General features: G+C 50.6%; 9 protein-coding genes and 2 long non-coding RNA genes across 22 annotated transcripts; 8 read left to right on the top strand and 3 right to left on the bottom strand.

Annotated features, from left to right (window-relative positions):
- The first annotated feature begins 15,654 nt into the window (after nt 1–15,654).
- On the top strand, nt 15,655–16,157 carry LOC113883867. The gene is made up of 2 exons (XR_003508753.1): nt 15,655–15,859; nt 15,961–16,157. It is a non-coding gene; the product is annotated as an uncharacterized LOC113883867 (long non-coding RNA).
- Nucleotides 16,158–18,558: 2,401 nt separating this feature from the next.
- Nucleotides 18,559–19,303, top strand: PRM2 (protamine 2). 2 transcript variants are annotated; one of them, XM_027528049.1, is made up of 2 exons: nt 18,559–18,909; nt 19,117–19,302. In XM_027528049.1, exons 1-2 carry the CDS (start codon nt 18,675–18,677, stop codon nt 19,164–19,166), a joined length of 285 nt encoding a protein of 94 aa, XP_027383850.1. In that variant the 5' UTR covers nt 18,559–18,674; the 3' UTR covers nt 19,167–19,302. The 2 variants fall into 2 exon arrangements, with proteins under 2 accessions (XP_027383850.1, XP_027383849.1); XM_027528048.1 differs by having other exon boundaries at nt 18,572–18,973; nt 19,117–19,303.
- An 870-nt stretch (nt 19,304–20,173) lies between these two features.
- PRM3 (protamine 3) lies at nt 20,174–21,043 on the top strand. Its single transcript, XM_027528043.1, has one exon. The coding sequence runs from the start codon at nt 20,673–20,675 to the stop codon at nt 20,952–20,954; it is 282 nt and encodes a 93-aa protein (XP_027383844.1). The 5' UTR covers nt 20,174–20,672; the 3' UTR covers nt 20,955–21,043.
- A 3,486-nt stretch (nt 21,044–24,529) lies between these two features.
- Nucleotides 24,530–26,269, top strand: TNP2 (transition protein 2). The gene is made up of 2 exons (XM_027527489.1): nt 24,530–25,182; nt 26,097–26,269. Exons 1-2 carry the CDS (start codon nt 24,615–24,617, stop codon nt 26,111–26,113), a joined length of 585 nt encoding a protein of 194 aa, XP_027383290.1. The 5' UTR covers nt 24,530–24,614; the 3' UTR covers nt 26,114–26,269.
- A 12,121-nt stretch (nt 26,270–38,390) lies between these two features.
- Nucleotides 38,391–40,217, top strand: SOCS1 (suppressor of cytokine signaling 1). Its single transcript, XM_027527671.1, has 2 exons — nt 38,391–38,495; nt 39,070–40,217. The coding sequence occupies exon 2, from the start codon at nt 39,120–39,122 to the stop codon at nt 39,795–39,797; it is 678 nt and encodes a 225-aa protein (XP_027383472.1). The 5' UTR covers nt 38,391–38,495; nt 39,070–39,119; the 3' UTR covers nt 39,798–40,217.
- Nucleotides 40,218–97,124: 56,907 nt separating this feature from the next.
- CLEC16A (C-type lectin domain containing 16A) lies at nt 97,125–331,302 on the bottom strand. Of its 5 annotated transcripts, XM_027526431.1 has the most exons (25): nt 331,054–331,302; nt 317,566–317,694; nt 310,321–310,454; nt 299,989–300,137; nt 296,572–296,677; nt 295,270–295,275; nt 294,783–294,906; nt 289,884–290,058; nt 288,184–288,237; nt 284,651–284,764; nt 267,372–267,603; nt 252,354–252,483; nt 247,702–247,802; nt 234,980–235,102; nt 231,575–231,684; nt 230,739–230,783; nt 226,795–226,845; nt 223,141–223,269; nt 214,997–215,117; nt 161,909–162,060; nt 158,990–159,194; nt 156,982–157,146; nt 110,701–110,862; nt 103,974–104,097; nt 100,535–100,619 (listed from the first exon to the last, which is right to left on the bottom strand). In XM_027526431.1, exons 1-24 carry the CDS (start codon nt 331,131–331,133, stop codon nt 104,021–104,023), a joined length of 2,874 nt encoding a protein of 957 aa, XP_027382232.1. In that variant the 5' UTR covers nt 331,134–331,302; the 3' UTR covers nt 100,535–100,619; nt 103,974–104,020. The 5 variants fall into 5 exon arrangements, with proteins under 5 accessions (XP_027382230.1, XP_027382228.1, XP_027382231.1 ...); XM_027526429.1 differs by lacking the exon at nt 103,974–104,097 and having other exon boundaries at nt 97,125–100,619; nt 267,420–267,603; XM_027526427.1 differs by lacking the exon at nt 103,974–104,097 and having other exon boundaries at nt 97,125–100,619; nt 331,054–331,301.
- LOC113883110 lies at nt 150,891–153,402 on the top strand. Its single transcript, XR_003508569.1, has 3 exons — nt 150,891–152,163; nt 152,344–152,485; nt 153,162–153,402. It is a non-coding gene; the product is annotated as an uncharacterized LOC113883110 (long non-coding RNA).
- A 2,559-nt stretch (nt 331,303–333,861) lies between the features above and the next one.
- DEXI (Dexi homolog) lies at nt 333,862–348,437 on the top strand. Its single transcript, XM_027526912.1, has 2 exons — nt 333,862–334,563; nt 347,786–348,437. The coding sequence occupies exon 1, from the start codon at nt 334,125–334,127 to the stop codon at nt 334,410–334,412; it is 288 nt and encodes a 95-aa protein (XP_027382713.1). The 5' UTR covers nt 333,862–334,124; the 3' UTR covers nt 334,413–334,563; nt 347,786–348,437.
- Nucleotides 348,438–351,063: 2,626 nt separating this feature from the next.
- CIITA (class II major histocompatibility complex transactivator) lies at nt 351,064–410,617 on the bottom strand. 4 transcript variants are annotated; one of them, XM_027527334.1, is made up of 20 exons: nt 410,230–410,601; nt 377,485–377,631; nt 377,152–377,247; nt 373,719–373,781; nt 372,973–373,053; nt 370,179–370,223; nt 368,908–369,048; nt 367,940–368,083; nt 366,880–367,044; nt 366,301–366,369; nt 363,689–365,339; nt 362,620–362,778; nt 361,724–361,795; nt 358,216–358,296; nt 357,604–357,696; nt 356,317–356,403; nt 353,683–353,766; nt 353,439–353,522; nt 352,310–352,416; nt 351,064–351,776 (listed from the first exon to the last, which is right to left on the bottom strand). In XM_027527334.1, the coding sequence occupies exons 1-19, from the start codon at nt 410,510–410,512 to the stop codon at nt 352,341–352,343; spliced, it is 3,621 nt and encodes a 1,206-aa protein (XP_027383135.1). In that variant the 5' UTR covers nt 410,513–410,601; the 3' UTR covers nt 351,064–351,776; nt 352,310–352,340. The 4 variants fall into 4 exon arrangements, with proteins under 4 accessions (XP_027383135.1, XP_027383137.1, XP_027383138.1 ...); XM_027527336.1 differs by lacking the exon at nt 410,230–410,601 and adding an exon at nt 397,556–397,760; XM_027527337.1 differs by lacking the exon at nt 410,230–410,601 and adding an exon at nt 395,875–395,990.
- Nucleotides 410,618–451,266: 40,649 nt separating this feature from the next.
- Nucleotides 451,267–495,124, top strand: TVP23A (trans-golgi network vesicle protein 23 homolog A). Of its 3 annotated transcripts, XM_027526951.1 has the most exons (9): nt 451,270–451,515; nt 462,776–463,497; nt 463,749–463,828; nt 489,714–489,858; nt 491,020–491,109; nt 491,341–491,469; nt 492,339–492,467; nt 493,685–493,744; nt 494,885–495,124. In XM_027526951.1, the coding sequence occupies exons 2-8, from the start codon at nt 463,489–463,491 to the stop codon at nt 493,742–493,744; spliced, it is 642 nt and encodes a 213-aa protein (XP_027382752.1). In that variant the 5' UTR covers nt 451,270–451,515; nt 462,776–463,488; the 3' UTR covers nt 494,885–495,124. The 3 variants fall into 3 exon arrangements, with proteins under 3 accessions (XP_027382754.1, XP_027382752.1, XP_027382753.1); XM_027526953.1 differs by lacking the exon at nt 493,685–493,744 and having other exon boundaries at nt 451,267–451,515; XM_027526952.1 differs by lacking the exons at nt 451,270–451,515; nt 462,776–463,497 and adding an exon at nt 481,622–481,745.
- Nucleotides 495,005–513,517, bottom strand: NUBP1 (nucleotide binding protein 1). 2 transcript variants are annotated; one of them, XM_027526949.1, is made up of 11 exons: nt 513,411–513,516; nt 513,227–513,331; nt 511,321–511,454; nt 505,787–505,855; nt 503,183–503,215; nt 502,357–502,447; nt 501,604–501,758; nt 499,915–500,025; nt 499,551–499,653; nt 496,024–496,107; nt 495,005–495,299 (listed from the first exon to the last, which is right to left on the bottom strand). In XM_027526949.1, exons 1-11 carry the CDS (start codon nt 513,427–513,429, stop codon nt 495,241–495,243), a joined length of 963 nt encoding a protein of 320 aa, XP_027382750.1. In that variant the 5' UTR covers nt 513,430–513,516; the 3' UTR covers nt 495,005–495,240. The 2 variants fall into 2 exon arrangements, with proteins under 2 accessions (XP_027382750.1, XP_027382751.1); XM_027526950.1 differs by lacking the exon at nt 495,005–495,299 and adding an exon at nt 495,306–495,853 and having other exon boundaries at nt 513,411–513,517.
- Between the last annotated feature and the right edge of the window lie 18,545 nt (nt 513,518–532,062).

Consider the following 532,062-nt stretch of genomic DNA (forward strand, 5'->3'; position numbering starts at 1 on the left):
CGGGGAGAGGGCTTCAGCAACTTGTGACTACGGAGAACAAAGGAGGGGACAGAATGGGGTCCATTTGGTGAGTGTGTAAAACACACCTTTGCTCTCTGCGCTGGGCCCTGGGGATGTGCAGGAACAAGACAGATAAGGTTGAGGAGTAAAGAGTAAACACAGAAAGATGACTTCAGATCCTATCAGTGCTATGACAAACAAAACAGGGAGCTGTGATAATGATGATGAGGAGGAGAAACATTAGACAGGGAGGCCAGGGGGAACTTCTCTGAAGAGTCAAGGGTCTCATGACGAGCAGCAGCCAGCCACAAGGCTCTGGGCCAGAGTGTTCCAGGCAGAGGGAATGGCCCGTGCAAAGGTCCTGAGGCTAGAACACCTCATGTTGGAAGGCTAGCCAGGGGGTCCCTGGGATCCCAGGTGTCTGTGGCATGCAGAATGGAGGAGGTGAGGATGGGTGTGTGCAGGGGAGGGGAGGGGGGTTGTCTCAGGCCAGCTCTGGGGGCCCACGGGACTTGGAAGTGAGGGGATTCCAGGCCTTCAGTTCTGGGTAGTGACAGCCTGGCACCTCCAAGTACAACCAAGAGGCCAAGGGGGTAGCCCACACCGCTGGGCTCCAGTATTGAGCAGATTGGTGAGTGGCAGATTGGAGGAGGGACAGGCGACTTGTCGGAGGCCCCTTGGCACCTGTGCCAGGCTCCCCTTGGCACCTGTGCCAGGCTCTCTCACTGCACCCCAGCCTCTGGTCCTCTCCAGGTCCTCTGACTCCCCAAACTCTCTCCCTCCTCAGGGTTGGTCCACTGCCTAGGACACCCCTCCCTGGGCTCCAACCAACTCCAACCTGTGCTGTGGGGTCTCACTTAAAGCTCATTTACCAGAGATGCCGCCCAGACTGTGTCCCCAACTAACACTAGGTCTTCCCTTCCATCTCCCTCTTACAACCTTGACTTTTTCCTTTGTGTGGCATTTAACGCAAGTGGCGGTTCGTTTCATGTGTGTATTTGTGTGAGTCTTTGTTCACTGAGGGTCTCCCCACCCGGGAGGCCCTGGGAGGCTCGGGGTCTCTCCGCTGTCTTCCCACAGCAGCACAGGGCTGGCCCACACCTGCTTCAGGAGTGAAAGACCCAGATTTTAAGTCCAACCCCTCCAAGCCTCTTCCTCTGCCTCAGCTACCTCCACACAGGAGACTGGGGTCCCCTCCCTAGTCTCTCCCATGTCCCCAAGAGGTAAAAGCCCAGGATCTCCCCGATCCCTCTAATTACAGTGGCCCCAGGGCCTGCAGGGAGGACAAAGCCCCCACCCCATCTGGCCGGCCAGAGACAGAGGAGGGAGCCAAGCCCCCGGGCCTCCAGCACCGCCCCTTCTCCCACGCCTCATGAAATGCATCTGTACTTGTGGGCCAGCGGCGGGCGGAGGGGCTGGTTTCCCCAGGTCTGCTTATCACTAAGTTAGTTTTGAAAGGTATATACCAGATGAAAGGCGGAATTCTAATTTATATCCTGGAACAGAAAAAGGACATTAGTGGAAACACCTGAAATCTGAATACAGTCTGCATGGCATGGTGAATGGTGATGTACCAATGGGTGTTTCTAGTTTTCATAGGAGACGACAGAAGATGAGAACAATGGGGGGAGCTGGGCAAGGCGGTTTATGGGAACTCTGTGCTCACCTTGCAGCTTTCCTGTAATCTAGAATTATTCAAATAGAAGAGGTTTGGTCACAAAAAATAAAGGAAAAAAGAGAGAGAGAGAATAGCAAGCCACCCATCAGACTGGTAAAAAAAAAAAAAAGGTAAAGCTAGACAGTGAGGAACGTTCATGAGGACAAGGACAATGTGCAGGGCTGTGTGTGTGTGACCTGGGACATCTGCAAGCCAGGTAGCACTTGGGGTCAAGTTCAAAGCACGCCTGTCCTACAGCCCCACAGTCTTCTCCTGCAGGGGCTCTCAGAGCGTGGCCCTCAGACCCGCAGGCTCGGCACTACCTGGAAACTTAGAAATGCAGGCCCCCTCGAGATGATCAAAGAGTCGGACACAAAGAGATCAAAGAGGCACGCTGGAGATGTCGCAAAGGGTCGGACGCGACTGAGCGGCTGAACAACAGCAACAGAGATGATCGTAGTAAATGAAGTAAGTCAGGCAGAGAAAGATGAATACCAGATGATATCACTTGTGTGTGGAATCTAAAATATGACACTATCTACAAAACAGAAACAGACTCCACGGAGAACAGACTTGTGGTTGCTGGGGGCGGGGTGGGGGGTGCCGGGGGGCGGGCTGGGGGGATGGACTGGGAGGCTGGGATCAGCAGATGCAAACCATTATACCCAGTATGCACAAACAAGGTCCTGCTGTATGGCACAGGGGACTATATTCAATATCCGCTAACAAGCCATGATGGGAAAAGAATATGAAAAAGGATATAACGGAATCACTTTCCTGTTCAGCAGAAATTAACACATTATAAATACATCAACTAGACTTCAATAAAATAAGTTAAAAAAAAAAAAAACGAAATGCAAGTGCACAGGCTCTACCCCAGACATACTGAACAAAAGGAAAACAAAACCCCAAACAACCCAAACCCTTGGGTTGCGTGGCAGCTACAGGTGTTTTCACAAGCCCTCCAGGTGACTCTGGTGCTGCTGAAATCTGAGAACTATGAGTGTACAGATGAACTCCACAATAAGCCTGGAGCACGGTCACAGAGAGAACTTGAATTAGCCTAAGTATGCATCACAAGGAAATGAAGACATGAGCGGAAAGGCGGTGTGCAACAGTGCAAACGCGCTCATCTCACCCTTGTGTGTCCACAGGGGTGAGCTGCACGCACAACACCCAGCAAACAAAGCGAGTCACAAGATACAGGCAGTATGATGCCAGCCAAAGGTTTCAGCACCCCAAAATGTTCGCATTGGGAACCTACACATATGAATATAAAGACGGGCCCTGGAAGGATGAGCACTAACATTCGGGAGGAATAAGGGAGGAGTCGGGGGCAGGTTCATGTCTGCCTAAAACGTTTGATGTTTTAAGCCAGAGATCTGAGGATAAGATACTCCGCATTCCTGGGAAGCTCTGTTAACATGACTTTAACTAGTACGTGCTCTTTAAAAATGATTCATCGAGAACCACACAAAGTTTAACGTGAGGGCCTCTCATTTCAATTCCACATAACTGTGAGTATTTGGTGACTATACTTACAAAATTGGGTCTATGAATTCTCTAAAGAATAATTTATGTAATATTCTGGAAAAGACAAAACTATGGAGATAGTGAAGAGATCAGTGGTTGCTGGGAAAGGAAGAAGAGATGAACAGCTGGAGCACAGAGGAGTTTTAGGGCCATGAAACTATTCTGTAGGACACTGTCATGGGGTGACACATGTCATTATACATCTGTCAAACCCTAATACAAGCCACGTGCTGTGCTGAGCTGAGTCCCTCAGTCGTGCCCAACTTTTTGAGACCCCATGGACTCTGCCAGGCTCCTCTGTCCAGGGGATTCACCAGGCAAGAACAGAGTGGGTTGCCATGCCCTCCTCCAAGGGATCTTCCCAACCCAGGGATTGAATCCAGGTCTCCCGCATTGCAGGCAGATTCTTTACTGTCTGAACCACTAGGGAAGCCCAAGAATTCCCACCAGGGAAGCCCCAAGAATACTGGAGTTGGTAGCCTATCCCTTCTCCAGGGGAACTTTCTGACCCTGGGATCAAACCAGGGTCTCCTGCATTGCAGGCAGATTCTTTACCAGCTGAGCTACCCATGAAGAACAATATAAGCCAAAGACTTTAGCTGATGTGTCAATACTGGTTCATCAATTATAACAAAGGTACCGCAGCAATGCAAGATGTTTTTGGTTTTTTGGTCACACCTCTCGGCATAGAGGAGCTTAGTTCCTGGACCAGGTTTGGGATCTGTGTCCCCTACAGTGGAAATGCAGATTCTTAACCACTGGACCACTAGGGAAGTCCCAAGATGTTAATAATAACAGGGGGAAAGTGGGGAGGGGACTGGGGGGAGGGGTTGGAGAGGAGGTATATGAGAACTCCCAGTACTTGCTGCACAATTATCTGTAAACCTAAAATCACTTAAAATTTTTTTAAAAAGCAATTCATTAAGAGAAATGAATTAACCTCCCAAATGAAATGTTTTGACAGATGTTTTAATGTTTGTAATATCCAGACATGGAAGAAACCTAGATGTCCATCAGCAGATGAATGGATAAGAAAGCTGTGGTACATATACACAATGGAGTATTACTCAGCCATTAAAAAGAATATATTTGAATCAGTTCTAATGAGGTGGATGAAACTGGAGCCTATTATACTGAGTGAAGAAGGCCAGAAAGAAAAATACCAATACAGTATCAGATCAGATCAGATCAGTCGCTCAGTCATGTCCAACTCTTTGCAACCCCATGAATCGCAGCACGCCAGGCCTCCCTGTCCATCACCAACTCCCGGAGTTCACCCAGACTCACATCCATCGAGTCAGTGATGCCATCCAGCCATCTCATCCTCTGTCGTCCCCTTCTCCTCCTGCCCCCAGTCCCTCCCAGCATCAGAGTCTTTTCCAATGAGTCAACTCTTCGCATGAGGTGGCCAAAGTACTGGAGTTTCAGCTTTAGCATCATTCCTTCCAAAGAAATCCCAGGGCTGATCTCCTTCAGAATGGACTGGTTGGATCTCCTTTCAGTCCAAGGGACTCTCAAGAGTCTTCTCCAACACCACAGTTCAAAAGCATAATTATGGAATTTAGAAAGATGATAATGATAACCCTGTATGCGAGACAGCAAAAGAGACACAGATGTATAGAACAGTCTTTTGGACTCTGTGGGAGAGGGAGAGGGTGGGATGATTTGGGAGGATGGCATTGAAACATGTATATTATTATATGTGAAACGAATCACAAGTCCAAGTTCGATACAGGATACAGGATGCTCGGGCTGGTGCACTGGGATGACCCAGAGGGATGGGATGGGGAGGGAGGTGGGAGGGGGGTTCAAGATGGGGAACACGTGTACACACGTGGCGGATTCATGTCAATGTATGGCAGAACAAATACAATATTGTAATTAGCCTCCAATTAAAATAAATAAATTTATATTAAAAAAAAAAAGGCAAAGCAGCTCTCAGTAACATGTGAAGCCCACCCTGCAGGTGAGTATTCTGGGAGCAGGCAGACTTCGAAGGTAACAATGCTGTAAGCTCGCAGTCAGCGCCCCCCGCCCCTTGACCTCCCCGCCTAGAGTGCTGAGATTGGCTCCGATGCTGGCCAGCAGGGCTGCGATGAATTGTCACCTAGTCTGTGTCCCTCTGTGAGAGCTCACGGCTCATCACCGTGCGCTGAACTTTTCAAACACAGGAGCCACAAGCCCAGGTGGCAGGTGGGCACCTAACACATGGCTTGTCTGAACAGAGGTGTGTCTTGAGAGGGCAATCTACCCAGACTTGGTACAAAGAGAGGAAGGAAAAGCCATCGTTTCTGTACGGACAGCAGCCGTCGCCCCTCCCTCCGCCCGGTGCCCCTCCTCCACGTGGCTTCCAGGACACTCCCCCGGCTCCCTCGGCCCCAGCTGCTCCTCAGCCCCCCGAAACTGGGAGGCCCCGGGCCCAGTGCTGGGGACTGTCTTCGTTTCCATCTCCGCTCACCCCCGTGATGCTCACAGTGGGTGCCCTGAGATGTCCGAATCCCCAAACCCATGAACATGTTACCTTACACGGCAAAAGGATTTTGCAAATTTGCTGAGATTAAGGATCTTGAGATGGGGCAATTATCCGGGAGTGTCCAGGTGGGCCTAGTGCAATCATGAGCAACTGGAAAAGGCTGGGGGCAGGAGGGCCAGGGTCGGGGGCGGTTGAGGAAGGAGGGCAGGGGGCGCAGTGGCCAGAAGCTGCGAGAGGCGAGGGGACGGGCTCTCCCCCGGGGGCCTCCAGAGAGGACTGCGGCCCTGGGGACACCTTGATTCTACCCCCAGAAGACCAGTTCTGGAATGCTGACTTGCAGAACTGTGGAGACAATAAATTTGTGCTGTTTTGCGCTATAGTTTTTGATATGATGTCACAGCAGCAATAGGAAACTGAGACAATGAAATGACCCAGTCTTGTAAGTTAAATATGCAAGATGCCCAAATAAATCACCTTCAGCCCAGACGTCAGGCTCAGATACTGAACTGCCTGCTCAATACCTCCTTGGAGACTTCTGAATTCTGGACCTTTCCCCCAAGCCTTCTCATCGCCTGCTCCATCTCAGTTGATGGCAACTTGGTCCCTTCCGGGTGCTCATGCCAAAAGCCTCAGCACCATCCTTGACTCGTCTTTTACTTTTTTTTTTCAATTAATTAAATAATTTATCATTTATTTTTGGCTGTGCTGGGTCTTTGTGGTGTGCATGGGCTTTTTATAGCTGTGGCAAGCGGAGGCCACTCTCTAGCTGTGGTGCCCGGGCTTCTCACTGCGGTGGCTTCTCTTGTACGGATCACATGCTCTAGAAAGCATGGGCTCAGGAGTTGCAGCACACGGGCTTAGCTGCCCTGTGGCACGTGGAATCTTCCCAGACCAGGGATTGCATCTGGGTCCCCTGTATTGGCTGTCGGATTCTTAACCACTGGACCACCAGGGAAGTCCCTCTTCTTTCTCTCTTGCTCCCCTCATTCAGGCTGCTAGTAAGTCCTGTTGGCTCCATCTTCAAAACTGAGCCAGAATCGAACCCCTCCTCATCAAGCCCACTGCGACCACCCTGGTCTGAGCCTCCGTCGCTGCTTCTCTGTGTGATGGATACAGCCTCCTCACTGGGCCCTCTGCTTCCACCCTGTCCCCACCCCTGCCCTTCCCAACACAGCAGCAGCACAAGGGGTCCCTCGAGTCAGAGAATGTCATACCTGTGGTCTCCATCTCATTCAGAGTAAAAGCCAAATCCTTAGCATGGCCAAGAAAGCCATCTATAATGTGGTAACCCTCCCCTACCTGTATGATTTTGCCTCCCCTAACCCCTGACCTCTCTCTGCTGCAGCCACCCCAACCTTCTGACTGTTCCTTGAACACAGAGAGTACAGCCTCCTACCGGGGCCTTTGCACAGGCTGGTCCCTCTGCCTGAGACACGTCTCCCTGATAGCCACATCACTGACTCCCTCCTTGCCTTCAGGATTTGCTCAAATGTCACCTCATCAACAAGGCCTGCCCTGATTACCCTAAACCGCTGCTCGTTCCAACCAGCCCCAGCTGGTCCAGCCATCCTCATCCTGCTCTACAACATACTCAACAACTTACTTATCATACTACTTGCTCCATCGCCTGTATTAGAATATTAACTCCATGAGGGCAGGGATCTTTGCTTTGTTTACTGTGGGTAGAACAGTGCTCACCATAAAGGGCATTCAATAAATATCAACTGAATAAACTTATAAAAGGAAAGGTGTCAGGATAAAGGTTAAAAATTCTAAAACCACTGTACATGCATGGTGGAGTTCAATGTGAGAAAATGGATGGTAGATTTCTAGAAGACAGGTTTCCCACTGTTGGGTGAGAAGTTATGTAACTAAGCAAGGGGAGGAGCCTGGAATGATCCATGTGGCAGTGGATCAGAGTTAGAGACATCAGGGTAAACTTACCTTTAACAGTGATACAGAAGGCTACATATAGAAATATGTATGGATTTGTATTCACACACAAGGGCTTCCCCGCTGGTGCAATGGTAAGGAATCCGCCTGCCAGTGCAGGAGACACAGGAGTGCAGGTTCAATCCTGGGTTGGGAAGATCCTCTGGAGAAGGGAATGGCAACCCACTCCAGTATTCTTGCCTGGGAAATCCCATGGGAAGAGGAGCCTGGTGGACTATAGTCCAGGGGGTCACAAAGAGTCGGACACAACTGAGTGACTGAGCACACACACACATACACATACACAGGTTATTACACACAAGTATGTTTCCCAGAGGGCCTAAAAGAAACAACACCCCACAGCAACAAGCACATCCAGCATCCAGTCTTTGATCTCTAAAGCCATCCTCCAATAAAAGGAACTAGGGTTCCTTGGAGAAATGGTTGATTTCTAGGTAAAGACCCTGATGCTGGGAAAGATTGAAGGCAGGAGGAGAAGGGGACAACAGAGGATGAGATAGTTGGATGGCATCACCGACTCAATGGTCATGAGTTTGAGTAAGCTCCGGGAGCTGGTGATGGACAGGGAAGCCTGGCATGCTGCGGTCTATGGGGCTGCAAAGAGTTGGACACCACTGAGCGACTGAACTGAACTGAGGTCTAAAACAGGAAATATACAAGATGGGCCTGGGGTATCGAACAGAGCCAGAACGTAAGTAGGTACTCAGAAACTCACAATGGTGGGGCACGTCAAAGGGACACAGGGGCCAGCTGAAGAGCTAATGGCCAAAATGGGAATAACTTGAGCAATACCATAAAGCACAGTATGAATTATAACCCACAGTATGAAATGCCCATAAGTCTATACTGATGTAAAGGTAGGATTGAAATAAAGACATGAGGGAGCACGGACAAATCTCCAGGGCAGAAGCATTTCAAAGACTTTATGCACATACTCTGCCCTCATGGAGGTGGGGCATAACTTCCCAGCCCTTGCAATGTGGGCTGCACAGTGACTTCCCTCTGCATAATATTGTACACAGTAGTAAAGAAACCCCACACGCGGTGCCTCAGCAGTGATCAAGGGACACTTCAACCACGGTAGGTCGGCTCGAGAGCACGTGCCCTCATTCAGAGGTGAGAAGAACGACCCTTTCCCTCTGTGATCTTCCTCCTCCAAACACATATTCTCCAGTCCAGTCATGAGAAGAACATCAGACAAACCCTAACTGAGGGGCCTTCTGCAAAATACCTGACCAGTGCTCCGCAGAACTGTCATAGTCATCAAAGACAAGTCTGAGAAATCAGCGCAGCCCAGAGGAGCCCAAGGAGACATGATGATTAAATGGGATCCTGGAACAGAAAAAGGATGTGAAGGAAAAACTAAGGGACTATGAATAAGGTCTAGACTTTAATTAATAATAATGCATCAAAATTGGTTTATTAATTGTGACAGACGCATCGTCCCAAACACGACGTTAATAACAAGGAAAACTAGATGTGATACCCTGAACTGGATCCTGGAACAAAAATGGGCATTTGTGGAAAAATTGGTGAAATCCAAATAGAGTCTGGAGTTGGTTAATAGTAACGTTACAACTCTGGTTTTTATAAGATGACATAAGATGTTAACAATGGGGGAAACTGTGTGAGTAGTAGATGGGAACTCTTTGCAACGAACTTTTCAACTTTTTCCAAAAGAAAAGTGTACTAAAAAAGGAAAAATAACCTGACAATTAACTAGGTTCCTGGTACATGGCAGTTGCTCAGGGAACAAGGTAACGGGTATTATGATTTTTATTTTTTTTCCCATGATGGAAATAACTCACTAAGTATCCAGCAATGTCAATGGCCCTTAGACTGGTAAAAGATTCCAAACAATACAAAACGAATAAAACAGAGAGTGAAACCTTTCATGATTTCACTCCCCACTGCTAAGTCAATATATTATATTCTGGACTTTCCACTATGCATATGTGAACATATAAAAATTTTTGCAGACAAAGGGTGATGCCCTGCATTTTGATACACTGTGGACTTCCTTTCGTATCAGGGCACATAGCTCTGGTTACAGTTCTTTATTTTTTTATTTTATTTTGGAGTACAGTTGAATAACAGTGCCATGTTAGTTTCAAGTGTACAGTAAAGTGATTAAGTGATACATATACATGTATCTGGGCTTCCCAGGTGGTTCAATGGTAAAGAATCTGTGTGCCGATGCAGGAGACACAGGAGATGTGGGGCCACTCCCTGGGTCTGGAAGATCCCCAGGAGTAGGAAATGGCACCCCACTCCAGAATTCTTGCTTGGAAAATTCCACAGACAGAGGAGCCTGGTGGGCTACAGTCCATGGGGTCGCAAAGTATCAGACATGATTGAACAGTTAAGCACGCAAGCATACATGTATCTATCCTTTTCCAAATTCTTTTCCCATTTAGGTTATTACCGAGTCCTGAGCCGAGTTCCCTGTGTTGTACAGTAGGTCCTTATTGCCTATCTATTTTAAATAGAGGACTGTGCATATGTCAACCCCAAGCTCCCAATCCCTCCCTCCCCCTTATCTCCCCTAGTAACCATAAATTCATTCTCTAGGTCTGTGAGTCTGTTTCTATTTTGTAAATAAATTTGTATCCTTTTTTTTAATATTCCACATATAAGCAATATCACATGATATTTGCCTTTCTCTGTCTGACTTCATTTACTATGATAATCTCCAGGTCCATTGCAGGTTGCTGCAAATGGCAATATTTTATATACACAAGGGACTATTATTCAGCCATTAAAAGGAATGAAATGCAGTGTTCTTCTGAATGGCTGCGATATGGACGCGACAATGGACTGTTTCCTTAAGATGGACAGTCAGGGACTGTCAATTTTCTTCCCACAGAGTGCTCTAGCGAGCACCTTCCCACACACACCTTCATGACCACGTGTGGGAACTCCCGCACCCAGGACCGACCCCTGGCTGCAAAGTGGTGAGTGTGGTGGCACCTTAACAACACTGTCTGCCTCCTGTTGACCTTTTCTCGTTACCCCGAGAATTAACGGCCTGGCTCCACACTTCTCAAAGGCAGAAGGCCGCATGAAGCCCCTACCTCTCTCTCCATCTCTTTGATGACATCTCCCCTTGATCAAGGCGGCCGTGGGTGGCCATTGTGACATCAAGGATGTGTGTGTTGGAGGGAGGGGGAGGATAGGACACACTGTGTGACTGACCAACCAGGGCCTCAGGGGACAGAACTGGGTGTCCTTCTGAGACTCGGCGTGTGTTTGAGATGGCAGGAGTCTTGGAGGTTTCTCAGCCTGGGGCCAGCCCAGCAGAACTGGAGCAGTGGGCAGAGAGAGGGTGCTGACATTTCAAAAGTCATACTATCAATCCATGATCTTATATTTAGAAAATGACAATAAAAGAGCCTGATCATACAAAGCGTCCCTTTATTGTTCAGTTCTTCCGCAAATATTTGGATTTTGGATGTCTTTTATGTACTGATTACTCTCAGTGCTGGGATGACCTCAGTGAACAAAATTGAGTTCCTGAATCCACAGAACTTGTATTCTCCTTGGAGACAAATAATAAAGCAATCACTATGAGTTAGTGGCAAGTGTTGCATTATTGAGGGTAAATAGCCGGCTGCGAGAACCCACAAATCCCAGCATTTCTGGTGGCCTCCACAAGTCCTCTGGCTCCGGAGCTGGCCAAATGCCCCGTCCTGGAGCTCCGAGGGCCGCCTTTTACCGGGACCTCACCCCTACCTTTCTGATGATTTGATTCACGCTCATCTCCTCCACTAAACTGTAAGATTGAGACCTGCATCCTCCTCTATAGCCACAGGGGCCTCCTTTTAGTTCCATGCTTCTTCCTGTCGCCCTACAGAGACCTGAACCCAATGGGCCACTCCTGTGCGGTGGCCTCAGCCTCAGCCAAACCTCAGTCCACCTGCCCACTCCATGGAGCAGCTGTCTCAGACCTCCCTGGGGTACGAGTTCCCCACCAGCTACCCTGGGTCCCTCCCGGCTGTGGCAATGATCCATAGCCCCTTTCACAGCATGACGTTGCTGGGAAGTGGCAGCCCGTGGACTTGGCCTCCAGACCTTCCTTGTGGCCCATGCGTCGTGTGACAGACTCACCGATGAGGTGGGAACAGAAGCACAGAGTATTGCTCCGGGCCCAGGCAGTTAGGTGGCAGAGGAGCCTTCCCTGCCCACCCCTCCTCTGAATGTGGACACCCGGGATGTGCTTGGAGCCCGTGTCCGAGGAAGCCTGCCTCCCTGAGTGACCACGTGGCGCAGAGCCACTTGCTCCCTCCCAGCTGGGACACCCACACGGGACAGACGCCAAGAGAGCTGGCTCCTTTGTCTCACTGGGATCTCAGCTCTGATGTCACCTCCTCAACAAGTCCTGTCCTCAGGACCCTAAAGTAGTATCAGCCTAGTCTATGCACACCTGTAATAAACTTCAAAGTCTTCTGTTCATTTGTTTGTTCACTTGAATAATATTGTCTGTCCCAACTAGAAGGTGAGCTTCTTGGGGGCAAGAACCTCTCTTGCTCATGTGGTATTCCCACTGCCTACAAGAGTGCTGGCACACAGTAGGTGCTCAATAAAAACCCCGGTGACAGAGGGACCTGTTCTGTATGACTCGGATGTCTCATCTGGTTGTTTTACAGCAGACATTAACATGACATTGGAAAGCAATTATCCTCTAATTAAAAATAAATACCCTATGATCAACCATTATGGAAAAGAATATTTAAAAAAAAGAATGTATATATGTATAACTGAATCACTTTGCTGTACAAAATCACTTTGCTGTATAAAAAAATAAATTAAGAAAAATAAAAAACTAAAAAAAAAAAATTCCTCATCTGCAAAACTGGGTAAATACCCCTCTCTGTCATCTCATGGGGCTCCTTTGAGACCACACGGCTTATCTTCAAAAAGTACTCAGTGTTACAGGACAGGGTGTGTATCTTAAGTCCGTCTGGACATGAACCAATTAGTGAGAATTTGGTGCTTCCTGCCTACCTGCCAGGTGCAGCTCACTTATAACTTATTGGATTAGAGCTTCAGATTCATGGTTTTCCCACCTTGTGGGTTGGGAGGTGGGGTCCTAGAAGTTTCTGGCTATACGCCCTCTGGGGTACTAACTACCCACTGGCCCCTTTCTCCTTCCTAAGAACCCCAGCTTTATCCTGAGGGGCAGAGTGCTCTTGCCATCAGGCAAATGATCAGAAGTTGCTGGTGGAGGTGTCTGGGAAAGTTCTTTATAGCATGCGTTAGGACTCCTTTGGCCCACCCCCCCTTTTTCTTCATTCCTTCTTGGACAGTAGGTACAGCTGAATTTTCAGCAGGGCTGAGGCTGGCCCTTAATGTGCCTTTGTGAGCTATCTAATTAGAAAAAAGACAGCTCCCATGGGCAGAAGCTTACCTCTGGGTGCTTGCCCTGGCCTGCACCATCCAATCCCTTTGGCTGAGAGCTGTGAGCAGTATACAAACTGCATAACCGTCCTTGGCACCCATGATTTTCGACTATGAGGCAACCTTGAGGGTGGAAAGGACTTCCTTGGGGCAGAGGTGAAAGATAAAAGAAGTCTGGGCCCTTGATAAGGGTGGAGCCCTTATACCAGCCCTGGAAGGCCTTCTTTTCCTTTTGTGTTTCGGAAGAATTGTCTTAATAATTTATTTTGAAATAACTTCAAAGTTAGAGAAAAGTCACAAGAACCATACAAAAAACTGTCTTTCACCCAGACTGGTTGATTGTTAGTATTCTATTCCATCTACTCCCCTCTTTTTCCCTCCGTCCCTGCCTCCCTCCCTTCATCTCCCGCTTACTTAATGTAGACATGCAGCCCTTGTTACTGTTCTCTTTCTGAATCACTCAAGAGTAACTGGCAAACATGATACCCACTATCCCCAAATACTTGTCGTGTAGATCCCCAAAGAGGAGACTCTAACCACCATCCAAATCACCTCTGATTTCTTCCTTTTTATTAATTTTTATGGGAGTATAAGTGAAACTGAAAGTGAAGTCCCTCAGTCATGTCCGACTCTTTGCGGCCCCGTGGACTGTAGCCTACCAGACTCCTCCCTCCATGGGATTCTCCAGGCAAGAATACTGGAGTGGGTTGCCATTTCCTTCTCCAGGGGATCTTCCCAACCCAGGGATGGAACCCTCTCCCGCATTGCGGGCAGATGCTTTAACCTCTGAGCCACCAGGGAGGCCCTATGGGAGCATAATTGACTTAAATGTTGTGTTAGTTTCAGCTGTACAGCAAGGTGAATCCATTGTATATATACATATATCCACTCTTTTTAAGATTCTTTTCCCGTTTAGGCCACCACAGAGCACTGAGTAGAGTCTCCTGTGCTACACAGTTGATTCTCATTAGGTATCTATTTTGTACATAGCAGGGTATCCATGTTAACTCTGACTTCTTAAATGAAACAAAACTTCTATGCCAAAGTCTTCCCTTGTAGCTCAGTTGGTTAAGAATCTGCCTACAATGCAGGAGACTCAGGTTCAGTTCCCAGGTTGGGAAGATCCCCTGGAGAAGGAAATAGCAACCCATTCCAGTATGCTTGCCTGGAGAATCCCATGGACAGAGGAGCCTGGCGGGCTACAGTCCATGGGGTTGCAAGAGTTGGACACAACTTGGTGACTAAACCACCACCACATGCCAAAGACACTTATTTTGGTTTCCTGCTATGAGTAACGATTTCAAATTCTAATTGCTACCTTCCTTATCTGTTGTGCCCACCCTTCCCCCGCACTCTCTGCTCCGTCCCCCTCGGCCTCCCTTTGATTTCTTACACCTTCCAAGCAACTTTCAGCCTCAGAACTTTTTTTTTTTTTTAACCAATTGAGGTAAAATTCACATCGTGTAAAATCCAGCATACTAAAAAAGTGAAAATTCAGTGTCAATGAAAACATTCACCATGTTGGGTAACTGTCATCACTATCTGGGTCCAAAACATATTTATTCACACCAAAAGGAGCCCCCGCACCGCTTATGGAGCAGCCGCTCCCATTTCACCTGCTTCTGGGCAACCACCAACCCATTCCTGCGCCGGTGGCCTTCCCTCAGTGGCTGTTTCACTACTGGAATCACACACGTGCTGCCTCAGGACTTGGCAGCAGCTCATCCCTCTTCCCAGATGCTCTTCCCTCCTCCCACTCCAATCATCTTCCTTAGGAGGCCTTCCTGGGGCCTCTCCTGAGGTCAAGTCCCCCCAGCATAACTTTCTCATAAAAGCCCAGAGTTTCTCTCTGGAGCATTTTTTTCACAAGTGCTCTGCATGGTAATTTCATTGGGTTTCCCTGGTGGCTCAGACGGTAAAGAATCTGCCTGTGATGCAAGAGACCCGGGTTCGATCTCTGGGCTGGGAAGATCCCCTGGAGGAGGGCACGGGCAACCCACTCCAATATTCTCGGCTGGAGCACTCCATGGACGGAGGAGTCTGGTGGGCTACATATAGTCTGTGGGGTTACAGTTCATGTTCTCTACATTAAGAATGTAAAGTTTATTAGGCAGGAACATGTCTGACTTGTTTACCAGTATTTGCCAGGGCCTCGCCAGAACCTGGCATACACTGTAAACTGACTGAGTGGATGAGCTAGTGAGTGTCCTTACAAAGAAAAAGTCACCTCATTCCCCTTTACAGAATTCCTCCTTTACAGAGGAGGAGGCATGGAGACTTGGACGTCATAGCTGGGTTCGGGCTGCTCATGGGGTCTTGGACCAGCTTGGCAGGAACTGTCATGACTCCTCTACCTCCCCCCCCTCCCCACTGCATGATGTGATGTGGTCAAATTTATATGCATTAATGACCTGGGGGGTCATTAATTAATGTGGAGGGGCCCCCACCCCCCCCCACATCACAGCCCCACCCCTGCACATCACAGCCCCGCCCTCCCTCACCAAGCACCTCCCACATGCCCATATATGGGCATGATTTGGGCAGCTCTGACCCTGGTCTGTGAGGTCTGGGTCTCTGTGACCTCACAATGACCAGGGCCCTGCCCGGGTCTATATAAGAGGCCAGGAAGTCGGCCCCTGTCACAGCCCACAAATTCCACCTGCTCACAGGTTGGCTGGCTCAACCAAGGCGGTATCCCCTGCTCTGAGCATCCAGGCCGAATCCACCCAGCACCATGGCCAGATACCGATGCTGCCTCACCCATAGCGGGAGCAGATGCCGCCGCCGCCGCCGAAGAAGATGTCGCAGACGAAGGAGGCGCTTTGGTCGGAGGCGCAGGAGGAGAGGTGAAGAGGGTCCATCCTTGGGGGCAGGGGCCAGGGAGCTGGGGCGGGGCTGGGGGTTTGGGCTGTGCTGAAGTGTCCTCGTGTCCTCTGGTTCTCTGCAGTGTGCTGCCGTCGCTACACCGTCATAAGGTGTACAAGACAGTAACCACACAGTAGCAAGACCACCGCACTCCTGCCTGAAAGGTCACCAGCCTTCAAGACCCTCTTGCCACATCTTGAACATGCCACCATTTCAATGACATGAACAGGAGCCTGCTAACGAACAATGCCACCTGTCAATAAATGTTGAAAGACATCATTCCACTCTTTGACTCTTTGCTTTGAGGGACTCGAGGCGGGGGGGGCGGGGGGGGGAAGGAGGGGGTTGGGGATGCCGGGAAGAGGGGACACAAAGGATGGTTCATGCTGGATCTTGTTCCAAACTCAACTACTCCCGAGTCACAAACCAAACCTGCCTCCCAGCCCCTAGTCCTTTACAGACCCCTTTCCAGCGGGGACGGGAGCTGTGCTGGTTGATGAACACATCCCTCCCCAGTTCTGTGCTCAGTGGCTTTCTACTGACAGCTCGAGATGGGCCACAGAAATTGGCAAATGCTTCCACTAGGGCTTGCTTGCTGCCACCTCCCCTAGAGCCAAGAACCATTTCCCAGCTCAAGCTCAATTCACCAGCAACAATCCCTAAGGTGCCTGATGTTGACGTTTCCCATTGTTTAAAAAGATGATGTCTCTGGGTACAGTGAGTAACTTGTCCAGTGGTTGAGCCAAGCTATCATTTAATCAGGTACAATATCCTCATCCCGGGTGGACGAAACAAAAGTAACTTGCTCCACTCAACCATATGATTCTCTGAGATGTGAAGGTGATTCACGAAACACTGCTGTCTCCTGGGTGCAAAACTGTCAGATCATTAACACGAGAGCTTGGGTCACGAGCTCATGGCACAGCAATTTGGCACAGGGCGTTTTATCAGTGACCAGAACTCTGACCCAGCTGCCTAATGACAGGGCCATAGAAACATTGTGGCCCAACTTCCATCTCTGAGCACCATGGAGCATGGGTACTGGGCATTTGCCACTCCCAAGCCTCACACCCAACCTGCAAGGCAGTGTTGATGGCCCCGTCTTGGCAGGTGAGACCACTGAGCTGGGAGATGAACTCGCTTCCATGACTCAACCACTTGATTGGTTTCATAAGCCAGTCAGAAAGATGCTGGTGGGAGGGCTGAACATGGACCCTCCTGGGTAGGCTTTTACAAGTAGATCAAGGGCCAGTGGTGGAGATGCTGACTTAGCAGGGTCTCGGCGTAAGACCTGGGCATGCAGATTTTGAGCAAGTGCCCTATCCTATCCTACTAAGAAGGATGCTAACTGCTAAGTCACTTCAGTCGTGTCCAACTCTGTGCGACCCCATAGATGGAAGCCCACCAGGCTCCCCTGTCCCTGGGATTCTCCAGGCAAGAACACTGGAGTGGGTTGCCATTTCCTTCTCCAATGCGTGAAAGTGAAAAGTGAAAGGGAAGTCGCTCAGTCATGTCTGACTCTTAGCGACCCCATGGACTGCAGCCTACCAGGCTCCTCTATCCATGGGATTTTCCAGGCAAGAGTACTGGAGTGGGGTGCCATTGCCTTCTCCAACTAAGAAGGATAGGAGGCCTCAAAAGTTCCCTATCACCATTGTCAATAAATCACCACAAATTTCATAGCTTACAACACAAATGTATTGTCTTACATACATGGACCTTATGGGGCTAAAACTCAAGGTCTGAGCAGGTTCTGAAGGTTTTCAGAAGCATCATAACCTTGTCTTTCCCAGCTCCTTGCCAGCAACTGCATTCCTTGACTCAGGGCCCCTGCCTCCATTTTCAAAGCCAGTGGCTTAGCACCGTCAGATCTCTTCCTGTGACCCTCCTGCCTCCCTCTTCCACCTTATAAGGATACATGTGGTTTTGCGGAACCCACACTGAGCCCATCCAGATGATCTAGGATGAGCTTTCCATCTCTTTAAGTCACTCTTAAGTCCCTGCGTGTCTGCTCACTCTCAGGGGCGAGGGCGTGAGGGCATTCGTCTGCCTACCACGCTCTCCCCGCGGCTGCTATGGTTCTGATTCTGGATTTTCATGCCAGGAGAGGCTCAGCAGGAGGCCAGGGGTGGAGGGAAGATGGGCACATTTTTGGGGGAGGGAAGCGTGTGCCCGGGCTGGGGAAGTGGGTGGAGGGCTGAGGGCATATGAACTCTGAAGTCTGGGCTTGGCTCCTTATCTGCAGGCACCACGAGCAAGCAAGTCACTTAACCTCTTCCTGCCTCATTTAAGGAGTGAATGTATGGAATTTGTGGAATTCCTGGCACAGAGTGAGCATAAGATAACCCTGTGGACAGATAAGCCCCCATCCCAGCCCCCCGAGAGGCCACAGCAGTGGCTGCAAAGGCAGCAAGGAAGCTTCAGGAACCCCGAGGAGCTGGGGGAGGGGCAGGGTGTGAGGGCTTGGATCCAGACAAGGAGGCTGGCCCTCATCTTCAGAGGTTTTGTCCCCTGGTTTCGAGGCATGGGGGACACGTTTTACGGGGTGAGGAGTTGGCTGCCCGTGCCCTGTGCTGCCTTCACAGAAGGGGCCCAGGTGGGGACAATGGTGGGGTGGGGCCGCCAAGTCACAGTGGGGGGCCCCCTTTATATACAAGTCCCCCCCACAGGCTGCGGACAGACCCGACCAACACTGTTAACAGCAAGAGCAGGGGGCAGGCCTCAGCCTCCTCCCCGTCCCCCCAAGGCCAGCTGCCGTCTCAGCCCGAGTCGCCCACCCGTGACCCCTCCATCACGATGGTCCGATGCCACGTGAAGAGTCCAACTGAAAGTCCACCCGGGCAGCAGGGCTCCGGGCAGCAGGGCGAGACGGAGCACCCGGATCAGGCACGGGAGCTGAGGCCGGAAGACATCCCGGTCTACGGGAGGACTCACAGAGGCCGCTACCACTACAGACACAGGAGCCACACGCGGCGGCGCCCCTACCGGAGGCGCCGGAGAAGGGCCTGCAGGCACAGGAGGCGCCGCAGAGGTGCGGCGGGCCCCCCCTGCGCTCCCATCCCAGGCACCCCCCAGGCCTCCAGGCCAGGGCTCAGGTGGGCAGCGGGCGGCTCCTGCAGCTCTGGGGCCCCACCCTGTCAGACAGCCCCCTCATCCTGTGCCCCCACCCCACCCCGGCAGCCCCCCCTCCCCACCCAGGTTCCCTGGATGGCCCCGTAACTGGAACTTTTTCCAAAAGGCTGCCGAAGGATGAGGAGGAGGAGGAGGAGATGCGGAAGGCAGCTCTAAGCTTCCCTGGGCCCACCAGAAAGAGTCACCTGCCAGGAAGCCCCTCGCAAGACCATACCACATCCCCCTTGGAGCCCACGAGATCTTGAGTAAAATGAGCAAAAGTCATCTGCCAAATAAAGCTTGAGATAAGAAACCTGCTAGCCTGTCAGGATCTCTTTTGTACGAAGGCACAAACACATAGCTTCTGTTCCCCACGGGATCAGGGGAGCGGGGAGCGGCCGGGGCAGGGGGCTCATCCCCCAGTGCTGTGTGCTGGTGTGTTCCCCTCTGAGCCTGGGGGCGTCCGGTCACCGGGAGCCATCAGGACGCCCAAAGCCATGAACTCCACCTGGACCTTCCCATTTCCGGTCAACTCCCCAGCCACTGAAGAACCTGAAAGGGCGCTGGGCGGGGGGCAAGTGGGAACTGAGACAAGATGGGAAGCAGGTCTGGCGTGCTCCAGCAAGAACAAGGCTGGCGCTGGGAGGGGGAACGAAAGGCAAAAGGCAGAACCGGGTGAGGCGGCGTGGGCCACTAGGGTTTGGAGATGGGACCCTTATCCAGGACAGAGTCCGTTCCTTCCTGCTCCGAGCTTCTGATGGCTTCTTATAATCTTTGGAGTCCCTCTGCTGTGGCCACATCTCCAATCTCTGCTCCCCGTGTGAAATCTCTCCGCCTCCCTCTAACAGGGACACTTATGGTTGCATTCAGGGCCCACTCAGATAACCCAGGATAATCTCACAATCCTGGGAGGGTCCTATTCAATAGCTGACCACAGCCACTGAGGGTTTGGGACAAGATCTCAGTTATGGCTCATGTTGGAGAACGAATTCCCAGTGCTCAGAAATGACCAAGCAGACTTAATCCCCTTCCTGGCTGAAACTGGGCTGGACGGACATGTGTAGCTAGAGAGACTAGTGACCCCAAGGGCTTATGAACTGTGCCTTTAAAGGGTGACTTTGGAGAACAGGAAGAGTAGGGTTTTCTTTAGTTTCTTTTGTTTTAATCGTAAAAAAACATGTGATTTAGGTATGTCTGTGAAGGCACCACCCAGGTCAAGAAACCAGACACTTCCAGGCCCGCGGGAAGGCTCCCTCCAGGCTGCCTTTCATCCCATCCTGTCACCAGCTCTCTGGGGCTGGGCACTTCTGGGGTGTGGGGAGGAGTCTGTGTGCTCTCCTGCTTGAGGAAATTCTATCCCCAACTCTCACCCCAGCTCAAATGGGGGGACCCCAGCCAGGGCAAACAAGGCCGGATGGAGGCGGCAACACAGCAGGGTGAGGCTGCCTGGCTGGGCCTGCCATCTCGTCTCTGTCTTGCCCTGTGGCTGGCGGGGCCTCGGCGGGGTAGCTGGTGGCCCGGGTTGAGTGGGGTTGTCGGCTCAGACTCAGGTCACCGAGGGCTGGAGGCTCCAGGGCGGGGGGCCCTTTGTGATGTCAGCGCCCTGCCTACCAGCCTCAGCGGCCCCTCCGTACCCTGCCAGTGGCCTTTCCTCCCAGTCCAGTGAGGCAGCCGAGGCAGGTGATGGGTTCCCGCTGCGCCAAGCTTGGGACGGGCCACGGCCGGGGCCACGAATCCTCCATGAAGAAGCTCGTGGCCTGCGTGAGCCAGGATAACTTCTCCTTGTCGTCGGAGGGCGAGGAGGAGGAAGAAGGCGAGGAGGAGGAGGAGGAGGAGGGAGAAGAGGAGGAGCTCCCGGTGCAGGGCAAGCTGCTGCTGATGGAGGCCGGGCAGCAGGAGGAAGGGGCCGAAGACGCCGACTCAGAGGTCCAGCAGAGCCCCGAGCCCAAGCAGACACGCTCCTGACCTGCGATGTGGCTGGGGAAGAGGAGCTGTCGCCGTTCCTGAGAGGAGGAGAGCTTTCAGAAAAGAGTCAATAAAGAGTCTCCTAGGAATCCTCCTCCTCCTGTCTCTCCTTGCCCCGCCACCACCCCTGACCCCTGTGTCTGGTACCGTGTGTCGGGGGTGTGTGTTGGGGGGAGTGTGTGTGTGTATAGGGAGGCGGAAGAGCAGTGACCCCTGTCCCTGAACCCCAGCCAGAAGTCCTCGAAAGGTCCTCTCCCTGAGGCCTCTCGGCCGCTGTCCCCTGCTGTGGCGGGTGGAGCATATGGTGTCCTGGGCGCGTCCCACCTCCAGGGAGGACGCCTCTCCGAGTCTGAGCACCCGGTGGGACAGCATCATCTCCCTCAGCACACCCCCACTGCTTTTCTAACCGTGGACAGTATTTTTTGGGGGGGAAGGGGAGTGGTGGTTGTGTCACGAAGCATGAGGCATCTTAGTTCCCTGACCAGGGATCGAACCCCTCCTCCCTGCCTGCTGCAGTGGAAGCACAGAGTCTTAACCGCGGGGCTGCTGGGGAAGACCCTGGAGAGTCCCAGAGCACAGGTGTGGGAGCTCAGCAGACCTCCTGCCAGTTTCCTTGCGCCCGCTGCGTGACACTGAGCACGTCCCTGTCTGCCTGTTGACACTAGCGACCCCGCAGGCCAGTGGGTCAGGAGAAGTGACTGAGATGCTGGGGAGGGACTGGGCCTGGCACACAGCGAGTGTTTCAGCCAAGACAGGCACTGCAGCTGGAGCCACGGGGGTCCCACCTGACTCACAGACCCTGGTATGGGGGGACAGAGCAGGGGGAGGGGTCTGAGTCCTTCTCAGCCACTGGTTCTGCTACCATCCTCAGGCTCAAGGGGACCGTTGGAACCCCTGCGAAAGGCTCGCCTCTGCCTTGCTCGGGGAGGTCCCGCTGTGGGACAGAGCCGATGCCCTCACAAGGGCAGTGGGCAAAGGAAGCCCAGAGGAAGCCAGAAAGGACAGAGGCCCAGACCTGGGTCCCTCAAGCTGGCCTTCCTTAGAAGCATCGGAATGCGCCTGTTGCCCCTCCTGGCCATGGCTCCCTTAACCCTTTTCTTTCCAATAGAAAAACAAACATGATCTCCACCCTCCGCCCTCCATAGCAACCAAAACACCAGTCTGGTGGGCCATTGAGAAGGATTCTGATTGGGGTTGCTGGGAGGGCTGGGGAGGTGGTATCTCCAGGGATGGTGTGAGAGGTAAGGAGAGGTCCTGGGCTCCTCAGAGAGTGGAGGCCACCATCACTAAGGCCTGGAGGCAGAGCAGGGCAGGGGAGGCCCGAGGGGGCGGCCCTGCTCTCTGACTATCCATCCCTGTCCCAACCAAGCAACACGGTCAGAAGCTCCGTCCTTCTGTCCATGGCCCACAGGTCCACCCGCCCATTCACCTGCCCAGCAAACATTCGTGAAGTCCTTGCTGTATGCCTGGCACTGTGCCAGTCACTGTGGGCCCCGAGATTAATAAACCACAGTCTCTGTCCCACCCTGATAGCTCAATTGATAAAGAATCCACCAGCAATGCGGAAGACCTGGATTTGATCCCTGGGTTGGGAAGATCCCCTGGAGAAGGGATAGGCTACCCACTCCAGTATTCTGGCCTGGAGAATCCCATGGACTGTATAGACCACGGGGGTCGCAAAGAGTTGGACATGACTGAGTGACTTTCACTTCACTCTGTCCCACCAGGCACTCTAGGGTGGGGAAGTGGGCAGAGTGGAAGAGTAGGGGGAGGGGGGTGGAGAGGTACGGGACACCTACACAGAGTCTTCACAGCGTGGTCCCCAGCCAGCCCTGAGCCCACACAAGGCAGCGGCTTAGAACAGGGCCACTCGAGCCCCCTTCATCCCCGCGGAGGCCTCAGTGACCACGAGGGTGGACTGGAGGCGGCCAAGCCTGAGTCCGAATCCTGGCTCTGCCACTGACTAGCTGTGGGGCTCCGGGCTGGTCATTCAACCTCTCTGAGCCCGCTTCTGCTTTGCAAACTGTAATATTAGTTCCCCAGGGCTGCTGTAACAAGTGATCAAAAACCTGGCAGCTTATAATATATCCTTTCACCTTCCAGAGGCCAGAAGTCTGAAATCAAGTTCTCTGGGCCACAGGCCCTGGCGGCCCCAGGGCAGCCTCCCTCTCCTTGTCCAGCCTACGGGGTCCCCATGGCTCATGGCTGCATGGCTCTAGTCTGGGCCTCTGCCTTCCTGGGGCCCCTTCTCCCTGATCCTTCTCTTTGCTTTCTTATAAAGACATTGGCCTTTGGATTTAGGGTGCACTTGGATAATTCAGGATGCTCTGAATATCCTTAATTACATCTGCAAAGAGGCTTTTCCAAATACAGTGACATCGACAGCTTCCAGGGATTGGGACGTGGACACATCCTTTGGGGGACTCTGTTCAGCCCAGTCCAAAGGTCACTAAGACTCAGAGACAAAGCCACCTAGAAGAGGTGGGGGCAGAGCCCAGCCATATCGGAAGTGTTCCCTAAAAGAGGGTGATTTTCACCATGTGATCTGACACATTTATGAAGAAATAAACTACAATAAAAGCAGATGATAGCAAAGCTGTGCGTGAGCAACAGACGTAGGCTGGGGGTTCTGCTAGAGGGAGGGGAGGTGGAGATGGAGGGAGTCTCCCGAGGTTGAGCTATAGGGAGGGTTGAGGGCCAAGAGCTGAGACCAAGCGTTGACCGAGGCGGGGGAGGCATGGATGGCTGTGGAGAGAAAGGGATGAAGGAGCTCTGACCAGGCCGTGTGCACACGCACGCACGGGGTGGGCTTTCTTCCCCAGGGGCTAGGAGGTCAGAGCAGGGGTGCACACTGGGGCCGTGCTAGCAGTGGGGGAGGGGAGCGGAGGCGGCAGGCGGGAGGCAGGAGACCGGTTTTCAAGCGCCTCCTGAGGTTTGACGGGCGTCTCAGGCTCACAAGAATGCCAGGAAGGAAGGGGTGACAGCCCTTTGTCCAACAGGGAAACCAGGCCTCAAAACAACTGACCCAAGACAGGATATCAGAACAGAGTGGGCTTTGAACCCGACTCTGGATTTCCCAGCTATAAATCCTGCTAGGGAGGCAGGCTTGTCAGGCAGGCCCCAGGACCACCGTGGGTCCCTTTGGTTACTTTTTTTGTTTGTTCGTTTTATTCATTTATTAATTAGTTTATTTTTAACTGAAGGATAACCCCTTTACAGTATTGTGCTGGTTTCTGCCATACATTCACATCTTTGGTCACTCTTACCCTCCACCTGATAAGTCATCCCATGGCTCAACGCGCACCCACCCCGGTGGCGGTCATCTGCCTTACTGACCACCCACCCATCCCCACTCTACTGGGGTCAGGGCTGTGCTCCTGGATTCCAGCCTGCCTGCGTGGAGCCAGAACAAGACTGGGCATGCTCGGACACGTTTATTGAGTTCTTACTGCAGGCTGGCCCCAAGGAAGGGGTAGGTGTGCTATGCCCCGTTCTACAAAAGCAGGGAAACTGGGACTAGAGAGGCGGATGCCCGGGGGGAAGAGATCAGAAGGAAAAGCAGCAGCAGGCCCAGGTGTGGGCCCAGCTCCACCCGACCTGAGGGGCTGCTCTCAACCCACAGACACGCCCTTTGAAAGCTGCCCCACCCTGCGTGTTAGGATGAGGGCAGAGGGCTTTGTTCCCCGTTGGGCCACATCTGTTACATACCCCCCTGTGGCCGGTGCCATCACAATCGGGCCCAACTATATAACCAGGGGCTGCCAGGGCCTCTGTGAAGCTGGGTCTGCCAGAAGAGGAGGAGGAGGCGGCGGCCCCTGCCCCTCTAAGCGAGGCCGCCCCCCACCCATGGACACCAAGACACAGAGCCTTCCCAACACCCACGCCCAGCCCCACAGCAACTCTCGGCCCCAAAGCCACGCCTGCCACCACTGCAGCTGCAGCCAGCACTGCCAGAGCCGCAGCCGCAGCCGCAGCTGCCGCAGCCGCAGCTCCAGCCGGCGCCCGAGGAGCCACCGCAGCCCCACTGGCCGCCAGGGCCAGAGCCCAGGCCCCAGCCCTCCTCTGAGGCGCCACAGACACACCATGCACTCCCACCAGTGTCCCTCGCGGCCCGTCACCCACTCTTGCAGCCACTCCAAGAACAGAAAGAACTTGGAGGGAAAGGTGATCAAGAGGAAGCAGGTCAAGAGGAGCAAGCAGGTGTACAAAAGAAAGAGGCAGAGCTCAGGTACCTGTCAAGCCGGTGGCCTTTCACAGGACTCCCCCAGAGAAGGGCGGCGCAGCCCAGCAGGGCTGTAGAGGCGGTGAGGTGAAGGCTGCCTCCGCCAAGTCAGAGCACAGAGGACCCACAGGCAAGGGTTAAGAGGGAGAGGGAACTATGACAGTTGTATATACATGATGCATTGATGGAATAGCTCTTTAATTGGATGGGTTGATTGGAAGGATGGACGAACGGCAGATTAGCTAGGTGGAAGCATGGAGAGGTGAATAAGGCTGGGTAGATGAATAATTAGGAGGCCTGTTAGATAGGGAATGGGGAGAAGAGTTAGATGGTTGCTTGAGTGGATGGGTAAGAAGGATGAGGGGAAGGAATGAATCCATTAAGTGACTGAGAATCAGAAGGGATGTGATTAGATTTCTAGATTGGGCTGATGCATTGGGAGGGTGAATGAATTGGTTGGCTGGGCAGATGGCTGAGTAGATAAGGGTTTGAACACAATTGGATATCTGGAGGCATGACTATTGAGAGGATATGAATTGGTTAAATAATGGTGGTCTAGGTGGGTGGAGGATCAGGTTGGTGGATGGATAAATGAACTGATAGATGAACTGACTGGATGGCAAGCTGGCTGAATGGACTAACTGGACCAATGAACGAAAGAAAGACAGTGGGATTGGTGGACTGGATGTGTAGCCTGGACGTGGTTTAAAGAATGAAATGAATGTTGGACTGGGTTGAATTCACGGGTGCATGATAAATGGATGGATTCCCAAGTCAAAAGGACCCTGATGATTGTGTCAGTTCTAGCCATGCCCCATATCTGATTACACACGAGCATCCAAAAACCCAAAGGAGAGGGTTAAGTGACCTTAGGAAGCACTCAGTTATTAAAGGCTCCCTTTCCCATTTCTATCCCTTAGGACGGAAGTACAACTGAGATGACACCCCACGGTTTGTTCCTGTGTCTGTTTCATCCAGATAAGAAACGCCATCACACGTTGAATGCTAGAAGGAAGAAGTAAACTTTGCAGGAACATGTTACTACAGTGATTTCTATGCAACATTGATTAAAGCTTGTACACTGGATGACTTATCCTGGAGTTGTTTCATTAACTGTGTCATGTTTTGGGGGGCCTGGTTGGAAGTACAAAGCAGGGAAGAGGTTGGGTAGGGAGGAGGGACATGCCTTGGGATGGGATCTCATAAAAGTGTAAGGTATCAGTCCTCACGTGGAGCAGAAATGAATGGAAGATAAACACACCAAGAAGCCTTTGGCATAGATGGGCAATGCTCTCTCGGGAGCGCGTATAGCTCCCATGTGCTCATGCACGGGAGAAGGCAGTGGCACCCCACTCCAGTACTCTTGCCTGGAAAATCCCATGGATGGAGGAGCCTGGTAGGCTGCAGTCCATGGGGTCGCCAAGAGTCGGACACAACTGAGCGACTTCCCTTTCACTTTTCACTTTCATGCATTGGAGACAGAAATGGCAACCCACTCCAGTGTTCTTGCCTGGAGAATCCCAGGGACTGGGAAAGCCTGGTGGGTTGCCGTCTATGGGGTCGCACAGAGTCAGACACGACTGAAGTGACTCAGCAGCAGCAGTGCACACGCACACTCACACACGGGATATGCTCGAGCCCACACACTGTTCATGTCATCCACACGCAGAGTGAGCAGGCCAGGACCATGGCAGGAGACAGGCAGGAAGGGGGTTAGGAACATGTGCTTTGCAGTCCAGAGCATCCTGAGTTTGAGTCCTGGCTCATTTTGTTTGCCTGCTGTGTTCCCTTGGGTTGGTGATCAACCTCTCTGAGCCTCATTTGTTTCAATACATAAAGGGCAAAGTGCTTTAACGGGCTGGGCTGAAACACAAGACGCGTCCACAGAAAGAACACAAACGTACAAGCACAAGATTTGCTAGTCACGGGACCTCCCTGATGCTCCGGTGGTTAAGAATCCACCTTTTAATAATGCAGGGGACGTGGGTTCAATCCCTGGTCAGGGAACTGATCTCCACAGGCCACAACTAGAGAGCCCATGTGCCGCAAGTACAGAGCCCGCACACTCTGGAGCCCACGTGCTGCAAGGAAAGATCCCACCTGCCGCAACTAAGGCCGGACATAGCCAAATATGAAACATTTGCTGGTCACAATAAGCAGAATCAAGGAAGCCGGTCTGGGTGTAACACAGAGCAACTCTGGTGGGGCTGGGGGTGGGGACAGAGTTCAAGGAAATGGGGACCCGAGGAAAGCACATTGCAGGCGAGAGAACAGCATGTGCAAGCCTGGAGGGAGCAAGGAAGGAGTCTGAGGTATTCGAAAGGCTAGAGCGGCTGGCACAGGTGTGTGGGGGGCTGCCAGGGGTGGGAGCGCCAGGCGGGGGCCAGGCCATGCAGGGTTTGCAGGCCGTGGGGAACCTGGACATTTTATTTGGTGTGCTAAGTCACGGGAGGTCTTAATCAGGCAAGCAACAGGGTCGAGCATCTATGCTGTGTGGAGAGTGACTGGCAGGGGACTGAAGGGACAAGAGGAAGCGCTGTGGGCAGCGTGTGGCCAGGAGGGAGGGCGCAGAGCCTGGACCAAGCGTGGCAACAGAGACGTTCCTCTTGGAGGGAAATTCTGAGATCAGAGATTCCTGCTAAGCCCCAAAACTCCTGGTTCCCTGTTCAAAAACCTAAGTCTGGAACTTCCGTGGTGGCCCAGTGGTTGAGGATCCGTCTGCCAAGGCAGGGGACATGGGTTTGATCCTTGGTCTGGGAAGATTCCACATGTCATGGAGCAACTAAACCCGTGAGCCACAACTACCAAAGTCCGTGGGCCCTACAGCCTGTGCTCTGCAGCAAGAAAAGCCACTGCAGTGGGAGCCTCGCGCACCACAACTACAGAGGAGCCCCCACTCGCCATAGCTCGAGAAAGCCCTGTGTATCAACAAAGACCCAGCACAAACAAACAAAAAGTAAGGCCAAATAAAGCCATGATAGTCACTGAAACACCTCTGTGCAGAAACGGTTGGGAAGTGCTTCTAGAGAGCAAGTTTTAAGGGAGGAGGTGGAGACAGAGGGTCAGAGGATAAGGTCAGGGACTTTAAGACCCACTCACCAGAGGACTTCCCTATTCCCTGGACAGTGTCCTTGTCTGATACGATCACAGAAGGCAGGAGCTCTACTGCAGAGAACATCAACTCTGTAATAGAAGTGAACTGGGAAGCAGACAGACTGGGTCACAACTGTGCTTTACGGACCCATTCTGACCCCACATTCCCTGAAACCAACACTCAGAAAGAAGTGCCTCAGTAACACAGACACCCAGTCACATATATAAAGAAACTGCCATTCAAACCCACTCAGACGCAGAGCCCGAGGTTCACGTGCGGACTCCCAAACGCACGTCCCCGCCTCCACACACACACACAGGTTCTCACACGCCTCCCCTCCCACACAATGAAACACAAGCAAGCACTTGCAGGCGCACAGCTACCCTCCCGCAGTCAGACACACAGTGACAACAGGAGCAAAATCAAACCACAGATTCATTCTTTGGCTTACTTGGTTTGGGGTGGCGGCGGCAGTAGTCTGGCGGCAGGCCTGCTGGAAACCCAAATTCAGGAAACAGAGAGAAGTAGATGCTAACTCCAGCCACTGAGGGGCCTGGCACGTTCTGCCCGTGTTGGGATGTTGGGGTGAAGTTAGGTCTGGGGAACAGAAACAGCCCTGCCTGTGGTGGGGCTGCTCGCTCAGCTGCCTGGGGAGCACCCTTCTAAGAGGACCCAACAGTCCTAGGGGTGGAGGGGGGACAGCCAGGGAAGAGGGTACAGGCCCTCTGTAGTGCTGAGATGCCTATTAGAGGTACAATTCAGGAGGAAAGAAGACCTCAAGCTCTGGAGATTCGGCCCCTCTCTTCCCTCACTGGGTGACCCCAGGACTGCCTCTTCGCCTCTCTGAGCCTTGGTTCAAGCAGTAAAGACTCTGCCTGCAATGCGGGAGGCCCGGGTTTGGTCCCTGAGTCAGGAAGATCCCCTGGAAGAGAGAACGGCAACCCAGCCCGGTATTCTTGCCTGGAAAATCCCATGGACAGAGGAGCCTGGTGGGCTACAGTCCACGGGGTCACAGAGAGTCAGACACGACTGAGGGCCCAACAGCGTGCTTTCTTTCACCCTGTAAAGCGGGCCAAGGCGCCGTGCTGTTCTTGATTGCTGAACCCCTGTACCAGCATGGGGCCTGGGCACGCGTTAGGTGCCCAGCAAATACTGGACGGACACAGGAAAGACAGTGAGATGCTACTTGTATACCTGCTGAATAGGCAAAACCAGAAAAGGCTGGATGATACTAGCCAGGTACTGAGAGGGCCCAGCCAAGTAGATATGATTGAATGCAGTCGCCTGGAGGGCAGACGTGCACACGCAGGCTGGCAGGCGACTGGGCGGTGTCTATGAGAAGTGTGCAAAGCGTTTCTCACACACATGTGCCAGAGTTCAGGGCCTCGTGGCTTGCAAGAGCAAAAAACTGCTACAGGACCCACAGGAGGGCTAAGTGAACACGGAGGTTCACTGAGGACTATCGTGCAGTTTTTAAAAGTACGGGGTTGACCTCTGTGCAATCCCTCCAGACTGCCACGACATGCTGCTGGGTGAAAGGGCAAGATGGAGAAGGAAACACCACTGGGGGAGGGCAAAATTCCACACAAAGCAGCCCTGTACTTTTATGTGGGAAAAAGCAGGTATGTAAGTGCTTAGACAAGATGTGGAAGGACACAGACTAAGTGGGTGCCTGGGGATGCGTTGGGGGGAAGGGAGATGCTTTGTTTTCTACAAAAACACGAAAAAGTAAATTAGGGAGAAAAGGAAGGAGCATCAGGGGAGCATGTAACAAGCACTCAGCAAAGCTCTGTCGACTCTGGAAAGAGATAACGCAGGAATGCTGAATGTAAACTCTGTGTCTGCAAAGTGCTGTTAACTTTTCTTGACAGCGCTCGTCCATTCTGGGCCTGCTGGTCCAGGCGAGAGGATCCAGGAGCCCCTTCCCAGAGGGATTCACCGCCCCGGGGCACAGAGAGGCCAACGCTGGCCGCCCACCGCTGTCCCCAGTCGAGCCTCTGCCTGTAAACCGTGCAGGTGGCACCGGTGCCCCTCTGCTTCCCGGAGCCTCGTCTGCCACCACTTGCCACGCGGGTCCTCAAGCTGCAGCCTCCAGGCCTCTGCTGACCGCCATGCTCTGCCAGAAGTGCTCTGCCTACTTCTCCTTGGGCTGAGTTTCGCTTGCTCTTTAAAATTTGGGTCAAGGGACTTCCCTGGTGGTCCAGTGGCTAAGAATCTGCCTACCAATGCAGGGGACACGGGTTTGATCCCTGGTCTGGGAGGATCCCATAGCTGAGGAGCAGTTAAGCCTGTGAGCCACAGCTACTGAGCCTGTGCTCCAGAGCCCGTGAACCGGAACTCCTGAGCCCGTGCACTGCAACTACTGAAGCCTGCTCGCCTAGAGCCCGGGCTCCGCAACAAAAGAAGTCACCGCAACGAGAAGCCTGCTCACAGCAACCAGGGAATACCCTATGAACCATAAGCAAGTAAATGTGCTCAGCCACTCAGTCGTGTCTGACTCTTTGTGACCCCAAGGACAGTAGCCCTCCAGGCTCCTCTGTCCATGGGATTCTCCAGGCAAGAACACTGGAGTGGGTTGTTATGCCTTTCCCCAAAGGATCTTCCCGACCCAGTGATCGAAGGCCTGTCTCCCACGTCTCTTGCATTGCAGGTGGATTCTTTACCGCTGAGCCACCTGGGAAGCCCAAATAAATAAATAAATAAATTTGGGGCAAGTTCGCCTCCTCCCAGAGCCTGCTCAGCCCTGCTGGCTTGGCCAGGGACCTTTTCTGGAGCCAGCAGACACTGGGCTTCTCACACCACAAATCTGCTGCTGGCCTGTGTCCTGAAGCAACAGGCCTTAAGCGAGGGAACTGGGACGCGGTGAGCCCCTGGTCACGGCGCCTGCCCCACCCCACGGCTTTCTCACGGTGCGTGGCTTAGAGCTGAGGAGGCGCTTGCCCCCACCCCCAAGGTCCCCAACCTGTGACAGTCAGCCCTTGTGTCTAGTGGCACAGCTTCTGAAAATTCTTATTTCCCCTCTATGCCAGCTGCCAGAGGTGACTGCCGTTGTTCTTGTCGTCAGCTCGTGGTACCTACTTTGCCACTTATGAGATGGGGTAGGATGGGAACCAGATGGGCCTGTTAGAATGGTGGGAAAAACAGAATAAATCAGCTTGGAGTGAGGTCCTGGGAGATTTACTGATGAAAAGGCACTGGGCCTGTCAGGCTTGGGCTTTGCGACAGGCAACTTGCCTGAAGTCACAGGGAGAGTGGGAGCGCGGGGTGGGGGGAGGGGAGCTGGGACTGCGACCTGCTGTGTCACAGCCAGGGCTCTCAGAAGTCCTCTTCCCAGGCCCTCCTTTTTTCCAGCTATGAACACGGTACCAGCATTCTGAAAGCTGGCTAATACTGGATATTCCGCATAATCTCTGACCTCATCTCTCCTGTTTCACCCGTCACATGGAGATCAAGGGCCTGCTGGAATGTTCCTACCAGGTCTCCCCAGGACCTGGAGTCCAGCCACCAGCTCAGGCCATGACCCCTCTCCTGCTCGACGAGCGCCCTCTCCTTGGGCTCGAGCGTCCCCTCCCCTCCACGGAAAGTGTGTTCCTGTGTGATCTCCTGCCGTCGGGATCAGCCAGGACTGGGTTCTACCTCACGTCACGCGGCAGTCTCTGTGGACGGAGGCCAAGCCCCAGGTTCTCCAAGACACTCTCGCCACGTTTCACCAGCTCTTTGAGGAGCAATTTTCTCATCTGGGAAATGGCGACATAATTTCCACCTCACAGAACCACGTGCGTGCGTGTGTGCTCAGTCATGTCCAACTCTTTGTGACCCCGTGGACTGTAGCCCCGCCAGGCTCCTCTGTCCGTGGGATTTCCCAGGCAAGAATACTGGCATGGGTTGCTATTTCCTTCTCCAGGGGATCTTCCCAACCCAGGGATTAAACCCGTGTCTACCCGGATCTGCGTTGCAGGCAGATTCTTCACTGCTGAACCACTAGGGAAGCCAAGGGGTATGTGTGTGGGGGGGTGTGAATAAGACAATATGCCCAGACTGTCACCTGGACCACAGCTGGCTGAGCAAATGATGCCTCCTCTTCCTGGGTCCCTGGGGAGTGAGGGCTGACCCCAGGACTCAGGTCTCGGGCTCCTCAAGCAGGGCTCTCTACTACAACGCACACGTGTCCTGGCTTCCCTTTAGGATTGTCTTTGTACCCATTTTGGGGGCTAGTGTGGTTACATCCTTGGGGGGGGGTGGTCAGGGACAGTTGTGAGGTGTGTCCCAAGCCCCCACACTATACATCACTGTGGCTACTATCTCAGCAGTCCAGAAAGTCAGTAGCCAGAGGATTCTTTCCATGCCCAATCCTGTAGCATCTCCTGGGCTGGAAGAAATGTCTCCTGCAGTCTGGGTGAAATCTAAACACTTCCCATGTCCCCACAAAGCCTGCACCATGAACTGGACCTGTCAACCTCTATACCTCACCACCTTGCACGACACGTGTCTCCTTTTTGATCCTCAACCCCGCCGATCACTCCCACCACAGGCCCTTTGCACTGGCTGTTGTACCTGGAATCCTTATCACCCCTTATTTAGAAAGGCCTCAACTTCAACCTCCAACCAAGAGGCTTTCCCTGACTGCTTTATCTCACTCTTGCCCATACTCCACAAAAACCCTGTTGCTCTTTCTTCTCTGTTTGTTATCCCATAGCACTTACCATGATCTAAATTGATCTAATGAATTTACTTCCTATTTCTCCTATGACTGCTTGAAGACCCCTGAGTTCCCAGTGCCTGGCAGATAATAGACACTCAATAAATGTGTATGTACCGCACAATTGCACTCATTTCACACGATAGTAAAGTAATGCTCAAAATTTTGCAAGCCAGGCTTCAGCAGTACGTGAACCGTGAACTTCCAGGTGTTCAAGCTGGTTTTAGAAAAGGCAGAGGAACCAGAGATCAAATTGCCAACATCTGCTGGATCATCGAAAAAGCAAGAGAGTTCCAGAAAAAACATCTATTTCTGCTTTATTAACTATGCCAAAACCTTTGACTGTGTGGACCACAATAAACTGTGGAAAATTCTGAAAGAGATGGGAATACCAGACCACCTGACCTGCGTCTTGAGAAACCTATATGCAGGTCAGGAAGCAACAGTTAGAACTGGACATGGAACAGACTGGTTCCAAATAGGAAAAGGAGTACAGCAAGGCTGCATATTGTCACCGTGCTTATTTAACTTCTATGCAGAGTACATCATGAGAAACGCTGGGCTGGAAGAAGCACAAGCTGGAATCATGATTGCCGGGAGAAATATCAATAACCTCAGATACGCAGATGATACCACCCTTATGGCAGAAAGTGAAGAGGAACTAAAGAGCGTCTTGATGAAAGTGAAAGAGGAAAGTGAAAAAGTTGGCTTAAAGCTCAACATTCAGAAAACTAAGATCATGGCATCTGGTCCCATCACTTCATGGCAAATAGATGGGGAAATAGTGTCAGACTTTATTTTGGGGGGCTCCAAAATCACTGCAGATGGTGATTGCAGCCATGAAATTAAAAGACGCTTGCTCCTTGGAAGGAAAGTTATGACCAACCTAGATAGCATATTCAAAAGCAGAGACATTACTTTGCCAACAAAGGTCCTTCTAGTCAAGGCTATGGTTTTTCCAGTGGTCATGTATGGATGTGAGAGTTGGACTGTGAAGAAAGCTGAGCGCCGAAGAATTGATGCTTTTGAAGTGTGGTGTTGGAGAAGACTCTTGAGAGTCCCTTGGGACTGCAAGGAGATCCAACCAGCCCATCCTAAAGGAGATCAGTCCTAGGTGTTTATTGGAGGGGTTGTTGCTGAAGCTGAAACTTCAATACTTTGGCCACCTCATGTGAAGAGTTGACTCATTGGAAAAGACCCTGATGCTGGGAGGGATTGGGGGCAAGAGGAGAAGGGGACGATAAAGGATGAATGGCTGGTTGGCATCACCAACTCAATGGACATGAGTTTGAGTGAACTCTGGGAGTTGGTGATGGACAGGGAGGCCTGGCATGCTGCAATTCATGGGGTCAGAAAAGGTCGGACACGACTGAGTGACTGAACTGAACTGAACTGTATGTATGCTCAATGCTCAGTCATGTCCTACCTGTTGAGTAAACACTGAATGGGTAAAATAAATGTCATTACCCCTATCAAGCAGATGAGGAAACCCAGCCACAGAGAAGTGAAGCTGGTCCCAGACTACGTGCTCATTAAGTGACAGATTGAAACCAGAATCCACTGCTTGGAGGCCCCCAGAGGTACAGACTCCCATGGGAATCTTGGTTGTAAAGAAAGGCTGAGGAGCACTGGGCAGAGGGCAGTTTCAAGATTACACAACCTGAAGGGGTTACTTTTCCCAGCAGGACTTTGCCAAAACTAGAAACAGAAACTGAAAAACTGGGCTCCGGGGGCCAAGATCTTGACTCCTCCCAGCTGCTGGCTAAGCCCCTCACTTCTGCGCCTGCCAGGGCTGCCAAGGGTGGGGGAGGAGAACCAGCCCCCATGTCTGCTGTGGCCCAGCAAGCTGTGGACACAGGGCTGCCCCGACTGCCCCGTGACAAGAAGTTGGTTGTGCTAAGAAGCACCTTCTCTGTGCCTGGCCCCTTGCTCTGGGCTGTGCTTTCATGCTGCTCTGTGAAGCATAAAATTTCCAAAGCCCGCTTTGCAGCTGGGGCCAACGATGCCCAGCGTGGGCAAGTTACTGGTCTGTGGTCTCCACGGCACATGGCCCAGCTTCCTGCGAGTCTAGGGCCAGCCCTCCATGGAGAACAGCCCAGGAGATGGATGCTTGTCAATCAGCGTATTTCTTTTTCCCTTTGGTACCTGGATTTGGTTTCATTTTGAACTCAGGGCTTTAGAAAATGAAACCAAAGTAGTAGTAACTGTCACCATTGGTGGTGAGGAGAACCCACGTGTGCTTGGCAACTTGTGCCTGCCTCACCACTCTTGCACAACCAGAATCTGCTTGGGGCGGGGCGGGGGGAGGAGGAGGCCAGACCTACCGTACAGGCAAGAAAACTGAGACTCAGAAGGGCCCAGAGCCAAAAACGGGGAGACGGAGGCTTGGCTGCCAAAACCTGGAGCATCCCCAATCTTCCAAACAAGAGGGAAGTTAGCAGAATGGTCCTCACTCTTCCCCAGGCAGGCTTAGGATGCAAATGCATCCCTCTGATTTCCTTGGTATCTACTGTTTTACCAGAAGACAGACCAGGATTGGAGACCACCAGGAATCCGGTTGGGATAGAGGGTGGGGAGAGGAGGTAGGAAGGAAATCTATAGCACAGCAAACACGGGTGAAAGCTTTAGGGTCTGAACTCCTGCATGTGAACCTCCGCCCTGCCCCTTCTGAGTTGTGTGCCCCTGGGCGAGTGACTCCCCGGTGTTTCTCTATCTGTAAAATGGGCAGATTGGATCGTGGTGTCAATCCAATGGTCTAAGGACTGTGAAGTATTTATTACCCAGCCAGTTTAGGCCAGTTCATCACGTGTGTGTATGCTAAGTAGCCTCTGTCACATCTGACTCTTTGCGACCCCATGGACTGTAGCCCACCAGTCTCCTCTGTCCATGGAATTCTCCAGGAAAGAATACTGGAGTGGGTTGCCATTTCCTTCTCCAGGGGACCTTCCTGACCCAGAGATCGAACCCACATCTCTTATGTCTCCTGCACTGGCGGGTGGGTTCTTTACCACTAGTGCCAGTTGGGAAGAACCTAACACGTCACAGGTAACAGTAACTGAAATGAAGAAGGGAGCTCCGTGGGGATGGGTGGGCATGTGGGAACAAGTAAGGGGCCGAGAGGAGGCGGTCCTAGTGCTCAGGAATAAGAGGGAACTCTTCAAAGTAGCCATCTGGGCTGTCAATGAGTGGTAGGGGGCATATGGGCCATCAGATATAGATCTGCTCTGGGCAAGGAGACATGCTGGCAGGAAGACAAGTCACGCAGGAGCCAGCCCAGCCTGGCTGCCTTCTCTGGGCCTGGACCACCCGCCTCCAGCTAGAGTGAGAAGGAAGTGCTGTGTCTCCCCACTGCCAGCAGCCAGGGGCCTGGTTAACTCCCCGTGTAACGCTCTCCTTTCACTCCACTCATACTGTCTATGGCCTGCTTTCCTCGCACCAGGACTTCTAACATGAAGCCATGAGCTCCAACATGCTCTCATTGCTGCTGACGGCCGCCGATGAACAACAGCAGCGAAAGCAAACACCTCCTGAATGCCTCTGACGCACCAGGGACTGGTGTAAGCACATGACCCCTAATCACTCTTTTAATCCCCACACTATGAGGGAGATGTTATTACCCCCTTCAGAGATGAGGAAACCAGGCAAGGGAGTTAATTACTCGTCCAAGGTCAGAGGGACAGAAAGTTGCAAAATTAGAATTGGAAACTAGGCAGACTGCGTCCAAAGCCCAGCTTTTAACCACTGCTTTGTGCTGTCACCCACCACAAGGCAGCCCCCCGCAGGTGCTCCGGAATGACCACAGCACCTGAACCCTGGCACAGGCATGGCTATGCATCTTCTCATGTCCTTGCACACACACACACACACACACACACACACACACACACACACATACACACACACACACACACACACACGACCCAGGACGACCACATCAACAACCAACATCAGCTGCTGCCAACACGGATTCCGGGAGACAGTGGGATCCTACACAAGGCGGGTTCTGGGCCATCCTCTTGTCTTCACGAGGAAACACGGGAGTCCTGGGCTCTGCCTGGGGCCAGGGCAGGAAAGCACCAGGGAGGCTGGCAGGAGGACCCGGCGCCGGGCCTTGGAGCCAAGCAGCAAAGCTGGGCTGCGGCCTGAGAGTTGCCTGTAGAGGGCAGTGTGTGCCAGTGTTGAGCAGGACCCTGCGAAGCCTAGCTACTCCTCCTGACCCCTCCAGGCTGTGAGACTCACCACCCACCAGCCGGCCCCCAAGCTCATTTGTTCTTTCTTTCATTCAAAAGTACATGTACTAGCCAGGCACCTACTCCATGCCCTTCTATGACAGACAGCATCATACACAAATGTACAAACTGTAGCGGGTACCCCATCATTCCAAGACCCGAGGTATGAGTGTGGGGAGGGAGCAGTTGGGGACGGGGGGTGGGGGGGTGGGGTGGGATCTGTAAAAGAGAGGAGGGAGGAAGAGGAGGGGCTGGCCAGGAAAGCTCAGAGTAGGCTTCTGGAATGATCACATCTGAAAATGAACTCTCTTTTCCCTGGTCTCCAAAGTGCATTTAGAGGTGCCCAGCTGCTCCCTCCTCTCCCCAAAATAAAAGCGAGCAGGGTGTCCTCGTTTGGACCTCCCTCTCTGCCGGTCACCGGGCCTCAGTTTCTCCAGCTGTCTGGTAGGAGAAAAGGCAGGCCAGGGCCGCCGGGGACCTTGCCAGGCCCCACCCGGTTTCCAAGGAACTGGGCTCGCAGTCGAGGTACCCCTCCCGCGCCGCCAAAGGGTTCCTCCGAAGCCTGTGGTCAACCCGCCGCTTCCTGGGAACCCCAAGCCAACATCAGGGACAGAGATAGGCAGCGAGGGAGGCGGAGGTGGCTATCTAGAGGCGCCGGGACTAGGGGGGCAGGGCGATGGAGGCAGCAGTCCCCAGGGGTCCCAGGTGAGGCCCGGGATAGGGTGGAGGTGTTCGGCTCCAGAGTAGAGGACACAGATCTACCAGAGATAGGTGCTGAGACACCTGGCGGAGGTGACTGGTGTGTCAGGGCCAGTCCGGAGTATCCTAATGGGCTTGCCTGAAGAAACGTGCGACCGAAGGCAGTGGGGGTACCGGAGGGCCGCCAGGTCCGAAAATGGGGGTGCTGAGAGTGCCCCGGAGGTTCAAGGGCAGTGCTAGAGACCTTGACAGACGGGTCCTAGGACAGGTGCGAGGCTAGGTCAGGGCTGGGGGACCTCCCCGGGGAGGGGTCCCGGATTTGTGGGACAAGTCGAGCGGCGCCGGCCTCCGCGGTGCGCAGAAAAAGAAACCGAAAGTGGCGCGGAAGGGCGGGCCTGGAGGGGGCGGAGCCTTCAGGGGCGGGGCCTCGCAAACCCTACGCCTCCAAGCCGGTTTAAAAGACTGGTGCAGGGGCGGGCGCGCAGCAGAGAGAGCTGCGGCCGTGGCAGCTGCACGGCTCCCGGCCCCGGAGCATGCGCGAGAGCCGCCCCGGAGACCCCCGCCGCCCCTCCCGCGGCGCCCCGCGCCCCGCCGCCAGGTGAGACGGACGCTGGGCGACGAAGCTAGAGGGAGAGGGGGGGAACGCACGGGACCGCCTGGGGCCGGGGCGGCCTCGGGGGCTGCGTGGTGGGGTCGCGTCCGCCACGCCCCTGGCCCCTGCGGGCCCCAGCCTGGCGGACCCCGGGCTTGGGTTACCCGCAGCGCCGCTTTTCTTCTGCTTTTCTGCCTGAATCGCCCGGACGAGGCGCCCATTCCCGCCCTGACCGGCAGGCGGCAGCCGCGGGGCGGTGAGCCGAGGACCCGGTGGCCCGAGTTCGGGGCAGGCTTCTGCTCGGCGCCTCTCTCCACGCCCCCTTCTCGGACTCGGACTCGGACTCGGAGGCGGCACAGCGCGCCGCCGAGCTCCTACCCGCCAGCAAGGGCGCCGCGGGCGGCAAGCCCATTTTCTAGATGAGTCCACTGAGGCCCAAAGGGCCGCGCTGACGCGGGCTTGAGCCCTCGGCCCTTTAGGAGCGGCTCAGCCCAGGGCCCCGCCCCTCCCGAGCTGCCTCGCGGGCCCTCACCTGCCCAGTCGCACCCGGACTCTGCTCACTGCCTGTCTCCCCCATCAGCGCACCCCCGGACGCTATGGCCCACCCCTCCGGCCGGCCCCGCGTGTAGGATGGTAGCACACAACCAGGTGGCAGCCGACAATGCAATCTCCACGGCAGCAGAGCCCCGACGGCGGCCAGAGTCTTCTTCCTCCTCCTCCTCCTCCTCCTCCTCCTCTTCCACCTCCTCGCCCTCGTCCACGGCCCCGGCGCGCCTGCGGCCCTGCCCGGCGGCCGCAGCCCCGGCTCCAGCCCCGGCCCCGGGCGATACGCACTTCCGCACGTTCCGCTCGCACGCCGAGTACCGGCGCATCACCCGAGCCAGCGCGCTCCTCGACGCCTGCGGCTTCTACTGGGGGCCCCTGAGCGTGCACGGAGCGCACGAGCGGCTGCGCGCCGAGCCCGTGGGCACCTTCCTGGTGCGCGACAGCCGACAGAGGAACTGCTTCTTCGCCCTCAGCGTGAAGATGGCCTCGGGCCCCACGAGCATCCGCGTGCACTTCCAGGCCGGCCGCTTCCACCTGGACGGCAGCCGCGAGAGCTTCGACTGCCTCTTCGAGCTGCTGGAGCACTACGTGGCGGCGCCGCGCCGCATGCTGGGGGCCCCGCTGCGCCAGCGCCGCGTGCGGCCGCTGCAGGAGCTGTGCCGCCAGCGCATCGTGGCCACCGTGGGCCGCGAGAACCTGGCGCGCATCCCCCTCAACCCCGTCCTCCGCGACTACCTGAGCTCCTTCCCCTTCCAGATCTGACCGGCCGCACACCGCAGCATTAACTGGGGCGCCCTCTTACTATTTTCTATTATTAATTATTATTTTCCTGGACCATGTGGGTGCCCTCCCCACCTGGGTTGGAGGGAGCGGGCGTAGGGGGCGAGGCGCCTCCTGCCCTGGGCTGGAGACCAGGCCGCAGACCCCTCCCCACCTCTTGAGGGGTGCCCCCTCCTGGTGCTCCCTCTGGGTCCCCCTGGTTGTCGTAGCAGCTTAACTTAAAACTGTACCTGGGACCAGGGCCTGAACTCGTACCTCCTACCTCTTCATGTTTACATATACTCAGTATCTTTGCACAAACCAGGGGTTGGGGAGGGTCTCTGGCTTTATTTTTCTGCTGTGCAGAATCCTATTTTATATTTTTTACCACCAGTTTAGGTAATAAACTTTATTATGAAAGTTTTTTTTTTTTAAGAAAAAAAAAAAAAGAAAAGGTTTCTAGAGCGTGTGCTTTGGTCAAAGGTTTTCCACGGTTATGAGTGGGTCCGGGTTCCTAATACTGACGTGGGTGTGGCTGAAGGTGTTCTTTGGCTGGGAACCCCACATGGCTTCACCCTCAGCTCCCAGGGGGAGAGGAACCCTTGGTCTAGTTTTGGTATTGTGTGTCTGGTAAAAGGGCACTTCGTGTCTGAGCACTTAATGTGTGCCAGGTCCTAGTCTGTACTTTATTTACATATGCTTAAATTTACTTAATCTATAAAGACTACCCTATGAAGCAAGGCTCTTATCCCCATTTTATGGAAGAGAAAACCAAGGCAGGGTAAATTTGCCTGTGGTCATTCTGGTGTCAGAGAAGACACTTGGGCCTTTTTTTGGCCGTCCTCCCAGAAATCTGTTTGAAATGGATGACAGAGGGGAAACTTCTTTCATTCTGTGACCACAGCTTCTTCCAGGAAGAGCGTGGGGGTGGGGGGGTTGATGAGTTTTTGGAAGGAGGAGTGGTACATTCTGAAACTTGTATCTAGGGAGACAGAGATACTGAGATGGGATGGGGATAACAGGGTCAGGTCTGAACTTCCTTCTTCCCGCCCTGTCTTGTCTCGTGTACTTTTTGGTGAACACGCAACTTGGAACCAGAAGACACTCTGTGGTCTGTGGTGGCAGGAGGGCCCTGTTGGCAGCTCTGGGCAATTCCCTTTGCCTCTAGGGGCCTCAGTGACTGCCTCTAAAATGGCTTGCTGGAAGAGGTTGCTTTGCTGTAACCCTCAGCAGCAGGTACTGATGCATAGTGGAGGAGGTGATGTTTTCCAAAACTGGGGCTGGCCAGCATCACTAGAGAATGCCCAGGACATGGGTTTTACGGCTACTCCTGTATCTGTGGCTGGTCTTTTGGCCGCTCAGGGCTGTGGTGCTGCACCCGGTGAATCGAGTCATTTTCAGGTGCAGAGTTAAGCGGCCTCACGGACACATCCCACTTCAATTTTAGAACTCCGAATGGCCCTCTGCAGCCCTGGACATGTTTATAATGGAGTGTCCTAATATTTAATAATACCTTTCAGACTTTAAACTGCAGCATAAAATTAACTTGATAGCCGGAGAGCTGGAGTGGCCCAGGCTTGTCTTGGGGATTAAATAGGTTCCAGGCCCCAAGGTTAAGGATGGCCAGGAGAGATTTAGGATCTCAGAGAGCTTTGGCAATTTCATCCTTTAATGAGGCGGGGTGGGAGGGAGGGAGGGAGGTGACGTCTGTGTGCCTCCAAGGAATCATTGCTCTTTTTCTTCTTTGAACCGTCTCCCTTCCCTTTGTTCTGTGCTTTGTGGCTCAAGTCTCGTGTTCAGACTTTCCTGTCTCCTACCCAGCTTGGGCAGGGCAAGGAGAAACCCAAGAAGGCAGTGCTTGGGCATACGGCAGACACTTAGTGAGTGCCTACTGTATGCTGGGCCCTGTGCTAGCTACTTTAAGCCTCTCAACTGGCCTGTGGGTTAGAAACTTCTCCCCCTTTATATAGATGAGAAAACTGAGGCTCAGAGAGGCAAAGCAGGGCATACAGCAAGTGCTGGAGCCAGATGGCAAACTCAGTACTGCTTCAGAGGCTGGGTAGCACTAGCCTCCCATGAGGCCTAACAGTCGAAATAATAACAGTAGCAGCTGCTAACATATATATTAGCATCACTGGGAATGCACCATTCTGAGCGCCTAGTCACCTATATTAAAACATTCAACCTTCACCTGAGCCTTAGGATTTAGGTGCTATTAACTAACATTGCCATCTTATAGATAAGGAAACAGGTCCTCATCTAAGGAGGGACAAATAGCAGTCAAGTTTATAATATTTCCAGGGTTTTTTCCCGTCTCAAAAAAAAAAACCTTAAAAGTCACATCTTTATTACCCAAACTCATACACAAACCCATTTCCCTGAGCAAAACAGCTGAAAGTAAAGCTCCTTTACTCACACTCCCCAGAGCTGGCCCCTTCTCTTTGTGAGTCATTTTTTTTTTTTTTAAAGCTATACTGCCATACATAACGTGACCTGAAATGACCTAGAAGCCCCCGGGAGCTGCACTCCAGACCCCGAGTAACAGATGGGCACAGCAGTGCAGACGCTGCAGGGCAGGGGGCGGCGTGCGCCGCGTGGCTTCCCCGTCGTGCAGGTCGTCTCAAACCTCAGCTTCGTGATTCAGCAGCACTGACGTCAATTTACAAGAATGAAAAGTGAGAGGAGGACTGGTGTATGTGTGGGCCTGGGCTGGGGGCCCAGGTGCGACTGAGGTATTCTTCCCACTGACAGCGGGTGAGCGGGGCAGCAGAGGGCGGGCAGGATGGCAAAGGGGCCGCTCTCCAGGACGACGGGGACTGCGGGCCTGGGTGAGAACAGCCTCTGACCCGCATCAAAGCCTTTCCTCAGCGGGGGACTCTGCCCCCCATTTCAGAGATAGGAAACAGAGGCCCAAAGTAGTACTGTCACTTACTTAGGGTCACACAACTCAAAAGTGACAGCCAAGACTTGCACCGGCTCTGCCACACTCTCAAGGTAGTTGGTTTCTTCAAGAGTGGAGGAGGGAAGAGTGAGGAACCCTGTGAAGAGGCATTTCCCCAGGTCTCGCTTCAGCCTGCTTGATCTTCCCAGCTTGAGTGGGATTGTTAACTGTCCCCGAGCCAGGAAGTGCAGAGCTGAGCCTCTTCCTGAAGCGATGCACAGAGGCATTTAGCCCAGAGTCTGGCCACATGTCTCCAAATGATGTGGTGCTCAGTAAACGATAATGAGGTTCAACAAACATGCACTGAGCACCGACTTACGTTCCAGGCATTGCTCTTAAGCCCAGTGGATACAGGAATGGACACAGTCAAGGGAGTCTGGCCCCTGCTCTCATGGAGTTCACGTTCAGGGCCTCAGACTGTTAACTAACTAACTATGAAACTAAAGGCACCAGAACATTCCAAGTAGTGACAGTGCTCAAGATGACAACTCAACTAGGTGGTGGCATAGCAGACTGGGACTATTTCAGAAAGAAAGATCAGGAAGGCCCCTTCAAGGTGACACTGAAATTGTGCCTGGAATGACAGGTCAGAGCCAGCCGGGGAGGCAGGCATTTCAGGTAGAGGGAACAGCAACTGGGAACGAGCTCAACCCAGTCCAGTGGCTGGTGGAGCTGGAGGGGAAGGGGTTGAGTGAAGGCGAGTGGCAGGAGGTGAGGCGGGATGGGAGGGCAGTGGGCACAGCCACTGGTGAGGAGCGTGGATTTGAACTGTGATGGGGAGCCAGGGGATGGGTATGCAGGTGTGTGGTGGTGGGGAGCCAGGGGTGTGTGTGTGTGTGTGTGTGTGTGTGTGTGTGTATTTCAACTGTGATGGGGAGCCAGGGGATGGGTATGCAGGTGTGTGGTGGGGGGGAGCCAGGGGTGTGTGTGTGTGTGTGTGTGTGTGTGTGTGGATTTGAACTGTGATGGGGAGCCAGGGGATGGGTATGCAGGTGTGTGGTGGTGGGGAGCCAGGGGTGTGTGTGTGTGTGTGTGTGTGTGTGGCGAGGGAGGGGTCATTCTTGGTCAGACCCCCTCAGCTCTTCAGAAACCTCAACTATGATCAGATCCCCAACCTAGGTCTGAGCAAATCCCCAGGGCACAGCCCCACAGACTCCAGTGAGGGGCTTCTTGGAGCAGCCAGCCTCAACCTGGGGAGAGGAAGCACAGGACCTAGGAGGAGGTGGATTGGGCCTGACATCGGGTGGAGTGTCCAGTGCCTTTGCATCCCCCTCCCCGGGGCAGCCCCTTCACCGGCGTCCACTACTGTCATCCAGAGACTCCCCAGGGCTCGAGGCTCCTAGGGAATAAAATAGCCCTGGGCCGATTCTAGGGGTCTCAAGTTGCCTCAGAGAGCAGAGTGTGGTCTTCAACGAAGCAAATTCACACAGGGACAACAGTGCCCAAGATGGGCGCTCAACTGCCCCTCCCACCTGGTCCTGGCCCTCAGACAGCCCACAGGGGAGAAGGATTCCCCTGCTCTAGACCACCTGTTTGGCCCCGATACACCACCGCCCTCAGAACAGACACCGCCGCGTGAGGCCTGGCATCTCCAAGCCCCAGTTCTCCAACGGCTCCCGGCCGCGCTCAGGAGAAGGCCCAGTTGCCCCCACCCCCGAGGACCCGCGCGGCTGGCCTCAGCACTCACTGCACGCCCTCCTGCCACCGGGCCTTTGCACATGCTGTTCCCGCGCCTGGTTAGGTCTCAAGATGAAGGGTTTGTCCACGTACGAGTGCCGTCGCCTCCAGGTCTCCCCGGGCCCCAGGGCGCCCAGGACGCCAGGTGCCGCGCACTGATGACGTCACTGGCCGCCCTCACCTGCTCCTCGGGTCTTGTCAGTGCTCGGCTCTGGCCCCCCGACCCCCGCCCCTGCACTGCGGCCCCTCTGGCCTCCGTGTGGTCCTAGCGCCTCCCTGTGCTTGCTGCCCGCTTGGAAGACCTCCCCGCCCCCACCGGCACTACCATCCCCACCCCACCACCCACTCAGAGAGGGCGGTCAGGTCAAGCCCATAAGAGCGGGATCTCCCAGCCCCCTCTGGTCTTAGGAGACCAAAAAGAGCTTCCACTCCATACCAGTGCACACCCGCCGCTGCTGTGCCAACTCACACGGCCCTTAGGTCCTGAACGCTAGGTTTCTCACCTGCAAATGAGATTAATCAATGTACCCATCCCATGGACAAGATTAAGTAAGAGGGTACCTGTAAAGAGTTTAACACGTGATAGGTCTCCAATAATTAGGGCTGGCCTCTCTGCTTTATGATCCTTGCCTTGCTGCTGTTTTAATATAATGCCAGTTACTGAGCACCTAAAGGATGCTAATACTTGGCCCAGGTTGCATCAAGGAGGTGGGCTCAGAAAAGAAGGAATTGCCCACCACCACCACCACCCCCCTACCTCAAATGTGTAAATGGCAAAGCCAGAGTTTGACTCCAGGTGCTTGATGCCCAAGGTCATGGTCTTACCAACTACAATGCCCAAGGGTTCATGGGTTAATAGGTTTCTGAGACTTAGGGCCACCCTGGAGGATGTTCAGAGCCATACAACCAGCCAGGGCTCAGAGCACCTCATTCATCCTTTTCCCTCTAGCACAGGCTGGGAAGCCAGGCAAGACAGTGGGCTGGTAACTTATCTGCAAGGTTGCATCAGAATTCAGCCTAGGAGAGGACTGCTTGATCAGAAGGGACCCTGCGGGAGTGGCTCTGGGGCAGTCCTGGCAGCTGGTGGGGGGGTGTGTGTGGAGGGGGTATGGATGCAAATGCTGATGGGCAAAGACAGGAATGGTGCGAGCCTGACATCTGGATCCTGAGTTAGGAGGGTGACATTCGGGGCTGGCCCCACCTGGGGACCTGCAGCGGCCTGTGGGATGAGACACTCCCTCCCATACCTCCCACACTTGGGTGCAGCTGGGAGGGGCATCCAGGAGCAGGGTGGAGAGGAGGGGGCTAGGCCTGGGTAAGTCAGCCTTGATGGCCCCTCCCCTCAACATTTCACTGTGGGAGGCAACACGGAGCAGCAGAAAGACCTGGGACCCAGGCCCTGGGTTCGAGTTCTGTTAGTGTGACTGTAGTGGCCTCATCTATAAAACAAGAATTAGAGTCAATGCTGGAAAAGACTCTTGAGAGCCCCTTGGACTTCAAGGAGATCAAGCCAGTCCATTCTACAGGAAATCAAGCCCGAATATTCATTGAAAGGACTGATGCTGAAGCTCCAATACTTTGGCCACCTGATGCAAAGAGCTGACTTATTGGAAAAGATCCTGAAGCTGGGAAAGATTGAGGGCAGGAGCAGAAGGGGACAACAGAGGACAAGATGGCTGGATGGCATCATCAACTCACTGGACATGAGTTTGAGCAAACTCCGGGAGACAGTGAAGGACAGGGAAGCCTGGTGTGCTGGAGTCACAAAGAGTTGGACACAACTGAGTGACTGAAGAATAACAACAAGACTAAACGACAAGCACTCTGCCTTGCTTCGGAAGGGCTATGAGGATCAAATGATTTACTCTAAGTGGAGATAACTTGGATCATGACACAAATATAGAGGTTATAATAATTATTACTATTTTGCTTCACATGGGCTGCCCTGTGTATTTGAGTGAGCACAGTCATGAAGTCAGACAGACTTGCTTGCTTTCTCAGCTTGTCATTTGCTGCAAATGGTTGAGGCTACCAGCCCATCATGTCAATTGCTCACTAGACACTAGGCATTGTTCTATGTAATTCATGCGTTGTGTTTCATTTAACCCTCACAAGAACCATATCAAACAGACATATTATTGTTATGATACTCATTTTGCAGATGAGAAAACAGGCACAGAGAGGTTAAATAAAGTGCCCACGGTCACACAGCGGCTACGTGGCAGAACCTAGGAGGTTCCAACACAGGCAGCCCGATTTTATAGCCATTCCCTCGCTTTAAGCTAAGGTTTCCAAACTATCAGACACCGGAGATCCACTTTTATGATTTTTGCCAGCTCTATCCAAGTTGCAGCTGTTCAAGTTACTCGGTTTCCTTAGGTAAGTTTTATTCAAAGGGAAATGTATCATAACTATACACAGAAAGCCAGAGTCACCTGCCACTAAAAGGTAACCCTTGAAAAAAATGCAATGAAATTCAAACAGTGTTAGCAAGTTTTAGCTAGAGATCGGTGTCTTGCTCTGCTTTCAGAGAAGGTCTCTTGTATGTGGGCTTCCCAGGTGATGTGGTGGTAAAGAATCCACCTGCCAATGAAAGAGCCACAGGAGATGAGGGTCCGATCCCTGGGTTGGGAAAGTCTCCTGGAGGAGGAAATGGCAACCCACTCCAGAATTCTTGCTTGGAAAATCCCATGGACAGAAAAGCCTGTCGGGCTACAGTCCATGATGTTGCAAAGAGTTGTACATGATTGAGCACACACACACACACAAAAAGCCTGTTTTGTGTGTGGCTGAGAGCGAGGGAGGGAGGGGAAGAGAGAGCGAGACGTGTCAAGTGGCAGAGAGGTGTTTAAGACACAGACACCCATATGAGACTGTCTCCTTTACTTGAGTGGAAAATAGGAAATCTTGCACATCAGCTCAATGTTTTATCAAAGTGTCCCTGGGTCTCACCTAAAACCATCATCCAGGGACCCTCCAGGACACCCATCCCGTGCCTGGGAAACTGCCCAGCTTGGCTGCCAGCTATGTGTCATGGGCACTGACTAAGCCTCAGTTTCCTCACCTGTGAAATGGGGTAAGGCCTCGGATCTCACAGGTACATAGTATTAATAGGAAGTGATATAAGCACAGAGTACATGCTCAATATGAGGCGTGACGCTGGCAGGGCAGGGTGGACCCTATGTAGGGGCCCAGCTTGGGACACTAAAAATGAAAGCCTAGCATGGCCAGCCTGGGGTTCCTCCGTGCTGCTAATCTTATCTTTTGCCAAGTTCCCTCTGTGGTAACCTGGTGACAGGAAGGGCCATAGTTTCTGGAAGGTGGGTCAAAGTGAAACTCCCTCAGGTCCTGGCGGGAGGGGGGCCTGGCGGGCGCCCCCGGCCAAGTGGGCAGGGCATGGGGGTGGGGTGAGGAGTGCAGGCTTGAGCTTAAAGTGGACCTTCCCCTCATTGGATTGCAGATGGGGAAACTGAGGAACAGAGATGTGGGCTTGGCCCCTTGGCAGGCAATGGAGGGAATTGGGTGTGACCATCTAAACTTCTGATTCATTCACCTGAAACCCCTGGTCACACACACATACCCTTGGCTCCCCCTGCCAGTGAGTATTGCTACCGGCTCCCCTTTATCTAGCTCTTTCTAGATGGGTACCCTTATTGTCTCATTTCACAGACTAGGCCAGGAGAGGTTGAGCTCCTTGTCTAGATCTCATGGCTGATAAAGTCATAGAAGCAGTACTGGGACCAAGCCAGATGACCCCACAGCATTCTAATGGCTCCCAGCTGCTAGACACTAAAATCTGACCCCTTCCCCACGGGCTCTGAGGTCCTTCACTGCCCAGCCCCACTGTACATTTTAGCCCCTCACTGTCCTCTTCACATTCCCCATCTGCTTCCATGATCCTTTGGCCTTTTGAGCAACCCAGGGGAAGTCTTTGATGTTTCTCTTGCATCCTCTTCACTTGACTGCCCAGGTCAAGACTCCTACTCAGTCTTCAAAGCCCAGCTCAGCTATCACCTCAGGGGCAAAAATAGGTGAGTGAGTCAGAAAAGGGGGCGGGGAAGCAAGGCGTGCAGATAGGCAGAGAGAGGGAGCAAGAGGCAGAGCTGGGGAGACAGGGAGTGGGAAGAGGAGGGGAAAGACAACCCGGGAAAATAGGAAGGAAAGAGAAGACAGAGAGGTCTTAGGAGTGAGAGAAAGGACTTGTGCATGGGTGAGTGGATGGATGGGTGAGTGAATGAATGAGTGCATGAATGAATGAATGGGTGAAGGAATAAATAATCCGAACCATGTACAAAATAAAGGTCAAGTGAATAAACAGGAAGCCCTGATGGCCGGGCCGGACCGGGCCGGGCGGCCATTACCCCCAGCGGTCCCTGCTCCTACCCTGACAGCTGTGGATGGGGCCGGGCAAGACCTCTCCGGGCTCTGGGCCTGGTCTCTGTCCTTGACATTTGACAACGCTGTGACTGTAACACCGTCCCCTCCCAGCCAAGAACCTTGGGTACCTACACTGCTCCAGACGCAGAAAACTGAAAGTAAAAGCCATCCTGAGCTTTGCCCCAGCCTTCCTGTCCCTCAGCTGGTTTCTTAGAAATCAGCTGCCTGGGCTACCAGCAGCAACCTGGACTTCCTCCCTCACCCAAGGTTCCCCTCCCCTGGTGGGCGCCATGCTGCCAGCAGAGATGGCACCACAGGCCCATCATAAAGAAAATTTGGGAGTCAAGCATTCATTCCACAAATGTTTATTCATGCTTCCAGTAGTCCCAGGTGCAAGGGAAGAGGCCAATCTGAGCTGTTCAGAGAGTTAGGAGAAAAAGGGCATCAATGGGGTTTTGGTATCCCCTGATCCAGGTGGCTGGAGGGTTGGTGGAGGGTGGGGGGGAACCAGGAAAACAGCTAATTAGTTTAAGAATAAGAGGACGTTGGAGGATGTAGAGTCAGGGGAGGCACCCTGGGGATGTCACCGGCAGAGTCCTAAAGCATAAGTTGAGAAGGAATCCACCTGGGCAGTCAAGGTGGGGAAGGGCATCTCAGAGGGAAGAGCATGTGCAAAGTGGCCTCTGTAATCTCCCATAATCTGTGTGTCATTGTTCAGTGGCTCAGTCGTGTCTGACTGAGTGACCCATGGACTGCAGCATACCAGGCTCCCCTGTCTTCCACCATCTCCCGGAGCTTGCTCAAACTCATGTCCATTGAGTCGGTGATGCCATTCAACCATCTCATCCTCTGTTACCCCTTTATCCTCTGCCCTCAATCTTTCCCAGCATCAGGGTCTTTTCCAATGAGTCAGCTCTTCACATCCGGTGGCCAAAGTACTGGAGCTTCCGTCCTTCCAGTGAATCTGTATAACTGTCCCTGTAGAGGCAAGTTTCTCTGTTTTTTTTGTGGGCAGAGAAACTAAGGCTCAGAGAAGTGTGGTGGATGTATTTGCCCAAGACGTCACAGCTGGAGGGGAGATCCAAAGGCAGCCTAGACTCTCCCCTAAGCGAGCTCCAGTCAGCATCCAGATCCTGACCGTGGCTGTCTCACCGGAGCTCGCCCTCCGCCCCAGGCCCTGGGCTTCTGCACACAAGCACCTCTCCGTGGACAGACAAGGTGAGGAGAAAAAAATGAGGTTCAGAGAGCTCAAGTGACTTGCCTACGTCACACAGCCTGTTGGAGCACAGCAAGGATTCACAGCCAGGTTTGTGGCAGCCCAAAGTGCCTGGGCCCTCACAGAACAGTCGTGACCTGACAGTCTCTTTGCCCACATTCCAAAGAGGGAGAGGGGCCGGCAGGCACAGAGACGCAGCGGCCGGAAAGGAGGGTCCACACAGGGCGCGCTGCTCTCAGGGAACTGCCCCACCCGCCTCTGTAAGATCCTGAGGGGGCCTTGCCTCAGCGCCCTGTGACCACAGGTGGATGTGGGCAAGACGGCCTGAGCTCCCCATGCCCCAGTTCAGGGTAGGCCCATGACCTAAGCTGGACCAGTCAGAGACCCTCCTGGGACTTTTTCTGCAGGAACTCTTTCCTCTAAACGCAGGCCCCCTGGCAGCCATTGTGCCCGCTGAGTCAAGAGAATAGAAGAGAAGAAGCACAGGACAGAGCCCTGACGCCTCGTGGGAGCCCCTACATCCAGCCATACCTGAAACCCACCCCTGGGCTTACCTGTGACACACGCCACAAGGTTCCTTTTCTGCTTATGCTTGTCTGACTTATGCTTCTGTCACTGGCAACCCCAGAGAGTCTTGGGTAATCAGAGTTTGATGAGCAGCAAGGGTCAGGGGTCAGGTTTGCTTGGAACAAAGGGTGAGTGAGTGAAATGGAACCACTCACTCATCCTAAGAAGAGGCCGAACAACTCTCCGACTGAAAGAAGCAAGACTCATTTTGCCGGGATCTGGGGCCCAGGGTACTCCCCTCTCCAGCTGACATCTGCCCTCAAGGAAAGCTGGAATGTAGACACTTTCACACCTCCTGATTCATGGTGGTTCGTAACTTCTTCGTGCTGGGAAAAAAAAAAAAATTCCACATTAAAAAATTTTCCTTCCCTTTTTTCTTTTTTAAAACAGACTTTATTTTTAGAGCAGTTTTGGTTCACATCAAAATTGAGCGGGAAGCACAGAGTTTCCATATCCCCACTGCCTTCCCGCCCCCATGGTCACATCCTGGGTCAGTCCACATTATTGTTTAATCTTCACATTTGTTGTTAAATTCGTAAAAGAATCTACCAATAATGATAGCATAGAATACATTTTATATATTTTCCTGATTTCCAGATACACGCTTTTTTTTTTTTTTAAAGACACCACTGTTTTTTACTTTTAAACTATGAAAGTATGATAACACATGTACAGGAAAGCTGGAAAATCCAGAACAAAGCTACATATATTACACTTATTTTTTAAAGTAGATAAATTAAGGTTTTTAATTGGAATTTCAATATCAAACTCTCAAAAGTTAATATATTGAATATACAGAAAAATAGGATAGAGTAGGCCTGAAAAGTACTGTGAACCAATTCAATGTAATTAAGATTTATACAGTTTTCACACAAAAGTAGGATACGAATTCTATTCAAGTTCCCGTAGACTATAAAGTAGGAGACATTGGAACATATCCAGGGATGTAAAATGAGGAAGATACCATTCTTCATAACCCATGTCATAACCTGCTTTTTCCACTGAGCATTTCATGAACAACCTTCCAAGTCATTGGCTGACAAGATGGTAACGATGGTACCTGTTTTACCAGTGAGGAAGCTGAGGTACAGTTGGAGCCAGCAAGGCGACCCATGTCCTTGTGAGGCACAGCTCACCAGATGCTCTCAAGGGCCCACTGAGGTTTGGCTCCTTCTTTACAAACGGGAAAGCTGCTGTGCAGAGACGGGAAGTCGCTCTTGTTCGGGGGAGGCCCAAACCCCTGGGCAGGCTGGAAAGGAGGGGCTGCTGGTCAGCAGGGCTACACTAGCAGAGGCTGCGGGCACTCTGTCCTGAGGCGAGGGAGGCTGGCCCTCAGAAGAACCATCTGGTGTGTCCCTGAGGGACAGCCTTGCCTCACCGCTGCCTCGGTCATGCTGCTACTGACCTTCCCAGGAGGTATCTGGTGCAGAAACGACTTGTGCCACTGGCTTATTCTCAAACTCAGGCTCACACTGAGCACCCACCGTATGCCAGACACCACTGGGGTGCCCCCCACCCCCCACCCACAGTCTCGGTTAGTCCTTCTTACTCCTCTGTAGGGGAGGACTATTAGTATCCATTTTTCAGATGAAGAAACTGAGGCCTAGAGAAGTGAAATGACTTGCCAAGCGCCACAGAGTTAACATGTGGCAAAACCAAAATTGGACCTCAGTGAGGTCTGAATCCAGACAGAAGCATAAACATCCTGATTGGGTCTCTAACTTGGTAAATTGTTAACCACACACACACACACACACACACACACCCCAACTGGCCAACGGGTCTTGAGAACTGTGCCACAGAGCTCTGGCCTTGGCTCCATCCTTTTCCCCCATCTTCCCAGATTTCTTCATGAGAATCTAAGGTGATCTGCCTGTTGCAAGGATGGTGAACCACTCACAGGGATCTCAAATAAGCCCTGGATTAAGACACAGAGTGGACACCAAGGTGACATTAAAGGCATTGATGTAAAGTCCTATATTATGGTTGCTGCTGCTGCTGCTGCTAAGTCGCTTCAGTCATGTCCGACTCTGTGTGAACCCAGAGACGGCAGCCCACCAGGCTCCCCCATCCCTGGGATTCTCCAGGCAAGAACACTGAAGTGGGTTGCCATTTTCTTCTCCAGTGCATGAAAGTGAAAAGTGAAAGGGAAGTCGCTCAGTCATGTCCGACTCTTGGCGACCCCATGGACTGCAGCCCACCAGGCTCCTCCGTCCATGGGACTTGCCAGGCAAGAGTACTGGAGTTAGGAACAGCAATATTCCCAAATCAGGTTGACTTCTGGCCCAAACAGCATGGTTGAACGTAAATTCAAGATGACCCATGAGCCAGCTGCAGCTTGCACAAGTTAGTAAAAGGAGGTCCTATTACTGGGAGGTCCCAGCAGCGGTGCTCAGACTGACAAGTGGCATGTAGTGCTGTGCTGGCTCAGGCACCTGTGGACACAAATGCGGAGCTTTCACCACCTGCCTGCAAAGGGTGCATGCTCAGGAATCAGGGGTGACATGAGTGTTGGTGACAGTGAAGAATGCTCACACCCATCCTGGGTGCACGCTGCATGATCAACCAATGTGGATTTGACAAGGAGGACAGAGGAGAGAATGGGTAACATTTAGTGTCACTACTATCACTGAAGTTGTGAAGTCGCTCAGTCGTGTCCGACTCTTTGTGACCCCATGGACTGTAGCCCAAAAGGCCCCTCCATCCATGCAATTTTCTAGGCAAGAGTACTGGAGTGGGTTGCCATTTCCTTCTCCAGGGGATCTTCCCAACCCAGGGATTGAACCCAGGTCTCCCGCATTGCGGGCAGACGCTTTACCGTCTGAACCACCAGGGAATACTAATATCATTGGTGATATATTAGATAAGAGATATATGTGTTATCAAATGACATAAGGGCTATTCTTGACGTAGCACTGATTACATAGAGGCATGCAGCTAAGCACGTCAGGCTATCTTTAATTCTCGAAACAGTCTGGCGGGTGGATTATCTTAGGCTGAATCACATGAAATTGCTGATTTTGTAGGTCAAAAACACAAACAGTATTGGCAATACTGTTCAATGTCAGAGCATTTTCATTTCGACAGAATAAGTAAACCCCACTGGCAGGACCCTGGGGCGCCTGCCTGCTCAGAGGATGGTTTTCTCCTTGCTTCCTCCTCTTCACCCACCCTCTCATTCTGGCTACCCAGGCCCCCACCACCCCACCCCATTGCGGCCAGGTCTATATTTACAGTCTAGATTTCTGTGAAGTGGGGACTCGAGGAAGTGACTTATTCCAGAGTCATCACAGTCACCCAGAGATAGTGACATCCCAGAAGCCTTCAGTTTCTGTCCCCTCTCTGCCCCTGCCAATATGGGACTTTTCTCTTCCCTCTCTGGGTTTCCAAGGCTCAAACCAGAAGACAGAAACAGGAATTGTGTGTCTGCCTACCGTCTGTCTGATGGGCAGATGAAATGGAATGGGAGATTTGTGTCCATTTTGCGGACAGTAACACTGAAGCAAATCTGTGCCCAACCTGGTTGCCAGTTGCCCCATCAGGGGCAGAGAGGACAGCAGGTGGGTTTCTGGACATCTGGGGTCTCAGCCCGGTTCAGCTCAGTCCAAGCATCCTAGAGGTCGCTGGAAGGACCTCCTGGATCAGCCCTGCCCCACCACTCCTGGGACAGGTGCTGAAATGACAGCCAAGCCATAGGGGCGCTGGGCCCGGAGGGGTGGAGTCTTTCCAGGTAGTCAGACTGAGAGAGGGTGGCAGCTTGCGGGGACAGCGGAGGAGGAAGGGAACAGCCTGGTCCCCGTGGTGCACAGTTCGGTCCCCGCCGCGCACAGCCCGCCCGCCAGGCACAGCCGGTCTTCGGGGAAGTCGCCGAGTCGGAGTTCCAGGAAGCGATAACGCTTGTTGAAACCTCTTTCTTGTGGCCTGGTCTTGTCACATGGCTTGGTGGGGACCAACGTCAAGCAGGGCCACGGGTCTAGGCCAGCTTGCACCCTGATAGCTGCTGCCACCCTACGCTCCTCCCCCGAGGCTGAAGGGGTGGGGGTGGGGAACCAGGCAGGAAAGAGGGCATGCGTGGTACCCACCCCGACGCCCCTTGCCCAGGCTGAAAGCGGAGGACCCCTGGGTGGAGGGGTTGCTGTGAAAACACACAGCAGGTGCTGAGGAGACAGAAAACCTTTGCTCCCTTCCCATGAAGCCAGGGAACGTGTCCCATCATTCTAGGGCAGGACTCTCCACCACAGCACTACTGACTTCTCTGCTGTGGGGACAGCCCTGTGCCCTGGAGAGTGTGAGGAGTGTGCCCGGCCTCTGCCCACTAGATAGTGGTACCCACATCCACCCCCTAGCTGTGACACCAAAAATGTCTCCAGATGTGGCCAAATGGTCCCTGAAGGACAAAACCCTGATCCAGATTCAGTGCCCAGCACAGAGTAGGTGCACAGACATCAGTAGGTCTTCAGCCCCGACAGCAGAACCTGTGTGGTTCATTTTTATACCCCATCACCTGGCATCATGGATCTGCAAAGGGACAATTCTGGGGATTTTTCTGGTGGTTCAGTGGCTAAGACTCTGTGCTCCCGATGCAGGGGACCTGGGTTCGATCCCTGGTCAGGGAAGTAGATCTCACATCCTGCAACAAAGACCCAGCTCAGTCAAATAAATGAAAATAAGTATTTTGGAAAAAGGGATAATTTGGGAGACTCTTAGTCCTCCAATCTCTCTTAGCTTCTCATTCCACAACACTAGGCTTCCCAGCTGGCTCAGTGGTAAAGAATCTGCCTGCCAATGCAGGAGACAGGGGTTTGATCCCTGGGTGGGGAAGATCCCCTGGATGAGGAAATGGCAACCTGCTCCAGTATTCTTGCCTGGGAAGTCCCTTGGATGGAGGAGCCTAGCAGACTACAGTCCACGGTGTCGCAAAAGTCGGACACGACTGAGTGACTAAACAACAGCTCTCTTAGCTTCTCACTCCACAAGACTAATAAACATACCATCTAAATAAAACCTGTGCTGGAGGCCTTGAACTTGAGGACAGAAGGCTGAATTGAGGGTGTGGTCAGGCTTGACACAAAGGGTAGAGAGAAAGGTCATGGGTCCCACCGCCCAGTGTGGTCCCTGGAAGCCGGCAGCCCTACTTCCCACCCCCCAGGCTGGAGGCTGGGGGATCCTCTGTGGAGAGACTGACCCACCCCAGAAAGGACACGTCGGATGCTGACTCTGGGACTCTACTGTGACTGCCAGAGCCTGCCCAGCTGCCTGGATGAGACTCACCTGTCCACACGCCCTGTCCATAGTCAGCAAGCTTCTGATGGTCTGTTTTCAGTCTCCTGATCTTCAGTGTGAACTCACAGACGAGGATCACTGGACACTGGAGGCAGGCTTGTACAAGGAAAATCAGAGGTCAGCTTCAGCAGAGGAAAAGAGCTCCTGGAAAACAGGGCCAACTCGGGGAGGAGGAAAACACAAGACAAGAAAAACCCTAAGAGAAATAAGAGACGTTGTATCTCTAAAGCGAGAACGAGACGCTGCATAGAGGAACGTTCAGTGACCAAGAGAGAACTAGAGAGGTGAGGGCAGAAAGAAAAACTTTCACTATTAGCCTTGCAAGCGACTGGAAAACCTCCCAGAAAGACACAGGGAAATCCGACATAAAAAGATCAAGAAACTAGAGGATTGTCCCTCAAGATGCAACGTTAGAGAACAGAGAAAATGGAGGGGAAAAAATGTTCTAAATCTCAAGGACGTGAGCTTCCATATGGGAAAAGCTTCTCAACGGCTGTGTTAGTTTTCTGTGTACAAATCTTGGTGCTACGGAGGGGAGAATTCTAAGAGAGCCCCTTTCCTTTCCCACCACCCCATCTCATCCCCAGGACATGCTTATAATGGATTCTGCTCCTGTGATTAGGTTACGATATAAGGTTGCTTTTACAAAAGGGAGGTTATCCAGTGGATCTAACTTAATCCCCTGAACCCTTCAAAAGCGGAATGTTTTCTCTGGCTGGTGCCAGAAGAGGAAGTCAGAGATTTGAAGCACAGGAAAGATGTGATGGGCTGTCGCTGGAGGGGAGGGGGAGGGGCTGAGTGTGGATGAAATGTGGGTCACCTCTAGAGTTGAGAGCAGCCCTCGGCTGAAACTTGGCGAGGAAACGGGGACCTCAGACCTACAACCACAGGAACCGAATTTTGCCAAAATCAAGAAGGAGCCTGGAAGCAGATTTTTCCCCCAGAGTCTCCAGATGGGAACTGGGACCCCGGCTGACCCCGATTTTGGCCCAACGAGACCCTTGAGCAGAAAACTTGTGCCAAACTTCTGACCTAGGAAAACTGTGAGATAATAAATTTATTAAGCCACTAGGTTTGTGATAATTTGCTACATAGCAGAAAACAGAAAATTCATAGATCTGCTTAAAAGAACAGATATTTATCTCACACTGTTTCTGTGGGTCAGAAATCAGGGAGTGACTCAGCTGGGTGGTTCTGTCTCAGGGTCTCTCAGGAGGCTGCAGTCAAGGAGTCAGCCGGGGTTTGGAGGACCTGCTCCAGGGGTCATTCACAAGGCTGGAGGCAGGCGGCCTCAGCTCCGCACCTCAAGGGCTGTGCCGTGGGGCTGCTTGAGTGCCCTCACAACATGGCGGCTGGCCTCCCCAACAGCAAGCGAGCCAAAAGGGGGTAACACGGCAGCCACGTGCCTTTTATGACCTGGTCTTGGAAGTCACATTATTATTATTATTTTAAAAGTAATTAATTTTTGGCTGTGCTCTGTGTCTTCATTGCTATGTGGGCTTTCTCTAGCTGCGGTGAGCGCAGTCCATTCTCTAGCTGTGACACTAGCTTAGTTGCTCCGTGGCATGTGGAATCTACCTGAAGCAGGGGTTGAACCTATGTCCCCTATATTGGCAGGCGGATTCTTAACCACTGGACCACAAGGGAAGTCCCCAAAGTCAGTTCAGTTCAGTTCAGTCACTCAGTCGTGTCCGACTCTTTGCGACCCCATGAACCACAGCACGCCAGGCTTCCCTGTCCATCACCAACTCCCAGAGTCCACCCAAACCCATGTCCATTGAGTCGGTGATGCCAACCAACCATTTCATCCTCTGTCATGCCCTTCTCCTCCTGCCCTCAATCTTCCTCAGCATCAGAGTCTTTTCCAATGAGTCAGCTCTTCACATCAGGTGGCCAAAGTATTGGAGTTTCAGCTTCAGCATCAGTCCTTCCAATGAACACCCAGGACTCATCTCCTTTAGGATGGACCAGTTGGATCTTCTTGCAGTTCAAGAGACTCTCAAGAGTCTTCTCCAACACCACACTTCAAAAGCATCAATTCTTCGGCGCTCAGCTTTCTTCACAGTCCAACTCTCACATCTGTACATGACTACTGCAAAAACCATAGGCTTGACTAGAAGGACCTTTGTTGGCAAAGTAATGTCTCTGCTTTTGAATATGCTATCTAGGTTGGTCATAACTTTCCTTCCAAGGAGTAAGTGTCTTTTAATTTCATGGCTGCAATCAATCACCATCTGCAGTGATTTTGGAGCCCAGAAAAATGAAGTCAGCCACTGTTTCCACTGTTTCCCATCTATTTGCCATGAAGTGATGGGACCAGATCCCATGATCTTAGTTTTCTGAATGTTGAGCTTTAAGCCAACTTTTTCACTCTCCTCTTTCACTTTCATCAAGAGGCTCTTTAGTTCTTCACTTTCTGCCATAAGGGTAGTGTCATCTGCATATCTGAGGTTATTGATATTTCTCCTGGCAATCTTGATTCCAGCTTGTGCTTCTTCCACCCCAGCATTTCTCATGATGTACTCTGCATAGAAGTTAAATAAGCAGGGTGACAATATACAGCCTTGACGTACTCCTTTTCCTATTTGTAACCAGTCTGTGGTTCCATGTCCAGTTCTAACTGTTGCTTCCTGACCTGCATATAGGTTGCTCAGGAGGCAGGTCAGGTGGTCTGGTATTCCCATCTCTTTCAGAATTTTCCATAGTTTATTGTGATCCACACAGTCAAAGGCTTTGGCATAGTCAATAAAGCAGAAGTTACATTATTATTATTATTATCATTGTCATCAATCCAGATTTATTCCTTCCTAGCTAAGTGACCCAGGGAAGCTTCCTCAACCACTTTGAGCCTCACTTTCTCTGTGAAGTGGGGAGATACTACTCCACTGGAAGGATTAGAATAGAGCTGAGAAGAAATAAAAATAATACCCCTTGAAGGACCCAGCACACATCTGTTGGGTCTAAGGAATCTTATTTTGTCTCCGTCTCCCACTCTACTATCCAAGTCCAGATCATTCCAGGTCCAAGCAGGAGGGGTCCAGGCCAGAGTTCAGGGAAGATTTGGGGCCTGAATTGATCATGGAACAGTCCCCACTCTGACCCCTGAGCTGTGAAGGACACTGACCTCTCTGGGGTTGATCCAGCTCCTCAAGGCTCCGTCCTGTCATCTGCTTGTCGCTCAGAAAGCCCTTCGTCCCCCTGGGTGGCCCCTGGTTCTGCTCCAAGCCTCCTTGGCTCTGCCTGTCACGTGCCACCATTAGAAGACACACAAAATTTTGCAGAGGTGCCTACAGGAAGTGCACTGATGGAGTCCAGCCCTGGATAAGGCTCCATCTGACAGGAGCAGAGACAGGAGAGAGGACAAGAGGGACCTGAGGCAGGTGCTGAGACTGAGTCCTGGCCCTGAAGTTCAAGGCCTGGGTTCTGCCAGTTTTGAGTTAAGAGTCCTGTCATGGCCCCTTCTGTTGCATGACGGGAGCACATTTCCTTCTCTGAGCTCACGTACCTCAGCTGGCAAATGGGAGTAACCCTGGCATTTACCTCGTAGGGGCATGTATCTGTTCACTCACTCAACAAATATGTATTGAGCACCTACTCTGTGCCAGGCATTCTTCTTGGCTCTGGCTTCTCAGCAGTGACAAAGACAGACTGAGTTCCTTGCCCTTTGGGACTTTACAGTCTCACAGGTGGAGAGACAGGATGATGTCAGATGCAGCTAAGTGCTATGGAGTAAAACACAGCAGGTTAAAACACCTGTGTAAACACAGGTGGGCTAGGAGGTGCCAGGGATAGGTTGCTATTTTATTTGGATGGTCACGGAAGCCTCTCTGAGAAGCAGAAAACTAAAGGTGAGTCAGCTACCCATTTGTATGTGGAAAAAGCATTTTAGGCAGAAGGAAGAGCAGGTGCAAAGGCCCTGAGGCAGAATATTCAAGGAAAGGGGTAAGTGTAGCTGGTACGGTGTGAATCGGGGGATGAACAGTAGCTGAGATCAGAGAGGTGGGGAGTGTGGGATTGGATCAGGTAGGGACTTGTGGATCCTTAAAAGGGTTTTAGCTTTTACTCAGAGTGAGATGCGAGCATGAGATAGTTCTGAGCCTAGGAGCTGCTAGGAGGATTCCATAATACATGCATATAAAGTACTCAGTAGTGTGCTTGGCACATAGTAGGGGCTCCATAATTGCTGGCTTCTACTATTACTGTTGTTATTATTGCTTAACTACTAGGAAGCAAATTGGAAGCTATAAAAAGTTAAAGGGATGCAAATTTTCATTGCCTGACAGAACTTCTAAGATGTTTTCAAATGCTATTATCAAGCATTAGCCATGCAAAAGGCAGGTTTCATTTCTTCATTTTCTGGAAGAGCAACCTAAGGCTCAAAGAGGTTGGCCACTGCAGAGCAAAAAAAAAAGGGAAAAGTCCAACTCACCAGAACGCAGGTCTTCTGAATCCAGCTGATGCCTGCTGGTTCAGTCATTGGGGCTGACAGGCCTAGGTGGAAAGGGAAGGTGGTGGTCCCTGTGCAAAATGCGAGGCAGAAGTGTGGGGGCAGAAGCATGGGGGTGGCACCTGGGGCCTTCAGCATCACTGAAGAGCAAAGCCTAGAGCCTCCAACTCTGATCTGGCTCATCAGGCAGAACAGGTTCACAGAGATGAAAAGAGGCCCCAGGGCATCACTGAGGATGCCTCTGGTCCAAGTAACAGGAAGTCTGATGTAAAGTGACTTAAAGAAGCTGGAAATGTAACACCTGGTTCAACAGGAAGTCTAGAGGTAGAGCCGGTTTCTGGCCTGGAGGATTCAGCAGTCCCACCAGGACTCCACGGACCCAGGTTCCTTCATTTCTCTGCTCTGACATCTCAGTGTTGGTTTCGCCCGAGGCTGCTCCTTGGATGGCAGATGCAAATACGGGGGACACATCCAGCAGAAAAATGGAAACCATTTCTCCCCAGGGCTCCCCCTTAGGAGCAAGGAAATCTTTCCAGGAAGCCCTCAGAAGGCTTTCCTCCTATCTCGTTGGCCAGAATTGGGTTACGTGCCCACTGTTGAGGCGACCACTGACCAAACTGGAATTTCCTTAACTGAGAGGGAATGAGTGCTGAAGTGTGTTAGTCACTCAGTCGTGTCCAACTCTGTGCCTCCATGGACTATAGCCTGCCAGGCTTCTCTGTCCATGGGATTTTCCAAGCAAGAATACTGCAGGGGGTTGCCAGAGAGCGGGTCAAACTGATTTTGTAAAATAAAGTCTTAATTTTCCCTCCCTCCCTGTATCCATGCCCTTGACAATATGATTTTGCTGTTCCTCTCATTAAGCAATCTATGTCTCCATCCTAGAACTTGGGCTGCTTTAGCCAATGGGAAGTGAGGACGGTGATGAAGGGACAGCCTGCTTCCTAGCCTGGACCTCAAGATGCTTTCTGGCTCTATGCATTCTCTTGGGATTCCGCATCTGTCCTGAGAACAAGCCTAAGCTGGCCTTCTGGATGACAAGAGGCCACACAAAACTGAGAAGCACCATCCTAGCCGAGGCCACCCAACACCAGCCAGCCCCCGCCAACCTACCACCTAGCTGCCTGTGGATGCGAGAGTGTACCAAACAAGATCAGCCCAGCCCAGAAGAACCACCCAGCCAACTCACAGACTGTGAGCAGCAGTAAATGCTGCTTGTGTTAAACCACTCATTCAGGGGAGGTCAGTCATGCAGCAACAGCTAATGGATCCAGGGGACTGACCACCTGTAGTGGTTACCTACTCACAGAAAGCCAGTCCTTTTAGAGGAGCAGGAAATATCATTTATTCATTGACTCCATCTTCCTGTCCACTCTGACACAGGCAACTCAAAGATCAGTAAGGCCTGTCCCCATCTCAGGAAGTCCCTGTCTGGGTGGGACATGGACTTGTCAGTGGAAGCCTGGAGCTCCCCCATGGTTCCCCACTGCCTGAGCAGGGTCTGACAGGATGTGTGACCTGTTCCTGCAGACCAGCTTCATTGCGCCTGCCTCTCCACCCCTCTACCCTTCCCCAGGCCCCACACCCTCTGTCCCTGGACCTTTGCACATGCTGGTTTCTCCTTCTGGACATGCCCATGATCTATGATCACTATGCTCCTTTGAGACCCAGCTTGGCTATTGGGGATTCCCTTGTAGCTCAGTTGGTAAAGAACCTGCCTGCTATGCAGGAGACCTGGTTCAATTCATGGATTGGGAAGATCCCCTGGAGAAGGAAAGGGCAACCTGTTGTAGCTACTCCGGGAAACAAACTCACTGAGAAGGACAATGCAGATAGTGGAGTGCAGTTTATTACACCCGCGGGCCCAAGGCAGAGTCTCCTCTCAGCCAAGGACCCCGACCAGCATTTGTGAAAATCTTTTATACCCCATGTGTACGTGTCTGAACCCACCACTCCAAATTCCTCGAGACTTACATAAACCAAGGAAAATACAATCCCAGTAACCCCATCATTCACGTGCTATGTGCTCATGTGCTCAAACAGTCAAACAATTAGCCAATAATCAATAAACCTGAGGTTACACTCCGGTAGATACAGAAAAGTTTATGGCCTGGCTGGAGGAAGGGGTGATTAGTGTATGTTTTCTCTTAGGCGATGAGTAACCTAGATACGATCTTCAAGGATCCCCTGTCTGGAGGGGGTCTTATCCCTCCTTCTGTTGTTGTTTTCATAGGCACTAAACACAGAGTTCAGAGTCCATTGGAAAGGTGGCCAAGCATGATCAGCATGAACAGGCCTATGATGGAGTCCAGGCCCTCTGAATTCCTTCTTCATTCCCCGCTCTTGATGCTCTTAACTCAAATTATGAGCATCATTCATAGGGATATATTGCACCCTGGCTCTCTGACCTCCAATTTGGGAGAATGACATCAACCTTCGGGTTACAGAGTTCATAATACATTGTAAAATTCAGGGTCCACAAAGCAAAACTATCAAGACAACTATAACAGTGGTAAATATAGTCTTCCACCAATGGCCCTTCACCCAAGATAGGACCAAAGTCCAGAAAGGAATGTTTTCATTTGACATTGCTTTTACCTGCTTTTTCATGTCATCTAAAGCAGTTGATACATTGCCAGATAAGTCAGGGATGTATACACAACATTCAACCTTAATTATAGCACAGGTCCCTCCTTGAGCAGCTGTGAGTAGGTCCAAAGCCATTCTATTATGAATTACCGCTTTTCTCATTTGGATTTGCTCTTCATTTAAGGCTTGGATGGCTTTTGTTCTATCTAGGAGGGCCTGTTTTGTGAAATTAGTCAAGGCCTCTACTTTAATCATGGTATCTGTTGTTCCTATAGAGGGTACGAATAAGGCAGCAATATACTCATACCAATGAAACACGGATCTTGTCCACCTAGCATGTAAATAAGGTAGATTTACCAGGGCTACCGGGGTGGATTTACAAGTAGGTTAGGCTTTTGTTACACTGGCATTTATATCAAATGTAGCCCCATGACCCGAGTCCATTGACTGCAGGTCTTACACCAGGAGATCAAGGAGAGGTTATGATTGACAAGAGAGAGGAAAGTCTCTTTTTGTCATCCCAGAAAAGAGCAGAGTGGTTTAAAATCTCCTTGGCAGAGGGGTGACACCCACCAAGGAAGTCCATCTATCACTGACAGAGGCATAGCCCTACATACCCAGCAGCTGGAAGTGTTGTGGAAGTCTGCGTAGGAATGTGCCCATGAGATGAAAACATTGTCCTGAGTTGAAACAGAAGTTAAATTCCAAATCACGTTGATGAGGCCAAGCAGCAGGAGTTGATTGTGCGGCTTCATCCTGAAGGGGCTCGTCCAAGATCTTCTTTTCCTTCTTCTAAAGGATGGTCTTATTCTCTCGAGGGTCAGCGAGGTCCCTCTGTGCAGTCCACTCAGCGTTTTTTGGGTCTGTGTGGTATGTTCTCTTCACCCTTGTATGATGGATCCAAGTGACAATACCTGCAACTTTAACTGCAGTAGGGGTAGTTAGGATAACATAAGGGCCCTTTCACCAAGGGGCTAGCAAATCATGTTTGCAATCTTTGACCCATACTTGGTCACCAAGCGTAAACTCATGAATCTGTTCCCCAAGGGGGAATGGCACCCTTTCTTGTACAAACTTCGTTACCCGATTTATTAACTTACCCAGTTCCATCTGATGTGAAGTCCTATTCCCCCTTACCTGAGGCAAACTTGTTGACACCTGTTTTACTATGGGAGGGGGCCTCCCGTACACAATTTCGTACAGAGAATAGCCTTGGGACCGTGGGGTCATCCTGAGTCTGAGCAGAGCCATCGGAAGCAAGTCCACCCAGGAGCAGTCAGCCTCTATGATCCACTTGGAGAGTCTCTTTAATGTCCGGTGGGTTCCTTCCACCATCTCAGAACTCTGGGCCTATATGCAGTGTGCAGTCTCCATTTGATGTTTAAAGTTTTGCTTACTTGTTGTACTAAATCAGCTATAAAAGCCGGGTCATTGTCTGAACCAATGCTGGTAGGAAGTCCAAATCTGGGAACTATTTCCCTAAGCAGGCACCGGGCTACTTCTGATGCCCTTTCAGTCCAGGTAGGAAAAGCTTCTACCCATCCTGAGAACGCACATACTATGACCAGCAGGTAACGGTAGTGTGGGTGAGGTTTCATTTCAGTGAAGTCCACTCCCAGGTGTTCAAAGGGCAGCGTGCCTTTCCGCTGAATCCCCAGAGGTTTTTGTCTGAATACCGAGAGGCAGCATTAACCTGTGAGCAGGCAGCATGGCCTCAGTGGGTCGCTTGGTGTGTTAGGCTTACCAGATTGTGTGCCAGCTCCTCCGGTACCGATAATTTACCACTTGGCAATTCCCACCATCCCTTTTCAGTCTTGATGGCCCCTTCCGCTTTGTCTAACCTGACAGCCATTGTCCTTGTTTTATCAGGCTAGTGCCATCAGTATATAGGACCCAACTAGGGTCTGGACCCTTGCGTCCTTCTTTAAAACAAACCCCACATACCTCACCTCCTCCTTGCAGATCTGTGCCTTCTTCTTCGACACCCGGTAACCTGCTTCCATCAGCAGCTGGAGCAGAGCTTTTGTCCCTTTCCAGCATTTTTCCTTGGTCTCTGCAGCCAGCAGCAGGTCATCCCCATATTGTAGGAGCCAACATCCATACTCTTCCGGATGGAATGAGTTCAGGTCAGAAGCCACAGCTTCCCCAAAGATGGCTGGGGAGTTCTTAAACCCTTGTGGGGGAGTCCAGATGAGCTGTTGCTTGGTGCCCACGACTGGATCTTCCAATTCAAAGGCAAAGATGGGCTGTGATACTGGGGCGAGGCATATGCAGAAGAAGGCATCCTTGAGATCTAGGCGAGTATAAACTTTAGTCCTCGGCGGGAGGAGGCTAAGTAAGGTATAGGGGGTTGGAACAGTGGGGTGTAAAGTCACAGTAGCCTGGTTGACTCGCCTGAGATCCTGTACAGGCCTATAGTCCTGTCCTCCTTCCTTTTTGACTGATAGGATCGGCGTATTCCAAGCCGACTGGCACTCTACTAGAATGCCCGCTTGTTTCAATCTATTGGTGCAGGGCAGTATGCTGGCCCAGGCCTCTATCGGTAGCGGGTACTGGCGCTTTCTAACCAGGATGGTGCCTGGTTTGAGTTTTATTATCACTGGGGCTTGATGTTTAGCCAGCCTGGGGGGAGGGGGTTGTCTTCTGCCCAGACCTCAGGGAATAATTGAGTTAGCTCGCACTCATGCTCTTCCAGCCTACCGGGTTCTTCGGAGGCTCATGCAACCTCCACTCATCTTGGGGTGGTATTGAGAGAGAGAGCAAATAAGTCATAGTGCCCATCTGGAAGGTGGGCCTCTCCTCAGGGGACAAAGTCACTTGTGCTCCTAATTTGGAGAGCAAGTCTCTTCCCAACAGGGGTACTGGGTACTCAGGAATGTAGAGGAATTCATGAATCTCTTGGTGCCCCCCATCTGACATTTTCTGGGCTGGCAAAACGATTTAGTCATCTCTTCTCCCGATACCCCAGTTACAGCGGTAGTCTTTTTGGACAGTGGTGCCACAGGTTTTGTTACTACCGACAGTTCTGCTCCTGTATCCACCATGAAGTCAATGTTTTGGTCCCCGCTTTTAAGGTTACCATGGGCTCTCGGGGACCTGATATCTCTGAGCCCCGGCAGCCCTATTTAATTTCCAAGTCAGCAAGCCCCACAACTGCGGGAGCTTCCTCTTCCTTCCTTGCCTTAGGGCATTCATTCTTCCAGTGGCCAAAAGCTTGGCACCAGGCACACTGGTTTGACTGTAACCGGGCCGGGGCCTCCGTGGGGACCGGTTGAAGGACTGTCCTGTCCCTGGGGCAGAGGAGGTTTTCCGGAGGGCCTGAGATAGACTTTCCCAGAGCAGCAGCTAGCATTGCAAATCTCTTGTCTGTTCTCTTTCGTTCCCTCCAGCTCTCTGGCAGAGTGCAGTCTCTGCTTAATTCCAACGTCTCCCTCCCCTTCTTGTCAGTACTCACCGGGAGAGGCGGATATAGCTTGGGCGGTTCGGCTGGAGCCGGATCCTGGAAGTGCTGGCCAGAGGCTTCTGTCACCGGGATCGGAGCCTGCCGAGGTGGCAGCTCTACGACCTTGGGGAGAGCTGGCGGAGGAGCAGCGGCTGCTGGACTTCACCTGGCCCTGGATTAGGCATTAAGGCGGTCTCCGGTCCTGGTGGAGCACTGAGGCAGCAGCTTCATTATCCAGTATGGAGGAGGGGTCAGGTCGTCCCCGTCCAAATCCTGTAGAATTTCCTTTTTTATCATCAATTTTTGTGGCATTAATATTTTTCCCTTTCCCTTCTGGATACAGAACCTTGTCCAAGCAGGAGGGTCTTGAGCTAACCCTAGCCATGAGTCAATATATGGATATTGATCTGGGTGTCCTGGCTCTCCTGTGAGTACTGTATAGACTGCTTCCACTATTTTTGAGTTCATGGTGTTCCCTGGTGGCCATCCTACTCCCACAGGGGCCATTCGACCTCACAGAGTATGTGGAGGCGGTTAGGCTTCATCTTCACCCCATAGTCTCCTCCTAATCCCTTCTTGAAATTTTTAATCCTGCCCTCCAATACAGTTGCCTTAGATTCACTTCCTCCCATCTTCCTTACTTTCTTGGACCTTCTTCTACTTTTCCTTTTCGTTCTGTCTACAAAGTTCTCAGTACCCTATGTACTTGTGATATTTCCACTCAATGACACTTAAATTGCCATTCTGCCTCCTTCCTAATTGGGGTGAGAAGAGCCTTACCTGCCAGATCCCAGAGGGAGAAGGGGGATTGGCGTGTCTTCACCTGCCAGTCAGCACAGCCAAACCAGAACACCAGGTGGTCCAAGACTGTTTCTTCCTTAAAGTCCGTTCTGCCTTGGTGGGCTTGATCAGGTGCGGATGAAAACACAGATGGATTAAATATCCCACGTCCCAGGCCATCTCTGGGAAAGCCAATTCATACTCACTTAGGTATCCCCTTCCTTCTAGCCTAACAATTCCGAGGGGGTCAAGAATTTCACAGCAGACAGGACACCTCCTGGGGGAGGGCAGAATATGAGCATACAAGGACCAGTTTCCTATCCTAAAAATCCCCTGGTGATCGCTGGTAATAATTTTCCCTGAGACGTCATGGACACACCTCCTAAATGACCTTCACAAATTTCCTTCTTAAATCGTAGCATGCTCGTCGACCTGTGTACCAAGCAATCGCTGCTGCCTGCCTATTCCAGGCCCCTGTGGGTCTGTGCCCCTTCTAGTCCCTCCCAGGGGGGTGATCAGGCCCCCTCTTTCACCCTGCCGGGTGGGTTCCTCCTCACCTGAGCGCTCAGTTCCCTTGTTGCTGTTCACTACCTGCCAAAGCGAAGAAACTGGCCATTGAAAGGCTGAATTCTTCCAGAGGGGCGAGGCGCCTTCCCCTCTCTAAGAGATTCAAGCCACAAAGCCTCGGGATGGCCTCAAATGAGACCTGTCTCCTCAAAGTGAGGAGATTCCCCGGTCAATGCACCAAATGTTGTAGCCACGGGTTCCAGGAAACAAACTCACTCAGAAGGACAATGCAGATAGTGGAGTGCAGTTTATTATACCCGCGGGCCCAAGGCAGAGTCTCCTCTTAGCCAAGGACCCCGACCAGCATTTGTGAAAATCTTTTATACCCCATGTGTTCGTGTCTGAACCCACCACTCCAAATTCCTCGAGACTTACATAAACCAAGGGAAATACAATCCCAATAACCCCATCATTCATGTGCTATGTGCTCATGTGCTCAGTCAAACAATTAGCCAATAATCAATAAACCCGAGGTTACACTCCGACAGATACAGAAAAGTTTATGGCCTGGCTGGAGGAAGGGGTGATTAGTGTTATGTTTTCTCTTAGGCGATGAGTAACCTAGATACGATCTTCAAGGTTCCCCTGTCTGGAGGGGGTCTTATCCTTCCTTCTGTTGTTGTTTTCACAGGCACTAAACACAGAGTTCAGAGTCCATTGGAAAGGTGGCCAAGCATGATCAGCATGAACAGGCCTAAGATGGAGTCCAGGCCCTATGAATTCCTTCTTCAAACCCACTCCAGTATTCTTGCCTGGAGAATCCCATGGACAGAGGTGCCTGGCAGGCTTCAGTCCAGGGGCCACTAGAGTGGGACACAATTTAGCGACTAAACCACCACTATCAGCTGTCCCATCTCCCGGGAGCCTTCCCAGAACCACTTCCCACGCAAGTCAAAAGCCCCTGTTGGGCTCCCACAGTCCCCACGGCTGCCTCTAGCCCTACTTTTATCACTCTGGGTTGTGACCCTTTATCCTCAGTCCAACTGCCTCAATTCACAGGTATGAAACTCAGGTCCAGAAAGGAGAAGTGACTTGTCCAAGGCGAGCTGAGCCCCACCCAGGACTGTCCTGGCTGCCCACTTGCAGTCAGTCCTGCTGCTTTCCTTTCCTCAGTGCCCAGCCCATGGCTAGGGGGGGAGGTGACACATCCTCCCCACGGTCCTGATACACAGCCTGCATCCTCCCCTCGGTCCTGGTACACAGCAGAGTCTACATCCACCCCACGGTCCTGATACACAGCCTGCATCCTCCCCACGGTCCTGGTACACAGCAGAGTCTACATCCACCCCACGGTCCTGGTACACAGCCTGCATCCTCCCCACGGTCCTGGTACACAGCAGAGTCTACATCCACCCCACGGTCCTGGTACACAGCCTGCATCCTCCCCACGGTCCTGGTACACAGCAGAGTCTACATCCACCCCACGGTCCTGGTACACAGCCTGCATCCTCCCCACGGTCCTGGTACACAGCAGAGTCTACATCCACCCCACGGTCCTGGTACACAGCCTGCATCCACCCCACGGTCCTGGTACACAGCCTGCATCCTCCCCACGGTCCTGGTACACAGCCTGCTTCCTCCCCACGGTCCTGGTACACAGCCTGCATCCTCCCCATGGTCCTGATACATAGCAGAGTCTACATCCACCCCACGGTCCTGGTACACAGCCTGCATCCTCCCCACGGTCCTGGTACACAGCAGAGTCTACATCCACCCCACGGTCCTGGTACACAGCCTGCATTCTCCCCACGGTCCTGGTACACAACCCCCATCCTCCCCATGGTTTTGGTCACAGTCTGTATCCTCCCCAGGGTCAAGGTAGGCAGAACACAAGCAACATTCCCCTCTCCAGATGGGGACATGAGGTTCAGAGGGAAGAGGCTTGCCAAGGTCACCCAGACAAGAAGGGACAGAGTGGAGACCCAAACCCATGCCTAGACTTCACTGTACTCTGGTCTCTTCTAGGGCTTTTCACCTGAGCCGAGGCCACTGGTGGTGGGAGGGAGTATGGAGAGAAGGCTGGGGCGGGCAGGGGGGGAACCGGGGATGTTGGGGAACCACGGAGGCAGGAAGAGGCTGAGCAGAAAGTGAAAGGGGCCAGAGGCCAAGAATAGTTGTGGGTGACAGAAGCAGGGGACTACAGATGCTGCCAGAAAGAGAAACCAGGCTGGGCCTCAGGGAGGGGGCGGCATCCACTCCCCAGCCCCGCCCCCCCTCCCCCGGCTGGCGAGTCTGGTAGATGCCCCCACAAGGTGAGAATGGAATTGAGGGTGGAGGAACTGCCTCGGGGTGGGGGGAGAAGGCTCCACAGCTGGCTTTACACAGATCTTCCCATCATTTGTACCTATTACAAAGAGCTTGGAGAATCTGGGGACCAATAGAACCCATCAAGAAAAAAACAGCCTTTAGACCACCAGCCTTTGCTGCAAAGAGAAAACAGTTTATCAATATTGCCACCATCGGCTGTCGCTGTCTCCAGCAGCAGTTCGGTGTAGTGGTGAAGCTCCTGGGTTCAGTCCCAACTCTGCCACTGGCTGGCTGTGTGACCTTCGGCCAGTCACTTCACCTCTCTGGGCCTCGGCTTGCTGACATCACTTACTTCGTGGGAGTGTCCTGAGGATTAGCTGAGTGCGTATATGTAAAGCACACACAGCAGGTCAGAGAAAGTGCTCAACAAACAACTCAGCTTGTGTTCTCCACCATCGACATCTGTAGTTAACCACACACACACACACACACACACACACGGAAAGTCCCTCCAGAATGGACACGGTGCGATAGCAGGGATTTGGTTTTGTTCACTACTGTGTCTCCAGCAACTGGAGCAGAGCCTGGCATACAGCAAGTGCTCAATAAACGTGTGGCGAGAAGGAAGGAGAGTGGTATTTCCAGGTGTGGGGCATCCCTTCTGTTTCTCTGTACTTTATCTTTTATCACGTTATCAGGTACAACTTGAATTGGAAAAAAACCAAACACTGTTTCCAGGGAGAGCCCAGAGGGGAGGTGGCCTGTAGGCCGTGACTGCTGTCAGTTCAGGATGACCCCCTCCCTGCTCAGAGCCCCAGAGACCAACCTCTCCAGGGCCAGGCGGGGGTGGCAGCTGTGGGGCCAGCAAGTAGCGAGAGGTGACAGGAAACTCATCAGGACAGACTGTTCCCAGCCTACCGAGAACCGCAGGCGAGAGGACATGCTGTTCAGGCCTGAGATCTGCACATCCCCTCCCGCCCCCTACTCCCCTCCCACCCCAGGGGAAGTGTCACCAGCGTCCAGGGTGGGGACCTCTGCCCTGGCCTGGGGCTCTTGTGGCTCCTCTGATCTCTACGAGGAACTCAGGGCAGATTGCTTTCCAGGAACCCTTCCTGCACTGGTGGGTGATGGCTCACAGCCAAGGTCTAGGCGGCTGTGTGACCCCGGATGAGTCGCACACCTCTCTGGGACTTCGCTGCCTCACCTGCTGAATGGAAAAAACAGGGTACCACTTTCAGGGGCATGGTGAGATCAGGAGTGAAGCTCAACTGTTTTGTTTTTTACCATCAATAATTTTATAAAAAGTTGTAATACATACACATAAAAGTCACCATTAAAGTGTGCAGGTTAGTGGCATTTAAGACCTTCCCAAAGCTGCACAACCATCACTTCCATCTAGTTCCAGAATATTTTCATCAGCCCCAAATAAAACCTTGTACCCATTAGTATTCATTCAGCACTACCCCCTGCCCTCAGCCCCTGGCAAGCCTAACCCTCTTCCATTCTCTGTGGATTTCTGGATGTTTCATATGAATGGAATCACACAGTATGTGGCCTTTTGTGTCTGGCGTCTTTCACTTAGTATGATGAGTCCCGGGATCATCCGTGTGGTAGCAGGTGTCCGTACTTCTTTCCTACAATTCCTACAATGCCTTGAATCCATCACCTTTTTTCAAGGAAAAAAAAAATTTTTTTTTGCCACACTGCATGGCATGTGGGATCCTAGTTCCCCAACCAAGGACCAAACCCATGCCCCCTTCATTGGCAGCTCACAGTCTTAACCACTGGATCACCAGGGAAGTCCCTAGAATCCATTAATTTTTAAAAATGACTTTTGAAAGTGTTTATTGTAAAACATGATCATAGTGTGCACTCATACAAAGTGTCCAATGATGTATTTTGACACAGACTGACACCCATGGGACCTGGCTTAAGATACAGGATTTTTCTGATACCCAGGAAGGTTCCCTCAGATCACCCTTCCCCTCTTCCCCACAGAGGTAACCACTGGTTCTTGTTTCTGTCACTGTTGAATTTTGCCTTAGATAAGTGGCATCAATCATACAGCGTGTGGTTTTATATCTGACTTCTTTTGCTCAATACAACATCTGTGACCTTCCTCCACCTTGTTACAAGGTAGGATTTTGTTTTTTCCTTGCCAAATAGTATTCCATCCTATGGCTTCACCATGCTGTTTATCCATTATCCTGCTGGTGGATACGTGGGTTGTCTCCAGGGATGTTCCCTGAGCGCTGTGAACATCTGTGCACCTGCCTGTGGGGGCAGGGGCCCTGGGGTCTCGGGTCAGCCCCCAGGAATGGGGGTGCTGGAGCCTGGGGACCGCAGATGCTGCCAGTTTCCCAGGGACTGGTTTATGACTCCCATCCCCACAGTGGGCCTGAGGGTACCCAGGGATCTGCATCTCCAGCAGCACTTGGAGTGGTCAGCCCTGCTGATTTAGACCTTCGATCAGGGGTTGTTATCATTTCTTCAAATTAAATACAACGATGAGGAGAAAGTGGTAGGGTAAAATTCTGCACACAGACTGAAGCACATAGACCACTGTTTCCACAGTGAGATTTGAAACTAAGGCGCTGGTTTCAAACATTAACTGTTAATAGCAGCAGTTAACGCCGCCCATGGTTACCACGTCCCAGGCCCTGGGCCCAGTATTTTCTAAGCACCAACCCCTAGAATCCCCACAACCATCCTCTGAGGCCCAGTTATTATGCCCATTTCACTGATGTGCAAACTGAGGTCAGGAGGTGTTTATGTAGGTCACCCAGGTTATACAGCCAGTAACAGGCAACTTAGTCTCCAAGTTGAAGCACGTTAAGTCCCCTGACCCTCCGAGTCGGCCCTAAGAGGCCTGGCATGTGTGGTTTTGGGGTGTCTCAAAAGGCTCCTCTGGAACTTGATTTCAGAAGGATGGGGAGCCCGACCCTCACCCCTACAGCCCCACTCATACCCTCCCCATAGCCCCACACGTCACACACTCACACCCTGGCACATACATTCACACCCACTCAAATAGCACCTACATACACAGCTGACACCGCACGGGAGACTGGAGGATGGAGGAGGGGAGTAAAGGGGGGTGGGGTTCTCCCTCAGTGTCAGGCGGCATCTTCACCAGTACGCAGCAGGCACCAGCTCCAGTGGGAGGTCCTTCCCCTGAGCAGTTTCACAGTCATTCCTCTGCCCACAGGTGGCCTGTCTCCCGGGCTCGGGAGCATCGTGAGACATGAGTGCTCAGGAGGCCATCTGGCTGGTGCTTATCAGCCCGATTAGCCTCATCATTCAAGTAACCATTTTCCTTTGCTTGTCACACCTGGTGAGGTTTCTGTTTTCCTGGCCGACACATGTCAGGGCGGAGGTTTAAACCCAGATCATCTGACGCCTGGTGCTTCCCTGGAGGCTCAGTGGTAAGGACCCTGCCTGCCAATGCAGGAGACACGGGTTCAATCCCTGGGCTGGTAAGATCCCCTGGAGAAGGAAATGGCAACCCACTCCAGTACTCTTGCCTGGGACAGTTCCTCCAGTATAGACGAGCCTGGTGGGCTACAGTCCATGGGGTCACAAAGAGTCGGATACAACTGAGCGATTCAACAACAATAAGAGCAGCACCTGACTCCTGAGACCGCAGGGTTCACCATCAGGCAGCACTCACGGCCTCTCAGTGGAGAGTTTCTTGGAAGAGGGTCCCCCGTGCAAGCCTATCTCACCGCTCCTGTGGGCTGAGTTCAGTTGCAGTACCACCTACTGCCAGGAGGGGAGAAGTCACCCGGGGCTGGGAACTCCCACCTAGTCCCCAGCCAAGTGCTTACACAGAATCCCACCTTTAGAGGCTTTTCTCCAACGAAAGGAAGTAATTTCTTCATTTGTTTGTTAATCAAAGGGGTCGCTCACTGCTCGTAAGAACCTCCAGTCTGTCAAGATTCTCAACGCACATGATTTCTGGCACTCACACAGTCTTGCCTGACTAAACCACATTGGGAGAGTGAGTAAGCACACAATTTCCAAGGGGTTGCTGCCGAAAATAGCCAAAAATAGCTCCCAGAGGCCCCAGGCAGAGAACTTCTCGTCTAACCCAGTGTGTTCTTCACGTCTTGAAATTCCGTATGGTTGAGCCTGTAAGCTTGGTACAGTGACTTTCTTCTCTCCTACAATAGACAGCCTTGTGTCCACGTAAGAGAGTGGGTCCAGAGTCAGAACTTGGACTCAACCCAAGTTCACATTTCAGCTCTTTGAGTCATGTGCTGTGAGGTCTTAGGCAAGTTGCTGAACCTCTCTGAGCTTTAGTCTCCCAAACTTTAAAATGAAGATGATAATACCTGCCCTGAAGGACTGCTCAGTTCAGTTCAGTCGCTCTTTCGTGTCCGACTCTTTGTGACCCCATGGACTGCAGCACACCAGGCCTCCCTGTCCATCACCAACTCCTGGAGTTAACTCAAACTCATGTCCATTGAGTTGGTGATGCCATGCAACCATCTCATCCTCTGTCATCCCCTTCTGCCCTCAATCTTTCCCAGCATCAGGGTCTTTTCAAATGAGTCAGTTCTTCACATCAGGTGGCCAAAGGATTGGAGTTTCAGCTTCAGCATCAGTCCTTCCAAAGAACACCCAGGACAGATCTCCTTTAGGATGGGCTGGTTGGATCTCCTTGCAGTCCAAGGGACTCTCAAGTCTTTTCTCCAACACCACAGTTCAAAAGCATCAATTCTTCAGTGCTCAGCTTTCTTCTTCCAACTCTCACATCCATACATGACTACTAGAAAAACCATAGCCTTGACTAGACGGACCTTTGTTGGCAAAGTAATGTCTCTGTTTTTTAATATGCTATCTACGTTGGTCATCACTTTCCTTCCAAGGAGTAAGCGTCTTTTAATTTCACGGCTGCAGTCACCATCTGCAGTGATTTTGGAGGCCCCCAAAATAGTCTCTTACTGTTTCCATTGTTTCCCCATCTATTTGCCATGAAATGATGGGACCAGATCCCATGATATTAGTTTTCTGAATGCTGAGTTTTAGGCCACCTTTTTCACTCTCCTCTTTCACTTTCATCAAGAGGCTGTTTAGTTCCTCTTCACTTTCTGCCACAAGGGTGGTGTCACTTGCATATCTGAGGCTATTGATATTTTTCCTGGCAATCTTGATTCCAGCTTGTGCTTCTTCCAGCCCAGCGTTTCTCATGATGTACTCTGCATAGAAGTTAAATAAGCAGGGTGACAATATACAGCCTTGACGTACTCCTTTTCCTATTTGGAACCAGTCTGTTGTTCCACGTCCAGTTCTGTCGCTTCTTGACCTGCATACAAATTGGTATTCCCATCTCTTTCAGAATTTTCCAGTTTGGCATGATGCACACATTCAAAGGCTTTGGAGTAGTCAATAAAGCAGAAGTAGATGTTTTTCTGGAACTCTCTTGCTTTTTTGATGATCCAACGGATGTTGGCAATTTGATCTTTGGTTCCTCTGCCTTTTCTAAATCCAGTTTGAACACCTGGAAGTTCATGGTTCATGTACTGTTGAAGCCTGGCGTGGAGACTTTTGAGCATTACTTTACTAGTGTGTGAGATGAGTGCAATTGTGCAGTAGTTTGAACATTCTTTGGCATTGCCTTTCTTTGGGATTTGTTAGGAGGATGAAATGAGCTAAGGTGTGTGTTAAGTGCCTGGTACAAATCAAACCTGCTCATACCCTTTATTCCACTTCTCTATTTCTATTTCTACTTCATTAAGTCTAAGGCTTTAGCTGGGTTGACTCAGACTGTCTGAGGCTTCTTCACTCACATGACTGGCCTCTTAGCTGGCATGACTCAAAGGCTGGGTATCACTGGGACTGTTCACTCATGTGCCAACATGTGGCCTCTCCATGCATCTTGGGCTTCCTCACAGCTTGGCAGCCTCACTTGGTGGTTCAGGGCCTCAAGACCAAGTATTCTAGCAGTCGAGGTGGGACTGGCATGGCCTTTTATCACCCAGCCTCAGGCGTCACATAGCATCGTGTCTGCAAAACCCTCTCGATCGAATTCATCAAAGGGCCACTCTGGAAGACTTCCCCAGTGGTCCAGTGGTTAAGAATCTGCCTTGCAATGCAGGGGACACAGCATCCCTGGTGGGGGAACTAAGACTTCACATGCCACGGGACAACTAAGCTTGCACACTCCAACTAAAGAGCCCAATGAAGAGCCCATCGTCTGCTGCCAACGAAGATCCCACATGCTGAGACTAAGACCTGACAGAGTCAAATAAGTAAATAAAGTGAGTAAAATTTAAAAATATATAGTATGGCAGAAACCAACACAATATTGTAAAGCAAACTATCTTTTAACTAAGAGTAAATAAATTAAAACATAAATAATAAATGAGTGTTTGAAAAGCTGCTAAGTTTGTGGCAATTCTTTTTTTTTTTTTATAAAAAGGCCACTCGGACTTAGTGGAGGAGATAGGGACTCTATTTCTCAATCCAAGAAATATCAAAAATTTTTATGACTACATTTTCAAAGCACCATACCCTTTGACTTAGCCATTCTATCCCCGGGTATTACTCCTCCAGAGATACTGGAAATAATTCCTGTACAGAAACAGTCATTACAGCCCTGACTGTAACAGCAAAAAACCAAGAACAACCCTGATAAGAGACCTCAACGGAAGACTACATAGATAAATCACGGCACGCCCGCATGGAACACCATGCACCTGAAGAGAGAAAGCCACTGTGTAGTGATCGAGAATTACGTGGAATAAAACAGGGTGCAGGACAATACGTGTGGTTGGCAGCCTCCAGGTGACCCCCATAATTCTTAACTCTGACCATTCAGGCCCCTGTGTGGTCCTCTCCCATGTTAACCAGGGCTGACCTGTGTAATTAACAGGATAAAGCAGAAACAATGTGTCTTTCGAGCCTAGACCATAGAAGATAATGAAGACGCCACCTTGTTCTCTTTGGGACCACTTGCTCTGGGAGAAGCCAGCTGCCATGTTGTAAGGACACTCAAGCATCCACGTGGTGGGAACTGAGGCCTCCTGCCAACGGCCCTGAGTGATTCATCTTGGAACTGGGTTCTTCAGTCGCCCTCCAGCTCTCAGATAACCACAGTCTCAGCCAACAATTTGAAGATCCTGAGCCAAAACTACCCAACTGAGTTGCTCTCAAATTCCTGACCCTCAGAAACTGTGAGGTAATAAAGGTTTATTGGTATTTTAAGCCACTAAACATGGGAGTAATTGGTCATGCTGCAACAGATGACTAGAGCAGTATGTACAGAATACTATGATTGGGGTGAATGCATGAACTCTCTCACCAAGGAAACTTAAGGAACTTGTATTGGGAAGGGATCAGGGCGGCTCAGGGACAGAGGGGCACTCTTGTTCCTTTGGCATTTTGAATCATCTTTTCCAAAAGATCACCCAAATGTCAAATGAGTAAATAAAAACAGGCAGCCCTGAGAGGAGTAACTGTGATTATTCATTCCATGATGTTTCCAAGCTACCAGAAGCCCCTCCTTGAGTCTGGATCTACAACATGGGTTCATAAAGAGTACAAAGGCTGGGGATTAAGAGCCACATAGGGGCCCCACTGTGTACTAGCTGTGTGGCTTGGGGTAGGTTGCCTAACCTCTCCAAGCTTCAACTGCTTTATCTGAAAAATGGGGATCATCAGTTCGATGATAGAGGCCTAATGTTCAGCCAAAGGCCAGGTGTGGGGTAAACAATAGATCTGTTGTTGTTTAGCTGCCCAGTTGTGTCCAACTTTTTGCAACCCCACGGACTGTAGCCTGCCAGGCTCCTCTATCTATGGGATTTCCCAGGAAAGAATACTGAAATGGATTGCCATTTCCTCCTCCAGGGGATCTTCCTGACCCAGGGATCAAACCTGGGTTTCCTGCATTAGCAGGTGGATTCTTTACCACCAGGATTCTTCTCCATTGAGCCACCAGGGAAGCCCTAATAGATTTGACTGTTAATAAGCTTTAAAGATCTGCTCTAGGCCGGGAGAATGGATAAACCCACTGAGTCCCTTGCCCCCAGCTCTGGAGACAGGCTGGCCCACCAGGGACTGCCAAGCCAGCCTTCCAGCATGGAGGCTGGGTGAGAGGGTTATGAAGGCCGGGGGATACCAGCAAGAGCAAGAGACACTACTGCAGGACCACCTGCCTACCCAGCACCCCAGCCTTTCTGTGAGTGCTCTGGTCTTGCCCCAGGACTCAGCTGGGGGAGGGCAGGGGAGAGGTCCACCAACCATAGGGCGTCACTTGGAGGGGTGGGAGGGTCTAGAGGTGCAGCAAGGGGTCCTGAGGTTGGCGCGGGGGGCCCTGGGCTTCAGTCCACCAAGATCTGGGCTCACTCCCTGTCCAGCACTGTGAAGGGCATTTGTATGACTGGCATCTGCGTGCCACATGACTCTACAGGGTGCTGGCATGGGGGTGGGGTGGGAGGGTCCCTGGGGATTTCTCACATGGGAAGCTGGGGCACCAGCCTGGTGGAGCAGAAAGGTGTCAGGAAGTTGTCTGAGGTTGTGTCAACTCAGGAGCCTGGCGAGTCCCGAGGCACAACTACCCCCCCGCTGATGGCTGCGTCCTTGGGGACCAGTGGGGTCAGTGGGCTGCCTGGGATCAAGACAGAGATGAGAAGAGGGGTCACCACATCCATCCTGACTCCCAGGAAGACACGGGAGGTTGCACCCTATTGGGTCCAGCGCCAGGGAGGCACTGCCTGCCCTGGCCCAGGGAGGGGGAGGTTGGGGGCTCGATTAGGTTGCTTCATTCATGACTCATGCTTTCTGGGACCAGCCTGGTCCTCTGGGAGGCACTTTCCAAGAAGGCTCCCTCTGGCCCCTCTGCCCTGTGCAGCTGTCCAGCACTCAGCTACTCCCGACTGCCAGCCCAGGGTCAAGGAAAGGGCCATCAGTCCCTGCTGGGAAGGGGAGCCTCACTGGGTTGGGGAACCTTTTTTCCTGGATGGTGAACTGCCCGGTGCGCTTTTGGCAACATGACCAGTATAGCCACTTGTCCATAAGGACACCTGCACCCCTGCCCTACCTCCATCTGGGGCTCCCAGGCCAGTGCACCCCATCTTGGGACGTCGGCCCTTGTAGCCTGGACTCGGTTTCTCCCCTCCTCTCAGCCCCCAGATCTGATCAGCGACGGTCCTCAGTGTGGGCTCCCCTGGAAGCAGACCCCTGATGAAAATCCAGCTGTATGCCAGGAAAGATGTGGGTAGGGGGAAGCTGAGCAGGGGGATGGAGTACGGACCCTGCAGGGACCTCACGCTGGAGTCAAGAGGGCTGCCCCATGGGAGATTTGATCAGGCCAGCAAGTTGGAGGTTTTCCACACCCACATCCCCGTGACTGGTAGGGGCAACTCCCTGGCTGAAGTGGATGCCGAGCTCTTCGGCTCTTACCAGACAAGCTGCTACCGGCAGCGGATGGTGCTCTGATAGAGGAACAGGAGCTGGCTGTGGCAGAGAAAGTTCCTTGAGAGGAGCAGGAGGTGGAGAAGGCTGGGGGATGTAGGTGGGGCACCCACTGCCGCAGCTGCTGAATGCTCTTGATTTGACCTCTGTTTCTAGAAAAAAAAAAAAATGGCTTCCCTGGTGGCTCAGATGGTAAAGAGGGAGACCCAGGGTTCGATCCCTGGGTCAGGAAGATCCCTGGAGAAGGAAATGGCAACCCACTCCAGTATTCTTGCCAGGAGAATCCCATGGACAGAGGAATCTGGCAGGCTACAATCCATGGGGTCGCAGAGTCAGACACGACTGAGCAACTAACACTTTCACTTTCTTTTCTGGAAAATTTGCTTCTCTCTGACCCACAGCTACCTTCATCTCTCAGGGGGATATCCTAGGCCTCCTGACTGGCTCCCTGCCTTCCTGCGGCCCCGCTGTCCACACAGCGGCAGAGGCACTTGTAAATAGAGCTGGGTGGTAACCCCTCCTCTGAGGTGGCCCCCAGCCCTTGGAGATTGCAAACTCAGCTGCCTCCAGGTGCGGGGAAGTGATATAAATGAATGAGCCAAGAGCAGCCTGAACCAGCCCACCAGATACCCCGCTTAGTGGCAACCAGGGATGAGAAATGCCACCCATGTCTAAGAACATAGGATGAGTGCCATGAGAAGTGGGGGGCGGGGCCATGGGGAGCAGAGGGGCCAGGCCGCCCAAGGGGGAAGCCCCTGCTTGACTTCATCTAACCAGTCCACAGGGCCAATGGACCAGCATGTATGAAAGGCAGGGGGTGGGTACAAGGGTGGAGAGATGCACACAGGGAAGGCAGGTAGGGTAGGAGCATGGAGAGGGCTGGGCGGGGAGCCCCCTCAAGAGGTCCTCCACCTGGCCTTGCAGGCCTGGCCCTGGACCATGTCCTGACAGCAGGCAAGGCAGAATGGCAAGTGGAACAGTATGATCAGGTTTGGAAAAACGATGTGCTAGCTGCTGGGAAGGGAATCGGGATGCCTGGGGGACTAGAAGGGCCCAGAAGACCAGGCTATAGCCAAGGGCAGTCCAAGTGAGAGAAGGCGCACCCGGACCAGGGTGGTGGCTACAGAGATGGAGAGGGGTGGACAGGCATGGCCAGGAAGGTTGCTGAAGTGCTGGATGTGGGATGGGGAACAGCTACCGCTAAATCTTAGGCTAGAGGCTCAGAGTTGGGATGGTCCATTCTAGAATACTCCTTCCCATTGCGTCCAGGAGCCCCCAGGACACTCAGGCAAGGAGGATGGCCTGGTGGGTCTGAGAGGTGTTCCAACATTTCCAAAGCTCCCTGGGGAGGGTGGGAGGCGGTCAGGCATGCTCCACTGAGGTTCTGTGGTGCAGCAGGGGAAAGGAGGAAGAGGTAAAAGGTCCAAGAAGCCCTTCAATATCCAGGAAGAGATGGAGTCCTTAACAGTTCCAGTGTCCACATCCTGGGTTTGCTCACTCACCTGGAAAAGGCTCAGAAACCTGGGGCATACCCAAGACTACCCCTGGTCCCCCGAGCAGCCGGTGAGTTTTTTTAAACACTGGTCTGATCAGCACACCTCCAGCTAAAGCAACCACTTGGTTCCCACTGCCTGCATCATAGTGTCCAGGCTGTCTCTTGTCCTGGCACTCCGGGCTGTCTTGGATCTAATCCTTGACAACACTGCCTGCCTCATCCTCCAGCTTGAACCCCACACTCCAAACCCAGGTTAGTGGTCATCCCCAACATCGCTTATATGTCCCCGAAGCCTGACCTTGACCCTGGTCAGCTGTTCCTGCACCTGAATGCACTTCCTGTCTTTCCAGAAACAATGACTCCTTCGAGTTGATTCCAGGTGTGCCTCACCTCCCTCAAGGGCCTCGAGGTTTCTTAATGACAAACAACAGAATCCAGTTGTGGCTCATTTAAATAGACGACCATACTGAACAAATCCTGGGGTGCTCACTGAACCCCTAAGAGGGCAGGAAGTCCACATGAAGAAGGCAGGCGGTAAGAAGCAAGACTCCAACTCCATTTCTGCCACAAGCCAGCATGGCGGTGCCCACGCTCCTTCCAAGGAGCCCAGGGAACTCCATGTTGCCGAGGCCTCCCTCAGAAAGACCTTCCGGATCCTTCCTTTCCACTGCAAGAGGCTCGTTCAAACTCCAGACTGGGTGCCTTTGATTGGCTGAGCCCATGTCACATGACCATGCCCTAGCTGCAATGGAGGATGGGAAAGTGGGTGTGGCCTATTTGGGCTCCTCCCTTGGGAGGCAGGGCTGTGTCCTGCCCGCAGGCATATGGTGGGCTGGGAATTGAGGTTCCTGATGTCGGAAGGGGGTTCAGAAGGTGGGGGACTCAAAGGTGACCAAAGCTTGGGTGTCTGTGACCCTCAGCATTCTGGGAGAGGCACATGTGCAATATCCTGTCACTTCTTCCTTGATACCTCCCTCCGCAGCCCCCCACGTCCAATACTTCACCAATCCTGTAGACGGGATGTTTTGTCTCCCTGCCCTCTCTGTGCCCACTCCTTAAGGACCACCCCCCCCCCCCGACCCAAGTCAGGGGAGAAGACGGGAGCTAAAGGGACATGACAGCCCAGTGTGACACATGTGGTGATGGAGGAGTGTGGAGGGAGCCCAGAATAGGCACATGATCCTGCTAGGGGTATCTGGGAAGGCTACCTGGAGGTGGCAATGCTGTCTCAAAGGATGAATAGGAGCTAGAGAAGTAATGGTGGAGGAAATGCCATCCCAGGAAGACATGACAGCTTGAGCAAAGCTGCGGAGGCCCAAGAGGGACCTCGGAGGAGTTCTGGCAGTCCCCAGGGTGTGTGTGTGTGTGAGATAGGTGTGCCAAGGGATGAGGTCACTCTGAGTGGAGGGGCCTGATGATGGGCCATCTTTGGGGCTGGCTTTTTCTTCTCCTTTCTTTTTATTTTTGGCTGTGCTGGGTTTTTGCTTTTGTGCACAGGCGTTCTCTGGTTGTGGTGGGTGGGGGCTACACTCTAGTTGCCATGCATGGGCTTCTCATTGCGGTGGCTTCTCTTATCGCAGACACCAGGCTCTAGGGTGTGTGGGCTTCTGTAGTTGTGGCACGTGGGTATAGTTGCCCCTTGGCAAGTGAAATCATCCCGGGGCCAGGGATTGAACCTGTGTTCCCTGCATTGGCAGCAGATTCTTAACCACTGGACCAGGAGGGAAGTCCTGGGGCCCGGCTTTGAACGAGGACTTGATGCCAGGGCGGAGGAGTGAAATGGTCAGATGTGAGCTTGAGAAGGACCCCTTGGAGAGCCTGAACGGAGCAGGGGGATGAGCAGCCAGGTTTGGGCTGGGACCTGAAGCTAATGAGGCAGCAGAAACCAGAAGACGGATTCGGAGGTCCAGTGGGCTTCTGGTTCAAGCAGAGGAGGTTTGAGGGTGAATGGGAAGCGGAGAGACCTGGGCCAGTCCCCGGCCCAGGCTTGTTTTCTTGTGTGTAAAGAGAGGGGATTGGGTGTGGCTGTCCCTGGGACAGGGACTGAGAAGGAGCAAGGCCACCTCTGCTTCCTGCTCCCCACTTCCCACGAGCTGAGGATGCAGCGATGAGAAGTGGAAGCTGCTGCCTGGCTTCTCGGGGCAGGCTGGGGCAGGCCGGGCCAGGTGGGTGGGTCACGTGACCTATCCGCCCAGGTCTAGGCTCAAGATGCTCTCCCAGCGGGGCAGCTGTCCAGCTTGCCAGCTCCGGCTCCCACGTCAACAGCTGCAGGAGGACGGAAAGGGATCTTAGCCATGTACACCCTCCCCCTCCCTTGGGGGCCCCAGTGGGGCCAGGTTTCTCGGGACAATCGATGCCATCATTCCGGGAAGCCTGCTCCAGGAGAGGCCCTGATTTCCCCCCATTTGCATAGCCACAGTAACAGGAAACAGGACTCACATTGCTTCATCGGCAGGGGCTGGGTCCCCGCAACGCCAGCTCAGGGTTCGGCCGGGATGACTGGCCACTCCAGCTCCACCGTCCCCCAGAGAGCTGGCAGGAGCCGCAGCTGGGCACCCTGTCCAGCAGTCAGACAAGTGGCAGCACAGGTGGCTGGAGAGGCACACCTGGATGTCAGACATGCAGACTCCAAGCAGGCCAGCTGGGCCATCAAGGGTGACAGCTGGGTGCTCCACGGGGGCCAAAGTGCACCAAGCTGTTGCTGAGCCACTGTAGTTCCCAGAAGTGACGGATAGACTTTCTTCCAGCAGGAAGTGTGCGTGTCTGCTACCTACCCCCCACCCCCCGCCTCCCCATCCCTTCCCAATTTCCCCAGCTCCTTTCCTGAAAGCCCAACTGGTCTTTGAGCTGGAAATCAATTTCTCAGATGCCCCTCAGCAGGTGCTGGGTGGGGTTCAGTGACTCCGTGTGCGGTGCTGGACTCAGAATCCAGAGTTCAGGGACTGCACTGGGTCTCATCCTTATTGGAGCCCGGTAGCCTTGGAGCCCCGGACCACCCCCTCCCCGGGCCTCAGTCTCCCCATCTGTACAATGGGGATGCACGTGTCTTCCTCTGACGGTTGGCAAAGAGGAGAGATTGAGGGAGGGCGCCATAGACAGTAAATTACTCCAAGTCTAGAGCTCATGTCTGCCCTTGGTTGCTGCGCTTCAGGCTTCTTCATGGCAGCTATTCTAACATTTTCTGAAGACACGGCAGGGAGGAAGGTCAGCCCCCTCCAAGACACCCTGAAGTCACAGCCCAACCCAGGTCTGTCTCTTGGTGGCTGTGTGACCCAGGGAGAGGTCCCTAGTTTCCTTCGGGCTCAGTCTCTGAATCTGTAAAATGGGAATAAACCGTGGTAGCTGCCCCTTAGGGTGGTGGTGAGGACTACATGGGACAAGATATGAAAAGGGCCAGGTTGGGGAAGAAGTGCAATTCCAGGTGGCCATGAGCCCACCAAGCTTCACTCTGCAGCAGATCCCTATGGGAGGGGCTGAGATTATAGAAATGAACTGCACATGGCTGTGTCTATGGCTCTTAGAGAGGTCAGGGTTGAGGGAAAGAGGCTGGAAGCACTGCGTCTCCTATGAGGAATCCAGAGAAGGGCTAAGAAAGGCTACCTGCCTCGTGGGGATATCCAGGGAGGCTTCCTGGAGGAGGGGATATCTGAGCTGGTCTCAAAGACTGACAAGTTTGACAATGAGGGTGGGAGAGGAGGCAGCCTGGACACCCATGTGCCTCCCCCTGTCTGTCCCACTCTACCCCTAGGGCCCCTGAGCCTCCCCATAAGTCATTGCCCCTTGCCCTTGATATGGGGTCTTCAGACGCCGATCAGTGGCAATGCCCCCTTTCCTAAGACATGGGAGCTCTCTTCACAGATGAGGTGGTGCCATTCCTGGTGGCGCCATGCCTGGTAGGCTGGGCCCCATTCTTCCCTGGGGGACCCCACTCTCCTCTGCCTTCGTCCTCTGATCTCAGGCAAATCAAGGCCCCAGGGAGGCTCTGTGGACCGCTTCAGAGAGGGTCGCCCTTGGGTGGGGGACAGCCGGATGGAGGCTCATGCACTGCACTCCCAAGGGAGCCCCAGTGGGAGGGCCAGAAAGCCCCAGTCTGACTCCAACTGCTCAGATCCCCAGGACCAAATTCCCCGGCGGGGATGGCCAGGGGCAGCCCACCATCCCCTGAGTCAGCCCAGACCTCCTTATTCCTGCCCCTCCTCCCCAAGCCCTCCCGAGGGTCTCCCGCCTCCCGTCCGCCTCTCCAGGCTGCTCGGCCAGCCTGAACCTAGCTTTCTGCAAAATGGAGCTATTGAGACCACTAGCTGAAGGACACCCAGGACTGTTGTTTTTGCGGTTGAAAAATCAGTGGCCCATCGGGGTCTCTGTCGTTTCTACCCCTGTAGGTAGAACCGGACGAGGAAGTGAATGGCAGCCCTTGGCACCGTGCCTGGCTCCTTAAATCTTTCATGGCCATTACTATTATTTCTTCTGGTGGACGGGGCTGCTTGGGAGGGGGGTATGACCTCAGTACCCAAAGGCTCAGCCCAGAGCAGAGGTGGGGCAGGAAGACCACTGGGTCCCACCACAGGGATCGCCAAGCTCTGCAGTCTTGGGCGGGGTCCCCTGGTCTAGGGAGGGGCCAGCCTCTGACTTCCTTGGACACTCCTTGCTGAATCTAGATTTTCATCCTTCTCCGCTGCCCCAAAAGCCCTGATTCAGTGTCTCCCAAGCCCCAGGGGGAGAGGTTGGGGGGAAGGAAGACACTGAGTTGCTGGCCAGCAGGAAGGGAACCCTGCTAAGGTCCTTGGCATGTTATCGTTGGGGAATGATTAAGTGGGGTGTCACGTGTGTACACCCAGTGCCATAATGAGCCATCATCTGACCTCTGGCCCAGTTCTGACTCAGGGTGGGCCTCTCCTCCCTTCCTCAGGGTTAAGATCCCCTCCCTGTAAGCCAGTACCGAACTTTTCATTCATTGATTCATTTCTCTCATCTGCCCATTCATTGCATCAGATCGATGACGGTGGCCCATTTGGGTGACTCATCCTCATTCATTAGTAATAAGCCCAGCCATTCTTCTGTGGGCCTGGCCTCCCAGCAGCTGCCTAGCCAAGTGCGTTATAGCCTACAATCCTCCCAGGGCCCCGGGAGGAGGACTATTGTTACCCCCATCACACAGAGGGGAAAACTGAGGCACAGGAAAACTCAGTACCGCTGTGCGGAGTCAGGATTCGAATCCAGGTCTGCCACCGTCTCCAGAAAAAAAGTCACTGTCCCTCTCAAGCCTGCCTCTGCCGCTGGGTTGGGGACCCCTCCTCTGTGCTCCTGTCCCAGCCCCAGGGCACCCCACACACCTTGAATTGTCGGCCTCATTCCGGGACTGTGATGTGTGACGGCAGGGACCTGGTTGGTCCCCTGGGTCCCTGCATCCATCACATCATCCATCACATCCCTGCATCTTGGAGACTTGCCTCCCAGAGGCCATGGTCCCTGGAGGCTCTGCAAGCTCCTCACGCCTGCATTGGGTCCCTGTGAGAGGCCCGCCCCTGCCTCCAGTTCTCAGAGGACTTCTGGGGGCTTCAGTGCCCCATGGTCTCCCCACTGCACAGGGCCTTCTCTGTCCTCACCTTGTGGACCCAGGGGAGACACTCGGCCCTACCCCACCCCCTGGAATTCCTCCACACAAACCCCAGGCTCCTGTGAGGCACTGATGAGAGGTGCGGTCTCCCGGGTTTGGGAGTATGAAGGGGCAGGGGGTTTGGCGGCGGTCCTGACATCAGGTGAGGGATGGTAGAGCTGCTGGTGGCTCTGTGGGTAAGGACCACTCAGGTAAGGCTCCTCCCACCAGGTGGGATTCCTCTGCTGGTTTCTAAGGTTCACCATGAGCTCATCTTCAGTACTGCGAGCCTGCTTGTGCCTCTGTGGGCAGGCGTCCTACCTTCCCCAGAGGCCTGTTGAGGCAGCTCTGGCTGATGCTGCAGACGGATTTTCATAGGATGGTTTGGTTTGAGACTGCAGCCACCTGGGGGGAGCATCATTTCAGATCACAGTCCCGCCTGCCCCATGGCCACCCTCCCAATCTCAGACGTTCAAGTTCTCACTAGATGCTTCAGCCCCTTCCCTTGTCTTCTGCTGCATCCCTGGGTGGGTGGGCAGACTGCCGCCCCCTCTTTTGGAGGGGGTTGCTTCCCAGGGTCCTGAGTCATGAGGGTTCTTCGTCCCCGCCCCGGCTCTGTTGCAAGGTCACGACCTCCGACCCCAGGTGGGCAGGAGGTCCCAGCGTCCACCTCTGGTCACCTGGGATTCCCTCTTTATTGCTGGCCCCTAGGATTTGCTTTTCTTCTGAGCTTACCGGTTGCTTTTGCTATTTAGTTATTATGTTGCGTCCGACTTTTTGTGAACCTTAGACTGTAGCCCACCAGGCTCCTCTGTCCATGGGATCTCCCAGGCAAGAATACTGGAATGGGTTGCCATTTCCTTCTCCAGGGGGTCTTCTCAACCCAGGGATTGAACCCACATCTCCTTCATTGGCAGGTGGATGCTTCACTGCTGAGCCACCATCAATACATATTTTCATGTGTTGTATTTAGTAGATTTTATTCCCCTGAAGACTCCACCGGGGCTCCCCACAGTGCACTCATAATGAAGTCCAGGCTCCTTGAAGCAACCCCCCCAGCCTACACGTGGTTTCCTTTAATTTTCACAATCCCAGGAAGGAAGTGTTACTGTGTCCATGAATCAGATGAGGAAACCGAGGCACAGGGAGGGGAGAGGAGGCCTGCCTGGGGTGGGAAGGCAGGGGAAGGGGACTGTGGAGGCCACATCTCATGCTTTGTCCACCTGCTGGGTGTCAGCGGGCGGGCAGACTCATAGGAGCCCTGCCCAAGGCCCCCTGAGCACTCCCTTCCTCCCAGGAAGGGGACATGTGGCAGGACATGCCTGGCCACTGGCATCAGTGCCAGCAGGTAAACACTGGATGAGGCCCTTCCTTCTAGGAACAGGCTGCCTGGAGGCTTCCTTCAGAGAAGTGGGCAAAGTCGGCCCATCACTGCTGCCCCCAGCCAGGGCCACCCTGTGCCGAGGCCGTGTGGGTGGAACACAGACCATCCTGGGTTTGCCGGTGACCCTTCACTGAGTCAGGGGGTGGCAGGGTGGCCGAGTGAGACCTCAGCCTGGCTGCATTCAGCCGCTTGTGTCTCAGCAGATCCTGGCCTGCTTAGGACCTGGGCTTGTGAGAACTTTTGGGGTTTCTGCAGGGCCCTTCAGAGGCTGCAGGCACCAGGGGTGGGCACAGTCTCAGGCTCTCCTCGTCGTTGCCATTCCACCTCCATGCCGCCCGCTGTTCCACTGGGAGGCGAGGCTCCTCCTCCGTGCTCACCTGCCTCCCCTCCATCCTCCTGGGGTTGACACAGCCCCACGCACATCCTCCTAGGCTGAGCCAGAGCTGCTGCTGCTAAGTTGCTTCAGTCGTGTCCGACTCTGTGCGATTCCAGAGATGGCAGCCTACCCGGCTCTTCCTTCCCTGGGATTCTCCAGGCAAGAACACTGGAGTGGGTTGCCATTTCCTTCTCCAATGCATGAGAGTGAAAAGTGAAAGTGAAGTCGCTCAGTCGTGTCTGACTCTTCGCGATCCCATGGACTGCAGCCCACCAGGCTCCTCCGTCCACAGGATTTTCCAAGCAAGAGTACTGGAGTGGGGTGCCATTGTCTTCTCTGTAGCTGGTTTCTCTTTTTCCATTTGGTAGCCACAAATCTACTGTCTGTTTCTATGAGTTCATTTGTTTCGATTCCACATATAAATGAGATAGTCCGGGGGATTTTCCTGGTGGTTCAGTGGTTAAGAATCTACCTTCCAATGCAAGGGATACGGGTTCACTCCTTGATCAGGGAACTAAGATCCCACGTGCCTCGGGGGCAACTAAGCCTGTGCCTTGAAATGTGAGCCTGCAGGTGGCAAGAAAGACCCGGAACAGCTCAAAATTAATCAGTTAATTAAAATGAATGAGGTTGTCTGGTATTTGTCTCTCCCTGACTTATTTGGTTTTTGCCCTCAAGGTCCATCCATCGCATCTCACGTTGTGGCAGGATTTCCTTCCTTCCGGTGGCTGAATAACATTCTATTGTGTACATATGGGTATCTTCTTTATTCATCCGTTGACAAGACGCTTAGATTGTTTCCGCACCTTGAGTGTTGTGACTAATGATGCAGTGACCAGAGGGGTGAAGAACTCTGACACAGTGATTTCATTTCCTTCGGGTGTATGCCCAGGAGTGGAATTGCTGGATCATATGGTAGTTCTATTTTTTAATTGTTTTGAGGAAATTCCATACTGTTCCCCAGAGTGACTGCACCAAATTACCTTCCCACCAAGAGTACACAAAGGTTCCCTTTCCTCCACGTGCTTCTCAGCATTTGTCGTCTCTTATCTTTGTGCTGACGGCCATTGTAACAGGTGAGAAGTGATATCTCATTATGGTCAACAAATTTATTTTAAACCCAACACTTTGAAAAACTCATTTTAAGCAAGATGGACATTTCACACTATCACCGCAAGCAGCACACCAGTCTGGCTTGCCATAAGTAGCGGGTAACTGTAAACAAATGCAATGAAGACAAAACATTCTGGCTCCAGAGGTTGCAGGTGGAAGGTTGGGGATGGAGGGGGCGGTGGTGCGCGGCGGGATGGGGGTTCTGTCTTTTGCCAAAAGTGGAAATTGGCAGATGTTCTAAAGGTTGTTAAAGGGAGATGAGCACCCGATGGAGGTTTTCTCTTTGCCTCCCCCGAAGGACCAGAAGGGAATATAAAAAATGAGAATCGAGCTTTCTTGCCTGTGCTCTGGTTATTTGAGACCCCCCAGGGCATCTCTCTCACTTGAGGGCACCCAGTGGGAACGTTGAGAGCCATTAAGTAAACTCGAGGGGGTGGGAGTGGCTTTAGAGGGTCCCTGGAAGCTGTGATGGAGGGGGACAGGCTCCTTGGATGGTAACACATCCCCAGCCTCACAGATGCCCCCACTCTCATCAGCCCCCCCCATGGGCACCATGTCGGGAGAGGACCTGGGTTTGAGTATTGTGCTTACTAAAAGAGTAAGTCGGCTCTCCCTGACTTAGTTGCCCCCCTGGGAAGCAGGGCTGACCCTCCCTGACCTTGGGAAAGGGAAAGTTCTGCGGGAGAGGGGGGGCATTAGTGCAGATGCAGACAAGGCCTGGTAACTCTAGCAAGGGCAGGGATTGTGTGCAAAGCCTGCCAATGGGGCGCAGGCCTTGAATGGGGTTTCCCCACTGAGCTGGGGTCAAGGTCAGGGCACTTGAGGAGGCCTATAACAGTGGCAATCAACCCCAGTTCTTCCCCCCAGACCTGCAACTGTGGGCAAATCTTTTAATCCATCTGGGCCTGTTTCCCCATCTGGAAAGCATGGAGATCATAGTACCCGCCTTACGAGATTACTGAGAGGATGAAATGAGATGGATCATGACAACGTGCTTAGCACAGGGTCTGATGCAGTGGTGACGCTTTGTGAAGACTAGTGATGAAGATAATGAGGATGAGGATGAAGAAGATGAGAATGAGGCTGAGGGTGCAGAAACTGATGATGAGGTTGAAGTTGACAATGGTGGTGACGCTGATGAAGGTGAGAATGACGATAAAGAAGATCATAAAGAGGATGAGAATGGAGAAGATGATGCTGAGATGGGGATGAAGGTGAAGATAAAGACAGACGTTGATGATGATACATGTTTGTGAAATAATAACGCAGTGCAGGAGAGCATAGACTCAACCTTCAGAACATATCTTCCAGGTGTTTCTCACGATTACCAGCATCCCAGGTGGATGTGTGAGCCTGGAGGTTCCAGACCCTTAGCTGGGCCCTGCGGTGGGCTGTTTATAGGGCTTCCACCCAGAGGCTGGGTGCTCCCTCACGCAGTCCCTGCAGCCCCCTGCCCAGCCTGGGACAACCTTGCCCAGAGACTCCAGGGACTGGAAGGCATCTCCAGCTCCCCCAGGTCAGAGACCAAGGTAACCAGGTGATTCCCCATCCCATGGCACCTCAAGGAGAAAGGGTCATTGTGCAGGTGCTGCTGGGGGCCAGTCACGTGACAGCCCTCCTCTTGGCAAACTGCACAGTTTGCCCATGGGTACTTCGGGAAGAAGGTTCTGAACTCCCATTTACCAGCAGGGGAAACTGAGGCTCAAAGATGGCAGGTCACTTGCTCTTGGTCACAGGGAAAGTTGGTTATGGAGTCAGGGATGGAGTCTGGGTCTGTCCAGCCTCAGGGTCTGTGTGTGTGTGTATAAGCAGGTGCACACGTGCATATTTACATGAGCATGTGTGTGTGTGTATGTAGCCCTTGGGGCAAAGCTGCGGGGCTTCATCAGATTGGTGAGCTGGGTATTTGGCCACTCTTAGACTGATCCAGAATATTCTCCAAGCAGCAATCTGGGGGTGACCCTATTAAAACCTAAGTCATGGACTTCCCTGGTGGCCCAGTGGATAGGAATCTGCTCGCCAATGCAGGGGACACAGGGTCGATCCCTGGTCCAGGAAGATCCCACATGTCATGCAGCACCTGAGCCCATGTGCCCCAACTGCTGAAGCCTGCAAGCTCTAGGACCCTCCCCCTCCCCAAGCTGCAACTGCTGAGCTGCAATGACTGCAACTCGTGTGCCCAGAGCCTGTGCTCTGCAGAAAGAGAAGCCACTGCAATGAGAAACCCCTGCACCACCACTGAAGAGCAGCCCCTGCTCGCCACAACTAGAGAAAGCCCGAGCGCAGCAACGGAGACTCAAGACGGCTGAAAATAAAATGAAAAAAATAAGTTAAAAATAAAAACCTGGGTCATGACATGGTCCTTCTCTCCTCACAGTCCTCCCAGGGCTCCCCACTCTCCCCTGAGAAAAAGCCCAAGCGCCCCAGCGGCCTCCCAGGACCCTGTTGTTCCCGTTGCACTACTCCTCTCAGCTCTCACCCTTCCTGGGTCCTCCCCAGCCAGTCCAGCACTTCCGGTTCCTCTGATGAGCCCCAGGGCCTTTGCACCAGCCGTTCCTTCTTCCTGAAATACTCCAGAGTCTATTTCTCCCTTGCTTCCTTCCTCCTTTGTTCATATGTCCCTTCTCAGCACAACCTTCCTTGATCTCCTTGACTTAACTTGCACTTTAACTTGCAGCTGAATTGGCTGGCTGGGCCCCTTTCCTCAGCTCTATTTATATTTTCTCCTGCACTCAGCATTTTCGACTCACCCCGAAATTTCTGTACTTATTTTCTTTACTGCCTGCTTCCCACTCCTGGGTGGTCTGCTCCAGGGGGCACGGAGCTCTGTTTGACTTGCTCACTGCTGCCTCCCCAGTGCCTGGTACACAGTAAGTGCTCAATCAGTGTTTGCTGAATAAATGTTCAAATGAAGGGAGAAGTGAAACCTTTCCTTCCTGTCCGCTGGAGCCTCCTAGGGAGGGGCCGGAGGGCGGTGGGGCTCTGTGTCACTTCTCAGATGCCACCAAGGCTGGGCAGAGGGTGCAGTTTCCCAGGTATTTGGCAGTGGTTGTCACCAAAGGTCTGTTCCCGCCCAGGTGGGTTGGCAGGAAAGCCAAATCAATAAAGTGCAGGAGATAAGCAGATTCAAGAGAAGACACAGAGGGTTATAGGGCAATTTCCAAGCAGTTCCTGTGAATTTGCTGGAGCAGGCAAAGGGCCTGCTTGGCTGGGCCCCTTGCACGTAGGATGGGGGCTCCTCGCCTTGCTCTCTGAGAGGTGGAGGACATGACTGCGAGCCTCATAGACTCTGGCTTGAAGCTTCACCACTTCTGAGCTGGGTGCCCTTCGGTCTCAGTTTCCTCATCTGTGAAATGGGGATAATAGTCATGCCAGCCCTGTAGGGTGGCTGAAGTACATGAGACCAGGCATGCGCATTGCTTAGCTGGGCTTGGCCTGAACCAAATGTCCGTTAAGCAGGAGTTGTTGCTCTTCTAGCCCCTGCAACACCACTTAGCAGCTGTGCAACCTTGGGTAAGTCACATGGTCTCTCTGGGCTAGGTCTCAGTTGCTCCTCTGTAAAAGGGCATGCGTGCGTGCTCAGTTGTGTTTGACTCTTTGCAACCCCATGGACTGTAGTCTGCCCTTTTCCCCTGTCCATGGGAGTCTCCAGGCAAGAATACTGGAGTGGGTAGCCATTCCCTTCTCCAGGGGATCTTCCCAACCCAGGGATCAAACCCAAGTCTCTTGCATTTCCTGCATTGGCAGGTGGATTCTTTACCACTGAGCCGCCTGGGAAGCCCAAAGGGGACATAATGTCAACCTCAAAGGCTATTGGGAAACCTTATAGAGGCTCAACATGTATTGACTGATTGGGGCTGGGAAGCTGGGTGGATGGGGACTCATCTGCCTGATGCCTGGAAACATCAGATCCAAGTTAGTGGCACCTGGGAAGGGCTCAGGGCAAGTGGGGGGAGGGAAGCCACCGGCCTGGGAAAGTGGAGGATGGAGAGGGGAAATCCCAGAGGCTTCGTAGAGGAGGTGAGCTTTGAGCTGGCTGTAAAACTGGGGTGAATTTTTAAAAATTTACTTTTGGCTGTGTTGGGTCTTCGATGTGGCTCCTGGGCTCTAGAGCACGGGCTCAAACTGCTGTGGTGCACTGGCTTAGCTGCTCCATGGCATGTGGGATCTTCCTGGACCAGGGATCGAACCTGTGTCCCCTTCATTGGTAGGCAGAGTCGTAACCACTGGACCACCAGGGAAGTCCATGGGGGAGAATTTAAAAACTGGCAGCACTCAGGCTGAGGCTGCTGTAGAGAAATGGCACATGGCTGGTGGGAGAGTTGATGAGCCAACCTTTTCCGAAAGCCACTGGGCAATTTACAGCCAGAGCCGGAAGGTGATTTATGTTTCTGCAACCTATGCTTGGAACCTCTTCTAGGGGTTGATAACGTAAAATGTGGACAAAGGTTTATGTGTAAAGGGGTTGATGCCAGGGTGATTTAAAATAATAAAAGTGGAAGCAACTTTAAGGTCCACCCCTGGGCGACAGCTAACCCGAGGGATACAACCCTGCGGCAGTACTTTATATATTCTTTGGAAACGGAGCTTCTGGTAACACGGGCAATGGTGAGACCAGGGGGCTAAGTGTCAAAAGCAGGTCATGAAATCACACCCCCTGTGTTAGGTCATTTGCTAAAATGCATAGAAAAAAAGACTGGAAGGACATCTCACAGTGTGCCCACATGGGTTGTCCCTTCATGGTGGGATTGTAGGAAATGCTAATATTTTTCTAGGCTTTGCCAAACTGTCACCAGGCCTCCACAGTCCTTTGGCGATCAGTGGAAGCAACAGAGTAAAAGAGGAAACAGGTTAAGAAGAAAGGAGTGGAGAGAGGAGGTGGCGGCTGGAAGCTGTTCAGGGGGACACAGCTCTCTCCCTCGTGGCCAGTCCAACAAGCTTGTCAGTCTTACCTCCTAAACCTGTCGCAGGCCCCTTCCCTAGTGACCCCTCCCCACGCGATGGACCCCTCCTGACTGTCCTTCACCTGCAGGCTCTGTGATCTCCTGCAACATGTGTCCAATCACATCGCTTTTTAGCTGTAAACCCTCCATGTTTTGGCTTTAAAAAAAATCATTTATTTTTAGCTGTGCTGGATCTTCGCTGCTGCTTTCTCTAGTTGTGCCGAGTGGGGGGCTATTCTCTAGTTGAGGTGCGCAGGCTTCTCATTGCAGTGGCCTCTCTTATTGCAAAGCACGGTGGTTGTGGCTCCTGGGCTCTAGAGCTCAGGCTCAATAGTGCTGCATGGGTTTAGTTGCTCCAACGCATGTGGAATCTTCTCAGATCGGGGCGTGAACCCATGTCTTCTGCATTGGCAGGTGGATTCTTTAATTCTTTACCACTGAGCTACCAGGGAAGCCCCACTTTTTGGCTTTAAAACATCCACTGCTCTCAGCTCCGAGGCTAAAGCTCCTGGAGCAGACTCGGGGCCTCGAGTGGTTGCTCAGGCAGGAGCCTTGGGCACAGGGTCACATCAAGATGTTCCCCTGCCTTTCTGTTAGTCTTATTCACCATCATCTCTCTAGGAGGAGCCCGGCCTAGCACTGGGCCTCTGCAGAGTGGGGGCCTTGGCACGGATATGAGGCCTGAATTAACTAGGGAGGTGGTTTCAGGTGGCAGTGACATTCAGGTGTTGAGCAAGGATGTGTTCAAGGTGAGTACTTGCTACCGTTCTGGAGGGAAGCCAGGCTGGGCTGGACAGCTGTGGCCCAGAAGGAGGACTGATGGGGACTGGTGGGCCATGGCAGGGCTGAGCGAGGGGAGGGAAGCTGAGGTTTGGGGCGGGGGGCAGCCCCACAAGGCCTCATCTGCACACTAGTCAGCTCCCAGGAAGCCCCACCTGTTCCTGGTGTGGTGATTCAAACCTATCTTCCTTTGGAGAAAAGCACTTCAGATGGTGAGGGTTTTTTTTTTTTTTTCCCATTGCCCTGAAGGGCAGCGAGGAGGCAGGACCACAGAGGGAGGGGTTCTAGCAGGCGGCCGGCTGGGAAACAGTCCTCCACGCGGGATGCAAGGTCACTCAGGGACAAGATGCTGCCCCTTCCCTCCCAAACGCCCTTCCACCTTCCAGGTACCATCAGAGGAGGCTGGGCCGGGCCTTCCAGTCACTCCCCCCGAGGCAGACTCCCGAGGAAACCCTGGGCCCCTCACAGAGGGTACATGCAGCTGGGGGCTCCTGAGCCTGCCTTACACAGAACCGGAGACCAGGAGATGCAGCGACTGGCCCATGGCCACCAAGCAGGCCCAGCAAGGGGAGAGGTGGAAGCTGCCCATGAGGGTCTCATGCCAAGAGCCCCAGGCTCCCAGGCCGCCTGCCCTGGGTACAGCACTTCACCCATGTGGACCCTCGATTTTCTCCATGAGCCAAACAACCCATGTGGCAGCAGGTTCCCACCCTTGCTTTGCAGCCTGTTCTCGCCTTTGCTTTGCAGTCTGTTCCCGCCCTTGCTTTGCACCCCAAGCCTGCAGGGGTGACCTGGCTCCAGACTCTGCCTCCTGAAGAGAGGCTGGTACTGCCCGAAGAACCAGGAGGCTGAGGAGGAAAAGGCCGCGGTCCGCAGGGCACCCTTTGAGTCGAGCTGCCCACAAGGCTCTCCGATTGACACCATCTCCGGCTCTCCCTGGCTGGGCCTGAGGCAGCCCGTGGTGCCAGCCTGTGAACCAGCATCCAGATGATTCCAACACCCATTCCCTCCTTCCTGTAAAGAGCCCGGGGCGTTTGGCCCAGCCACCCGGGGGCAGCACGAAACGAAGGGTGGGCTGCGCCCAGAGACCACCGGGCTGTTTCCTCATTCGCAGGAAGGCTGTGAGGCAGGTGGGTGCTTGTGGGCCTCTCCCTGGGCTCCTGGGGCCTGTCTCCCCACCCCAGGGCCCGGCCCAGCGAGGCTCTGAGACCCTCTGCAGGCAGGGAGCCGACAGCTGCTGCCCCAAGGCCGGTCTTCCACCTTCTCTCTGTGGGGGATCTTTCCAGCAAGTGCTTTTTTCGAGACTGAAGTTATTCTGGCACTTCACGTCACGAATGAAATCCCTGGACCTGTGCTGGGCACCCTGCAGGCCCTGCTGCAGAGCAGGGTCCAACCTCAGCCCTGGGCCTCGTGGGCAGGCTTTGGGGGAGGAATCTGGGCCTGCTGGGGAAGGGAGGCCTGCTGGCGGCCAGGGTCAGGCTGGCCACAGAGCAGGGGCCTCCACCTTCCGTCGGCATCGCCTCAACCCTTGGCACAAGTGGGGAGCCCCCTTAATGCCTTGCACTCAACTTGGGTTTTACCTTGAGGCCCAGAAGGTCCGGCTGTTTCTAGGCCAGCTTTGAGCTGGAGCGTCATAAGTCCTTAGGACAACCTGTGATGCCGCCTCTAGGGATTTCCAGAGCCCATGGTGCCTGGGAAAGGCGCTTCCCAGCACAACCTCACCTGCTGTCCTCGGTGGGGAGTCCAAGGTGCAGCGACATTGCACTGGGCCCCATGCTCAGCCTGCGAGGCAGGGCTGTCGCGAGCCCATTCTCTAGGTGTGGAAGCTGAGGCTCAGATGGAGTCCAGCAGCTGGTGGATGCTCCAGGCTCATGGCACCTGACCTGCCTGGGGTTGGGGGCTCCTTTCTGAGGTGTTCTGCCCGCCCCTCCTTTCGGGAACTGGGGGTACCTGGACAGGGTGGGGGCGGGGAGGACCCAGTGGCTGCACCCTATCCGGCAGCTCCAACAGGGCAGGGGGGTCAGATGGCCGAGAACCTTCCCCTCTGCCCGGCTGTGGCCTTCCCGCCACAGAGCCAAGGAGCAGCGGCCACATTCTTGGTAACGCTTTTTTTTTTTATTGCCAAATTCAAATTTACAAGGAAGTTCCAGTTTTCATTTCCACCCTTGTGTTCAGTACCCGCGAAGCATGAGTCACGCTGGCGAGAGCAGGTACTTCCCTGGAACGGTCCCGAGGCCCAGAAAGCATGGTTTCTCAATCCCGCTCCACCCCGGGACAAGAATTATTTACATATTTTCAACTCAGAGGAACATAAGGAACCCTTACAGTTTCTGCCCCCTGTCATCGTGACTACATTAAATATTTCTTATTTATTGCATCTAGAAAAGAAGGTGGGTGTCGGTCCTCACCGTGCCTCGCGCCTTTTGGACCAGTGCATCTCGAGACCTTAGGGAAATCTAATGTATGTCTGTAGAGAGGTGCATTCTGTCATTCACTCCCTGGTTGCAGGGCAGGTGTTTGGTGGTCGGGGGTGGGGGGGTGCGTGGCGAGCTGCCTTCTGCAGAGAGCAGCAAGCAGGGCAGGCCTGGAGGGGCAAGGGGGCACAGAGGGTCTGCTGGTGCCGCAGGACAATCAATACCCCCTCCCGGGTTGGGGGGGCACGTGGCTGTCTGACTTTGAGGCGCCCCTGCTGGCAAACCAGAAACACATGTGTGCTCCCTAACCACTTTCAAAGCTGATGTTTGGGGATGACCAGCTCTGCCCCTGACTTGGCAAACCCATCGGGCCTGATGTGGACTTGGGGAGGGTCTCTGGAGGGACAGGATGTGGAGATGGAGGGTGGGTGATCCGAGTCTGGTACCCACGTGTCATGGGGCCGTGGCCTCCGCCCACCCCAGGCTCACCAAGAATTCCTGGTTCTACCTCTCTCTGCCCCGGAGACCCAGTGCCTGCTCTCTGGAAGGGCCCCTCTGGAGGTGCCCCCACTGTTCGCTTTTCAAGGGTGCTCCTGAAGACACGGCTGTGCCCCGTGCTGCCAAGACAGTGGGGATCTGGCTGCCAACAGGCTGTGGGGGGCCTGGGACCAACCCTGCAAGCCGACCTGGGGAGAGGTCTGCCCCTGGGCCAGGCACGGGGTGGAAGCTTGGCCTGATCGCACCTTCTGCTCAACAGCCCACGGAGGCCGGTCTGCGTTCAGTTCTCCCACCTGGTGATGCTGCCCCGGGTCCTTCCGGGCGTGTGGTCCTCGCTGGCAGAGACCTTGCTCCTTTACAGCTTGAAAGGCTGGGTCCACCTGCCTGGGCTTCTTCCTCAGAATAATGCCACTGGCCTTTCCTCCTTTCTGCTGCTCCAAAATCGTTTCAAAAGCAGAAGTGGGGGGCTCCGGAGCGATCCTGCGCTTCATCCCAGCAGAGGCACCCGTGGGGTCCCCTCCCTGATAACACACACTTTCTCCATCCTTCTGTCCCCGCCGCCTGTCCTTTCCGGAGGGCTCTGCTGAAGGTCATGGCTTGGGTCTCCTTGCTGGGGCCTCTGGAATTTCTGCTGAAATGGCCTCCTGTCTGAGCTGGGCCTTTTCCCCTGATGGTGCTGGCTGGTCTCACCTGCCCAGGGGTTTCTGATGGCTGGAGAGACCTGTCCCGCAGATGCCACACCCCTTCCTTGGGGGAACCAGGTGTTTCCTTCAGGAGGCTGAATCTGGCCCAGGCAGGCCCTTCCTGATTGCAGCAGGAGGAGGAGGCGAGGGGGACGGGGTCCTCTAACAGGTGAGTTTGCGTAGCATCTTCTAAGGCCGCTTGACAACCCGGCCCGGCCAGTGCTGACACGGTAGGTGCTCACACTCTTGTGGGAACACGTGGAGGCCAGTTCTGCAAGGTCTGAACATCGATCAGCGAGGTGAGGGTCACTTGGCTGTGCATGGTTTGAGCAGAAAGAACATCTTGGGAGCTTTATTGGATATAGAGGAGACCTGGTCTGCACACGCCTAGCCCAAATGGAGAAGGAACCAGGGGTTTTCATTACAAAAGAAAAACAAACACAAACAAGCTTGCTTCTTTACAGCAGCAGCTGAGAGGAAGAGGGACAGAACCCAGGCTCCTAGGAGGTCATGTCCTCGCTGCTGGGCAGGGGCTGACCCTTGGGGCGTTCCTGCCTGTGGGCACCCACACAGCTGAGCAGCAGGCAACGGCCTTGGAGCACGGTTTCCATGACCTTTTCTTTCCATCAGAGCCTCAGAGGCCAGAGTCCCTGCAGTCCCACACAGTTCTTTGTTAGGAAGTAGAGAGGTGGTGACAACCGAAGGCCTTGCTGGAAAACCGTCCCGTTTGGTTTTAGTCCAGAAGGATGGGGAGTGGCCCTGAGCAGGGACCTGACCACAGTCCCCCTTTTCATGGAAAGATCCGGGTGATGCCCTGGGCTGCCACGGCAGAGAAACTTTTGGCCCTCTCAGCTCTGTTGTGTACCTGAGGATAGGTGTCTCTCCCTTATTTATGCTTAAACAATACTTTAAACTTTCCAGAAGAACTTCTACCATTCCACAGGCTCGCCGGGTTAGTGAGAAACAAAGAAGTCAGAATCCCTTAAGACAATGGAGAAGGCCGGACAGAAAAACTCTAAACCGCAAATCCTGGGAACTTCAAGGGAAAATGAAAACGAAATCTCTACAGGAATATTACACTTTTAACATGACATCAAACCTTAGGGCGGAGGACGTTTCTTTTTTTTTTGAACTTTTTAAATAGCTGTTTTTCATCTGCTGCCAAAAGCAGGAATAAATATTCCATGGAGGTGTTTATCGAAGTTCGCTTTTCTAGAAATTTCTACACGAAGTGACCACGTCCGCTGCTTCTCTGCACACTGGGGATGGTGGCAGAGGACCTCCAAGACAGCGGAAGGGCTGGCTGATGAGGCGAGTGCTGCTGATGGGTCCTGCCACCGCACCCCCACCCCCCGCCCCGGGGCTGAGGGCTCTGCGACCAGGAGCCCAGCCCCCTCCCTGAGGCGGCTGTAGGATGATCTGGGTTCGCTGGGCGCTGCCACTGGTCCCAGCCCGCTCTCAAAGAGGCGAGAAGTCAAAGGGGGATTAGAATCGGAGCAGAGGAGCGCAAGGGTGGTTTGAGGTGCTCCCTGGGGCCGAGAAGAACTGTGGATGTTCCCAGAAGGGGGTCAGCTGTTCCAGGTCCCTGCCAGCGGGGCCACACACACACACACACACACACGTTGCAGGAGGCCGGTTCAGGGCTCTGTGGGGTCTGCTGGCTCTGGCTGCCCAGCCCCCGAGCTCAGGGCCTCTGTGCCCACCATGGCTGGCGAGGGCGGCGGCGGGATGCCGGTGAGGGCATGGAGGCTGTGGCGGTCGACGGGCGGGACGAGGGTCAGCGACTCCACGCTCAGCGTGTCTGCAGCGTCCTCGCAGAGCAGGGAGATGGTGGGCTGCTGGGCGGGGGTGAGGCTGGGCGACAGGGTGACGGTCTCCACGTCCGCACTCCTTGCCAGGCTCTTGCCGGGCCTGGACTCGGCTTCTGTTTCATTGACGATCACCAACTGGTCGGGGAGGTTAGGCTGAGGCTGCTCCGTGATCATGGGGTCATCTGGGCAAGGCGGGGAGAAGAAAGAGAGGCACGCTCAGCTCTGAGAGGCTCCGCTCGTGCTGGTACCCTCTGCTCCCATCTTGAATAAAGGCCCGGGGACGTGTGGGTGGGAGATGAAGTGTGTGGGGGAACCAGCTTGCCTCTCCTCCCTCCTTCTGGGGACCCACCTAGGTCTGGGGCAAGTCGGCCAAGGCCCAGGGTTACCCTGACTTGTGAAGCAAGGGACACATTTAGGGGCCTGTGCAGAGTGGATCCGGAAGCCCAGTTCCCTGTGCCAGGAAGCAGCCTAAACCGGCTCCGAGTATGAACTACCTGCCCGAGGAGAAATACATGTTTAGGGAGAGACGGGCTTGGGTGTGCTGATCACCGCAGGCCATTTCTCAGAGTCTATATTTGGTAACAGTGCCCAAGAGGGAACTCACTGCAATGTTAAAAAAAAAAAAAAAAAAGAATTCTATAGAACTTTTTGGCTTTGCAAAACTAGAACAAGACTTCGGACTGTGGTTCTCTCGCCTGCTCCTGCTCTGAGTGCTGAGTTAGCACCCAGCAAGGGGCTGCGATCGCCAGGCCATTTCTATGCTGAGGGTTTCTCCCCTCTCCACCCCCATGCCAGGGCCACCGAGAGAAACCATGTCAGGAGGGAGAGGTGGCCCAAAGCGTTTATTTTTGGACCAGCAGTTTCTTTTTTTGGCGCTTTTTGAAATCTGTTGATTAGATTACAGGCGAATGGCTTATTTGCTTTTCAAAGAGGAATGGGGCTGGCAGAGACACCAGCTGGACTGGGGCTCCCTTGTGGGAAACATCTGCCAAGACTTCACGTGCCAGCGATCGGAAAACACAGATGAGAAGGCCGTGGGCATCTCGCTTGGAGGGCAAATCTCCCTTGTTACAGATCCTGGGGTCAACGGGGCTTTGAGCACACTGTGTGGAGAGGGGAGTCCAAAGGCACTCTGGGCCCTGGCATGATGGCAGACATTGTTTTTTGGTTCAGTGTGATTCCACTTAAGTGAGTGGTATTTTTTTTTTAAGTTAAGCCAAAACAAAACAGAACCGCAAACTGAACACAGAGCAAAAGAATGGAAAAACCAAGTGCAAAATAAAACCGAAGGGTGCACAGAATGGGAAGAAAGAGAGGAAAGAGGGTTCCCAGCGTGGAAAGAAAGCACAAGCAACAGATGGGGTTTCCCAAAGGACACATCGCTCCTTCCCAGAGGACCCCCACCCTGGGCACGGCGAGCTCAGAAAGGCCCCAGGTCACTTCTGCACAAGGTCCTTTTTCTTTTCTTTCTCCCCAACCCCCTCTTTTATTTTTTTTTAAGAGTAGGCCCACAGAATACCACTACATGGGGCTCTGGGATGGGGTGGTGTCGGTGGACACGGGTGAGCACTAGTGGAAAAAATGATTCAAGGTGCGATCTGAGCCCAGAAATTGCTGAGTAAACAACTCCACACGCTTTCTGGTTTCTCTGAATTTCAGTGAATTTGCTCCACTCAGTAAGGACGCCTGGTGGTGACGGGCTGATTTCAGGCCTTGGGCTCATGTTGGGACGTGGCGCGCCCTGAATGTGAGGCTCTGAGCGTGGGGCTCACCTGCTCTGGCAGCCTCGCCCCGCTTCACACGAGCGTGTCCAGGAACTTATTACAGAAGGACCCACGTGTGGGCTTAGCTACTGGCGAGGCAGTTTAGAGATGACTAACCAGCCAAACGGCACTTCTGTGCCATCTGGAGACAGAGCTTCGGAGCTCTTCCTTCACGTTTTCTGCAGAATTCTCCAGGAGAATTCCCTCTTTGCTCAGGTCTGCACTTGCACGCAGATTTTCAAGAGGCTGGCAAACCTCATTCCCTGAGTCCTGCCCGGGTTTCTGGTGGTGAGAACGATCAAGCGTGTGGAAAGGCTGCCGTTAAATATATTAGGAAACAAACCAACAGATAATGCAGTACACACAAAAGTGGCTTCTTTTTTAGGAAAAGAACAACTTTATTAAAAGGATCCATTTGTCCCCTGAGAAAAAGCTTCTTCCTATTTTTTTTTTAAACAAGAAAAATCACCTTTTCTTACCCATCGTCTACAACACTGTTCTTTGTTTCTATCTACCTATCGATCATCTTCTATCATCTATTTCCCACCTATCTATCTATATCTACCTACCGATTTTTAAACTAAGAGCTGCTTCCTGAATGTTAGCTACAAATGTATACATTCAGAGAAAATTTCTACATTCAAGGGAAAATTACCCAGGGAGGACACTGTTCCTGGTCAAGCACGGACCTGCAGTGGTCACTGTGGACCCTCTGGCCTCGCTTGCCTGCTGGTGTTTCTGAGTTCCGAGGGCACAGGTTCGGGCCTGACCCAGGAGACGAGTGGAGGCCGGAGCCTGAGGAGCCCGACGTCCAGTTCCCATGAGGGGCGCTCAGCCTCCCTGTGGTGCTGCCTCGAGTTGAAACCAAGGCAGCGGGTGCCCTGAGTCCCTGGTTGGCACCCTCGGAGGCTGATCCGCAGCTCCAGGGCTGACCCTTGTCGAGTGGGTGACAGTTTCCAATCAAGATGAGGATTTGACATGCTCAGGCTGGGGGCGGTGGGACTGAGCAACGTAGGGAAGAAAAGACAGCAAGTAGGAGGGCAAAGCTCAGGGGAGGCAGCTTTTAAATGCAAGAGAAGGCAAAGGCTCCTGTCTGCCCAGACGGAGGGCACGGGGCGGGGGGAACCCTAGGAGGAGCATCGCAGGAGGGTGGCAGTGACCACAGCCCACACACGGCCGCTATTTGGAGCTCTGATCACAAGAAGGGAAAATGGTGGAGTCATGTCCACCAGCGCGCTTACGAATGAAATGACTTGGCCTCCGGCTGGAATATGATGGAATCTACCACTTAGATATGAGCAAGGCTGAGGAGAGGGGGAGTGGGGTGGGGGTGGGGGGTGGGGAGGAAAAGGAAAAGAAAAAAAAGCAACTAGGTGACTTCTTTGTGGCTTTTTGCAAATTCTACTGCCTAGCCCTCATGGCCTAACTGGGGGGCCAGGGTGGGGGAAGGGGCTGGAAACCCCCTTAGCTCAGGGCTTGTGCCTAGCTAGGCTGGTGCGGTGTCTCATGGAGGGCAGTTTTTCCAGACTGCCCGGCTCTGCCTCACGGAGGAGCTGACCCAGCTGCACCCCCTGGGTCAAGGGCCAGGGGATTCGGTCCTCAGGTGGATTGAGGCCAGGAGGGGACCGGAGCTGAGGAAATGGCTCAGGTAGGTGGCTGGGGCTCCCCGTGCCCTCGTCCGGCGTTCTGGGGGTCTGTAGGAGTTGGAAATGCAGCGTGCAGGGCGGTGGCGGGGGGCGTCGAGGGCCCAGGAGGCTAACGGAGGAGACCTGCCTGCAGTGACCGAGCCAGAGGTGCCGTGACAGCTGCCGATCGAAGCACTAAACCCAGTGGCCGCCGTGACTGTCGGCCTCCGACAGGCTGAACACTCGCCGGCGTCCTTTCCTGCCACTCCTTACTAGAGGGAAACACAGCGACAGATCATAGAAAGCTTTTAACAACTGCACAGAGAAGGGGGACATGGAGGGGGACACAGAGAAGTGACGGACGCGAAGCATCGACGACAGCGGGGGGTGGGGGGCGGGGGCTGTGCTCCGGGGGGGCTGCTGACGCAGCCCCCATGCATGGGGGACACCCCACCCCACCCCACCCACCCCGGGAGAAGGTGGGGGCTAAGACGAGCTAAGAACCACATCGTCTGCTCGTGGGACTCAGGCAGGTAAAGACGGCAGAGGTCTGTCCTGTTGCGAAGGAAAGCCTCGGGGTGGTCAGCGACACCTGGTCTCGGTGATGGAGGAACAGAACTGCCTGTGCGTTAAGATGAAAACCCTGCATCCCTGGGCCCATCTGAGGAGGGAAGGGTGTGTGGTTGGGGCATCAGAATTGATACAGTTAGAGAAACAAGTGGATTTCTGACCCCCACTGACAAGGCAGCCCCTGAAGACACCAGCAGAGCCTCCCACGACCCCTCCCAGACAACCCCTCCCCAGCCACGAGGTGACGCTCCACCGGCCGCTGCGCTCTGCAATCCGCACCTTTGAAACCAAGACTGAACCACAGCAGCAAGATCTGAGGGCAGGCGCCAAGTGGCCAGGGGGTGGGTGCTAATCGGCTGCAACAGAAGTGTTAGGCGCATCTCCTTGGGGAGGAACCAACCGCCGGCCCCCTCTGAGACAAACTCACACTGGGGCCAAGCTTACGATGAATGCCACGGAGCACAACAAGGCGAACGGATGGAACTGCTGGCTTAAAAGGGGTTAAAATGGCACATGTGATGTTAGGTGTGTTTTACCACACTTAAAATTAATGTCACGGAGAACACTGGGGAGAAGAGGGAAGACATTTGACTTGGGGTTTTGTCCAAGAGTCCTGCCCGCCTGTGGTGCCGGACGTCGGTGACACACAGGTCGGCCCTGAGCTGTCTGGCGCTCAGTCGGCCAAGTGGGACCACCTGGGTGCTTGGGGCTGAAGGTCGCAGGTTCAGACAATTGTCTCAGGGAGCAGGTGAGGACGGGGAGGGAGGGACTGGGACAGGCGTCCACCAGGAGCCAAGCTTGCTCTTCCTTCTTCCTATAAACCCTCGGGGAAGAGTCAGAGGGACCCCAGCTCAGAATTCCCTGGGCCTGAAGATGGACACTGGAAAGAGTGGCCTTGACCTTCAGTCTGACTTCGTTTCTTAACAAAAAATTTTCCACCCTCCTCCTCAAAGTCACTCACCCAGAACACAGGTGAAACACAACGGACTGAAGGTTGGAGGCAGAGTGGCTGTTTGAGGAACTTGGTGCGGGTCACAGAGCTCTTAGCGGAGGCTTTCCTACTAGAATCGCACAGTGCGTGCATGTGTGTGCATGTGTGTGTGTGTGCACGTGAGCACACGCATGGGCATAACCCAGAAAATACTTCTAAAGTGTTCCTACTGATCCCACATTTGGTTCTAAAATTGGGTCTATTCTCTCTTTCCCGCCATGTTTTCTTCAATCTCAAAACCATGAAATGTTTAAGGAAAAAAAACCTCCTCATTCCAAACCCGTGATTTTCTCCCTGGAGAACGAGCCGCGGCCCACGAGGCTGTCTATGCCGGAAGAGCCGGCGTCAAGAGGCCGGGTGCCTGGACACCTCTGCAGCACAGGGTGCCTGCCTGGAAAGACCTGAGGATCCCAGAAAACTGTCTTTAAAGGACAGTGGGAACAGGTGGACCCATGAATCAGGTGTTGAAACCAAACAATAAAAGCCCCCCGGGGCCCAGCTTTAACAGATAAATAATTCACAATGAGAATAAAATCCCCGTGCCCCCAGCTCTTTCTGCTTGGCTCCTGCGGTTACCACAGAATTCAGTTTTGACCTCTCCTTCAGTCTGGGGGCTTCCCTGGTGGCTCAGACAGTAGAGAATCCACCTGCAATGCAGGAGACCACGGTTTGATCCCTGGGTTGGGAAGATGCCCCTGGAGAATTCCATGGACAGAGGAGCCCGGTGGGCTACAGTCAATGGGGTTGCAAAGAGTCAGACATGACTGAGGGAATACGCTTTCACTTTCACTTCAGCCTGGGGTATCTCTTGGTCCTGATTTGAGGGCCTTCACTTGTTAAGAAGCCACTCACGAGTGTCCACGATCTGTCTTTGGTATGTGAAGGAGACCCAGAAGCAGGTGTTCCCTGCACAGAAGGATATCTGTGGGCCCCTGGCAAACTGGTGACCTGTCTAGTCGGGTCCCTTCCCCCTTCTGGTGATGGTCCCTCTGCCTGTGCGGGCCTGAAGCTGGGGCCTTGGCCCTGATAAGCGTGGAGGCTGTTTCTTGGAGACAGACCAGCCCTCGGGTCTGTATTTGCAAGAATGGAATTGATAGGTAGACCCCAGAGAGGTGGGGGCAAGGAATGGACTTGTCACCAGCCAGATTCTGGACTGGGCCTTGGGGAACTGACCCAAAGGCCACCTTCTCCAGGGAGCCCTCTAGTCAGCCCCTCATTCTTGGGCTTTCGCCCCCAGTGATGCCTCCTCTGGGAGGCTTCGGCCCTGCCCACGGGCCCCAGCTCATAGTTTAAAAATGGACACTTATCTGCATGGTCCTCTTGACAGACTTAGCCTCCCTGCCAGCTTATACATTTCAGGCTTTAGGGCCTGTGCACAGTAGCTACTCAACAAAAATCTGTTTGTTTGCAAACAGGGACCGTGGCTAGGGTAGGGTGCCAAGGCTGAGGTAGTCAGAGGCAGACAGAAGAGCCTCTTGGGCAGGGTGTGGGAGCTGGGTTGCTGGAGAGACCCTACTGAGCTCAGTCTGATGCCCACGTGACTGAAGGCCCCATGGGAAGCTGAGGAAATTCATGTTTGGGATAAACATGGGCCTCTTTCAAACCCATGAAATGCAAGGTAGGAAACGCAAGGTCCCTTGGGCTGGACCAAGGGTGGAGGTGGGAAGCACAATGGAGCGTCAAGAGAGTTTCACGCCCTTCTCTGGGGGTGAACCCATGGCTGAGGACCCGTGGCCATCTGGGGTCTGTTTGTGGCTGACTGGGGGGCCCCTGGGCTCCCCCAATGCAGGAGCTGCGCAGTGACCTGGGCCTCTGTGAGCAGGCCGAGGCTCCTTGTCTGGCTCCAGAGCAACGGCGAGCTTCGGAAGGGGAGATGCCTGCACGTCACTGGCAGTCTCCAGCCAGGAGTGGGACCAATGCCCGGGTCTCAGGGGCGCCCCCTGGAGGCACCGGGGACAGACGCAGGGAGGCAGCGAGGCGTGCAGGGTCATCTCTGCGCGTGGGGCAGGGCTCTGGACCTTGGAGGCTGGGTTCCTATCTGGGCCCCCTGCTACCAGCTGCAGCATCCTGGCCAAGCTGTGAGACCCCTCCGAGCCTCTGTGGCTTTCAGCTGCTCAGTGTGAGGCAGAGGGTGGCAGAATTCAATGGGCGGGTGTCTGTAAAGTGCTTGTGAGCTGCACGCCTGACACGTGGATTTGGGGAGCAGCGTCTACTGGGGTGCCCTGTGGAGGGGGCACACCCGGAGGGCTCGGCAGTGGGGGCCCGGCCACACTGATGGCTGATAGTGTGAAGGTCATCTCCGCTTTTCATGGACGGAAGTGAAAGTGTTAGTCGCTCAGTAGTGTCTGACTCTTTGTGACCCCATGGACTGCAGCCCAGCCTGCCGGGCTCCTCTGTCCATGGGATTCTCCCGGCAAGAACACTGGAGTGGGTAGCCACGCCCTTCCCTTCTCCAGGGGATCTCCCATTTCCTTTTCCAGGGAATCTTCCTGACCCAGGGATTGAACCTGGGTCTCCTGCATTGGCAGGTGGATTCTTTACTGTCTGACCCACACAATTCCAGGTTTCAACCCCACGGGTCAGAGAAAAAGAACACTGGGTTCATCTCCTAGTGGACAGCATCTCCTGAGTGCATTTGTGACCAAGCCCTGACACGCACAGTGTGGCTTCAAGAGCACAGAAGCCCTGGAGTTTGCTAATTTCAGCTGCAGAGGGCCTGGCAGCTGCTCTCCACCCTGGGAACTTCCTGGACTCAGAAGGCTCAAAAACATACAATGCTTCTGATCCAGCACTGTGCCGTCAAAACCCACTTTGGGACAAGTGGCCCCTGCAGCTGGGCTGCTGCTGTTTGCTGTCCAGGCTGGATGGGGTACGGGGTGAGGTCCTGGCCAGAGCTCCTGTCCAGCTGACCCTGCAGGGGACAGTCTGATGACTTCCAAATCAGAAGCCTGAACACTGGGCCACCACCTGGGTGGACATCTAACCAGGACACGGGAAGAAGGGCACCTGTCCCAATATAACCCTCCCCTCTTCTTTCATCTAGCAAGGCTGGGTAGGACCCCAGGCAGAGGCTGGCATCATTTGGGTAGATCTGTCCCTCCAGGGAACACGGAAACCCCATGGGCTGTTTTCTGGATGGACCTGGTGGCTGAAGGCTGGCCTGGAGGTTTGGCATCAAGAGGAAGTGACCAGAGATCCTCCTGGGGCCTGCCGCTCCAACCCTGGGGCACCCTCTCCTTGCAGCGATCAACAGCCGGCTCCTCAGTTGAGAGGGAAGCACCAGCCGCCCCACGGGCCGGCCCTGCATTGGGAGGTAAGTTATTTCAGTGTCTGCAGGGATCTGGGCGGGCAGGCTGGGCCCCAGGCTTTTACTGTCAGGCAGCATAAAAAATGGGGCCTCCAACGCCTGCCCCTGCAGGCCTGCCGGGGACACACGGATCGGGAGCAGACAGCCGGGGGCTGAACATCACTCATCTACCTGACAATGGGCTAACAGCCCCCGCGTTTCGGAGATGAGCAGACGTGTCACTGGCACCGAGCAGGGGATGGTGGGGGCGGGGATGGAGGCCAAGAACAAAGAAACCAGCACAAAGCGCAAGGTGGGCATGGTGCAGAGCCCCAGGGCCACACTCGGCTGGACCTCTGTACACCCAGGCCCGACTTTGATAGTGTGGTTCTCTCCTGGCTTCCGTCGGAGGCAAAGAAGTGTATGGCTCTTTGGTTTGTTTAGCTGTCGGCTGTGCCTCCTTAAACGCGAGAGGAAGGTGTAACAGTGGCACCAGAAGAGACCTTTCACCCAGAATGCAACTGGAAGTGTGTGTGTGGGTGCACGCCACACAGACACAGAGCCGTGCACACGCCAGAGCATGCGGGCACACACGTGGCACGTCAACACACAACCCTGCCCTTGGGCCCTCAAAGCCAGCACGAGCCCAGGCTTCAGGGGAGGCTGAGGGCTGTCCTTGGCTTCTGAGAATGCTCTGTCTGGATTTCCCAGCTACGGGCCTGGGAACGGCAGCAGCAACTGCCTGGACACGCAGCCAACCTTCAGTCGGGCTCAGAATAGCTCAGCAAGGGCGGTCGTCTCTCCCCGGGGCTGGGGCAGGGAGGGGAGCAGGTGCTGAGTCTAAGGGGGCTCTAAGTGAGGTGGCTTGAGGGTGACCTTGCTGCTGGGGCCCTCATGAATGTCCATCAGAGATGGAGGTAATGGATGCTCGCGGGAGAGGGGGCGGGGGTGCCCTGACCCACAGGCATGGAGACCAGGCGCGGTTAACCCTTTGCTGAGAACAGTGGAAGCTGAAAACTCTGGACAAGAGGGGTCGGGGCCAAGGGGATCTCTGCCTCTGGTGTTGAGTGGCTGGTGGCCCGGGGCCCTCAATTTCCTGGCACCATGGTGGCTTCCACCTTGGCACTCTGCTTTTGTCAAGACCCATCAATCCATCAGTCAACAAGGGTGTGCACAGGTGTCCCTGAAATAACAATGGGTGGGGGCTCTGGAGGGGACCCCGCAGGAACAGGGAATGACACTGAGGGTCCCGAGATGGGGGTGCAGACCAGAGTTATGGAGGTCCCCCAAATCAGAGACGTCTGGGGCCTCCAGACCCTTGGGTCACCCGCCGAAGTGTGAAGCAGCAGGCAGGCGTGAGGCCCTGCTCCTCTGGCTGCACTCAGGGGCCGTGGTGCTCAGGAAACAAGCCTGGCATCTTCATTTCTGGGATCTTATGCACTGCAGCCAGGGGCTCACGTGTGAGGGGCTCAGAGAGCTGGGCAGACCACGTGCGTCTCACCCCAGGCTCCTTGCACACAGGATCTCTCTGCGCCACACCTGTGCTTGTGTCAGTTATAGGAGGGCAAGAGGCTCCCAAACTCCCAAAAAGGCCGGCAAGAGGCACCCCCTGGTCACAGACGAGTGGACGGCCCCAAACATTTAAAGAGGAAATTCGTATGTTATGGAGGGGAAAAAAAAATTAGCAGAGACACAATTCTTTTGCCAGAGTTCAAAGCATCACATCTGGGAGACCCGTCCTCGTGACACCTACGACCCTGGAGGTGACAGTGGGATGAATTGAGGCTGGGTCTCCCACTGTCCACCCCTCCAGCTCTGCAGCCTGTGGGCCAGCCCGTGAAGAGAGCCATTCTTCCCCCGGTGGGGGCCGAGCCAGCCAGCCACCCCCAATGGCACGCTGGAGTGGATGCAGAACCCCGAGAGGCAGAGTCCCCAGACACAGTGGCAAGGGGCAGCCAGGGCCTCAGGTGAAGGGGTCACAGCGTTTCCTCAAGTCCCCCCCACCGCACCGTGTCCCGCGGCCAATACCTGCGGGGCTCTGGGCGGCCGACGGGGTGGACGATGAGCTGGCGCCTCCGGAGTCGCAGTGGCTGGTGCTCCCGCTGCCGCTGGGGCTCCCGCTGGCCGACGGCGAGGGCGAGGACAGCGAGGACGAGCTGTGCTGGTTTATGCACTGGGCCACGGCGAAGCCTGCAAGGCAAGGCGGGAAGCTGTGACCCAGCGGGGCCGCTGGCCGGCCTGGACAGAGGGTGCCGCCTCCCCAGAGACTGTGTGTGAGGCCACAGGTTGGGGTCGGAAGCCCCTGCCTCGAAGAGGAGGGCTAACTGACCCCAAGCCAGCTCCTTCAGTCTGGGTCTGCTCCCTAGAATTAGCTGAACTCGCCGGGCACCGGACGGGCCTGACACACTTCGACGTTATTTCGTGGGAAAGGGTGCAGACAGCCATAGAGCCCAGAGTGCGTGTGTGTGGGGAGACGCTGAGCCATAAATCAGTGCCTGATGCTGGCTTAGCATCGTGCCAGCTGCACCCTTGAAGGGGACAACGCAGCCTCGGGGCTCAGAGGCGTCCTGGTGACACTCACAGATGGACACGGGACACCCTTGCCACCAAACCGCGGGGCCTCTGCTCACGTGGCTGAGTCCTGCCAGAGGCAGGGCGCCCAATCCGAGCTCTGAAGCCACCCTGGGCGGGAGGGGAGACCCTGAAGATGCACCCTGCCAGGGACTCGGCTCTGCCCTGGCAGGTCTGGCGTAAAGTTTGGTGCATGAGGGACGCAAGTTCTGGTGAAAAGCGGGCAATTACAGTTTGGCTTGGCCCTCTGAGCAACTCTGGGGTTGAGGATGGGGCTGTGGCCTGCCCAGCCCGAGGAAGTGGAAGAGCCCCAGTTTGGAGACTCGCAGACCCTGGCAAGCCCTGCCTGTCTCAGCGCCAGGACGTGCACCCAGCGTCTATCCCAGCTGCAAGCTCGAGGGGCGTGGGTCACCGACCTCTCCCCACCTGGCTGCTGCGGGGAGAATGACCACCCAGCCTGCTTGGCCCTGGGTGCTGGGCACGTGGTGGGAGCGGGCTATTCCGAACAAGCCGCCCCGGAGCGCCCGGAAGGGGACTCCTGACCCCTGTACAGCCTGCTTTTCTAAAGGGCGTGGCTCCTGATCTTATCCACGAACCGCCCGGGAAGCTCCCACGGAACAGACTCCTCGTGGACGCTCCTGGGAGCCCAGGCAGGCTGTGCTGGTTGCTGCTGCAGCCCCCCGGGAGCTCTGTGCCCCTGCTTCTGCACCAAGTTGGGGTGGGGATGCGGACAGGGCCTTCTCCCCACTGACAGCGGGGACCCTGACCCTCCTGGCCAGTCACATCAAGCCTCCCCAGCCTGAGTGCACTCCTCCTGGCTCTAAGCCTTATGCTCGCCCACCACCAGCGCCCACTGACACTTCTCCCAGCAGGTTCTCCAGGCCTGACCGGGCCTTGCTCAGAACTCAGGCACGTGTCCCGCAGGGGTCCGAGAACGGGGGCCATCTGACTGGTCAGGCAAGGTTGACTGGAATATGGCCGGGCCCTTTGCGTACATTCTGCCCGAGGCTGCTCGCAAGCTACGGTGGCAATGCCGAGTCACTGCAAGAGGGGCCGCCAGCGGGGACCCCAAAAGCCTGAAATGCTTTGCTCCCCTTCCCTGGATGGGAACAGCGGGCACGGCCTGGGAGAGGGTGGGGGCACCAGGGAAGCCTGGGCTCCATCTTGGCCCACTTGCTTGCCCGCCGGGGGCCTTGGCCAGTCTCCCCACTTCTCGGAGCCTCCTTGCCTCCACACCCTGGTGGGCAGGTCTGGGTGGAGCAGGGGGGTGGGAGGGGGGTGAGGGAGTTTGCTCTGTTTCCACCTCAGGACTTGGGGGAACCCACACCCGGCTGTCCCGGAGGAGCAGCTCTTTTGTACTGATGTTTGTATAAAATTATTTTTGTCTGAGGATCAAAAGCTGGGTCTATTTATACCCCCAGCGATGTGATGGCATGCGGATGTGAAGCCTGGAGTGGGTGTGGTGGGTAAGCTCCCCGCCCCCCCCACTCCACCACGGAGCAGGGCAGGACTTCGCAGGAAGAGGCATGGGGTGATGGATTGTGTGCAGTGCTGGTGGCTAGGGAGGTGGGGGCTGGGGCCGCAGCTTAACTACGGCCAACGTCAAGGCAAATCCAGACAGGAGTCAGGAAGATTCCTGGGGGTGGGGAGGGGTGTGGGCAGCCACAGCTCCACAGAACCAGCTTAACAGTGGCTGACTTCTTAATCACTTCAAGCAGTAAACCCCCAAGTATACAAGCTGTTTGCTTGCCTCAAAAATGAATCACTCCCTAACAAATCAAAATGTCAGGATGGCTTTCCCCGAGCAGCTTATTTATCAGAATGGTGAATGGAGGGGGCCCGAGAGTATGGGCACTGAGCTGAGGGTAAGCTGATGCTGTTACGCTCTGGACAATGCCCCAGCCTGGATGGTTTGGCGGTCACCAAGGCGGTCACCTACCCCTTCTCTTAAGACACGTGTCTTCTCTCTCAAGCTCTTTAAAGCCCGGATTTATTATGGTAAAATATGTGGGGTGGAGTGTGTGGGGGAGCCAAAGAGACGCTGAGACTGCGGTCAGGATAGCAAAGTTCCTTCATGTAGGGAACAGATTAGGGGTCAAGCCTTAGACGGACAAAAAATATGGTGCACCTCCGGTAGGTGCTAAGAGTTAGAGAAAAAAGAAACCCCGCCAACTGCCGAAAACATCCATTCGCGGGTCTAGCTGAGTGGAGGCAACTGAAGGCATCTTTCCCTCATCTGCTGCTATAAAAATCCAGCTCCTTTCCTTCCATGGCACAGGGACCCAGAAAGCTTCAGCGATGTTTTCTGTTTGTTTGTTTGCTTTTTAGCTCAGTGCCCAGACTCCCTCTGCAATTTCCTGGGGCTCCTCCCCAAATCAAGCTGGCAACACTTTGAGAGCCGGTTTGACCAAGGGCTCAGCAGAGAACTCAGGGAAAGCGCCTGCAGTCGGGGCTCTGGGCCTCCCGCTCTTGCTTCATCCTGTTCTCGATGAACTAGCTTTGCCGGGAGTGCCAACGGACTCTCTGGACGCGAGTTAAACACACATGGGCTGCCAAGTATTTGCAAACTCACAGATGCACCAGAGATCATGGGACCAGGGCATGGGCAAACAGGCCTCTGTAAAAGCTCCTCCAGCAGATAAAGTTCTTGGCCCTTCCTGAGACGGTCTCAAGAAAAGCCTGTGAGATGTGAATGGAAAGGTCATATGGACCTTCATACCATGTGGCTGATCCCACCTTTAGAAATTGACGCTGTGAAGGCACCGTGGGTGGGTGCATGGATATTCAAAGCATTGGTGCATGTGACACGGAACTGGTGACATCTGAAGCATGCAACAATTAGACAAAAACCAAATAAATCCTCCTACGCCCAGATGATGAAATCCTTGGCGGCTGTCAAACATGCTGGTATAAAAGAAGATGAAATGTGGAGGGAAACGCTCAAGACATAGTAAATAAAAGAAGGTTTGAAAAAACATGTCCCATCTGCTCCCACTGTTGTAAAAAATAAATAAATAAAAGGTTGAAAAAAAAAAGATCTGCCTTCCAATGTAGGGGACATGGGTTTGATCCCTGGTCTGGGAAGGGAAAAAACTAAGATCATGGCATCTAGTCCCATCACTTTAGGGCAAATAGAAGGGGAAAAAGTGGAAATAGTGACAGATTTTACTTTCTTGGGCTCCAAAATCACTGCAGATGGTGACTGTAGCCATGAAATTAAAAGATGCTTGCTCCCTGGAAGAAAAGCTATGACAAAGCTAGACAGCATATTAGAAAGCAGAGACATCACTTTATGGATGAAGGTCCAGATAGTCAAAGCTATGGTTTTTCCAGTAGTCATGCACAGATGTGAAAGTTGGACCATAAAAAAGGCTGAGTGCCGAAGAATTGATGCTTTGGAATTGTAGTGCTAGAGAAGGCTCTTGAGAGTCCCTTTGATTGAAAGAAGATCAAACCAGTCATTCCTAAAGGAAATCAACCCTGAATATTCATCGGAAGGACTGATGCTGATGCTGAAGCTCCACTACTTTGGCCACCTGATGGGAAGAGCCAACTCATTGGAAAAGACCCTGATGCTGGGAAAGACTGAGGACAGGAGGAAAAGGGGATGACAGAGGATGAGATGGTTGGATCTCACCTGATCTCATCCACGTTTGGATGGATGGCATCACCAACTCAATGGACATGAGTCTGAGCAAACGCCGGGAGATAGTGAAGGACAGGGAAGCCTGGTGTGCTGCAGTCCAGCGGGTCAAAAAGAGTTGGACACGACTGAGGGACTGAGCAACAACAACTGGGAAGATTCCACATGCCACGGAGCAACTAAGCCCAGGAGCTGCAACTAGAGAAAGCCCTCGCAAAGCAACGAAGATGTAGTGCAGCCAAAAATTTAAAAAAAAAAAAAAGACTTTCCTCATTAAAAAAAAAAATTTGCTGCCAATTCATCTCAAACTTTTCACACACACACACAAAATCCAGGCTCTGTCTCTCTCCTTGTACGGAAAAAAAGTGTTAGTTGCTCAGTCATGTCGGACCGACTCTTTGCAACCCCATGGACTGTAGCCTGCCAGGCTTCTCCATCCATGGGATTTTCTGGGCAAGCACACTGCAATGGGTTGCCATTTCCTTCTCCAGGGGATCTTCTGACCCAGGGATTGAACCCGGGTCTCCAACATTGCAGGCACACTCTTTACCAACTGACTCCCCACAGAAGCCCTCTCCTTGTACCGGGAGAAAAGCAAACAGACTGGAGTGGAAGTCGTGGGAGCACCGGGTGGTTTACTAGGGTGAGTTTTACTTTAATTTTTTTGTGCTTGTCTGAATTTTCCAGGACTTCTACCACATTCAGCATTTTAAACCAGAAAAAGAGGGGAAGGATGAAGGAAGGCACCCGGGCAGGTGGACACTGCTGGGTCCCTAACATAGACCTTCGTTCTGTTCTGGCCTCCGGAGCTCTCTCTCCCGGAATCACTAAGAACCTGCGCAAAGCTGGGGCCAGACGCGATGCTCCAGAGCAGGCGGGACAATGGTGAAACGCATTCCCCGCTTTCCAGGAGCCCCGGGCTTTACAGGGTCAGGCCAGGGTCTTCCTGCTGTCCTTGGGCCCTGTTCTGACAGTTATTCTGGGAAGATGAACTCATGAGTAACTCTCTGGCGTTTGTCAAGCACACACAAAAAATACCACGAGAAGGTCAGTCTATTTTAAGTACGCTGATAGAGGGAGGGCTGGTCTGCAGGTCAGGACCCCTCAGGATCTCGGACGGGCCCCCCCATTCTCTGTGGGTCTGTATGTTTTTATGAGAAACACAGTACAGTGAGTGAGGCTCTCTGCACTTAAATGGTCAGTTTTCTTTTTCCCTATAAATTGGAATTTGATTTGAGTCCCACAGCCTTTTGCGGACGTGGGGAAAGCGGAAGAGACTGAAAAGGGCACCCTGAGTACATGTTGTGCGCCACTGTCGTTGACAAACCTGGACAGCATAGTAAAAAGCAGAGACATCACTTTGCCGACAAAGGTCCAGATAGTCAAAGCTATGTCCAGTAGTCACGCACGGATGCGACAGCTGGATCATAAAGAAGGCTGAGCATCAGAGAGTTGATGCTTTCGAATTGATGAGGATGACATGGTTGGATGGCATCACTGACTCAATTGACATGAATCTGAGCCAACTCTGGGAGATGGTGAAGGACAGGGAAGGCTGGTGTGCTGCAGTCCCTGGGGTTGCAAAGAGTCGGACACGGCCGAGTGACTGAACAACAATGCTGTTGCCTTTGGGTGGAACACCCACTAAGCTTTCCCCATGACAGCAAGGTTGCCACAGAAGGCAGCGTCCAGCGCTAGCCAAATGCAGCCCAGAAGCCTGCAGGTATGTTTGGCTTTGCTCACATCTCGTTTGTGCTTTGCTTGATTTAGGCACTACCATTCATACATTGGGAGATTCTACATACAAGTCTGGGTTTCTGGCTTCTTAAAAAACAACGACCTGGCATCACTGGGCCCTATTCTCACGTGGCAGCAACTGGAAGAAGTGAGCAGTTCCCTTCCCCTCCCTAACTTGCCTGGTGCTCGTAGGCATTTTAGTTACAAATCTCTGCTCTTTATCTTTGGATTCTTGGTCGAATCCATGGGACTTGGAAAAGGAAGTTCCAACCCCCAGTGACCTTTCGTCAGCTCCCTCCTCCAGCCCTATCCCTCACCTTTCCAATCAGTGGGGGCCGGGGAGGACCTGTGGAGATGGGGCCCTGCCTCTTGTAGCCCAGGGAGGTCTCAGACTGAGTGACACGAACCCATTGCTCGGACCTGCTGGTGGTCCAATGGTCAAGAATCCGCCTGCCAACGTAGGGAATATGGATTCAATGTGGTCTGGGAAGATCCCGCACGCCACAGGGCAACTGACCCCCTGTGCTACAACCACTGAAGCCTGTGCACCCTAGAGCCCGTGCTCCGCAACAAGAGAAGCCACTGCAGTGAGAAGCCAGAGCACCGCAACTAGAGAGCAGCCTCGCTCTCTGCAACTAGAGGAAGCCCAGTTACAGCAACGAAGACCCAGTGCAGCCAAAAAAAAAAAAAAAGAATGACTTGCTCTTGGCCTCAGCTAGGCTGTTCCCTTGGCCTGGAATTCCCTTTGGCCTCTTTTCTGTCTTCACAAATCCCTTCCCTATCTCTTAAGGCTCAGACAGCTCCGGGCCAGCTTGGGCAAGGGTTTCTGCAATCAGTGGGGCTAACTGTTCTTTCCCCTGTGCTCCCAAAGCCTAGCCTGTCCAGCCTTGGGGCCCCATCAGCCCACATAAGGCATATGCCCAAGTAGAGCAAAAGAAACTTGACTGCAAAGTTGCTTTGCCATTATGTGCAACAACTATCATTATTTTAACAGCTAGCACCTGGAATCCTTGGGGGTTCAGAGTGCTTTGTACAGTGTTTCTGATACTGTGAGCTGTCCCCCAGTACTGATTCTCCCCTTCATCTGCAATTTTAGAATCTGGCAACTAGGCACAGCCCTGTGACTAAGTGGTGGCCAATGAGATAGAAGTGAAAGTGACGTGTTTGGTGTCTAGGATGGGTTCTTCAAAGGAAAGAGGTATGCTTTCCTCCATTCTGCTTCCTGAAACATGGATGCAATGGTTGGAACTCCAGCAGCTATCATGGCCCATAAGGATGAATCACATACTAGGGACAGCAGAGCATTGGGCCAGAAGGATCTTGGGTCCCTGATGCCTTTGTAGAGCCCCTGACTCCCTTCATCCAGGATTCCTCTCCCTTAGAGGTAAATAAACTCTTTGGGGTTTTTGTCTACTGTGCAGTTGGACCTAATCTTAACTGCCAGTTGTGAAAAAGCTTCGGTAATGCAGGGGTGTGAGGTGAGCTCTGTAGAGACAAAGGACTGGCTGGCCCCCAAAGCTTCTGGGGTAAGGAAAGCTGCCCAGCACCTCCTGGGGGAAATCTGGGATGGCAGAGTAAGGAAAAAGAGGGGAAGGAGCAATTGAGAGGGGACCTTTCCCACGACCCCACAAATCTTTAGGCAATGCTCCTTCAGCTCTTTTCTTCTGCGGTGCAAGTGGCCTTTTGGGGGGAGTACGTCCGAAAGGAACCAAGTTCCCGTCTGGGTTCACACCAGGCCACACAAAGATGATGCACAAGGGCCAAGACCCGGAAACAGCCAGGACCTCGAAGAGAGTCAAGGGTGGGGAGGACTGCACGTGTGCAGGCAAGAGAACTGGGTGGTCTGAGCCAAAATTTCCAAAACCCGGGAGGAGCAAGGAGGCCCCAGCTGACCTCTGCGGTCTGCCCAGAACTTGTGCTGTTCTGCGTACTATGATTCTATATAAGAGGTACTGGTTATGTGACTGACGTGCCACTCTATCAGGTTGAAGACTGGAAGATCTGAAAACTCCCTAAGCATGTGGGAGATTCAACAGGGACCTTTCAGAGAAGGGGAAGGAACCCCACTGGCTTAGACTTCATCTCAGGGACTGTGACCACTGAACAGCAGCAACTTCACCTCAGAGCCTCACCCATTACAGGCACTCCTACAGATCACCAGGAAGGATGCAAGGTGGCTGACATCTGAAAAACCAAAGCCAAATAAATGCCATGGCTACTAAATACTAAAACTACTAAATACCGAAAGCCACGAAAACACAAACTAAATGGTCAGACTCCAATAAAAAAGGTGAGTGGAAAGTGAGAAGCTATGTCAGAACAATTTCCAGCGAGGGGAGATTGACGTCACCACCTGGCTCTCATTTCCTGGGGGGCCAAGACCTCAAGGAACACTGTCCTAGGTGACCGAGCTCTCATGACATCCCAGCTCATATTGAGATTCCTGTCCCATTACACCCTCCTGGGCAAGGTCCCTGAAGGCAGGTTCCTGGAAGAATCAGCTGCCTGGCTGGAGACGGAGCCTCATTCTGGAAATATAATGTCACATCACAGCATTTTGCAATTTTTTTTTTAATCTCGACAGTGAAATTCTAGTTTATACGCGAGATGAAAATAGAACTGCCCTGGCTGCAGGGTACCTGATCAAGGGTAGGCTCCCCTTCTCCTGTCTCTTCTAGAACGAACCTCTGTAGAGCTTGCCTATGAAAATCACAGACAGGTCAGGTGGGTGGCTCAATGCCTCGAGTCTTCTACAGGCTGCAAACTCAAGCACCAAGGGCTGGATGGGTAACAGTGGTGAAAGAGGAGAGGTGAGGGGTGAGAGGCAGACAGTCTCCTCCACTTGCCGTCTACTTTCCCTTGTTTGATTACAACATGGGTGCTGAGAAATCGCTCTCTTCTATCAGGAAAATGAACCTGATTCAGCCGGTGTCGGGGAGACAACAGGGAGTGGGGGAGATTGGGGAAAACAGGAAACTACAGCTCTGAAGCCCCTCTGGCTGCTGCTGCCTGAGAAAGTGGCCACAGCTTTCTGTTCCTCAGGAGAAGCTGCGTATCTGGATTTTGGTGTAAAACTTTCTGATTTTTAAAACTGCTGACAACTCACTTCACATTTGGGAGAAAAAAAAAGCAGGCAAGCCCCAGGCAAACCAAACCGAGCGCGTCTCCTGTGCGCATGATCTCTGCCAGCTGAAACTGGGGCATCAAGGCCGAGCTCCTGACATGTGCGCCTTCTGAGTCTGAATGACACCACCCTGAGTCAATGAAGGCTCACATGGATGTGTTTCAAAGAAGCCCAGTTTCCAAGAGACCTCTTTCACGATAAAGATCCAAGACTTGGAGGGGAAGAGCTGTCCACCCTGACAAAAACCAAGCCTTGCTTCTCGACAGTCTCGGCTGCAATGAGGACCGCGGGGGTGGGGGCGCCCCCCACTCCCGTCTGTCTTTCATTAGCAAATTCACCCTGGGGCCCCGGCTCAGGTTGTGAGGATGCAGTGTCCGTATTTTTCTCACCGCTCCTCGATGCTGGGAAACAGTAAAAATAATCAATTGGCCCTGTGACCTCGTGCACAAAGCTGAAGACGGCAAGTGCAGCCGTGGCCCGATTTCCCCCACCCTCGCTGGCTCCTTCCTTGCTGGGCCCCTTCACCTCCCCGCAACACAGCCTGCCCCGGCCCTGAGGCCAGAGAGGAGGCGAAGGGCTGAGATGGAGTGTGGGACTCCGCCTTCGGGTGGCTCTAGATGGACTGTATGTGGTCTGCAGGGTCCATCGGCGATATCAGAGGCTGGCTTTGAAGCCCATACCTCCCCCCCCCCACCCTCCGCTTTCCCCCACCAGCTGAGGGCAATGCCCAGCAGTGGGGCTGCACTCTGGTGGCTCAGATCGTAAAGAATCCACCTGCAACGCAGGAGACCCAGGTTTCATCCCTGGGCGGGGAAGATCCCCTGGAGGAGGAAACGGCAACCCACTGCAGTATTTTTGCCTGGGAAATCCCATGGACAGAGGAGCCTGGTGGGCTACAGTCTATGGGGTTGTAAGGAGTCGGGCATGACTGAGCAATTAAACCCCCAACTAGCAAAGCCAAAGTGCCTACAACTGTTCAAAGAGCATGGAGGGGTTCAGGGTGAGGATGCGGCTTCAGAGTCAAGTTCAACAGCAGCGCACCCACTGGGCCATGAGTGGCCAGACGTTCACCTAGGCCTCCTCTAAGGAATTTGCACAAAAATAAACGGATCCACCAACAGATCCCCTCCGTCTCCCCGTAGTGAGTCACACGATTTACTGTTTCAGGGTTGTGGGCACAAAACTCTGGGTTCCAGGACCAACACATGGCCACCCCGCAATGTTGACCCTGAGCGATTTCTGATCTTTGTGTGCACTTCCTGCCTGGCCCAGGAGGCTGCTCTGGGAAAAGGGTGTTTCTACCGCCTCCCTGGGCCGAGCCTGAACAACCTCACCACGGGCGAGACGCCCTCCATCACTGACGGGCAGGACCTCAAAATGCTTAAAGACTTTTATTTCCGGTTGTTTTTTTTTTTAGGGGATAACATGTCCAACATATAAAAATAGCTGGAAACTTGCAGAATCTTTTAACCTATAGCTGTTTATCCTCAGATAAATCCTCTGGGATTTTAAAGACTATACTTGAAAACCTGCAGGAAAGAAAAAATGGTCTTTCAGTATCTCGTTTTCTTTGTGCTCTCTCGGTCCCAGCTCTGCCCCTCAAACTGCTTTTGTTCTCAGATGATGCCTCCCTGGGGGGGCTGCCACCCACGGAAGAGACCTGGGGCCTAAGCAGCCCTCTGGCTGCCTGGGGGTGCCATGTGAACATCAGCCCCTCAAGTGCTGCCCTGTAATGCCTTGGACACGAGCCCCTCTCCAGGCCACGGGCATGGGGGGCTGCTGGCAGGTGGGGACCACGCTGGACTAGATCTCCGAGAATCTCTTAGAGGAGCATCCCCTGAAGGTGGCCAGGACTTGGGCTTTGTGCCCAAGGGCCAGGGCCCTGCCTTGCCCAGCCCCCTGCCCTCTTCCAATGACATTACCGTCTATACAATAGTGAGAAAAGAGCTCCACAACAGTCTCTCAGCAGAGGTATTAAAAAGCCCACCAGTGGCCATCTCGGCTGCCTCTTAACCGAGGCAGGAAACAGGGCTGAAAGAGCAGCGAGAGGGAGGCCCGTTAGACACAGATCAGGGGTGCTTCCAGATGCAGGGAGCGGGTCACGGACCCCGGACTCCTGGCCCCAGTAGGAGGCCAGAACCACTGGCCAGGGCTGAGTTGGGTCAGCTACAGCCCTGAGTGCAAAGGACAAACAACCTCCTGAGGCTCTCAGTGGCCCAAGGCCCATTGATTCTTTCCAGCAAGTCTCTACCCCATCGGCCCTGCTCTGTGCGCTCAGGCCGAAGGTGGGTGATGCATGCTGACACGTGCTCCTGGCCTCATGCGTTCTACGAGGGGGCCACGTGCAAGGGGGCCAGGGGACCAGTTTTGATCTCCCGCATGTGCAGTCCACACGTACTTAACACACTCCCAGAGCAGCCGCCCACCTGTGGTCCTGGTTCCCTGTGCGTGTGTGCAGGACCGTGGGGTGGCTCCCTCCTGTAGCGGCCACGTGCCTTAACAGATTGGGGTTAGGCCAGATGGACAGGCGATGACGTCGGCTGACACATCACTGGCAGTAAGACTGGGAGATGCTATCTGGAACTACGTGGGGCAGGTAGGACCAGGTAGCGTGTGAGGAGCCACACACAGCCCAGAGCAAGCTTCAAAAGCCATGACCGAGGTTGCTGAGTGGACGGGACTGTTACCTTCTGACCTGGCAGTGCTTGCTGTTGGACGCAAGCCGCCAGCCGGACGGGGGACACAGCTCTGTCAGCTATGGGGGAGGACACTTGAGAGCAGATACTTGACTCTGCGGCTGTAGTTCCCACTCTGGACACAGGATATGGGTGTGAAGTGGGTTCCGGGGTCCAGGCACCCCGTGTGGCCATGTGGCCCCAGGGGGACCACTTAGCCCCCAAGCCTACGGCTCTCACGTGCAAAACAGGTGACAACAGCTGGCCTCAGAGGGCCTGAGAGGAACGAACAAGTCGCGACGGCCTAAGGGTTCAGTTAGCACGAGCTGTTTGACCACTTAGCTGGCATTTACGGTACAACTGGAATTTGGGCCCAGTGAGCCAAGAACTGGGGATTTTCATTTTTAGGAGGGTCTTTACACCTGGGGGATGTGTCAGAAGCAACAGCTCAGCTCAATACAGAAAACAACACAACGCAGAGCAGAATCCTTCCTTATGTTCGCTGTCAGAACTAAAGGTGACAGAAGCAGGGCTTTTAGAAAGTAACTGTCAGTACCTAAGTTTAAGGGATGTATATTAAAACAGTGTATGAGAAAATGAGCTGCCTGTTACTTCCACCTAGATTCTTGAAATCTCATCTCCTATGTTGGGGCTCAAGACACACCTGATTGGGGATTTCCCTGGTGGTCCAGTGATTCAGAGTCCACATTCCAATGCAGGATTGATGCAGGCAGGATCCCTGGTCAGGGAACTAAGATCCCACGTGGCATGGACCAACTACGCCCAAGCATCACAACTGCTGAGCCTGTGTGCTCCGGAGCCCGCCTGCCACAATTAGGGACTGCGTGCTGCAATGGGAGACTCCCCCATGATGCAACTACGACCCGACGGAGCCAAATAAATGTGGAAAGAAAGAAAGAAAGGAAGAAAATGCTATTAAAAAAAAAAGATACAAGTGAGTGTGTTCTGTTAGTATTCCTTCACTGGGGAGTCGAGTGCGTTGTGGAACCATTTGAAATTGCCTCTATTCAACCAACATGACCGATAAAATCAGAAATTTCACATGGTTCAACCTGATATGAATCTGTCCCTCTTAAAGACCTCCACTGGGGTGATCCCTGCAGGAAGGGGAGGGGGGACAGATATGTGTTCAAACACATGGCTTTCCTTGGCCCCCTCTTCTCAGTTCCCACTGCATCTGTGTGTGTGTGCTCACATGTGTGTGCCCCTCTCTGGCTCAGATTCATCCTTTAACTTCCAAAAGGCAGCAGCTTCAACAAAATGTTCAGGAATGATGCTGGCACCTAAGGAGAGGTGTGTGTCTTCTCAATGGAAAATGCCTGAAAAGGAGGCTTCAGGGGCTTGGAGGGGCTTCTCAGGTGGGCTCCGGTTTCTCCTCTCTGCTTCCTTGCAAATGCTAAGCTAATGCGTTCGATGTTACAAGAACCCTGGCTGTTCTGCATTTGTAGTTTTGAGTTATTTTTTTTCAGTATTATTAATATTTCATCATAAAAGTATTGATTTCCTTTAACTAAGAGACTTTAAAGTTTGCTGCATCCTTAAGCATGATTTTATTATGTCCTGGGGCCAAATGTTTTTTGCCTCCCCCCAAAGGAATGCTTTTCTTTTTATATAATGTGTGTCAAGAAGAAAAAAGGAATTGATTCACAGAATTCTGCCTCATAGGCAACTTTTAAGGAACGCATCTAGCAGGGGCTACCTGGATAGATGTTTCCTCAATGTGATGGTGGTGTCTCATGGTTAACCCAGAAGTAGGAACGAAGCAGAATATTTATATTAAAATATGAGCCAGCTCCAAGAGAAGGTAACACAGGAAAATGAAGACAACTCTAGATATGACCCCAAAGCGTCAGAACTCCCTCTGAATGCCGAGCGAGTCGGAACACCTGTGTCCATACTGTCACCATCTTCCCGCCCTTCAAAGTCAGCAGAAAACAAGCAGAAAAGCTGCTGCTCTGGGGTTGCCTAGAGAAGCCTCCGTTTTCCTCCGTCTCTATAGCACCGGCTGCAGAGTTAGGGAAAAAGACGCTGGGTTTTACAGACCCGTCCAGGAAGCGGGTGGAGGGCAGTGGCTGGCAAACCAAACCAGGCGCTCTGCAATGTTTAAATATTGAGCATCCTTTCTCCTTCCTCCACATTTATTATTAACTTGGACCCGCATCACCGTGCGCATTGACTTCACTTCTTCCAAAGAATCTGAGACACAATGGACAATGAGTGGGGGCGGGGCCGAGATTTGGGTTTCTTTCTCTCAGACCCTTGCTGGAAATCCTTTACGGTCAGCCCTACGTTTTTAGAGCCATGAATTCCTGGAAACGTCTCAGCCTTTCAATGACCCCTGGCGCCCGAACGCGGATGATTAGTGCCCCAAATATTGACAGACCGGCCTCTCTTCCCCTTCCAAACAAGGGAGCAGTGTCGGAGCGAGGCTGCATAAAGATGCCCGTTGCCACCGGGCGGGCGAGGTTGGGGAAGCATCACTCAGACAGGCGCTCTTTTGTTGGGGAGGAACCGCGGTTCCCTCGGCTTCACCCAGGTAGAAATGAGATGTCTGCGATGCTACGTGAGTGTCAGAAGCTCCCTGTTTAAAAATAAACAAACTCTGTCTACAGCCACCAGAGGTCCTCTGCTTGGTGATGGGACAACCGGCTTGGGGGGCTGGCCGTGGCCCAACTGACACACAGGCTCATCATATGTCCACAGCCTGGCCGGCAGCCGGGCCAGCTCGGAGCCTGGGCCCAGCCCCACTCCTTGTGGGGACCAATGCTTTGCATTGGAAATAGAAACCTCCAATCTTCCCAGAAGGCAAGGCAACGGCACCTTTTCTGGGGAAGGAGTGGGGAGTGGGGGGTGAACCATCCATCACGTCCCAGGGGAAACCAGCTGCCCTCCTGTCCAGAGAAGATCCCCTGGACCTGCCAGAAGGAATAAACTGGCTACAAGCGGCCCTTTTTCCTGGGCTTTTATCTGTTCAAGGGAAACTGTCCCAAATGACCGTCCTGCAGCTTCCATTTTCTTTTAAAAGACAGGGCTACATTTGAGATCGATGTTTTCCCCTGAAACGCCAGCTAAATTTATCCTTCCCTACATCCTGTGCTCTGGTTTCTGCACTCAGTTGGCCCTCGCCATGCTGAGGGAAGCGTCTTGTCTTCGGATGCCCCTTCCTCGCTGGTGGTCCTCAAGCACTCAGCCCTGTCCTGCTGGTCATCACTTCACACAAACCCCCTTGGGGTCCCCTCCAACGTTCCTCTGCTGCCTCACTCCCTGAAGCCCCCATGAATTGAGCTCCAATCTCCCGAGGTCTTCACCTGGCTCCAGCTCTCAAAATTTACCCCTAGAAACCTTCAGGTTGGCTGGTTTCGAATGGCTCCTGACCACTGGCTCCCTGGCCAGGCTGCTCCGCAAAGCGGTGTCACGTGATTGCCGTTGCGGGGAGTGAGGTCACATAGACCGCCCAGGGGCTTACGGACTGAGCTGACCAGAGGACTTACTTTTCTCTCCTGGTCTCGCTTGGCAGGCTGCCCTGTGAGTGAAATTTCACTGATTGATTTCGTGCCTGATGCACCGAGAGCCCGGTATCTCTGAAACCTTTATTCGTAGACGTGGTTGCAAGAGACCATGCCCTGAACAGACATTTGGAGCTATAGTTTCTATTTGCTGTTAACCTGTGGACTCTCTCTCTCTCCCCCTTTGGCAGGAATAAGAAATAAAATAAAAATGAGTCTTGCTGGAAAGGATGTGCGTGCCCACGCTGCAGAACGAACACACCTGCCATGGAGAGAATTTGCCTTGGGGGGCTGAGCAGGCTGGCATCTCTGGAGAGCCCTGGGGGATGAACATATGGGGCCCAGGTGGGACCTGAGGGGTATCCCCCCACTTTGCTTTCTGGAAAGCAACCTGGCAAGGGGCTCTCAAGAGCCTTAAAGGATCTCCCTGATGGTCTAGTGGTTAAGATTCTGTGCTTCCAACACAAGGGACATGGGTTCAATTCCTGGTCAGTGAACCAAGATCCCACATGCCGATTGACAGGGCCAGAAAAAACAAAAACAAAAACCCTGAAGTATAGGCATTCCCATTAGTACTAAAGAATGGTTTCTAAAGGAATCACTGGAAACCTGCAGAATGACTTCTGTGTAAGGATGTTCATCTCAGGGAGGTTCACAACGCAGCAGAAACAACCTGTGTGTGTGAATGCTCAGGTTTTAAGTCACGTCCGACGTTTTGTGATCCCATGGACTACAGCCTGCCAGGTTCCTCTGTTCATGGAATTCTCCAGGCCAGAATACTGGACTGGGTAGCTGTTCCCTTTGCCAGGATCTTCCCAACCCAGGGACTGAACCCAGTTCTCCTGTATAGCAGGCAGATTCTTTGCCATCTGAGTCACCAGGAAAGCCCCAAAATACCGGAGTGGGCAGCCTTTCCCTTCTCCAGGGGATCTATCCGACTCAAGAATCAAACCGGGGTCTCCTGCATTGCTTGCAGAGTCTCTGCCAGCTGAGCCACCATAGAAGCCCCTGCTCCTCAGAACTGTGAGGCAGTGTACTTCTGAGGTCTGAAGCCACACAGGCTGTGGTACTTTGTCATAGCAGCTGTAAGAAGTGAATACTCAGACCCGGACTACCGTGTAGCCCTTGAAAATGAAGTACTAGGAAGAGGTGTTTTGCAGCCTGGGGAGATGCTTCTGGCATGATAGCAATGTCGTTAAAAACAAAACCCTTAGAAAGAGACTCACAGACTTAGAGAATGAGCATACGGTTGCTGGGGTGGAAGGGACAGTTAGGGAGCCTGGAATGGACATGCACACACTGCGGTGTTTAAAATGGATAACCAACAAGGGCTTACTGCAGAGCACAGGGAACTCTGCTCAACTCTAAGTGGCAGCCTGGAGGGGAGGGGGGTTGAGGGGAGAATGGATCCATGTTTATGTACGGCTGATTCCCTGCACTGTCCACCTGAAACGAACACAGCACTGCTAATCGACCATGCACACGTATGTGCTAAGTCGCTTCGGTTGTGTCTGACTCTGCGTGACCCTGTGGGCCACAGCCATCCAGGCTCCTCTGTCCATGGGATTCTCCAGGAAAGAATACTGGAGTGGGTTGTTATGCCCTCCTCCAGGGGATCTTTCTGACCCAGGGATCAAACCTGCATCCCCTGTGTCTCCTGAACTGCAAGCAGATTCTTTACCACTAGCGTCACCTGGAAAGCCCAACTGGCCATGACAAGAAACAAGTGAAAGTCGCTCAGTCATGTCCAACTCTTTGCAATCCCATGAACTACACAATCCATGGAATTCTCTAGGCCAGAACACTGGAGTGGGTAGCCTTTCCCTTCTCCAGGGAATCTTTCCAACCCAGGGATTGAACCCAGGTCTCCCACATTGCAGGCGGATTCTTTACCAGCTGAGCCACCAGGGAAGCCCAAGAATACTGGGGTGGGTGGCCTACCCCTTCTCCAGTGGATCTTCCCAACCCAGGAATCAAAACGGGTCTCCTGCATTGCAGGTGGACTCTTTACCAACTGAGCTATGAGGGAAGCCCATACTCCAACAGGAAATAAAAAGTACAAAAAACCCCAAAGAAACAAAACCCAACAAAACCCTTACACAATAAGGAGTCTCTGTACACACAGGGCACTACATTCAATATCTCATAATAACCTATAATGAAAAAGAATCTGAAGCTGCATGCCCGAATCTTCTTGCCTGGAGAATCCCAGGGACGGGGGAGCCTGGCGGGCTGCCGTTTATGGGGTTGCCCAGAGTCGGACACGACTGAAGTGATTTAGCAGCAGCAGCATAGTTATATTACAAAAAAAAAAAAAAAGGAATCCTCTGTTGTATAGGGAATAGCAGGCATGTGGGGGTAGGGAGAAGGGAAAAACCAGCAAACAAAGCAAAGCAAAAAACCCAGACAACACAGCAGGTCTGCTCCTCGGCTGCACGTGCATCCGAGGTGCCCACTGCAGCAGCGTCTGGGATGGCAAACCAGGAAGCAGCCAAAATGCCCAGAGAAAGGAGCACATGGATCCACACTACAGAATATCACACAACCCCAAAAGGCTGCCCACTGCAGCAGCGTCTGGGATGGCAAACCAGGAAGCAGCCAAAATGCCCGGAGAAAGGAGCACATGGATCCACTCTACAGAATATTACACAGCCCCAAAAGAGGATGAGAGAAAGCTACACATATTAACACAGAAAGATTTTTGATTCACTGTGGTGCCTGAGAATAAAGCTGCAGAAGGGTATGCAGAACAATGATTCTGTTTGGGTTAAAAAAAAAAACAAAAGTTAAGGTTAAAAAAAAAAAAAAAAGGGCAGCTCAAATCATAAGACAGCTACAGATCCATAACCCCTTCCTTATCCTAAACCCTTGAGGTTGGAGGTGTTCTGGGCTTTATATACTCTTTAAGGGGTGAAAGGCCATGTGGCACACACATATATACCAGGTCACTCCCTCACCTGGGTCTCAGGTAGCTGAAAACCAAATCTATTACATTTCTGCAGGGAATAAAACCAAGTCTAGTCACAATAGATGGTGGCTATAAGTCTTATAAATAGCCTATTGATAATTCAGGGCAGGTTCTGCCATCAAGTGAGTTATGAAAAGCCTCATGGTGCTCAGCGCTGTGTGGACTTCAGAATCGCATAGAGGGCCGAGGCCCTGTGCTGCCCACTGGCCATGGGTGGACATATAACTGCACAGGGACGGATCTGCACAGAGATGAGCCGAACTCTGGACGTCTGGGGAGTGGGGAGCATGGTTGGGGGGACTTAGGCCCTGTTTGTAACATTTTAATTTCTTTTAAAAATGAAGAGTCAACTCATGCATTTCCTGTGCTGTGTGTGCTAAGTCGCTTCTTCAGTCGTGTCCGACTCTGTGTGACCCCATGGACTGTAGCCCGCCAGGCTCCTCTGTCCATGGGATTCTTTAGACAAGAATGCTGGAGTGGGTTGCCATGCCCTCCTCCAGGGGAATGTATTTCCTAGGTAACTAAAAATTGGGGGAAAAAGAGAAAGAGAAGAAAAACAGAGAAAAGTAACAGATGAGAAGTAAACGGAAATACTAGAGCTGCTTTCTTCAGGGGTGGAGGGACTGGGGTGATATCTTCTTCTGTAGCTTAATTCCCCGGCGGTCCAGTGGTTAGGGCTCTGTGCTTTCACTGTCAAGGGCACGGGTTCAGTCCCTGCTCAGGAAACTAAGATACCCCAAGCACTACAGCATGGGCAGCGGGGCGGGGGAAGGAATCTTCTTGTAGCTTAACAGTCCCATTGACAATTTTCTACATTCATGCGTTTAAGCCACAAATGCACGCAAGAGGCTTGCGGCCACAGGGACACACGAACGGCTCCATCCATCCCTGTCGTCGCCAGTTCATCCCTAGGGCCCTGGCGACCTTGCGGACCGAGTCCCGCTCTCTCTGACTCACTTCCACCGCCGCCCCCGTCGGCTCCTGCTCCACCGCAGCTCCATCCCCGTGAAATATGGCCCCTTCCTGGGTGCTGCTCACACGCCTGGCGCTTTGATTCATTATCTCTTATTCTCTCCGTCCTTTATTTTTCTGCCCTCTTTGGCCTTTGATTGCTTTTCGGGAGTTTATCATATTGAACTTTTATCCCTTTCCAGGAAACCCTATTCTTTTTTTTTCCCCTCCCTTTCACAATTAATAAGTAATCGAGACAGCACTGCTTTGGACAGAAGCACATCCTGTCTCCTAAACAGAACTGCCGGGAGCATCTCTTGGGGGCCCTATCCGGGCCCGTGGAGGGCACGTCGCCTGTCACTAGGAGGAGAGCGCTGTGGTCCATCGCCATGCTTGGGGAGAGGGTGCCAATGGGGTTCTAGGTATCTGAGCTGTCTCCATCTTACGAGACTGCTGCAATTTCACAGCTCTCTTCCATAGAAGGGACGGGAGGATGTAGCCTGGGGGTGGGGGGCGGGTCTGAGTGCCAGGGTACAGACAGGGAAATAGAGGCATCGCATCTGAGTCTGAGTGAGGGCTCTGGAAACAGGTTCAAGTCTCAGCCCTGGGATGCTGCCTGCCTGTGAGGCCCAGAGCCTGGGATTCTCTAGGTGCGATACAGAGGAAAAGAATCTGTTCCTCACGCATTGCTGTGAGAATTAAATAAGAATAGAGGGCTTCACTTTATAAGAAAGTGTATTTAAAAAGTCACTATTGCAATTTATACTTTCTTTTTTTCTTCTTTTCCTTCATATTTGCTTTAGATATATAGTCCCAATGACACTATTTCTTATAGGGGCAGTTTATGAAAGGTAGTTTGTTGCAACGCTTAACATATTTTTAATACATATTGCTTATCAAAATATTATCTCTGATGTTTAGTGCTTTATTTTTTTTCTTTAAAACACTAGAATAGATGTAAATAAATTATAAGGAGTTTTATGTATATTCAACTGTTTTGATTTTCTCTTTAATCCTTTGATTATACTGTGTTAAACAAAATATAACAATACTGCCTAATGGTATATATTTTAACATTTTCTTATAAGAAATACATTTTTAATCTAAGCACAAAATAGTACTTTGTGGATGATTTCAAGATTTAAGAAATTCTGGAAACTTTACCATAAATAAAATTGTTTAAGTGAGGAAATATTTTGGTTTATAATTTTGTTAAAAGAACCCTCTGATGGAATTGGCAGTCATTGATATGGTGTCTTTAAGACGGGGCTGAAAGTACTGAAACAGTCACTTTTGTAGATAAATCTGAATCGCATCTCACGGACTCAGCTCAGGTCCTGCTGGTGTCACAGATGAAAATACCACATTTCTACTTCAAGCATATCTCTAAGGTGCCTGCTAACTAAAATTTTTCTTTTATCTTAATGTTGTACCATATAACACAAAGTTGTGTGTATGTGGAGCAAAGGTGGAAGGTATTCAGGACAATAACAGAGTTTTAAACAAAAAGAATGTACAACATTACATCATGATAATATCTACAGTACATTAGAAATCATGAGTTAAGGTCATATGTATCTGTTTGCCTGAAAATATCTTGATACATTAGTATATTAATATTGTCAATAAAATATTTAAAGGTACTGAGCTGTTTTTTCCTGTTATTAAAGTGCTGGCATAAGAAAATTTACACAAAGTGTAGTAAAGTGAAGCAGATTCCAATTACCGTCTTCCTCTTCACAGCCTCTTTTGTTTTATTAATTGTATTTTATGCTTCTGTGTTGTATGTGCATGATGTTCATCATTTAAATCTCCTTTAGAATGAATTGAGATGAAAACACAACAGTTAGGTGGAAAATTAGGTAGTCAATCATTGGAATAATTCTCACAAGGTTATTACCTTTGAGAGACAGAAAAAGGAAATGTCATTGAAGCATCTGAGTTGACTGTTCATAGAGAAAAAAAAAAGAATATAGGGCTTCCCTGGTGGCTCAGTGGTAAACAATCTGCCTGCCAGTGCAGGAGACAAGGGTTTCATCCCTGATTGGGGAAGATCCCACATGCTGCGGAGAAACTAAGCCTGTGTGCCAAAAATATGGAGGCTGAACTCTAGAGCTTGGGAGTTGTGGCTACTGAGCCCACGTGGCGTGCAGCCTGCGCGCCCTAGAGCCCATTCTCTGCAACAAGAGAAGCCACCACAGTGAGAAGCCTGCGCACGGCAATGAAGAGGAGCCCCTGCTTCCACAACTAGAGAAAGCTCTTGCAGCAACAAAGACCCAGCACAGCCATAAATAAATTTATTAAAAAATAAATAAGAATACATACAGCTATGCTTAGCATGCATGTGTGCTAAGTTGCTGCAGTCGTGCAGCACTTAACTCTTTCCACTTAACTCTTTGTGATGCTATGGACTGTAGCCCACCAGGCTCCTCTGTCCATGGGGATTCTCCAGGCAAGAATATTGGAGTGGGTCGCCATGCCCTCCTCCAGGGGATTTTCCTGACCCAGGGATGGAACCTGTGTCTCTTATGTCTCCTGCATTGGCAGGTGGGTTCTTTGCCATTAGCGCCACCTAGGAAGCCCAATGCTTAGCATAGGGGCTGATATAAAGCAATTGCTCAATTAACGGGAGCTGGCCTTATTAAGTTATAGCACCAGGAATGACTCCAAGCATTTATCTCCAGACCCTGCCCCCTGCCAGTTTTGACAACACAGAAAGAGGAGCACTCTAGCCCTAATCATCTCCAAGAAATAATAACTTTAAAATTTTTTAAAAGTCCCTGCAGTGAGCTGGACGGAGCGGCTGACATGTCATCACCCAGCACCAGGAAGTGACCTGGAGGTAGAATTCACCTGTTTTCTGTCTAGGGGTCACAACACAGACATAACTTCAGAGGTTTTCAACAAAAGCTCACAGCAGTGATTCTAATACCTACTTTCTTTCCCAGAAGTAGTGATTCTGAGGTCAGACCACAATCAACAGAGATTTCTGGAAAGGTATGAAATGCAAACTTATCTCATGATTTACAGGAAAGAAAAGGGAACGGGCGGCTGTTTTACCAGCAAGAACAGAGTCGTTTCTTCAAAGTCAAAAAGAAATGGAAAAAGGCACATTTTAGGGAAGGGGGAAGCTGCCACGTGAGTCTGGATTGCATCAAGGTTTCCAAATTATCCCAGAACGTGCTGCAGGTTCCAATTTCTTTTTTTCACATTTGGATTGCTTTAAGGAAAATGTTGCATAAATAGGAGTGTTTTATAATTAAATGGGACACAAATGAGATAATCTGGTCGTTAGGAAAAGATGACAGCTTTGTGACCATCCTAATAGTTTAGAACTGGTTTCGAAAAAACAACACCTCCCTGGTGGTCCAGTGGTTAAGAATCTGCCTTGCAATGCAGAGGACGCAGATTCGATTCCTGGTCAGGGAACAAAGATCCCACATGCCATGGTGCAACTAAGCCCTCGAGCCACAGCTAGAGTCTGTGAGGTGCGAGGAGAGATCCCACATGACGCAGTGAAGATCTCATGTGCCGCAACTAGCACCCAATGCAGCCAAATAAAAAAAAAAAAAAAAATCAGGCCTTTTGGATTGGTAGTCTGCACTCAAATTACTGACTTCAAAGCAGGGTGGAGATGTCTCTCATGTTTATGTAACATTTCAGAGATTATATTGCGCTTTTACAATCATTTCGATAGATCTTTACAAAAAGTGAGAAAAGGTTCATAGCCAAAGGACCAGTGTCAAGGACTGCCTGCCACCAATGCTGTTTCTGCCGTTCACAACTTCAGTTCCCTGTCCTCTTCAATAGGAAGAGATCCAGTCCTGAGCCCTTGGAATGGGAGCACTGACTCCAAGACCCTAGATGACCACAGAACTGCTGCTGCTAAGTCACTTCAGTTGTGTCCGACTCTGTGCGACCCCAGAGACGGCAGCCCACCAGGCTCCCCCGTCCCTGGGATTCTCCAGGCAAGAACACCAGAGTGGGTTGCCATTTCCTTCTCCAGTGCATGAAAGGGAAAAGTGAAAGTGAAGTTGCTTAGTCGTGTCCGACTCTTAGCGACCCCATGGACTGCAGCCTACCAGGCTCCTCCGTCCATGGGATTTTCCAGGCAAGGGTACTGGAGTGGGGTGCCATCACCTTCTCCGGAGAACTACCCCTAGAGAGTATCAAACGGTGAGAACTCACACTAAGGAAACCACTGGAATACAAGACCCGGCATCACCCCCAACCACCGGTAGCACCCTGTGAAGAACGCCTCAACTAAACAGCAAACAAAACAAAAATAAAAACCCAATCATCAGCAGACAGGATTACCACCTTACTCAGCCTTGCCCATCAGAGAAAAAACAAACAAACAAACAACAAACAAAAACTCAGCACAAATCTCACCCTATAAGCTTACACAAACCACTGGACCAACCTTGAGGGCAAAAACCAAAAGGAAGAAAGAGTTCAAAACAATCAATAAAACTTTGTCAAAAAAATACAACATCTTTATTGAGGTATAACCACATACTGTATAATCTACTCATTTAAAGGTGTGTGTGTGTGTGTGTGTGAGTTGCTCAGTCGTGTCTGACTCTTTGTGACCCCATGGACTGTAGCCCGCTAGGTTCCTCTGTTCATGGGATTCTCCAGGCAAGACTACTGGAGTGGGTTGCCATTCCCTTCTCCAGGGGATCTTTCTAATCCAGGGATCAAAACTAGGCCTCTCTCATTGCAGGCAGTTTCTTTACCATTTGAACCACCAGGGAAGACCATTAAAGGTATAATCCAGTAATTTTTTAGTCTATTCAGAATTATGCAACCATCACTAAAACCAATTTTAGAACATTTTCATCCCCTGTGTAACTAGTTGTGAATTAACTTGGGAGTTACAAACACATGTATCCCCAACTATGCTGAAATGAGCCCATTACCCAGTCTTTTCAAGAACCTCCCGCTCCGGCTTCTCCCTTTTGTTCTGAGAGTAGTATAAAAAATTTATTCTTCACATCAGGTCTGGACTCAAGAACTATCTCTTCCAACAGAGTTCATCAGGAAAATGTCCTGGGTCCAATTCCTCCTGCTCTTTGCGGAAGAGGGGAGGGGACCCGCACTGTGGCTGGGAGCCTGGGCTACACACCTTTGCTGGGAAGCGGAACTGAGACCTTGTGCCCCACTTATCTGGCCACAGCAGAAACTGATGACAAAGGGGAACTGTGTGTCCAGCCAAACTGGCAGCAGGTGTCACGAGGATAGTAATGTTTTTATTCCTTGAGGATCTGGGCAGCCTGTGGGCCCAGGCACCAGTGACCCTCCCATCCGTGTGGGTGCCTAAATAGGTGGATTCCTGCCCAGGTCAGATCCCATCGTTGCTCACTGTCCCAGCTCTCGGCTGGTCCCTTCAGGGCCCCGATCACGATCAGCAGTGCTGGACTACCTAGAGCATCCACAGGGCCTGGCAGCTCTGAAGGAAGGGGTGTGTTCCGGCCACCTGAGTCCACAGCAAACAGTGTCTAGCGTGTAAAGGGATAGAGAACGAAGACTTGTTGGCTCCATCCATCCATCCATCCAATGCTTTCTGCTGCTGCTGCTGCTGCTAAGTCACTTCAGTCGTGTCCAACTCTGTGCGACCCCAGAGACGGCAGCCCACCAGGCTCCCCCATCCCTGGGATTCTCCAGGCAAGAACACTGGAGTGGGTTGCCATTTCCTTCTCCAGTGCATGAAAGTGAAAAGTGAAAGTGAAGTCGCTCAGTCGTGTCCGACTCTTAGCGACCCCATGGACTGCAGCCTTCCAGGCTCCTCCGCCCATGGGATTTTCCAGGCAAGAGTACTGGAGTGGGGCGCCATTGCCTTCTGAGCACCGCCTATATGGGCTCCAGGAGCTGGGCATTTATAAGTAAATGATACAGAATGTCTGCTATCTTGGCGCTTACAGTTCAATGATGGGATGGGATGGGATTGGGGAGGGTGGAGTGGGCAGGCAATGAAGACACAAACTGATGGGAGGGAGTGAGTTCGAGGAAGAGAGTTAAGCAGGGCAGGGGGCTTCTGGAGGGCTGGGAGCGGGCACAGGACAGTCAGGGAAGAACCTCTGAGACAGTGAGACCTGAGGAACAAGACAGAGGACAGAGCCAGGCAGGTACCTAGGATGAGAGTGTTCTGAGCAGAGGCCAACCCAGTGCAGGGGCTGCAAGGCAGGGGCACCTGGCACAGTGGAGGCTCAGCCGGGGCCCGTGCGGCTGCCATGGAGTGGCCGGGGGCAGCGGGAAGAGGCAGGTCAGTCTTGGGAGGAGCAGACTGTGTGGGGTCTCAGGGGCCACTGAGACCCCACAGTGGAATCTGGCCCTCATTCTGAGCAAAACGGTAGCCAGGGACGGACTCAAGCAGAGGCCACACATGGTCTTACTTCACACCTGAAAACAACCTCTCTGGAGAGGTGCTGAGACACGGAACTGGCCAAGGAGAGAGGCGGCCAAGGTCAGGAGGCAGCAAACAACACCCGAAAGGTCAAAGCCCCAAGGCTGGCCCATGGGCCTGATTTCATAAGTGAAGTGTGGCTTATCGCGGGCGTCTGCACACGTGTGTACTGTCCTGCTAAGCTGCAGGCAGGGTCAGGTTCTGACAGAGACCACACCCCCTTTAATAAAAGTCAGCGAATCCCTGGCCTAGGAAACGGGGTGAGAGGGGACTGGATTGGGGCTGCACTTCCCAAGAAGCGCTGGGGGCTGGGCGCTCTGGCCCCGGCATGGACAAGTGGTTTGGTCTGCAGCTGCTCTGCGTGAGGACGTGTTTTCGGCCGTGTTTTCCTCCAGCCAAGTGTGGCTCATGGGCTCTCATGGGCAGCCCAGCCTGGGGCCAACCCCTGCGAACAGCTGTCCTCCTCCTCCGAGGCTTGGGTGTGGTCATCTAGAGGGCGGCCTTTAGCCCCCTGGTTGAAGCCCATCAGTGCTCCCCTGGGCCTCCAATGAAGCCCAGGATGGTCGACGGCACAGGGGTCAGGCCCACATGGCCTCATCTCCTGCTGCCCACACGGCGTAGGGTGCTTGAGAGACGCACATGTGCACCAAGGTTTTCACAGCCCGGGTCCTGCCACCCGCCCGGGATGCCCTGCATTTAGCCTGGCCCACCCATCCAGACCTCCTTCAGGAGCCTCCCCGTTCTGGGCAGGCCGGCGCCCATGTCCTGGACTCCCACATGGTCACGCATTACGTAGTAATATCAGGTGAGGCACTGTCTTCCCCAGGACCCCGTGACTCCTCAAGGGCAGGGCCCATCTAGAACCTTCCACTCCCCAGCCTAGGCAGACCGTGGCACAGGGCACTGCTCAAATGGTTTCCTGAAAGTGGGACAAGCTTGAAGACTTGCCCTTTCCTGAAACTGGGTCCAGGGAGCCAAATATATCCTGCTCCCATATTGGAACACCCTGTTCTCTCAAACTGGCCAAGAAGCAGCTGCTCCGATGGAGGAGAGCCCCTGACTGAGCGGCTTGCCCAGCGGTCAATCCATCTCCGGGAGAGGATCGAGGCAGAGGGAGAGGTCCATGGCGAATGGACGTGGGTCATGCCAGGCCCCGGGCAGTGTGAGCCCCATGGTAGATGCTCAGTGTATGTCTGAGGATTAATAAAGGAATGACAATCAGGCCACAGCATCTGACCCCAGTGGTTACTCAGAACCCTTCTGTAAAGTCGATTAAGCGAAATTCAGGGAGATCTTTTCATCTCTGACAGTGTCCTCAAGACTGGGTGGCTGCTCGAATAAGCCAGGGAGCTTCAGCAAGCACCAGTGACCCTCTCCTCACTCTGCTTTTATTTGTTTTTGGCTGTGCCTCATGGCATGTGGGGTCTTAGTTCCCCGACCAGGGATCGAACCCATGTCCCTTGCATTGGAAGTGCAGAGTTTTAATCACCACACAGCCAGGGAAGTCCCTCCTCACTCTGTGTTAACTGGGCTGACTGGGCAAGGACAGTGGGGCTTTTCAGATGCTCTCAAGGCGATTCTAGAAACACGCAGCCAGGGTGGAGGGCCCCAGGGTAGGCTGGCTCGACCCAGGACCTCAGGTGGAGAAGAGCTTGCTGGGCTGGGACTCTGTGCTTCCAAAAGAGCTCTGCCTCTGCCCTGGGCCCCGAGGGGCAGGGCCTGTGCGCCTCTCCAGCTGAGAGCAGGGACTGCTGGTGGACTGCTGGTGGACTGACTTCCTGATCACCTGCTTGGCTGTCCCACCGAAGTCGTGAAGGTAGGGAACCATGGAAGGACAAGCCCACCAGCCTGGAGGAGTAAAGGAGCTGACCCGAAGGCTGTGTTGAGTGGAGGAGGCCCTGCCACCCCGGCCGCAGCGGGAGGATGAGACCACTCTAGCCTGAGGCTGGAGGGACACCCCCCAAAGCTGGACACTGAGCTCAGCTCCTCGGGGATGGCACCGCTATGCATCATTTGGACAAGAAACTGAGATTTAGGGACGCGTAGACTCTAAGGTGGGTGAAGTGAGGTTGAGTCATTCAACCAAGTGGTATGCTGAGAAAGTGTCACGTGCTGGGGACAGGAGACACTTTAAGGCACAGTTCTGGGATTCCAGCTGTTTGCAGATTTTAGGTCAGCAACTTAAAGGGAATTCTCCAATGGGCTTTTTACTTATGCGATTCTCAGCCTTCTGGCAGGCCCCTGACCCATATCAATAATAACAAAGAACAGAGATCAAGTGTAAAAATGTCATGTGGTAGCCCCGTTGGGAGGGGAGTTTGGGGGAGAATGGATACATGTATATGTATAGCTGAGTCCCTTCGCTGTTCGCCTGAAACTCACAATGTTGTTAGTTGACTATATGTCAATACAAAACTGGGGCTTCTCTGGTGGCTCAGACAATAAGGCATCTGCCTGCAATGCGGGAAACCTGGGTTTGATCCCCGGGTTGGAATGATCCCTTGGAGAACAGCATGGCAACTCACTCCAGTATTCTTGCCTGGAGAATTCCACGGACAGAGGAGCCCAGTGGCCTATAGCGTATGGGGTTGCAAAGAGTCGGACACGACTGAGTGACTAACACTTTTACTTTCAATACAAAATAAAAAGTTAAAAAAAAAAACACACACAGTAAAACTGAGAACACAGAGAGTGAGGCTATGGGCCAGGGTCAGAGTCGGCAGAAGGAGGATGGACACTGGTGTTGCTGACTCGCTGTGCAGGTCCAGGTAAGTTCCTCAGCCACCCTGAGCCTCAGAAAACCTCAAACACAAAATGAGCATGTGCCTGCCTCTCCGCAGAGGGTTCTGCAGGTGAGATCACGGATTCATGAACATGCGAGGAGCCGAGCGCGAAGCACAGAAGGTGGCCCTTGACGGGGAGCCGGGGGAGCCTGCCCCGCCTCACTGAGGCTCAGCTGCTTCCTGACTTGGGCCCGCACTCCACCGCCTGCATATGCTGTTCCTGCCGGGAACACCTCGCCTCCTCATCCAGTGTGTCCAGTGAAACCTTCCACGGTCAACGCACACCATCTACTCAGGGAGGGGTTCCCTGATTCCCACTAGAGAAGGCCAGGTTTCCTGTTACCAGCCAGTTATTTACTGGTATGATTCTATGTATAATGCCTCCTCTTATAAGATTGCAAGCTCCATGTGGCAGGGCCATGGATGTCTGGTTTGCTCATGGCTGTTGCCCCAAGCACGGCGCTTGGCACAGAGGAAGCTCAATACATGTTTGTAGAACAAAGGAATGAATGAAAAGATGAACTCCATTGCTTTCACCAAACTCCATCTTTGTGGCTCCGCGAAGGCAAAGAGCTGAAGAAGTCTCCAGACATTCATCGCTCCAGGGCTTCACTATATTCTGCCAGCCCCAGAACTTTCCAGAAGGTTTCTAAATTTACCCTTGACCAGCGGACCCTTTATTCTCTACTGCGGAGGCTCCTGCGTTTGGCTGGTACACCAACATTTTCCACTGCAGGTCAGCACCTTATTATATATTTTTTAAAGAGCTCTGGCTGAAAGCCAGCCAGGGCTATAGAAAGCAGGAGAAAAAGCTGTTGATACCTCACACCTATTGGGCAAATGTCAACTGGCTTGAGGAAACTTAGACAGCCACTTAGTGCTGCCCGCCAAGCACAGGCATCTCAGGCCTGATTTATCAGTGGGCTCTGACAGGCATGCTCAGAAAACCCTTCTTGGCCCAGAAGTGAGAACAGGAGCCGGGAGCCACGTGTGAGGGGAGACCACGTGTGGGTTGAGATCATGTCTCAGCTTCCAACTCTTGACTCCCCCAGTGTGAGGCCGAGAATTTCTTCAGACCCCCAAGCCCTGAGCAGGATCCCTGGACCCCGGACCAAGCAGACCGTGGGGGTGAGGTGGCCTCGGAGTGGTCAGCCACCCCAGGTGCCACGTGTGACCTGAGCCCAACTGCCCAACCTCTCTGAGCCCCATCTTTTAAGTGGGGGCAGCCTTCCTCCACAGGTTGCTGTGACCCCTGTTTGTGGAGACACTTGGCCTGAGGCTGGCAACGTGGGGGAGCCTCAAAAATCTCCCTTCAGTGGTGCCTGAGCCACTGAGACATTTCAGCCTCAGGAGGGCTCCAGGGGCAGAGCTCAAAGCATGCAACTGCTCCTCGGAGGTGCCAGCTGGCGGGCAGCCTGTCCAGCCTCTCCAGCCTCAGTCTCTCTATCTCCCTCCCCACGTGGTATGACTGAGATCAGCCATGGGGAACGCTCTGCCTGTCCCGAGCTGCCGCACGATGTATGAGGACAGTGCCATCCTCAGGACCAGACTGTCATGACCTGGAAAGCTGCACCCAAATGTGTCACTAACCATGCTCGCCAAGGGTGCACCCCCACCGGCCTGGGGCCTGGCTCCTGGGTGGACCCCAATGGCCCCCACACCGCTCTCTCAGATCCACTTCCTACTGAGCAGCCACATGAGCTCGGAGAGACGTGTAATCAAGTGCAGTGCCCCCCAGAGGCGCAGAATGAAATCCACACGCCCTTCCCAGGCCTGGCCCTGCCGCCTGGGCGACCTTCTCCTCTACCCTCGACTACGGGTCCTGAAGTGACTGCCCACAACCATCACCCCATTTCTGTGCGTGCCTCCCCGATGCGGCTGTCTGCTGCAGGAGGTGCTAGAAGAGTGCGCACTCCTGCGGGGGCTCTGTCTTTGGTGGCTCTATCAGGGCAGGTTCCCTATGCCCTGAGCACCAGCCAGAATACTTGCACATGCCCCACGGAGGGGCCTGGAGGAGCTGGGTCAGTTACCCTGCAAGGGGAGCTCAGGGCGGGCTGCTTGAGCCCTCTGGTTCCCCTAGTTGCTGAAATATCTGGACAGTGGGAGGCACCCATAGAGCTGGGCTCTGGCCCTAGTGAGGTGGGTGCCGTCATCAGCCCCATTTAACAGAAGAGAAGACCGAGGCTCAGGAACTTCCTGATATCACACAGCTGACGCTGACTTAAACCCAAGGGGGTCGGCTCCAGGATGTGTGCCCCTAACTTCCTTGTGGCAGTGGCTCCCTGGCAGGGAATGTGGCCGGTTTGAACAGTATGGTGGCACATGCTGGAGCTCCAATGCTGGTGGCCTTTAAGTGACTTGAGGCCAGCAGCTTCCTGAGGTACCCGGCCAGCCCGGGATGCCCCCCTGCTGACCCAGCGGGGCCAGGAGTGGGTACAGGGTGCTTTCTGCCTTTGCTCTCTGCTCAGAGAGGGGACAATGAGCAGGCCGTGGCCTCCCCCAGGCCCGGGCACTCTTACTGGGTGCTTTGGATGTTGCTCTGAGCCAGTGGCCACCTCCCTTGGGCATCAGGCAGGAAACCTGGCACACACACAAAAAGCATTTTTCCAGAACACCCGAGACTTTATAAATGTCAGCTATTTCAGAACATTCTCCACTTTACTAAAACAGTGTGTGTGGTGGGGTGGGGGGAGGTGTCTGGGGGAGACTCACTCCATCAGACTGATGCAGACCTGCTCAATTCATGAGGCTGGAGGGTGCGTGGGACTCAGCATCTGGGCCCAAGTGTAGCCGAGGAAGGTAACACGCTCAGAAAGCCACAACAAAGGACAGTTTTACCCCAGAAGCGCCACAGAGGCTTGAAGTCAACTTAGCAGGAAAGGAAAGAACACCGAGCGGGCAATAACCTCCTTCTCAGGAAGCAGGTAGAAAGAGCAGGAGTCTGAAACCAGGCTCAGTCTTTCTGGGACGAGGCGCGGGTGATGCTGCTTCTGACTTTTGCTCGCTCAGCTGCAAAAGCGGGATTAGTCACAAGACGGTTTTAGCATATTTACCTCCTGGTTTTCTGTAAAGCAACTGGCCTGGTGCCTCGCACATAGCTGGCATTCAATAAAAGGGACTTTTATCCTGGGGCCTTAAAAAAGCCTGTGATGCTAGAAGCATATACCGCACACACCACGTATCTGAAGTTTTTATAAACTCGCAAATATTTTGGGGGGAGTCACTGTAAAGCACCAGCCGAACTTGTATGTCACACGGTGACATATAAGTATGGCATATAAGTATGTCACACGGTTGAAGTGTCTACTCTCGAACCGCGTTGTAAGGCTGCGGCTTTCAAGGACCTGAGTTCACAGCGGGCAAAGATGGGGATGGAGGAAAACAACTCATCAGACCCCATTTGCTGAGCTTGGACCGCTTTCCTGATGACTTTGGGGCTTTAAGGAAGCAGGCTGCTTCAGTATGAAAGATGTCACAAAACAGCCATTCCCGTTACCCTGGGATAATATTGACTTCTGGCCCTTCGGGGATCTGAGATGCTTATAAAAAAAAAAAAAAAAACAACATTCAATAATACTCTGTGTGTGTTTTCGGAAAAAAGCACATTTATACAAAATGCCACGGCTGGAGAGCCACAAATAAAGGAAGCTGTATTTTGGTCATGGGATGCTGGCTACAGAGAAAAGTATGACAGAGAGGTGGACGCTCAGCAGGGGTGCCTGGAGAGAAGCCTTTGGGGGCTCCGTCATGCCGTCACACTCTGTCTGAGACGACAAGCCAAGCCACGGGTGGGCCAGCCCTTGGAGGCCCCTGCCAGCCCCTGGGAAACTTTCCAACCAACACAGCTCCTGAAGCCCTCCTGCACAGAACGATGTCCGCGAGCAATGACGGTGCTGGGTCAGAAGCGGGGATCATGGAGACACCCCTGTTAAATGCACATGCATAACCAGGGCAACGAAGCCTGAGCGCCCTAACTACCGAGCCCACATGCTCTAGAGCCCGTGCTCTGCAACAAGAGAAGCCCTCGTGTGCTGCAGTGAGTGCAGCGCAGCCAAAAAAAAAAGGTACAGAGAACATTCCGAGAGAAACCAAGGCTCCTGGATACTCTGCCTGAAGGTATCACCCTTGTCCTCCACCCACACACTTTTATTGGTCACCAGATCCTGTTTGTTCCACAGCCTAGATACTTCTAGACACGCTTCATGTTTCTTACCCCAGGGAAATCCTTGTGCAAGGGGGCGTGGAGGCGCTCTTATTTGTTAAGGATAGAAAAAAAAAATTGGCCACAACCTAAACATCCATCAATGGGAGATTGGTTAAATAAACAGTGGTTTGCCTACGAGACCGACTGCTCCTCAGCAGTCAAAAATGAATGAGGGCGCTCTTATGAACCCACATAAAACAAATGCAAGACATTACTGAGTGGAAATAGCACTCATTTAGGTTACAAAAAAAAAAAAGAGGCAATATAATACTGTGCTACAAGTACAGCATGTGTGTGTGTGCTGAGTCGCTTCAGTTGTGTCCGACTCTTTGCGACCCCGTGGACTGGAGCCCGACAGGCTTGTCTGTCTGTGGAACTCTCTAGGCAAGAATCTTGGAGTGGGTTGCCATGCCCTCCTCCAGGGGCTCTTTCTGACCCAGGGATCGAACAAGTGTGTCTTACGTCTCCTGAATTGGTAGGCAGGCTCTTTACCACTAGTGCCACCTGGGAAGCTCAGTATAGTGTATAAATACCCAGAAAAAAAAAGACTAAAAGGACATGACCCAAGCAGAGGAAGAGGGCACCTCTGCAGAGAGGCCTGTTCTCATTCACAAAATGGGCACAGCCCGCACTGCTCCGGAGGTCAGTGCCAAGGGAGGGGTCCCTTCTGTGCCCCCTTCACCCCTGCCCTCCAGACTCCAGTCGACCAAAACCCAAGCCTCCTGACTCATCGCTCCCCTTGCTGACAACCTTCCCTTCTGCTTCCAGGGCAAAAGTCCAACCCTCTTTTGCTAGCAGCCTTCACCATCTGACCCCGCCCAGCTTTCCAGGCTGTCCCGTCACTCCCCACGGCCCTGCCACTCAGTGTCACCTGCTCGTTCACGCGCTGTCCCCCCTACACCTGCCTCTCTGCTCTGCACAACCTGCTTATTTATTCTTGGCCACGCTGTTCTTTGCAGCTGTGCGCGGGCTTTCTCTAGCTGTGGGGTGCGGGTTTCTCATCGTGACGGCTTCTCTTTTTACGGGCTCCTGAGCACAGGCCCAGTAGTTGCAGTGCACGGGCTTAGTTGCCCCATATCATGAGGGATCTTCCCGGACCAGGGATCGAACCTGTGTCTCCCACATTGGCAGGTGGATTCTTAACCAATGGACCACCAGGGGAGTCTTGCACAACCTGTTTATAAGTCCATCTCCCCCATCTAGTCCTCTCTATATGCTCAGTATTTATTTGACTCACAGAAGACCTCAGAAAGCACCCTGCTTTTTGCCTGAACCTAGTTAGTGTATTTGTCATGTAACTCCTTGGAATTTTTAAAATCCTTTAAAAAAAAAAAAGCCAGTTCTTCCCTCACCTGCCCCCTCCCCAGTTCCTTCTCCTGGTGATCCCCTATCTTGGTCCCTAGGAGCTGCCATGCTTTGAGGGGGCCATTCAGGGCATAGGGGCCTCCCTGGTGGCTGTGACGGTAAAGAATCGGCCTGCAACGCAGGAGACCCAGGTTGGATCCCTGAGTCGGGAAGATCCCCTGGAGAAGAAGATGGCAACCCACTCCAATATTCTTGCCTGGGAAATCCCAAGGACTGAGGAGTCTTGTGGCTATAGTCCATGGGTCGCAAAGACTTTAGGGCATAGAAGGGAGGAGAGGACACGTGGAAAACCCAATTGCTTAAGCCCCTCTGAACCTTCAGTGCTGTGACTGCGTCTGGTCCCCACTTTCTGTTTTGGTTCTTCTCCAGCCTCACAGGTCCTTGTGAATTAACAACTCTTCTCCCAGCTGTCCGCACACTTAGCAATGCTGCTGACTTGGCACCTCACCCTCTTGGATCCAGAGGTGGGCATTGTGACTGGTTCTTGGGAAGTGGTAAAGTGATTCTCAAACCCTGTCCCAGGGGAGCCCTGGGGTTCCTTGAGCTAGTCAGGGACATTTTAAGGCCAAAAAAAAAAAAAAAAGAATTCAAATCAAAGTAGTCTTTTTCCAATTCACAGATGAAATGAAGGGCTAGAATCTGCTCAGTTTCTAGGTTTTTATCCCACAAATGAGCCTTCGATCCTCTGCATTTGTTATCACTTGTCCACTAATAAGAACTTACAGCTGATAAAACAAAGGACTGCAAAAAAGAAACGCTGATAGAAAAAGGCTTAGAAAGTTTCTTCAAATAAAGTTATGGACTTTCCTGTAGATGCAGAGATTTGCACCCGTGTTCTCTGCTGGTTTCTGTGCTCCTGAAACGGGACACAGTGACAGTGACAGTCCCCAGGGTTCCCCAAGCACACGCGGTCCAGTGATGCTCTGCCAGCAGACAGTCTTCAGGACTGAAGACACGGGGGTGCATGGAGTGGGAAGCAGACAGGCCAGGCACACTCCTCGCCTCTGAGCTTGGGTTTCCTGATCTGCACACGGAGGACAGGGGCCAGCCACCCAGGGCTGTTGTGTGGCTCAGCGGGAACTGCCCCGCTCGGGCAGGTGTGGAGTTGATGATCCACCAGTGTCACAGATGTGCCGGAGTGTGCTGGGACCAGGGCTGCAGGGGACAGGTCTCTGTTCATCTCTGGTCCTGGCTCTGCCTCTAAGAGCTGTGATTGTTGTTGATGTTTGGTCACTCAGTCGTGTCTGACTCTCTGAGACCCCACGGACTGCAGCACGCCAGACCTCCCTGTCCTTCACTATCTCCCTGAGTTTGCTCAAACTCATGTCCACTGAGTCGGTGATGCCATCCAACCATCTCATCCTCTGTCATCCCCTTCTCCTTCTGCCCTCTATCTTTCTCAGCATCAGGGTCTTTTCCAATGAGTCGGCTCTTCGCATCAGGTGGCCAAAGTATTGGAGCTTCAGCTTCAGCATCAGTCCTTCCAATAGTTGTGGGATCTTAGGCAGATCATGTGACCATAATACTTATAGTCCTTCTGCAGGAGGAAGCACTTTCTGCCCTGGTGTTTTATCAGCACCCAATAAAAGCCTTTCTGAAACGAGCAACTCTGCATGACTACACAGCTTGTTATTTACAGTAGAAGGGGCTCCTGGATTATTAACTTTGTGCAAACTGATTTAAAGTGTGGAAAGGGAACTTATCATTTGGGGGCCGAAGGGTCAGCCCTGACTTATAACAACGACCATAAAAAACATGGAGGTAACTTTTACTGCACCTGTGTGGAGGCCTCGTTCCAAGCGCTTACGAGAATTAACTCTTTTTACGCTCACAGGCGCCTAATGAGGTAGGAGACATTTCCATCCCTACTTTTATCTTTCTAACTGTGGTAAAACAAACACAGGGCCTCTCTGGTGGCTCAGGGGTAAAGAGTCTGCCTGCCAAAGCAGGAGATGCGGGTTTGATCTCTGGGTCGGGAGGATCCCCTGGAGAAGGAAATGGCAACCCACTCCAATATCCTTGCCTGGGAAATTCCACTGACAGAGGAGCCTGGAGGGCTATAATCCATGGGGTTGAAAAGAGTCAGACTTAACGACTAAACAACAACAAAAAAATTAACATAACATAAAATGTACCATCGTAACTATTATTTAGTGTACAGTTCAGTTGTGTTAAGTACATTCACACTATTATGCATCATCCCCATTTTTCATATGAATAAACAGGCCCAGAGGGGTGACTAATTGACCCAAGGCCATGTAATGAGGACAAGGTGGAGCCAGGACTTGAACCTGATTGTCTGCTCCGGGGCTGTGCTAAGCCATCTCCTCTGAGGACTCACCTGGGCAAGCCCTGCTGCTGAGAAAAGAAACAGCACGAAGGATAAACAGAAAGAACAATGGGGCAGGACCCTGGCCATTCTATCTTCCCTTGGTACTTTTCCAGCTTTCTGATTGTGCTGCCATAAACGTGCTTCACTTCAACTAAGAAATCCGGAGTCGAGAAGCGACAGGAGCCGCGTTCTGGGAGCAGGGATGGGTGTGCCCCTGAGCAGCTGGGCCTCGCCCTGGCACTTGCCTCTTGTCCCATGCTGCCAGTGAGGCTGCCCTGTGTGGGCCCGCCTAAGCCCACAGAACATTCCAAGGCGTCACCAAGGTCAAAAGGCAGCGTGAAGCTGGGGTTTTGGCCTTTTCCTACAACCTGATGCCTGGGCTCCCAAGCTCTTCTCTGCCTGCAACCTGCTCCTTGACACACTGTCATCGGCTGACGTCCCCAGGGCACTCGCCTTCTTCAGTGTCTGAGGTGGGTAATGACCCCGAGCAGTGAGGCAATACTCAGTTCTTCGGAACTCTTTTCTCATCCCAGCTGCCACCTCTCAGGAAAAGCTTGTTTGGGGCCCAGTGGCTGGCACTGCCTGTGGGGTGTGTGTTTCACAAGAAGGCTCCTCAGACAAGTGCTGGTGTGTCTCTGGGGAAAGAGTCTTCAGCGGGGTGGCGGGGGGAGCAGGGCACATTCCAGCGAAGGGAACCTTGGTGTCCAGATTCGGGGATGTGGTTCCTTTGTGGGTGCTCCCAGCCTGACAGTATCCTCAGGCTCCCTCTTCACGGCTGCCCTGTGGGCTCCGAGAAGCAGCCTGGCAAGAAGGGACCTCATGGACTCGGCTCAGGGGCCCCACGCCTCGACCCAGCCACTCCAAGGCTGATTTCTTAGAAACATCTGCCAGGCAGCTTTGAAAGAAGTGCAGATCCTGCTGCTTTTGCTCAGGCAGGATTCTGAAATCTTGTTTCTGCGTTTTTATTCATGGTAGACCAGGAGCAAATTTGTATGAGGATGGCCTTGAGCAACCCAGACCCCAAGCCTGGTAGGGAAGCAGTGACTCTGGGAGAAGGGTGGCTTTCTGCATCACAGCCCTGCAGCTTTGTCCCCTGTCCAGCGGAGGTGGGCTTGGAGCGGGTGGACTCAGGAGCAGGTGTGTCACAGAGAAGACAGGGATAGGAGCGTGCTGGCTGGGCCAGGGCCCCCAAGAGTCCCCTCTCTCCTGACCTCTGCCCTCCCGACCTCTCACTTAGAGACAGGTGGCAGAGCCATCAGGTGAAGCTGCTCGGCCATCACCAATGCCCAGTGTTAGTCGCTTGGTCGTGTCCAACTCTTTGTGGCCCCATGGACTGTAGCCCACCAGGCTCCTCTGTCCATGGAATTCTCCAGGCAAGAATAGTTGAGTGGGTTGCCATTCCCTTCTCCAGGGGATCTTCACAACCCAGGGCTCAAACCGGGGTCTCCCGCATTGCAGGCAGATTCTTGACCATCTGAGCCTTCAAGAAGATGGTATTCAGAGGCAGAAGTGGAGGGACAGGTCTCAGAGGCACAGGAGGAACAGGGGAAGGGACACTCGCTTCCAGAGCTGTGCGGAAGGCAGAGTCAGTGCATACAAATGCCGGGCACAGTTAGTGCTTCCAGAGCTGTGCGGAAGGCAGAGTCAGTGCATACAAGTGCCGGGCACAGTTAGTGCTTCCAGAGCTGTGCGGAAGACAGAGTCAGTGCATACAAATGCCGGGCACAGTTAGTGCTTCCAGAGCTGTGCGGAAGACAGAGTCAGTGCATACAAGTGCCGGGCACAGTTAGTGCTTCCAGAGCTGTGCGGAAGACAGAGTCAGTGCATACAAGTGCCGGGCACAGTTAGTGCTTCCAGAGCTGTGCGGAAGGCAGAGTCAGTGCGTACAAATGCCGGGCACAGTTAATGCTTCCGAGCTGTGCGGAAGGCAGAGTCAGTGCATTCAAATGCCGGGCACAGTTAATGCTTCCGGTTAAACTGTACCCCACACTTCCAGAAATGGATGACTTTTCTGTCCAAAACATGCTGAGGGTTGGAGCTGACGATACGGTTTTTGTCCGATACCACTGAGGCCTAGGGTGGGGAGAATTCACTTTGGGAGCATCAAAACTGAGTCAGGAATGAAAGGGTCTGGTGGTGGGGGGCTCAGGGTCCGACTGGTGCAGACCTGAGTTCAAAGCCTTGCTGAGGAAGACATATCGGTGTGACCTTGGGCGTGTGGGTGGCTTCTTTACATGCAGAACAGGAAAGTGGTAAAACCTTCTTTCTGAGGAAGATCAGTTGAGAGTCCTGCATAAAGTGTTTAGCAGCTTAATTATGTTTTGCTTCAAAAAAAAAAAAAAATGGGCCTCAAGGTCAGATTCAAGTTTCTGTAACTCTCTGTAACTCACCAAGCCAGTGGCTGGGGTCTCTGATGCAGGGAGGGGTTAACATGGGGCTGGGAAGACTGGAGGGAGGTGGGGGGCTGCTCTCCTTCCCATGTGACTCCAGAAAGGGTATTCCGCCCCCCCCCCCCCCCCCCCCCCCGCCTTGGGGGAGCTGGAAGGAGAGAGTTGGCTTCAGTTTTATAATCGGAAACAAGAAAAATAACAGGCTTGAAAAAAGGAGTTTCTGGGAAACACTGCCCGAGATGACATTAGCACCTAGTACGTTCTCCCCAGGGGAGAAGTCAGAACTGAGGTCTATGAATTAAACAAAGATTTGTTTTCTCCTGCCCCACCCCACACCTTTTTTTTTTTTTTTGGATGACAGTTCCAGGCTTTGTGGTCAGCTGGGCTGGCACCAGGCGCACTGCGATCCTGCATTCTTCTTCAGTTACTCAGCTGCCAAAGGCTGGTCCTGGAACGAGGCTGCCTTTCCACAGAACTATTAAGTATTCTGGGTCAGGGACTGATAAGGCTGGTTTATTTGCCTTTGACAACGATCACACCTGGGGAAGGTTCGGCACTTGCCCTTGTGCTCAGGGATTTCAATGTTTACGCAGAGACAGATGGTGCCCCGAACCCAGCAGGACAGGAAAGGAGAAAAGCTGACCCTCCTGCCAGCACACTGAGCCCCCCACTGACCGGGGCAGAAGCCCGGCCTGGGGGTGAGAGAGGCAGCAGTGACCCAGCCCAAACTCCAGCTACCAAGCCTCGCCCGCTTCCTGCTCACCGGGCACCGACTGGCTCATGGAGTGTCAACCAGTGAGGGCAACAGAAACAGGGCCCCAGAACCTTCTATGCTCACGAAGTGTCGACCAGAGAGGGCAGTATAAACAGGGCCCCAGAACCTTCTATGCTCATGAAGTGTTGACCGCAGAGGGCAATTGAAACAGGGCCTCAGAACCTTTTACACTAGCATGGCACAGTGATGGACAGGACAAGTGGGCAACTTTAGTTAAAGGGAAGGGCTCTGAAAACTGCGCCTCAAAAAGTTAAATTCGCATTCAACCCAGCAATTCCACTCCTAGGTAGAAATCCCCAAAGACTGAACATAGGTGTTCAGACAAAAACTTGGCGCGCACACACTCATAGTAGCTCTATTTGCATTGGCTCAAAGGTGGAGACTGCTGCCAAGGCTGCCAACAGGTGGAAGAACGAATGCACCAAAGGGGGTCCAGCCACACAATGGGGTATAACTCAGCCGTGAGAAGGAACAGAGCTCTGACACATGCCACAACGTGGATGCACTGCCAAAACATGATTCTCAGCTAAAGAAGGGCCTCCCTGGTGGGCCAGATGGTAAAGAATCCGACTGGGACGTGGGAGACCCAGGTTTGCTCCCTGGGTCGGGAAGATCCCCTGGAGTAAGGGCATGGCAACCCACTCCAGTATTCTTGCCTGGAGAATCCCGTGGACAGAGGAGCCTGGCGGGCTACAGTCCATGGGGTCACAAAGAGTCAGACACGACAGAAGTGACTGAGCACACATGCACGCAGAGGGGTTAGTAGCCCAGAATGTGAAGGTACCAATGCCACTGAATGGTGTTTTTTCCAAATAGCTGGTTTTATGCTGTATGAATTTCACCATAATAGAATAAATAAAAGCCAGCTGCTCTATGGGGTGGGACTGGGGCAGCGGGTGTTGAGGCCCCTGGGGAGGCCTCTGAGGAGAAATTCGAGCAGGACCCTGAACGCTGAGAAGGTACCAGGCTCGCAGAGGGTTCCTGGTTCTAGCCAGAGGGCAGTGTGAGGACAGTGGTCCTTAAGGGGACACGCCTGGCGCTCAGGAGGTGCAGACAGAAAGCCAGCGCGACTGAGATGCTGGGCTGTATTATCCGCCAAGAGAGCCCAGGACAGAGAAGAGAGAGGAGCTGATTGTGGAAAGTGGACAGGGGCCAGATGGCGCAAGACTACCCTAAACAGGGTGGAGGACAGTGAAAGAGGCGGACAGACCCTCCCTGGAGGTGAAAGACTGGTCCAGGGCAGTTGACGGTCCTCAGCTGGGGAAGGGTCACTTTTGTTCAAATACGTCATTGAGCCCCGATCATTGAGCGCCAGTGGGCATCAACGTGCCTGGCTGTGTCCCACTGCAATCCCCCAACAAGTTGGGCCCTAGAGCCCTTCTGTTTGGGTAAGAATTAGGCAGGGCTTGGGTAGGACCCGACCAAGAGGGACTGTGGGGGTCTGTCATCAGCCCCCGCCCCCACCCCCAGGTGTATGCCTGAGAGCAGCCCCTGGGCCAGAAGAAGCCCAGAAGAGGGGGTTTGGTTGGCGTGGGGAGGCCAGAGCCCTGGCCCTCAGATTGGAGGCCACTGCCCTCTGATGCCCGGGGTCACTTCTGGAAACAGCCTCTGCTCTGGGGTCTGCTGGTCCATGAGTGTCCATGGAAAGACTGCCCTGTGGGCTAGTTTTGGATACCCCACCCCCTCTTGGCAGGTTCTGGCAATCGGCTGTCACTACAGGTCAGTGGAATGGGTCCTGGAAGGCACCAGCCATGGAGCACTGACCTCAGAGCTGGACTCTAGACCTGGATGTGCCCGCCCACCCAACACACTGGCCACTGCTGACCCTCTCTCCCTGGCCAGGCACGCTCACCAGCCTCTGCACTCCTGGAGCTGAACATTCTGTGGGGACGAGAGCCATAAACATAAAACTGGCCAATAAATAGAATATGTGATTTTTTTCAAAGCCAAATGGGACAAGAAAAATACATCGAAGTGGCCAGTCGCCTATTAGCCCTGATTTATATTCTACTTATAACATCTCATCCAAGGAAATGAAAGGTATGTGCTCATCAAATATAATCATATAGAGCTTTGAAAGGGGAAGAGAAACGGCTCTGTGACAACTCCCCGGGCCTGCAGAGAACAGCAGGAGACATGTCACGATCGAGCCAGCCCCTCCAGCAGCCACCCCGGGGCAGGTGGCCAGCCGTGGTTTTTCCCTTGTCAACTCCTCTCCAGGCAGGGGGTATGTTGCAACAGTGCAGTCCACGCAAGGGATGGACACAGAGCAACACCCGGACGGCGGGTACGGACGCCACAGCATCACAGGCCAACCTGGGCCGGGCTTGCGAGGAGCCCTCTGGCAAACTCTTTGAGGAAGGTGAGTGCGGTGACTCTGACGTGCAACCGACGGGACTCGCATCTCACTCGCTTCGGTGACAGAGCTGAAGCTGAGGCGGGGGGATGCCGCTGAAGACCTGGGGGAGGGTCTCAGTTCCCTGGTGTCCCCTGCCGAAGTGCCGCAGCTTAAACTACCCAATGTCTGGAGCCCCTGCGGGAACTCGTTGTCTCCCGAGTGTTCTCGCAGGGAGAAGGGCAACAGGTGGGCGCTGCCCTGAGGCTGTGCAGAGACTGAGGATGGAGGCTCACTCCTCACTCGGTGAAGGCTGAATGAAGGCGCCGTGTGACGGGGACATTCCAGGTCCCCACAGGAGTGACACTCTTCCTGGGGGGAGAGGGTACCCAAATATGTCGGCCAGGTACAGAGCTGCTGGGCCACGCAGGCTAATGTGACGGGGCTGAGGGGGGCAGCGGGGATCAGGAAAGGCCTCTCTGAAGAGGCGGCATGCAGCTGAAGCCTGAGTGATCATCAGGAAGTGGCCGCATGAAGATCTAGGGAGGAGCATGCAGGGCCAAGGCCCTGGGGCAGGAGAGAGCACCGTGAGCTTTGGCGGTGGTTCTCAAAGCGTGGGCTGGGGAACCCTGGGGGCGCCTCCCAGGGTCAGAATTCTCATAAAGATGACGACGGCATTTTCCTTTTATACTCATTCTCTCAGGAGGATGCAGAGGAGCTTTCCGGAGTCCATGCCAGCATGACAGATTGAAAGCAGAAGAAGCTATGAGAAAACCCAGCTGTTTTCTATTAAGCCAGATATTAAGGAGATTTGCAAAAATATAATATTAACTTTTATTTGTTTTGTTTTGCAAAAGACTTGTAGTTCATAAAGAACTATACTATTTATTGCTTTACATAGGATGGGTTATTATTATTTTTTAAATAAATAAATTTTAAAAGTATGTCTCAGTTTTAATTTCCAATAGCTGAAATATGGATAAGTATAATCCATACAAACTAAAGATCTCTGGGTTCCTTAATGCTTTTCAAAGAGTATAAAGTGGCGCTGGGCCTTCCCTCGCACTCCAGTGGCTAGGACTCCATGCTTCCACTGCATGGAGCACGGGTTCGATCCTCTGTCGATGAACTAAGATCCCACATGTCACACAGCCAAAAAATAAAAAAAAGAAAGGAGGGATCCTGAGGCCCAAACCTGGAGACACGCTGACTTGGAGGAGCAGCAAGGGTGGGGGGCTCAGGCAGGGGATGGGGTGAAGGCTTTGGGAGCTGCGTCTGAGAGGCTGGCCGGGGCTCATCGCACAGCGAGCACTGAAGGCCAGAATGAGAGACCTGGATTTTGTTCTAAATTCAACGAGGAAGCTACAGGAGGGCGGCAGGGAGAGGCATGATGTGATGATGTGATTTATGTTCTAGAAAGATCCCTCTGGCTGTGTGGAAGGGAGGGGACGAGCCTGGAAGCCAGGGAACGTGTGGGTGCTGCTGCCGTGAGTGGGGGAGAGACGCTGGGGGCCGAGAGAGGGAGCAGGACCTGGTGTGTTCTGGAGGCAGAGCAGAAGTGGGTGTGGGAGAGTGAAGAGAAAAGATGAGGGATGATGCCAAGATGCTGGATGGCTGTGGGGCCAAATTCTGAGGCAGCAGGTGGTGAGGCACCAGGGGTGGGGGTGGGGGGAGCGGGGCGGAGGGGCGGGGTCCCCTCTATGAGAGAACGCTGACTCTCTCTGAGTCATGCAAAGCTTCACCACTTTCCACTGGCTCTTTAGGTCACATCTCTGGCCCAGGCAAGGACAGGCGGGCAGCGAGGCCTCTCTCAAAGGCCCTGGAGCAGGCGTCTTGCGGCCACATCTCTGAGAATGTTCCCTACCACCAGCCCTGCCAGGGGCTGTTGTGGGGAGACACTGCTAAGGAGTGAGTGGTCACTTTCAGGAGCTTCCTGTGACCTGCCACAGTCCCACCTGGTACCCTGACCCTGGGACCAGCAAGAGGACACTGGGCATCCCAGCTGTGCCAAGCCCTCTGCAAGGCAGGCCCAGGCCAGCGATGCCCCCGGCACTGGACAACCTGGCCCCTCTCTGGAGGTCAGGTGGGATGGGAGAAGTGATCGCACAGCCATCTGCAAACATGGGGGAATCATGCAGATGCCCAAGAACTTGACATTTGGCTCTGTTGATTACTTTACGCTCGCCTTGTTCCAAAGACGAGGCAGTGAAATGAGGACCAAGCTTTCCTCCTTAATCCATTACTTCCTGAGCTCAAAGAAGCCCTGATGACCCTAAAGAAGTGATTTCTTAATTCACAGAATCTTGTACGTCAATTACATTTCAATTAAAAAAAATTACAAAGTGTACTTATAGACATGTTATAATAAAATCACAACTGTGTGTGGGATTTCCCTGGCAGTCCAATGGTTAGACTCTGCCCTTCCAATGCAAGGGGTACAGGTTCCATCCCTGGTCGGGGAACTAAGATCCCACATCCTGTGCAGCCAAAAAAAAAAAAAAAGAATTCTAACTGTGTGGGGAAAAAAAAAAGGAAAGGAAGAAAGAAATGATTTCTTACCAGGCTTGTCTGTATTTAGTTAACCTAGACTTATGGTCATCATTCATGTCTGCTTAGCAACCATCTCTACAGAGCATGAAGCAATCTGGAGAATTTTTTTTAAATGTTTATTTATTTGGTTGCGGCATGCGGGATCGTCACTGCATTATGCGGGACCTTTCTCTGATGCGGCTCATGGACTCTCTAGTTGTGGTACACAGGCTCAGTAGTTATGGCTCACAGGCTTAGTTACTCTGTGGCATGTGGGATCCTAGTTCCCCGACCAGGGATTGAACCCGAGTCCCCTGCATTAGAAAGCAGACTCTCAACCAATGGACTACCAGGGAAGTCCCAATCTAGAGAATTTTTAACAAAGAACCCTTCAGACCCCTCAGCAGGCAGAACTGTCTCACATTTCACGGCTGAAACAGATGCAGGACTGCAGTCAGTCTCGAAACCTAAGACCGGATTAAGAATGGAAGCAATCGCAGGCTGTGGGTGGCAGCGTGACCTGGCACACTTTTTTCTGGGGCTATATATATTAAGATCAAAAACCTCCCCTTTGACTCAGCATTTATCCCACCGATACGTGACATTTGCACACTTACAACAAGGATACCCCAAGGAGAGTCACTGTGATGGACGGGCCAGACACTGGAAATGACCAGCATCACTGTCCAGTGTCAGCGACCAGCGTCCAATGCCCATCAGTATGAAATGTTACAGAAGGTTATTTTGGTCCATCCATACGAAAAAGTACTCTACCACAGTGAATGAGCATGAAGTCGGTTTACACATGCTTCCACGTAATGCTGACTTGTCAATAATCAAACTCAGTGAGATGCAGAATCACAAATACAGTATAACCCTGGGGTGTAAAAACAGACAAGCAAAACATGTCTGGAAGGACATGCAAGAAACTGTTAACCATGGTCACTTCTGGGGCTAAGCAGTCTTATTTTTCATCTTATCATGTCCTGTTTGGGTTTTAAGAAGTCATATGCTTATAGCATATACTATATGAATCCCATGGACAAAGGAGCCTGGCAGGCCACAGTCCATAAGATCGCAAAGAGTTGGACACGACTGAAACGACTTAGCATGTATAGCATATACTATATTTCTAAAATGAATAAATCAAATCGAAGAACGAAATGGGAGGTGAAGGGAAACAGGGACCCTGGTTTGGGTCAGGTTCTATCCACTGCATTCGATTCTTAACTGGGTAACTGCTTTTGAAAACATTTTGCAACATTTGCAGTTGAGGTTTGAAGCCCTAAGCGTGGAGGGGTGAAGTTGCAGGGAACAGCTTGGCCAGTTTTCTGAAGTTCTCTGAACAAAGGCAAGGTTCTTTTGTGAGAGGTCAGGGTGCAGACATATCAGAACAGGAAGAGGGTGCGCACTGGGCCTTGTGGAGAAGTGGTACTTTCGGCTCCACCGGGAGACTCTGAATTTTCTATTCATGCTTCTCTTTGAGATAGGTGGGGAGGAGAGTTACAGCTGTGCTTTGGTGAAAGTGGGAAGAGAAGCTCCCAGAAAAAAGACAGTGGCAGCCACCCTGTGGGCAGTGGGACCTTCTTGTGAATTCTCACTTCTTTAGGAGCTTAAATAGGAACCACACACACCAACTCTTTCTAGTCATCCTACATGGAAAAGGAAATGACTCTTCCACAACCTCGTTACTAATACTCTAAGTATTTCCAAGAAACTTCCAAGAAAGTTTCAGTCTTAATTCTGAGAAGCTCTTCTACATCCTCAAACAAATCTCTGGAAAACCAAACCCCGGTGATGGAACATCAAAGGGAAAGCCAAGATTTCTTTCTGGGGCTTGTGTTTGATCTTGCACTGGACTTTGGTAAGTTCTAAGAAGCTGGGTTTCTGAGAGGAGAAGGGATGCTTACAAATGCTCAAGATACAGAAGGTCCTGGAATCGACCCTCTCCCTCTCCCTGGAGGGGACAGGAGGTGGCGCGGCGGGGGGCTTACCTGGCACCCTGTCCACAGAGGCGAACACGGAGCGCTGCACCGTGGGGTCGCTGCTGCCCCGGCGGCACTGGTCGTAGAAGCGGAAGGGCAGGTGCTGGGCGGAAGATGAGCCGAGTCCAAACCCCAGGACCTCAGTCGTCGGCTGGATCGGAAGGTCCAGGAGGGCTGTGTTCAAACAAACCCGTGGTTCAAGCTCAGCACGTACGATGGGAGTGTAGGTGATGAGACTTTGGGTGGCTGTAGTTGGTGTGGCTGTGGCCCAGCCAGGCACATCCCTGGGGCATTTCTAGGCAGGCAGCCGGTAGCCTTGAGCTGGGGAGACCAGCGTGACACCGAGGGTCTCGACTGAGGCTCAAAACACAAGGGGCGCCTTGCACGGGGTTCAGAGAGGAATGCCAGGCCTATCTTCACCTCAGATTCTCGGTTTCCATACACAAAAAACCGTACCAAGGCTTAGCATTATGTACGGTTTCAGACTCCGAACCAAACGGGGCCAGTTGTGCCACGAAATTCACAAATCTATGCGTGCAGGGAAGTGTGTGTGCGAGAGAACACCACACACCTGTGCTTGTGTGTTTATGACTGTGTGCGTGTATCTGTCGCTGTCTTCCCTTCCACACACAAATCTCACAATACAGCAAAATTTGGAGGGGCCCTTTAGAATTTATTTAAGAAATACCCAACGCGTGGGACTTCCCAGGAGGTACAGTGATTAAGACTCCACACTTCCAACACAGGGGACCACAGGATCAATCCCTGATCGGGGAACTAAGATCCCAGATGCCGCATGGCATGGCCAAAAAAAAGAAGAAGGAAATACCCAAGGCGTTAGTTCTAACAGCCACTTCACAGCATAATTCTCCATTTTCAAATGAAATATTTAGCCTTCATGCCAACTGTGAGAGATTGCTTTACATTAAAAAAAAAAAAAAAACACTCTGGAAATAAATCTTTAGAGAAAGGACTGAATGATTTAAGTTACTTTGCACGTTACAAAATGCTTCTGTAATGATTTTGGAGGCCAAGTTTCAGCTAAGTGAGAAATAAGATGCAGACTATGTGTGATGAAGGCCTGCGCCGATCAACGGAGCACATGCCGGAAATAACTGAACCCACCATGCCCAGAAACCCCGCCCTCTAAGTGTTTATTTTCAGGAGACCCCTCAAGAACACTCCCCTTCTCCCCCAGTGGAAGGCCCTGGTTTCTTGAGATAGGCTGGTGGTGATTTCAGGAGTTGATAGAATGCCTTTTCCCCAAGGAGGATGCTGTTCTTTCTGCCCTGATGAAGGGAAGGCTCTCACATCAGCACCTTCTAAGAAAGCTGGGGCCTTCCTGACACTGGATGGCGCAGGGTCTCCTCACTGATTCACCGCATCCCTGCGCCACGTGAAATGACGCTTGCGAATCCAGTGCTGGGTCCCGGCCCCCTCATCAGGCAGGGCTGCCTCTCGTGAGAGCTGGGAACGGAGAGGAGGAAGGGACGGGCTTTAGCGCAGGAAGTCCTGCCTTTGGGTTCTGACAACCAGCTGCCTGTGTGGCTTTGGGCAAGTCACCAAGCCTCAGTGTACTCATCTATAAAATGGGTGAACAGGCCCTACTCATCTCCAGGGTGGTTTTAAGGGTCAGAGGTGGTAGACGAGAATCAAAGTGAAGTGAAGTCGCTCAGTCGTGTCCGACTCTTTGCAACCCCATGGACTGTAGTCTACTAGGCTCCTCAGTCCATGGAATCTTCCAGGCAATGAGAATCAAGGCACTCTGCAAATATAAGTTAGAGGACGCCGTGTGCTGGAGGGGAGCACCACTGTCTACACGGATGGCCGCACCTCTTTGAGCAGCCTCAGACATTCTAGAAACCAAACGCTTAGGATTCTCCACCCTCTCACCAAAACACAACTGATTCCTGCATCGCGGGTGTCCTCTCCTAGAGGAGTCATCAGGGCGCTCGAGGTCAATGTGAGACCCACGCTGATGGCTCAGAGGACACCCAGCGAGGGGTGCCGCACTCACCCGCTATCCTCTGCATCTTCATGCGTCTCGCCTGGATGCGGCCCTTGGCCAGGCGCTGCTTGGCAATGATGCAGCGGATGTGGTCCGAGAAGATGAAGGTGGCTTGCAGGATGGGGAAGGGCTTGGAGTGGGGGCTGGATGCAGGCTTGTGGATGGTGATATTCAGGGCGCGGCTGTCGTCCTCCACGCCGGTCACCTGCATGTCCTGGGGCGGGGAGGGGGCCAAAGAAAGGATTTCCATTAGGTTCAGTTAGGAAGGGCGTTCCGTTAGGAAGGTCGCTGCTTGGAGGCTGTGGACCCACGTCTCCTCTAGAACAAGGGCCCTCAGACTGAAGTTTGCTTTTGTTCTGAAGGAGACCATCAGTCCCCAAGTGTTGAGGAGTGTTGAGGATGGGCACAAACCAGACCGGCCCTGGTGGGGGACGACAGGGTGGGAAGCACAGCCGGCTCAGTGGCTGGTGCTGGCTGCGGCAGCTGGTTTTGTCCCCACAAAGACTTGAGTCAGCTGGTGAACGTGCAGGACGCCAGCGGCCTGTGGGATCACAGTGCTTGACCAGGGATTGAACCCGCACCCCCTTGCTTTGGAAGGCGGATTCTTAACCACTGGACCAGCGGGAAGTCCCAAACCCTAACAATTCTTGCTTCTGAGAAACCAGAGATAACAAACCCAAGGTCCTAGTTCTTTCTGGCATGATTTCACCTACTAACGATTCCTTTCCTGCTTCTCTTAAGAAAGTGAAGGTTGCTCAGTTGCGTCCAACTCTTTGGGATCCCACAGATTATACAGTCCATGGAATTCTTTAGGCCAGAATACCGGAGTGGGTAGCCTTTCCCTTCTCCGGGGGATCTTCCCAACCCAGGGATTGAACTCAGGTCTCCCTCATTGCAGGCGGATTCTTTACCACATGAGCCACAAATGAAGCCCAAGAATACCGGAGTGGGTAGTCTATCCCTTCCCCAGCAGATCTTCCTGACCCAGGAATTGAACCGGGGTCTCCTGCATTGAAGGCAGATTCTTTACCAACTGAGCTACCAGGGAGGCCCTCTCTCTTAAGAAGAGGGCATCATTAGCTCCTATTTGTATGTCTCTGACAAATTCCTGGTCCCTAAAGAAAAAAGCTAACTCTGAGAAAGAGACATCTGAAGAAAGTTGCCCTTGAAAGGTAGAGAAGGACTCACGTAGACCAAGTATTAGGACAAATGAGATCCAAAGCCTCAGAATGGATTCTGTGCAAACAATCTGCTTCCCATTGAGGTTTGAGATAAAAAGCAGAGGACAGGAGACAAGCATGAAAGTCAAAGGCTAGAGGAGGGGGCGGAAATGTTGAAAAGGCTCATGAAACAAGACAGAGACTGTCCATAGGCATTCCACCTGGCACGGAACGTTGCAGTGGGGATTAGATGAGATATTATGCTTTTAAAATGGAGAGAGAGGCTGGCGCGTTGTAACAGTCTGACAAATAGGCGCTCCTGGAAGAAGACCAAAAGAAAAGGTTTATGTGGCTTTCATTGTCTGATGGACGACACGTATTAATCCTTTGAGGGAGAAAAACACTTTCCTGACACTAAATTCTAAAGGAAATTGATTATAAGCCTAGACAAATAAGAAGCAGCACTAAGTCACTTAATGGACAGTCTCCGACGTGGAAGTCTTTTTTTAAATGCGAGCTTCTTCAGATGGTTGCTGTGCACATCACCCTTCTGTAAAAGACATTTTTTAAATGGAAAGATCTTGAAAAAGAGGAGGCTGGGAAATGGTTGCAACAGCATCTTCAAACCCATGGGTGGTCATCTCGGGGAGGGGGGTCACACTGGAGACGGATGTGGGTTGGCCCCGGCAAGGCCTTGCCAGCAACCAGGACTGCCCAACAAGGAAACAGGCCCGGCGCAGGGCAAGTAAGGCCCAGGGGGTCTGGTGGGGGCACGGGATGGAAGGCTGTTTTCAACTCGCCTGGCTCTATGCTTCCTTTGACCAACCAGCTGGCATTAGTCACCATCATTAGACAAACAGTAAGAAAACCCAAGCTCCAGCTTGGTGTTTGGCAATTTAAAAGCCCAGGCTTGATGGAGAGACGGAGGACACAGGAACTTCCATAAATCACCAGCGGCAACAATCATTCTAGAGAGGAGATGAGCCCAGCCCAACTTCTTGGTACCTGCCCTAGGGAAACCCTGGCCCAAGTGCACAAGGAAGTCCAGACAGTTTTGTTCACGGCAGCACCATATGTGAAGGTAGAAAGCTGGGGACAACCACAGGGCACTGACTACCTCCACCTTGGGATGTGGGCAGGCAGCAGGTATAAGAAAACCAGAAAGTCTCCACAGACTGACAGTCAGGGCTCTAAAACATTCACTGAGTGAAAAAAAACAAAGTGTAGAATACACGCAACGTGACAGAATAAAGAATGCACACAGACACGCCCTCTTTTGAGTACCTGTGTACAATTTTTAAAAACAGTACGTGCACGCTAAGTGGCGTCAGTCATGTCCGACTCTTTTGTGACCCTATGGACTGCAGCCCGCCAGGCTCCTCTGTCCATGGGATTCTCCAGGCAGGAATACTGGAGTGGGTTGCCGTTTCCTACTCCAGGGGATCTTCCCGACCCAGGGATCGAACCTGCGTCTCCTGCGTTGGCAGGCAGATTCTTTAGCACTGGGTCACCTGGGAAGGACAGTACACGCAGTTCCATTCACACGTGCAGTTGGCAAAGCACCGTATCTGGTAACAGAGGAGGGGCGTCAGAAGTGAGTTTTGGTTAAAGAGAACTTGGCCCTTATCTGTGAGGTGTTCTAACTGCTGTCAGGGGTAATCTGTTCACACAGCCCTTATGTCATTAGCACTGGACTGTAAAGATGACACTTTGGTGGGTGTTTGCACAGCCAGTGGAGAAGAGCTTCCAGGCTTCTCAGCCATCGTACCTGCAGAAGGCCGGCGAACTTGACCACTCCCCAGCCCAGCCTGGACACGTCGGGCTCCACCAAGCTCATCTGGTAAATATCGACAGCCAGGAACCGCTGGAGCATGCCGCCGTCCTTGGCGACCACCGTGCACGCGATCAGGTCGCTGTTGTCTGGGAGGAGGGGGACAGAGAGCAGGGTGAGGTGCAGCCCGCTGCACAGTCTGAGCGACACATATGGGCTGGTGTGCGTTCTGTCGGGCGGCACAGCTCGGCGCCAGACCCCAGCCTGGCAGTCACACACACTGGGTTCCGAGTCCCTCCTCTGAGTCATGCTGGGCAACCTTCTGTACCTCTCTGGGCTTCAGACTCCTCATCCAAAAAATGGGGATCATGCCCAACCCACTCAAAGCACTGTTTGTGAGGACCAGCTCAAATAAAATACATAAAGCACAGTACAGTCGCAACGAACGACTTCCGGTCTGAGAGCGCGTTTCTAAGTCCAAAGAAGTTAGCCCAGGTACCCGACTAACAGGGTTGGGTACATAGTATTGTACTTGACTAGGTTTTTAATACTTTTCACACAAATAATACACAAAAAACAAACACCAAAAATTAAGAAGACATTTTTAATCTTATAGTACAGAACTTTAAAAATTACAGTCGTATCAAATACATCCCTGCTGCTTTTACACTGGCTTCTGAACATGCTGGGTTCAATAAAGACACTCTACTACTGCACTCTATACAGTCCTGTACGTTAAAGTGCACAAAAGCACAGCCACATGCAGAGGATGCACTCGCGTGTCAGCGTATGCCAGAGATGTGAACTAACTGACGCGCTGGGACATATGAATTCACGTTTGCATCTCTCAAAGTTGGCAACTTGAAGGTTCGTGTGTGGGGGACTTACTATACAATACTGGCTGTGAATTAGGCACTGCAACTGTAGCCAAAAAAACACCCAACAAACCCAGAATCCCAGTAACATTTCAGTGCTTCCCTGCAGGCGTTGGCGGGTTACACCTCTGACTGTGTTTGCCCAGATTAAGTGAAGACAGGAAAGGAAGAGCCCCCCGTTTGGTTACAGAATCATCAAGACTTCACCTTGGTATCTGACAACTTAGAGCCTAGATCTACATGAGACGGTGTGTGATTTCAGGCAAGGCACTTGGCCCCTCTAAACCACGGTTTCTCATCTGTAAAATAGGAATAATGTCCCTGATCTGGAGATGTTTGATACCTTAAAATGAGAACAGGTAGGGAAAGCATTTAGCAGGGTTTCCTCAGCTTATGCCTGGTCCCTTCTCTTAGCTGGAAGTTATTGCCAGATTTGATGTCTAATTTAGTGCCTGTCCTTGATGGCTTGGAACTCACCAGAGTAACATAGGGCCATTAAATCTCTGGTCTGCTTTGAGTTCCCTCCAGTGAAATCCTCTGTAATATGTTTTAAGAGAAATAGCTGAACCAGGAAACAACCTAAATACCCCCAAAGCGGGGAACCACGTGAGTATGATTTTTTTCCCATCATATGGAAAATTACATACCCATTTAAAAGTTATGTTTAACCAAAGTGTGAACTGTGGTTACTTAGGAGGAGGGAAGTGAGAATTGGGGGTGGGTGGGACTGTGTGTGTGTGTATATGTAGTTGTGTGCGTGTGTGTGTGTGTGTGTGTGTGTGGTATCAACAGGAGAACTTTAATTTTTGCCCTCTGTATCACTGATTTGCTTGAAATTATTTTAAAATGAGAAGGTATTCAATATACACTTTTGAAATATACATTAAAGACCCAACCAAAAATTGCAACGGCACTGGGAAAGACATTACATGTTTAAATGAACATGATGATAAAAACTTTGTAACTGTGATTTTGGTAGGTTAAAAGATAGTATCCCTACAAAGAAATACAAGCTTGGAGAAATATACTAAAATGTTAAAAGACATGTCTGATTAGAAGAATGGTGGGTGAATTTTTTTTTTTTTCCTTAAACAGCTTTATGGAGGGATAATTTATATACCATAAAACTCACCCGTTTTAAGTGTACAGTTTGAGTTTTGGTAAATTTAGAGCTGTGCCCTGTGACACTCCAGCGGTAGAACACTGTCAGCACCCCAATACATTCTGTAACCTAATACTTGGCTTCACTTTATTGGTGGTGGGAGGTGGGGGGAAAGTAACACAGATAGTAACAATCCTGGCCCCAAACACAGGAATTTGCCAAGGTTTTGCCTCCCCTCATTTCTGCTCTTCATTTAGACCTAAGGAATGACGGGCACATTTCTCCTCTGCCCTCTTCTCCCCTCGCTCCTCCGCCTCCCTGCCCTCACCTCCCACACTACCTCCGCTTAACGCTCTGAGCACACAGTCTGAGATCCTGGCTTCCTGGGATGTCTTCCGGTCCAGCAGCTGTGACAGGCCTTGTGATTCTGTCTCTTCTCTCCAGCATGTGACCACCTGGCACGGCCAGAAACCCCACGGCCAACACTAGCACCAGACAGGCTCAACTCTCTGGCTTGCATGTTCTCATTCTCGAGGGCAAGGAGCTTCCTCCCTTTCGCAGGAGTCTAGCCAAGTATTTAACAAGAGTTCTAAAAATGACTTTATCCAGAATTTCTAGTTCCATGCAGAAGACATCTAGTCTTCTGTATCCTCAGAGGTGGAAGTCCTCACACTCTTTCTTGCAAACATTTTCTTTGCAGTGCATGGAGTCTGGCTTCCCAGGTGGTGCAGTGGTAAAGAACCCGCCTGCCAATGCAGGAGGCACAAGAGAGCCGGGTTTGATTCCTGGGTTGGGAAGATCCCTTGGAGGAGGAAATGTCAACCTACTTCAGCACTCTTGCCTGAAAAAAAATCCATGGACAGAGGAGCCTGGAGGGCTACAGTCCATGGGGTGGCAAAGAACTAGACACGACTGAGTGTGCGTGCACATGCATACACACACACACACACAAGTAGAGTTTACTTTCTTTACTCAATATTTACATCATGTTCCCCAATTAGCATCTTTTACTTTTTAAAAAGAGAAAACTAAGTTCATAAAGGATGCTTTCTCTCTCTTTTCCTTTCTCTTTCTTTCCTCTCCGCTTCCCCCTAAACAGGACAACCTGCTCTGCCCTTCCCCACATTCACAAAAGAGGTTCATCTGCAGGTGAGCCCGGAAAGCAGGCACAGCCAAGGTCTTGGTGTCAGCGGGCTGTGTCAGCAGGCAACCCCCTCATAAAGACCAGGGCCTTTAGGGGCTTCGGGGGGAAGGAAAGACCTACCACCTCTGCCACAAAGAACTCTAAAGGAAGGACAAAACCCCAAAGCGGAACAACTTTCAGAAATGCAGTTGAGACATCAAAGCCCCGTGAGAGATTTCGTAAGAAAACTAAAAGGCAACTGTCACCAGTGAGACAGGAGGGTTCTCAGAGGGAGGGAGCCCCTGGTTTTTCAGAAGCTGTGGGGGCAGTTAAGGAGAAATGAAGCGGCTTCCGAGGACTGAGCAGAAGGGCACCCAGGCGTCCTTTGGGGCAGATCAAGGGAGTCTGGTCGGGGTGACCTTTGTGGGCCTCCGGGTCGGCGTCTCAGGAGACGCCTGGGGCACCTTGCCTCTCCCCTGGGCTGCCCCACATGCCGGCCGTGGGCATGCCTGTAGGAGAAGGACTCCGAAGAGAGCTGCGGGAGGGAACTCCACCCTGCCCTCGCTCTAGGTCTTTCGCCTGCTACCTGCAAGCAGGTCCCTGCGGATTTCACACTGAGCTGGGGGGAGAGGTGCCAGGTACTGAGGTGCCGGGAAGGAGGGGTCCCTTGTGGGGAGGACAACAGCAGCAGGCAGCTCTTTCGGGGGGGCGGTGGCAGCCTTCTGAACCTCCCTGCCTGCCTCTCGGGGCTGGCTTGCCGTCAGGGGACGCCAGTGCAGGTGACGGGCCATCCCTACATAGCGTGCGTGCACGTGTGCGCAGTCACGTCTGACTCTTTGTGACCCCAATGGACTGTAGCCCACCAGGCTCCTCTGTCCATCGGATTTCCTTCTACAGGGGATCTTCCCGACCCAGGGATTGAACCTGTGTCTCTTGCATTGGCAGGCAGGTTCTTTACATCTCTCAGCCCATCTGGTCTCCAGCACCCTCCCACCAACTTCATTCCAAAGGGGTAGAGCCAAGGACTCTATTTCTTTAAATCTACAGACATTTATTGGAAAACACACTATCCATGTGACCTTAGGAGCAGGAAAGGATTTCTCTAAAAATGAAGAATCAATACATACAAATAAATAAGATTAAGACTGATAAACTGACTACCTTAGAATTAAAATTTAGCTCACGGATAACGAACAACTTTATAACCAGACTGGGGGAAATATTTTCAACATATCTCTTTAAGAGGCAAAAGACGAATAAAGCCGAAAATACGAAGAACTCCACAGGCCATTCACGGACAAGAGAGTGAATACACACACACACACACACACACACACACACACACACACACACACACACACGTGCTAGCCTTCTTGCTAAACCAGGAAACAAATGAAAACAGGATCCCACCTACTGGCAAGAATAAAAGTGTTAAGATAACATCAGGTATTAGTGAGGCTGTAGAAAAACTGATTTTCTCAAACACTGCCAGTAGAATAAATTAACATAGCCATTTGGAAGGGCAAATCAGCATTATTTATTAAAGCTGAAAGTTTCATACTCTATGACCCGGCAATGGGTACATTCCCAGGAAAACACCCACGTGGGCTGAGAGATAGGAATAAGCATGTTGACGATGAGATTTGGGTCTGTAATGACCTAGATGTCCAGTGAGAAAGGAAAGTTTATTTAAAAAAAAAATATATGGCAAGGGCAAGGAATGAATGAGATCTCTGGATGTTTCAACAAGGTTCAGTCTCAAAAACTGAGTGGAAAAAGTTGCAGCATGACACAGGCTGTGTGACACAATTTGTGTAAAGTCAAACCACACAAGACGATCCTGTATATTTTCTATGAACTCAAGCATGTGTATGTAAAAGAAAAATTTAAGAAAATGCCTGGCAGGGTGCAGAGTGATTACCTCTTTGGAGGGAAGGTGGTGGGACTAAGGGTAAGAGTCAAGGCTGTTTTAGTTTATATGGAGTGCTTTGATTTTTTCAAAGAGGTAAGTTGTTTGTGTGGGCTTCCCTGCTGGCTCAGTGGTAAAAAAAAAAAAAAAAAAAAATCTGCCTGCCAAGGCAGGAGATGTGGGTTCAATCCCCGGGTCGGGAAGATTCCCTGGAGACGGAAATAGCAACCCACTCAGTATTTCTGCTTGGGAAATCCCATGGACAGAGAAGCCTGGAGGGCTGCAGTCCATTGGGTCAGAAAAGAGTCAGGCACGACTTAGCAACTAAATAACAACAACATCATGTTGTTTGTGTGCTTAAGTGAGGGGAAAAGTGACTCTTTCCACACTCCTACAGAGAGGGCCTCAGGTCCTCCTGGGGCCCAGCAGGCTTGGGCAGCAGCCCCAAGCCCAGCTGTTGGCCGTTGGCACGCTGCCTCCCTGCCACCCCCCACCCCCCGATCCCAAAGTGTGGTGATGGTGACTGGGCTCTGGGTGACGGCAAGACACCCACAGTGCCTCTTGGTGCGCAGGTGTGCACGTTTCCAAACTGGCCAGACGTGTGAGCTGAAGAAGCTCTGGTGTCCAGTTCAACAAACATGTGGGTGTTAGATCCTGCATTAGGGAACCAGACCGTGAAGAATGAGGCTTGGCGCTGCCTCAAGGGCTTCGGGGGCCGGCAGGGAGGCTAGGGCTCTCGACCACAAACCATCATGCAAGCCAAGTCTCCATCTGGGGAGGGACAGAGCCCTGAGGGAAGAGCGGGTGGGATGAGAGTTGTCTCCATCGCACCCCAGGGCCAAGAAGGAACCTCCCTCCAGGGAGAAGTGACAAGTTCCTCCCACCCTGAGACCCCGCCTTTTGGTTCATTGATTTCTATGAGAGTGGGGAGGGGAAGATTTGCCATTTTATTTGAAAACATTAAGCGGGACTTCCATGGCAGTCCAGTGGTTAAGACTCCATGCTTAAACACGGAGGCACAGGTTTGATCCCTGGTTGGGGAACTAAGAGCTCGAATGCCTCACAGTGCGACCAAAATATAAAGAAAATAAAAATTTGAAAATAATAAACATATAAACCGCTACTGTTTAAAAAAAATTAACCTTATCAATCTCTTTGAATAGATAACACATTTGCATGTTCCCATTTTAAAAGGTGTGGAATTTTTTAGAGTTGATAGTAAATCTCCCCAGTCCTCTTCCCCAGAGACAACCACTTGATTTCTTGTTACCCGACCACTATGAATTTCCAGGGCTTCCCTGGTAGCTCAGTCGGTAAAGAACCTGCCTGCAATGCAGGAGACCCAGGTTCAAGCCCTGGGTCGGGAAGATCCTCTGGAGAAGGAAATGGCAACCCACTCCAGTAGTTTTGCCTGGAGAATCTTGTGGACAGAGGAGCCTGGCGGGCTACAGTGCATGGGGTCACAAAGAGCTGGACACGAGCTAGCGACTAAAGCACCACCATGCATTTCCAAGAGCACACGCAGCTACAGCCCTCCCCCACTGCCTAGGCCTTCATAGACGCTACACAAGCCCTTGCACTTCTGCCACGGAAGCCCGGATCTCGGTGATACATCACCCCCGACCCCCAGAGGCGCTCCTCACTGTTTTTCATAGCTGCACTCTCTCCCACTGTAGTGCACGCTGAGTCATGTCCGACTCTTTGTGACCCCATGGACTGTAGCTCACCAGGCTCCTCTGTCCATTGGATCTCCCAGGCAAGAATACGGGAGTGGGTTGCCATTTCCTCCTCCAGGGGATTTTCCTGACCCAGGGATCAAACCCACATCTCTTGCCTTGGCAAGCGGATTCTTTACCACAGAGCCACCAGGGAAGCCCCCTCCCACAGTAGATGTGACTCTAAATGATTTAACAGTTCCCAGTTGATGGCCATTCAGGTTCTGTATTAGTTTTTGCTACAACACACAAAAGAAACAGCCTTACTCGTACATACGTGAGAGTAAGCCTACAGCAGCAAAGTAGAACTTATGCTGAATTTTTCTCTTGAAAGCACTCATGCTTTCCTCAAATAAACATATTTTAAAAGGAAACGTTGTGGCATGACCATGAATGGAAAACCAGAATTACAACATATAAGGTGACTGTGGAAATAGATATAAAAGAGCTTTTAAAATTAAACTGTAGCCAAAAGCCTGCTCTTTTGATAGAAAGGGTTATCAGCAGTTAGAGAAGTTCTAAGACAAACTAGTACCAATCTCAGACCTTCTCCTTGATGTGACAGAAAGGATTCTAGGGGTACCGAAATGTATTTTCGTGTGGACTACACTCTCCAGAGATGGCCACGGCAATACTTGCCTGAGGGACTTCCCTGGCGGCCCAGTGCTCCAATGCAGGAGACGAGGGTTCAATCCCTGGTCGGGGAACTAAGATCCCATGTGCCATGCGGCAACTAAGCCCGTTTGCCACAACTAGAGAAAACTCGCACACCACAACTGGAGACCAAAAAATAAAACAACCCCCCCACCCCACATGCTCTTCTCCCAGCATGACCTTGACCCTCCTCCCATCAGGTGGTGGTGTCTATGTCCCTTCCCCTTGAACCTGGGCAGCGAGGGCAGGGGTGGGGGTGGGCGGCCCTTTGTGATGATCTAGACCAACAGAGTACAGTGGAGGTGATCCCGTATGATTTCTGAGGCCAGGTCACAAAAACACTCTTGGAATGCATCCACCATGCTGTGAGGAAGCCCAAGCTGTCATGGAGACACGACTGAGAAAAGCCAAGGCCCTGGGCCCCCAGCCCCCAGCTCACCCTCTAGTCTCCAGAGGGTGCCATGAGGAGCGGAGACGAGCTCTTCCCCCTGAGCTCTGGGCAAATTATAGATCTGTGAGCAAAATGAATGATTAAAAAAAAAAAAGTTGTAGCTGTTTAAAAAGCCACTATATTTTAGGGTGGTTTGTTACTCAGCACTAGAGAATTGCAACTGTGATTTATTGTAATTCAGTGCTGCATCCAGGCACATTTAAAAGTCTAACATTCTTCCAGCACCACCAAGGGGCTGCACACTGCATCATGGAAGGCCAGCCTGGACAAACAGCCTGGGGCTGATGATCCGGGAGGCACAGAAGGTCCTGCAGTGTTTAGTGGAATAAAGAGGAAAGGAATGCAAACATTTTTCAACAGAATTTTAAGATGCTGAGAAAGAAGAGGAGGAGAGGGCAAGTCATTAAAGAGCCACCTTGCCAGGAAGTGCAGAAGGAGGGCAACTCATCTGGGTGAAAACAGCTTGGGTTGAGGAGCCACAGCGACCTGGGTTTTAATCCCAGCTCTGCCACTAAAAACTGTATGATCCTGGACAAGCCACCTCCCTCTCTGCATCTCAGGTTACTTATAAGCCCGGCAGGACCACCGGGGGATCTGAGAGAGGCCTGGGGCCAGGCCCAGGTGGTCTCTGTCAGCAGTGGCTGTTGCCTGGAAGCACCCTGACTTTCTGGAGCCCTGACTCACCAGTCAGAACCCCCTTGCCTGAGGTAGAGTGATTCTTGCTGGAGGCAGGCTCTAGACTAAGTAAGCCATGCTCTTCAGAGGGAGAAAATGAATCATGGATGTTGGATGCTTCTCAGAACTCTTGTGGGGTGATGGGCCCACACACTCAGTTACTCTGTAGCACATCTACCCACTTTAGCTCACTGCTGCACCCCAAGGCCTGCCAGCCCCCAGGGGTCCTGAGGCCTGCTCCCTAGTCTGGACGGAAGCCCCAGGAAGGCAGGGCCTGACCTGTCCCATTCCCTGCTGAATCCCCAGGAGAGGGGCTGGGAAGTGGCCGGCACTGAAGAAGTGCTTGTCCCCTGGACAGAAAGATGCTAGCATCTTCTGGTCCTCCCGTACTGAGGGCTGTCCTTTCAGCCCCTGGACTGAAGCCTTCCTCCAGGGCTCCCTCTGACAAGCTATAGCTCATTACCGAGCAATAAACAGGGCTGACTGACTCTTGCTGTATTTAAATGATCCCTTCATGAAAACATACGGATGCCAATACCGTAATTTAATTCTTGGCTTGGTGGCTCCGAATACATTTAGAATTGAGGTCTTTATCCTTACGGTGGGATTTCCAGGCCAGCCTGAATTCCAGCGCTTTGAAATCCAATACCCTGGGCTTTAGGGCCAATTCTGGGAGCACCACCACAGCTGGAGTTTAGATTACTGACTCTGTAAACACTATCTAGTCTTCCAGACACCTGCTGTGAGTCAGAGGTCAGGAAGGATTGAGAACAAGGTACAGATTCCTTGAGGACTGCAAGCTCACCCCGGGATTCCAAGATAACATGCCCACAGGGGAGCATTTGCCGCTGATAGGAGACTAGGATTTCCTTTCTGAGCCAAAAAGTATCAGAGTTCTTTTACAAGGAATGTGTGGTCCTGGCCTCTCAATGGATGCCAGAGCCCACTGTGTTTCTCTTCCAGACACGCAGGCATTCCAGAGATGAGTAACGAAGCAGCTGCAGGGGCCCAAGGGCCCTCGCAGAGGGAGCCAAGACGATGGGATGGCTGGCTTCCCTGGGGAGTTCGCCGAAGCATCCAGGTGGGACGCACAGCCATTTGGGGCCGTGGTCCTCTAGAACCACGAGCTGAAAGACTGTCAGGGCCGTGTCTTTGGACAGAGGTCCCCCTTCCCGGCTGCTGACCAGTGCTTCTCTGGGCCAGGCACTAAGCTCCCCACTTGACAAGTTCCTGGGATCCTACGGGGGAAGAGCGGTTCACTGATCCCCAAGGACACACAGCTGCAGGGTGTCAAGTAACATCCTTGAGGACACATGACTGACTGATGAGCTGTGAAGCCAGAGTGAACGTGTGGCCTCCACAGCATCCTGAACAAGCTGACTGGGACCTGGGGTTCTAGTCTTTAGGATGAGGCTGCAGAGAGGAGTGACCCCTGTTTCTTCAGAAGAGGGGGGCACTCCTGATCCGGGCTAGCTCTCAAGGGTGGAAGATGCTGGCTAGGTCCTGCAGGAGGACAGTCAGAGGACCCGAGCTCTCAGCAGGCAGATCCCAGGGGTTTGAGCCCATGGTCAAGTTGAAAAACCTGCCGTGTGCTCCTTGGCAAGGCCCCCTTCACTGGCACTTGGTGGCCTCTTCCAGCAGCAACCTGGGACCTTTTTCAGGCCCACTGGGTATCTGCCACCCCAGGGCTCCGGCCCAGTGCAGAGCGATACTATAGGAGTGGGACGGGCCAAGCCCCTGCCCTCATAAAGGCTTCAGCCAAGTGGGCAGATGGCAGCCTTGCGAGACCAAGAAGATACCCGGCGGCACTGAAGACAGCTTTGACAGCGACCCCAGGGAAAACCAGTCTGGTGTGGCTCTCTGATGACGGGATGGAGCCGAGGGCAGAGGCCTTAACTGACCAGTAATACAGGGCTGGGAAGCAAGTGATGAATCACTGGGCTCCAGTTGGCTCTCTGCGGGGGTATTGTTGGGGGGAGAGGCCGGCACAGGCGGTACAAGGCCATCAATCAGAAGAAGCCCGCTGGGAAAGTGCAATCCATCTCCCAAATGTCACCACTCCATCAACGTCCACTACAAAACTGAAAAGCTTTGCCGTCCTGGGGCATCAGAGACACACACACACACACGCATTTCCGTGGGAGCTACTCTGAGTGCCAAGGAAAGGAAGTCCTGTGCTGATTTGAAAAGAACCCAGCAGAGCTGGGGCCACAGGGACTGGTGACTCAACAGACCCATCAAAGGAGAACGGTCCTATCCGGCTGACCCCCGCACCTTCTCGAGCCTGGTGAACACCGAGGGGAGACTCCACACACCGCCCACGGCATTCCAAAGTCAAAACAAGAAAGAGATGTGGCGGTTGCCACTGAGGGTGTCGACCAGCACGCTCAATTAGGTTGGCTGCTTCTCCTGACAGTCAAATCAATCCTTTGAAGAAAATTAAGTAACCATTCCTCCATCAACCCAGCAACAGCTTATGGGTTGTTTGCTGCAAGTAACAATCAATTACTTTATCGTCTTTGAAGCTCCCTAAAGCCCTCCTTCCCAGCACGGCATGCGGCAGCTGTAAAGCGCGATATTTCCTGGATGGGGAGCACGTCTTGGCAGTTTCTACTGCTCGGCATGCGACTCTGGTCCCTCCAAGAATGAAGGGGAAGGGTTACTGGGATTCCTTGAGTTTGCAAGGAATTAGGAGTATTTTAGGCAAGGTGTTAGTCGCTCAGTTGTGCCCGATTCTTTGCGACCCCATGGACTGTAGCCCCCCAGGCTCCTCTGTCCTTGGAATTTTTCAGGCAAGAATACTGGAATGGGTTGCCATTTCCTCTTCCAGGGGATCTTCCCAACGGAGGCATCGAACCCAGGTCTCCTGCATCAAGGGCCGATTCTTTACTGTCTGAACCACAAGGGAAATCTGAATTTGCAAGGGGGCATAGCAATTAGGGATGCAGGCCTTAGGACACATGCTGAAATCCAAACACCCAGGGAAACTGAGACCTAGTGCTCAGCTCCAGCGTTTCATCCATGGTCACCAGGGCTATCCCCAAACCCACACCGATGACCCGACCTTCGGCTTCCTCCCCTAGAGTTCCAAGAGGCAGGTGTCTGGACACTGTGGAGAAAACTCCCAAGGCCCCCAGTTCTGCTCCCCACCCATAGCCACAGCTCAAAAGACAAGGGTGACTGCGGGGAACAGTCACCAGCCAGGCCATCTGGGGTTGAAACGCGGCCCCTCCACTTTCTGGCTGTGTTGACCCAGCTGGTGACTTCGCTGTGGTCGCCCCATCTCTAGGCCAGGGTAATAAGACAGCTGTATTGCTCTGCTTTTTTTTAGCCTTTTTATACAGTTCATGGGGTTCTCGTGGCAAGAATACTGGAGTGGTTTGCCAAGGAGAAGAGGGCGATGGAGGACGAGATGGTTGGACAGCATCACCAAGTCAATGGACATAAACCTGGGCAAATTCCGGGAGATGGCGAAAGACAGGAAAGCCTGGCGTGCTGCAGTCCATGGGGTCTCAAAGAGTCAGAAACGACTCAGTGACTGAACAACTGCTCTACTTTATGATATGCATGTGGATGTTTCTAGGAAGAAGTGTTCTGCTGTCAGCAGTTGACTTTGAAGAAAGAAAAGGAAAGATAATTGGGGCTGATAGCTGGATAGAATAGATGTGATAAAAGAAGTACCGTTGATCCTCGAACAATAAGGGGGTCGGGGTGCTGACCTCTTGTGCAGTTGGAAATCCACTTTTTACTGCTCTTTCTGCCTCTGAAACAAAGTGATAAATGACATTCAAGGGCAGGAAGCTGAGTGTTCTGGATACGATCGGGACTTAAACCCTAGCTCCTTTGATTTCACATACTGTGATCTCTAACCCAACACAAACTTGTCCCCACACTTAATGTAAAGATCTGTAAAATGAACACATACATACTATATGCATTGGATAAAATCCATGTGTAAGTGGACACACGGCAGTTTACGGGTACATTCTTAGGGATGTGGATGGTGGATAGAGAGAAGGCTGTTCCTTATACAATTCTGTCACCTTGGTTGCATGCTTGAAGTTTTTCAAAAGGAAATGTTGAAGGAAAAAATGACCTCCTAGGGTTGTTGTAAAAGGCATACAAGCACATGGCAGTTGAGGATAACACAGTCAGGCTGGGCTCTGACTGTGCTCTGAAGGGCTTCCCCAGTGGCTCAACAGCAAAGAATCCACCTGCAACGTAGGAGACTCAGGAGACACGGGTTCAACCCCTGGGTTGGGAATATCCCCTGGAGGAGGAAAATGCAACCCACTCCAGTATTCTTGCAAGGAAAATCCCATGGACAGAGCAGCCTGGTGGGCTACAGTCTATGGGGTCACAAACAGTCAGACATGACTGAGTGACACAGCCTAAGCCTAAGCTGTGAAAATCTATTTGGTTCTTGAGTTTGAATAGCAGGAACGTTTTTAGTAGTTTGTTTGCTTCTTTTATTTGGCTGTATCAGGTCTTAGGGGAGGCATTCAGGATCTTGTTCCCTGACCAGGGACTGAACCTGGGCCCCCAGCACTGGCAGCATGAAGTCTTAACCACCGGATCACTATGGAAGTCCCTGAAGAGCAGGAACATAATAGGAAGACTCTGGGTGTGAGGGGTACCTGCAGTGCTCTTTGTAGCATTTCTTTCTAACACTTTATTTTTGGCTCTGCTGGGTCTTTGTTGTTGTGCACAGGCTTTCTCTAGAGGCGGCAAGCGGAGGCTACTCCCGAGTTGCAGGGCATAGGCTTCTCTGGTTGAGGCTCCCGGGCTCTACAGCAAGGGCTCAACAGTTGTGGTGCATGGGCTTAGTTGCTCCGTGGTATGTGGGATCTTCCCAGATCAGGGGTTGAACCTATGTCTCCTGCGTTGGCAGGCGGATTCTTTACCACTGAGCCACCAGGAAAGAAAGCCCCATGTAGCATTTCTTATCCTTGTAGTATCTTAACATCACCCAGCGGATTTCAGGTCCACTGAGGACAGTACATCACACTCTGTTGATATGGGTGGATACGCCTGTCAGCAACTATTCAAGCAGTGATGGACTGGTGCCTGGGTGACTGTTAAGTGACCTAGGAGAAGGGCACACTGCTATTTTCAGACAAGGAGCTGAAGGCCTGGGGAGGCCAGGGCCACAGGCTGGGGACGGCGCTGGGCTCGGACTCAATTCCACCTGCTTCTAGAGGATGGGTTCTCCACGGTTACTTCCTCTCTCTGGCTTGGTATGCACATGTCCTGTTGAACAAACTAATGTGACTGATTTTCACGAAGTGGTCAAGAAAACTCATCCCCTGTCTTCACCTTTCCCCCTCGGGAAATTTCAAGAGACTCCCTCCTTGGGAGAACAAAGGGCAAGGCAAGGATTTGACTTGTTCCCACATGTCCAGACACACGTGGGGCATCTCCTTTTCTGACTGCTCCAGCCGACGTGAGGATGTGCAACTTGCAAATGCTTTATTCCTTGTTCCTTCTTTGCAATTCAACAAAGTTCACAGATAGATGACTTGGTGGAAACGTAATTACCAGAAACAGAATCCAAGTGAGTGGCGATTCCAAGTAGAGCATGGCATATCCCCTTATCAAGTGACACGCAGCCTGCCACCAGAGGCCGGGCGATCTGATCTTTACAGCGCATCACCGGCGACCATGCTTATCTTGACACTCTCTCTCCAGAATGCCACATTTGCATAGGACATTGCATAATTTCCTCTCAGAAGATGGCCCTGTTTAGCATGAGTAAATAAAGTTACCTAACTCTGAGGCGGCTGAATGGAATACTTGAGATTTCCAAGAAAAGATTTGAATACCTAAGCTCTTCCCCAGGCACCCCAAGTACCGGCCTGACAAACAAAATCGAGTGCTGGCAGGGCTTTCTCCTTCCTGCCAACTCAGAAGGCCTGCAGCCAATGAAGGAGGGTACCCGGGGCTTCAGGAGCCCTGGTGCCCCCTGCCCCCCGAGATTTCTCTGCTCTGGGCCCCCTCCCCAGGATATGGTCAGGCTGCCCTGGGCTGGAATCAAGGCTCTGCCTTTCCCTTCGTCTTTTTATTCTTCCACCAAGTGGGTGTCAGGCACTTGGTGACAGGGATGCAGGAGGGCCCTGCTCTGGGTGACCTTTCTGAGCCTTGGTTTTATCTGGAAAATGAACATACCGCTTACTTCATAGGGATGCTGGGAGGAGCACAGGAAGCACAGAAAAAGGCCTGTGATATTTCTGTGCATGAGTCATGTGGGCACATCTCCTTTCTCCCTCTGGATAGAAGGTTCCTGAAGATAGGGCCAAATCTTCTCTTTCCTTCAGATTTCCTCTTTATGACAATTCCTCAGAAAAGTCACGGGGGTATTGCAGAGAGCAGATCCTGGCCTGGGGGACCCTCCCTCCTTGGGTGAGGGGAGGGCAGTGCTCCTAGCAGAGGACTTCACCTGGAGTGTTCCCCCAGGTGTTAAAAGTGCCGAGGCTGATCCTGTTAGCACCCCTGGAGAAGGCATAGGTGGGCGTCACACGGGCATCTGTGGGGGATCTGGGCACCCACAGATGCCAGCTGGACTTCTGGTCAACGGCTCTGAGCTTGACCTTCAAGGCCCTTCTTGGGTAGGGAATATTCTACCTTGCTAATATCCAACCAGGACCCTCCTCTCAAGAGGGGTCACTGGTACAAAGAAATGGCCTTGCAGATAGAATCATTTCTATCCTCTTTCCCCTTCACTGTCTCAGACTTTTCATTCCAACATTTCTAAAGCACTTGCCTCCAAGCTGGACCCTGTCCTTGGCAAAGGCGGCCACAGAGACGGGCAAGCCTTAGCCCTCGGGGGCTCCTGGGTTCCGTGGGGGAGACCGGACAAGTGATCATTACATTACAGTGACGAGGGCCACAGCAGGGAAAGACGAGGGGCTGCAGAAGGCCAGAAGAAGCCCACCAGCACAGCTCAGGGGCACAGAAGGCTTCCTACAGGAGATGAAGTTAAAACTTCTGAAAGAAGCCCAGAAATTGACCAAGCGGAGGTGGTGAGCGGTGCTTCAGGCCAAATCAAGCCACCATCTCTCTGTGGAGGGCTCCCGGGTTCCTCTGTGATTTGCTCTCACATCTGACCCTTCATGGCCTGTCTCTAGCCTCACGCTTGTCACCAGTCCTTCGGGGTATCAAGCTCTTTGCCTGATTTTGGTTAGAAAGGCTGGAGGGGCATCCACATGCATTCCCTGGCCCATCACTGGGGTTTTCTCTCTACATCTTTCTCTTCTCTGGGTCTTAGTCCTTTGAGATAGCATAGTCTCGTGGTGAAGTTCAAGAGGAAGGGGCCAGACTGCCTGGCGTGGGAACTTGGCATGCTGCTGCCCACCCTCTGGACCTCAGACACCTCATTCATCAAATGGGGTGATGACAGTACTCTAGTATTGCAGCTATGGAGAATGGATGGTATTTGTCAAGTGCTCGAATAGTGCCTGGCATGTAGGAGTAACAGAATTAGCATTCTTCAGGGTTTGGTGAGAGCAGAGAGCTGAGAGTGAGAAGAGCCTTGGGTCTGCACCCCAGCTGGGCACTTACGAAGCTTGCGTGGCCTCGGTCAGGACACGTGACCTTTCCAAGTGGGCCTTGGTTTCTTTCTCTCTCCAACAAAGAGGTTGGGACTAAACCACACGCCTCTTTTCTGATGGGAAAGAACGTCTAAATTTCATACCAGGGGACACATTTACGGCCGTTTGGCAGAAATTAGTTCACAGAGTGAATGCTTACCGGCATAGCAGTCTGATTTTTAATTAGCTGGTGGGAATTCAGTATACTTCAAACATTAACAGTAAAATATGGGAGACCTCTGGTGGAGACGAGCCATACCTTTGGGCTTAAACAAAAGCTGTATCCTTCACACACCAAAGTGCCTGCTATCCGTTTTTCATCACGAGTGCTCATGTGGAGTATCGATAAACCTTTGGCACTAGAACAACACTTGCAAAGCATACGATTTAAAGTGATGCCATTAATATGAAACTAAATCTTATCAGCTAACTCTGTATGATCCTAGGCATCCAATCGCAGGGCCTTCTTTTAAACTACTGAACTGTGTTTCTGACGAGCTAAGTATCAAGAATCTCAACTGCTTTTCCCCTGTGAGTTTTCTCTTCTGTTGAAAGTAAACTAGAATATGAACTACTCTGTTAAATTCATGAAGAACAAAATAAGGAAGGGAGACTCATTCCTTCCTTCATTCATTCCCTCATTCCTTTTAGTCTTTCAAGACGAGTGGGTCCTCACAGACTTGAAGGATATGCTATAGTCAGCAGGGGGAAGTGTGTGAGCTGTGTGGTCAGAGGCCAGGGGGAAGGTGTCTGGGAGACTTCTGTCCTTCGGGGGTTCGGGGGGGAGGGCGGTGGCTGAAGTGGGTGGAACAAGGCAGGAGGGCGGTGGACGGCGTGGCTGAAGGAGCTGGGGAACCCGTTAGGAAGGGCTGTTTATTAAAGCCATACCAAGGAGTATAATCAGATACCCGGAACTGCAGATTCAGGGAATATTGTCATGGTAACTGAAGGTTTTGCTTGCAGTTATTTACTGAAGCTTAATTCAGGAATTTAATGGGAAGTTTATAATTAAGACCCAGTCTGAAACTTATACATGAAAAACAGGACTTACCAAGAATATGAAAAAAAAAAAAAAAAATTAACAAGATTTCCCAATCGTTCCTTTATTTATTAATTTGACAAATATTTACTGTGTATCTGCTACAGTCCCAGGTAGTAAGGATGCAGGGTGAAAAAGAAGGTCCTCCCCTTCCTGCAGCTCACAATCTGGTGGATGCAGACAGACCATAAACAAATAACTTGAATAAATCTATTAGTAGAGAGTGTGCTTACACAATGAGAAGGCAACACTTGACTTGCTTATAAAGAAACTCTTTTCAAACGTTCATTTGTAAATCCTGCAAATAGACTATTCAGAGGTTTCACTTGCAGAAAAGGGAACCCTCCTACACTCTTGGTGGGGACGTAAGCTGGTGCAAGCCACTATGGAAAACGGTATGCAGGTTCCTCAAAAAACTAAAAGTAGAGTTGCCACACGATCCAGTAATCCCACTCCTGGGCATGTTTCTGGAGAAAACTCTAATTCGAAAAGATACATGTACCCCAATGTTCAGAGCAGCGCTACTGACAAAAGCCAAGACAGGAAAGCAACGTGGGTATCCACTGACAGATGAAGGGAAAAGAAGATGCGACTGTCATTGTTACGGTCGCTTCATCGTGTCCGACTCTTTGCGACCCCATGGACTGTAGCCCGCCTGGCTCCTCTGCCTATGGGATTTTCCAGGCAAGAACAGCGGAGTGGGTCACCATTTCCTTCTCCAGGGGATCTTCCTGACCTAGGGATCGAACCCACGTCTCCTGCATTGGCAGGAGGATTCTTTACCACTGAGCCACCAGTGAAGCCCATATATGGAATGTTACCCAGCCATAAAAGAATAAAACAATGCTATTTGCAGCAACATGAACGGTCCTAGAGATGATCATACCAAGTGAAGTAAGTCAAACATATGTTATCACATACATGGAATCTAAAAAAAGACAAAAATGAAATTATTGGCCAAACAGGCTCACAGCCATAGAAATCAAACTTACAGTAAAAGGGGGAAGGGGTAGGGAGGGATAAATTAGGAGTTTGGGATGAACAGATGCACACTACTATATATAAAATAAAAACAAGGTCCTCCTGTTTAGCATAGGGAACTACATGTAATATCTTATAATAACCTGTAACAGAAAAGAATCTGTAAAAAAATATATTTATGTATAACTGAATTACTTTGCCATACACCAGAAACTAACACAACATTATAAATCAACTATACATCAATTTTTTAAAAGGTGCCACTTGCAAATGCATATCTGTGCTAATTTTGAGTCATAACAAATGCAGTTCATTGAGTATTTTAATAAGCACCTGGCTCTGTGTTAAGCACTCAAAACAATCCCACGAAGAAGGTATTATTATCTGTAGGTTACAGGTGAGAAAACCGAGACCTCGCATTTATTCACTTGCCAGAGGCTGTGCCACTGCGATTTTCAGCACCGTGAGCCAGGCCCAAGTTCCTCTGCACACTTAAACCCATTTAAAACCAAACCCCAATCCTGTGAAAAGACTCTGTGGGCCATACTCTAAGCTAAGTTGGATGAATCCGGACTGGTCAGGTTTGACTGCCTGTGCTCAGACTCAGCTGTTCTTGGAGCTGAAGCTGAGTGACTTTGTTTTGGCTAGGTCGCATGAACGTCACTGCCTTCAACTGCTTTGCTGGTTTCTTGGCAGAGGCAATCCACCAGCAGGGAAAGAAAGGGAAAGGTTAAGAGAGACAGAGGTTTTGGCAGGATGGTAGGAGGGGGTAATAGGGGGCAGGGAAGCAGAGAATTTGAGGAGCTGGGCACCCCACACACCAACCTCCTTACTACAGCATGGCCGGGGCTGAGAACTCCATAACTTACTTTTTTAAAAAAATATTTATTTATTTGGCTGCATTGGTCTTCGTTGCAGTGCATGGGATCTCTCCTGTGGCTTTCGGGCTCGAGAGTCAGTTGTTGTTCAGTCACTAAGTCCTGTCCAACTCTTTACGACCCCATGGACTGCAGCACGCCAGGCTTCCCTGTCCTTCACTATCTCCTGGAGTTTGCCCTAGTTCATGTCCATTGAGTCGGTGATGCCATCCACCCATTTCATCCTCTGCTGCCCTCTTCTCCTTTTGCCCTCAGTATTTCTCAGCATCAGAGTCTTTTCCAAAGAGTTGACTGTTCACAACAGGTGGCCAAAGCATTGGAGCTTCAGCTTCAGCATCAGTCCTTCCAATGAGTATTCAGGGTTGATTTCCTTTAGGACTGACTGGTTTGATCTCCTTGCTGTCCAAGGGACTCTCAAGAATCTTCTCCAGCACCACAATTTGAGTGAAAGGGCTCAGTAATTGCAGCCAGCAGCCTAGTTTCTCCTTGGCATGTGGGATCTTAGTTCCACGACCAGGGACTGAACCCATGTCCCTTGCATTGGAAGGCAGATTCATAACCACTGGACCGCCAGGGAAGTGCCCCCCTCATCCCCATGCCTTTCTGAACCTGATGCACGGAGCCTATCTGTGGAGCTAAGATGCTACAGATTCAAACCTGTTAGGAAAAAGAAAAGCAAAGAAAACGTGGGCAGTGTTTTTCTCATGTGGGAGCTGGTCAGGCTGTCCACCGGAAATAAGAGTAAGGCACAGGCTGAGGAGAGGAGGAGACGGCCAGGCGGCGGAGGTCTGCCGGACACTGGGCAGCTCTAGGAGCTGTGCCTCTAACCCCCCAGCTGCAGCTCCGGCTGGCGAGAATCACAAGCTCCACCATTTCTGCCTCCTGCCGTGGGTTGGGTGCAAAACAGGCTCTGGGCCTCCACTTACCCATCTGTAAAGAGGGGTCATAACAGCACTGAGCTCCCAGGCACTGGAGACTACACAAGCAGAGGGTCAGTAAACAGCACATCCTTGTGATCATCACTGCCTCTCCTGCCTCCAGGCCACAGAGGGGGGCTCTTGAGACTCAGCAGGGTGAACACAGAGCCAGGATTCTGAAAGACTCCGAGACCTCTGTTTTCCCTGTTTGCTGACTTCATCGCCTACACTGGCCTCACAGGACTCTCTGGGTTGATGGACATGTCCTTCATCTGTGCTGTCACGTGTTGCTCTTTAAATGAAAATAAGATGAAGAGTTTCACTCCCTGTTGTGCCAGCCACATTGGTTACTGAGCACCTGAAATGTGTCTTGTGTACAGAGGGACAGAATCTTTAGCTTTACGTTTTTAAAAAAAAATTAGTTTATTTAATTTTGGTTGTTCTGGGTCTTTGGTGCTGCATACGGGTTTTCTCTAGTTGAGGCGAATGGGGGCTACTCTCCAGCTGCAGTGTGCAGGCTTCTCACTGCAGTGGCTTCTCCTGTCGCTGTGCACGGGGGCTCTGTAGTTAAGGCACACGGGCTTAGCTGCTCCTTGGCGTGTGGAATCTTCCTGGACCAGGGATCGAACCCGTGCCCCTTGCATTGGCAGGCAGATGCTTAACCACTAACCACCAAGTCCTGCTTAATGCTTTCCTGGCCGTTCTGTGTGGCATGTGGGATGTTAGTTCCCCAACCAGGGATTAGACCCACGCCCTCCTGCATAGGAAGCGTGTACTCTTAACCACTGAACTGCCAGGGAAGTTCCTACTTAAGGTTATTTTTATTAATTGAAATTTAGATGGCTATGAGTGGCTCTCGGCTAGACGGACCCAAAGGGAGAGCAGAGAGCTGACCATGTATGGACTGTGGGAAACGGCCCCTCTTCACTTCTGGCAGCTTCTCTGGGTAAGAATGACTTCTCAGGAAAGCTTGGTGACCCCAGGCACAGTGACCCAGGGCCTGGAAGCTCCCTGACTGGAAGCAATGGGATGCTCTGGCCACCTGCACTCTCAACGTGAGAGCTAGTGCCCATGAGTCATCTCGGCCACCACGGCCCCTGCAGATCCACAGAGGACACGTCCACACGGCGCTGTGCAGCGGAGGCACCCTAAGGCTGACAGGCTCTGCATCTCCATCTCGCCCTGGGCGGGGAGTCCTCGTGGGTCGCCTGCTTCTCTGCAGCCAGGCCTCCAAGGAGAAGCCGGGTCTGGTGTCCACCGCCTGGCGTTCTCAATGTCCTGGCCTCCACATGAGGCTCGGCACTCATGGAACCAATGAACTGGAAAGTTACTCATCCATATCTAACACTGGGAAGGAAAGGTCCAGACATCTTTTTTTTGGAGGGGTGAGTACTGAGCACCCTTCTCTTGGTTACCTGCTTGAGCCTGCCGCAGAGGTTTAATTTAACCTTACAGCGGTGATGTCCAAACTCTGGACTGATTTCATGTGGAATCACCCGGGAATCTTTAAAATCACCAACTTGGCTGCCACCCTTCCACACCTGATTTCACTGGTACAGGGAGTGACCTGGGCACTAGAAGCACCGTTCTGCAGCAGTCAGCAGATCCCTGCCTCCCAGCATCACCTGAGGAGGCAGACGCTCCCTCCTCATCCCTCTGGTCCAGCTGAGGACCACACTTGGCCAAGACCACACCCTGACCAATGGTAAACCAGGCCACGATGAAGAGGCTTACAATCCTGCTATTAAAACAAAAGAAACTTGCAGCCCATTCTTAATCCAAAATGAATCACAAAATCCTTTCCTTCATCTTAATCTGAGACCCTGGGGCAAGAGGTTTTCAGGCCATTCACAAAACAGGACTGGAAAGTTGGGGTGTGGGGGTGGGGCGGGTGCCTTAGGCACATGGAAGGTGCGTTGAAAAAACACCACGAGACAGGTTAGGCTGTAATGCCATCCGGGGTCTGATGGATCGCTCACGGCGTCCTCAGGAGTTAATTACAAGAGCCCTGAACTCAGTCCTGTAGGTCAGCACTCTCTGCCATTAATGGTTCAGGTAAAGAAAGATGTCAAATAACAGAGCAGGGAATGAAGTTAATTGAGCTAAGCCTTTTAAAAATATTTCTGATACATCAAATTCTAATTAAAGATTAACATGCACAATGGAAATATTAAGAAGCACTTACAGAGACCCCCAGAACACAGGGAGAAAGAATGTAATCTGTCAAGGTGAGGACACTGATTAAATCGTTTGCATGAGGGGGGATTGGTAAGTGGATGAGAGGCATTTACTTACAGCTGTGATTTTAAATCAGGAAAACAGCTCTTGGTTACTGACCCAGCTGCCTGTACTGCTACAGCCTTCCTGGAGGAAAATTTGGCAACAGGAAAGGAAACCTTCCAACTGAGCTTGAGCCTGCAAGCCCATTTCTAGAATAGTCTGTTGGGCCCCACAGAGATTCAACTACCGGGAAGTTCAAACCTGGGAGGATGTGTATATGTGTGTGTATGGGAGGAGAGGGCTTAAGAAATGAAAAACTCATGGATAAAAGGAAACAAAATCTTGGCAGTCTCTCATGATGGGGTGTTAACATAGGCAGTTTTTAAAAAATACTCTTAAAATAGTGTTTCTTAAACTGTAGTCATTTCTTTACTGCCCTGGAGATTTTTCCATGGTTGTACCATCATCTGTACCATTTATTTGATATTTATTTGATAAGTTTTGTCCCTCCATTAAAAAAAAATTTGGCTGCCCTGGGTCTTAGTTGCAGCATGTGGGATCTAGATCCCTGACCAGGGATGCAACCTTGGCCCCTTGCATTAGGCGTGTGGAATCTCAGCCACTGGACCACCAGAGAAGTTCCTGTCCCTCCTTTTTAACTTTATTTTAAAAGGTAACTTTGCATTGTTGCCTTTATTCCAATGTTCATCGGAAGGACTGACGCTGTAGCTGAAGCTCCATCACTTCGGCCACCTGATGCGAAGAGCCAGCTCATTAGAAATGACCCTGAGGCTGGGAAAGATTGATGCAGGAGGAGAAGGGGACGACAGAGGACGAGATGGTTGGATGGCATCACTGACTCAATGGACATGAGTTTGAGCAAGCTCTGGGAGATGGTGAAGGACAGGAAAGCCTGGTGAGCTGCAGTCCATGGGGTCGCAAAGAGTCCGACACGACTGAACGACTAAAGAACAACAATGCATCGTTTGCATAAGTACAAAATTAGCATCAACTGTCTACAGAGGACACAATATTTAAATGCAAAAAATAGTCATACATGCACCAGTAGAAACAGTCTCAGGCACCCTCTCTCGAAAAGCATGCTGAGAAGAGCACTGATGACATGGAAACGTGTGCCCATAGGGTCTGAAGGTCACCAAACAGCATGCACAGAAAGACTTCGTTTTTTTGTAAAACAAACTCATGGTTATCTTTGGGTTATGGTATGGTTATAAGTGATTTTTTTTTTTATTTTAAGGAAATACAAAATGTACTTATTTTTTAATTTTTTAATTAATTGAAAGATTATTACTTTACAATATTGTGATCATTTTTGCCATATATCAACATGAATCGGCCACAGATATAACTGATTTTTAAGCTGCTTCTCTTGAGGCTTTCTTGGCGGTCCAGTGGTGAAAACTCCACACTCCTGATACAGGGATCACGGGTTTGATCCCTGGTAGGGGGAGATCCTGCGTGCCTCAAGGCACAGCCAAATTAAAAAAAATAAAATAAAAGCTTCTCTCTATTTCCTAAAATTTCCACCATGAACTGATGGCACTTTTACAATAAAAGACATTTATAAAAATTTTGGTGGTCCTATATTTCTCCTGCAGGTCCCCAGGTGCTTCTTGAGAGGTAGACGGGGAGGCACACAGGCTCAACTGTCGTCTGTTACCTTGGGGAAGTGGGCGGGAGGGACAGGCACGGGAACGACTTGGTTTTATTGTCTTAAAAGGACAGGGTATTTGTACAGTATTTGTGTAATTATAAGTCAATAAAAAAATATTAACTTCCAAAGCATAGGCCCATTTGGTGCCAATCTTACGCCACTGCCCTGCTTCAGGCTTCTATCCTGTTTGACTATCCGGAGGCGTGTGGCCAACAGCCTGGCCACGAGGCTCACTGGTTCCCCGTGAGACAGATTCGGCTGCGGAGAGAAGCCAGGTGCCGTCAAAGGGAAGCTGGGGGGCGGGGAGAGCCCTGGACCAGAGCCAGATCGCGCGGCGGCCGGGCCGGGCCCAGGGCTCCTACGGCCTCGTCCCTCGCGGGGTTTTTCTTTTGTTGTTGTTGTTTTTTTCCCCTCGTCCTTTCTTGTTCATTCTCCTCTCTCCTTTCGGCTACTTGCTCTCCTTCCCGTCTCCCTTCTCTCTGGTTTTTGCTCACAAAGCACAGCTGAGAATAGGCAGGCTTTCCACGGTCCATAACATGACCGCCCACTTTTTCCTGCTATTTACATCAAAGATCCCAAGCTCACACATTTGAAACTGAATGTCATTTGAAAGATTATCAACTTGAAAAAAAAAAAAAAAAAGATTAGCAACTGTTCAAAGAAGAAACGAGTCATGGAAAGTCTGACTTTCACTCTGCTTCTGCTTGATCACAAGAAGAAAGTAGAAACTTCAAAGGCATCCAGAGTACCGAGGAAGCCCAGAGCCGCGAAAGGTTACTTGCTTTTTCGTGGCTGATCCACTGGGGTGGGGGAAGGCAACTTTTTCCACCCCTGACAGGGAGGGGGTGATTTTAAAGGCCCACGGCCCCTTTAAGTGGGCCCCCCGCTTCTTTGCAATGAGGATCACTGCTTTCATTCTCCAGACTTCATTGATTTAAATATGGTTCACGTAAAATTCATGCAAAGCTAATCTTTCACATTTGAGTTCTATTATAATCTCCACGGTAGGGGCAATAGGGAAATAAACATATTTGGGCAAGGGGAGCCCAGTCATGCATACAGGGCCCCCAAGATAAAAAAACAAAAAAAAGGGAAAGATTCTTTCTAAAGAACTGAGATGCAAACAAGACACAAGAGGTCAGTTCTCAAGAAGGGAAATGCCGGGTGTATGTGGCCAGCTGTGGTGACTAGGACTTGGATGGGGGGGTCGGGTGGGGGTAGGTGGAGCCTGCAAAAGACCTCAGACTTCAGAGGGCAGGTCTCCCCGGCGGCTCGGCCCCACCCCCCACACACACCCGCCTGAGCAGCTGGTGCCCAGAGGCCCGTTAAGCCACAAGCATACACCTTCTGCCTCTTCCCAACAACCTCGCACCTGGAGGTAAAGCCTGGCCTGGTGGGGGGGGGCGGGGCGCGCGGTAGGGGCCTCCGGAATGTTTACTGTAATCACGCACAGGAGCTGGAAACGTCTCTGGCCAGGGCCTGGCTGGGACTGGCGCGCGCGCAGCTTCTGAGTCAAGCCTGTGGAAGCCCTGACTCACAACACCTTTCAGTTTCCCTCTGAGCCCCCAGGGGTTGCATCTTCTGTCACCTAATGGTGACACAGCAGCAGGGCCTGTCACAGGCTGCCTCCTTAGGACACAGGCTGAGGAGGGGGGCAGGAAGTACCCCGGAGAAGACGTGGGGACACGGGCGTCACTTAGAACAGGGGTCCGCGACCTCCGCGATCTAATGCCTGATGACCTGAGGTGGAGCTGATGTAATCGTAATAAAGGGCACAATAAACATAAGGCGCCTGAATCATCCCCGGCCCCCTGGTTCAGGGAAAAACTGTCCTCCACAAAACCAGTTCCTGGAGCCAAAAAGGTTGGGGAACCACTGACTTGGAAGACTGGGGTCAGTCCTGCTTCCTAACGCCACTGTTACAAAGGAGGACAGAGTTAGACCACCGTGGCCCCATGTGGCCAAGGAGACCTGCCTGACTACCCAAGGACACGCATGCCCCCCTCACCCTCTCCAACAGGTCGTGAGGCCAAGGGACCCTCGATACCCACTGGGCCCTCAGCCGCATCCCATGGCTGCCCTGGTTCAAGCCATCGTCCTCTCGCTCCACGTCCAGCGAGAGGGACCTTCCACCAGTTGCCCGCCTGTGTTCTTGCTTCCCCACCATCGCCCGTGACAGTGGCTATGGCAGGAACTTCCTGGAGCACACATCCAAGGGTGTCACACCTGTGCTCAAAACTCAACTCCTTCTTCTTCTGACGGGCTTCCTCCCTCAACCCTGCCATACCTGCCCCGTGCCCTCTGCTCTCCCACCTTGCACTCTGCTCAGTCCTGTGCACGCCCTGCCTGTCTCTACCCATCCGTGCCCTCTGCCTGGTGGGCTTCCACCCTACCCTGAAGGCATGACTGATGCTCATGGCTTCAGAAATGAGTTTGCTCCGAGAGACACATATGTGGGGGCCCCTTAGAGCCAGGAAGCGCAGACACAGGAAGTGGATCCCTCTCCGCCTCCTTTGACCAAGGGGAGCAGAGCAGAGGGAGACAAGCCGGTCTGAGCAGAATCACCAAAGTGTCCGTCAGGGCATCGGGAGCCTGCTGTTTATCTGGCTGAGCACCACAGGCTGTGTCAGTTGCTCTTTCGGAGGCGGCAGTGGACAGAGGAGCCTGACGGGCTACAGTCCATGGGGTCTCAGAGTGTCAGACACGACTGCACTCGATGCACTCGAATACTCAAACACACGTTTTGGAGACATGGACGCACGTTGGCTAAGGGATAGAGGCTTCTTTCCCTAGAGGTCCTGGCTTCAGGGCCCAGGCTCTGGGTAAGAGATGACAAGAGAACCCTATTCCCAGGTCAGGCTGCTGCCTCTCTCCCCTCGACAAGCAGGTCTAGCTGAGCTCACGGAAAGGTCCTCTTGGCACGACCCCCATAGCGCCACAGGGTTAGGGGCGTGGGGACTCTGGAGACCGAGGATCCCTGGATAAGTCCCAAGGGATGCACCAGGCAAGGACGTCCATGTCCTGGCTCCTCGTGAACCTCTGCACTCTGCAGAGGCTGCCTGCCTGCCCCCTGGCCTGTCTCTAGCTGGAGTGAGGGCCGCGGTCATGACAATGCGGGCAGTCACGGCAGCTGACATGCACTAAGCATCGTATTACAGGCCAGGCACTTGCTGCATAATTGAGTAATTTAATTCTCCCAACAACCCTGTTTTCCAGATGAGGAAGCTGAGGTCCCGAGAGTTTAAGGAAACAGTCCAAGGTATTATAGCTAAGAGAAAACAGACTCTGGGCTCAAACCCTGATAGATTCTGACACCGGAGCCCCTCCTCTTCAGAAGGGAAGAAAAAGAAAGAAAGAAAACCAAACTTTCTGGGGGGTGAGAACTGGAATCAATTACATTCAAATCTGTATTTGCAAATCCACTTTCAAGGAAATGCTGAGAATGCCTGCGAGCAGGGACTGGATTCAGCGTGTTTTTACTGAGTAAGTTTCCCTTCAGTCACACATGCAGGGCTCCTGCACACCAGGCCCCAGCAGACCCTGCGGTGGGTGCCAGCTGGCTCCTGGGTAAGTGTCCCCTCCAAGCTAACTCCTGGCAGTCGGGGGTGACATCGCTCAGAACTGCCTGCCAGGGTTTGAGGCACCCCTGCTCAGGACACACCTTCCCTGCAGAGAGCAGTGGGTACTTTAGAAGGAAAAGCTCTGGGCGCGCCTGGGGCGCAGCGTAGTTACCAGAAGCCTAGCAGGTCACCCTGTGGCCTTAATCGTAAAATGCTGGTTGGTGTTCCTTAGAAGCCTGCTATCTCAGGAACCGTGCTCAGGGCCTTCCTGACAATTATCTTCCTTTTCCAGATGAAGGGAAACTCATGTTCTTGTTCAGTGTCTTTGCAAAGCCACCCTGCTGACCAGTGGGGCAGGCTGGAGGGATGGGGGGGTTGGCTTTTCGGCACCCCCTTCTATGTCTCCCTGCCGCTGGGCCAGGAGCCCTCCCTCTTTGGTGCCTGTACCTCCTGACTGCCCTGCAGAGGTGGCGGGGATGATGACTCTGAGCCCTGGGGTTGGGGTTGGGGTGAGGTGTGTGTGTGGGGGGGGGGGGTTCCCAGGGCACACAATTCTGTTGCCCCAAGTGCCTGGGCTGGAATTCCAGCCTCCAAAGGCGGGCTCTCGCCTCTCAGCCCTGCTCTCTCACGCCTACAAAGCCGGCCTTCTTCATGGAGTGGCTGACACTGAACAGGCAGTGAGCTTTTTACTGAAAGCCACACACAACTTCCCTTTCACCCTTTGGAATAAGTGATATCTTTCTCTACGCCAGTTACCAATCACAGTTTGTCGTGTGAGTCGGGGCAGATATAAACATAAGAGGGGAACCTGTTTTGCTCAGGACTTTACTGAGAAAGGAGTTTGGTGGTTTTTAAAAACAAAGTCCATGGGTGCCTCCGACGATCAGGGGCTGCCAGAGTGGGCCAGGATGGGCAGGAGGCTGGGGAGTCACAGAAGAGATGGTGAAATAAAACAGCCCACTGAGGGGATGCAGAGGCCCTGCGGCACTGTTTGAAATGCTCTCAGACATCACCTGACCTTCCCAGGTGGCGCCAGTGCTAAGAACCTGCCTGCCAATGCAGGAGGCGGAAGAGCCGTGGGTTCGATCCCTGGGTTGGGACGATCCCCTGGAGGAGGGCATGGTAACCAACCCTAGTATTCTTGCTGGAAAATCCCATGCACAGAGGAGCCTGGCGGGCTACAGTCCATGGGGTCTCAGAGTCGGACACGACTGAAGTGACTTAGATACAGACATCATCCTCTGCTCCCTGAGAACATCTGTCATGTGAGAATTTCAGTTCGGGTCCCCCATGGTCCCTTTCCTGACCAGACCCTAAGGGTCATTTAGTGAATCCACAAACACAGGGAAAAGGTAAAACACTTTGAAGGCTCTCCTTCAAGCCATGTGAATGTTGATGGGGCGCCCATGGGGCTGACGCGGCTCTAGTCCCGTGAGGCAGGTCCTCTTCTGCGGTTTTTCTCCGGAACCAGAATTCACGCGGGGGACGCACTACTTTATGAGATGGGGGTTTGGCAACGAATCAGATAACCAAGCAAACATATTTCTGAGACTATTTTAAAATAAACAACTGCCAAGCAGAGGGTTGGGAATGTCTAAACAGATACTCCGAGTGTGAAGGATGCTGGAGGTTTGAGCGGACACAGCTGCGCACCCCCTGAGCGCACATGGAGGAGTGGGCCTTCCAAGTGCCGGAAGTCTCTTCGAAGAGCGAAGATGGGGATGGGGAAAACGGAGCAGTTTGCGGGTGGTGGGGGGTGCTGTGGGGATCGGGGTGGGCTGAATCCAAGCCGGGAGCTGAGCCCTGGCTCCTTGGTGAGCCGCCCTGCTGTGCTCACCGCCGAGGTGGCTGAGTTTCTGCAGGCTCTCTGCCTCTCTAACCAGGCTGATGGTGCTCAGCCAACGGCTGTGCCCTTGCCCACCACACTGGCACAAGCGCAGAAGGCTGATGGTGGTCCTTGAGGGCGAGGGGCGAGGAAATGTGCACCCCCTACACTGTCAGCAAGAGGCCCGATGGGTACAGATGCTTCTGAGGAGGGCAACTTGATAGATGCCACTGTACAGAGTGAGGTACTAACTCCCCCACAGGGATTTCACAGTAAGGACTTCCTCCCAGCACAAAGCAGGAAAGCCCCAGTTTTAATTGCAAAAACCAAGCTGCGGCCTGAGATATGCGTGATTCCATTTGTGTAAAAGCTACAAGGATGGTCATGCATTCAACAAATAGTTACCACATGCCTACTAACTGCTAGGCCCCGTGCCAGGGCTGGGGGGTCGACGATGAACAAGACAAAGTTGGTGCCTATGAGTATGAACTTAAATGTGCATCAGTGCAGAGGAAGGGGTTTGGGAGGAGACATGCCCTGACCAAGCTGCGAGTTATTGCTGGAGAGGCTGACGGCTCAGGGAGGGGCCACAGGACAGGGGTGGGGGGGCGGAGGTTGGGTATAAAAGGATGCTTTCACTTTTCACTGTATACACTGTATTGTCTGAGCTCTTGTTTTATTTTTTTTTAACAACATGAATGCATTTCTGTATTATTTGCTGATTTATTTTCTTTTCTTTTAAAAATATTAATCTGGCTGCACTGGGTCTTAGTTGCAGCACACGGGATCTCTAGTCATAGCATGTGGGATCTCTAGTTGCACCATGTGGGATCTAGTTCCCTGACCAGGGATTGAACTCAGGCCCCCTGCATTGGGAGCTCGGAGTCTTAGCCACTGGACCACCAGGTGGTTTAGTTGCTCAGTTTAGTCGCTCATGGACTGTAGCCCACCAGGCTCCTCTGTCCATGGGATTTCCCAGGCAACAATACTAGAGTGGGTTGCCATTTCCTTCTCCAGGGGATCTTCCCGATCCAGGTATTGAACCCATGTCTCCTGCATTGGCAGGTGGATTCTTTACCGTCTGAAGCACCAGGGAAGTGCCTATTTGGTCATGACCCTTAAACAGCAAAAAAAAAAAAAAAAAAGACCACGGAATTACAGACTCAACAATAGGACTGTTTGCAGGACAGGTAGGTGAAAGACAGAGGTGGTGTTAAATATGAGCTCATTTTCCAACCAGGGCCAAGGCTGTGATTTTGCAACATTTCCAGCCCCCTGGAAAGAAGGTGCACGGAGCACTGGCTCTAGCAGCCCCTCTGTCTCCTTTGGAGAAGGTCTTGACCATGGCCGGGGTCACGGGCACACCCTCAAGCCTGAGGCTGCGAATCAGAGAACAAGCCCCCCGACAGCGCTGGGCCTCTTCAGCCTGCCCAGCCGGGGTCACTGCGGGCCTTCTCGCAGCAGCTCTCACTGCATGTAAGAAAACACCCCTGAGATTTTTCTAGGACCCCATCGAGGCCCCCACCCACTCCTAGCTGAGGCTGGTACATGGAGAAGAGCCATGAGCATTAGCAGAAGTCCCTGAACAGGAGACATTTCTGCCCTCTGGCTAAGGTCCGCCTGACTCTGCCTCAGCTGTGAAGAAGAAAGCAAGAGGTCTTGGGGGTCAGGTAGCCGGGGTCCCCAGGCTGGGCCTGCTGCATCTTAGCTGTGCAACATTGGGCCAGTCACAGGACTTCTGGGAGCTACAGGCCTCAAAGATGTAAAATGAGGATGCTACCTCTTTGAAAGAGGTAAGATTCCACAAGAATCTCCCCTACCCCAACCCCCAAGGTCCATCTAGTCAAAGCTATGGTTTTTCTAGTAGTCATGTATGGATGTGAGAGTTGGACTATAAAGAAAGCTGAGCACTGAAGAATTGATGCTTTTGAACTGTAGTGTTGGAGAAGACTCTTGAGAGTCTTTTGGACAGCAAGAAGATCCAATCAGTCTATCCTAAAGGAAATCAGTCCTGAATATTCATTGAAAGAACTGATGCTGAAGCTGAAACTCCAATACCTTGGCAACCTAATGCAAAGAACTGACTCATTAGAAAAGACCCTGATGCTGGGAAAGATTGAGGGCAGGAGGAGAAGGGGACCACAGAGGATGAGATGGTTGGATGGCATCACCAACTCAATGGACAAGTTGAGTAAGCTCTGGGAGTTGGTGATGGACAGGGAAGCCTGGTGTGCTGTAGTCCATGGGGTCACAAAGAGTCGGACACGACTGAGCAACTGAGCTGAACTGAACTGAACCTCTTTGGAAGAGGTAAGATTCCACAAGAATCTCCCCCACCCCCACCCTGGGTCCCCCGCCCCTTGGTGAGCCCATGCAAGGGGACCTCCAATGCCCCGGGGAACTTGGTAACAAATGCAAATTCCTCACTAGTTTACCAGCATTTTAAATATGTATCCCTGGTGACTGTGACACCTAATTTGTTTGTATACATTCCCTGCCTCCCTGGAAGAAGTATTGAGACAAGAATAGAACTTTCTTCTCTGGGGCTGAAAGAAATCTGGGATTGAATCCCACTGTATTACTCAAATCCAGCCTTCCAAAAACCAATGCTCCACCAAACAGAATCTGTCCAAAATGAACATCTATTGGTGGCTATATAAAAGAAAAAATAAGTAGCTCAAGTTCATTCCGTGAATTAAAAATGACGCTGTGCTCAGTCGCTCAGTCACGTCCAACTCTTTGTGGGCCCATGGACTGTAGCCCGCCAGGCTCCTCCGTCCATGCAATCTTCCAGGCAAGAGTGCTTGCATGGGTGGCCACTTCCTTCTCCAGGGGATGTTCCTGACCCAGGGATCGAATGCACATCTCGTGTCTCCTGCATTGCCAAGCAGATTCTTAAAAATGACGGTATTGAATATTAAGTGTGGTTTACAGCTGCCTCACCACCCCACCGCTGTGGGATGAAAATCACAGCCGAGCCTGAAGGAGGGAACATTACTTCCTGACGCCGTCAGAGCCTGACCAGGGCAGGTGGGGTCCTGCAGGCCTTGGGGGACGTGAGAGGGTTCTCTTATTCTATTTCAGTCATTTTATATAGCATCTTATGGAAAAATATGAATGAACTTTTTGGCCAATCTGATATATTTATCTTCATGTGTAGTGAAAAAAATATACACTGAGCTGTGGATCCCAAGATTTCTGGTAAAAGCTAGGATTTGTCTAACCTGTTCCACCTGGCCCTGAGATGCAGTTACTGTGAACGGATTCAAAGGAAAAGGTTAAATGGACAATAACACAGTTGGTTCTCTGATGTGGCAAACTCTTCTGAGGTGGTACCCGAATACTTCCCACGTGGGGAGGACTGGTAGCCGATGCCTCGGCTGAGAGGCGGTGGACAGGAGTTGAATGGACGAGACAGCACAGCACTGATTTAAAAGACGACAGGAGGCTCTGTAAAGGTAAGAGCCTGGGCCGTGTCCCCACACTCAGGCTGTCTCTGGGGCACTGGTGTAAAGTGACTCAGGAACGGCCACCATCTGAGTGAGGGCCACACGTCTCGGCTAAGTCTTAGCAGGGAAATTAGTTACTGCTGAGCTCCCATCCCAGGTATTCATTACAGCAAAGCACGTGAAAACGACATGGATCCTTTTGCCAAATCCTCATAGAACCCCTCAGAAGGGGGAAACGGTTACTGTTCCCATATTATGGGGAGATGAAGTCACTTGCCCAGGGCATGGCGACAGCAAGTGGGGACGTGAGCTAAGGGGAACTGACCCAGCCCGGCTCCTAACCTCTGCATCCACGGCCCCCACGGTCAGGCCAGGGTGCGAGCCCAGGGACCCCCCACCCGAGCCTTATTCTTGGCTTTGGTGCATACATGCCAGAAATCAAAGAAGCTTCCCAGACCAAAACAAGCACGTGGTCGGGAAGAGCCCCTGGAGAAGAAAACGGCGACCCACTGCAGTATTCTTGCCTGGGAAATCCCATGGACAGAGGAGACTGACAGGCTACAGCCCTCGGGGTTGAAAAGAGTGGGACACAACAACAAAAAAAAACAAGCTCACCACCACCAACGGCAGTAACAGTTAACAGTGCACTTTCAACAGATGGTGGCTCTGCGCTCGACACACGTTATCTCGGTTCATCCTCACGACATCCTGGTCGAGCGGCCAGGACTCATTACTCTCCCTATATCACAGAGGGCCTGAGAGGTGGCGTCACTACCCACGGCACATGGCCACCGAGTGGCAGAGCTGGGAGGGGGACCCAGGAGCTAGCGAGGCACTGAAGCTCACGTCCACACCCACTTCCAGCCCCGTTTCCCTCCCAGGCTTCAGCCTTGCTACCCGTGTCATTATCTCGCTCCGTCCACACATGCTGAGGCCCCTGTAGGGGTGGCCAACCGAGGCCGTCAGGCAGTGTCTGTGCCCTGCCGGCCTCCCTCTTCTCTGGAGGTGGTGCTGGGGGAGCCGTTCTGGAGCTTTCTCTGATGCCAGATGATCAGTCAGCAACAGTGATGGTTTAGGGACATGATCATTTGCAAATGAACCACACTTCCCCAGTGGGCCTGCCTCCTCTCAGACAGGCCCAGAGTCTGCCAACTAACATCTTGAAATCACTCAAGGCCTTGATTGAGGTTTTCCCTTTCCCTGTGGGCTTAGGTCTTTGCTTCTCCCTCAGTGTCAGTCCCTCAGTTTTCTTCCTGGCTGAGTGGGAGGGGGGACGGGGGGGGGTCTGGGTGCTCCTCATCTCCCACACCCCAGAAGCCATTGTGGAACTGAGAGGTCCCGAGGGTTAGGCAGAGGGTATGCATCCACCAGCGTGGCCCAGACACTCGCTGCACCGTCTCCCCACTCTCCGGCAGCTGGGTGAGGCTGCGGGGACAGTGAGCGGAATGCTCGCCCTTCTGGCTGAAGCAGCTCTCTCTTATCCTCGCCCTTTCCCTGTGAGGAGGGGGTGGATACCAGGTGGTGCAGCCACAGAGCTGTGACGCCTCTGTCATCCCAGTCTCTGAGGGATGAGAGAAGCAGGGTTCCTCGCTGACCCCTTTGGACAGGGAGCACAAGCAGGAAATATATCCTCACTGTGTCCAGGCGTGGAGAAGCGTCATTCCCATGGCACAGCCCAGCCTGGCTCAGAGGAAGCAGCTCACAGTACCTGGGACCAGAGCCCCAGAGACTGTGAGATGAAGCCATTTACGAGTCAACAACTATTCTTGGGTCCAGCAACCCAGGACTGCAGCAGGGTAGTGACCGCCGAGGGCTTGTAACACACAGGTGCTATGCTGAACGATTGCTGTTGCTGTTTTTAATTAACTAATTAATTTTTGGCTGCGCTGGGTCTTCGTTGCTGCCTGCGGTCTTGCCCTAGTTGCGGCAAGTGGGCAAGGCTCCTCTCTGGTTGCGGCGCGCTGTCTTCTCAATGCGGTGGCTCTGCTCGTCGCAGAGGACTGGCTCCAGGGCACACGGGCATAGTCGCTCTGCAGCATGTGGGACCTTCCTGCCCAGGGACGGAGCCCACGTCCCCTGTATTGGATGGGAGGATGATTCCTAGCCACTGGGACACCAGGGAAGTCCACTAGGTGGTTTTAAATGCATTTTCTCACCAAATCTTCTCTGCAGCCGTGTATTATGTGGTTGGGCCTACTTATCCTCATTCTGCAGACGGAAAAACAGACACTTGTAAACATGAAGAGGGCAACCCAGGCCTTGTGGTGAGAGCGACAGGGCTGGGACTTGGCCCCGGGTGAGGCTGTGATGCCTGTCTCCGCCTTGATGGCAACTCCCTTCTCGGGGGACTCAATCTGAGGCGAGTGATCGCTCTCCTTCAGAGAGTCGCCACACCATTTGTTTTTTATAAGCCACAGATGTGCCCTCTGACCATCCAGTTAAGGCTTGCAGCATGAAAATGGGTGTCATGTTCCTCCAATGGCCAGGCTGAAAGCCGCTTCTCACGATCGCGCCAGGGACAAGGACGTGGGCTTCTCCGCCCATTTGTGAACTAGTCCAGGGCTCGGTCCCAGTCGAGGACAGGTGTTGTGGAGGTGCTTTTCGACCCCTCCGACGACGATGACGAGACTCCCAAGAAGAAGGCTCCCTTCCCCCACCCACAAAGGCACCCATTTGCTGGCTCTCGGCAGAACTGCTGATTTATACCTGGGGCCAACAGGGGCCTCCTCAAAGTAGGGCCCACAACGGCTGTGAGTTATTCCAGCCGATGCGCAGCCATCTGGCCACCGGCCCTCTCTGCCTCTGGAATTGATGGCATGGTGTTAATTCTCCTTGAGGTGATGGCTGCCCGAGCCTGGGCCGCTTCTCTCTGAGCAGCGTCTCCAGGGGAGCTGCATGAAGGCGGGCGTTTCCAGGGACGGGAAGGAGCGCCAGGTAGAGTGCAGTGTGATTTACTTCTCGCTTGGACGCGTCAATTGACCTGTCGAGTTTCAGATCGCTTCCCTCCACAAGGAGATGACGAGATGACTCACACAGCCGGGCACGTTCAGAAGACAAATGCCGGGCCGTCAAATCCAGTCCTGATTTCTTTCCAGCTTCCCAGTGAGAGAAGAGACCGGCCCAAAGCGAGGGAGAATGTCAGATGCTGTCAGAACCGAGTTGCTCAGTTGCTCAGGTGTGTGTCTGACTCGGCCCCCTGGACTGTAGCCAGCCAAGCTCCTCTGTCCATGGAACTTTCCAGGCAAGAATACTGGAGCGGGTTGCCATTTCCTACTCTAGGGGATCTTCCCAAACCAGGAATCAAGCCCGAGTATTCTGAATTGGCAGGCGGATTCTTTACCACTGAACCACCAGGGAAGCCCAGAGTCAGAACCAAGAGGTCCCCCCAGTATGCCCCTGGGCCCTGAAATCACCATCTGTTTTTTGAAAACAAAGTCAGTGTCCTCATTTGTGGGCTGGATCCTAAGTCACTCTCTTGTTTTCCTTCATTCACTTGTGCCAAAGCTTCACCAAGGACCCACTATGCTGGCAGCCCCAGGATTCAACTGTGAACAAAGAGTTAGGGTTCCTCCCTCAAGCAGCTTGGTGCCCATATGAACTGAATAACAGCTCTAAAAGAGAAAACTACATACAGTGGCCAATGCTCAAGAGAGATTTGGTGGCCAGAAAAGGTTTTGGCGGGAAGGGCACTGTCTGCAGAGATCTGAAGGATGTTGGGGAGTGAGCCAAGTGAAGGGGACACTGGTGGCAGGAGAGAGTGTCCCAGGCAGAGGGCCGGGCCTGTATGACGATCAGAAGCATGGTCAGGGAAGCCAAGGAGGGCTGCGCGGCTGGGACCCAGGTGGGAACAGCAGCTGAGGGCCTGGCGCCTGCAGGCCTGGCGGGCTCAGCCAAGGGCAGTACGAGTTGAGCTTGGACATGCAGAGGCAGGGGCTGTGTGCCCTGTACCCCTCCCATGACCACATCAAAAGCCCACTGCTGGTCCCCATCCTGGGAAGTCAACACAGGCAAAGGCCACTCAGGCCATCCAGGCAAACTCCGAGACAGGTTCCCTGTCCCCCTCCCCAGACTCGCTCAGTGACTTGTCTCAGAGCCCTGACTTTCCAAGGGTCGCTGCTGGTGCAGGGAGCGGGGCAGGGAGGGTAAGCTGGAGGACTTGCTGGAGGAGGAGGTGCAATGGAGACCCTGACAGGGGGCTCCCCGGCTCTCACCGTCCCTCCCAGAAAGTGGGGAGCAGGGAAAGCATCTGTCTGCAGCTGGCTCTCCTCCTCCCAGAATTTTCAGAGTGAAATATAATTTCACAACCCCACACAACCAAACAGCAAAACCAGAATATAGATCCACCAGATTTGGAAATTTTAAAACTTTATATCCTGGGTGGGAGGGATACCAGATGCAAGTGAGTCTGGCTGTAGGAAGAAAGTGTGTCTTACTTTTCAAGAGAAGACAGAAGGTTGCAGAAAGGCACTGCAGCAGTAGGGCCTGCCTGTCTCTATTGTGGGCTGGACCAGGCCTAGCTGACACATAGGAGGGCCTCAGTAAATGCCGCTGAACCGAAGCAGAGTCCCGTTGGCCACCTGGACACGACTCATTCCCAACACACCTGTAAACCCGTCAGGACTGAAGCCTTGTCAAGTCTCACATTTAATTCCCAACTTTCACCCCAATGAGTTCTTGTCTTGGTATCACCCGGTATCATCTAGGGAGCAGAGTAGGGGCTGTCGCTTGTTTTCCAGAGAAACACTGTCTTGCCGGCAGGAAGAAGTGAATGCTGGACATGGGTCTAGTGGGGGGGGTAGCCCGGTGGTGCTGGGGGAATATGGGACCACCTATGAGCCCAGGTTCCTGAGGGAAGAGTGACTTAGTGGATTTGGATTCTATAAAACAAGTCACTAGGCTTTCTGGTCTGTATGTATACAGAGGTGCTCGAATGCACACATGTACACACACACAGTATCTGAGGTTGGATGCGTGTGTGCTAAGTCACTTCAGTTGTGTCTGACTCTCTGTGACCCTATAGAGATCAGACCCTATAGAGTCCACCCTGGTGGACTGTAGCCTGCCCACCAGGCTCCATGCTCCATGGGATTCTCCAGGAAAGAACACTGGAGTGGGTTGCCATGCCCTCCTCCAGGGGATCTTCCCAACTCAGGGATGCGACCTGAGTTTCTTACGTCTCCTGCATTGACCGATTCTTTACCACTAATGCCATATGGGAAGCCCGGTATCTGAGGTTATGGTGGGTTGGTTTTTTTTTTTTTAAACAAGAGTTATCAAAATCAAGGGAGGTATCTGGAGAATTTTTGCAGAACCTCAATTCTCATACGTATACTTAAGGGCTAAATCAGAATGTTTTTCCATCATGGTCAACAATGTTCTTGAGGGATTAAAAAAAAAACCAAGAACACATTTATTTCATTTTTACATTCAGCCACTTTAGTCAAGGACTAACATTCTACCACAGACCATTTAATCACCAGAACCCTCTAATTCTTTCCTGGAGAAAAGTAGAAAAGTCCTTCTCAAAACCAAATGGGGACTTTTGATTAAAATTCCTCCTGGCCAAAATGGGCTGGAGAAAACCGGCACTTTCAGTGGGGCTGTCCTAGACGAAACGATGTATGAGAAGAAGCCACGAGGACCCTGTGGCTTGAGGATCCGAGGGAGTGGTGCCGAGCGTGTGTGCGTGTGTGAGGTGGTCTAGGATTGAGGGGGTCAGATGGCCGCAGAGGATGACACTGGAGCCTTTTAGGTCAAAAAGGAGAGTCTGGGGGACAAGGGGGTCTGAGCTGCCTGGGAGAACACCCACCATTGGAAAAGCCTCAGCAGCGAGAATCTCGAGGAAGGATGGAGAAGACAGGCAGGAAAGGCAGGAAGGGGCGGGTACCGGAACCCCAGGGAGGCGACCTGGGGACATCCGTGGACAGAGACCCTGGGGACGGTGGCAGGAAGCAGGCAGGTGTAGAGAGTCGAGTCTTCACCTGTCCCACCAGAGTGGGGCCCTGCTGGCATGCCTCGGGCCTGCGTGGGGCTGACGGGTCAGGAAGACGTGGTGGGGGGCGGGGTCTGGTCACATGACCCAGGAGCACCCCAGGGGTGGCTGTCCCGAGCTGGGGCAGGGTGTCACGTGGGGCCCCGTCTGCTGCCAATCTCCACATCCCAGCCGTGATAAGGAGAATAATGGCCTCCAGAGATGTTGCATGCTTGACTCCCTGGAACCTGTGGAGGTTTCTTACCAAAGGGATGTCCCAGATGTGATTAAATTACAGAATCTGAGATGAGGAGATGATCTGGGTGAGCCCTGTCTAATAAGAAGAGGCTTTTGAAAGTGCCGGAGGGAGGCAGACGGGGAGGTGAGAGGAATGTGATAACAGAATGCTTCAACCCACCACAGCTGGGCTGAGGATGGAGGGGGGCCGGGAGCCAAGAGTGCAGGCTGGAAAAAGGCAAGGGAAGGACTCTGCCCTAGAGCACCCAGAAAGGAAAGCAGGCCAGTGATTTTAGCCCAGGGAGACTTCTGACCTACAGAACAGTGAGATGATAAATGTCTGTGTCTTTTCAAATCACTAAGTTTGAAGTCATTGGGCTATAGCAGCCACAGGAAACACACATATCACCCCACGTTCTAGACACAGGGTATGACCAGGTTGCCACACCACCCACACGTCTTCACTTAGGATACCCCCGCCTGGAACGTTCTCACCCAGCTTGGCTGCCTGCTGGACGCCCACTCAGAACTCCACTCAGCTCAATGGCTGGGGCTCTCAGAAGCAAGGCCTGTCCCTGTTCAGCCCTACTAAGAGCCAAGGCCACTGCTCCCTGCAGTTTCCATCGCAGCACCCATATCCACCTGCTGCTGTAAGTCCTCCCAGGATGTCCCCGGCTGCCTGGAGGGAGGGCTGTGTTAGATTCTTCCTCACGTTTCTAGCACCCAGACAGGGCCCACCACTCTATAAATGATGGACGCGATCGTGGTAGGTGAATGGAGGCAGGCTCTTTGCCCAGAGGCAAGAGTACATATTCTGGGGTCTGAATCCTGTGGGTGTGTCCTGGCTCCCCCACTTCCTGGCAGAGTAAGACCCTGGGCAGGTTATTCTACCTTCTGTGCTTGGGCTTCTTCGTCCATAAGACGGAGATAATAACAAGACCTACATGGCCAGGCTGTGAGGATTACTTTGGTTAACCCGTTTCAAATACAACATCGCCTGGCTCGAGGAAAAGGACCAACAGGTGGTGCTTATTATCATTCCTGTGGGATCCAGGAAGGGAAAGGCAGAAGCCGGGGGCCAGGGAGACCCCAGGGAGTGGCATCAAGGCTGACAAAATCTAGTCTAGAACCTTCCCGAGACACTGCCTGGCACTCACGCCTCCACACCCAGCCTCCTCCATGTGAGTCTGGTGTCAGGGCTCACTGGGCTGAAGGCGGCGGGAGGGAAGGGGGCCTGGCGTGGAACGGAGAAGGCTGTAGATTATTGTCAGTTTCACTGCTCTGGAGAATGTTACCCACCACCGGGAGGGAGGCGCATTTTTATGAGGCACTAGTTACAGGCTAAAGGTTAACTGGAGTTATTTAAATGACATGCCTATTTCCTGGCTTTGCATAGCTCTGGAAAACCCCAACTGCACTCAGAAAAAAACGGAGAGCATGTTATAAAATTCAAAGGCCTGGGTATGGGTGACGAAACAGATGAATGCAAAAGATAATCTGGATTTGCCAAGGTGAAAACCAGGAAGCTGCGTGGGGGCTTTTCTGTATGAGGATTTGGCAGGGAGAGGAAGGTCTACTTCACCTTGACCTTGGTATTAAAAAAAACCCCCAAAACCAAAAATAAAACCGGTGGCCCTGAGCAGACCAAGGGAGGAAGGAAGGGAAGATGGGATGACAACGTCTAGCTCTCAGTTATAAGCAAGACGGTTTAAATGTGGGGAGACCTGGAAAAGCAGGCTCAGCCCACTGGTTCCTGAGCCTCCTGGTCTGGCTGTCTGCTCCCGAGGCATTTTTACGACTGTGCCTGAAGCCAAGCAGGCTGGTTCCAGGCCTGGTGCTAGTTCAGGACAACTGGAGAGTTTGGAACGGGCTGGGGTTCAGTGCTGCAGAGACGGCTGGGGCGGCGAGGGTACAACCTTGCCCAGCCTGCAGGAACCAGGTAGAGTGGCAGGGCTGGGCTGGTGTGGTGGTCAGGGAGGCGTCACAGGTGCTTCCTCTCCCCAACAAGGTGTCCCAGGCTGGAGAGGAGAAGTGATCTGTCTGTCTTCATCTAAGGCAGAAGCACACCGCCTGCACGATTAACTTGCAAAAAACTCAACTGCATTCAGGAAGGGACTAGGGAGAGAAATGTTTAGCTGCTGCGACTGCTCTGGCTGCCACCCGACGGAGGGAGGTGGCAAGTGGGACTCGATGCCTCCCTCGAGGGCCCTCAGGCTCTCCTGCCTCTGCCCGAAGGGCCCTGCCCTGTAGATGCTCCCAGGTAAAGACATTTCTCCTTTTTCCTCCAGTGCTCAATTTCAGGTCAATTTCAGCCCTGGAGTGAAGACCAGCTGAGTTGGCTCAAAGAGAGACATGACTCTCCTACGTGGCACCTTCCCAAGGGGTCTGTAAGGGTGACTTGCATGGCACAAAGTCTCCACCTGAGAAGTGGACTGCAGAGCCTAGAGAGAGACACGGCTGCTGCGTCAGGCCACAAAGCCAGCCTCCCTGGTGACGTCCGGTTGACGAGGAGGTGGGCAGGGAGAGCTCCGAGAGGGAACCAGAATTCATGGACAGCAGCAGAGCAGAGACTACGCGTGGAGTTCCAGAAACTTCCTCATTCTGTCCGACCCATGGGTTTGCAACATTGGCTGCACAATGGAATCCTCCAGGGAGCGCCGACAACCAGAGAGGCTGGGGCCCATCCTCCAAACAAGTGAATCAGAACCTTCTAGGGTAGCGCCTGGGCACAGAGCATTTTTGAAACCCCTAAAGTGATGAGACAGTGGCAGAAGATGAGATGGTTGGATGGCATCACTGATTCAATGGACATGAATGTGGGCAAATTCTGGGAAACAGTAAGGGACAGGGAGGTCTGACGTGCTGCAGTCCGTGGGGTTGCAGAGTCAGACGTGACTCAGCAACTGAACAACAAAATGGTGATTCTAAGGCACATGGAAGGTTCGGACACAGGGAGCTCTGGAGAGACCATCAGCCCCGCCCCCATCCCGTCCTGCGGCGTGAGCAGGTCTGGGGATATGTAGCTGCACGCATGGCAGCATGGCAAGCCAATTTTCACTTCCATCTCTAGGCAGGTCAAAGTGGAAATGACAAATTTAAGTGTTTAAATGTCCCAAGATCAGTACCCTGTACACTTCTTGAAAGCTCAGCAAAGCAAACTACATTTGACATTCACTGCAAAAATCAGCATGGATGGCCTGCTGTGCCGAGAACATGGCGCCCTCCTCATGGGATCCCTGCTGTCTCCAATCAGGACTTCCTCGGGGGTCAGAGTCAGTGGTCTAGTCTACGTTATTCCAGGTGCTCCCTGTGCTCGGCTTCAACCCTTCCTTAGGGCTCTAGGTGACCGACCAGCTCCCCAGTGCTTCTGCCGCATCCGAACGGAGCATCAGTAAGAGGGAAGGTGATGGTCCCTTTGCTCCCATCCCCGGTCTTCTCCCTGGGACCGGGGTGGGCTGGAGGCTGAGCACTGGCTGAAAGCAGAGCAGCGTGAGCAGCAGGACAAGTGCCGGGGATGGGGGCACTGGGGGCCGGGGCAGGGGCCTGGGGAGAGGACAGCTCAGAGCAGGTGCCTGCTCCTGTCGTGGACCTCTGGTAAAGGTCACACGCAGTCTGTCACTGCTTCAGTCTCCCCAGAGATTTGTTTTGAGATTTGTTCTGTGGTTAATCAGAAAGCAGGCCCAGAAGCCAACCCTCTGCTCCGGAGGCCTGAGCAATCACTGGATCTTGCCTCGTCCCCAGGCTGCCAGCCGAGTGGGGTGGCGGAGGTGGGCGGGGAAACTGCTGGCTTCGGGGTGAGGAGCCCCGTGTAGGCAGAGCCCCAGACAGCCTCAGCGAGTGGGCTGCTGCGAGGGATGTCTTGAAACTCAACGTTAACCCTCAACCCGGCTACCCCACGAATTTCTGTTTCCTCTGGCAGCTCACTGCTGCCACCCCCTCCAGCAGCCAGAGGTGAAGAAGTGATCAAGGAGGCTGGCTTCAGCACCCGGAGCGGGACTCGCCCCTGAACCTTGTGACCTGGAGGAGCACAGCAGGGGCGGGGGCCCAGGCAGGCCTCCGGAGGGCTCTGACAGCCACCTGATTTATGGAGGAGAGCAGAGACAAGCAGTGAAGAAGCTGCACGCCAGTCACGGGGTGGCTTCCAGAGTCCAGGTCAGGGTGGAGGTGCTGGAGGTGCTGAGTGGGAGTAAGATGCTGGATCCATCTGATGCCTGAACTGGCTGAACCTGCAGAGCTTGGTTACAGGGATGCGAGGAGTCAGAATTCTCCAAGGCTTTGGGCCCAAGTGAACACAAGGCCCACACTTCTGTTTAGTGACAGGGAGCGCCGGTCAAGCGAGAGGGGCTGCTCTGTTGGGCCCCCTGACGTCTCGAGGCACTGTGTCAGCATGGTGGGGGCGTCTTCCCTGGAGGTACAGAGATCTGAGGTTGGGGGGCACGGCTGTGTCAGAGCGTGACAGTGCTGGAGCCGGGACCCCCGCTGCCACCTGGGTGCCGTCCACGGTCCTGGCTGCCCTGAGATGCAGTTGCATCCACTTCCCAAGGGTGTTGACATGCCGCAGAAGATGTTCCTGGAGCAAATCTAACCCACAGGTCCCCTGAGATCAGAGAAATCAAAACCGTGGCCCCATTTTCAAATGCCTGGCAAGGACTGGGATTTGGGCTGGCGGGGGTGGGGGGGGTGGTGGAAATACTTAAAAGTGGAACGTGTCTTCAGTGGAAATGATCATTTTACTAGGCAAGGAAGGAGAAAGCTCAAAAGCCAGTCTCTACACTCAAACGCCTTATCTCCTCCAAGGCACAGGATGCAATCGAGAAATTCTGCCTTGCAGAGAGAAAAATAATCATTTTTGTCTTTTTCGGAACTGTCTAGGACTACTTTTAATACATAACCCACAACAGAGGGCATAGCCATTAGGTGACCTTGTGATTTCAGCAGAACATGTCTCTCTAATGTAGCTCGATTATGATTGTAAGTTTATAAAAACAGGGAAAGATTACAGGAATATACATTAAACCACATCAATGAGTGCTACTGAGAAAAAAAAAAAGTCCAGTAGACAGGTACCAATCAAATAATCAATATGTAGGAAACAGCTACATCACCCTGCTTTAAGAGAACCAAATAATGTTGCAATTGGATTTGCTTTAAAATTTTCCACTTGAACAAAACTGACAGCTGTATTATAATCACATTTCCAGTCACTTTATAAGACACAAATTTCATTTCTCCATATTTCTACTTCATTTCTGAAAAGGGGCCAGCAACGTTATTCATCAGGCACATGGAGAGGCAGCCTAATTCATGGGGCAGGGGGAAAACGCTGTTAATTCCATGTTTTCCATTTCCCGAGAGAATTGGTGGTTTAACTCAAACATGATTTTTTTCTGATCAGTCTAGTTCAGGGTTCTAGTTTCAAACAAGGGTAGGGGGAAAAAAGCAGCATTTTAGTCCTTAGGTAAAATGACTTGAGATTGTTGAAATTAGGACTATCTACATTTTTAGAAAACACCAGGGTGGATTTAAGATTCTTGGTATATTCTTCATATGAAAAAGTCTGTTATGAAAACCTGGCTATTCAAATATCATAGTAACAATAAACAAACATTCTTTTAATTCACAATCCAACTGTCTCAAATTACTCAGGACAGTTTTTAGAAATGCCACTTTTGTATTAATGAAAGTGCCTTAAACGTTTATGCAGAAGGGAACCCACTCTAGTATTCTTGCCTGGAAAATCACAGGGACAGAGGAGTCTGGTCAGCTACGGTCCATGGGCTTGCGAGGAGTTGGACCTGGCTGAGTGACTTTGCACGCTAAAGTTTTAGTCAGTTCAGCCCAACAAGCCTCCTTGGAGCGCCTCCCACGTGATAGGTCCTGTTACCAGGGACAGAAAAACAAAGCACCAAGTGCACACTTGAGGTGTGCCTGGGGAGGGGCGAGGAGGAAGGAGGCTGGGAGGACAAGTCTGGCAAAGGCCCAGCGGTGGGGAATGGCCAGAGTGCTGTGTCTAGGAACCAGTGAGCAGCACCACAGCCAGGTGGGCTCAGAAGCAGGGAGACACAAGGCAGAGGAGGAGGCCCAGGAGCTCTGACATCTAAAGCGGGGAAGGGATGTATGAAATGGACACAGGTGGGCTAGACTTGCCTTTCGGAGGCCAGCCACACAGCAGATGGACCAGAGTGGGACAAGGCCCTGGGCTGGGACCCCCGCATGGAAGACACTGGGTGCAGAGCGTCTGGGCTGGGGAGGGGGCAGAGCTGCAGGGGGGATGGCTGCTGACCCCCAGACCCTGGGGTTGGAGTAGGGTCAGGAGTGGTTCCAAGTCAACAGCTGGCAATGAGAAGAGACCCAGCATGGACCGTATTCCCTTTAAAGATAAAACACAGAGGCAGAGTACAGGCTGAAGAACCACAAAATCACACTCGCCTGAGATAGGACTTCCAAAGCCGAATCCATACTCGCCTCTCGGGTTTCATGATAACATTAGTCCTCTCCAGTGTCAGTACTGAACAAACCACTTCTCTGGGGCTCCGGGCCTGAAAATGCTTGAACTAAATTGCCCTGGAGGAGCCATCAGGGTCTGAATCAAGCCTCTTTTACAGGTTTCAGTTCTTCTCCAATCAGCTGGCACCCACTTTCCTGAAAAGTCATTTTTTCCAAGAAACTTATCTAATTAACAGGGCTTTGCTGTTGGCTCAGACGGTAAAGAGTCTGCCTGCAATGTGAGATACCCAAGTTCGATCCCTGGGTTGGGAAGATCCCCTGTAGAAGGAGATGGCAACCCACCCCGGTATTCTTGCCTAGAAAATCTCATGGATGGAGCAGCCTGGCAGGCTACAGTCCATGGGGTTGCAAAGAGTCAGACACAACTGAGAGACTTCACTTTCTTTCTTTCTATCTAATTAACAGGCCCATGTGGACTCCTCCACTTCTCAGTGTATCCCCTGGACAGAAACAGTCAAGGTTTCGCTTTGTCAGAGCTCCTCTGGAGCACCACCTAGTTCAGAAAATTGTTTTGTGCCCAACGTGCAGTTCGGATGAAGAACACTAATGACTATTTCCACCAGGACAGTGTTCACATGTGGTGGAAGACGCTGAGCACTTCTGATGGACTCACTATCAACAGAACAGTTCAACCAGGCAGTATCATCTCCCCATCTTCAGAGATCGGGAGAAAGGTTCAGAAAGGTTAACTAGTTTGCTCAAGGTCACAAAGCCAGGATTCAAACCCAGAGCCCCTAATCCTAAACAAAAGCAAAAACATCACTTTGCCAACAAAGGTCTGTATAGTCAGAGCTATGGTTTTTCCAGCAGTCATGTATGGGTGTGAGAGTTGGAGCATAAAGAAGGCTGAGTGCCTAAGAATTGATGCTTTCAAACTGTGGTGCTGGAGAAGACTCTTGAGACTCCCTTGGACAGCAAGGAATCAAACCAGTCAACCCTAAAGGAAATCAACCCTGAATATTCATCGGAAGGACTGATGCTGAAGCTGAAGCTCCAATACTTTGACCACCTGATGTGAAGAGCCAATTCATTGGAAAAAACCCTGATGCTGGGAAAGACTGAGGGAAGGAGGACAAGGGGGTCGACAGGGGATGAGATGGTTGGATGGCATCACTGACTCAATGGATGAATTTGAGCAAACTCTGGGAGATAGTGAAGGACAGGGAAGCCTGGTGTGCTACAGTCCATGGGGTTGCAAAGAGTCGGACACGACTTGGTGACTTAACAACAACAACACTCCTCATTAATTAAATGTTGATTTTCAAGGATTTGACCTGTTTCTTTCCACTTCATTAAGTTTTTATTTTGAGAAAGTTTCAACTGTCAAAATAAGCCCACACGGGCCCTTGACCTAGATTCACCAGTGGTTAATATTTAGTGGCATTTGCCTCTTCTCTCACTATACCCACACACTCACATATTTTTATTTTCTGAATCATTCCAAAGTGACAAGCAACACAGCACTTTACCCCTGAGCTCCTCGGTCTGTACTTCCTAAGAACAAGGACGCTCTCCCACAGAACCACAATGCCATCATCACGCCCAAGAAAGGTAATACTGACCTTGATTACATTATCCAATCACAGGCTACATGCAAATTTTTTCCAATTCAACCCCCAAAAGCCCCCTAAATCTATTCTGTTTTTATTCCTCAATCCAGGATCCAATCTCAGGGGACAGCTGCCAGGTCTCTTCCGTTTTGATAATCTAAAATCTAGAACTGGTCCCTGGCTTTCACTGTTCCGTTCAGTTTTGCCCAACACTTCTCCCACTTACGAAAAGTTCAAATCGAGGATCTTGTAGAATAGCCTGCATTCTGGGTTTGTTTTTCACAGTCTCTATTATTTATGCTCTTTTCTCATTCGCGCCAAGATGGGGCACATGATGAAGACTGGGCCATCAGCATAATACGGCAACATAGAGGGTTTTCCAGAAGGGACAAAATCTCAAAACTAGCCCTGGCCTTGCGAGAGAAGCAAATCAATAAGCTCACATTTTCATGGACTTACAATCCAACCACATAACTTGCTTAGGGAGCTTCACGGTACTCTTGCTGGAAACGACTCTTTAGGCATTTAGATGAGCACCGCTGGAGAGGTCCACTTTGTCTAAAAGCTCTTGCGTGCAAGGGTGCTGGGATGAAGCACAGAAAGTGTTAAAACTGGGGAAACGGGAATATATTACATTCCTATTCATTAACAAACAAAGGATAACGAATAGGGGGGGGGCTTGGTCCAGGGCTCAAAGGCAGATGGAGAATTCAGAGTATGGATGCAACATGTGGGAGTCGTGGGCCTTGTAAGCACCCACAGATGTGCTTGTTCCGGGGGTGTGAGTGGTCTGCAGGTTGTGGGGGGCGCACAGCCAGACCACAGGCCTGTGGTAGAAGCATGCCTGATGTGTCTGAAGAACAGCAAGGACACAGAGAGAGCTCGGAGTATTGGGTGACGCCCAGCCTCATGGGCCCCTGTAAATATCTCTCCTCCTGGTCAGAGTAGGATGGAAGCCACTTTGAGGAGGCCTTTGAGGAGGACAGGGTCTGACTTATTTTTTAAGAGGATGACATTGGACACCATGTCGAGAATAAACCATATGGGACGAGGCAGAAGCTGGGGACTGGTTGAGGTTTCTGCAACGGTGCAGGTGAAAAGATGATGGCAGGGCAAGCCGGGTGCTAAGGAGTGGAGCTGGGAGAGATGGCCAGATCGATCTGGAAGGAATTGCCTAGGTGTGGTGACCAGCGGGATGCTGAGTTTGAGAGGAAGAGGGGAGTCAAGAAAGAGCCTCAGTTTTTTGCCCCCAAGATGGAGCAGCCTGCTGCCAACAGGGAGATGTGTGGGCTGCGTCCCCACGCCCTGCTCCCCACTGTCACTGGCTCCGGGGCCAATGCTGCAACCTAACTGGCCTCCCTGAAGTTGTGCTAGGCATTGTTCCAGGCACATCACATGTATTAACTCACTGCCTCCTCCCAGCAACTCCCATTTACACACGAGGAAACCGAAGCACCAAGAGATTACGTTACTCATTGAAGGACACACGCTGGCAGGTGGCAAGGGGCCGAGCTAGGATTTCTCCCAGCACAGCCTGGCTCCCAAGCCTAGGCTCAGAGCCACGAGGCTACGTGGCCTCTCCAGCCCCTGGACATGGCTCATGGGCCTGTGCGGGCACTGTGTGACCCGGCAGTTCCTGTCCCAGAAGTGCACAATCAGGGTAGCTGTCCTCACGGATGCCCTTTGCTGACTCCCCCTTGCACTGGAGTTGAGATCTTGTTCATCTCAGCTCCTCTCTCCCCTGCTCCTCACCTGCCAGCCACACGGGCCTGTGACACACCAAGCCCATTCTCACCTTCCACCTCCCCCTTCCCAAACTGGCAGGCCTCATCTCTGCATTTTCTTATGGAATATTCTGGCTCCCCCGGCACATGCTTCTCCAGAGGCGCTTCTCTCAGCAGCCTCTGAGGCCTTTTCTCTGATTGTTCTCTAGCCCTGGACCCCATTCCTCATCTCCACAGAGCCACCTCCATCGACCCGCGATTGTGCAGTTAGCTTTTACTCCCTTACCTGTTTGTGGTCCCTTCCCTGCCCCCAGCTGGAAGCACCACAGAGCAGAGGTCAAGTCTGGCTTTATTAGTTGACTATCACTTCCCAGACCTCAGCACTGTGCCTGGCATACAGCAGGTGCTCAATTCATACAGCTGAATTAATGGACGGGCTTCACTGAATGCATTTTAAAAATCAGGATACAAGACTAGGTGGGTGCTGCACATGGCATGGCTACAACTATGTCAATTTCAAGGGCCCCTGTGGACGTTGCCTGAAGATGGCTGGCATCTCCTGAGGGTGTCCAGATGACAGAGGAATTCCCCCTGCTGTCGTCGCGGCCCACGTTATCTGGTCGCAGGCAGACAGGCAGGAACCTGGTTCTCCTCTGCTTGAGTTCAGGGCATCAGTCGGCCCAGTGGTGCCTGTGCAGGAGCGCTTGCCTAGCGGCCTAGACGCAGCACAGGGTCCTTCATCTGTTCCCACACAGTCTTTTTTATTTAAGTCTTTATTGAATTTACTACAATATTACTTCTGTTTTGTGATTTCCGGTTTTTTGGCCACAAGGCATGTGGGATCTTAACTACCCAACCAAGGATCGAACCTGTACCCTCTGCACTGGAAGGCCAAAGTCTTTACCACTGGACCACCAGGAAGTGGTGGTCCTTCTTACCCCTCCCTCACCCCCAAATGATGCCATCCCATAAGTGATGAACTGGTTTAAATATTTTGGGAGGCACTCCCCAAAATGTTGTTGAAGCAGAAAATGCTAAGGCAGGGTGCCCCCCAGTATGAGTTCTGTGCCGGTTGCTCACTGGCTCTCAGTCACTGAGAACCTAGTGCGTGCCAAGCCAGGCGCCGCATGCTTCATGAACGTGATTTCATTTGATCTTCAACAGCTCTCCTGGCAAAGTCCAGTCCGGCGAGCAGTAAGACCCTGAGTGAGGTCACAAAGCTGCTTACTTTCAGCTACAGCAGGGGCTGCAAACTCAAGCGTCAATGGGGCCACGCTGGCAGAACACAGGGGAACCCAGGCTGCATCTCCAGCTCCACCTAGCGCAGTGAGGGGGCCGGGAAGCTCCCCTTTTGCAATGGTGGCAACCAGTTTAATCAAGAAGAGAAGCCCAGTCCTTATCTGTTACAGATGAGTATTTATAGACGCAGTCCCATTTGCTTTAATACACAGGGGGTGGGGGGTGGTGGTTAAAAGAGAAATGGCGGGGCCGAGGAAATGAGGCTCCACAAAAGGATAAGAACTATTGAAGCTGAAGGCTGGGCGCATGGAGACTCACAGTCTTATTCCCTCTAAAATCTAATCTCTTTTATCTAGTCAAGTCTACTCTAGTCTTCCCTTCCCACTGCCCTTCTGTTTCTCTTTCCCTCCCTCCCCTCCTTCCCTCATGGCTGCCAGTCTGTGACTCTGCCCCACGCCGCACTCCTCTCCAGTGAAAACAAAACAGGCTTTCAGTACAGTTCACTTTTTTCCAAAGGGGTGACAGCCTCTTTGATGCTCTCCGTGAGAAGCTACCTTGGCAGAGCTCGCCTGCCACACCTGGCACTGCTGGTCAGTGGATGTACGGGACGGCTTCTGAATGCGCTGATGCTGGGGTTTCTTATCGAGGTGTGACAGATTTAGTAAATACACTTAAAGCCAACTCTTCCTGCTGCATTCCTTTAAACCCATTTAAGCAGTTGGCCAACCCCAAAAACTCCTCCCTGAGTCAGCTTCCTCAAGCTTCAGGGAGACAAAACATGACCTCCTAAGAAGCAAGCCCAGTCTCCGAAATTTAGCAAATCTGAATGCCCCCACCTATACTAGGATGCTTCCGACCTTTAGTATACACAGAAGGCATTTGGTGAAATGCAAAGCATTGCTAATTTTTCCCCAATGGAAAGTGAGAAGCTCTAGCATTTAAGAATAATCACACACACAAAAAGTCAACACATGCATATCTTACTCTCATACCATATGCTCATAAAATCCATAATTCATAGTATTCTCTGGCCCGCACCCTCTTTAGCAAAGACATAATTTGCAATCATGCTGGGTAAAGACAGACAGCCATTACTTTCTTAATGGCCAACTACCCAAAAAGGCTCAGTTAAGTGATCTCAACTAGCAATCTAATCAATTAAAATTGATAAGTGAAATACTTTTAACCTTTGTTTCAGCAGGCCATTCCTAGTGGGAGGAGGCAGGGTACGTGAATTCCCAGCATAAAATTTAATTCCATTTCACGGATGCAAACATTCTTGCTGCTCTGATGGAGAGGCCCCGTTAAAGCAAACTGTTTTTCTCTCTTTCCTTGAATCCAATCAGAGAAAGATGGGTTTATGGGTCTCTCCAGCCTATGCCATCAATTTAAACCTTTACAGAAATCCCCGTGGCCATATTTCAAGGAGGAAAGGGCCACAGAAGATGGGTATAGAGCACAGAGGGGATGCAGTTTCCTTGCTCTTCCGAGAGAAAAGAAATAAAGGAGCATAAACAAAATGGAGACAAGACAAAGGAATCAGACAACCAGGCAAAAGCCATAATAATCATTTACAGAGAACCTTCCACATGTCAGGCAGTGTGCTCTTTGTATGCATCACTGGATGTGATTATCAGGCAATACTGACTCCATTTTCCTGAGCACAGTTATGTGTGAGGCACTAGACTTGGTCATCTTATGTTTCATATTACACTTCACTCAAGTCTCAAAACAGCCCTGTAACATAATGAAGATCATCCCCATTTTCCAGGCAAGGAAACAAAAGTCATGGTGGTTTCAATCACTTGCTTGAGAGAATACAGAGCTGGGCAGGGGCCTCTGGCTCAAAAGATACAAACCCTCCTTGGTCTGCATCATAACTGCAGGCCACACAACTGAATAGTTTTTGTCAAGACTCATTCCACTGTACACTAAAACTCGGTGAACTTTACTGGATGCAAGCTGTATTTCAATAAAGTTGATTTAAAACAAGGGCTCTCTCTCTCATCGTCCACTACAAAGTGGCTACCTGCCGTTTCTGCCTCTCCAGCTTCCAGCTCGTCTTTTCAAGTTTCTTTAGGGGCCCCCTCCTTCCTCAGCCCCAGGCGATGGGGTTCAAAAGGAGCAGGTCCCACCTTCCCAGCATCACAGCTAAGCATGTGATCTTGACCTAACCAATCAGTGAATCACATTCTGCTGATCACTGACTGGGTCAGGAACGGTCATGTGACTCAAGCTGGGCCAATGAGAGCATTGCCCTGGACTTCTATATAAGTTATAGGGAAAGAGAAGCTCTGTTTTTGTCAGGGCTGCTTAGCCAGTTCAGCAGATCTTAGAGGTGCTGATGGCCATCTTGTCACTATTTGGTGAGAGCTTTCTGGGGGATGGAGCCAGAACAGAGGAAAGAAAAGCTGAGAGAAGGAAGGTGGCGGTTTCCTGATGATATTGCTTGAGTACCTAGATCAAGCCATGCCTGAAAGAAGATCTAGCTTTTTACACTGATATCAGTGAATCTGCCTTTCTTTTTCCTTAAGTTAGTTTAAGTTGGCCTTTCTATTTCTCATAACCAAAGAATCCTAATATATCAAAATGTTACAGCAAATAACAGGAAAAAGAGAGTTATATGAATGGGAGAAGGGTTACAGGAACACAACTAGGCTTTATATTCTGTCCCCTTTAAATCTCAGTCTCACACTGAAGAGGAGAGCGCTGAGGCACTGGTTGGATGCTCAGGCTTTCAGGCTCAGCACATGGTTCTTGGGCCTCCAAAGCCTTCATCTTTACCTAAATGCTGGTGGCTTGTGTTTTTTAAAACATTCCGTTTTTTAAGCAGCCAGGATCCTTTAGTCATTAAAATCATACAGACCACCTTTAACACACACAACCAACCTCCTGGTGCTGCTATGACTATATGGAGGGCAGGGATCCCAGAGCTGTGCCCACGCCTGCTTGAGACCCCAGTCACCATGCAGAGATATTTCAGCAAAACAGCTGCGCAGCTCCCCTTGGTCTCCAGAAAGCAGGGCCCACAGACTGACTCCAAGTGTCCAGAATCTAGGGCCCCTTTTCCGAAAGTTTTGTGTAACATGCACGCTCTGTAAGTTCACGGTGATGGATCAACCCCAGTACGACATGCAGGTCACCCACGAGCCTCCCAGTGATGCGAGAGCCAGCCTGGCGGTGTCCCCCCACCCCCAACAGTGACTCAAGATGACCAACTCACTCAGGTCAAGGACGTCATCCGTTTTGATCAGGTCTTCCTCCCGCGTCAGTGGCAGCTGGGTCTCGGGCTCCCCCTGCAGTTGCAGGGACAGGGCACGGAGCATGAAAAACACCCGGATGGCCTGGACCAACAGTTCGGAGAGCAGAGAAGAGTGAAGTCATTTTGGTGAGAAGCTCCGTATGGAGAAATCACACAATGACTCTAGATTTAAAACGAACAAGACAAAGCTCACCTCTTTCAGCATCATGGTTCTGATGCTTTCAGAGCCAAGATTTACAATAAAAAAAAGTCAAGGAGGCAGCCTTGTGCCATTACCCACAGGCTCAGGTTGGGGCCACTGTACCTCGCTGAGCACCTGTTGTTTGCCAGGACCCTCCTTCTAGGGTCACGTGACCCTCGTGGCAGCCCCGCTCGGCACTTGAGGCTCGAGACCCATGGAGGCCACGTGATCTGGCCCAAGCTCACACCTAGGGAGGGCCAGAACCAGGTCTCTTCTAACTAAACCAGCCCAAAATCTGAAAATCCAAACCATGAGGGTTTCAAGGTCCCACCAACTGAATGTGGGGGCAGGAGAGACAGAAGGTAAGATGCGGGCAGGGTTTGGAGCCCGCCAGACTGCACAGCCCTTCACCTGGAGCTCTGGCCCTGTGGCCTTCCAACAGAGGCTGTGCCCTCTCAGGGCAGAGGACCTGGCACCTGGCAGGTATGCAGTGATGTCAGTGCCCCGGGAGCCCTCAGGTCTCAGCCGGGACAGAGGTGGGGATGGAGGGGGCCCCATCAGCACAGGTTCCCGGCCCATCAAGGAAGAGTCTTGGCGGACCCCAGGGTGAGCAGGCATTTCCAGAGAGTGGGAACAAAGCTGAACCCCAGGCTGGAAGCCTGGGAAGCTTGTGCAGCCTCCTCCCAGTGGTCAGTCTGCCCTGGAGGTAACTCCCCGTGAGTCCCAGGCTCGGCTGACTTGCCTACCAACCAGAGGCCAGGAAGTGGAGTGGCAGCAACGGGGCCCGTGGCCTCCAGGCCACTTGCCCTGATTGAGGGAAACAGCCCCGAGTCAGGTATGGAAGGTCTGCGCTGGACTCCTAGCTCCACCATGCTGGGCAAGGCCCCCAGCCCCACGAGTATCAGTTTTCTCCTGTGTGAGATGGGGGTGGGAGTCTCTACTGCGTGGGGCTGCGGGGAGCCTCTGAGATGATAGTGGGGCAGGCAGCAGGCAGCACAGGGTCCGTAAAGGGGTGGCCACGCCTCACTCCTGCCACTGAACCGCTCAGCACGAGGAGGCCATGGGGACAAACCACCGTCGCCACTGGTGAGCCATACAGCCTCTTTCGGGTCCCCGTGTTTCCAGTTCTGAGGCTGCAGGCCTGCGCACTGAGATGGGAGGTGTCCATAGTATGACAAGGTGCTTCCCAAAACAAGGGGCGGAGGAAACAGATGACTGTCCACAAAGAGCCAGCCCTGCACCGACTTTTGCTGACCCAGGCAACGAGGATGCCTGCGGACACCTCTGAACCCTAACCTCGACTTGGTCCAGAACTGCCAGGAGATCTTGGGCCAATTACTTAATGTCCCGATGCAGAAACCTGGACGAACAGTCCTGTTTCCTGGGCCTATTCTGGCGTCAGGTATTCCTTAGTCAACCAGAAGCACTAGAGAAACATAAACTTTCATATGATAAAGTTGGTGGTTGTGGGGGCATGAGTGTATTATTCGATTGTTCTAAACATTTCTGTCTGCGTGCTTCTGTTGTTTTATTTTTTGGCCATGCCATGTGGTATGTGGGATCTTAAGTTTCCTGACCAGGGATCGAACCCCAGCCTGCTGTGTTGCAAGCTTGGAGCCTTAACCATTGGACTACCAGGGAATTTCCTGTTCTGAAAGTTTTGAAGAGCAGTCTTCATAAAAAAAAATCTGTAATAATCAGCAGATGTCTCTCTACAAACACAGTGTGAGAAGCCCGGGCTCATGAATGTGAGGGCAGATTCCCACAGGGCCAAGTACTCCACCTGGGTGAAAGCGGGGCTCCCATGGGCATCTACAGGGTTTGGTGGGCCATGTTGGCCAGCCCCAGAACTCCAAGAATCCACAAGAGAAAGGTGAGATACCGGGATTAAAGGTCATCTGATCATCTTACTGTCTCCCTAAACCACCACCACTCTCTCTGCATACCCCTTGCCTGCCAGGTACGGGTTGGGGTTGCATTGTGTCACGCATTCGAGCCTTTTAACCACCCTGAGTGGTTCCCATTTTATAGACAGGAAACCGAAGCCTAGAGACGTCAGGCAGACAGCCCAAGGTGATTCACCTAATAACTGACTCCAAAGACTGTGTCCTTCCAACCACATGCCTTCGCCTTCAACAAAGTGAAGCATTAGGACCCACGCTTTTATTGAATGTTTTTCTTGACTTTGCTGAATTAATGTGCAAACTGAAATGTATTACTGAAAACGAAAAGAGTATTCTTATTCTTTCGGATGCTTCCATAGAAAGATTGACTCAGGAAGAATGGATTAGATTTGGAAAGGCGTGTCAGCTGACCAAATTTAAATATTAAGAGAATCGGGCATGTTCAGGGTGGTATGGCCGTAGACAAGCTTAACTATAAAGAAGAGACCTTTCCAGTTTGCTTCCATGCAGTGGGGAGCAAGCAGAGCCCCACGAGTGGGGCAGCGGATGGCTTCCAATCAGACAGACCTTTAGTCCAACCTGAGTCAGGTGATCCCCCAGGCCTGGGCTGGAGCTCTGGAAAAAGGGTTCCCACCACCCCAGATCATGGGGCCACCCTGAAGATGCAAGGAGATAGTACAAAGACCACCCTGAGCCCCAGGGCCGGACCTGGAACAAACACTCAGCCTGAGCCCTCTCCCCTGCCACCTTGGCTGCACGTGCAAGCTGATGAGCTCAAGTGACAGTCACTCAGGCCAGGAGCCCACCGAGGCCATGGAAGCCAGTCATTCTTAAAAGAGTGCTGAAGCGCTTTAGAGTAAGCACAGCCCCTTGGGAAAGCAATTGGCAACACTGACAGAGTCACCAAAAAAAAAAAAAAATGTTCATACCCTTTGAACCAGAAATTCCACTTCTGGGAACTTATCCTAAAGAAATAAGCCAAAAGAAAGGAATCACTGTATTCGTCAAGCTGCTTATTACAATTTAGCTGAAAATAATGTAATACTGGGAGTAACCAAAATGTCCATCAGCAGGAAAACGCCTAAGGAAATTATGGCAAAAGTCACCAGATAAACTTTTATGCAGGAGTAGGAAATTAAGACTTATTAAAACTGTATCACCGTATGAAAAACTTCTTGCTCACAATGGAAAGAGAAAGGCAGCAAGGATGAAAGCGAGTCTACGGCCCGCGCCCCCTGCAACCGTGAAAAGACGTGTCTGCAGACAAAGCTGGGAGGAGACACACGAAGTCTGCGTTGTTTGTTTAGGGTGATGAAATCTCCGGAAATTCTTTCATCCTACTTTTGAAACTCTGTGAGATGTTATTGTATTTTCTTTAATGCACAATATACATCCAGAGAGTAAAAGCAAAATATCCTATTTCTTCAAAGTCAATAGCGATAAACACAAAAACTGTTTGCAGTTTTATGAGGGAACAGGGACACAGAACTGGAGGGACAAAAACAACTTCATGCAAATATCTTGATTTCATAATGGCTTCCATGGTTACTCCATAAAGACGGCTAGTGGCTTAAATTCAGATTCTGGTATTCATCAGAGTCCTCTCCTCAACTCTCTTTTCTCTGGTGTTAAGCATCAGTAGGTTTTGACTGTTAAAAAACTCGATTTCTTTCCCACTCCACCACTCTTCAGCACCTCACCGCTGCTCTCTCCCATCTGCTCTCGGCAAGAGCTGAGAGGCAGCACACGGGAGGAACCTGGGACTCAGAGAAGCTAAGTAACGTGCTCAGGGTCACACAGCTGAAGGTGGGATGCTGCCTCAGCCGGTGTGGCTTGTGTGCCTGTGCTCCTTCTTAACTGCTTCTCTCGACTGCCCTTCCACGTGGGGTGGGTCCAGCTCAAGTCCAGGTTCCTCCTGCATGTTCTCGTCAGACCCCAGGGGTCCCTGTGACCACATGTCAACATGAATCTCCCTTCTCAGCCGCAATCACTCAGTGGCACTCTTGCTATTTTGGTCTTATTTTGCATTATTTATTTTCTTTCTATTCTTGCTTCTTGCCCAGTGCCTAGAAAAGGCTTGACAGATATGTCGAATGAAAGAATAAACAGTGTAATTTGCAAAAGGCAAGGGGGAAAAAATGGCTTCATTGTCAGATGCTTCCCTGCGGCCTGCAGGGCCCTGGCCCTCCTCTACTGTCCGCTTCATTCGCTTTGTTCCAGTCACCCCCCACCTCGGACACTCTTTACTCTTCCTCATCTCGGGCCTTTGCACTCTCTGCTCCCTCTGTCTGGAAAGGGTCTCCTTCATGTCTTTGCCTGGCTGGCTCCTCCTCACTCCCCAGGTCTCTGCTCAGACGTCACCTCTGCCAGGCAGCTTCTGCTGGTCACTCAGGCTAACGCAGTGCCCCCTCTGTCCTTCAGAGCCCTCACAGCAGCCTGGTTTCGCCCCTGAGCGTAAGCTTTGCCTCTCTGCAGGCCGGGGAACGCCCAGGGGCAGGCCGCCTTTCCGCTCACTCCTGCACCCTCGGGGCAGCACTTGGCACATAGTAGGAGTCCAGTGGCTCTTTGATGAATGTACAAAGGAATGATTCACCACGAAGGGTGGTTTGAACTTCTCTGACAAGTCCTTAAGGAAAATAAAGGGTGGTATTTCTGAAAAGCGTCAGCCTCCTAAAAGTTAGAAATGCCTACACTTGGCAGGGGGAAAAAAAAAGAAGGAAAACCTCTGAATCCAACAGGACGAAATGGAATGTTCTCTGGATACGAGCAAAGGACTTGAAATAAACCGCATAAGTCTTCAATTGCTTGCTAAACCATACACTTCCTCTAGCTCACATTCAGAGCGCACCGCTGTGTTCTGCTGTCTGAAATGGGCCTACGGGCTAAGCTGCAGGAGGAGTCCAGACAGCTGCCTGGCATCAGGGGCTGGGCTGAGGTGAGAGGTCGAAATTCCCCTTCAAAAGTGGATCCTGGAAATCAGAGGGAAACTTCTGGGGCCCATGGCTCTGCGTTGAGGTGGCCAGCCCTCTTATCTCATCCTGCCACCTTCATCCTGGCTCTAAACCCAGGGACACCAGACTTGAGAGCTGCCTTTATAAACCCGTTGGACAGACAAAGGTCACATGAGAGACCGCAGGGGCTCTGGTGCTTCCGTTGGCAGTGTGAGCCCTGCAGCCCATCTGGGGCAAGGGATGGGGGCAGCAGAGTCCTGGGATCTTGAGGATGAGGGAGGAAGACCCCCACCCTCAGGCACCACCACTGGCCTTATGCTTCTGCCTTTCGCGGGGTCCTCCCGAGGACCCTGGCAGGGCAGGCAGCGGTGGCTGCTGGCTGGGTGAGGAGACAGCAGCTCAGAAGAAGCAGGAACCGCGAAGCCCAAGCAGCCCCGCCCTCTGCTGTAGGCCTCAGCCTGGAATTTCTCCCATGGACCAGCAGCATCCGCCCAGGCCAGCAGGACAAGATGCCAGGGACCAGCCAACCAAGCCGAGGCCTTCGCTGTGCTCCCAGGGCTCTGAGACATGCCCCCTGCAAACCCTCCAGCGCCACCACTTCCCACACAGCCGGCCCCACGGGGGCTCCAGAAATGGTCTACAACTCTCTGTGCATCCCAACCCTCCCGCCGCGGTGCCCAGCCCATCCCCCACAGGCCCAGCTCAAGGAGCAGCTCTCTGTGCTGCTTGCCTCCCTCCCCAGGTAGGATTAGGGGCCTTGTGCTCCTGGAGAAATAGCCCTGGCCCACGGATGTGTGTCTTTCACTTTCCACTTTCATGCATTGGAGAAGGAAATGGCAACCCACTCCAGTGTTCTTGCCTGGAGAATCCCAGGGATGAGGGAGCCTGGTTGGCTGCCACCTATGGGGTTGCACAGAGTCGGACACGACTGAAGCGACTTAGCAGCAGCAGCATGGATGTGTGCAGGCTTCCCAGGTGGCGCTAGTGGTAAGGAACTCGCCTGCCAAATCAAGACATAAAAGATGTGGGTTTGATCCCTGGGTTGGGAAGATCCCCTGGAGGAGGGCATGGCAAACCACTCCAGTATCGTTGCCTGGAGAATCCCATGGACAGAGGACGCTGGTGGGCTACAGTCCACAGTGTCGCAAAGAGTCAGACATGTCTGAAGGGACTTAGCATGCATGGATTGGGGCTGCTTTTCCCATCCTTGCCCTTTTAAGTCTTTTCCTTGAGGACTGGGGCTGTGTTTCCTGGTGTCCAGCACTGAGTAGGACTAATAAATACAATGAAGGCAGCAGTGGGAGGCAGGGGGTCAGAATGGCCACACTGCCTGGGTTGAATCCTGGCTCTGCGACTTACCAGCTGGAGGACCCTGAGCAAATCACTCGACCTCTTCGTGCCCCAGTTTACTCCTCTGTAAGATGGGGATAATACTAGTGCCAACCTCCTAGGGTGGCTGTAGAAATATGTGAGGAAATTCTTAAGAAGAACTAATATGAATGATCCACTTTGTCACAAAGGCTATGTGCTCATATAACTGTTAAGAAAACCTGACGGACTATGGACCAAAAGGAAGGCAGGATGTGACCCGGAGCAGCAGATCCCGCATTCACAGCCTCTGGACCTTCTAGTTCAGGGGCCAAGGAGAACTGGGACGGGGTCCTCTCTGGCCTGGAGACATAAGAGCTGGACTGGGCATGTGTCTTTGCCATTATCCTGCTGGGGAGCATCTCTGAGACCAACCAAAGGTCAGGGTGAGTGTACCCACTCCATAAGGAGTACAGAAGTGACACCCATTTGTTGGAACCAGTCTCCCCGTAAAAGCCAACACCACGGATGTCCAGTGCAAACGCTGCCACCCACAAACAACCGTGTGCCTGGCCACGGGGCCTGCACACCTGTCTGGGAGCACGAGGGAGCCAGGCATCACTGGCTCAGAGAGAGTGAGCCCTGCGGAGAGGGCGGTGGGTCTGGGCAGACAGCAAGGAATGCAGACTGACTTTAGTCACAGGTCCAACTTCCTCTGTGCCCCAGCCCTGCCCTGCCAGGCTTGCAAGGCAAACTCTGAGGTGGGTCCAGTGAGTCAATCCCGCTTCTCAAAAAGGTCACAATACTTCCTCCACTCTGGGTACACTTGGATTATCTCAGAGAAAGGCTTGGCCTGATAACAGGAGCAATGAGGGCAATGGATTCCTCTAATTTATCCACACCTCCACATCTCCAGGGAATGATTTTCTAGGAAAGGGTTATGGTGCTTTCTAAGAAAGAAACTGTGATCTGACCAGGAAGATAAAGTACCCTGAACAGCCCCGCGAGACAGCTGCAGAAAAAAAGTGCTGATAACGGAAGTGCACACGGCAGCTGGGTTCTGAGAACTAACCTCTTCACACACCTCTCCCGCAGGCCCCAAAATAATCACAACGGCATTTGTGTGTGTCTTGCCCCAAGATCCCTCAGATACCTTAACGCCACGCCATCTACAGGGGTCCTGGCCTCTCAGGGTTGATTCTGCAGCAGCCTCACCTGCTCTGCATCACCATGCTCCTTCAAAGGAGCCCGGCCCTGCTTCCTCTCTCAGAGCTCTGGGGCTGGGCCGGCTTCGCTCAGTGAAGGCAGCCTGCCTGCCACCAACAGCTTTCAGTCTCTGCTGTAACAAACGGCAGGGACTTCCCTGGTGGTCCAGTGGTTAAGAATCTGCCTTCCACTGCAGGGGACCTGGGTTTGATCCCTGGTCAGGGAACTAAGATCCCACCCGCCGTACAGCAACTCAGCCCATGTGCCGCAACAACTGAATCTTCTAGCCACAACCAGAGAGAAGCCCACGGAGTGCTACAAAGACCTGGCACAGCCAAAATTAAAAAACAAACGCCCAGACAAAAGGCAGTGCTCATGGGAAAGCTAGGCCCTTGTGGATGGTGGGGGCGTGGGGCTGGGGGTTGCTCTCTGGCTCTCTGAGAGCGAGCTAGAAGGTGGGTCTGGATGTGGTCAGAGACCCTTCCTCTCCTGTCCTAGGGGTGCTTCCTGGTGAACGGCTGCCCAGAATAGAGGCCAAGGCCAATGCCCACTCACCCGCCGGGTCTTTTCCACGTCACCACATGGCAGTCGCTTCACAAAGTCGATGCCAGTCAGCGGCGTGCCTGTCGGGGGCAGCAGGATGGAGGCGTCCATCATGAGATATTCCACGTTCATGGGCTTCATCTGGAAGACAGATGGTGAAGGGAGGCTCGCTGAAGGGAGGAAGGGGCCGGGGCAGGCGACACGGGCCTCTCACCTCCACGTGCTCGTATTCAAAGGAGCATCAGCCCCGACGCAGCCTGAGGTGAAGCCTCGAGGCAGCCAGATGGGAGAGATGTGCCTTTCTGTTTTCTAAGCTGCAGATTTTCACGCACGTGCAGTGACAGCTCAGACACCTTGGAGAAGCTGCTGCCCTGCTGTGAACAGCTCTGCTTTCTCACCCCGAGTTCCCCTCCCCTTAGCAGGGAGACAGGCCTCAGGAAGGAGGCCTGCCCCTTTGTGGCGGTCCCCTTAGGGTAGTCTGCCTGCGGTGCGGGGCCTGACTGCCACCCGCCTGCTGCCCTGGCGCTTCTAGCTGTGATGGCAGCAGGTGGAGTGGCACAACTTCCGTTCAGGGAGTTCTGAGTGCGGGCAGGCGGGGAGCTAAAGGCTCTGCATGTCATCTCCTGTCCAGCAGGGAGATTCCCGAACTTGGCTCAGGGAAGCTGAGGAGCGGCTGCGGGCCCACATGGCTGGCTGGTGGCAGAACCAAGACACGGACTCAGGCCTGGCTCCAGACACACTATGACCCATAATGTGGTTATGACCCACACAGAACCAGCATTCCCACTTCCCTCCTCTTCCCTGAACTTCTTACCTGGGGGAACAGAACCAAGTCACTTATTAAGCACCTACTACACACCAGGCCCCTGCAGGGCTCACCCTCTCCTGTGTGGCTGTCCTATACTACAGAGGGGACCACTGAGTTCAAATGGAGGGCACATGCCCACAACCACAGGGCCAGCCGGGGGCAGAGGTGTCTGCCTCCTTCCACGGTGCTTCCAGGAAGCCTTCTCTGATTACCAAGACACATGCTAACATCACCTCCCCTCCTGGAACTTTGCTGCATAAGTGAAAGCATTAATTACTCAGTCATGTCTGATTCTTTGCAACCCCATGGACTATAACCCATCAGACTCCTCTGTCCATTTCCCAGGCAAGAATACTGGAGTGGGTTGCCATTCCCTTCTCTAGGAAATCTTCTCGACCCAGGGATCTAACCGGTGTCTCCTGCTCTGCAGGTGTATTCTGTCTGCCTGACCCACCGGGGAAGCCCCAGTGTATCAGTACCAATTGCTTAATATACACGTGTTGCTGGACACAGACACCGGGCATCATAATGGAGTGACATTTCACAATATTCATGGAATTAATTTTACTCCTTTAAGTATCATAAGCTTCTTCATGTCTCCCTTTTTTAGAAAGTGGTGTTTAGTCATATCACACTTCCTCCCCTCCTGTAACATAAAGCCGACTAAATAGGGCAGGACTGTGGAGATGGCTCAGTGGTCCAGAGACCTGGAGAATAGGGAGTCCCTTAGCTCACCACCTTCTTCTTTGGGACCCATGAAGCCTTCCTCCAAAGGCCTGAGGTCCACCGTCCCAAGTCCTTTATCCCTTTATCCCAGAGTGGGGTAGCAAGGCCCTGTCTCCTGCCCAGAGCGCCCGTGGCACGGCCTTCCTGCGGCTCCCTCAAGCTCCCTCTGCTCCACCCCTCCGCTCTCTACCGCCTCCCAGCAAACCCCCTCTAGGACTCCTGCCCATTTCCCCTCTGCATGAAGCAAGAGGTGACAGGGGAAAGTGAAAGGTCAGAAGTGAAGGCCCAGCTTTGGCAGCACCCAAGGGCCTGGCCCACTTTGAGCTTAGTGGCTGCTTTCCTAAAGTCTGGGTTAATGGCTGACTTTGGGCACGTGTCAGCCTTTAATTCCCTAGAGTGTCAGGCATTGTGCAAGATGTAAAATAGATGTAATTGAGACAAACAAACAACGCAGGAAGCTCCCTATGGTGGGAAGGAGAAGAACCAAATATCTGAATATTCATGGTTCTGAACCTCTACAGGAGGCAGTCCCTAGGTATTTCACAACCGGGAAAGCCCTGTGGTTTGGGCCCCATTTTACAGATGGAAAAGTTGAGGCCCAGAATGTTAAGCAACCCCCCTGAGGTTGCAGTAAGTAAGTAGCAAAAGCAGAAATGGAGTCGGGGTTTCAGAGCCCAAGCCTTTCTCTATCGCCAAGTGACACATAAGCCTTGTTTATACAAGAAGCCAAACTTTTGGAGAGTTATGTTGTGGAAGGGAACGTCACGGGCGTAACAAAGATGGCAGCTGAGCACTGACTCTACTCTGCTCCACTTCATGGTCCCAAGAGCAGGAGCCTGAGACTCTCTTTCCAGGGTGGAGGGGATGGTGGGTGTGGCCATCAGAGGTGTGAGGCGCCCATGAGTGCCTCGCAGAGCACCAAGAGGAGGCCTGGGCGCTGCTGGGGCTTTTCTGTTGGTGATTATCCCAACTTACCCTCTTCCTTGAAAAGCCTCAGGGAGGCCTCAGACATGCTGCGAGCAAGAATATGGTGAGGGCCCAGCTGTTCAGACACCCAGGGACGCATCAGGGAGCCACACAGCACATGCTGTCTTTTTCTTGTTGACATTTTAAACACTTGGGTTTATTGTAAACGTCCTGAATCACTTCACTCTTTGGTGAGAAACGTCCATGAAAAGAATCATTTAGCACCGAGTGACTGAGTCTTAACTGAGGGGCAGGTATTGGGGAGATGATCAGAACAGCACAACCTTCAATCTCCCACAACTATCTTTTCTCATGATTGTGCCTGCTGGACAGAGACGGGGAGACCGTGGGCTGGCACGGCAGGTGCAAGAAGAGCCACACTAGGGAACATTCTGATGGCACAGTGAAGAAGGAGGTGGCATCGTACTGTGCCAGGCAGGGCAGGGCACTGGGAGGTGATGGCTGGGCAGCTGTGGGCACCTCCCCCAACCTCTCTGCCTCTCGTTTCCTTATTGGCGAAAGCAGGATAATAGCAGCAGTGACTCACATCAGGTTGACATGGAGATTAAGAGATTTCATATGTACAACTAAGTCCACAATCAAAAACTATGCCTATCAATTTATCTACAAACAGAAACAGACTCACAGACTTAGCGAACAAACTTACGGTTGCCAGCGGGGAAGGATGGGGGGAAGGGACAGTCAGGGAGCTTGGGATGGACATGTAAACACAGCTACACTTGAAATGGATAACCAACACAGTCCTACTGTACAGCACAGGGAACTCTGCGCGACGTTATGCGCAGCCTGGATGGGAGGGGAGTTTGGAGGAGAGTGGATACATGTGTATGTCTGGCTGAGTCCTTTTGCTGTCCACCGGAAACTATCATAGCATTTTTAACTGGCGATAATCCAATATAAAATTAAAAGTTTTTAAAAAAACTATGCGTATCAAAGTGAATCTTTCTAACCCATCTTATGACTCAGCCCAACTTAGGGGGAGTGAATGTCATCTGAAATTTCACTGCTGAGGATCAAAAGGCACCGTTTTCAATGCCCTTCCCCACCCATCTCTGCCATTTGAACAGAAAGCCCCAAATTAGATGAGTTCTCTCTCAGTTTGGCAGGACAAGCTTGGCCGCGAGTCCTTCTGGCCCCTCACTTACCGTCATGCTCCTGTACTCATCTTCAAACATGTCCAAAAAGATTTCTTCTCCCTAAAAAGAAAGGAAGGAAAAAGAAGATTATGTATATTTTTTTTTCCATAAACAACAAAGGATTATAAACTCCAGTTCGCGGCTTTTGGGTCATCTGTTTCTTATTAGCGAGTTCTCATAAACCACCAGGAAGTGAAATACACACATGAACATGCACGCGCGCGCGTGCACACACACACGCGCACACACACACACTTGAACGAAAGCCCAAATATCAAATTGCACCTCAACGGTTTTCTCCTTTTCTCCAAGCATGTGTCATTATGGATTTCTAGTGTCGAGGCAGTCAGTTAACCACAACAACAAAAATCACTTCATGTACAATTAAAATATAAAAATGGTTAACATTTCAGGTATTTAACATGATCTGTTTGCTTGGTTGGAGAAAATAAGAGTGTGGGTTAAGCTGTCATGTTAAAGCTGACAGAGGCTCCGCACGTCTGGAAGGAAGAGAATGATTAGATATGCTTAAAGCTAACATTATGTGGCTTGTTCCATTTGTTTCTGAGGCGTGCCTTTGGGGGCTTTAGAGTGCCTGCGGCCCTGAGGGCCCTCCCAGAACAGGGTGGTGGGGAGGAACGGCCCTGAGACTCATAGACCAGGGGCCAATCTCAGTTGTTCCTCTCTGAGCCTCTCTGTTTCACTGCAAGATGGGGTGTCTGGCCCCGTCCGTGCAGGTCAATGTGAAGATGATATGAGTTAATGAACATGGTCATTATGATCACCCTGGACAGGTCTGCAGCCCGGCAGGATAGGGGCTGTTAGCACTGGTCTGGCCTGTGTCTTAAGTCTCCCTCTCTCCCCCAGTACTGTCTCTCTCTCTCTCACACACACACAGTTGGGGTGGGAAAAGCAATAGGTCCTTTATATGTTTTTCCAGTTATCAAAACTATTGGCAAACTTGAAAGTTCTTGTTTGGTGTGAAAGTGAAAATGTTAGTAGCTCAGTCGTGTCCAACTCTTTCTGACCCCATGGACTGTACCGCTAGGCTCTTCTGTCCATGGAATTCTCCAGGCAACAATATTAGAGTGGGTAGCCATTCCCTTCTCCAGGGGATGTTCTCGACATAGGGAGCGAACTCAAGTCTCCTATGCGGCAGGTGATCTGAGCCACCAGGGAAGCCCCTTTGGTATGAGACCCACAAAATAACCACAGAAATTATCCTTGAAAATATTGATAAGCTCCTGATATACTAAGGATACAAACCTTAGAGAATAAAAGAGAGAGAAACCTGGGTTGGGAGAAGGGAAGGGAAGTGAAGTGAAGTCGCTCAGTCGTGTCCGACTCTTTGCAGCCCCATGGACTGTAACCTACCAGGCTCCTCCCTCCATGGGATTTTCCAGGCAACAATACTGGAGTAGGTTGCCATTTCCTTCTCCAGGAGATCTTCCCGACCCAGGGATTGAACCCAGGTCTCCTGCATTGTAGGCAGACGCTTTACCATCTGAGCCACCAGGGAAGTTCTGGGAGAAGGGAGGTGTGATTCAAATACAGACCTCCTTTTGTCACAAAAAAAGAAAAATCCTCTGGGAAGATGCCTACCTATGTATCTTCCTGCTTTTTGCAATCCAGAAGCTTTTGTGGGGAGGGTGGGGAGGACTGACTAAGCTCAGTTACACTGGAAGGAGTGTCAAAGATGACTGTGCTGAGGACTCATATCCTCACTTCAAGCCCAAGTGGGGTTGGGGCCAGTCGGGGACTGGGGTTCCACCCCGGAACATGGGGCCCACTGTGGTACTACCCTCTTCTGAGCACATCCAGAGTGCTGCAGCTTTGGGGGGTCATCTGAGCCCCACAAGGGGCATTTCCAGATTATGTGACCTGGTTTTATCTCAACAAACACTGACAGTAATGGACAGTGGCTGAAAAAGTTTCTTGCAAGGAAAAAGACTCGCGGGTATCTATGTATACAGGTAACAGCCGTTTAAAGAGAGTACAGTGAATGAGAGCACAAGTGAACCAGAAAACGGCAGTGCTGACGCCTTTCCTCCTCCTCGGAGGATCTCTTCATCAGTCAGATTACGAGGGAAAACCGCCACTCACTGGATCCAGAGAGAGCTGATGTGGAGGCCAAAATATCAGAAAACTACCAGGGCTGTCTGACATATGGATGAACCAGTACTGACAATGATGAGCCCTGCCTAAGTCCACCTTACCCTTAAGAAAAGAGGGAAACAAAGTCACCACAAGGCTGTATCTTAAAGTGAATCCCCTGGAAACTGAACCTACACATTTTCCAGATACTGAAGGTCATGGGGGCGCTTTATCAATTCTCACTAAATTCATGAGAAACATTTAGAGCCTGTGTGAGGTTTCTCAGCACAGAGGCACACTTCATTTTATTGAGCTTTGCTTTACTGAAGCTGAAACTCCAATATTTTGGCCACCTGATGCAAAGAATTGACTCACTGGAAAAGATCCTGATGCTGGGAAAGTTTGAAGGCAGGAGGAGAAGGGGACAACAGAGAATGAGATGGTTGGATGGCATCACCGACTCGATGGACATGAATTTGAGCAAGCTCCGAGAGTTGGTGATGGACAGGGAAGCCTGGCGTGCTGCAGTCCATGGGGTCGCAAAGAGTTGGACATGACTGAGCGACTGAACTGAACTGAAGTTACTGTTTCAAAGATACTGCATTTTTTCTAAACAAACTGAAGGTCTGTGGCAAATGCTGGCCATCCAATGACTGCATGTTTTAGCAATAAAGTTTTCTCTTTTAAGGCAGCACTAGGCCTTTGCTGCAGCTTGAGCTTTCCTTAGCTGAGGCGTGCAGGCTGAGCTGTCCCCTGCTACGTAGACTCGATCTTAGTTCCCAGCCAGGAATCAAATACTCGTCCTCTGCATTGGAAAGTGGATTCTTAAACACTGGACCATTGAGGAAATCCTAACAATAAAATTATTTTTAATTAAGGTATGTACAATCCCAAAGGCAATCAACCCTGAATATTCAGTGGAAGGACTGATGCTGAAGCTCCAATACTTTGGCCACCTCATGTGAAGAGCCGACTCATTAGAAAAGACCCTGACGCTGGGAAACATTGAGGGCAGGAGGAGAAGGGGATGACAGAGGATAAGATGATTCAATAGCATTACCAACTCAATGGACAGGAATCTGAACACACTCCAGCAGACAGTGAAGGACAGGGAAGCCTGGTGTGCTGCAGTTCATGGGATCACAGTCAGACATGGCTTAGTGACCGAACAACAGAAACACATTTTTTAGACACCATGCTATCGCTCACTTACGGTACAGTGTAAGCATAACTTTGATTAGCAGTGGGAAACCAAAACATTTGCTTGACTCTATTGTGGTATTTGCTGTTTTGTGGTGGTTTGGAATCAAATTCAAAGTATCTCTGAGGTTTGCCTGTACATATATATAAACAATACACATGCATACAGTTTATAAATTCATATGTAATTCAGTAATTTTATACCTATGCATGCGTGCATGCTAAGTCACTTCAGTTGTGTCCAACTCTTTGTGACCCCATGGACCCCATGGCCTGCCAGGCTCTCTTGTCCATGGGATTCTCCAGGCAAGAATACTGGTGTGAGTTGCCGTGGTAAGCACATATAATTCACGAACACAAAAGTTCCTACGTATAATTTAGTCGTATGAGTATCTGTATATAATTAATGGTTTATATGTAAATTCATCAATAAAAAAACTCATATATAATTGATAAATAAACAATCCCACACTAGGGGTGAGTCCTCAAAAGTTGTGCTGATAAGACAGCGTGAGCAGAATAGCACAGAGACCACTGTGGCGGAGCAGACAGAATGGTACATTTTTACTCAGGACCCAGAGGGTGTAAGAAAGGACTGAAGACACGACAGTCCTGTTTCTACGACACACACTGCTGTCCCCCGAGCTCCGGCAATTTACCTTATAGAAATGCCGCACCAGGTGGACGCTTTCTTCTCGGGCTCCCTGTTAAAAGAGAGGGAAGGCATGAGGGGGCAGGTCTCACGGAGGTGAGTGAGTTGGGGCAGGCCACGGATTCTGAAAGCTGAGTCTATAGAAGACAGATGCTGGGCTAATAATCTTAATCCATAAAGTGGTTCTTCATGGGGGTGGTGGAGAAGGAGCTCAAAATAAAACTGGGTGAAGGACAAATGATTCAACCTGATGACTTGGAGAGCTGTTGACGTGCAGTTCTGTGAGGGAAATGGGTTCTATTAATAAAATACGGCTGTGATGACTCCGCTCTTTTAAACAGAAAAATTCACTTGTGAACGTGTGTGTGAGGGTATATGTGTAGCTGGAAAGACACACACCAAGCATCAACTATTGTTACTTTTTACCCCTCTGTACTTTTCTAAACTTTCTAAAACAAACATGAAAAATAAGAGGGAAAACAACAAACGCTATTTAAAACATGAGTGTACGCAGTAGCACGATAAACCATAAATGAATAAACATGTGTCTGTACATGAATACAACTTCCAAAATATAAAAAGAAAAAAATCCTGGAGACAAATACAGAGCCAAACACTTACAAGAGAAACTGCTAAAATTCGCTAATTAAGTGGGCTGCTTGGGGCCATCTCAGTGGAAGGGCAGGTCCGTGGGTACAAGTGGGCAGGGGGTCGGCAGGGCGTCTGTGGCCCGTCTTCCTCCTGCTGGTGCCTCGCACACCCGGGCCCAGCTACGACCTGGACGCAGGGGCTTCCCTGCGACCTCCCACACCGTGGGCCTGGCGCGGCAGGAACGGGCCTCACCTCCAGGCAGGCCAGGTGCACGTCCTTTATGATGCAGCCTGTGCTGGTCACGACTTGCTGCTTGAGGAGCAGACAGCTCAGCTCCAGTGTCGCCAAGCGGATCTTGCCGTCTGCAGGGCACACTCGGGTTAGCCATGCCCACACCCTTATGTGCAGTCAGTCTCCTTCCTTCCGGACTTGGAGACCAGCAGGTCAGCCGACAGGCCCCCCACATCCCGTGGGGACACAGAGGGAACTGCCACATGCTAATCCCCTTCCCAATCAACTACAGTTGAAAGTTCCCATCAAAACTGCCTGTGCCAAACGCTCCCCAAGCCCTCTTATGGGGGAGAAGGAGGCAGGAAAAATGGGTAACTGATTACTAGAGACCTAGAAAGTGGCTGTCTGTGGTCGCTTTGCTTGTCCAGTGGTCCTTCCCCTCCTTCAGGGACCAGAACCCCTCTTTCCTTTGGAGAGTCAACAGCCCCACTCGTGGTCATGGGATGTGGGTGGGGCTATCCTGCTCTCCCTGCCTCGGGGTGGGGGGCACAGCCCCCAGGCTGGGTGGGGCCATCCAGGCCCCTGGTCACAGTGCCCGCACAGAGGACCAGCAAGGGAGCCAGTCACAGCCAGTGAGGCTCGATTCCACAACTCGCTGGAACCCCTGCGCTCCAGACCCGCTCCCCGTGCTGAGCTGCAGACAGGGACAGTGATGGGCCCCACAGTGGCCACCATGCCCACATTTTCACACTCCTGTGTTCTACAACCTAAGCCCCGAGTCCTGCCTTCCACCACTCAGCGTCTCTCTTACAGCAAGTCTAGAGCCTGACAGAGAAAGGGGAGGCGGGAGAGGCAGGCAGTTAACTGGCCAACACAGAAGGTTGCAGAGCCCGCAGATGAGCTTGCCAACACTGTGTGGGTCCCGGGTCCACTGTGCCTACGGCCAGAGCCCAGCAGACTCGAAGTCACACAGGCCAGCAGACTTGTCTGTATTGTCTCAGTGAGTCTGAGCTGGGCTCCTGTCAACTGCAGCCGAGTCTTGACTAACACAGCCTGCTGTCCTGCTATGAGCTGGGAGCCGGGCTCCTCAAGGAGCCTCTCTAAAGCCCCACTGCAGTGGGTGCTCTGCAGCCTGAGGTTTGGAGACGGGAAGGGGCAGGTTCCCAGCCTCACTCATGTGGGCCATGGCGGACTCAGGTGTTCTGGATGCCAAAACCCACACCTGGCATCATCCCTGGAAGCACCCGTGACCGCCTGACTGAAGGGCATCCCGCTCTCAGCAAACTCCCCCTAGGTCTTTAATGGGGAAGGGCCTTCACATAGGAGGGGCCAGGAAAGGGGGGCTCTCCGGGAACAGTGGGGACCAGGATGGGCCACTGGGGAAACACTCAAGGCAGACACATGGCTGCACACCTCCCTGCCCGGCTTTATGCCTCCTGTGTCAGGGGTTGTGGGGGAGAGGAGGAAGATAGGTGAGAATAGAAATCCATTTGCCCAAAACTGAGCAGGTAACATACAAGAAAAACTAGGCCTTCCGAAGCACAATACAAACCCAGCCCAGGCAGAGGCTGATCGGTCTTGGCTGGGCCACTCTGCCCGCCCTGGCCCAGCAGCACCCACCTGCCTGGCCTCCGCTGAGTGCTGGTGTTCTCTGGAGCACAGCCTGGCTCCCAACCACCCTGTGGGCCAGGTCAGAAACACCCCTCCTGCTGCCTCTGGGGAAGCAGACCGTGATGCTCCACTAGGACCCTTCTTCCTTTGTGAGCTCCTGGCGAGTTGCTGCTATTCCTCCCAAGGGTCTGTCTCTCCAGCGAAGCTTCCAGATTGTCCCTCTGAGCTGCCCCAGTGTATTCTCTTCAGAAATCCAGGCAGCGCTACACACTGTCCTCAGGAGGGCTGATGACCCTCCCGTCCCTGGAGGGTCCTCCCTAGCACCCAGGCCACATTCTGCCTCCCCGTCACCACGCCACATCTGGCTCCCGCCACTCCTGCCAACTGGCCCTGGGCCACCATTCTCAGGACCATGCTCTGCCTCCTCCACCTGGACCTTCAGTAGAAACCGGCCCCACTGAGCGTCCCTTGGTCCCAAGTGACCACATCTTTCTTGTCATTCAAAACACCCTCCTCCGGGACCTCTTCTCCCCACATGGGGCCTGGGCCAGGCTCCAGAGCCGGCTCCCCTGTATGTCACCTCCAGAGATGGACAGTGGCCCTGGCCTCAGTCCCAGATACGCCTCTCTCTTCTGTGACTTTAAAAAGATCTATGAGCCCCACAGAGTTACTTCTGGCCTTGACCCTGCTCTGAGGCTTAGATCCCATCTCCACATGGACCCCAGACTGTCGGGACTTCACAGAGGATAGGGTCTTCATGTCCCCTACTTCCTCATCCTGTACCCTCATCACTTGCACACAGAGGCTGGAATACAGGAGCTGCTAAATAAACAGCTGTTGGGTTTACCGATACCCTGACATCACCCTTTAGGCTGTGGACCTGGCTCTCCAAGCCCTTGCGGTCACTCCCCAGCAGTCACGCTGTGCTCTGACCACCACTCCCCTTGACTTCTGAGGCCCTCACCTGCAACTACATTCCTGGCCCCCTACCTTCCTGAGCCCACTGCCTGGACTGCTCCTGCTAGCTCAGCTCAGTGGTTCTCTCCCCACCAGGCAGCATCTCCGTCGGGCCCTTTCCTGGGCTCTCACTCACACCCTGATGATCTTTTTTCCTGCCTTGCAGTCAGGGTCTCTCAACCGTGGCACCATCGACATTTAGGGCTGGACAATCCTTTGTTTTGGGGCTGCCCTGTGCACCGTAGGGTGTTGAGCAGCACCCTGGCCTCTGCCTACAGAATGCTAGTAGCACCTGTCTCCAAGCTGTGACAACCAAGAGCGTCTCTGGACACTGTCCCCTGGGGACAACGCTGCCCCCAGGTGAGGACTGCTGCGCTACTTCATTCCACCTGCTCTTCCCAGCCCTTGCTGTGGCTGCAGGTCTGCACTGGCCAAGGCCTCAGAACTAGGCTGACACCGGGCACATATTATCAACAGCACCCAACCCCACCTTCCAGCCTTCCCTTTCGCTCACCCTTTCAGCCTAGTCCCTGTTCAAATGTTCATGCTTAAATGTGGCCTCGGCCACCCTGAGAGGAGGGCTGCAGACACTGGCACAACCGACCAAAGCAGAAGTGAGTATGGGAGGAGAAGACAGGGAGAGTCTGGCACAAACACCACGGGGGACGGGAAGAGGAGGAGGCCCCAGGATGAAGACAAGGCTGGACGGGAGGGTCCGGGGGGCCCAAGGTGTGTGTGCGGCAGGGGAGCGGCTGAGCTTCGCCTGGATTCCCGGCACGGCCGGGGCTCCTGGGGCTGGTGTGGGGCTTGGTCCCTGCAATTCCCCCACCCCCGGGAACCACCCGCATGCCCGGGCACCTGGCTGGGCCGCATTGTTCATGATTCTGATGAGTCTTTCAGCCAGGAGGTGGTTGTAAGTGGTTTTCTCGGCTGCAGTGGGCACTGGAAGCTGGATTCGCTCGAGTTTCTCAGGATCCATGCCTGGAACAGAGAGAAGGGGCCGGCTGTCAGCACAGCCACCTTACCTTGTCCCGGAAGGTCCCTTCGAACTTAGCTTCCTCAATCTTGGCTGTCCACCGTCCACCTTCCTGACTGCTGCCGCGACCAGGTACTGCCTGTGCTATGACTTACCTTAGAGTTTTCTGTAACTGGAACTTAAGCAAATGTATTATTAAAGCATACACTTTCTTTCTTTCTGTTTTAGCCCCGCCATGCAGCTTGTGGGACCTTAGTTTTCCAACCAGGGATTGAACCCGGGCCCCTGGCAGTGAAAGTGCAGAGTCCTAAGCACTGGACCACCAGGGAAGCCCCTAAAGCATACAGTTTCCATCACTACTTATAAATGGGAAACCGGGATGGCTGCAATGCTGACAGCAACAAGGCTTTCGTGTTTCAGCCAAACAATGTGGACTGGCTGCTCACTGTAGACTAAGGCCCACTCTGTTAAAAAGGCTGACGGGCAGGTACGTGATAGCTGTTGAGGTCACACTAGCCTGACCGGTGACGTGCTTCTGGGCACAATTGGGAGGGAGGGTGTTGGGAAGTGGGTAGGAGAGGAGCAACTTGGGCTTCACTGTCTTTTCGGGGCTGGTCTGCAAACCCCCGAGGCCACTGCTGTGTGAGACACGTCCCACAGTGGGGGTGGGGGAACAGACCAGACACAAAGGAACCTGCAGTCCTGCCCAACGATCGCACCTCCAGTTCTTAACACCAAACTGGTGAGCTGGGCCCCCAAGGGGCGAGCACACAGGCGGCAGAAAGGTGCCCATAGAAAGGCGCAGATAGGACAAAACCGACAGAGTGGATCTGTGTTTAAGGCACAGAGGGATCACTTTTCTTCCAGTGAAATCTATTAATAACTGCGTTTCAAAGATGAAAGACAAGACGGGAAGAGGAGGTGGGAAGCAGATGACACGCTCAATCTAACTGAACTTAGCGCCACTTTTCCTAAAGCAGGACCTGGGGGCTGGGGTGACAGGACGACTCGCTGGGGCCACATCGGCAGGCCGAGTGAGGGACAAGAGGTGATGCAAAGCCTCTTGTCTAGCGTGGCTCTGCAAGAAAACTACACCCGCAGAAAAGCTCCCAGAAACAAACCTTTCACTTGCTCCATGCTCAGGGAGCTGGGAAGGACTGTTTGTGCCTGAAGCACGTCTTTTCCTGTTATTCTACAAAAGGGGGGAAGGTGGCACTTCTGGGAACTCTTGAAATACGGCCCCTTGAGTCCCACATGACGCTTCATTTAGAACCTTGACAAAATAGCGGAGGATAGCAGTGAAGAGCTGATCGTCTGGATTCTAAGTGACTCCCACGCTCACACGTTGACGTAATAAACCATAACAATATATCTTGCTTTATTGAATTCCTTCCAGATCAGAACCGGAGGCTAAGTCATGCCAAGGAGATAACACGAGTAGGGGAGGCCCGAGGGCTGGAGGTGGGCAGCTCCCTCTCTTATGACCGCACCGACGTGGCTTCATCAAAAAAATTTGATTGCGATGAAAATTGAATTTGTTGGTTCGGTATCCCATCTTAATGCTAAATGTCTTAACTCTGAAACGTTCTGGTTTATTAAACGGCAGGAGGGACATCGACTAAATCTTTCTGTCGTTTGTTGTTTTTTTATTTTCCTCCAGAGATGTCAACACCATGTGAATCTCTCTCTACTCTTTCCTTCCTGGCCCTCTGGAAACTGTCAGTCAGTGGTTCTGCGGAAAAAAAAAATGGCTCCTTGGCCTGTCCGGGGCATCACCCAGCTCCGTGACCCCACCATCTGCCATCCCACTTCAAAGATGGCAGACGGAACCGGCTGCTGGTTCCCCGGGGAACGTGGGGGCAGCCGGCAGGGCCAGTGACACCCGGACTCGGACCAGCTCTTGCATTTCCAGGATGCATTCCATTTTTATCTTTCCCATTATTGCCCCGACTCCCTTAGGATTTGTCAAAAATGAGAAAATCTGTGGCAAAATCTTCTCTCAACAGGAAGAGAAACCTGCCAAGGTTATCCTGACCTTCCTCAGCCCCACTCTCTGGGAGGCGGGGAACCCCGGGGACTGAAACACATCCTGGCTTCAGAGGACCAGATTCCAATGCACCCTCTTCCTTTAGGGAGGAAATTAAGGCCCAGGGATAAGTCGTGTCCCCAGGGTCAGAGAGCACGTTAGAGGAAGAGTCAGAACCAGGATAATTCCCCAGGTGGACAGGATCCAGATGGGGTAGGGGCAGCACCCCCCACCTGCAGAGCCGCCGGCAGCACCAGCGTGCGAGGGGCCTGCTATGGGCTGATGACAGCCACCGCCCGCCTGCAAGGCAGTGCTCCTCCCTGCCCGGCTCCCTCTCCCCCTGGGCTCCTGCCACACCGGGTTCCTCTGTTTTGATGGTTAAGCTCCTTGACCCACAGTCTCCTTGTTCAATGGAAATGATCACAGAAACTGCGCACCCCAGGCTTACTGTCAGGACCCATGCTCAATGGTGACTTGGCATCACCACATGCTGATAGGAATTTTTACTTTGAATGTGGCTTAATGGAGTTCTGTATCAGCTGTACTGTAAGAGGAAAGAAAAGATCGGAAAACAACCTAACCAAGCTAACGTCGAGCTATTTCAGAAGGCCCAAAGAAGGCATGCTGCGCTGTCTGGGGGCAGCGCAGGGGACGAGCAGCTTGGACTGGATTCTGAAGGGTGAGCAGCTCAGGGACGACCAGGTCGTGCCAGGCCCAGGGGCAGGGCAGGGAGTGCGGCAGAGCTCAGGGAGAGCAGGGCCAGGGGCTGTGGGCGGAAGTGATGTGGCCGACTCTGGCAGGAGGGACCGGCAAGGCTTGGCTGCCAGGACCCCTCGGGCGGCAGCTAGCTGGTGACAGGAAGTGTTTGTGCTCCAGCCAACTCTGGAGTGGTCTCTGTCTCCCCACTCAAGGTGATCTTCCTGCTTCCGGCCCTTTCCCCCAAACAGACTCCATGTGGCAAGTCATTCTGTGTGGTAGATTTTACCATCAGTCAAGATGAAGCAGAGAGCAGGCTCACATCACACAACACGTGACAAAGCTTTGTACACAGCCCCTCTGGGCATCTCTGATCTTCCCCCAAAGTTCCTGCTGGGCCAGGCGCCTTATTCCCTCCCCACCTCTCTCTTTCTCCCACCTCGGTCTCTAAGACATTCTTCTGGGTCCTAATAAAACAGTGGCTGACAGCTGTGAATGAACAAGGTCAACTTGATCATATGACAAAGATATGCAAGGGAACAAGCGTGTGTACAGATGAATGGATAGACAGGCACACACACACACACACACACACACACACACACACACACACACACAGGTTTACACACACACACAGGTTTCCAGTCACTGAGAAGCAGGTTTTGTTGCAAACCGGCTCTAGTTCCTTTGCTAGTCATTTCCCTCTGACCGAAATAAACACTGTAGATAACATATGGTCCTATTTGATTCAGCCCTTAAGTGCCGAGTGACAGACAAATTCCAGAGAAACCCAGATGCACTTCACGTGGCCTGGGGAGCCGCGCTCGCACGTCCAGATTCCAGCAGACCACGCGCTTCCTCGCTCCCTCCCTGCCGGGTCAGAGCGAACCTGCTCGCCAGTGAGTCAGAACAGTCTCCCCTGCCATCGCTCCCACCCAACAAGCACGGGGCTAGGGGCAGGCGGGGCCCAACTCCCAGCTAACTCACTCAAAGAAGCCCAAAGAGAAGGGAAGGGCGAGGTTCCGTGATGTCAGTGACCAGCTCCTAAGTTTTCCCCTGAGTTCTGGCTTCTGGATTCTTTCTCCTCACTGGAAGCCCCCATTCAGGACAGGGGTGGAACAGACCCAGGCCGAAGTAACATAAAAAGAAGTGGACAGACAAATCTGCACAATAATGCCAGGTAAAAGTCACAGTCAAAAAGCTCTTTTCTCTCTCTCTTTGGCTAGAGTCATGCAAGCATTGCCAGCTTTGGAAAACTATAGACCAACTATTTCGAAAGCTAACCAGATGTTGGGCTGATTTCCAATGTACTTCCAGTTCTGATTATGTGTCAGTCGAGATCCAGAATGATATTTTGCCAGTTTTCTGCAGGGTGAAAGCCTTCTATTATCTTTCAGCCTTTCTCATACCTCTCATCCTTGTTCCAAGCAACCTCTCAGCAAAACGAAAGCCCAAGATCCTTCTTCTAAACAATGATAAATGGTGGTGGGCAGAGTGGGGGAACCTTTAAAAAGACAAAGCTGCAAAACTCCCCTCCCCCTCCCCCCGACCCCTGGGGCCAGGGCCCTGCAGACTTGACAAAGGACAGAGGACTGAATCTGCTATTACAGACAGGAACCAGAGTTCATTACTGGCCCTACTGACTCACAACGAGCGCCTCCCTCCAACCGGTCAACCCTTTCCACTGCGCGATATTCATTTTGGTGCAGCATCTAATCTATTATGATTTACTGGAAGGCCTGAGCTAACATTTAGTTTTTATTAACATTGCTTTTATGTTAAAATTGTCCTATGATGAAAAATCTATCGGAAAGAGGCCATTTCATTAGGGGCCCTGCTGAGAGGGCATGGATCTGGAAAAGAGAGGCTGAAGGTTAAGTGCAGCTAACCTGCTGCCTAACCAAAACATCACCCACCCACACACCCAGCCCTCCCACTGCCACCAAACAGCCCCTGCCAAAGGCAGCCATGTGCCTCCAGGCCAGGCTGGAGCAGAAACCAGCTGCCACCAAACAGCCCCCGCCAAAGGCAGCCATGTGCCTCCAGGCCAGGCTGGAGCAGAAACCAGCTGCCACCAAACAGCCCCCGCCAAAGGCAGCCATGTGCCTCCAGGCCAGGCTGGAGCAGAAACCAGGTACAGTCCCCTGGCCCCACCGAGGCAGTTTCTCCTGGGGGTGCCCCAGGTACCTGGGCCTCTGGGTGCTGAACTAACACCCCAGATTCCTCTCCAAACCTGCTCAAGAGCCCACCCTTGCTGGTTCTGGATTTGCTACCACTGGTCACACAGCGGCAGGAGGCAGGGCCCTGGGCAGCACCCAGACTCCTCCTGTGGTGCCCCCTCCCACCCAAAACAAAGCTCCCCATCTTAGTGAATGGCCGCATAAAGCTGCCCTCATGTCCCTCTCACTCAGCCCCCACATCCAGACCATGAGCTTGTCCTGGCTCTAACTCCAAAATATATCGTTAAAACCTTCCAGTTGTCTCCATCTCCACAGCCAATGTGCCATAATTCAATCTACGTTATTCCCGCCTGGACTACCGCAACAGCTTCCTAACCAGCCTCCCAGCTTTCCCCGACACACCTCACCCCTCACCCTCCACTGACTCACTCTCCATCCAGCAGCCAGGGTACTCTCCCCAAAATTTCCATCTGTTTATGTCACTCTTCTACTTAAAAAATCCTCTAGGTGTTTCTCACTGCAATTGGAATAAATTCTAAATTCCTTCTCCCAGCCTTTAAGATTCTCCATGATCTGGTCCCTGCCCACCTAGCCAGCCTCACCTTGAACTGCTTTCTGTTACTCAAACCTGTAAGATCTTTTCCACCCCAGGGCCTTTGCACCTGCCATTCCCTTTGCCCAGAGCATTCTTGCCCTAGAGCTTTGCGGGGCTGGCTCTTTCCCATTCTCAGGCCTCAGCTCTGATGTCTGTTCCTCAGAGAAGCCTCCCCAGACCACCCAAGCAGGCGACCCCACACCCTTGGCTTTCTCCACACTCGCAAATCACAGCCGCCACGCTGCCTTCACCTCCACCACCCTTGCCTTGCTCCCTCCACAGCAGCCACACTCGCCTCCAAGAACATCTCTGTTTGCTACGCCACTGGGTTCTCAATATTAACCACAGCGCCTGGCATCTAAGAATGGCTTCAGAAATACTTGTCAGAAGGGTGAATGAGTAAATAAAAGGAAAGCATTAGCAGGAAATGGAAGGAGGAATTAAATTCCCTCGAATATAGAGTCCCACTCTTTTAGGAAGATGCCAAGAGAGGTAGGTGGGCTCCTCACCAGGATCATCTCTCCGTCCACATCAAGGAAGGAGGGTGGTGTGTAAGCCTCTGCTTTTCCATTTCACAGCACACGTTGGGGCTCCTAGAAGGAAGCCCGTCAGCAAAGCCAGCCCCCCTATAAGAAGTCTGTCCTTGTGCCCCCGGCCCCCCCTGGAACTGGGCACCCCTCACCCACTCCCCAACAGCAGTTTCCCTGCGGAGGCCCTGAGTGCGGGCCGCCAGCAAGAGAGCGGTGCGGGGGAGCTGCCACACGGTTCAGAGGTGGTCAGTCAGAAACTTCGGGCAGAGCACTGGCCGGGTGCCAGGCGCTGAGCTGAGTACTCAGTACTGTGTAGTGCAGGAGGCTGTCAAGAGAGACACGGCCTCTGCTTTCAGAGGCCCAGTCGTTCCAGAATGGGAGAGAAAACATACAGAGCAAAAGCAGTACAAAGAAGTGCTGTGGGAACTTCATGGAAATTAAGTTCTGCTCTTCTAAAGGTATTGTGAAGAAAAGAAGACCAGCCACCGACTGGGAGGAAATCTTTGCAACACACAGCTGATGAAGGACTTGTATCTAGGATAAAAAGAACTCTCAAAACTCAACAGTAAGAATGTGGCCAATTCCTTAAAACATGGGCAAAGGATATGAAAAGATACTTTACCAAAGAAGACGGTAGACTCAGCACTTAAAAAGCTGTTCGACATCATTAAGCTTGTGTGTTTGTGTGTTAAGTCACTTCGGTTGTGTCTGTGTCCCCACGGACTGTAGCCTGCTAGGCTCCTCTGTCCACGGGATTCTCTCTCCAAGCAAGAATACATGCCCTCCTCCAGGGGATCTTCCCAACCCAGGGATTGAACCTGCGTCTCTTAGGTCTCCTACACTGGCAGGTGGGTTCTTTATCACTAGCGCCACCTGCAAAGCCCCATTAGTTGTTAGGGAAATGGAAATTAAAATCACAAAAAGACACCACTACAGGTATCCATTAAAATGACTAAAAATAAAAAGGTGGCCATGCCAACCACTGGTGAGGGTATGAGGCCAATGGCACACTCGTGCACTGATGGTGGGAGGTAAGATCACACAGCTGCTTTGGAAGACAGCATGGCAGTCTCTGAAAAACAAACACACACACACCTGTCATATCATTCAGTCATTTCACTCCTCAGTATTTACCCAAGGAAAAAAATGCAAATACGTGTCCAGAGACTTATATAGCAATGTTCGTGGCAGATTTGTTTGTAATGGTCAAAAACTGGAAATGAACCAAATGTCCTTTAACAGACAGACAGGTAAACAAACTGGTACATTCACACAGGGGAATATGACTCAAAAGTAAGAAGAAAGGGACCACTGAGGCACACAACTGCAAGAACGAATCTCAAAACAATCACGCAAACTGAAAGAAGTCAGACCAAAAAAGAGGACACGCTGCACGATCTTATTTATATAAAATTCTAGAAAGTGCAGACTAAGCTATAATGACAGGGAGCAACTCAGAGCTGCCTAGGGAGAGGGGTGACAAAGGGCAGAGAGAACGTTTGGAGTGATGGGTATGTACACTGACTTGACTGCAATGATGGTTTCATGGGTGAACACGTGTGTCAAAGCTCATCAAACTGCACACTTTAAAAATGTGCAGTTCACTGTTTATCAATTATACCTCAATAAAACTTTCTTGTTTAAATGTTACAGCTTCCGGACAAGAGGGATTGGATGTACCCACCTCACTCAAGCAACTAGAAGAGCTGGCAAACTATATAAGACAGTGGTTACGACACACAGGACGAGACAGTGTGCAACACAGGAGGGGAACCGAGAGGGAAGAGACAAAGGCAGTGGGCCGGGGTTGCGCCAGGTCACCGGGTGGAAAGCTTCCAGGCCTCAGCACAGACTCACAGAAGCCGGACGAAGCCCGTGGTCGCTCTGAGGTGAGAAGGCAGAGTCTGCAGTTCAGAGAGGCAAGTGACCAGAACTGATGGGAGAGAGGAGAAGAGAAGGGAGAGGCGCAGGGACCTGCAGGGGCTTCCTTCCAAGGCTTCGGCTCAGTTCTGCCCCGCGGCATGCAGGTGAGCAAAGGCAAAGGCCTACTGGGAGAAGGAGGGTGGAACAACCCCTGGAGCTCACCCAGGGCTGAGAAGAACTCACATTCCCACCAGCCTGCAAGGATGAGCCACCTAATCGTAGCTTATCAAGCAGAGTTCTCGGAAGCGGACAGCCTCCATATGGGGCCAAATGAGCCTGAGACTAAAGGCTGTTCTGGACTAGCACTACCAAGGCTTAAAAGCAAGCCTCAAGAAAGATCTCATGGATTCCAAGTAACTCACCATGTCCCAGGACAAAGCCCAAAAATACTGAAAGGGAGAAAGAATTCAGTACCCAACAACATAAAATTCATACCAACTGTCAACCAATCAAAAAATACCAAGCATGAAAAGGAAAAAAAGAAAATATAACCTAAAAATCAAACCAAAGAAAATAACAGAAACATGATGAGAAATTGCACAGATGGTAGAATTTAGACAAAAAAGAAATTGGAAGAGAAATTGTAAAATATTTTAAACTGAATAAAAATTAAACTGCATATATCAAAACTTATTGCAGGAAGCTAAAGCAGTGCTTAGAGAGACATATACAGCATTAAACTTTCATTTTATCAAAAAAGTATGGTTTAAAAATCAATGACTGATATGGGGAGGATATGACTAAAGAGGAATAACGTGAGCAAACTTTTTGGTTGCTCATCTTGTAATGATTTGTATCTTGTAATCAATGATCTAAATTTCCATCATAAGAAACTACAAAAACAGTAAATTTGAAGTAAGCAGCTGAAGGTCAAAAATAAAAAACAAAAATTAACAAAATATAAAACAGAAAAACCATAGAGAAGTCAGTGAAACCAAAAGAAAGTTCTTTGAGAGTACCAATAAAATTAATATAAAATTGATAAATTTCTAGCCAAATTGATAGGAAAAAAAAAAAAAATGAAGACCTAAACAATTAATACCATGAATTGAAAGGGGGATCACTATAGATCCAACAGACATTAAGAGAATAATAAAGGAACATAGTAAAAGAAAAAATCTGTGCCAGTAAATTCAATAGTTTAGATGAAATGACAAATTCCTGGAAAGATACAAGCTACCAAAACTTGTGTAGAAGAAATAAATAAGCTCTAATAGCTCTATATCTACTAAGGAAATTGAGTACTTTAAAACCTTTTCTCAAAGAAAACTCCAAGCCCAGATGGCTTCACTGGTGAATTTCATCAAATAGTAAAGGAAGAAATAGACCAGCTCTACAAAAACTGGTCCAGGAAATTCAGGAGGAGGGACTATTTCCCCATTCATTCCATAAGGTGAACATAAGCAAACAAAACAAGAGAATTACAGGGAGACCACAGGCCAGTAACACTCAGAAACATAGCCGCAAAACTTCTTCACCAAGTTTTAGCAAATCACATCCAGCAAAGTGTAAAACGTGCCTGCCATACTAGAGGACACTAACCCACAGTGAGTATCACCTGAAGGGCTCAGAGAAAACTTCCAGGATAAACATAATTTCAATAGGTGGTGATGTCAGGGCAGAGAAAACAGCAGGAAAAGACACAGACGGATACAAGAAGGTAGAAGCCTAGCCAAGAACAGGTAGGTGAGTTGGCACTGATGGGGTGGCTGCCAAGCTTCCAGAGAAGTTCCCTTCTCCGGGAACAGTCCCAGACACAGAGCTGAAACACCCTGGGGCCGGCTCGGCGCTGTGTGACCCCGACCCCACCCACCCCACCCTCAGGCACAACTGACTGCTCCAGAGTTAGACCCATCACCAACCTGCAACAATCAGATCTCTTGCCCACCAATCTGAAACTGGAATGGAGACAGACTCCCTGCCTGAGATCTGCTGGACCCAAACCACCATCTACCTTAAGTCCCCAGAGTTGGTTGGTTCCTGCCCTTTCCTTGGCTTTTCAGCAGCTTCTTGGATCTCATGAGCTGTCCCAGGGACCTTCCCATAAGATTCTTTTTGTTAATGTGAGGTGGTTTGAGGGGCTTATAACCAAAAGAATATTGAAGAGTACCATGACAGTCACTACAAGTTTATCTCTGTGAAAGAGTTAATTGCTGCTTAGAGTCTGAATCCTGGGCCAGGGCCAAGCGTCCGCAGTGGGAAGTCAGGGGAATCAGATCAAGTTAGGATGGTGGGTGCAATCCAGGTACTCAGAATGGCAGGTTACTGGAGGTTGGAGTTGAAGGGAGAGAAAAATGCCCCAAAGGTTTTTAACAGGGGAAGGACACGGACAGCACAGTCTTACAAGGACCTGCCCGGCAGTGTTGTGGAGGATGGATTATGAAGTGGCCGTGTGTTGACTCCTCCGGAAGGCTGTGCTAAAGCTACTGGAGAGGCAGACTCAGGATCTCGCCTGCTCTCCTGCCCTTGGTCCTTCCCACCGGCACCAAGCCTAGATCCAGCCATTGAACTGTGCTCAGTTACATTCTGCTGATCAGACAGGCCAAAGAGGGAGAGATGACAACACTTGATGACTAAATGCTGGGATCAAAGCAGGAAAAGAGCTAAAGGTCATGGCAGTTTCAACCTTGGCTGGCAAATTCAACTGAACCAGAAATGGCAGGAAGTGTGATGAGGTTAGGGTATATTTATGGGTGACGAGTGTGGCATAAACAGACATTTCAAGGTGGTGCTCAATCACCCAGGTCAAAGCCTCCAGCATGTGAGGGGCAGGAGGTTGGAGTGCAAAGCTGGGGGGAAGTGGGCACAGATGGCAGGCGATCCACAGGTGGGACGGACTCCATGGGTCAGGCTTGGAGCTCTGTTTATTCCCAGGAACTGAGGGCTCCCGTGTGCCAGCGACTGAGCCAGAGCTGGAAGGGATCGAAGAAGCCAAGGGAATCAACGGGACTGTGGAGGGAGACACCAGAGGGAGCCTGCCACGCTTCTTTTGGGCTTCCCTGATGGCTCAGATGGTAAAGAGTCTGCCTGCAATGCAGGAGACCTGGGTTCGATTCCTGGGTCAGGAAGACCCTCTGGAGAAGGGAATGGCTACCCATTCCAGTATTCTTGTCTGGAGAATTCCATGGGCAGAGGAGACTGGTGGGCTAAAGTCTATGGGGTCGCAAAGAGTAGGACACGACTGAGCGACTGACACTTCAGACTAGATGTAAGCAGTCGCACATGAGCACAGTGACTGATACAGGACAAGAGCCACCACGGCTGGCTCCATCTGAGTAGGAAAAGCCTGGCAACGGCCTCAGTGTCATTCGATAAGGGACGGCAGAACAAACGATGGCACAGACGTAGGATTAAAAAGCATGAGGCAGTTCTAGGTACAGAACAGACCATAATAAGGAATGAACCTCCATTCATGTTGAGGGTAGGCAACCCATCGAAATAAAATCATATATACTTGGTATTTGGGCTTGCACAAGTATCTTTAAAAAGACACAAGAAACTGTTAACACAAATGGCCTTTGAAGAAGAGGTGGAGGACAAATGTGGGAAAGGGGGCATTTTTCACTGTATCTTCTTTTGCCACTAATCAACTTACTTATCAAGGGCTTCCCAGGTGGCTCAGTGGTAAAGGATCTGCCTGCTAATACAGGAGCCATAGGAGACACGGGTTCGATCCCTGGGTTGGGAAGATCCCCTGGAGTAGGAAATGGCAACCCACTCCAGTATTCTTGCTGGGATAATCCCATGGACAGAGGAGCCTGGCAGGCTACAGTCCATGGGGTTGCAAAGAGTCGGACACAACTGAAGCCACGCAGTAAGCACGCATACAACTTATCATCATCAATTATTTCAGAATAAATACATACTCTGTTAAGTGCTTTCTAAATGACTCCCACCATAGACCATCGCAGTAAAACCCACCTTTAACTACCTCCCAACAAGCTTTTGAAAAACCTACTAAAACATTAGACCTTGATGCAAGGTCTCAGCTATGCCGAGCCCAGTGCTTGGCAGGGGCCAGAAGGAATACTCCTGGTTTCTCCTTCAAAGAGCTTCTGATGTGGTGGGTTCAGAACTCACTCGTGCCAAGCCAGGTGGTGCACAACCAGCAGCTGTTCTCAGAGAGGAAGTGAACGAATGGATCCTAATCAAAACCCTCAGCTCTGCGAGAGGCTGATCCTGACCGCTCAGCCTCAACAGGGGAAGCCAGAGAACCACACCTTTCTTCAGAAAGGAAACCTACACTTCCACACAATCCACTCAGAGTCTATTTTAGCTCTGAACCCAGAATGGTACACTGACTATTATAAATAGCAAAACCAAGATTGCAGTTTGACTGATTCTTGTTCTGTTGTTAGGAAAGAGGTCAGAAGCTTAAGTCAGTTGTAGACCGAGGGGTCTAGAGCAAACCACAGTGTGAACACAGTCATGCTGCGCTGGACGGTCAACGCTTGAATCTCCCTCTCCACCACCCACCACCCGCCCCCGTGTTGCCTGAGTAACCGAGTCCTGTGGCTTCAGTGTGCAGAAAAGCACCTGAGAAACTAACGAGGCTGTAGGGAGGTTCTGTGGGAGTCTGCCAAAACCAGAAAGGAAATTCTTCAAGGAAAGCAGCTGTCCTTTCCCCTGAAGGCAGACGAGCTGAGTGGCTCACCTTTGTTGTGAGACATCGCGTACAGCAGGCAGAGCACGAAGAGTGCATGGTAGTCGTCGTCCGGGCTATCCAGGGCGTGGTACACCATATCCAGGAAGGGTCTGGAAGAGAGGGGCCAGCGTGAGCCTCGCCTGCACACAGGATGCCAGCTGCCTTTGCCCTTCACAGCGCCCACCCCCTGCCTCCTCCAACCAGCAGCATGGGCTTCCCAGATGGCTCGGTGGTAAAGAACCCACCTGCCAACACAGGAGACACAAGTTCGACCCCTGGGTTGGAGAATCCCATGAACAGGGGACCCTGCCGGCTACAGTCCCTGGTGTCGTAAAGAGTTGGACACAACTGAGCACGCACGCACCAGCAGCATAGAGCACAGCCACCATGTGCCCAGTTCAGCCCCAGGTACGGAGGACACAGAGATGATCGACAGGCAGGCTCTGCCCCAGGAAGCTGTCATGTTTGGGGAAACTGACTAAGGAACAGCTAACCGACCAATTACTCAACAATGGTCCACCCGCTGTCCCCGACACTGGGGATAAGTGTGGTCTTATGGCACTCCCAAGCCAGTGGGCAGACAGAGCACGGACACACCACAGCAGTACTTCAAAGAGCGACAAGAAAATGAGGGAAACAGGGCAACATGATAGACTCACAATAGCAGACAAGGTACCAATAAATCTAGATCATTTTAGACTGTGAACCCTTGAGCCAGACTGCTGAGGTTCAAATGCTGACTCTGCCTCTTCTTAGCTGCAAACCCTTGGGTAAATTACAATCCCCCATCTGTGAGATGGGGAAGGAACCCCTCCAGGGTTTACAGTGAGGGTTCAAGTGAAATGACAACAGAGTGGCATTAACACAGGCCCAGGTTCAGGTGAAAAATGCTCAGACACGCGAGCTGCTGCTGCACTTCTCTTTTGAGGATTCCACAGGCACTTCTCCATGATCTTGCTTTGGCAGGTCCTGACCCGGCAGTTTCTTGGGCCAACCTTCCCTGGTTAGAAGGGATCGATAGGAAGCATTGCCTCTGATGCTTTGTGGGTGAGATCTATTGAACAGCTACAAATACATAAACGATACAGCCTGAATGCTGCCCTTCTGGCTGAAGGGCCTGGCCTGGAAAGACTTCAACAAGAGGATAATAGAATGTGCACAGATTTGGTCCGTTGGCAGAAGGCTCTGACCCCGTGACTGTCTGTGGCTGCCCCCGGATGCCAGCTTGAAGCCAAGACAGCAGAGAGGCTCAATGAGTGACAAAGGGCACACTTAACCCCTCGAAGGACATAAGCCACGGTCAGCACTGCTAACTAGGGGGAGCGCGAAGGTGCAGCAGAGAAACACAGAGACCTATTCGCTGCATAACTTTTTATACTTTTTTGACTTCTGAACTCCACAAAGATATCACTGATTCAAAATATATTGAAAAATTCAGAAAAGCAGTGAAATGCACTTGTCATAACATTTCAAATAAACATGTAATACACAGAAATTAAAAGAAGAAACTTTTAAGGAACATTTACTTTCAAGTTCTATTTCTCTGGAGCCCCAGACCCTCCCCCGCCCCAGATCAGCCATCACCATTCTGATGTGTGAATAGTTCTGCCATGTGTGGATCTGTTTTTCTCTCAGCCACCAGCAATAACACTTCCAAACTTAAGAGCAGGATAAAGTATTAAAAAACACTTTGTTTTTTTGCAAACCAGCTGCTTGGAATTTGGACTGTATTTTCATTTGGGAATAATACAAATAACCAAATGCCCAGTAGCAGAGGGAAGGCTGCGTGAATGAACCATCTGTTATGAGACAAAGTATTATGAAGCCATTAGAATTGTGTTTACTAAGAGTACAGTAGAGTGAAAAAGATACTTGGGGTTTGATATTAGAGAAAACCAAAAAAAAAAAAATAATAGACATAGTATCGTATAAGCTACTGGGGGGAAACAGGGCAGAATTTCCACTATACTGGCATTGAAAACTGGCAAGAAATCACCAAAATGCTAGTAACAGCTGCTTTTCAATTATGAAGACCTTTTTTTCCTCCTTTATACTTTTCAAGGTTTTTTACATTTTCTAAATGTCTATTAACTTTTTAAATTTTAAGTTTCTTTTTTTTTTTTTAAAGACAGAAGGTTCTGAGTGGTTTCCGGTTTCTTAGTTCTGTATTTCACCATGAATGCAGAGATAGCCCACCATGTGTGGGGAATATGAGGACAGTTCCACTTTGCTCTATGTTGTTTCTGTGGAAAGTGGACCAATGTCAAGGTCCAGTTCATGTCAAGGAGAACTGTCCCCTCCCTCATCCTCCATGCGCTCCTCCCGGCTCAGTGCCAGGAGGTGAGAGGGTGGGGGACTGAGGGGTGTCCCTGACAACCAACAACACAACACCTTTGCAAAGCCCATGGCAGCTCTCCACCGGGGCCAGTCTCTTTTTGGCGCCCAGTCTCAGAGCTGAGCACAGCTCTTGCTCAAAGTTTCTCAGGGCTGCAGGTCTGCATGTGGCTCAGCTCAGGACACAGGATCAGCTTCCACTACGAACAATGTGGCAGAAGATGCCAAAGTCACCATAAGTTAAAAAACAATCTCAATCAACTTGAAGAAAACCCCTCCCTTCACTAAGATTCAGGGGAAAAAAAGAAGTCTCAACTCCAATACTCAAATATAACATTTTGGTCTGTTGACTTTTTGACAGTACACGAGTGTTTTTCCTCCTTTAGGAAAGCTACAGTATTATCCCACTATGCAAAATACATGCTGTTTCCATTTATTAGATCCTAAGAAACTGAATGGGCTTCCCTGGCCGCTCAGTGGTAAAGAATCTGCCTGCCAATGCAGGAGATGCAGGTTCAATCCCTCAGTCGGGGAGATCCCCTGGAGAAGGGAATGGCAACCCACTCCATTATTCTTGCCTGGGAAATCCCATGAACAGAGGAGCTTGGCAGGCTACAGTCCACCAGTTCACAAAGAGTCAGATACAGTCTACCGGCTCGCAAAGAGTCAGACACTACTGAGCAACTGAGCATGCAATGATGTGGTAAGCAGGTGCACATCCCTCATGACAAGCTATTTTCAGTTTTTTAATGATTTGTATTCTAATTAAAGCTGAGCCAAGCACCTAAAGGTTGTCTTCCCCTCCCTTTCTGTGTTTAGAATGATTCCCTTAATTTTCAGAGCTCCCAGTGTTACTTTTTTTTTGGCCACAAAACAAAATTAGAAAGGTCCTTGGCAGTACACCAGACTTCCCTGGTGGCTCAGACAGTAAAGCGTCTGTCTACAATGCGGGAGACCTGGGTTCGATCCCTGGGTTGGGAAGATCCCCTGGAGAGGAAATAGCAATCCACTCCAGGATTATTGCCTGGAAAATCCCATGGACAGAGGAGCCTGGTAGGCTACAGCCCATGGGGTCGCAAGGAGTCGGACACGACTGAGCGACTTCTCTTTCTTTCACTTTCTTTCTTTGGCAGTACAACTGATAACCCACACTGTGCTGCAAAGATTTTTATTTAATCAAAACTAAAAATGGCTCCCCTGTGCATCTGATAAAAAAATTAATCTTTTCTGTTAGATAAGTGAAACACATGTCAAGCAAAGAGATAAACAAGACCTGCAGGAAAAGACTGGTGTGCTTCAAGACTTCACTTTAAGTTGGATTAATAAATAGGATGAGTGTGTGTGTTTGTATTTCATCCACCATGAGAGTTTAGGGAGTGAATGCCTTGCAGGCTGACAGAGAAACCACATTGCTGTGCATTCACTACCACTGACACATGATTTGGAGATTACTGCAGGCATTTGATAAGGAAATAACACTGATGCGGATATACCTGTGGCGGATTCATTTCGATATTTGGCAAAACTAATACAATATTGTAAAGTTTAAAAATAAAATAAAATTTAAAAAATAAATAAATAAATAAAAATTAAAAAATAAACAAAAAAAAAAGAAAAAAAAAAAAAGGAAATAACACTGAGATGGAGAAGCCCTCTAACAGTTCGCTGCAACTTTGGCAGCAGACCTCCACCCGATTCCTTCTGGAAGGGGTGGTGCTCCAGCCAGGCTGCAGGAAAGCTGGCGTCTGGAAGGTTGCATAGTGTAATAGTTTGGGCAGCCATAGAAATGAGCCATCAGGCAAGAAGTCGAAGGTGGACAGCAGCATTAGACAGTTCCGCTGAGTCACCAGGGCAAGCCCTACAGATAGTGGTGAGCATGGCGGCAGTGAGTGAATGAGATCATAAAATCCAAATGCTGCCCCCAAGGGGATCCTTCCTGGGGGCAGCCCCCAAGGGCATCCTTCCTGGGGGCAGCAGGGCGCAGCCAGGAGTGGCCCGAAGGCCACACCCTGTTAGGACCAGCACTGAAGTGCCTAGAATGGTGGTGTCGTGCCTCAGTCATTCATCCTAAAGGGTGAGTACCATGGCCTTGAGGGCCAGCTCTGTCCCCGTGGTCTCTCAAGAGGAGCGGCACCTCTGCAGGCCAGGGTGGGGAGCAGCAGGATGGCTTGGCTGGGAAGCAGAAGAGGCTACCAGGGTGGCGGGACGAGGCCTGGCTTACCCTCTGTGGGCACCCGGCCAGGGCACTTCCCTCACCACCTCATCCCAGACACCGAGCAGCAGCTGAAGGCTGGCTCGGGGGCAGCCCTCCGCCCGGCCGGTAGTACCTGCTCCACTGGACGCTGTCCAGGCCAGTGGCGGCGCTCTTCTCCTCGTCTGTGGTGTTCTGCTCCTGCACGGAGGTGCTGGCGGCCAGCTCCGGGAGCTTGCTGCGCTCCATGATCACCATCTCTATCTCTGGAAGCAGACAGACACCGGGATGAGCCCGCGCGGCCCCAGATCGAGTTTCACAGACACGCTTGTGCTCCAGATGGAGACCAGCAGACCGCTCTGCAAACACCCAGCAAACACTCGACGGTGGCGACAGCAGCCCCTGCAACACCCACGCCGGGGAGCAATAAGACGGGGCCCGCACCCCCCTCTCCTTTCAGCTTGGCAATGTCAAGAAACGGCGTCTCATCTTGACAGGAAAGCCCAGATTACCACGATTTACTTCCACAGTTATCTATTCTCCTTTATTGATACCACACTTCCTTCCCAGAGGAATTGAGGAGCGTGGAAGAAATGACATGCGGTTAATAAAACATAACCGAATCCACTAAAGATATTCCAAACCTGTTTACACTGTAGCTTGGGCTCTGCCATGCCCAAAGCCTTTGTTTTATTTTCCCACTTACAGCTTCCAGAGAGCAGAGAGGGGAGGGACCTCGCTTTATTTTTCCCAATTAAATAGGGGCAACTTTCATAGCACCCGACTTGAGCACCGTGTACATTTTCATTTTCAGAAAAAGGTCTGAACCAACGAAGGAAAGTGTCCTGAGTTCAAGGTGGATGGTGGCTGTGCCGTGAGCTGTCCCTGTTATAATAGAGTTCCTCAACAAGTGCGTGTGGACCATCAAACACTTAGTTCTTAGAACCAGAGCTCAAGGGCTGCCCCCCATCTTCAGGAAATACGGTGAGGGGAAAGGATGACGAACCTGTGTGTCCCCTCATGAAGGACAGGCAAGCACCCGGGCTCTGCCGTCGTCTCCCCTGACCCAAGCAAGAGCCTCCCACTGCTTATCTTGAGCCCACTGCCCCCACCCCCAACCCCAATTTGTTGTCCACACAGAACCAAGTGATTTTAAGCAGAAATTAACCCAGGTCCCCTTCAGCCTTCCCATCATGCTCAGAACAAAATCCAAATGCCGTCCACGGTATCAAGGCCACGCACGGCCCGGCCCTTGACCACCGCTGACTGCACCCCCGGGCCCTCTCTGCCCCACCAGCTGTCCTGCGCTTCCTGTCACTCGCCTTGGACCCGCATGGCTTTGCTCCTGCCCCGGGGTCTTTACACGGCTGCTTACTCTGCCTGGAACATTCTCACCCCAGTCTTCCCTCCCCAGGCACCACTCAATCACGTCACTTGAGACTCAACTTGAACGTCGCCGTCTCAGGGATGTCTTCTCAGACACCCTCCCCATCGGTTTTCCCTCTACCTCTCCAAGTTACTATGAATTCAACTCCATACGTCTTTCACATTTCCCTCGTTTCTCCCCAATATCCTTTTTAAGTTCCAGGACCCCCGCCTGGATAACCATGTTATATCCAGCTGTCACATCTTAGGCTCCTCTTGGCTGAAACAGTTCCTCAGACCTCCCTTCCTCCGGATGACCTTATGGATTGAGGAGTCTGGTTGGGCATTTTTAGGACGCCCCTCAATCTGGGTTTCAGCGACATTCTTCCTATTATTAGACTGGGCTTATGGGTTTCTGGGAGGAAGACCACAGAGAGGAAGTGCTGTCTCATCATATCCTATCAAGGGCACAGCCTAGCAACATGACTTATGATGTGGGATGTTCATCTGCATCACTTGGACAAGGGAAAGCTGGTCAGGGTCCTCCACTGGAGAGGGACTTTTCCTCCTCCTTGCATCCCATACCCTTCAGAAGCAAGTCATTAAGCGCAGCTCACACTTGAGGATTACAGAGCTATGTTCTGTCTCCTTAAGGGAGGGCAGCTACATAAATTACTTGGAATTCTTCCATAGAGATGTCCCCTCCCCACTCTTCTTGATTTTACTTTATGGTATTTATAACTACAGGTATCCTCACTTTTTAAAGTTTTGCTTTTAGGCCACTTGGCTTTTATGGAAAGACCTGTATTAGTACCTGTTTTTTCTAACCAAAAGAAACCTGAAAAGGACTTTCCCTTTTACAAAAATAGGAGAAAAACAGAAATAGCATTTAGCGTTGGTGTTGCAGCAGTCATTACAGAGGCAGCGTGCACCCTGAGTGTGGACGCGGCCCCGCCACACTCCTTCCTGGGAATCAGAGGTCGCTAGCACCTCAGTGTTGAGCTGCCGTAGCTGTGAGCTGTGCTGGTGCCTGGGGTCCATCTACTCTGGGCATCTGTTAGCAAGGTGTGTGCTAAGGGAACTGCATCCTGGCTTTACACCATCTTCTCTCACTAAAAGTCTCTACTTTCAGATTTCGGGAGAAACCTGCGCCTGGATTTTCCATTCTCTACTGGTTTGCTTGTTTCCTGTCCGCCTTCCCCACCCTAGGATGTGGGCTCCATGAGAGCAGCTGCCGTATCTGTCTTGTCCTCCACCAGAACTGCAGTGTCTAGTCCAGGGCCTGGCATAAGGCAAATGCTCAATACAAAACCCTGGAGTGGATCATGTCTGACGGGTCTGCCTAGGGCCAAGCAGGGCTGGCAATGACGCTCAGCAGCTATGATGTGTAGAGCACCTCCAACCTGCGATCCATGTGTGTGCAGTGTCCTGATGGGGGTGGGCTGCATCCTGGCCTCCCTTCTGGGACTGTTAAGGTGACTGTGCTTGCGACTGTCCTCTGGCTGGGAAGACTGCACTCCCCCCCACGCCAACCATGGGCCTGGACCTGGGGGAAGGGGCTTGCTCTCACCAGGCCCCTCCCTCCCAGCGTGGTCTGAAGTTAGACAACACAGGTCAGAGTCCCCCACGGGGTCAGCCCCATCACACAGGTCGGGGTTGACACGCCAGTTTTAAGTGCCATGTGTTTGCACAGTCTGTGTTTAACACGCATTAGAAGAAAATCCTAACTGCACAGAAAGTCTGTTTTGTGGATGCTACTGCTTAGGATGAAGCTAAATTTAAGACAAAACCACTGAGTCAATTCACCAAGAGCTACTGAGTAAACCACAGTGCATGCAGCCCACAGCCACGGCAGAGGGCAGGAGGCGCTGCCATCTGAGAAGCACCATTTGCTTCCTTCCTCCCATACTCCCTCCACTAGCCTCCTTCAGGGCCTCCCAACAACTCTCATCTCCTCCCAAGTGGGGTGCAGATATCCCAGGGGGTATGCAAGATGATTTGATAGGCAAAACCTCCTTATTTTTAACTATTATCTTTTAAAAAATCTATTTTTTTCATGTTATGATGTACGTAACATTTGCACATTAATACAAATACGTATAGTCCATAATAAACGTATATATATATATTGGGGAGATGCATGTTGAATTACATATGTGTTTACTGTTGAGACATGTCATCTGAAGACTACCAAGTGAGACAATGGTGCCAGCCTCTGACGTCTGCCCTGTGACCCTTTGACCTGCTTCCCACCCTTCCTCCTGGTCTGCTGGGCTGACACAGCAGGAACTCAGCTCCGAGAACTCCCCAGGGTTACAGGGCTAAGTCCTAGTGCCTCCATCTACTGTGATGTAGTTGTTCCTTTGTGGCTTTTTAATCTCCCTGGACACTCTGAGAGTTCTGGAGCAGAGGTGAGGCTGAAGATAAGTCAGCCTAGCGCTCACCAAACTGTGTTAGCAAGTGCACACTGATTCTGAACAATTTCCCAAGGCTAAGAGATGAGCACAGAGCTGTTCCAGGGGCAGGCTGGGCGGGTGCCCAAATATCTCTGACCACAGGTCCCCTCATGTCCTCCACAGAGGCCCCTGAAGCTCCTTTCAGGAATTCTGCAGCTTCCCACAAAATGGCCTGAAAACCACTAGTTTGGTCCTAGAGACTGAATATGAGGAAACAGAAACCCAGAAGTAGAATGACTTTTTTTTTTTTTTTGGCTGCACCATGCAGTATGCGGAACTTCCCTGACCAGGGATCGAACTCATGCTCCCTTCAGTGGACGTGCAGCATCTTAACCATTGGACCGCCAGGGAAGTTTGATAGTAACTCTTCACACAGCTAGAAAATCTGCACTAGAAGCCAAGTCTGCCCCCCTCCTACTTCCCAGGTCACTCCTGGTGCAGAATCAGGCCCGTAAGGGCCTCTCCACACACGACGAGGCTTCCAAACCTTGGCTGTGTCACCCCGGTTCTCACAGCTGCACCCCCATACCGCCCACGCCGCCCCCCCGACAAACAACTCCTCCAACAGGCGTAAGTGTAGGATGAGCTGCTTCACGTAGTTTTCTAGGTAAAATACACAACAGTTCTTCCAATGCCAAGCAGGTCTTCCCTTGTCCTTTAAACTCTTGAAACCGGTGATCCCTACCCAGGTCTGCCAGCTCCTGGAAACTGAATGCAAAGTGCCAGGTGGGCCTGAGAGGAGTGGCTAACAGGTTTTAGAGGACAGGTTCTCACCAGAGTCTCACTGTTCCAAAATGGACCCTACAGCCATCTTCAAAAGTGGATGCTGATGAGGATCTGGCCTTGGTGATGGAAGCTCAAAGGGCACCCCTCTTTATGCCCCATCAGGATGTCTGGCATGGTTCTATACAGCTCCCTGCTGACATCATGCCTGCCTTGGTGTGGCCTCACTCCCCTCCCAGGGTACGTGCACCATGCTGCCGCCACCAGGGCAAGCAGACCAGGGGGCTCACGTGGACAGGTTTTCTCTGATTCCACACGCTGATGATGAATTCCCAGGGAGCTCCATCTGAACCTCAGTTATCGTACCAGGAGCCCCCACTTAGCCCACCAGGTTTCTGTTTTAGAGGTTAAAGGGACTGAAGCTCTACCTAGTCCTCTGTGCGCTGTGCATGCATGCTCGGTTGTGTCTGACTCTTTGTGACCCCATGGACTGCAGTCCGCCGGGCTCCTCGGTCCATGGGATTTCCTAGGCAAAAATACTGGAGTGAGTTGCCATTTCTTCCTCCAGGGGATCTTTCCAGCCCAGGGATCAAGCCCAAGTGTCCTACGTCTCCTGTACTGGCAGGCAGATTCTTTACCACTTGAGCCCCCGGGGAAGCCCTAGTCCAGCTCTGCTCAAACTTCAGTCATGGGCCTGCTTTTACCATTTCTGCCGTGTCTCCGTTGCCTGAACTACTTGTTAATCATTTGATTCGAACTCTCACACTTTTTTTTTTTTTACTTAAATACATTTTCAAAGAAAACTTTAAATCACTTCTATATCCTTCAGTTGAGCAATCCCACTTGCAGGAATTTATTTGGAAGACACACCTCCAACGATATGAAAATGCACAGGCACAAGGGCATTCACCACAGCATTATTGGTAATTGCAAAATACTGGAAACTACCTAAATGTCCGAGCATAAAGACTGGTTGAATAGATCATGGTACACATGGCACAGCTGGGAAAGGAATGAGGAAGGCCACTGTGAACTGATACAGAGCGATTTCCGGAGGCAGGGCTACGCGGAGACAGCCAAGGGCCAAAGAGCATATATGGTGGACTGCACTCTGAGTGTGAGAAAGAAGGGAAAACAATAAAGCATGCACACCTCTGCTTCTTTTTACACAAAGAAACCCAGGAAGGATATTCCAGAAAACAATAAGTTCGTTATGTACAAGAGGGAGGGGAACAGGATGGAAGGTATGCGGGAAGAAGGATATTTCCTTGAACAAATGCTTTTGCATAGTTTTGAGTTGGTTAATGTTCCAAACTATATTTTTAAAAGAGAGAAATAAATTAAATCAATAAAAATGGGAAGGGCAAACCTTTAACTAAAAAAAAAGAGAGAGCGAGACTAAAATATAAAATATATTTCAAATGAATGCCATATCTATCCTGAAGGGGGAAAGAAAGGAAAGATAGACAAACCCAAATAGTTTATGACACAGTCTATACCTTCAGCTTAGGAACAGGTGAAGTATTTGGGGGCAGGAGCAGGGAACTGTAAACAACTCTTGATTTATCAAACAATTCTGAAACTTCATAAAGATGTGTTATAGGATTGAGCAAATAGTAAATGTTTTGATGTCATTAGAAGCCAGCCTCTCACTGTAAAGGAAGAGACATCAAAACGAGTGGGGCAACTCAAGAAAAAACACTCCTGGGACTGACTGGAATTGGAGATGTTGGTAACATGCATTTTGTATATATACCTGCATGTATTTCCTAGCTCTGTTCACTGAAGGGTTCAAATAGCAGAACACCCCATGTAGTCAGAAGCACATCTGGTGCCCAGATCTCGGCCTGCTGAAAACCATTCAGTCATTGACGCTGAAAGGGAACAGGGCTTTCCAGAGAAATTAACCCTGAGGAAGGGCAGAGTTGGTGGAAAATGAACCTGGAATACCTTATTATGACACAAAGTGTCACAACTGTTAAAAAAAAAAAAAAAAAAAGGAAGAGGGCAGATCACAAAGATGTAGCAGCCAGCTTGAAAGGGTTCTCAAGGGTCAAATCTGGGACGTTGTGAGCACCCAATTAATTAAATACAGTACTGAAATACAAACCACTAAAAAACTGGAATCCGTGAGTCTGTGCCAAGGCTAGATAGATGAATGAATGGGAAGGAGGCAGGAATCTCGCCTGCAGTGCAGTACCGAGCGCTGACACTGGGAAACCAGCCTTCTCCTGCGATCCTGATAAAGACTCAGCAAGGACCGGCAATGATGCCACAGCTAAGGGGGGTGCTATTCACTGACAACACTGTGTTAGTCTCAGGTATACAGCAAGGTGATTCATTAGTATACATATATGTCACCTTGCTGTATCTCCAACATATACATATTCTTTTTCAGATTCTTTCCATTATAGGTTACTGCTGCTACTGCTAAGTTGCTTCAGTCGTGTCCGACTCTGTGCAACCCCATAGACGGCAGCCCACCAGGCTCCGCTGTCCCTGGGATTCTGAAGGCAAGAACACCGGAGTGGGTTGCCATTTCCTTCTCCAATGCATGAAACTGAAAAGTGAAAGTGAAGTCGCTCAGTTGCGTTTGACTCTTTGCGACCCCATGGACTGCAGCCTACCAGGCTCCTCCGTCCATGGGATTTTCCAGGCAAGAGTACTGGAGTGGGGTGCCACTGCCTTCTCCTTCTTGTATAGGTTACTACAAGATAGTAATATAGTTCCCTGTGCTATGCAGTAGGTCCTTGTTGCTTATCTATTTTATACAGTAATGTATGTCTACTAATCCCAAACTCCTAATTTATCCCTCCCCCACTTTCCCCTTTCATAATCATAGGTTTGTTTTCTTTGTCTGTGAGTCTGTTTTGTAAGTTCATCTGTATATATATTTTTAGATTCTACATACGAGCTGTCGTACGATATTTGTCTTTCTCTTAGTCTGACCATCTCCAGGTCCGTCCATGTTGCTGCAAATGGCATTATTTCACTCTTATTTATGGCTGAGTAATATTACATTGTGTATATACATCGCACCTTCTTTATCCATTCATCTATCCGTGGATACTTAGGTTGCTTCCATGTCTTGGATATTGTAAATAGTGCTGCTATGAACACTGGGATGCCCGTATCTTTTTCCAATTAGAGTTTTCATCTTTTCTGAATACACGCCCAGGAGTGGCATTGCTGGTTCGTCTGATAACACTATTTTAACATTTTAGAGGAGCCTCCATACTATTTTCCAGAGTGGTTGCACCAATTTACATCCCCACCAACAGGAAGGGGATCTGTGCAGGCAGGTTCTAAGGGGAGATTTTAATGAGGCACAGGATATCTGCATTATGTCCAAGTGTTTCCCATGGATTGCAAATTAGCTCCTAAAAGAAAAAGTAATGATACAGTGCAGAAGCTGGGCCACACCTTCACCTGCTGGCAAAAATTAACATCACCCATGAAGGACAGAAGGGCATCATGCGCCTCCAGAAGTGACACCCTGGGAAGGACATGTCACCTGTGCCAGACTCCAGCCAAGAACGCTTAACCTCAACCTAATCAGAAAGAAACATCCAAGACAGAATGAGGAACGTTCTATTAAAACAAAGGTGGGGGAGATTCTGTATTCTTCAAAACTGTCAAAGTTGGAAAAGAGAAAGACAGACTGTGAAAATATCCAGAGTAAAGGAGGGTAAAGGGACGTGGTAAAGGGACGTGGTAATCCAAGGTACAATCTGACCCTGGACTGGATTCTGTCCCTGGAGGGAGGAAATATGCTACAAAGGGTGTCATCAGGCCAATGGAGAACCTGGGCAGAAGGAACCCATTACAACGATGCTAACTGTGCAGTGGTCCCAGCGGAGAACGCCCTGCACTCAGAAAATTCAGGCTCAAGAGTTTAGGATGGAAGGGGTGTGCTGGATGCAACCTATCCAGAAAAAAAGGAGTGTGTGTGTGTGTGTGTGTGTGTGTGTGTGTGTGAAAGAGAGAGAGAGAGAGAGAGAGACAGACAGACAGACAGTGTGTGGAGAGGGAGAGAAAATACAGATAGGAAAGCAAATGGGGTATAAGATGTTAAAATGTGCAAGTGGCTAAACAAGTGTTCTTTACACTATTTTTGTTTTGTTTTTTTCACTTTTTATAAACTTGAAATTATTTTCAAATAAAATATTTTTAGGAATTACTACTATCAGCATAAAACCAGTACCGATAGAGAGCAACTGTGAAAAATATACACATGATGAATAAACAGAAAATCCTGAGGCCTATTGTACGCATGGAAAGGGGTGTCTGGAGAACATGAGGAGGTCAAAGGCACACACCAACCACGAGGCTCCCCCACCCCACCCCCCAGAGCTGAGATCCCGACAAGAAACCTCTCACTGTGGTCTTCAAGGCCCTCTCTCTCTGTCCCACCCAAAGCCATCTCCACATCCCACAGTCAGGCCAACACTGGTCTAGTGGAACCTCTACAGCTTATGGAAAGGAAACCAAGGCACAGAGGGGTCAAGAGGTGGGCTCCTCTTCCCAAACTACCTGCACGGTGTAAACCAGCATCTGTGGGGTATTGGTTTCTGTGCCAGGCACCGTGGCCCACAAGCCTGAAGGCTCCAGTATCCAGCCTGGCAGTGGCGGGACCCCTCACACAACTGATTCGGGCCTCTGGGAGTGGAAGGATGTGAAGCTGCCAGGCTGGGAGCAAAAACTCAAGTGTCCAGCTCCTCTAGCTTCGGCAAGCCCCAGCTGGACCTTGCTTGGCCTCTATTGTTTCCACAAAAACCTCTTCAGCAAAATAGTGTCTGCGTATCCATATTCACAGCAGCCAAAAGGTGCAACCAACCCAGGTGACCACTGAGTGAAGCAAGGCAGAAAGAGAAAGACAAATATCATACACTAACGCATATATATGGAATCTAGAAAGATGGTACTGATGTACAGGGTAGCAAAGGAGACACAAAGACCAGACTTAAAATGGAGAACGCTGGGAGTTTGATGGATGATGCAGGACACCCAAGGTCGGTGCTCTGTGACAACCTGGAGGGAGATGGGGCAGGAGGTGGGCTCAGGAGGGAGGGGACACAAGTGTGCCTGTAGCCGATTCATACTGATGTATGGCAAAACCATCACGATATTGTAAACTAATCATTCTCCAATTAAAACAAATGAAATTTAAAAAAGAAAAGATAAGCCAAATGGAGTCTATTCAAAAAATGAAATATCGTCAGCCTTAAAAAGGAAGAAAATCCCGCCACATGTTATAACACGGATGAATCTCGGGTACTTGGGATGCTCAGTGAAAGAAGCCGGTCCCAAAAAGACAAACACTGTATTGATTCCACTTATATGAGGCACCTAGAGTGGTCAAATGCCTCAGCCAGGAAGTGGGGTAGAGGCTGTTAGGGGCAGGAGGGAGGGAGAACAGGGAGATGTTTAGTGGGTAGGGTTTCGCTTTGGGAGGATGAAGCTTTCTGGGGCTGGAAGGCAGTAATGGTTGTGCGAATCGCTGAACGAGCAGGAGAGGCCTGCAGACTCTCAGGATCCAAGGATGTCAACCTCCGTCCCCTCATGTGACAACTCTGGCCAAATCCCTAAGCTTTCCCAGTACTCTGTCACTGTGGATTTTTTTTTTTTTTTTTAGTAACAGCCATAATTCATCAACTTCCCAGGGTGATGGGCATTCTAATCTGATTAATATTTGGTAAATGAAGTGCTTTTCAGGGAAATGGCAGGCCTGACCTCCCAACAGTCTTTGACTTGACAAACGCAAGGATTTTCTCAGTTGCCCTCTGCGGTCAATGTTCCAGCCATCACAGTGAGGCCAGATGATAAAAAGAGGGGCAGGGAATGATAAGAAGGCCTTAGAAAGAAGGTTATGGAGAGGAGGGGAAGGATGCCCTTGCTGGTTACCTAGGAGATATGAGAAGGACCGCATGCTGTTGACCGGCTTTGGAGCAGAATTCCAAGAGGCCAGCAGTGCCTGGCAATGACACAGTGCGTATGTGCTGAGTATTTGTGGTACCCCTTCCTTTGCTTTTTTTATTACTTTTCACTGGATTGTACAAGATTGAATTCAGAATTTGTTTTTTCTCCCTAGGAAGCTGCTTTCCAGAGGATTTGTCTAACCTGACCTCCAATCCTTCTCCTTATACTAGTTAAGCCCATTGGAAAAGCTGGTGCCCCCACACCTCTGTATCCCAGTGGCTCAGCCTGCCCATCCCTCTCCCACTCCCTGCTCCAGAAACACACAGACACACACATGCATGCACACACATACTTAACCACCTCACTGTTCATTATAGAAATTAACAGAGAAATAGGACCCACAGAAACTCGCCAGGGTGACCAAGCACACGCCCCCCCAACCAAGCTCAAGTCCCACTTTGGGCTCTCGCTCCACTGTCTTGCCAGGGCTCCTATTCGGTGTTCATGTGTCACCTGCTAAATGCTGAAGCACTAAAGGTTCTCATTTCTGACAACCTGAGGGCTGGCATCGCGCAGGCCCCTCTGTGGGTAAAGAAGCACAGAATGGGCAATGACTTGCCCAGCGTCACACAGCAGCTCTGGGGCAGAGTCATAGGTGTCTGGGATGCAGACCTTGACCGCCTGATACCTAGTCCCTGGCTCGCCCTCATCAGAAACCTGCTAGGCCTGGGGTTGGCTCTGGCTTTGCAAAAATGAGGCCAGAAGGTTCAATTTCATTTCAGTAGAGACTTCAGAAGGGGGGAAAAAAATAAAGCCAAGCTTGGGACTCCTTAAGTCCCAGCTAACTTGGCAGGTTCACAGCCACTACTGTTCTGTTCCCTCCATGCCCTCACAGGGATTCAAGAGAGGAGTCATCTTTGAAGGTCAGGCCACGAAACTGATGGCTGCTTTTCCTTATAGGCAAAAAGCCTATTTTCCCATATTTTTCAACCAAGAAATTAAAACAATTCATTCTCTTGTCTCAGGTCCACTTATTAAGCTACTGCTTTCAGTTCAGTTCAGTCGCTCAGCCGTGTCCGACTCTTTGCAACCCCATGAATCGCAGCATGCCAGGCCTCCCTGTCCATCACCAACTCCCGGAGTTCACCCAAACTCATGTCCAAGTTACTGCTTTAACTGAATCCAAAAAGAAATGACTGTCGTTTCAGACTGAAGGTTAGACTAAGACATGAACGAGCATCTGGGTGCACACTCCTCTGGCCAGAGGGACCAGGGCACCCTGGTCTTCCTTTCAGCACTCAATTTCTAAAAATTAAAAGGTCCTGTGATTTGGTTTTTTTTTTTTTTTTTTTTTTTTGGTTTCAGAATGAGTTGCCCATCACTGGGGACCTGAGGCAGAGCATATTTCTCTGCAAACCGGGGATGGGAGTGAAGGGTCCAGGGGTGCACATTTATTTCACACAACTTCCTTGTCTGGGCTTAAAAGTGGAGGAGGTGTGAACTCTGGGTGCTGCCTCTGTCGAAAAAAAAAAAAACAAGTTGATGCCACATTCAAATCAGGTCATGGCAGACTTGTGACTTGTGACCATATACCTTTTTATTCCTATGCTTTCTGCCGCCTTTTTAAGTAAAGAGTTCACTGCTGAAGTGGGGATGACGGGGTATGCAGGGGGAACTGGGGCCAGCATCTCTTTACGCGATAAGTCCAAGGCTGTCAACAAGCTCACCGGGTCCAGGGACGACGTGAGAAGCACCACGTTACAGAGAAGTATCTGGGAGGAGAAGACAGCCACAGGTCCCGTCTCAAAACAGGAAGGGAATGGAAAGGAAAACAAGACAAGACAAAGGAAGGGAGCAGCTGGCCTGAGGGAGACAGAGGAGTACGCAGAAATACTGTGGTTTTCTATGAGAGCACCTGCTGTTTCTGGGAGCCCAGCACCCACACCTCCTTCTTCTGATGAATGTGTTTCTTTCTGAAGGCATCACGTAGGGCAGACGCACAACTGGCCTGACCAATCAGTGTCGGCCGTCCCTCTGCAGGGTGGGCAAGCCAGGTCCACCAGCACCAGTGAGCCTCGGCTCCCGGGCTTCAGTTACAGCTCTCTTTCCACTTGGTGGCTGGGCAGGATGTGGGCCCTGAGCTGCTGATGGTCATCTATGCACCCAAGTCCAGCCCCTCCTGTGCCTCCCAGTTAGACAAACAATAATTGCCTTTTCTGCTTGAGTTAGTCTGAGTTGAATATTTAAATCTTATAACCACAAGAATCCTAACATCCTCATGTTTAAAAAAAAAAAAAGTCTTTATACTTCCTAGAGTCGCAATTTCCAGATGGGGACAATGAAGTCCAGAGCTTGGGGACACCCTCCAAGGCACACGTAGGTCTGGCTGGTGAGACAGGACCGTAAGTAACATCTCCCATCTACCCATCGACACTGTCCTCTGGCTTGACACCAAGTGAGAAAATGCGCCTGACACCCTTCCAAGTCACAGGAATTAACAGCTGTGTGGTTTCACCCAAACACAGAGAGTCTAAGGAGAGAGCACCCAGCGGCCACACCTTCAAACATGAGAATAACTGAGAGGTCAAATAAACAATTCAAAGAGCCCCAGAATACACCTGTTGCTGCCCAGTTAGGTGTCTCTTTGCTGGATGGGCCTGCAAAAGTTGTGCTTATTTACGATGAGTTGGGCCAGGAAAACAGGAGGGCATTACAAAGCTGAGGGGGCCATGGAGAACCACACTCCCCTGGACCCTGAAGTTGGCATCAAACATCCAAACAAAGTCTCTCGGGAGATTCCTCTGAGCCCTGGCTGAGTAACCACCTGGAAAACAGGGTTCTCGAGGCTGGTGAACATGTCTCCCTGTGCCCCCTACACAGGGCAGGCTCAGCCTGCAGGGAGCTCCCCCCTACCCAGGGAGACCACCCCCCACCCCCTGGATCCCAACAGGAAGCGGGGACGGCAGCCTTGCAGAGCCGCTGCAGCCCCGCTGCGCCAGGACTAGGCTGCCAGTTGAGTCACTGGATTGTGTGTTTGAGGCCAAGCCTACCCCTGTCCACACCATGGTTAGTCACAGCCCCAGCCTGGTTAGACAGCAGCCCTTAAAAGGACTGGAACAAAAAGAGGTAGCATCTTTCCAAAACAAAATTGACGAGAACACAGTGTACAAAATGGGGTGAAGTCGTCCATTTTCCCCAGAGTGGCTACAGGACAGTAAACCAAAAGTTTCAGCAGATAATTTTCTCCCCAGTTAGACCAAAAAGTAAAAATGATGCAAATAAGCAAACAAGTATGGCTTACCTTGTGTCCACCCCTCACCTCCCCGCCACAGTGATATTTGTTGGCAAAGGGTTTCTGAACCAGAAAGGAATTCCTAAACCAAGATGCTTACTGCACATTTTGGACAGAAAAAAAAGCATGCTGGAGATCTCAGCCTCAAAAGAGGGCTGATGGCAGCAGGGAGACACTTGGGTTATATTCATCGAAATATGATTGTGGCATTTGCAGAGAGCTGCCAAGATCATCAGAATGGGGCCAGCGGGGTGGGGATGGGGGTGGGTTTTGGCTGCATAATTGCAGCAAACTCCCCCAAACAAATGAGTTCCCAGTCAACTGATTTACTGAGCGGCTCCATTTTCCAGCTTTGGATGCCTGGACTCGCACAGTCCAGGCTGATGGGCTGGCGAGCTGGCTGCAGAGGAGCTGCTGCGAGCCCAGGACCCAGAGGAGGGCTCACAGGAGATGCTCCCCCCACGCCTGAGGAGAACGCAGGCGGGAGCTGGGGAGAGCCCGGATCTGTCCCAGGAGGTGTGCTGGAAGCTCCCCTCTGGCAAGCAGAGCTCCCACCTCACTTGACCCCATCACCTCCTCCACCCTGAGCGTCTGGGGCCGTGGCCAGAGACCCCATCTGTGTGGCTGTGAGCCCGGCCCATGACACAAGCAACAGTTCAGACTTGCTTCATCCCTGGGGCTGACAATGCTCTCCAGATGGAGGCATTAGTGTCTAAACAAGAGGGACGTGAAAAGTAAACCAGAATCGTCCTCGACGAGGGCAGAGAAGAGGACAAAACGATTCTGTTCTTGACCCCAATGCGCCGAACACCACCGCACCTCACTCTAAACAGATGAGGGCTTGAAAACAATCTTAGTGTAAGAATCTGGGGGGTTGCATTTGATTATTTGATTCCCTCCCAAACCATAATCGTATGAAAAGCATCTGATTTCATCAGCCCTAGGCCATTTTTCTTCCTGCAGTGCACTGGCAATAAAGATTTCAGTCAAAAATCATCGTCCTGGGTTATCAGGATTATAAGGAAGAACCAATAATGATAAAGATGACAACACTATCAATAATAATGACAGTAGTTATGAAATAATCATAGTGGGAGACACTTACGACATGGGCCAGGCACTGTTCTGAGCATGTTAAGTGCATTAGCCCATTTTATTCTCCTCATAACAAAGTAAATCCCCTCTTTTGACAAACGGGACACAGGGCAGGGAATAAGAGGGCAGGGCCTCGCCCCGGGCTGCCCAGGCTCCTACGGGCCTGGTCACAGCTGTCGCCAAAGGCCGGGCAGTGTAGAGTGAGGCACACAGGTGTCTGGAACGACAGGCGCACCCAGGGACACACACGGGGTGCCAGACAGGACGGCCCAGCGGGCAGGCTGGCGGTGGCGCGTGCACTCACCTTCATTCTCCCCACTCGTCTTGATGCCTTTTGAACCACCCTCTGTACCTTTAGCCTTCTCGGCGTCTTCCTGGGCATCCTCGGCGGGCCCTTTCTCCTCGTCTTCCTCCTCCCCAACGTTTTTGTAGTTGGGTCTCTTTTGCACCCGCCTCTTGCCCTTGTGCTTGTTCATCTCAAGGGACCGCTCTAGTGTCTCGGTGGGTTTAATGAAACACCGAATGCTCGGCTTAGCCTGGAAAGTTGAACCAAGACAATGGACAGATTTGAACAGTGGGGTCTCACTGGCTCCTATGGAGCTGTCTGAAGGTTTCCACCCCAAGAATTTCCCTCCAATACAGCAAATTTTATGTCTTCGTTGATCATGACGGCTATTCAGTTCAGTTGCTCAGTCGTGTCTGACTCTTTGCGACCCCATGAACCGCAGCACACCAGGCCTCCCTGTCCATCACCAACTCCCACCCAAACCCACGTCCACTGAGTGGGTGATGCCATCCAATCATCTCATCCTCTGTCACCCCCTTCTCCTCCTGCCCTCAATCTTCCCCAGCATCAGGGTCTTTTCAAATGAGTCAGCTCTTCGCATCATCATTACTATTAAATAATCTAAACAATAGCACCAGCTACCATTTATTTATTGCCCACAGTCCCAAGTTACTGTGCCCTTGAGCCACACCAGCTCCACGCTTCCCAAAGGTCAGAAACACACTTTTAATACTTTGGTGGTACTTTCTATGTGCCCGATGGTGTTTTAAGGGCTCTGACTACATTACCTCACTTAACAGTTTACAAAACCCCCAGAGAATAATAGTTATGCTCAGATGAGGAAATGGAAGTTCAGAGATGTTACATGACCCACCCAAGGCCACACAGCCAGGAGGTGACAGAGCTGGGATTCAAAACCACTTACCATCTGCACAATTTATGTCTAAACCACAGCGCACTGATGTCATTGTTAACTTTCAATTTAAATATATTTATTTTAAGAGGAACTCTATATCACAACAGAAATGAAACACCACTGTGCCTTGCTAATGTAAAAATAGAAAAGAAAAAGCAAGGTGAGCTGGATATAACCAGATTGCTGGCTCTCTTTAGAAGGGGAGCCTAACAGGTATGAGCAATGAGTTAAAGCTTATTCCCAAAGGAAACCTGCCCCCAAGGAAGAGGTTTTTCCCTAAAAAGTCCAAAGGTTTTTAAGAGAAAAGAAAAAGGCCTGTGTGTCACCACAGTTCATACCCTGCATTGTGGAAAACCACAGCTGTGTCTCCATCCTTACAGCAACCATGAGATACAGATTATCAATCCCATTTTACAGATGAGAAAATGAGGCCCAGAAGGGCTGGGTGACTTGCCCTAGGCTCTTCTAAAATAATAGTGCTTCACCAGGAGCTCAAACTGAGTTCCCTGCTTAGCACTCTTTAAATAGTATTTATATGCAAATGAACCAGGTCCAGGGAGCAAAGATCAAAACTCGTCCCTCATCTGTTTAGGGCAGGATTCTGATTGAAGAGTTTTTCTCTCTGCAGGGTCCAGGTGATATTCAGACATCACTTTGTCATTGAAAGACAGAAACGTTTTAAAGCAAACTTTTCCATTATCTTGATTCAGTCTATCCATCTGAATATATCCCAAACAACCACCTACTGTGTCTTCTGGGGGCCACCGTACCCTGCCAATAAGTGGAATGTGCTCTAAGAACGCAGATTAATTTCAATAATGCTCAAAACAAAACCTAATTGAAAGTTAAATTAGCATCCAAATCCAGACATTAATTTTTATTTACGTACTTTGGATTATTCATCCACGAAAACGACAGATAAAATTGAGACATGATTCAACTGTCCAGGAAACCCAGATAGTGCGTTACAGATGCCAAGAACTGAGAGCCCAGAGACGGGAGCGTTCCAGGCGCTCACCTCTTGACAGATGGCATCCATCAGAGCCCACTTAGGAACGCAGCGCTGGATGCTCCTCACCCTTTCTGGAAGGACTCAGACCTGGTAGGTCAGCGCCCCAAGATGAAGCGACTGCTTCCTCTGATGACCACTCACTCCCAGGGAATTGCATGCCGCATGCAACCGAAGCTTTCAGAAACAGAAAAGTGAGACCCCATGCAGAGCAAACCACCACTCGTCCGAAGCTGCGAGCGGAAATTCACACAGACGGATGCAGACAGCACTCCCTGAGCTCTGGGTGGACTCAGATGTCCAGGACAACCGGCTGCACTAGGAGAAGAGGAGCGGTGCGTAAGGTCCAGGGCTGGTCAGGGTGCTGTGGACGCCAGCTGGAACCTTCGTGAGCAGTGAGGCCTCTCTCAGGTCCTGGCTCCTTGTCTAAACCATGGGGCAGTAATTCTGGCCTCCTGGAGCTAAAGGAAATAGTGGATGGAAAGCTCCTTCAGGCTTCCTGGGTGGCTCAGTGGTAAAGAAGCTGCCCGCCAATGCAGGAGACACAGGTTCGATCCCCGATCCAGGAAGATCCCTCATGCCACAGAGCAAATAAGCCTATGCACCACAACCACTGAGCCTGTGCTCTAGAGCCCGGGAACCACAACTACTGAGCCCATGTGCTGCAGCTACCGAAGTCCACGAGACTAGAGCCTGTGCTCCCCAAGAAGACACTGCAACAGGAAGCCTGCACACCGCAACTGGAGAGCAGACCTTGCTCTTCTCAACTAGAGAAAAAGCCCATGCAGTGACAAAGATTCAGCACAGCCAAAAATAAATTTTTTTTAAAAGTCACTGGAAGCAAAAGATATTATTTTAAAAAAAAGAGAGAGAAAGTTCCTTCAGAGCTTGGCCATGCAACAAGCAACCGACAGACAGTTACCTTCCTGTTCCTGACTTCATGAAAGAAAAACAAAAAAAATCAACTGTGAAAATGAATTTAAAAACTTTCCAAGGGATCTATCTGTTTTTCTTGATCATCAGGTATTGAGGAGGGAAGAGGGGGAAGAATGCTTACCAGGGAAATTTCAAACCTTTAAAACACAACCTACCCAGTAAGTAGCTGGAAATAACCTAAATGTCCATCAAAAGGGGATTGGTTGGGTAATTATGGTCTGTCTATAAAGTGGGAATCCACGTGGACATAAAAAGACTGAGGTCTTTTCATATCTAGATCTACTGATGCACAAACAGCCTCTGGATAAAAAAAATGCAAGAACTGGAAACAAAGCAGGGTCCCATTTTAGGTAAAGCTTCATGATGGTGTAAACACAACTTTTCCTGGAAAGCTGCACAGGAATATATTAGAATTTCCTGTTTGGGGAAAGAAACAAGGTGGGACAAGCACTTAAGAGTTTTTCGTTTCTGTATCTTTCTGTCTGGTTTAAAATTTCTAATCATGTATGCAGGTTCACTTTTGCAAATATTCAACAGGGGTCATTTGGACATTGGAGCTGTAGATTTTATTTTCTTCTATATTTAAAAAGCCTGATTTCTTTTTGCTTAATAATTTAACAACATCAAGATCCCATAAGGGGTTCCCTGGCAGCTCAGTGGTAAAGAATTCGCCTGCTAATGCAGGAGACACAGGTTCCATCCCTGATCTGGGAAGACCCACACGCCACAGAACAATGAAGCCCGTGTGTCACAACTATGGAGCCCGTACTCCAGAGTCTGTGTTCCACAATAACAGAAGCCACCCCACTGAGAAGCCTGCACACCATAAAGAAAAACCCATGCAGCAACAAAGACCCAGCAGTCAAAAATAAGTAAAATTATTCTAAATAAAAGATCCAATCGTTACCATGGAGAAGCTGACAGTGATTGGGAAGTGTGGGCTGGGATTGGTATCATTTCTGCTGTTTCTCACAAGGGCCTCTGGCTGTCAGGCCTCCCAGGAATCTTCACGTTCCACTGGACAACTCCAGATGACCTTTCTCTCAGAAACCCCTGAGAGAAGAGCCATCTCATGCCCCAGTGAGCTCTTCCCCTAAACCAGGTGTCTGGACCAGAGCAGGGCTTGACGGGCTGCTGAATGGTGGCCTGTACCAAACTACATCCAACGTGATGGAGAGATCAAGAAGAAAACAAGAAAGTTTGGGGTGGGTGGGTGAGGGTGGATGAAGAAAGGAGCCTAAGACCTCAGTAGCTGAACTTAGTGGAAGAGCCAGCACCATGGGACCAACCAGAAGAAATGGGAAAGCCCCTTTAAGAGTCAAAAATCAGAAGGCCTTAGGGTTTATCTTCCCATAAAGAAAGCACAGCATGCATGTCTCAGAGGCAAGCCTCCTGCATACACGGTCTACATTTCCCAAAGGCTCAGGTTTCACCCACCCAGGGCTCACCTCACAGGGCTGTGGAACCCAAGCAACAGAAGGAGTGAAGTCAGGGGACCCTCCTTGCTGACTCCAAGATGCTGCCTGTACCCGAGTGGGGGATGCAGCAGGGGGGCTGTGGGCTCTGTGGCTGCATGTTTAGGCTGGCATCTGGGGTCAGAGGCAGCTGAAGGCCAGAAATGTGACTTCAAGGGTGACCTAGAGGTCTAAGTCCTCCTGAGAGCATCTGCCCCCACCTGCTGGTTAATGATACCTTCCACCAACCTGCCCGCCTCTGACCTTTGGTCCTTGCTTCAAAGTTAAATACTGGAGAAAAGTGACTCCCCCAGGGGTCAGTGATAACTAAGGCCTCTCAGGGGCTGTGGGATCTGAGAACAGGGTCTGCAAGGACAGCGAGAGGGTCAGGAGTAAGGACTGAAACCTGCAAGGCCTGTAGCTGAGTGGAGAAGGAGAGGCAGAATCACTGATGCCACAGAGGGCAAACAGAACGTCCTCCGCTAGGCTTGGGTGTGCCCCTTAGAAAGGCCCCAACACACCCCGAGCCAGAAAGACCCCGTGTGATCAACCAATCAAGGATTCCATTTACAGTTAAAAAACTGTCGACTCAAAGCATGAACATACACACCAGGTTTTCCTGAGCTGACAGATACTGACCAATGACAGTACCCAGAGCAAGGTCTGGAAGGATACACAAACTGAAAATGGTGGTTCCTTTTCAGGAAGACACTGAGGTCGGGGGGACTTTCACTTTCTACTGTAGTCGCTTCTGTATCATTCAGTTGTTTGGCAGTGCCTTAAATTAAAATGTAAAGAATGCCTTTAAAGAATGTACCTAATGCCACCAAATCGTATACTTAAAAACGGTTCATCCATCGTAATGGTACTTGCTGTAGGTATTTCACAATTGAATAAAAAAAAAAAAAAAAAAACCTTTAAAAAAGGCACCTCTGGAAGTCAGAATGGTGATTCGCTGGTGGCAGGGGTGGGGGTGGGGGTGCTGGTTATAGACTGAGGAGCTGCAGGGGACGTCAGAGGCATTTTTCTCTTGACCTGAATCACAAGCTTCCCCCACGGTCTGAAAGTACAGCAGTCCTACGAGACCTTCCGTAAGCCAGGATGAAGCTATTAGCCTAGGACACACCTTGCTGACAGGCACACAGAGTAAACGGGGATGAAGCACGGATGCTCAGACGCAGCTCAAAGCTCCGGGCCTTAACCCCCAGGTGCCGACGGTGGTGGGGCTGCTCGGGAGGCGCGCTGCCGCTGAACAGCTGCTGCAGAACCAGCCAGCGTGCACCTTATTTTCCCTTTTCACCTTTTGTCTAAAAGTGAAAAGCCTCTTTGGGCTTCTTTCAGTCTTTTGTAGTTAGGACTTCGGTTAGAGAGAGGCAAACTTTCCAGAAGCGAGGGGCACCTGTACACATGAATGTAACCACTGGTCCAAAGCCATCAAGCAGTACAGCAAAGATCACTGCACTTTTATGCACTTTACTCATGTTATTTCTCAATTTAAAAACTGTTTACCAAGAGGATTTCCAGTGAATTCAGATTGTCGCAATGCCCTAAATGCAAGCGAGGAGCAAATTAGATGATGTGGGGAGCTGGCTTGGCGGCAGTCTCCAGCGGGGTTAAGCCCCGACGAAACCCCGGGTGCTGGGCTAGGAGCTCACAGTCCAGCAAGGAGTTGTGATGTATTGCTGTGCGTGACACAAGGATGGACACAAAACAGAGCACAGAGCACACTGGGGGCATAGAGGAAGGGGTGGGGAACCGTGCCAGGACAGGAGCAGGTGGGCGGGGTGGGGGGGTATGGGAGAGGCCTTTGTGGGGAAGGAAATGACTAGTCCGAGGCTTGAGTGTTAGCAGTTTACTGGAGCACTCGGGAGGAGACGAGAGCATTGGGCAGGGCGGCTCCGAGCTCCGGGCAGTCACCTTTATTTCTGTCAAGGCCAGGGCCACCTGGAGCTGGTGTGCCGGTGCCGGTGATGGTGACAGTGCCCGGGGCACAGTCTGCTGGGCCAGCGATGGCCTCTCCAGCTAGCAGTTCATAGGAAGGTGTTCACGATGCTCACATCCTGGGAACAGGTGTCGGGGCCCCCACCTCGGCACAGACAACCCGCTGAGCGGGTGTTCTGGGGCTCCTCAGTGACGGAGGAGGGAGGGGAGGAGGCAGCACGGGGACGAGAGGCAGGCCAGGGAAGAAATCTGACTGAGAAGGAAAGGCGAGGGAAAGAGTCTGGAGGCTGGAAGGGGCAGGTAAGTGAAAGGGCGGGCAACATGGCCTAGAATTCTGTCTGGATCTGTGGGAGCAGTTATCGTGGTCAAGCTGCGAGAGGCACCCCCAGGCTCTCCCAGGCCTAGCCCGCTCACCTTCTGAGGAAGCAACTAGCATCCTTCTGTTCAAACAGCTCTGCTAAGGGACTTGGGAACCAGGAGACAGATTTTCCCCCCAAAAAAGGAGACAGGTCATGAGGACTAAGAAAAAACCCCACGAAACATGAGGACAGACCTGAGCCCAGATCTCAGACCCACTTGTTGGCCGAGTGAGCCTCACCCAACAAGCCTCAGTTCCCGTGTCTGAAAAACAGGGACAGCAGCAGCTCCATCACATGCCGCAGTCGGGCTGAATCGAGATGCTGAACACAAAAATGCCGGCCGGACCTCTGCCACAAAGAGGCACTCTAGAGATACTTATTCACCTTCCACCTCCTGGCAAATAGATCATTTGGATGGGAGAGCTGGTAGGGGAGAGGGGTCTAGCTTTTCAAAACCAATCAAACTGGTAACTTTCTGTTTGCTGGCTTCCTGGTTTGTGAGTGGCTGAGACTCAGCTCCCCAAAGAGCTCCTGGGCCTCTCCTGAGCCTCCAGCCTTGGGGGCTGGGCCTGCGGGATATTCAGCACAAAGGCAGGCTGAGATCCACAGGGCACTGGAGACGTCGGAGCCCTGCCCGCTGGCCCACACACCCTACCCGCGGCCTTCTCCCCTTTGGGCCTCAGTTTCCACATGCATCAAATGAGCCTCATGCTGACACTTTTCCCGCAGGGCTCTTGTGAGGTGCCCAGGGGTAGCAGCACACATTCTTGTTTTATTTTTTTTTTCAGGTAATAATAACCATTACTAACACCCAGTGAGCATAGGAAGCATGCCCAGCGATGCTCTGGGCACTTGACATATATCGATGGACTCCTTTATCCTCCAAATAACACAGGTGGGGAGGGGGCTGCTGAGGGGAGGGGTTTGCCCCAGGAAGTGTAGTTTCAGCACCGCCCCCCATCACGTGCTCAATCATTCTGCTGCCAAGCTCAAGGGTCCAGCCCCACCCACAAGCACCGGGAAAGTCTTGCCGTATGGGGCCAGCCTCTCAAAAGGTGGATGTAATGACCCTGCCGTGCCCGAGTCACACTGTCCAGAGGAGCAGGCAGCCCTGCCTGGGACAGTCCACACATCACATCACTTTTCAGGTGGCCCTCTGACCCAACGGGCGTTAGGGATGCACATGCTTAGTCACTCAGTCATGCCCGACTCTTTGTGACCCCATGAACTGTAGCCCACCAGGCTCCAGGCAAGAGTACTGGAGTAGGTCGCCATTTTCTTCTCCAGGGGATCTTCCTGACCCAGGGATCGAACCCGCATCTCCTGGGTCTCTTGCACTGGCAGGCGGATTCTTTACTTCTGAGCCACCAGGGAAGCCACACAATGTTCAATCTTTCCCATTTCTCTCTCAGGTGCACAGAGCTCCAAATGTCATAGTGGGTAGGGTGGGGGGAGTTCACGGTGACTCGTAACCAACAGCACGTGGCTTTGCAACCAGCTGCATAGGAAGCAGGGTCGCTAATCACCACCAAGCAGCCCTACACTCATTCCAAAACGAGGTGATCAGCAAGCAAACATCAGATGGAATCAACTCCGGGGTGATGTACGGGTGTGTGTGTTATATGCCAAACCCTGAGTGACGTGGGCTGCTGAGCCAAAGCCCACACACGCGTCCAGAATGTACAACTGTGGCGACGTCAGCAGGGCTTCTGAGCAGCATCGCCGAGCTTAATGGGGAAAATAAAACCCGAGGCGGGCAAAACATGGAGAGGTAACAGGCAACTTCCATTAACAAGAGGAGCCTGGCTTTCTTCCCCACCGTTGGCCAATTATCAGCGAGTGTCGCAGCAGCCGAGGCATCACCCAAAACAGGGCCTATTTGTCTGGAATTGGAGCTCAGAGGCCTCATGCTACACGCGCGTGCACACACACACACACACACACGGAGCTCAGAGGCCTCACGCTGCACAGGCATGTGCACGCGCATGCACACAGCGTTGGCCTCTGTGGGAACCAGCCGGTCATGTTGAGACGGTGCTGGGACTACTTAGAAAGCAGCCTCGGGGTGCTGCCCATCCCCTGGCTCCCTACCCTGACCAACTTCTCTGTCCCTCTCAACCAAGCACTGCCTAGTCTGGCCCTCTGATGCTGCGTCTGGCACTCCATAAAGAGCTAATAAATGCTTGTAGCGTGAATTAATCCAAAGACATTAATCCTAAGATATTTATGATTAAAGAGGCATGTTCAACATTCATGCAAAATAAAATATCTTATCATCTGGTGAAACAGTGATAAACCAAGCACTTGGCTGCTATTTCTTTAGGAGGAATATCTGACTACATCTTGTTCTATTAAAAAAATAATGAATTGTGAAATAGTGGTGACTCTCAGTGGTCTGAAACATTTGGCCCAGAACCCTAATCTCATGCTAAACTGGAGACCATCACTGCAGATAGTGGCAGAAGAGCCGGAAGCAGCAGCAGCCTGGGGACTTGAGGCTGGACGCCTGCAATCGCCTGTTGACAAACTGCTGAGCACGCAGAGGGGGAAGTGACCAGGGGGCCTTGTTCTCATCAACATGCAGCCCCCCAGCCTCCATGCGAATGGAGCACACACATCCCCACCCCAGCAAAACCCAGTTTCCTGGATGGAGGACTCTGGCGCTGACCAGGATGGAATTTCCTTGCTCATTAGAGATGTGGTGCTTGCGTCCCTGTTGAGATGGGTTATTTCAAGATAACTGAAGTTTCCTGCAGGAACCATGCTAAATACCATGGACTCCCAGGTTAGGATGTTCCCACTTCCCTCTGTAAACTCCCGAGTGCTCCAATGGCTTGAAAGGTGCATCTGCTTCGGACCCTCATTCCCCACCCCACACCTCACCCCATCACACTCTGCCTCAGCACACTGCTCTCTGCTGTTCCTGACACTCCAGGCACACTCCTGCCTCAGGGCCTTTGGGCTGGCTGTGCTTTCTGGCCCAAAAGCTCTTCCCCCAGACTTCTACATGACCCACTCCCTCATTTCCTTAAAACCTGTGCTCCCCTGTCGCCTTCCCCTTGAGTGCGCCCCCAGCCCCAGCGCACATCCCCTCCCTTTTCTGCTTCACTGCAGCTGCTTTTCTTGAGCTTGTCTCACATCCGAAGACGCTCTTTGTTGTTGTTCAGTCCCTCAGTGGTGTCCAACTGAGACCCCACAGACCGCAGCACACCAGGCTTCCGTGTCCTTCACCATCTCCCAGAGCTTACTCAAACTCACGTCCATTGAGTCGGTGATGCCATCCAACCATCTCATCTTCTGCCGCCCCCTTCTCCTCCTGCCTTCAATCTTTCCCAGAATCAGGGTCTTTTCCAATGGGTTGGCTCTTTACATCAGATGGCCAAAGTACTGGAGCTTCAGCTTCAGTCCTACCGTGAATACTGAGGGTTGATTTCTTTTAGGATGGACTGGTTTGATCTTGCTGTCCAGGGGACTCGCCAGTCTTCTCTGCTCTGCTGTTCACTATAGTTTCATGGTTCCGCTCTCCTCCAACGACAACAGAAGCTCCTGAGGTTAGGGGGTCTTTGTTTTGTTCCTGGTGTCTCTCCGGTGCCTAGAACAGTAGCTGGCACACACCCAGTAATTATGTTTTGAATGGATGAATAAACAACTTGAATCCAGCTTCAAGGAGCTCAGAATCTAGTCAAAAAACTCAAATGCCCAAAGGGACTTAATTGCTGATAAACATGAAGCCCCAGGACACAGAAGTGGGAGGTACCCTCCTCTTCCTGTCCCACCCACTATTTTCCTGATTTCAGCTGAAATCTGGAAAAAATGCAGACTAGGGGAGGTCTCCAATCAGCTGGGTGTTGGCACTGCCTCATCCCTCTGAGCCATCTCCAGCCTGGTAGCCACCCCAGCCCGTTCTGGGGCATGCTGCCAGGCAGACAGGAGAGCTAGCTCAGGGCTGAGTCACAGAGCCTCCTCCACGCCCCCTCCACCCCCGCTCTGCCCACCGCGTTTTGCCTTGTTTGTCAGCTCCTCCAGGCCGTGGCCATCCCTTCTCTGCTCCCTGGAGCAGGACTTAGCCCCTCAGATCAGTCACCCACGTGGCTACAGGCCACGTCTCCAAGAGCCTCCATGCCACGGGGCTTCGGACAGTTGAGCAGCCTCTGCTTCCACAGGAAAGAAGGGAGAGGCGACGGGTCCTACGTGGGACACGCTGCACCCTGGATTTTCTCTGCTTCTGTCACATCCCCTTGCCAACGAGTCAGTGCTGCCACACGCAGGACCCTGCAGGCAGCAGATGCACCTGGGAGCTGTAATTCTATCAAGGGGTGACGGGCTGGACCACGGCGGACCCACCAAAAGGGAGAATGCACGCGAGTCCAGTTCTTTGTGTAGGTGCTTGCAACTCAGCCAGCTAAGGCCCTTGATTTATATATTTATCAGTCTATTTTTTCCCTTTGGTGTTCCAATCCACCCTCCCAGAAGCTGATCACTTTCAGGAAGAATGTGCGTGCTCTGGTACCAGCATCGGTTGCCACAGGGGTCACAGGTAAGGTCAGGGGCACTGAAAGATGCAGGGGAACTGCAATCCCAGCTGCAGGGGGCTCTTCCACTGGATGCATTCAGTCCCCAGTGGGGGCTCCATTGCCCTCTGATTCAAGCCTGGATTAGAAGGCCAGCTGTGCAGCAATGAGCCAAGCCAGTGATGAAGGGATGCTCTGCTCCTGCAAACACACAAGCCAGAGAAGCCCAGCCGCTACTTCCTCAGCTTCAGGCTCCACGAGCCACATCCCAGCGGAGCCCTCTGCCAGCAGAGGGCCCAGCTCTCAGGGTGGATGGGCACCACGTGGAGAACCGGCGGCCAGCACTACAGGTGTGTGCTCGCTTTTCTGGATCCCCCGAGAATCATCTGGAGACCGTCCCAACTGGCTGAACTGGTGCCTACTGAGGGATGGTGGACACCCTCATTTGGGGATAAACCAGCCTCTTGTGCCCCAGAATTATGTTCCCACTCTGAATTTAGTGCCAGTCAAGCACATGAATTTAGTGCCAGTCAGTCCCTCCGCTTTAGCAATATGTGAACCGTGAACTTCCAGATGTTCAAGCTGGTTTTAGAAAAGGCAGAGGAACCAGAGATCATATTGCCAACATCCACTGGATCATGGAAAAAGCAAGAGAGTTCCAGAAAAACATCTATTTCTGCTTTATTGACTATGCCAAAGCTTTTGACTGTATGGATCACAATAAACTGCGGAAAATTCTGAAAGAGATGGGAATACCAGACCACCTGATCTGCCTCTTGAGAAACCTATATGCAGGTCAGGAAGCAACAGTTAGAACTGGACATGGAACAACAGACTGTTTCCAAATAGGAAAAGGAGTACGTCAAGGCTGTATATTGTCATCCTGCTTATTTGACTTCTATGCAGAGTACATCATGAGAAACGCTGGGCTGGAAGAAGCACAAGCTGGAATCAAGATTGCCGGGAGAAATATCAATAACCTCAGATATGTAGATGACACCACCCTTATGGCAGAAAGTGAAGAGGAACTCAAAAGCCTCTTGATGAAAGTGAAAGAGAGTGAAAAAGTTGGCTTAAAGCTCAACATTCAGAAAACTAAAATCATGGCATCTGGTCCCATCACTTCATGGCAAATAGTTGGGGAAACAGGGGAAACAGTGTCAGACTTTATTTTTGGGGGCTCCAAAATCACTGCAGATGGTGACTGCAGCCGTGAAATTAAAAGACGCTTACTCCTTGGAAGGAAAGTTATGACCAACCTAGACAGCACATTCAAAAGTAGATAAATTACTTTGCCAACAAAGGTCCATCTAGTCAAGGCTATGGTTTTTCCAGTGGTCATGTATGGATGTGAAAGTTGGACCGTGAAGAAGGCTGAGTGCCGAAGAATTGATGCTTTTGAACTGTGGTGTTGGAGAAGACTCTTGAGAGTCCCTTGGACTGCAAGGAGATCCAACCAGTCCATTCTGAAGAAGATCAGTCCTGGGTGTTCATTGGAAGGACTGATGCTGAAGCTGAAACTCCAGTACTTTGGCCACCTCATGCGAAGAGTTGACTCATTGGAAAAGACCCTGATGCTGGGAGGGATTGGGGGCAGGAGGAGAAGGGGACGACAGAGGATGAGATGGCTAGATGGCATCACCAACTCGATGGACATGAGTTTGAGTAAACTCCAGGACTTGGTGATGGACAGGGAGGCCTGGTGTGCTGCAGACCATGGGGTTGCAAAGAGTCGGACATGACTGAGCAACTGAACTGAACTGAACTGAGTCCTTTCGCACTTTCCAGAGAGGGACCCAGGGCCAGCTGAGCTGCAGGCCCAGCTGCACGCAGAGGCTCAGACACTAACACTACTCAGCAACGTTCAAAACTGAGCCATCATTGTTGTTGTCATCATCGTCATCATTGCCAACACCTGACCCTCTGTGCCGTGCGTCCGGTCACAGGGCTCCTCCCTTTGGGGAGCACTGAGTATGCCTCTGTGTTAATCATCCCAACAAGGGAGGTAGCAGATGCAGGGCTGTTCTGAAGCCTCAGAAACTCAGACCACTATGAAGCTAGCATCTGATAGTTGGGCCCTGATGTGTGCTAGGCTTTGGAATAAACACTTTGTTATTCAGTTGCACAGTAGTATTTGACTCCCTAGTGACCCCATGGACTACAGCACGCCAGGCTTCCCTGTCCTTCACTATTTCCCAGAGTTTGCTCAAACTCTTGTCCATTAAGTCAATGATGCCATTCAACCATCTCATCCTCTGTTGTCCCCTTCTCCTGTCTTTGCTCTTTCCCAGCATCAGGGTCTTTTCCAATGAGTTGGCTCTTCGCATCAGGTGGCCAAAGGACTGGAGCTTCAGCTTTAGCATCAGTCCTTCCAATGAGCACTCTACAGAGCCTAGCAGGTTCCAGTCCGTGGGGTCGCAAAGAGTCGGACGTGACTGAGTGACTGAGCATGTGCTGCGTTTAATCCTCTCTGCAAAGGCTCGGTTGTTATTCTGATTGGAAGGTGAGGACATGGAAACCCAGAGAGGTGGATGAACTTGCCCCAGACACACCTAGTAAGGCGAGGAGTCAGGATGGAGGGGCCCAGGCAGCCCAGCTCAGAGTCCACTGCACCAGACAGAACGGGGAACCGCCCCGAGCAAAGAGAAGGCGCCCTGTGAGGGTCAGGTTCTGAGAGTCAGGAAGAACATCACAGGAGCCCCTGTGACCCTGCCACCAGGTTACCCACTGAGCCACTTGGGGCTGCGGCGGACCTCAGGCATCTCCAGCCAGTCCCGGGACAGCACAGGCGACACAGGTGTCTCCAAGACAGGATCCCCTGTCCTCGCCGGGCTGGGGAGCCCAGTGAGGAGGAGGGGCGTGTCTTTCCTGGGTACCAGCGCATCTCTCTCAGGGAATGGATGAATGAATGCAAAAACCAAGGAAGCAATTCCACAAAAACCCAGGATGAAAAAAGTCCCTTCAAAAACAAAAAAGTACCTACAGGTAATGATGCACATCCCATAATCTAATCTGTATGTTCATTTTGCAAAAGTAATGAGATGCTGGCGGTTTCAGAATGAGTGTTCTCTTACCCTTTTTTCCCCGACAAGAAAACTATCTGCTCTGCGTTAGAGTTACAGCCAGAGTTATCCCTTCGCAGGGACCATATGGTTTTAATGCACAGATGAATTCCAATTAGACGTCTATCTAAGCATGCTGATGTGTTTTCAATTTAACCCTAAATTACAGACTTTTCAAGTAACTCTGCTCTCCCCTCTGCTTCTCTCTCTTCAATTTTGGTTTGGTTTTGTGAAAGGTCTGCTGGTAAAATGAAGCAATACCAGTAACTTATCTAACAAATTACGGGAAGGAGAAAGTAGGTTAAAAAAGACCAAGAAACTTAAAACAAGTATGATCAAACCACATCCGAGTCAGGCAGGAAACAAAAGGAGTCTGTTCTTGCTTGGAGGGAAGAGAGGTAAATCTCACCAGGACTATTGTCAAACAAGTTGATGAGAGAAGCCCTTCCCGATTTTCAACAGCAGTCGTCAAAATACAACAGACTTCGATTTCACACTCAGGGAAAGGTAATAACCGGAAGCAGAAGGCTGACACTTTCACTTGGGCTGGTGAGTCTTCACACACGCAAAAGCGTTTCATTTTTAGTTCAGGTGTCTCTGCCAGGAGCACCGTGTGTCTATCACAATGGAGGCGGGAAAAGAGAAGGCTGTTGGGAAAATGAACAAATCTTGGAGATGATCCTGCTGATCGGAGGTTCAACTAAATTGGGAATCCGAAGCTGAGAGGTTGTCAGCAACTTCCATGCCATTTGCTTTTGCTCTAATTGCAAATGCCACGTACCGATGTGAATATCCTGCTTTGTGACACTGTCCTAGTGTTTTGCAAGACATCATCCCTGGGGAAACTAGGGAAAGGGTAACAGATTGCTATAGTTTATTTCCTGCAACTGCATGTCAATCAATTTCAATGAAAAGCCCTGTAAACCCAAGCACCCCAACAGTCTCTGGGCTCACCTCTTGGAACGCTAAGTCTAACTGCAGTTAGCGGTGATCTTGGGGTCTGGAAATCATGTGACAGAAGGAAGTCTGAAGGAACCCACTACATTCTCATCTGTTATTAACATAACTGTAGTGTGAGTTACCAGCTGGCTGTGTGGGGACTGGACAAATCTGATGGTCGACACAGGACTCGTCTGATGGGGGCAGGGGGTGGCCTCTGAGGAGCTTCTTACAGGAACACAGGCACAACTGGGACCAGATCTTCAGACTGTTAAGACCATCCTGAAATCTGGATTTTTATGTGAAACCTCCCAAATTTTAGAGTTGGCAGGCGATTCATAAATTTTTCTGACACTGTGAAGACCAAACCAAACAGTTCTGAGGGCCAGCCTGCAACCTGTAGACACCTTACGTCTATCTTCTCCCCATCCTCACCACAGCTTTCCGAGTGGGACTGACATTCGCTGTTCTCTAAATGGGGTATAATGACTTTCCCAGGGCAACCCCAAGGCTGCAGGGGTCCTCAACGGACCCGCCTGGAGACCCTGCTGACTCTTCACTCGCTGTCCTGTAACTTGCATTCACTCAGCAAAAGAGAGTTTAAGAAAGCTGCAAGAAATCTCTCCAGTGGTATCAACAGTATTAGCACTGTCAGCTCCACGTTCTCCAGCCCACGTGTTGTCACATCATGGACCACGAGGGGAGTCCTTTCTGTTCAACTCTTCACCCTCATCACTTCCAAGTTAAATCATCTCATCAAACACTACTCCTGCCCTTTGGAGCATTTCCAAGACCTGAAATAGTAGCCTTGTTTGTAAGTTTTATCAACGTTCTGCCCCTCCTACGAAATCATAAAGCCCCGGCATGGCAGGGGCTATTTAGGTTTTGTATATTACCAGAACTAGCACAACTCCTGAACTAAAGAAAGGGTGCAATAAATACTTCTTGAACGAACTGAAGAAGGACAGGCCAGACAGGGGCCATGAAAAGACCTCATTCAATTCAGCTGAACTAATGCCACCACCAAGGAGGATAGAGGTTTCTGGAAACCTTTTCAGAGGTTCTGATTTCCCTTAAAGAGCACAGTGGCCCGGCCAAGACACTGCAAACCAGGAAAACCAGAAGGGCAGGGGCCTCGTGTAACTGCACTCCACGGAGTTCTGACCCTTCACGCTCCAGGACCACACTCCGCCCACTCACTCAGATATGACAACAGAGTTGACTGCCCAAGGGTAAGCCCGGCCCCATCACCTGTGTGCCGACTGCCTGAGAACAGGGCTGCAGAGACAGGGCCTTTATGTGAGCACTGCTCATCTCAGACACTCACAAGACTCAATAGCAGATAAGATGCCTGCTCCGAACAGGTAAGACCTTGGACGAGAGAGAACCGGGAGCAAGGGCCTTCTCGGCACAAACGTGCAGGGAAAGCACAGGGCTCTCTGGCGACCAAGCGAGAGGTGCCAAAACAGAGTGAGCAGGACGGGAGCGGGGAAGGCGGGCCAGACACAGGGCCAAGCAGGGAAAGCCTCGGGGCAAGTCATCGCCCCAGTGACTGGGGTTTCCCTTCAGCAGAGCACCAAGCGCACAACGTGGCAAACCATAAACGTGCCGTTCAGGCCATGCTGGTGACGGGAGTACTGGCTCCAAATGCAGCTTTCTAGCATCTCCAGAGACATGAGAGGACCTGTCCACAGGGTATTTTCTCCACCTAACTGCAGAAGGACTTTAGGCTGGGGTGAGCTGTAACTGCTCACGAAGGATACATACATTCTCCAATTTGTCACAGTCCCCACCGCTCCCTATTGGGCTCTCACGGGGTCTGTGTCATTCAGATATTCCCTGCCCAGCTTCCGTAGACAGCAGGGCCTCAGACAAAGTATTCTCTCATTCTGCCCCAATAACCGCGCCCCACAGATACACACCCTGAAGCCCAGAACGGGACGATTCCAAGTTCAATACACACGCACAGTCAAATCCACTCTTGGTACCCAACCCCAGATTCTTCTGGGTATGTCAAGACCAGTGAGGTCCCCTGAATCCCAGACCAGCTTACACATCAGTGCTGTAACGAGCAGGATGTTGGTCTCTGGTGTGAGAGAAACACACGTGAACAAAATGAACCACGGTGTCTTATCAGGGTCTTGAGACAGTCCCCCCGCTAATGACTTACACAGCTTCTCTGAACATCCTGTTCAGGCTTAGCGTATGTCTCAGACAGATCGCCGTTCAGAATGACTTCAGCTAACGAGTTCACCAGGGGTGCATGATGTATAATTAGGAAGACCTGGTGAAGGAGGAAAAAAAAAAGGATTTGCATTAAAGCACATAGACTTTCAACCTCATCCTTCCCTCACCTGAAGTGACGAGGCTGGGCTACTGCACAAGCCTCGTCTTAGCGGCAATCCCAGTGACGCGAAATCCAAAGAATGGGTCACATCTGGGAGAAACAAGTTGGACTTTTCTCCTCCTAGGGGCGGGCCCTCCTTTCAGACTGTTGCCTATTTGGCTGGCTGCTCGCTGGCGGAAAGAAGTGCATTAAAGCACAACTGTCCCTCCTGGCCGCCTGAAGCCAAATCGGGCTGAGGTGAAGCAATGTGGGAAGGGAATGCCAAACCCGCACCCTCTTTTCTCTCCGCAGGCGTTTCAGTGTCAAATCCGATTAGGATAAGACTAGGAGGCCTTGACCCAGCCCTTCAGTTACGCGGAGGAAGGGGCCAGCAGGCCTTGTTCCAGTCGGGGACTTGGCAGAGGGTCGGCCACGCAGAGATCCCACCCATGGAATGAGCTCTTCCCCTTGCGGTGGGTTTGAGCGCTCAAGAATTCCAGGGCGGCGCTGGGAGGTGTGGAAACTGGGGAGGAAAAGCCGCTCGGGCCAGAGACCAATGGAGTCGTGCCAGGCGGCAAGCATCAGAAGGCACTGGGCTGTCGGGGGGGTGGCCTGGCCACTCCACCCTGTTGCCTGGCGTCCAAAGGAACGGCCTGAGGAGTCAGGGTACCCACACTGCCTTGGAGAGCCGGCTCAGACACACCCACCAGTGTGTTTCAAGATGCAGTGGTAATACCGGCTCCGCAGGGCAGTGTGGGATGGACCCACCATCTGCATATCAGAAGTTGTGTGCGCACATCTGTATTTGTTCATATATACATGCATCAGGCGTTCCAAATCTTGGCACTGTTTTACGATTTTTTCTGATGTGAACCACTTTAGAAGTCTTAACTGAATTTGTTACAATAATGGTTTCGGTTTTATGTTTTGGCTGTTTGGCCTCGAGGCATCTGGGATCTTAGTTCCACGACCAGGGACTGAACCTGCACCGCCTGCGTCGGAAGGCGGAGTTTTAATCGCTGGACCGCCAGGGAAGTCCCTCCTGGCACTCTTGTCCGGTGATAAATCCTTGTTGTAAGGGGGCAGCCCTGGGCATCATAGGATATTTGGCAGCATCTCTGGCCTCGAACCACTAGATGCTAGCCGCACCCCCTCCCCCAGGCATGACAACCAGCAACGTCTTCAGACACTGCCAGCTGTCCCCGGGCTGGGGGTAAAATCACTGCCAGTTGACAACATCTCCGGAAGGAGCTGGGGAAACCCTGTAACTATAGTTGTCTCTGGAGACAGAAATCAGGAGACTGAACAAAAAAAAAGTAGAAAGACAACTTGGTTTTCACTTGTTTGAACTTTATCACTTAAAAAAATTATTTAAAAATATTGTAAAAGAAAAAAAAAGGAGAGGCAGAGACTAAAATACTAGCCGCCTCTGGGGAGTGGGACTGGGTATGTGGCAGGCAGTGGTAAGAGGGAACTTTTCCCTACATGTCATTTTGTACTATTTGAGGAGGGTGACTATATTGTTCAAAAAATTAAATACAAATCAGATAAAAGGCACGGTACAATAAACAAATGTTGTACCCACCTGGGGAAAAAAAAAAGCACATCTGTTTTAAAACACTGAGGAGATACCAACTACCACAGACTATATAGCATGACAAGCGGGTTAGCCCACATCAGGGGCTGTGGCGGGCATTCAGATGTGAGTGACCATGACGACGACGAAGGAATTCAGTCCACAAACATCCAGTGAGCACCTACTGCAGCCCACCTGGTGACGGCCAGTGTGGACACGCATGATGCTCTTCTCGGCTATGCCCTGGACAGAGGAAAGCGGGGAGAAGGGCAGCGAGTAACTGGGAGGTGGGTGGAAGCGTGTGCCCGCCGGAGGCAAAGGCTGGGCTGGCCTGTCCCAGTCATGCCCTTGTCCCCAGCGGTGGTTTAGTTTCAGCTGCACAACATCTCCATCACACCAAATTAATGTCATCAACACAAATTTTCTTGGTTTAGCAGAGATGCTTGAAAAATAATTCGGAAGGATGCTCTGATGCAGAGTTTAAGGACCAGAATTCATGCCCGATTTGAGGTTTTCGGCCAGGGGATGATCAAGTTCCGTGGAAATGCAGGGGTGCGAGAGCCCTTTACTCGGGCTGAGGAATGCCAGTGACAGCACTTTTCATGAGACACTGAAGCACGTAATGAGCTGCCTAGGCGGCTGGACCTTTCCTAGGAAAGCGGGAGAAAGGGGATTCTCAGAGCAAAGCGTGGCCTGACCCCGGTGATCCTCGGGGTGTGCCAGCAGCTGAAGGGTGCTGGAGGTGCTTGCCACGGGATTCCTGCGGTTCTGCATCTGGCCGGCTCGCTCCTGCCAGGCTCCCAGCATCCTCAGCAGGGGAAGCGGGACGATTGGTAACGAGGTGGTGGAAACAGCTGCCAGGAGGGGCAGGGGATTGCAGGGAGCTCCCTCACACAGAGGGGCATTCAGGCATCAGCGTGCAGCTCCCAGCACACAGAGCCCCCAGAACGAGAGTCCCAGAGTAACGTGAGCCAGTCACGTGCAGAGCCCGGCCGCTGAGAAGAGGCCGGGTCAGCATTTCTCTTCCCGGGCCAACAGGAGATGGCCCCACCTCAAACGCAAAATGGCCTGAGACCTGGCAAGAAGGACATTCTCTCGGCAGAGCAAATGAATACCTAGGCCACTGCAGAAGTGGGAACAGAGCTCTGGTCAAACGTCTAACTGCTTAACAGTCTAATGAGATGGCCTGAGAGTCCACGCTGCTTGTAATAAAAATATTTTTAAACTTATGTAACTGGGTCGCCATGGAGTTTTTCCCTTCTTGTAAATATTACATAATTATGAGAAGGAGACACACTTGTTGAAGACAGGGAGGCAGACAAGTTGGCTCAAGACACAAATTTGGGTACTGAGGCTGCTATGAGATACCTTCCAGAAGGTAACATGGGCCCCAGGACCACGACAACGGCCTCATTAGTGGGAGTTGGTTAAATCGCGGCGGCTCTGTGAACACATGCTGGGTCCCCCAGCTTCGGGCCTCTTTCAAGATGGCCATGAGCAGGGGCCACATGGGCCACGTTTTCAGGGTATTTAGAACACCCCCTGGTTGTTTTGGAAAGCTCGGGCCCCACAGTGAAAACCGACGACGTATCTGCCAGGTTTGACTTATTTCTCACTTCTTTTTAAATTTCCAAGTACTACCATGAAGAAGATACATAGCCCCTTGACTCAGGGTTGTTTTATTTCAAGATGGGGGACGCACACAAAGAAGATGGATTGAGATGGCCTGGGAAACTTCCGAAAGGCAGCGGTGCTCCGGGACCCCAGTGTGGTGGGGACACGGGTGAAGGATCAGACATACCTGGGAGAGAAGGTACAGAGAAACCGGCAGGCTGATCTTCGGTCGTTCTCCTCCCTGGTGAAGGTTGGGGGGATGAGAGAAGTCTGGGTTACACATGTGAGTGGTACGTAATACCCTACGCCAGAGGCCATCTGTCTGAATGAGCAGCACCCAACACCCAACTTCCTCTAAGACCCTAAGGTTCTTCTTTCCTGGTGGCAAAGTCGACCCTGCAAAATACATTCACAGCTCATCCCATCCAATGGGTTTCCCAGGTGGTGCCGTGGTAAAGAACCTGCCTGCCAGTGCAGGAGACATGGGATCGATCCCTGAGTCGGGAGATGCCCTGGAGAAGGAAACGGCAACCCGCTCCAGTGTTCTTGCCTAGGAAATCCCACAGAGAGAGAAGCCTCACGGGCTATAGTACACGGGGTCCCAAAGAGTTGGACATGACTGAGCGACTCAACAACAATCCCATCCAATACTATTTGCAAGGCTGCTAACCTTCCACCTGAGAAACCTTTCACCGTGAGTCATGGATTAGATGCTGGACCCAAGAGAAGAACCAGCTCCTTAAATTACCAAGAATGTTAATTTCCCCCAGCTGGGGCACCAAGAACCTGGCAAGAGAGGCCCCAGAGGCCTGCTCTCAGGAAGTGGGGCAGGGAGAGGTGGGGGCACCCTGATCTCAGAGAAGCCACTCATCTATACTGGGCTCCAATGAGCTCCATCTCCTACCAAGCCTGTAAGGATCTTCAGGACCCTTGTTTTGCTCAGGGAGGTTGACTGCCTGGTCCAAGGTCACGAGGAAAGAGGCAGAATTTGAAACCAGGCCTGAAAACACCAGTTCCCCAGCTTTCTCTCCACCTCCAGAGTGGCATTAGGTGGCTCTCGTTAGGGCTGCAGTTTTTTCTTTGAGTCACCTGTTTGTAACAAGAAGCCCCGTGTTCTGTCTCCAAAAAGAAAGCTACACCCCCATCTAGCTGGGACATGTGCAGAGGCTGAAATCCCTGCAGAGTAACCAGCTGGCTCTGTCCCACCTCCTGTCAAAGCCTCCACCCCTTCACTCTCGGAGGTACTGCCCAAAGGTCCCCTCTCCTCGAAGTGGCATTTTTCTTGGGGACGGGCACTGAGAACCACCAGCTCAGAATCACTTCGGGGGCAGGGTCCCGGTGCCCTCCAGACCCCTGAGCCAGAAACTCTGAGAGGAGGGAGAAAACATATCTGAGAAAGTGCCCATGAACAGGCTCATGGGCCGTTCGAGGGCTCCACTGCCTGTCACTGTGGACAGTCTCTGCCCCGAGATCTTTTCCTGGGTGTGCTCCATCCCCTTCCGGCCATTCAAGTTTTGCAGCTGGCTGGATCTTCTCCAAGTTAATTAGCTCTGGCAACTAGCCGAAAAAGTGAGCAGGGATGAGAGCACCTCAGGAGAAGCACGCACAGAAACCAAAACCCTGAATTTGCAGAGGTTTCCTGTCTCCTTTGGATGTCAGTAATCTTTTCTCATTCATTTACTGTCCACACACACACACACTCACACTCATACGCTCTGGCTGTCTGTCTCTCTCCTTCCCTCCCTCCCACCCTCTCCCTCACCCCCCTTCTCAGGAAAGAAGGGAAGGAAAGGACTGTCCCTCAGGCTCCAGCCGCGGTCCCTGCAGAGCCCCGTCCCCGTGGGGTGGCTGCTCCCCCCGCCTGCAGACGCCCCCGGCCGGGCTCACCTTGTCCTGGTTCTCCAGTGAGTACACGTAGAGCGGCAGGAAGAGCCTGTTGAGCAGGTGGTCCGTGAGCACGTCGTTGAGGAACTCGCAGTTGATGATGAGGATGTCATTGAGATAGTGCAGGTGGTCCAGGTGCTCAGCCACCAGGTCGCTGAGCTTCCCCCGATTCCGGTGCCTGCCGGGAGAGAGGCCCATCTCAGCCCCAACGCCCAGGCTCAGAGCTGAGAACCGATGGCCTGAGACTTAGGTTGCTGGGGGCGCTTCATTCACAAACAAATATCTGAGCCAGTCTCGAGAGACACCTATCATGGCCCTGCCAGTGGATTACAGGAAGGAAAAACGGACAGGTCCACTGCATTCAATTTTAGGGGACTCAAGGGATCCCCCCACTTTCTGGGGGCCTCAGTACAATGGACTCCACAATCATCACCACGCTAAAGCTTAAGCTCCAATACTTTGGCCACCTTTTGCATAGAGCCAACTCATTAGAAAAGACTCTGATGCTGGGAAAGATTGAGGGCAGAAGGAAAAGGGGACAACAGGGGATGAGATGGTTGGATGGCATCACCAACTCCATGGACATGAGTGTGAGCAAGCTCTGGAAGATGGTGAAGGACAGGGGAGCCCGGTGTGCTGCGGTCCACGGGGTTGCAAAGAGTCGGACACAACTGAGTGACTAAACAACAACAACAATAATGGGATCCCTCCCACTTCCTGGGGCCGTGGAACAACGGACTCCATCATCATCACCATAGTCCCAAACAAAATGGGTAAACACAGAAACCCAGGGAAGCTTTTAGCCAGGCACTTCAAACACGAGCTGCCACTAGTCCAAGTGGCAAGATCCCTGGCTCTTGAGATAAGCAGCATTAATGAAACAATAAATCCTCACTAGTAAAATGCTCCTGAGGAGTTCTGAGGAAACAGGCAGGCCTCAATGGCCTCAGCCAACCCCAGTCCCGATCGTATGAGGGGCGCCATGCGGGGACGTGACACCCCAGGTCCCAGGAGGCCCCTGCCTGCTTCGAGTGCAGACACAGGCACTGGGGCTGTCCAGGCCCTATGAGTGGATCGGGCTCATGCTCAACAGGGACAAAGATCTGAAATAGCCAATGGGGCCCATTCCCCTCCCCCAGAGCAGTTATCTGCTGCAAAAAGCACTCTAGATCCAGGACCTTTTGCTTCTACTATGATTATTACTCAAGTAATAGATGGTCACTGGAAGGGACAGACAACTAAAGAAGAAAATAAGAGCAAAAAGAAATCAAAGTCTCCTACAGTCCCACCACTAACAGATAAACAGTATGTTATTTCCATATGGAGGTGATGGAATTCCAGTTGAGCTATTTCAAATCCTAAAAGATGATGCTGTGAAAGTGCTGCACTCAATATGCCAGCAAATTTGGTAAACTCAACAGTGGCCACAGGACTGGAAAAGGTCAGTTTTCATTCCAATCCCAAAGAAAGGCAATGCCAAACAATACTCAAACTATCGCACAATTGCACTCATCTCACACGCTAGTAAAGTAATGCTAAAAATTCTCCAAGCCAGGCTTCAAGAGTATGTGAACTGTGAACTTCCAGATGTTCAAGCTGGATTTAGAAAAGGCAGAGGAACCAGAGATCATATTGCCAACAACCATTGGATCATCGAGAAAGCAAGAGAGTTCCAGAAAAACATCTACTTCTGCTTTCTTGACTATGCCAAAGCCTTTGAGTGCATCAATCACAATAAACTGTGGAAAATTCTTAAAGAGATGAGAATACCAGACCACCTGACCTGCCTCCTAAGAAATCTGTATGCAGGTCAAGAAGCAATAGTTAGAACCGGACATGGAACAACAGACTGTTTCCAAATAGGAAAAGGAGTACGTCAAGGCTGTATACTGTCACCCTGCCTATTTAACTTATATGCAGAGTACATCATGCGAAATGCTGGGCTGGATGAAGCATAAGCTAAAATCAAGATTGCTGGGAGAAATATCAATAACCTCAGATATGCACATGACACCACCCTTATGCAGAAAGTGAAGAGGAACTAAAGAGCCTCTTAATGAAAGTGAAAGAGGGGAGTGAAAAAGTTGGCTTAAAGCTCAACATTCAGAAAACTAAGATCATGGCATCTGGTCCCATCACTTCATCGCCAATAGATGGGGAAACAGCGAAAATAGTGTCAGATTTTTATTTTGGGGGGCTCCAAAATCACTGCAGATGGTGACTACAGCCATGAAATCGAAAGATGCTTACTCCTTGGAAGAAAAGCTATGATCAACCTAGACAGCATATTAAAAAGCAAAGACATTACTTTGCCAACAAAGGTCTGTCTAGTCAAAGCTATGGTTTTTTCAGTAGTCATGTATGGATGTGAGAGTTGGACTATAAAGGAAGCTGAGTGCTGAAGAACTAGTACTTTTGAACTGTGGTGTTGGAGAAGACTCTTGAGAGTCCCTTGGACTGCAAGGAGATCCAATCAGTCCATCCTAAAGGAAATCAGTCCTGAATACTAATTTTAAGGACTGATGCTGAAGCTGAAACTCTAATACTTTGGCCGCCTGATGAGAAGACCTGACTCATTTGAAAAGACCCTGATGCTGGGAAAGACCGAGGGCAAGAGGAGAAGGGGACGACAGAGGATGAAATGGTTGGATGGCATCACCGACTCAATGGACATGAATTTGAACAGACTCTGGGAGACACTGAAGGACAGGGAAGCCTGGCGTGCTGCAATCCATGGGGTCACAAAGAGTCAGACATGACTGAGTGACTGAACACATGGATTTAAAAATGCAATAGAAATGATGAGCAGATAATAAAACACAGCAGCTCCTGGCCCCGCCTCCCCCACCCCTTCCCACTCTCCAGAGGAAGCAGTTTCAAATCTTTTAGGAGTTTCTGTGGATAGTTCCTCCCTCTATTTTGCGATCTGCAAGGACCTCTATTTTGTGATCGAGCCATTTTAGATAGTACACAAGGACCTCCCTTGATGACAGAATTCTATGTTCCCTCCGCCCCTCCCCACCCAGCAGTCATCAGCAACTGGTGGTGACATTATAACCAGTCACTGCAGAGTAACGTGGAGGACCAGGAGTTCACTTTCCTCCTTGAGTAACTTTCGGTTCTTTCTGGAGCTGTGTCTCATCAGGGCTCATATCCATGACTATTCATATCTATATTCCTATTTTTTTTTTCAATCACTCAGTCCTGTCTGACTCTCTGTGACCTCACACAGACTGTAACCCACCACGCTTCTCTGTCCATGGGATTTCCCAGGCAAGAAAACCATAGTGGGTTACCTACTCCAGGGGATCTTCCCAACCCAGGGATCGAACCCGAGTCTCTTGCATCTCCTGCATGGGCAGGTGAATTATTTACCACTGAGCCACCTGTGAAGCCTCATCCTCATCCATCCATTCTATATGGGTCCTTATTCTCCCAACTGATCTGTGATCCACAGAACCTTACTTCTTTGCCAATGTGGAAGCTAATATTTTCTCTCTCTCTAGCCCCCTGCAGCCCCAAGAGACAATGTCCCTTTATTGTCCTGACCCCATCTAGGTGCACTTCTCACCAGATTCGTGCAAAGCCGTCACTCTGGGGCAGTGGTTCGCAACTGATACAATTTTTCCTTAAAGGAGACCTGTGTCTGAAGACAGTTTTGGTCTTCACAATTGGAAAAGGGCACTACTGGCGTGTAGTGGGCGGAGGCCAGGGGTGCTGCTGAACACCCTATGAAGCACAGGATGCCCCACCACAAAGAATTACCTAGTTCAAGAGATGCACAGTGCAGAGTTTGAGAAATCCTGTTCTGAGACATCTATTTATCACCATCTTAATTTTTTCTTAAACAGATTTACTGATACAGAATTCACATACCAAAATCTTTACCCAAAGTATACAATTTAATGGCTCAGATGGCAAAGAACCTGCCTGCAATGCAGGAGACCTGGGCTTGATCCCTGGGTCGGGAAGACCCCCTGGAGCAGAAAATGGCAACCCACTCCAGTGTTCTTGCCTGGAGAATTCCATGGACAGAGGAGCCTGGTGAGCTACAGTCCACGGGGTCTCAAAGAATCAGACATGACTGAGTGGCTAACACATATTCACAGAGTTTTCCAACCATTATCACAATCAACCTTAGGAGATTTTATCCCCTCACCTCAAAAAAGCCCAGGCAGTCATTTTCCATTTCCGCACCTCACCCCACACACCCCTCCTCCAACCCTATGCTATGCTAAGTCACTTCAGTCGTGTCCAACTCTGTGTGACCCCATTAGACGGTAGCCTACCAGGCTCCCCGTCCCTGGGATTCTCCAGGCAAGAACACTGGAGTGGGCTGCCATTTCCTTCTCCAATGCATGAAAGTGGGAAACCACGGATCTATGGCTTCTATGGATTTGCCTATTCTGGGCATTTCATATAAGGAGAATCACATAACGTGTGGCCCCTTGCATCCTTTCACTAAGCATAACGCTCTCAAGGTTCACCCAGGGTGTCGTGCGTGTCGGGACTTCAGTCCTTTTTACTGCTGAATACTGCTCCCCTGAAGCTGCGTCCCATCCTTCCTGAGATGGGTACCGCACGGTGTTTATCCAATCGCCGGTGGAAGGCCATCTTCATCTTTTCATCAGCTGCCCAGCATCCCTCTACGGGTGCACTCAATTCATTTACCCTGTTCCTCTCTGGGAGGTATCTGAGTGGTTTCCAACTTTCTATTGCTAAGAATAGTGGAAAGCTGGATGGAACTTTTCAGAGTATGGAAGTCCATATTCTGCCTACGCACAGGACGGGGTGGGGGTGGTGTTAAGTTTTGTTCTAGTGTTTGGCTTTTTTCTCAATGAGAACAGAATTCTCCCCAAAGCATTCTGTCCACCTAACAGGCACCTAGGGGTAGTCACTTACTCTTCATCTGTTTGTACACAGTTATCAAGCTCGATCACGTGGCTCCCAATGAACCAGACCAAATTGGAGAAGTAAGGGACGGCTGTTTTGTCTCTGATATAGTGCAGCATGGCCTGGTTATCCACTGAGAAGATTCACAAAAGAAGAGAAAAAAAAAAGTCAAGCTACCAAAAATAACTTGGGGGGAGATTAAAAAAAAAAAAAGCAATGAAAAAGCCCTCTACTATAATCTGACTCTTTTCTGTCTTTCCTGGAAATACTTTAAAACGGTTGCCTTTTTCATAAAACTATGAAGGTAGTTATGTTATTTTATAATTAATAAAATCAATGAATCAGGGTTAAACATTGATAGTGCATGAGGAAACCTACTTATCAGCAGTGCATTTAGCTAGACTACAATGAAAACTACACCATTCTCAAGCAAGTTTCTCATATTTGCATGTAAGGGTAAGTCAAGAAAGCAGAAAACCAGAAGTTATTAACTTACATGACACTGGAATAAGGAACACGGGAATCGTCATTGAAGGAAAGGCAAAAAACAGACAAGAGTTAACAGGGTGAGGAGCTGGGAGGGTGAGACAGTTGCTCAGAGGGGCAGAGAGCTAGGGCAGGAGGCATCTAGACAGAAAGACACAGGTTAGAAGAGAGCAGAGAGCAGGAGGCGGCAGGGCTGGGGCTCAGACGGGGTCAGAGTCCAGAGGCCTGTGGGCTGGCCCGTAACAGGTGAGCGGAGCCAGCAGGCCCAGGGGTGAACGGGGGCGCCGTGGCCCCAGAGCAGCAATCCTCGCTGCCGGTTCACCCCCACCTTGCAGGGCTGCGCACCCGCAATAGCCACATCTTCAAGTCAGAAATCCAGGCTGTGACTCCAGCTCTCTCAAGTTTTAAATAGTGACGACCATATATTTTTTTCAAAAAATATCTAAACCAAGGAAAACCTGTCTGAGAGCTGGATTTGGCCTCCAGGTTATGACCCCCAGATGGGCCCCTGCTCTGAGCCCTAAGAAGGCTCTCCAATCTAAGGCCATCCCAGAACCAGGCTGGAGTGAGTCCCCAAGCAGCGCCTAAACCCCCCTCCCAATTAGGGGTCACCTCCAGTAATAACGTCTTAACTTGGGAAGGCAAAGCATCTGGTCCCTGAGGAAACAGGGTCCCCGCTCCAGGGTGGTGACTACATGAGAAGTAACCCAGGCGTCGTTAGGCAGAGGCCAGCACAACTCTAGGCCAGGAGACTCGTGTCCAGCCAGCCTCTGAGCCCCTGGGGGCGAGAAGCCACAGAACGGCTTTTTCCTGGGGGCAGTGATTTGGGCGTTTGGTACTTTCTGAAAGGAGGAATTTGTTGTTGGGTTTTGCAGCAGGTTGAGAATACAACACTGCCCCCTGCTGTTTGCAACAAGAAATGTGCTTGTACATTACAGATAACGTACCTCCTGGCTGTACTGAAGTGTATTTTACAGGCCAAGGAGCAAATTCAAAGACTCATTTGAGTTTCAAAGACAGCTATGCCTTAAATAATTAACACACGTGCCTCTCTCAGGCCATCACGCCTTCCGTGTGTCAGCACTGTGGGAGACTTTCCCTTGCAGAACTAAGTGCATGGAGAGGCACAGGAATTTACATAAGGGGGTGGCTAAATGGCCTGCGATGACAGCCTTTCACGAGACGGGTAACCCCAGCCATAACAAATGAACTCCCTGTTACCACCACAGAACTGTCTGTACAGACTCATGAGAGCAAGTACCTGTTGTCATGTTAGAAACCCGACAAGGTGCAAGCCCACAGGGGAGCTTACCTTTGTAGACGTTTAAAGTTATGGTTCTTACAGCAATTCTGACCATGCTTTCAGGGTGGTTGAAAAATTTGATGGCTTCTGTATACAGGGCGAAGTCATTAGTGTGCTAAAACACAAGAAGTACCCAAAATGAGTCACACACCCATAAAACATGCCTGCCCCCGCGCCGGGTTTTTGAACCCTATCAGTGAAAGTCGCTCAGTTGTGTCTGACTCTTTGTGATCCCATGGACTATACAGTCCATGGAGTTTTCCAGGCCAGAATACTGGAGTGGATCTTCAAAACCCAGGAATCAAACCCAGGTTCTCCCACATTGCAGGCAGATTTTCTACCAGCTGAGCCACCAGGGAAGCCCAAGAATACTGGAGTGGGTGACCTATTCTTTCTCTAGTGGATTTTCCCGACCCGGGAATCAAACCGGGGTCACCTGCATTGCAGGCAGATGCTTTACCAGCTAAGCCACCAAGGAATCCTACCAGAGACTTCGTAAAAGACACACACACACAGCACCCATGTGAATCTTAAGCCGGTGGTTCATATCCTGTGGGGAGTGTGCGGAGCGGTGGGACGGTGAGACCATGGAAGAAACAGAAGTGGGTCCAGCCAATGCCAGGCCTAGGTTCAGGATCTGTTCCACCACTCTTAGCTGTGTGATAAAGTATATCTAAGCCTCCGTTTCTACATTTGTAAAATGAGGATAATCATTCCCACTTCGTGGTTGCTAAGATTAAATGAGATTATTTCAGGTACAGTGCATACCCTGCTGCCCGATCCCTAAGGAGCACTCGGTGATAATTCAGATGCAGTTATTAGATGCTGCTTCAACTAATAAAAGGCAAGTGCAAAGTCTGACTACATTTAGACCCTCTTTTGCTGCTACTGCTGCTAAGTCGCTTCAGTCGTGTCTGACTGTGTGCGACCCCATACACGGCAGCCCACCAGACTCCTCTGTCCCTGGGATTCTCTAGACAAGAATACTGGAGTGGGTTGCCATTTCCTTCTCCAAGATCCTCTTTTAGCTAATATATATCTCTATTTGGAAACACTAAAAGTGTAAACATTACCGTGGAAGAGAAGTATCTCGGGAATCTTCTGCCATTAAAAAGGGGTTATCAGAACAGATCAAAACCAGAGAACAGATCAAAACTATTCCGAACCAGAGAAGTAGAGCCTTAATTAAGGAAAAGGACACAGGATCTGGGCTGGAGCATGAAATGACGTGCTCTGCTGCCCTCTTCTGGCCAGTGTTTTGCATGGCACCCGACCAGACTGGAGGGCACCCCAGGCAGGAAAGACGGACCAGCGACCTTCAGTGAGGTGACACCTGTCTAATGAGGGCAGCGCGACTTGGAGCACTAGACACAGGTGTACACTAACAGGTGGTAGCTACTGCACCAGCCCATAGAGACAGAAACCACGTCCACCTCAAAGATCAGGCTCCTATACTCTGGGATCAGCTGGATATTCTTCCAGAAGCATCACTACGGCCCCAGAATCCCTGCATGCTGCCCTCCCCGCCCCACTCCCCCCCAGCCACCAGCAGGTACACAGAAGCCCAGCTGCACCTGAGCTGGGGAAGAACCTGCCCCCCCTCTCTGGTCTAAACTTCGCAGGTGGGTTTCTTTCTGCCCAAGATAGCCTCTGGGAGAATGCAAACAGCACCCCTCTGGTCTCTAGACACATTCAATGAGCCCGTACTGGGTTCCAGGCACTGGACCACACAATGTTAATCTTCTAAACCATCCCACACCTCGTGGCTGGGGGCTAGTACTCCTTCCTTTTGTAAAGGGAAGCGCAGCCTTCCCTTGTAAAAGAAACGGACCGTGGCTGTTGAGTTTTAATGAAAGTGTTTTCAGGAACAATATGTGAGCAAGAGGCCAGTTTTTGCCCATTATAAATCTAGACAAAAAAAATCAAAGTGCAGGAGGCTGTTGCCACATCCTACGAAGACAGCTGGGTGGATTTTGCCCAAACTCAGAAGAAATGTCTGGGACCATGGTCTGACTTCAAGCACAGGCTGTGCAGCGTATGTGACCACCGATCAGAGGACACCTGCCGGACAAACAGCATGTGGCTGTGTGGCAGCTGGCCTCCAAGATGGCCCAACGACCCTCACCTCCTAGAGGCACACCCTGTGCCTCCTTCTATGCTGAGTCAGGGCTGGCCTGGGCAGCCTAAAGAAGACAATGGAAGAGACGGTGTGTGGCTTCTGAGGCCCCATCAGGAAAGGCATTACAGCTTGCCTTGATGTCTTGGGATCACTTATTCTATGGGAAGCCAACTGCCACGCCAGGAGGACGCCCGAGCAACTCTCTGGAGGGGACTGTGTAACCGAGGCCTCCCAGCAACAGCCAGCGCTGAATGGTCAGCCATGTGGACGAGCCACCCTGGAAGCAGATCCCCCAACCCTAATCCAGCCTTCGGATGACTGCAGCCTTGTGAGACACGGAGCCAGAACCGTCCTGCCAGGCCATTCCCAACAACAGACACACTGTGAGAGAAATGTGACAGAATTCTGACCAGCAAGGCGGGAAAGGAAGTCTGCTGGGAGGCTTCTGGGAAAGAAGTTTGGGGAAAGTCAGAAGGGGGCACAAGAAAGGACGTGACGTCACCAGGCTTTTCAGCAGTGGCAAGTGAGTGTGGTGTCTGGAGCTTTTGCAGCCATCCTGAGACCATGAGGGGTATAAGCCTGAAGACAGATGCCAGCTCAGCAGAGCAAGACAATGGAAAAGCCTGGGTTGCTCACGAAGTGGTCGAGCCAGAGGATGAGCCAGTCCCAGGAAAGTCAGCATCTGTACTTTTTGGAATGTGAGATTTAGTGACCTGATCGCTCAAGCTCCTCTTAATTGTAAGAACAATGGCAACTCATTTATTTAAATTGTTAGTAATTCTCCCAAAGAATACCAGAGTAAGGAATGACAAGGGCTACAGTTTTAGGGAGTCAGGTACATACTAGTTGTTTTGAAGACATCATCTCATTTAATTCAACCCCTGGAAAACCCTTCAAGGTAGAAACTATCATCACCATTTCTCAGATGAAGAAATTGAGGCTCAGAGGACTAAGACTCCTTTAAGGTCACATAGCAGGCAAGTGGCAAAGCTGGGTTTGACTGGAGTCATCACTGTTTTGCCAACAGAGGAACACATCCCAAGTTAATTTCTGGGCACTTCTCCCTACCAAGAGTATCATGCTCTCAGGTAGCACAAATTGAATTTTACATTAAAAACAGAAAAGGTAACTTGTTCAATTGAAAAAAAAAAAAACACGCCAAGGTCAAACAGTGTTGCTATGAAATAGTGAATCAGGAAATGGTGAATGCAAATGTGCTTTGTAAACAGACACAAGGTCACCCAAACCAAAGGCGCTGCTTGAACTGGCCAGCTTCCAAACAAACATGCCTCTGTGCAGCTACTTACCTCATTGTAAAAGAAATGGACCGTGTGGTTGTTGAGTTTTAATGAAAGCGTTTTCAGGAACGATATGTAATATGCCATAATCTCCTCATCAGAAAAATCGAACTTGTGGACAATGATAGAATTTACATAGTTATTAGAGAGCAAATAATCTAGAGGGAGAAAAAAAAGAAAAGGAAAAAGATTAATTAATTCACGCTGGAGGAAAGACAAGCAGAGAAAAGTCCAGGAACAAGCAGATGACCACGTGAAGGGGCTTGAACCAGTCAGGCTGACAGGGAGCAGCTTAACCTTTAACCAGCACAGAACTCAGCCACCATGCGTAGTCACTACAAAGTTCAAGAGCGAGGCCCCAGAAAGCCCAGGACACGGCTGCCTCCCACACCAGACACAAGAATCCTCGAACATTTCCCTCCGTTGCTAGCAAAGTTCAGTGAGAGAGCCGGTGGCAGGGCAAACCAGGTGGTATGTGGGCAGTTTCACAAACCACCCACAGACGAGGGTCAGCTGCACCATGTCTTATGAAAGATGGCCCCATTTTGCCATCAAAAGTCACATTGTCACCCTTGAGTGCCACAGAAGGCTCCGCATGGCAACATGATTTATAGAGGCCCCTGGAGGCTCAGCCTCCACGACCGGGCCAGCAGCAGGCGGACTGCTTTGCGTCATCACTCACCACGATGGTGAACCTGCAGAGTAGGCCTGTTTGCCCTGTTTTGCAGGTGAGTAAAAACACTAAGGTTAATTAATCTGCCCAAGGACAGAGAGACAGTAAGTCAGGAATGGAATCCAAACTTCAGTTCACTGTCCTGTGTTAATACCATGCCCTCATGGCGGCCAGGGGCTTCCCTGGTGGCTCAGCTGGTAAAGAATCCACCTGCAATGCAGAAGACCCCAGTTTGATTCCTGGGTCGGGAAGACCCGCTAGAAAAGGGATAGGCTACCCACTCCAGTATTCTTGAGCTTCCCTGGTGGCTCACCTGGTAAAGAATCTGCCTGCAACATAGGAAATCTGGGTTCAATCCTGGGTTGGGAAGATTCCCTGGAGAAGCAAAAGGCTACCCACTCCAGTATTCTGGCCTGGAGAATTCCATGGACTGTATAGTCAATGGGGTTGCAAAGAGTCGGACATGACTGGGTGACTTTCATTTCACATGGGGGCCAAGGAGGAAAACTGGATAACGAGGCCCTGGGGGCACTGGATCCACAAGGGAGTGGCCATCCTGCTAAGCTCCCAGGCCCTGCTGGGAGACAGCTTCCCGTGGTGAGAGCTTCCAGCCGTGCAAAGGAAGCTAGAAAATACAGATCTTAATGCTGTTACCTTTGAAGTTGAAATGTCAGCCACTAGATCCACTAGTTGTGGAAGCTGTGCTTGCCAGTGAAAACAGTCTACAGAACCCCTACCACTCATGGGCCTGCAGTCTGCAGTCTCGGCCTTGGGCCCTGGCCAGACAAGTTGTCCTCTGAGTCCTCACCAGACACCCTGCGAAGCTAGTGCTGCCGTGCCCACCATCGGCCCTTCCGTTCTGGCTACCTCCCCACAGATGGGTAAAGGCCAGACATGACCCACACCAGCATACGGGCAGACCCACACCAGCATGCGGGCAGACTCAGCAAGGCAGGAGAGCGGGGTGGCACCTCTCTACCTCTGGTTGTGGGACCAGCAACACGGCCTCCCTGGAGCTTATCAAGACTTGCGGAGTCTTGGGCCCGGCCCTGACCACCTACTCAGATCTCTGGGTGGGCCCAGTGCTCCGTGTGTTGAGAAGGCCCGCTAGGCTTCCCCGTTATGCTCCCACCTCAGAGGCACTGGCTTCAAAGGTAAACTTGGACCCACACTGCCTGAGTGGCTTCCCAACTGGGTGACCTTGGGCAGGACATGTACGCTCCTCACTCCCCAGCTTTCCCATCTGAGAGCAGGAATTAATGAGACCTTCCTCACGTGAGGAAGCAGGTAAAACAGGAAAAGCTCTGAGGACCCGGAGGAGCACAGAGGCACCCCCTACGCAGGAGCTGCCAGGCTTCACCTCCGCACTCTGGCTCGGAGACTCTGAACCTCCACCCCCAGTCCACCAGTCGCCACAACTGCTGTTCTTGGGGGAAAACAGAAAGAAAAAACAGAAAGCTGTTTGGTGCCAAAGAGGTACCTAACTTAGGCCAATCAGAGATTTACTGAAAAGGTTGGAACTACCAAACACACCAAGAAGAGTCACCCGGAAGCACAGGATGAGAGAGGGGTCTCAGCAAGGGCACTCTGCCAGGGTCGCCTCAGAACGGTCTCCGAGGCGCTGCAGGCAGGACACCAGTCTGTAGTTTCCAAAATCTCAGTGATAACAATTCTTGAGGTAAGTCTTATGGCTCGCTCTAAGAGAAAAGGCAGTGGGGTCCTAAGAATTTTAACACATTTAAAAATGAGGAAAATTCCGCGGACAGAGAAGTCTGGCCGCACTACAGTCCACGGCGTCACAGAGTCGGACGTGACTGAAGCACCTGAAGCATGAAAATGAGGTTACCACACAAAACACACGTACTGAGCCTCTCCAGTCGTGTCCAAGCCTTTGTGACCCTGTGGACGGTAACCCGCCAAGTTCTTCTGTCCATGGGATTCTCCAGGCAAGAACATGGGAGTGGGTTGCCGTGCCCGCCTCCAGGGGATCTTTCCGAGCCAGAGATGGAACCCGTATCTCCTGCGCCTCCTGCATTGACAGGCGGATTCTTTACCACTAGTGCCACCTGGGAAGCCCCAAATCTGCAGGATGCAGCAGAAGCAGTTCTAAGAAGGAAGTTTAAAGTGATACAAGTCCAAGTCCAAGTCACTCAGTCGTGTCCGACGCTTTGCGACCCCATGGACTACACAGTCCATGGGATTCTCCAGGCCAGAACAGTGGAGTGGGTAGCCACTCCCTTCTCTAGGGGATCTATCCAACCCAGGGACGGAACCCAGGTCTCCTGCATTGCAGGTGGATTCTTCACCAGCTGAGCCACAGAGGAAGCCCATATGGGCCTTCCTCAAAAAAAGAAAATCTCAAGAAAAACAACCTAAGCTACCATCTAAAAGAAATAGAAAAAGAAGAACAAACAAAACCTAAAGTCAGAAGGAAAGAAATAGTGAAAATCAGAGGGGAAATAAATAAAATTAAGAAAACAATTTAAAAAATCTATAAAACCAAGAGCTAGTGTTTTGAAAGGATAAACAAAATCAACAAACCTCTGGCCAGGCTCCCCAGGAAGAAAAGACACAGAACCCAAATAAACAAAATAAGAAATGAAAAAAAAGAAATAACAACTGATACTGCAGAAACACAAAAAGAAAAAAAATCACAAGAGTATACTCTAAAGGGTCATATGCCAACCAAATGGACAACCTAGAAGAAATGGACAAGTTTCTAGAAACATACAGCCCTCCACAACTGAGGAGCTGTTTCAAAAAGGAGCTTCTTTCAAAATGAAATAGATAATTTGAACAGACTAGATACTAGAAGGGAAATAGAATCTGTAATTCAAAAAAAGAAAAAACTCCCTTCAAACAAAAGTCCAGGACCAGAACCAGATGGCTTCACTGGGGAATTCTACCAAACATAAAAAGGACTTACAGTGACCCTTCTCAAACTCTTTCAGGACTTCCCTGGTGATCCAGCGGGTAAGAACCCGCCTGCCAATGCAGGCGACACCAGTTTGATCCCTGCTCTGGGAAGATTCCACGTGCCACAGGGCAACTGAGCCCGTGCGTCACAGCTACTGAAGCCTGCGTGTGCTACAGCCTCTGCGGCAAGAGACACCAACGCAATCAGAAGGCTGCGCTCCGCAGTTAGCGAAAGCCCAAGCACAACCACCAAGACCCAGCACAGCCAGCAGTAAATAAATTAATTAATTTTTAAAACTCAACTCTTCCAAAAGACTGTAGAGGAGAGAACACTTCCAAAGTCCTTCTATGAGCCACCAAGACCCTGATACCAAGACCAAAGATACTACTAAAAAGGAAAATTACAGGCCAGTATCTTTGATGAATATAGATGCAAAAATTTTGAACAAAATATTAGCAAACCATATCCAACAACAGATAAAAAAGATCATACACACACCATGATCGAGTTGCATCCATCCTAGGGTCACAAGGTTCAATGACGCAAATCAATCAGTGTGATATACCACATAAACAAAAGGAAAGACAAAAGTCACATGATCATCTCAATAGATACGGAAAAAGCATTTGATAAAATTCAACATTCATTCATGATAAAAATTTTCATCAAAGTGGGTCTAGAGGGAACATATCTCAACATAATAAAAGTCATTTATGACAAGCCAACATGATACTCAATGATGAAAATCTGCAAGCCTTCCCACTAAATTATGTAACAAGACAATGATGCCCACTCTTACCACTTTTATTCAACATAGTATTGGAAGTCTTAGTCATAAAAATCAGACAAGAAAAAGAAATAAAAGGCATCCAAATTGGAAAATGGAAGGACGGAGGTAAAATTGTCATTACATGCAGATGACATGATATTCTATATAGAAAACCCTAAAGGTGGTGCCAGTGGGAAAGAATTCAGCTACCAATGTAGGAGACACAAGAGACGTGGGTTCGATCCCTGGGTTGGGAAGATCCCTTGGAGTAGGAAATGACAACCCACTCCAGTACTCCTGCCTGGAAAATTCCATGGACAGAGGAACCTGAAGGCCTACAGTCCATATGGTTGCAAAGGGTCGGACATGACTAAGCACACACGCACACAAAGATTCCACAGGAAAACTATTAGGACTGAAAAATGAACTCAAGAAGGCGGCAGGATGTAAGGTTAACACACAGGAATCTGTCACGTTTCTTTACACTGACAACGAAATAGCATAGAGTTAGAAGAAAAAAGATAATCCCTTTTAAAATCATGTCAAAAAAAAAAAAAAATACCTAGGAATAAACCCGATCAAGGAGGCGAAAGATACACACTGAAAAGTAAAAAATATTGAGAAAGGAAACTGAAGATGCTTTAAAGAAACGGGAAGATATCCCATGCTCATGGATTAGAAGAATTAGGATAGTTAAAATGGCCATACTACCCAAAGCGATCTATAGATTTAATGTGATCCCTATCAAATTACCCATGACATCTTTCACAGAAGTAGAAAAAATAATCCTAAAATTTATATGAAAGACCCAGAACTGCCACAGTAATCCTGAGGGAAAAGAACAAAGTTAGAGGCATAACCCTCCCAGATTTCAGACAATACTACAAAGTCACAGTCATCAAAGCAGTGTGGTATTGGCACAAAAACAGACAGATTTATGGACCAGAATAGAGGTCCCAGAAGTAAACTCTCACACCTACAATCGATTAATCTTCAACAAAGGAGGCAAGAATATACAATCACAAAAAGGCAGTCTCTTCAGCAAGCGGTGTTCAAAAGCGAGAGACCCACATGTAACTAAATGACGTGAGAACATACCCTTTTACCATACACAAAAAGAAATTCAAAAATGGCTTAAAGACTTAAATTCATGACATCAGAAAACTCCTAGAAGAGAACAGAGGCAAAACATTCTCTGACACAAATCGTACCAATGTTTTCTTGGTCAGTCTCCGAAAGCAATAGAAATAAAAACAAAAATAAACAAATGGGACCCAATCAAATTTATAAGCTTTTACACAGCAAAGGAATCCATAAACAAAACGAAAAGACAAACTACAGAATGGGAGAAAATATTTGCAAATGATGTGACCAAGAAGGTTTAATTTCCAAAATATACAAACAGTTCACATAGCTCAATATCAACAAAAACAAACAACTCAATCAAAAAATGGGGAGAGAAGACCTAAACAGACATCTCTCCAAAGAAGACATACAGATGGCCAACAGTCACAAGAAAAGATGCTCAACATCGCTAATTATTAGAGAAATGAAAATCAAAACTACAATGAGTTGATCACCTCATTCTGGTCAGAGGTGATATCATATCACCTCATTCTGGTCAAAATGGCAATCACCAAAAAGTCTACAAATAATCAATGCTGGAGAGGGTGTGGAGAAAAGGGAACCCTCCTGCACTGTTGGTGGGAATGCAAACTGGTGCAGCCATGATGCAGAACACGATGGCGGTTCCTTAACAAACTAAAAATAGAACTAGAATATGACCCATCAACTCCACCCCTGGTCATATATCCAGAAAAGATGAAAACTCTAGTTCGAAAAGACATGCGCACCCCAGTGCTCAGAGCAGTACTATTTATAATAGCCAAGACATGGAAGCAATCCAGGTGTCCATCAACAGATGAATGGATAAAGATGATGTCACACACACACACAGAGGGATATTAGCCCCCCAAAAAATGAAATACTACCATTCACAGCAACAAGGACGGACCTAGAGATTTTCACACCAAGTGAAGTAAGTCAGACAAAGACAAATATACTGTGATATCACTTTTATGTGGAATCTTAAAAAAAATGATACAAAGGAACTTATTACAAAATAGAAACAAACTCACGGACAACAAACTTCTGGTTGCCAAAGGGTAAACGCAGGGCAGGGGTAAACTTGAAATTTGAGATCAACAGATATACACGGCTATATATAAACATATATTTATTTTATACTACATATATTTTATGTTATGTATAATATTTTATACTATATAAATATATATTTTATACTATATATATTCTGCTAAGTTGCTTCAGTCGTGTCCGACTCTTTGTGACCCCATGGACTGTAGCCCACCAGGCTCCTCTGTCCAGCAGATTCTCCAGACAAGAACACTGGAGTGGGTTGCCACACCCTCCTCCAGGGGATCTTCCCAACCCAGGGATCAAACCCAGGTCTCCCTCACTGCAGGCATATTCTTTACTGTCTGACACCAGGGTTGCCTATAATATACTAGTATCACTACGTATAAAATAAATAACAAAGACCTACTGTATAGCACAGGGAACTATATTCAATAGCTTATAAAAAAATGAGGTTACATATACCACAAATCTAAGTGTATAGCTTGATATATGTGGCAGTGTATATATTTATGAATTTTAAGTACTTGTACTTATGTGTGTATATATACTTGTGTGTACGTATATATATGCATATATATGTACACATACACACACCTCTCACACATTTTAGGTGTCCAGCGCGATGAATTTTTGCAAATAAATGCAACAGGTAAGCACCACCTTGATCAGATAGTGCATTTCCAGCTCCTGAAAGACACTCACACCCCTGCTCCATCCGTTCCCTGTCCCCAAGACAGCCCCTCAGCCTAACTTCCAGCACCGCAGACTCGTTCTGCCTGATCCTGAGCTCCGTGTATGTGGACTCACATGGGAAGCCCCCGCCTAGTGTGTGGCCTCTCACCACGGCCCAGTTACCCACGTCTCTTCCTTTGTCTCCTTCTGGCTATACAGTATCCTGTTCTTGGAACAGTCCACGACCTACCCACCCAGAATCCACACTTGCAACGAGCAGCCAGTAAGGCTGCTTCACTCTACTGTCTGGCCGGCTGTGGTCAGCGGGGGCCGAATGGGCCGGCAGGAGAAGGGATGTCGGCCCTGCTGTGACTGCTGAGTGGTTCCCAGGCCGCTAGAGACACAGACGCCTGTGCTGGCCGCTGGGGGTGAGCGGCCTCCAGCCTCCCGGCTGCACCCCGAGCTGGAAGAGCCCCGTGCTCCCATGACTCCCCCGCGGGACTTTTCTGGGCCTCCAGACCGGACTCCGTGGGTGGCGGGGCCACGGTGGGGGCGGTGCAGGCGCCTCTATTATTCGACTGGGATTTTTCTACTATGCCCTCTCTGTGTGGCCGGCTTTCTGTGGTATGCTTTTATAATAAACCCAGGAGTCTCTAAGTAATCTCAGTCTCTCGGGCCTGCTGTCACTTAGGTCACCAAACCCCACAGGCAACAGGTGTACCCGTGAAATGGCTGCCTGTAATAACGAAAACCCGGAAACCACCTAAATGCCCGCGGTCACGTTAAGTAAGTTATGGCCCAGAAAGAGGCGGCTCTTAAACCAAACAAGGCTGGGATGCATGAATGGACAACATGAAAATCTAAGATACGCTAGTTAAGTTCGGAAAAAAAAAATGAAGCAGACAGCAAAACGATAGAGGTTAACACTGAGCTGTTGGGGTGAAATTCTCCAGAACTTCTGCTTTCTATAGCTTTTTCATTGGACTTTTTGTTGTTTTACAATGGAGACATTTTCTTCCTATAATCAGAAAATTAAAAGCAAAAGTCACCCATCCTTCTCACTCCCATACATCCAAATTCTATAAAAACAGTACTTTTTGCTGCCTTGGTGGGGCTTATGAAAGTGCTCTGATGAATTCCCTGCAGGGCCAGCACCATCTGCCTGGGTTTTCTTACAGCACAATACACTTTTTAGCCCTGAGGCAAGAGAGGCCGTATGATCCAGAAAGCCCAGAATTTTCTATCGCCCCCAACCCCCTCTTCAATCCTGTAGCCCTGAGGTCAGCTGGGTCACCAGAGAACAGCCACTTGGGGGAACACTGGCTTTAAGGATAAAACCAGCTTTAATTGGAAACTTCCAGCTGCCAGACCCCACGCTACGCTGCGCACACCCGCTCTCACGCTTATCCTCAAGCCACTGCAATCTGCAGGTACTCGGATTGTCTCCACTTCAGAGAGGCAGAAACTGCCGCTTGGCGGGTCAACATCCTGGAATAGGCGTGGGGCGTATGTTGGCAGTACCAGGCCTGGGACTTGCTTGGCTCTCAGTCCATGATTTGCAATACGGAGCTGGGCCTTCCCCTCTCGGAGTTTTCAGAAACTGCCCGCAATTCACATCCAGCGTAACCAAAGCTGTTAACAGGGAAACCACTCAGGGAGAGTGAGTCAAATCGCATTTGCCAATTCACAATGGGGGAAGCCTCAGGAGTCTCCTGGGACAGTAGTGCCATCTAGTGGCCACTTCCTGGGACAGCAGCACCATCCAGTGGCCGCATCCCAGGACAGCAGCGCCATCTAGTGGCCATCAGCCAGAAGCTCTTTCCTCCCCTGCCTCCTCCCTCCTCAGGGGAAATGCCGCCATTCTCTTTTACTGGAAGCTTTTCTCAATCCTGTCTTGGGGGCCAAGAGCCTGCCTGTGACACAGGCATCCCATCACTTGTCTTCTCTTCCCTGCTTCCAGCAGGCAGGCCCTGAGGCTTGGTGCAGTTATCTTGGAATAAAAAAGCTTTTGATCAAGCACGGAGGATTAGGAGCCAAATCAGGGTTTCACACCCTGGGCACTGTTGACATTTTGGGCTAACTACTCCTTTATTGCGGGGGGCTGTCCTGCATGTTGTAGGATTTTAACAGCATCACTGACCTCTACCCAGAGGCCAGTAGCACAGCTCCCCAGGAATGTCTCCAGACACTGACAAATGTTCATTGGGAGTACAGTCACCCCCAGTTGATGACCACTGAGTTAATCTGCCTGGGCTGAAACCCATTCTGGATTCCGGCCTTGCTAGAGCTGTGACCTGGGGCCAGAGAGTCAAACTCTCTGAGCATTAAACGAGGGCACTCAGCACCTGCCTCGCAGCGTGGCTGTTTCAGATCACGAGCCCGGGGCTCAGCAAGGGCAGGGAGAGGCTCCGAGTCACCCTCACCAGTGCGGCAGTGGAGCTGAAGCAGGCAGGGCAGGGGCCAAAGCCACGCCCTGGCCACGTTCTTCCCCATCCTGCTGCTTCCAATGCTTATTCTGTTGGCTGTCTACTCAGTGACCCAAGCTCTTTAATAACAGGTTATAAAGAAGACACGCAAATGCCCTCAGAACCACCCAGCAGAGGGGAGCCCTCTCTCAGCCCTGCACAGCACCCTACCATGCAGGGATTAAAAATGGCACTAGGGCCTGAACTGTGTGCCCCCAAAACTCATGTGCTGAAACCCTAACCCCCAAAGGAACTGCATCTGGAGACAGAGGCTTTCAGGAGGTAATTAAAGGTCACATGAGGTCAGAGGGTGGGGCCCTGATCCAAGACTAGTGTCTTTACAAGAAAAGGAAGAGACATCAGAATCCTCTCTCCACGTGCACAGAGGAGAGACCATGTGAGGACATAAAGAGAGTGAGGCTCTGCAAACCAGGAAGACAGGCCTCCCCAGAAGTCAGCCCCGGCGCCGCCATGATCGTGGACTGCCAGGGCGAGCACTGTGAGAAACGCATTTCTGTCGTCTGAGCCGCCCAGCCTGGGGCACGCGGTCTGGCAGCCCAAGCACACCAAGACACACGGTGAGCACAGACATTCTCAAAGCAACACGAAAACCATGGCACACGACATGTAGCGACACCCAGCTACCTGACCCTGGTGTGGAGGCCAGGGTCAGGACTGTCCTTACAAAGTGAGGTCTCGTGGCTGATGTTCTCAAAGAGGATGTTTAGGGTCTGCAGCAGCTGAACGCACACGTAGCGGCCCGACTTCTGCCGCAGGATGTTCAAGAAGAAAACGAACATGTTCTTCTCCAGGAAGAAGCTGCGGAGAGAAGGGGACAGCGTCAGTGGTCTTCCACTCGTAGAAATGCGCGTCATCCTCTGGTTACACACCCAGCACACGTGGCGGAGCAGCCAGGCCACACCACACGCATGGGCTTGGCTTCCAAGACACCCAGTTCCCACGACGCTGTATTCCACTCAGAGAAATGCAACCTTTCAGACTCTCTTCCTGGAATGTGGGAACAGTGCTGATTCTGGGAAGTGGTGAACTTCCAGATTTCGGACAGAGGGGGAAAGGTCTTTCCCAACTAAATGATGACACAGTGATCTATCTACGCTTCTAAAACCAACACGCAGCCGTTTTCCATCCACATTTTACAAACTTAGTTTTCCCCACTAAGTCTCCTTCCTTAGCCTTCATAGCTCTGAGTGCTCACCAGCAACCTAGGAACCAGAGTAATTCCCCGCAAAGGGGCACGAGGGTGCTGAATAGTCAAAGAGTTTGGGTGGTTTCTCAGCTGGCAAGTTGGTCATTTCCACATCTAGGGAATGAGAACTGCAAGGAAAGAGAAAGTGCTGATGCGGTCATGGGACACCAGCCAGCCCCCAGGCCTTTCTCTTCCTGCACAGACTATTTGCCTGCATGCAGGCTGGGGGCACTGACTTTGGGGGGCACACAATGGCTCTTTTAATCTTGAAATGGAGATCCCCTAATGCCTTTCTTTAAAGGAAGAAAATGTTTTTAGTTATGTTCTCCATATTCAAGCTAAGGGGCTTCCCTGGTGCCTCACTGGTAAAGAATCTTCTTGCCAATGCAGGAGACGCAGGTTCAATCCCTGGGTCAGGAAGATACCTTGGAGAAGGAAATGGCTACCCATCCCAGTATGCCTGTCTGGAAAATCCCATGGACAGATGGGCCTGGTGGGCTACAATCCATGGCGTTACAAAGAGTCAGGCCTGACTTAGTGACTAAACAACAACAATTCAAGCTGAGACCAGGTCACCTCTCATCTAGGACGCTCAGGACATCCTAGCCATCTCGTGGATCTGCTGTTGGCTCAGTCTTGGGGCCTCTCTCTTCCTGCCGCCATCAGCTCCCTGCTGGTAGGACCATGGCCTGGCACTGGCTCGGGCCTGCAGACCTTCTGTCTGAACGGGCAGATGAATCAATAAATCTGACCTTAGAGGGACCCTAAATTCTTTCCCAAGGGAGTCTGTGTGCCAACAAATGCCATCCACAATGACCCCCAGAATATTTCTATCATTTGACGAGTCGTGTCTTCCTTTGCTTCAGGTTGTATAAAGCAGTGACTGCCAAGTGTCACCCAATAAGTTCACTGCAGCCCGATGACCAGCTTGGGAACTTGTCAACATGCCTGTACCTAGATCTTGTCCAGGGGTAGATTCCATATGTCTAGTGTGAAATTTGGGTGCCTGGATTTTTACAACCCCCTAGAGGCGTGAGGGGATCCTTGGGAAAGTGGCTAATTCTAGGGCTGGGGCAGGGAACATGCCAGGTGAGCCTGGAGCACCACAGGGGACCAGAAAGTAAGGACGTGCTCCAAAATCCAAAAGGACGGGGGTGTGTCACAGGGACACAGGAAGTGACCTGAAAGAGCCCCCAATGCTCAAAGCCGGAACAACGCCAGCACAAAATAAATCACAGAGCGCTGGGTTATCATCCAGAGTACAAAATAAACACCCACGAGTCCAATCTTGCAGATACTGTTTTTTTACAAATTGAAACCTTTTGTTGAGCAAGTGTGTTGGCGCCATTTTCCCAACAGCATTATTTCTTATACGTATGCTGATTTTGCAGACACAAGGCCACTGCACCCTTGACAGACTACAGAATGTTGCTGCTAAGTCGCCTCAGTCGTGTCCGACTCTGTGCGACCCCATAGACGGCAGCCCACCAGGCTCCCCCGTCCCTGGGATTCTCCAGGCAAGAACACTGGAGTGGGTTGCCATTTCCTTCTCCAATGCTTGAAAGTGAAAAGTGAAAGTGAAGTCACCCAGTCGTGTCCAACTCTTAGCGATCCCATGGACTGCAGCCCACCAGGCTCCCCCGTCCCTGGGATTCTCCAGGCAAGAACACTGGAGTGGGGTGCCATTTCCTCCTCCAATGCATGAAAGTGAAAAGTCAAAGTGAAGTTGCTCAGTCGTGCCCGACTCTTAGTGACCCCATGGACTGCAGCCCACCAGGCTCCTCCGTCCATGGGATTTTCCAGGCAAGAGTACTGGAGTGGGGTGCCATTGCCTTCTCCGACAGAATAGTGTGACCATAACTTATATGCACTGGGACTACCAAAAAAAATTCACGTGACTCGCTTATACTGTACTGTTCACCTTGCTGAGGTGGCCTGGAACCAAACCTGCAAAATCGCCAAGAGATGTATATAAATAAATGACTGGGTAGATTAATAAATGAGGAGAGGAGACAAATCTGCTATGCAGAAGAATTCCAACTATCATCTGTAGATTCGTCCTCCTTCAAGAAGGTGGAGCTTAATTCCCACACCCCAGGAAGCTGGACTTAGTGACTCACTTTGGAGACCAGTATAGGGGAGGAGGAAAGAGTAACCTTGGGGTAGAAAACCCTGGCAGATATCAGCTGCACCAAGTGATCCGGTTAACCCACCAGGGACCATGTGGCTGTCAGGAACAATGACATTCCTCGAGGGGAAGGGCACTTCCCCAGGAAGCAGTCGTCCCCAAAACTTCCAGGCTGGTCAGGAGAGAAACAGCAAAGAAACCCAGACTGGGGGACACTCTACAAGACAGCTGGCCAGTCCTTCTCAAGACTATCAAGGTCATAAACAAGAGAAAACTGAACAATTGTCACAGACCACAGGACACCGGGGAGACATAACCACCAAGTGCATTGTGGCACCTGGATTAGGATCCCAGAGCAGAAAGAGGGTGTTAATGGAAAAACTGGTAGATTCCAAATCAAGTCTGGAGTTGACGTAATAGTGGTGTTTTGACAAATGATGTTAACAGGGGAACAGGGTGAGGGGTAAATGGAAGCCTTCTGTGTAATCTAAAATCTACAATTATCCAGAAACTTTAAAATGGACTAAAAACAAATTCTCCTGGGGCCTCTGCAGGGCAGTGATTTAAGAATAACTGGGCCTCTGAGAGCTCGGCAGTTTCTCTAAGATGACAAGTGGACTAAAAAAATCCATTCTAGTACAGGTGACTCTCTGTTCGTTTCTAAGGCAAACCATTCAGTATCACAGTAATCCAAGTCTATGCCCCAATCACAACTGCCGAAGATGCTGAACAGTTCTATGAGGACCTACAAGACCTTCAAGAACACCAGAAAAAGATGTTCTTTTCATCACAGGGGACTGGAATGCAAAAGCAGGAAGTCAAGAGACACCTTGCAAGTTTGGCCTTGGAGTGCAAAATGAAGCAGGGCAAAGGCTAACAGAGTTTTGCCAACAGAACGCCCTGGTCACAGAAAACACCCTCTTTCAACAACACAAGAGACAACTCTACACATGGATGTCACCAGATGGTCAATACCGAAATCAGATGAATTATATTCTTTGCAGTGGAAAATGGAGAAGCTCTATACAGTCAGCAAAAACAAGACCTGGAGCTGACTGTCGTACAGATCATGAACTCCTTACTGCCAATACAGATCATGAACTACTTATTGAAGAAAGTAGGGAAAACCACTAGACCATTCACGTATGACCTAAATTAAATTCCTTACAATTATACAGTGGAAGAGAAGGCAATGGCACCCCACTCCAGGACTCTTGCCTGGAAAATCCCATGGACGGAGGAGACTGGTAGGCTGCAGTCCATGGGGTCGCTAAGAGTCGGACACAACTGAGCAACTTCACTTTCACTTTTCACTTTCATGCATTGGAGGAGGAAATGGCAACCCACTCCAGTGTTCTTGCCTGGAGAATCCCAGGGACAGGGGAGCCTGGTGGGCTGCCGTCTCTGGGGTCACACAGAGTCGGACACGACTGAAGTGACTTAGCAGTAGCAGTGACAAATAGATTCAAAGGATTAGTCTGATAAGAGTGCCTGAAGAACTATGGACAGAGATTCGTGTACAGGTGGTGATCAAAACCATCCCCAAGAAAAAGAAATGCAAAAAGGCAAAATGGTTGTCTGAGGAGTCCTTACAAATAGCTATGAAAAGAAGAGAAGTGAAAGGCAAAGGAGAAAAGGGAAGATATGCCCATTTGAATGCAGAGTTCCAAAGAACAGCAAGGAGAGATGAGAAACCCTTCCTAAGTGATCAATGCAAAGAAATAGAAGGAAACAATAGAATGGGAAAGACTAGAGATCTCTTCAAGAAAATTAGAGATACCAAGGGAACATTTCATGCAAAGATGGGCTCGATAAAGGACAGAATATGGACCTAACAGAAGTAGAAGATATTAAGAAGAGGTGGCAAGAATACACAGAAGAACTATACAAAAAAGATCTTAATGACCCAGATAACCATGATGGTATGATCACTCACCTAGAGCAGACATCCTAGAGTGCAAAGTCAAATGGGCATTAGGAAGCATCACTACGAACAAAGCTACTGGAGGTGATGGAATTCCAGCTGAGCTATTTGAAATCCTAAAAGATGATGCTGTGAAAGTGTTGCACTTACTATGCCAGCAAATTTGGAAAACTCAGCAATGGCCACAGGACTGGAAAAAGTCAGTTTTCATTCCAATCTCAAAGAAAGGCAATGCCAAAGAATGCTCAAACTACTGCACAATTGCACTCATCCCATATGCTAGTAAAGTAATGTTCAAAATTCTCTGAGCCAGGCTTCAGCAGTACATGAACCAAGAAGTTCCAGGTATTCAATCTGGATTTAGAAAAGGCAGAGGAACCAGCAATCAAATTGCCAACATCCAATGGATCACAGAAAAAGCAAGTGAATTCCAGAAAAACACCTGCTTCTGCTTTACTGACTACACTAAAGCCTTTGACTGAGTGGATCACAACAAACTGGAAAATTCTTAAACAGATGGGAATACCAGACCACCTTACCTGCTTCCTGAGAAATCTGCATGCAGGTCAAGAAGCAACAGTTAGAACTGGTCATGGAATAATGGACTGGTTCAAAATTGGGAAAGGGGTACATCAAGGCTGTATACTGTCACCCGGCTTACTTAACTTATATGCAGAGTACACCATGCACATCAATAACCTCAGATATGCAGATGACACCACCCTCATGGCAGAAAGCAGAGAGAAACTAAAGAGCATCTTGACGAAAGTGAAAGAGGAGAGGGAAAAAGCTGGCTTAAAACTCAACATTCAGAAAACGAAGATCATGGCATCTGGTCCCATCACTTCATGGCAAATAAATGGGGAAACCATGAAAACAGTAAGAAACTTTATTTTCTTGGGCTCCAAAATCACTGCAGATGGTAATTGGCAGCAATGAAATTAAAAGACGCTTGCTCCTTGGAAGAAAAGTTATGACTAACCTAGACAGCATATTCAAAAGCAGAGACATGGCTTTGCTGACAAAGGTCCGTCTAGTCAAGGCTATGGTTTTTTGAGTAGTTGTGTATGGATGTGAGAATTGAACCATAAAGAAAGCTGAGCGCCAAAGAAGTGATGCTTTTGAACTGTGGTGTTGGAGGAAACTCTTGCGAGTCCCTTGGACAGCAAGGAGATCCAATCAGTCCATCCTAAAGGAGATCAGTCCTGAATATCCATTGGAAGGACTGACGCTGAGGCTGGATACTCCAGTACTCTGGCCACCTGATGTGAAGAACTGACTCACTAGAAAAGACCCTGATGCTGGGAAAGATTGAAGGCGGGAGGAGAAGGGGATGACAGAGGATGAGATGGTTGGATGGCATCACTGACTCAATGGATATGAGTTTGAGCAAGCTCCAGGAGTTGGTGATGGACAGAGGACCCTGGCGTGCTGCAGTCCATGAGGTCGCAAAGAGTCGGATACAACTGAGCAATTGAACTGAGTAAAGATGACACGGTTTCTCATCTTTCACCCAAGCATCTCTCTCATTTCCATAAACAGATACCAAGCAACCAACAAACAGTAAAGTCCCCACAGATCCTGAAAGGCAACTCGTCCTGCTTACAAGCAACACCTGTTTATTACTCAGGTTTTCCTTAGGGAACCCAAGCAGTGTCACAGGTCTGTATTTCACACCATTTGCATTTTCCACAAGTAGCTCCATCTGATGAAAACCTCATTGATGAAAATACAGAACCAGCCAGAAAATCAGAATATCTAATAAGGAAGCCGGGTTGGAAAGGGAACACCTGTATTTGTTTTAAGTGGTTTTACTAAGTGGCCTCAATAGTTTCAATTGAGATTAGTTTATATAAAAATAAAATCTGTGTTTGGTGGTTGTCACAACCCCAATCCTTCTGCGTTCAGACGTTGGAACAGGTCTGTTGGGGAAAGCAGTTCATGGGTTATGGCCTTTGCTTCTTAATTATCCAGTAGGGGCACCTTCTAAAATGATCATTTGCTAATATTTCTCGAGTGCCTACTCTGTACCAGGCACTGGGCAAGGAACTTGCTCTCTCTCACTTAACGATGAGGAAACTGAGGCAGGCCTAAGCCTGTTCACCAAGGAAGTGTGAGAGTGAGGAGAAACCCCTCCATGGACTTTGGCTTCTTCACTTAGCAGCTGCGTGACCTTGAGCATAAACATCTGTGGGGGCGGGGATAAAGGTGGGGAGGGCAGCAGGTCCTCCACCCTGGAGGAGCCGGGAGACTTCCTCATAGGAGGATCATCCCATCATGAGCTCAGCACTGCGGCCAGCACCAGGGAGCACAATTTCGGCTAACCCTCAGCGTCCCCCACCCCCACCCTCACCCCAGGGAAGGCTCTTTTCAGTTCACTTGGAATCTAACACCCAAGACATTTTCTCTTTCCTTTGGGGGAGATAATCAGACATGACTTGGAAAATTATCCATGACATTTTCAGATTTCTCCAGGGACACTCATTTCCATAACTTGCCCATTTTCAGCAGGCATTTCTACAGCATTTCAAGGACATTTGAGAGAGAGAGAGAGAGAGAAGGTGCAGGACCAAACTGGCGTCAAACCCTGACGTCATTGGGAATGACTCATGGCTCGCATTTAGAAAAACATGCAAAGGGAGAAGAAGGATCAAAAAACAGACACCCTTACTCAAACACAGAGCTGTCATTCTGGTCCCCCCAGATGAGGATCTCGGTGATGGACCGGATGGTCTCCACCAGCAGGTTCCTGTTCTGCTCTGTGACGGTGGTGTTCTTGGTCAACACGTGGTACAGGTACCTGAGAGGAAGGGAAGAAAGGAGAACTCAAGGTGACCGCCAGAACGGAAGCCAGGCCCAGGGACCATGAGCGGCATGTTATCAACAGTTTGGCTGGGTGTTTTTCAGACTTGGTGGTCAGCACAATTCCCATTCAGAGGAGACGTAACTCACCACCCGAGAATAAAGGCAGACGACACTTCGAACTGTTACATAACCAGCAACTTACCAACCCAAACCGAAGCAAGACTGCCAAGCTTTTGAAGACAGGTGTGCTCACGCTCCAGTGTGGGCAAGAGAATGGCCTCGACAGCGGGACAAAGCGGGGACAGAGCCCACCTGAGACTCAAGTGCAGGGGTGCGGAGGGAAGGCCAGGCGGTGGCCTTTTTCACACTCTCAGGTGGTTCTGAGGCTGCTGGAACCAATGGAGATGCACAGCTCAGCGCTAAACGCCTAAGAGCTGCTGTCTGGCTGCGGCAGAGATGAGACCTGGAGTCACAGGTCAGGGAGGATAGGGCCCAGAGCCAGCGGCTGGGGCACAAATCACAAGCCACCATGATCGCCCCTGGAATGCCCTAATTCCCCTTCACAGGACTGATGGCTCAGATGAAGTGGGTGGTCTGCAGTTCAAGGGCAGTGATCTTACCCGCTGTGTGCAGCTGGAAGTGGAGTGGATTCGAGAGGCAATGACGAGGTACCTCACCCACCCACCCACACGTGCAGAGACCAGAGGCCCGGCCTTATCCTGGCGGGCAAGAGAATCGCAGAGGCCATTCCTGAGCAGCACAGGGACCAGCAGCCTGGCCAATGCCCTGGGAGTGCTGCCTGGCTCAGGTTTCAAGAGAGCGTCTCCCAGGCCCGCAGACTGAGGCCAGTTCAGCTTGCCAAGGTCCTAACCAACCAGCAAACTCTTCCACGTATGTCAAAACCCAGCTCAGTCACCTTTCGGTGAAGCCTTCTTCAAGAACCTCCCTCCCGCTCTCCTGCCCGAGTGGATTTGCTTGCTCCCTCCTCTCTGGCACCTCTGTACCCAGATGCATTTGCTGCTGCACAGACCACTCTGATTTGCAGTGATCTGCCTCCTTCACGAGACCTGAGTTCCCTGAGGTCAGGAACATCATCTTACTGATCCTGGTGACCCCAAAAGACTCCAGAATGTCTGATACACTGTAGGTGCTCAATATATGGTGAATGGGAGTGGGGGGCCCATTTTCACAGATAAAAGGTAGATCAGAGTATACAAGACAAAATATAGTCAAGGAGTTAAACACAGCAAGTAGTGGCAAAGAACAGCAGCGAAGAGTTCAAACCTTCGGCCCCAACAGAGAGACCTGGGCTTGATTCCTGGCCGTGTCACCTGCTGCGCGAGGCCTTCCATGAAGCATTTCACTTCTCTGAGGCCCGGGGTCTACAGCAGTCAAGGCCTCCTTGCTGGACTGTTCCAGAGATTCTGTGATGACACGCTGAAAAAGCCAAGCCCTGCGCCTGCCACACGGAAAGTGCTCACAGGAGGCAGGGCTACCGGCTACAGCCATTACCACCCTGTGGTTGTTCTGGGGAGGGCCATTGTTAAAACCATTATTTAAACTCTAAAAGGAATACTCCACGAACACAGGAAGGACAGACAGGCTGGATCCACACAGTCATGAAAAGAGGACTTCACGGCAGGAGTTATAAGAAGGTCCAGAGAAACCAGAGCAGGAAGTGGGGAGTCTGGTATGAGCTGGGTGACATCAAGCAAGCGACTTACTCTGTGTATCTCAGTTATCTCACCTGTAAAATGGGAGCAGCACCAGCATATGAATCCTTTAGTACCTATTACGGTGTCTTAGGAACAACCAAGTTAAAAGGTAGATAACTAACCTGGCAGTTCCCATGCATGACACGAGTGCCAGCTATTACTGTCGTTATCATTGCCTTCACCAGATAATCCCTGAAAGAAATTCTGGTAACTACGAGGAGGCCCTTACAGACAAACCCAGTGTGAGGGTGGGTGTCAAGTTCTCAAAAGAGGATTCTCGGCACTCCCACGTGCGGTGCATGGCCTGCATGACTGGCCCTGCGTGCAGGCGGGCCTTCCTGTGACCCTCATACTCGCAGTAACCTGGGGACACACAGCTTGCTAGCAACGCACAGGCCAGGAAGGGACCTGAGGGACACTCAGCAGCTCATCCACAGCCCCGGGGCAGAAGCTGTCTGAGGGCTCCAGCCCACCCCACACCTCCGCAGACCTTGCGACTCTCTGCCTTTCTCAGTGGTGCCATCTGCTGGCAAGTGGTGATGCAGCACCAGGGTCTCACATGACCATGACTGAAGGTGGGTGTCTTTTCACACGTTCAGAGCCATCTAAATATTCTCCTTTGTGAGGTGCCTGTGCGAGTTTTTTGCCCACTTTTTACTAGGTAGAGAACCTTTTTTCTTATTAATTTGATGGAGTTTATGCATTCTGAATACAAAACCCTTACTGGATACATGAAAGTGAAGTCAAGTGAAGTCACTCAGTCCTGTCCAACTCTTTGTGACCCTATGGACTGTAGCCCGCCAAGCTCCTCTTCCATGGGATTTTCCAGGCAAGAACACTGGAGTGGGTTGCCATGTCCTTCTCCAGGGGATCTTCCGGACCCAGGGATCGAACCTGGGTCTCCCGCATTGCAGGCAGACGCTTTACCCTCTGAGCCACCGGGCAAGCCCCTACTGGACATATACCTATGGCAAATGTTTTCTCTGAACGCAGTTTGCCTTTTCACTCTCTTTACAGTGGTCTTTTGATGAGGAAAAGTTTCAAATTTTAATGTGGTCCAATTTATCAATCTTTCCCTTGGATAGTGCTTTTTGTATCCACCTAAAGGAATCCTTACCTACCCGAAGGTCATGAAGAAATACTGTTTTTTTCTTTTAAAAAGGTATTGTTTTACCTTTCACATTCTGACTTAGCGCACACCTGAAACTCACTTTTCTGTATAGCATAAGATATTAGCCAAAATTCATTTTTCCCATATGGCGATCTAGTTGATTCAGCATCATATACTGGAAACGTCCTCATTCCTCCAAAGACACCAATGTCGACTTTGTCGTTAGTCAGGTGACCACTTGGAACTCTTTCTGGATGCTCCAGTTCTGCTGATCTGTTTGTTTACCTTTGTGCCAACACCATGTTATCTGATCGCTGAAGCCTTATAATAAATCTTGCAATGTGATGTCTTCCAACTTCTTCCCTTATTTTTCCATTATTATATTGGCTATTCTTGCCCCTTTGAATTTCCATATACATTTTAAAATCACCTTCTCAATTTCCACAAAAAAATATCTGCTAAGATTTCCTTTAAGACTGCCCTAAATCTCTAGCTAAATATGGAGAGAACTGACATCTTTTGAAAGTGTAACGTGAAGACATTTACATTTCCTTCAAGGTTTGCTGGATGGGGGCTTGTGCATCTTTTGTTAGATTTATTCCTAGGTATTTGATGGTTTTTTTGATGCTGCTGTAAATGGGAGTGTTTTAAAATATTCATTTTCTAAATGTTTGTTGTTGGTGGATGCAAACACCCACCAGATCTCAAGCTCTAAATTCCCACTGCCGCTGGTTCATTCTTTTGCCACCACAACGCCCAAGCACACTGTTTCAGGTCACGTTTTAGAGACAGCCCCTCGATATATGTCTGCTTAAATGTGGTGAGGGGAAACAAGAAAGCTGAATGGATGAAAGGTTAATATTTTAATGTTGCATCTAATTCCAGAGCTTTGGAAGATCAAATAATTCAACCACCTCAGAAACACTAATACAATATTAATATAATAACTTTCTGGTTTTAAACATAACACTATTTTAGAAAGATTGGAAACTTCAACAACAAAAAGAAAGATGACCACTGCTGGAGTTGCAGTGTATTTCCTTGGGTCTTTTTCTTTGCTATGTAATCTACACTCTTGAGCTCACGTGTGCATGTGTGCTAAGCCGCTTCGGTCGCGTCCAGCTCTTTGCGACCCTATATTCCAACTCTTTGTGACCCTATATTCCAACTCTTTGTGACCCTATGTACTACAGCCCCTGCCAGGCTCCTCTGTCCACGAGATACTTGAGCTCACGTGTGCGTGTGTGCTAAGCCGCTTTGCTCGTGTCTGACTCTTTGCGACCCTATGTACTAGAGCCCCTGCCGGGCTCCTCTGTCCATGAGATACTTGAGCTGATGCTGTATGTCTGTTACCATGTCCATCTTTCTTCCCGCCTCCGGCTAAAATAAAACCATTTCTGTTACTGGTAACTGTTCACAAGCGTCAGTAGTGGCTACATAGCACACCACTGAAAGGACAACACAGCAGCCACTCTTATCCTGAGCCTCAGAAATGAACAACAGTGTTATGATATCACCACAACATCCCCACCTGCAAGGCTGCTGTTCTGTGTATATCAGTTTCTAAGGACAGAGTGACAGATCTTTCTCTTACAATGATAATGACTGTTACGACAACAGTTTCTCTCAAACTCTGTGTGTGTGTGTCCATTTTAACCACCATCATTACAGAGACAGTCGCAGCCTCCTATTGCCAGGTCTCCATTCTGAGGGCCTCAGATGAGCTCACTCATAAACCCGTACAACAATCCTGCCAGGCTGATGCCCTGGAGCCCAGGATCCGCCCGGAGTCCCAACACAGGGACAGGGCGCCCAGGCAGTGAGCCCACACTTATAACCATCGTAATGCAGAAGATGCAAACAATGACTTAACCGCTTTTATTAGTCAAGCATTTCCATGAAGTGATGAACGCCTAGCACCCAAGACATACACAACAAACCAAAAAGGCATGGCTACATGTATCCGATCTTAAGGGAAGTCCTTATCATGGACCCTTATGCCACTTCTCTGGAAAACAGCCCGCATTATCATGTCTCCAGCGGAAATTCTGCAGAAATGTAGAATCTCAATTTCAAACTTTCACACAGGAGCCAACTCTACTCTGAGAGACAAGCTGGAATTCGAAACGCCTGGAGACAGAAACACGGCAGCCTGTTACCAGCGTGCCTGCCACACACCAGGCTCATCCCCAAGGACTCTAACAGGAGACAGATCCCTCCTCCACGGACCCTGCTTCCTCAAGAGACTCACTTATTTTCCAAGTCAAACCATCACAGTAAGTAATAATTATATCCACTTCAGAGGCAGACGTACTAAGTTGAAGTTCATACAAGTTTTATGACTTGTATCATGCACTGCAAGGAAATCAAAACAATCGATCCTAAAGGAAATCAACCTTGAATATTCAATGGAAGGACTGATGCTGAAGTTGAAGCTCCAATACTCTGGCTACCTGGTTTGAAGAGCCAACTTATTGGAAAAGATCCTGATGCTGGGAAAGACTGAAGGCAAAAGGAGAAGGGGGTGACAGAGGATGAGATGGCTAGATAGCATCACCAACTCAATGGACATGAATTTGAGCAAACTCCAGGAGAAAGAGGAGGACAGAGGATCTCGGCGTGCTGTAGTCCATGGGGTCACAGAGTCAGACGTGACTTAGCAACTGAACAAGCACCATGCACTTATGTGTCAGTTACCGTTACAGGAAGGATACGGCCTGGGCGGGGCTAGGAATCTACTTCCCCAAAGCACACCCCATCCCCCAGATAACAATGTCTGGGGTGGGGGGACATGGAGCCTGGGGCTGTTTGACCTCTTCAGCACCAGGGCAGACACTTCCCAGAGGGTTCCACTCTGTGTCCTGAAAACCTCCACTTGGTCAGCATCCAGCCCTCTGGCCAGCAGGGCAAGGAGCAGCTACAGGCAGGGTGGATGCAGACTAGATTAGGAGAAGGTGTCACAGGCGGCGCCTCTCCCAGTGAATCACCTCTGAAAGATGTCAAACTGGGCCAGCAAGTGAGGCCAGGTCTCAGATGCCGGGGAGCATTTCAGCCCTAGAAAAAGTCACAGCTCCAGCCCAGCCCTGTGCCCAAACAGGCAAGAGCAAACTGTTGTTAAGAAAAGGCAGGCCACAGAGTAATGGAAATAAAAGCAAAAATAAACAAACGGGACCTAATTAAACTTAAAAGCTTTTGCACAACAAAGGAAACTATAAGCAAGGTAAAAAGACAGCCTTCAGAATGGGAGAAAATAATAGCAAATGAAGCAACTGACAAAGAATTAATCTCAAAAATATACAAGCAGCTCATGCAACTCAATACCAGAAAAATAAACGACCCAAAAAATGGGCCAAAGAACTAAACAGACATTTCTCGAAAGAAGACATACAGATGGCTAACAAACACATGAAAAGATGCTCAACATCACTCATTATCAGAGAAATGCAAATCAAAACCACAATGAGGTGTCATCTCAGGCCGGTCAGAATGGCTGCTATCAAAAAGTCTACAACAATAAATGCTGGAGAGAGTGCGGAGAAAAGGGAACACTCTTACCCTGTTGGTGGGAATGCAAACTAGTACAGCTACTATGGAGAAGAGTCTAGAGATTCCCTAAAAAACTGGAAATAGAACTGCCATCAGTTCAGTTCAGTCACTCAGTCGTGTCCCACTCTTTTCGATCCCATGAATCGCAGCACGCCAGGCCTCCCTGTCCATCACCAACTCCCAGAGTTCACTCAAACTCACGTCAATCGAGTCAGTGATCCCATCCAGCCATCTCATCCTCTGTCGTCCCCTTCTCCTCCTGCCCCCAATTCCTCCCAGCATCAGGGTCTTTTCACATGAGTCAACTCTTTGCATGAGGTGGCCAAAGTATTGGAGTTTCAGCTTCAGCATTAGTCCTTCCAAAGAACACCCAGGACTGATCTCCTTTAGGATGGACTGGTTGGATCTCCTTGCAGTCCAAGGGACTCTTAAGAGTCTTCTCCAACACCACAGTTCAAAAGCATCAAATCTTTGGTGCTCAGCTTTCTCTGTAGTCCAACTCTCACATCCATACATGACCACTGGAAAAACCACAGCCTTGACTAGATGGACCTTTGTTGGCAAAGTAATATCTCTGCTTTTGAATATGCTATCTAGGTTGGTCATCACTTTCCTTCCAAGGAGTAAGTGTCTTTTAATTTCATGGCTGCAATCACCATCTGCAGTGATTTTGGAGCCCCCCAAAATAAAGTCTGACACTGTTTCCACTGTTTCCCCATCTATCTGCCATGAAGTGATGGGGCCAGATGCCATGATTTTAGTTTTCTGAATGTTGAGCTTTAAGCCAACTTTTTCACTCTCCCCTTTCACTTTCATCAACAGGCTTTTCAGTTCCTCTTCACTTTCTGCCATAAGGGTGGTGTCATCTGCCACACGACCCAGCAATCCCACTGCTGGGCATACACACCGAGGAAACCAGAACTGAAAGAGACACGTGTACCCCAATGTTCATCACAGCACTGTTTACAATAGTGAGGACATGGAAGGAACCTAGATGTCCATCAGCAGATGAATGGATAAGAAAGCTGTGGTACATATACACAATGGAGTATTACTCAGCCATTAAAAAGAACACATTTGAATCAGTTCTAATGAGGTGGATGAAACTTGAGCCTATTATACAGAGTGAACTAAGTCAGAAAGAGAAACACCAATACAGTATATTAACACATATAAATGGAATTTAGAAAGATGGTAACGATGACCCTATACATGAGACAGCAAAAGAGACACAGATGTAAAGAACAGACTTTTGGACTCTGTGGGGGAAGGCGAGGGTGTGATGATTTAAGAGAATAGCATTGAAACATGTATATTACCATATGTGAAATCCATGACCAGTCCAAGTTCAATGCATGAAGCAGGGCACTCAAAGCTGGTACACTTGGATAACCCTGAGGGATGGGATGGGGAGGGAGTGGGAGGGGGGTTTGGGATGGGGTGGGGGGTCACATGTACACCCGTGGCTGATTCATGTCAATGTATGGCAAAACCACCACAATATTATAAAGTAATTAGCCTCCAATTAAAATTAATTAATTAATTAAAAAAAAAAAAAAAAGAGGAGGCAGGCCAGCATTTGCCTCTTGTACATCCTATGACAAACCCCTGCTGATCTTTTACTGTGTGCCAGGCCCTGTCCTGGCATCTGACAACTCCCCTGGGGAACAAGCCGCCCAGGTCTCTGTCCCCCTGAGGCTCACAGTCAAATTTGGGAGAAACAAACACACACATATTCAACATCATTTTCCACCGTGAAAGGACACGCCTGAGGAACCCCGGCCAGGCGTGCTGGGGATCTAACTCACAGCTGAGATCTGACATCCAGCCTGAAGCACCCAGAGCACCTCCAGCTGGTCGAACCTTTGGCGATGAGAAGCTCACATAATGTCGTGCTGAGTAGGACAGCGGAGGCGAGAGCAGGAGAAGTCAGAGGGCGGGAACGTCTTGTCGGCTGAAGTCATCAGAGCGACTGTTACGGAGGAATTAGTGAGATCTGTGGGGGTTCCTTTTTTCACGGTTGTGCCACGTGGCTCACTGTGAGTTCCCTGATCAGGGACTGAACCCAGGGCGTGGCAGTACTAGTGCAGAGTCCTACTGACAGGCATGGGAGAGAGCACAGGTGCAGACAGGTGAGGGGTGTGTAAGAGTGAGTGAGAGAAGAGCCGTCAGCGTGAAAAGTCCCGAGAAACATCCCTGGGTTATGGCCGTGCTACCCTCACTGACTGTCAATAGGAGACAGCAGGCGTCCTGAGGGGGCGCCCCTCCAGCTTGGCCTCCAAACTCGGGCCAGACCAGAGCACGCGGCTCCCCGCTTGCTCTCAGCCTGGTGTCCAGATTCCTCAGCAGGACCTGGGCTCTGTGGCCTCTCCCGTCCCACAGCTCTGCACTCAGGTCCTCCACCCACTCTTGCCCTGACTGCTCCCCTTACCTAACAGCCTGCCTCCCCGCTGCAGGCTTCCCAGACGCCGCATCCTCTGCCTGCAGCATCCCCACTTCCAGCCCCTGACTGCCTGGAACAACCGCTCATCCTTCACATCTCCACGTAAACCGCTGTCTGCCTACTGAGGATGCTCCTGGCTCGCCAGCCGGGGTTAGAGGGTCTCCATCTATGCTCCCAAGCTGGACAGGTGGGCACGGAGCCTGGAGCACTCAGAAGGCCTGGAGGAACTTTAGACGTGACAAAACAGGTGCCTCAAAGAGTGATACGATGAGTATGATATTCTGAGAAAATGAATCTGGCTATACAGTGCCCTGAGCTCTGAAAATAACCAGCACGATCTTAGGGAAAGTTGAACATACCAAGAGCAGGTGAACGTCTGCCTGCTGGGCGTCCACTCCTCTTCTTCATTTGCCGGTGCTGAACCATCCCTTTCTCTCATTCTCTGCCCCCTAGCCTGGAAGGAGCTGATGCCACTCTGACTCCAGGGAAGGGCCTAGTAGAGCACCCATGCCCCCGCCACAGTGACTGACTCAGGGACAGGCACGAGACCCCAGGTCGGTGCAACGATACTCACTTCCAGACTTCTGCCAGAAGCATTAAGAAAAGAAGCTTGCTTTTTCGCAGGGGTTGCTAAGCTGATTGGATGTAATGGAGCATTCTGAGAATGACACCAACCGAGAAGAAAGCAGAGACGAGAGGTGGGAAGAAGCACATACTGACAACTTCGTCTGAACACCCAGACTCAGCCACAGCTTAGCTAGGACAGTGTGTTCAGTGGCAAGAGTCAATCAGATCCATTTGGGGCTGAAGGTGATTTCAGCGGGGCTTCCATCATTTGCAACCAAGAATCTTAACCCAGACCCAAAGGAGATCAAAGTTAAGGCAATGACCCAACCCAACAACAAGAAAGTTCCAGCCGTTTGTGGACTCGCAGTCCCTAGTGAAGGGGATGCCTCAGTATCGATCAGACATCTCCATCAGCCAACGTTCTGCTCGTCCATGTGATAGCCTTGCCATTGGTCTGGCCGATAAACCACCCATGATGTGCAGCAAACCACTTCTTACTATTTCAATCTGCCTCAACTAAACCACTAACTCCATTCAGTAGACAAAGACCACAGTACACAGCTTCCCACTATTTAGCAGAAGTAAAACCCTATCTTACAAGAAAAATTTGTTTTCCAGTTTGAAAGCTAGGAATGTTATGAATAATGTGGTTCAGAAAAGGTTTCCAGATCTCTGTACTATCGTCTAAATTGTTCTGTATATTTCAAACTTCTCTTAAAAGTAAAGTCTATTTTAAAAAGGGGGCGGGGGAGGGCTTCCCTGGTGGCACAGTGGCTAAGAATCTGCCTGGGAAGATCCCACATGCCACGGGGCAACTAAGCTCCTGCACCACAACTCCTGAGCCCGCATTCCAGAGCCCTCAAGCCGCAACTACAGAGCCTGTGCGTCACAGCTACTGAAGCCTGCGTGCCCTAGAGCCTGAAGCTACTGGGCCAGCACCCCAGAGCCCGTGCTCCACAAGGAGAGAGGCCACCGCAATGAGAAGCCCGTGCACCGAAACTAGAGAGTAGCCCCCAGTCACCGCAGCTAGAGAAAAGCCCATGCAGCAACGAAGACCCAGCACAGTAAAAAATAAACATTAAAAAAAAAAAGGAAGCCTGTTCCCAGATGCTTTGTGTGCCCCCTCCCCAAACTGTCCTTCTGAATTCATTTCAATATTTTAATCTCTCTACCCGCACTGCCCCAGGTCAGGGCAAGAGCGCATTAGGAACTGTCACCTGTGGAGTGACCAATTCGTACTGGTTGCCGAGGACTTTCCTGGCCTTAGCACCGAAAGGGCCACGTCCTGGGAAATCCCTCAGTCCAGGCACCCAGGATGGTTTGTTACCCTGTGTATCAGATGAAGCCTTGTTCTGCCTCTAGCCTTGTGTCCTGTAACTGCAGCCCCACCTCCACACTCCAGATACCCCAGAGCCCCCCTCCCACATCCTGCAGCTCCACGTGGGGCTCCTGCTTGTCCCTGACTGCTCTACTCTGGCTGCCTCCCCCAGAGAGCACCCAAGAAGGATTCCCCCAGAGCCCTGAACCCACAGCGACCCCCACACTTGTCAAACCACAGTCACTGGCTGTCTTCCCCACCAGCCTGAGAGCTTCCTCGGGAAATGGGCTGTTCTGTGCCCAAGTGCTGCTTATGGCACTGTTTATAGCATTCTTTCCCAGGTCATTTTGGGATCTTCTAAGCTCCCCTCCAATACATAGATCGGTAGGTTCTTCAGGCTATAATATGGATTAAGCTGATCTGCTGATCCAGGGCAGGCAACTCAGGTTTCCAAAAAGCACCCCACAGGTGCTGTGACCTAAACAATGAACCTGGGCAGTTCCCAGGATACTTCAAAGGAACCCGAATCCTTTATCATTCCCTGGTTGGCTAGACTGCCAAGATGCCCCATTGGGCAGTGAGATTCAGCCAGGTTGAAAGTCTTCCCAAACTAACTTTTAGGATTTTTACTCAAAAAGACAGCATAATGAGTGCAAACCCTGAAGTCAAATCCTGGCTTTGACGCTTTTCAGCTGTTGTCACCTTGGGTAAGTGACTTAACATCTTCGGACCTTAGTTTCCACTCTAGAAAATGCAAACAATAATACTTCCAACAACTCATAAGACTTGTGAGGACTAAAGGAAATAACACACAGGAAGTCCTTAACAAGCACCTGGCACTGAACATGCCTTCGATAATCACCAAAGTAATTTAAAAGGGCTCAAGTCAGGCAGAGTTAGGTGAGAGCCTGCAGGCACCTGTGTGCTGGCAGCATGCCCAACCTCCCTTAGATAACCCTCCACCCCTTCTCAGCCTCATCCACCCAGCGCCTAAATTCCTGAAATCCTTAAGCCTCTCCCTTTCCCGTCCAGCTGCCCTCCCATCTAAGATTCCTGCCTCCCTACACAGCCCCATCTTTGTCCTTGGCCTCTCTCCTCCCCATGGCCTCTTTCATCCCAACCCCACAAACCCATTCCTCGCTACGTAATGACTCCTCCTGACTCCCACTCTTTGAGACCTACAAATATTTATTAAGTGCCTGCTCCCTGCTAGAAAGGCACAGCTGAGAATTACGGCATCGCTTGTGCACGTGCGCCCAGTCGTGTCTGACTCTTCTCGACCCCATGGACTGTAGCCCGCCAGGCTCCTCTGTCCATGGGGATTCCCCAGGCGAGAATACTACAGTGGGTTGCCATTTCCTTCTCCAGGGTATCTTCCCCACCCAGGAGTCACACCTGGGTCTCCTGCATTGCAAGCAAATTGTTTACCATCTGAGCCACCAGGGAAACCCCTATTTTCCATTAACCCTCCCCACCAACCTTAAAAAATCCTAATCTCTGCCTGTATGCTCTGCACCTCTCCCCATTCATTCATTTTTCTCTTTCTTTAAGCATCCGTCAAGATTCTATTGGGTGCCAGGCACACAGCTAGATGTTGGGAATACAGCTTGTGAGCAAAACAAGCCCTCCTGGAAGTACCAGCTTAGTAACAGACACAAAGTGGTAAAAACACAAAGGATAATTGCAGGTAGTGGAGATGAATCAAATGAATGAAATCAAGAGAAAGATCTAACAGAAAGGAACTGGGGCAAGGGAAGCACTTTAGGTAGGGATGTCTGGGAAGGGCTTGCCCCACTGATCAACACAGCTACCATTATTAGCTGCCTACTGTATAAGAGACGCTGGCTCAATCTCTTTACACGCACAACATTACGGAATCTTTGCACAGTGTTCACCATCCCTATTTGCAGTTGAGGAATCAGAGTCTCAGAAAGGTGAAGCAATTTGGCCAAGGTCACACAGCCATTCAATGATGAAATCGGGATCTGAATGTAGCCACTCTGTGTACTCTTGCTTCCCAGATCCACCTTGCCACCTACCTCCCCGTGAGTTCTACTTCTAACTCTTCATACTCCCCTAAGAAACTAGTTAGGATTTTTTTTTTTTTAATTTTTGTCCTTTACTGAGCACTGGTAGAAGCTTCCACCTTTATGTACATTTTCTAACCCTACCCTCAAAACAATCGTAGAAAGCAGGTGCTGTCACTATAGTCATTTTACAACTGAAGAAACTGAGGCCTAAATTCACGCACTTAAATTCAAACCCACATCTGTCTGGCTCCAGGATCCAGACCTCTGACCCCTTAAGAGGTCCAGCCTAAGAAATACCGCCCCGGGGAAGCTTGGTGCTCATCGTCCAGCCCCGGCGAGAACAAGGTCTGCATCCAACTGAAATCTGCATCTGTAATACTGAGACTCTGAGAAGCGGAGCGACTTGCCCAAGGTCACATAAGAGAGGAGCTACGAGGTCGGGGTTCGAAGCCGGGCGCCGTATGTCCAGAGCCATAGCTCTTAACCAGCGCACAGCCTTCCCCGAGCGCCTCCCTCGGCCCTCCGCCTCCGCTTTCACCCTTCCCAGCGCCTCCGGTCGGGGTCTACGCGCCCCCAACCCCAGCTCCCGCCCCGCGGCCTCCCCTCCTGCCCCAATACACTCACTTGAGGTGGTCCAGGGAGTGGATGTTGCGCGAAGACTTGCCATGGCCCCCGCCCACCCAGCTCCGCGAGCGGCCAAACATCTCGGTGGTCCCGGCCAGTCGTTCGCCTCACGGTCTCATGCCCGAGCGGCCGACCGGCTGGGCGCCCGTGGCGGCGGCACAAGCAGAGGAGGCAGAGGCGCGGGTGGTGGAGACACCGCCAACCACCTTCCTCCCCGGCCCACAGCCCCGCACTGACATTCAGCCGGAACCGGCCGTTCGACCGCCGCGCTTTACGGCCGGCTGCCGCGAGGAATGCTGGGAAATGCAGTTCGCTCGCGAGGCCCCCGTGGACGGGACTCTGCGAAGGAACTACAAAGCCCGACGTGCATCACGCAACCGCGGGCCCGGGGCCTTGGAAAAGAGGCGGGGCGAGAGGAGGGGAGTCCGCAGTATCTTAGGGGTGGGAGGAGCCCTGAGAAATGTATCTGTGAAGATAGGTGAATGAAAGTTACCACGGTATTAGCAATTATTACCTTTATGACGGGCTTCCCTGGTGGCTCAGAGGTTAAAGCGTCTGCCTGGAATGCGGAAGACCCGGGTTCGATCTCTGGGTCGGGAAGATCCCTGGCGAAGGAAATGGCAACCCACTCCGGTACTCTTGCCTGGAGAATCCCATGGAGGGAGAAGCCTGGTAGGCTACAGTCCATGGGGTCGCAAAGAGTCGGACACGACTGAGCGACTTCACTTTCACTTTCACCTTTATGATAAGAATAAGAATAGCTGTTCCTTAGCGTATGCTGTGTGCCACTGCCGTAAGCTCTTTACACATATTGTTAATTCTCACAACAACCGTATGAGAACCTTTATTATCCCCTTTTTACCCAAGAGGAATTTGAATCACAGTGGGGTTAACTTACCCAAGATCATATAATTAATACATGGCAGACCCAGGATTCAAACACAGGCGCCCTTAATTTTATGCCCCAAGAAACAAAACTTCACCAAACCGTTAACAGCCTGGTTTGTCCTTCACAGTCTTTTTTTCTACTTGAGTTAAAAAATAAATATTGAAAGGCCTTCGAGCAACAGTGTACCAAAACTGAACGTCCTGTTCTTTCAGTGGATTTCTCTGGTCTTCACCCCAAATCCATGCCATTTCCAAAACATCCACATTTTAAAAAATAAGGAAACACCCAACTTCTTACACCAGGCCAGAAGATGTATCTAAATTTCTCTCCTGGATTGGAAGTGGGAAATTGCATGGAGGCGATACTGCCCTGTTCACCATTCACCCTTTTCTATCCCTCACAGTTATTTAAGGTCTACTGTGTCCCATTAACTGTGCTCAGGACAAAATTGGGCTAAGGGCCAGTGTTCTCCCCAATACCTAGCACAAGGTTTGCCACATAATAGGTGTTCAACAAATATCAGAGTGAATGAATGAAGGTTTGTTTCACCTTCAGCAGTTGGAGGATTAATGGTTTGCTCTATAATTCATTTAAAGGGGTATGAGAGAGCCATGGAGAAAAAAGGGCAAGTTCTGGCCTCAAAACATATACAGGCCCAGCAGCTTCTAGGGTCCTTCTGTTTCTCTGGGCCTCAGTTTCCTAGTCTGTAAAAATGGGTAACATACTGCACTTCCCCCAGCTGGTTCCAATTAAGCAATGCATGTAAAGCACCCAGCTCAGGGAGGCCTGAGATTTAAAAGTCTGGTTGAAACCGCTTTGGGAGGCACTTTGGGCAAGGTCAGTCAGTCTCCTGAAGGATGTACAAGGGGTGCCCCCGAGGAGGGGAATCAGCAAGTTGAAGAGACTCACTTTTCTGTGAACTTCTTGGTTGTTTGAATGTTTAACCACGTTCGTTATTATTGCTGTAAAACACGTTTTACAAAATAAAAACAAGAAGCAACCCTACGACTGGAGGTCTGACCTGCTGGGAAGTTTCTTTACTCAGCTGTCCCTGAATTTTATTATGCAGATTCCCGCCGCCCCGCCCCGCCGAGGGGTGGATCTTCCAGCAGCCAGAATCTGCAGAGTCGAACCGGGCGCCGATTGATCTTCCCCACCGTGGAAAACTGCCACTTTCGGAAAGGCCAAAATTTTCACTGGTGAGGTCCAGTGTCCCCGACCCCCACCCTGCCTCCTTTTTCAACAGATAAACTGAGTCCCAAAAAGGCGTGGTGCCAATACTCAAGTCCAGCAGGGTGCTGATGAAGCTCACGATTTCAAATCTTCAGCTTTTGTAGCCTTAGGATACTTCTCGGTTGTAATCGTGTTCTGAGTCTTTACCCTCTCCCTACTCTGTCGCGGAACCGCAGAGCGAATTGGATTCGAGATCTTCCCTGAGTCCTGAATCGCGAAAGCGACTCAGAAGCCGGCGCCTGGAGGGGAGGAGCGAGGCAGTATCCGCCCCCGGAAGTCTCGGGCCAATGAGCACAGGCGTCGAGCGAGCCAATGAGCGCAGGGGATGGGGAGGCGACGAGCCAGTGAGCCCGGGGAGGGGGTGACGAGCCAATGAGCGCGGGGATGGGGGCGGCGAGCCAATGAGCGCGGGGCTGCTCCGGAGGCGGTGCTCGGAATGCGACCTGGAGAGCTACGCGGCGGCCGCAGCCATGGGCGCATCGCCTTCGCGGTCGCCGGGCTGGATCAAGGAACGGCCGGGAGCGGCTGAGGAGACCGTCGCCGGGACTGGCCCTTGACGCTGAGTCGCGGTGGGGAGGGTCCCCGCAGGCGCCTCGAGGGCCAGCGAGCGGGAGCCGGGAGTATCGGAGGAGCCCCGGGCAGCCGCCGGCCACTTCGGGGAGGGGGTGGGGGGCCCAGCCTGACCGCTGGAAGGGTCGACAGTGCGGTGTGGCCTCCTCTGCGGGTGGGGTGACCCGCCTGGCACCTCTCAGGGGCCGGGGCGCGTCCGCAGGGACCGACGCACATCTCTTGAGGGCACGCCGCCGGGGCTCAGGGCCGCCTGGGCCAGCCCCGGGGAGCCCCTGGATGGCTGAGCTGCCCCCGCGCCGGCCGCCCGGGCGCCGCAGCGGCTGAGCTCGCCGGGATCGCCGGGCCGCCGCCGCCGCCCGCCGCCCTCGCCGCCCGCTGCATGCCCGGCGCCCGGGTCGCGGCCCACCTGGACGCTCTGGGCCCCCTGGTCCCCTCCGTGCCGCCGCCGCTCCTGCCCTCTATGTTCTACGTGGGCCTGTTCTTCGTCAACGTGCTGATCCTGTACTACGCCTTCCTCATGGAGTACATCGTCCTCAACGTGGGCCTCGTCTTCCTGCCCGAGGACATGGACCAGGCGCTCGTGGACCTCGGCGTGCTCTCCGACCCCGGCTCGGGCCTCTACGACGCCGACTCGGAGCTCGACGTCTTCGATGGTTACTTGGAGTAGTCTCGGCTGCCTTCCCCCACGCCGCTCTCCCCACGACCCGCAACCGTCGGCCCGGACCGGGGCCCAGGTCATGCAGCTGCTGTTGATTGAGGGCACCACCTGGCCAGGGATGGGACCCCCGGGACGAGGCCCACTCCGGCCTCCGAGGCCTGTAAGTGCCCTCTCTGCGCAGGATGAGGGCGGGCTGGGGCGCTGGCGAGGAAGAGGGAGGCAGCCCAAGCCGGACACACACCCCTCCCCCAGGCCTCTGATTTCTCAGTCCTGGTCTGTTTGGATGACGGGAACGGCTGGATTTTTCTTAGGCCCTTAGTCAGGGCTGGAAGGCTTCCCCTAGCGAAGGTGACAGCTGTTGAAGAAGGGAAGGGACGCAGGACGCAAGTGGCTTCCTGGTTAGCCATAGTAGCAACTTCACAGCTTAGGGAGAAAGCTTTTGCACCCAAGTCCATTTGAGGCAGGCCTGTCAACTCCTACCCACCCCCACCCCGCCAATCCTTAGCCTGCATCGATGGTGACCTTGCCTTTTGGGGGATTTCCACTAGTCCTGGAAAGATGAAGACTTGCAGTGTTAAAAGAGGGAGGAAGCCAGACACTGATCACCTTTGTCCTATGGCCCCTTGGAGGACTGGGTGGGGATTTAGAGCAAGGGTTCCCGGCTGATGCTGTGAGAGGAGAAACCTCCTTCAGCAAAGAACCCTGTACTTCCTTTGGCGTTGGCTAGGCTCCCGTTTTGGAGTCAGGTTTCAGGGCGCCCCAGCTCATCAGTTCTGCAGCTTGAATCTGCAGGGGCTGCCAGTTTCGCAGGCTGCTTTCACAGAGGAGGCCAGCTGGGGCTTGGTGCTGCGGTGGCTTTGCCTGCTGTGTTTGCAAGGCAAACTCAAGGGGCTTGGGGACCAGCAGGAGAAGGAACTACAGGATCCTTGCACTGAGGTGTTAAAGCCCTGCCTCTGGGCTGCCACCAGAAAGCTGTGTCCGGCCCCACCTTGTGTGTTGGTGGGAGGGAAATGAAGATCCAGCAAGGAGGAAGACGTGGCCAAAGTCACGGCCGGGAAGAGAGGCAGCAGGCCTAGATGAGAGAGGCTCTGGTGAGGGTTCAGGGGACGTGCAGGAATTTCTCAACTGAGCCCTTCAGCTGGGTGTGCTAGGCACTGTCCTGAGTGGCAGTGGCAGGGGACACTGAGGTGGTGGGCAGGGGCTCCTTTTGGAAAACGGGTATTAATGCCACTCACCCTAAGCATGCTGCGTTTACCCCTTCCTCTTGCCTGTCTTAGCCTAGATGACCATAGTCAGAGGGTGATGCAGGACACACTAGCAGTGGGCAGAACATACTAGCAGTGTCAACCTGGGGGGCTGACAGTGAGATTTCTTCGAAGAAAGCTTTATTTGAGCTCAGGGAGACCTTAGCAAGAGCCAAGTGCCCGGTGGAGCGTGTGTCAGCTGCTCTGCATACCTATCCATTTGGGCGGCCTGCCTGCCATCCATCCATCGATTTGTTCTTTTCTTGAACAGATGTTTCCCCAGTACCTAGTGTGCTTGGGTGAACACAGTGAACAAGACAGACTCAGACCCAGGCCTCTTGGCACTTGGTGAGAAACACAAGCAGGTTCCCAACAAGACAGTGAGATTTTTGAGAGTTACAGTAGAAAGGCGCGACATCCCCTATTGCGTTCACTACTATTTCCTTGCTTAGAACAGCTCGTGGCATCTAGTAATTGCTCAGTAAATGCCTGGAGAAGTGAAACAAGACTGGGAGATGGGCTGCTTCAGACAGGGGGTTCAAAGAAGGCCTCTCCGAAGAGGTGACACCTTTGAGCTGAGCCCTAAATTGACGGAAGGAGCCACATGTGATCTGGAGAAAAGCAATCCAGGCCTAGGGACCCACTAGTGCCAAGGTCGTGAAGGGGGAGAAAGCTGGTTCTTCCAACAACTGCAAGGAGGCCAGTGCGACAGAATAGCCCCAGGAGAGCTTGGTGGGGTGGGTGGGGCCTCAGTCAGTGAGGCCACGGCCACAAGCAATGGGAAGTCTTCAGGTTTTAGTCAGGGAAGGACACAATTCTGGTCCACATTTTGCAAGGATAACTGGTGATTGTGGGCAGGATGAGCCATAAGGGCAAGTGTGGAAATTGGGAAGCCAGTTAGGAACTGGTTAGTTGCTCAGGCCAGAGGTGATCTAGGCTTGGATGAGGCAAAGTTGGTGAAGATGGAGAAACATAAACAGAGCAAGAATGCCTTTTGGAGTAGAACCTATGGGATCCACTCAGAACCTGTACTGAGTGTCAGTGATATTACCATGCGTGGTTCTAGGCCCTTTGCATATTCACTCATTGGGTCATTCAACAAATGTTAGCCCTGCCTGCTCTCACACGTTCAATCTCTGGGTGGCTAAGATGCCCTGGAGGAGGAAATGGCACCCCACTCCAGTATCTTTGCCTGGAAAATCCCATGGGTAGAGGAGCCTAGTGGACTACAGACCATGGGATCGCAAAGAGTCGGATGCGACTGAAGCGCTGAGCACGCATGCGCACACACTCTGCTGCCAAGCCCTAGAGATCCCAAGATGAATCCCCGCCCCCAACCAAGCCTTTGACTTACAGTTAGTGCAACTTGGTGATGAATGTCTTATTTTATCTCTTCACCACATCAACTGCAGCACTTCCCATTCCAAATGAAAACATTGGCACTCTCTGAACCAAAAAGCAAAGCCCAAATGCTTCGGCGTACTTTGCAGCCAACACTGTTTGAGCAGAAACACCAGGAAGTGTATCTCAAGGACACCTTTGCAAAGCTTTCCAAGTGACAGGGCCTGACTCCAGCAGGTGGGGACGCCCGGGCCTGTGGGAAATACTGGTGCCTGGAGAAGTGGTGGGAACCAGGCACAGCGTGCCTTCTTGCTCAGTCCCAGATCCAAGCCACGGTGGCCTAGGTCCCAAAGACAAGAAGCCCAGACTCCAGCTGGGGAGGGGTGGCTAGTAGCAAGAAAAGCCTGTGGGAAAGATGAAAGATGATCTGACTGCACCTCTTCTCCTGGCCCCTTTCGTAAGCAGAAGAATACCGGTAGTCAAATCTTGCTCCTTCTCGCTCATTCTCATGTAGACACAGTCTCCTGTTACACACAGGCCGATCCAGGAAACACTGACCAAGGATGTGGGCTTGCCAGGCATGGGGGACTAGGGTGATCTCAGCATGAAATCACTGGGTGCACTCATTTTTGCTCCCTCTCTTTTTTTCCACATTACTCAGTTTCTCAAATGCTTGTTGAGCACCTATTTAAGGAGGCGGTATTAGGCTTCCCCAGGTGGCTCAGTGGTAAAGAATCCACCTGCCAGTGCAGGATACTCAGGTTTGATCCCTGGTTTGGGAAGATCCCCTGGAGGAAGAAGTGGCAACTCACTCCAGTATTCTTGTCTGGGAAATCCCATGGACAGAGGAGCCTGGCAGGCTACAGTCCATGGGGTCGCAAAGTGCCTAGACTCAAGTTGACCTAGGTTCAAATACCAATCCTAGTTGTGACCTTGGGCATGCTACAGTACCTCCCCAGGTGTCAGATTCCTCTTCTGTAAAGCAAGGATCATAATCTACTTCATTCCGAGGATTGAATGAGATAGATGTAAAGCTCTTAGACCTTTCCCTATGTGTGTGACACATGAAAATTAACGACTGTTATTGTACACTCAGGCCCTTGTGAATGTAAAAACCTGCACGTACCCTCAAGTATGCTTATTTATATCCCACGATGAGCAGGACAGTCTTCTCTTGTGACTCAGCTGGTAAAGAATCCACCTGCAATGCCGGAGACCTGGATTCCATCCCTGGATCGGGAAGATCCCCTGGAGAAGGAAACGGCAACCCACTCCAGTATTCTGGCCTAGAGAATTTCATGGACTGTGTAGTCCATGGGGTAGCCAAGAGTTGGACACGACTGAGCAACTTTCACTTTCTCTTCTTTCATGAGCAAGAAGGGTCTGGCTGCCTGAGTGCTGGGCGGGTCCAGGTCTGGACCACCAAGACAGACTTCCCACTCTGCCTGGCTGGCCTGGGACCCTCAAGAGACCTTTTCCATCGCCCCGTGGTCTCTAAGGCCACCCGATCTGGAGAGCCATGGCTGTGATTTTCCTCGAGTATTCTTCGTTGCCCAGGAGCGGGGACTGGGGACCAGGCGCTCCTTCCTGGGAGAGAGGGCCGCTGCAGCTGGCCCAGGCACTGGGGAGAGTCCTCACGTCCCAGCAGTTCCTCTGCGGAGGCAGCTTAGCTGGATTGATTTGTCCTGGTTCCTGATGAAAGCAGCCTCTGCCTGCCAGCGCTGTCTTGGCGCAGAGGGAGAAGAGGCTCTCTGCACTGGAAATGGAGGGACCGGAGAGCGTTGCTGCCCGAGTCAGCATAGCTGGGGGAGGCCAGGTTGGGAGCTAAGGGTAGGCGGACTAGGTCTGCTTATCACAGGGTTTCCCAGATATCAGTGTTCTGACTGGTGCCACAGCTCCTTCCTGACCCACCTGTCCTGGTCTCTTGGTGGCAGTCTGTGGCCTGTGCCATCAGCAGAACACTCAGGCTGGGCATCTGGCTTCCCTGCTCGGAAACCCAAACCTCCCTTGGGGATGCACACGATAGGTTCAGATGGGAGAAGCTGCGGTGGAGCTCTGGGGAGGGGTCAGGGCAGACGGGGGAGCCAGGTGGGAGGGAGACAAGTGGTGACGTGGGAAGATGGGTGCGCCCCCAGGCCCTGCTGCCTCCAGCTCTCTGCTGCCCTGAGGCCCCCTGGGAAGTGTGCCTGCTGCCCCACTGGACAGGCGAAGACCCCCATATGTGTCTCAAGACAGCTGAGATGCCAAGGGGGCCCCATTCCCTCATGCCTGAGTTGTGCAAACTGGAGATTTCATCCGAGGGAAACCCTCACAGCCCCTTGCCTCTGTTTCCTGAACTCAGAATTGAGGGCTCCTGTCAACTTGAGCATTGGTATCCCTGGTTTATGTGCCATCCTCCCTTCCTGGGACTTCTGGAAGCATAGTTTGCTTTTGGGAAACCAGGGCCACAATAAAAAGGACAGTCAGCCGCATCCCCCATGTCTCAGAGAAAGAAACTGAGGCCTGGAAAGGGGGGCGTGAGGCACCAGGGGTACAAAGCCAGCAGGACAGCCAAGCCCCCGGCCCAGCGCTGAGGGAGGGTGCAGAGGGGCTCCCAGCTCCCCTCCATGGCCCTGCCAGGCCCGCCTCAGATGTTCTCTTGGTCCTGGGTCTGAGTTACTTCTTTTAAACTTTATTTTGAAATAATTTCACAATTACACAAGTTGCAAAGAATTCCCATATACACTTCACCCAAATTCACCAAGTGCATGCATTCATATTTGCCACGCTTGTTTGTGTGTACAACATGCTTACTCTGCGCACATGCATGTATATATATATACATGCTTCCATGTATGTGTATATACAGGTGTACATGTATGAATATTTTTCTGAACCGGATTGCAGATAATATGTTCATTTACTCCTAAATATTTCAGTGTGTATTTCCTTAGAATGAGGGCATTTACTTAAATCATCACAGTACCACTGTCAAAACCAACAGATTGAATGTTGATAACACTCTTAGGACCAGTCTGAGCTGTGACTATTCAGATGTCATCAATTGTGCCAGTAGTGTCCTTTCACAGTAAAAACAGGGAGGGTGGGAAGGGAGTTGAGGCCCAGGAGCCAATCCCAGGTCGCCCTTGTCATCCCCCGTCATGTCTCTGATGCCGTCTTTAGTCTGAACAGTCCCTCGGTCTGTGTGTTTCATGACACTGACATTTATGAAGCATGCGAGTCTGGTATTTTGTAGACTGTCTCTCGGTTGGGATTGTCTGATGTTTACTCCTGAGTTTAGCTTCAGATGGTGTACTTTTTGGCAGGAATACCACAGGGAAGTGAGCATGTGTCCTTCTGAGTACACTATCAGGAGACATGTGTCTGTCAGCCTCATTCCTGGAGATGTTAGCTCTGACCACTTGGTTACGGTCTTGCCTGCCGTCTCTCTCTGCTGCAGAGTTCCTGTTCCTCCCTTTACAGTTTATGATGAAGTATGTTTGTTCTAGTGCTTAATTTCTTAAAATGTCTTTTTCATGTGAATTTACTTTTGAAAGACTGTTTATGTCACTGAAAAGAGAAAACCAGCATCACTTGGCATGGATAAAAATACTAAGTGCCAAAGTCATTAACTTCTGGACAAATACTAAAGCCAGCTAAAGGCACAGGGCTCCCAGCTCTTTGTCAAAAAGTCAAGTTAGCAACTGTCACGTGATAAACTCTAGCATCAAAGTGGAACTTTCTTCTCCAGGTAACCATAAGGATTGGCCAAGAACCAAAAACCAGTCACAGTCTAACTGGGTGTCTCTCAGGTTTATCCCAGGCCATCTCCATGGACCCCCTAAGACTGGTGCTTAGAGGCTTTTCAGTCAGATTTTTAAGTCCCAGCTGGACTAGGGCCTTCACCTCCCCAAGCCTCAGTTTCCTTCTCTGTAAAATGAGGAAGATAGTGGCCCCTGTTGAAGGGCTCAAATCTCCTGCCTGCCAGTGCAGGAGATGCAAGAGACGAGGGTTCAATCCCTGGGTCGGGAAGATCCCCTGGAGGAGGAGATGGCAACCCACTCCAGTATCCTGGCCTGGAAAATCCCCTGGACAGAGGAGCCTGGCAGGCTACAGTCCAATGGGTATCAGAGAGTCAGACGTGACTGAGCTGTGAAAGCAGTTGAAAGGCTCTTGCACATTAGGTAAGATGGTGATGGCCCCGTAGTTGATTCTTGCCAGTGATGCCATCAGTGGTGGTGGTGTGTCAGACCCAGAGCAGGTTGGCCCAAGAAGCCTTCCCCTTTCTTGGGCCCCCTTCCTCTGTGTGGAGGCCAGTTGCCGAGGAGGGCATGTCTGTTGGGCAGCCTCTGAAGCAGTCCGAGGGTGGTGGTAACTGGTGCCCAGGGAGCCAGGTGATGCTGGTATCCTCGTAGCTGGCAGCCCCTGCCCCAAGCCTGGGGGTGGCTGGGACCTGGTTCCAGTGTCAGTCACCCCCTGAGGGGCAAGCTCCATTCCTGGGAGTCCTTCCTGTCGGGGGCCTTAGCTCTGTGGTTGTAAATAACTGCATTTCCAGTTTCCCCTGAGCGTCACCCCATGAAACAGGTGGGGCAGGGCTCATTATTCGCTCCATTAGGGCGGAAAACTGAGGCTTGGGGAGGTTCAGGGACTCGGCCCAGACACCCCGCCGTGAGGGGGCCGCATGGCGCCTCCTGGCCACACTCCCAGTGTTCCCAGTGAGGCCTCGTCAGCAGGCGTCCCTGGGAGGCAGTGAGCACGCTGAAGCCTAGTGCGGGCCGGCTGTGGATGTCCTGCCCCATCTTGGGCACCTGCTGCTTTGCATTTGGGGCAGAGGAACCCGGCCCTGGCTCCCTTTTTGCAGGCCAGGAGTATCTGGCTAGAGTTAATGGTTTCACTTTCAGCATGTATCTGTTGCTTTCTGTTTATGACAGATGGTCTTGTTTTTTTTCATTCACGATGGTGACATAAAGATTGCTTTTAAAATTGTGGAATTTGCCGGGGAGAAACAGGCCAGTAGTTCAGGTGGTTCTTGACTGTGGAAGAACTCAGAAGGCCTCATGGAGCCTGGGGTGCGGGCCAGCTGGAGGTGCTCCTGATGAGGAGTCACCACAGAACCTGTGCTTGAGGGGCGTCAACCGCCAACTCAGAAACCAGCATCCAGACCCTCTGGAGAAAGCAGCCAGGACCCTGGCTTCCCCCAGGAGCCTGGACCCAGGCAGACAGGCGAGGTCTCCTTCGCCCTCCCGCTTCCAGCCACGCACTCATCCACCAGACACGGCAGAGGCCTTCCTGTGCATGGCCTGGTGCTGAGATGGCAGCGGAGACCCTGGGCAAGTCATATCCGCTGGCGTCTGTCTTTATGGCTTTAATTGGCTGGTGGGTACGTGGAGGAGGAATGGGTAGTGGGTGCCCAGCAGGCAGGGTCTTTTGAAGGACGGAAGGGTTACCCCTTTAGAAGACCCCCTGGACTGAGGAGACCCCCATTCCCACCCTGTGTGTTTCCTGAGAACAGGTGGGGACATGGAGGGGAGGGGCCGTGTGTGCTGGGTATTGCAGGCATTCCACCAACATAATTTCATGTAATCCTTGTAACAAACAGCCAGCAGTTTGTTTCAGATGGGGACACAAGCCCAGAGAGGTTAGGTGACTTGCCTGAGGTCACACAGCTAGGAAGGGGCAGAGCCTGAAGGACTCGAGACTGGCCAATTCCAGACCTCACCTAGGCTATCCCAGAGGAGCAGGAGAGTGGAACAGCCCAACTGCACAAATAATCCTCTGCCAACACGTCCAGAGCATCACCCCACCATCGCCTTTAAGACAGATCTCAAAGCGTCTCCCCACAGATAAGCAGACTGAGACATTGCTTCTTAAGATGAATTAAGTGCCCAACTATCATTCTAATGACAAACCAGCCAGCCATTCCTTCTGTCCAGGTCTGGGGAGTGGCCTGGAAGGGAAGGTTACAGTTTCAGAAAGAGAAAACACCCAAAGCTAATAGCTGATGAATTGTTGGTCATGCTCTAAGGATGTCAGGAGGTGGGAGAACCCACTGCCTAGACTCTCTAAGCTGCAGCCTCGGAATGTTCTCAGCCCGGGGCTTCTGATGCCAGAGGAAAAAAATGAACTAGGTGCCAAGAGGAACTGAGAAGGACGATGGGGTCAGACCACAGAGGTTCAAATCCTGGCTCTGCCACTTATGAGCTGTGTGACCTTGCTTGGTTAACTTAACCTCTCTGAGCCCCATCTGAAATTCAGGGATGATGGTCCTCCTTGGCTGTACCTCCTGGGGTGGTTTTGAGGAAGAAATGAGCTAAGCCATGAGTTGCAGCAGATAGTACAACATGAACACAAGTGCTTGATAATTTGTCAGCTGGTTTGCTGTGAGACCAGATTTGCAAGTCAAAGAAACGAGGAGGTTGGTCTCTAACAGCAGCAATGTGTGGCACAGATGAGAGGAGCCAGGACATCCTCCCACCAATAGAGGCCTGGGGCCACACCTCTGTCTTCAGTGTGCTGTGTGACTTAGGACAGGTCACTGCCCTCTGTGGGTCCCTTCTTTCTCTGGAGTGACCAATTCAGATTAGGGTCTCCCAAACCTCATATGATACCATCAGCAATTTTTGCCATATTTGCTCGTTGTCTGAGCTGTTACCTGAACTGTTATTTATGCAGTTAACACAAGTTAAACATACACAAGTGTTAATCTTTTAGTCATGTCCGACTCTTTGTGACCCCATGGACTGTAGCCCGCTGGCTCCTCTGTCCACAGGATTCTTCAGGCAAGAATACTGGAGTGGGTAGCCATGCCCTTCTCCAGGGGATCTTCCTGATCCGGGGATGGAACCCAGATCTGCACTGCAGGCAGATTCTTTACCATCTGAGCCACTGGGGTTATGCAGTCACTGTCTTCAAACTGGAGGCTCTCTTTTTAAAGTGAAATTAATGTGGAAAGAGAGGATCTTTATGGTATTACTATCAGAAAGGGAAGACTGGCATCATTCTCCATAAATAGAAGGTGACCCTGCAGATGAACAATGAGAACAGAGGGCCTTAGTGAATCCTAGTGGGAGCTGGCACCTGAGCCTGTTCCTTCTGGAAGTTAGCACGTGTGACAGAGTCGCACTAGCCAGACTGACGCCTGCCTGGGACTTAGGTTGTTTGCAGTCATGAGCATTGGGAGGGGAGTGAGGCCCTGTTCCAAATGGGGGTTCCATGTCCTCTAACAGCCCTTCCCCCCAATTCTGAAATGGGCTCAAGTTCAGTCCCCTGCCTTGAAGAGAGTGCAGTGAGCCCTGGTAATGCTGAATTGGAATAAACAATCTGCTCTGCTTTCCTGGATGCCAGAGGTCTGGGGAGCTCCACGCTGACCGCCACAGGGAACCCCAGAGTCCCCATGGAGGAGGGAGGTCTGCAGAAGGTGGGGTCCTGGTGGGATGGGAGGGGAACTCGTGAACACTTTTCTGGAGGCTGGAGCTCTCCACTGCGCTGGTTGCAGCCCTGGCTTCCCCTCCGGCCTGCCAGGTCCTGGGTCATCAGTGGGAGCTGCAGACAGTCTCTTGAGCAGTGAAAGGATGTGTTCCTAGCTGAGCCCTAGATGAATCTGACGAGGACACAAGAAACTGACCTGATGTGGCCCCTGCTAACCTCTCCGTGTCTCCCCCAGGGCTGGGCTTCCCAGGTGGCACTCGTGGTAAAGAACCCACCTGTAATTGCACAACAAATGCAGGTTTGATCCCTGGGGGAGGGCATGGCAGCCAACTCCAGTGTTCTTGCCTGGAGAATCCCATGGACAGAGGAGCCTGGTGGGCTATGGTCCATGGGGTTGCAAAGAGTCAGACACGACTGACTAACTTAGCACGCGTGCACTTATGACCAGCCTTCAACCCCTTTCCACCCCAAACCAAACTACAGGAGGTTCTGAGACCTGGTCACCAGTCCTCCCACTACCTGGCGTGTCCATACACACCTTTCCCCAGACTCGGCTCCGTCCATTCCCTGTGCTTCCTCCTGGGTCAGCATGTTACCTTGGGCTGCAATTGCTCCCTAGATGTGTTTCAAAGGCAGAGACTACACTCATCTCGGTCCCCAGTGCCCAGGTCAGGCCCTGGCATACATGGCGCGTGAGGTTATGTAGTGTTTAAAATCTCCAGTGGAAAAAGTCCTGGAGAGCTGAGCATCCTTAAACAAGTTTCTTACTCCATCTGAACCTTAGTGTCTTCATCTGTAAAATGGAATCATAATAGTACCTAACTCCTGGGGTGTTAGGAGGGTTGAGTGAAATGACCTGTGTGATGCTCCATCTCAGGTGTGCAATCCCCAGGAGCAAACAATTCCAGTGCACATTGTTTATTTGGGAAGTGATCCAGGGTCTTCCCAGGTGGCACTAGTGGTAAATAACCCACCTGTCAATGCAGAAGACAGATCTTCTGGGTCAGGAAGAGTCCCCTGAAGGTGGGCACGGCAGCCCACACTAATATTCTTGCCTGGAGAATCCGATGGACAGAGGAGCCTGGGGGACTACAGTCCGTAGGGCCGCAAAGAGTTGGACACAACTGAAGCAACTTAGCAGGCTATGCCCAGGAATTAACTGATGGGGAATGGGGCAGTGAGACCAGGAAGGAATGTATCATCTAGCAGGTCACCTCCACGGCCCTGGGCTCAGTCCTGCTCAGGAGCTCTGGGAAGTAGGAAGCAGTGTAATGGAGAATATAGCTCAGAGTCACTCCAGCCACCACATGAGAGCTGGAAGGGTAAAAGTGTCAGGCTCTCAGTCACATCTGACTCTGTCATCCCATGGACTGAAGCGCACCAGGCTCCTCTGTCCATGGGATTTCCCGGGCAAGAATACTGGAGTGCTGTCATTCCATTCTCCAGATCTTCCCAGCCCAGGGATAGAACCTGAGTCTCCTGCATTGAAGGCGGATTCTTTTCCGCCTGAGCCCGCAGGGAATGGGATATTGATTCCCAGCTTTCTGGCCTTTACTGGTTGGAAGGCAGCTGTGGAAAAATATTGGCTCTGCCTGCACTTGCAGCCTGGAGCCCAAGCAGGCTCTGGAGGCAGAGAGGCCTCAGGCAAAGAGGCGGGTCCCTGCAGCTGGAAGCTGCCAGGTTAGGGTGCCTCGGGAGGGTGAGTGGACTAAGTCGGGTGCAGCACCCACACTTTGCCTAGGGCTCATGGTGCAGAGTAGAAGCTCAGGAGATGGTACCTGCCCTGATGGTTAACTGTCTCCATCTTTATCACTATTCCCGTGTCAGCCTCGCCTCCCACAGTTAAGCAACTTCAGGCAGGTCCCAACTTCAAACAGGTCTGCACCTCTGTTTCGTAGCCTAGAAAGTGGGGACATTCATGGTTCTCAGCAGAAGCAGTTCTGTCCCCTCGGGTGGCCCTAGGAAATGGGGTGAGCGGGCATTTTTGGTGTCACCTTTGGGAGCAAAGATGCTGCCGTACACCCCAGAACAACCCACCTGCCACGTCAGAGAATTGTCCTGCCCCAAATACCAGCAACTCCTGGTGAACAGTAATACCTGTGTTTAACGTATATGTTTTTTAAATTATTATTTTCCTAATATTTATTTAATTTGGCTGCATCGGATCTTACTTGGGGCACATAGGATCTTCATTGCCCAAAGCCTTTGTGGGTTTACTTGTCCCGCAGATGTGGAATCTTAGTTCCCCAACCAGGGATCGAATCCATGTCCCTTGTGTTGGACGGTCAATTCTTATTAACCCCACCAGGGAAGTTCCTAATGTCTGAGTTTTATGTGATGCTTGATGACGTTTGCGGAAGTAGTCTGAGCTGGCATCAAAGGTGGTGAGACTCAGAATTGGGGCAGGACTCATGGGGGCTGTAAGGGAGTGGGCATGGGAATGTGAGATGCTGCAGGCACAGCTGGACCCAGAGAGAGAGGTGGGCAAGAAATGAGGACCCGGGGAGAGCCAGGTGGGGAGGATGCTGTGCCCTGGGAAGACGGGCCAGGCGGGGCTGCTGAGTAGCTTGGCTGTGGCCACAGCCTTCCTGTAGGTGACGAGGCATCTTCCCGGTAGGGTAGGAGCTGCTGCCAAGCCCTGCCCACTCCTTGGAGCTCATGTCAGCCAGCTGACCCCAGGTGACTCTGAGCAAGCTACCCCCTCCTTCCTCAGCTCCTGAGATGCCCCTCCTGGGGATTTTCTGCCAGGAGTGAGACAGCCCTTCCTCTCCCAGGTGAAACTGCACTGCTTCTCCAGCCTGGTCCTTAGAAACCAGACACATTAAGATTTTTTAATAAAAGATCATAGGGGACTTCCCTAGCAGTCCAGTGGCTAAGACCTCTCCCAGTGTAGGGGGTAAGGGCTCGATCCCTGGCCGGGGAGCCAAGATCCCACATTCCCCACATTTGTGCTAAGTCCTGTCCAACTCTGCGACTCCATGGTCTGTAGCCTGTCAGGCTCCTCTGTCCGTAGGGGTTTCCAGGCAAGAGTACTGGAGTGGATTGCCATTTCTTCCTCCAGGGGATCTTCCTGACCCAGGGGTCGAACCCACCTCCCCTGCATCTCTTGCACTGCAGGCGTATTCTTTACCTCTGAGCCACCAGGGAAGTCCTAAGACTCCACATACCTCCTGGCCAAAAAACCCAAAGCATCAAACAGAAGCAATATTGTAACAAATTCAATAAGGACTATAAAAATGGCCCACCCCAGAAAAGGAAAAAAAAAGTTACAGGACAGCAGCGCCAGCCTAAGGTCAAGGTTCCTGGTGGTTCCCCAAGTTCAAACCTCTTGATGGATGGGGGCAGGTCAGTGCTTCAGTGCTAGTAACGCCCCTTTGTCCCTCTTGCCAGGCCTGCTTCCCTCGAAAGCTCCGTGCCAACAGAGAGGTTCCTGTCCGGGCCCAGGACGGTGGGACAGAGAGATTGAGAATGGAAGCCAAGGTCCGGAAGGCACGTGCCCCCGCCCAGAGGGTGAGGCAGGGGTGCCCGGAGACCTCGCCTGCCTGCGGCGTCGTGCACACAGCCTCACCCTGGCTTCCGACCTTCCGCCATCTCAGTGGATGTTTACATGAACCCAGCCAGAGTCAGCCTCCTTGCTTTCCACCCCCGGCTGCATCTGCTTACCCCACTTAACCTTCGGAGAGAGAGGACACGTCATACACAAAAGCGACTCCCAGCTCCGTTTGATGCCAGTGGAGCTCTAAGCCCTATGGGGTCTGTCCCGAGGCCCGGCTTAGATGCAGCGACTGCTTCCGGGAGAGACTCAGAAGGAAAAGAACACGTGGGGGCTGCGGGTGGGGTTTGGACTCATTCATTTCAAGTTGTTTGCTCGCCATCAAGTTGCCAGAACTGATACATTGTGCCAGGGGTGGGGACAGCCACTCCTCTGGCCAGAAATATTTTTGGAAAATGTGAGTGGTATGAATACTTGACTTCGATAAACCTGTAAAAGCAATACTTAGGAGGCTAACTTCTTTCAATTAAAAAATGTATGCAACTCCAACCCGTGGGGGCCCTTCTTTTTTTGTCTTTTGAGATTTTGGAAAGGAGTTCTTACACAGAACCTCTGATAAAAGGGCAGACGAGTCAGGACCTCCACAGTTGGAGATCCAGTGGGGCTTGGAGGGTCTATCCAAGCTGGGCTGGTGTGGGAGTCCCACCTGGGCCCCCTCCTGGTGTCCACAAGCCTCTGACAAGCCAGGACCCATCTCGGGTGTGGTGGGAAAGGCCTGATGGCCAAGCTGAAAATCAGGCCCGAATCCCAGAGAAGTTGGAGGTGGGGATCCCCTGTGTGTGTTGGGCGTGTGGTGGTGGTGGTTAGTGGTTACGTTGTGTCCGACTCTTGGCACCACCATGAACTGTAGCCCACCAGGCTCCTCTATCCATGGTATTTCCCAGGCAAGAATACACTCCAGGAAATCCCATTTCCTTCTCCAAGGAAGGATCTTTGCAACCCAGGAATCAAACCTGCATAATTCCTTACCCCTGAGCAGTAAGCCTCCCTAGAGATGAGGGGAGTGAGAGGGTGAGGGAAAGAGCAAACGGATGACTGAAGTCAGGTCCACTTGCAGCAATTCTCTCCAGTTTGCAGAACACCTGATGCTTTGCAAAGTACCTTCATGTACACACCGTGTTTAAGAAGGAGTGGCTGGTCAGCTCCATTCTACAGGTGAGGAGACTGAGATGTGGGAGAGGAAAGGCCTTCGGGGGATTCTAAGAAAGGGTGCTGAGAGGTGAGAACGGAAGACTTTTGAGAAAAAGGAGCGGAAGGAGGGAGACGTTTCTTTGGGGGAGAAGCCTAAAGGGAAAAGCAAGTGTTTAAAAGTGCATGGACAAGACTTCCCTGGCATCCCAGTGGTTAAGACTCTGCTTCCAGTGCAGGAGACGTGGGTTGGATCTCTGGCTTGGAAGATCCCCTGGAGAAGGAAATGGCAACCCGCTCCAATATTCCTGCCTGGGAAATCCCATGGACAACAGAGCCTGGTAGGCTACAGTCCATGGAATCGCAAAGAGTCAGACACTGAAAAAAGAGACATGACTAAGCGACTGAACAACAACATATATATACAATTTAAATGCCTTAAAAAATAAACAGGACTTCCCAGGTGGCACAGTGGTAAAGAGTCTGCCTGCCAACGTAGAAGACGCACAATACATGAGTTTCATCCCTGAGTTGGGAAGATCCCCTGGAGGAGGAAATGGCAACCCGCTCCACTACTCTTGCCTGGGAAATCCCATGGACAGAGGAGCCTGGTGGGCTACAATCCATGGGGTCACAAGGAGTCAGACACGACTGAACACCCATGCATGCACACATCTCTCATTTAAAGTCGTCACCGTGAATAATTATAGCCTCTGATCTCATTTTGTCACCGTGAACAGATCAAAAGCAGCGGGGATGGTCATGCCCACCTCACCTGACTGAAGGGTGCTGTAGATGCCTGGACCAGAAGGAGACTGTCTTCCTGTGGTTGCACACGTGGGAGTTGCCTGGAGTCCACAAATCCCACACGTGCAGGGACACCGTGAGGGGTGATGCCCCGGTACAAGGCTGGATGCCCTTAGCCCCCAGGGCATGTGGGGCCTTCCTTCCTTAGAGGGCTTCCCCTAAGGCGGAAGGCACCACCTTTCTGCGAGGATGTCCAGCTAGACAGCTGGATCAGAATCCCTCTGATGCTTTTGACCCTCAACTCTACTCTCTGGGAAGAGGGGGAGAGTCTGGGAGCCAGGCAACCAGAATGGGGCACAGGCAGCTCCCACAGCCTCCAGGAAATAGCCAAGCTGTCCCAAATCAGGGCTTCTGACCGAGCAAGCCATGCTCCAGTGAACAACACCAGCCAACCTGGCAGTTCTCTATGTAGACAGCAAAGCTGCCAGGTCCCTTCCAGGCTCGCCATGGCCAGGGCCCGACGCCAGCTCAACTAAGCAGCGGCTCCCAGGATAGAGCGGCGGGGCAGAGACAGAGGAAAATGCAAGGTGAAGCTCACAGTGCTTCACCCTTGTTGACTGCCGAGTCGTGAATTTTCCAATGAAGGGTAGGAAGCCGTAGGGAAAATCCTTTCCCCAAAGACAGGACTGGAGCCAAAGTGGACTCTGCTGTGTGTGTTGGGCTGTGTGGGTGGGTGGGGGTGGAAGGCTGGAGGGGTCTGGGGAGGGGAGGAGAGCAAGGGTCCCAGTCAACTGGCTGTAGACTATGGCAGAAGTGATGCTGTGTGACAGCCAAGGCTGGCTTATAAAAAGGACACGATTTCTCCCCGTGGTCTCGGTCTCCCCCTCCTAACTTCTCTTCCTGTTGGTGTGATCACCCTTCAACCCAGCCACCAGGCCGTGAGGAAACCCCCACATGGAGAGCCCCCGCCCCACTTAGAGGCAACGAGGCCCCCAGTCAGCAGTCAGCATCAGGTGCCAGGCATACGAGAGACAGAGCCTTCAGACGACCCCAGCTGACCCGGAGCAGGGCAGAGAGATGAGCAGTCCCCGCCAAGCCCTGCCCAAAAGACAGATGTTTAAGAGCAGAATAAACATCGGTGTTGTTTTTAGCCACTGCGTTTTGGGGTGGCTTGTGATGCGTTAGTTAGCCAGAAGAGTGTGCACCCCAAACTTAGTAATCACAATGTAAACACAGGATCTGCCCTTGGGATTAAACGACAGATTTATATGTAGTGGAAAAAACAAACAGGAAATGGAGGCAAAAAGGCGAATGTGGTCCAGGCCACGGCCCCACCCCTCTTCCGTTAGTGTATCGTCAGCTCTTTCCCCGAGAAGGTCCAGTGCGTATGGCCAGGCCTAGCTTTGGCCTCGGTGAAAAGAGTCAGTGCAAACCAGTGAGTCCCAGAGACAGAAGGCAGCTGCTGAGAATTTCCAGCGGTCATGCTTTGGGAAATGAACAGGCTGGATGATGCTCACAGGCATCCTTGGAGCCGGTCCTGCTAGGAGAGCAGCCTGGAAACGTGCTTTCCCCCCAGGCCACAAGGGACCTGGGCAGGCGGATCTGTGGCTGCCTCATCCATCGCCCTGGCCTTGGCCACGGCTGTCTGCAGTGTCCTTCGGGGAATGCCCTCAGGGCTTCTGGGCGTTCAGCAATGGCCCCCCGGGTGCCCGCCCACCTGCCAGAGCCGCGGTGGCTGAGCAGGGCTGACATCCACCCGGGGATCCGAGGGGTCGGTCCACAGAGCGGGCAGCTGGTCCTCTCCCCAGCTGGGCGGGGGCTGACCCTGAGTCACCGGGGCTGGGCACCACAATACCACGTCCCACGGGACACAGGCAGAGAAAAGCTGTGTCCCCAAAGAACCAGGCGAGGTTCCAGCACGGTCAGTGTCCTCGGAGAGCGTGCTGTGGGAGGCTGGGAGAGGGGAAATAAGGAAGCTTTAGGACAGGGCAGGTCAGCACACGGCGAGAGCGTGGTCGAGCCCGGGGATGGGAGGGGTGCGGGGATGGAGGAGGGGACATCCCAGGTCGGGGGGCGAACGGAAGCGAGAGGACAGTCACGTGCACAGAAATTGGTAGAACGAATTCCTCTGAAGACAGGGCCGGGCAACGGGGCAGCCCGAGGACTGAGATAGCAGCCGGGCTAGCCAGGGCATCCTCGGAGGAAGACCTTCCAATGCTGAGGGCCGCGGGGCATGCATGCAGACCTGCCTGTCCTTTCCGGGGCCCCAGACATGACCACAGGGAGGATCCCCAGGGCCCAAGTCCTCAGAGCCTTTAGAAGACACCCCAGCAGAGAAGGAGGTGGGGTAGAGGGGCAGCAGACAGAACACGGGTCCAGGAGCGGTCACCCAGCTCCTAGCCACTGCCCCGCCCACCTTTCCCGAATACTGACTTCCTGGGACCCTGTCCCTGGAGCCTCCTGGGGCTCTCCCCTCCCAAGCTCACCTCAGTTCTCTTGTCCCAGCCACAGCCTGGATCATCTCAGAATGATTCGTGGGTCCAGCTGCTGCAGGTGTTCCTGGACGCCAAAGGGGATGGTGGGCGTCCACATCCTGTGAGGGGCCGTGGCACACGGAGGCCAGGTCAGAGGACGGGGGGGGGTGGTCCGGAGTCCCCAGCACAAACTGCCTCTAAATTCCACCTCCACCCAGCTTCGTGTGGGGTCATGGGGACACCAGAAGTCTAGTGACCCCGCCTGTTTAAACTTGATTCTGCTTCAAGGAGATAGTGAAGGACAGGGAAGCCTGGCATGCTGCACTCCCTGAGGCCGCAAAGAGTCGGACACAACTGAGCGACCGAACCACAACAACTGGTGAGAACTTGCTGTGTGACCTCAGAAAGGTTAGCTAACCTCTCTGTGCTTTCTTCACATCTGCATAATGAGTCTTATAAGAGCCACCCTACTCGTCTTAGCAAGAGATGAGTGATTATGTACACACCAGTGGTTTGAAAGATTATAAAGTACAGTATCGGACAGTGGACATCATAGTGAGGTAATAATAAGTAAGTCTGAATCATATGAAATTGACCGTTGTATAGGTCAACAGTGGAGGAGGGCATAGCAACCCACTCCAGTGTTCTTGCCTGGAGAATCCCCATGGACAGCGGACCCTGGTGGGTTACAAAGGGTCGCAAAGAGTCGGACACAACTGAGCGACTAAGCACAGCACAGCACATAGGTCAACAGATAAAAGCGATTTCGTATTGTTCAGCTTACTATATCGAGTCTTTTCGTGTACCAGACACTGTTCTAAGTGTCTTGACTAATTTAAACCCCACAAAACTGCTTGGGAGTAAATATTATTATCACTCCCATTTTACAGATGAAGAAACTGAGGCCAGGGAATTCCCTGGCAGTCCAGTGGATGGGACTCAGCGCTCTCACTGTTGAGAGCCTGGGTTCAATTCTTGGTCAGAGAACTAAGATCCCCTGAGCTGAAGCAAAAAAAAGAGACTGAGGCCAGTGGGGTGACATGTCTTGTTGCCCATGGTCACACTCTGGAGAGAGGCAGAGTGGAATTTGAGCTCAGGTGAACCCCACGCTGACTCCCCCTCCATCTTGGCCAAGACTTACGCCAGTGTCTTCACCTGAGGGCACTTTCTCAGGCCAGCGGCAAGCTGCTGAGCCCCAGCGGCTGTGAACTTGTTGTACTGGACACTGGGGAGAGAAAGCCATTGTGGATCCTGGCCCTGGGGACCATCCAGCCTCAGACCAAGGTCAACACCACGCTCTCGACAACCAGCCCTTCCCAGGATGCCAGCAAGAGACCCTCGGTCCTCCCAAGCCCTGCCCGCATGGCCCAGGCTCCCACACTCACTCCAGCACCCGGAGGGACACCATGTCTGGAAGCGCGTGCGCCAGGCTCTCGGCTCCCGCGTCGCAGATACAGTTATTGTACAAGCTGTGGGAGACAGAGGTCAGGCCAGGGGTCGGGGGTGCTGGGGCGTCAGGGCCTGGCAGCAGACACACCAGCTGGGACTACTGCCCCATTCGACAGAGGGGAAAACCGAGTAACTTCTCCGTGGTTACTCCGTGAGTCTGGGGAAGCAGCAGGACTGAGTGGAGGTAGCTTCCTGCCAGGGACACCTCAAGTTCAAATCCCAGCTCTGCAGCTTGTTGCCTGACTTTTGGCAAGTTACTCAGCATCCCTGTGACTCAGTTTGTGCCTCCATAAAATGGGCATGTTAGAGTAATAGTGGGGAAGAGTAAATAAGTTCATGTTGGTAAAAAACCCAGAACAGGGCCCAAAACGTGGAATGAACTACTTGTTAACTATGGTTATTATATCTCCCGGGGGGTTGTGAGGTTATATCAGTTACTGTAGTGCGCCCAGCACTGGGGCTATAGCAGGGAAGAGCGAGACCCAGAGTCACTGGGCAGGCTTGGCTTTCTATAGGATACTCAGTCACCATCAGCAGTGTCAAAAATAGAACATGGGTGTCGAGGATGCCTCATTAACAAGAGTCCTTATAACAAGCCAGGTGCGGCCGCGGTTCTGATTTCAAGGCCGTGACTCTGCCTCGACCCGGCCTCAGAGCAGCGCTGCAGGACTGCATGAAAACGCAGCAGGTCTACACTGCAGCAAAGGGATTCACGCTAAACTCCGGGGACCCCTGAAGTCATGAGTTGGCTCGCACCAGGGGAGGAACCAGGGAGAGGTTTTGCAATCTCTTCCTGGGATGGACCTTAGAACCCAGGGGGCCCTTCCTCCCCCACACAGGGAGAGGATTCTTCCCATATTTCACTGATGCCAAGATGTACGTGTTCACATTTGAAAATCACTGAGATCAGGATGTGTCTGATAATCAAAGGATGTCATCATTTAGTTAACAGTGTTTTGTCCTCTTAATGATGTCTTACCAATGGAAGGCATCTTAAAGTCCTTAAAATATGAGGTTTGTTTTTTTTTCATTTTTTGGCCATGCCGTGCAACTTGCAGGATCTCAGTTTCCCAGTCAGGGATAGAACCTGGGCTGCAGCAGTGAAAGCCCAGAATCCTAACCACTCGGCCACCAGGGAACTCCCAATGTGAGTGAGGTTTTTTAAAGTGTCACTCAGGTCACACATCACCCCCACCGGGCCCACCTGCTTCTCCATTCACACCGGAAAACCCCCAGTCTCCCTCCTGACCCTAACGAAGGTCTCCCTGTATGGTCTGGCCTCCCCTGACCTCTCTCTCCTCATTTCCCACTCTGGGCCTAGTTCCTTATATCCAGCCACAGGGGCCCACCCCCCTTCTGGCTCTGAAGGACCCAACCCCTTTCCCACATCAGGCCCTTTGCATCTGCATCCCACAGAAGGGGGAGGGCCACCTCCTCAGAGCTCTCCTGACCTCCCTGGTGAATTCAATCCTCCCTATTGTCCTCTCCCTGGCCTTTGTTAGTTCCCTTCTTCCCAGCATGAATCAGCGTTTCAAATACTGTTTCCTCATGTGCTTATTTATTATGCAAGGAGCTCAAAAGTAAGACCTGTGCTAGTTTTGTTCAAGCTGTATCTCTAGTTCCTAGCACCGGTTCTGGCCCACGGTTGGTATTAAAGAATCTTAGATGCCCTCACAACTCTAGGCAGTGCCAACATCGACTGTACAAGCTGCACAGCACACAACCTATACAATGGCACGCAGGGACCCTGGCTGGAAGGTTAAAGGACTGGAAAGACCATCAGTACCGGGCACCACCAGGGGCCAGGCTATGAGTGAAAGTCGTTCAGTCTTGTCCGACTCTTTGCGACCCCATGGACTGTAGAGTCCATGGAATTCTCCAGGCCAGAATACTGGAGTGGGTAGCCTTTCCCTTCTCCAGGGGATCTTCACAACCCAGGGGTCAAACCCAGGTCTCCCGCATTGCAGGTGGATTTTTTACCAGCAGAACCACAAGGGAAGTCCAGGGGCCAGGCTGGAAGTAATCAAAAGCAAGATGTGCTATTCCAAGCCTCACCAGAAGGTGGCAGTGTAGGCACGGACCGGTGTCTGAGTGACAAGAGCCAGCCAAGGCTGCCTGTGCACGGTCAGCCTTCCAGAAATCACTAACCCTGGACTCCAGAAAAGGCTCAGTCTTGCCATCCCCTGGGGAAGGAGGACCAATATTTATTAAGCACCAGAGCCAGGCACTGCACCAAGAGTTTTCTGTAGGCCATAGATATGGTACTCATTTTCCAGATGAGGAAACAGACTTGGGATGAGAAAACGACTTGCCCAGAATTTGCCCTTCCTCCGGGGGCTGCTAACCCTCTTGTCCAGGGTAGTGTCATCGCCCATCTCCAGCAGGGTTGTTCGTGTTGGGTTTTAGGTGGGTGCCCCCCACTCCCCAACCCCACCAAACTGTGCAACACCAGCCCAACAGAACAGCCTGTAGCGACTGCTTCCAGGGACCTCGTGGCTGGTAACCAAGGGGGCTCTCTGCCCACCCCAAGCCCACCAGCTCAGCACCTGACGGACAGGGACCCCACTCACCTCAGCCTGAGGAGGGACGTGGCCAGCGCGGGCAGAGCCTCGGCCAGCTTGCAGGCACCCACGTCGGTGATGTTGTTCTGGGACAAGCTGCAGGGGTGCAACAGGGGGAGGGCTCAGGGCCAAACCTGAATGCCCCTACCCACCAGCGCTCATGCCCCAGGCTCGGGCAGAGCTGGGGACCTCCGCTTCCTCACAGGGTGGCCCAGGGCAGCAAATGAAAGACAGAGCAGTGGGTGCTGAACTGTGTGAGGGGCACTGCGGGTAAACTGGACCAGTGAAAGGATGCCAGTCACATGCTGAGGCTGAGCGGGATGACGGGGTGAGGATGCAGGTGAGAGAGACTGCGCTCCTCCCACACCTGTTCTATGAGTTCACAGCATCCCTTCTTTTCCCTCTGGACCACTTTTCAGACTGTCATTACATGAGAGTTCACATTATTTGTTTGAGCTCCTCGAGGTGAGGGGTCGGGTCTGTTTTGTTCATTACTGTAAACATGTGCCTAGAGTCATGCAAAGTACATAGGAGGTGCTCAGAAGATACCTAAGTGGGGAAGGGAACGTAGGAGACAGAGATGGAGGGAGGAATCAGGGAAGGGAAGAAGGAAGGAAGGGACATGGGAGTGAAATCTAGCTCACTCACATTATCTCCTTAAACACTCCAAATTACTTAAGAAGTCTCAGTGTCCCTCCATCAGGGAAATCCCTAATTGGTTCTGGTGAATCCTGTGGCTTCCCTGATCATGGTTGTGGAGTAGAGTGTGCATGAAGTTTAACGATCCCTCTAGGTTCAGTAAAAAAAAAAAATCATGCTGATCCTCCTGCCTCATCCATCTCCCACTCCCCCAAACCCAGAACAGTTTTTTTTTTTTAATCAAAATTTACTATTTTACTAACAATCTTTTACTGATAAATCCTAACCTAGCTCTCACCCTCAGTCTAACTTTCTCTCATTAGACACTGCTTACATTCATTACTGCACACTTCACAATTATGATGGTTGTTTGTTGGTTTATTGTCTCCCCTCCCTAGATCTCTGAGGCCAGGGACTTTGCTTTGCTAAAAGCTGGGTCTCCAGGGCATTGAACTGTGTCTGCACATAATAGGTGCTTCTTACATATTTGTTGATTAAATGAATAAATGATTAGTAGAATAGCTGATTAAAGAAATGACTGAATGAGTGAATGGGTGCATGACTAAACAGATGCATGATTGAATGGATGAGGGAATGAAAGAAAAGGCGGGACTTTGGGGACAAATGCAGCAAGAAGGGCAAGCCCAGCCCACTCACTTGAGTGTCTCCAGGGCCTTCAGCTGAGGGAAGGTGGCTGAGAGCTGGGCGACACCCTCGTCCCCAATCTTGTTCTCGCTCAGCGAGTCCAGGCTGCAGGTAGAATCAGATGGGGGGCATCAGCCAGCACCCCAGAGGCCACCTGACCCTCCCCCACCCTCCAACCCAGCAGCAGCCTCCTCCGGTCCCCCGACCCCTGGGCACACCATGGCCAGATGCAGCTGAGCTCCAAGAATATGAGAGCGTCTTCATCACCTGGGAGCACCAGGTGGCCAATCAGGGGACAAGGCTCTGACTCCCCACGGACCTGAATCTCTGTTCTTCCTTGGAGCCCCATGAGCTGAGGCAAGTTCCCCAAACTCTCGAGACCTGAACTGTACAACTGGGATCACATTCCTCACCCCTACATCCCCTGTGGGGTTGCTGGGAGCAGCACAAGAGGGAAAAAGAGTCAAAGGTCACAAAAGGATTCAACTTCTTTTTATTGTTTCCATCTCTCGTCCCTTCCCTGCAGTGGGGGCATCCGGTCACTCACACCAGCCACACTAAGGAAGCAGGGAGAAGGGGACAAACAGGGCCAGGGCTTGGAGAAATTCCAGGGTTTATACTCACTCTAGATGCTGAAGGGAAGTAAAGGCCTCAAGGATCTTCACCAGTTTAGGAAAAACCTGTGGGCCCAAGACAGGGCCCAGCCTAGGAAGCAAAGAGGGGAGTCAAGACCCTGAAACAGCCATGGCCCTGCTATTCAACCCCACAGAAGGCAGGCCCACCTGAGACCTTACCTCCTCCCTGCCCTCCTGGTGGGACCCCAATCCTTTCTACTTCAGGCAGATTTCACAAAACCCACTCAAGAGGCCTGCTGGGCTCCCAGCTGGGGGCTCCCCAGCCTTCATCTCCACGTGGGGAGCCAGGGCTCACTCCTGCCATTATCCATGTAGACCCTTCTCCCACCCTGGCCTGGGGAAATGGTTCCCAGATGCTGGCCTGAGGACCCACCTCCAGCCCTGAGAAAGATGACTTACATATTTTCCATTGCTATTTCATAACAAACAGAACCATTTCTTGAGCACTTTTTATATGCCAAGAACATGCCGGGTTCATCACTCAGATCTCATTTAATCCTCACAATGACTCTGAACTAGGAGCCCTTCTTAGTCCCATTTTACAGATGGGGAAACCAAGGCACAGAGAGGTTAACTAACTCACGTAAGGCCACACAGCCTGGATGGACATTTAGAACAGACTTCAAGGGAATGAGAAAAAGAAAGATGGCAAAGGGCTCTCTCTCTCTTTTTAATATGGTTAAATTACTCAAGGTAAAGAACCATCTTTTATTCTGAAATTATATCCTTTGAACTTTTTTGACATCATAATGCTTCATTTTTGATAAAATTATGGTGCCATCAGTGGCTATTTCTCTTGTTTGAATGAACATACCTGATATAAATTAAAAGATGGTAACTTCACAGAGTCACTGAAATTCACTTTGAAATATTCACAATCTTTGAAACCCCAAAGCCTAGGAATCATCAGCCTTAATAAAAGGTCACGAGAGGGGGATCAGAAATCCGACTTGAATCTGGGCTGGCTTCCCTGGTGGCTCAGATGGTAAAGAATGTGCCTGCAACGCAGGAGATCTGGGTTCCATCCCTGGGTCAGGAAGATCCCCTGGAGAAGGAAATGGCAACCCACTCCAGTGTTCTTGCCTGCAGAATTTCACGGACAGAGGAGTCTGGTGGGCTACAGTCCATGGGGTTGCAAAGAGTTGGAAATGACTGAGTGACTAACACTTTTCACTTAGCTTCTCTAGGACCTTTTGGACAAATCCCTTCATCTCTGAGTCTCAGTCTTCTCAAAGTTAGTCCCAGTCTTGAAGGATTTTTAAAAGATTAAGGAATTCATTTACTAAATATTGATTGCTTGCCTATAGGGTGCCAGACCCACCAAACGTGGCAACGCAGATCGCCGTGAACAGAAGAGACAAAAGTCAAAGCCCTCGTGGAGCTAACATACCAAGGGGCAAGATGGATCATCAGAGAAACTGGTAAACTGTCCGGTACGGGAGATTATACGTGATGCGGAGAAAAGCCCAGCGCGAGCGGGGCAGAGCTGTACTTTCAAATACGGGAGACAGGAAAGGCCTCTCTCAGGGATCTCCGTGGTGGTCCAGTGGTTAAGACTGCACCTTGCAGTGTAGGGGACACAGGTTCAGTCCCTGGCGGGGGATCTAAGATCCCACACGCCACGGAAAAACGAAGCCTGCGTGCCACAACTAGAGAGCTCATACACAGCAAGGAAAAATCCCGCATGACGCAACAGAGATCCTTCGGGCTGCAACTGAGATCTAGGAAAGCCAAATATAATAAATAAATGAAAATGTTTTAAAGTTTGTTTAAAAAAAGAAAAGATCTCTCTTGCTGAAAACCAGAAGAAAGTGTCGGCATGGGCCATGCAGACACCTGGGGAAAAGAGTCCTGGGCAGAAGGCACAGCTAGTGCAGAGGCCCAGGGGTTGGACCAGACCTGCTGCTAAGTCACTTCAGTCGTGTCCGACTCTGTGCGACCCCATAGAAGGCAGCCCACCAGGCTCCCCCGTCCCTGGGATTCTCCAGGCAAGAACACTGGAGTGGGTTGCCATTTCCTTCTCCAATGCATGAAAGTGAAAAAATAAAGTGAAGTCGCTCAGTCGTGTCCGACTCTTAGCAACCCCATGGACTGCAGCCTACCAGGCTCCTCCGTCCATGGGATTTTCCAGGCAAGAGTACTGGAGTGGGGTGCCATCGCCTTCTCCATGGACCAGACCTAGTGAGGTTGAAAAGCATCAAGAGGATGCACATGGCTGCAGAGTGCAGGAGGCAAGGCTGAAGAGGTAAAGGGGGCCTGAATCAGGAGAAGCGTCCACCAGCACAGCCCCTGCTGGGTTCCGAGTGGCTGAGCGGCCTCATCTACAGGCAAGTGAAACCAACAGGTTACCCTACGTGGTAGCTGCCAGTCCCACGCCCAAAATAGTCCCTTCCTTCCTTCCTTCTTTCCTCAGAACTTCTCGGGGCTTCTGGCCTGCAGGTGGCTAGCCTCTGGGTTTTGGATTGTGTTGTACCCCACGGCTGCTGCTCCCCAGAGCACAGTTCCGACCTCAAGCTAGGGGCTTTTGAAGCTGAAAATAATTCAAAGCCAGAATGGGTCCTTGGTACTTGTTTTCGTATGTTTCCTCTTTTCAGCAACACTTTTTTTTCTTTAACCTCTGCACAAATTTGGCATCTTGTCTCTCTCTGCTCAAAAGAAGAGATGCTTGGCTTTTTCTGGAGGGCCAGGGGAGCAATGATCAGGAGGAGCAGGCAGCTTGTGGGTGCCCCATCAAGGACCCTGGGCAAGTTACTTAATCTCACTAGGCCTCAGTTTCTTCATCTGTAAAATGGGGGCAATAATGACTATCTCCCAGCTCTTAAAATTAATGAGATTACATACAAAAGGCACTGAGTACACTGTAGGTGCTTAATAGTTCCTTCCCAATCGTCAGATGGTTTAAAATCCCTAACAAGGTCCAACTATGAATTTAGCTTTTTCCCGCATTGGAGCAAGAGCCAGCCAGGCTGATCTGACATTTGTGACTTTGGACAAACAATTTATCCTCTCTAAGGTCTCAGTGTTTGCTTCTGTACAATAGGGAGATAATAACAATTTCTCCACCCAGCATGGTTCATTCCTATTCCTTTGCCTAGCTTCAGTGCTTCAATCACCTGCTCCAGGAAGCCCCCTAAGTCTGATTCTCATAGCCCTTGAGTTTCCAGCCACTAATCACAGCAGCAGGTGGTAATTTTACACCAGACAGCAAGCTGATTGAGAACAGTGGCCTTGGCCATAGGAGTAGATCTGTTGAATGAGTGGATATGAATGAGCATCTTCACCAGCAAATGGGCCAATTAGCTTCACCCGTGAGACCCTCCAGGACTAGCCTGGACTGGCCATGCCCCAGCTGCTGGAAGCTGGTTTCCAGAGTGGTGGGGGAGGACGAGAGGATAAGAATAATTCTGAGGGCTGATCTGCATTCTGGTGGCATCAGCCCAGCTAACGCTGGAGGAGAAACCTCATGGGAATCCGAGACGCTCCACCCCTTGGCTTACGCAAACTCCAGCTTCTTTAAGTCTCGGACAGCAGGGAGCTCCCCAGCTGCTGCTTCAGAGGAGCTTCTTGTCCTGGAGAGAACGGGCAACGTCAGTGGAGAGCTGGCACAGTACCATCACTGAGCCCCTTCCTCTGGGTCTTAGTGCCCCAGGGCCCAGAATTCCCTGGAAGGACAGCCTTCCTCAGGCTTCTGTTGTCCCCTTGTTAAAAAGAAAAGAACCTCCAAAAAGGATATTGTTAAGGCATCACTGTGTGTTTCACACAAAAGAGCCTTAGAGGAGGCACTACCCACACCCTCCCCAGACAGAACACAATAGGTGCTCAAACAATGCACGATGAAGCAAGGAGGGAATGACACCCGTCCTGCAGTCATGTTTCCTCTACCATCTCAACCTTAGACCTCTGCCATCTATAAAACGGGGATCCTGGTCCCGGCTGCCTTGAAATGTAGCCCTGGTGTCACTTGTATGACTGGATGAACACTTAGCAGGAGAGACTATCTCCTTGGCTGTATTTATTTATTTTTAAAATCTGGTTGCACCTCACAGCATGTGGGGCCTTAGGTCCCTGGCCAGGGATCAAACTCACGGCCCCTGCACTGGAAGGTAGAGTCTTAACCACCGGATCGCCGAGGAAGTCCCTCAAAATGTGTCCTTAGATTTAGCTGGGAAAGAAGTTCGTCCATGATGGCAAGTTCGGAAGCAGACACAGTGATAGATCCTGGGGTTTCTATCTGAGTGGTGACCGCAGTGAGAGATTCTAGATGGTCATTGCCCAGGGATGGAGAGGGGCATGGGAGGTTCCCCCAAAAGAGGAGGCACTGGAAGTGCTCATGACGAACTTAACACTAAGTCCTGTGCAGCCTGGACCACCTCCCATGTCCCCTCCCCCTCACCTCTGGATCTGCACGAGATTGCCAAGGTCTTCCACATCCTTCATGGACTTGGCCTTGAAAGGCTCGATGGTGAACTTCTCCTCCACTGCCCGGAGTAGCTTGGCCTCCCCACGCTGCTGCAGGGACTCCCATAGCTCCACAGTGTCACTCAATGCAGCCCTGTGAAGGAAGGGCCTCAGACCCGGGCACGGTGACCAGGCTAGACCATAATGGGGGAGGGGGAGCAGCTCTTTGAAGGAACCTCCTACCTGTTCAGATACTTTCCTTCCTCAACACAACCCCTACTTCCTCTAGGGAGTCTTGCATGACCACTCAAGCCCTTATCACTTCTTCCGTTTACTCAACTCTCCCAAGGGTTTTATTTCCCTTTTTGCTTTGGCTACCAGGAAGCTCAGTGGAAAATTCTCAGTTGAATGACAATGTTGTCAACCTTACCGCATGGGTAAATTATGCTTAGGGGGAAGGTGGAAGAGATCCTCTGGTGATTAAATGACCAAACAGATCACCAAAGAATTTAGATTCCTTAATTTAAGGAATTTTTACTTCATGCTGAGGGAGGTAGGGTGCCTCTGAAAGATTGGAAGCAAGGATAGAGTATGATCAGATGCAATTTCTAGTGAGACTGTGCTGATGGTGGAATATAACATGGAGTGGGACAGGAGACTGGAGGCAGGGAGGTTGAGGGAGGCTATGGCCTTAATCCCACCATGACAAAATGTGGGCTTGATGGGGTTTCCATCTCCAAGGGATGGAGAAAAGAAAATGAATTCAAACCCAGATCAGTCTTAGATCTAGACGTGGCCCAGTGCCTGGCTTAAGGCCGGTCTTCACATTCTGGTTGAAAGAATGATGCTGTCCTTCCCTGGCTGTGTGACCTCAGGCAAGCTACTATCCCTCTCTGAGCTTCGGCTTCCTCATCTTAAAAAAAAGGATGGAATCACGTCTGCCCTCATCTGGCTGGCATTCATTCTAAATGAGACCCCCCATAGAGTCAGCACTGGGCACAGCACCAAGACACCCTGCAGGCGCCCAAGGCCAAGGAGCCCCCTCTCCTGTCCCCAGCCCCCACCTGAAACGGGTGACACAGCTGAGTCCCACGAGGCTCCCCAGTCCAGAGGCGTCAACGCCAGTGCTGCGGAGGTCCAGGGAAAAGTCTCGGCCCGCGGCCTCCAGGGCGCTGCCCAGCACATGGGTGTCAGGAGGCGTGAGCCGTGTGCCCAGGAAGGAGAGGCGGGCAGGGAGCCCCTGCAGCACGTGCTGCCAGAGCCCGGGGTCCAGCGCCTCGTGGGCACAGTGCAGCAGCTCCAGCAGCCGCCCCGCCTGCAGCGTCCCGGGCTGCAGACGCTTCAGGTACCTCGTGAGCACCTTCTGCTTCCTGTCCGCCGACGTGGCGGCCGCCGGCCCTGCCAGGGCCCCCAGGCAGCCGGCGCGAGGCTGGAAGACCAGTCCGACCAAGAAGCGCGGCACGCCCTCCAGCCAGTTGTCATAGGGCCGCTTCTTCCTCGGGGTCAAGGCCAGATACTGCGGCAGCTCCTTGTCCTTGATTTCGCCGCTCAGAGCCAGCCACACGGCCCCCAGGAAGCACTGCAGGAGGAAGCTGGAGAAGGCCAGCTCCGTCTCCGGGGCCCCCGGGGTGGGCCGCAACCAGCCTTGGGCCACAGCCCAGGCCCTCGCCTCCGCCGACGGTAAACAGCCCGCCTTCAGGCCCCTCTGGTGTGCACGGCCCAGCTCCCAGGCCAGCCTGGCCAGTTCCGCCAGGGCCCCCGGGGGGCCATCGCGAGCTGCTGGGCCTAGCAGGCCCACGTAGAGGCCCGTGAGCGTGGAGGGCAGCTGGGCTTCATCGCTCCGCTGCAGGAGGGCCTCCGCGAGCTGGCACACGGTCCGGCACACGGTGGGGCTGTGGCTGTGGCTCAGGAGGAATGGCCGGGCCTGCAGGAGCGCCAGGGCCCTCTCTTGGTGCTCAGGGGTCCCCTCCGACTCAAAGTAACGCCTCACATAGGTCTCAGCCTGCTGGGCCGAGAAGCCGGCCACCTCAAACAGGGCGTCCACCTTGCTCAGGCTCTGGGCCAGGCGGCCCCGGGGCCAGGCCGTGAGCAGCAGGGTGCAGCCCCGCAGCAGCTTGCGCTGGAGGAGGCCCGCCAGCAGCCCCCGGAGGGAGCGGGGCTCTGCCGACCCGGGGACCCCTGTGCTGTGCAGGGAGCCATCGTGGGCTTCCAGGTCCTCGAAGCCATCCAGGATGAGCAGGATGCGGTTGGGCCTCCTCGCGATGTAACTGAGGACCTCGTCGTCCACCGGCAACGGCTGCGGGCCTAGGGAGGACAGCAGATCCTGCAGGCGGTAGGAGGTCCCCGGACGGTCCAAACGATGGCAGGGGACACAGAAGACAAAGTCGTACTGTGGCAGCTGGCCGTGGGCCCAGGCCCGGCTCACGGCCCGGGCCCAGTGACTCTTCCCATGTCCCGCTTTGCCCAGCACAGCGATCACCCGCGTCTCCCGGGGCTGCTGGCGGTCGCTGGTGGCCAGCAGCACCTCGGCCAGACCCCCTCGGGCCGGCTGCCGCTCTGCCCAGTCCAGGGTGGCCAGCTCTCTCTCCTGGCTCTTCCCGCTGCTCTTCTCCAGCCTCACCCTCACCAGGTCCATGTCCACCAGGGTGCCTTCCGGGCCGGTGGGCTGGGCCTGGTACTTGTCCCGTAGCGACTGGTAGAACTGCTCCACGCTCTCTGCGCAGGTCAAAGGGTGTGTGGGGTCGAGGGAGAGGAGGATGCTCGTGGCAGGACTGGCCACTGTGAGGCCAGCCCGGCCCCCATCACTAGCGTCTTCATCCATTCATCTCAGCCTTCCCTAAGCACGTTCTTGATTAGTGGCCTCACTCAGTTATCCAGACACTCATTCATTCCTTCTTACACCCAGTCATACCCTCATCTCACTTGATTATCTATCCACTCCATTCACTCGCTAACCTTCATTGTTTTTTAACTTTTTATTTTATATTGGGGTATAGCCGATCAACGATATTGTGGTAGTTTCAGATGCCCAGCAAAACAACTCAGCCAGACATGTACATGGATCCATTCTCCCCCCAGACTCCCCTCCTATTGAGGTTGTCACATAACATTGAGCAAGACCCTGTTCCAGACAGCAGGACCTTGTTGCTAACATTCTTCTATTTGCTCACCGTAGGGAGGCCATGGGGGGAGGGGTGTTAAGAGCTAAGATAGTAGACTCCACGAATCTGGTTCAACTTTTTACTGTTCTCTTGAGCATGTGAGGTACCCCCTATGCTTCAGTTTCCTCACCTGTAAAACCGGGATCATACTGGGGTCGTTGGTGACTTGACTACATACATCTCATGTGCCTGTAAGTGTGTCTGGGATAGAGTCCGACTCAGCCGTCTGGCTGTTCTGTAAGTTGCCCTTTCCTTTCTACCCTCTCACACTCATCACCCACTCTTGCCTTCATCCACTCTCTGTCACCCACCCTTCCCTCCAGCATTCTCCCAGCTTTGCAAACAAGAAAATGCTGACACATAGCATGGGCTCACAGGGGACAGGTCCTCAGTAAACCTTTCTCTAAGTGCAGGTGTAACTGGTGGAACGAATGATGGGATAATGGTGGGACCAAATGAGCACCTGAATGAAAGAATGAATGAGCCAACAAGTAAGGGACCCTGCTACCACTCACCAGGCCACTTGGGAAGTTTGCTGGAGGCCCCGCCAGCTGCTGGGCATTTGGTGGGGGACATCTCATCCTCTGGAGGGGAAGAAGCTGGTGTTAGAGTTAGGGTGAGAGGCACCCCGGGGACCTCCCTCCCTCTGGGTCATCAGTCCCTTGAGTATGCCAAGGGCAGAGCTGACATGGGCTGAGTGTCCCCAGGTGGTGACCTGAGGCTGTATCCTACTCAAAGATGTCTTTCTTTGGCCGGCTGTACTTTTAAAATTTTCACCAGTGTTTCAGAAATCACAATATGTATGCTAAAATCAAGATCTCCAGGTTCTGCCGGCAATTCAGATCAGGCTGCACTGGGCCTGTTTTCCTGCCATGTAACAAGCTGCTGAGATTTGACATGGATTCTCCTGCTGTTCCCCTCGCCCACCCTCCCTTGCACCCACCTCCCAGGACACCCTGTCCTGTTTTGTACAAACACAACTTGCCAGTCCCTGCAGGCAGTTCTGTGGGTGGATCTCGTTGTCTGAGGCAACTCCTTCCCCAGAACCTTTAGTTCTGTTTCCGGTAACTCTCAGAGGTCCAGCTGATTCTTACCTGTCAGGCCTGCACGGGAGGTGAGGGCCGGTTCGGGCATGCTGGGGAGGTCAGCGGCAGACGGGGCAAAGGGGCTGGCAGAGCCAGGCCGGTCTGGGGACTTGGGAAGGCTCTGGACAGCAGGCCCGCTGGATGGGGGTGTTTGGCTGGCCGGGGGCATCTCACCTACAGGAGAGGGGAAAGGAGTATAGGATCAGCTAGGAAGGGTCACCCCGGCTGGGGGGCTGGGGAAAGGGGACGGAAACTTCCCAAGGAAGTCATTTCGGGATGGAGTTGAGGAAAGAACTCTGGAATTACAGCTAGCTCCTAGAGCCTTGGTTTTCCCGTCTGTGAAATGGAAACAATCATCTCATAGGGAGCTTAAGGGCAAATGCTACTAGGCACCTTCCCCACTATGTGGTCAGAGCTCGTTTTCCTCGATATCTCTTGCTTCTGGAGCACCAGTTCATTATACAAAAACTGGCGAGCAACTTTCAGAGGAAGTTCTTGAATCGAACAGAAGCATCTCCTACGTGCATTCTCTCTCCCTGAGAGCCCAACGCATCCCTTCGCTTGGACAATCTACAACCCTTCAATGGGGCAGGTCAGCAGGGACCACTTTGCTGACCTGGAAACAAGGCAGTTCAGAGAAAGCTGTACAAGCATGCATACCCACAACGGCATACTAAAAAAGTGAGCGAGAGACTCAGGAACTCTTGTGAGTATCTCTTATTGTTGTTTGGCTTGTTAATTAGCATGCAATGATGTCGTGACTTTAAAATATAATAAAGTTTTTTTTTTTTTTTAAAGAAGGCTTAGTGGGGGAAAGTGACCCAAAAAAGGCCACTTAGCCATTTGGTGGGTGGTGGGTCCACTCGGACCATGTTGGGGAGCTCTGCTCCTCTGCTTTGATTTTTGGGAAATGGGGACAGAGAAGGGTGTTCTGGGGAAGGAAGATCATGAGAAGGTGCTAGGCTACACCTGTCAAATACCTGGGTGGGAGTGGGGGAGGGGGGCATGGGATACAGGAGCAGTCAGGTCACAGGCAGAGGAGGTGAGGAGCCCAGGTTCACACACTCACTTTGGTAGATGAGTATACTGGAGACCCCCGTCCCAGTCCCTGAGATCGGCCAGAGCCCCTGGGGCAGAGTGGGGAGAGTGGGGATAATCTGAATGGGTCCCGCGGGAAGACTCAGGCAGCTCAACAAGGAACTGGACAGAGGCGCTACAAGAGACAGAGAAGGTGATTTTGGATTCTCCATTAAAATCTTAAAAAAATATATATATACATATTTCAATTATCTAGAAAAATTATTATTATTATTGACAGCACCGCACACAGCATGTGGGATCTTAGTTCCCAGATCCCTGGTCCAGGGATCAGCCCCGCCCCCCTGCATTGGAAGTGCAGAGTCTTAACCACTGGACCATCAGGGAAGTCCCTTCATTAACATCTGAGTTAATATCTAGTGGAAAAAAAAGTGAAAGTGTTAGTTGCTCAGTCATGACTCTTTGTGACCCCATGGACTGTAGCCTGCCAGGCTCCTCTGTCCATGGAATTCTCCAGGCAAGAATCCTGGAGTGGGTTGCCATTCCCTCCCTGGCGAATCCGGGTCTCCTACATTGCAGGCAGATTCTTTACCGTCTGAGTCACCAGGGAAGCCCCAGTGAATATCTGACTCCCTTATAAAGGGCTCAGGTCTACGAGACAGCCGCAGCTGTGTCGGCCTGCCCTTGGTGGTATTGCTGGCACCCAGCAGAGCAGCTGTCACAGAGAGGGTGCTCAGCTGATAACTGATGAAAGCACAGGGCTGGCGGGTGAATTCCCGGATTGGAGGGGATTCCCAGCTGTATCTCCCAGGGATGCATTTCCTCCCAGGCATATTCTCCAGCACAGACTGAGTGGATGGGGACCCGAGGACCAGATTGGCTGAGGCAGACGTGGAGGAGACACTGGCAAAGGGAGGAATTCCATTCCTGCTGCCATAGCCACTCCTGGGGCACCTCCAGGGGACGGGGAAGCCCACCCTCTTGGAGCCCCTAACATACCTGCGTCCTTCAGCCGGGTCTGGCTGGATGCTGGCTCCGTGTTGAACAGAGCAGGAGGTGGCGGGCAGGGCTGAACCAAGGAGTCGCTCACTGGCCCCACCAGGAAAGTGCCAGTCACCACGGGCATGGTGAGGGGCTCGGCTGTGAGGAAGGGGGGCGTGTTAGAGGCTGGGTGAGATCTGGGCGGGGGGTGGTGTCCGGAGGGGCCTTCTTGGGGGTGGAGGAGGGCAGGGTGGATCTCTCTGCTGGCAGTGGAAGGAAACACCTGTCCTCAGGCCTGGGTGAAGCTGGTTTCATTTCAGCAACTCCTCTGTGCTAGGCAGTCCCCAGCCCCAGCCTCCTCTTTATGGCTGGGTCCTGAGTGCTTCCTACCATGGAAACCTAGGGATGGGCAGACCTGTTAGCCCAGGCCCCTGTCACCCTCTCTACAGCCAGTCACTGAGCCCCCAGGGACCCTAAGAGACCCCAACACTGCCCATCAGTCTGAGGCAGAAATTTATCTCCTTTGTTTAATTGTGAGTCCTTGGAGGGTGGACACTTGCCTCCCTCCATCAGACTGGAAGCTCTGTGAAGACAGAGACTATTTCTCCATCATCTTCATGGGCAGGATCCCTGACTTCTCCATCACATTAGAGTTTGCTGAGGGCAGAGACCAGGCTTCCTCCATCAGACTTGGAGGCTTTCATTCCTCAATCTGTTTCCCACAGAGAGGCTGGTTTCCCCAGCTTTGCTAAAACAACCAAGTGAGAGGGGAGGGGAAGTGGGGGGAGAGGAAGGGGAGGGGAGAGGAAGGGAGGGGAGAGGAAGGGAGTGGAGGGGAGGAAGCATCTGGTGGGTGGCGGGGCTGGGGAATGGTGAGCGTGGAGGAAGAGGCTCACTGAGGCATGGGGCCTGTAAGGAGGGCAGGAGGGCACAGGGTAACCAGCCGATCCGAGGTGACAATACTCTTCAAGGAGACATGTGACCTGCAGGCGCAGTGGCACTAGGTGGTGGGGGAGGGGGGTGGGGGGGTCTCAGCTCTGACTCGGAGTTAAGAGGAGGGAGGCATCATTGGCGGGGCTTCATAGCAGGAGCGGAATCTCCCAGCAGTCCTTGAATTTCAAAGCAATGGGCTATGGAATCATGACCTCGGTTTGAATCCCAGCCTCGCCTCTCACTTGCTGTGTGATCTCGGACAAGTGGCTTCGCCTCTCTGAACCCCGAATTTCAAATGCCAGTTTCCGTGTGAACCTGAAGGGGCCCCTGCTTTCCTGCCCACCTGCCCTGCTCACCTAGCTTCCGGTGCTTCAGATCCACAGGCAGCTCCTCTGGGAAGGCTGCAGAGAGAACCCCACGATCATCAGCCCCAGGGCAGGGGTGTTCCAAGGCCAGAGGGGCTCTGGACCTCAGCAGGCCTTGCCTTAAGTGACTGGGAAGTGGCCTTGGGGTCCCTTTCCCTCCCCTGCCCCCAACCATTTCTGCCCCGACTCATCTGCTTGAGCCGGAACCCCATCATGAAGCACCCGGGTCAATGAAGCACAGGGAGAGGCAGAACCACAGAGGGGACACAGAGGAGGTTTGTTTTGTTCTGTTTTTAAACTTTTTTGGCAGCACTGCAAGGCCTGTGGGATCTTAGTTCCCTGAGCAGGGATTGAACCCTCACCTCCTGCAATGGAATCACGGAATTCCTAAGAGAAGTTTGAGTTAAAAAAATAACAACAATAATAATAAAAATAAAAAACAACCTGCCTTTGGAGCCTTCCTAGCTGTGTATATCTGCAACACAGCATCTCTGAGCCTTTGACCTCTCATCTCTAAAACGGGGGCAGTGATTCCCACTTTGCAGGAGTGCATTGGAAATCAGTGAGTGAGTATTAAGCATGTAACACATGAGAGAAAACCCCTATGTGTCCCTTAGCAAGAGGCTGATGAAGCAAATTATAGTTCATCCCCCAGTGAAATACCCTAAAAATAATGAAGACACTGAAGGATGTATGGGGTGGTACTGGCGTCTGCAGTCTACCTTGAAATGCTCCAAAAGTAACGTGGATGGATGGGTGGATGAATAGAGGGATGGCTAGAGACGTGTCAAACCCGATACAGCCAAACACTGACGGTAGGATGTAAGCGTGGGTACTCGGTTGCTTGTAGCACAACCCTGTCACCTTTACTGCGTGTTGAAGTTTTCCATAATAAAATATTAGGGGAAATGCTTATGAAATGAAAAAAAAGAAAGAAGGAGGGAAGGAGGAAGAGAGAAAGGAAGAGAGAAAGGATGGGAGGGAGCAAGGAAGAAAAAGAAAGAAGAAAGGAAGGGACATTCCTTGAAGGCAGGACCATGCGCTTCCCAACAGTGCTACAGAAATAACCTCCCAGACACATTACATGAAGAAAGAGTGGAGGTGGTCATTTGCATGAAAAAATATTTTTTAAGAGGTGACTTTTAGACAAAGAGAATATTTCTTTTTTTTTTTTAATCTTTGGGTCACACTGCGTGGCATGTGGGATCTGAGTTGCCTGACTAGGGATCGAGCCCATGCCCCTGCGCTGGCAGTGTGGAGTCTTAACCACTGGACCACCAGAAAAGTGCCTGAACAGAATATTTCTAACAACACCAAAGGGGAACTGGCAACACAGGTTGTCCTCAGAGGGAGAATGAGGGACTGGGGGAAAAGGGTGGGAGGGAGATTTTTTTTCCCACTGAATATTCTTTGCACATTTTGAATTTGTATGTCATGAACCTGTTTACCTGTTCAGATTCAATAAATAGGTTCAGGGCTTATACATGGTCTGGCACATAGTAAGCACGTGATCAACTGTTACGCCCATTTTATGGAAATTTTCATTCAATGGATAGTTATTGAGGTGCTCCTGCATGCCAGCCACATGCTGGGGATGAAGTGATAAGAAGGACTAGGTCCTCATGGTGGGGGAACTAAGCAAAGGCAATAAATAAAATAAATCCAGATTGTGACAAGTGTTATGGAGACAGAGAGACACAAACAAGGTGAAAATAGGTGAGGTAAGTTATATGGAAAGCGTAGTCAAGGAAGGCTTTCAGGAGGAGGTGACATGTTGGCCAAGACCTGAGAGATTCCCAAGCCCATAACGGTAAGAAGTTGGGGGCGGGGGTAGGTACATCTCAGAGAGAGAGAGAACAGCACGTGCAAAGGCCCTGGGGCTGGAAAGGATACATGGGTCACAGGAATGGAAAGAAGGCAGAGTGACTGGAACCTGGAGACTCACAGTGCGTTTGGAGAGATGGGAAGCACCAGGTGATGCAGGCCTTGGGGTGTGTATTTTGTAGCCACTGGGGGGTCAGCGTGCATGTGTGTCAGTCGCTTCAGTCGTGTTCGACTCTTTGCGAACACATGTACTGCAGCCTGCCAGGCTTCTCAGTCCATGGGATTCTCCAAGCAAGTATTACTGGAGTGGGTTGCCATTTCCTCCTCCAGGGGATCTTCCCGATCCAGGGATTCAACCAAAGGAGTCTCTGGCACGGTAGGTGGATTCTTTACCACTGAGCCATTGGGGAAACCCAGAAGGTCAGCAGGGCAGCAATATGATCTGATTTGTATTTAAAAGCCCACATTAGCTTCCAGGTGAGGGCAGATTAAGGAGCAGGGAGACTGACAAGAGGCTCAGAGAGATGCAGGTACTTGCCCAAGTTCACATGGACTATAAATAACAGATCCAGGACTCAAACCCAGATCTTGCTGGGGAAAAACTGTGCTTGAAGAGCTCTTCCTTAAACAGGGGGTGACAACTAAGGATGAAAGAGAAGCCAGAGCCCAGAGGTCCATTTGGACCCCAAAATAGCCAGGGGCAGAGACCCAGCAGGAGAGGGGCCAGTTGATCCTGGGCAATCAGCTTCCTCTCTGCGTCACTAGGGAGCAGGGGTGAGGGGAGAGATGGGAGGACTCCCAAGCCCAGGCCGAGCAGACAGGACTCAAGGAGGGAAGCAACTGGGAGCCATCCCAGGTTTTAGAGCTAAGGCAGGGCCAGCAGTCAAGCAAGGCTGGGTCAGATCAGGGAGTGGGGAAAGCGAGGGGGTGTTGGGGAGGGACGGGGCGGGGGCTCACTCACGTCTCTTCTGACTTTTCTGCCCTGCCTCCTCCAGCAATTCCACGCTCTCGCTGATCATTTCTTCCAATCCTATGTGCTCGACTTTGGGGAAAAACCAAAGACACCAACACATAGTCAGTGGACATCCAAGGTGAGGCCCCACTGACACTCCGTTGGGAGGGAATGTGATCACTCATTGAGGGCGGTCCTCGGGTATTACAGTGCTCCCCCAGGAACAAGGAAGGAAATGCAGGCTGAGCCAAGAACTGCCCGCCCCTGCCCACCAAGGGACAGTTAGGGAGTTTGAGATCACATGTACACACTGCTGTATTTAAAATGGATAACCAACAAGAACCTACTGTATAGTACACGGAACTTTGCTCAATGTTATGTGGCAGCTTGGATGGGAGGGGGCTATGGGGGAGAATGGATGTATGGCTGAGTCCCTTCACTGTCCACCTGAAACTATCACAGCATTGTTAATCAGCTGTACTCTAATATAAAAAGTGAAAGTGAAAGTCGCTCAGTTGCATCCGACTCTTAGCGACCCCATGGACTGTATGTAGCCCACCGGGCTCCTCTGGCCAAGGAATTCTCTGGGCAAGAATACTGGAGTGGGTAGCCATTCCCTTCTCCAGGGGATCTTCCCAACCCAGGGATCAAACCTAGGTCTTCTGCATCATAGGCAGATTCTTTACTGGCCGAGCCAGCAGGGAAACTAATATAAAATAAAAAGTTAAAAATAAAACAAGAACTGGTCAACTTACTGAAAATGTCTTTGCTCACGCCCTCCAGCTGGGTGTCCTGGAAGACGTACTGGTCCAATTCCGCTGCCCAGACAAGAAAAAGCATCGTCAATCAACAATTTCTCACCAAATGCTTACTGTACGCCTGGCATTGGACTGGGTATCAGGGAACTGTGACCCTTCAGACTTGGCACACGCTGGGGTTCAATAAATGTGTGCTGAACGAATGATGAAATCAGTGAAGGAAGACTGAAGCTTAATGGGCTCTTAATCTAATTAAAGGCATGATATATATCCATGCAAACTTTTCTACTGCTATAAAGCAGTACATCGCAACATAGCAGAGTTGTCTTGAAAGTGAAGTGAAAGTCACTCAGTCATGTCTGACTCTTTGGAACCTCATGGACTGTACAGATTCTTTACCAGCTGAGCCACCAGGGAAGCCCAGAGTTGTCTGGGGTTTGAGTTTAAATTCCAGCTCTACTCCCTCACCCCACTAGCTGTGCAATCTTGGGTCTACTTAACCTCTCTGGGCCCCTGTTTCCTCATCTGTGTAATGAGAATAAATAGTACCTACAACCCAGGGATGGATGGTGAGGATTGGAGGCTCTGCATTTAAAGCAATCAACACAGTAGCCAGGACACAGTGAATACTCAATAAAGTGAAAGTGTTAGTGGTTCAGTCATGTGTGGTTCTTTGCAACCCCAAGTGCTATAGCCTGCTGGGCTCCTCTGTTCATGGAATTCTCCAGGCAAGAATCCTGGAGTGAGTAGCCATCCCTTTCTGGTTAATTACATGAAGTGCAGCATGTCTTATGGCCAAGGGAAAGATAGCTATCATAGTAAGAGGTAAGATGAGGGTGTATTTTGGGTTGGGGTAGTCAGGGAGGGCTTCCCAGAGGCAGGGATCCTAGAGCCAGACCTTGAAATGTGGGGGGGGCAGAATCTGAGAGATGAAAGTGGAGGGCTTCCTGGGTAGTGGGGACAGAGTGGGGAAAAGATGGCTAGGAAACTCTTGAAACAGATGTCTTCAGTAAAAGTTTCGTGTTGGGGAAAGTTCAGACTTCATTTTACAGGCAATTGGGCTTCCCTGGTGACTCAGACAGTAAAGAATCTGCCTACAATGTGGGAGACCTGGGTTTGACCCCTGGGTTGAGAAGGTCCCCTGGAGAAGGGAATGGCAATTCACGCTAGTATTCTTGCCTGGAGAATTCCATGGACAGAGGAGCCTGGCAGCCTACGGGCCATGGGGTCGCAAAGAGTTGGATACAACTGAGCAACTGATACTTTCACTTTACAGGCAATAGGGAGCCATAAAAGGCTTCTGAGTAGGGCATGATGGTGGTGATGATGACAATGAATATGATAATGAGGATGGTGTTGATGGTCGTGGCTGGGTGGTACCTAACACTTACTGAATGCTTATTGCAATCCTGCTCTAAATACGTTCCACACAGAAACTTATTCAAGTCTCACAGTCATCCCACAAGGTAGGCAAGATTATTATTCCCATTTTATACACGTGGAAGCCACTGTAATACTTCGGGATGTCTCAGACAACTGAAGGCCCAGGAGCACAGATTTGAGGAGGAAGCTGCCTTCTCCACTTGCTCTCACTTCCTGTGTAGATGCCCCTAAGGGGGAAATGAATCCTAAGAGATTTGGGAAAAAGCCCAAATCATTCATTACTGCCTCCAGCTCTGAGGGAATGTGAATACTCTCAGGCCTAAGCATTTCTGCTTCCTCCGTTGGAAAGGAAGAAGGTGGGCTCTCAGTTCTATAATTTTTGAGTCACACGCAGTTTCTGCTCCTCTCCGTTTTCTGCCTGAGAAATCCCGTGGACAGAGGAGCCTGCCGAGCTACATGCAGTGATGGGGTCGCAAAGAGTTGGATATGACTTAGCAGGTGAGCATGCACAGATGCTTGCAGGCACGATGCTGAGTTAACTGTGCGCTGGGGAGGGACTAGCCATGTGCATGCCAGACCTCTTAACTGATGCGATTCTTGGGATGCCAGGAAAAGGGCCACTAAGAACATCTGTACAGGTTGTACACTGTGCAAGTGTGCCCAGCTGAGAGGGCAAATGGGCGCAGGTATCCAGCCTGAACTTTGATAGCTAAGTTGTTACTCTTTTTTTTTCCCTTCCTTATTTTGACTTTTGCTTTGTTTTTAAAATGTATTTATTTTTCATTGAAGGATAATTGCTTTTCTGCCATACATCAACATGAGTCAACCACAGGTATACAAAAGGCCTCTCTCTTCCATCTCACACCCCATCCCACCCCTCTAGGTTGTCACAAAGAAGTTGTTACTTCCTAGTAGGGGCTGCATCCTGAAAAGAAGAGGAGGCGTTGTTTTCCTAATCCAGCAAAGCCTGTGCATGAGACAGTGGTGAACCTGGGAAGGAGGGATCCTTTACCTCACTCCACCAGAAAAAAAAAAAAAAAGGAAACACCCCTCCCTAAAGAGTTCTGCCCTTGTCTGAAACCTGTAGGTCTTTTTAAAGCCGAAAAACAGTCTCTCAGCTTAAGCTTTAGCAAACCTTCCCACTCCAGATACTATCGTTCTTGTGGTTAAAAGTAAGGACTTTGAAATAAGAAAGACCTAAGCTAGAATTTCAGACCTGCCTGTTACTATTGCTAATGCAGCCTTGAGTAGATGCTTTAATCTCTCTAAATCTTGATATCCTCATTTGTTAAATGAAGATACTGACAGTAGCTACTTCCTCTGTTTTGGGAAAGATTCAATGTGATAACACACACCGTGATTAGCAGGCTACAAATGCCCCTCCTCAATGGTAGTTACATTGGCTTCCATTTGTACAAAATGGGAATAATAATCACACTTGCCTTGTGGGATGACTGAGAACTGAATAAGTTTCTGTGTGTAGAGTGTTTAGAACAGGAACTTACAAAGAGTAAGCATAAGTGTTAGGTACCACCAGACCACTACCATCAACACCATCATTAGTATCATCACTCACTCAGAAGCCTTTTATGGCTCCCTATTGCCAGTAAATCAAGTCCTAATTTTCCTGGAGTCAAAACTTTCACTGCAGATGCCTATCTCAAGAGTTTCCTAACCACCCTTTCTCACTCTGCCTCCACTACCCAGGAAGCTATTACAAATACTAGGGTAATTTAGCTTAGGAGCTGGGGAGAAAGAGAGGGAGGGTATGAGGTGGGCTTTGTGGGAAGGAAGGAAGGAAAAGCAGCAAATGGAAAAAGGTATAGAAACGGTGGCAGAAGATGGGTAAAGTTAAATTTATTTGCCTGGTGTTCATCTCCCCTTTTTCCCAATTCGCTATCCTTCTAACCCTCACTCCCCATCCTTCTTGCTCTGATTTCTGACAGAGGGCCTGTTGGCTCCTGGTGAATAGTTGACATTAACAAAAGAGAAAAAAAGAATCTTTCCCCTTAATTGTCCTTTTTCTGGACTAAGAATGCTTTCTCACCGATATTGGCATAAGCTTCCCTGGTCTCTTCATCACCTTCCATGTCACACAACAGCCTGCTGAACTGTTCGCAGTTGATGGTGTCTGTGTCAGGCTCTGGGAGGAAAAGACACTTGGATAAAGCTGGAAAGATCTGGGAAGGAGGCTGCTGGGGAAGGAGGGAGAGGCATGGCGGGCTGGGAGAGGTCCCCACCAGGAGCTAGCCTGGCCTGCAGTTGGAGCTGTCCGTGGTGCTGAGTGGAGCTCCACGGCCAGCACGTCCCCTGGGTGGTATCTCCACTGCGGGCTGAGGGGTGTAGGGCCTTGAAAGGGGCCCGAGGGAGGGCAGCCCACCTGAGCAGAGCTCTATTTCTTCTTCTCCTGTCAGATCCATCCGGTCGTAGAGGTGGTAGAGCTGCAAAGGGTCAGCACTGCTGTTGAGAAGTTCTAAGTAACTGCCTTCTAGAGGCCCCAGCTCCATGGTTGGGCACTGTCCACTGCCTGGAAGGGAGACACAGCTGTCAGCTCATGGGGTGTTGGAAAGATGCAGAGAATTAACACCTACCACAGTTCCCAACTGGCTCTCTTGTTGAAGGCGAGGGTTGGTGGGAGCCAAAGAAAGTGAACAGAGGTTTCTCATTCAGCACTACTTATGTGCTCAGGGCAAAGAATATGCCTGCGATGCAGGAGACATGGGTTCGATCCCTGGGTAGGGAAGGTCCCCTAGAGAAGGGGATGGCTACCCACTCCAGTATTCTTGCCAGGAGAATTTCATGGACAGAGGAGACTGGCAGACTACAGTCCATGGGGTTGCAAAGAGTCAGACACAACTGAGTGACTAACACTTTCACGTGTGTTCAGGACATTGAGGAGGAGAAGCCCTATATCTTTCCTCTAAGAATCTTTGTCACAGTGGGAAGATGCCCGTGATACAGAAAAGGGAACCAAAGAAGTGTAGATTCAGGACATCTCATACCTGGGAGCCAGGGGACCTAAGTTCTGCTGTTAGCACTACCATGAATGATAACAGCTAAGATGCACAGAATACCTACTATGTGCCAGAAACACAGTCTAGCACATTTAATTCTCACATCAACAACCATATGAGGTAGGTACTATTACTAACCTTATTTTATACGTGAGTAAACTGAGACTCAGAGAGGTGAGCTGACCTATGTAAGGTAACCCAAGCCCAACCAGGAGTTAGTTCTAGGCAGTCTGACTCATGGACATGTATTTAGGTGTAAGGCTTTCCTGCCTTCGGTGACCTCAAGCAAGTCTGTGCTCCTCTCTATGCTTCAGTTTCCTAATATCTAAATTGAAGGCGTTGATGCACATTTTCTCTAATACCTTTCATTATTAATTGTTAGAAGACATATCAAATACCTTAGGTTCTACTTCATTTAATCTTCAAAACAGCCCTGGCTCTCAGTCCACACAAAAACTTGTATACGAGTGTCCACAGAAGCATGTTTCATAATAGCCAAAACATGGAAAAATTCAAATGACTATCAATGAATAAATGGATAAACAAAATGTGGTATATCCATACAATGCAATATTGTTGTTGTTGTTCAGTCACTCAGTCACGTCTGAGTCCTTGCAACCCTATGGATGACAGCACGCCAGGCTTCCCTGTCCTTCACCATCTCCCAGCATTTGCTCAAACTCATGTTCATCGAGTCAGTGATGCCATCCAACCATCTCATCCTCTGTCGCCCCCTTCTCCTCCTGCCCTCAATCTTCCCCAGCATCAGGATCTTTTCCAATGGAATAGTATTCAGACATAAAAAGCAATAAAGTATGGATACATACTTCAACATGGATGAAATCTGAAAACATCATGATAAGTGAAAGAAGTCAGACACGAGGGCAAATTTTGTATGATTCCATTTACACAAAATGTACAGAACAGACAAATCTTTGGAGATAGAAGGCAAATTCATAGTTGGCTACATTTGGAGGAGACTTGAGGGGAGGGAAATGGGGAACAACTACTGGTGGTTATGAGGCTTTTTGGGGGAAATGATGAAGCGTTCTAAAGTTGATGGGGATGGTTGCGCAACTTTGTGAGTATACTAAAGTGGCCATTGACTTGTATACTTTAAATGGGTGAATTGTCTAAAATTTGAATTATATGCCAATAAAGCTGTTAAGAGCAAGAGTAGTGTGGGGGCTTCCCAGGTGGCACAGTGGTGAAGAATCCGACTGCCAATGTAGGAGATGCAGGAGACACAGGTTTGATCCCTGGGTTGGGAAGATCATCTGGAGGAGGAAATGGCAACCCACTCCAGTATTCTTGCCTGAAAAACTCTATGGACAGAGGAGCCTGGTGGGCTACACTCTATGGGGTCACAAAAGTCAGACAGGACTGAGTGACTGAGCACAGCACAAAGCTGTTAAAATGAAACAAAACACTGGCTCTGGGAGGTAGGCTTTATGGTCTTCCCTTTGCAGATGAGTAACCTGAGGCTCAGAGGGGCTCAGCAGACCCCTGATGCACAGCTCTTGCTGGCTTGAGCCAGTGTGAAGCTCCATCAGTGTGGCTCCAATGGCCCTGCCTTCCCCCCAGTTTTGGTAGTCTATAATTCCATGATCTGTTCATTTCCCATTGCTGCTGCAACAATGTGCCACAGGGCTATTGTAGCTTAAAGCAATGAGTCTTATTCCCTCATAGTTCTAGAGGCCAGAAGTCTAAATCAAGGTGTTGGCAGCCTTGGTTCTTCTGGAGGCTCTAGGGGCACACCCTTCCTTGCTTCTTCTAGCTTTGGGGATTGATGGCATTCCTTGACTTGTGACTTTGAGGCCACATCACTCCAGTCTATGCCTAAGTGCTCACATCATCTCCTAATCTGCATTTGTCTTAAATGGACACTGATTTAGAGTCTACCCAGATAAACCAGGCTTCCCTGATAGCTCAGTTGGTAAAGAATCCACCTACAATGCGGGAGACCTGGGTTCAATCCCTGGGTTGGGAAGATCCCCCGGAGAAGAAAAAGGCTACCCACTCCAGTATTCTGGCCCGGAGAATTCCATGAATATATTAAAGAGTACCTTTTGGAGAAGGGAATGGCAACCCACCCTGGTATTCTTGCCTGGAGAACCCCATGGACAGAGGAGAGCCTGGTGGGCTACAGTCTATGGAGTCGCAAAGAGTCAGACATGACAGTGAATTTCACTCACTCACTCAGATACACCAGGACATCAGTTCAAGATCTTTAACATAATTACATCCACAAAAACCTTTTTTATTCCAAATAAGGTAGGACTCAATGCTCTAGGGGTTTTATGTTGACATATCTTTGAGTTGGAGGGGGAGGTCCAACATTCAACCCACTATACTTGGGATGCAGATACATGCTGGAAAGAATCAAAAGAAGCTTCCTGGAGGAGGTGAGAAGAGCAATGGCCAGAAGATTCAAGATAGGCTTCCAAGTGCCCAGCCTGAGCCAGAAGAAAATGGAATTGAAACGGGAGGATCGTGAGAAAACACACACATGCAACTCACCACCACCACCCAGGTGCTCTTTTTCCTTTCACTCATCAACAGTTCTCATTAGCTCTGAAGGGTCTCAACACAGACCCGGATATCACAGAGAATGAACTTTCCAGTCCAGAAAGACACCCTGGCCAGGGCTGACTGTTTATAATGGGTTGGGTGGGGGCGGCAGGAACCCAAACATAGCAGGCTTGCGTTAATGACCCAGCCAACCATGACTAGAGGAAGTGGAACTGAAAGATGGGGCCACTAACTCTTTTCTCAGAGCAGGACAAAGGCTGGGAGGTGGGGCGAAGGTCTTTACTTCTCCCAACAAGTCCTGGGAGCCAACCAAGCAATCTACTGTGCTCTCCAGGATGGTGAGAGAAGAGCTCTCTGCCCCAAATCTTGCCTGCTGCCCTGCTCCAATTTTCAGTCTGCAGAACAGCCTACATTATAGCTAGCCATCTGCCTCTTTCTCCAGACAGTGGGATCTGGTAACAACAGATCCAGACTAACCCCAGCAATTCCATGAATAAAATGTGTGACTTTAGTCAAGTCACTCGTATTCTGAGTTCTCCCACAAGGACTGCCAGGGACCTTCAGGCTCAATCTCCTTCATCCTACAGAGGAGAAGATGAAACCCTGAGACGGGCTGTGCCTTGCACAAGGCCCTAGAGTCTGCTGGTGGTGGGGGGCCCACACCTAGAGTAAGACTCCCAGTCCACACTCTTCCCTGCCAATCAAAATGTATCTGGTCAACTAAGCACCCCCATCTGTCTAGGCTCAGGAATAGGGACCACGTCCTATTACAGATGGGCAAAGGAGGGAAATGCAGAGGGGAGGAGCCTAAAGAAGCCCAGCTTATTGACAGGCTCAGCTGCAAACACTGGACACCAAATGTGGTCCAATACCAGGGAAAGACACTGACAGCAGAGAAAGAAGGCAAATCCTTTGAGCTTTGGAATCAAACTGCCCGATTCTCAAATCATTCTTACCTACCAACTCACCATAACCTGGAAAGTTCATTTTTTAGATCTCTTGGAGCCTTAGTTTCCTCATTTTTATTTTTAGGCCACGTTCGCAGCTTGCGGTATCTTAGTTTCCTGCGTGTGCATGCTCAGTCACTCAGTTGTGTCCAACTCTGCGATCCATGGATTGTAGCCCAACAAGCTCCTCTTTCCATGGGCTTTTTCAGGCAAGAACACTGGAGTGGGGTGCCATTTTCTCCTCCAGGGGATGTTCCTGACCCAGGGATTGAACTAGAATCTCCTGCATTGGCAGGGGTATTCTTTACCACTGAGCCATGTGGAAGCCCCTTAGTTCCCTGACCAGGGAAAAGATCCAGGCCCCCTGCAGTGGGAGCATGGAGTCCTAACCATTGGACCACCAAGGAATTCCCTCAGTTTCCTTGTCTGTAAAGTGGTAGTCCATGACCACAGGACTGGAAGAGGTCCGTTTTCATTCCAATCCCAAAGAAAGGCAATGCCAAAGAATGCTCAGACTACCACATAATTGCACTCATCTCACACGCTAGTAAAGTAATGCTCAAAATTCTCCAAGCCATGCTTCAGCAATACATGAACCTTGAACTTCTGATGTTCAAGCTGGTTTTAGAAAAGGCAGAGGAACCAGAGATCAAATTGCCAACATCCGCTGGATCATGGAAAAAGCAAGAGAGTTCCAGAAAAACATCTATTTCTGCTTTATTGACTATGCCAAAGCCTTTGACTGTGTGGATCACAATAAACTGTGGAAAATTCTGAAAGAGATGGGAATACCAGACCACCTAATCTGCCTCTTGAGAAATTTGTATGCAGGTCAGGAAGCAACAGTTAGAACTGGACATGGAACAACAGACTGGTTCCAAATAAGAAAAGGAGTACATCAAGGCTGTATATTGTCACCCTGTTTATTTAACTTATATGCAGAGTACATTATGAGAAATGCTAGACTGGAAGAAGCACAAGCTGGAATCAAGATTGCCGAGAGAAATATCAATAACCTCAGATATGCAGATGACACCACCCTTATGGCAGAAAGTTAAGAGGAACTCAAAAGCCTCTTGATGAAAGTGAAAGAGGAGAGTGAAAAAGTTGGCTTAAAGCTCAACATTCAGAAAATGAAGATCATGGCATCTGGCCCCATCACTTCATGGGAAATAGATGGGGAAACAGTGGAAACGGTGTCAGACTTTATTTTTCTGGGCTCCAAAATCACTGAAGATGGTGACTGCAGCCATGAAATTAAAAGACGCTTACTCCTTGGAAGGAAAGTTATGACCAACCTAGATAGCATATTCAAAAGCAGAGACATTACTTTGCCAACAAAGGTCCGTCTAGTCAAGGCTATGGTTTTTCCAGTGGTCATGTATGGATGTGAGAGTAGGACTGTGAAGAAGGCTGAGCGCCAAAGAATTGATGCTTTTGAACTGTGGTGTTGGAGAAGACTCTTGAGAGTCCCTTGGACTGCAAGGAGATCCAACCAGTCCATTCTGAAGGAGATCAGCCCTGGGATTTCCTTGGAAGGAATGATGCTAAAGCTGAAACTCCAGTACTTTGGCTACCTCATGTGAAGAGTTGACTCGTTGGAAAAGACTCTGATGCTGGGAGGGATTGGGGGAAGGAGGAGAAGGGGACGACAGAGGATGAGATGGCTGGATGGCATCACCGACTCGATGGACATGAGTTTGGGTAAACTCCAGGAGTTGGTGATGGACAGGGAGGCCTGGCGTGCTGAGATTCATGGGGTCGCCAAGAGTCGGACACGACTGAGCAATCTGATCTGATCTGATCTGATAGGGATTAGGTGCATTAATTCATGTAGAGCCCTTAGGAAGGTGATTGTCACTTAGTAAGTGCTTAAGGAATGAAAGCATAGCCACACACAGAGAGCACAATATGGGAGAGGGCTATGATTATTGTTAATTCACCTCTTACCTCTGCAAGAATCACTGCAGATGGTAACTACAGCCATGAAATTAAAAGATGCTTGCTCCTTGGAAGAAAAGTTATGACCAACCTAGACAGCATATTAAAAAGCAGAGACATTACTTTTCCAACAAAGGTCCGTCTAGTCAAAGCTATGGTTTTTCCACTAGTTATGTATGGATGTGAGAGTTGGACTACAAAGAAAGTTGAGCACTGAAGAATTGATGCTTTAGAACTGTGGTGTTGGAGAAGACTCTTGAGAGTCCCTTGGACTGCAAGGAGATCCAACCAGTCCATCCTAAAGGAAATCAGTCTTGAATATTCATTGGAAGGACAGATGCTGAAGCTGAAGCTCCAATCCTTTGGCCACCTGATGCAAAGAACAGACTCCTTAGAAAAGACCCTGATCCTGGGAAAGATTGAAGGTGGGAGGAGAAGGGGATGACAGAGGATGAGATGGTTGGATGGCATCACCAACTCAATGGACACGAGTTTGAGTAAACTCTGGGAGTTGGTGATGGACAGGGAGGCCTGGCGTGCTGCAGTCCATGGGGTTACAAAGAGTCAGGCACAACTGAGCAACTGAACTGAACTGAACCTCTGCAAGATTTATAAGGAGATCCTTTCTCTTCCATTCCTACCTTACGACATTGTGAAGCCAAGATTCCTGCTCTTTTGCATAAGGGGATCCCACAGCCTCCACAGGAGCAAGTAAGCCCTAGAATCAGCAGTGCCACCTGGGATATCTGCTCTCAGACATCCCGAACATACATGTCATCACCTCCCTGCATCTCCGAGACAAAGCCCACACTGTACACACTTCCTCTTGAATAGACAAGGATTTGCAGCTCGCCACAGACGTCTGCCCCCAATCTGAATTCACCAAGAGCCCTAGGGAGGAGGCAGCTAGAGTATTATGCCCATTTGACCAAGGAGGATCCTCGTTGAAATGGCCTAAGGTCATCTGGTTGGAGAACTTGACTTTGAATCCTGGCTGGGAGACCTTAGGAAAGTGACTTAACCTGAGTATCAGCTTTCCCACACTAGACTGGGAAAATAATACTTATTTTGTGGGACCATCAAAAGGCCAGGAAGGGCTCTGTGTGGTACACCAGGCACACCAAAGGCCACGGTAAAAGGAAGCCCAATCTACTGGGAGCCTGAGACTCCAGGCTTTCACTTTAGAGCTCCCCACAGTGCCATACTGCCTCCCATTCATGCCGAAATCGACTTGGCCTGGGACCTGCTGGTGTTCCCACAACCATGTTTCCTGTGTCTCTATATGCTTAGGAAGCACTTCAGAGGCTCCTAACTGGGTTCTTTCCTCCCTGTGCAATTCCAGAGGGGCCTGGAGGCAGAGGGCCCTGACCAGCCCACTGCAAGGGAGAGAGTCGCCTACAGATGCCCAGCACAGGCCAAACCTCCAGGCGAGGGAGCCTGTGAGTGCAGGAACCTTCCATCTAGCTCACCTATCCCCCACGCTCCAACACACGGCAACCCCTCTCCATCAAAGGAAAGATGGCACACAGCTAGAATTCATTGGTGCCTCTGAGTGCCGGGCATTGAATGACATGTTTATAGGTATTATCCTGTTTAGCTGAACTCACACAGTAGTCATATGTCTTCCCATTTCTCAGATGAAGAAACAGGATCAAAGAGAAGACCAATGAACTGGGACCTGAAGCAGCTGCCTGGCTCCAAGTCTCAGCTTCTTCCAGGCTCTTGGCAAAACCCACCCCTGGCCACACTGGGGAGGTGCCTTAGCCTGGTGGTGCACTGAAGCGTGGGTGGCAAGACGATTTCTCCTTTTGAGAAGCTGTTGGGGGCGCAGCTGAGGAGTGAGCTGTGCCTTTTTGGTAAAAGGGCAGTATTTTTAGAAGGTCCTCTTTGGACCCGCCCTTCCCCTTGGGCCACCACCATCTACATCCAATTTGAGAAAAAGTTCCTAATCCTTTTGCCACCAAAAGTCCCTTTGGGGGTTTGTTTCCATCTCCACTTCACATGACACCACAGATTTTGAAAGAACGTACACACATAAATGGTTTTTGAAATAAAGCTTCATTTCCCTCTCCCCCGGAGGGAAATCAAGCATTACCAAATGTTCTAGCTCAGATGTTGATAATCAGTTTTTACAGTTCTGTGCTCTGTCTTGGCTGGGGAGAGTCCTTTTTTGTCTCAGGGTGGTGCTAGATGTGCTCTGTTTATTATCTTGTATCAAGTGTCACACCAGCTCTGGGAGATTGGTGTTATTGTACCCATCATACAGATGGTGACAATGAGGTTAGGCTCAGTTATCAATTGCTTTCTTCCCAGAGAAGGGGGTATATCCTTGAGGATCTGAGGAGACACTGAGAGTCAGGAGGGGACTTCTTTGGTACTCCAAAGTTTTCAGCACTGCTCTGCACTATGATGAAAGAGCATGAGAAGAAATACTTCCCTACTTGTTGACTGTGAGCTCCTCCCAAGGAAGAAGTGGAAAATCTCTGAACTGTGTGTCCAGAGACACAGGTTTGAGTTCCAGTTCTGCCTTTGATCTTGAATTCCTTTCTCTACCCATCTGAACCTTAGTTTCGCCAGCTGGGTGTGGAAGCCCACTCAGACGAGGCATTTAGGGGCTCTAGATCCCTCATTGCTTATCAGCTTTCCTCCCTGACTTTCCCCCAAACCCCCCTAACACCACTCTGCCCCCCAACTTCATGATAAGTTTCTTCCGGATGCCACTTTGTGGCGGGAAGCCAGGAGCCCAGGGTTCCTTATCTACCACAAGCAACACCCAGTCAGCATCTTAGTGGATCAAACACGTTCCTCTTTTCCTCTTGCACCCTGCAGGCCCCCAGATAAATTCGACAAGACACCTTGCACTTTTTTCCTCTCCAAATCAATAATTTACTGAGCATCTCCTACAAGAAAGTCACTGGGCTCAGTTCTCTGAGGGCCTTAGAGAGGTTTAAAACACAACCCCTGCCAAGAAGCTTGCAGTACAGGCCTGGATGGTATTTTAGAAAAGAGACGAAATGTGAGGATGATGGTACAGTGGTTAAGGGTGCAAGCTCTGGGTTCAAACTCTAGTTCCACGCTAACTGGGTGGCCTCAGGTAAGTTACTCAGCCTCTCTGAGTTGTGGAATCTATTGCTCTTAGGTCGCACGGTGTCGACCTCATTAGACTGCTATGCGTGCGTGTGTGTGTACACTGTTGTTCAGTTGTGTCTGACTCTGCAACCCTGTGGATGTAGCCCCGCCAGGCTCCTCTGTCCATGGGAGTCTCCAGGCAAGAATACTGGAGTGGGTTGCCATGCCCTCCTCCACGGGATCTTCCCGACCCAGGGACTGAACCCACATCTCCTGCGGCTCCTGCATTGCAGGAAGATTCTTTACCGATGACCCACCGGGGAAGCCCTTATTAGGCTGCTACGACTTGCCTAAAGTGACATATTCAAGAAGTATTACTAAGATGTAAGCTCCAACGTGGAAGCAGCAAGGTGTCACTTGCCACCATACAAGTGACAAAACTAGAAAACTGAACAATGCCAAGGGGTTGGTGGGAGTGGATGTTTGTGGAGCCACCTGCAGAACATCCTGGCACCCCTTAGAATACCTATGGGTGCAGAGATCCTACAGTTCAGCGATTCAGTTCTTGGATATACACCAAAGAAATGCCCGCACAACTCCATGAGGACACCCATCAGAAGTTGCCCACTGCCGGTACTGTTTGCAGTGACCAGGAGTTGGAGGCCACCTGGGTGTCCGTTGCTAGGGGAAGGATGGTACCAAGTAGCTGCTGCAATCTGCAGGGGATGATGCTGTGATTAGAAGCCATAGTCCAAATGCACACGGAGGCGGATCTTAATAACACAGCACAGAATGGAAACGTACAAAGCAGAGTAGCTCTGATGACCCTGTTCTAGATGTACAGTAACATACAGGTGCAGAAAAAAGAAAAAGCAACACGTATTTTAAAGCACATGCCAACGAAAGGATACTCCTCGAGTGCATTAGAGTGGGTTCCCAGAAAGAGGAAAGAGTAATGGGGAAAAGGGAATTTAAATAAGAGAGATGCCTCGTGTGGAGCAAAGACCAGACTGTACTGCAAAGTGAGATGTGCAGTTAACTCAAGATTGGAAAAGGCTCCTGAAGTGTAAGAGACACAAAACAAACCAAAGATGACGGAAGCTACTTGGTGTGGGGTATGTCTGTGGCTACCAAACAGGGCCTGACACCCGTACATGTTCAAATAAAGGAAGAAAACTGCACTCTTGCCACCCTGTAGACTGCCAGGGATGGGTGGATGGGGGCCCAGGAGCCCCCAGTCCTGGGAGAGGAGATGAGAAAGTGAAGGACTTGGAGATGAACAGGGAAAAGTGGGCACCATCAGTAGAGGAGGAAGCCACAGCCCTCTGGCCCCCGAAATGAGACAGAGAGGACTTCCAGAAACTGCTGGTGTCAAGACTTTCACTTCCCGGAGGGGCTTGACGGGGTCACAAGAGACAGAGCAGAAACGAAGGTGCGTGGCAGTGATGAGGAACAATGGGGCTGGAAGGCAGCTGAGGCTTCTTGTCACTTCTCCTCCAGGCAGGGAGACTGGAAGGTGCGTGTGTGTGTGCGCGTGCGTGCATGCACGCACATTGTGTGAGCATGTCATAGCAGCCAACAGGCCAGACAAGGAGAGGTCTGGAAATACTGTAATCGGTTGGCTTTTGTGCCTGACTGAAACTGCAGGCTTCTCTGTGCCAAAGGGCGCTTGGCTTGCAGTATGGATTCAAAATGAAGGGTGAGGGATTTTCCTGGTGGTCCAGTGGCTGAGACTCCATGCTGCCAATGCAGGGGGCCTGGATTCGATCCCTGGTCAGGGAACTGGATCCTGCAAGCTGCATCTGAAAGAGCCTGCATGCTGTAACCAAGACCCGGAGCAGCCAAATAAATAAACAATTTTTCTTTTTTAAATGAAGGGTGAATTAGGCCTATAGACCTAGGTGTTTTGTTTCCTGAGACAATTTGTGTGTGTATGTGTATTGTTGCTGTTATTGTTCAGTCACTAAGTTGTGTCCAACTCTTTGTGACCCCATAGACTGTAACCCACCAAGCACCTCTGTCCATGGGATTCTCCAGGCAAGAATACTGGAGTAGGTAGCCATTTCTTGCTCCAGGGATCTTTCCAGATCAGGGGTGGAACCCGTGTCTCCTGCTTGACAGGCATATTCTTTACCACTAAGCCACCAGGGACGTGTGGATGTATATGTGTGTCTTAATCACCATCGCAAAGTCTCCATAGAGAGCACACAATTAACTGTTGCCAAAGTCCCCATCACTTTCCATTGCATTCTGCTGGGTCCTGTTTGGCACAGTGATGACCCCTCAGGCATTTGAGTTGGCCTGGAGGCCTCCTAAGGTCTCTTCTCTCTCTGATCTGCTGGAAAGATGATGGCTTGAGATGGATGGGTGACTGGGAGAGGCAGGACTGGATTCTATCCTGCCCCATAGGGGCAGGATGCACAGGACGGTGTCTTCCAACAGAAAGGCTTGGAGGGGACTGGCCCTGAGTGCCCAAACTGGCCAGTTCCATAAAGGAAGGAGCAGGAAGCCTGGGGGTTGTAGTGTCTGGGTGCTGGGGGTATTCCCTCACCTCTGGTGCCAGCTCCAGCTGAAAAAGGATTAGGAAATAAGCTGTCTGGAGGACACAGGGCACCAAGAGCTATTCTCCACTGGACTCACTTCACTGGAGGGTCACTTCACCCTCCTCAAGGATCTTGGTGGCTCCAGAGGCTGAGGCCCCACCCCCCACCCCAGCCTCTCTTTGCAGAGACCAGCCTGTGCCAGGATACAGGGTCTCGGAGCAGGAATGCTGGAAGTGGAAGCAAGATTGGCTCTGCTCCTGGCCACAGCGCTCCTCAGCAGTTGGAGGGAGCACAGAGGAAGTGAGCTGGTGCAGCCATGGAGACAGCCTAGACAGACAGCATCCCCACAGGGAGTCATGACTGAGATCACTGTCCTGCTCTGCATCTGACGGACTCTGTGACCCTAGGCAAGCCCCTTTCCCTCTCTGGTCCCCAGCTGCCTGTCTATTAAATAAGAACATCTCGCTAGAACGTCCGTGCATGCTCAGTCGCTTTGGTCGTGTCCGACTCTTTGTGACTCCATGGACTGTAGCCTGCCAGGCTCCTCTGTCCATGGGATTCTCCAGGCAAGAATGCTAGAGTAGGTTGCCCTGCCCTCCTCCAGGGAATCTTCTCCACCCAGGGATCGAACTCCTGTCTCACCCCCCTGAGACAACTTGGCTCTGCTTTTCCCCACGTAGGGCTTGGAAATCCCCCAGAAGACTCCACAGAGACTACCTCTGAACCCTTGAGCAAGCCACCTATCTTTTCTGGACACCCTGGAGGACACCCACTTCATCACAACTTGGAAAATCTTGGAACTCGAACAAGACAAGCCCCGCTGATGTGTGCGACTGTAAATGGCACAGTTATTGGGGTCGAGAGGCCCAGGGCAGGGGGAGGCAAAGGGGGAAGGAGGAGAAAGCTTGAGAGCTACAGCCAGGGGAGGAGGGGGACTCCATGCTTGTCCAGAACACCAGCCTCCCCCACCTCCGCGTGGCCTTTCCTCTGCATGCCCCAACCTTCCCAGCTACAGTCAGTGACCCAAAAAGGAGTCCAACAAGCTGTTCCTGGAAGAAAATCTGAGCCGGGTGCTGGGGTGGGGAGGGGAATGAATAGCCCCATGGCTGCAGTGAGCAACGCCAGGCTCCCAACTCCAGTCCTAACCCCCAACTTGACCTACATGTGCTAAGTCGCTTAAGTCGTGTCCGACTCTTTGAGACCCTGTGGACTGTAGCCCCACCAGTCTCCTCTGTCCATGGGATTCTCCAGGCCAGAATACTGGAGTGGGTTGCTATGCCCTCCTCCAGGGAATCTTCCTGACCCAGAGATCAAACCCGCGCCTCTTACATCTCCTGCATTGGCAGGTGGGTTCTTTACCTCTAGTGCCACCTGGGAAGCCCAGCACGGCACCTAAGCAGCAGCAGACGCTTTGCTGGGTGTTGGAGACTCCAAGAGAAACACATTACTCACCAACCCTGGCTGCCAGTCTCTGACGACAGCTAGCAAACTGGGCTGTGAATCAAAATTGCCTGAAGCAGGTGCTAAACACACAACAGCTCATATCTCATCCACGGAATCTGGGGTGGGGTCCGGAAATCTATAATTTTAAAGAGTGCCACCCTTGGGCACCCCTTCCCCCAAGACACACACCCTTGCCTTGCAGTGACTGAAAACTAAGGCCTTATTTCCAAGGCAGCCTGAGTTTACACTTGCTGAGAAGTTTACACTGGCCAAGTTTACACTTGCCTTTCAGTTTGCATGGCTGTGAAGAAAGCTGAGTGCCGAAGAATTGATGCTTTTGAACTGTGGTGTTGGAGAAGACTCTTGAGAGTCCCTTGGACTGCAAGGAGATCCAACTAGTTTATTCTGAAGGAGATCAGCCCTGGGATTTCTTTGGAAGGAATGATGCTAAAGCTGAAACTCCAGTACTTTGGCCACCTCGTGTGAAGAGTTGACTCATTGGAAAAGACTCTGATGCTGGGAGGGATTGGGGGCAGGAGGAGAAGGGGACAACAGAGGATGAGACGGCTGGATGGCATCACTGACTCAATGGACGTGAGTCTGAGTGAACTCCGGGAGCTGGAAATGGACAGGGAGGCCTGGCGTGCTGCGATTCATGGGGTTGCAGAGTTGGATACGACTGAGCGACTGAACTGAACTGATGGGTTTTCCTTCCTCCATGGGGAACTTCCAGACTCTGCATATCTATAACCTTTCCACTTCTTTCCAGCTGGAAACCCTGGAATCAGATTGGTCCCCAATTCCTACATATTTCCTTCCAAATTCCCTCAGCACAGCCCCTTGACCTAGTACCCCACCCACTCCCAGCCTAGATTGTTACAAGTTACTAGGTCTTTCTACTAACCCAAAGCCTCCCAAACTTCAAGCATTCACCTGCCTCCTTTACACTTTTTGGGTCATATCTGCATACCACCTGTTGTATAATTTACCTAAGCATTTTCCTTAAATCAACATAAAAAAATCCCAAACATTTATTTGAAAAGAAAATTTTCTGGAATTGAAAGTAGCAATGAAATGGATAGGTGCATGCAAAAGTTTGCAGCAACACTATTCACAAAAGACAAAAGATGGAAACAACTCAAGTGTCCATTGACAGTGAATGGATAAGGAAAATGGCCACACACTGGAATAGTATGCAGCCAGAACAAGGAATGAAGTTCTGACACATGCTACAAAAGGGCTGAAACTTGAAGATGTTATGCTAAGGGAAAAAAGCCAGACATAAAACAAATATTGTATTAATATAATTCCACTTATATGAGGCACTGGAGTAGTCGAATTCATAGAAACAAAAAGTAGAATGGTGGGGACTTGCCTAGCAGTCCAGTGGTTAAGAATCCACCTTGCAAGGCAGGGGTTCAGGTTCAATCCCTGGATCAGGAACTAAGATCTGACTAAGCCCGTGGGCATCAACTATGGAGTTCGAGTGCTTTGGAGCCTGTACGCCACGACTAAGACTCGACACAGACAAATATTTTTTTAAAAAAACATAGAAGGGTTACCAGGGGCTGGGGGCAAGGGGAGAATAGGGAGTTAGTGCTTAATGGGGACAGAGTTTCAGTTTGGACCACGAAAAAGCTTGGGAGATGGATGGTGGTGATGGCGGCACAACATTATGAATGTGCTTTATGCCAATGAATTGTACACTTCAAAATGATTTTCTTGGTAAATTTTATGTTTAAAAAAGAAGAAAACTTTCTATCGCTATCTTGCATGAAAAACAAAAACAAAAAGCAAAACCACTATCTCACTTGCCATTGAAAACAAAAATTATCAAATTAATGTCAGCTGCCCTTCCACTTTGTTAAAAAGAAACATTAGTATTAGACTGCTGCTAACATGCCTACTCAGGCTTCCGTGGTGGCTCAGATGGTAAAGAATCCACCTGCAATGCGGGAGACCTGGGTTCGATCCCTGGGTTGGGAAGATCCCCTGGAGGAAGGCATGGCAACCCACTCGAGTGTTCTTGCCTGGAGAATCCCCATGGACAAAGGAGCCTGGCGGGCTACAGTCCATGGGGTCGCAAAGAGTCGGACACGACTGAACAACTAAGCACAGCACAGCAACGTGCCTACCCACAGAAAAGGAGGATTAAAAGAGGAACAGAAAAGCTCCGATGTCTTTCCTTTGAGAACCAGTGTCAATCAAGACCTCTCTTGAGAACTGCCTTTGGACCACGGATCACCTGCGGATTCCCTGGTGGTTCAGCGGTAAAGAATCTGCCTGCCAAAGCAGTAGACGTAGGTTTGATCCCTAAGCTGGGAAGATCCCCTGGAGAAGGAAATGACAACCCACTCCAGTATTCTTGACTGGGAAATCCCATGGACAGAGGAGCCTGGTGGGCTACAGTCCATGGGGTCGCAAAAGAGTCGGACACAACTTAGTGACTAAACAACAATGGATCACATGTGTGTCAAAGCCTGTGGAGACACAGGGGGCGTGAGCCCATAATGACCGCTCAGATCTCTCTATTCAATCCTGCTAGAATCTGTGAGGGTTACACCGAGCATGTGTGTATTCAAAGTGCTCTTGTGCAAGGCAGGAAATCATGAGGAAAGCACTCACATCTTATATCCATCTTGTAGATACTTCTTGGAAGGGGAAGTCACTTACCCAGGGGGACTGATGCCAAGTCTGAGACCCAAGTTTGTGAGCTTCACCCTCTTCCTCAGGCCACCCGATCACCCAAGACTGACCGCTGGCCTTGGAGCAGGGCCCCTGTGCTAACTTTCTGATTCTACTCTTCACAAGGTACTAGATGCCAGGTCCCTGCCATCAGACTTTGCTGTATCAACAAGCCTCCCTCTGACTTTCCAGGCCCCGCCCTGCATTTGTGGAGGCTCACGCCTTTGCCCAGGTACTGGATGTGCTCTCAGGGGACCTGGATTCAGATTCTGAGTCTGTTAACAACTTGGCCATGGGGTCTTTGACAAAACTCCTTGGGAAGTCCCTAGAGGTTTGTAACATGGAGAAGGTACAGCGGTTGGACCACATTAGTGCCTTTCAACGAATGTGTGACCTCTGGACCCCTGAGATAGGAGACACACACACACACCACACACACACACACACACACCACACACACACACACACACACACACACACACACACCCCATAAGACCTCTGGACCCCTGAGATAGGAGATACACACACACACACCCCATATGACCTCTGACCCCAAGATAGGAGACACACACACACACATCACACACACACACACCGTAAGACCTCTGACCCCCTGAGATAGGAGACACACACACACACACACACACATACCGTATGACCTCTGGACCCCTGAGATAGGAGACACACACACACACACCACACACACACACACACACACACACACACAAACACACCGTATAACCTCTGGACCCCTGAGATAGGAGACACACACACACAAACACCACACACACACACACACACCATAAGACCTCTGGACCCCTGAGATAGGAGACACACACACACACCACACACACACACACACACACACATACACACACCACACACACACCATATGACCTCTGGACCCCTGAGATAGGAGACACACACACATATACACACCACACACACACATACACACACACACACATCATACACACACCATATGACCTCTGGACCCCTGAGATAGGAGACACACACACACACACACCATATGATCTCTGGACCCCTGAGATAGGAGACACACACACACACATATACACATACCATAGGACCTCTAGACCCCTGAGATAGGAAACACACACACACACACACACACACACACACACACACACACACACCCCATATGATCTCTGGACCCCTGAGATAGGAGACACACAAACACACACACACACACACATACCATAGGACCTCTAGACCTCTGAGATAGGAAACACACACATACCCCCCCCCCCCCCCCCCCCCCCCCGCCATCTAAGATAGGAAACACACACACGCACACCCATAGACGGCTAAGCTGCTATTGGGAGCCCCAGGGCAGACCCAGCCAATGGGATCTGGGGGCGTGGCCTGGGAACCCACTTCTAAACAGCTTCCCCCACCCTCTCCGCCCTCCTGCCGCGGGTGATTGCCCCGTATGGGAAGCCTCGGAGCCCCTGGCTCAGTTGTCTTTGAGGACCCTTCCCTCCATATTTTGGGACCTTGGAGACCAGGTCCTTGCCTAAGGCAGACTGGTAGAAAATGGTTTTCTGGGGTCTCATCTTCTCTTCCTTCATCTCCACCGGTCCTCAAGCAAGAAGCACTAATTTCTTTAGCCTTCTGACTGGCTGGGAATGGCATTTCTTTGGGAGGAGCGAGGAGGAGAGCGGGGAGGGGGAGAGCGGGGAGGCATATCCCTGTAAGACTTCTTGCGAAATTTAGGAACACCTGGCTGCAACTGGACGTAGGCCCTTCAATCGCCTCCCATGTGTCACCTAGGGTGGAGACAGAGGCTGCGGGACTCAAGGGAAAACCGCGGGTATTAAGGGTTCCAGACAGAGCTAGGCGTGGTGGGAGCCCCACCCCAATCCCTCTCTTGGGTGCTCTTAGTTTCTCGCCTTAGAGGACGTGGCTTAGGACCCCAACTTGCCATAGAGATGCCAACGGTCAAGCACAGTCCGGGAATGCCCCTGCCCCCAAAGATGCTAAAAGAGAAGTGAGGATCCCTTCAATCCGCTGGTTAAAGGTCTCCTCATAGACCCCCGCCCCCCCCAGCACTGGGGACCCCACTAAGAGGACCGGGTACCCAGATTCCAGAGTCAGAGTGGGAACGTGACTCAGGAGGGAAACTGAGGCTCAGACAAATGCAGCCCGGGTCCTAGGTCTCGGGGTAGAAGGGAAGCCTGTGATTCCCTCCTCGCGCTCCCGCGCGCATCTTCAGATTCCAGGACGCTCAGCCAGTGTGGCTACCCAGCGTCTGGCCGCCCCGCTAGCCTGCTCTGCGCGCCTCTTCTCTGTCCCCGTGTCTCTGCAGACGCTGCCCTTCCCGCCCGCTCTCCCCGCCGCCGCTCCTGGGCCCCGGTAAGCTGGCCAAAGCAGCCCAGCTCCGGGGTCTCCACTCCCATTTCCTGTGTGGAATCCTTCCAGGGATGCCGGAGACGAGGGGTTTTCTGGGTGTGCACTCTGCACGTTTACAGTCCCCGGCTTCCAGCCTTGCTGTGTGACCTCGGGCAAGTAGCTACCAGTCTTTGAACTCTATTCCTAGCCCCACCTCGGGGGCCGCAGAGGGGCCTTGGGTTACCTGCCATTGTTTCCCGCGACTCCTGCGCACGCTGCCTTCTGCTTCTCCCTCCTGCCAGCTCTGCGGTTGAAGGAGGGCGAGGGAGGGATGGGCCGTTGCCGGGCCACCTCCCTTCCACCCCTTCGGGCCCCCCCCCCCCCCCGCCCCGCCTCCGACCCCCCTGTGGCTGCCTTTTTTCTCTTTCACTTTCTCTCTGCCGCAAAGGGCTTGAGCCACCCAAGCTGGGGAGTAAGCAGACACCCAAGCCGCCCCCGGCTGCACCCACCACGTGCTTTCTCAGAAGCACCTAGTCTGCCGCTCACCAGAGCTCCAATCAGGCCCTAAAAATAGCCAGTGCTCCCATGCCGGGAGGTAGCCTGCCCTTAGGCATTTGAAACACAAGCCCTGATTAGGAGGAAGCTGGCCCTTCCTTTCTTTCCACTTCAGCCCCACCTTGAAACTGACAAGCCATTCCTGCAGGGCACAGGGACTTGCTAGCCCAGCCACTCACTCCAGAGCAGCCGGCTGCCCTGGAAGGCACAGAAAATTACTCAGGTCAATTCAGCCCTGGCAACCTTGATTCCCCCCGCCCCCAACACCACCACCACACACCTCCTGACAGCTTTCTTCCCTCCCTTCTTCCACAGGTCCTGCACCCCTGCTCCATCCACCCTGAGGCCTTGGAGAGGTCACTTCCCTTCCCAGGATTGGATTTCCTCATCTGGAATTGAGGGGGAAGCCTTCAAGGTGACTTCTGACCTCTCTCTCTCCTTAGAAAATTCTCCCTGCCCCAAGCTCCCGCTGCTACCCTCAGAGCCGGCAAACGTCATCAGTCTGCAGGTTCGGAGGAGGCCGAGCATTTATTTCAGCAGCATCTGACCAAAGACTTCTCACACTCTCAACCACACAACAAAGGCAACACCAATAATACTGGGTTCCTGTGTGGATCTTCAGATATTAAAATAAACTGGGCGCTGTGCTAGAACCTTGGATTGCTCACCTTGGTCTTGGAATAAAAGTTTCCCCCAATCCCATTTAACAGCCCAGACTCAGTATAGGCTGGGGACCCTATGTCACTTGACACCCAGGCAGGCAGCGCAGCTGGGGTTCAAACCTGTGTGCTGCTTTCAGAGCTGATACCAGATGTCTGTACACTGTTGTCTCTCACCGTCTATCCCCTGTCCCCCACTTATTCCACAAAGCGCCAGTTGGAAATGGGGGAGAGGGTAGCATCAGGCCAGGTGCCTGGCTACTCCCCACCAGGCTCAATGTCTAGACAAATGGGCTGACTCTGGCTTTGGTGTCCCTGCTTCCTGGGGATGGGGTGGGTCTGGCAGGGGTTCCACCCTTCAAGGGCACCCCTCAGTGTTTACCTGGCAGAGAGAGGACCTTGCGGTTGGCAGAGCCTGGCCATCAACACTGAGAGCTAACGACACGCCCCCTGGAAGTCATCCCTTTAGTACCCTTCAGGCTGATCAAGTTCTCTTACATTCCAGACACCTGAGTGAAACTGCAGGTCCCTCAGTGGAAGGAAACGGCAAACCACCTCACTTCTTCCAAAAGCCCCAGCAGGCCAAAGACCCCTTCCTGCCATCCTCACCCCCCTAGTTCAGAGCAGTGTCTCCTTTTTTGGGGGATGGCGGGATGTAACCCTAAATTAAGAAGCATTTTCAGTCCCAACATCCCCCACCCGCCTTTTTACCTTGGGGCTCTGGCAGGTAGGACCCGGCAGGGCGTGGAGCCAGGCAACGCATGGTGTGGGAAACACAGGGAGGCAGCAACTTCCAGACTCTGGCAGCCCCTCCTGGTGCCCTCAGCTTGCCCAGTGAGGTCTTCAGGTGCCCAATTCAGGAGCAGGCAGCCTCATCTCTGGCCAGTCTCCCTACACCTGGTCAGGAGCCCGCCAAGACATAGCAAACATGCAAAAGAAGCAAGTAAGGGACCAGCGGAAAATTCTCCCCTTACCAGGTGATCAGTGCTGCCAGATTTCTCTTACTAGGCATGCTCTAATTTGCCCATGCTCCCTTAAACACTCCCTGTGTTTAATTTCGGTTCCTTGTTGTGTACCAAATGGGTTGATGACCAGGAAAGATAGTGAGTTGACTGTTGGAGTGTCTTCAACACAGTCATTCTAAAACGGTGTTCACCACAGTGGAACCACGCTGGTGCCAGTTGCCAATATATGCCATCTTCTGTAGGGTGGCGCTAGGGCCAGAGCCTCACAGATGCCTCAAGATAAGCTGAAAGCCCCTGCTGAGTTCTGCAGACTCCCTGGATTCCATTACCATCCCCCATCCCACTTACACAACAAACTGCCCTGAGTTTCCCCAGAGAAAGAGTCCTCCACTCATCATTCTTATTCCAAGACATTGGATTAAAATATAAATTACATATTAGAAAGTGTTACCCCAAATATGATATACTTAGACACACATAGTTTGGGGTACCAGATAAATGCAGCAGAGAGACTGTCACAGGAGAAAGTTAGTGCCTTTTCAAGGTTCTGCCCAGGCTTCTGGAAGCCTCCAGAAGAAAGTCTCAGTCTGCGGGCTTATGAACTTTTAACGCCTCTTCTAATGCATCATCAACCCATCTCACAGAGAGCAGCCCCCAGCTTCAAGCCATCAGTAGAGAGCAGTGTCTGGCCAGAATGCCTTCCTGTTTCATAGTTACCTTCTGCGTGTGGCATTCTTTTTCATTTATGTTGGACATAAACTTTCCTTGGGAAATAAAATTGAATGAAAAACGTGACGGAGAAGGCAATGGCACCCCACTCCAGTACTCTTGCCTGGAAAAGCCCATGGACGGAGGAGCCTGGTGGGCTGCAGTCCATGGGGTCGCAAAGAGTCGGATACGACTGGGCGACTTCACTTTGACTTTTCACTTTCATGCATTGGAGAAGGAAATGGCAACCCACCCTAGTGTTCTTGCCTGGAGAATCCCAGGGACGGGGGAGCCTGGTGGGCTGCCGTCTATGGGGTCACACAGAGTCGGACATGACTAGAGCGATTTAGCAGCAGCAGCAGAAAAATGTGAGTAGTTTGAAAACAACCAAAAAACCCTAACCTGTCAAGCTAATAGTAGTGTGCGTGTGTGCTAAGTCGCTTCAGTCATGTCTGACTCTGTGCGACCCCGTGGACTGTAGCCCACCAGGCTCCTCTGTCCATGGGATTCTCCAGGCAAGAAGACTGAAGTGGGTCGCCATGCCCTCCTCCAGGGGATCTTCCCGACCCCAGGATGGAACCTGCGTTGCTTATGTCTCCTGCGCATTGGCAGGTGGGTTCTTCACCACTCACACCACCTGGGAAGGCCGACAGTATTGCAGAGGGTACAGAACGATCATGAGGTTGGTACCGAAATGAATGACGTTTCGGAAACAATGACTTTGGAGCCTCAAGCATTTTTATGGAAAGAACACTGAATTGGGAATTTGAAGCCCTGTGGTTCAGCCCCCACGGTTACTAGCTGATGGGTCACCTCGGACCCCTCACTTCCGTTGTGTGGGCCTGTTTCTCCGTGTGTGAAGCGAGGGCAATTATGCCTATATTTGTATAGGGATTATTTTCGAGGCAGTTTCTGCTTTCAGAAGTTCCGAGAGGGGAAGTAGGGCAGACACATGAGACTGCTGAGAGTCAATGTGAAACAGTCTTGTTCTGTTAGGCTAATAAAACAGACACGATGAGTATGAGACATCCCAAGAAGTCTCAATTTCCTGTGACCTGGCACACCAGGCCATTCCATGAGGACACCTTCTGTCCTCAGAGGGAGCTGGCTCTGACGGCTGTGGCCACGGCAGCTCTGAACCAGCTTCGTGGCCCGGCCAAGCTTGGAATGAGAGTCCCCCGGACCTGGGGTGCACCTGTATGGATGCTGTCATTTCTCACCTGGACTACCTGCTACCTGGTCTCTCGGTGTCCTCCTTCACCTGCCCCCACCCCAGACCCATGCTCTATAAGACCCGAATCTGATCACGCCTGTGTCCACACAGGTTTCTGAGCCGGGAGGGTGACACATGCCAGCCTGCGTTTTGACTGATGGCAGATGCCATCGATTGGTACCAGGAGGGCCTCGAGTACGGAGTCAGGAGAGGAGCGCTGTGGAACCTCACCAGGTGCTGAGGGGGGTCCAAATTCTAGCAGAGGCAGTGGAGATGAGGAGATGGTGCGCTGAGATGAAGTGACAAGCATCCAGGACTGAGTGGGCAGGCCTAGGAGGGGGCCGAAGGGTTAAGCCAACGACAGGGTCTCTCCCTATTAGAACTTCTAGCATACCTGCTGAAGCTCCTCTTCAAAACTCCCCCAGAGGCGGTGACCACTCATTCTCTTGAGCCCAGGATAAAACCAATTCCTGCTAGACTAGGGAGCCCTCTCAGAACTTGCCCCAGGCACCTGAATTTCTTTGTCTCAAGTCAGAATTCAGCATGACAAAGCTATAGACCGAAGCACTGTTCCAGGTACCAGTCTGGGGTCCCCAGCCAAGCACAGAGGAGAGGAGATGAGGGGACTTGATCTTGCAGGTAGGATTAGCATCACAGAGAGCTTGCCATCCCCTGCGGCAATCTCTCCAAACAGATCTTGCTCAGTCCTACCTGCTTCAGTTCAGTTCAGTTCAGTCACTCAGTCGTGTCCGACTCTTTGCGACCCCATGAATCGCAGCACGCCAGGCCTCCCTGTCCATCATCAACTCCCGGAGTTCACTCAAACTCATGTCCATCGAGTTGGTGATGCCATCCAGCCATCTCATCCTCTGTCGTCCCCTTCTCCTCCTGCCCCCAATCCCTCCCAGCATCAGAATCTTTTCCAATGAGTCAACTCTTCGCATGAGGTGGCCAAAGTACTGGAGTTTCAGCTTATCTCTGCTCAAGCAGGGTCCCCATCCCACCCCTCATAGGACCACCCTCCTGCCTCCTCCTGTCAGACTGCATTTTGGTCATCCTTCGAGGCCCACTGTGGTCAGCCTTCCAGCTAACAATAACCTTCTGCTTTCCTCTTTTTAACAAACTTGCAGCCATGGATTTGGCAATACATCATGAACTTCCTATTTCCTGAGTATGGCCCCCGCTGCCTCTGACGAAGTCATAAAGTCCTTAATGTCTGTCTTACTGTGTTTCCCAAAGAAAGGCAATGCCAAAGAATGCTCAAACTACCGCACAATTGCACTCATCTCACACGCTAGTAAAGTAATGCTCAAAATTCTCCAAGCCAGGCTTCAGCAATACGTGAACCGTGAACTTCCAGATGTTCAAGCTGGTTTTAGAAAAGGCAGAGGAACCAGAGACCAAATTGCCAACATCTGCTGGATCATCGAAAAAGCAAGAGAGTTCCAGAAAAACATCTATTTCTGCTTTATTGACTATGCCAAAGCCTTTGACTGTGTGGATCACAATAAACTGTGGAAAATTCTGAAAGAGATGGGAATACCAGACCACCTGACCTGCCTCTTGAGAAACCTATATGCAGTTCAGGAAGCAACAGTTAGAACTGGACATGGAACAACAGACTGGTTCCAAATAGGAAAAGGAGTACGTCAAGGCTATATATTGTCACCCTGCTTATTTAACTTCTATGCAGAGTACATCATGAGAAACGCTGGGCTGGAAGAAGCACAAGCTGGAATCAAGATTGCCGAGAGAAATATCAATAACCTCAGATATGCAGATGACACCATCCTTATGGCAGAAAGTGAAGAGAAACTAAAAAGTCTATTGATGAAGGTGAAAGAGGAGAGTGAAAAAGTTGGCTTAAAGCTCAACATTCAGAAAACGAAGATCATGGCATCTTGTCCCATCACTTCATGGGAAATAGATGGGGAAACAGTGGAAACAGTGTCAGACTTTATTTTTCTGGGCTCCAAAATCACTGCAGATGGTGACTGTAGCCATGAAATCAAAAGACGCTTACTCCTTGGAAGAAAAGTTATGACCAACCTAGATAGCACATTCAAAAGCAGATAAATTACTTTGCCAACAAAGGTCCATCTAGTCAAGGCTATGGTTTTTCCAGTGGTCATGTATGGATGTGAGAGTTGGACTGTGAAGAAAGCTGAGTGCCGAAGAATTGATGCTTTTGAACTGTGGTGTTGGAGAAGACTCTTGAGAGTCCCTTGGACTGCAAGGAGATCCAACCAGTCCATTCTGCAGGAGATCAGCCCTGGGATTTCTTTGGAGGGAATGATGCTGAAGCTGAAACTCCAGTACTTTGGCCACCTCGTGTGAAGAGTTGACTCATTGGAAAAGACTCTGATGCTGGGAGGGATTGGGGGCAAGAGGAGAAGGGGATGACAGAGGATGAGATGGCTGGATGGCATCACTGACTCGATGGACGTAAGTCTGAGTGAACTCCGGAAGTTGGTGATGGACAGAGAGGCCTGGCGTGCTGCGATTCATGGGGTCGCAAAGAGTCAGACACGACTGAGTGACTGAACTGAACTGAACTGAATATGTTTGACTTTCTTTTTGAAAAGGATGCCAAGATTGTTTGAGTGAATGGTTGGCGTTTAAATTTGATTAAGGCAGACAACCTCTAAATGGATGGAGAGTCCTCCTGTACTAGGTTGTAAGTATCTTTTCTTACCCTTTTTGGTGACCTGCCTCATTTCTAGCAGATGCTAAATAAATGCTTAAGGGAGAGGGAAGTAAGGAGGTGAGAAAGCAAGGAAGAGAGATCAGACAAGAGGTGGGGGAGTAGAGAGAACAAAACCTAATATGTAGGCAAATTAGGAGATCAAACCAGTCAATCCTAAAGGAAATCGATTCTGAGTATTCATTGGAAGGACTGATATTGAAGCTGAAGCTCTAATCCTTTGGCCACCTGATACAAAGAACCAACTCATTAGAAAAGACTCTGATGCTGGGAAGGACTGAAGGCAGGAGGAGAAGGCGACAACAGAGGATGGTGTCACCGACTGGATGGACATGAGTTAGAGCAAACTCAGGGAGGCAGTGAAGCATGGAGAAGCCTGGCGTGCTGCAGTCCACGGGCCACAAAGAGTTGGGCACAACTTAGTGACTGAATAACATCAAGGCAAATTAGGCAGGTCGGAAGGTATCTGAGAACATAGACCTGTTCGTGGGTAAATGTACAAGTGGATTAGTTGATAAGAAGGTGGGTGAATCAGCTGATACATAAATATTTGGGCAGTCAGAGAAATGAAATATTGATAAGTTGATAGAATTAGATAGTAGATGTAAGTTGATCAATTGGTTAGTAGATATTAGTATAGTTGGGGCTTCCTGGGTAGTACTGGTGGTAAGGAACCTACTTGCCAATGCAGGAGACATAGGACATGAGGGTTTGGTCCCTGGGTCAGAAAGACTCCCGGGAGGAGGGCATGGCAACCCACTCTAGTATTCTTGCCTAGAGAATCCAGTGGACAGAGGAGCCTGATGGGCTACAGTCCAGAGGGGTGCAAAGAGTCAGACAAGACTGAAGCGACTGAGCACTGACAGTAGTCAGTTGGGTAGACCAGGTAAGTTTGAGAGCAGGCAGTGGGAGAGACCAATAATGGTAAGTAAGGACACAGGTGAGATGCTCAAGGGAACAACAAAGAACAGAAACAGTCCCTGGCTGAGTCAGGTGCCAGACCGGGAGCCAAGCCGAGAATAGAACAGGCCCCTGGTCAACCCCGGGAAAACCCATGGGGACTTGCCAACTTCCGGTTGCAGGTGTTTCTGCTTCTGCGGCTCATGTGGGTGAAGGTGAAGGAAGTCTGGCTGGCTGGGAAGCCACTCAAGGTGAAAACCAAGTGGTCCTTGCCAACACATCTCCTTCCAGGAGCCAGCGGAGACTCACTTACCAGGGATCAGAGCAGGAATGGGTTTGGGGAGGAAAAAGGGGTAGAAAGAAGGGAGGGTGCAGCCTTCCTCCCCTCTGCATCTTGGCTCGGGTGACTCTCATCCTAAGGACCAAATGGGGAAGGAAGTGACAGGAAGAACTTAACAGTCTGGGGTATGTCCCTCCCTTTCCAATAGATCAGGCAACATCCTAGAAGGAGGCTTTGTTCTGTGTTTCCTAGAACAGAGTTCTCACGGGTAAAACTACCACACTGTGAAAACACAGAGAGACAAAATAATGAAGGAAAGCCAACGGCAACAGTAAGATGTAAAGCCACGGCAGGGGCGTCCCACAGCCTGTGAGAAGGCTCGCCCCAAGAGCACCGCTGTGTCTCCGTCCACAAACCTGAGGCCGGCTGGGTCTGACCTTGCCACCGGTCATCCTTCCATTCACCTTGAGTCTGCGGTTGCCCCAAATGCCACCCTGGAGGCTGACGAGTCAGAACGAGCTTTCATGCTGGCAGCAATGCCTGTGTTTTGGATGATATCACTGAATTCTCGGAATAGCCACTCTGGATGCTAGTATCGCCTCCATTTTACAGATGGGGAAACCGAGGGATCCCAGGAAGGGATCGGCATCCTAGCCCTTGGAATCAGGGAGTCACAGCTGGCACCGAGGCTGGCTGAGGCCACGGTATATGTGCTTAACCAACGTGCCAGCTTGGAGTCACATTAACTCTCAGATGCACATAGCGGCCTCACACTCAGCACTGGAGTAGGTGTCTAGATGTGATGTGGAGCCCTCAAAGAGACTGCAGACTCAACTCCCTGGTTTATCCTCCCCCCAGTCCAATGCAAGAGATGTAAGAGATGCAGGTTCAATCCCTGGGTCAGGAAGATCCCCTGCAGGAGGAAATGGCAACCTACTCCAGGATTCTTGCCTGGGACAGTTCTTCCAGTATAGAGGAGCCTGGTGGGCTCATGTGGTCATGACTCTCATGACATCACAGAGAGTCAGACACAACTGAAGCAACTAAGCATGCATGCCTAAGTGATTGATCACAGCACAATATGTATGTGTCTGACATTCCTAGAGTTATCTGTCTAATGCCAAGCGCTTCCTAGGATAGTTTCTCAGACACCATCTCACTGAACCCTCGCTATGACCCTGGGAGGTTTATATCATCACTCCCATTTTAGTGATGAAAAAACTGAGTGTCAGACTTGTTCAGGCATGTGGCCAAGGTTACACAATTTGTAAGCAGCAGGGCATGGCTGCAGGACTAGAGCTGTTCAGCTTCCAGCCTAGTTCTCCCTCCATACTGCCACACTAAGTCTCTCTTCTCTGGCCTCTGACTGTCCTCCAGGGGTTGTCACTCACTGTCCCCAGTCAGGTAGCTGAGTTCTGTCCCGACTCTTGGGCCTCCACCGGGCTTGCTGGGGGCTGGATGCACATGTGCTTTTCTGTGCAGCAGAGTCAACCCCAAAGAAGTGCACTTCCTGCACAATTGCAGCTGAAGTATTATCATATCCAAAGGTGACTTCTGAATCATCAGGATGGTTTCAGTTTGAAGATGGTCAGCCTGCTTCGGGTAGACTTACGGTATCCCTTTGGGTTATTCAAAAGAGGCAGCCAACTAGAAAGAGAAACGAGTGATCTGGGCCCATGAGATCTAATAGCCACCCCTCCCCAGGCCATGATTGAGGCAATCATTCACCTCCCTGTGCCTCAGAGTACTCATCTGTAGAGTGAGAGTAATGGTAAACAGGAGCCATCCACACACGCATCCATCTCCCCAGTCACCCGTCACCCAGCCACCTATGCACCTACCCGTCAACCATTCACCTATCCTTCCCACCTCCCCACCCACCCACCCACCCATCCATCCACCCACCTAACCACCTACCCATCAACCATTCACCTATCCTTCCCACCTCCCCACCCACCCACCCACCCATCCATCCACCCACCTAACCACCTACCCATCAACCATTCACCTATCCTTCCCACCTCCCCACCCACCCACCCATCCATCCATCCACCCACCTAACCACCTACCCATCAACCATTCACCTATCCTTCCCACCTCCCCGCCCACCCATCCACCCATCCATCCACCCACCTAACCACCTACCCATCAACCATTCACCTATCCTTCCCACCTGCCCGCCCACCCACCCACCCATCCATCCACCCACCTAACCACCTACCCATCAACCATTCACCTATCCTTCCCACCTCCCCACCCACCCACCCATCCATCCATCCACCCACCTAACCACCTACCCATCAACCATTCACCTATCCTTCCCACCTCCCCGCCCACCCATCCACCCATCCATCCACCCACCTAACCACCTACCCATCAACCATTCACCTATCCTTCCCACCTGCCCGCCCACCCACCCACCCATCCATCCACCCACCTAACCACCTACCCATCAACCATTCACCTATGCCCCCACGCACCTACGCACAGCCCCCATCCACTCATCACCCAGCCACCTACCCACCTACCCTCCCATCACCCATCCACCTATCCAGTTCCTTACCCGCCCACCCATCCATGATCTATCCCATCCATCTACCTACCTATCAACCATTCACCTGTGCCCCCACCCACTACCCACACAACCCCCACCCACCCATCACCCAACCACCTACCCACCCACCACTCAGCACCCATCCACCTATGCACCTACCCATCAACCATTCATCTACCCACCCACCCACCCATCCATCTACCTACCATCCAGTAGTCTAATATTCAACAAACACACATTGCACACCTATCCTTTTCCAGGCATTATATTAAGTGTTCGGGATACATCTGTGATAAAAGCATAGATCTCTCCCCACAGGGTGCTTACTTTCCAGTGAAAGAGTCAGACAATAGGCAGCAAACAAAGGAACCTCCCTGAGGGTCCAATGGTTAGGACTCTGCTCACATTGCCAAGGGCCCGGGTTCAGTCCCTGCTCGGAGAACTAAAATCCCCCAAGCCGTGCAGCTTGACTAAATAAATAATCAGCAACAAACATAATACAAAAGTAAAGTGTATCAAAGGTAAACATGTCAGTGTGGGGAGTGGTACTCAGAGTGTGGAGGGGGAGTTGCAAATTTAAATAGGATGATCAGGGGAGGCCTCCCTGAGAAGGTGACATTTGAGGAAAGTGCTAAAGGATTCAAGGAGGTTGACCCAGAAGATATCTGGAGAAAAGAGTGTTCAGAAGGAAGCAACAGCATGTGCAGAGGTCCTGTGGCAGGGAGTGTGCCCGCTGTCCCAGGGACCCCAAGAGTACCAGCATGGCTGGAGAAGATGAGACGGCAGGAGTATAGGGTGGGAGCAGAGCAGGGATGAACCAGATCTTGAAGGGCCTCATGGGAATCGTCCGGATTTAGCTTTCCTCTGAGTGACACGGGAAGCCAGTGCAGGGTTTAGGGCAGCGGAGGGTGACGATCACGATAGGGTTGTAGAGAGAGTTACAAAAACTTCACACTCCGATTTCCTTTTTTCTGAAGCCCTGTTGAAACTCAAGTCAGTGCCCTTTATTTCTACAAACCACACACTTCTCCTCCCCCTGTTCTCCTTGTCCCCGTCCGAAGGCTGCTCCCTCTCCTTGCCCCCTGGCTGCATCACTGCCTGTAGTCCTTACAGATGGAGTCTCACAGGCCTGGGAGGAGCTGGCCTGGAAGAGGGTGGTGGGGGAGCAACAAGGAAAGGAAGTGATGTATCCTTCCTTGTCTCCCAGGCTCCTGAAGACCGCATGGAGCTCAGTTCCCTTTCTAGAGTCACATGGCATCAGAAATAAATATATTACATCCCCTGGGAGGAAACTGAGTTTAATAACAGGAACCCGCCCTTGAAGCGAGAGGGAGGAGCAGAGGTGTGGGCAGCCAGCAGAGTGGAGGAGGCTGCAGTTTGCAGGGGGTGTGTCGAGGAGAGAGGAAGGCCTTGACACCCCCTGAAGTTGGCATCTGCATCAAGACTGCATAGGCCATGTGTGTTCTCTGCAGTTTCTTTCCTCTGCATCTTACAGTTTTCAGAGTGCACGTCTTTTGCCTCCTTCCATAGGTTTATTCCTGGGTATTTTATTCATTTTCATGCAATGGTAAAGAGGACTGTTCCTTTCATTTCTCTTTCTGATCTTTCATTGTAGAGAAATGCAACAGATTTCTGTGTGTTAATTCTGTAACCTGCAACTTTGCCAAATTCATTGACGAGCTCTAGTAGTTTTTTGGTAGCATCTTTAGGAGAGACATGTACACACTGCTGTATTTAAAATAGATAACGGACAAGGAAATCAACCCTGGATATTCCTTGGAAGGATGCTGCTGAAGCTGAAGCTCCAATACTTTGGCCCCCTGATGCAAGGAGCCGACTCTTTGGAAAAGACCCTGATGCTGGGAAAGATTGAAGCAAAAGGAGAAGAGGGCGGCAGAGGATGAGACAGCGGTTAGATAGCATCACTGACTCAATGGACATGGATTTGCGCAGATTCCAGGAGATAGTGGAGGACAGAGGAGCCTGGTGTGCTTCAGTCCAAGGGGTCGCAGAGTCAGACACAATTTAGCGACTGAATAGCAACAACAAGAGGAAGGACCTACAAGGACCTACCTTATGCTGCAGGGAACTCTGCTCAATATTATGTAACAACCTAAATGGGAAAGGAATTCGAGAAAAGAGTAGATACATGTATATGTATCCCTGAGTCACTTTGCTGTACACCTGAAGCTAACGCACTGCTGTAAAGCAATTATACTCCAATATAAAATAAAAAAGTTTTTAAAAAGACCCCATAAGTGGCTTGCACTCCCATTAAGAAATCAGGGGGGTCATTCAGGTGATAGAGATGTCCCAGCCCCCCTGGGGTCTTTTAGGAGGGGAAGAGTAAAAGATGTGTCTGAGGAACAGACAGAGATGATCTGGGTGAGAATTCACCCAGGAAGACAGCCCACCCCTTGTAAACATGTATCTTGGCAGAAGAGTTGGAGAAATGCCTACAACTGCCCTGGAGCCCATGGCAAAATCATTAAGAGGCTGTTTAGCCCTTAAGACCAGACTGAGCCACAAGTGTGTCTGCCTTCAAATCCAGCCTCAACACTTCCTGCTTGGGGACCGGAGTTGGTCACCTCTGGGCAGTCTCTGTCTTTTCTTCCTGTGTAACATAAGGCTGCTGCTGCTGCTAAGTCACTTCAGTCATGTCCGACTCTGGGCGACCCCATTGACAGCAGCCCACCAGGCTCCCCCATCCCTGGGATTCTCCAGGCAAGAAAACTGGAGTGGGTTGCCATTTCCTTCTCCAATGCATGAAATCATTAAAGGGTTAGGGTGGATATGAGAAAACCCACTGGCTTAGGTGTGCCTGGCAAGCAACGAAATACTCAATAAATGTGAATTGTGATTATATCAAGTTGTAAGTTACTCCAAAACCATAAAAAGACCAAGGACTAGAATTTATGACATCAGCTCACAAAATTGGGAAAGCACAGGTTTATGTAACGGAGGCTGAAAAGTAAGTGTCTTTAGGAAGAATGTTGTTAGTGGGAATTCCCTGGTGGTCCAGTGGTTAGGACTCCACGCTTCTGCGGCTGGGTTGTGGAGGGCGGCCTGGGTTTGACACACCTGTTGGGGGAACTAAGATCCCTCAAGCTGCGAGGTATGTCCAAAAATAAAAATTAAGAAGACTCTTGTTTGCAACAAAGTGAGAACCTTCTTGCAAGTGGGAAAGAAGACCTAAAATGTTTGAGGAGCCAAGGATGCGAGTGGAAATGGTATGGCATAGGCTTTTTTTCCCGCTTTAAGATGAATCAGGAGTCAGCAGTACCCTTTAAAAATAAGACACTCTCTTCAACTTGGTTCCTCTTCTGTCTCTCTCTCTCTTTCTCCCCCTCTTTCTCTGTCTTCCTCCCTCTCTCTCTTCTTTCCTCCCATCCTTCCTCCCTTCTTCTGTCCTTCTGTCTACCTCCCTCTCTTTCTCTCCTGTCTCTCCTTCCCTTTCTCTTCCTCCCTGTGTGTCTTTCAGTTTCCCTCTCTCTTCATGACCCGGATGCACACACAGGCACGTGCATACACATGCACACACACACGCCCACGCAAACATGCACACACATGCTCACACACACATGTGCACACACGGCAATCTCTGCTCTCCAGCTCTTCAGCCCTTCCTCTCTGTGGCAACCTATGTCTTCAGCTTTGAGACACACTGATTGTGCCGGCATCCGTCTTTCCCACTTGCAGGCAGCGGCTGATTTGTCCATCTGTGCCCTTCACCAGGGCCTTGCACATGCCTAAGGTACCCAGGGAGCTCAGAGAGCAAACCCAGTGGGCATTTGGCTGTGTGCCTCCGGGACGGTTTACTTTTAAGCAGAGTGGGAAGCGCACTGTTCTGCCAATGCTCTCGGCATCCCAGCCTGAGCTCTCTAAGCACTTGCTGCTCCTGCCAGCTCAACCAGAGACCCCGATTCCTATTCATTCTGCCTTCTCAGCTTGGGACAGAGATGAACATGAGGACCTCCCTTTCAGAGATTAGAGGGAAAAGCCCTGAGCTGCTGACAGCCAGACATGGCTCCATGAGAAAAAAGGGATGGATGGCAACTTACCACCAGGGTCCTTGTAGCTGGGGCCCCTCTCTGCTGTGGGGGCCTGCAGCCCACTCCAGATCCACCCCAAGAGGGCGAAGTCTGGGTCTCCTTTCTCCAGCAGGGTCAAGGAGATCTTCCTGGCCAGAGCCTCACCATCAGACTCATGGAGCAGGGCATGGTGGTACTCCCTGGAGAGGAGCTCTTCCGCCAGCAGGTTGTCCAGAAGCGCCTGCACTTGGCTCGGCCGATGGCTAGAGAGCAACATCCGGACCTGAGACAGGATGGTCTGGAAGTGATTCATGGTAGCGCTCAGATGCAGGGCAGCTCCCCTGGGCTAGCGCCTGGTATCTCTGCTCACCCAGCTTGTAGCATCCAAAATGTGAAGTGAAAATCAGGATGGGGGAACCTCTGCAGCTTATTCCTGCTAAGGAGGATTTCCTCATTTGCACGTTAGGCTGGGGTTGCCTGATGAATTGATGGAAATGGGTTCTGGTCTTGATTTAGACCCATAGATACGTGCATACCTTGCGTGTGCGTATGCCAAAGAGGGTCACGGCTCTGTGGATTCCTTTAGACCCAATCCAGTATTTACTAAGAGGAACAAGACTTGCCTCTTTGAGGACCTATAAGGTGATAGGCTTTCTCGGATGTTGCATCATAACAAGAAGGCACTGGGGCATAGCAATTAAGCAGTTGGGTTTGGAGCCAGTCTGCTGGGTTCAAATCCCCAATTACTTGATGTTTGGCAAGTTACTTAGCCTCTCCTTGCTGCCATTTCTCCATCTGGAAACGTTACCGAGTCCAAGCTCACTCTGCTCATGGCAGGGCAGGCCAATGAATCCAAGAGGCGAGGTACTGAGGCAAGGAATGAACACGGCTTTATTCCGCAAGCCTGACCGAGAAGACGGCAGACTAAAGACTCAAAATAACCATCTTGTCCCGGTCTGGATACCAGGTCCTTTTAGGTATCAGAGATGGCAGGGAGGTGAGGAAACAGAGTAGAGGCCATTTACTCTTATAAGTGTCTCCTAGAAGGGCAAGCCTCAGGCAGGGAGATGTGTTAATTTTTTTCCTTCCTGCCATCTACAGGTGGACAGGGTTCTGATCAGAGGCATTTTAGTTTAAGAGGCAGAGGGGAAGGATTCTCTGAGGCAGGCCATTATGTGTGATTATAATAACAAAAGCAGCCAAAGACACAGATCTTGCATGGAAGAGTCAAAACTGACTCTCCCCTGTTACAAAAACATGAAGTGATAATAATGGTATTTACATCTTAGAGTTGTAGGGAGGAGTAAGCGAGATAACGCCTGGAGAGTACCCAGCACATCATCCACAACTTGATAATAGTTCAATAAATTTGAATTCAATAAATATGAGCCATTATGATTATTGATTAATCATGCAAGCAATTGTGTCACCTTGGGCTCAGCTTCATTAAACTTCAGTCCCTTCCTCTGAAAAATCTCCCAGGAAAAATAATTCAATCTCATCAGATTTTTCTGAGGATTAAAAGAGGTAGTATGTATAAGGGGCTTAGTGCTGGTCCTGGTAAGCACTTCATGAAAATTGACTATTACTAATATTATCCCCAATTAATAACACGGAAAACAGGCTTTGCATAGGTGCCAGTCTGTTGTAGGATTCTACCCTGAAAAACCTCAGCCCCCGCTTTTTATATCATAGCTGATTGCTCTTCCAGAAACGCACTGTGACCTTGTTTCCTTTCCTGGCCTCATTTTACCATCTCTCAGATGGGACCATTTGCATTGTTCATTTCAGTGAGACAAATAGGGATTTCCACTTCCAGTATGGGTGAGAGTTCCTATTTGACCAACACTACCACAATGACAACTATAAGCTCTGATGGCTGGGAGGCAGAAGAAAGTATAAAAAACAGCTACCTGAAGGCCCTGGGGAGCAATCAGAGCAGGCAGACCCTGGACAGGAGTCAATATGTGGAAGACAAGAATATCACTGGTGAATTCCCAGCTCATTAGTTTAGCTCAAGGAGGTCTCAGTCTGTGTTCTGCAGGGCAAGTAAAATTCTGCTTGGAAAAAGAAAAAAGTTTTACTGCCCCGAATAACCAGAGGACAAAATTTGAGATAACAATAGTTGCTGGAAAGTGGGAGTAGAAATTCCAAGAAGGAAAGAGACAGAGAGAAGTTGCTCTAAATTCTGGGTATAAACTGTCCAAATGTATGGTTGACCTCTGAACCCTGCATTCACGGCTCATTCGAGTTCTTGTTCATTCATGCATTCACAGCTCAACTAAGGCTAAAGGAACTGAGCTGAAATTTGAGTTGTAACCTACCATGGGGGTTGTGTTGAGGGCAGGAGACTAGGCATTTGATTCCAGCCAATATAGGAGCCTGCTGAAACAGCAGCAACAACCAAATTAACCCTGTTCAGATTAGAACACAATCCAGAGTGTTTACTGTAGGGTATGGAGAAGGAAATGGCAACCCACTCCAGTATTCTTGCCTAGAGAATCCCATGGACAGAGAAGCCTGGTGGGCTACAGACCATGGGGTCGCAAAGAGTCGGACACGACTGAGCGACTTCACTTTCTTTCTTCCTTCTTTCTATGGAGTTAGAAAAGGCGAGGTTCAGAAAAAGAATGAGACGGGCACTTTACAAGAATGTATCACCTTTAATGAGGCGAGAAGGGGCAGCAGTCAGATTAGTGAGCTAACCCAAGAAAAGAGCAAGTATATATAGGCATATATGAGGAAATCTACTGTCTTAAGGGGGCCTGTTCTTCTCCAAGGTTATTCGGAGTAGTTATCTCTTAAACGGCTGGGGCAAGGAATTCTGGAGATCAGCCAGAGGCTGGGACCGACTGGGAGCTGGGCGTAATCAACCTTTTTTTCTCGTTTTTTTTCCTTCCGGTGAGAGAGTTCTTTGTTTTGCATAGAATGGTGGGGAGGACCGAGAGGGGAGTTTAACTCCAGGCTATTTTGAGCCACGTATCACATATTGTGATAGGCAGTACCTATCCAAAATTACCTGACTATAAAGGGATAGGAAAAAGGGACCCATTCTCAGGAGAAAAGGATAATCAATGGAAATTGACCCCCAGATGACCCAGATGTTGAAATTAGCAGACAAGGATTTTTAAAAAATCTTTTTATTTTTACTTTTTAAAATCTTTCTATTTTTCAAGTCTTTACTGACTTTGTTACAATATTGCTTCTGTTTTATGTTTTGTTTTTTTGGGGCCTGGAGGCATATGGGATCTTTGCTCCCTGACCAGGGATTGAATTTGTACCCCATGCATTGAGAGGTGGTGTCTTAAACCACTGGGCTGCCAGGGAAGTCCTGAGACAAGGATTTGTTAAAGCAGTGACTCTAACCATGAATGAAATAGACATAAAGGGTGCCAAGGAAAACATGCTCATGAAAATAAAAAAATAGGAACTTTCAGCAGAAAAACAGAAACTACTAAAAATTACCAAATGGAAATGATCAAAGTGAAAATTACAATGTAGGAAAATTTACAAGTCTTTGGATTGGATTAATGGCAAAAAGGGGATAACAGAAGAAACCTTAAGGTGTCACAATAGAAATTATTTGATCTGAAGAACAGAGAGAAAAAGATTGAAAAAGAAAAGAGCTTCAAGGATCTGTGGGACAATGTCAAAAGGTCCAACTTATACATACTTACAAGGACGGAAGAAGTGAGGGAGTGGGGTAGAAAAAAGGTCACAGAAATAAAGCCCCAAATTTCTCAACTTTGGTGAAAATTAAACAGCATGAAAACCATGAAGCTCAGCAAGACAAACGCAAGGAAATCCACACGTAGGCACATCATAGTCAAACAACAGAAAACTAAAGATCAGGAGAAATTTGTGAAAGGAGCCGGATCAAAAGATCGCATTGCAGGGACGTCCCTGGTGGCCCAGTGGTTAAGACTCCACACTGTCAATGCAGGGGGTGGAGGTTTAATCCCTGATCAGGGATCTAAGATCCCGCATGCCACACAGCACAGCCAAAAAATAAAAAAACAAGACAAGAGCACATTACATACAGGAGGGCACATGAGTCATCACTAACTTCTCATTCAACATCATGGATACCAGAAGACGGTGGAACAGTATCTTGGACGAACTGAAAAGGAAAAAATGGTCAACTCAGGCTTCTAAAACAGTGAAACTATCCCTCAAGTATGTGGGGAAAATAGATATTTTCAGACTTAAAAAACTAAAAGAGTATGTTGCAATAGTCCTGCATTTTAAGAAATGCTAAAATAAGTTCTTTAGATGGAAGGAAAATTATATACCAGTTAGAAACTCAGTTAGATACCAGTTGGGAAGAACTAAAGAGTGTCAGAAATAGTAACCTTAGGTAAGTATAAACGTTTTTTAATTTATTTTTAAATAATGTATTTATTTGGCTGTGCCAGATCTTATTTGTGGCACACAGGATCTTTTAGTCACAACACATAGTTCTTGACCAGGGATTGAACCCTGGGGCCCCTGCACTGGGAGTGCAGAGTCAGCCACTGGGCCACCAGGGAGGTCCCGAAAGATTGTTTTTTTTTTCTCCTTAATTTATTTAAAAACATAACTGCTTAAAGCAAAAGGTATGATACTATCTTGTGATTTTTAAATACATGTAGATATAATATATGGAGAAGGCAATGGCACCCCACTCCAGTACTCTGGCCTGGAGAATCCCGTGGACAGAGGAGCCTGGTAGGCTGCAGTCCGTGGGGTCGCCAAGAGTCAGACATGACTGAGCGACTTCCCTTTCACTTTTCACTCTCATGCGCTGGGGAAGGAAATGGCAACCCACTCCAGTGTTCTTGCCTGGAGAATCCTAGGGACGGGGGAGCCTCGTGGGCTGCCATCTATGGGGTTGCACAGAGTCGCACAGAGTCGGACTGAAGCAACTTAGCAGCAGCAGATATAATATATACGATGGATACAGCATAAAGGATGGTGTAGCATAATGTGTGATTGTTGGACCCATATGGTGGCAATCTGTACTTTATATTAAGTGGTGTAACGTTTCCTCTATGTTGGTTGAGAGAGTGGAAAATATATATTAAAAGCCTTTGAGGGGCTTCCCTGGTGGTTCAGTGGTAAAGAATCCACCTGCCAATGCAGGAGTCACAGGTTCGATCCCTGGCCCGGGAGGATCCCACATGCTGAACAGCCTCTAAGCCCATGTGCCGCTTGTGCCCTAGAGCCTGGGAGCCACAACTGCTGAGCCCTCAAGCCCTAGAGTCCATGCTTTGCAACAGGTGAGGTCACCACAGTGAGAAACCTGAGCACTACATTAGAGAAAAGCCTGTGCAGCAATGAAAACTCAGCTCAGCCAAAAATAAATAAATAAAGATTTTTTAAAAATCTGAAGTGTCTCTTAAAAAATAGCCCTTGAAGAACCACTAAAACATAATGCAAAAAGGCATAAGCTAAACAGCAATGTGAAATTAATACAGAATTTTAAATGAGATGGACTCAACTCTGGGCTAGAATAAGCAGTCCAACAAGACTATGACATTATAAATTTTATGTATAAAGGCTGAGAGGTAGAAGATAGAAATTCTAAAGCTCTTCTCACCTAACAAAGTATACTTTTCAGCAGAGATATAGAGGTAAATATCCTCTGGGCAACAAATTATCAATTAAGATAAACAAAATTGCATACTTTTTAGGCCTTTAAGCATAATTCACAGGGCAAATCAATAATTTTTGCAGGCTGGGTATATCCTGTACTTTTTTGTACAAATTTAATTTTGAAGTGAAGTACAATGTTAGAGCTCAGTTGTGTCTGATTCTTTTCAACCTCAAGGACTATAGCCCACCAGGCTCCTCTGTCCATGGAGTTCTCCAGGCAAGAATACTGGAGTGGGTTGCCATTTCCTTCTCCAGGGGATCTTCCTGACCCAGGGATTGAACCTGGATCTCTTGCCTTGCAGATTCTTTACCATCTGAGCCACCAGGGAAGCCCAAAAATTTAATATTGAGTTGGCCAAAAAGTTGGTTCAAGTCTTTCCATAAAGTATAACAGAAAAACTCGAATGAACTTTTTGACCAACCCTATACTTTTAAGAATAATTCTACAATCACGAAGTTTTACGGCTTCACACAGGTCTTCCCCACGACAAGAGAATGACAGGGTACCTGTACGAAAGTTCTCAACTTCATCAGAACTAACTTTGTGAAGCAGATCAGCATCTGCTTTACTGTAGTTAGAGAGAAAGAGGAAACTTTGACCCCCACTTCCACTTTCTTTCTGAGATTTCTCTTCCCAGCAGTTGGAAGACCACACGGTTTCTTGGACAAGGTGGTGGCTGTTGCTGTTCAGTCGCTAGTCATGACCCCAGAGATTGCAGCACACCAGGCTCCCCTGTCCTCCATTATTTTTTGCTCAAATTCATTTGAGTTTGCTGAAATTCATGTCCATTGAGTTGGTGATGCTATGTAACCATCTTATCCTCTGCTGCCCTCTTCTCCTCCTGCCCTCAATCTTTCCCAGCATCAGGGTCTTTTCCAACGTATCAGCTCTTTGTACCAGGTGACCAAGGTATTGGAGCTTCAGTTTCAGCATCAATTTTTCCAATGCGTCTTCAGGGTTGATTTCCATTAGGACTGATTAGTTTGATTTCCTCGCAGTCCAAGGGGTTCTCAAGAGTCTTCTTTAACACCAATTCAAAAGCATCAATTCTTTGGACAAGATGGTAATGCCCATCAATTATCCCTGAGAGAAAAAGAGGAGATTTGAGAACTTACAACTTATTAGTTAGGAAAGGAGGCGGGGGAGCCAAAAAAGAATTTTATCAGAAGGAAGAGATGGTGTGTAATCGTCAGCCATGGTTGTGGAGAAGACGGCAGGTGGGTCAGTTGCTGTGGGGAGTAAGGAAACCATGTTCTTAAGTACCTCACCTTTGAGGCACCTGAGAGAGAGGACCAGGCCTGAGAATCCATCCCCAAGAGTCCAAGATGGAGAGGAGAAGCAGGCCATGAGTCTCCATCAAACACCCTGAGATGGGGATCAAAAGCAGGCCATGGGACTCCATCTAACACCTCAAGAATGTGTTATGGGGGTAATGGATGATTAAACTGCAACCACGGGGTGCACAGAACCAGGAGCTAGAGCAGCTTTTCCAAGGCTGCCTTCCTCTTTCCTGCCAACCCAGTCCAGTACCGCATCACATGCTCAGTCACGAAAACCTGAATGCCAGCTTCCACTTGGTCCCTGACTCTCTGGGCCACCACAGCAATTTATTTCCTCTCTCTGGCCCCCTGTTTCATCACATGTGAAACACAGGTCAGATTATACCGTCCCTAGAATTTCTTTCAGTTCTGTAATGCTGCTGTTTTCAGGTAGGTGTTACCTTGCTGCAGAAGCCGCCGGTCTCAGAGTGTTCCCTCGTGATTAGTCATGAGTACAGCATTACCTCTGTCTATAGTCATCAAAGTCCCCCTGTAAAATTTTTGTCTTACAATTATCACATGCTTTATTATTCCCCTCTTTTACTTTCTCTGTATTATTTATCATAGAAGGAAATTCCATATTCCTATCTCAGTTGCAAAGTCATGTCACTTGCCTAAGAATAGTGGCGAGCAGATGGAAAGTAAAATGTTTATATTCTTCTGCTTATGGGAGGTCCTGATCCTGAGATCCAATGTCTCTTAGTGACAAAGCATGCTTAGCAAGTGTTATAGAGGAGTTACAGGTAGACCGGCACCTAGCTGAAGCTGTCTGCATCAGAAAAGTAGTAAAAATGTTGAAAGTTACCAGTAAGGATGTAGACCCTGATGCTGAGAAAGACTAAAGGCAGGAGGAGAAGGGGATGACAGAGGATGAGATGGTTGGATGGCATCACTGACTCAGTGGACATGAGTTTGAGCAAACTCTGGGAGACAGCAGAGGACAGGGAAGCCTGGCGTGCTGCAGTCTCTGCAGTCTTGGAGACTCTTTGGGATCTCAAAGAGTCGGACGTGAATGAGTGAACGAGAACAAAGGATGTAGAAAAATAAGAACTCTCCTACTTGGCTGGAGACCACTTAGAATACTTTCATCACCTAACGTTAACATTTGAGCAATAACTATTGAAATGGGAGAGGCACATATCCAGTGTTTCCGCTCCTCACTATATAACCCAGGAAAAGTCTTAGACATGTGCATTATGACACACAAAGCAACATTATTTGTGATGGCCAAAAAAACCTGAGAGATAACAATCAACACAGAACAGACATGAATGTCTTTTATAAGGATCCTGGAACACATGTGACTTTAATGGATTGAACATAATGGATCCAAGCGGAGTGACGGAATTTAGTGTTTGTTAAAAACGGACTCAGTGACAGCATTTCCTTGGTGGTTCACTGCCTAAGACTCGGCTCTCTCAATGCAGGGGATCTGGGTTCCATCCCTGGTCAGGGAACCAGATTCCACCTCCCACAACTAAAGATCCCGCACGTAGCCATGAGGATTGAAGACCCAACCTGCTGCAACTAAGTCGCAGTGCAGCCAAATAAATATAATTATTTTAAAAATGGAGTCGGTCGAATCGATTACACTTTGGAATATCGTGTAAGTTTTAAAGGGTTAATGGTTGAGTCTTTACAATTTTGTCTCCTTCTGTTGCAGGATAGTATGATGTTACGCATAAAAGCAAGTCCATAAGCTGCTAAACCCATGAGGGTATTATATTTCTGAGAACCTTAAAACAGGTTGTTAAGGGCTCTGAATTCTGATACTGGCATTCCAGAATCTTCTCACAAGATCAGCTAATGGTATAATCACTACACCTTTTGTGGCACTGGTCATTCATGATTGCCCACCCGTAATTCCTTCTAGAATCATCACAGGTTATGTGTCAGGAAGTCTATCTGACAGCACTCCCATGAAAAAATGGATAATTTTAAAGAAAAGTGCCGTTCATCCTTATGTGTATACTGAAGGATAATGTCTTTAAGTGGATTCTGTTTGACAATCCCACAGTGGAAAACTGACCACATTAAACTTGCCTAGCAGCAGCAGCAGCAGTGGAAGGCAGCTGTTTAGGGAGTCTAAATTCCATCTCCAATTTTGATTGTATTCTGGGTTTCTTAAGATTATTTGATTATTGTTACAAATTTGGGTTTTTTAATGCTAAACAATGCTAATTTAATCACAAATTTCTATATATTATGTCTAAGGCTGAAGGATGTCTATCTCAGAGAGGAAGGCGTTACAATACTTATGAATGATGACACAGATGCTGTGCTTATCTGTAATTTCATCTTTGAGTGTTTGTGACTTACTTGATTAGCTCTGTCCTGTGTGCTGTAAGCAAACGTAGAATCAATAAGTCCTGATGATGTTTCGAGTGACTGTAGAGAGGTGACATAAGAGATGTGGGTTCCACCCCTGGGTCTCGAAGATCCTTGAAGGAGGTCATGACAACCCACTCCAGTATTCTTGCCTGGAGAATCATACGGACAGAAGAGGCTGGCGGGTTGCACAGAGTCAGACATGACTGAAGTGACTTGGCATGCACCTACAGACTTTAGAGCTGTGAAAATGATATGTAAAGCAGGGTTTTACAATTATAGAATCAAAGCTATTGGATTTTACTATTATAACTTGAAACAACATGCATAAACAAAAATCAATGAAAGAAGGTACTCATTTCATTGACCCATAAAAAAAATTACCTTAAGAACCTAGAAACAACGTAAATATTCTTCCAAAGTAGACTGGATAGATAAGTGGCCGCATAATGCTACAATGGAATCTCACACAGTAGTTAAAATACATGAACTAAGGCTACATATGTTAACATTTCAAGTTCAACAACATAACAAGTATAAAACCAACTACAGTCTGCAAAGTACTACCTAGGGATGAGGTACCTAGGAGGGGAGGATGTGCACGAAAATTATCAGCTGTCAGTTCAGGAGACTGGTAATTTCTAGAGCAAAGTGATGTGTTCATGAGAGGAATGAAGGAGAACAGCATCAGAGAGGGATACACAGGGGACCTTGATAACACTTTAATGTTTTTATTTCATTAGCAGAGTTGCGATTGCATAGCGCTTCCTATTCTTATTCATTATAAACTTCTTTTTTTTTCAGCTTTAATCCTTTCTCTTTATTTTTTTTAAATATAAATTTACTTATTTTAATTGGAGGTTAATTACAATATTGTATTGGTTTCTTGTATGTCTAAAATATCCAGCTAGGCTGAGTCATGTGATCTTGTTGATATTTGTCTGTTCTAATCTATAAAACAGCCACATCCTCTGGAATGATCAGTTTCTTGATGATGGCGATTATGAAAGAGTTGAAAGGGAACTCTCTTGCCACGTGATTCACTGTCACTGAAAGCCTACAGGTGAAGCCCTCCTCTCCTGTTATCTGGTTACCATCAGGGTGGTGCAGGAACCACATTTGAGAAGCACTGATTTAGCGAAAGTTGTCCCTGTTTTGTTATAAACTAGACCTGTGGTCTGGCCTTGGGGATGAGAAACTTGTGGTGGGAGACTAGAAGAGGGGGAGAGAGAGAGGGTGCCCTGGGATCTGCAGAGAGGAGTCGCGTGCAAGGTGTCTATGCCCAAAGCACAGGGCTAAGGCAGTCCTCGAGGTCATCTACCTGCTGAAAGTGAAAGTGATAACTGTTCAACCGTGTCTGACGCTTTGCGACCCCGTGAAATGGAGCCTGCCAGGCTCCTCTGCCCGTGGAATTCTCCAGGCAAGGATACCAGAGTGGGTGGCTATTCCCTTCTCCAGGGGATCTTCCCAAACGAGGGATGGAACCCTGATCTCTTGCCTTGCAGGCAGATTCTTAACCATCTGAACCACCAGGGAAGTCTACCTGCTGAGCAAGAGGCAATGAACTTCTTACTATTTCCTCCTCCTTGACTTGGAGATCACCAGTGGTAATGATGACATATTAAAGTATTCAGATGTCATATCCTGAGGAAGAGTAGTGGGGAGCTAGGCACTTTCTGTATACGATCTCATCATTACCAAAGGCAGTGCGAGGTGGGCATCACCATCTCATTTTACAGACGCGGCTCAGAGACGTGAAGTTGCAGAAACTGAGGAGGAACCTGAGGCAGAATCTAGCTTGTGAAAGGAGAAGAGGTCCTGGCTGCTTCCTCCTGAGAGGCCAGGAGAGCAGCTTCCTGCAGGCACGGGCCCTGTATCCATGGCAGGACTGGGCCCTGTGGCTGCCACGTGTCTGCCCACAAGCCCACAAGCATTGCCACAAGATGGGCAATGCTGCATCTCAGCCTGAGTCACCTTGACCACCACTCAGGAGCCTGTGGATGGCTGCTTTTGTTTCTTGGGTTTTCCCCCAGCTTGTGACTAACTGCAGAGTGGGTGAGAACTGACACATAGCTTACAGGATGATGTCATGACTTGCCCAGGCTCTTGGGGGTCAGAAACTGAAGTCAGGAGACCTGGGCCCAGTGAGTGCTGGAATTGGCTATTTGCCATGAAGTGATGGGACCAGATGTCACAATATACATGACTTGACACACCATAAGTTTCCAACAAAGTGTTTCATTTATGGAGTGCCTGACCCACATGTGCTCCTATGTTTACTAGGCATTGGGGAAATAGAAGTGAACAAAAAAAAGATAAAAATTCCTACTCTTGTGGAACTTAGTCTTATTAGTTTAAGCTAAATTTGAAATTTTTTATGACCAATTTAGACAGCATATTAAAAAGCAGAGAGCTTACTTTGCCAACAAAGGTTCATCTAGTCAAAGCTACGGTTTTTCCAGTAGTCACCTGTGGATGTGAGAGTTGGAATATAAAGAAAGCTGTGTGCCAAAGAATTGATGCTTTTGAACTGTGGTGTTGGAGAAGACTCTTGAAAGTCTCTTGGACTGCAAGGAGCTCCAACCAGTCCATCCTAAAGGAAATCAGTCCTGATTATTCATTGGAAGGACTGATGCTGAAGCTGAAGCTCTAATACTTTGGCCACCTCATGCAAAGAGCCGACTCATTTGAAAAGACCCTGATGCTGGGAAAGATTGAGGGTGGGAGAAGGGGATGACAGAGGATGAGATGGTTGAATGGCATCACCGACTCAATGGATATGAGTTTGAGTAAACTCTGGGAGTTGGTGATGACAGGGAGGCCCCCTGGAGTCCAAGGGGTCACAAAGAGTCGGACACGACTGAGCGACTGAACTGAACTGAAATCTGAAATATCTGAAAAGCTATTAAAACCAAGCAAGATAAGCCTCTCCTTCAAAAAGAGAAAAATATAAGAACAGAACTAGAATTGTTACATCTTCTTATTGAATTTGTTATCATTATGCAATGACTCTCTTGACCTCTGGTGATCTTTTTATCTTAAAGTCTATTTGTCTTATACTAATAGAGTGACACTAACTTTATTTTGATTATATTTATCTGGCACGAATATAAGCATTTCACTTTTTGTATATGGCTTAGATGATAAAGATCAGATCAGATCAGTCGCTCAGTTGTGTCTGACTCTTTGTGACCCCATGAATCGCAGCACGCCAAGCCTCCCTGTCCATCACCAACTCCCGGAGTTCACTGAGACTCACGTCCATCATGTCAGTGATGCCATCCAGCCATTTCACCCTCTGTCATCCCCTTCTCCTCCTGCCCCCAATCCCTCCCAGCATCAGAGTCTTTTCCAACGAGTCAACTCTTCGCATGAGGTGGCCAAAGTACTGGAGTTTCAGCTTTAGCATCATTCCTTCCAAAGAAATCCCAGGGCTGATCTCCTTCAGAATGGACTGGTTGGATCTCCTTGCAGTCCAAGGGACTCTCAAGAGTCTTCTCCAACACCACAGTTCAAAAGCATCAGTTCTTCGGCACTCAGCTTTCGTCACAGTCCAACTCTCACATCCATACATGACCACTGGAAAAACCATAGCCTTGACTAGACGATCCTTTGTTGGCAAAGTAATGTCTCTGCTTTTGAATATGCTATCTAGGTTGGTCATAACTTTCCTTCCAAGGAGCAAGTGTCCCTTAATTTCATGGCTGCAGTCACCATCTGTAGTGATCTTGGAGCCCAGAAAAATAAAATCTGACACTGTTTCCACTGTTTCCCCATCTATTCCCCATAAAGTGATGGGACCAGATGCCATGATCTTCGTTTTCTGAATGTTGAGCTTTAAGCCAACTTTTTCACTCCCCAGTTTCACTTTCATCAAGAGGCTTTTGAGTTCCTCTTCACTTTCTGCCATAAGGGTGGTGTCATCTGCATACCTGAGGTTATTGATATTTCTCCCAGCAATCTTGATTCCAGCTTGTGTTTCTTCCAGTCCAACATTTCTCATGATGTACTCTGCATATAAGTTAAATAAACAGGGTGACAATATACAGCCTTGATGTACTCCTTTTCCTATTTGGAACCAGTCTGTTGTTCCATGTCCAGTTCTAACTGTTGCTTCCTGACCTGCATACAAATTTCTCAAGAGGCAGATCAGGTGTTCTGATATTGCCATCTCTTTCAGAATTTTCCACAGTTTATTGTGATCCACCCAGTCAAAAGCTTAGGCGTAGTCAATAAAGCAGAAATAGATGTTTTTCTGGAACTCTCTTGTTTTTTCCATGATCCAGTGGATGTTGGCAATTTGGTCTCTGGTTCCTCTGCCTTTTCTAAAACCAGCTTGAACATCAGGAAGTTCAAGGTTCACGTATTGCTGAAGCCTGGCTTGGAGAATTTTGAGCATTACTTTACTAGCGTGTGAGATGAGTGCAATTGTGCGGTAGTTTGAGCATTCTTTGGCATTGCCTTTCTTTGGGATTGGAATGAAAACTGACCTTTTCCAGTCCTGTGGCCACTGCTGAGTTTTCCAAATTTGCTGGGATATTGAGTGCAGCACTTTCACAGCATCATCTTTCAGGATTTGGAATAGCTCCACTGGAATTCCATCACCTCCACTAGCTTTGTTCATAGTGATGCTTTCTAAGGCCCACTTGACTTCACATTCCAGGATGTCTGGCTCTAGGTCAGTGATCACACCATCGTGATTATCTGGGTCGTGAAGATCTTTTTTGTACAGTTCTTCTGTGTATTCTTGCCACCTCTTCTTAATATCTTCTGCTTCTGTTAGGTCCATACCATTTCTGTCCTTTATCGAGCTCATCTTTGCATGAAATGTTCCTTTGGTATCTCTGATTTTCTTGAAGAGATCCCTAGTCTTTCCCATTCTGTTGTTTTCCTCTATTTCTTTGCATTGATCGCTGAAGAAGGCTTTCTTATCTCTTCTTGCTATTCTTTGGAACTCTGCATTCAGATGTTTATATCTTTCCTTTTCTCCTTTGCTTTTCGCTTCTCTTCTTTTCACAGCTATTTGTAAGGCCTCCCCAGACAGCCATTTTGCTTTTTTGCATTTCTTTTCTATGGGAATGGTCTTGATCCCTGTCTCCTGTACAATGTCACGAACCTCATTCCATAGCTCATCAGGCACGCTATCTATCAGATCTAGTCCCTTAAATCTATTTCCCACTTCCACTGTATAATCATAAGGGATTTGATTTAGGTCATACCTGAATGGTCTAGTGGTTTTCCCTACTTTCTCCAATTTAAGTCTGAATTTGGCAATAAGGAGTTCATGGTCTGAGCCACAGTCAGCTCCTGGTCTTGTTTTTGCTGACTGTATAGAGCTTCTCCATCTTTGGCTGCAAAGAATATAATCAATCTGATTTCGGTGTTGACCATCTGGTGGTGTCCATGTATAGAGTCTTCTCTTGTGTTGTTGGAAGAGGGTGTTTGTTATGACCAGTGCATTTTCTTGGCAAAACTCTATTAGTCTTTGCCCTACTTCATTCCGTATTCCAAGGCCAAATTTGCCTGTTACGCCAGGTGTTTCTTGACTTCCTACTTTTGCATTCCAGTCCCCTATAATGAAAAGGACATCTTTTTTGGGTGTTAGTTTTAAAAGGTCTTGTAGGTCTTCATAGAACCGTTGAACTTCAGCTTCTTCAGCATTACTGGTTGGGGCATAGACTTGGATTACTGTGATATTGAATGGTTTGCCTTGGAAACGAACAGAGATCATTCTGTCGTTTTTGAGATTGCATCCAAGTACTGCATTTCGGACTCTTTTGTTGACCATGATGGCTACTCCATTTCTTCTGAGGGATTCCTGCCCGCAGTAGTAGATATAATGGTCATCTGAGTTAAATTCACCCATTCCAGTCCATTTCAGTTCACTGATTCCTAGAATGTCTACATTCACTCTTGCCATCTCTTGTTTGACCACTTCCAATTTGCCTTCATTCATGGACCTGACATTCCAGGTTCCTATGCAATATTGCTCTTTACAGCATTGGACCTTGCTTCTATCACCAGTCACATCCACAGCTGGGTATTCTTTTTGCTTTGGCTCCATCCCTTCATTCTTTCTGGAGTTATTTCTCCACTGATCTCCAGTAGCATACTGGGCACCTACTGACCTGGGGAGTTCCTCTTTCAGTATCCTATCATTTTGCCTTTTCATACTGTTCATGGGGTTCTCAAGGCAAGAATACTGAAGTGGTTTGCCATTCCCTTCTCCAGTGGACCACATTCTGTCAAATCTCTCCACCATGACCCGCCCGTCTTGGGTTGCCCCACGGGCATGGCTTAGTTTCATTGAGTTCGACAAGGCTGTGGTCCTAGTGTGATTAGATTGACTAGTTTTCTGTGAGTATGGTTTCAGTGTGTTTGCCCTCTGATGCCCTCTTGCAACACCTACCGTCTTACTTAGATGATAAAGAACCTGCCTGCAATGCAGGAAACTTGGGTTTGATCTCTGGGTTGGGAAGATCCCTTGGAGAAAAGAATGGCTACCCACTCCAGCAATCTGGCCTGGAGAATTCCATGGACTGAGGAGTCTGGAAGTCTACAGGCCATGAGGTCACAAAAAGTCAGACACGACTGAGTGACTAACACTTTCACTTGACTTTCTAGTTTACTTTGTTTTTTTTTCTTTTCCCCATAACATTTGACTTTTTATTTATTTTTTGACTACAGTTCATGGCTTGAGGATTTTAGTTTCCCAACCAGAGATTGGACCTGAACACGGCAGCATAAGCATCAAATCCTAACCACTAGACTGCCAGGGAATTTCTGATTTGACTTTTAATCTCGACAGAATTCTTAAGCGTTAAATATACCTCTTATACATAATGCATCTGGTCTAAAAAATCTTTGTCTTTTGACAGGAGAGTTTGATCCATTTACATTTCTACTAATGGTGCTGTGCTTCCTCCCCCCGTGTATGATTTTTTTTGACTGTGAGTTATTCATTTGTTTTTAGAACTTTGTTGTGGGTGATGTTTGAGTTCTGTTGTAAAGTTAAGTTCCATTAATGAGTAGTCAACGTCACTTCTGCTAATCCCTGGGGACCCTCCTTTCAACCTGTGACCGTCTTTAAATTACATTATTTGCTTGAGTGTTTTTTTTTTGTTTTTTTTTTTTTACTACTTACGTAGCATGAATTTGGGTCACAAGCCTGAGTGAAGACCCGCTTGTAATGGCAAATTCTCAGGTGACATTTTTTTTTCTCTCACACTCACCCCCATGATCGAGACAGACAAGTTTTGTATTAGTAGCTCTCTCTTCTGTCTGGCAGGGTATATTTCTCACTCATCCTCTCAGTTCAGTTCAGTCACTCAGTCGTGTCCGACTCTTTGCAACCCTATGAATCGCAGCACGCCAGGCCTCCCTGTCCATCACCAACTTCCGGAGTTCACTCAGACTCACGTCCATCATGTCAGTGATGCCATCCAGCCATCTCATCCTCTGGCGTCCCCTTCTCCTCCTGCCCCCGATCCCTCCCAGCATCAGAGTCTTTTCCAATGAGTCAACTCTTCCCATGAGGTGGCCAAAGTACTGGAGTTTCAGCTTTAGCATCATTCCTTCCAAAGAAATCCCAGGGCTGATCTCCTTCAGAATGGACTGGTTGGATCTCCTTGCAGTCCAAGGGACGCTCAAGAGTCCTCTCCAACACCACAGTTCCAAAAGCATCAATTCTTCGGCTCTTTTGGGGTTCAGCTCTCTTATGAATCTACTGTAAAGTTCTCAATTGAGGGGTCCCCTAGACTATGTCTTGCCCTTTTACTCACTGCAACCTTTAAAGGTGAAGCTCAGGTTCTCCAGAGTTTGAAACAAACCCTCAGGGAAAAACTGGTCTTTGATGGATGCTCACCATCCAGTATCCATAACTTCGTGTCTCTGGGGACTTTGTGGATTTCTTACCTTGATGCTAGATCAGCAAAATGTTTAAAAGGTGCATTCAAGCATTTTTGCAGCATTTTAGCTGTTTCAGGGGGTGGAATATTAGGGAATCTACTTCTTCATAGAACTAGAATTAGGCGTCTCTCTATTAGTTGTTTTTTGTTTTTTTGTTTTTTTAAATAATGACCTTTTACTATGGACTGAATGGTGTTCCTGACCCCTAACACTTCAAAATATTTTTGTTGTTGTTTCTGGCCAGGCTGTGTGGCTTGTGGGATTTTTTTAGTTCCCTGACCTGGGAATGAACCCGGACCCTCGGCAGTGAAAGTACAGAGTCCTAACCACTGGACCACCAGGGAATTCCCTCTGTTACTTCTAATACAAATGACTTCAAGATGTGTCAAGTTCCCTAGAATTTTGTTCTTAGTCCTCTCCCTCTTTGAACAAAGTCTGTTGTTCTTCAAACTATAAACATTTGGCATAACTTCTAGTGGTCGTTAGAGCTACCATGGCTGCTCTAGTTCTTTATGGAACAATTTATGACAAACTCGCATTAAATAAAAGCATTCCTGACACAGAGATAAAGCTTCCTAACTAGGAGAGGGCATCTCATCTTTCTATCCATGCTCAAAACCAAACCCACTGACTCTGAACTCAAAAACCACTCCTGCACCTTTGTTTCCTGAGTCAATGAATGATGCTCACCCAACCCAGGCAGCCAGGTCAAAGACCTGGAGTCCATGCTCCTCCTGAACCACGTCCTTCCCTTACCTGCAATCTGTTTCCGGGTCATTGCATGACAAGGCCAATGTATTTCTGGAGTTTCTCATCCACCTTCATCCTTCATTTCTTATTGTTGTTCATTTGCTAAGTCGCGTCCGATTCTTTGTGACCCATAGACTGCAGCACACCAGACTTCACTGTCCTCCACTGTCTCGTGGAATTTGCTCAAGTTCATGTCCTTCATCTCTATCCAGCCTAAATTATAACACTTAATATAACCATCATCTCTCATCATCTAGCCTCCAATGTGGTCCTTATCTGATAGCAGATTATTTGGCAATTAATCTTCCTGATAATCCTATGAGATGGGGACTGTTATATTTCCATTATACAGATGAAGAAGCTGAGGCTGGTAATGGTTGAGGAAGGGTCCCAGGGCTAGTCAGGGGTGGAGCCTGACTCTACACAGTGGCCTAATCTAGACCTCTGTCTTAGCCACCACTCTCTACATTTGTTTTCTTGGCGCAGTGCTTAGGACTCTGAACTTTCACTGCTGAGGGCCCGGGTTTAATCCCTGGTCAGGGAACTGAGATCCTATGAGCCCCACAGTGTGGCCAAAAAAAGAACAAAAATTGTTTTCCCACCTTCAGCCTCACCACCGCTAATTCACAGCGGCAAGGGAGTCTTCTAAATGGCCACACTGATCATGTTCTGCCTCAGCTCAAAGCCCTCCAGTGGTTCCCCACTGCCTTGGCATTAAGCATCAGCTCTTCAATAAGGCTCATGAGTGCTGCGTCCACGGCTTCACCTCCTATGACAAAGAACACTCCTGACCCCATCCCACTCTGCAGCAGTCACATCGTGGCCCACTCACGGTATTTGCAGGGAAGCGATGCTCTTCCATCCTTCATTGACTTCTACTCACACTATTCTTTAACTATATACACTTTCTACTCTTCTTCACTTGGTGAACTCCTACACATCCTTCAGCATCTATCCCAAAAGTTACTTAGTGGAAGAACTTCCTGACCACTCCCAGGAAAAAATAGTCTCTGTGTCCTTTGCCCTTTAGTAACTGCTCAGGAAACTTTTCACCTTTGAGGATCCTTTGTACCATAAAAAGTAAAGTCAAAGCAAATCTAGTTAGAAGGAAACTAAAGTATCATGGTAAATGTCAAGAGGAAAAAAAGAATTTGATTGAAATTCCACCTTTAAAAATGAAAACTAAATGAAGCTAAAATTTACAGGCATTATTCTATCTTTAGTCAACAAAATTACAGTTGTAATTTTGTACTAATTCTTAGACTAAATAGATGAAGTCAGGGCTGGTATTTCTTTTTCTTTTAGGCATAATTTCCTGAAAAAATTTTGTCTGAAAGTGTGATATGACATCCTTTACTACAAGTTTCACACCAGGTCATACAGAGAGTCATATTTGTAAAAATGTTATTAGATGCTCTGAGTTTCCCGGAAGGCCTTTCTTAGTCTTTTCATAACGAAGATGTTCTCTTTTCAAATACCTGTTCTGTTTTCTTCTCATCATTTCCCCTTCTTTAGTGGTGTCTTGGTTTAAGAATCTCATTGGTCAGATGCTCATTTGTCAATATCTTTGGCAATGCTTTGAATGGTTCTCTAGTGTCATTTAGATCAACTTCAGGAATTTTGTAACTTTGCAAGAATGGCAGTTTGATTTTGCCAGCAGTGGCAAACACTCAGACAGACTGACTAACACCCAAGAAAGAGGGTTATGGGCAGGGCCAGATGCTGCATTCAGTGGGCGGAGAGTCTGTAGTCTGGTTAATTCTATCAAGCCAATGTCAGTTTCCTGGGTCTGCTAATGCACTTTAGTTATGTGAGACTTGCCCATGAGGGAAGCTGGATGCAGGATACATCACACTGTTTAATATTATTTTTGCAACAATTTATAAATCTATGATTATTTCAGAATACAAAGTTACTAATAGAAAAATAATTCACAGCCAAGAGGAAGCCTAAGGAAACAGAGAGACTAAATGCATGAGAACTAAACTTATCAATTAAACTTATAAAGGACCAGACATTTCATTAAAATTTTCTTGTGATGACTGTTTCTGTTTTCCTGAGCATCACCAGTTGGGGAGTAGGGATTTTCACAAAATACTTGGGTTTTCACTAACTTCTTTCATAAAATTATAATTATTTACTTAACTGCCTACCTTCTCCCATTGGTCTGTGAGCTTCTTCAAGGCTGAGAATGGATCTCATTCATCTTTTTATTTCCAGGGTCCATCATAAGGGCTAAGATAAATTAAGCCTTTGATAAAAACCTAGTGAGCGAATAAATGACTGAAGACGTGAACACGGAGATTGGAAAACTGGGTTCCTAGTTTGGTCCTGGCATAGCTAAGCCCTGGGAAGGGCAGTGCCATGTTGGTTTCTTCTAGAGGTGGTGCTTATTTAACTTATACGCAGAGTATATCATGTGAAATGCCAGGCTGGATGAAGCACAAACTGGAATCAAGATTGCCGGGAGAAATATCAATAACCTTGGATATGCAGATGCCACCACCCTTATGGCAGAAAGCAAAGAACTAAAGAGCCTCTAGATGAAAGTGAAAGAGGAGAGTTTAAAAGCTGGCTTAAAATTCAACATTCAGAAAACTAAAATCATGGCATCCGGTCCCATCACTTTATGGCAAATAGATGGGGAAACAATGGAAACAGTGAGAGACTTTATTTTGGGGGGCTCCAAAATCACTGCAGATGGTGACTGCAGCCATGAAAATAAAAGATGCTTGCTTCTTGGAAGAAAAGCTACGACCAACCTAGACAACATATTAAAAAACAGAAACATTACTTTTCTGACAAAGGTCTGTCTAGTCAAAGCTCTGGTTTTTCCAGTAGTCATGTTTGGAGAGAGTCATGTGAGAGTTGGACCATAAAGAAAGCTGAGCACCGAAGAATTGATGCTTTTGAACTGTGGTATTGGAGAAGACTCTTGAGAGTCCCTTGGACTGCAAGGAGCTCCAACCAGTCCATCCTAAAGGAAATCAGTCCTGAATATTCATTGGAAGGACTGATGCTGAAGCTGAAGCTCTAATACTTTGGTCACCTAATGAGAAAAACTAACTCTGGAAAAGACCCTGATGCTGGGAAAGATTGAGGGCAGGAGGAAAATTGGATGACAGAGGATGAGATGGTTGGATGGCATCACCGACTCAACGGATGTGAGTTTGAGTAAACTGCGGGAGTTGGTGGTGGACAGGGAAGCCTGGCATGCTGCAGTCCATGGGGTCACAAAGAGTCAGACATGACTGAATGACTGAACTGAACTGAGAGGTGGTTTGCTTGGAGTTTCGGATGTAACTATAGTTGCCACAGGTGATGGGAAGCCTGCTTGTAGGATTTACTCTGCTTGCTCTTAGTGATGCAAGCAGATGGTATTTGCTCACACACCTCTCCCACTGCCCTGTAACCAGTAAGGAGGGCTGGGGGAATTTTGGAAGTGGTATGTTTGGGAAAGGCTAGTTTGGGTGAAGCCATCTTCAGTGCCCCTTGGAAAGTGCACTCTAGCTAAGAATCACCTCTTTCCCACACAGCTCAGCCTCAGGTTTGGTAAGGAGGGGTGGTTAGGAATTTGTGTACTAGGATTTGTGTACTCCTGCAACGTGGCAGACCTGGGTTCAAACCCTGGGTACTAACCACTCCATCTGCAAAGTCAAGGATCAATTCCTACACTGTCTTTACTCCTTTCTTTTTCCTGTGTGTGTGCTTAGTCGCTCAGTCACGCCCGACTCTTTGTTGACACTGTGGACTATAGCTCACCAGGCTCCTTTGTTCATGGAACTTTCCAGGCAAGAATATTGGAGTGGGTTACCATTTCCTCCTCCAGGGGATCTTCCCTTCCAAGGAATCAAACCTGAGTCTCTTGTGTCTCCTGGACTGACAGGTGGATTCTTTACCACTGCGCCACCTGGGAAGCCCTTTCTTTTCTCCAAAATGATGAAAAATAAATCCTGCTAGCCAGGCTTGTCCTTCTCCCAAGAGACAATCAAGGGAGGTTTTCTAATATCACACCACACATACTGTTAAGCAGCTAGATTTTCAAAGTTTTAATTTAATGTATTTTGGATATTTTTCAAATTTCCCTGCCTGCAAATCTCCTTCCTTTTTTTTTTTTTTTTTTAAGATTTATCTTTATTTATCTATGGCTGTGCTGGGTCTTCGTTGCTGATTTTCGTGAGCGTTTGTCTAGCTGCGGCGAGTGGGGGCTGCTCTCTAGTTGCCGTGTGCAGGCTTCTCATTGCCGTGGCTTCTCTTGTTGCAGGGCACGGGCTCTTGGCATGTAGGTTTCAGCAGCTGGTGGCTGACAGGCTTTAGAGCACTGGGTCAATAGTTGTGGGCATGGGCTTAGTTGCTCCTCAGCATGTGGGATCCCCTCCTGTCAGGGATCTAACCCATGTCCTCTGCACTGGTAGGTGGATTCTTTACCACTGAGCCAGCAGGGAAGCCCTCTTTCCTTGTTTTTGATAGCCCCATGATATTGTACAAAACGGGTACATTGTTTCATTGTTGACCTAACCAGCTCCTCTTAAGAATGGACAATGACCTGACTTTGGTTTTCTTTAGGTACATCACTGCAACACTCGTAACACCTCTAAGTGCCTAGACACTGCTGGCAAGTGTGATCTGTCCTCCCAAAGGCTGAGCCTGCGTTCACACTCGCAGTTACAGTGCAAGACCATAAAGCCGAGTCTTTTAAGAGAAAAAGGAAATCCTATTTTCCATGATGATGACGCTTCCCATCCAGGTAAGAATGAACCTGACTTCACCAGGAGACCTCGCAGCTATTTTTGTCCTACTTTCGGTCTCCTAACAACCTCATGGGAACAATGGGAATGACGTCTGGCATAGCTACTATAATTGTTATTGATTGTACAAAGGTTTAGTTAGCGCCAAGCCCGGGTGTGATGCCGAGGCGCGGTGGGGCGGGCAGAGCACACTGGCTGGGAGAAGAGGTGGGGCGTCTGAGTGGCCTCCCTGTCCTGTGCAGACCCTCCAGCCGAGCTATCTGGGAAGCCCTGGGCACTCAGGAAATGCTGTAGAATGCATGAATGAGTGAAGCGTACCCAGGGCGTGCCCCAAGAGGATGGGGGGCCAGGAAGCCGCAGGTATGGAATATGTTTCAAGGCTTATAAGAGTTGGACACCTATTCCTGGTAAAGAATCTGCCTGCAATGCAGGAGACCCTGGTTTGATTCCTGGGCCAGGAAGATCCCCTAGAGAAGGGACAGGCTACCTACTCCAGTATTCTTGGGCTTCCCTGGTAGCTCAGACAGTAAAGAAATCTGCCTGCAATGCGGGAGACCTGGGTTCAATCCGTGGGTTGAGAAGATCCCCCAGAGGAGGGCATGGCAACCCACTCCAGTATTCTTGCCTGGAGAATCCCCAATGGACAGAGGAGCCTGGCAGACTACAGTCCATGGGGTTGCAAAGAGTCAGACACGACTGAGTGACTTTCACTTCACTTCACACTTCTTTCATATAATCCTCATAACAGCCCTGAGAGATAGACAACTATTTAACCTGTTTTCAGATGAGAAAACTGAAGTTTAGAGCTAAGTGCTGGTCAGAGTACCCAGTACCTAGCAAGCCTTCAAGTAATACTAACACAGTTGTGGTTATAACATAATTATAACATCCTCCCATGTACTGTTTTACCTACACTCAATTCATCTCAGCCCTCTTATGAGTAATCTCCAGTCAGAGACAATCTTCTTTCTCACCCATGCACAGAGCTGAGTAATTCCCCCTCCCTGCCTTTGCCCCTGCCAATCCACCCACCTGGAATTCCCTCACCCTTCTCTCTACTTGTCAATAGCCATAATCTACTTCAAGACCTGATCACATCTGCTTCCTCCAGGAAGACCTCTCAGATTACCCCACTCACTACTCACCACGTCTATGTTCTCTTCACCTCTGCTCCCTGTCCCCTTGGAATCACTGACAACATGGTAGCTTTGTTCAAAGTTTGACATTTTACAAGCATTTTCACACATTGACTAGCACCCTGTTGGGGAGCCTATGACTCTGGGCAAGTTGATTGACTTCTCTGAGCTTCATCTGTTAATAGAAGTCAAAGTAAGTCCCTACCACTTGGAGCTGCCATGAGGCATGGTGAACGAGACACCTGAGCCGAGCACAGAGTAAGGGTCCAGCTCAGGTTAGTACTGATTATTAGGATCTCAAAATGGCCCCAAATGTAGACACTTGGATCTCCATTTTACAGAAAAGGAAACCCAGGAGCACGGGGGTGGATGATCTGTGTAACTCTCAATAACGAACGGAAACCCAGCATCCTGCCTCTCTGCTCCACTCCACCACATCTTTTTAGGGATCCGTTTCTGATACTTCACTTGATGCTCACTGGGGTGTGTCCATTCCGACTTTGAGTTTCCCCCGACAGAGATGACAACGCCCCAGTCTTCCTGGGCCTTCCTGACTTTTGAAGGTGCGCTCAACTGGGCTTTCTCATTTCAGTCCTCCAGCAGCCCCACAAGGCGGGTGAGACACAACGCTGAGGGCAGGAAAACAGGCTCAGAGAGGCAAAGCCCCTTGCTCGTGATCTCACAGCAAAAAGTGAAACAGTCTTCATTGGAACTAGCCCAGAATTTGCCTTTCACATACTTTGTCTCCCCTCTCCCCTCCACCAAAATATTCTGGATTCATGGGCACTCAGTGTTTATCTGAAGTTTCCACCTTCGGAATGGGTGTTAATAAATGTGCGTGATGGCCAGCTATGGAGACTCTGAGAAGGGCGGATGGGTGAGCTGCTGTTTAAACTCACATAACCCTGGAAATTCCTCGTCCCCAAGCCAGGCTCAGTGGTGACCCTCCAGGCATCATCAGGGAAGAGAGTGGTAATTCTAAGTACCCAGCATGTTTTTGGAGAAAGTGTTTCAAAAACAAGTTTTGGTTTGTTTTCATGGAACTTCCTCCCAAGATGGAGAAACCACAGGGGTGAGTTCTCCTTTCCAAATAAATGCATGATTCTGCTTCTTCAAATCTGACAGTGCAGTGGACAAAGATCACCCCAATTTCAGCAACATCTGGTTGCTCCCATCTAGGAAGAAATGTCCACCATTCTTCAATCAACAAGCATGTTGAATCATTCAGTATTTGTCTTTTTATGACTGGCTTATTTCACTCAGCATCGTGCTGTTAAGGTTCATCCATGTTCTAGCATGGGTCAGAATTTCCTTCCTCTTTAAGACTGAATAATATTCTGTTGTAGGTATGTATCACATTTTGCTCATTTATTCCTTCACTGGACACAGGTTGCCTCCATGCTTCATCTATTGTGAATAATGCTGCTATGAATCGGGGTGTACAAATGTCACTTTGAGACTTTGCTTTCTGTTCTTTTGGGTGTATAACCAGAAGTGGGATTGCTGGATCATGTGGTAGCTCTATTTTTAATTTTTAGAGGAACTGCTTTACCATTTTCCACAGTGGCTGTACCACTTTGCATTCCTACCAACAATTCACAAGGGTTCTAATTTCTCCACATCCTCAGCAACCATTTTTTTTTTCTTTTTAAATAGTAGCCATCCAGTGAGTATAAAGTGACACTTTACTGCAGTCTTTTTTTCTTAAAGGATTTTTTTGATGTGGACCATTTAAAAAATCTTTATTGAATTTGTTACAATATTACTTCTGTTTTATGTTTGTTTGTTTGTTTGTTTTGGCTGCGAGACATCTGGGATCTTAGCTTCCTGAACATGGACTGAAGCCACACCCCTTGCTTCGGAAGGCAAGATCTTAACCACTGGGCTGCCAGGGAAGTCCCTCTCACAGACTTGATTTGCATTTCCTTAATGATCACTAACGCTGAGCTCCCTTTCATGTATTTATTGGCCTATACTCTTCGGAGAAATGACTGAGTTCTTTGCCCAGTTTGGATTGGGTTGTTTGGGTTTTTGGTTGTTGTGTTTTAGGAATTTTCTATATAATCTGGATATTAATCCTTTATCAGTTACATGATTTGCCAATAATCTGGTTATTACTCCTTTATCCGTTACATGATTTGCAAATTGTCTTTCATTCTGTGTATTGCTTTCTACTCTGTTGACAGCGGCCTTTGGAGGCACAGTTTACACTTTTCTCATTCAGATCAGTTTATCTATTGTTTGGTGGTCATTGCCTGTGCCTTTGGTGTCATATCCAAGAAATGATTGCCAAATCCAGTGTTGTCAACCTTTGCCCAATGTTTCCTTCCAAGAGTTAAAACTTGTTCCAGGTCTTTGATATATTTTGAGTTAGTTTTACATATAGTGTTAGGAGGAGGTCCAGCTTTGTTCTTTGGCAGGTGAACATTCAGGGTTTTTTAGCACCCTTTGTTGATAACACCAACTTTCCCCCATTGAATGGTCTTGGCTCCCCTGTTGAAAACCTTTGACCAAATATGTGTGTGCACGCTTAGTTGTTCAGTCATGTCTGACTCCTTGCAAGCCCATGGACTGTAGCCCGCCAGGCTCCTCTGTCCATGGGATTTCTCAGGCAAGGATGTTGAAGTGGGTTCCCATTGCCTTCTCCAGGGGATCTTTCTGACCCAGGGATAGAACCTGGGTCTCCTGAGTTGCAGATGGATTCTTCACTGTTGGAGCTACCAGGGAAGACCATATATGAGTGTTCAATTCTACATGCTTTATTCTATTCTATTGGTGTACATATCTGTGTTTATGTCAGTACCACACTTTTGATTACTGTAGCTTTGTAGGAAGTTTTGGAATCAGGAAGTGTGAGTCCTCCAGCTTTGTTCTTTTTGAAGATTATCTTGGCTATTTGGGATCTCTTGAGATTTCGTATGTATGGATTTTTCTATTTCTGCAAAAAGGTCATGGGGATTTTGATAGGGATTGCATTGACTCTGTGGATTAATTTGGGAAATATTGACAGCTTAACAATATTGTTTTCCAGTCAGTGAATATAGGACACATTGTATTTCCATTTATTTATGTCTTCTCTGATTTCTTTTAGCAAAGTTTTGAAGTTTTGCTTGTAGGAGTCTTTCACCTCCTTGGTCAAATTAATTCCTAAGTATTTTATTCCTTTTGATGCTATTGTATTCTTAATTTCCTTTTTGGATCATTCATTGTTAGTATATGGAAATGCAACTGACTTCTGTGTTGGTTTTATGTCCTGCTACTTCACTGAATTCATTTATTAATTCTAACAATTTTTTGGCGTGGACTATTTAGAGTTTTCTAAGGAAATGGCAACCCACTCCAGTACTCCTGCCTGGAAAATTCCATGGATGGAGGAGCCTTGTATTCTACAGTCAGAATGGTGTTGTCACAAAGAGTCAGACACGACTGAGCGACTTCACTTTCACTTTCACATATCACATCATATCATTTTGAACAGAGATCATTTTACTTCTTCCTTTCCAATTTCTTTTCTTGCCTGATTGGTCTGGCTAGCACTCCATTTCTATTTTGCAGAGGTGGGAATCACCATCTATTATAGCTTTAACCCTCCAAAAATGCATGGATTTCTCACATCCACTTTTATCTCCTCTTCCATGTCTTCCTTCCACTATTCTCTTTTTTTAAAAAAATCCATTCCTGTATAAATTATACTGATGAAGCCTGTTCACAAAGACCTCTCTAGAAAAAGAACAGGTAAGACATCCACCTCTCTTATTTACCTGCTCAGGTTTCTCCTCCAGACAAACATCCGTTAACAAATTTAGGTGACCTAATTCCATGGACAAAGTCCTTCCCATCCTACAGTATCCTTCTTCCTTATTACAAGAGCATTGCTGAATAAAACTCATCCTCGCTGTTAACTGGTGTCCCACTTTGTTGATTTTTGATGGAGGGAGCTCAGTCTCGCCATCTTCTGATCTCCCGTTGGGGTTCCGGATTGGCCAGTGGAAGCTGGGAGGCTCAGAGCCTGCCTGCTATCGTGGTCCTTCAGGGTCAGAGCCCTGTGCAGGGAGCAAGTGTGGGAGGTGATGAAGGCAGAAGGGTCCGTGCAGAGGGCAGCAGCAGGCACAGTCTGCCTCCTCTGGGGTCCTCTCACTGCAGCCTATCAGCAGTCATGTCATGGCTTTGCTTCAGCAGCACCGTCTTGAAATGACCCCCCCTCCATCCCATTAACCTGCCCCGGCTCCTGGAGACTATGCTCCAGGTAACAGATCTCCCTCCCATCCGCTGTGTGTCTCAGCCAGGCTAAGCCATTCCGGCTTTCCAGGGTGTCAAACAGAGGAAGATGCTCCATCCATGCCCTGCTTTGAAGTTCCTGTGTCTGGCCTGTATCCAAATCCGGGAGGAGAAGTCACAGCTTAGACCAGCCCCAGCTTTCGGTTTCAGGCTGAGTGTGGGAGGTTGAGGCCAAGCTGAGATCAAGGAAACGTCTCCTGGTTCTGCAACTTTCAGGAAACCCCCTAAAAGTTCCAGAGGGCAGTTAGCTTGTGGGGAGTGGGGGGGCGGTGGGGTGAGAGGAGAGGCTTGGGAGTTGCATGAAGCCCCACTCCTAGCCTCCCTTGCTCCAGATTTGGGGGGGTGTTAGCAGCCTGAGGTCACCAGCCTCCTTTCTGGGCCTTTTTGCCTCCTCTTGTGAGACCTGGAAACAGAATAAAGGATTCCTGAGAGTGAGGCACTCTGCTTCCTTCTCAAAGCTTGTCTGGCTCTTCTCTGATGTACAGAGAAGGCAGTGGTCTGACCTGGTGGGAGGGGAGCAGGGAGAGAAGAGGACTCCTCTGTCCTGGAGGGAGGCAGGGAGTCCTGGTTATAAAGATGGGTCACCAGGGTGGAGGATATTTTACATCCAGAAAGGAACATGAACTTGTGCTATGAGAAGGCAAAACAGCGGTTCCCCTTGCAGGAGGGCACTGGGGGCTGGAAACAGCCTGCGTCTTGATTCTGGGAGCTGGTGACATGGGGTTGCTCTGCTTGTGAAAACACAAGAAGTTGTACACTTATGATTTTGCACTTTTCTGTATGTATGTTATGTTCGACTTCCATTAACATTTTTTTTAATTAGTTTTTTTTGGCCATGCTGTGAGGCATGTGGGTTCTTAATTCCGTGACCAAGGATCGAACCCACGCCCCCTGCATTGGAAGTGTGGACCACCAGAGAAGCCCCTTAAAAAAAATTTTTTTTTTAATTCAATGCAGCTTTGGAGAACAGTCTGGCAGTTTCTCGAAAGATATATAAACCTAGCAATCCCACTCCTAGGTATATACCCAAGGGAACTGAAAAAAAAAATCTATCCACACTAAAACATATACAGGAATGTTCATAACAGCTTACTCAGAAGAGCCAAAAACTGGAAACAACCCAAATGGCTAAATCAAGTGTGATCTACCCATGCAACAACAACAACTCCCATATAATGGAATATTGCTAAGTCACTTCAGTCGTGTCCGACTCTGTTCGACCCCATAGACGGCAGCCCACCAGGCTCCCCCGTCCCTGGGATTCTCCAGGCAAGAACACTGGAGTGGGTTGCCATTTCCTTCTCCAATGCGTGAAAGGGAAAGTGAAGTCGCTCAGTCGTGTCCGACTCTTAGCGACCCCATGGACTGCAGCATACTAGGCTCCTCCGTCCATGGGATTTTCCAGACAAGAGTACTGGAGTGGGGTGCCATTGCCTTCTCCATAATGGAATATTATTTGCCCTTAAAAAGGAATGAAGCACTGATATATGCTACAACATGAACGAACCTTGAAAACACCATGCTAAGTGAAAGTAGCCAGACAGGAAGGACAAAGCCAGACACCACATATTGTATGATTCCATTTATATGAAATGTTCAAATAGGCAAATTCATAGAGACAAAATAGATGAGTAGGTACCTTGGGCTGGGAAGGAAGAAGATTTGGGGGGATAGTGAATTGGATATACAGTGTAACTTGGACCATTGAAAATGTTCTAAGGTTGACTATGGTGATGACTAGACATCTCAGTACATATACTAAGAGCTGTTGAATTGTATATTTTAAGTAAATAAATCATACAGTATAGGAATAACATCTCAGTAAGTCTGGTCTAATAATTTAGGAGGGCATAGCATTAGAAAGAGTACCAGGCCATCAGAATGAACACCAGACAGGCACACCCACAGGGCTACACAGGTGCCTACCCCAGCTGTTGGGCGAACAGGAGTGTCTGTTGGTTTCTCAGGCCCAGGAAGACTTCAGATCACAGACTGGTTCCACTGTCTTGAATGCAGGAAATGGAAACAAAAGGGGGCCCAACCAGTATGCTCCCCAGAAAGGAACCATGAAAAAAGGATATGGGTGGGAATGTTAATTTGGGAAGCTATCCCAGGGAGGAAAGGAAGTCCCACCTCATGGCGAGGGAGCTGGGATGTTTACCCGCCACCGCAGGGCTGCTCCTGGGGCAGGAGGAAGTCGGGAAAGGCCTGGTTGTTCCCAGCGAACATGACTATCTAGTTCTTGTTGTTGTTGTTCAATCACTCAGTTGTGTCTGACTCTGCGACCCCATGGACTGCAACACGCCAGGCTTCCCTGTCCTTCACCATCTCCCGGAGTTTGCTCAAACTCATGTCCATTGAGTCAGTGATGCCCTCTAACCATCTTATCCTCTGTCATCCCCTTCTCCTCCTGCCCTCAGTCTTTGCCACCATCAGGGTCTTTTCCAATGAGTCAGTTCTTTGCATCGTGTGGCCAAAGTATTGAAGCTTCGGCTTCAGCATCAGTCCTTCCAATGAATATTTAGTGTTGATTTCCTTTAGGATTGACCGATTTGATATCCTTGCAGTTCAAGGGACTCTCAAGAGTCTTCAACACCACAGTTCAAAAGCATCAATCCTTTGGTGCTCACCTTTCTTTATAGTCCAACTCTCACATCTATACATGACCACTGGAATAGCCATAGCTTTGACTAGACAGACCTTTGTCAGCAAAGTGATGTCTCTGCTTTTTAATCTGGCTCTCACATGCCTTTATTCATGCAACCTCTGTTTACTGAGCACTTACTAAGTTCCAGGCCCTAGTAGGGGACCCCGAGGAGGAAAAAAACTCAACTTGACTCCAAAAGACTCTCACAATGAGTCTGCAGTGCCCACAAACCACATGGGAAAGTCCTTCTGTTAGAATCCTTACCAGAAAATGCTTCTATTAGAATCGTGCCTGCCTGGGGGTGTGGGGGGCCACCTGCCTGTCATCAGCATGGGCTGCGTGAGCCCCAGGCTCCTGCCCTTCCCCCACAATGCCCAACCATGGCCCTGCCCTCTCTTCTGACGTCCTTGTGGCTTGAGCAGACACCCATGGGCTTCTGTTCTCGATGGTAATGATTCCTTCCTCTAAAAGCAACAGGATGGGGTGTGGCTGGCTGGTGTGGAATATCATTCACGGTTCTTGGGGAACACTTAGACTAACTCATCCTGATTGGGGCTGCAAGTCCTGCATTCCTGGAACTCTCTCCGTCCAGGAAAACAGGGGTGGGAGTCACCACCCTAGCTTGTTTCTCCACCACCTGCCCCCAGCTAAACCAGTGCTTCTTAACCTTGGCTTCCCATTGGCATCACCCGGAGGACTTTTTAAAAAATGGCTGCTGGACTTCCCTGGCGACTCAGCGGTAAAGAATCTGCCTGCCAATGTGGGAGACATGGGTTCGATCCCTGATCTGGGAAGATCCCACGTGGCGTGAAGCAACAAAACCTGTGCAGCGCAACTACTGAGCCTGTGCTCTAGAACCCGGGAGCCACAACTACTGAGCCCCTGTGCTGCAGCTCCTGAAGCCCACACGCCCTAGAGCCCATGCTCAGCAACAAGAGAAGGCATTGCAGTGAGAAGCCTGCACCCCACAACTAGGGAGTAGCCCCCACTTACCGCAACTAGAGAAAAGCCCAGACAGCAATGAAGACCCGGCGCAACCAAAAATAAATAAATTAAAAAAAAAAAAAGAGTAAGGCAACGAGCTCATTTTTCTAAGAAAAAGGCTGCTGGTCCTACTTCGGACCAGTCCATTCAGAGTCTCAGGGATGGGACTGGGCCAGGGTCTTCTGAAAAAATCTCCAGGAGACTCTAAGCATGCTGCTGGATTGAGAGCTCCAGGCCCTGAGAGGATGAGGCCAAGTTTAGCTGGGGATGGATATTGGTCTTCTAGATCTGGTGGGAGCTGAGGAGGAGTGACCAAGGGCCTGGCTGAGGTCGCTGGCTCATCCATTCATTCACCAGTTCCGGACTGAGGGCCTATTGTGGGTCAGGCGCTGTGTCGTGGCTTAGATACAGGTGGGGCAAAAAGGACAGTTAGGACCTGTTTTCATTCCAGAGGGGAACACAGACAGTAAGCAGAGAGGTCGCCTGAGTACTTTCTGATGACAATGTTCAATTGAGTGATGCGTTGATTACTGGGGTCTGTGCGGTGCAGAGCTACTCAGATATTGTCTTAGTTTCCTGGGCCTGCTGTAACAAGACCACCAACCTGTTGTTCAGTAGCTAAGTTGTGTCGTATTCTTTGCGACCCCATAGATTGCAACATTCCGGGCTTCCCTGTCCTTCACTATCTCCTGGAGTTTGCTCAAAGTCATATCCATTGAGTCAGTGATGCCACCCAACCATCTCATCCTTTGCCGTTCCCTTCTTCTCCTGCCCTCAATCTTTCCCAGCATCAGGGACCACCCATGGGTGGCTTAAAACAACAGGAATACATTCTCTCACAGTTCCAGAGGCCAGAAGTCTGAGATCAATGTGTTGGCAGAATTGGTTCCCTCTGGAGGGTCTAGGGAAGCAGTCCTCAACCTTTTAGGCATCAGGCACCGATTTCATGGAAGACAATTTTTCCACAGACCGGGGTGGGGGGGTGGGGGGGATGGTTTCGGGATGATTCGAGCCCTTTACATATTTTGTGCACTTTACTTCTAATCTAATACTGTCACTGATCTGACAGGAGGTACTGGTACCTGGTCTGGAGTTTGGGGACCCCTGCTCTATGGGGTAATCTGCCCACACCTCTCTCCTAACTTCTGGGGCTACTGATGTTCCTTGGCTTCTAGAGGCATCTTCCAGTCTCTGGCTCCATCCGCACATGGCCTTTTCCTCCGTGTCTGTGTTTGACACAGCTTTCTTCTCTGTGTGTGTGTGTCCTCCCTCCTTCTTATAAGGACACCAGTTGCTGGATTTAGCACCCCCTGCCCCAGTGGTCCCCCATGGGTAATCCAGGAAGATGATCTTATTTCCAGATCCTTAATTACACCTGCAAAGACACTTATTCCAAATAAATTCACATGCTCAGATTCCAGGCATTAGGATGTGGACAGATCTTTTCTGGGGCTGCAAGTCAACTTCCTACAGTTATGGTGGGCAAGGAAGGCCTTTGAGGGTGTGTCTGGGTGTGAAGTGTTCCAGAAGCTGACCCCAAGGTGTGGGGGGAGCGGGGTGGGGTGGCAGGAAATGCTACTGGGAGGCAGAGAAGAGAGACCTTGAGCAGCGGGAGCCTGGGGCTCCATCCCACTGGGAACCCCAGGAGGCCGCACAGAACAGGAGTATCAGAGACACCCATCCACTCAGGGACGAGGGCACTGGGGCATTTAGACACCAGCTCCTGAAAGCCATTGGCGCAGGGAGCTCCTGAGGATTCACTGCCCCACTGCTGGGCCTGGAGGCTTCTGGAAGACAGAGAAAGCCCCCAGCAAAGAATGGGAGGTGTTTGCAGGCATGGGAACCACGAGTGCCCAGAGGTGCAGGGTGGGGGTGAGGGGCACCAACTGTGGCTGTTCCAGGAGGTGACATTTGAGGAGCCACCTGAAGAATGTGACACTGTTGGTCTGTGATGGGCATGTCAGGACATGTTGGGGACATGTCAGGCATGGAAGAAAGAGCAACCCCCCTCCCCCACCCCGAGGCAGAGGTGAGCTCCCTGACCCAGAGAGCAACGAAGATGGAAGTACAGCTGATGGAAGTTGCCTGGGGGGGGGTTGGGGGCGGCAAGAGCCGGGTGGAGGCATCTCCTGGGGGCATCACGCAGAGCCCAGGGCTGAGATCGGATTATGTGGACAGGAAGCCTTCGGAGAGTCTGAAGCGGGAGTCCCACAGGATCCAGTTACAGTTTGACAACAGTCTCGCCTTGAGTGAGGGCCAGAGGGTGCGTTGCAGGAGGAGCAGAGGGAGAGAAAGCAGAGAGACTGAGCGGATCGGGGCCCAGGTCTTCCTCGCCCAGCTGTGTGGCCCACGCCAACGCCTTCCCTTCCCCAGGTGTGAGCTGCCCATCAGAAAAGTGAGGGCCACAAGCTGAGTCCTGTTGGTTGGAGGGGGGCGTCTGGGGATGCGGTTGAGGTCCCGGGAGCAGAAGTGTCCAGAGCACAGCTGGGTGAGGACTTCCTGGCTGTGCTGGGGACAGAAGGGGGGCCTTGACACAGCCCCTCATGCAGAAGTGGTCAATCAGGTTCAAGGTGGGGCCTTTCTCAAGGTCTCTGCCCGGTGGCTGGGGTTTTTCCAAAAGCAAACTGAGTTAAAACTATTAATTAAGGATGCTGTGTCTTAGAGGCACGAAGACCAAGTGAGTCTGAGAAGTGAAGATTGAGTCTTTGAGGTCCCTTGGCCACGTCCAGCCAGCCTGGGGGTTGGCCACTCACCTCGTTCAGGGCTCTGAAAGGCAGGAGCTAATGCTGATTATTCTCTGAAACTGGCAATATGGCACTTACTCAACATTCACACCTGTAGTGTGAAGTGTTTCACTGAATTCTGAGGGAAGCTGAGTAATTGTAGACATTTGGGTTTCCCCAGATGGAGTCCAAGTGTAGTCATGTTGTAGTTAAAATCTCAGTATGCCTGATCTCTCCTGCCTACCAGGAGGTCCAGCCTTGTCTATCGTTTCTCTCCCCCAATATGTCCAAGAACCCCAGCGGTCACTACAGGTACCTGGTAATGCTGGATGCTCATTTATCAAGGGTTTACCATGTGCCAGAGTCAGACATGACTGAAGCGACTTAGCAGCAGCAGCAGCAACCATGTGCCAGGCACAGCGCTAAGCACTTTTCATGAGGGAGGGCTGTCATTCTCATTTTTCAGTCAAGAAGATGGGACCCCAGAGGCATTAACTCACCTTGGGGAAGATGCTGATAGATATCCATCAAAAGCTGTCTTCTCAATTCTCTATAAACATAGGATTCAAGAGGGAGAAGACATATGTACACTTCTGGCTAATTCATGTTGATGTAGGGCAGAAATGAAACCAGTATTGTAAAACAATTATCCTTCAATTAAAAAGAAATACCTTAAAAAACTTGATAACTTGATTGGAAAAAAAAAAAAAGGAAGATTATAGCCAAGCACAGAGCTGGACCACCTTTCCCAGCCTTGCTTGCATTTGCGTGTGGTCATGTGACCAAGTTCATGCCAGTGGCATCTCTGCCTCTTCTGGGTCCTTTAAGAGAGTGGGTTCCCTCCCCCGCGTTCTCTTTCCCCTTCCATTTTCTGGGTACGGAAGACAACAAGATCCAAGGGCAATGGAGCCACGGGATAGAAAGAACCTGTGTGTGTGCTGGTTGCTCAGTCGTATCTGACTCTACAACCCCATGGACTGTAGCTTGGATTCTTCAAAGTGGAGAATATCCTGCCAGCCTGAACATCAACTCAAGGCTATTAAGTGAGCAGGAGAGAATTTCTATCATGTTAAGGTTCAGAAAATGTAAGATCTGTTTGTTCAAACAGCCTAGCCCAAGCTAAATTTCAATGCTCAGAGCTGTGGCGGAGCTGGGACAGGAACCAAATTGTCAGACTCCAGGGGTGTCAGCTGTGATGTGCTCTGGTGTGTGGCCTTGAAGTTGGCTCTACAAGCAATGACACTCCCACACCAAGCTTCAGTCTTTCTTCCATGTCTGCTGGCCTCAACCACCCTCAGCTGCTAGGAAGTTTAGTGTCAGAGGTTCAGAGGGTGGGATCGGGGCCATTTCACAGCTGCCACCGTGAATCCATGGAGCTGCACAGAGCACAGACAGACCAGCTAGTGCTGTTGATCAAGCTGGGATTTCTAGTTCAAACCTTGATGTTCTCAAAGGTCAAGGCTGCCACCTGCCACCACGGCACAGTTCCTCCCTAGGGTTGATGTCTGTGAGCCTCTCCCAGACCATACCGCTGCCTTCTTCAAGACATCTTCCCAGCAGGTGATCCACAGCAAGCCTGCCTGGACCCCCAGGCACCTGCACACAAGTAGCTTAAGTGTTCAGATGACTGGGGTGGGGACCACTTTTATCACCTTTGCACATGCAACCGGAGCACCACTCCTGTCTGCCCACTGCCTTCACTGCTGAATCAAATTCTCCACTCGAGGACCCTATTTCCTCAGGAAAGTGAGAGTAGCTCAGTCATGTCTGACTCTGTGCAACCCCATGGACTGTAATCCTCCAAGCTCCTCCATCCTTCGGATTCTCCAGGCAAGAATACTGGAGTGAGTTGCCATTCCCTTCTCCGGGGTGTCTTCCCCACCCAGGGATCAAACCTGGGTCTCCTGCATTGCAGGCTTATTCTTCACCATCTAAGCCACCAGGGGAGCCCATAGTTATCCTCACTTCTGGTGTCCCTTCCTGCTTTCCAGGTGGCTCAGAGGTAAAGAATCTGCCTGCAATACAGGAGACACAGGTTTGATCCCTGGGTGGGGAAGACACCCCAGAGAAGGGAATGGCAACCCAACTCCAGTATTCTTGCCTGGAAAATCCCAAGGACGGAGGAACCTGGCGGGCTATGGTCCACAGGGTCACACAGAGTCAAACACGACTGAGCATCCACACTGCACTTCCTGCCTACAGATGCCACATTTCATGAGATGTGGTTTCCGAGCTGGGAGTCCCGTTTGTCCCAGGGCTCCTCAGCCCCTGTAGGTGAGGCTGGCAGGTATGAGGGCTCTGCACAGCCACCTGCCACCTGTCCTTGAGTACCAGCCGGGTCAGGGTACCCATGGATTGGGGGTGGATGTGTATGGTCCACGCCCACCCTGGCAGCTCCAGTCCAGCTAATGTGGCCCGTATATGGAAAAAGGAAGACCCTGAGACACCAACCCACACCATGCACATGGGTGGCAGATGTGGGCTGAAGGCTCTGTTTTCAGTGTATCCCATGGATGGTGGGCACAGCAGATGCTCACATCTTTCAGATCCCTTCCCACCTTCATGCCCAGCCACCCCCTGTGAACTTTCACTCCCAATAGCGCCAACAGCTCCTCTTTCCTGGAGGACAACCTTCCTGCTGCTGGAACCCGCTTTGCCTTTGTGTGGCCGGAGCTGCAAGTGCCTGGGAATTCCTGACCCTGCTGGGGGCAGCCCTTATCCAATGGCTGATGTGTGGCCGGGGAGTGGGGTTGGGGGCAGGGGTGGGTATAAATAGTTCTACTCCTTTCCCCCACGTGGAGCCTCTGAGTAAGCCACAGTTACCTTTTGGGCTGCCTTGTTTTCCCCTCCTCCCCACATTCATATGTTAAAGTCCCAGCCCCTAGTCCCTCAGAATGAGATCTTATTTGGAAGTAAAGTCATGGCCGATGTAAATATTTAAGATGAGGGGTAGGGTGGGCCTTGAATCCAGCATGACTGGTACCCCTCTAAAAAGGGGAAGCATGCACACAGGGAGAATACCATGAGAAGGATGGCGTCATGCCGTCACAAGCCTAGGGACCACCAGCAGCCAGGAGAGGGGCCCGGACAGACCCTTCCCTGGCGCCTTTAGAGGGGGCCTGTCCCTATCGACAATCGACAATCTTGACCATGGACTTCTGGCTCCCGGACTGTGAAACGGATAAAAAAAAAAACTTCTGTTGTTTAAGCTGCTCCATTTGTGGTACTTCATTGTAGCAGCCCTAGGAAATTAACTAAATTAATGAAACTAAAAGACGCTTGCTCCTTGGAAGGAAAGCTATGATAAACCTAGACAGCATATTAAAAAGCAGAGACAACACTTTGCCAACAAAGGTCTGTAGAGTCAAAGCTATGGTTTTTCCAATCGTCATGTATGGATGTGAGAGCTGGACCATAAAGAAGGCTGAGTGGGGAAGAATTCATGCTTTCAAACTGTGGTGCTGCAGAAGGCTCTTGAGAATTCCCTGGACTGCAAGGAAATCCAACCAGTCCATCCTAAAGGAAATCAACCCTGAATATTCACTGGAAGGACTGATGCTGAAGCTGAAACTCCAATACTTGGCCACCTGATCCAAAGAACCAACTCATTGGAAAAGACCCTGATGCTGGGAAAGGTTGAGGACAGGAGAAGGGGGCGACAGAGGATGAGATGGTTGGATGGCATCACCAACTCAATGGACATGAGTTTAAGTAAACTCCGGGAGATAGTGAAGGACAGGGAAGCCTGGCGTGCTGCAGTCCATGGGGTTGCAAAGAGTCAGACACGACTGAGCGACTGAACAACAGGAAGATAATACACCTTCTGTGGGACTTCACCTAATATCTCATGTCTGCCTGGTCTTCCTCCCTCTGCTCTAAAACCTCACATTCATATGAATCCTTGTCAGTGGGTAGGGTCTGCTTCTGGGGAGTCCCACCTTAGACGGTGGGTTTTTTGTTTGTTTTTATTTCTGTTATGGTTGTTGCTTTGTGTTTTATTTGGCTGCACTGAGCCTCTGTTGCTGTGCATGGGCTTCTCACTTCAGTGGCTTTTTTTGTTGCAGGGCACGGACTCCAGGGCACGCGGCCTTCAGCAGTTGCAGCATTCTGGCTTAGCATCCCATGGCATATGCGATCTTCCTGGACCAGGGATCAAACCCAAGCCTGCTTCAATGGCAGGTGGATTCTTAACCACTAAACCACCGGGGAAGTTCCAAGACAGTGGGTTTCAAGCGGAAGCAAACTTTTCGGGAGCAGACAGTGAACAGAAATGAGCAAACTCCTGGGTCTAGGGGATCTCATCTAGAGGGGGACAGCCCCCGCTCAGCTCTGCCATAGGGGATGGCAGGCTCCACAATGCCCGAGTGCCCAGTTTCTCAAGAGAAACCAGATATAAGGATTAAAAAAAAAAAGTGACATCTGATTTTTAAATATTGGTAATTAATTTCACAGACTCCATCTGTTGGCTCTTTTCAGTGACACGGGTCTGACCCAAACATGCCTGGAGACCAAATTCAGCCCCCTGGCCAATGCCATGCAACCCTGGGTCAAGAGCTTGACTGCAGAGCCCAGCATTACATGATGAGCAGAACTCTGATCAAGAGGCAGGAGACTTGAGATCTGTTTGGGGTTTTACCACGTGTTTGCTGTGCCCCTGCTCTAAAAACCTCTCTGAGCCTCAGTCTCCCCATCCATAGAACGGACACAGTCCAGCTTGTCTCCCGGCGTGGTCATAGAACAGACTGACAATTTATTCAGCATACAGGAGAGGCCAGCAATGTTCTGAGCACATAGTAAACTATTAACTCTTTCACTCTCCCCATCAGTCCTCAGAAGGAGATGTCACAAGTATCCTCATTTACAGGCAAGGAAGCTGAGGCTGGGAGATTTAATAACTTGCCCAAGATCTCCTGGCTGAAAAGCAGAGGAGCTGAGCTTCGAATCCAGTCAAGCTGCGAGTCTGTGTTCTCAGCCACCGCACTTGGCTGCCTCTCAGGACTCATTCAAATATCTTACAAACTGCTTTTTGTTGTTCTTTTGCAAGCGAGGAGGCAGGAATGGAGGGGTGGGGCCCCTTGGCTTTTTCTTAAGGCTCCCTCTCAGCCGACAGCCGCTCCTAGGAGGAACTGAGCTGGGTTGATGCGGTGGTGCAGGCTTCCTGATCCCATCTGGACCGGGGCCAGTGCTGGGTCCAAACAACTCTCAGCCCTTTTCTTCTCATCAGAGCATTTCCCGTAAGTGGTGGCTTTCTGCCTGCTGGCTCTCTGACCTGCCAGGGCTGGCAGCCAGGCAACACATGGGCTTCTCCTCCACGAGACCCATGCTTCTGAACTGGAGCCTGGGCTACCCGGCCCCACTGCCCATCCCATTCCAATCTGAGTCCGTGATGCATGCGTTTCTGGGAAAAACTTGGATTCAGATCATACCCGCCCAGCGGGGAGTGGAATCCAGGCTTCTGTTTGCCCTGACCCGAAATATCTTCTGCACAGTGGGCAGATATCTGCTGCCTGGCACATTCCCCAGCGTCTCTCATCTCTTCATCGCTTACTCACCAGACACTGTTCCAACGTCCACAGTGTGCCTGACACTGTCCTCAGTGGACAGAAGGGGCGTCTGTTTTTATTTTTTAAGCTTTTTTTTTTTTTAATGTGGACCATTTTTAAGGTCTTCATTGAATTTCTTACAATATTGCTTCTGGTTTATGTTTTGATTTTTTCACCATGAGGCATGTGGGATCTTAGCTTCCTGACCAGGGAAGGAACCTGCACCCCCTGCATTGGAAGGCGAAGTCTTAACCTGGACCACCATCTCAGGGTCACCTGTTCTTACGGAGATAATATTCGAGTGGTGGACAGGGGAGGAGAAAGAATGCTTAACTAATAAGAAACCAAGATAATTAGACGTCATGGAAAGTGCTAGAAAGAGGACAAAACATGTCTAGATTCCAGACCCTAGAGAGGGATTGAGCGATTGGGTGGAACATGGGCTGGGAGTCAGTGAAGTCTTTTTGGAGAGAGACCTCAAAATTTCAGTCCTAAGAAAATCTGGGGAGATAGGGCACTCCTGGAAGGGGAAAGAGCAGGTGCAAAGACCCTGAGGCAGGAAGGGGATTGGTGCTTCTGGAAATCTTAGACTCTGGCCCAGGGTTCCCAGAGCATGATGGGTGGAGGAGGGTGAGGCAGAAAAGATCAGTAGGCCCCCACCAAGCAGAGTCCACTGCGGCATCTTCTCTAGCGTGGGCAGGACACAAACTGGACTTCCAGCTGCTGGGAGAGAGACCAGCATTGCGATCTTCCCTGCACTGCACCCATGGGAGGGACCCGCCAAGCTCCCAGCACTCCAACAGGAGGCCAGAGCTCAAGATGAGTACCAACCACCGACCGCTCTCCCTGAAACAGCCCTGCCATGAACTTGACATTTCTGCCGTTGGCCCAGCCCTTGAGAGGCCTTCCTCTCTGGCCTGTTTACTGACTCCTCCACAGCCTGGAGAGATGTCAGGTGGCTTGGGAGGCCAGGCCGGACACATCAAAGCTTGCCTGTCCCTTTTGTCCCCTGCTTTGGAATTTCCTCTCTCCGGGGAGTGGCCTGCTGGCCTAGCGAAGGCCTCCCTTCTCATTCCAGGTGAAAGCAGAGACCAGAGCAAAGAGCAAGCTTCTGGCACAAAGAGGCAGCCTCAGTGGACTTGAGAGAAGAAGGCCTCCGCACGGTTAAGCAGTCAGCAGGGCTCATGCGAAAGGACACGCAGTGGCCCAGCTGCAGGAAGGAGCGAAAGCATCCAGCTCTTTAATTCTCATACCTCCCCACCAGGCAGGGGCCCGTGTCATTAGGACACTGCCATTGGCTAAACAGTCGCACAGCAGGTAAGTAACTCTCAGACCTTGCCAGGCCCTAAGCCCTGCAGACTTTCTGCTCTTTATCTTGTGGGTTAAGGGTGGCTGGTACAGAGGGTTAAGCAGCGAGTAGAGGGTGTTTGATCAGACCCGGAGCTGGAAGAGGCCCTGAGCTGCCCCCATTCCCCATCAGGCGGGAGCAGGGGCAGGAAACAGCAGCCCCATGCCTGTCTTTCCCAGGCCAGCAGCCTCATCTCACACTCAGCCGGGCACTCCTGCTGGATCTGCCTACCTGGTGCCTGGCAGTGCCCCTGCACCCCCCTCCCAAATTGGGGCACCAGATCTAACAAGTAAGAATAAGGGAGCCTGGTGGAATTGAACTGGAGGTAAGAAACTTTTTAGGATAAGTGTGTCCCATGCAATATTTGGGACATGACAGCGACCGTGTTAGTCGCTCAGTCATGTCCAACTCTGCGACCCCATGGACTGTAGCCCGCCAGGCTCCTCTGTCCATGGGATTCTCCGGGCAAGAATACTGGAGTGAGTAGCTGTTCTCTTCTCCAGGGGCTTTTCCTGACCCAGGGATCGAACATGGGTCTCCCACATTTCGGGCAGATACTTGACTGTCTGAGCCACAAGGGAAGCCCATTCGGGACATAGCTATACTAAAAAATTACCGGTTGTTTATTTCAACTTCAGGTTTACCTGCTGTCCTCTACTGCATCTGGGGACCCCATGGCTCCAGGCCCCCGAGGCTGCCCACCTGTTCCCATGCCCTCACCTTCCTGCTACGCCACAGAAGCTGCGCCCACTTCACAGACCTCCTCCCACCTGACCCGGGCCCTGTCCCTCTCCAGCCACGGCAGGTGCCCAGGAAGGCAGGGCAGAGAGCCGAGGCGGGGAGTAGGCTCCTCCCGTGGGCTGCCTGTGGGGCGCCCACACACCTTCCTGACGGCAGTTGGAACACAGAGAGGAGTCCTTGGTTTCTATTCAGATGGACCTCAGCTGTCTGGGCCTCTATTTCCCCATCTGTGAGATGGGTTGGGAGAGAATCGCTGTCCTACACACCCCCGGGGCCTTCACTCACCTGCTCCTCCACTTCCTCTGGGTGTGAGTCTAGACACAGTGTCCTTCCCTCCCAGCGCTGAGATTCTAGTTCTGAGGGAATACGAATGACCAAACAGCAAGCAAGAGGGATGAGTTAGGGGGCACATGAAAAGTCCCTCAAGAACTCAAAACAGAGACAGCAAAGGTGTAGAGACGGTAGCTGGGTCATTAGGCTGGGCGTCTGGAAGGGAGGCTTAGAGCCTCCTTGTTATCAGCACCGCAATAAATCAGTGTGTGCACGAGGAAGCACCGATGCAGAAAAAAAAAAAAAAAAAAAAAAACAGCCTGTGCAAAGGCCCTAAGGAAGGAAAGACCCATGTGGGTATGTTGTAATGACTGGTGGAATCTGGCCAGCATGCAGATGCAGAGTGAGCCTCTGAGCTGAAAGAGGGGAGCTTGTCCTGCCCTGCAAAGCCCTACGAGCCAGGGTGGGAGTTTGGGGTCCACCTAGTGGGAGGGGGAAGGTGGGAACCACTTACCTGAGGATGGAGACCCAGGTTTCCTGCTCCCACCTCTGTACAGGACAGGGTACAGCTCTGGCAGCAGAAACGGAAGGGGTGGAGGGCCCTGGGAAATCTGTGCAAAGTGGAAAGATAAGAGGGCCTGGGAAAGATCTTGTTTTCTGGGGACTCTGATGAGACTCCCGTAACAGTCTGTAGATAAGGCCTAGTCCTTGCTGTTTACCTGGCACCCAGGCTCTGTCGCAGGCTTCCCTGGTGGCTCAGATAGTAAAGAATCTGCCTGCCAGTGCAGGAGACTGGGGTTCAATCCCTGGGTGGGGAAGATCCCCTGGAAAAGAGTATGGCAACCCACTTCAGCATTCTTGCCTAGAGAATTCCATGAACAAAGGAGTCTGGTGGGCTATAGTCCACAGGTTGCAAAGCTGTCGAACATGACCGAACCACATGCTCCGTATGTTCTGACTGAACACACAGCTCTGTGCCAGCCCCTACCTTGCAGTGGTATTTCTTTGGCAAATCAGCTGCCACTGGGGGAGAGCTTGTGGGGTGCAATGCCCTACATAGCAGTCTGAGAATGTGGGGTCCCCCACCCCCAGGGAAGCCACAGGACACAGATCATGAGAAGATGCAAAAGACCAAGGGTCTGGGTCCTCCACAAACACATTGTACGAGAGGAGAGAGGAGAGGAACCTTCTGGTTTAGAGATCTATCTCTGTAGAGGACTTCCCTGGTGGCTCCGTGGTAGAGAATCCACCTGCCAAGCTGGAGAGGCAGGTTCGATTCCTGGGTCAGGAAGATCCCCTGGAGGAGGAAAGGGCAACCCACTCCAGGATGCTGCTGCTAAGTCACTTCAGTCATGTCCGACTCTGTGTGACCCCATAGACAGCAGCCCACCAGGCTCCCCTGTCCCTGGGACTCTCCAGGCAAGAACACTGGAGTGGGTTGCCATTTCCTTCTCCAATGCATGAAAGTGAAAAGTGAAAGTGAAGTCGGTCAGTCGTGTCCGACTCTTAGTGACCCCATGGACTGCAGCCTACCAGGCTCCTTGGTCCATGGGATTTTCCAGGCAAGAGTACCGGAGTGGGGTGCCATTGCCTTCTCCGCCACTCCAGTATTCTGGTGTGGAAAACCCCATGGACGGAGGAGCCTGACGGGCTATAGTCCATGGGGTCACAAAGAGTCGGACATGATTTAGTGACTAATTAACAACAGTCTGCATTACTCACCTGCATGGCATGGCCCTGCTTGGGGTGGGACTGGAACAAACTATGGGAAATAAAAATATTTATGAGACAATCTGGGAATGAACCCTGACAGGATTTTGGATACGATCTCTAACACAAAGGATGCAATAGAAAGGATGCTAGGCATGATGATATTGAAGCTTTTAAAAATGGACATAAAATTTGAATACTGTACAATTCATCCTTTTAAAGTGTAACATGCAGTGAGTTTTAGGATATTCCCAAAACTGTGAAATCATCACCACTATCTAATTCAGGAACATTTTCATCACCCACAAAAGAAAGTTTGTAGTAACCAGCAGCCATCCCCTTGTTCAGTTACTCAGTCGTGTCCGACTCATTGTGGCCCCCATGGACTGCAGCACACCAGGCTTCCTTGTCCTTCACCATCTCCTGGAGTTTGCTCAGATTCATGTCCATTGAGTCAGTGATGCCATCTAACCATCGCATCCTCTGTCATCCCCTTCTCCTCCTGCCTTCAATCTTTCCCAGCATCAGGGTCTTTTCCAATGACTCAGCTCTTCTCATCAGATGGCCAAAGTATTGGAGCTTCAGCTTCAGCATCAGTCCTTCCAATGAATATTCAGGGTTGATTTCCTTTAGGATTGACTGGTTTGATCTCCTTGCAGTCCAAGGGACTCTCAAGAGTCTTCTCCAGCATCACATTCTTAAAGCATCAATTTTTCAGCACTCAGCCTTCTTTACAGTCCAACTTTCACATCCATATGTGACTACTGGAAAAACCATAGCTTTGGACTTTAGTCTGCAAAGTGATAATGTCTCTGCTTTTTAATATGCTGTCTAGGTTGATCATAGCTTTCTTTCCAAGGAGCAAGTGCCTTTTAATTTCATGTCTATAGTTACTGTCAGCAGTGATTCTGGAGCCCCAGGAAATAAAATCTGTCACTGTTTCCACTTTTCCCCTTCTATCTGTTATGAAGTGATGGGACTGGATGCCATGATTCCAGTTTTTTGAATGTTGAATTTTAAGCCAGCTTTTTCACTCTCCTCTTTCACCCTCATCAAGAGGCTCTTTAGTTCTTCTTCACTTTCTGCTGTTAGAATGGTATCATCTGCATATCTGAGGCTGTTGATATTTCTCCCAGCAATCTCCCTTAACTCAATGAAGCTATGAGCCATGCCGTGCAGGGCCACCCAAGACAAATGGGTTATAGTAGAGAGTTCTGATAAAACGCGGTCCACTGGAGGAGGCAATGGCAAACTACTCCAGTATTTTCGCCCTGAGAACTCCATGAACAGTATGAAAAGTCATCCCCTAGCCCTTGGCAAACACTAACCTGCTTTCTGTCTCTATGGATTTGCCAATTCTGGAAATTTCATATAAACAGAATCAGGTAACATGTGCATCCAGCCTCTTTCACTGAGCCTCATGTTTGCAAATTTCACTGAGGCTGTAGCAGGTATGGGCGCTTCACTCTGTTTTTTTTTGCTGGGTCTTCATTGCAGTGCATGTAGGTTTCTCTAGTTGCGGTGCCGGGATTTAGTTGCCCCACAGCATGTGGGATCTTAGTTCCCTGACCAGGGATCGAACCACATCCCCTGCATTGGAAGGCGGATTCTTAACCACTGGACCACCAGGGAAGTCTTCACTTCATTCCTTTCTATTGCAAAAGATTATTCATCATATGGATAGTGTGAGTTTTGTTTATCCTCATCAACTGACAGACATTTGGGCTGTTTCTATGTTTGGGCTACTAAGAATGATGCCTGTCTGAACATTCCTGTACAAGGTATTTTATAAACATGTTTTCAGTTCTCTTGAGGCTGTACTTAGGAGTGGGATTGCTGTGATTTTGTTTTTCCAAGAGTCCATTTTCAGAGCTATGCATCAAAGTATTAAAGTGAAACGATAAGATGCTGGGGTTTGCTTCAAAATCATACAGAAGAAGGGGACTTTCTCTGGTGGTCTGGTGATAAAGAATCTGCCTTCCAATGTAGCGGACATGGGTTCAATTCCTGGTCAGGGAACTAAGATCCCACAAGCTGCGGGGCAACTAAGCCTGCCTTCATGATGAAACAAACATCCGGCACAACCAGGAAAAGAAAAAATCATACAGAAGAAGGAAATAGGTCAATACAAAAGGAAGAGCTGGTTTGAGAATTTTGAACCAGGACAAGTACACAAGTGTTTATTACGCTGTTTACATTTGTTTAAACCTGGGCATAAAAATTCTTTTCAATGCTGAGGCTCAGTTCAGAGTGACTTCCCTGTCCTCCTTTTGAATTCCCAGATGATCACGCTGTAGAACAGAAATGTAATGCAAGCCACATGCGTCATAGGAAGTATGCTCCTAGCCACATCTAGAAAAGTAAAATCAGGGCAAGTTGATTTTAATTGCACTTTAACCCAATACACAATCATTTCAGTATGGGAGAAGTTTCAAAATTATGAGAAAATACGTTACATCCTTTTTGCCTACTAATCCTTTAAACCCCGGTGTGTATCTGATGCTGACAGAACATCTCCATCCGGTCTTACCCCATTTCAGCGGCTCCATAGTGCCTTCCCAGGCTGGACAGGGACATTTGTTTGGGGCATTGAGTGGACTTTTCAGACAACTTTTGTGCCTTTTTTTTTTTTTTTTAATTTGGTTGTTTTTATCCATCTACAGTTTTCCCTGGTGGCTCAGTGGTAAAGAATCCGCCTGGCAATGCAGGAGACAAGGGTTTGATCCCTGGGTCGGCAAGATCCCCTGGAGGAGGGCATGGCAACCCACTCCAGTGTTCTTGCCTGGGAAATCCCATGGAGAGAGAAGCCTGGTGGGCTACAGTCCATGGGGTCGCAGAGAGTCAGACACAACTTAGAGACTAAACACCACACCATCCATCTACAACTGGAATGTTGGCCCGAAGAGGGCAAGAACCTTGTGTGTCTTGCCAAGTGCTATGGCCCTGTGTCTAGACCAGTGTATCCAGCACGGAGCAGGTGAGGGCTGAGCAAGTGAAGGACCCAGGAGTGTGCAAGGCAATTCACAGATGGGGAGTCAGAGGCCCGGGCACAGCTGGGGCCCATATGGGTAGAAATCCAGGGCTCACCACAGGCACTGCCACCCCCCAGCAAGGTGGACGGAGATCCTGAGAGATGCCCCCAAGAAGGGCTCATCTCCTCCCTCGGCCCTCTGCCCTGCCTTCCCGGGTGCCGGCTGTGGCTGGAGAAGGACAGGGCCCAGGTCAGGTGCGAGGAGGCCTGTGAAGTGGAAGCAGCTTCTGGGGGGAAGCAGAAAGGTCAGAGGCCCAGGGGCAGGTGGGCAGCCCCCTGGGTGGGAGCCCCGGCTTCACGGGCCTGGATGCACTCTGACCTGGAGCTACAGGGTGCCAGAGGCAATGGAAGACACCAGGTAAATTCAAAGTTGAGAAAACTGATAATTTTTTTAGTTGTAAGTACATCCCCAAAATTGCATGGGACATACTTATACTAAAAAGTTAGTTACCTCAAGGTCAATTTCACCAGGACTTTTATTTATTTTTATTGAAATATAGCTGATTCAAAATATTATGTTAGTTTCAGGTATACAGCAAAGTGATTCAGTTACACGTTTTTTTCCATTATGGCTTATGACAGGATATTGAATATAATTTTCTGCATATACAATAGGACCTTGTTCTTCATCTATATTATATATAGTAGTGTGTCTCTGCTACCCCCCAACTCCTAATTTTTCCCTCCTCTAGTTCCCCTTTGGTAACCTATGTCTGTGAGTCTGTTCCTGTCTTGTCCCAAGTTCATCGGTATTGTTTTTTATTTTTTAGATTCCACTCATAAGTGATAACATATGATATTTGTCTTGCTTACTTCTCTTAGTATGGTAATCTCTAGGTTCATCCACACTGGTATAGAATGCATTATTTCATTTGTTTATGATTGAGTGAGTAGTATATATATCACATCTTCTTTATCTGTTCATCTGTCGATGGACACGTAGGTTGCTTCCATGTCTTGGCTATTGTAAATAGTGCTGCTATAGACATTGCTGGAGAAGGCAATGGCAACCCACTCCAGTACTCTTGCCTGGAAAATCCTGTGGATGGAGGAGCCTGGTAGGCTGCAGTCCATGGGGTCGCTAAGAGTTGGACACGACTGAGCGACTTGACTTTCACTTTTCACTTTCCTGCATTGGAGAAGGAAATGGCAACCCACTCCAGCGTTCTTGCCTGGAGAATCCCAGGGATGGGGAAGCCTGGTGGGCTGCCATGTATGGGGTCACACAGAGTCAGACACGACTGAAGTGACTTAGCAGCAGTAGCAGCCAGTACTCTTGCCTGGAAAATCCAATGGACGGAGGAGCCTGGTAGGTTCCAGCCCATGGGGTCCCTAAGAGTCGGGTACGACTCAGCGACTTCACTTTCACTTTGCACTTCTATGTATTGGAGAAGGAAATGGCAACCCACTCCAGTATTCTTGCCTGGAGAATCCCAGGGACAGAGGAGCCTAGTGGGCTGCCATCTATGGGGTCGCACAGAGTTGGACATGACTGAAGCGACTTAGCAGTAGCGGCAGCATCGACATTGAGGTGCCTGTATCTTTTTAAATGGGAATTTCCTCCAGATATGTATGCCCAGGAGTGAGATCGCTGGATCATAAGGAAACTCTATATTCAGTTTGTTAAGGAACTTCCATAATGTTCTCCACAGTGGCCGAACCAATTTATATTCCCATCAACAGTGTAGGAGGGTTCCCTTTTCTGCACACCCTCTCCAGTACTTATTATTTGTAGATGTTTTGGTGGTGGCCATTCTGACTGGTGTGAGGTGACGCCTCGTTGCAGTTTCGATTTGCATTTCTCTAATAATTAGTGATACTGAACATCTTTCCATTGACTTGTTGGCCATCTGTATGTCTTCTTTGGAGAAATCTCTATTTAGGTCTTCTGCTCATTTTTTGTTTGGGCTGTCTATTTTTATTTTGAGCCGTATGAGCTGCTTCTTTATCTTGGAAATTCAACCCCTGTCGGTTGCATCATTTGCAAATATTTTCTCCCATTCTGGAGCTTGTTTCTTCCGTTTGTTTTCAGTTTCTTTTGCAGGGCAAAAGCTTATGAGTTTGATTAGAAATTTATTTTTGCTTTTATTTATATTGCTTTGGGAGACTGACCTAAGAAAACATTGATATGATTTATGTCAGAAAGAATTTCGCTGTGTTCTCTTGCAGGCCCCTGACTCTTACTTGCTAGGTCTGGTAACCCGACGTGGGGGAAAGCAGGGCCACTGCCAGGTGCCAGGGGGGCGGATCTTAGGGACCAGTGGGGATGCCAGGCCGAGAAGGTGAGAAGGGGCTGCTGCTCCCCATGCCTGAGAGGGGATGAGGGCAGCTCAGCGCCTTTGCCAGCCCCAGGCCTGATCACACACACCCTCCCCACACTCACTACTCAACCCTCTGTGTCACCCACCTTTCTCCTGCAGAATAAAGAGCAGAAAGTCTGTGTGGCTCGGAGCCCAGCATAGTCCAGTCAGGCCGACCTCCCACCTCTCCCAGCCAGGCTCTGGACACCCACGTTTGGCCATATCAATCCAATCCAAGCCTTTGCTTTCCGGTCCAGGCCTGTGGGGTCCTGTCTTAGGCAGAAGGCCATGCAAGGTACCCTGTTCTGGCTGCAGTTTGTCCCAGGAACACACAAATTGGGGAATGGAAGCCCTGTGGGCTGGGCGGCACACACAGGCCCTGAGCCTCAGGCCAGAGTCTTTCCTTCTGCTGAGGGATCTCCACCGTAACCGGGGGACCAACAGCCGCACATATAGCCATCCAGCCCACAGGGGTTCCTTGGGCCCCAAGTTCCTCTCCTGATGACCACAGGCAGTATTACCAGGGCCACCATTTCCTGAATCCCTACTCTGAGCAAAGCACCTAACATGTGTTTTCTCTAGTCCTTGCATCATCCCAGCCAGGTGAGGGGAGGTGTGGTCTCTTTTTACAGATGTGGAGACTGAGGCCAGAGAATTGAAGCCTCCTGCCCCAGGCCACCCAGCCAGGCAGTGGTGGAACCACGTTCCCAGCTGGGTTGCCTGACTCTACAGGTCCACCTCCAAGAACCATCCAGAAGCCAGTGCCTGCCTGAGCCTGGAGCCCTTTCCCTTCAGTTGTTCTGGCTTCAGTGCTGGAAGCCACACTGCAGGAACCAGAGCTGGGGGCTGTTTCTCAAAGCTCTGTTCCCTAAGCCTCTCCTGGGCCAAGACAAGCAGAGGTGACTCAAGGCAGGATTCAGTGATCATATTCAGTGATACTGGTGTGAGGGGAGATGGTCAGTGTTTCCCAGAAGTCTCTGAACCCAAGGATTCCCCACTGTCCTTATTAAAAGCAGATTTCTGGGAATGGCCCTGGAGCTTCAGGGGCCCTGGAATCTGCATTTAACCTGCAGCCCCAGGTTACTCCATCTGCAATGCAGGAGACATGGTTTCGATTCCTGGGACTGGAAGATCTCCTGGAGAGGGAAATGGCAACTCACTCCAGTATTCTTGCCTGGGAAATCCCATGAACAGAGGAGCCTGGGGGGCTACAGTCCATGGGGTCACAAAAGAGTTGGACATGACTTAGTGACTAAACAACAATTATATATCCATATATTATGTGACCACTTCTACAGTTATCAGCCTTTCAAATAATTTTGGGCTTCCCCTGTGGCTCAGTGGGTAAAGAATCTGCCTGCAATGCAGGAGACACAGGAGACATGGGTTTGATCCCTGGGGTGGGAAGATTCCCCGGAGGAAATGGCAAACCACTGAAGTTTTTTGCCTGGAGAATCCCATGGACAGAGGAGCCTGGCTGGCTACAGTCCATGGGGTCGCAAAGAGTCAGACACGACTGAGCATGCAGAGCCCGGTTAAACCACTGCAGCTGGTTTCAAAGCCAATGATGAATTTTCTGCAGAATCCTCGGGCTCTCTGCTCACTCTGAAACTCCACAGGCTGACCCTGCAGAGGATCATCCAGGTGTGGGAGGAAGAGAGGGAGGGCGCTTTCCCCAGAGTCCCCAGTTCTGGCCCCCACCTCTGCACTCTCAGCCGGTGGCCCCCTGAGGGCAGCTCAGGAGCCCGTGGCTTCCACATGGTGGGGGCTGAGACTCTTCTCCAGGTACCCCTAACCTGAGGACTGAGAATGACAGTTTGACCCCAAATGGGGCTTCCAAGGGGGCTTTCCTACCTCCTCACCTCCTTGAGGACTCTCTGAGCCCCAGCTTAACAGACACCAACAGCTGGTGATTCTCAGAATCAGAGGAAAAGCCCCTAAATGTTCTGTAACGGCTTCTCACCCTCACCTGTCTTCTGCTGTGGTCCCTTGTCTCCCCTCCCCCTGTTATCCCTCCCAGGCAGTTGTAGCCAAGCTGGGGAGGGCAGCTTAGGGTACCCTAGCCTCTCAGTATGACAGTCTTCTTTGCCTGGAGCAGGCTTTGGGCTGGAAGAACCAACAGGCTTTTCTAGAAAGCCAGGCTTTGGTGGTGGTTTGGTTGCTAAGTCGTGTCCAATTCTTGGGACCCCATGGACTATAGCCCGCCAGGCTCCTCTGTCCATGGGATTTCCCAGGCAAGAATACTGGAATGGGTTGTCATATCCTTCTCTGGGATCTTCCTGACCCAGGGATCAAACCAGCATCTCTGGCACTGCAGGGATTCTTTACTACTGAGCCACCAAGGAAGCTCTCTGGTGGTTGAGATCCTTACAGTTCAAAGGGTGGTCCAGGGGCCTGCAACATTAGCATCACTGGAGTGCTGTTATCGAGCCTCTCAGGCCCGGCCCAGACCCCCTGACTCCCAAGACGGCATTCCAGGAGAAAGTACCCTCCCTCCGCACACACCTGGCAGACCCTTCATGGGATCAGTTTAGGTAATGGTGGGGGGGGTGCCTGCCCAAGGCTCAGAGCTTAGGTGCCTTCTTGCACCTCTGCTCCCTACCCCTCCCTCCTGGCAGCCACCCACCCCTGCGGGGATCAGCAGGGAGTGAATTGTGTTGGGACTTTGGAAACCACCAGCGCTTTTCTGAGTCACCAGGGATGGAAGACAGGTCCCTACTGCCCATGGCGGGAGGGCAAAGGGCAGGACTAGGGCCTTGGCATCGAGACTCTTTGACCTCTGCTCCTATGTGGGTGGCCAGGAGGAGGCGAGGGCAGAAAGTAGAGGGGAGTGACTCTGTCCCGGGCCAGGAAAAGCTATCTGGTGACAAAGACTTCCTTTGTGGGAGATAACTGGGAAGGCTTTTATATCCATTTGTTGTTGTTGTTACTGTTCAGTTGCTAAATCATGTCTGACTCTATGGGACCCCATGGACTGTAGTCAGCCAGGCTCCTCTGTCCATGGGATTTTCTGGGCAAGAATACTCAAGTGGGTTGTCATTTCCTTCTCCAGGTAATCTTCCTGGACCAGGGATTGAACCTGAATCGCCTGCATTGGCAGGCAGATTCTTTACTATTGAGCCACCAGGGAAGCAGAAACACTACTATTACTGCTAATAATAGTTACTTTGTCCACAGTGTGTGTCTGGCACCAGAATGAAGGCAACGTCACGGTGGGCGGCAGTGGGACCCACGCCACAGCTGCAGCAGATTCACCTGTTAAAAGGCAGAATCCGGAACTCCACTCCAGGCCTTAGGAATCTCCGCGGTTGGCCTGGGAAATTGTTTTTAATTAAGGCCCTACGGAATTCTTTGAGGTCGAATGGGGAAACACCGGCCTTCTCCAGCCTTGAGAGAGGCTGCCCAACACTGACATTCATTCTTGCACTCGCTCCCTCCCTCGGTCGACATCTATGGAACATCCACCTGGTTCACTGACCCACTCGCTCTACTGCTCGCAGGATCACCGATCTGGGTTCCCGAGTCCGCCTCTGAACCCGAATCGTCCCCTCCTTGCCGCCGCTCCGTCTTCACCCTCCATCCTTGCATTGGGCATCAGCTGTCTCTCCTAGGCGGTATTCCCAGAGAGCCCGGGCAGAGGGACCCTCCCAAGCCCCGCCCCGGCCCGGGCAGTCGAGCCCACCTCCCCCGCCGGCGACTGCGCTCTGGGGCCCGCGCGCCCCGCCCCCACCGGAGACCAGCGAGGAGGCTGCACCGGGGGCTCGGGCTCTGACCCCCACCCCACCGCGTCCCCGCGCCCACCGCCGCTGCGCGCCAGGCGTCCCAGCCCTTCCGCAGCGAGAGGTGCAGCCGGAGGCTGGGTTGTGGGCTCCAGGTGGGCTCTGGGAAGGATGAAGCAGGTAGGGCCGCGGGGATGCCGAGGATGGGAGGGTGGTGGCCAGGATGCTGGGAGCCTTCCGGAGGGCTAGGAGAAGCTGGGAGGAAGACGAGGAGGGAGGGGAGGGATGCGGGAGCCGGGGCTTGGGCCTGCGCTGGACCCCAAGTGGGCAGGAGGGTGGAGAAGCGGAGGGCCCCGCCCGCAGAGAGGGTCGTGGCCAGAGGGCCTGTGCACCGCTGGGAAGGGCCTGTCACTCGTCATTGATGTCCCCAGGCCCTGGTGGATGATACCGAGGATGTGTCCTTGGACTTTGGCAACGAGGAGGAGCTGGCGTTTCGGAAAGCCAAGATCAGGTGCGTTGTGACCCGGTAGCTGGGCAGGCTCACTCAGTGCTGCAGATTTATTCATTCAGGTTCATTCATTCAGGATGTACTGAGTACCCGGTGTGTGCCAGACGTCGGGCTCCCAGCACACCCAGGACAGACCGGACAAGGTCCTGCCCTCCTAGTCTGTGGTCTTGGGGGGAGGGGACTAACAGGTGAACAAAGATGTTAACAAGATAATTAGTGTGAGAAGAGTTGGGAAGAAAACAGGCTGATGAAAGGGAAAGCCACTGGGGAGGCTAGCAGCCTTGTGCTTTTAATTGTGATGATGGAGAAGACTCTGGAGAGCCCCTTGAACTGCAAGGAAATCACACCAGTCAATCCTAAAGGAAATCAGTCCTGAATATTCATTCATTGGAAGAACTGATGCTGAAGCTCAAATACTTTGGCCGCTTGATGCAAAGAGCCCACTCATTGGAAAGGACCCTGATGCTGGGAAAGGTTGAAGGCAAAAGGAGAAGGGGGCAGCAGAGGATGAGATGGTTGGATGGCATCACTGACTCAATAGACATGAGTTGAGCAAACTCTGGGAGATAGTGAAGGACAAAGAAGCCTGGTGTGCTGCAGTCCATGGGGTTGCAAAGAGTCGGACACAACTGAACAACTGAACTGAACTGAGTGATGAGAGGCAGCCAGTCACGGGAGGCTCTGACCAAAACCTTCCTTGAAGAATGAAAAGCAGGTTTAAGGGCCCAGGGCTGTGTTTGGAAGGTCAAAGGAAAGCCACTGTGTCTGGAGGGTAGTGGGGGAGAAGACAGGGGTTGGCAGGAGGCTGGAGAGGTGGACAAGGGCTTGAAGTTTTATTCTTGGCCCTCTTTCAACTCTAGCCAGTGAGATATTGTTGTTTTAGTCGCTCAGTCGTATCCGACTCTTTTGCGATCCCATGGACCTTGGCCCACCAGGTTCCTCTGTCCACAGGATTTCCTAGGCAAGAATATGGCAGTGGGTTGCCTTTTCCTCCTCCAGGGGATCTTTCCGACCCAGAAATCGAACCCAGGTCTCCTGCATTGGCAGGCAGATTCTTTACCATCTGAGCCACCTGGGAAGCCCCCAGCCAGAGGTAGTGTTGGCTTAAAACAACAGAGATTTATTCTCTCACAGTTCTGAAGTCCTAAATCAGTTTCACTGGGCTGAAACTAAAGTGTCCACGGGACACACTCCCTCTGGAGGTTCTAGGGGAAGATCCGTTTCTTGCCTTTTCTAGCTTCCGGTGGTTTGCCGGCTGGTGACTCCTGCTGCTGCCTCTCAAGACGAGCACTGTAGCATCTTGAGCCTCACTTTTATTTCACATGGCTTTTTCCTCTGTAGCAGTCTCCCTCTGCCTTCCTCTTACTGGGTTACTTGTGGTTGCGTTTTCGGACCCACTTGGATAATCCAGGGTAATCTTCCCCCTGAAGATCTCTAATTTGATCACACCCACAGAGGCCCCTTTGCCATAACAACTTAGTCACAGTCTCTGGCGGTCAGGGCCCTGGATTGAGGGATTGTTCAACCTACCATAGTGCCCTGTGATGGTCTTTACGGAAAGGTACTGTGAGAGAACTGGAATCCTGGGATATCTTCTAGATCATCTAAACTCATGTGTTCAGTGTTGTATTTTTTTTAAATTTAGTTGGAGGATAATTGCTTTACAGTGTGATGCTACTTTTTGTTGTACAACTACGTGACTCAGCTGCAAGAAGAGATACATCCGCTCCCGTTCGGACCACCCTCCTTTTGCCCCAGCCCACCCCTCTAGGTCATCACAGAGCACCGAGCTGAGCTCCCTGTGTTCTACAGCAGTTTCTTTCTAGCTGTCTGTTTGACACATGGTAGTGTAAGTCAGTGTACTCTCTCAATTTGTCCCACCCTCTCTTTCCCCCGCTGTGTGCATAAGTCCGTTCTCTATGGCTTATGTCTCTATTTCTGCCCTGCAAATAGGTTCAATCAGTACCATTTTCTAGAGTCCATATATATGTGTTCATATATGATATTTGTTTTTCTCTTTCTGCCTTAACTTCACTCTGCATAACAGACTCTAGGTTCATTCACCTCACTACAGCCGACTCAGTCTTCATTGAGCTCCTCCTGTATGCCCACGTCTGGGCTGGTGGCTGGGGACACGTGGTGTACAGGACACACCGCCTACCTCCATGGCATGGTCTGGTCTGGAGCAGGGATGGTCAGCCTTGACACTGCTGACATTTGGGGCCAGGTTCCTCTTGGTGGTGAGGATGTCCTGTGCATTTCGGATATTTAGCAGCATCTCTGGCTTCTGTTCACCACATGCCAGGAGCATCCCACCAGTGAGGTCTGCAGACAGTGCCAAGTGTTCCCTGGGAGGCAAACTTTCCCCGGTTGGAAACCATTGGTGTCGGGGTGTAGGGTATAGGCATGTCCATGGCTGTTATGATTCAATGTTTTAAATGCTGTGATTTCAGAGGGGGAAGGAGAGGGTGGGATGAACTGAGAGAGTAGCATTGACACATGTACTTTATCAAATGTAAAATTAGATAGCCCATGGAAATCTGCTGTGTGATACAAGGAACTCAAACTGGGGCTCTGTGACAACCTCAAGGGGTGGGATGGAGTGGGAAGTGGGAGGGAGGTCCAAGAGGGAGGGGACGTATGTCTGCTGCTGCTGCCGCTGCTGCTGCTAAGTCACTTCAGGCGTGTCCGACTCTGTGCGTCCCCATAGACGGCAGCCCACAAGGCTCCCCTGTCCCTGAGATTCTCCAGGCAAGAACACTGGAGTGGGTTGCCATTTCCTTCTCCAATGCATGAAAGTAAAAAGTGAAAGTGAAATCGCTCAGCCATGTCTGACTCTTCGAGATCCCATGGACTGCAGCCCACCAGGCTCCTCTGTCCATGGGATCTTCCAGGCAAGAGTAATGGAGTGGGTTGCCATTGCCTTCTCCAACATATGTATACCTGTGGCTGATTCATGTTGATGTATGGCAGAAGCCCACACAATATTGTAAAGCAGTTATCCTCCAAATAAAAATAAATACATTTAAATATAAAAAAAATAAATGCTGTGATTGGCAAAAGCTTGGGCATTTATGCTGGCCAGGGGAAAAAGTGACAGCTAAGCTGAGGCCAAAGGATGGGTAGGAGTTAACGAAGAGACGTGGAGCGAGCACACACAAAGGCTTAGAGGGGAGAGCAAGAGCTTAAGGAGTTGAGACTGGTTTACTGGAAAGTGGTTTGAGCAGAGGCTCAAGGGCAGAAGGAATCACGAAACAGAAGCTGGGAGCTTGGGCCAGGACACTGGCAGGGCTGATGGGGGGAAGTGGAGGGGCACAGAGGAGGCAGAATCAGTCAGTCTTGGTGGTGATCAAGATGTGGGTGCAGATGGGGATAGTCAAGGGTGATGCTCAGCCTTCTGGCCTTGGGACCCAGGTGGAAGGGCACTTATGTGGGAAAGATGTTGAGTCCAGGGTTGTCTTTGTTGGCTTGTGGTGGAATGCTCTAATGGCCAGGTTTGATTGGCTGCAGGGCAGAGAGGCTGGATCTGATTGGGCAGGGGGAGGTCATGTGCGCTGCATTCAGAGATCTGGGAGGTAGCAGGTTGGGACCTGTGTGTGCCTGAGAGCTTCCAATCCCATAATCCTCTGCTGTGCCCAATGCACATCTCTGGTCCAGCCCTGGACCTGCCTAACTGGATTCCCACAGGATGGGCATCTCTAGTTGATTCTGATGCTCAAGAATATACAGAAGATATCATTTATGTATGGGATCTAAAAAAAGAGGGGGGCGGGTACAAACGAATGTATCTACAAATCAGAAATAGAGTAACAGATGTAGAAAACAAACTTATGGTTACCAGGGGTTAGAGAGTAGGTATAAACTGGAAAATTGGGATTGACATATACATACTACATATATAAATATAAATATTATCATAAATAGGGCTTTCTTGGTGGCTCAGATGGTAAAGAAGCCTCCTGCAATGCAGGAGACCTGGGTTCAAACCCTGGGTTGGGAAGATACCTGGGAGAAGGAAACAGCAACCCACTCCAGTGTTCTTGCCTGGAGGATTCCATGGACAGAGGAGCCTGGTTGACTGCAGTCCATGGGGTTGCAAAGAGTCGGACATGGCTGAGCGACTTCACTTTCACTTTTCACTTTCATACACTGGAGAAGGGAATGGCAACCCGCTCCAGTGTTCTTGCCTGGAGAATCCCAGGGACGGCGGAGCTTGGTGGGCTGCCGTCTATGGGATCGCACAGAATCGGACACGACTGAATCGACTTAGCAGCAGCAGCAGCAGTATAAGGTGAGAATTGTTATTTGTAAATTCCATGTTGAAATGGATTCCAGGTTGACTTTGAAGGGAGGTGAGATTATGGAAGGGGTCCTGTAGCAGGAGTCTGGGATTTCAAGGCTATGTCTTCCTTTACTGCTTGCTGGCTTTGTGATTCTGGACAGGGTTCATCTTGCCTTGTTAAGCCGCCATTGACCCATCTGTGAAAAGAGGAAACCTGTACCAACCTGCCCTCCCTACGCGATTGCTACACAGTTTGTTCAGTACATGTTTATCCAGCATCTGTGTATAGGTGCTGGTTACGCCCTGGGGATAGAGACTTGGTCCCTTCCCTTGTCCTCGGTTCCAGGTCAGTGAAGTGCAGTGTGGTGGGGAGAGCACCTTGCTGAATCAATGAAGGATGTGACTCTGTAGCACACCTGGGCAGGTAGAGGAAATGTTATTAATAGTGATGCTGGGTGTGTTTTTCCCCAGTGGGCTGCTTTTTTTTCTTTTCTTTTTTACTTTTTTTTAGTGTGGAAAAAAACCCACAACGTAAAATTTACCATTTTTGAATGTTCAGTACTGTTAAATATATATATGTTGTCGTAAAACGGATCTACAGGACTTTTGCATCTACAAAGCTGAGACTCTTTCCCCTTCAATACCAACTCTCTAGTCCCTCCTCCCCCAACCCCTTTTTTCTGTCTTTCTTAATTTGACAACTTAATTTTTTTTCCCCACTTTTTGGCTATGCTTCACAGCGTGAGAGATCTTAGCTCCTCCGCCAGGGATCGAACCCATACTCTCTGCCATGGAAGCATGGAATCTTTTTTTTTTTTTAATATTTATTTATTTGGCTGCTCTGGGTCTTAGTTGTGGCACACAGGATCTTTAGTTGCAGCAAGCGAACCCCTTAATTGCGGCATGTGAGATCAAGTTCGTTGAGCAGGGATCCATCCCAGGCGCCCTGCATTAGTAGCACAAAATCTTAGCCATTGGATCACCAGGAAAGTCCCTGAATTTAACAACTTTAGATACTTCATGTGAACAGAATCATAGAGAATATGTCTTTTTGTGGCTAGCTTATTTCACTTAACATTAATGTTCTCAACAGGAGAAGGCAATGATGACCCACTCCAGTACTCTTGCCTGGAAAATTCCATGGACGGAGAGGCCTGGTAAACTGCAGTCCATGGGGTCGCTAGAAGTCAGGCATGACTGAGCGACTTCACTTTCCCTTTTCACTTTCATGCATTGGAGAAGGAAATGGCAACCCACTCCAGTGTTCTTGCCTGGAGAATCCCAGGGACGGGGGAGCCTGGTGGGCTGCCATCTATCGGGTCGCACAGAGTTGGACACGACTGAAGCGACTTAGCAGCAGTAGCAGCAATGTCCTCAACGTTCACCACATTCTATCATATGTCAATTTCCTTCCTTTTAAAGGCTGAAGAATATTTCATTGTGTGTACAGACCACACTTTATTCGTCCATCCATCTGTCAGTGGACACTTTGGTTGCTTCCATGTTTTAGCTCTTGTAAATATTACTGCAATGAACATGGATGTACAAATATCTCTTCAAGACCCTGCTTTCAAGTCTTAATAAATACCCAGAAGTGGGCTTGTTGGGTCATATGGTAATTCTGGTTTTAACTTTTTGAGGAACTTTCATACTATTTTCCATAACACTTGAAGCATTTTATGATCCCACCAGCAATGCACAGGTTTCCAATTTCTCTACATCCTCATCAGCAATTGTTATTTTCTGTTTTTTTTTTTTTTTTTCAGAGTAGCGTGCAAGCTGGTATCTTATTATAGATTTGACTGCCTCTCCCTGATGATTAGTGATGTTGAGCTGCTTCTTGTGTGCACGTTTGCAACTTGCACATCATGTTTGGAGAAATGTCTGTCCAAAGTCCTTTGCCTGTTCTTTAATGGGTTATTGGGTTTTTTGTTGTTGTTCAGTTGTTGCGTTTTTTTTTTTAATATATTCTGGATATTAGGGACTTCCCTGGTGGCTTAGACGGTAAAGCGTCTGTCTACAGTGCGGGAGACCTGGGTTTGATCCCTGGGTCGGGAAGATCCCCTGGAGAAGGAAATGGCAATCCACTCCAGTACTATTGCCTGGAAAATCCCATAAGCTCTTATGAAATGTATGATTTGCAAATGTTTTCTCCCATTTCACTGGTTACCTTTCCAATCTGTCGATGGTTGTCCTGCAGTGAGCAAAAGTTTTTAAATTTTATGTAGTTTCAGTTATGATTTTTACTTTTGCTGTCTTTGCTTTTGGTATCATGTTGTGTGTATGGTATACGTTTTTACTGAAACGTTCACATATCATAAACTCACAGTTTATACAATTCAGTGTGGTTTTTAGTATATCCACAATCCTGTCTTGTCCCAGGATTTTTCATCGCCCTGGATGGGAGTCCTGGACCCTTCAAGCAGTCACGTCCCATCTCTCCCCTCCCCCAGCCCCTGGAAACCACGAATCTACTTTCCATCCCTTTGAATTTGCTCACTTTGGACACTTCACAGAAATGGGACCATACAGTATGTGGCCTTTTATCTGGCTTCTTTCACTGAGCATCGTGTTTTCAAGGTTCATCCATGTTTTGGCATGTCCTTCACTGCTTTTTCTGGCTGAATCATATTTCATTGTCTGGCTAGAGTACATTTTCTTTATCCTTCATCAGTCGATGGGCACTTGAGTTGTCTCTGCTCTCTTGGTTCTTATGAATAACGCTGTGAACACTCACATGGGAGCCTTCCAGGTGGCTCAGTAGTAAAGGATCCACCTGCCAATACAGTAGATGCGGGTTCGAGCCCTGGGTCAGGAAGATCCCCTGGAGGAGGAAATTGCAACCCACTACAGTATTCTTGCCTGGAGAATCCCATGGACAGAGGAGTCTGGAAGGCCACAGTTCAGGGGGTTGTAAAGAGTTGGACACGACTGAACGACTGAGCGTGCACACATGCACACACACTCGCACACACGTATGAACATTCAGGTACAAGTTTATGTTTGAATATATGTTTTCAGTTCTCTTGGGCAACAACCTAGAAGCCAAACTGCTTGGCCAAATGGTAACTATGTTTTAGTCATGCTGTGTTGCAGACCAACTTTTAGTGAGTATTCTGGGCTTCCAGCGGCCTTGAGGAACAGGAGGAGCCTGGACGCAAGTTCAGACAGTCCCAGGATTGGGTCCTGGCTCCACCATTCCCCAGCCAACTAACTGTGGTTGTGGGTTTGACTTGGCAGGCAGCCTCACAAGACATAAATAGGCTTTCATATATGGTGGCGAAGTGATAAAGAATTTACCTCCCAATGCAGGAGATGCAAGAGACATGGGTTTGATCCCTGTGTCAGGAAAATCCCCTGAAGTAGGAAATGGCCCACTCCAGTATTCTTGCCTGGAAAATTCCATGGACAGAGGAGCCTGGAGGGCTACAGTCCATGGGGTCACAAAGAGTCTGACACAACTGAGCGTACACACATACACATACCTGTTTATTTGGTTCTCTAGAAGGAAACAAGTCAGAGACACAGTATCTTCATCTCATGGAGGGACTCTGCAGCTCCCTTCTCTTATTTTCTCATCTGTAAAATGGAGATGAGGTTAGCTGTATCACAGGCTGTGTGAGGAGGACACAATTGGGTGAAGAAAGTATATGTAACGAGGCCAGCGGGTCAGTTCAGTTCAGTCGCTCAGTCGTGTCCGACTCTTTGCGACCCCATGAATCGCAGCACATCAGGCCTCCCTGTCCATCACCAACTCCAGGAGTTCACTCAGACTCACGTCCATTGAGTCGGTGATGCCATCCAGCCATCTCATCCTCTGTCGTCCCCTTCTCCTCCTGCCCCCAATCCGTCCCAGCATCAGAGTCTTTTCCAATGAGTCAAAACTCTTCACATGAGGTGGCCAAAGTACTGGAGTTTCAGCTTCAGCATCATTCCCTCCAAAGAAATCCCAGGGCTGATCTTCAGAATGGACTGGTTGGATCTCCTTGCAGTCCAAGGGACTCTCAAGAGTCTTCTCCAACACCACAGTTCAAAAGCATCAGTTCTTCGGCACTCAGCTTTCGTCACAGTCCAACTCTCACATCCATACATGACCACTGGAAAAAGCATAGCCTTGACTAGACGGACCTTTGTTGGCAAAGTAGTGTCTCTGCTTTTGAATATGCTATCTAGGTTGGTCATAACTTTCCTTCCAAGGAGTAAGCGTCTTTTAATTTCATGGCTGCTGCTGCTGCTGCTGCTAAGTGGCTTCAGTCGTGTCCGACTCCATGAGACCCCATAGACGGCAGCCCACCAGGCTCCCCCGTCCCTGGGATTCTTCAGGCAAGAACACTGGAGTGGGTTGCCATTTCCTTCTCCAATGCAGGAAAGTGAAAAGTGAAAGTGAAGTCGCTCAGTCGTGTCCAACTCTTCTCGACCCCATGGACTGCAGCCTACCAGGCTCCTCTGTCCATGGGGTTTTCCAGGCAAGAGTACTGGAGTGGGGTGCCATTGCCTTCTCCGTTCATGGCTGCAGTCACATATAAATGGTACCTATTCTCTGATCATAAGTGTGACTTGGTATCCTGACTCTGGGCAGGGCTGGGGTGGAGCCTCAGTTGCAACAGGATGTCACGCTGGGATTGTCCCTGGAGCTGGGGACTGTCCCTCGGATGGAAAGTTTGGTTTATGCTTTCAAAGCACTGTCTTCACAAAATTCATTTGGACCCACATGTTGTGATTTCCAATGGATTCCCATCCAAAGTGGGATGATGTCCTCTTGCTCCAGGCAGAGTTATTGGATCTGAGGATGGTCTCAGTTGTCAGGGCTGGTTTGCTGGTGGGGTTTGGTCAGTGTTCCGTGGTTGGTCCTCGTTCAGCCCAATGGACCTTAAATTGAGGAGACCACTACCCTCTGGTCTCAGGCACCATTGGGAGTTCCCTGTTGGTGGGGCCGGGACCCAAGGCAGAAATCACATGGAATCAAAATCCGCACCTAGCCTGTCAAGTAGGATAATGTTTTGTCTTTCAAGAAGTGTCCCACTGTCCATTCATCTTTCCATGACAGACACGCAAAGCTGTTCCTCAAAACGAGCTCCAGATGAAATTCTTGGCTGCTTTTAAGGGGAAGTTAGATTGAGTGAAAAATAATAGCAAACACTTACTATCGTGGGCACTATTCTCAGTGTTTTACTCATAATATTCATTTAAGCTGTATTACAAACCTATGAGGGCTTCCCTGGTGGCTTAGATGGTAAAGAATGTCTACAATGCAGGAGACCCAGGTTCGATCCCTGGGTCAGGAAGATCCCCTGCAAAAGGAAAATGGCAACCCACTCCAGTATTCTTGGCTGGAGAATTCCACGACAGAGGAGCCTGGTGGGCTACAGTCCAGGGGTCCCAAAGAGTTGGATACGAATGAGCAACTTTCACTTTTTCACAAGCCTATGAAGTTGATACTGTGATTTTTAAAAAAATTAATTTCAAGATGAAAGAAATTGAAGGAAAGAGTTGAGGGATTGGCCCGAGCTGAGGTCACACAGCTGTGCAGTTGCAAGGTGGGGATTTGAACCATTAGATCTGGCTCTGGAGTGGCATCTTAGGTTAGGCTGTGCTTCGGGGAGCAGGTGTTCATGCAGGTGGGGATCCCTGGGGACAGGCACTGCCCTGGGATCAGCATTCTCAGGCTTTTCATCATCTGCTTCCTCCAGGGAGTCCTTCGTATTTTCCTTGTGTAGATGAGAGTGTGGAGTTGCCCCTTTTTGGCAGAGCAGGCTTTCTCAGCCCTTGGCACTGATACACATGTGTGCTCAGTAGTCACTCAACTGTGTCTTGCGACCCTGTGGACTGTAGCCTGCAGGCTTCTCTGTTCATCGGATTTTCCCAGCAAGAACACTGGAGTGGATACTTGGGACTGGCTGGTTCTTTGTAGGGGCTGTCCTGTGTGTTGCAGGATTTTAGCAGCCTCCCTGGACAGTACCCAGTTGATGCCAGTAATGCTGCCCCCCCACCCAGTTGTGACAACCAAAGATGACTCCAGACTCTGCCAAGTGATGTGGCCTTGGGGCAGAATTGCCCCTGGTTGAGAACGCTGTTTTCATTATTCTCTTGCTGTCTCTGGGGTTTGGATTTAGGGAAATTAAATTTGTATTTAAGGGGACGCAGAGCATGCTTGAGACCTCTGTATTTGACATTGACCCCTGAGAAGCTGATGGTGTGGCAGGACAAGGAAGGAAGCGGGCAGGTGATGGTACAGATATGCCTCAGTGGCTGTCCACTATTCCCAGAAATCAAAACAGGTACATCTCTGATTGTTCCACACACATTGTGCTACAACACACAGATGAGAAGAATAATTTTGTTTTTTCTTTGTTGTTAGAAAATCTGATTGCCTCAATTAGTGAGGACCCCTCACCCAGACCTCTGTATGTGCAACAAATCACTCTGCCCCTGTCCCCACTCTAAAATCTATTTTAAAAAATACAGAAATAATGACACATAAGTAGGTCTCACAAAAGGCTGATTGTTTAATTTTAAGGAAGGTTCACGATTACCAAGGAAAATAACCCACAGAATCAAGGAACTAGACAAATTTCAGTTCTCTTTGATTAGGACACAGAATTACATGTTTTGAAATTAACCCCTTACGTCTCCATCTCCTTTAGTTCCCCTTCTTTATGTTTCTTGTTAACATGAAATTGATTACATAAGCAACGCCAACAATATAGTCACCCAAGGGACATTTCTTCTGAACCATAACTCACACAGTTGAGGAAGGCATCGGGAACCAGGAGGAGGTGGTGGTCGGACGTTGGTTCCTTGATGTTCCAAGCTTGACCATGTGGACCAGGAGGGTTTAACTCATCATTCATTTATTCCACAGTTGACACTATTGACATTTGGGGCTGGACATTGTTTGTGGCAGGGACTGTCCTGTGCACGCTAGGATGTTTAGCGGCATCTCTGGCCTCTATCCACTAGATTCCAGAAGCAGTCCCCTAGTTGCAGCAACCAAAAACATTTCCAGACGCTGCTGGCAAGGGACCCCAAATCACCTCCCATTTGAGAGCCACTGATTTATTCTTTCACTCACTCATTTATTCGTTAAGTCAAGAACACCTTTCAAGGACCTTCGTGTGCCTAGCACTGTTCTAAGGACTGCAGAGAAAACTAGATGGGCATGGTCCCTGTCCTCGTGGACCTGACGTTTTAATTGGGAAGAGACAGTGAATGTATCAGTGAATATCTACACAAAGTAACATCAGAGGGGGTAAGTGCCATGAGAAAGGGGGCCAGGTCCAGGCGGCCCGTTTAGATTCTAGAGGGCTCAGAGAAGGCCTGAGAAGGGGCATTTGGACTGAGACCAAAATGTGGAGGAGGAGCCAGGCATGGGAAGATGCACAGGAAGAGACTTCTGGCAGAGGGAAGAGCAAGTGCAAAGGCCCCGGGGTGGGAGCATAGTCTAGGGATGGTTGGAACCAGGCCAGGGTGTAGCAAGTGGGGAAGTGGGAGGAGGAGGCAGTTGGAGATTTGTTACGGAAGAGCTGCGGGGGCTTTGAAAATTCTGATGGGAAATTGGAATTGCTCTGCTTTGATGGGCAGTCTTTGGAGGGATTTGAGCAGGGGAGAGGCATGATCTGACTGACCCTTGATAATGCTCCCGGTGACTATCAAGTGGCCTGTAGGGCAAGAAGGGTAGCAGAAAGATGTTAGGAGGCTGGTGAAGGGGCCAGGGTGAAAGATGCTGGCCGCCCAGACTGGCTGGACTCCAGGGACACACATGGGGAACTTGGCTTAAATTGACCGTTGTCCCAATTCTGCCACCTGCTGGGACTTCTGAGATTGGACAGTGACGCCTGTCCCTGGGCCTGCATTCCCAAGGGATGTCAGCTCTTATCAGCATCCCCAGTGAACTCAGCAAACAAAGGACCCAATCTTCAGGACCTCCATTCCCAAAGGTGCTGAATCAGTAGGTGTTGAGATGGGTGTGACAGGCTTCTGCAATGTGATTCTGCTCTGAGTGACTTGGCATCTATTTCTGGATTAAGTAGGGAGTGGTGTGTGTGTGTGTGCACGCGTGTGTGTTATGGGTAGGTATTGATAATGGGCTTCCCTGGTGGCTTAGCGGTAAAGAATCCACCTGCAATGTGGGAGATGTGGGTTCAATCCCTGGGTTGAGAAGATCCCCTGGAGACGGAAATGGCCACCCACTCCAGTGTTCTTGCCTGGGAAATCCCAGGGACAGAGGAGCCTGGTGGGCTACAGTCCACGGGGCTCCAACAGAGTTGGACTCAGCGACTAAACAACAATAGCAGGTGGTGATGCAAGGCTCAGCCATATATTCTGGCAAGTGATGCTGATGACATCTCCTTAATCAAGACTGGCTCAGTAACTTCGGGTTGGAATCCAAGGGGAATGGCCTGGGGCTGGCCCTACTCCAGCCCGAAGGAAATTCTCTTTACACAGGGGCTCAGCCTTGGGTGTTCCATGGCCGATGACTCACTCCTCACTCATTACGGGAGTAAGGAGGCTTTCAGAATGACTCAGAAACAGCCACAGATTGTGTTAATGGATCCTCACATTTTTCCTAGCATTGTAATACAGATGTCTCTCTCCTCAGGATAGTAAAATACTTTACAAAGTGCAAAGGAACAGTCAGCCAACTGACTCCAAGCCTCTGACATACTCTCTTGGACTAGGGATAATGATGAAGAGTCGCTCAGTTGTGACCAACTCTTTGCAACCCCATGGAGTGTAGCCCGCCAGGATCCTCTGTCCATGAAGATTCTCTAGGCTAGAATTCTGGAGTGGAAAGCCATGCCCTCCTCCAGGGGATCTTCCCAACCCAGGGATGGAACCCATGTCTCCCACATTGCAGGCAGATTCTTTACCAGCTAAGCCACAAGGGAAGACCAAGAATACTGGAGTGGGTAGCCTATCCCTTCTCCAGGGGATCTTCCCGACTCAGGAATTGGACTGGGGTCTCCTGCATTGCAGGTGGATTCTTTACCAGCTGAGCTATGAGTTCTTCCGTTGGGGGCTTCTAATGCCTGGTTGTCCTCAGCAGCTGCTCATGAATGAATGCGTTGGGGGCTGCAGCATGGTGACATTCTAAGCACACTATCATTCCATCTCCATCTGTGAGCTGAAGTAATCTAGAAAGAGAAACTTCCCCTCTTCAAATAAATTGCAGGATATACTGTACAGAGAAAAGGCATAATAAATGCTCCATTCTTGCCCTTCATTTTTCCATTTTCCAAGCGATGAGTTTTGCTCCCCAGCATCCCCCATAAGTGACCACTGAGGGTTTTGCATAAGTATCACATGACTCACGGATTCAGACATTTTTATTGCTGTTCAGGTTCTCCCATCTTTGGCCAATGGGAGTGTCTACCCGTTGGCCTCTGAATGTTTTGATCTGGCTCTCACAGTCTTTGACAGCTTCCTTGTGATCTGGGATGTTCCGATCCCGTATTCATTTCTTATTCATTTCTCCATCTGTGCCTGGAGGCATCACTTCTCCAGGGAGCTCTGGCTCCTTTGGAGAAGGGAGTTTAGAAGCCACAGTCTGGGTTTGTTTCCTGCGCCAGCTCTCCGGCTCTATGACCAGGGAGTGCATCAGGCAGGGCTGATATTAATAGCATCTCTTAGTGGATGTATTTTGGGGACTCACTATTGTCACCAAGCCTGTGTCCCCTTTCACTTGCTCCATGAGTCTCTGCGAGACAGCTGACAGGTGGAAACTGACAGATGAAACTCTGGGCGGATTCTGCCCCTCAGAGCAGCTGCTAGCCTGTAGGGCACCTTTGTGCAAATCAGAAGAGATGACCCTTCCACCCTTCCTTGGGCAGATGGTTCCTCCAAGGCCTGCAGCTGAAGAGCTGAGCATGTGTAGATTTGCAGCTTCTTTGCTGCTTCTTTGCTCCAGGCCAGGGGCAATTTGCTTCAAGACTCCCTGAGCTTCTGACCCCTCAACTGCAGAGCGGCGCTCTGTCCCTTTTCAGCCTTGCTTGTCTCTGGGCTCATTTATCCCCAGGTAGATGTTGTGGGTTGAAAAATTTATATCCTTCCCAAGAGATACATGTGGGTTTCCTCAAATGTGACCTCACTTGGCAATAGGGTCTTTGCAGATGTGATTAGCTAAGATGAGGGCATCCTGGAGTAGGCTGGGGCCCTAGTCCCATATGATTAGTGTCCTTGAAAGAAGGCAGCTGTGTGAAGACAGACACATGAAGGAGGCCACGCAACAACGCAGGCAGAGGCTGAAGTGATGGAGGTACAAGCCAAGAAATCCCAAGGGTGCCAGCTGACATCAGAAGATAGGAGAGGGGGACTGGGATGGGTTTTCTCCTAGAGTCTCCAGAAGGAACCAAGCCTGCAGAGACAGAGATTTTGGTGTTTGTTTTGCTTTTTTTTTTTTTTTTTGAGCACAATGAAATGATGGGTTTTAAGACAACATGATCTTGGTGTTACCCAGTTTGCTGTGTTTTGTTCTAGCAGCCCTGCTACTCTGAGGGTGGTCCATGGACTAGCAGCATCAGCATCACCTGGGTGCTCATTAAAACGCAGACTCCTGGGCCCCACCCAGACCTCCTGAATCAGAGTCTGCATTTAACAAGCGAGCCAGGTGGTGGCGGTCCAGTGACCAAGATGCTATGCTTTCACTGCTGAGGACCCGGGCTCAGTCCCTGGTCGGGGAACTAAGATCCCACAAGCCTTAAAAAGGAAAAAAAAAAAAAAAAAGCGAGAGAGCCAGGTGGTGTGCATGTGGAAAAGCACTGTGTCATGCAATAGTATAACAGGAATGATTAGCCCCCAGGGCAAATGCACAGTTATTTCTGATAAGAGCGGGTATTGAACTCATTATTGAACCAGGCAGTATACTGAGTCCTTCTTTGCCTGTGATTCTCACGTAATCTTCTTGGCAGCTCCGTGCAGTTGGTACTTTTTACTCCAGAGAACACGATTCACACTAACAATGATTGAACGACGTCTCCTGGTTTGTGCAATTCAGTAGTCCTGACTCTTATCCCATTTTACAGATGAGGAAACTGGGACACACGGAGAGGTTAAGTCACTTACTCAAGGTCACACAGGTCCTCAGGGGTGGAGCTGAGATTTGAATCTATGAATTTGTCTCTGAACTTGTACCCAGGACTCTCTCTACTCACCTCGCCTGCCCTCCAAAGGAGAGCTGATGAAGGCAGCATCTCTCTCTTCCTCCCCACCCCAATTTCTTCTCCCTTTTAACTTGTAAAATAACACATAACATCAGATTGACCGTTTTAACCATTTGGGAGTGAATGATTCGGGCTTCCCTGGTGGTCCGGTGGCTGCGTCGGAGCTCCCAGTGTAGGAGGCCCGAGTTCCATCCCTGGTCAGAGAACTAGATCTCAGAATCTACAATGAAGACTTGGCACAGCCAAATAAATAATAAATATTAAAAAAATAATAATGATTCGGTGGCATTTAGGATGCTGACAATACTATGCAGCCATCCTAACTGTCTCATTCCAGAATAATTTCATCACCCCAAATGGCAACCCCATAGCCATGAAGCAGTCACTCTCTGTCCTCTGATAACCGCTTACCTGCTTTCCGTCTCTGTGAGTTGGCCTGTTCTGGACTTTTCACAAGAATGGAATCCTGCACTATGGGACCTGTCATGTCTGACTTTTTTCACTTAGTATGTTTCCATGGTTCCTCCGTGTGGTTGCATGCATCGATAGTACTCAATAATTTTTTCATTTTTTTTTCTCAGTTGTTAAATATGCATGACAAAAAAATCTACCATTTTAAGCATCTCAAGTCGGTGGCAGTAAGTCCGTTCAGACTGTTGTGTCACTGTGACCACCATCCGCCTCTAGAACCCCTTCAACTCCCCACATGGAGATCCTGTGAATGTGAAGCAATCAACTCCCATTTCCTCCTCCCTCCAGCCACCGGGACCCTATATTCTGCTTTCTGTCTCTATGAATTTGCCTCTTCCGGGTAGCTTACATAAGTGAAATCTTACAGTATCTGTGTGTTTGTGTCTGGCCTCTTTCACTGAGCCTAAGGTTGTCGAGGTTCGCCCACACTGGAGCAGGTTTCCATGATCCATTCCTTTTCGTGGCTGAGTGACACCCCATTGCACGGAGAGTCCATTGATGGACTTTTGGGCCGCTTCCGCCTCGTGGTGACTGTGAACGTTGCCTCTGTGAAACTTCGTGTGCAAGGTTTTGTTTGAAGGCTTGTTTTCGGCTCTTCTGTGTTCCCGTTTCATTTGAAAATGCTGGGTCTTTAAGGAATCTGGTCCATGGTTTGCACAGCAGCAGCGGCAGGGAGTGGGCGGTAGCTAGAGTCCGTGGGGAAGAATCACCCCTGGAGCCCTCGAGGAGAAGCTCGGGTCCCCGAAGAGGGCCCAGCCAGGGCTGAGCGGCCAGGGGCCTGCTGAACCATCTCTGGGGGTTCCCTTTGCCCAGCATTTTGCAGCTCTGCATACCCAGCTGATTGGAGAAGGGCATGGCAACCCACTCCAGTCTTCTTGCCTGGAGAATCCCATGGACAGAGGAGCCTGGTGGGCTACAGTCCATGCGGTCACAAAGAGTGGGACACAACTTAGCAACTCAACCACTATACCCAGCTGATAGAGATGGGATGTCTCTTTAAAAAGAAATAAAGAACAGAAACTAGAGGGGAAAACTGTGGCGGCCAGAGGGAAGTCTGTTCTTTTATTCACTTCCATACTCAGATCTCTGTCGTGCTGACCTTTGAATCAAAACTCTGAGCGCTTAGCAACCAGCATCTGTTGAGACATCCCAGCAGCCCCAGGCCTGCCTTCCTGGCCCAGATGTTGGGCGAGGATGAGGATGTGCTGTCATCTGAAACAAGAAGTTGGAGTCTGAAGGGTGATGGCACTAATGTTGCATCTGGAGCATTCTAGAAAAGTCCGTCTAGCCCCCACGGCTCACCTGCTGGGTTAGCAAGGCTTTTTTAAGTGTGGGTTCCTTCCTCCCTCTTTGTCCTCATGACTGAGTTTATCTTGAAAATAGAACAAAGGAGGACTCCTGGATGGCAACGAGCATGCAGATCTCGTTAAAATGAAGATTTGGGCTCAGGAAGCCTGGGGTAGGCCACTGATCCTGCCTTGCTAACATACTCCAGGGCACGAGGGGAAGGGAACAGGTGGATATGGTCTTAGTCATCACTCTCTGGGGTCCCCTTCCCTGCCACATCTTCCTGGCGACACGCTGCTGTTAGTGTGAGAGCCACCTGACTCTAAGTGGGTGTCAGGGCTGAAGAAATACAGAGTAGCATCCTGCTTCTTTTCAACAATGAGGAAAGAGCATCCAATGGAAAGCATCCGAAAGGATCATGACCGGCCAAGGCTTTTTCTCACTTTCTCCCATTCTCAAAAATTTTGACCATGAATGAATCAAACAATATGTAGAGTGATATTAACAACATGTCCCCCTCTGGTCTGGCACCGTAGGTGTTTTTCCTCCTAGAAGCCTTGGCCATCTGAGGTTAAATGCTATTCTCCCATTTTACAGATGAGTAAACCGAGGCTCTGAGCGGGTTTAATGCCCTGTCCAGAACCATGTACACAGAAAGGTTGGAGCGTGAGTGTGGATCAAGGCTTTCTGTCTTTCACTGTACTGACTGTCCAGTTTGGAGGTGGGTGGGCATTTTTACTCTATAGAGAGGGGTTGCCTTTCTTTTTTGCAGAGGAACTGGTAAGCCCAGAAGGACAGACCTATTTTCTGGAATTTTCCTTATGCATCCAGCTGTAGCAGCCAGTTACTCAACTGGGGATTTTTAGGTATGATTTTTTTTTTTTTGACCACAGATGGCCCCCAGAATAGCAACCTATAGACCTTTTATTCTTTTTCTTCTGAAACGTGCCTTGGCTCGATGCAAAGTCGAGTCTACCTCTGATGATTTCTTTATTTTTCTATTTTTTAATTCAGATTTACATAAAAGTACAGAGAACAATGCCCCCGGTGTTCCCATTACTCAGCTTCAGTCATGATCAACACGTGGCCAGACTATTTCATCTTTACCTCCGCCCACTCCCCGCCCCCAGATTATTTTGGAGCAAATTCTAGACATCATTTCAGATGCTATTTTTGTAGCAAAGTAAAGGAAGGAGAAAAGATACTGTCTTTCCTCAGACCTTTGCCACAGTGAAAAGCAGAAGGCTTTTCAGAGTATTTGAAAGATGATAGAATTGATGCTTTTGAACTGTGGTGTTGGAGAAGACTCTTGAGATCAGTCCCTTGGACTGCAAGGAGATCCAACCAGTCCATTCTGAAGGAGATCAGCGCTGGGATTTCTTTGGAAGGAATGATGCTAAAGCTGAAACTCCAGTACTTTGGCCACCTCATGCGAAGAGTTGACTCGTTGGAAAAGACTCTGATGCTGGGAGGGATTGGGGGCAAGAGGAGAAGGGGATGACAGAGGATGAGATGGCTGGATGGCATCACTGACTCGATGGACGAGAGTCTGAGTGAACTCCGGGAGTTGGTGATGGACAGGGAGGCCTGGCGTGCTGCGATTCATGGGTCGAAAAGAGTCGGACGTGACTGAGCAACTGAACTGAACTGGAGTATTTAAAATTGGATGTTTGATAAAGAATTAGTTTTCAAAGTATTTTAACTAATAAAGGGCAACTTTTAAAGAAACTATTAAATCACTGTGGAATGGACAATGAAATCAAACTTTTGCCCCCAGTTTGAATGTGCTTTAGAAGTTTGTAGGGGGACTTCCCTGGCAGTCCAGTGGTTAAGACTTCACCTTCCATTGCAGAGGGTATGGGTTCGATTCCTGGTTGGGAAGCTGAGATCCCACACGCCTCTCAGGCAAAAAACCAAAGCATGAAACATGCAGTATTGTAACGAATTCAATAAAGACTTTAAAAATGGCCCATATTAAAAAAAAAATCTTTAAAAAAAAAGGAAGTTTGCTGGGAAGGGGATGTGTGTGCCTGGGGTACATGGTCCTCTCCAACCCCACCCCTGACTTTACTCTGGCTAGACAGAGCACCACCCCCAACCTGTGACCATTTTTAAGAGTGGTTTTAGGTTTACCGAAAAACTGAGCAAAAAGTACAGAGAGTTCCCCGAAGCCCCTCCCCACCCCAGAGTTCCCCCTATGGTTATCATCTTGCAGTACCGTCACACATTTGCTGTGATGAACCAGTGCATTGTTCGATAAAGTCCACAGTTTCTGTCAGGGCTCGTCCTTGACACTGTACCTTCCCTTGTTGCTGTTTAGCTGCTCAGTGTGTCTGACTCTTTGCGATCCCATGCACTGCAGCACGCCAGGCTTCCTTGTCCTTCACAGTCTCCCAGAGTTTGCTCAAACTCATGTTCATTGAGTCGGTGATGCCTTCTGTAGGCTTTGACAAACGTATAATGGCATGTATCTACCATGACAGTGGTGGATACAGACCAGTGGTCATACAGACCAGTTTCACTGCTCTGAACATCCCCTGGGCTCCAACTATTCATCCTCCTTGTCTCTACACGCTGGCAACCATTGATCTTTTTCCTGTCTCCGTAGCTGAGGCTTTTCCAAAATGTCATAGAGTTAGATCCATACAGTATGTCGTCTTTTCAGCCTGGCTTCTTTCACTGTGTAGCGTGCATTAAGGTTCCTGCATGTCTTTTCATGGCTTGAGAGCTCATTTCTTTTTTGTGCCAAAAAATAAAATATTCCTTTGTGTGGATGTACTATGATGTATCCATTCACTTATTGAAGGACATCTTGGTGCTTCCAAATGGGGGAAGTTATGACTAAAGGGCTTCCCAGATGGTGAAAAAACCTGCCTGCCAGTGCAGGAGATGTAAGAGACACAGGTTTGATCCCTGGGTTGGGTAGACCCCTTGGAGGAGGGCATGGCAACCCTCTGCAGCATTCTTGCCCAGTTAGAGGAGCCTGGTAGGCTACGGTCCATGGGGCCACAGAGTCAGACATGACTGGGTGACTAAGCAGCTGCAGCAGCGCATACGGTAAATCGCATTCATCCTAAATGTACAGGTGGATGAATTTTTATATAGATGCACATGAGGGATCAAGATGTGGGACATCTCCAGCGTCACAAGCCCTCTTGTGTGTCAGTCACTGCTCTTGCCTTCACTGCTCTGACTTCAAGCACAATCCATTGTTTCTTCCGCTCCGGCAGCTCCTGCCCTATGGCTTTGGAAGTAGGTGGTGAAGTAGCGGGGAGAGGTCATTACTGGCAGTTTGATTCATTTTGGTTTGTCTTTAATGGAGCCTAATTTCATCATCAAATTCTTCCTGCCTGTCTAGAGCAGGGATTGGCATGAGTTCTGGTTAGATATTTTCAGCTCTGCCAGAGAATGAGTGAGCATGGCTGCGTTCAAATAAAACTTTATTTACAGAAACAGGAAGTGGAGTTTGGACGGGAGTTTGTGAGTCCAGGATGTTCTCAGTCGCTAAGTCATGTCCAACTCTTTGGGACACCATGGACTATAGCCCACCAGGCTCCTCTGACCATGGAATTCTCCAGGCAAGAACATTGGAATGGGTTGCCATTTCCTACTCCAGGGAATCTTCCCAACCCAGGGATTGAACCCATGACTCCAGCGTCCCCTGCATTGGCAGGTGGATTCTTTACCACTGAGCCACCAGGGAAGCCCCCAAACCAGGATAGAGCAGTGATTTTCCTTTGTAAAGTTCACGTCGATTTGTTGTTGTTCAGTCGCCAAGTTGTGTCTGACTCTTTGTGACCCCATGGACTGCAGCACGCCAAGCTTCCATGTCCCTCACCATCTCCTGGAATTTGCCTAAGTTCAAGTTCATTGATTCGGTGATGCCATCCAACTGTCTCATCCTCCGTCGCCCTTTTCTCCTTCTGCCTTCAATTTCTCCCAGCATCAGGGTCTTTTCTAATGAGTCGGTTCTTCGTATCAGGTGGCCAAAGTATTGGAGCATCAGCTTCAGCATTAGTCCTTCCAATGAATATTTAGGGTTGATTTCCTTTAAGACTGACTGGTTGGATTTCCTTGCAGTCCAAGGGACTCTCAAGAGTCTTCTCCAGCACCAGAACCTGAAAGCATCATGTCCAGGCCCCACTCCAAATCTAAACCCACATGTCATGGGACCAGGGTAGTCTTGTGAGCATTTTAAGACCTCCTCAGGTAACTTTCAAGCACATATCATGCAAACCTACTGGCTTTCCCTCCACAGGGGGAGACAAGATGTGTGCTGGGCCCAGAACTGTGAAAGTGGCTTTGAATTTAAACAAAAGCCCAGCTAGACCCTCCTGACCTTGACTTAGGTAATCTCATTTCCCTTTTCACCACCTATCATTCTCTCTTCTTCCTCCTCTTGAGATAACAGGCTTCTGTCCTGGGTTGGAGGGGGCAGGATGGATACTGATCAGAAAATACTTCTGTAAAAGCAGTAAAGAACCCACCTACCAATGCAGGAGATGCACATTTGATCCCTGGTTTGGGAAGATCCCCTGGAAGAGGGCATGACAACCCACTCCAATATTCTTGCTGGAAAATCCCATGGACAGAGGAGCCTGATGGACTATAGTCCATGGGGTCACACAAAGAGTCGAACCGACGGAGCACGCACAGTTGAGGATGAGGAAGTTTCCTTGGTGACAGCAGAGGGGCTGGGGCATTATGGGGGAGATCAGGAGTCTTGGGGGATCCCTGCAGAGATGAAAAGTCAGCCCCTGGGGAATGAGAGAGAGAAAGTGTGGTCAGAGGGGGAATTTTACAGTTTGGCTCCTTGGGTAACGGTTTTGAGCGTGTGTGAGATTGTCAGCTGTTCGCAACAACTGAGCATGGTGTGTGTTTCAGGCACTGTATACCTGCCACCTTCACTTAATCTTTTGAAGCAAATAATCTCGGCAGGGGCTTCCATGGGCCCTCCCATTTTACAGAAGCAGAGACTGAGGCAATGAGAAGTTCTGTAGCTTAGGGACAGCTGCGGAGCTACTCAGAGGTTGGACCCTGGCAGTCGGGCATCTCTGTACTGTTTGCCTGTCAAGGCGCGGGCACCAAGTGGGTGCCTGGGATCAGGGAGCTGGAAGCTGGTGGTGTTGAGAGGTGGAGATGACTGTTGGCTCATATGTGCTCCGAGGCTGTAGAGGTGGCCAGAGAGAAGGCTGAGGGCACAGGGGACCCCATATCAGGGAAGGGTGGGTAGGCTCAAACTACAGCCTTCCAAACTCAGAATGTGAAAGCTGATCTCTGAGCTCACATTTGTGTTAGCGGAGGGAGACGGGTGAGCCGGGGCCCAGGCTAGGCAGACTGCAGGGAGAGGGGGTGAGGGTTTGAAGAGCTGTCCAGAGAACAGCCCATGTAAAACAGGATTAAAGCATTATTTAAAAGTACAACAGGAGTCCTTTTCTGCTTGCTTTGGGCTTGGTTTGGATACTTAAAACAACAGCAGCAACAATAATGGTACCGTCCATTCAAGTTAAGGAAACAGTCAGTTAACCAGGACTCAATTAAAGCAGAACCTTCCAACAAGTGGAATTTTTTCTGCATTTTATTTCAGGAAACCACAGTCAGAAAAAGAAAAATAGTGGGTGGGCAGGGGATTTATTTGAAGGCATAAATTCCGGGTTTCACCTTGGATTAGTGAACACTTGGGCCTCTGTACACCTTTTAAGTCTGTACTGTTCTACAAAAAAGACAGATGTTCCCAGTAAGCCCAAAGGGACTGATTACAAGGTTCAACACAACAAATATTTGCTGAGAATCTTAAAGCCAGGTGCTCTTGGGGGTATAAAAATGGTCTCTGCCCTCAAAGGACATTGGAAAAGGATTCATTTATCTTTGGGTGAAGGGCTTCCCAGGTGGCTCAGCGGTAAAGAATCTGCCTCCAAGCAGGAGACTCGGGTTTGATCCCTGGGTTGGGAAGATCCCCTGGCGGAGGAAACGGCAACCCACTCCAGCATTCTTTTTTTAAAAATAATTTTATCTATTTATGGCTGGGCAGGGTCTTCATTGGTGCGTGAGGGCGTTCTCTAGTTGCAGAGTGGGGGCTACTCTTTGTTGCAGGCCCTAAAGTACGCAGATTTCAGTAGTTGGGCACATGGGCTTAGTTGCTCCACAGCATGTGGAATCTTCCTGGACCAGGGATCGAACCCGTGTCCTCTGCATTGGCAGGCGTTTTCTTATCCACTGCGCCACCTGGGAAGTCCCCACTCCAGCATTCTTGCCTGGGAAATTCCATGGACAGAGGAGCTTGGCGGGCTACAGTCCATGGAGTTGCAAAGAGTTGGACACGATTTAGCAGCTAAGCATGCAATGCATGCATCTTTGGGTGAAGGGGGCGAAATTATGTTAAGACAGTTAAATCCTCAATAATGTATAAGGCAAAAAGAGGTATCAGAGGCGGACTTCCCTGACGGTCTAGTGGTTAAGACTCTGCGTTTCCACTGCAGGGGGCACAGGTTTTATCCCAGTTCAGGGAACCAAGGTTCCACATGCCATGTGGCGTGATCAAAAGAAAACAGTATGAGAGATTCCCCAGAGTCTTGTCTTCTGGAACAATCAGGTTTGGAAGTGCCATGCGATCACATCTAATTCTTAAATGCCTCTGGTTCGGTCAGATGCCAGGAGAGCTCGGCATCTGAAAGGCACAGGTGAGAACCTTCGGGAGAACAGCTGGCGTTGGGCACAGCCCCTTCTTCCTTTGCAAGAGGAGGAGTAAGTGCCGAGGTCATCACACACCCTGCATCTGAATCTTAGCTGACATCCCCGTGGGAGTCAGGAGCCCACCGTGCTACAGGAGCCTCCACGGTGCTCACCCTGACCGCCTTCCTTCTCGGAGATCAAGCAGGCTCGTCCCCCGAAGGCCTGTTGGCTGCCTTTAGACGTGGCAAGTTGGAGGCTCCCAGGCCCTGTGAAACACAGCCTGCGGCATTTTATTGACATAATTAGTGGCCGTCATTTAAAACTCAGATTTCCCACAGAAGGTCTAGGTTTCTAGCTTCCTGCAGAGATATCGGGTCTGGCAATACTGGGTTAGTTTGCTAGTGTCAAGTTGCCCGCCCTCTTTCCCCAGCAGTGAATTACTACCTGTCATGGGGCAGAAAACTAAGATCACGGCATCTGGTTCCATCACTTCATGGCAAATAGGTGGGGAAACAGTGGCTGACTTTATTTTTGGAGGGCTCCAAAATCACTGCAGATGGTGACTGCAGCCATGAAATTAAAAGACTCCTTGGAAGAAAAGTTATGACCAACCTAGCATATTAAAAAGCAGAGACATTACTTTGCCAACAAAGGTCCGTCTAGTCAAGGTTATGGTTTTTCCAGTAGTCGTGTATGGATGTAAGAGTTGGACTGTAAAGAAAGCTGAGCACTGAGGAATTGATGCTTTTGAACTGTGGTGCTGGAGAAGACTCTTGAGAGTCCCTTGGACTGCAAAGAGATCCAACCAGTCCATCCTAAAGGAGATCAGTCCTGAGTGTTCATTGGAAGGATTGATGTTGAAGCTGAAACTCCAATACTTTGGCCACCTCATGCAAAGAGCTGACTCATTTGAAAAGACCCTGATGCTGGGAAAGATTGAGGGCAGGAGGAGAAGGGGACGACAGAGGATGAGATGGTTGGATGGCATCACTGACTCAATGGATATAAGTTTGAGTAAACTCCGGGAGTTGGTGATGGACAGGGAGGCCTGGCATGCTGCGGTCCATGGGATCACAAAGAGTCAGACACGACTGAGCAACTGAACTGAATGGGGCTTGCAGGATCAATTTCTTTTTTTTTTTTTAATTTATTTTATTGAAGTAGAGTTGATTTACAATATTGTGTTAGTTTATGCTGTACAGCAAAGTGATTCAGCAGTTATACATGTATATACATTCTGTTTCGTATTCTTTTTGATTAGGTTTATTACAGGATATTGACTATAGTTCCCTGTATACAGGAGGACCTTGCTGTTGATCCATCCTCTATATATAATACTTTGGATCGGCTAATGCATCCTCAGTCCATCCCTCCCCAACCCCTTGCCCTTGCATACGGCCTGCTTTCTGGCTCCAGGGTTAAATGCTGCTCATCACCATCATTCCTTGGTGGCATGGCAAGGAAATGGCAACCCACTCCTGTAGTCTTGCCTGGACAGAGGAGCCTTGTAGGCTACAGTCCATGGGGTCACAAAGAGTCAGACACGACTGAGCAACTTCACTTCATCACCAGCACCAGTGGTTTGGACCTGGACATGCCCACGTGGCCCCCGCTGATGTGAGGCTTCTGAACCCATGGGCTGCATGTGACCACGCAGCTCAGTTACTGGCGGAATAACCCAACATTTCCCTTTGGGGAACTGGTCATTGTTGCTGCTAGGCAGGAAGGCGGTGATCATTGTCACGATACACTTGAAAAGTGACCCAGTTTCGAAGAGGGCAAGTGATATTTGCAGTCAGATTATGGGAAAGTACTGGATTCTTCGAGGGTGGGAAAAATGTTGGTGTGATGAGGACTGTTTTGAGTCTTCTAGGCGAGTGATGCTTTCTCTGAGCTGTGCCCTGGTGGAGTCTGGGTTGAGACACACCAGGAACATGTGGGTCCTGGAAGCCACAGAGCACGTTCAGCCACTGTCCTTGGGGCCCTGGTCTGAGCGGGCTTCTGGGTTCTTTCCTAGGCACCCGGTGGCCACGTTTTTCCACCTGTTTTTCCGCGTGAGTGCCATCGTCACCTACGTGGGCTGTGACTGGTTCAGCAAGAGCTTCGTGGGCTGTTTTGTGACTGTGCTTCTCCTCCTGTCCTTTGACTTCTGGTCTGTGAAGGTGAGCCCCGGCCCCCCGCAACCTGTGACACCCTCTCCCGAAACACGGGCTGCGTTTCCAGCCGCTCACTGACCCTTATGCACACTTGAGAATACTAAGCCAACATCACTTAAAAGCAGAGGAAAAAAGTACATTATATAGTTGAATAAATGGCTTCTGGGTGGCCACTGCCATGCTTGCAGACATGTACTATGTGAGGGAGACAAGTCCACAGGGTTTTAGGGTTTTTGTAAATTTCACATATCATATCATAAATAATGTATTTTAAAATTCTATAAAATAGGCGTACATGTATACATATGACATATGTGTATGTATGTCTGGGGAGTCTGTGTTTTTTGTGAATGGAACTTAATTTTTAAAAGTTTTTATTGGAATATAGTTGATTTACGATGTTGTGTTAGTGTCCAGCATATAGCAAAGTGAATTAGTTACACATACGTCTTCTCTTGTTAGATTCTTTTCCCATTTAGGTCATTAGAGTACTGAGTAAAGTTCCCTGAGCTATACTGTAGGTACTTATTAGTTATCTATTTTATATATGGGTTCCCCCGATAGCTCAGTTGGTAAAGAATATGCCTACAATGCAGGAGACCCCAGTTCCATTCCTAAGTCAGGAAAATCTACTGGAGAAGGGATAAAATATATATATTTTACATATAGTAGTATGTATATGTCAATCCCAATCTCCTAATTTATCACTCCCCCACTTCCTCCCCCAGTAACCCTAAGATTATTTTCTGTATCTATAACTAATTCTGTTTTGTAAATAAGTTCATTTGCATCGGATTCCACATATATGCCACGTCATGTCTGTCCTTCTTTGTCTGACTTACTTCACTCAGTGTGATAATCTCTAGGTCGATCCATGTTGCTGCCATGGCATTATTTCATTCCTTTTTATGGCTGAGTTATATGCCATTTTATATATGTACCACATCTTCCTGATCCATTCCTTTGTCGATGGACAGGTAAGTTGCTTTTTAAGGTAAGCTTAGTTAAGAATTATAGACCTTAAAACTGATTTCGAGAAAGCCCCACTGTTCAGTCCCCCTCTCCTCAGGTTCGACATGAATTGGTCACTTTTATTCATTCAGGATAAGATGAGGCCTCTTTCTTGACCTGTGATCTGATTAGGAGCATTCTGTCCACTTTTCTCAGAATGTAACCGGACGACTCATGGTGGGTCTTCGCTGGTGGAACCAGATTGATGAAGACGGGAAAAGCCACTGGATTTTTGAAGCCAGAAAGGTATCTTCCAATACTTGTCAAGCTAGAGCCGAGAAAACGGCCGTAGAAAGGCCCTATGGGTTCCTTTCAAGCTCTGCATGATCTGATCCCTGCCGGACACAAGGCCCATGGGGCTGGTGCCCGTTCAGAGCCCCCACTGGCAGAAGCCTGTGTGATATTAACGAAAATCAGACCACGCTCCTTTGGGACCGTTCCTGCGAGTTGTGCAACCGAATCTCTTTCTTGCCGTAGGTCTCTCCAGACATGGTGGCTGCCACAGAGGCGGAAGCGCGGGTCTTCTGGCTCGGCCTCATCGTCTGTCCCATGATTTGGATCGTGTTCTTTTTTAGCTCCTTATTTTCCCTGAAGCTCAAGTGGCTGGTAAGGCAACACTTGCTCGGATGTCTATACAGAACTGGCGGTTGTAGAAGTGGGTTTTTGTTCTTGATTGAGCGATCGGTGGATTGAAACAGCTTTATCGAGAAAGAATTCACATACCAGGCAGTGCGCTCATTCTGTGTGTCTGATTCGGGAGCTTCCCAGGTGGCTCAGTGGTAAAGAATCCACCTGCCAAGCAGGAGACAGGTTTGATCCTTGGGTCAGCAAGATCCCCTGGAGAAGGAAAGGGCAACCCACTCCAGTATTTTTGCCTGGGAAATCCCATGGATAGAGAAGCCTCGAGGGCTACAGCCAGCGAAAAAGCGAAAATCGCTCTGTCGTGTCCGATTCTTTGTGACCCCGTGGGCTGTATAGTGGGGTCACAAAGAGCTGGACACGACTGAACGACTGAACAACAGCAACAAGTCTGTTCTCAGGGTTGTGCAGCCAGCACCACAGTCAGTTTTAGGAAATTTTTATCACCCCAGGAGATCCTGAGCCCTTTAGCCATGACCCTCCCCATGCCTCTGTTCCCCTAGCCCCTGTCGTGAAAGTGTTAGTCGCTCAGTCATGACCAACTCTTTGTGATCCCATGGACTGTGGCCTGCCAGGCTCCTCTGTCCAGGGAATTCTCCAGGCAAGAATACTGGAGTGGGTAGCCAATCCCTTCTCCAGAGGATCTTCCCAACCCAGGAATCAAACCAGGGTCTCCCGCATTTCAGGCAGATTCTTTACCACTGAACCACCAGGGAAGCTCTCCATAAAGGTTGCCGAACACTGGTGAGCGTGGGCCGGAAACACTCCTGCTTGGTTTGGGAGGAACATTTCAATCTGTGCTCTCAGGAGAATGACCTCTGTTTGTTTAAGTGCAGGCCCTCGTGATAGCTGGGATCTCTCTCCAAGCCGCCAACCTGTATGGCTACGTCCTGTGTAAGATGGGAAGCGAGAGCAACATCAGCAAAGTCACAGCCAGTTTTCTGTCCCAGACGGTGTTCCAGACGGTGAGTTACTCAAGTCTGACTCCTGGACCCCTGATCTCCAGACACTTGGAAGTCCTGGAGGCCTGCTGGCAGTGGCAATTTATGATGGTTTTCTGTATCAGCCAGGCTGCCAGTGTTAGCTGGGTTTTTGTTTGTGGTTTGTGGTTAAAATGTGCACAACAAAATTTACCCTTTTAGTCATTTTTAAGCGTACAGTTCAGTATACCCACATCATCATGCTGCCACAACTCTTTCATCCAAGCAAACTCTGTACCCACTAAACATTTAACTCATTCTCCACCCTCCCCAACCCCAATAAACTCCAGGCAACCACCTACTTTCTACCCACAGGAGTCTGACTAATGTAGGGACCTCACGTAAGTGGAATCACACAGCGCTTGTCATTTTGTGATTGCCATTGTTGGTTTAGAGTGATTTCTTTAAACTACAGAGGGCTTCCTTGGTGACTCAAGACAGTGAAGAGTTTGCCTGCAGTGGAGGAGACCTGGATTCGATCCCTGGGTTGGGAAGCTCCTTTGGAGAAGGGAATGGCAACCCACTCCAGTATTCTTGCCTGGAGAATTCCATGGACAGAGCCTGGTGGGCTACAGTCTATGGGGTCACAAAGTGTCGGATACCGCTGACGTGACTAACACTAATACTATTACTACTACTACCCAGGTGGCTCAGTGGTAAAGAATCTGCCTGCCAATGCAGAAGATGTGGGTTCTATCCCTGGGTGGGAAGGATCCCCTGGAGAAGGAAATGGCAACCCACTCCAGTATTCTTGCCTGGAGAATTCCATGGACAGAGGAGCCTGGTGAGCTACAGTCCATGGGGTTGCAAAGAGTGGGACATGACTTAGGAAATGGCAACCCACTCCAGTATTCTTGCCTGGAGAATTCCATGGACAGAAGAGCCTGGTGGACTACAGTCCACAGGGTCACAAAGAGTCTGACATGACTGAAAGACTAAACAACAACAGAATTAAAGCCGTTACAATTTTTTTAAACCTAGCCTGAGTTCTAGAAGCAACAAACAGATCGTCTAAATGTGACCAGGCTCTTCCTGAAATGGTTCGAGCTATCTTAAGTGTGAACAGTGCATCTTTAAGCCAAGACTTCGAGCAAGCAGCCCTGAAGGCTTTCAGTTCACCGTGGGCTTGCTCTGGCCTTGATTCGGCAGCCAGGGCACGCACACGTGGGACAGAAAGCCAGGGCTGTCTCTTCCCCTTGCAGGCCTGTCCCAGTGACTTTCAGAAGCCTGGCCTCGAGGGGCTGGAGATTCACAAGCATTAGGTAAGCAGTGGGGTCAAGATGGTGGCCTGGACGGTGCGGGGCTAGGGGTTCTCGTGGAAGCGTGGCTCCCCTGGGCTCAGCTGGGCCTCCCAGCGGGCCCAAGCAGTCTGTGTGCACAGTTGGGGGTGGGGGGAGACCAACCTGTGTACTGGGCCTTCCTGGGCTGGGTGGCCTCACGGCCCTTTAGAGGGGTCCCACCTGCCTCACCTTAAACAGGTGCAGATTTGACCCTGGGCAGGCCAGGGGGGCAGGTGAAGAGAGGAGTGGGAAAGAACAGGGGGACGTGTGCCCCTTCCACTTCCGTGCCCGAGTCAGAGGGGAAACAGGAATTTCCTCTTTCCTAAGCTGCTCTCAGTTCCTGGGAGTCTTTCAAACGGTGAGCGTCTCAGGGCAATAAGGCTCTCTTACGCTTTGGATCTCTCCTTTCATGCAACTTGAAAAACCCTGCAAATTGTGTCTGGCACTGGAAATTGCCAGATATACATGCTGTGCTTAGTCAGTTGTGTCCGACTCTTTGTGACCCCATGGACTGTAGCCTGCTGGGCTCCTCTGTCCATGAGGATTCTCCAGGCAAGAATACTGGAGTGGGTTGCTATGCCCTCCTCCAGGGATCTTCCTGACCCAGGGCTCAATCCTGGGTCTCCTGCATTGCAGGGGGATTCTTTACCAGCTGAGCCACCAGGGAAGCCCACTGCCAGATACAGTAAGCACATAATTCCTGTATGGGGTGTCTGCACTGACCCCCAGTTCTGTTCATGCGGGTGATTCACGGGTTTTTGACTTTGCGGCTGCATCCTGTGCACTGAGCTCGGCCCAAGCCCCAGTGGGAGGCTCTGTCGCTATTTGAATTTTTCCTCTGAGAAAAGCGTAGGGTCTGCGCTACACTCTCAGTGGTAAAGAATCCGCCTGCCAATGCAGGAGACTCGGGTTTGACCCCTGGGTTGGGAAGATTCCCTGGAGTAGGAAATGGCAACCCACTCCAGTCTTCTTGCCTGGAGCATTCCATGGACAGAGGAGCCTGGTGGGGCTACAGCCCATGGGGGCTGCAAAGACTTGGACATGACTTAGTGATTAAACCACAAGAACGACGCTGCAGCGAAACCACACATTCCTCCCTTTATCCCTTTGGTTCTTTTTCAGGCTTATTTTCCGAGGCAGCAAAGGCGCAAGTGAGATGTTCTGTGATGGGACAGCTTCCGACAGAGAAGAGAATTCCATGACCCACGAGCTGCTGGGTTTCACGAGAAGCAGGCCTCGGGGCAGAGTTTGAGGAGCTGTTTTTATTTTTCAAATGACGCATCTGTAAAGAATGCCCTTTACATACGTTCTAAAGGGAAGGTGTACAAATGCTAGATGATTAAAGTGTCTCTGAAAAAGTGATGTCACGCCACGCCCGGGGCTGGTCCCTTTCTGCCTGTGACCCACGCGCTGTCCCCACGCTGGCCAGGCGTGACAGGATGGGTCGTGCTGCTTCCGTTCTTTCACAGCCTCCTGTCTCAGGAGCCGACGAGGTTCTCTCCTTCTGGCAGACGCTGACTACAGAACTCCTGGATTCCTGGAAAACAGGACGGCAGGGGCAGAAGCACTGGGGGCTTTCGGTGGCCCTACCCTGTGCTGGCGAGCCCGCGTCTGAATGGGGCGGAGTCCCAGGTGGCTTAATTCACCCCAGAGTCCCATCTCAGCTGATGCCCTGAATCTCTGCAAGTGAGCCCAGTACGCTGGCTGCCCGTCTGTGGTTACAGCCATGGCTGGAGGCCTCCTGTCGGCCCGTTCTCCAGAATAAGGATCCCGGAAATGCTGCTGCTTACACTGGACACCATTTCACTAGGCCGGCAGGGCTCAGCCACAAGCCTGGAGCTTTAACTACCAACACATCTGCCTCAACTTCAAGGCCTCTGACAGCTGCCCATTGACTGAATCAGGCCTGCATCTGGGTCTGGTTTGGCTCACTGTGCTTTTTTTTCCCCCTTCTTAAATTCTTTTTACAGTTTTACTGAGGTATAACATTAATATTTCCTATACTGTAAACTTCACCCTCACCGTGCTTTTAAGCTATGACTTAGTTCATAACACTGATGGACTGGAAGATTTTCCCAGACTCCTGGCTTCCTGGGCTGAGGGGGTCATCCCAGACCCCTCCACCCCCATGTCCCCATGGAGGCGGCATGGCCATTCATGACCCTGAATGGGATCTTCTCACTCCCAAGCCCACTCTGCTCACGTGCGTCCCTTCCTGGCCCCGTGGCCCTCTGGATTCACAGGTCCCCTTAAGCACTTACTCTGAATTATACTTCTGTAGGCGACAGTGGCTGGTGAATCTGGTGCTTCTACCAAAAAAGACTGTCCTTTGTCGCAGCTCTTACCTTAAAGAAACAAAGGAAAAATTAAAACCCACAAAGAGAACACAGTGGTGACCTGAACCTGTGCCTGTGACACCGAAGATCTCGGGCCCACCTCTCTCGTAATGAAGATCAAAGCTGAGACAGAACGTCGGGGTCTCTGGGACCTCGCCTGCCTCCCCTCCACCCAGTAGCGAGTCTGGCTGGCGTTGCCTCATGGCTCTGACCTGTGCCTGGGCAATGCTGGTGTGTGTGTGTGTGTGTGTGGGTGTGGGTGGGTGTGTGTGGGTGTGTGGGGGTGTGTGTGGGGGTGTGTGTGTGGGTGTGTGTGTGTGGGTGTGGGTGTGGGTGTGTGGGCTGGCGTTGCCTCATGGCTCTGACCTGTGCCTGGGCAATGCTGGTGTGTGTGTGTGTGTGTGTGGGTGTGTGGGTGTATGTGGGGGTGTGGGTGTGTGGGTGTGTGGGTGTGAGTGTGTGTGTGTGTGGATGTGTGTGGGCTGGCGTTGCCTCATGGCTCTGACCTGTGCCTGGGCAATGCTGGTGTGTGTGTGTGTGTGTGTGTTGGGGGGGGGGTGTAGGTGTGTGTGGGCTGGCGTTGCCTCATGGCTCTGACCTGTGCCTGGGCAATGCTGGTGTGTGTGTGTGTGTGTGTGTGTGTGTGTGTGTGCGCGCGCGCGCGCGCCTGAGAACCCTCTGGGTGAAGTGTGGCAAATGCAGGTTCCAGGGCCCCATAAAGAACAGATTTAGCAGCTCCTGGGTGGGCCCGGGAACCTGCATTTAAAAAAGATCGATTCATTCTCCAGTAAGAAGATAATGAAGACTCAGAGTGAAAGAGTATGGAGGACAGAAGGTTACACCGTGAAGAATGAGTTCAAGGGAAGCTACTGGGGTGTCAGCTGTCTTTCTAGAAATAAGTAAGTGTGGCGTATGCATACATATACACACTCAAGTATTTTTTTAAAAAATGCTTGGGAGGATGCACATATTCCACTCATTGCTTTCTCCCTCTGTAACTGTATCTTGAAGGTCACTGCACCTTGGCATCAACCCATCCAGGTGGGCATGGGGGGTCCTGGGCCGGGGGGAGCTCCTCTCCTGTCTGGTCCTGAGTAGACCCTGCCCCCACCCCCCCAGCCCCCGTCCCTGCTAGAGAAGCTGGATCAGTGGTCCCACAACCCACCGCTGCTCCCCAGCCTCTGGGGGGACCCTGGCCAGGCCAACTGCAGATCAACTGTCTCCCCAGCGCGTTGCTGGGTAGGACAGGGACACCCGAGGGTTTGGGGGTGCTGAGAGGGGCCCCATGCACTGGCCTGGACACTGCGGGTAGAAGCAGCTAGGGAAGCCTCCGAGTTCCTGCTCGCAGACCAGGTCTGGGAGGTCACGGGTCCCACAGAAGGCTCGTGGGGCCACTTCCTCCTGATGTTCACCCAGTGTCCTCTCACTCCTCGTCCTCCCCTCCCCAGGAGACCTGCCCAAACCCTCACACCTTGCTCTGGTTGGCTCCCCACCACCACAAACCTACCGTCTCCCTGCCCTGTCCAAGACCACCCCCCTCGTGTACGCCATCCACCCGTGCAGCCCCCACGGTGGCTCCATCACATCCCCACCTAACACGTGAGCCTGAGGCTCAGAGCCCCGCAAGGACCTGCCCGAGCCCAGAGCCAGTGGAGGGGCGATGGGGGTAGGGGGTCCAGGCCTGGGGCGAGGGCCCAGGGGGCTGGGATCCCGACACCAAAGCCTGGCAGCTCCCTCGCTGCATGTTTGCACAGGGGCTGCGCATGGCCTCCAGTCTCCCTGGTGATGGGGCGGCTCCCTCACTGAACAAAGCGGTTCTGGGGGCCTTGGCAGCCTCACTGGGCCCTGTCTGCCTTGCCGCAGCCCATGGCAGTGTTCACCCCCATCCCTTCCCACGCTCGCTGCCCCCGGCTGTGCGGTTTCAACTGGAGGCGAGGTTTGGGGAGGTGCGCCCTGTCACACGGGAGTGTCCCACTGGATGGCACCGTGTCCTTGCAGCTCAGCACTGAGCCCCGAGGCCGCCGTCCAGCCACCTCTCCTACCAGTGCCTCTGAGGACTGAGGCCGCCACAGCCTGCAGCTGGCGGGAGTGAGCACTCAGGCCCGCTGCCCACCCAGCCCTGCACGCTCGCATGGCCAGCCTGCCTCCAGGGGCGGTACCTGCTCCTACGACCCCAAGGGACACGCTGGTCAATGCAAAGACAACACTCGGGAAGGCTGGAAAAGCAGCCAGAGTTGTTTCCCGGGGGGAACCAGGTACCACAGGTGCTGCTGGATGTGGGCACCATCGAGGAGGCTCCAGAAGCCCCCCCTGCTGGGCTCCCAGGCGCTCTGGGTCTTCACGGCCCCCTCCTCGGGGCAGGCCTCCTCCACACTGTGCTCTCGGCCCCCTCTAGGCCGTCCCCCCATCATGGACATGGCCCCCTCTGCTCCTGACCTCTCACCAGCTGACATGCTAAGGCTCTGCCCGTTCCACACAGTGCCAGCAGGGAGCCGACTCTCCCATGCTCACTGGCCCTGGGTGGCATCCCCAGCTCCCCAGGGGGGTCATGCTGGGCAGCATGGACGTCAGGGACACCTCCTCCTCCCCACCTGCCCCAGTCTGTCGCTTCCCCTCTCTGTGTCCCTTCCTCTCCACGCTGATGCCCGGCTCGGTCCGGCCCTAACCATCTCCCAACCAGTGCAAGTGGCCCACGGCCTCAGCCTCTAAACACACACAGCAACCCCCTCCCCGGTCTCATTTCCTGACAGCTGGGGTCCAAACCGTGAGGCTTGGCTGCAGAGCCGTCCACACCAACTCCCCGACAGTCTCCCTTGCCCCCTTAGGCCTCATCTGCAAAACCTCACTGCCCCACTTCCTCATTACAGACACATCTAACTTCAGCAAGCCCGACTCTGTTATGGTGGGGAAAGAAATTCAGTGGTGGGTGTCACTGAAAGAGGGGGTGGCTGTCCCCAACTCCACACAGCAAGCTGATGCCCTGGAGTGAGTGTGGTGTGGAGATGGGGGCCCCAAGGACTCTGGTACCCAGAGAGGTGCACAACCCTTGAAGGCAGGCCAGCAACGTGCCCTCCTGCTCACCCATCCGGGCATCAAGAGGGCTGTGCCGGGCTTCCCTGCAGACAGGTCAAGGTTGGTTGCCCTTCCTCATGGTTCTCAAGGCTAATTCTGTCGATGACTTTCATGTCAGGACCTAATTCCTGTGTGAAACAGGACTCGAATACATGCCCTCGCCTCCTCCCCCCGGTCACCCCCGCCTGGCCCCTCTCCATGCTGACTTCCTCTCCTCCCGCCCCCTGCACCAGGTGCCTCCATGACCAGTCTCTCCTCCACCCTTGCGGGCCCTTCCCGCCTCCCCGAGGCCCTCCTGCTCCCTCACCACATGCCCACGTGTTTCCCTGCTGCTCTCAGCTGGAGGGCGCACGGGCCCCATGCGGGAGGGACGCACCCACCTATGCGTGGATCCAGAGGCACTTTGCCAAGCAGCGGGATCTTCAGGTCCTGGCACATGGCCTCCGCACCCCCTGTTGTTGGTGGGAATATCTGAGACTCTTTCTGAAAGGCAATGTGAAAGGGGGAGGAATCCTGAGTTTGTGTCAGAATTGTATGAATAGACCACACTTTAAACAAACTTTAAATAAAAAAAGGCTCTTCTGAGTGTGAAAAGAATTTCCATTAAACCGGCAACAGAGGGTTTTTTTTTTTAAACTATTCCAGTTCCCAAATGATGGGGAAAGCAGAAATGGTTTCCCAGACACCTGACCCCACCATCTCCCCAAGCGTGGAGGCCGGGACCTGGGGGGAATGTGCTCTCACCTGGCATTTGGGGCAGATGAAGCCGCTCATGTTCTCCACCACCCCAATGATGGGCAGCTTCACCTTGTGGCAGAAGCTGATCTCTTTCCGGACATCCTGGAGTGACACTTCCTGTTAAGGTTCCAGAAGACTGGTTATTTCAGAGTCTGGGCACAAAGAGGGAACGATTGCGTGGTGGAGGGACGGCTGCAGGGCCACGGCGTCACTGTCGTGAAGCTTTAGAGACTCTGTATGTAAGGGCTTCCCTGGTGGCTCAATGGTAAAGAACCTGCCTGCCAATGCAGAATTGCAGAGAGTCAGACACGACTTAGCGACTGAACAACAACCGTTCCATGAGTGTTTCATGCAACCATGTGTGAGCCCTGTTTTAGCCCAGGGCGGGGGCAGCCTGCAGGCTTGCCTGGCTGCCCTGTTTTCGTAGATTGAGTTCTTCTGGAGCACAGCCTGACCACCACATTACCTCTGGCCACTTTCATCCCATAATGGTACCACTGGGGAGCTGGGACAGAGACCCTGTGATCCGCAAAGCCTGAAATAGTTCCCCTCTGGCCCTTAACAGAAAAAGTCTGCTAACCTCTGACCTTGGTTATCATGACCACAACTTTATGGACCAAAAGAAAATAAGGAATATTACCCGGTTTGGAGCCCTGCGAATTCACTTCTGGACCCTATGTGCCTTACAGCGAGAGGAGCGTGGGTAATCAGAGCTTAGTACCCTCCCCAATCCATCTGTAATTTTATTGCAGACACATGTCCAAGTGTTGTGTGCTATCAAGCACAGCTCTAACAGTCGTGGGCCCCCAGTGGACCCAGGCTTTGAGTCTATTCTCCTGAGGCCCACGTTTGCCTCTTGAGCCCTTGGAGGCTGGGGTGCAGACAAAAGGGCTTGGCTAGAAAGTAAACCCGCTGGTACTAAGCATCTCCGTAGGGTGCCTCTGGTTCTCTCCCTAGTGTCCTCTAAAAGCCCTGCTTCCTCAAAAATGACCCCCAGAGAAAGCCAGCTGCTGCATGTGCAAGGCTCCGAGGGAGTGGGTGTGCCCAGCGTGAAGTCCTGTTTTCTGGAGAAGTGACAGACCCAGAAGCACACACGGCACATCCTCGCCGCTTCCGGAACGGCCACTGCCCTCCTCCTGAACCTAAGGGGGCTCTGCTTCCTTTCACAGTAAATGTGGTATTGGTGAGGCCACTCTTGTGTCAACTCGATTGCTGCTGTTGCTTTTGACCATTTTTAGAGTGGTTTTAGGCTCACAGAAAGCACACAGTCCCCACACGGGAAGCCTTGCCTGGTGTCAGCACCTGCCATCGGGGTGGACGTCCCAGTTCCACTGTCCCTGAGGTCACTTCTTTGGGACTTGCTCCCGAGAGCACGGCTCGTCTAAGGGTCTAAAAGTGCAGGGCTGGTCGCCCAGCTCTGTTAAATATCCATCAGGAAACATTTCTACTGAAGCATCCGTCTTCTCTCCACCGCCATCCTCGGGCCAGGCCCCCCTCCACCCCTGCTCTAGCCAGCCCCCAACCCAGCCACCTCATGCCTCCCTGTCCACCGACAACGGCTGAACTGAAGACAAACATAAGGTTTCTGCGGATCCCAGCCAGGGTGTTGGGGAGCCCAGGGCCTTGGGCAGTGGGAGAAAAGAGCCCCCTCAGTGCGCTGCAATGTGGACCCCGCTCCGCCTGGCCCTTGCTCACCTGCGGCGTGGTGATAATAACCGCCCCGTCGATGTGCGCCGCGGCCAGGTACTGCACCACTGAGAGGTGTTCGTCTGAAGTCCCGGGCGGGGTGTCCACGATGAGGTAGTCCACCTCGCCCCAGTCCACATCGCGGAGGAACTGCTTGATCATGCCTGTGGGGGAGGCCACGGTGATGCACACTGGCTCCTGTCCTCTGACCCTACAAAAGCACAGCTCCTGACCCTTACGCACAGCTCGTCTATGCGCTCCGTTGGTGGGGTCTGGCAGTGCCTGGGGGCTTGTCCAAAACTAGGGAGGGTCCTCTACTCGCCTCCAGGGTGGCCAGGGAACTGCTAACACCCTGTGATGTGGAGGACCGTCCACCCCCAACTTCCCCAACAAGGGATTGTCTGGCTCGGAACATCACAGCACAGAGGCTGAGGAGCCTTGCCCAGGTTGGCACTTCCGTACCTGCAGCCTGGACACCCTATCAAACTGATACTGACTTCACCCCATATCCTCTTCTCTCTGACAAGAGCACAAACCACCAGAGGGATCATTTCAGGATTAGGTGGGTTTTCAGGAGAGAAAAACCCATCAGAGACATGAAAATTTGTAACATTACATTTATTACATAAAATTGGAATTTCTATGGGCTCTCTTCAACCAGTGAAGAAAGAGGCCACCAGGGACACAGGCCATCCTGATGGGATGGGATTTGCTTCTGCCCCTGGAAGGACGTGATGAGAGACAGAAAGCAGAGTGACAAACCATTTTTCTTTGGTCCCCTCCAGATGACAGCATCGTCGGGGCTGCTGAGTAAGAAACCCACCGACATCACCCCCAAGTTGTCTTCCAGGAACTGGAAAGGATGATGCAAGAGACATTTTACTTCAAACCACAGTGCCAGGCACTTCCCTATGTCTTGTGTCTGAGCGCGGGCGGAAGAAATTGAGGGGGCAAAGTTACTATGTGATGTGAGTATATATTCACTTTTTGAATCCTTAAATCTCTCCCACCCCCAAAAAAATCATTAAAAAAAAAGGTTACCATATTTGGGGGGATTGAAAGAATCACCATACGGCCCTAGGTGGCAATGACAATGAACTCAGCTGAAATAAACAAATACTGTCTCCTCTGAAGGAGGTCACAGAGGATGAGATGGCTGGATGCATCATGACTCAGTGGACATGAGCTTGAGCAAACTTGGGAGACAGTGAAGGACAGGGAAGCCTGGTGTGCTGCAGTCCATGAGGTCGCAAAGAGGCAGGCATGACAGAGCGACTAAACAACAGCAAACGTGCTGTTTTAATCTGGCTGGCCCCGCTTCTGGTTTCATACATAAAGTTTTATTGGAAAAGGGCCACAGTCATTCATTTGCATATCACTACTTTCCATCTACAATGGTGGCAACTGTTTGGCCCACAAACTGGAAAGAGCTACTCTGAGCCAATCTCTGGTCGTAACTGGATCCCCCAGGCCCAGGAAAGTGCCTCAGTGACTACCCGTTGACTGAGAAATAGCCACCGATTGACTGCCCACCACTATCCCTTATGTATACACAACCCTGAAGGGAAGGCCTGGGGTGGGCACTCACCACTGGAGACCAGCCCGAGCCGCTCTGGTGAACCTGCGGGAACAGGAGCCTGTCTCATTTGTGAGAAATTACACACCCTGGTCATGCTTTACACGCAAAGTTTATGCAGTCAGAGGGCAGTTTTATAAATTACGATTCGTTGTCTTAAAGGCTGCCACTGAATTCTTAACAGGGAGTGAACACCAGAGGGTCAGGGTTAGGCGATACAGGTGCATGCTCAGTTGCTCAGTCGTGTCCAACTCTTCGCAACCCTATGGGCTGCAGCCCACCAGGCTCCTCTGTCCATGGGATTTTCCAGGCAAGAATACTGCAGTGGGTGGGTTGCCGTGCCCTCCTCCAGGGGACCTTCCCAACCCAGGGATGGAACCTGTGTCTCTCGTGTCTCCTGCATTGGCAGGCGGGTTCTTTACCACTAGTACCACCTGGGAAGCCAGAGATACAGATGATAGGGTGCATACGCTTTCCCCTCTGCTTAAATATCGCGTCAGGGAACCGACGTTCATCAGAGTCCAGTATGATCTGGGGGATTTTAAAAGCATGACAGAAACCGGTTGGGGGTTGCTGCGAAGATGCAGGTAACTGAGTGGAGGGACGCCCCTGAGTGACGCAGCGGTCACGGAACCCTCCCGCTGGTGGTCTGAGCTGCTGCCCCAGGGGACAAGGCCTGGAAAAGGGGTGTCGGTGGGAAGCTGGGGCTATTTCAAGACCCAGATGCTTTCCAGTTAGGTGTCACTAACTGCCAGGGTGAGGGCTTCCCTGGTTGTTGAGTGGTAAAGAATCCACCTGCCAAGGCAAGAGACTCAGCTTCCATCCCTGGGTTGGGAAGATCCCCTGGAGAAGAAAATAGCAACCCACTCCAGTATTCTTGCCTGGAGAATCCTACGGACAGAGAAACCTGGCAGGCCTTAGTCCCTGGGGTCAAAGAACAGTTGGATACGACTTAGCGACTAAGCAACAACAAATTGCCAGGGTTGAGGTCCACTCCGACGCTTCTCTATGAAACTGGAACTTACGCAATTTCTAACTGCACATCAGTCTTAGAATTTGTTTCAGGCAACGCTGGAGCCAAAAGAGAAGGCCCATTTTTCCTGATGACATCTTACTTTTGTAAACAGTTGACTCAGATATAATTCACATACCACACAGTTCACCCAGTTAAAGTGTACACTTAAATGGCTTCAGGAATAGTCACAGAATTGCACATCCATCACCACAATCAACGTCAGAACATTCTGTTTACTCTAAGAAGATACCCTGCACCCCTCAAGTGTCACCCCCAACCACCACGCTTCCCCCCACTCCTAGGTCACCATGGATCTACTGTGTCTACAGAGGTGCCTGTCCACAACATTTGACAGAAATGCAATTCAGGTAATATGTGACTCTTTGTCACTGGCTTCGAAGTCATACTTCAAAAAAAAACAACCCATTAATTCCTATTAATAATCATTCTGTAAGTCACTGGTCTTGAAAGAGGGGGTAAACCCAATGATCCAACAGCACAGGAGAAGAAAAGGGTGGAATTTCTCACCATTTACAATGTTCAGTTTTTATAAACGACTTGTGCGCCGGCTCAGTGGGTAGCACGTGTGTGTGACTGACGATGAAGGGAGACCCACGCTCCAGAGCGTGCTGCCCGCGGGTACGCAGTCAGAGCCATGGTCCCGCTGCTCTGCCTTGACCCCACATGGCATCAGCGCCTCTCAGCACATGGGAAGCAAGTGCCAAGCCCTGAGCAGAGTCCCCAGGGGCTGGCCCCGTCCGCCTGGGCTACTCTCTGCCACCCTGAGGGCCACTCTGCCTGGCCCCACAGGCTACTGGGTACGAGGACAGTCCCCCAGCCCAGCATGCCTTCCTCCTGGCTCTCTGAGCAGGGTGCCCTTGACCACCTCCTCCCAGAGAGCAGCTCCCCGGGCCCCCTCCCTGCCATCTGTCCCATCCCCTCGCTTCACGTAGATTCCTATTGTCACCCATCCTTCCCATGAGGGCAGGGTCTTTATCTGCCTCGTTCACCTCTGAACGGCAGCACCCAGTGCTTCGTAAAGAACGAACCCATCCCGACAGCCCCGGACAAGGCTGGTCCTCCAGGCTGGCTTCAAAACGCAACCCCCTGGGGAGCCCCTTCCTGGCTGGCTCTGTGCACCAGGTTGGGAGGAGGCGGTGGCACCTAGTTCGGCTGCCCCCCGTCCCCCAATCCCACGTCACCCGCCTGCCTCGCAGTCTCACTTCCCCTCACTTCCCCAGTGACCACAGGGGCAGAAAGATTCCCTTGCTTCCAGCCTACGGAGCCCTCGCCAGCCCTGCTCAAGCTTTCCCAGCCAGGACCAAGTTTTCGTGTCTGACTTCTGCATTTGACTTGCTCTTTCCCTTCCCCTCTAAGACGGCATCGAAATGAACACTTCTCAGATGGCTTGCCCCCCCCAAAACACCCCCAAACTCACAGCTGTTGCTAAAAGTAGACCCTCGACTGAACCCTCCCTGATGTGGTCACATCCAGGTAAAAATGCACGTGCTCCGCTGACCCCCTGGCTTAGGGTGCACAGCTCAGGGCTCAGGTTCATTATAAGAAAATATTTCCCGGCGTTTTTAAAATTTTGCTCTTACCTGTTCTCCTTCCAATCCCATGATCTTGGGAATTGACGGCCCGCATATATCGATGTCTAGAAGAGCAACCTGGGGAACAAGAAGAGATCAGGGCAGTGACGCAACGCAGGTCCAATCCTCTGGGTGTGCACTATCGGGAGGGGACGGGGTTCGAGCAAAAGAAGGGAGGGGAGAAGACACAGAGAAACCAGGTGGAACATGGACTGAGTGGAGTCTCAGAGTTACAACATTCACTTCCGGGCCTTGGAGACACAGTCAAGACACCCAGCAAGTGCAAAGTACATCAACACCCCCATGCTCCCCCCAAGCCCTGCCACCCTCAATATGGCCTATTTTCAAGGTGAGCTTATGAACCAGGATGTCAGGTTGTTCGCAGATTCAGGTCCAGACGCTGTTTACCTGGTCTTTACCACATCCTGTGGGGGGCGGTGGTGTGTGTGTGCGTGTGTGTGTGTCCTGAGGTGTGTGTGTATGTGTATCCTGGGGGGTGTGTGTGTGTGTATCCTGGGGCGTGTATGTGTGTATCCTGGGGCGTGTGTGTGTGTGTATCCTGGGGGGTGTGTGTGTGTGTATCCTGGGGCGTGTGTGTGTGTGTCCTGGGGTGTGTGTGTGTGTGTATCCTGGGGTGTGTGTGTGTGTGTATCCTGGGGCGTGTGTGTGTGTATCCTGGGGGGTGTGTGTGTGTGTATCCTGGGGCGTGTGTGTGTGTGTCCTGGGGGGGTGTGTGTGTGTATCCTGGGGCGTGTGTGTGTGTGTGTGTCCTGGGTTGTGTGTGTGTGTGTCCTGGGTTGTGTGTGTGTGTGTATCCTGGGGTGTGTGTATGTGTGTATCCTGGGGGGTGTGTGTGTGTGTGTATCCTGGGGCGTGTGTGTGTGTGTGTGTCCTGGGTTGTGTGTGTGTGTGTGTGTCCTGGGTTGTGTGTGTGTGTGTATCCTGGGGCGTGTGTGTGTGTCCTGGGTTTTGTGTGTGTGTGTGTGTGTCCTCGGTTGTGTGTATGTGTGTGTGTGTCCTGGGGTGTGTGTGTGTGTGTGTGTGTGTGTGTGTGAGATCATTATAACTGCTTTACCAAAGAAGAAACTGCAGCTCAGTCTGGGGTGTGTGTGTGTGTGATCATTATAACTCTGCTTTCCCGAAGAAGAAACTGCAGTTCAGAGATGCCCAGAGACTTGTTCAACAAGCAAGGAAGAGAGCTGGGACTTAAACCAAGGTCTCTGGACTCCAATACCAGGGTTCTTCCCACGGATCCGGGGGCCTGGCTAGGAGGGCCGGAGTGGACCCTCCAGCTGAGTTCTGATCAAGCCCTGTTTTCCTGTGATGCTGAAGGTTAACAGTGGCGTAGGTTCAACTTCTAAAGGAGAAAGTAAGAATAAGGAAACACACAGAAGTTCTTTGCTAGTGACATGTCCAGCCCAGGAGGACTCTTTCCACCCCAAATGCCCCGCTCTCCTCATGTGATATGTGAAAAGGTCTGACACAGCTCTCAGAAACTCTCTAAAGAGCAGAGCTATTCATCCTGAAAGCTCTTATGTCTTAGATCCAAAGTGCAGCACCTCTGGGTAACTTTTTAACTTGCCCCAAATTCGTTTCTTGCTTCCCTCTTCCATTCTCTCAACAATCCCTTATGATCGCCTCCTGTGATCCTCACATGACCTCACACCGGGGTCAGCAAAGGGGTTCATACACTGGATCACCATCTGCCTCCTGCGCCCTCTGCTGGACCTCAAGAAGAATGCAACAGAACTCATCCTAAAGACCATTCTTGAGGCTTCAGGCTGGTGTGTGTTTAATGGTCCAGAGATTTTACATCAGAGCCTGAGGACCTGGGCAATTACACCATCCCTACAGCCCTAATGGGAGACTTCTGTCAAGGCTCTTGAGTTTCTAGCCTCTCGGTCTAGAATGTCTCACTCTCTTTTGGGAACAGTTTAACCCGTTTCCTTTTAAGGAATTATTAATACATCCCCTCCACCCCCAACAGAAGGGGTATCTTGAGTGAAAGATGCAGGAAAGATATCCCGTGCACTAATTCCCGTGGTGGTCTTCACCCCCTCCATACTCCAGGGAGTGGAATGAAGAAATAATGATGATGACTACCAGGGACACTGACTGAGCACTTCCTATGCATCTAGTGTCGTGTTAAGCATTTTACAGCTACAGGTATCACCTCACTCAGGACTGAGTCCCATTTTACAGATGAGAACACTGAGGCAGAGAGTCTGATAACCTGCCCACGGTTACAGCAGTGGTGTGGGCAGTGCTGGGAGGTGATGGTGGGCAGACCGACTCTAGAGCCTGTGTTCTTGGCCACCACACTAGACCTCGCCCCACTCTGGCCCCACAGGTTCAGCTAGACTTCGGACCCTCCCTCTTCTCCAGCAGTTAGACACCCTGCTACTCCATCTCCCCAGCTTTGCTCTCATTTCCTGCCACTGGTTTCAGCCACCGCACTAGCCGTGACCTTGTGGCCCCTCATGGAGACAAGACCAATGTTTCTTGCTGGTTCACCATCACCTTCTGACAACACTCGACTGCTGGTGTAATAACATTCAGACCATGCCTCTTTCCCACGGGAATGTCCTCCTTGGGCGTTAAAGCCTCCTGGGCTGGCCCAGCCCCATTCTCGGCTCCTCCACTGTAGCAGCAGCAGCAGCGGCCCTGCCCTGCCCACCTGTCCAGTCTGCTCCGGCGGTTCTGGCTCTGCGCCTCTGCCTATACCTCCTCCCTCCACCTTCCACCAGCTGCCATCAGAGCCCAAAGGACGCCTTCTCCAACCTGCTGCCCAGCTGGCTCCAGGCAGTCCCTTCTCCCTTTCACCAGATCCCTCGAGCACACCTTAGGTAACAGAAACCAGACTTCAGAGAAGCCCACATTCGTCAGGCAGGCCAATGGGAGTGGCTCCACACATCATAAAACGATCAGAAGAGAAATGAGTTACAAGCGGAATTCAGAGCCACAGTCAATGAGAGAAACACCAAGCTTTCCAGACCCCCTAGTTCCACCTCAGCAAGGTCTCCAGAAGGCCACGGCCTCCCCAGCATTTCAGTCCTCCTGCAACAAAGTTCTTCTCCAGCCAGCACCAGCGCAGCTGGGCTACAAACCAAAGCACCAAACCAGGGGCTGGCGAGCTGCAACCCGGGGGCCAAACCCAGAATGCCACCTATTTTTGTACAGACCACAGCTAAGAATGGCTATTATGTTTTTAGAGTAGGGGAAAAAAATAAAAAGAATATTTTTATTTCATGACGTGAAAATTATGAAATTCAAAGTTTTATTAGAACACAGCCACAGTCACAGGCTGCTTTTGTGTTAAAGGGGCAGAACTGAGAGTTGCTACAGAAACTGTATAACCTACAAAACCTAAAATAATTACCATCTGGCGCTTTATATAAAAAGTTTGCTGACCTCCAAAGTCAACTCTTTTTTAACCCCATGATTTTAAAAATATATATATTCCTGGAGTCCTCGGTGAGGTGTCTAAGAGGTCATTGTGCATTTGTGTATCTGTGTGTGTGTACACACACTGAGGGCAGGCTGGAATGGTGGGCTTCATTCCCCTGCCCACGGTAGCTGCCTTTACTGGGTTTTTTTCATGCAGGAAATTTAGCCGTTATTTTATTAAGAACTTAGGATGCTATTTCATACTGGAATAGAATGGTTTATCTCACACAAGTAGAAAGTACTGGCATTTATCCAGTTTTTAGTTTTAAAAAAATAACTGGCAATATAGCGCAGTTTTGAAATGTCAATATTAAATTAAAAGTACTCTACAGTCCCTGCTAGTACTATCTTAATAAAAAAGCCACATAAAAGGGAAAAGCCATTAGTCAGTTATAAGACAAGTGTGAAAAGTTAGCCTTTATACATATAAAGTAAATTTCAACATTCAAAATGCAAAAAGAGAAAACTAATTTTCAAAAACTCATCAGTGTATGCAAGAAGGCACACACCAAGGCAGTGGAAAGAACTGAAAATGGTCTGGAACGGCTTTCAACATGAACATAATAAAACGGTTTCTATGTTATACCGAATACCCCTGCAAGGCCCCAAACAGTCCTCTAGTGGAAAAACAGTTGGCAATCTATGCAGAGTTTTGGCAAAACCAAAAAGGTGGAATGCATTCTGTGTTTAAAAAAAAAAAACAAAGAGTATTCATGGTTTCATCAGGTATAACACCATCAGTTCAGTTCAGTCGCTCAGTCGTGTCCGACTCTTTGCGACCCCATGATTCACAGCATGCCAGGCCTCCCTGTCCATCACCAACTCCAGGGTTTTCCTTAAACTCATGTCCATTCAGTCGGTGATGCCATCCAGGCATTTCATCCTCTGTCATCCCCTTCTCCTCCTGGCCCCGATCCCTCCCAGCATCAGGGTCTTTTCCAATGAGTCAATTCTTCGCATGAGGTGGCCAAAGTATTGGAGCTTCAGCTTCAGCATCAGTCCCTCCGATGAACACCCAGGACTGATCTCCTTTAGAATGGACTGGTTGGATCTCCTTGCAGTCCAAGGGACTCTCAAGAATCTTCTCCAACACCACAGTTTAAAAGCATCAGTTCTTCGGTGCTCAGCTTTCTTCACAGTCCAACTCTCACATCCATACATGACCACTGGAAAAACCATAGCCTTGACTAGACGGACCTTTGTTGGCAAAGTAATGTCTCTGCTTTTTAATATGCAGTCTAGGTTGGTCATAACTTTCCTTCCAAGGAGTAAGCTTCTTTTAATTTCATGGCTGCAGTCACCATCTGCAGTGATTTTGGAGCCCCCAAAAATAAAGTCTGACACTGTTTCCCCATCTATTTGCCATGAAGTGATCAAAGTGAATACTGGGGTCATGTTCTATGATCAAAGCAAAACTGTATGAGGCCCAATGAATAACCTGTATTTTCTTTTTTTTTAATATCACAGGGACTGCAAATTTCCAGTTGACCTTTTTGGTAAAAAATTTTCTCTTCCTCTCCCTCTCATACCTCTTATTCAAGCTGAAATTCTGAGAGCAGCCCCGGGGAATCTGAATTTTCCTGTCCCCTGTGTACGTGGGTGTGAGTGAATGGCCTAGGTCAGGGGTCAGCAAATGTTTTCTTCAAGGGCCAAATGGAAAGTGTTTTAGGCTTTGTGGGCAAAATCCAGGATGATATGTAGGTTCTAATGTAACATTGTAAAAACAACCATTTATAAACGTAAAAACCACCAAAGCTCACAGGCCATAAGAAGACAGGCTCTTGTTGGCAGACCCCTGGCTAGAAAAGACAGAAAAGGGGTTTCATAAAGACCCATAAAGAGCAAGAAGCTTGAACTGAACATAATAAATAATCAGCAAGACTAGAAAAATGTACACCTGGTATCCATGTTCATGGCTAGAGAATCCAATGAAATATTCATTTCATTGCTCAACTCCCTTGCATTTCCTTGTTCCCTCTGCAGGGATATAAATTCCAAAGAGGCCAATTCAGCTGTTGCTAAGAGTCAGCCCCCTGCCAGCCATCATGAGCCCTGAGAAAGGAAGGAGCCTCTCCCAGTTTTCCCCAAGGTCCCACCTGCGTGTTTTCATCCTCCGCTAGGCCGTGGGCCAGGTGGGCACTAAATGTGCTTTTCCCAACGCCGCCTTTCCCAGACAACACCAAGATCTTGTGTTTCACGGTCTTCATTTTTTCTTTGATTTCCTCTATAGCTGCAAAGAAAGCAAGTCAGGTGACCAAACTCCTGACTCAGTCTTTCAGTTTTTAAGTTTTTACTGCAGTAGAGTTGATTTACAATGTTATGTTAGTTTCTGCGGTAAAGTGAGTCAGTTATATCTGTACATATATCTACTTTTCTTTAAGATTCTTTTCCCATATAGGTCATTACAGAGTACTGCTCAGTTTCCTGTACTATACGGCAGGACCTTATTAGTTACCTATTTTATATATAGTGGTGTGTATATGTCAATCTCAATCTCCCAATTTATCACCCCCCTGCCCCGCCCCAGTACCATAAGTTTGTTTTCTACATCTGTGACACTATTTCTGTCTTGTATATAAGTTCATTTGTACCACTCTTTTAGATTCTACATATAAACAATATCATGTGATATTTGTCTTTCTTGGAATGTCGCTCTTCCGATGGGCTGGAAGGAGGTAAGTGCTCGACTATTTCAAGGGATCGTGAGTGAAACAGCACCTCACCAATGGTAGTAATAAGAGCTACAAAAAATCCAAAAAAGCCCCCAAAACAAACCCACAAGGCTACTGGCACATCTGAGAGTTCCTTACTTCTTGGTTTACTCATTTGTCTCCTCTGCTGCTGCTGCTGCTGCTAAGTCACTTCAGTCGTGTCCGACTCTGTGTGACCCCAGAGATGGCAGCCCACCAGGCTCCCCCGTCCCTGGGATTCTCCAGGCAAGAACACTGGAGTGGGTTGCCATTTCCTTCTCTACTAGAATATAAAGCCCATGAAGCAGGGAACTCAGCAGTGTTCATACTATATTCCCAGGTCCAGAACACAGCTCTGAATGCAGCAGTGATTCCCAACCTGGGGGCAAACCCCACCAGGACGCATTTGGCAGTGTCTTGGGGTATTTTTGGTTGCCATGGGAAGGAGTGCTGCCCACATGTAGCCGGTAGAGGCCAGGAATGCTGCTAAATGTCCTACTATGTTCAGGGCAGAGACACACTCACAACAAAGAATCATCCAGCCCTGAATGTCAGGAGGGCTGGGAGTGAGATGCTGACAAATACTACAGGCACTTAGTACCTGTCACGATAACCATCATTATTACACATTTATAATACTATGTCTTCAGTATTTCCTCCTAGTTCAAAGCCTTAAAACATTGTAACTGTTTTTCGCCAGTTTGCTGTGGAAACGGAGGGTCAGAGAGGTTAAGGCTTAAAAATAAGACAGATGACCTCATCTGTCTCAATCACAGCTGTGTACCCAGCACAGAACACTGTGCCTGCAAGTGATTAATTCATACTTCTGTTGAATTCATGGGAGAAGAGCTCCTCAAAAAGAAAGGAAATTTTGTCCAAAAAAAAAAACCAGCTGGCAGAGCTAGGATCTAAGCCCAGGCTCCCTGACTTCAAAGTTTATATCCTATTCAGGCTGGTGCCGCCCTCCTTCCGACCAATTCCACTTGCTGTCACTCAAACTTTTCGTCCCACCCCCTCACCCTGCCCACTTTCACCCCTGCCCCGCCCCTCCCGAGACCCCTATGGACTCCACGCCAGTCACGGATTCAGGCTCCGCCCCGACCCCGCCGATTTTTTCCACGTTCTTCCCCTCCGGGATCCGCTTCTGTCACTCATTCCTCAAGCCCCGCCCCTTATCTGCAGGCGTTCCTCACGCCCGCCCCCTCTGGGCCCCAACCCTGTCACTCATCCCTACCCCTCCCACTCCACCTACGCCCCGCCTCTTCCGGAATCGCGCTTTTCACTTCCCATTCAAGCCTTGCCCCTTTCTCACCCGGGTCCGCGGCAGCACCAGCTCCAGAAGCGCAGAGCCGCTGGTTGGGGCACCCCTGACATGAGGCCCCTCGACCTGCCTGGGCACTGTCGGCCCCTGGACAGTCTGCGCGGAGACAGGATCACAGTTAGAATGGCTCCTCTCCTTTCAGCTCCCCCTACCCGAGCCCCCTCCGCGCGCTCACCGTGAGGCACCTCCTCCATTCTGCTGCTCTGGACGCTTACGCGTTCACCGGAAACCGCGGTTGCATATTTCCGTCTCGTGGCGCTCAATCTGACCCTCCAGCTGCGCGATATAAGTCTCCGAAAGAGGACTTTGCGCACGCGCAAACCCTGTGGCAGGTGCTTAGGGAAGTTTTCTGTTCCTTTTAAAACTGAGCCTCGGTTATCTATCATAAATACTTCAGCGTGTCTACTAGAAACAAAGGGGTTTCCCTACATCAATGCCATTTTCATACCCAAGAGATTAGATTGACGCAAAGCTGTTAGCTTATATACACTTTTATTTTCAAGTTATGGAGGAGCCTGCCATCCTCGCTCCCCCAATCCCCTTGATTAAATTCAGGTTAAAGTTTTTAGCAGAATGCACTTGAAGTTGTAGCACAGCAGGAAGCGCATGATACCAGTTGGTCCCATTATTGGTGTTATTAGGGCTTGATCACTTAATAAAGATGTTGAGTGCTCAAACAGAAACACACCAGGGAATGGTACCATTTTCCATTTGTAATTAATACGGACTTTGTGGGTGACATGTTGAAGTCACGTGAATATCTTGTTCTCAATCAACCTTTCACCCAGTGGTTTTAGCCTCATTCTTTGCCCAGTGGCAGGGAGGAAAGCATCTACTGTTCTCTAACATTCCCCTCCCAACTCCTCCTCACAAGGCTGTAAGAGTGACGGTGAAGTAAAATAAAATCAAACAAAGCTTCTCTCAGCTTTGTTCCAGGTCTCCTACTCTCCCAGCCAAACTCCTGTGCCTCAGCTGGGATGGAATTTTCCATCTGTTGTGTTTGGGAGCAGAAGGCTGGAAACCAGGTGGCAAAGCAGATTCCCCAGGCCCATCCCTGACCTACTTAATCAACAACTAGAGGGATGGGCCTGGGAATCTGCATCTTCACATTCTCACCAGATAGCAATGACATCCACTTAAGTTTGAGAACCACTTCTTAGCACGAGCACTCCTCAAGACTCTTTTCTTGGATGACTTTTAGTGGAACTTTCCACATCTTCTGATATCCCATATGAAACATTCCCCAGTCTCCAGCTCCTATTTCTCACTAAGTTCAAACCTATGTATCTCAATCGATGCCTATTGGATTTTACTGCATGGATGTCCTGTGAGCATGACAAACATGTCCACAGCTTTCTCAAACTAGTTCCTGTCTCTGGAGCTCTCATCTCAGAGACTGATGCTACCCCTGCTGAAGCACTCAAGCCATCAGCCTGAACACCAGCCTCATTTAGTTCTTTCTGTCTCCCTTGTATCGGTTAGCAATTGCTGCGTAACAAATTATTCAGATATCTAGCGGTTAAGACAACAGTGGTTTCTTATTTCTCATGACTCCTCTGATTTTATTTGGGCTCACTCATGTGGCTTCATTCAGGCAGGGGCTGACTAGAAGATCCAAGACTCTCTCATGTCCCTCTGGATTTCCCACCACATGGCACCTCTCCACACGTGGTCTCTCATCACTCAGTGGTCCAGCCTGATCACCTTTCCATGGCCACTGGGCAAGGCTGGGATCTTGCACAGGCTCATGCTCTCACATTCTGTTGGTCAGGGCAAGTCACAAGGGCAGCCCAGGTTCACAAGGTGGGGAATCAGACACCACATCCTGATGGGTGCAGTGGCAGGCAGGCACAGGGATGGGGGTAAACATTGGTACTCACTGTTGGAGACATCCGTGGTGTCTCCCCTGACAGTCATTCAGGCATCAAGTCCTGTGGCTTTCCCCCTGGGGGGTGTGGTGGCCTGGCTGTGCAAATGGCCTGATTCTTCACCCTCCTCTTTATCTGTGTGCTTTGCTATCTGGCTTTGCAGTGCATTCTGTTCTGTCATTGACTCTGGGCTTAGGGATGTGTGTTACTTAGGTAATGAGATGTTAGCAAATGGGACCTAAGAAAAACGTCGTAAAAGCCTGTTTTCACTTCCCTCTCATGTCCCTCTGCCGTGACAGTTAGGCCATCTTTGGGCTAAACCATGGAAGGTTATTCGTGGAGCTAAGCCAAGTCACTCCAGAGGTCCTAGCCAAGGCCATTCCGAACCAGTGACCCTGAGACATGCAGGACCAAGTGCTGCAGACGCACAGATGATGATAGGTGTACGAGTGAGTCCAGCCGAGTCCACAAGAGCTGCCCAGCCCACCCAATAAACACTGTTTTAAACCGCTGTTTGGGGTGGTGACAGACACGTCCCAGGCCGCCACTTCCATCATCGCTACTGCCTAGGCTCAGGCCCTGTCCTCCTGGGTCTGCGATAGTTTCTGTATCTGCCGGTCCAGGCTACGCTGCCCGACATCTCCCAGGCTGCACAGGCTCAAGGCAGCAAAGTTTATTTTTGGCTCCGGCTTCACTGAGAGAGGCCTCTGCTCACGGCTACTCAGGGATGCAGACAGAAGTGCCATCATGTGACGCCGCTACCATCGGAACACAAATCTTCAACGGTGGAGAGTGTGAATTGGAGTGAATTTAAGCTTCTGTTGAAATACGTCTGCCCAGACATGAAAGCTGTCTGCTCACTTTCCACCAGAGAGATTCAGTCCCACGGTCACCCCCAGAGAGACGCAGGGAGTGCAGCTCTAGACGCCTGGGGGAAGAGACCTAGAGGGTGGTGGGCCCTGACTGTCGCCCATAGATCCGCATGAGGTTTCTCTACTAGAGATCTATTGGGCTTTCCCCCGTACAAATCTCATGGTGTCACTCTGCTGCTCTTAAATCTTCAATGGCTCCCTATGGCCCACAGGCTAGCACCCAATCTTCACATGACTCTCAGTGGCCTCTATGACCCAACTGACCTGTCCAGCCTCATTTCTTATCCTGGGGTAAAGGCTGGGCCCTAACCACTGAACAGCTGGCGTTTCCCCGGGGACCCCAGCCCATCACTCTCGCTCACAGAGGTCCTTCTGGAGGGACCCCCCCCCCTACCCCCAGACCCTTGCTGTCCATCCATCACCCAGTCCCCCCAGGAGATCTCTCAGCATCTTCTCACAGGTACCGTTCCTGGTCTGTGAAATTTGTGAAACTGACTGCGCCCCCTTTCCCGAATTCAGTGTGTTCCAAAGGTCCGAGCCCAGTTTTCTCCTTTAGGAACTTTTGAAGTATGAGCTAACTTACAAAAATTGGCATTTGGCATTTGCAAGTTGACATTTCCTTTACATTTATTTAGTCTCATGAGTTTGAAATAAGACTTTAAAATTTTCATTTCAGCCCTCCTGACTGTAGATGGCCACGATGACTAAAACAACAAAATTAAAGTTTAGGGGGTTCCTAAACTTTAATTCTAGTGGTTAGCACTCTGGGCTTTTATTGCCATGGTGCAGATTCAATCCATGGTTGGGGAACTGAGATTTTGCAAGCCCTACAACATAGCTCAAAAAAGACCAAAAAAAAAAAAAAAAAAAAAACCGAGAGAGAGAAACAAGAGAAATAACAGAATTAAAGTTTAAAACATTGTAGATTTAAATAGCTAAATGTTTAAATGATTTTAGAAATAAGTTTGTAAAACTATAGACAGTGAAAAGATTAGTGGTTGCCAAGGGTTGGAGAAGGGTAAAGAGAGAGTGACGAAAAACACAGGGGTCTTTAGGGCAGTGTCAACTTAAAAAAAAAAAAAAGAAAATGTGAGTTGCAAGTTAAGTTTTTTTTATCTGGGGCAAAATGAGGGCTGCAGCCTGGGAGCCAGTACCTCAGATAGCTCTGAGAAACTACTCCAAAGAGGTAAGAGAAAGGTCAGTATATATGTGATTTTGGTGAAGGGGGAGTGTGTGCAATCAAGCACGCATTTTTTGCCAAAGGTTCCTCCTGGTCATGAAAAGTCATCGTGAAGGATTTTAGTGCCTTTCTAGATACGAGGAGATGCAAGAATTAGGCTCATAAAATCAGCTCCTAAAAATATCTATCTGAAGACCTGTCCTGCCAGTTTCCCAGAGCACCGAGTGCCTCATTTCTGCTCTCCGCCCTGCACTCCTTTCAGGGGGTGTTGAAGGTCAGCAGCTGCAGCAGCACATGGTTTGATCCTTGCAGAGGTGGATGTCCACGAGTGCACGCTTGCAGAGGAGGATGTCCACGAGTGCACGCTTGCAGAGGAGGATGTCCACGAGTGCACGCACGCTCAGTCATGTCTGACTCTGCGACCCAAGGACTGTAGCCCGTCAGGCTCCCTTGTCCGTGGAATTTTCCAGGCAGTGATGCTGGAGCGGGTTGTCATGTCCTTCTCCAGGGGATCTTCCCAAACCAGGGATTGAACCTAAGTCTCTTACGCCTCCTGCATTGGCAGGCAGATTCTTTACCACTGCACCAGGTGGGAATCGGCAGAGGAAGACGGTAAATGCCCATTTGTAGCTGACAGCACTGAAACCATTCTGGGTGAACTGTCATGGTGGCCACAGGACATCATACATTTATCAAATCTCACAGCAGATGCGTTAAGAGTGAAACCCAACATAAACCATGGACTTTAATACTAATGTATCAATACTGGTTTACCAATGACAACAAACGTCCCACACCAATGCTAGATGTTAATAATAATGGGGGCAATGGGGTGGGGGGATTATATGGTAACGCTTTGAACTTTCATAAAGTTGCTTTTTCTGCACACTTAAAACTGCTCTAAAAGCAAAACTTGTTTATACTTCTGAAATTATTAGAGCCTAAATCTGCACTAAGACTGGATATACTGGGACCCTGGATATATATTAATACTTTCTACAGCAGAATTTCTCCACCTGCAATGCAGGAGACCCCAGCTGTATTCCCGGGTCAGCAAGTTCCCCTGGAGAAGGGATAGGCTACCCACTCCAGTATTCTTCGGCTTCCCTGGTGGCTCAGACAGTAAAGAATCCGCCTGCAATGTGGGAGACCAGGGTTCGATCCCTGGGAGGGAAAGATCCCCTGGAGAAGGGAATGGCAACCCACTCCAGTATTCTTGCCTGGAGAATCCCATGGACAGAGGAGCCTGGCAGGCTACAATCCATAGGGTCGCAAAGAGTCAGACACAACTGAGCGACTAAGAACAGCTCTACACAGTATAATCACCTGGGGTATTTTATGCAGGGGTCCTTCTCCCTGACACCGATTAAGTCACAATCTTGTGGGTGAGGCCTGGGCTGGTAAAGAGGTTCTGAACACAATTTCTAATGTGGGAGGTAGGTGTGTGTGTGTGTGGGGGGGTTCCCCATACCAATGAAAAATGCCCTGGACACCAGCTGGGTGGATTATACTTCAACAACTTTGACACTATTGGAGTTAGCATCAGAGTTTCAGAGTTCACAGTTTAAGGGCTCAGTCTTACAAGGGAATGACAGAGGATGAGATGGTTGGATGGTATCACTGACTCAATGGACATGAGTTTGAGCAAGCTCTGGGAGTTGGTGATGGACAGGGAGGCCTGGTGTGCTGAGGTCCATGGGAAAAAAGTGAGACACGACTAAGCGACTGAACTGAACTGAACTTACAAGACTGCCCTCCTCCCCAAGATGCCAGTTGCAAACCTGTGCTTCAGACTGCCTGGTTATAACTCAGAGGTTCCCATGACCTCCTTCCCTTTTTTTTGATGTGGACCATTTGTAAAGTCTTTATTGAATGTGTTACACTATTGCTTCTGTTGTTTTTATGCTTTAGCTTTTTGCCCATCTAGGATCCATATGGGATCCTAGATCCCTGGGCAGAGATCCCCAGCGTTGGAAGGTGGAGTCTTAACCACTGCACCACTGGGGAAGTCCCTCCCCTTTGGATTTGATTAATCTGCTAGAACAGCTCACAGAAATCGGAGAAACATTTTACTTACTAGATTTAGGTAAGTTTACCGAGAGGGCCGCAGTCACCTAATTAACACAACAATAGACACATTTCTCACCCTCAGTCCTTAGGAAATTCGAAGGATTTTAGGAGCTGTGTGCCAGAAAGGGGGACGAAGACCAAACATACGTTTCTTATTCTAAATCATATCACAGCACGTTTTTAAAAACTCCTCCAGAGTTTCTAGCAAAGGCACTACAGACTTCCATGGTTGGGGTGGGTAAGATGAGTGAAGGCACAAGACAGGTGTTTACAGTTCCTGCTCTGAGGTCAGACAACATGTGTTCAAATCCAGACTCTAATGAGCTGAGTAACTCTGGGCTAGTCCCTTCGTGTCTCCAGCCTCAGCCCGCTCATCTGTAAAACAGGGGTAAGAGCAGTTGCCCCATGATGTTGCTGTGGGAATAAAATAATTTGATTCATGCAAAGCAGCAAGCACAGAGATCCACCATATGTTTCTGTTTGAGTTTATGTTGTAGGAGAGAGTTGCAATGGTGAGATCCGCATCCTTGTTTACAGATTGGGAAACTGAAGCCTAGACTGGGAAAGTTGCCCCTAATCACACAGCAGGTTAGCAGATGAAACAAGACTAGCATCAGTGTCAAACCGGTTACAAATTCAGATGCTAATTCAGCCGAGCCTAAAACACGTTGCAGGTGGTGAAAACACTACCCTTTGGAAAGCACAGGAGGTGCATGCAGTTCCCAGTATTACCACTAGGTGACGTTCTTACCCTACCTATGACCAAAGTAGTCAGGAAATGGACAAAAATTTTAAGTACAAGAGTAGAGAATTTCCTACCTCTTCCCTGTGCGTGCCTGCTAAGTCGCTTCAGTCATGTCCAACTCTCTGCGACCCTATGGACTGTAGGCTTCCAGGCTCCTTTGTCCATGGGATTCTCCAAGCAAGAAAATGAGTGGGTTGCTGTGCCCTCCTCCAGGGGATCTTTCTAACCCAGGTATCAAATCCACATCTCTTCAGTCACCTGCATTGGCAGGTGGGTTCTTTACCACTAGCGTCACCTGGGAAGCCCACCTCTTCCCTGCTGCTGCTGCTAAGTCGCTTCAGTTGTGTCTGACTCTGTGCGACCCCATAAACGGCAGCTCACCAGGCTCTGCTATCCCTGGGATTCTCCAGGCAAGAACACTGGAGTGGGTTGCCATTTCCTTCTCCAATGCATGAAAGTGAAAAGTGAAAGTGAAGTCGCTCAGTCGAGTCCAACCCTTAGTGACCCCATGGACTGCAGCCCACCAGGCTCCTCCGCCCATGGGATTTTCCAGGCAAGAGTACTGGAGTGGGTTGCCATTGCCTTCTCCAACCTCTTCCCTAGGATCCAGCAAAAATATTTAACAAAGGATTTTATATACTGTAGGCACTTAATATATAACTGAGTCAAAAATAAGGTTCAGATCCATTATCTACAGAATTGACTCCTGTGCTGGTTAAGAACGTAGATTTTTGAATGTCTGAGTTCAAATTCCAGCTCCCTATTTATCAGCTTTTGAATCTTTTCTTCATAGTTTCCTTGGTTTCTTCCTCTGTAAAATGACAATGATAATATTGACTACCTCGGAGGGTTAAATAAATTAACGGGAGTAAAACAAGTTTTTTTAAAAATGCCTCATACATTTGAGTGGTATATGGGTGTTAGCAATTGTTAGTTTATTTCTCAAACAGCGTTATTGAGGGATAACTGATAGAAAACAGACTGCATATATTTAAAGCATACAGTTGATAAGTTTTGACTTACATATACTGTCTGGAGAAGGAAATGGCAACCCACTCCAGTATTCTTGCCTGGAGGATCCCATGGACAGAGAAGCCTGGTGGGTTATAGTCCATGGGGTCGCAAAGAGTGGAACACAAACTTATCGACTAAACCACCACCACCATACTGTATCTTGAAACCGTCACCACAATCAAGATAGTGAACTGTGAACTGAAAAATTCAGTCACAACCTGAAAGGAGAGAGTTGTTTTATTCAGTGGGAATTCTTAGGACTGCAAGCCGGGGAGGCAGCATCTCAAGTGGCCCCGAGCGAACTGCTCCGAGGAACTGGGGGAAGGAGTCAGTTTATACAGAAGTTTGCAACAACAGGCAGGTAGGCTGAACGTCAGAGATGACTGTTGATTAAGGAAAACCAGGTATCTCAAGTTAAGGCATTTAGCGCTCGTCTATGTGTGGGAAGATGCAGGCATCTGGGCTCATGGAAATCATTCCATTCACATGCATCTCAGTTATCTGGGGCTCGTATCCTGCTTCTAGACTTTATTACATCCTTAGTTCCCATAGGGGCTTCCCTGGTGGCTCAGACGGTAAAGAGCCTGTCTGCAATGTGGAACACCTGGCTTCGATTCCTGGGTTGGGAAGATGCCTTGGAGAAGGAAATGGTAACCCACTCCAGTGTTCTTGCCTGGAGAATTCCATGGACGGAGGAGCCTGGTGGGCTGTGGTCCATGGGGTTGCAAAGAGTCGGACGTGACTGAGCGACTAACACTTTCTTTCACTTTAATTACTGTAGGGAGTGGTAGCTGCTGGATTGCAGGCACTGTTCTCCTTTTGGCAGTGGGTCCTCAGGTCTCAGACATTCACTTTTGGTGGTTCTCAAATCGCTGACGGCGTGATCAGCCTTGTTTATTGATATGGCAGGAGATATTCTATTTCACAGAGCACACATATCATTCCCCCCCAAATTTTCTCATGACCTTTTGCAAACCTGTCCATGATGCAATACCACCCCTCCTCCAATCACTAATCTCCATCGATTAATGTAGATTTTCTAGAATTTTCTATCAGTGGAATCATATGGTGTGTGCTCCTTTTCTTCTGCCTTTTTCCAATTTGCCTCTATTTCCTTATTTTTGGCTGCCCTGGGTCTTCACTGCTACACATGGACTTTTCTCTAGTTGGGGTGCCTGGCTTCTCATTGCGGTGGCTTCTCTTATTGCGGAGCAGGGCTGTAGAGTGAGCGGGCTCAGTAGTCATGGCGCACAGAATTTTTTTTTTCCTCCAGTGTTTTTTTTTTTTTTTAATTGGCACCAACCCAGAAGAACAATGAGTTCTCCTGCACAGCACCTGTCCTCTGCACTAAGAGCTTGGAAAAATGTTGAAGCTTAACCAGATGCCCACCTTGGATAGTCAGCTCAATTATACCCTTAAAAACACCTAGGTGTGAGCAGTGTTACTTTCTAGAATACCTTCCAAATAATCTTTTTTGAAATGAACGTACATCCAAAGTAACAGAACGCCTCCGGTTACTCTAAAGTATATAAGCGTTCAGGAACTTCTGAGGCCAATTAGAGTAGCTGGCCTCTGGGTTCCCCTTCTGACAGTCAGTTAGTTGCTGGAGGCGTGTGGGATCTTCCCGGACCAGGGATTGAACCCGTGTCCCCTGCATTGGCAGGTGGATTCTTAACCCCTGAACCAAACCAGGAAGTCTGTGGCTTCTTTCAGCGTGTTTCTTTCAGGTTCATTCAGGTTGCTGAGTGGGTGAAGTTCATTTCTTCTGGCTGGTGTTGGGTGATTACAGCACAGTTAATCCACGTACCCGTGGATGGACACGTGGGTTGCTTCCAGCTGGGGGATGTTACGGATGAGGCTGCTGTGAGCACTGCTGTGTGAGTCTCCACAGGGATGCACACCTTCATTTCTCTGGAGTAAACTCCTAGGGGTGGGGTGGGAGGAAACTGCCAAAGTGGTTCAGAGACACTGTCCATCCCTGCTCGCAGCATCTGAGGATTGTAGTTGCCCCATACTCTTGCCCACAACGAGGGTAACCAGCCTTTTGGGGTTTTGACATTCTAATAGGTGTGTAGTGGTATCTTTGCTGCTGTTTAGTTGCCTTGTTCAGCTGCTCAGTCGTGTCCGACTCTTTGTGACCTCATGGGCCACAGCACGCCAGGCCTCCCTGTCCATCACCATCTCTCGGAGTTTGCCCAAGTTCATGTCCATTGAGTCAGTGAAGCCATCCGAGCATCTCATCCTCTGCCATCCTCCTCTCCTTCTGCCTTCAGTCTTTCCCAGAATCAGGGTTTAGGTTTAGTTGTTTACTGTGGTTTTAATTGGCATTTCCCTAGTGAGAAATTATGTTACCATCTTTGCTGGTGTTCACTTGCCGTCAGCGTATCCTCTCTGCCGAAATGTTCAGATTTTAAGCTCATTAAAAATTTTTTTCGGCTGCTTAAGTATTGAGTTTTGAGAACACTGTATATATTCTGGATACAAGTTCCTTGTCAGTTATAGGTTTGGCCAGGTTTTCTCCTAGTCTGTGGCTTGAGAATGGAAATTCCCTTATGAATGTCTTCTGAAGAGCTGTTGTTAATTTTGATGAGGTCACGGGGGGCAGTGTCCTCATGACAGGATTAGTGTCTTTATAAGAGGAGACACTTGGCTTGCTACCTCTCCACACAGGAAAGGCCTTTTGGGGTCACAGTGAGTGAGAAGGCGGCTGCCTGTAAGTCAGGTAGAGAAACGACACCGGAAGCGGACGGTGCTGGTGCCCTGATCTCAGACTTCCAGAACCGCGAGAAATCCATTTCCGGTGTTTATGGCATGATGTGTCTCCGTGGTATTTTGTACGGCAGCCTCTGTTGACCAAGTGAAAGTGAAAAGTGTTACTCAATTGTGTCTGACTTTTTGCAACCCCAGGGACTGGAGCCCACCAGGCTCATCTGTCTGAGGAATTCTCCAGACAAGAATACTGGAGTGGGTTGCCATTTCCTTCTCCAGTGGAATCTTCCCAATCCAGGGATCCAACATGAGTCTCCCACATTGCAGGCAGATTCTTTACCGTCTGAGCCAGCGGGGAAGCCCATTGACTAAAACATACCTTTAATCTCATCCTGTGCATTTTTCATCTCAGACATTGTAGTTTTCATCTCTAGAAGTTCAACTCAGGTTTTTGTTTTTTTAAATATCTTTCATGTTTCCACTTAACGTGCCAACTTTTTCTCTGGCTTCTTGAACACATAGAATGCAGTTATAATAGCTTTTAAAATGTCCTTGTCTATGAATTCTGTTATCCATGCCATTTCTGGTTTGGGTTTAATTGATTGATTCTCCCCTGTCACTCTTGTGGATCCTGGTTTCCTACCTCTTTGCATGCCTGGTATTTTTTTTTTAATTGCAGCCGTCTCCAACATTTCTGCACCAGAGTTTTGCAGAGGACATTTTTTCCATGGACTGGAGTTGGGATGGGGAAGGTTTCAGGATGATTCAAGCTCATTACATTTATTGTGCATTTTATTTCTATTATTATTACATCAGTCCCATCATAGATCGTCAGGCATGAGATCCTGGAGGTTGGGAACCCCTGTTTTATTAGGCATTGTGAATTTTACCTTATTTTGTGCTGAAAATTTCTTGTATTTTACATTCTTCATCTTTTTTTTTTTTTTCCTGCACAGGGAATGGACTGGAAACATTTTAATCTCTGGGGTTCTATTTTTAAACTTTGTTAGGCAGGACCAGAGTGATATTGAGTCTAGGGCTTGCTGTTTTTTGGTCGCTAAGTTGTGTCTGACTCTGCGACCCCATGGACTGCAGCACGCCAGGCTTCCCTGTCCTTCACTATCTCCCGGAGTTTGCCCAAACTCACAGGGCTTCCCTGGTGGTTCAGATGGTAAAGACTCCATCTGCAATGTGGGAGACCTGGGTTTGATCCCTGAGTCGGGAAGATCCCCCGGAGGAGAGCATGACAATCCACTCCAGTATTCTTGCCTGGAGAATCCCCATGGATAGAGGAGGCTGGCAAGCTACAGTCCACGGGGTCGCAAAGAGTCAGACATGACTGAACGACTAAGCACATGTTAATCAAGTCGGTAATGCAATCCAACCATCTCATCCTCTGCCATCCCCTTCTCCTCCAGCCTTCAATCTTTCCCAGCAACATGGTCTTTTCCACTCAGTCGGCTCTTCGCATCAGGTGGCCAAAGTATTGGAGCTTCAGCTTCAGTATCAGTCCTTCCAATGAATATTCAGGGTTGATTTCCTTTAGGATGGACTGGTTTGATCTCCTTGCTGTCCAAGGGACATTCAAGAGTCTTCTGCAATACCATAGCTCAAAAGCATCAATTTTTTGGCACTCAGCCTTCTTTGTGGTCCAACTCTCACATCCACACATGACTACCGGAAAAACTGTAGCTTGGACTATCTGGACCTTTTTCGGCAAAGTGAGTCTGAGGCTAATTTTGCCCTAATCCTGAGGCAAAACCCTCTGGCTATTTGACCCGATGTCACACAGATGATGAAATCTACTGAGCATGGTGTGATGGGGAACAAATCCCAGCCTGGGGGGGTGGGGCTCTGGGGATGGCTCCCTCTGATGCTCTTGGGTGGTCCTTCCCCAGCCCGGGGTCATTTCCTCACAAGTGTACACTGATCTTGCTCACCTGGAGACCCTCAGACAGTCTCTCTGGGCAGCATCCTCCTCTTCGGAGCTCTGCCCCTCAGACTCTGCACACCTGGTGTCCCACCTCCCGGCTCCCTTAACTGGAGATGTTCTCCCTGCACCACGGCCTGGAAACTACCTGTCCAGGCGGTGAGCTTGGATGATAGGGGGACTCACCTCATTTGTTTCCCATCAGAGAGGACTGTCCTTCATGCCTGATGTCCGGTGTCTTGAAAATCATTGTTCCATATATTCTGGGTGATTTTTTGAGTAGTTTCAGATGGGAGGATACAGTCAATCTCCATTATCCAATCTTAGCCAGAAGTTGATGCCCTATTAGGTTACATATATGAATATATTACATATAATATATAGTATACTATTTAGGTATTGGGGGCTTCGCTGGTGGCTCATTTAGTAGAGAATCCACCTGCCATGCGGGTGACCCAGGTTTGATCCCTGGATGAGGAAGATCCCCATGGAGAAGGGAATGGCTACCCACTCCAGTATTCTTGCTTGGAGAATGCATATATTATGTAGATACTAAAATAAAATTACAATGATCCTTGAACAACATAGGTTTAACTGCACATGTCTAGTTATACCTGGATTGATTTCAATACTAAATGTTATAGTACTACACAGTCTACAGTTGGTTAAACCCAAGGATATGGAATGGTGGATAATTAGGGCTGACTATAAATTATACTTGGGTTTTCGGCTGTGTTGATGGGTGGTGCCCCTATCTCCCCTACACTGTTCCAGGCTCAACCCTGTATGTATACCAGTTTGGAAGGTTTAATAAAAAGAAAAAATTCTCCCCACGTGTGTTCATTCCAGTCCTGTCCCTGCCCAAGATAATCATTCTGACTTCTGTGTATCTTTCCAGAAATGTTTGTCATTATACAATTATCTAAATATCTGCTTGTGTGTGCGTCCTCAGTTATGTCTGACTCTTTCTGTCCCCGTGAACTATAGCCAGCCAGGTTCCTCTGTCCATGGGATTCTCCAGGCAAGAACACTGGAGTGGCTTGCTGTGCCTTCCTCTAGGGGATCTTCCTGACCCAGGTATCGAACCCATGTCTCCTGCGGCTCCTGCATTGCAAGTGGGTTCTTTACCCACTGAGCCTCCTGGGAAGCCCATGTATCTGATTAAGTGGTATCCTATTGTATGCATTGTTCTATATCTTTCTTTCTTCACTTATATCTTAAAAATCTTTTCCTATCGGCAAATATAAGCCTAACCTTTCTTTCTTTCTTTTTTTTTAATGCTGCAGAGTTCTCCATAGAATAGGTGTTTCATATTTCATTTAGCCATCCTGTACCAAAAGCCATTTGGTTTTTTCCCTGTTACAATTAATGTGGCAGTGAGCGCGTATAGACATATGTTTTAGCATACATGTATGCTTACTCCTTGGAAGAAAAGTTATGACCAACCTAGATAGCATATTGAAAAGCAGAGACATTACTTTGCCAACAAAGGTTCATCTAATTAAGGTTATGATTTTTCCTGTGGTCATGTATGGATGTGAGAGTTGGACTGTGAAGAAAGCTGAGTGCCGAAGAACTGATGCTTTTGAACTGTGGTGCTGGAGAAGACTCTTGAGAGTCCCTTGGACTGCAAGGAGATCTAACCAGTCCATTCTGAAGGAGATCAGCCCTGGGATTTCTTTGGAAGGAATGATGCTAAAGCTGAAACTCCAGTACTTTGGCCACCTCATGTGAAGAGTTGACTCATTGGAAAAGACTCTGATGCTGGGAGGGATTGGGGGCAGAAGGAGAAGGGGACGACAGAGGATGAGATGGCTGGATGGCATCACTGACTCGATGGACGTGAGTCTGAGTGAACTCCGGGAGATGGTGATGGACAGGGAGGCCTGGCGTGCTGTGATTCACGGGGTCACAAAGAGTCGGACACGACTGAGCAACTGAACTGAACTGAACTGATGTGTGTGTCTGAAGGGAGATTTCCAGAAAGACTGCCAGGTCGTTGGACACCAGCCAGGACCAGTGTGCTAAACACTGAAAAGACATCTTTTGAAATTCAAAGTGAAAAAAAAAATAATAAAATCTACATTGTAAAATATAAATCTCATTTTTGAATGATACAAACTGACAAGGATGAATTGAAAGCAGCTTCTTCCTGGACTTCTTTCTCTCTCTTTCCTGTGTTTGCCCTTATTATGCTGGCTTTTCTAAGCACTGCTTAGAGCCACCGCCTGTGAGATTTTGGCTTCGGGGAAGGACAAGTGGCAGATTCTACCTACCTGCAGGGGGCACCCAAGGAACGCTTGCTGACTTGCTGCGTTGATTTGCTCGTGGCCGGAAGTTAGTTCTATTGCTGGACAGCACTCCTCCAGCGGTCACCTAAGACAATCTCCAGGCCTTCTGTAGGCAGATGGGTTTCATGTTAATTTCACAGAGGCGGCGCTGTCCCTTCACTGGCTGGGGAAGTCAGGCAGTCATCTCAATGCGGTAGCTGCAGAGAGAGACAGAAATAAAACACAGTCAGTGGGATGCTGGCCGGGAGGGAGGTTCTGATGCCGTGGAGGCTTGGGCACACCATTCAGGTCGTGAGTCAGGTCTCCCGTGCCCCATACGCCAGCCTCTCCTAGTCCACTTCCCCCAGATGATTCAGAAAGTGAATGCGTTTTCCATCAGCCAGAAAGTGATTGAAAAAAGAAGTTATAGTGGTGGATGTGGAATCTCTGGGCTGGTGCTAGTGGTGAAGAACCTGCCTGCCAGTGCAGGTAGATGTAAGACACTTGGGTTTGATCCCTGTGTTGGGAAGATCCTCTGGAGGATGGCATGACAACCCACTCCAGTACTGTTGCCTGGAGAATCCCATGGACAGAGGAGTCTGGCAGGCTGCAGTCCATGAGGTTGCAAAGAGTTGGACACCACTGAAATGGCTTAACACGCATGCAGGAGGGATTTCTAAGCAGTGGTTTATCTAATGTATTTGACACCCAGAGTAGACAGTGATTTTAACACCTTTCTCCTCTACACAACTGTATTTCCAATAATAATTATATTCCTGGTTAGTGTCTTGGTTTTGCTATAGTTGAAAGATATAAAGATTACATTTCAATTTTTTTTTTTTTGGCTGTGGGGCGTGTGGGATCTTAGTTTCCCGACCAGGGAATGAACCTGAACGAACCCTGTGTGTGGAAGGCAAAGTGTTTAATCACTGGACCACCAGGGAGGTACTCAGTCCAGTAAAAGACTTTGTGCATGAACTAAAATGTCCACGTGCCAAACAAAAATATCATACCTGGAGGGTCACACTCTGATTCACTGTTTTGAATTCTAGACACAAGTAAGAACTCCCAGTGGTCACAAAGGATGACAGATGGAAGCAGCCTCTGTTCTGGTTTCTTGGTTTTCCCATCACGCCTCACCTTGTGTGTGTTGAGTCTACTGTCTGGATGCAGGGGGCAAAACACCCCAAGGGTTTGGAGAAATGAACTGAGCCCAGAGAGAGAAAGACAATTCCCAGGTGTCAGGAACTTACTGTCTAAAGCAACACGTGTGACCTAGCCTGAGTGTGAGGGGGCTGACTGTGTTGCTGGAAGTTTCCTGAGTTAACTTCTATGGATAACACAATATTTATTAAAAACCAAGTAACAAAAAGTGCTGATTTGCAACTTGGTGTTGTTGCTCAGTCGCTCAGTTGTGTCCAACTCTTTGCGACCCCATTGACTGCGGCACACCAGGTTCCCCTGTCTCCCAGAGTTTGCTCACATTCATGTCCATTGAGTTGGTGATGTTATCTAACCATCTCATCCTCCTTTGCCCACTTCTCCTTTTGCCTTCAATCTTTCCCAGCATCAGGATCTTTTCCAATGAGTCAGTTCTTTGCATCAGGTGGCCAAAGTAGTGGAGCTTCAGCTTCAGCATCAATTCTTCCAATGAATATTCAGGGTTGATTTCCTTTAGGATTGCCTAGTTTGATCTCCTTGCAGTCCAAGGACTCTCAAGAGTCTTCTCCAGCACCACAATTTGAAAGCATCAATTCTTCAGTGCTCAGGCTTCTTTTATGGCCCAATTCTCACATCTGTACATGGGTACTGGAAAAACCATAGCTTTGACTACACAGACCTTTTATTAAAACTCAGCAGTAACCAAAACAGAATTACCATATGACCCAGTAATTCCACTTTTAGGCATCTATTCAAGAAAATTGAAAACTGACATCCACACAAAAACTTTGATGGAAATGTTCAGAGCAACATTATTCATACCAGCCAAAAAGCAGAAGCAGCCCAAATGCCCATCAATGGACGAATGGTAAACAAAACGTGATCTAGCCATACAATGAGATAGCATTCAGCCACGAAGAGGAATGGAGTACGGACACCCGCTACACTGCGGATGAACCCGAAACACCCCGCTGCCCATCCTTTAGGACACGGGCACTGTCCAGAAGTTCCCCAGCTGGCACACTCAACGTATTTCAGGATTTTCTTCTTTCTAAATTTTTAAAAATTCCTTGGGCCTTTCAGACTGAGTTATCACATTTTACTATTCATTTTTGCTGAGTGTTGGCTGAACCATGGCCAACTTTTGGAATTTACCTTTCTCATTTAATGGCATTTGAAATGCTGTCACTTCATCCATTCATCCATCTGCCCACCTGAGGCAGGAGATAAATGCCCCCCCACTGCCCCCGCCGAGGTCAAAAGGGGAGTGATGCTACCTGATGGTAACTCCCCATAGGCCTCTTTGGTAGAATCCATCTTAGCTGAGAGATGGGTGTGCATACCTGGGAGGACCCTGCTGCTGCTGCTGCTAAGTCGCTTCAGTCGTGTCCAACTCTGTGCAACTCCATAGATGGCAGCCCACCAGGCTCCCCCATCCCTGGGATTCTCTAGGCAAGAATACTGGAGTGGGTTGTCATTTCCTTTTCCAATGCGTGGAAGTGAAAAGTCAAAGTGAAGTCGCTCAGTCGTGTCCAACTCTCAGCGACCCCATGGACTGAATACCAAATAGGGACTCAGAAGAGGCAAATCAAAATGATTGCCCAAAGGACAGCCGGAAGACATGCCCCATAAAAGTGATTCAAAGACCACGAGGGCACAACTCTCTCTCTGAGCCCACTCGAGTGTCTATACACACATGCTGTATTCCTTTTCCTCCTAAGAACACTTCATTTGTTTCACTACTTTCCAACTTTGTGGGAGTTCTTTTCTGCAAAGCCTAAGGGTCGGGGCCTTGTCACTGACCCCGGGTCTAGTGGGTAGGATTTGGTGCTCTCACCACCACGGCCAGACCTCAATCTCAGGCTGGGAACTGAAGCCCCGCTTCGAGTGGCTGCAGGATGAGGCCACCCTAGATGGAGGTGAGGTGGGGCCACAAGCCAAAGGATGCAGGCAGACTCTGGAAGCTGGAAATGTCGAGGAATCTGATTCTCCCTGGAGCTTCCAGAAGAAACCAGCCCTCCTCACACCTTGATTTGAGCACCTTGAGCCTCATTTTGGAATTCTGACCTTCAGAGCTATTAATCGTTTAGCCCACCTCCCTCCCCAGTTCACAAACAAAGAGGCTTGAAGGTCACCTAACCAGGACGTGGAAAAACCAGACTCCACCTCCGTATTTTCTGATGTCACACTGATTATCTACAGAAATGGTAGGATTGTCATGATAATCAACAGGCATTCTGTTGCATTTGGAATCACGTGGATTGTTAACTAGACATTGTGATGACTTGGTAATGTAGACAAATTTATTTTGTGTGGTGTGAGGTCACTAACTTTGTGGTGATTTGTGACAGCAGCCGTATGAAGTGAACACAACTCTCACCCATGGCACGAATCCTTTTTTTTTTTTTTTTGAGAAAAAAATTGGCACTTAACACTGTATTCGCTTCAGGTGTACCACATATTAATTTGATGTTCATCTACACTACAAAGTGGTCACAGTGTCCAGTTACCATCCACATGATTCCAAATTTAATGGAATGCCTTTGATGATCATACCTACCCTACCATTTCTCTAGAAGATAGGTGTGACTTCAGAAAACGTGGACATGGAGTTTGGTTTTTCTACTTCCTGGTGAACTTCAAGCCTCCTTTGTGAAATCATCAGTTTCTCACCCTGCTCCGTGGAGCTCTAGGGACTCACATGGAAGGGGCCCCAGCTCCCGTTCCCTCCAGCCAGAGCGTCTCAGGGCCTTGTGTTATGTGCTCTGCTTCTGTGAGAGAGTTTGAAGATAATCTTCCATTTTAGACAAAATGAGGCTCAAGGGGCTCAAATCAAGGTGTGAGAAGGGCTGCTTTCTTCCTGGGTCAGGAAGATCCCCTGGAGGAGGGCATGGCAACCCACTTCAATATTCTTGTCTGGAGGATCCCATGGACAGAGGAGCCTAGTGAGTTACAGTCCATAGGGTGGCAAAGAGTCAGACAGGACTGAAGTGACTTGGCATGCACGC

Source organism: Bos indicus x Bos taurus, chromosome 25, assembly GCF_003369695.1.
Source record: "Bos indicus x Bos taurus breed Angus x Brahman F1 hybrid chromosome 25, Bos_hybrid_MaternalHap_v2.0, whole genome shotgun sequence".
In the NCBI taxonomy this organism is placed as follows: domain Eukaryota; kingdom Metazoa; phylum Chordata; class Mammalia; order Artiodactyla; family Bovidae; genus Bos; species Bos indicus x Bos taurus.

Bases quoted from the DNA above. Each gene is read 5' to 3' on its own strand.
- TVP23A (XM_027526951.1), top strand. The intron at 463,829-489,713 runs GTGCGTTGTGAC...GTTCTTTCCTAG, and splicing joins TTTCGGAAAGCCAAGATCAG to GCACCCGGTGGCCACGTTTT. The intron at 491,470-492,338 runs GTAAGGCAACAC...GTTTAAGTGCAG, and splicing joins CCCTGAAGCTCAAGTGGCTG to GCCCTCGTGATAGCTGGGAT.
- CIITA (XM_027527334.1), bottom strand. From the start codon at position 410,512: ATGAATCACTTCCAGACCATCCTGTCTCAGGTCCGGATGTTGCTCTCT. The intron at 373,782-377,151 runs GTGAGAAAGCAT...TTGTCTGGGCAG, and splicing joins GGAAGCTTATGCCAATATCG to CGGAATTGGACCAGTACGTC. The intron at 367,045-367,939 runs GTGAGTGTGTGA...CCTCTCCTGTAG, and splicing joins CAGTATACTCATCTACCAAA to GTGAGATGCCCCCGGCCAGC.
- PRM3 (XM_027528043.1), top strand. From the start codon at position 20,673: ATGGGTTCCCGCTGCGCCAAGCTTGGGACGGGCCACGGCCGGGGCCAC.
- CLEC16A (XM_027526427.1), bottom strand. From the start codon at position 331,133: ATGTTTGGCCGCTCGCGGAGCTGGGTGGGCGGGGGCCATGGCAAGTCT. The intron at 296,678-299,988 runs GTAAGTAGCTGC...CTTGTGTTTTAG, and splicing joins TCCATTTCTTTTACAATGAG to CACACTAATGACTTCGCCCT. The intron at 235,103-247,701 runs GTGAGCCACTCA...TCTCTGTTCCAG, and splicing joins CGCGATGTCTCACAACAAAG to GCATGGATCCTGAGAAACTC.
- TNP2 (XM_027527489.1), top strand. From the start codon at position 24,615: ATGAGGGCAGAGGGCTTTGTTCCCCGTTGGGCCACATCTGTTACATAC.
- PRM2 (XM_027528048.1), top strand. From the start codon at position 18,675: ATGGTCCGATGCCACGTGAAGAGTCCAACTGAAAGTCCACCCGGGCAG. The intron at 18,974-19,116 runs GTGGGCAGCGGG...TTTTTCCAAAAG, and splicing joins GCCTCCAGGCCAGGGCTCAG to GCTGCCGAAGGATGAGGAGG.
- NUBP1 (XM_027526949.1), bottom strand. The intron at 511,455-513,226 runs GTGAGAAAGGGG...CTTTCTTTGCAG, and splicing joins TGGTGCTGCCGCGGACCCGG to CTATAGAGGAAATCAAAGAA. The intron at 502,448-503,182 runs GTGAGTGCCCAC...CATCCTTTCCAG, and splicing joins GCTCGGGCTGGTCTCCAGTG to TTCCTGGAAGACAACTTGGG.
- DEXI (XM_027526912.1), top strand. From the start codon at position 334,125: ATGCCCGGCGCCCGGGTCGCGGCCCACCTGGACGCTCTGGGCCCCCTG.
- SOCS1 (XM_027527671.1), top strand. From the start codon at position 39,120: ATGGTAGCACACAACCAGGTGGCAGCCGACAATGCAATCTCCACGGCA.